At 40.9% G+C, this 576,716-nt stretch overlaps 3 protein-coding genes across 5 annotated transcripts; all 3 read right to left on the minus strand.

The window, feature by feature from the left end:
- Positions 1 to 33,459: 33,459 nt before the first annotated feature.
- Positions 33,460 to 48,279, minus strand: LOC103528944 (histamine N-methyltransferase). The gene is made up of 7 exons (XM_008494356.2): positions 48,207 to 48,279; positions 46,878 to 47,070; positions 45,332 to 45,384; positions 41,965 to 42,072; positions 38,440 to 38,570; positions 37,793 to 37,886; positions 33,460 to 34,696 (listed from the first exon to the last, which is right to left on the minus strand). The coding sequence occupies exons 2-7, from the start codon at positions 47,012 to 47,014 to the stop codon at positions 34,341 to 34,343; spliced, it is 879 nt and encodes a 292-aa protein (XP_008492578.2). The 5' UTR covers positions 47,015 to 47,070; positions 48,207 to 48,279; the 3' UTR covers positions 33,460 to 34,340.
- A 27,387-nt stretch (positions 48,280 to 75,666) lies between these two features.
- Positions 75,667 to 88,192, minus strand: LOC103528943 (carnosine N-methyltransferase 2). 3 transcript variants are annotated; one of them, XM_008494355.2, is made up of 8 exons: positions 88,062 to 88,192; positions 85,842 to 85,903; positions 84,425 to 84,563; positions 83,220 to 83,272; positions 78,762 to 78,869; positions 78,518 to 78,648; positions 77,878 to 77,971; positions 75,667 to 76,784 (listed from the first exon to the last, which is right to left on the minus strand). In XM_008494355.2, the coding sequence occupies exons 1-8, from the start codon at positions 88,085 to 88,087 to the stop codon at positions 76,429 to 76,431; spliced, it is 969 nt and encodes a 322-aa protein (XP_008492577.1). In that variant the 5' UTR covers positions 88,088 to 88,192; the 3' UTR covers positions 75,667 to 76,428. The 3 variants fall into 3 exon arrangements, with proteins under 3 accessions (XP_008492577.1, XP_030310166.1, XP_030310165.1); XM_030454306.1 differs by lacking the exon at positions 78,762 to 78,869; XM_030454305.1 differs by lacking the exon at positions 85,842 to 85,903 and having other exon boundaries at positions 88,062 to 88,191.
- Positions 88,193 to 109,135: 20,943 nt separating this feature from the next.
- On the minus strand, positions 109,136 to 380,718 carry THSD7B (thrombospondin type 1 domain containing 7B). Its single transcript, XM_030454359.1, has 28 exons — positions 380,580 to 380,718; positions 328,390 to 329,185; positions 319,020 to 319,271; positions 311,981 to 312,150; positions 300,513 to 300,668; positions 298,603 to 298,800; positions 268,540 to 268,731; positions 264,935 to 265,169; positions 262,347 to 262,462; positions 255,140 to 255,272; positions 254,090 to 254,193; positions 214,771 to 214,965; positions 210,327 to 210,593; positions 191,305 to 191,483; positions 153,704 to 153,709; positions 144,278 to 144,411; positions 143,380 to 143,533; positions 132,100 to 132,241; positions 130,612 to 130,727; positions 129,814 to 129,931; positions 123,410 to 123,555; positions 118,243 to 118,402; positions 117,740 to 117,913; positions 117,565 to 117,660; positions 116,442 to 116,524; positions 114,464 to 114,656; positions 110,953 to 111,040; positions 109,136 to 109,217 (listed from the first exon to the last, which is right to left on the minus strand). Exons 1-28 carry the CDS (start codon positions 380,716 to 380,718, stop codon positions 109,136 to 109,138), a joined length of 4,824 nt encoding a protein of 1,607 aa, XP_030310219.1.
- Between the last annotated feature and the right edge of the window lie 195,998 nt (positions 380,719 to 576,716).

Here is a 576,716-nt window from a genome sequence, read left to right on the forward strand (position 1 = left end):
TTTCTGTTCCTGCACAATATTCATGATAGCAATTTGATACCTTAGCAGTTTCAAGGTTATCAAGTGATTGAAAATCCTCCTGCTTACTTCAAGGTGTAACATATAAACTGTCCTGCCATCCATTCTACTAATATAATAGTTTTTCTTAATGCCTTTCATGAACTCCTGATTTAAAGTGTAAGCTGACTTCAGAAAGGGCTTATCAGCCTCAGACTTGGTCCATGCTTCTTGTCTCTTGAATTCAGTCCCCTGAGCTTCTGCTGCTGCTTGTAGCACTTCAGCAGGCAATATTTAACCTCTTTCAGAGATATTGAAACATCAGCTCCCAAACGAGGACATTAAACCTCAGTCATAATGAGAAACAAAGAAGTGAATCTTTATCTCAGGTGCTGAAGGGCTGGTGCTCCCCTGATGTGAATCTCATAAGTAAGAACTACAAATTGTAGATGATGGGGATCAACTTTATACCAAAGAGCAGCTACAGAGCCACTCGATACAGTAGACTTTGTTAATGATAAACAAATAAATGCCACTGAATGCTTAATGAGGACATTGAATTAAAACCCATCATTTCTCAACCTGTTTTGGAGGCTCCCAGCCACCCACTGAATTTTGGCTGTGGATGGAGTTTGGGTGGTTTCTGATTGGTGGATTGTGTTGCTTGATGGAGTTTACATGGTGGCATCTGTTTAAGTAACAGATGTCTGTGCCACTAAGGTGCTATGTTCTCAGGTTTTATATAGAGAGAAATTGCTTCTCAAAGAGTTTTTATTGTCTTTATGCAAATTAAAATACAAAATTCCTCTCCTTAAAGGATCTTCATTATAACAAGAACCTTAAATAATCATAAATACATACGCAGCCTCATAAAATCTTTTGCTCTTTGGATATCAAGGAAGTTCCTTCTGCGCTGCCAATTGTGCATGAAATTAGTTCTTATTTCAACTACCAGTATGAAGATACAAGCTTTTATTCAGTGAAACCCCACTGGATTTCTAAATAAATAGTGCAGAATAGTTGTTTGTGCCAAAGTATTTCAAGGAGGAAATTTTGCATTCTGTTTCTCATGCAGTGCTGAAGAGCAAGATAGAGCTCTGTGCTTATTCCCTAGAAGCCTGATGACAGAAATATATATGTTTTTTATCTTTCCTTTGCCAGTTTTCTTTAGTAGACAAATGCATGACATCTTCATGGATCTTTTTTTTTCTTTAAGATTATTTTTTTTTTAACCAGGGATTGAAATCTGTGAAGGAATCATATCCACAGATGCCAGCCTACTTTCTTTGGGCTGAGTCTTAGGGTACCCCGGTCCTTATGTTCCTGGTTCATCTTGCATCATAACTCTGTCTGGTATTACTTAGTGCCTTGCACAACACTAAATTCCCCATCTTTTTTGTTCATTTCCAGTAAGAAAGAGGGATGAAGGACCTTTATTTGTTTGCATTACCTATGGATGCATGGCACCTTTGGGCTGGATAAAAAGAGGAGCTGCTAAGCGAGGCCATGGCTTCAACCCAGTTTGCATGGGAGTAAAACCAGCCCCTGAAGCAGGTAAGACTGAACTATTACCAGGGTGTTTTGGTATTTTCTCCTACAGCCTGTGCAGTTCAGGACAACACCTCCTGAGCTGGACAAAGTGGTCCTTAATGAAGATGGAAAGATGAATGTGCTAGTACTAGACTAGAGCATCTACCAGCCACTTTCAGAGCCTTATCAAAAAAGTTGTCAGCACCAAAAAGCACCTGCCTGTCACCTTATCACCTTGGGCACAACAAATTGTCCCATGTGAACCTCTGAGATCAGCCTCAGCTGCTGATTCCAGGGGTGACTGGACTGTCCCCATCCTTCTCTGCCACCCATGCAACTGGGGTAAACTGGGCACAGGGCTGCTGCCCAGGGCAATGTGTATCTAAGCTCCTTCACGTGAGCTCAGCAGCCACCAAAGATCTGAGAAACTTGAGAGAAATGGCTAAATTCACACAGGGAGGGGAGCCTGGATCATGTCTGGTCTCATCATGTAGTTTGTGGCTGGTTTTGTCCTTTTAGAATATGATGTACTGGGGGAAAATAGATTTTAAAAGGAAGTGAAAGGAACAGAAATGTGATTCTTGATTTCTCCTGACCTATGGGATGTGATGCTCTTAGAGTCAGAAGCCAAGGTCTGCGCAGTGTTTTGATGGCTAAAACCTTTTTTTAGATGGATATTTCCAATATGACCTTTTCCTAACAATATTTTTTTGTGTGTGTATCTACCCAGCAGACAGAGTAAGGAACTGGTGGATGTGTGGTGTATTATTAACCTGGTGGCAACAACATTAATAACGTAGAAGGGTGCTTTATTCTACTGCTAGTGCTTGCATCTGTTTCAGAAACATTACCAAGATAATCACATTCTTCCTACATCTGCTTTGCTTTAGCTCACACAGATAATTCAAGGGTAATGCACCTTGTCTAAGCTAATTCTAAATACATGCCTCAAACACAACAAAAAGTGCTTGGTGGGTATTTTGACCTAATGCACTACATCAAAGCAACCAAGTAAGCTGTAAATGCTTTGAATAGAATTGGACAAAAATTGGCATTTGTCCAGCCATGTATCTGACTGGCAGTTGTTTCAGTTTTAAGCTTTTCCTGTATGTGAATAGATATCAAATTACAGTGCAGTCTCTGAGTTATTCAGGTGCTCAAGTGATGACTGTGCTAAGAGATAAAATATACAATGGACAGTGTGCTCTCAGGTCAAAGACAAGTCCTGGAATTGAGACCCGACCTTCTGAAATAACCTTTCAGTTATCAGGTTATCAAAATCGCTTATATGGGACAAGACTTTTAAGGTGATGGATGCAATGAGGAGGAGCTCAGAACCCTCTGAGCCCAACTCATGGATCCTGAGATGGACTCCTGAAAAATGAAATAATGCAGATGATGTTTGGAAATGAGGTTGAATGAAATGAAATGAAATTGATACACATATTAAATGGTGTACATAATAAAAAGATAAAATTTGGTGTTCTTTGAAAATCAGCAGAGGTTGCACCTCACCTTACAGCCTTGTTGAAGCTGTGAAGCACACTACACCTATCAAATATTCAAATATTGGTTTGTATGATTAAGAGGTATGAGTCCTGGCCCATTTATACCAGCAGCTTCTGTTAGGTACTGTGATCAAGGAATAATCTAAGATGTCAGAAGCTTGAAATGACTCCATTAGAGCCAGGAAAGAAGAGAATTTATGAAGGCATCGTTAACATTTCATTTTCAAACTTCATGCAGATTTCTTGGAGGAACATATGCTGAGAGTCCTCCATTAGCACTTGGAGCCAAGAGGAGACTTTCTCATCACTGGCTACTGCCTGTCATCTTCTAAAAAGCATGCCAGATGTTTTCAGATAGCTAATACTGCAGTGAGCATCATTCCATTCATAAGCTTGATTTCTGCTAATCATAACCCATTTTTACATGTTACTATTCCAAATGATCAGTATGATAAATCCAAGTAAATTCCTATACGTTCACCTCACAGACTTGATCAGTAAATCTGAACTTGTGTTTGACCAGTGTTACACTAAAGTGCCTTTCAACAAAAGAGAAAATAAAAATGGGGGTGTTTCAACCATCTCCTGAGGTTATGCAGAAAGCAGAGAAAACCCTGAATCCTTCCTAAAACAAAACCATCTTGTATAGCAGAGATCCCTTATCTTTCAGTGCTAAAATACAGAATTGGGCATTTGAAAGCAAAAGCAACAGAAAATGAGCAGAGGAAGCAAGTGAGTTTGTCTACAGTAGGAAAATTACTTAGTGCTATGTAAAGTGATCCATGAATTGTATTCTTATTGCACTAATCATTAATAGTCCTGGAACTGTAACACAAATATGACTTGAAGAGAGTCCTTGCTTTATGTTGGGGAACTGCATCTAAAGACAGGGTGCTCAGTCTCAAGCTTAAAAACTGCTTCAGGACTGAAAACACTTCCTGAATTTGACCTTTCATCTCACCACCATTGAACCACTTAGTTTTGGGGACTAATTTCTAATTTAGCCCAGTATAAGTGTGAGTTAATTTATGCCTATTTTATTTTTCTCTGCTCTCATTTGTTCATGTCACTACTATTTTGCTTCCTGCCTTTCTGTCTCTATTGTCTTTACTATTTTGCTATCTGTGTGTTGTTGAGCTCAAGATTTTATAGCATAATTACTGTAATCCTTCACAAAAAACCCAATAAGATCCCATCAGTACTTACTAATTTAAATTGAAGGCAGTATGTGATAGGAAAGCTTAAGAAAATTACTGGTACTTGGATATTGGCAAATATAATCTTGTCTGCAAGCTCTGGTGCTGCATTCCTCATGGCCAACAGGAACAAGGAGCAAATCAGGACAAAAGGCTAGAGCCTTCTGCAGCTTGTAGGAAAGAGATTTTATCGTGTCTTGTTGAAGCCTGCAAAGAAAACACTGCCCTGTCATTGCAAATAATAGGCAACAAATTGATACAGTCATTAGGGAGCTGAAAATGAGAGGTACAGGAAACAGCAATTAAGCAATTTCAAGCCTAAATCATAACAGCACAAGAGAAACTCCCCAGATGCCTTTGCAGCCTTTCAAATAATCACTAGAGAAGTTTCTCCAGAAAAAAAAAAGGAAAAAAAAAAAAGGAAGAAACAAGAAAGCAAAATCAATGTGTATGCTAAGGAAAACACAGAACCACAACATCAAATTAAGGGGAAAATCCCAATGGATAGAAGAGGAAAGGACATGTGAGGACTGCACATTCCTGTGGGACAGCTTTGCAGGAGGAGCTGTGCAGGAGCTGCATGGCCACCTGCCCCATCCACAAGTCCTGCTCCTACCCAGGAATCTTGTGCCCTCCTAGGGACTTCTTCATTTCTGCACAGAATTTCTGTTACTGTATCCATGAGATTCACCTTCAGTGGGTGATTTGGAGGAGTGGAGGGATCTCCTCCAGGAAGCTTCCCCAAGATCACTGTCTTCCTGGTCCCTGCAGCCTCTCCTCAAGTTTACACCCGGTGGGTCTGACCCCCTCATCTCAAAACACAGACCCCTTCATCTCAAAATCCCTCCAGAGCCAACCCAGCTCATCCAGGCATTCTGGCAGCCAAGGAGATGTCCTAGGCAGGAATTTAACAGCACTGCCACCCCTGGTCTGACTCTGCTTGTGATTTTATGTTTCAGTCATCAAAACCAATCCTCTTTCCTCTCCCAGACCTCCAATTGACTCAGATTTACTTTTCTAAGCAACCATGAAAGGGAAATGACTTGGTTTTCCCTGGTAAATTCTGCAGCATAGTTTAATATGGAAGCTCTGAATCTTTTTGCCTGATGATGAAATCTTAAACATGTTCCTAAACCAACTCCACGACTCTGCTAAGCAGGAGTCTGACTGGGGTTAGCAGTGGCAGATACCTCATAGTGTGATGTCCAGCATGGCCACAAAATGGAGTTTCTCTTTTGAACTGCAAAGTTAACTTTACATATTCTCAGAAAGCACCAAGTTTCGGGGAAAAGCTGGATGTGCAGATGTGCTAATGATGTGGGCAGTATGCATATAAAATGTCTTGCCAGAAATGTGTCTTTTCAGGCCCAGTAACCCACTGGTGCAGTGGAGGTCTTGAGCATCTGTTTATCTTTACCAGCATGAGCAGAAAGTAATGGAAATGATTAACAAAACCATAAGAGAACCAAGTAGGAGAAAGCTAACTGTGTGATCTCAGAATTTTAACTCCAGGTAGTGCAATCATCTGAATATCTATTTCTTCCCATTTGCATGACTAATTGACACCTCGTTAACTGCTCATTAGGGACACTGCAAAGCAGTGCAGAACAAAATGAACACTTTGCAGCAGAGAAGAGGGTCTCTAATTGTGAATTATACTGGAAAGAAAATCATGTTTTAAAAATACATTTAAGGAGTCAACCTGTGTTCCATGCAAGAGAAACTGGAGACTGAGAACTTTCTGAACTGGTGCTGGAGCCTGAGCTGTGCTGCTCTGCCTTCCATTAAATTCCAGCCCATGTATTGTGTCTGGCCACTGATCTGAATAGCAAGAAGCATTCATAAAAAAATATTCAAGCCTTCCTGATGTATTAGTCCACTGGAGTGGATTTCTTTGTTACTATATAGACATATCTGAAGGCTCAGGTTTGCATGTGAATAAGTTTTCAAATCCAGAAATATCCTGTTCTAGTGATGAAGGCTCTGCTACAGTTGTCTGTAGGTAGCTGTGCTGTGTAAAGAGCAGGAATATTTAATCTCTAAAGTACCAGCTTTCCCAGGCATTGTAGAAGGAGTAATGCTGAGGGCAGAAATCAGCAGTGCTCCAGCATCCAGGAATCCAGCTCTTAAACTCCTGAAAGGTCCCCAGGTCCCTTCTCTCTGTGCCTGCAGGCAAATGTCCCTTGCTTGGAGGGGACCACATGGATACCAGGGCAGTGACTGAACAAGTACCTTTGCTGGACCACGGTCACCACACAAGCCACCTCCTTGGTGGCTCTCAATGCTCTTGCACATCACAGCAGTGGGATTATAAGATTTTCCTCCCTGTTGCAGCCTGGAAATTCCACTGGGAATTCTGGGCTAAATGTAATTTTCTTTCCACGCACCAGAGGGTAATTTGACTTGTTTTCTTGACTCTTTGTTTTTGTCCTGCACCAGCAGAAAGGACAACAACTGATAAAGGGAGAAAGCAAGAGAGCTGCAGCAGTGATTTTCCATTTTATTTATGGTGATGCTGTGTGGCCAAACGTAAAACTGGATCTTGGTACTGTCAGTTCTGTTGGTTCTTGATCTCAGGCTGGCACTTCAAAGCTCCCACCTCCACCCCTTCTGGGATGCAGGGCCCAAGCAGAGGGATCAGGTGAAGGTTTGCATCCAGGGAACAGGACCACTACTCTCAAGAAAGTAAAGGTGAAAACAAACCAGTGAGCAATTTTATAGTTTGTTTTTCTTTGAGCAGACACCTCAGGCTAAATCTTGCTCTCCTGAAACTGAAGTCAAAGGGATGAGTCCTGTGAATGAGGAGAGAGAAAACTGCAAACTGGAGACACAAAAAAAATCCTCCCAAAGGCAAATATGAGAAATATAATTACAGCTGAAAACAGAAATATTTGGCTTCTGTTACAGCCTTTTCAGAGAGGACTCTATTTGCATGAGAGATGAGCAGTGAATCAGAGACTTTTTGATCCAAGAAAACCTTGCTGAAGGAGACAATGAACATTTCAAAATCAATGGCATGAACAACTAGGAAGGTATCAGTGTCAGTGACAGCCCACTTGAAAAAAGCAAACAAAACCTTGTTGTTTGCAACCCAATCAAGTACAGAATCAGTTATATCATTAGTGTTTCCTTTGAAAACAGCTCTTGCAGAAATGCATGTTTTAGTTACTGTGGGGCATGGCCATGCATCTTTTTTATTAGAAAAAAATAGATAAATGAAGAAGCAAGTAAGCAAATATTAAGTGAGAACAATTAAATGACAAAGAAAATAGAGAATGGTTGCAACTCCTTCTAAACTCAGGGGAGGTGTCGATAAACCACAGGGAGAAAGACCACATAAGTATCATTTCAAATAGAAACAACAGTATTTAATGGCATGGGTATGCCTTGGTCTTTAACAAAATAATAAAATTTCTTGCACATTGCTGGAGGAAGCAGCTGCAACACCCCTTTGCATCAGCCCTGCAGGTGTAATGCAAGTATTGCCACACTGGGCTAAACTTCTGATGTCCTCGAGGGACTGCACAGGGGAATGACTTTGATGGATCACAGTTGCACTTGAAGCTGAGCTAGGAAAGATTACTGTGTCTCAGGCAAAGAGGTTCCACTCACCTGCTTTTTTTTTTTTTTGTTCTGATGAGATAATTTTTCTAATTAACCTTGATAACATTTCCAGACACACATAAGATGGAAATACATTTTGAAATGGACATTTCAATTTACCCGTGTTTTCTAGGAGTGAATACAGAATTTTAACACCTTGGCTGCCATTTGGGAAGCTAAAGCTGAACCTTTTCAACAGAAACAGAAGTTGCTAAAAGAATCTTTGACAGAAATCCATGCTTCCATAGGCACCTATGGGATTTGTATATGCTAACTAGATAAGGAGAATAATATGAATGAAGAGCAACCTCAAAGTTTTATTCCTCTATTGATGCCTACCAAGGAGGTTGTCCATTCTGTCCTTTACAGGATCTGTAAAAATGTTTAAAAGGCAAAGCATGCCAGGCATAGCATCCTTTCAAAATGTTCCTGATTGGATCTTGGCCATTCACACCATCCCTCCTAAGAACACTGAATTCACATGGAAATCATCCTGGAAGCAAAATGAGCCATTTCCCCCTGCTCTCATCTGCTTTGTGCACTTTAAAATTACCTAAGTACCCTGTGCTGCTTCCAGAAATTTTTCAATGCTTACCTGAGCCCCTTTGCTCTAGCCTGGGTTTACACCAGCAGTGATTTTCTTCTGTGTGGAGCTGGAAAAGCTCTGCTTCCTAAAAGGAACTATGACACCTGTAAGAAGGGAAAATTAATTCCCTGTTTACCCTTTCACCACCTCCTTTGGACCTGCTGAGGGCGAGTTGAGGCAAGTGCTGCTCTGAAAGGCTTTCCCAAGGGGCTTGCTGGAGGCAGTGTTTTCCTATGATACCTGAAAGATGCTAAATCTTGCTCAGGGTGTAATATAAAAACTAATCTAACATATTTTCTAGACTCAAATGCAATAAATGTGAATTTACTGCTTACCATTGATCATGTTTCTGAGTTTCTCAATGCAATTGTTTAAAAGGAGCTGCAACATCAATTGCCAAGACTTCATGCAAGCAGAGGAACTGAGGGACAATAACACAGGGAACATCCTGCCTTTTCCACAGACACTGGGAGCTGAGATTTAAGAAGGTTTAGTAGGATATTTGGCACCAGCAAAATAGAGTTTAAGGGGTAGCCAATGTATATGAGGGTTTTAAGAAGGCAGCAATTTTAGATATAATAATTCTTTCCTATCTCTTCAGAGGTTATGCTGGTACTTCTTTACCAATCTGCCTTTCCCTTCCTCGGAGAGACCCTGTTCCAGTTTTTCCTGCATCTGGGTTTACTGGTTTGCTGCCAAATGGAGTGTCACCAGCATCCAGGAAACTGATTGTTTCTGTAACAGGAGGCATGAACATTGGGCCTAAAAAATTTGCAATATTTAAACAGAGAGGACATAAAATGAGATTTTGGGGTTAAAGATTTGGGTGATCACTTGTTTTTGAAGAAATAAAACCAGGAATGACATGAGAGTGTTCATCAAACGTCTCCTACATGTGCAGGGCGTGAAGAGTGCAGTTTTGGGGCATCATGTGAGACACATCTCTAACAGTAACTCAGATGTGAATCTGAGGTAAATGTGTGCTGCAAAAAGTGCTTGTGTCATTTCCAGGAGCTTCATAAAGATAGCATGAAGGACTTAGCTATGGGGATAGAAATAGTCTGGAAAACGCAGAAACCATAGTTAAAGAACTTAAAAAGAACATCTGAGAAGATGAACCTTTTGATAGGATTTAAACTGCCTATGGGATTCAAGAGCTTTAATCAACAAAAGCAGCTTATTCCATCACTGTCATGAGCAATAGCAGAAAAGGCATCATCAGTGAAGAACATTGTAGAAAACAATTTATTTGGTTTAATCAACTGTTTAGAGAAAACTGAGACTCCTCCCTTTGTCTGGTGACCATCTGGATGGATTTTTGCCTTGGAAATCCTGTCCTGAACTTGAAGCAAACAAACATTTGTTCACGTGGCAAGAAAGAAAAGATTGAAACTATGTGCCAGAACTGGAAAAGCTGCCCATGCATATCAATATATTTACCTAGAGCAAGAAAAACGTGCTCTTTGTTTCTGGGACATTATCTTTGTGACCCTTATGAAGGCCTCCTTGACCATAAAGTCAGGGAAAAAGAGATTTATTTATTCCCATATATGACATCTATTTCTACAATGTAAGCTTGCATTCAAGTTCTGTTCCCAGATTACTCTCACACCATGTTAGAGTCTCTGAGGGTTAATTTTTATGTTCCACAATGAGGTTTTAGTCCCCACAAAAGGAGTTTGGGGCAGGTAGTAATTCCCTGGGGGAGGAGGTGATGCCCTGGGCACCTGCAGCACAGCCCCAGAGCACAGTGTGGGATTTCTGTGGAGTTTTGCAGGACTGGTACCCAGTGAGGTGGTGGTGCCAGATGGTCTCCCCTCCACCAGAGCCAGACCCAGGCCTTTTTGGGCAGCTGGCTGTCATGCTGATGGACCCAAAATCATCAACTGTCACTGGGGCCCGTCCAAAACTATAAAGAGTTTTGTATATGGTAAAGCCCATAATGGGGAGGAATAATGCAAAGAGGCAGAAATGTTTATTTTCCTCTTCTTTTATGGTTAGCCATTATGGATTTGGGTGGTACTGTTTTGGCTGGACCCTGGGCAGCTCTGTGCTGCAATATATTCACTCAAACACTCATATAAATGAGCTGGCAGTTCAGGTGATGGTTGTTTCCCCTTTCAATCTATTTTAACATCCCTGTCTCTTTCTTCTAACTAAAATATCTGATACAAAAAAAAAACTTGTGACTGCTAACTATATACACATAAAAACCAGACAGCAACAAAGCTTTTATGCTCTTTACCATTGTTGGTTGTCAGTATTTACTACACTTCTGAACCTGCCTCACTGAATGCAGAAAGGCAGGAGGAATGCTGTATTTCATCTTACTTTTTTTCACAGCTTGGGTAAAGTGTAAGTAACATTTCCTATAAAGTCAGCTAATATGATCCTTCATCTCAGACATGTATAATTTACAAATGTAAAAGCAACAGGTCATTAGATTTATATCAATCCACATGTAACATGAAAAGTTCCAATATTTTGGAAGGAGCTGTCACACACTCCACAAAGGACACCAATAAATCATCCCTTGGCTCTTGCTCTTTCATGCACCATCATTGCTGTGGCAGAAAGACAAACATGTTTCCTAACATCAAGTAGTTCAAGGCTGCTGTGCTAGTGTACGTTTTGACACTGTGTAATGTGCATTTTTGCAGACACAAATACAGATATATCTAAAATATACAGCTGGAAGATTTTAAGTTCAAGATGAAACACCTAGTCCTTTTTTTTATTTTGAAATTGCCTTGAACTGGGAATTACTTTGCATTAAAATGAATGGCAAGCCCTAAAAGATATATGTTAAAATGCTTTCAATTTTAGTAAAATCTTTCAGAAATATTTAGAGCAAGTTGAGAGCACCTATGCAGGCAGATTATTACCTTCCCACCAGCACTGCAGAGTCTGAGAGCTGAATTATCAGGAAAGGTCTTTTGCTGGACTTCAGACAAATCACTCTGATGTGCCAAAATTGATTTGGCATGAAATCACCAATAAGCCCTCCAGAACACTAATAGCATTAAAGGCGGAGGCCAGGACTGTCAGACTTGCTTGGCTAAAGTGAGACTGATAAATTAGTGGTTAGGCAGCCCAAATTAAGTCTTCTGCTTCCAGATGTGCTGTGTGTCCATTTGTCCAGCTGAAGCTATTTCAGCAATTGACACAGCTGCATGGGGGCACTGGGAGTACTGGGGACAAGGGGAAGAGTTTTTTAATGGTTTTGCTTCTCAGTTCAAATCTGCATCCCCAAGCCTCAGACGCTGTAAGAAAGAACTCCAGGCAGTTGCTAAGCCTCTAGAGTTTTGTGCATTCCTATTTTTTAACAAATCCACAGATCTTGACTCTGAAACGCGAATCTTTCACCCATTGGACACACTGGGAGAGCCCAGCCCTCTGAGCAGAGGGCTGACAGATGAAAATCATCAACCTTTTCTCCCAGTTCTCCTTTCAACTCTCCTCTTGGCCTTGGGTGCAACTTCTCTCAGCCTCTGCTTTCTTGTCAGTGGGCATGATGTGCATTTTCCACACATGCTGTGAAGTTCTCTCACTATATTAATCTGCTTTCCCCGGAGCAAACATTTGCTGTAGAATATTTCCTATGAAAGTATAGAGCAATTTTCTTCCCCAAGCCAGTTGTATTTATGGAAATTAAGAGTATGAAACAGCATTTGGACCAGGTCTGTAGGCAATAAGATACATACGTGCTACCTCTGTAACATTTAGGGAGAGGAGCCTTGGGTGACATAAATCTGGTTCCTTTAACTTCAGTGAATTTGACAGAATGTCCTTTGGTGGAGCTATTGATTCAGTTCAGCTGAGGTCCAGGCCTCTGCCTCTTCAATAGCAACATTTCCTAAAATGAATGGGAAAAGCAGAGTACAGGAGCCAAGCAACAGCTCAAGGGAACTAAAACTGTCGTAGCTGATTAACAGAAATGAAAGCTGCTCAGAAACAAATCTGAGTATGAATTTGGAGCACAAGAATTAATTGAGAAGGGGATTCTCTTTGTACTCCTTTTAGTAGGTCAGACAGTTTATCCACTAAGATGCCTTTGAAGCTGCCAGCAAAAGAGGCATCGCTGGAAAGATGAAACAAGCCAGGGAGTGAAGTCATCTGTTTGTTCTAAACCCCACTATTCTGAGCAAATTAGTTGCATGGTGCATAACAGAAGCCTAAGCCAAAGATGCTCCATGAGCTTTTCCAAAGTAAGGGCTGTGGCAAGGGATGAGCTGGCAGTACCTTTGCAGCCATAGTGTAAGAACAGGGGTTTGCTGCTGAAATTTTGAGTTTCTGCTTCTTTCTGAGGTGAAAAAATGGTGATATTGTGGTGACTTGGTAGATGGCTGCTCATATTGCCATGGAGTCAGTGGGAGTTTTTACATTGATTCTGCAGGAATGTGGTTCACAAGGGGAAAAAAAAAAAGAAAAAAGCAGATACAGGCACATGATCAGTAGCATATAGGAACAAGACTGGGACCCATGGAGTGACAGACAACAGGAGTAAGGATTCTCACTAATAATATACAGAAAAGTATTTGAGAAAAAGAAAGGTGTAAATGGGTGTTAGGTTTTTTTCCAGCTCTTGGTTGTCTGAAGGTATTGTCTGTAGAAAAATTCACTTTTAAGAGCTGCCCCTGTTTTTAATGCAGAAAGACATTATGGGATGTTTGTTCCTAAAAGAGCAGGAATAAAAGATATTAAGATCTCACAGTCCTGCTCTTCCTCACCAGAGAGGAGCCATGGCAGATCATGCCATCCACTGCCTCCAACATCCAAACTTGTACCTAAGAAATCCATCACCTTTTGCTGAGGATCTGTTTATAAGAAACAGGAAAAGAGAATGCAGTCACAAAATAGGGCACATTTTAGAAAAGTAAATTGTAAAAACCATACTTGTTTGCCCATATTTTTCTACACCTATAGCTCCAAAACCAATAAATGGAGCTTTTTGTCCTGATGCTGTATTATGTTGTATTTATTGTTTTTTCCAGCCTAAAGTGCTTTGTGTGAGATTAAAAAGCTTCAAGTCTCAGGCCATCTGGCCAACCAAATGGATTTAGTGTACAGGATCACTGCCAGATGTATACCAGTTGTAAGTTTAATTTTTGAACATATAAAGTGCCTGGGGGCCTGTGTCTGTTATTCAGGGGAAATAGCATTCCAGTTTTCCAAAAGAATCCAGATACCCTTTGAATCTAGGTGTATGGCTTTTTTTTTTTGTCCTTCACATGGCTTAAAGATGTATTTTTTGTTTCTCATAAGGAAAAATGATGGCAAGAGAATTTTGCATATATCCTACATGTTCTGTATGTTTGATCACATCTGTCTGACCATATGGAACAGTGAGAAACACAGCAATAAGTTTTCTTAAGGACCTTCATTGCAATTGTTTAATTGAAAGATAAAATTTCACAGAGTACTTTGGCTTAATTTGCACTTATATTTATTTATTATCAACTTGGAACATAAGCATATTTTCAAGTATATAATAGTTTATAATGTCTTGAAAGTGGTATTTAATTGATTTGATTTCATTTAAATGAGCTAATGGAAGATGAGATATATTTTTAGCTTTACAGACTGTAAGAAGGATAAAGTGCATTAGTGCATGTAATTTTTTCTTTGCAAACGTTCTCTCATTAAAAGGTCTACAGCACATCTGATATAGGTATTGTGAAAATGAGGAAAGGTGTGAGCACAAACAGCCCTGGGCTTTGCAAAAAGGTCTAGAGGATTTTGTTCAAAACAGCCCAGCTGAAATCCAGGGTAGAGCAGGATTTGGGTGATGGGAAGCAGTGATTTGTGGGTCTGGCTCTCCTGCCATCCACATCAGTGTATTTCTTCCCAGCTGAAATACTCAGGTTGAATTACTTGCTCCTAAACAGACCTGAAGGTCCAATGAATCAGAGATAAATGTTTGGAAAGGAAAGACTTGGGTGGCAGGGCAGAGTTATTCTCCCCTGCCTGATGGAGCAGAAAGGGAGGAGCTGGAGAAAATCAGATATCCACAGCAGCCCAGGGCTTGGTGCCCCTGAGAGGTGGGAAAGGGAGCAAAGCCCAGCCTCCTGCACTCCCTGGGTTTGGCAGCTGCCATCAGAGTCAAACTAAAGTGTGAATAAAGAAAAAGAGGTTTAAATGTCTGGAAAAGGAGAGTGGTGGCAGCCTTGCTAGACATTGCCAAGAAGCAGAGCCTCTGATAGGAATTCCTTTGCAGTTCCTTTCCTAACACTAAAGCCAAATCTCAGTCTTCCAACAAAAAGCCTTCATTAGCCTTGAAATCAGTAGGCTTAATTGCATTTCTCCTAGAGATAGAGAAGTTTTGGTTAGCAGCTAAGATCTGTATGTTAGATGATTACTCAGGAAAAAAAGCTTCACGTGGTTTTGGGTGCACCTTTCAAGTGAAAAGCCATAAAAGAAAAGCTGACACTGTAATTTGTAGTTTATTTTATTCTTGCAAGTAGTTTTCCCTATGATATAAATCTTCTTCTTCTCCTGCAAACTCATCCATGGGGTGGGAATCAGGGAAACCAAATGAATAGTAGATTTCATAAAGCAATGAACAGCAAATTGAGCAAAAGGAGGATTCTGAAGACTAAATCTTTTGTTCAAAGAGTGATTAAAAAGCATTAAGTTGGATGAAGTAAATCTAGAGCTTAACTGCATGAACCTTCTGCCCTGTTTTTCTCCTACTTGGTTTTACTTGTATGAAGAAATTAAAGGAGTTGGCCCTCTCAAGGGCTGCTGAGAATGGGGCTCTCTTAAAATAATGGTTGAGCACCATAAATTGGACAGAAACTCTGTTTTTCCTGGACAGCTGTGTCCGAGAGCAGCAAGAATAAACTGAGTGCTCTTTTCCAGCACAGGACTGAAACAATTCACACCCAAAATGTTTGTGCTGTGGGGATTCCTCTAAGCAATGAAATTCTGGCATTTGTAGCCTCCTCTCCCCATGGCTTAAGTGAAAGCAGTTCCTCTGCCCCAGAGCAAATACAGCTGCAGTTCAGTGCTGCCAGAAGGAAGTGTCAGGGTAATTGCTATTTGCTTTGCATTCAGAATACATTTTTTTTTCTTGTGGTTTTTAGATTAAATCTGCACAAGATGAGGGCACCCAGCTCTCTCTGGGTATTGTTTGCCTTAAAGAAAACTGTGTGTTTAGGAGAGCAGGAAAGGGCAATAATATGGAGTGGGAGATATCAGAGGATGCTGTATTGTAGCCATCTGTATGTATCAAGTGAGACTAAAACCCAATGAATGGTCAGGTTTCTGCACTCTGCTTGTGCACAGCACTTGGAAATCTATGAGTTGTTTTTTTTTTCCATACTGTATTTATCCAGAAAGACCAAGGGTAGAGGACAGAGTGCAGCTGTAAATGTAAATGGAATTGGTACATTATTTTTTCTTACAGCTTTTCTACATTTACCAACTTAATTGCTTTCTTCTGTTTAGACTGTGATTTTAAGTTAATTGCTAGTTTGATTTTAAACTAATTGTTAATTTCAAAAGCCCCTCTTTCCAGCCATTTCCCATCATGGGCTCTTTGGTCTGGATGTTTTTGTGTCCTTCCAGTTTGACCTGATGCCATTTGCTTTATCTGAAATATTTTTGTTTCTGGTCTTTGCTGGCTTTATGAACATGATCCTTTCAATCTTTACTTCTGGAGAACACTGCCCTGGGACATCAGCTGTGCCCTGTAGCTCTGCCACGTGGAGTGACAGCACGGAGCAATGCAGAGCTCTCCCTGTGCCAACAGCATTAAACTGAGTTATACAGAGAAAAAAAAAAAAAAAAAAAAAAAAAAAAAATGCCTTTAAGCCTTTTGCTCTCCTTGGATCTTAATTTCCCCCTTGATTCACTCTTCACATTCTAATGAAGACCAGAAGGAGGAATTTTTGCCCTGCCCAAGGCACTTGAATTGAGCTGGAGGAAAGTTAGTTTCCTTCCAAAAGTTGTTTTTTATATTTCATCCACTATCTCATTCTGGGATTGGATGTATACAGGGCTTTTGGTTAAATGGAAGTTTTCTTCTCCTTCAGAGAGAGCTAATAAATAGCCTGGTGGCTTGGGTACCTGTTCAGGGCAGAAGACATTGAGTATCTTCTCAGTCTGGTGCTTACCAGGGAGTGAGATTCATTCCTGAACATTAAGGGGCCCAGGATTTTGATCTCCTCTCTTCTTTCCCTCTGACCTTTCTCACCTTGCCCCCTAAATCACTATTATTCACAAGGAAATTTGCTTAATCATCCATCTAACAAAAAAGCGCACATGGTTATAGCCAAGAAAGCTGAAAACTCAATCAGGACTTGAGTTGAAGGACTAGTTTTAGCTCCAAATATAGAGGATACTCATATTTATACTGGCATTTTTTCTCTTTCAAGTAGGTTGGATTGTCATAGAATCATAATATCCTCTCAGAATTGCTTTACCAAGGGGGGATGCTGTATAAATCATGAAAACAAGACATGGCAAATGTCAGGCTGGTCTCCTAGTCCAGCCATGAGCCAAGAGGAGATTGTTCCCTGCAGAATTTTCCCCAGTATTCTGCTGTAGCAAAGTACCAAAGAGATGCTTTATCTGCAAAACAGCTCCCTGCCTATTTATAGCCCTGCAGAACTCATCATCTTTACTTACAGAGAAATGACTTTACACCCCTGTTACAGAACAAGGTCCCTCTGTCCACAGTGTCCCAGCTGAGTTTGCCCACCTGAAGGTTCCCAAAGCCACAAGTGTGAAAGCTGAGAGGCATCTGCAGCCAGATAATTAAATCAGAAACATTTTTTATCCACCACAACCACATGTCCTGCCCTTCCATAACACATCAATAACCAGCCAGCAACCACCTGATTACTCCCCCATGGATAACAGGCAGCCCAGCAAAATGTTCCTGTCCATTTAAAGCTGGGAGGGAACAATTCATTACCAGATCCTCTCCCTCTTTGCCAGAAACTACCCAACAGTAAAATGGAAAGGAGAGATATAGCTTGTGGCATCTGTCAGTGCAAGTAGCCTTTGGTTCAACCTGGGGTGTTATAAATATTATATTAGGAGTATTAGCAGGAGCAGATTGGATTGCAATAGGTCCAGAATGAGAGAGCCTGAAGGCTGGCAATAAAGCTGGAAGAAATGAAATGGTTTGGCATAGGTATCTTCTGCTTTGCATCGTGCAAGGAGTGAAGAGCAAAGAGGGAAATCCTTCTGCCTTGATCCAGCCCATTTAGAACACCTATTTAGAAGAGCCATTTTTGCCTCCTTGGTGAAGACGGGCTTCACCTTCGTGGGCAAACACTATGATAGAAGATGCTGTCCTCACAAAGTCTATTTCATTACCCTCCTCACTGTTTTGTGCTTTTGTGGACACATTTCTCTATATTTAACCAGTTTTGCATCAGCAACACTTTGAGACAGAGCAGGGAGTGTGGGTTCAACTTGCACAGATTTCATGGGACAGCCCAGGCACATCAGTGGGGGACAGAGTCTGAAGACATTTCAGGGACTGGAAGATAAAAAACTAGTTACTAATTCCTCTTGGTTTCACACAATGAAAGCTCCTGAAACTGCCATTTAGATTTTACTCCCAGCTTTAGACACTAAAATTATTTTTTAAATCTTGTTCAAGTCTCTACATCTTTGTACCCCACTTGTATTGTGGAGTGAAGATTATTTCTCTAGCCTCAACTTCTGTGAGGAGCTCAGAAACTTCTGGCAGAGGTATATGAGTGTCTTAGATAAACAGGAAAATTTATTGGATACGTTGAAAATCTGACAACTTCAAGGGGGCAGAGAAAATCTGGAAAGTGTGAGATATATCTCTTATTCCTTCCTCTTACTGCAATTTTAGGTGTTACTTGTAAATAGAAGTTGTTGAGCAAAAAGTTTGATTTTTTAGAATTCACAACATTGTTTCCAAAAAAGAAAAAAAGCACCCAAAAATGAAACAGAAAACTAAAGACTCTCTAACATTTTTCCTTCAGCAACAAGAGAATAAAGTAGGGAAAAATCACTGAAGAGGTGGGAATTTCCCACACCACCCTCCTGGTGTGCACAGGGGATTAAGAAAAACAGATGCCAGAAATTGGTGTAGACTCTATTTCCCTAGAGACACAGAGATATTGAGGAAAACTATAATAATTCTATAATAAGTGATTAAGAAATTAGGATTATATTTCTTTTTTCCATTTTAAGAATGCAGCAGAGTGGAGAGGAACCACCTGAGAAAGCTGAGAGCAAGAGCAGTGAGGAGAAATCATTCCAGTCAATACTTGTGAAGCATGGGTTTGCATCATTTGCTCTTACAGCTTTTTTATGATAGCAGAAATGCTCATGGAGAAGAGAACAGCCTTGGTCACCTTGGGCAAAAGGCTGTTATATAAACAAGTAATAGTTAATTGCCCTCTGCTTGCTCTCTGGAAGGACTTTTCTCCCATTTCAAGTCAGAGGTAAGTCTTAACTCAAGAGCACTCAGCACAAAAAGATGCTTGAATTTTTGTTTTGTTTAAGGATGTGCCTTTTTGCACATCCTTTTTTAACCACTTTAAATAGTTGCTGTGAATGGCAAGTTGAGGAGCTGCATTATCATTAGCTTGCACCTGGGGGCAGGAAGAAAATACACTGGCTGACCTTAGGTGGATCAGAAACCCTGGCAAATGGCAGGGAAATATCCTCTGCTCTGCTCCTGATATCCCCACTTCTGGGATTGCATCTGCCTCATGAAACACACCAAGGTTCAGCTCTTCTTGCACGTCTGTAGCATCTTCAGGACAGGATGAGGCAGTTAGTGTGTTGGGGGGGGGTTACACCCTCTACACCCATCCAAGGGTTGGCAGTGATTTTCCAGCATCATCCCTGGTCCTCCTGGACTGTCACTTTGCTGCTTTGAAATGTCCACCTGCATCCCTCCTAATCATGGCCCATCTTGGTGCCAGGAAATGTGTCCTGCACATCTGTAAGAGCCTGGTGGTGCTCCCATCTTCCAGCTGAGATGAGTTTAAGGTGCCAGATGTTCCCTCCCTGCCTCTCACTCTACCCTGCTGAGCTGTCACCCACCAGGCAGGGCCAAAACCAGTCTGCCCAGCACTTGAGCACTGTCCTGCTTGGGAGATATCTAGTGCCAAACTAAGAGGTCTGTCTCTTGCTGCCCCTGTGCTACAGACAGCTGCTATTTGGGGCTATAGTTGTGTCCCCCATGCTGCATAAAATATGTACAGTCATTCCCTACTCTGACTTCTCTTTTCACACTAGACATTGCAATTTGTGCTTTGGCTCTCTTCCTAATTACTGTATTATTAGCTTTATTTTCATCTCCTCTCAGCTGTTTATTTTGCAGGGAGTTGTTTTGGCTGCTCTACATCTCAAAAATTGAGTAGCTGAACCAAGTCCACAAACACTAACAGAAAAATCACATGGAGCAGCCCTCATCAGACCAGCATCTTCTTCACCCTCATGTGTCCTGCTGCTCCCTGACCCTGCCAGCATCCCAACCAGTGTCCTGCTGCATTTCCAAACATCTCATGGCACAGCACGGAGCAGGGTGACCATATGGCCTGAGGCAGCTGGACTGTGTGAGCCTCCATTTGCAAACCCAAGCTTGTGATTCCTAAGACACAGAAGGTGTTTAATATGTCATGTGTCACTTCATGGGTTATTCCAGCCTTAATGACAAAGTCTGAAATGGTGCACAAAAAGATGTCCTCTTGAATGTGCTCCCTGTAGGAGCAGGAGGCTTTGTCCCTCAGTCAGAGTAGTTTTCCATTTGTATCCAGGACATCTGAGCAAAGAGCTGATACTCTTCACCACTTAAAGTGGTTGGTCCTACAGTTTGTCATCTCCCCCTTATCCCCTCAGCAGCCCATCAGTGCTCTAGTTTTTTTGGTACGGTTTTTTGGTAGTTACTGGAAATGGGACTCACAAAGGGGCTGGAGAGGTCTCCAGAGCCCTCCATGGGTTTCTGGAGGGGAAAGGAACCGTGTGACTTCAGCTTTCTCCTTGTCTCCTGACAGCTTCAGACCACAGGGGCTTCTCAGTTAGGTGTGACAGGGATGGAGTCATTCTGAAATCACTTCTCACAGACCTCCCTGGGTTTTTGGAGAGGCCTCATTTACATATTTGCATTCCCAAAATATGTCTCTGGAGATCCCTGGCTGTGATCAGCATCAGGTATGAGCCCTGCAGTCTGCAACAGCATTGGAGCTCTCTGCTTCCCCACTCCCCATCAACAGCTACAATGGGAATTTCCACCTGCAGTGTGCAGATTGGGGCCAGGCTGTTCATCTGGAGGGAATAAACTGAGAAACAAGGAAGGAGCCCTCACTTTCTGATTTCTCAGGAGCAAAGAATTCTCAAAGGTCCTATTTTCTTCTGGCTCAGTGGAAATCCTTGAGGGAATGAGGTGAGGAAGAATATTAGGAGGTTCATTAAGAGCAAACAAAGCAGAAGCCTAGAGAAAAGCAGAGAGGGGCTTGGACAGAAGCAGAAATGAGTGATCTCCATTCAGCTCTTCCCACTAAATAAAGCTAAAAGCTGAATAAATAAATAAAGCTGCCTCTCTCCCAGGATTTGGAAGAGGAGGTAGCACAGGTTACCAAGATGTCTTAGCTAGAAAAGAGTTTTTTAACAATTTTAACCCCCTTCCAGGCAAGCCATGGCTTTAGCAGGAACCTGGGATCTTTGGCAGTCCTTAGCCCACTCCCCAGCAGAAGCTGCAGAATCTGCAGAGAGTTTTTAATGTTTAATGACACAAAATCAATTGGAAGTGGATGCTGACTTCCACAATCAATTGTAGAAGCTCTCTCAGAGAACAGGAGAAAGTGGGAGAGTTTCCATTAGCCCTGGAAATCTCATCAACCATAGGAAAATGGTTACAAACAACCCTGCACTCCAATAAGTATATTAATAACCCTGTCCTCCCTCATTTCTCATGGCTCTGGAAGAGGATACCATTTTGTCACTGATATAAGGTCATGTCATGGTCTTTTTTCCATCCTTTCATTGCACAAACATCCATGTGGCTGTGGGCACCTTAACAGAATGAGCTGAACCACAGCTCAGAGTTGTTGTCCCTGGGCTGGGAATATCCAAGAGAAAGGAATTACAAAGGGGTAACAGAAAATGACCAAAATGGTAGGTAGGCTCCATGCAAAGGGGTTCCCTGGGGACACAGGGACATCCTCACCCTGAGGGTGCCACGTCCACCCCAGCACTCAGGAGCTGCTCAGTCTCGGGGAAAGTGCCTGCTGGTTTGGGCAGGCTCTGTGCCATTTGCCAAGCTTATTGCTGCATGGCATGAAACGTCCTTTTTCTGCCCTTGTTTTGCTCAGGCTGAGTGAATGCGATGCCTTCTGCTAGCTGGAATCTGAAAAACAACAAAGAGAAAAAAAAAAGTTAATTTTTTGCATCTTTTAAAAAAATCCCAGGACTAAGGAAAGTTAGGAACAGCCCTGACTGTAGCTCAGTACAAATCAAGAAGCCTTTTTCCAATGTTGCAGGTTCACTCCAGGAGTCCAGCTAAGTGAAGTTAAGGAAGGGTTTGTAATGCACAATTTAATCAGTGAATTTGTAGATCTCAAAAGGCAGGCTTAATTTAATATTGTTTCTAATGGCTATTGTCTTCATGCTTGCCTGTTTCCCCGGTGCTTTTCCCTTTTGTAATTACTTGAATGGGCACTTCCAGGTGCACTGCATATATTAGCAAGCACTTTCATTTTAGTAATGAGTGAGACAATTTCAGTGTTTATTTCTTCATTGCCCTAATACTTTATTAAAGGCCCTGATTCTTCTGAAAGAGAAAAAACATTTACCACTTGTTTCTGCCCTGTTTTCCATCTTATGCTGCCCTTGGAAATAGAAGAGTTACCTTCCTTACTGGCCAGGGTTAGACAACATATAAATTATCAGAGAAAAGTAACACTAAAAGGGGATGCTTTAGGGATGAGCAGTAAACACTTGTTGAACTTAAAGCTTTCCCCTTGGTTGTCAGGGCTTGGGCTTTTAAGCTCTGTTAGGGGGGTACCTGCAGCTCCCATTGCTACACCCCACTGCTATCCCTTAACATTTATGTGCATTTTCCCACTCTTTGCCCCACAGTTTGCAGCCTGGGGGCTCTTGGGGTGAGCCCAGCCCCCTCTGGAAGCTGATTAATGCTGTGCCGGGATTTCAGCCTCAGCAGACAACCTCCATCCTGGGGCTGAGCAGCATTTATTATACATGCACAACATCCCTTTGCCACATGCTAGTCTAATTTTCAGATTAGCTGTTTATTAGCATCATTACAAACATGGCTCTTCATCTTCTTATTAAGTGGTTCTGCAGCCACTGTGCTCCCACATGGAGCCTGTGAGGAAGCACTTGGCTCACTAAATTACCCTGCAAATGTCAAACTTGCTCTGTTATTAGCTGTGAGTCTTGCATCCTTTTTATTAGGATTTTGTGTCTGGAGGGTGCCCTGTGGTGTGTAGATTTTTAAAAATACAAACTGGTGTCATTTCACTGTTTAAGAGAACATTTAATTAAACTGGATTCATTGCTTGTATGGGGAAAGTTAAATGAAAACTAAATAGATGGCATATGACTACATGGTATTAAGAAGACCGACTGCTCCAGAGACCAAACTCTTTTAACACAACATTAAACTGAACTCATTTCATATGCACAGGTTAGCTCTGGCCTGTGAGGAGAACATATTTTGAGAAGATCAGCAGAGTGGTTATGGGCACTAAAGAGCTTTTAACAAAATGCATATTTCAGGGAAGAAATACTTCCTGAGCTAGACTTAAATATTCTAACGACAGAAATCAAAGCTTCTCACTGACTCTAGGTGACCTTTTAAGAATTAGCACTTTGAAGTAGCAAATATAAATTATAGGATTATCTTTGTTTATTGTTTCACTGGCTATAAAATAGCAAAGGGACACGATGCTACGAAAATAAAATTGGAAGTATTTTGTAGGCCTAAGTTGCATCATGACTTACAAATGGGTTTTAGGAAAGCAATGGGAATTGTAATTAAAAATTTTATTATGCATTTTCCTGTTTCCTACCCCATGGTTGGTACAGTCAGATTTTTTTTCAGAAGGGCACTCACCAAATTTCCTTTCCAGGCATCCTAAGCTGGTTTTTGAAAGTCCACCACACCTATGTCCTTCTCTAGCTCTGTCCCTAAAATTCTGTCTGTAAGCCTAAAGGCCTTCAGCAGTGATCTGGCAAAAGCTGCTCTTTTTTAAATGAATTGCAGCCACTTTATGGCTCCCAACTGCTCTGAGGTTAGGATTGCCTTTGGTGTTTTTGCTCATCTTTTGGAGCAGGGATAAGGGTCTGGGTGTGCTCCACTACATAGCACTGGCTGAGTGTCACAATCCCATTCCTGCTTCTCTCCTTTGTGCCCTCCTTGGCTGCTGATTTACTAGCACTAAAACCATGACAGTGACAAGCTCCAGCTCAAGCCCTGTTTAGAGCCTCACAAGGACACCAGATCTATTTTCTTTGCTTGTGAGCAAGCATGCATAGCAAGAGCTCCAGAGAGGCAGCTCTCAGCATGAGGTTCATGACTGAAAATCATTAGGCAATTGAGATCTTGTATCTGAAACTGGAATTACCTGCTTCTTCCATGAAAGTAAGTCACTTAGCATCAGGCTGCTTGGCATGTAGCTACTGGTGGCACCAGCCCTGTGTGTGTCCCTGGTACCTGTTCCCTCAGCACCACTGTGTTTGGCACAAATAATCCATGACAGCAGTGAGGACATGGCAGTGGAAGGATTTGGCTCCCCAAATCACAAGGAGAAGACAAAGATGTTTCTCCCATGTGGAGCAGATTGAGTCGGAGGTGAGGCTGCACCCTGAAGGCACCTCTGGCCTCTCTGAAAGGAAGAAGTGTTGGCTGACCCATTCTCCCTGGCTTCTCCAGTTCCCAGCAGAAGGTTTAGGACTCCCCAGGGCATGAAGGGGCCTAATGACCAGAAAATATACCTACTTCTTCTAAATGGTGGGGCTTAACTCCCAGTGCTCAGCATTTCCTGGGGTGGGTGCAGGCAGATGTACTTGCTGCCCTTGGCACAGCCCCAAGGCCCCTTGCTCCTGGGAAATACCCCCTGAGCCCTCAGACTCCTCCAGGGGCTTGGGATGCTGAGTGCTGCCATAATACACATCTCTGATTAATAAACAGAGTAAATCTCTCTTGTGTGTTAGGCCAGACGTGTCCCTCTACCTCTATCTAGGTCAATGAGAGCCTTGGGAGTGCAGAAGTGTTCTCTGCAAAAAATGCAAAAGATACTTTCCTATTTGAAGGTTCTTTTAATTGCTTTTCATAACATCTGAGAAGAAACTCTTCCCCAGGACTGCCTCTTCCCCTACTCAATGTCTCTTCTGGGAAGAGCCGGAGATCTCAGCCTCTGCCACACCACAGCTTTGCTTTTCTGAGGGTCCTTCTCTGGCTGATCTCTCTCTTGTCTTCTCAGCCTGTCTACTCTTCATCTTTCTTTTTTGATTGCAAAAGACACAGCCCACATCCATGCCTTGCTAACGTGAGCATGAGAAACTGAATGATAGCAAGCAAATGGAAACAACAAATCAGGCAGTCTTGGAGCAACTCTGCCTTCCCACTGGAACTGTGATTTATCCAGAGATCGAGCTTATAACCTCTGGGCTTTGAAACAGCCTCTTAAATGGACACCCTGTGTGGTTTTTGTTCCTTAACAGAGTCCACCCTTGGGGCACATTAGTGCAGCCCTGGCTTTGAGGAGAGCAGCAGCCAATGCAGTAATGTACAGGGAGGTAATTACCAAAGTTGGAAGGGCCGCTGTGGGCAGATGGGAGCCCAAAAGGCTGTGCTTGTTGGGAGGCAGACTTTTATATGTTTTGGCCTGTGAGTCCCAAGCAATGTGTGATGAATGACCTTCCACACCAATAAGCCAGTTAAACAGTAAACCATGGCATGTCTGTCTTTTTGCCTGGTTACAGGGCAGCTGTAACCTCTCTATAAATCTTCCCAGAATGAGGTTTCCCTGAGTAGCCTGGGTTAACCTTTCCTGCTGTGTGGGTTAGTTACCCATGGTTTAAATCAGCTGTTCAGACAGGTGTCCTGACATTCACATGCAAGGTAAGAAACCCCAGATTTCTCTGGCCAGGGCCTTTTGCCTTCCAGCAGAGCCCCATTTCTGCCCTAGAGCATGATCTGCCTTCAGGCACAGCCTCAAAGCCTCTGCCAGGACCAGACCAGGACCAGAACTACTGCAAATTTGTATTACAAAGACTTTGCCTTTGGCAGAGTACAAGGCTTCAATTGTTTTGGGGTTTTTAGTAGCATTTTTTTATCCTCCCATAGCATTACCTGCTGCCAGCCATGCAGCCTTATCCCAGCTCATAGGTATGTATTTATTTTCCAGCTTGCCTTCTGCCCTGACAGTACATCCATCCTTACCTGCAGTTCACTTGACTCATTTCAGGAAAGATCCCAATCCCAATAATAGCTTCTGATGGAAATATTCTGTGATTGCTGACTCTCAGGCTCTCTCAGGTTTTGTTTTCCAGAAAGCTGTCATTTCAGGCAGCCTTAGCATCCACCTCACGCCACAAAACCTGAGAGAACGTGCTTTATACACATGTACAGCAAGAAGCTTTTTTTCTTAGAATGTACTGAAAAGTATTACACTAATGCACCACTGCCTGTGTCTTCCCTAAATGAAATGCAGGATGTGAGGGTTCATGCTCCCATGGGCTGTGCAAGCACTGCTCTCCACAGCCTAATGATTGCCCTGGGCTTAGGTGTCAGTCATTATTAGGAAAGAAGAATGAAATTCAGGAAGAAGAGATTCAGTGTGTGAAATGGGTAACAACACCTCTGTGCCATGATGTCTTGTGTAGTATCTCCAGTTATGATTATTTCAGCTTGGATTGTAATAACCTCTACATGGCTGGACTACCATGATTGTTTATTTAGTGTCTTTCCAGCTGTGGTCACAGATGGGGAACTAGGGAAGAATATCCTATACCACTTATATATACACTATACCACTTATATATATGCATCCCTGATAGTTTTTCCTCAATATTTTTCCACTCATTTCAGCTCAGGGACTTCCTGCACTGGACTCTGGGTGTTGCTCTTCAAAATACTTCTCATCCACTATATTGCTATATTCTCCTGTAGCCATGTAAAGCTTTAGCATCTGTTCCTCTTTCAGGGGGGTTCCCAGAGGTCACCCAGCTGCCATGGGAAGAGCCACCTCCTTCTTCAGGGTTTAGAGATCTGAACAACAGCAGCCATGGGGGAGGCAATTGCTGCCAGCAAACTCATCTGCTATCACTGAGCCAAATTTAAATCAAATGCTTACAGTCCTCTGCCATAAATAACACTCTGTCCTTCACATAAAAAAAAATAATTTGTTATTTATGCAACAAATATACCTAAAAACCATGAGCCAAGATGAGGACTCAATTGTGCTAGGCACTATAAAAACAAGCAGCAATCCCCCCAAGAGCTTTTAAAGTAAGGAACTGGTTGTTTGGTTCTTCTAGGAAGACCACTCACTGTCTATCTGTAAAATATATTTCTATGCAGAGCAGGGAGAGTGGCTGGGCTTTCATTCCTTTCAGTTCTTGATAGCACACATAAAGTTCCAAACACAAGACCTAAGTGTGACTTTGCACCTCAGCACCCAGACACAATATGTGTGCAAATCCTGCCAGATACATCCATTGACTGCTAAGTAGAAAATTCTTCCTGAATCAGGAAAATGACAAGCTGGACATTGCTCCTCACTTAAAATATCAGCCCCACAGTGACTTACAGGCTGTGAGAGAGGAACAATCCCAAACCCTTACCATAAAAGCATATTTCTGCCCTCCTGCTGTTGCACTCTATTCACAGACATGCCCCAAACAATCATTTTTAGAGCAGTTTGACTCCTGAGCTTGCCTGGCTGTGCTCTGAAGCAGTTTGTTCTAAGCAAGTCATGTTCACTATCCTAATCTGACATGAAGCCTGATGGAAAAATCTGTGATCGATTAGAGCAGCGGGACAGAGAGATATGAGAGGAAAGCAATGCAAAAGAACAGATATCAATCACTGGTTTGCAACCAGCCTGAAATAGGGAGCTGGTGATATTACCAAGTCTGAAGGCAGTGTAGCACATCCTTTTGCTGTGTGTAGGTAAACACTGGGAGCTGCAGCTTGTTTGTCTTACAGACAGAGCACTTTGCTCAGGGAAGTGGGGTTTGAAGTATGGATTTTGTTGGAAGGGGACAAAATAAACTCTTGGTTTGTTACCTTGAAAACAGTGTAGCACGTAATAAGTATTTGCAGCAGTTTCACAGCTGCTTGTTGCTGTTATCTTTGAGCTTCCAAGTGGGTTTTGTATTTACGGGTTTTAAATGGTTGGAGATGAAAGATATGATGGAGCAAATTGGTGTTGGATATGAGACAGCAGAGATGAACAAGCAACTCTTTAATGTTGAGTTCGCTTTTTTCTCATTGAGGCACAAGATCATACTTCAAAGTAAATTAAAATTGTGAAGCTTAATTCTGACTGCAATGCAGGCAACAGAAATCTCCCTGTCAGCCTCAATAAAAGCAGGTGTAAGTTTTCAGTATTAGTCCAGTCCATCCCATTCACGTGTCTTTCTGTCTTTATCTAATCTAATACATGCTTGTGAGATAAATTACAGGAGCATATGATAAATTGCATTGCTATTCATTTTTGGCAAGATCACCTATACTCTGGCCACTAATTCATCTCCGCCAGGATCCACTGTAACATACCAGATCCTTGAAACAGCCTCTAAATAATGTCATTTAGTTTTCTTTAAGAAAACAAAGAAATTATATCTGCTGGCAAATATCCTGTTTACCCTCCACCAAAATAAATGATACCTCATTGCCACCTCTGCAAAATCACTGATATAAAAATATTGAAATGTATTTATAAGAGTCTCAAAAGTATTAGGTCCTTACATTCTATTTGAGTAGGGAACTATGACATGTTTTAGGTTTAGGGGTGTCAAAGTCATAAAGGGTGGTATTTAGGTTTATTAGTTATTTTTTTGTTCACTCTATTTTCTACTAGAGACTTGATAATCCAGGTTGCATACACAAAACTGAGTAAGAAATCTGCAATATGTTGTATGGGTTTTTCTGTTTGTTTTTTTTTTTAAATAAAAGCATCATCCTGAATCACATCAGTACCACTCTGGACCCACGTATTCATGCATCTCTTTTAGCTCCTGTTCCTATCCACCTGGGATTGGAAAGCCAAATAAGCCATGAAAGCAAAAAGGGAAGATCTCTTCATACACCTCCTGGATCCATCTCTGCCTTTCTTATGAGCTGTGCTGGTAACAAAGGTTGGCAATGAAGCAATGAGCAAGGATATTGGGAAGATTTGAAGGTGAGCTCTTGGGTAATATGACTTAATGAAGGGTGACTTGATGAGTTGTAGAAGAGCTCTCCATTGCCACTAGCATGAAGGAGCACAAGGACAGGAGGTAGGACTGGAGCATAAAACTGCTTCAAACCCAGTGCTGGCAGAGACCCCTGGATAAGCACTTGGGAGTGGGGTGGTGGTGGGCATCAGGCTTCATCCTGCTCTAGTCCCACCACCACACTGCTGATGAAGAGGGAAAGCAGTGAGATGAAGGCAATTTTGGCCCCAGGAGCTCAGTGCTAATCTGGGTGATTGCTTTCTGCTCCTTGGCATTGCCACTTCTATTGCTGAAGCCACCTCCACCTCCTCCTCCTGACATAAACTGCTGTGACATGGTTCTGTAAACTATCCAACAACTCCTGAATTTCACCCAGGAGCTCCTTGCACTCAGCAAGTGGAGTGGTTTTGCATATCCAGATTTTAAAGCAATCTGGGGCATTTTGAGATGGAAGATGAAACCCATGTGACAAGACAATTATTATGTTTACTGCTAAATCCATTTTGCACCCCATGAAAACATGAGCATTACTTCAAGACAAAGTGTTGCAGGAGGATGTGAAAACCTGGCCTTGCTGGGGAGAGGGGAAGTTTTCCCAGTGATTTCAGGGAGGTGAAGGCTTCACCCTACACTATTTAGGAGCAGCTGAGGCTCCTCATGATTACGTCCAGCTAATTGGATGCATTGCTATAGGCACTTGAAAAACATGATAGACAGATGCATTCAGCTGGAGAGTTATCCCCTGGTGTAGGGAGCTGAAGTCAATTACAGAGTTAAACTGTGAAAGATTTGACCTGATGTCATTTATGTCTTCAGTCGTAATTAACACTTAAAGTTCAACTCTGTGGCAATTTTCCTTTAATAACACTTAAATCCTACGTAGAGCTCAAAGAGTTGCATAGACATGATGAAGGATGACTTGAGCAGAATCCAGAATTTCAGTGTTAGTAATTAATCTTCAAAACACCTTGGCAAGGCAGAGGGGTGGCATCATTGCTCTTCAGTTTCTCCTTTGAAGGGAAAAGTGGTTTGCTCAATGCCTCCCCCAAGTCTGTGGCACCTGGAGATAAGGACTGAGGCTTTTTCAGCTGCTAAATCAGTGAACACTCCACTCAGCCTGAATCCCATCTTCTTGATATATTCTTAAATTTTACCACAGTCTTTAGAAAGATTAGGGACAAATTGCTTGCCAAATGGCCTGGCTTTTTCCAATTAGAAGCTATGCAAATGCAGAAGAAAAAAAATCTGACATCAACACAGCTTCTGCTTCTAGGATTTTCACGTAGGTGAAATATGAATCTTACTGGGGGAAGAAATGCTCTCTCGGACTGAGACCTTGTAAGCTGAGATCCAACACCCTGCAGGTTTTTATGGTCAAGCTATAACTGCCTGTAAAGCTGGGGTTTAAAATGGAAGTGCTGACAAAACTTTAAAAGTACAACGGTGGAAATGGCGCCACAATAATTTATAATCTACAGGCAGCTTTGGATTTATTATCACAATGACAAATGCACTGTCATTGTTAATAGGATATTTCCCAGCAAGGACTTCTTGTTATGCAAGCCAGGTTCACTGTGTCATGCAGCATGATAGCAATAAAGTCTACAAGAATTTGTAATGAACTTCAATTACTAATAGATTATGGTTAATGGGAAATATGTGCAGTAAAGATATGGGTTTTTATATGCACCTTCTGGTACTCTACAAGGCAATGATTTATGCTACAATTTATGTTAACATTCTCCAGTATGGAAAAAAAAAAAAAAAAGCCTAAATTGGTGAAACGCCACTCCATCCATAACAAATCTTTAAGATAATTTTGCACATCATGTAAATGAAGATGTAAAATTAGATATTAATCCGTTTCATTTTAGCATTTGTATTTTTATTAAAAATGAAGACTTTGCCCTGCTGTGTAAGGACATTAAAAAATCCTATCATGGGCTGCAAGCATGAATTACACCGATGTGGAAATGGCAACAGCAATGGAGCTGTAAGTGCATTTGTTCAATTTGCTGTTGTAATTAACAGAGCAGTAAGAATATTTTTCTACATGTGATTTAAAGTAACAGCCCTGGAGCTGCTCGGGCAGATGTGTTTGATGCAGAGGGGATATATATACAGACATGAAGACCAGGCTCCTTTGGAGGGAATCAGCCTTTTCCTCCCCTGCGTTTGCTCTCCCCCAGCCTTCCCATGTGGCATCACTCCAAAGCCATTCCTGATCCAAGGATATCAGGCTGTTCCCTCCCCTAAACAGCAATTCTCCCACTGGAATTTCCTTGGGAAACAATCAGCTGATGCAGCATCAGAGCCACAAGCTCACACTCACTTGTCAGGGGGACACAAGCCTGGTGTTCATCCGCTGTTTCAAAGCAGAGTTCCTCCTTCTCCACCCTCCTTCCCTACAGCTTTTTTTTTCTCCTGCACCTGTAATATAATCTATATAGTTCAGGTTTATATGCCAGCAAAATTAAAAGAAAAATGATGCCTCCCAGTTTAAAATAAAACAGTGCTCAGGTTGCCTTTACCCACAGTCAGGTCTCTGTAAAAGGTTTACACTTCATTGCTGAAACATATTTAGCCAGAAAGGGGCACCCATGCATGAAGAGCTTGCAGAATCATTTCTAGTATATTTTTGATCCAGGTAGAGTCCATTTTGCTTCAGTCAATCAGTCTTACATTAGTTTAAGACCACTGGTCTCAGAAAACCTTTGTATAAAGTCTATAAATTCCCTTTCTCAGGGGTGCAAGGGAGGAAGATCCATCCTGTTGGCCCACACATCCAACTGGGGCTTTACAAAGGGCAAAGCTGGTCTGGAGATGTGCTTCTGGATTAAATTCAGCTAGCTGAGGTAAGACAGACTTTCTGAGAAGAACTCATTAATTTGGTGTGGAAAACACAAAGGTGAGTTCAAAACTGCCATAGAAATCTGTGTTTGTGAACAGGCTGCCCTCCCCAAGCACACTCTGGAATAGCAGCATCTCACTGTACAATTAAGGGCATTTCTCTCATGCAAGTGTGGCTCTTCAGGCTATTAGGATGTTGTTTGACAGATTTATAAAAGCTCCTTTGATTTTTATGGTTAAATGAGCATAAAACTGCTTTCCCACACTCATCTCCTACTATATAATAGTCACAGTATTTCTTGGAAAATGCAGGTGTTACAAATTTAAAATTAAAAATAATTTATCCCTAAAGGAGGTTCTTCTGATTCAGTTTTCTCCCAACCCCAAGCAGCTGCATATAGAGAATGGAGTTGACTGTATTTTTTTCCAGGACTTTTAAAATTGAATTCTCCTCAGAAGGAAAAGCAACAGCAGATCACCCTGGCATGCCTGGTTTTAGATAAGGAATTTTCTTCTCCAGAATGGGGTGCAAGTACCTTTTCCCTTGATGAATCCAGCTTTTAAATAAGAGCTCATGCAGCTCCATGCACCCAGCAAGCACTCCCCAGCCTCTCCCTTTCTGGATCAAAGGAGAAGCAGCTCTCACCTGCATTCACAATGAGTCTCCTCCTGTGTGTGTGTGTGCTCACATCCCCCTCTCCTCTCTCCAGATCACCTCTGCTGATCCTTGTTGTTCCTGCTCTCCCACATTTTCAGAACAAACTTCCTCCCAAAATCTAAAAAGCTTTTTTCTGGTATTTTTTTTAACCTCTGCTAAACCCCCCAAAAACCAGGACATGCATGTGCATCTCCTTTCTGAGATTTCTTGTTGTGTTTGAGGGTTTTTGAGGGGTTTTTTTCCTTTCATTTTGGCATTGCTGTGGCTTTCAAAGATAAGTCACTCTGGACAGGGTTGATGTGGCAATATTCAGTGGTCACCTTCTTCACATGCACCATTTAGAAGGGGTCACTGACAGCATAAAAAAGGTGCAAGAATAATTGTAACTTTAATTTTTTTCCCATTAGAAATGCATACAGCAATTCTATGTTCTAATGAGAGATTTTCTTTCTTTCCTGCTTCAGGGTGTCACCTAACAACTTACTGATATACTGAGGGCTTCTGGTGTGGGAATCTCTATATAGCACTGACTAGAAGAGATAAAAGATTTTGTTCTCTTCAGCAGCTGAGAAATATCATGGGAACATTCTAAAATACACTGGGATTAATATTTGATCATTCAGAGAAGGGTGTGTTTCAAATAAATTACCCTAAAGTGAACATAAACAGCTATTAATGCCCAATGTGGTATCTTGTAAGTCACTTGAAACCATCAATAATCTGTATTGGATCACAAATGCATATGCAATAAAAAAACCCAACACAAAACATAATTTCTTGCAACCAAAGCATTACCTAAAGCAAACCATTTTGACACTGAATCAGACTATTGCCATGGCAGGAATCACACCTGTCTCACTGGATAAACTGAGGATTCAGACTGCTGAACTCATTCAGGTGACTTGATGGGATTCCATCATGCATTCTGCCTTGTAGACACTCCCTGAAACCAGAAAATCATTTAGCAAAAGAAATGCATTAACTACAAGAGTGGAGACAGCCCCCCCATGGAGGAGGACTGAGGAGGTGCAGCACCCTCTTGCTAAGCATCCTTACTGTGTATTGAATGGATCTACATGACATTACTCCATTGGAAGTGAAACAAAACCCACTGACATCTCTCAGTTTGGCATCAAACTTTATTCTTACATTTTTGTTGCTACATGCATGGCCCCTGCTGCCAGGCTAGTGAATGGCTGCAGCCAGAGGGTTTGTGTGGTTAAATAAAACCATCAAAAAACCATGTGGGACAACAGAAGTTGATTCCTAACACAGGCTTTGCAACAGGGCTCACTACTGAAATCCACTCCTCCAGGACAATTCCCACCACTGCTGCTCCTCAAACATCTTGGATCACTTCCCTCCTGCAGTGCCACCAAGGACTTGGTCCACAAGTGGCTTTGCAGATGCAATATCATAAAAAGAGGTGACAGTAAAGGAAAAGAGAAGCAGTGCCATTAAATGAAGGTGGCTGTGGAGGCAGGAGCAGGTAGCAACTTTACATGTGGAAGGTGGGAGGTACCTGGAGGAGAGGCAGAGGAACCCCATTGAGCAGCCACCAAATGGTCACTTGTTCTGAGCCTCCACTCTGGCCAGCTGCACTGAGAAGTTATCATTTGCTTATCTGGTCTGTAGAGAGTTTTTAAATGAAGAAGCTAAAACCATGTATAGTTGTTGGTTATTTCTTAGGAAATGGTCAGGTTTCTTCAGTGCCTGAGTGGGTGGTCTGAGCTACATCTGGTTATACAACATCCATACAACAACACACAATTAACTAACACAGTTAGTGAGTTACAGTCACAGTTAGTGCAGAATTAATTTGGTATTAAAGCTCACTTATAACAATGTATATTAATACTGAGTTCTTAGCAGGTTCCAAAAATTATCTATTATCTATCAATGCTGAGGGAAACTAAGCCATTTATAAAGTATGAAAAATATATTGTGGCTGTTAGCACTTTGTATCTAACTTTTTGCTTTGAATCAAGGAGCAAGAAGAGTTTAACTCATGGCTCAATGACTATTAAACTCAGGTTGTTATTAAAAAGCACCTTCCCATCCCTTTCTTCACTGCATTCAGGCTTTCTTAACTCTTCCATTACCTGATGCTTTAATTCAGGAGGAGCAGTTTTAGAAAACTCACAAGTTGCTGTCAGGAAATCCAGCAACAGCTCCCCATCCTTGCTCCCTTCAATAAAACAGCTGCTGATGTCTAGGTGGGATGTGAGCTCATGCAGCTGGTACTTCAGCCCAGCTGAATCCAGAATCCTTTTGATGTCAGCAGAGGAAATGTAAACACAGAGAGAATCCAAAGGGAAGGAAGACCTGTACTTCTTCCACAGTGTTTCCCAGCCACTGGTTCCTGAAAGATAAACCACCAGAAAAATGCTTACGAATAAGAAAAAACATTATTTGAATGACATTTTGATTATCTGGGATCATTTTAGCAGCTGTGTTGCAAGCAGGGTCTTTCCAGAGTTGGAACCTTGGGGCATGTCCCAGGGAGGTGGCTGCCTTCCTGCTTCTGTGCCTGAGGGAGCTGTAGAGGATGGAGACCTTGCCTACCCCAGAGCTCCAGCACCTCCCACTGAGTCTCCAGCTGAGTCCAGAGCAGCTCAGAGCACTCAATCTCCCTTCTTCCTCTGCATCCCTCTGCTTCATGCACATGGGATGGATCTCCCAGAGTCATCCTCCTGAATAGCACGAGCTATTCAGTGCCATCTTCTTGATTGAAACTATTCCCTAGATTCCAGCTGCTTGTGTGGAAGACCAAAACCTCTTCTATTCCTTCACCTGATTACCGTGTGGTTGACCTACATTAGCTTCATTGAAACGTGTATGACCATTACACTATCTCTTTTCTACATGAAATATCTGGGACACAAACCCCTGGTCACATTGTCCATGCAGCTAGATGTGTGGTGGAGGAAAAGGTGGGATGGACAGAGCTCAGGATGAAGCTGCACCATCCCCCAGCCCTTCAGCCTTTGACCCCATAACTCTCACATTGTTCACACAGGCAATGCCAGGGCTGCCCCTCACCCCAAGCAAACCTCCCCAGTGGTGCTAGAAAGACACTTGGGCTGTTCAGAGATGAAAGGTGAGGAACAGAAAGGCTCCTGTAGCATCACAATCACCTCCAGAACTACACCCATGCTGTGTGCACACCTCAAGGAATGTTTTACAAAGAAAACCATCTGGGTAAGCTGAAAACTCCCCAGAGATGTCATCACATTTTTTTTTCACTCACCCTGCATTTGTGATTCAGCATTTCTGCTATAAATCATTTAGAAAAGGATCACTCAGAATGACTGGACAGAATGAAAATAACTTGGAGCCTAATGAGAAGCCCTTGAGAGTTATGAGTATAAATCTCCCTAACTACGAAAAGCAGTTGCTCGGCGGTTTTGCAGATGCTTTATCTGCAAACAGTTATTTATAGTCAAGTAAACAGTTTGGTGTTTAGAAGAGGGGCTACAATATTTTCTTTCACCTGGTGGAAATTGAATGCTGAGCTTTAATTGCAGGAAATTTGCTGGTGTCAGTGTTGTGTGACTCAGGGCCATCTCGGAGCCCAGTAATTATACAGTCCCTGAACGCAGCATTATTATAACAGCTCTCAGTAGGCTCAGCATATGGCACTACTTTTGTTTTCAAGGCAATGTAAACAGATTTTGTAAATGTGTTCAAAATAACACCTCATAGCTCTTGCAGCTCACCTGCTCTCCAGGCAGGGATGGAGCAGGAGGGGTCACTGACCTTCACCCCCTGACCAAGCCCTGTCCTATCAGTCCTGTGCCCAGACTGATTTTTAATTAACACATCCTATTGTGTTTGTGTTGGAGATGGCATTGCCTTCATTTTTTTTAATGAACTTTGTTTTGCTTATCTTTTAGTACCTCTTTCTTGCTTCAGTGCCCATTTTCAAAGCACTTCTCTCTTCTCCTCTTTCCCCAGTGCTTGCCCCTTCCTTTCCACTCTGCTATTGTCAGCCCTCCCATTTTCTTGCTGGCCCCAGAAATTACTACTCTGTTCTTCTCCATCAGAAAACACAGAGTTGCCTGTTCCAGATTTGACTTTTCATGAATTCAGATTTTTAATCACATCAGTTTTGAATGGAAACAGGTTCCACTCCATATTCACATTTCAGGAATATCTAAAGGGACAGGTTAAGCAACTGGAAAAGAGTTTCAATTAACTCTCTGCAAGTGATCAGCAATAGTCTGATGTTCTAATCTATTCTCAGTCAGCCAAAGAACAAGAACAGCTAACCCAGATCATTTAAAATACAGATTTCTCATAGTGAACTGCTTGAAAACACTTTAAAGTAAAAACATTATGGAGAAAAATAGTTTGAATATATTCAGGTCAGAGAAGTGCCACTTCATTATGGGCACTTTCTGAACACAAAAAAGGAACTTCATCAAACACATTACAGTTGGACATTACAGTTAAATTCAGTCAAAAAATTAAGTTTAAAAACTCTGAGAAAATAACACTTAACATCCCTGACAGAGCTATCAGACTTGGCTGTTTACACAACTAAAATTTATATTGCTCGTGAAGCACATTAAAGGTTTGATAGGATCAAACCACACCCACCCATGCACCATCTCTATTGTAGTTTGCCCACAGTTTTAACAAGTCTTCATTTACTCTGCTCCCCCATTTTCCTGCTGCATTTCTTTGAGATCTGAAGCACCCTAAGGATGCTGTTTTCCACTCAAAATGATGATATTAAGGAAATGGAGAAGAAAAGGAACCCTATGTGCTCTAACACCTGCACAGCTGAGCCCCATCAGCCATTTGGTCCATGCCCTATGGATCTCCAGGAGCAGAATAATGCCCAGCCTGAAAAGCTTTACAGAAAATAGAAGAGGCTGTAGGGAGAGCCTCTCCCCAGCCATTTATTATGACTTGTTCAGAAGCAGGGCAAAGAAACTGGTGAAGGGTCTAGAGAACAAATCTTACAAGGAGAGGTTGAGGGGAGACCTTATTGTTCTCTTCCAGTACCTTAAAGGAGCTTGTAGCAAGGTGGGTGCTGCTCTCTTCTCCCAAGTAACAAGTGATAGGACAAGAGGAAATGGCCTCAAGTTGTTCTTGGAGAGGTTTAGGTTGGATATTAGGAGAAACTTCTTCACTGAAAGGACAGTCAGGCATTGTAACAGGCTGCCCAGGGAAGTGGTGGAATCCCCATTCATGGAGAGGGGATTTCAAAGCCCTGTGGATGTGGTGCTGAGGAACTGGGTTTAGTGGTGGCCTTCGCTGTGCTGAGTTAATGGTTGGAGTCAATCTCTCAAAGTTCTTTTCCAACCCAAATGATTCTTTGGTGCTCCAGTCAGTTCACCTTTACAGGTGTTAAAGGATGCTTTAATAGAACTGTGCACTGGTTTCTATGCTGAACTCACAGAAATCCCAAAGGTGCCCAGCTGAGCAGTGCTGGTGAAGCAGCTCTCACCTGATGAGTGGATAATGATGAGCTTGGCCTCTGCTTCCAGCAGGCTGTGGAAGTACCGGATGGTAGCCAGGACATCTTGCACATAATAGAGCATCTGGGAAGAGCAGAGATGCTTAGAGAGAGAACTGTGCAGTCCTGGTGAATGTTATAAGTGGTATCAGGAGGTGACAGAAGGCAAATGGGGACAATCTTGAGGGAAGGGCAGAGGGATGACAGGATGTGTTAGCACAGGGCAGGGGGTCCTGCTGCAAGCTGAGGGCTGTCACTGCCTTCCCTGCTCTCTGGCTCTGCCAGGACCAGGCTCATGGTCAACTTAAGATAAAGATTTTCCTTTCTTAGCTGTGAGGGTGGCTTGTAATGGTTTCAGTAAACTTGGCACTGCAAAGGCAATATTCCTGAGTGGACAAGGAGCCTTGAAAGCACTAATTAAAATGTAGTTTTAGTTGGCTGCAACCCACAGCCTGGTTAATAGGACTCCTGTGCTCAAACTTGCTTTGCTGCAACTCATCTTTCACTTTTGCAATTCACTTATGCTTAAGCTCTTTGAATTACAGGGAAATAAGCTCACCTTTCCTACACTTAGAGTGGATAATGAGGTCACATACTTCATGGATGCTTCTAACAGCCAAGCCTGACGAGACATCTACCTGGATCATGTGAATTAAGTCCCATTTTTTAGACTTCTTTTCTGCACTCATTCGACTTTCATATTGATAAGCTGTCTCCTCATGCCAAGTAAACTTTACATTCTCCAGGTTTGATGTCTCAGCCACACGCTCTGGAATATGGGAGAAGGCAGGAGAGAGTTATCTCAATTGCAAATATGGGACAGATTTCCATTCAGAGCTTTAATACATACAAAAGTCATGTTTAGGTAAAGGGGTTTGGTGTCAGTTTAACATAGCAGTAGAACATTTAAAAACCTCCCTGTGAGCCTGTATGTGAGAAAGGGGCTGTAAAGGTCTTTGTAAAATGAAGTCTTTGGTCTTGTGCTTTACTCTTTGCACCCTCATCTGGCCTCCTTCAGTTTTTACCTGATTAAAAAAAAAAAAAAAAAAAAAGAAAGGAACTCTTCCCTGTGACTGGCTCAACCTGCATTAAAAGGTGTTGGCTGGAACAAATAGTACTGAGGGCAGGAGCAGCACATCTGATGCTGAATGGAAGAGGAGCTGAGGAACCCTTTGCTTTGGTGCCCAGGTTGAGCAGAAGCTATAGCACAGAGTTTTCCAGATCTAACAAATAAATATAGGGGCTTGAGGATGAATCATGGGGACTGTGTTTTGGAGGGAAAGCACATTTAAAAGCTCCAGGAGAGCAGAGAAAGCAAAAGACTCAGTATGGGAATGTGTCAGAAGGGTGGTGGGAAAGCTCTACTCTGTGAACAAAGACTCATCTTTTGACATGTGGTTTCTGCTTTGTGCAAATACATAAGATTTTTCAAAATCCCACAGTTTTGGCCAAGTTAAAAAAAAAAGTACAGGATAATAATTTCTTAAAGCCAAAACACTGGTGTTTCCAGACCTCCATACCATGCACATCCAGCAACTGAGAAAAGCAGAAAGCCAGAGAAGTCGATTCAAGGATTCAAGGGCCCAGCTCATCACTGAATTTCTTTGCTTTTATGGGAGCAAAACTGAGGGATAATTTCATATATTAGGGGATGCTGGAATACTAATGCCCATCCACTGGCATATGGAGCTTGTCACACTGGTGCTTGGGATTGCCCCGGGACAGAGCTCTCCCTGCTGCCATTCCTGTGCTCCACTGGAGTTCACATAAATTTAAAACTTACACAGCCAAAGGCAGCCTGAGCCTTGGCTGCAGAACACATGTTCAAAGCAACAAGATTCACTCAGACCAGTGCTTTTACACCACTGATCACAACGTGTCATTTTGGGCTCTGCTGAGGACACATCCCTGTGGGATGGATGGGGAATGCCCCATCCATACTTATCTCCTCTCTTTATGGCTCTCTTTATGGAAAGGGGCCACCCCTTTCAGATGCTGCTGCTGGTACTTTGTTCACTTCCAGTTGTCAGCCCCAGAGCTTACAGTTCAGATTTAATTTGGTGGTTTAACCCCCAGCTTCACTCAGCAGTGATTGATGTCACCATCACAAGGAATATGGTGCAGTCTGGTTCAGTTCCATTGCTACGCAGTCAGCAAGGAGGCACTGGAAGAAAACTGAATTTCTTGCCAGGGTGGGCTTTCAAAGTCAACATTTCAGACAGGGCAAACACATTCTGATTATGGGAACTTTCTGCCCAAAGATTCATCTTCAACCAAAACATATCACCTTCATTGGTTTGAAATTTTTCCTTAATTTTCTCCTGGGTTCAACGCAGATTTCTCTTTGGGTCAGCAGCTGATCATGGGGTGCCACCAAGGTGAGGCTGAGCACAGCTGACCTGCACAGTGCAGGATATGGTTGTGCAGCTCAGTTTTGGGGGGACTGACACTCCAACCATGGTCACCAAGGGGCTTCACCTGGACATGGACCAGGAATCAAGGAAAGCCCCAGCCTGGCCATGAGGTTTGAGGAGAGGCTCCAGCATCCTACCCAGACTCAGAAAATCCTCAGCTTGTCATCACTGCTTGTCCCAGTATGGAGTTTCTCTTGTGACTGTGGCTTCTCCTTCCCAAGGAAAAAGTATCTGGTTAGGCAGAAAACATCACTACTGAATCCTCAGAGGTGCAGATCATGTTTCCAATTCTCCCTGGAAAAACTTAGGGCTCGGAAACCTAATTAATGATACCTACTGGGGAGATGATTAATTACCAAATAGAAAGTTTAAAGAAAGAAATTCAGATGAATATTTCATTTCTAGTTTAGCATAAAACTTAAAATAAGAACATCTTATACTTTCTTTAACTTTCTTCTCCAAAAAAACTCACTGAAGCAGAGGAGGATTGCCAGTTGGTGAGACCAATAGGAAGGTTCAGCACAAATCCAGACACACGTAGTCTGTGTTCCATGGCCCTGACAGGTCAGAAATGTTATGTGTAAATGCCCAAACTGTCTTATAATAGAGCAGATGCTCTGCTGCCCATCCTTCACCATCTGTAGCAATGTAAAAACTTCTGGGATTTTGTATGAGCCATTTTTTCAAGGATGAAGTTCATGAAATAGAGACATATTAAAAAAAGATGTTTCCTGGGAACCTTTGGTGCTTCCAGTGACTCCTGCAGGCAGAAAGGGCTCATTACCTCTATTTTATTTTTCCCCCTTTGACTTCCACAAGTTGCTTCCCACCAGGAAAGCATTTTTAAGGACTCTTAAGCAAGAGTAAGAGTTGGAAATTTACAGTGTGGTTTTACAGTCTGGTGTTTACTACAGTTTGGAGCATTTCCAGGAAAAGAGATCTGCTGACAAGGTTCATTCATTACTGCCACAACCATTCAGCACCACCACCATTCAGCAGCTGTTTTTTGGCAAGGTGTGCTCTGCCTGGGGCTGCTCACAGCCTGTAGGGTGTAGCTGGAGACACCTCCTTCCATAACCATAATTAAAGGCTGGGAGGTGCTAATCCAGTGATAAACCATGGATTAATATTTAATGTTTGCTCTGTAGGGAGATTTAACCAAAGTGTTCCTCCAGACATTCAATCCCCCTTGGAAAAGGCTTGGTTTCCTTTCAGGGATGTTGCTCAGACCTTTGGGCTGGTGGGAGGAATCAAGGTCAAAGCCATGGAGCACACAGCAAAAATCTTACCTGTTCTCCTTGCTTTCCTTTCCATGTTTTCTGATTCAAAGGATGGTGACTGATTTAGTGCAATACTGTGAGGTTTAGTTTACTAGGAAAGGATTTTTAAGTTATGTGAAAATTACCATGAGGTTAAAATTTTCCCTTCATTGCCAAGGAAGGATCCTGATTGAATGGAGGAAAACCTTCTGACGTGTGGGGCTTTGACTGTTCCCATAAAGTGACCAACCAGTTCCTACCTTGCTCAGCTTTTAAAGTCTACCAGGTCCAAGTGTTTGCCACACAGAGTTCTTGGCAGTGCAAGAGATTTTAATGGGACTGAACATTGCTGAAAAGCAATGATAGCAAAAAAGCAGAGAATTGTAACTTATTTTTAACTTTTAAGAGCCAATCCTGACAAGAAATCCTGTGAATGTGGGGTCTTTTTAATGCCTTTAACATAAATCTAATCTATTTAATGCACAAATACCTTTGTACTTGATGATTTGGCCAGCGTTTGGCTCTATCACATCATTGTTGATGGTGACTCCTGGGTGTATGGCTTGTACTTTGGAGAGGATCTGCAGGTCCATCTCACCTGGGGAAGCAGCAACATGAAATACAAAATGGAAGCAAAGCTCAGGCAAGTGTCATCTCCACCATCATCACATCCCCTCCTTTGAGACCTGACTCCTGCCATTCACCTACAGACCAGGTGTCAAACAGGTACTTTGCATTCTCAGCTGATTGCCACTGAGGGTTCAAGCTCTAGGATTTGAGGAAAAAAATGAAATGTCCATCACAACTATCTTCCTGCCTCCTCTCTGAGCACCATCAGCAAGTTGTGTGACCTCAGATTTTCTCACCACGGCCTCACCTCCCAGGAAATATCCTAAATGGCCCTGATGGCACCAGTTCTGATGGTCCCAAAACACCAGCAAACCAGGCAGAATTTCTTGGGAGTTGGTAAGAGTGTTTACCAGGTTCACTGGTCCCCAGGATATGTGTGTGAGGGAGAATATGTGTTTACACTGGAATCAGAAGCAACATTCATGTCTGTCTTCAGTGTCCTGTGACCTTTTCCATAAGGAAGATAACTATTGCCCATATGGTTTATGTTTATCTATCCCTGAATACAAAACCCCACAGAGCTGTCTGTGCTTCGTCTGGGAGGTCCAGTTCTCTCTGGATACTGTTCAGGCTGGCTGCAATTATTTTACCAACAGCAGTACCAATAGGACCAACATTTCATAATATAAAAAGAGCTGCCATGGCTCTTGACCATCTCTCCCCATCTGAAGTATAGGAAGCTCAGGGAAACCATACACAGGATTAAATTAAGAAAACAAAAGAATAAATTAAGGAAGGAAGTGTGAAGCAGAAGGTAACTGTGCTGAACAACATGGGGTCACATTAGTGACAGATATTGAGCTTTCTCTTGAAAAATGTACTCACACTTGTACACAACTCCACATAATAAAATACCCTGCAAATGAACAAAATTTTGCACCCAACAGAAGCTGATGTAGGGAACCCTGATGGCCACACAGGGACTGTGGAGGGAGTGCTCCCATTGTATGGCCTTGGCCTCTGCCCATCCTCAGGATTTTGAGTTCCCACCAGCAGTAGCTCCATGAGACAGAAAACTTGAGGTACAAAAGGAAAATATTGGGAACTAAATGGCCATAATGGGGATCCCAGAGGTCAACCTGGCATACATACCCCAGCCTAGGTCTCACCTGCTCACTAACACCCCAAGACTTTATCAGAAAAACTAAGGAAAAGTTTATTTTTTTTCATATTTCTGTGTCTTTCAAAAGTAACTAAACCCACCAGAATTTACATGGGAAGGGAGGGAAACTGAAATTCTGAAGGAGCAGAAATAGCTGCAGCTTTGCTATCCCTGCAAAGCCTGCGTTCTGCTGAAAACTCAGAGCAAAGCCAGTTGTCTGCAGGTAAAGCCTGGAAACACAGATTTTGTAATGAACTACCTCACTATTTTTCACTTTTTTTTTTTGTTGCTTTACCAACTTTCTGTACAAAGGATTAGCCCTTTGAAAAGGCTGTGTGGGTCCTGATAAAAAAACAACAACCAAAAACTGAATTTTGGTATTCCATTTGCAGATAGTTTAGTGTATATATATAAATCTATATATTCCTTCCCCTCTTTTGTGGTCAAACCACCCTTGTGTTGTTTTTAACCAAAGCCAGCCCACCCCTTTGATTCATAATTTAATCCACAGCCTTTATTGACTTCAGTGAGCTCTTTTATATGCAAACAAGCATCCTGAGGCATTCTGCAGTCAGATCCCTGGCAGCTTGCATTATCAACAACTTGGCAATTAGGCTATCCAAATTATTTAAACTCTCCAACACAATTACCTTTTAAAGGCTACCACTATGTTCACCATTAAGTTTCTAATTAAACATTTTACGTAAGGGGACAGTTTATAGCCCAGTTGCTATTTTATAACAGTGCTGATGACTTTGATGGCTTTTAAAGGTACAGAGAGCTCCGTGCTTGTGCTGGAGTGTGAACATAATCAGGCTGCAGGGGCTGGAGATGGGTGGGATGGGGTCTGATCCTGCATTAAATGGTCTCCTTGCCTCCTGAGGTGGGAAAGTGGAGAGGAAAAGCTTTCCTTCCCCTCTCCCTCCCTGCCAAGCACAGATGGGGCCAAGACAGCAGCTCCATCACTGCCCTGCTACATCAGGGGTAGGAGGAGGGATTTGAGGTTTTGCTGCCCTCCCCAAGGTGCCATGGTGAGAAGAAGCCAGGCAGGAGCAGAGTTTGGGTGGTATAGGGTTTTTTTACATCATAAAATGAGTTTTGCCTGCACATGATTGATTGAATGTCCATCAGGCTAAGCCAGAGTGTCCCTGGTTTATGAGTTAAGTAACTTACTCTGTGAAGTGTTGCTGTAAAAAACAGCATTTTTTTGGCAGAAGAATGCTCTCCTTTGCCTGGAGAGCAATGTTCCCACTGCCACACTGTCTGTCTTATAATTAATGCCTGCCATTTACATACAATTATTTTTACTTATTAGGAGAGATTGACAAAGTTGAGATTAGTCTTTGGAGATGGTATGACTAAAGCACTTAAACTAAATTAACTGTCCTTATAAAATTTAAGCCTGATGACTTAATGGGCAGAGCAGAATTAGAAAACATAGGCTTTAATTATGAGGGAACTTAAGCACAAATGTAATGAGAAGAAGCTGCTTGATGTTATTAGCATTGTTTTTCCACCCATTGAACTTCAGATAAGAGCCTTCTGATTTCTTCTGGATCTCTTAGGGAGCTTGTTTTAACTTATGTGTTATTTCTTCTGGAGCTTATGTTATTTTCTCTGCCTGGGGGGGCAGTAGCTCCAGGAGGAGCTCAGGCATTGACAGTGGTCAGCAAGGGCAAGCTGGAAAACCAGATCCCAGCCCAGGCTGTCATGGAGCAGGGCAGGAGGCAGCAATGATGGGAGTTACCACATCAGTAAATAGTTACAGGGGAGAGTAATTGCCATGCAAATAAAGCAATTTCATATTCTGAGGAATCTTAGACATTATGGCACTTTTCTTGCCTAGAAACACAACGGGGCAGTTCAAGTCTCTCTCTGTCCTCGAGGAGTGATGTTGCAGAAAGAGGTTTCTCATGGAGGACATAAGAGAATCAGGGTGTGGAGACACAAGCTGTTTGCAGACAATGTGGCCACACACCAGGTAACACCATCTGTCCCTGGAGCTGACTTTTTCAAGACAAGACTTATTTCCCACCCCGCTCCTTTCTGCATTTTGTAATCCTCTTTTCCTTGGAAAAAAAACAAAAAAGTGAAAACCACACCAATATTGAAGTTCATAACATACCTGCTCCACCACCAACACTTAGAATGTTGATTGTAGACTTTCCAGTTCCAATACTGAAAAACAGTATTTATATATTTTAGGAGAGCTGCCCAGGAGAGAGGATTATGTAGTGAAATGAGGCAACCAGGTGCCAATAATTGCCAGGGAGTGGCATGAGCTGTGTTAAACCCACCTGTGCCTGATTAAGGCAGGCCCTAACTGTGCATGAGCAGGATTAGGGGGCCAATAAAAGGTAAGGCTCAAACTCACAAGCTCAGCTCCCTTAATCAGGCACAGGTGGGCTTAACACAGCTCATGCCACTCCCTGGCAATTAGTGGCACCTAGTTGCCTCATTTCACTACAGGGTTATGTGCATTAAGTGAAGCAGTGGAGATCCCATGAAGACTAAAATCTGCAGGATGGAACCAGACACAACTTGTGCAGGTACAGGGATGACTGCAAATGGGGAAGAAGGGATCAGATTCAGAACCCTGCTTTTTGGAGATTACTGATTTCCAGTTATTTTGGCAATTTTAGAAGAATCCTGCATAGAGCAGGAGCAGGTACATGGCTTCCCCATGTCTGTGCTTCAAGGACCAGAGACCTCTCTGTGACTGGACCAGCAGCTTAAAGATTATTTGTAGAAGCTTTGCCTTTTACAAAATGGGGAGAAAGAGGGGAAAGTGTAACACATTTAAAATCCTTAAGCAAGACTTTAACAGAGCCCCTGGGACCAGAGATGGAGCTTCCCAGAACCAGGCTTTGACCCCTGATGCCCAAGCCAGCACACAAACCAAGGGGTCCTGCAAAAAACATGCACAGCAGGCAAAGAGGGAGCATTATTACATGCACTCAATATTAAATGAATATATTATTTTGAGAAAGATGTTTTCAATCAAAATTAATGTTAGGATATAAAATATGTTCTCACATTTCAGTGTTCATTCAGGGTAAGCTGCATTTCATACTCACAGAATGGTTTGGGTTGGAAGGGACCTTAAAGGTCATGAAGTTCCAATTTCCTTACTCAGGCAGGGACCCCTCCCACTAGACCAGGTTGCTCCAAGCCCCATCCATTCTGGCACTGGACACTTCTAGGAATGGGGCACCACAACTTTCCTGGGCAACCTGTGCCAGTGTCTCACCACCCTCAAAGGAAAGAATTTCTTCCCACTCTCTACCCTCATTTTGCCTTCTTACAGTTTGAAGCAATCAACACCCCTGTAAAAAGTCCCTCCTCAGCTTTCCTGCAGCATCCTCAGATACTGGAATGTTCTATAAAGTCTCCCCAGAGCCTTCTCTTCTCCAGGATGAGCAATTCCAGTTCTTTCAGCCTGTCTTCATATTTGCATGCAAGGAAACAGCCCAGCCTTGTCTCCTCCCTGCTAGGCAGGCTCCATCCTAAGGTGTGAGATGGAAACCTCCAGCCAAGCCCATGCAAAGCCCTCCTGCAGCCAGGGTGGCTTTATGGCAGGGAACAGCAATCTGTCCCTCCCTGAGCCTGTCACCCCTGCAGGACTGTGCCACCAGGCTGTCCCCAACCTGCTGGGGACATCTCCACCTTACCTTGCTATCACAGCTGGCAGCTGCCTCTCCACGAACTCCCACATGCACTGGTGCTCAGTGGAATTCTTCAGGAAAAGGTGGAAAGTTTGGAGGTATCTGGCAGGGTCAGTGACCAAGCTCCTCATGGACAGTGCCATGCTGGGTGTAGGAAGGGTGCAGGAGGGGACAAAATTACTCCTTGAAGCTTTTCTTCCTGGCAAAATAACAACAAACACCAAAGAGGTAAAACCAGCAGGCACCTGGAGATTGTTCCATGTCCTCAGTCCTGATACTTTATCTTTTAAAAGCATTATGCAATTTGGGGAGAGAAGCTGTAAATCAGGTTGAAGCAGCAAAGGGCAATATATCATCTCTAACCTGCACAGAGGAAGCACCAGCATTTTTTAGCTGTGCAGACACAGAGCTCTGTTAAAACCCAGTAAAAAGGGTCTTCAGACTGTACTTAAATAAAATAAAAACCCCACTATTTCTTGAAGGCACAGAGAGGCTCCAAAGGCTTGGTCTGGATTAGAAGCGCAACACCCATTTCTAGAGATGCTGGCAAAATATCTCTGCCTGTTTATTTGAGCTCTTGATGTTCTTAAAGGGAATGCTGATGGGGGGCTGAAAACAATAAAAACCTTACAAATGCACTCTTTATTTTTCTAGTTCCTCTGAAGGTAATGGTATGATTCCCATGGGCTAAGCAGTTAATCCAGGAAAGCCACAGGAGTCACTGGGATGGATGCTGTGCTAAACCCAGTTTACATGGAGTCAGGGAGGCAGAGCATGCTACAGGGACACGTTGGGCTGTGTCACACAAAGACATATCCATCCCTTCTTAAATTGTAATTTAAGCCCAGCTTAGGCTGTCTTAACTGGCAAGGAGAAAAAGGTCCTGTTCCTTCTTAAGGACCACACAGCAGCTCTTGCCCACAGAGGTTTAGGTCCTAGCCACCTTTTTATTATTTTTATTGCTCCTTTTGGACAGCAAAGCCCTCGTTGTTGTTGCTGAAGTGCAACAGCCAAGAGCCAAAGCCTCTCAGTGCTGAGGTCCCCCAGGTCCCAGCACAGCCAGGGGGGGCTCCCTGACCCTCACCCAGCCCCCCACACCACTTCTCTTCACTCACCAGCATCACCACACACCCTGGGCTTTTTTCCTGACTGCTTTTCTCATCCCTTTAAGTTGTAACTCTGCTGTGCTCCCCAGCTGCACAGTGAACACCAGGAGTCTTGTGCCCTCCTACTCCTGGGCAGTGAACTCTTGGTAACTTTTCTGACAAACTGCCACCAGTTTTCCCCCCACCCCATAGCTGTCTCACGGAGGTCACCTCTTCATCTCTTGCTTACCAGAATGTCACTCAAAACAGAGCCAGTCCTAAAGCCCCTCTATAGGAACAGCTCCTTCTCCCTTGAATGGCACTGCAGTTACACCACCAGCAGGAAGATGGGATAGGGAAAAACATCCCCACATTTCCTGGCCACTCCCTGATTCTATTTCTAGTGCTCCCTCCCTTCAAAGGGTGATTTCTAGGCACAGCTGCTGTGCTGAGCAGCTGCAGTTGCCTGGCCCTCTTCCTGCTCCCTTTTCAATGATAACATGAGAACTTTGCTCTCTTTTCTTGCTGCTCAGCCTCCAGCTTATGGCATATTTTGGTTTTGCACCCCATGAGCTGCATCCCTGCACATCACAAAGGTCCCCCCAGGTGGACACATGGCACAGGCTGGTGGTGCTGAGCAGCCTCCCCCAGCATCTGCTGCTGCTTTGGTGTCCTGAGGTCAATTAGCAATGCCTATTAATTGCTGTCCTCCAGACAGTCCCAAAGGCCAGCAGCAACCTCCAGAGCAGGACCCAAGGTGTGATTTTCCACACCACTGGCACTGCAGAGGCAGAAATCTCCTGTGCCACCCCCCACAAATTCTTGCACAGGAAAAAGCAGCAAAACCCAGTATGTTGAACAACAACAGTGATGAAAAGGGCCTGGAGACAAGTAGATGGGAGAGCTTTCAAAATCCTGCTGGGCCCCAGATGCCCACAAGAGCTGGTTTGGAGTGGCTTGGGAAGGCAGGGGCCCCCTGGGCACAGGGATTCCCCCTATCAGTGAGCCCAGTGGTGGCCAATGGCTTGGCCATTGGGAAGACAGTCCAAGAAATGGCAGCTGAAGTGACTGTATTGGTTACATATCCTTTGCCCAGATGGCCAGCACTCCAATCCCCAGAAAAATCTGATATTCACCTGGGGAAAACAGGTGTAAGTTTCAGCAGAGGAAGGTAAGGAAGCAAACCCTTGGTCGTGCATCTGGTGAGATTTTCTGCTAACTCACCCTGAAAATAAAGTGGTGTGTTCCTTGTTGAGCCATTTTTCTGTGTTGCCCAACTCCTTCCTTTTTACTTTAAGTGCATAAAGAGGCTTTGCCATTTCCCATTAACATATTTTGCTACCTTCAATCTTGAAAAAATATTGTGTAGCTAATAAGAGGAGCTTTAGATAATGGACCCATTTTCTGTGCCTTCCACTTCTTTCCCACATTTAATTTGTCCATGTCCCCCGTTCAGCTGTGTCTAATGAGCAGCTGAGATTCATTTTCATGTTAGGCCCAGTTCAAGGAATTTATCTCATTTATTTCATTATGCTTTTGGCTGTTTGAATTTGCCCCATTTATTTCACTGTGTGTTTTCCTGTTGGAGTTTCATCCAGTTAACCTTAAAAGCTAGTCAAGAGAAGGAAGGAAAGGAAACTTTTGGATAGTAATGTTCACTTGTGCACATTCCCTTCAGGGATAATCCAAATTTCTATGCAGCTCCCTAAAAAGATGGGGGAGGTTCAGCAATGTCCTCTGTGTTTCTGCTGCAGCTGCTGCTCCACCCCTGCTTTGCACCAGCACTTACAGAATTAAACCAGCTTTAAACTCACTGTAAAACACTTTAAACCTTCCCTGCAAAGCCAGAAAGCAACGTGAGCCTGTCCTCAGCTGCAAACTCTCTGTAGCTGGGACTCAGGGTTATTATCAGAGGATTAGTGCTTGTCTCTGCATGCCAGCAGAACAGGGAACCCTCCCTGAGGATCTGCCTGTCCCACTCCCAACACAGTCCTTATGTGCCACAGCCTGGTTTTCTCAGGGTTGGGGGATTCCACAGCCCTGGGGACACACTCAGGGTACATTGGGGACACACTCCTGGCCACCCACCATCCCCGAGGCTGCTGCTCTGCCACCCCTGGGGCTGTGATGTGGCAGCCTGGAGGGGGGTTTGCTGCCAGCATCACATCCTTGTGGGGTGCAGCTGAGGGGACAAGTTAAACCCTGCCTGTCACATCCTCTGGGTTGTCCCTGCCAACTGTCCCCCAAGACACACCTGGCACAGCCACTGACACACAGGGAGCAGGCAGGCACAGAGCTTTGGCAATGTGTTAATTAGAGGCTGGGTGAAAAACCAAGCCACGACACTGGCATAGAGGAAACGTGACTCTTGACAGGCTGGAAATAGTTGTCCCCAGTGTGTGACACAGGGAAATTTACAGTATCCTTTACAGTCTGCCTATGGATGCCTATGGTTATAGATCACTTGGCTTTTCAGTTCTTTTTCTTGCCAGCAGCTGAGATTTTGCTTATCCCTTGTTTTCCATCAGTTGCTTTTAAGCAATTTCCAAGTTGTGTGCACCCTCCACAGTCCTGTAAGGAGCAGTTTTATCCCAAGGAACCCAAGCACAGAAGAAAAGCACTGCCCCATGTCTGCTATCACACTGTGGTTTGGTGTTCAGAGCCTTAAAATATTTGCCCTGCATATGCCTCAAATTATTAACTGTTTTTTTCCTGTTTAGTACAAAATATATTTTTTTAATTAAATGAAGAAATTTTTCTTCTGGACTTAGATGAAGAAACAAACAGTTCATAGAGAAATGAATTGCTCTCTTTGCAAAACTCATATTAAATAATACCAGTAATATTAATAGTCATGCTATCAAAGACCCAGCTACAGGGGGAAAGCAGCAGTTTGACATTTAACTCAAAATTTACTGAAATGATGCTAAAATTGTTCTGCTAGAAGGACACCTGTGGGAAGGCAGCACCCACTGCATTTTTTTTTTCCCTCTCTCTGTCCACAGCACCATTGCCAAACCCCTGCCAGAGAAAGAGCTACAACACCAGGGAGCAAGCTGAGAGCTGCAAGGCCCTGGTGTTTTGGTACCTCCTGCTGTTCCCTGGGCAGAGAGGGACACCAAAGCCACACAGGCAGGAGGAGCAGCCCCAAAGCTGCTTTGCCATTTCAAACCAACAATCATCTTTATTTGCAAGAGGTATTTTAAGGCAAAGGAAACCCTGGGCACACAACCAGAAATGGAACCAGTTTCTCTGGGCTCATTCTGCAGGGTTGCAAAGCCCCATCCTGGCTCTGTCCCAGGGTAAGCACTGCTGTGCAAACACAGCTGAGCAGCATGGGCACTGCTCTTCCCTGGTTTTCTTTGAGGTCCTGGAAATGCAAATGAATTGGCATCACCAAAGCTATGCAAAAAGCTGATCAAAGGAAATGGAGCTCAGTGCTTTGTTTCTGTCCCATGCTTTCCTCCCTCTGCTATAAAAAACAAGTTTTCCAAGTGCCACTTGCCATGTAAGAGAAAAACTTGAGTTTAGGGAGCCAAAAATCAGCAATTATGTGTATCCAGTGCTTTTAAGTAGAAGATGCTGCTGCTGATTTCCTTATTTAATTTCCCCTGAAGATGCACTCAGTGAGCTCTAAGCAAAATCCCAGGCATTTCATCTGGATGTGTGCTCAGTGCTGCCCTGGCACACGGTGATCTGGGAAGAGGGATGCTGCACCACTACTTGGACCTTACTTGCATCACCCTCAGCACCTTCCCTGCTCTTCTCTGTCTCTGTGCTCTGCTGCAGCAGTGCCCAGGGTAGGGCTGTGCTGAGCCAGAGGCTACGAGCCAGCAGAGAAGGGCAGGAGCCAAGATGGGGACTGGCATCCCTCTGGAATATGAAATCCCACAGAGAAGCTGGTCCCACAAATCTCAGGCAGATCCATGGTTTGGTTTTGTTCATTAATGTGTTTTTATACTGTTTAGCATCAATAAGAAAGAAAAATTTCCTCCCTGTGCCATTATTCCATGCTCTATGGGCTATACAGAACCCTGTCCTAGCTGGCAGGAGGCTGAAGTGTTGAAAGGAGATGCCAGAGGCCTTGAGGACATCAATATTTGGGAAATAATATCTACTGTGAATTAAACATCTCTCTACCATGGCAGCACAGGGGGCAACTCACAGTTCTGCAGGTACTTGGCCAAGAGTGATGTTGTATAATATTAAAATACAAAGTTTTGAGTAAGAGGAATCCACCCAGAAACCTACCAAGGACCCAAGCAGTTGTCACTGTCCATTTTTAGGCAAGGTGTGAGCTGGAAACACTCAACATCTGCAGATAATTTCCTTCTCTGCAGTACATCTGCATGGTTTGGCTGAGAATTTGTACTCTGAGAAGAGAAGAAAAGACTTACATGTTACAATCTTGGTCCAAAGAAGTAATTATTTCTTCTCCCAGGGATGCTGCTATGAAGAAAGGTGCAGGGGAAGGTGCCTTCCTCCCAGTCCCAGGGTGGCCACCAGCCATGCAGGATTTCCCAGAGTTTGTGCTGATCCAAAACTCCATCAGCCTTCTTGGTCCCATGGCAGAAGCTGGAAGAGCAGCCCAAAAATATCTACTGAAGATTTAGAAGGGCTGTGCTGCTGGGTTAGCAGCCAAGCTGTGTGCAGGCAGAGCACTGGGTCTGGCTGCTGGCTGCATGCCTGAAGACAGCCATAAAGCTGTGCAAGGCTGATTTTGTCTTGGAAGAGCTGGAATTGCCAGGATAGTCAATCAGTCATGCAGCAGCAACCCTCACCTGGGTGAAGATCCATCCCTTTGGAGATGGGACTGAAGCCTGGAATCAAGGCAAAGCAGAGCTGAGCCCTGGGATGGCTTCACATGTCACATCCCCCTTACTTAATACAACCCAAGAGCCCAGAGTGTGTGGGTCAGATCTAGGAAACCGGATTTTCAAGAGGCAGCAGGAGTGGGAAAGGCTGAGGAGGAAAGACACAATCTCTGTCCTGTCACCAGACTTCAAGACATCAAATACCTGAGCCTAGAGATCCAGGGGTTTATTGGGCTTACCCCAGGATCTGATTTATTCCTGCTCAGCCAGCCTGATACACAGAATCCAGACGTTGTTTAATGCCTGCAGAATGACTCTGCTCTGTTCTAATAAAGCACAAATGATGTCAGCAGGAGCTGATAACCAGATCTCTGAGCCGGGGCAGTAAAATCTCATTTTTCAGGACAACCAAACTCTGGGTGCCAAAGAGCAGACAGGTTATTGCTCATCTTCCTCCAAGGTTGTTCTTATTAAAATGGAAATTTCCAAAGCTTTGCATGCATCCCCACGTGGCTATGGGTGCAGCCATCCTGCTAGGGGGAAGAGTGGCCAAGCTGCAGGGCCACAGCCACCTCCTTCCTCCTGCAGATCATCAGGGACAGAGCAGGATACCCCAGGAAACTGCAGCACATCTCTCTCTGCCCCAGATTAAGGGGTCCATGGTTTCACAGCCCTGCAGCCTCTTCACACCTTTTGGGGTGGGTTTAGGACATACAGCAGCCCTGGATGGGTGCAATGTTCTCACCCATGGCTTCACACCATGAATTTCTCATCCAGTTGGGGTGAGGATTTTCTCTCTCTTTCTCTTTCTTTCTCTTTTTCTTTCTCTTTTCTCTCAGACCCAGCATAAACATCATCACCTTAGAAGTGGATCATTCACCTTTTGGGCTGCTTCAGTGCTTCGTGCAAAAGGAGCTCAGCAGCCCAGCCCCTCTCTAGCACAGGCAGACTCAATCCACCACAACTGGTTCTTCTTTGCAGTTGGTTCCCACCCACAGGATAGGAAAGAATAGAATAAAATTAGAATAGAACAAAACAGAACAATTTCAATTGGAAGGGACCTACAATGACCATCTAACTTCTTGATGACTCCAGGGCTGACCATAACTTAAAGCATGTTATTGAGGACATTGTCCAAACGTCTCCTGAACACTGACAAAAAAAACCCAAAACAACCCAGAACAACCCCAACAAAAAAATAAAACAACCCAACCAACTAACCAAAAAAAAACCATCCCCAAATCTGCACTTTTCTGTATTTTCACCTTTTGGTGTTGCAACGCACTGGGTGACTGCAACAGGCCAAACATTAACTTGCCTACCAAGAACAATTTATTCAAAAACTTTCCCTCTTATCTTCCTAAGTGCATGTGAGGAACAGGTAAATTTTTACAAATGTGTGCCCTATTCAAAATAAATTTACTTTGCCCCCCAGATTTTGCCCCCCAAAAGTGAATTGAATCAAAGATTGTTTGTTAAATATCTCATTACTGAGCACTCCATAATTTTGTCTTGTAATTGGTGAATCAAATGAGTGCTTTATTCCCAGACTGAAAAAAAAAACCAAAACCAAAAGTAATTTTTAGAGTTCTCCATTTAGTAATTTGAAACTGAAATTCTTAATTAAAACAATCTGAGAAAGAAATACAAGTTCCATAAAATGTTAGTAAGGAATTTCATTACTGTGTCCAGGTTTGGAGGTGGCAAAGGACAGCACACATCTTCACCAACTCGTTCTCCTTACCAGAAAGAGCTGGTAGAAAGTGATGCTGCTAGAAATGACCCAGAATGTCCAGGTCTTGCCCTGCAAAGCCACGTGGCAGAAATGGACCAGACACAAGAGCTCCAGCTTCTGACTGCCCCTGAATAGTATGCAGCTCACTTTTTCCTCCTGACTTCAATCTCAGCCAAGAAATAAGTTTCTGTGCTGGAGAAGCGTGAAGGACTTGGCAAAGACCTGGCTTGGGTTATTGATGTCATGGGAAAGCAGGATCGTGCCAGGGAAGAGGAGCTGAGTTTTCTCCATTGCTTCTTTAGCAGCTGCTTTAGGTTTTCTACACCTTTTTAGCAAGCAGTAATCATTCATCACATTAAAAAGTATTTTTTAGGGCATTTTATTCATATGTAGGAATAATTATTTTCCCTTTTCAAGATGCAGTGGTATGAGGACAGAACTGACAGAAATACCCTACTACCTATAAATGAAAAATACCATCTTGGACACTGTTTTTTTGGGTTTGTTGTGGGTTTTTTTCAGAGACTTCACATGGGGCCACCCCTGGTATCTCCTGAACTTAGAGGAGCTTTGGACCCACTGACGATAAAGGCACAAAGGGATACAGAAATCATGCAGATCCTAATAACCATTTCCACTTGTAACAGAGTTACAGTGGTTTTTATTACAGAATCACAGAATCAGATGAGTTGGAAAGCACCTCTGAGATCAAGTCCAACCCTTGATCCACTGCCACAGTGGTTCCCAGCCCATGGCACTGAGTGCCACATTCAGTCTCTTCTTAAAAACCTCCAGGGATGGAGAATCCACCCCCTCGCTGGGCAGCCTATTCCAATGCCTGATCACCCTCTCTGTATAGATTTTTTTCCTAATATCCAACCTAAAATGCCACAACAAACATTGTGGCTCAGCAGATCCCTGTCCTTCCAGTACCTCTGCAATACCCACTTGCAATCAGCACCTTCTTAGCAATTTCCCCTTACTTCCTCCTCTTGCTGCTCCCTAATGAGCTCGTGGGGCCAAGAGGATCTGAATGAGCTGCATTTGAAAAGCAATCACCAAAAATGAGCAGGGCTTTCTCTGAGCCCATCTTTGGGAAGCCACCACCCCCACAGCACATGGCCCCATCACCTGCTGTCACTCGGGCTGGCAGCATTATTGTGACAACTGGATATTCCACTTGCAGCTCCGCAGTGCTGGTTCACATGCCTCCTAAATCTCCTTGCTTGAAGTGTAATATTTTCCTGCCATTCATCTCTCTCTTCCTGTGGGAACTTATGATAAGCTTTGGAAATGGCTTAGAGACACTCACTCCCCTCGGATGGCAGCAGCCGCGTGCGACTCTCGGAGGCAAAGTCTCTGCGGTAAGATGACAGCAAAGCCATGTATTAGGAACACTTCAGATGTCTGTAAGCCATCACTCATGCCCAAACTCAGAATTTAAATTACCCTGACATAGTGAAGAGTCTCCTTTTGACAAAATCTGGTTTATTGTCTTTCAGTCTATAGGATACTGGACGGGGTAGAAGCCAGCAGTACTGGCACAGGGGTGGCATTCCCACCTGGGTCTGCACAGCCCGGCACCCAGACACCACTTTGGACATTAATTTACCCTGGCAACCTATATATGCCAAACACATGTGGTTTTGAAGAGCTTTTGCACCCTGGGACAGTAAAGGATGTCTTGAACATCTTGAACTTTTCAACCCAAAAATCCCAGGCCCTCCATGACAGCCATGTGCCTTTTTTTTTTTTTTTTTTTTTTTTTTTCCCAGTCCTCAAATCTTTGTTCTTTCTGCCAACTTCCTGACAATGATCTGATGTTCTCACAGGTTACCAATGAAAATTAATATAATAACAGCCATCCAGCAAGCATCCAGATTGCCCGCATGGGAAGGGGGCTCAGTAACACTTTCTCAGGGAAACAGAATGGCCACAATCCTCTGGGCACAGACAAAAGGAGAAGCTCAGCCATGCTGCTGCTACTTCTCCCAAGCCTTACAAAAGGTCAAAGGTGGAGAAATAAGGGAAAAAAAAAAAAAGAAAAATCAAATACTCTGCTAGCTGACAACCTCTGCCTCTCCAGACCCCTATCTTCAGCACTCATACTCAGCAGAGTAAGTTTTGATGGCACTCATGACCACAAAACAAATTGCATCTAGTACCAAATAAACAGACTGCAGTTTTTGCAAAACTGAGATTAATAAAGGACTTTTTTTTTTCTAAGTGCCAGATGTTATGACCAACTACTGTCACCTGCAATTAGACCCTTTGACACTGCTACCCCAGGTTGAAAGCGAGATGGTCTGTGACTTGCCAGGGTCTCACATCTCCATGCTCTAGTTTGGCTTTGAGCACGGCCATGCTTTAATTCATACTACATACTGCAGATCAAACTAATGTATTAGAGTCAGATCTGCACATCACCTACTGCCAAAAGAGCTGCAAGTGGGGAATTTCACAGTATAATATCAGTACAGAACCACCTCTCCCTCACTAGCACTTGTTGGTGCTATGTACATGGATCATGCAAAAATCCTTGAAATAATACCATATCATTGCTCAGTGAAAATGTACAAGAGCTTTTCATGGATAGTGCCATCACTGTATTTTTTTAATTACAATTTAATTTGGAGACAATAGGAGCCTTGACTGGAAAGCTCCTCCCTGCAGAGTATGTTTGTGTTTGAGTAAGGGATGCTGAAAAGGCCATCTTAAAACTTTCCTAGAAGTAAAAGTACTGTAGATTCCCCCCCCTCTGTGAAAAGCCATTCCTAAATACATGGCGCCTTAAACTGAAGTCATATTTATTTGCACTGAAGCCAGATGAGGAATTTTGTCCTAAAATTAATTTTTTTCAAAGGTGCTGAGGCAGAAGGAGGCTGGAAGGGATGGCTGCAGGCAGCCTGGCTGGCAGCAGGGTGGACCTGCCCCAGTCACAGCCCAAGAAATTGCCATTCCCAGCACAGTGTCCTTGCCTTTTCACTCACCCTCCTTATCTATTACCATGCTTTCTGCTCTCCACTCCCTTTCTTCCCTGCAGGCCTACAACTGTTGATTGTAATAATGTTTTTTTTATACCATTTCTATCTCTCGCCTCAATCCAGCCGGTGCCATTGTAGGCACTTTCCATGTGTCACTGCTTCTTTCAAGCATCATATCCTCCTGCAAGATACAAACACATCCAACTGACTCTCTCCTTTGTGCAGGCTTTATGTTGCAAGTTATTTAAACTCCCAGCTATTTTCCTGATTAAATAAACCCAGGACCAGTTGCTCTAAAAGCATCAGGGTTTTATTAGAAAGCTACATTGCCATCTTGTTATTTTGATCCCTATTCACCTCTCACCTTCCTACAGACAAAAGCTTCTGGGTTTCTTTATATATACGTGTCTTCATGCTTTTATTGAGTGAGAATCCTCTCTGATATCTCTGCTCTGAGGTGAGACTGCTCTGTGGATCGTGTTCAGTGTTTTCCTCAGCTTTGATTTTGTCTCTACCCTGACAAACCCCTGGTGCTGTTAATGGCAACAAAAGAAAGTGAAGGACTTCAGGATTTGGTCCTGGTTTCCATGACATGAGTTCACCTCCTTCTCATGCTCTGGATGCTTGATTCTCAGTTGCAGCCACATCTTTTGGGTTAGAAAACACAACAATGGGTATGGAATGTGAAAATGCAAAACAAAATATTCATTACAGTGTAGCAGTTATGCCAAGGATAGGTAGTTTTAAAAAATACACTAGCTTGCCATAGCTAATGGATTTTTACTAACCACTCCATCCAGAGCCCAAAGGAAAGATTCCTGGGTTGTGGTTGCACCTTCTGCCTATGGGGCATTTCTTGAGTAGCACAGGGTTAAAGCTTCAGGTAGGAAAATGCAGAAGTGATCCAGCTTCCCAGAAGCAAACATTTGGACAGCCACAGGTGTATAAAAATGTAGGAACATGCAAAAATCATCAGATCAGGTGGGGATTATTTACTCATTTTCTACTCTATTAGCCTGCAAACAACACTCCAGGTTAGGACATCCTGTTCCAGCCACTCTCTGCCACATATGATGTCTCATCCAGACTAAAGCTGCATCAGAACCCAGTATGAACTCCACAAAGGACACTACTATTTTTGGGATGCCTACAAGTCCATCCTCCTCCCTCAATTCAAAAATGTAGCCACAGTGTGAAGTGTCATCCAGACTGATATCAAGCATACACAGAAATCCGGAAATCCACAAGCTTTTAGTTGAATTTTCTCCTCTCCATCCCACAGTGGAGGGAGGAGTGAGTGGATGCATGGTTCTAAGCCACATTTTGGGCTCCCAACGTGAGGCACCAATAAATCTTTCACAGCTTTAGCCAGAAACCAGGTAGCAGATGCTCTCTAATCCCCCCACAACCCTCCCAAGGGAAGATAAAAAGGGGAATAAAGGAGAAAGACTTCAAGGTCTGTGAGACCCTGAGACTGAGCCCCGGTTTGCATGGCCCAGGGGCTGCCCTGCAGGAGCTGCCACCAGTGGGGGTGGGCAGCAAAAGGGGGAAAATGAAGTAAAACTTGCATTTATCTCTCTTATGGAAAGAATCTGTAACAAAAGAGAAAATAAACTTGATGGGTTTGGTCACCCACAAGAGGAAAGCACCCATGCTGATGGAGGAGGCTGGATGCTACCAGAGCAAGTGAGACAGCCCAGCCATGCTTGTCCCTTTTCTCCCTGTTTGTGTGGCTGGATTAGAACAGAGGGATTTTGGGGGAAACGTGTAGCCACAGCCCACCCAGGGTTTGGGGGATGGGGAGAGTCCCAGACCAGAAGGCACCAAAGCCTTCAGGTGCAGGCTTGCTGCAACCCAAAGTACAACAGCCTCCCCCCGAGGTAAGTGACCTTAAGGCCAGCCAGAAAACAAGAATTTCATTCTGTGAAACGTTTGGGTTTGTTCCACAGGGACTTAATTGCCTTTTGTTTTGCTTTTGTGCAAAAATGAAAGCATTCAGCAGAAAGAAATGTGCTGCAGATAAGCCTATAAACCAGGGATTAAGACACTCACTGGGGAGACAAGAACCTTTACATGAAATTTTTGATTTATTCCAGGAATTGGGCTTCTGTTAATCACCTATTTTTTGGTTCATTGGCCTAGTTGTATTTTAGGATGAATGCACCATTTTGTCACATCAGAAATGGAACATTAATAGGAACGTAGTGTTAATGTGGAGGATGCTTGTACCTGCTGAAAGGAAATAAATGATGCCATAATTAAGGTTGAAAAATAATTCACTCAAAAACCCCTGGAACATTTACAGAATGCAGAGATGCAATGCAAATTTTCATGTTTGAAATATTCATAAATGATTTTGTGAGTCATTATGGTTACCCTGTAAACAATGTTTAGGTATCTCAGGCTCTCACCTCTCCTCCTAAGGACTGAGAAGTGTTATAACCTTCCATGTCACCCAAGGGGTCAGTGTGGGGGTGCTGGGCTGTCCCAATTTGGAGACAGAGGCAGGAACAGGACACAACTTTGCTGGTGCCAGGACCTCTGGGCTGACCTGGAGAAGATCCATGTTTCAAGAAAAAAAAGAAAAAAAAAAAGGGAACTCTGGCTGTACTGGGAAGATGAGGAGAGGGTCTGGTGTCATGGGTGTTTAATGCTGCACACTGTACCCAGCCTTCCCCTTACTTTCACACTGGGAATCATCACCCAGACATTTGCAGGATCCATCTTTGCTGCAGCCAAACTCTCCTCTGCATTAACCCCATCAGCACCATGAGACACTGACTCCTACAATGGGTTTTTCATTCCTCTTCCAGGCAGAAGATGGTTCTCCATCCTCATTCAGTGCTGGCAGGGGAACCCGAAGTGCTGCCAAGCTCACCAACATCCCTTGCTGTTATTTATTGCAATTTTCCTGAAGGATTTTCTTGCTCCAGAGCAAGGGAGGGGTATCTTAGAAATCCTTCAAAAAATAGGGCTCATCTCTGTTCCAGGCCCATGTAGCTGAGGTCAGTGCCACAAAGGGAAAGGGACCTCCTGCAGCAGGAGAGATGCAGCTGTGGTGCCCAAAGCCCATCCTGAGTTGCTGGGTGTCATAGGAATGTGATGATGCCATAAAAAAAACATGATAAAAATGTGCCTTTCTTTTGTCAGCTCTGTTTAAGCTGCACGTGCCAGGTTTACTGAGGGAAGAAACCTCTCAGATGTCCAGAAGTGAGTGTTTAATTTCCCCAAAGTGAATGCAGAGAGTGCCCTGAAACTTTTCAGCTTTCCTGATGAAGTAGGAGAAAGCATTACAGCACTTACAGCTATTGATTATTTAAACTAATGGACTGAGACTGATGGAATGTATTGCCACAGCCAGGGGATTCTCTGTTGTGTTTCTTTTATGAACCCAACAGCAAACATCTCTCAAACCACAGGGTGGAGAGGTGGGGGGACAAGACAGCACCCAGATCCAGGCTGCCCTCAGCACAGATGCAAGGAGTGGGTTCTTCACCTGATGTGGCTCCACAACCAAATGTTTTGAGACCAAAGCTGCTCTGTTAAACCTTGTCTCACTGCTATGCTTCTTTTTTGTGGTCTATTGCAGGTTTTTCATGGGACTATCTTGCCAAGTTGCATTCAAGAGCAAGAGATGGAACACTAAGAAAGCTCAGAAATGATGAGATGCAATGAATGAATACCTGAGAGGTGCTAAGAGTTTGTTCATCTCCCAGACTTCAGTGGTGAGCTTACTAGACATTTTGGGGCAATTTCATGTTGAACTTCAACTGGCCAGCCAGTGCTCAAGGTCAAGCTCACCGGGTTTACTACACCTAAATTTCCTTGTCTTTACCAGGATACACGAAATCTATCCCTCGAACTATTTATTTTTGTTAGGTAGTCAGCCCAAACTTTAACTCCTTTTGAAGCTCTTGGAGAGCAGTGGGAAAGTCAAGAAGCTGTTGAGTCCAGCCATTTCCCTCCATGTAAGCCAAAGGCTGAGCAACACCTCAGCCATCCATGCACTGCCCAGATGTTTGGAGCCATAAAAGCCACTTTGCTTTGCACAGGTGACAGCACGGTCCCCATGGGCCATTCAGGCATCAGGGAATGTGCTTCATCCCTGCTTCAAAAAGAGACCTGGAATGAACAATAGCCAACATGTCTGATGCAAAGTGCTCCTGCCTGGAACCTCTGGTGTTTATGACAAGATTAAAGTTTTGGCTGATGAAGGCACCAATGCTGAGGCAACCCATTTGTGCAGCTGCTGGCTTGGTGATGGTTATGTACTTGGAGTGATAAAACTTTAGCATGGTGCAGAACATATGGATTGAAAACTGCCTAGCTGAATCACTCAAAACATAGGTAAAAAGCAAGGACTTCAAGCTAAAGACTGCTTCTAATCATAAAGCTGAATTTCCTAGCTCATAAAAATTTATATAGGGACATAGGACAGCAATTAGATGGGCTGCCTGCTGGATGGGCTGCCTGATGTCAGGCTGATGGCTCTGAAAAAAAAAGTGTTATGAATTTGATAACACTTGTGTAGTGCTACCTTTATGAGGGAGAAATCTGCCATGGGCTGAAGCCACAGAGCAGTCAAAAGCAGGCAGGAGGAAAGGGATGGCTGGACAGCCTGGTGTTCATATACTGAGAGAGCCCACTGAGGAAAATAGATCAGAACTTTAGAAGACATCATTTCATCTGAGGAAAAAAAAGCTAAGGTCTAAATAAGCAGCTACAAAATGTGGTCTATACTGGTGTCTTCTCAGTCCTGGTCCCACGTTAAGTCAAAAGTACATTTATAAAGAACAAGCTGTTATTTAATGGGCTAACTAGACTGTCCAATAGATTCTTCACCAGTGCTGCAATTATTTATATGCAATGACAGTTGTGTCAGTCACATGCTTGTCATATCTCACAGCCATTTAGCAAGATGTAAATCAGTGAGATAAAACACAGCCCTGATACAAGGAGGATGGGGGGGAACAACTCCAGCATGGCCAAGACCTCCAGACTCCATCACCCCTCCCGTGCCTGGGGATGCCTGAGGTGCCAGGGGTACCAAGCAACTACAGATGGACTGAGGTGTCCCACAGGCTTCACAGCAGCACCCTGAGGACATCTCAGCATCCTGAGGACATCTCAGCCACCCCCAGGCACCTCGAACAAGTCCATGACATGGGCAAGACCACCTCGCAGCCTCCCTTCCTGAGGCACCCGGTGGCTCACAACCCCCCTCCAAGGAGCTGCTGTAGCTGAAAGACTCGACCCAGGTTTGCTGCCTCTCAGTAAAGAACCAGGACCGAGAAATCCCCTCTGTTTGCAGCTCTGAGCTGCTCTCTGCAGGTGTGAGCATCGGCAGGGCAATGCTGACCTCTGCTGCCTGAAAGCAAAACGGTGAAAAAACCCACGAAAAACGCGGATCTTCACCGGGGAGAAGCAGCAATATATTTCTTCATATAAAACATCGATTTAAGGAAGTTTGATGGGAACTGAGGCAGGTTTCAGGAGATTCGATAGCAAGGTGCTCTGGGTTATTTACTGCAGAGAGAAAAAGGTCAGATAAATGATCAGGGAGGTCTGACCATTGGGTCATGAGGTTCAGGGAGGATCCCCTTGCTTCCCGAACTCCTTCTAGGAGAAGAGTCTCAGTGTGGCTGGATCCAATCCTAGTCCTAGATTTTGTCAAGGGTTTATTTCTGAAGGATTATAAAAGTGCAATCAATCCTTTCTATCACTTAGCTAAGATTTCCCAAGTTTAGCATGTTATTAATCACCAAGAATCTCTTGTGGCAAGAAACCTCTCGAGCTAGAGAAGTAATCTTGAGGGAGATCCTGGTCTGCAGCCTGGGATTTAGGGGGTAAGATGACTTTTGTAGTCAGATTTGCAGGTGCCAATCTCCTCCACACATGGCCTGAGTTGGACATTGACCACTAGGTGAGCACTTTGCTCATCTTAGCCCTAGGTTGTTCTGTTATCCCTTCCCTAAATCTTTGAGCAGGATGCAGCAGCCACATCCATACACACCCAGTATAGATGACACGGGTGGATATTGCTTGAGCAGGGTTAGGGAAGATAAAGGTGATGTTGGGGGAGTTGATGCCATCACACAGCATCCCCTTGGCCAGGTGGCTTTGCCCAGGTGTCCTATGATTTCCAGGTCACCTCACTTGGGGTGAGCACAGGTTTGTAATTTCAGACCCCCAGGGCAGTTCTTTAAGAGATGCTCTAAAAAGCCAACAGGTTGACAAGTTGGGGCCAAACCCTTTCCCACTGGTGACACCAGGGGTTTGGCTGCCTCCCACCTGGCAGTAGGTGCTGCCAAGACCACCCCACCCAGCATGGGTCTTACAAGACCCCCAGCAAGTGGGTGTGCAGCCAGCTGTCAGCTTGGTGCCTCCACCAACCTCAGTGGTTTGCTGTGCTGGTTGGGGAGAAGCTGCCACATAGGCAAAGAGGCAGAAATCTGGATTTTCACATTTAGGAAAGATCAGCTTGTCAAGCATAAAAATAGAAGTGATTCCTCCTAAGTATGCTTGGGGTCCAGCTGAAAGGAGCACCAGACCTGGAGGGGTTTTTTGGGGGGTCTTTCTCAAGGCTCAATCACACTGCTTAAGAGTTCCTTTAAGGACCTTGTCAGAAAACAAAGTGAGTTGTGATAAAAATTCACTGACATCAACGACCCAGGGGACACCTTCAGGACAGGCCCTCACCTCAGTACACTGAGAGATAAAATATAATTTGGGACAAAGCAAGGAGGGAAACAAGGGACCACTCCAGTGCAGCATGAGATAGGTCAGGGGTGGCACAGCAATACCACCAGGTGAGGACTTTTTGCTAGAAAATGTCTTTGCATTCATACTCAGCATATATAAACTTGGCACTTACTACCAGCTGGTCTACAGGCAGTGCAGAAGTGGAGTGAGGCTCATGTCCTTCTTGAGCAGGCAGCATGGAGAGGGAAAGCTCATGTGGAGGTTTTATCCATCACTCCTTGTCTTCTGGTATCTGCACGAGGTGCTTTATTCCTGCTGCTGATCTGCAGGTGGGCAAAAAGAGACACAGAGGAGTCAAAAGACCAGCTCGTACAGAGAAGAGTCAGGGGCTCAGGAAATGGCTGTTGAACCCCTGAGCACACAGACAAACCCAGTACTGATCCCCCCCCAGGCAAAAGTTCTGGCCTAAGGATATGCCAGGTAACCCTCTGCCTCTTCTGGTCAGCAGGAGAATTATGTCTGGTTATGGTCCAGGTGGTCTGTCCTGGGATGTGTATTTCTTAGGCATTGTCAGAGAGTCACAGAGGGGGGGAATTTATCTTTAGTAATTAGTTTCTGTGCCTTGGAGCAGTGAAGCACAAATAAGCATTTAACATTGATCTATTGCAGCACTTCCCTGGGTAAATAGATGGCTCTGGTGCTGGCTGATGCTGATGCACCAGTGGCTTTTATGATCAGAGGAATCACTCAAGCATCAGCTGAGCCACCAGCCAAAAAGCATGGCTAAGCTTTTAAAACCAAGCTTGGGGAACATGACTTCTCTGACCTGCTCATGCTCTGGAACACAATGGCAGCATTTCCCCCCTCCCAAAAAGCTCCTGAAGGAGAGATTGCATCAAAGAGAAACTCAGAAGCTTGAAGACCAGGCAAGCAGAAATGTCTTTTGCTTTTTCAGAGCTCAGGATTGCTTAAGTTGAGGTTTTATAGCCACTGCACAACCTGCATGACCAGCTTAGAACCATAGCCCACCCTACTCAGCCTGTTAATAACTTTGAAATAATGTGATTTGGATTCAAGAATGTAACATCACAGGTCTAGGAGGACGGGTCTGTAATAAATCTGTCAAGTCAGAAATACTGCAATGGGACTGAAGCACAGGCTGCAGGAATCCAGAGCCCTGAACTCAGCTGAGGGGCTGGCTTGCTCAAAATGCCACTGCTCAAATCTTTCCTGCCTTTAAATAAGGCCCAGGCAAGATGGGGCATGGGGCATGACTGCTTTGGCCAGGGAGCCATCCAGAGACCACAAAGCAGATCAGGAAATCATAGAATCATAGAATCATAGAATTAGCCGGGTTGGAAGGGACCTCAGAGATCATCTAGTCCAACCCTTGACCCACCGGAGCAGTTGCTAGACCATGGCACTGAGTGCCACATCCAGTCTTTTTTTAAATGTCTCCAGGGACGGAGAATCTACCACCTCACTGGGCAGTCCATTCCAATGCCTGATCACCCTCTCCGTGAAGAAATTCTTTCTAATATCTAACCTAAACCTCCCCTGGCACAACTTAAGACTGTGTCCTCTTGTCTTGTTGAAGGTCGTCTGTGAAAATGGTTAAAAGGGAGATGCTAAACAGTGTTCTGTTTGTTGGACTAAATCAAATTTACTGTGGAATGTCTATGGACTAATCCCAGATAGAAATTTCAAGGAAAAATCTTAGCAAAAATGACAGAAACATGAAATATGTTGATGAGAAAAGGAGGCTGTCACCAGTACTTACAGGGATAGGGATGCTGTAAAAGAATCCAAAGTGATTTTGAAGATTTTGGTAAGAAAACTCACCAGCAATTCATTGCAGCATCAGGAATGGTCCCTCAGAGGAGCAACTGGTGAAATCCAAACTTGCCAATGGGGCCACCAGGGAAAGCAAGCTGTGGGTGTGCTGGTTTACCTCGAGCATCCAGGACAGAGGGAGAAGTACAATGACTGCCAAAAATGAGCAAAGAAAACTTACTTTCATTAGAAGGAAACTATTTGAAGACATCCATTGAAATGACTGGCTGTAATAGTTGCTAACCTACATGAAACAGAGACAGAAATAGTGATTTTAAAAAGCATTATTACACTCTGAGTAAGGTGGATGATAAAATACCAATTAATCTAGAAAGAAATTATAGACAATGAAACCTGTTAGAGGTAGTATAGTTTTTCACTTAATTAAGTGTGTTGTTGTTACTTGGTAGGGAAGCTTTATTCTGAGATACCTAATTATGTATTTGAAAAAGTTTTATGTTCATCTTTATAACTGTGAAATTAAAAACAGGCCATAAAGCCCCACTTTGATTGAGAGACTCTTTCAGAATCTGGAAAGACATATTAATTCAGTGCCAAACAACTGGATACACTGACCTGGATATTTTCTCTCTTCCACAACCATATTTTAAAAAGACCAATTTACAACCTGTTCCTTCTTACCACAGGAGCTGGAAAATATCAGCTACTTGCAGTGCTCAAAAAATTATCCCAGTTCTTCATCTGAGGTATGTGGCTGATTTTATCATGACCCCAAAAATGTGTAGCAGTCAGAAAGTAATTTATCTCCATTGCCCTCACTAAATATCTTTCTTTTTGCTGGTTAGATTGGAGATGGAGAAGGCTCATGGTTGCTATTCATGAGCACATTACTCATTCATTTTGTAGCAGTGGACAAGTTGTGGTGGCCAGTGTTTAAAATTTGGATATTTTAGTTTGTCAACTTCAATCCTTATTTGCAAATTTCCCTTTTCCAAGGCTATAAAACTATTCACCAACATCTTTGAAAACTGGGTCACTAGTACAAGTTCCTAAAGGAGAAGTCAGAACTAGGTACCTAATTTTGGGGGCCCTGATTTGGAGATGTTCTCACACTTTTGGCTTCCTAGCACCAGCTCCAATTGCAGTGCAACAAGAGCTGTAAAAACCTCAGTTTTATAAAGGAATCAACACATCATAAATATGATTTTAGAAAATCTTCTCATTAGTCCTTCTGACTTTTTTCCTCCTTGGGTTTTAGTCTGACACCTTCTGTGCCATTTGAACTTTCACATTTTTGGGGTTTTTTTTCCTGTCTCTAGCACTGTTTTTCTCGGGATCTCCAAAGCACAGGGAAAAGCAGTAGAAACCTGTTAGAGTTGGACTTGCAAGAAAGAGTCACAATTAGACAAAAGCAATTGAGGGTCTGATGAACAAAATCTGCTTCAATAAAAGACCCTGCTGAAGTGCAAAGTACCATCAGAACACAGCTTGGGTGGAAAAAAACTTCTCAGTCAAAATTTCTCAGAGCCAGAAAAGCATTTTCAGACTCCTATTACTGAAATAACCACCAACGTGCTCAGCAAGGTAGTTATCCACCTCAAAAATACAGGTTATCAAATAAAACTCTCTTTCCAAGTATTTCAAACATTGAATTTTTTCAGCTGCAGATTCAAAGGGAAGCGGATGCCTAGGAGCCTTATTATCATTTGAGGAGTTATTAAAGAATAGAAATCATCAAGAGAGAGCAGGATAGCAGATTGGGTTGAAAAATAAAAACCATTTTTTTCTTTTCCCCTGACAAGTCAAATATCAAAATAAATTCACTTCAGGCACATTCACATCAGTTTTCATCAGCTTTCTTGCAAGACTTTTATTGGCACAAATGATGGTAGGAAGCAAACTTCACGCTGAAATTTCTCTACCCATTTCCAAAGGGTAAGTTCATTAGGAAGGATTAATTGGGTGAAGGCATTATCTCCTCTGAAAGGTCTTTTTCATGTTAGTACTTAATGTTCACTCTATCCAAGCTAACTCCACTGTCATTCTGAGCAGGCAAAACACCACTCTCTTGTGTCAACTATTTTTATTTCCATTGTAATGACACAACCACCCATTCCACAGTGATCACAGGAAGATAAATACCACAGAAGAGGCCAGAAAACGAGGTACCAGAGGTTCAAAAGACACTTTATATCTGCTGCTGTGACCTGCTTTTGCTCAGTCAACTTATCTACCATCATCTTGACTCTGATGCAGGCTTCACCCTACATCTTCAGCCCACATCTCTGGCTTTTACTGCAGCCCTGAAGCAGCTGAGATCAAGTTCTGCCTCTAGCAAAGAGCTTGAGTCACTTTTTGGGGCTCTCTGCACATTCATCACTGAGAAACAGCTTGCAGAATGGATGCATGGAATCACATTTTTCTATAAGCATCTAAAAGCATTGCCTTCTGTTGGTGTCATCTAATGCCAACTGTACTTGAGAATGAGAAGATTTAGAGCATTTGCATATGTTGTTAAAAGAAAAACAAAAGAAAGCTCCCAACATTTTAGAAAAGGAAGGATTTAATGCCAGTGCTGTATTTCTGCTGGCTGAGCAACTGGTCCTATGAAAAGCAGAATTTGCTGAGGGTCAGGTCTGATCATTTTTTTTTTCCATGAATGACATTGCAAGATGCTTATTTTGCATTTTTCTAAACTTTTCAAGCTTAATGGTTCTGCTGTAACGTGGTGGCAGCATCAGCTAAGATTTTGTAGATATTGTAATTTCCTTCTCTCTCAGATAAGATTTAGCTGACATGCCAAGTATTTTAGGAAGAGAATATAGTAAAGAACTTAAAATCATCTATTGCTATTAAGCAGGCTGAATGTTAGACTTCTTTTAAGTGCATGATTATAACAAGAGAAACCTGCCAGCTTTAAAGTTTTCTTATTGTCTCTATTCTAAATCTTGGATTTCTGTGTTTAAGAACTTGACACAGATTCTCATTTCTCAAGCTGCAATTTTTCAAGCCCAGTTTCATCCTGACAGTAAATTTCTCTGGAGTGTATGAGAACAAAAGGCAAGGAGAGAATGTCTTTACACTTAATCTTTTACCAGAAAAAAAAACAACAAACAAACTATGCATAAATTCTTTCAGAGCTTTTAATCTAATGGAAAAACTCATAAGAAGCTACAGTTCTCACTGAGGGAAAGGGCTTATTCTTGCTCTGATGCTGAGTGATTGATTGGGATAGAGAGGCAATTGCAGGTAAAAGAAAAGCAAAATTTGTGGGTTTTTTTCATCCTTGTTGAGGAAGACCTTCAATAGGTGGCATCAGAAGGACACCAGGTGCTTGAAAGTCTACAAGAAGCCTCAGGACTGGCAAGTAGTTCTGCTGGCCTGGCTGGAGGGGAGGGATGATGGAGGAGCCCCTGGGAGAAGAGGTGGTGTTTGGATGAAGGGTGGGATATTGGAGGACAAGTTCCTTGCACAAAACCCCTGCTCCTGCAGGGATTGCTTTTATAGATCTTCTTCCATGCAATATTTCAATATTGTCTCTTTATCCACAGGTACATCTCAGCTAATGGCTGCATTTCCATCTTTACTGATGAAAGCAGAAAGGGCTGGCAGAGGCAGAGGAGCCAGAGGGTGACACTTGCACAGAGGCAGCAGATGAGTGCACATCCCAGGGGCTTTGGGGACACTGGAGCTCTGATGCCCAAGTCCTGGGATGCTGTTGAGGGCAAGTATTTCTGCAGGGGCTCTGAGGTGAATGGATGCAGAAAGCCTCCTTCTCTCAGGTACCCTGGCAGGATGCTTTTGGGAAGATTTTTGCTCTGCTGACTCATAGCCACAGATGAAAGGGGCTCAAATGAATATTGTGGGGAATGAGAAACAGTTCAGAAAGCAAGGAAATAGAAAAGCTTATGGAATAAAGCAGGAGCTCCCCTGCCTCTCAAAGGGGTTTGTCTCTACCTTTGGACCACAGCAGGGTCACCTGTGACCCAATGGGAGTGATGGGGACTTGCACAGGAGAGAGGTTTTTTTGCTGTGTCAGTACACCAAGGACATTTCAGCTGAAAAAAAAAAAGTCCATTCCTTTCCAAAATGTAAAAAAATGTGAGCAAGAGATAAACCTTCAGTCTACCCTGCATTCAAACCCAGTCCACACACATGCTGCAAGTGCTTGAAATGCAATTAATAATGCCAAACCCTTTTACACTTGTAGAGAAGTTATTTATTATTACTATTGTATTGGCATGACACTCACCACCTCAGCAATAAAGCCTCTGAATTGCAGTAATGGGTTCAGCCTCATGACCTGCCTGCAAGGAAAGGAGGATTTTAAAGATGGGAAACTGGAGCCCAGCTGGATGAAGGGATTATGGCCAGACTGGGGAAACCCAAGAGAGGTCCCACAGCAAATGCAGCTCTCCTAAGGACAGGGATAGCTGATAGTTACAGAAATGAACTTCCCTTTGCATGCTTGGAGTTAAATGTTCCTCTGCTGAACATCCAAGTGAGGAGTTTTTAACAGCAGGTACAATTTCTAGCCTGATTTTGGAAGCAGTAGATGAAAGACCATTTTGCAGCTGAGGTGTGTGTTGATGTTAACAGCAGATGGAGGACTGCAGTGGCACAAAAAAAGCCACAAGCAGCCCAGACAAACCTGGTGTATGGGCTTTTGAAGGAGGCAAGGCTCACCCAGCAAAGTTTCACCAGAAAGCAGCACCCTGCACAGCCCTGGTGCCTTCAGAGCAGCTTCAATCTGATCCCCAAACTGCAATACCTGCTGGAAAGCAGCCACTGATAGCCCATGGACATCCCACTGGTTCTGCTCTGCCAACTGGTAGCTGTCAGCTGGAAACACTCTCAGTGTTGCTGCAATGAGCTCATATGGTTCTCCCCGGGGGACAGAAATGTGTGATAGAAAATAAATTCCCTCCATCTCTCCCCCTTGAAGCACCAGGGATGCAACATCCCCTGGGTGACTGCCAGTGCCTGCCTCTTGTCCCCAGACCATCAGCACTAGGGCTGGGAAGGGTTGTTTCACCTCCTTCCACTTTCTCACCCTGCTCTTACCATCCATGAGACCCAGGAACTGATGACTTTATGGTGAAGTAGGTGCCATCCAGCCCATGGAAATCCTGAAATGAAGAGCAGAGCAGAGCTGTCATGTTTGCAGGGGCCAGATGGTCCTTGAGTTAGAGGGATTAAAAAAAAAACAAAAAACAGGAGAGTTTTTTTTTTCACCAAGATAATAACTGACTGGAGCAGGGCATTTGAAGTGGGTTTATTTGTTTCCCATCTTTGCAAAACACCTGGAAATAAATGAGGCAAATTAATAAGGAAAGGCAAGGAGAAGCTTTGATTACTGGATGCAGCCTTTGGTGCAGGAGGTCCCTGCCCATCAGGTTGCCAAAAGGAAGGAAAGCACAGGGGAAGCAAAAGAAAAATGTCATAGAAGACAGACTGTTTTCTCTATTCCCCACTTCTTTCCTTCCCTTCCTAGCCGGGACATCATTCTGGTCAAGAAAAAGTTTTTGACTGAACCTGAGTGAAGTTCTGTATATTCTTATATTTTTCAGGGACAGTTGTTATGCACGAATGGACAAGACTACAGTACCAATATAAATCCTAATCATGTTCAAAAGCAATTTGTAGCAGAGTGATGGAATCAGAAGATTTATTTAAGTTCCCTCCAGAACCAGAATGAATTTGGGGACCACACCTGCTGGGGGTGCTGCTCCTCTACATGTAGAGGGACATGAACTGTAGCTCACCCATACAGAAAAGAAAGCAAGACATTTATTTTTCCATTTATACCTTTACCTGGCTTTCTACAAGCTGTTTTATTAATTAAACTGTCATTAGTTTAACTTTTCAAAAGCATAAGAAATATTAATAAACATAAAGCAGTGGCTTAGGAATAATTTACACAAAGCCTAGTGAAGGTCTGCTCAGGCAGTGCTTGTTGTTCTAAAGCATTTTTCAGTCAGGTGAGATGCTCCCAGTAAAACACCCAGATGAGCACAGGTCATTTGTTTCTTGTCACCTTAAGCTCTGAAGCAAAAAAATCTGCATTAACATTTGGCAGGAACTGAGAGTCACCACTGAGGTTGGCCACGACCCTGAGTCCCCTGAGCACATGAGGAAATTTTTCCTTGATTTTTCTACCTTGAGAAGGGAGCTGGGAGGTGAGACCTTGGAGGCAAGAGAAAAGAATTAAATAAGATCAGGAAGGATGTCTAGGCTGAAAGGCATAATTTTTGTTATTTTTATTTTTAAGCATGTATACAAACAAGTCCTGGCAGAGGAATAAGTTTGGATAAATAATTTTTAGGCTGCAGGTTATTCACAGTTGAGTTGTTTGATTCTCTGGTGTTAGTTACTTCTGATTTGAAGATTTCTTTGCATCCCAGAGTGGATAACCAATATGTGAAACTGAAGAATAACCTGTAGTTGATTGTAAATAATGGAAAAGTTCTATAAGTGAAATGTTTAAAAATGCAGAATTTTTATCTGCATTTCCTCATCCCCTTTTCCCAAATAAAAAACGATCTGCACAAGCCAAAGTCAGCATTTATCTATATGAAAACATCTGCAAATCAAGATCTCTTGGACTGTTTGTTCAGCACTGAAAGCACATTATCCCTTCTTCCAGAAATAACAAAACATCCACACTCTGGATGACCATTTCAGTACTTTGTAAAGTTAAACCCCTCGGAGCCAGGAAAGCTTTGCAAAAGTGTTCATAAAAGTCAGGGGCTTGGTCTTGTCCAAGTGAAGTCAATGGCAAAGTGCCCATGGAGTTAAAACCTAAAGAAAACAGCTATTGGAGCAATAAACTGTAATCTTCCTTAATCCATAATATCAGCTGTGAGCAGATACACCCAGAGTGATTCATAGGATGCAAAAAAAAAAAAAAAAAAAAAAAAAAAAGTTATCAAAGCAATAGGGACCCAGAGACTGCTCTGAAAATTTCTTTATCATGTGTCTAAATTCACCACAGGTACCAGTGTTACAGTGTATGACAAAACATACATTTTCTTTGCATACCTGCTGGCAGCAGAGTACTGGGAAGTGAGGTGTGGAATTGAAGCTCCTCTTCTTCTCTTCCCTGTTCCTTCTCAGAGGTGAGGGGCAAAGCCCCACTGGATCCCAGCCATCTCACATCTTCTGCAAACCTTCTTCAGACCCAGGATCTTTCCAGCTGTGGCTCTCTTCAAATTTTGGAGGAATTTTAAAATCTTTTTACATTTGTAGCCAGAAATTAAAGGAGAACGAGGGATGAACAACATATTTTCTGCATTTTGTAGCAGCTGTATCTGCTTTAGCTAAACCAAGAGCTAATAAATACTGTGATGCAGAAGGGCTGGTCCACAACCTCCTATGGGTGTCCAGGCTGATCCCATGAACTTGTTTGAGTTAGAGGGATACATTCTCCGTTTATTTTACTTTCCTGTTTTAGGACTGATTGCAAGAAACATTTACACATATGAGAGCTCTTAGAGACAGGAAAGGACTTAATACCAGTAGTAGAAGGAGATTTCTCAGCCAACCTGGTCCATAAGATGTCTTTGGAGACCTAACCAGGATTTTTATCACCTAGCAAAGATAAAGTTTCTCTTGATTCTTTAATATTGGAGTTGAGTGGTTCCAAGGCATGATGGATTATTAATAATAATAATGATATTTTAGACTCAGAGTTATTCCTGTCCATCCCATCCTAAAGGCCTATATAAAGGTCATGTCCTCAGAAAACCCAAATTCTGTGCTAAGCAAGGACTCAGAAAATATTTCTAAGGAAGCAGAACTGAATGTGGCATGGTTTCAGGACACCTCGAGGTCTATATTCTGTGCATAAGCATGCCATGAATTTTCCTGGGATTTCCTGAGTACTGGGAACATCCCTGCTACATCTTGACCCTGCCTAGGGTATCCTCACCCAAGGGCTCTCCAAAACTAATACCCCAAATCTGAAGACTTCAGGGCAAAGCCTGGTGTCCCAAGGAATGCTGGTAATGAAGATGTTGTACAGCCTGTGGCCATTGGAGATCTCATCTTTTTTGGATTGGAGATCTCAGACCATTTATTTGACATCTTTATCTATGAAGATTGGTCAGGGCACCCAAAGACTTTCTGCAGCCCTGACACAAACCTCAGCAGATGTCTGTGGGCAAGTAATGAAAAAATAGAAATTTTTTCCAATTTTTTTTTCGATTTTTTTCAAAGTTCAACATCTCTGTTTTTACATTTTGCTCCTTGATTCAGGTTAGTTTTAATCTTTTCAATACACGTTCCAGTATTTTACTGAACCTGTCTTTTAATAGGATTATTCACAAAAAAATCTATTAGATTTTCCAGCTCCTATGCTACCTCTCTGGCCCTGGTAATGTTTATGGGTAGAGAAGCCTTCACATTCATGACAAAGGACATTCCCCAAGACAACACAAATTTTGTGCTGCCCTTCTTGGTGCCTGTGCTCTAAAATTGTGGCTTTTTTATAAGCCAGAGCCCAGCATCAAGGACATGACCCTGTGGCAGGAAAAAGACATGGTCCCAACAGCTGGAATTAGGATGGGATGACCCAGCAAAGAAAGCAGAGCTGATGCATCATTTTCCTGCCCAGCTGCTTGATTCTCCTTCTCCAGCTCAGCATCTCCAGAATTTTGGGAGTCACTGGGACTGTGCAGGATGCTGCAGCCCTCTCGTGGCAGCACAGCCCCATCCCTGCTCCTGCTAATGGGAAAGCAGAGCCCCAAACCCTGTGTGGGAGGAGAGGGTGGTTTAAAAAAAGCCCAAGAAATAGATATTAAATAACATATCCATCCAAGGAGAAATAGACACATCAATTGAACAGCCACTTAAGGGGTAGCATTTGTTCCAGGTGTACAGGCAGAGTCCTTGCTAAATGAGTTGCTTTTCAAGGATGAAAAGAAAAATTACAGGGAGAGCATTAAGCAGCTGTGTTTTTAATGGGGTGCCCTGTTTCATCTCCCGAGGCTGACACTAAATAGGCTGCTTTGAAGTGCTCCTTTCTATTGAGCATTTGCACATTGATTTACAATGGTGTGGGTAAATTTTGTGCTCCCAGGTTTTGCTGAGCAGCTCCTGACTGGAAACATTTCCACTTGCTCAGGAAACTCCAAAGGGGAGGGGGGGGGTGAAAACCCAAGTGCTGCCTGGGCAGAGGAACCTGGACTGCTCCAAATTTCTCTAAAGACTTATGAGCTTCTCTGGGGCTTAAAAAGTAAGTCTGGCCCTTGGGACATTTTGGTAGCCCCCTAAAAGCAGCACTGAATCCCACCACAGTCCCATGCAGGATCTCCCTTTCTAGCCAGCTGCCTTAGCAGCATCTCTGAACAACTCAGAACCCTCTGGAAATAGTTTTAACCTATGTTTTAACCTATGTTAACACCTTAACCATGTACAGAGTATTCCAGTAGCCCAGATGCTGTGCTGGGGTGATGCTGTGTTGAACCAGCCCAGCTGCCTCCCATGGTGGTGGCACAAGGACAAACTGCAGCTCCCTCCCAGCTCTGCCACAACCTCAGAATCATCTTTCTCACTTACAAGAAACTTTTAATCCCTCCATAAAACACTATTATGCATTTTTGGTGTTGTTTTAACTTGATAACCTCTTCACTCTTCATTTTCTGCTATCCCATACATACAGAACAAGATGGGGCTGCTTCAGTTTAAAATTGCTTTTATTTTAGATGGAGAAAAACAGTAGTAAGGAAGTAACAAAATTAATATCTGCCTGAAAAGAGCACAGGCCACCTATCATTCTGGGATCAAAAAAAATTCCCCAAACAAAAAGGCTGATAAAGTTTTAAGACATGCCTATATTGCAAGATGCTGAGAGGCCTGGGACAGTAAATACTTATGCTGATGAGGCCATGTGAAATAGGCTGGTGCAGAGCAGCTTACAGCTCAGGGCTGGGTGCAGGGAGGCAAGTTATTTGGGTGCAAAGCAGTGGGGACACCTCGCTGATGTTGTCCTGGTGCAGATGGAAGCTGTGGGTCCATGCAGAGGTAGCATGGGGGCTGCAGCCTCCTCCCTGGTCACCCTGACACATCCTTAGGTGTGTAACCTGCTGGCTGCATGGAAAAGTGGAAATCTCAGTGCAAAAGCATAGACATGATGCATACTGTTAAAAAGCCCACGTAGGCTTTTAGTGAGATGGAGCTCTTTACTTCCTGGAAAAATGTTCTCCTAGGGCTGGACTAGATAGCTAGGGTGAAATATTGGCCTTGTTGATCTCAGAGGGATAAAGAGCTCATCTCAGGAGTTACAGGTGGCTCTGCTGCCCCTTCCTGGGAAGGGGAGGCTGTAGCTGAGCCCCTCTTTCTTTCCTCCTTGCCTGCAAGTTGCCTTCTTCCTACATTTGGCCCTTCTGGGACTGTCTCACCTCCATACCCACCCTAACTTGTCTTCTGTGGTTGGTCCCAGTTCTAGGATTCGACCACAATCATACTCAAGTTGTTACTGAAGATGATCCTCCCATCCTTTTTGCTGCTGCACTCGGGCTGGCAGAGAGCCTCCTGCAGCCGCTGCCGCAGCCCCGGGGGAGCTGTGCCCAGGAAGTTTTTTGTCCCCGTCAGGAAATCCATCATGTGGCCTCCAACTGGGTCCCCCTCGATAAAGCACTCGGTGATATCCCAGCCTGATGGGAACTCATAAACATGGTACTCAACACCCAGTCTCTTCAAAACATCTGTGATGCTGTTGGAGGTGATGTAGTGGCCGCTGTCGGTGGGAGGCAAGCAGTGCCTGTACTTCTTCCATAAGCTGGCCCATCCACTGCTGTCTGCCAGAGCAGGAGGGAAGGTTAATTTGCAAAGCCAAGGCATTCAAACATCACCTAATGCAACTGTGAAATGACTCTGAAATGCTCCTTCATACTGGCCCAGACCTTGTCAGGAGCAGGAGAGGAGCTTTGTCTTTATTTGTGTTCACTTATAAATGCCCGTGCCTGGAGAAGGGGAAAAGTCTGACCTCCATCAGACCTCCTCCCAAAACTCTCCTGTTATGGGAACTTCTAGGAGATGGTCTCCAGCACTGGATTTGCCCAGACAGAGGAGAACACCCAGACTTTCCAACCTGCTGAGCCTGCACATACATCCTACCTATGAAATGTGCATCCTACCTTTGCTAAATCACCACGGATGTTTTCATACATCAGGTTAAACAGTTTTAAAAGTTTAAGTTGAGTTTTAAGAGCAAATCAAAGAATATACATCTGAAAAAGCCAGTCCCAGCTGGTGAGGAAAAAAGCCTACCAGCAATATGAGATGAGTTTTAATGACAAACATGGGGAAGTGTGCTGTGTCCACTGCTCCACGAGCTGGGGATTCATTCATGGCACTCTGGCAAAAAAAATACTGTTGTTTTTTTTTTTTAAATCAGTGCCATGACATTCCAAGGGCGTCTTTTTCCTGTTCTGCCATAAATCCCAGGGTTCTTGGGAGCCACATTGTCCTTCTGGGTTCTGGGCCACCACTGTGTAGAGGGAAGTGCCCCAAAGATTCAACTTTCCAGAGCTCAGGTTGTGTTTTCACTGTGCCACTATCACCATGAACCTTCATTTATGAATAGCCACATTTCTCCCTAGCCAGTAACTTGATGGCAGAAGCTCTCTTTGAGTCCCAATTCACCTATTTTATAAGCAGGGAAGCAAAGGCTGTGCCCAAGTGGTACCATCAGACACTGGGGACCAAGAGGCTAAGCCTCAGATTGCCTGCTCTCTATGACATGCAGCATTCCTTTTATTTAATTGCTTGAGAATAAACACTACTGAAACCCCAAGGCAAATACCCATACCTCCCAAATTCTCTTCAAAGCACCAGCAATGAAGAAAAAAAAAAAAAAAAAAAAAAAAAAAGAAGAAAGGTCCTTCTTACCTGATAAAATTATGATCAGGAGTTTACCATGATGGTCAAGACAGCTGTGGAAAAACTTGATAGTACTGAGAACATCCTCCACACGGTACAACATCTAGGAGCAACAGTTACACACAGCCATTAGTCCTCTTCCACAGTGCAGTAAAATCAAAGTAAAATGAAATAAGATAAAAATCACTAAATAAAACAAAAGTCACTAATACAAGACAAAAATAGATATTTTACAAAATAGAATTGGCGCATACAATGTCAGCATCAGGGACACAGCAGGATGTTTTCTGACCCAAAACCTGATGCAGGTGTTAATTCACTAAATTATCCCTTCAGTACCATCCAAACTACTCTAATAAGGCAAAAAATTAAAGGTTGTCTGCAGAAGCAAAGCATGATTGTTGGTCTCCATGTGACATGTGGTAGGTTGAGATTCATCCTGTTCTGGTACCCACCATACACAATTAAACCAGCACAAACTAGAGACCAAACCCAGGGTGTATAAGAAATGAGGTTTAGAGCTTCTGCAGAAGTTATTGCTCATGGGACACCTGTGCTCAGCTCTGGTCCTCAAAACTTTATGCACAGAGTGGAAACAAAGGGAATAGTTAAAGCCCAACACTCCTATATTGAAGAAATTCTCCACTACCTGGATCATATGGATGAAGTCAAATTTCTTGTCTGTGCCTTTCTCTTTCACCTGTTGTTCATACTCTGAGGAAGTGAGCTGGTGCCACACAAAAGAGACATTCTGCAGGTCTGAAGCTTGATTCACCAACTCTGTTTTAAAAAGTAGAAGGAAAAAAAAAAAAATAATTTCACAAGAGAGCAGAAAAACCTCATGGTTCCAATCACTGTTCCTCACTACCCCCAAGCAGCAGGTGTGGTCATACCTTTGTAAGCTGCCACGTGCTGTGGGTTGGGCTCTACAATTTCATTGTCAATAAGGACCCCTGGGTGTGCAGCCTGCAATATCCTGATCATTTTCAAGTCCTGCTCACCTAGTCAATAAAGAGAAAAGCATTACTTCAAAAAAGCACACATAAATGATGACAGGGTGTCACCTGCTGGTGTTTCTGCTGACAGAAGTGAAGCACTTTCCACCTTGAAGCTTGTTGGTGGCATCTGAGTTCGTGATAGCCTTACCATAATAACCTCCTGCTCAAAATATCTTCTAGTTACAGATAAGACTGAGAGCAAGGAAGACATAAGCAACAGCACAGGAACCTTCAGTATTCTGGGTCTTGAGACAAACAGGTCAAAATAGCCCAAGATCAATGTTTAAAAAAGCAGCCAGGAAGCATCAATTACCAACAAAACCACAAAGTTTTGACGATGCCAAGGAGTCATTGGGCACAGCTGTCCATGTCCAGCACAGCACAGGGTTTTCATGCCTTTGGCACTGCCCACAGTATCACACAGAATCACAGAATCATCCAGGTTGGAAAGCACCTCTGAGAGCATCAAGTCCAACCCTTGATCCACTCCCCCCATGGTTCCCAGCCCATGGCACCGAGTGCCACATTCAGTCTCTTCTTAAAAACCTCCAGGGATGGAGAATCCATCCCCTCCCTGAGCAGCCCATTCCAATGTCTGATCACCCTCTCTGGAAAGAATTTCTTCCTAATCTCCAACCTAAACCTCCCCTGGCAGAGCTTAAGCCCATGGCCTCTTGTCTGACAGAGAGCTGCCTGGGAACAGAGCCAGACCCCCCCCTGGCTCCAACCTCCTTTCAGGGAGTTGGAGAGAGTGATGAGGTCTCCCCTGAGCCTCCTCTTCTCCAGCCTCAACACCCCCAGCTCCCTCAGCCCTTCCTCACAGGACTTGTGCTGGATCCCTTCACAGCCTCCTTGCTCTTCTCTGGACCTGCTCCAGGACCTCAATCTTCTTCCTGAACTGAGGGGCCCAGAACTGGACACAGGACTCAAGCTGTGGCCTCCAGGGAGGTGATGGCTGCTCTGCCCTGGTGTGACACAACTCCAAGACCTGGGGAACTGCACGGCAAGAGGAAAGATCCATTAGCATGTAGTACCCTGGATCATCCCTCTGTGGGGACTGGCAACGTAGTCTCTGGACACTGATTCATTTGTTATCTTGGAGCTACAAACAGAGGCTCACATATTTGTGTGCAGGTGCCTTGTAAATTTAGCTATTGGTTCTCCTCTGTTGCCATCTAAACTCTGGAGGAGCAACTCTGTCCTTCTGTCCTAGGAAATTTCCAGCCTCTTCTGAGGTGATTCAGGTCATCTTATTCAGATTCAGGTGATCTTATCTCTCAGAAGAGCCAGAGTCCATCAGGTGTATGAAGTCCATCTGCTTCATCTGGGGCTATGGCATTTTGAGCAACACATTCTACTGGAAGGTGTCCCTGCTCATGCAGAGGGTTGGAATTAGGTGACCTTTAAGGTCCCTTCCAACCCAAACCATTTGGTGATTCCATGGCTCTGAAATGAACAGCAGAGGTGATCACCCAGAGTGAAGCTCTGCAAGAATCCTCTCTGTAGCTGATGGTGGGGCCTAAAAATATCAAATTGCAAATGTCAGACACAAAGGGCTTGATACAAGATACTGCATCTTCCCCAGCCTTTCAGCTGATGTTCCAGCTATGAGAAAATTGTTATCTTTGGCAGGTGTTGCAGTAAATAACAGAATTCAAGAATTCGAGTAAATAGTAGATTTCAAGGAGGGAAATAGCAGTCATGCCACATCACTACAGGGACACCCAAGGAAGGACAGGTCTTTTGAAATTGGAGAAAAATACCCAAGGCCCCTGAGGAATGGGGTGGTAGTGGTGCAGGGCTGGCCAAGAGCACAAGGGAAGACTCTGTGGCTGCGTTCACTGAAGGTGGCTGCATGGGCCAGTATTGGTGCCAGGAAGAAAAAACCCTGTAGCAAGCAGCTGAGTTATTTCAGACAGCTCTATATGCCAGTTAGTGGGGGGTGGTGGAGGAGGAACAGCAAGGAGAGGACATGGGCTTCCCACAGGCTCAGGGTAACTCCATGCCCTGGAGACATTGGTGTTGGCAAATGGATGTATCAGCTGCAAATGAGTACCTTGCAACCTGTTTGTTTGGTTTGGTTTTGTTGTTCATGGTTTTTTTGTTTGGTTGGTTGGTTTGGTTTATCGTTTTTTGGTTGGTTGGTTTGGTTTGGTTTGGTTTTAACTCCATGGGTGTATCGACATCAAATCTTAAAAAAGCACCTTAAAAGCTGTTTGTTTGGGGTTTTTTCTCACTCCATCTCTGTACAAGGCCCTAATCCAGTCTTTGCAAGAGGAGGTAATAACATCCTCAACTAGGCTGTTTTTTAAAAAAAAAAAAAACTGTGGTAAAATGCAATGCCTCAGAGCAGGAATTTCTCTGCTCCAGCTCTCCCTGCCAGCATCAACCTCTCAGCAGAGATCCCAGCCAGGTACTCCAGAAAAAGGACTGAAGCCCCACTGCAAACCCTGGCACTAACTGGGAGGTTACAGCTGAGAGAGTTAAACCAGCCACAGGAAAACATGGGCTGAACCAGAACTTATGATCTGGACCAGCCAGCAGCCTTTTAGGATGTGGAGTAGGTCACTACTCCCACTTAATATTTTTGTCAACCAAACTAAATCTGGGGGGGCTCTGTGAAATCTGATTCCAAGCCTGGAAAGGTCAGGGATCAAATATAACCTTTTGCTTGATGCCAGCCTGGCTCTCTCCCTGCCTGGCCACAGAAATTCTGTTCTTGCAGCCATGGGTAAGCTGGGGAGGGGGGGAGAGTCTGTGAGCAGCTACCCAGCAAACCCAGGAAATCTTAGGGGGTTTATTTTTTTTCCATTAAAACATTTCTGAAGAGAAAATAATGAGGACAAAGCAAAAAGTTCATTTTTCCCCTGTGTTCTCTTGGAGTCAGAATTTTTGGGTTCGTATTAATAAAAACAGAATGTAATTGAGAACTGAATTATTTCTTCCTCCTTGCTTTCTCATATGCTCCAGCATATTCCCAGTTGGGGAAAACAATTCAACCCTATTTTTCTCTTACTCAGGAAAACAAGCAAAAAGAAGTGAGAAAAATGCTTTCATTTTAAAAGAATTACCACTTAAAATTCAGCTGAAAATCCTTTTAAAGCAAAAGCAAACTCTGACAAATCAAACTGTGCCTTCTTTTCTCTACTTTTACTTTCTCCTAGTTTCCCTAGGTGCAAAGTTAGATGTTTTATCACCTTTTTATTTTTTCTATTTTTATTTTTTTAAACACAAATGCATTTAGAACAGCTTTAAAGCTATTTTTTTCCAGAAGAGGGGTTTCTCTCTGGAGGGAAACATAATTTGCAGTCAAATCCAACCTATCACTGGGTAGAAACAGAGTAGAAGCAAGCAAACATATCTTGAAAAAGTGATGCAACCCCATGCTAATGGTTGTGGCCAACTGGTTTTGCACCAACATCTTTGGCCTCTGGGATCCCTAAATGCAAAGCAAAAATAGAGATCCCTTCTCATGGGGTAGAGTGGGGTGAAATGAACCTCTCAGATGTGTCTCACTTCCTCTGATGAAGCCTGAAGATGCTCTGGTACGTAGCCTGGAGCAGGACTCCTTGTTTTGAGACATATTCAGTCATGTGAAAGTCATCATGAGGCAGAGACTGAGCAAAAATCATTGCACTCTCCCACTCCTTGGGTAGATTTGAGCAATGGCACTATAGAATCAGAGTTTTTTACTGTTGAAAAGCCTAAGAACATCAAGGTCAACCATTAATGCAGCACTGCCAAGTCCATGGCCCTCAGCACCATGTCTGCATCTTTTCACTCCCTCCTGATGCTGACTCCATCACTGACCTGGGCAGCCCATGCCCAGCCTGACAACCCTTTTGGTGAAGAAATTCCTCCTGATACCAGATCTAAACCTTCCCTGGCACAACTTGAGGCCATTTCCTTTTGTCCCATTGCTTGCTACCTAGGAGAAGAGACCAAACCAAACTGAACCTCACCACAGTTTCCTTTCAGACAGTTGTGAAGAGGGGTAAGGCCTCCCCTCAGCCTCCTTTTCTCCAGATTAAACAACCCCAATTCCCTCAGCCACTCCTCAGAAGACTTGTTCTCCAAACTCTTCACCAACTTCTTTACCCTGCTGGCCACACAATTGCTGATACAAGTCAAAGTAGTTTTGGCTTTCTTGGCCATCTGGGCACACTACTGGCTTACATTAACTCACAGTCAATCAACACCCCCTGGACTTTCTCTGCTGTGCATTTCAGAGGGAGATGGGGAAGTATTAATGCCTGAGGAGCTCTGATCATGTCTGAGGATTGCAGGATCACTTCCTCCTACCCAGAGGGACCTCCCGGCCCCCAGCACCAGCAGTGCTGCCAAGCTCCTTACCTGTGCCACTTCCAACTCCCAGAATATTTATTGTCTGTTTTCCATTGCCGAGACTGCAAAGATAAGTACAGGTTACTTGGGGAAACCCCAGGGAAAAGGGTTCCCTTCAGGGATAGCAGGGCTGAGCCTGGGTGGGATGGGCAAGGGGAGCTGGGCAAAAACCTCCACGCCCTAGGGAGACAAATTTGGAATTCAAATATTGGATGCAATTGCCCAGAAAAAATTAAAAAAAAAAATAAATCAGGCTATCCAAATGACTGGAAATCCTTTCTTTCTGATATTCCTCCTGGTTTTAAACTGGGAGGGATGGAGTTCCCCATCCACAGTCTCAGGAGCTACCACAGCAATGATTCAACAAGCTGGGAGAGAGTCAAGGAGCCCAAGCCCTGATGAGAGTCAGACCCACATTCAGCACCATAGAAACCACAGTGGTTTGCATCGTTTAAAATTCCCACAAGCAGATTTTTCATTTAAAATCTCCAGATACAAATTAATTTTTATTTATTATTTCTAATGCTTATTTTTATATATCTCTCTGGCCTGGAGTTGCCTGACTGATTTTTTTTCTTGATGGAGTTTTCAGAGCATTCAAAATTACCCAGACCTTAAAGTTCTTCCTTGTGGGTTGGATCTGGGCTGCTCTAAAACTTATCCACAGTCATCAAGGCTTAATATATTACATCAATACTTCACAAAACTGATTATCATTTGGTATTTAAGCAATGCAAATCGACTTAGGATAGAAGTAAGGAGGTCTTAGAGGATTGAGAAAAACAGGAATTAGTCACTAGAAGAGAATTAGAGAAGTGTTTCTGCTGGGACTCTTGTGGGATGAAGTCCCAAGAGCTGGGAGAGAGCACAAGAGAGAGCTTTCTTTTGAAAAAAAAAATAAAATCAAACAACAGCAAAAAATTTAATCCTTGGAAAATCAGCTAAGGAAAAGAGAGGGACACAAAAATGAGGTCTTGATTCTTTCCTTAAAATTAAGCTGAGAGGTAGCACAGAGTATTAATTGAAACAGCATGTACTCTGGAGTCATTAAACAGAATATCTTAAGGACTGCAAGTAAGGGACTTAAAATTGAGAGGCATTAAAAGTTCATTCAAGCCCCACAAAGTCCTTAAAGATGTTTTATGACCCTTCTAAACAGGTTGCCCTCCCAGAATAGCAGCTGGCTTTCTCACAGGGGTGGAAGCATTCCTCACCTAGCCATGATGCTGGGCATTTCTTCCTTGTTGAACTCATCCATGCACTGGTGCTCAGTTGAATGATCCAAAAATGACTTAAAGGCCTCTACATACTCCTCAGCTGTGAGGCTTCTCATGGCAGAGATCATGTATGGCTCTTGGGGAACAAATACAAATCATGTGTTAGTGGGTTCAAGGCAAATTAATGATCAAAACCCTTTCCTCATGGAAGAAACCCAACCCACCAGAACCTAGAGCCTGAGGAAGATGGTAGGAAGGACACAGATCCCAGGAGCCCATCCATCTCTTCACACTCAGGGTTTGGAAATTATTCTTAAATGCCCTTAGACATCAGAGTATCTGTGAAGTGCCTGACTATTCCAGGTCAGAGGAAAATGTCTCCAAAATGCTTTGCCAGATAGAAGGGACTCAGTTTGCAGAAAGGGAGGGAACCAGAGTGTTTTTCTGGAAGACCCAAGGCAAGAAAGTGAAGGGAATGGCACAGGAGGTCCCAGGGTAGTCAGTCACCCATGCTGGATGGGGGTTCTGAAATCACCAGTTTTTGTGCTGGCACACATGCTCTTAGGGGTGGCACAACACAGAAATTGTCACCTGCACCTGAAGCTTGGGATCCTGCTGGAGCAGGGAAGGGAGTTTCCAATTGGGAACTGCAGGCTCTGAACCAGCACCCAGGGCTGCTCCAGGGCTTCCAAGCTATTATTACAAAAACTCATTTTCCTGCTGTGTCATCTGAAAAACAGCACTCCTGAGCACAAGCTGCTTGGGTCTGAAGAGCAATGGTAAGACTAAGGTCTGAGGCTCATGAGAAGATGCTCAGGCAGAGGATTGCAGTAGGAAGGCAGTCCCAGTCGCAGCCTCAAAGTGTGACATCAGCATTGGAAAGGCAGAATTCAATAGAAAAAAAACCTAACAAAACCAGCTTTTCCTCCTAAAAGGAATAAGGATGAGAGACAGGGATCAGCAGAACATCTTCATCCTTATTTTTGCCTTTTGAGGAGCTGCTTATTTATCTGCCTTTACTGCAACTAAGAAAATTTTGTGTGTCTCATACCAGACTTTGCAGTCTTAAACTGGATGCCTGTGCTGTTTCCAAAACCACACATCACTGGCAGCTGTATTTCTGGTAGGTCTGTGTGGAAACCCTGTGTCCAGCCTTACTGGAGGTAAAGATTTCAACATCTATCCTCCATACTGAAATGCATAAACCAGAAATCACCTGAACTGCAGTCTCTTTAGCATCCTATTTCTTTTTTTTTTTTTTTTAATTAAAAAAAAAAACAACAAAAACCAACAAACACCCCAATGCATTCTCTAGCTCCAAAAGAATTAAAACATTTTTGTAATGGTAGCAACCTTAGTGGGCATTTTACTTTAACCTCCTTTTTTTTTTTTTTTTTTTTTCCCTCCCAAATACCTGAATTATCATGTGGAGCTGTCAGAATCTCTGCTTCAAAGTTCATGCTGGGGAACCTATTCCTGTAAGGCAAGTATTGCAACCCAGTTATTTGAAGAACCTCAACCCTTTTAAATCTGCCTTAAAAATGCAGAACAAAATGAAGATTATCCAGGACAAATTTGCACTGCCTGGTAAGCAATGTGTTTTTTTCTCTTTTAGTAGGATAAAAAAAGTCAGACTTTGTTGATTTGCTGATCACCCACCAGAATCAGCAATGGACTGGCCACCTGCACCAGTGCTTTTCTCAGATGTGTTGAGGAAGCTTTTCCTCCCTCTCTCTGGGGAACCATTAACCAGTCAATGCAGTGGAAGGCATCAGACAAACTAATACTGCACACTCTCTGAAACCTTCAATTATTAATGAAGTAGAAGAAATAGCAGTGAAAATAGGAAAAGGCTATAGTGAGCTACAGCATCTGTAGTTCTAAAAGATCTGCTTGGGCCAAAGTTTCTGGGACTTTTTTGCTTTCCTTTTTGGGACTCAAAGGGCAAAACTCAGAGAGGTCATTGGACCAGAGATGTTTTCATTTAGTCATAAGTTTTCATTTTCAGTTTTGTGAAGATTTCCAGCAATGAAGTTACACCTTCATTTTCCTTTGACAGCGTGCCTCATTTAGAAAATAGAGGTGCCAAAGGAAAGTGTGACATTAAACTGGAGAAAGGACCTCACTTCTGCAAAGAAAGTGTTGGGGTGAGGCTATCTACACAAGGGAATAGTTATCTTGTGGGCAACCACATTTCAGTATCACCCCACAGCAAGACTTAGGGGTGATGCCCCTGGACAACTGGCTCTGGACACGTTGCTTCTCCCAAAACATTGCCATTGGAAAATGTTTCATGATGATCAGTCTGCAATAGTAGTAAGTAACCCCCAAGTCCCTCCAGCCAGGGAAGAAAGTCCTGCCTGAGTCAGGAACAAGACAGCAGGTTGAAAACTAAAAAGGAAAATGTAGGAAGGATTCCACTTCTTGTAGGAAGGATTTGAGATGCAATATGTAATGACAGGGCTAGCAGGGAATGTGCAAATGGTGAAGAAGGCAAGAAAAGACTAAGGTGAACCAGAAGTCTCAGAGATGCTGAGGGGCTGCCAGAATTTTGCAAGACCACTGCCAAAGTCCCACACCTGGCTCCCATGAGCTACATCAGAGGTCTTGGTTCCATTCCCAGGGCCTCACCTCTCCCCACAAAACATCTCTCAGAAATTCAGCACACAAACATGAGCTCAGCCACCTCTGTAAGCTCCAGCTTGGCTGCAGGCCAGTCCCTCCACCTTCCACTCAACCCTCTGGCCTCATCCCTCTCTGCCTGTCAGAATAGGGCATGATTTTGTCCTCTCAGCTGGCTGAACCAAGCAGGATGGGTTTTAGGAGTAAATCTCCCAGTTAACTGCCAAGGGGTAGAGTGGCTTCCCCTATGTAGAGAGGAGCAATTCTTGGGGTCTGGGGACACAAATTTGATTTCTGGCCAGTCAAACATTTCCATCCATCCCAGGTGACCTGCATAGACTGCAGCACAAGTATGCATCAGGACAGATGATGCCAACATAACTCTTCCTCCCAGAATTTTCCCATTTATCCCCAGGCAGGATTTTAAGCTGCTGGGAAGATGAAACAGGCTCATTCATTGCTGGAAACTAGCAGGGTTTCTCTGAAACCTGGCTGAAAATTCCAGCCTGGATGTGAAAATGGGCTGCAATAACTTGGGATGATGCAGCCCCTCCCAAGACCTAACAGCAGAATCAGCACGGAGAGGGTTGCTGGGGCACAGATGGTCCCATTGGAGCTCACCCTTAGCAAGGTGACCTCTTCCCTTGCAGGACCTGGGGAGGTCACCTTGGAGACTGCAGGTACAGGGCACAGAGAGACTTCACAGTGTCACTTCATGTGACACAGCACCTTTAAGCTGAAAAAGTTTTAAAGTTGTTTCCAGGCACATAAATTGCAAGAACATCTCTGTAACTCACCATTTCATGACACCTAAACTTAGGCTGCTAAGGGGCTGAATATCTCCTCACCAAGATAAGGGTAAGGGGCTGGCTTAGCCCTCATCCCCCCCAGGACAGGGGCACATCTGCTGTCACTCCCATCTTAGACACATCCACCTGTGACACTGAGACACCAGGGGCTGGATCTACCACCCATCCAGAAACACCCTCAGTCCTTTCCAAGACCCACGTACCTCTTCAGCTCCGGGATGGTGTCCATGGTGGGGGCGGGTGCTGTGCTGGGACACAGTGGCTGGGCAGGAGCTTTGGGTAAGCCCTGTTCCTGGCTCCTATGGCAGCATTTCCACCTGCTTCCTGGCTCCAGGGTGACCTTGGCATGTGGCCGGGGCTGGGCTGGGGCTGTGGGGACAGACTGTGTCACTGGAGGGAGCAGGGGAAACCCGAGACCCACTGGCAAGGAGCGAGGGTGGTTGCAGGGCTGTCCTCAACCCATGGATGGAGCTGCCCTGGGTTCCAACATAATAAAAAAAAAAAAAAAAAAAGAAAAAGGAAAAAAAAAAGGACATATTGAGACGTCAAAATCTTTAAAAACTGAGTGGGAGTGGCAGACCCAGGAGCCATTTGCTTCTTTATTTCATTTTTTTCATGCTTGATGCCCAGGGCAGGAGGAAATGCTTTCTTGCATCCCTCTCATGCTGCCTGATGAATGGGCATGTTGGGGATGGGCTGAGAGATTCCTACTTTCTCCAGAAAGAAGGGGGGCTCAGTGGCTGCCCAGAGATCTGGGCAAATATTTTTAATTTCCCTGTCTGAGGGTTAAACAGTTTATAACAACAGAACCTGCCCATAGGCACTGCAGCCTGAAGGGGGTGGGAGGAGCAGCTCCAACTCTCCTTGCTGAACAGCAGGGATTAGAAACTGGGGAAGTGTTCTTGAGGGAGAGCTGGCTAAACTGGAGATGGCTGGAGGTCCTGAGGTTGGGTTGGTCACTATCACAAATTCAGAAAATCCTGGGTACTCCCTGTACCTTTGGCCTTTTCTCTTACCAAGAACTACAGCATCCCTGGGACTGATGATCCTTTTGACTAAATTCTGTAACACAAAGGTAAAAAAGAGAGGATGTAAAGGTTCTGGATGGCCACATGAGGTCTAGTGGTAAAGAGCACAGCATTAGAAACCTCCACACTCCCTTTCCCTGAAGGCAACAGGCAGAAGAGATTTAGGGGACAAAAAGTAAATCTCCTCCCTTGCTGAGATCCCTCCCCCAAAACACAGCCTACCCCACAGGGCTCACCAAGGCTACAGATCACATTCCCAGGTGGGAATAGAGGCTTCACCATCAAGTGAACTGTCTTGGTTTACACTAGATTTGTCTTCTAAATGGATTTAAATTATAGCCACCCCATAGCAGGTCTGCTGTGAATGGCCACATGGCTGCTTTTAAGCAAAAATATTCAAATATTCAAGTGCCATGGTCTAATAACCATGGAGGTAGTGGATCAAGGGTTGGACTTGATGATCTCAGAGGACCCTTCCAACCCAGCCGATTCTATGATTCTATGAAATCAAAGCTGAGAAAAGACCCAAACCTCTTTACTAACTCTAAAATACACATTTGGCCCTTGATTTTTACATTATCCATTTCTATCCCTGAATATTTCCAGCCCCCAGACACCCACCGTGGCACCAGCAGACAGCAGATTGTGTTCATCAGCCAAGCCCCCCATGCCTCCCAGCCACCTCCTCCTGGTCCCAGCTAAGCCCCCCAGCCCAGACACCTTTCCATCCACTCCCCCATGCCTCTGGCCAGGATCTGCATCCCACCAGGGGCTTCATACCTCCTCCTCGGAGCAACAGGAGCCGTGGAAAAGCCTCCAGCCACCAGGAGCTGCACAGCCCTTGGGCACCTCCCCATCCACCCACTGGGGACTCATAGCCCTCCCTGCTTCCCCCCATGTCCCCCCCCAGCTCCAGCAGCCCACGTAGGCACATGCCACAACTGAGCCAGCATTAGCCTACAACAACAGCCTTTGTCCCCTGGCACTGGGAACAAGAGCACATTGTGGGCAGCTGCCTGCCTGGGCAGGGGTGGGTGGCAGGGTGGCTTTGGAGGATGTCCCCTCCCCACGCCGCTGTTCCGGGCAAGCTCATGACTAAATCCTCTCTAAACTCTGTTTTCCCTGAAAAGCTGGGGGTTTGGGTGGATGAGGTGATGGCTAAAGGCAGAGCAGTGAGAGGAAAACAAAGCCACAGTGTCCTTGCCCCACGCGCTGTGGCTGCGGGGCTCAGTTTGGGGCTGATCCTACAGAATTGGGACTTTTTGTTTTCCCCAGGGCTGGAATTGCCCCCCTAGCACTGAGACCCCTCCACACCCCAGCCCCATCAGCCCATCACCACAAGCCTTGGACCTGCACCTCCAGGGAGGAAGGCCTGGGTATTCAGAAACCCAGCTTCAAACTTCCAGCACAAGGCAGTGATCAGCTCTTAGGGTGATGAACTTCAGGAAGACCCTCAGCATTTTCACAGGGTTCCTCATGGTGTTACTGGTTTATCTTTTGCAAACCTCCCAGCTTCACATACAACTACTGATGAACCCATGCAATGTTACTTTGATTTTTCTGGTGAGCAAAGCTCTTTCTTCTTCAGCAGTGTTGCTTTTTTTAGTTAGTTACTTTCCTTTTCCTAGACAAAACTATGATATAACTGGCACAAATATGTTACTCTGCATTAGGCAATTTCTACTAGACAGGAAGACCAGAAATTTTGTAGCTCCCATTTTGCTGATAATGAAAACCAAGATTTCTCATTCAAGAAAGGCATTTTGTTTTGCATTAATCCTATTAAATACCTAACAGCTCCTGGGTAGGAGCAGCTCTTAGAGTTTAAGCAACAGTATTTGTTTTTATATGTGTACACAGTTTTGTTTTTTTTTTCTGTAGGAAAAAGGAATATGACTTTTGATAAGTACTGGAGAAGATTGTAGAAGAAGACACATCCTTCCCTAGTGGAGTGCTGCTGCTGAGCCTGGGCTTCAATTCAACCTCCCCCAAAAATGAAGCATCTAGGTCTGGAAATCAATTATTTTTTTAACACAGACCTCCCTGTCTATTTGTTAAAACCTGGCTGCTGGTGCAGTCCTTCCAGACCTTTTCAAATTGTTTTACCAGAGGTCATGTCTCATGTAGTTGTAATTACAGAGCTAAGGCAAGGGCAGAGGGAGAGGCCAACGTGACCACCTTCAGAAAATGCTCTTGGATTCCAGGTGAAGACCAGATTTTGCTCTATGGGCCATAAAGTATTTATATATATATATATATATGAATCTTTCTGAGTGCAAAGGCAGACCCAGTAAAGTGAGTCTTTTATTCCTGAAGAGCTCAAGGCTGTGGAGATTGGTCCCTGAGAAGTTTTTGTGCTTCAAGAGGATGGACTAAGAAAGACAGAAATTTTTGTAAGGGAGAGGAGCTCAGAAGCTTTCCTTTATGTTAAGGTTTCCCAGCAGTGCTGGTGAGCTAAATTGCTGCTCCTGGGCTGCAGTGGGGCTCACTCACCAGCCTGGAACTGGGAGCAAGGAAGTCTGCAGGTGTAGGAGGTACAGGTTGGATTAATCAGAGCATATTGCAAAATGATGCAAACTGCTGGCAGACCCAGAAACCCGTGAGAAACCCCTAAGGACCATCAGAGAACAGGTAACAACAAAAGTAGTGTGAAATTATTAATGTTACCTATTGTATTCCAGTTGCACCTAAAAATAAAGGATCAGAATTGCAATTTTGTTTACTTACCTCCTCTCAAAGCAGGGCTGCACAGCACCTGTGACACCACCTCTGAAGGACAGAGGCCTGAACACTCAGAGCAGCCAAAGTACCCCAAGAGAAGCCACTCACCGGGTGAAAATCTGCTACAAACCTGGAATACTTCTTTTTATGCCATCAATGAAAACGAGGTGACCAGTCATCCATTTCTGGGGAGAGAGGGAGAAAGCAAACATTGAGAGAGCAGGTACAGGTCCCATGGGTGATGCTCACCTGCTACAGAAGTTTTGGCTGATCTGTGAAACCCTGTGGTTTGTTCTGCTCCTAAAAATAATTATCCTTAGATAATTGGACAATTCTTTACAAGTCGGGTTAGTGTTTCCTTCCCATTTGTGGTGAAGCTCTACCAGCTCCCAAAGCTTGGTATTTCTGCCAAGCAGCAGATATGCCCATAGGCCACCCACAGGTGGTACCCAGTCCCTTTGGAGCCCAGCAGCAGCTCTGGCCACCAAGTGAACAGGGGAAGAAAACCATTTTGAAAGCCTGAAAAACTTACTGAGGAACATTTGTAGCATTTTTGAATCTAAGAAATACGTAAAATGGAGAAGCTTTGACTCAACCCAACCCTTCTGATGCAACTTTAGCCACGTTGCTTGTCCATCATTTAGGCAGAGGAGAAAATGTTACCTGAACAGAAAGGACTTCAGACTTATTTTACAAAAAAGCCACTAGATGGGGATGCAAGGGCACTTTTCTGATTTTTGGCTTACTCTGGGTTCCTATTTAGTTACTTCCAAGCTGGCCCTTCCCGCTCATGTGTGATGCTGTTGTCTTTGCTTTTTCTTTTCAGGAGCTGACGGAGGTCATCTGGAAACTTGTCACTCACTGACTTTTCATCCTGTCCGAGCCAGGCAACATCCACGATGTGATTACTGCTTGCTGGATATCATTCTCTGCAGGAAATCTTTTCCTGGGGCAGGGTGAAGGACTTAGCTGTAGGTTTGTGGATTACTCTATTTTTCTAGAGGAAAAATACTTTAAAACAAACACAGTCAGGGGTGGAGGGAAAGGATACTCATCAAAATAGCAGTGTCTGAAAACGGCCATAGTTTGGAATAGCTACTGTGGAAAAAAGCCAGATTCTCCTCAGGCTCGATATTCAGATCTCTGGGCCATGTTTTTTAAATCCTCCTTTGAAATCCTCAATTCTCCTATGAAAAGGACAGATAAAATCAGATTGGTTTGGCAGAGATGCAGGCAGGATCAGCCCTGCTCTCCAGGGCAGAAAGACTCCACAGATGGAGACTGTGAGCACACATGGGATGGGGGAACCCATGTGATGCACAAGCAATGCTACAGGAGGTAAGGAGTGAGGAGAACTCAGCTATACAGTAATTTAAAGCCTCTGTAACCTTGGCTTTCTACAGTGAGCACCCCACTCTTACTATTTTATCTTATATTTCAAGATATTTGTTGTTAATCTTAATTCCCAGCTCCTGGAGTCAGATGAATGGGGAAAAAAAATTCTCCTGACACATTTTTAACAGTAAAATCCCAGTCCCTGAGGTATGGTGGGGTACCTGATATGCATTCCCAGGGTTCAATACACAGAAGATGCTTTGAAATAAGTCCCAGAACGGGTTTGTTTGAAAGCAATTCCATTAAAGTTTCCAGTGACTGGTGGGAAGGTGGGAGAGAGGGTCCTGGAGACTCTGAGAAAAAGAAGGCTGAATGCAAAATAATCTTACAGCATAATGATAGATTCAGAAAGCTGGGGGAACCATTCCAATATTTAAGTGATGAAATGTCTTTTCTACTAGATATGCATGGAGCTAATGCTATCAGTTCTGTGCAATCCTTGTTTTATGGATCAGAGGGCAGAGGTGGGGGGGGAGGGGGTTGGTTTTTTAAATTGCATCTCCACGGATCACTAAAAATTGATTGTTATGTTGCATTGAAACTAACCAGAAGTGTCACTGCTTTTGCTGGGTGAGGGGATGGAAGGGTTGCTGGGTCAGCAGTGGTGGCTGTTTCCCTGCTCTTTCCAGCTCTCAAACACTGGGCAGTCCCCTTGAGCCAATCCTTCAGGTGCCGCCCATGATGTTCCCTACAGCTCAAGCAGGTACTAAAGGCTCTGTCTATTTTTCCTCCCCCTCCCCACTGTTTAGTAGTCTCCTCATGGTGACAAGAAAACCTCTGTTTTCCAGGAAACCATTTGAGCTTTATGGATTAGCCATGGTAGGCACTTGCAGACCTCCATAAAGCACGCTGACACACTCTCCAGTGTATTACCAACTCAACTGAAAAATTGATCAAAACTGATGGAGTTACAGGGCCCCGAGTCCCTTTACAATCTGCTTTTGTGCTGCTTGGTTCTTACAGGGGCAGCAGAGCCAAATCCAGGGAAAACTCTTGCCTGGGAGATACACCTTCATCCTGCCCTTGGCTTTCATGAAATGTGGGTGTTGGTTTCCTGGGGTGCCATGCAGTGGAGGAGCTGCCTGTCTACTGCAAAATCTATCTTCTTCTCTCCCTCCCAACAGCCCTTGGTTTTGGTATCTGTCCCTCAGAGCAGAGTCCATGGTTTGCAAGGTATTGGTGCTTGATTTCATCCCAAGATCTCCTGGTCTTTGGGAAAGCAGCCTGGTACTAGGTGTGAAGTCTCTCCCTAAGCATCCCCTCATAACCCCCATCCTACAGAAACACCTCCTACGTCTGTTTATTTATTCACAGTTTGATTTTTTTCCTGGAACCCTTAGTGAAGACTGAATAGCAAAGGCAATACCTGATTCAAAAACTTTCCAAATGAGGGGTCAGGTAGGATGAAAAGGCTGTCAAGATGCCAAGGGATCACAAGTGGATCAAGGGGGAGATAAAGCTCTTGCTTCTGGTCCTAAACACAAAACCAGAGCCCAAATGCTCTTTGGAACATCTTAAGCTGTGCCCACTCTCAGCTGGGGCAGAAGTGCTGTGCTCACTGTCACATTAAGCTCAATAAAGCTGATGATAGGCACAGGAAGGGGAGGGCCATGATCTGATCCATGACCAGGGGGAGCAGCATTGCCATGGGAAGGCATCGCTCCTCCAGGTCTCCTTGTGCTGCCTTCCAACCATGCATCACCAACAGGAGAAGGACAACCAGGGGGATGCTCAGCTGGCCATCTCCTTGGAGTCATGATATAGCCTCCAACAATGGTATTTTAAAGATGGCTTTCAAATTTCTTCAAAATATTGTTAACATGCAGCCCTGCTAGACAGCAAACATAGGGTAATGACTTGTTTCAGCACAGGGAGCAAATAGCTAGTTAAAACTTTACGTGTGCCTGTGGATAGATATATGGGATAGTTAAGAGAAAATAGGATTATTTTACTGCAAATATCTAGCACAGGAAACATTCTATCACCTTGCAAAATGCTGGAAGTTTTCCAGTCTGTAAGCTGTGTGCCATTGTAACAGCAGTTTAGTTATTTTCCCTGAATTTTACCTGAATATACACAAAATAAAAGGATGTCCTGGGAGTTCTTTGCACTCCTGTCATTCCCTTCAGCTATGAATAATTTCTTCTGGGCTCCTTCCGCTGTCCCACATCCAGACTGGGTCCAACTGGGGTGGACAGCCTGTAATTCAACACAAGGTAAAGCCACCCCACAAGCCCCATGTCACCCCCCTGGGGTGACCCCGGCATAGAGGGCTGCAGGTTCAGCCCCAACATTTCCAGAGCAGACCCAGCTCTCTGCATGGGTAAAAATGTGCAGCATGAACTCTGGGCAATATTTAGGTACTTAAAATCTTTTCAGACAATGCTGCTATTTAAGTCATCATTACAGCAATTTTAATTATGGTTGTATGTAAGTTCTTCATGACCACTGAGGTGATAACATTTCCTGGTGGCCCCAGCTCTGTCCCTATGTCCATGCAACCACAAAACCTCATTTCCTTTTTCCCCCAGCCAGATTTTGGCTACTTACCCCAGAAAGGGTCTGGTGGCAGAGCTGGGAGGTGATCCATCACCCACCACTCCAACCAGGTAAGAGGAGTCAGGAATTGACCAGCACCAAAAATCTCACCAAACTCAATGGGTCAACACCAGAACTGCCTCAATGTCCCCAGTGAACAGAAGCAAATGAAGCAGCTCCTGTGTGGTTTGACCATTTTTCCTTGCCCCATGGCTCACACCATTGGGGTACAGCCCATGTCCACACTGCAGACCTCACATTTGCTGCTCCCATGCAGTAGCCACGTGCTTTAACATGCAAGTCCCTGATCACTTTGAGTCCTGTATTCCCTATGGACTGTATCCTAAATATAAAGAACACTGCATGGGCTGCTGAAGGTACCTCCTGCACTATGGTGCTCCTCAAAGAGCACTGGAGGGGAGCAGCTCAGCCACCTCTGGTGCCTTCCCAGCTGTCGGATTAACATGATTCCCAAGGTGTAGGCAGACCTAGCCCAGAGCCATGGGTTTCATCTTTTTTTATTTCCCCTCCTTAAATAATACATACATGAGTGAGCCCTCCTAGAGCAGTGAAGATGCTTTTAATCTCAATTACTACTATCAGCTACAGCAAGAAAATTAAAATTCAAGATTTGTTACTAACACTCTAATTATTCAGTGTTATCAAGTTGTCACCAGCCTTTTAATTATTTTTCAGTTTATACCTAATTTCCCACACTCTGATTGTTTTAGTGATGTTAAGGTAGATCTGCAACTGTAATAGAAAACGTCCAAGCCCTTTATGATGCTGGGGACTGGAAATGGCAATGTTAATAAAATTGCCTCATCTCCTGTGCCACTGGTCATCATTGATATAGTGCTCATCTGCAGTTGGCCTGCTATTTAATTATGCTCTTTGGGTACCAATAAAAACTTAATAATATATTCAAAATGAGTAAACAGGATATAACACTGTGATTCTGCAGGAGACCATAAAATCTCACTGCCAACACCTCTCAGGAGTGGACTTTGTATTTTGGACAAGGGGGTGACACTGGGAAGGGTATTTATGTATGGAGTACCTGCACCTCTGACATCCATAGAGTTCTGGAGAAGCAGCTGAGGTTTCACAGGTGATTAACACCAATTACACAGCCAGTTACTGATGTTTAGAGAAATCGTTGGCTTTTAACCCAGCAGGCAATTCTGACTCAGCAAAATGTCAAGTAAAGGAGGAAACCTTGAGGTTACGGTGAGGAAGCTGGTGCAGAAACTCTCACAAACCTCACTAGATCCAGCAAAAAGGCAATTTGCCAAGTTGCTTGCTAAATCCAGAGCAGGAAAAGGGTGGGATTATTATCCCTGCTGCCCATCCCCATCACTGGAGGAGCCCCTGAGGAGCTCTTCCCACTGCTGTGCACTCAGTAACCTGGCATCTCTGAGAGTGGGTATGAAAGAGCTATTACCATAGATTCATGGAATGGTTTGGGTTAGAAGGGACCTTAAAGATCTTCTCGTTCCAACCCCATTGCCTGGGCAGGGATATTTCTGCTTTACACTGTGTTGGAGCACCCTGAAGCTAAACCATAGGACAAAAAGCCTTGAACAGCTCAGCATCTGCTGGGGTTTCCCAGTCACCTCCATAATCTGCTCTTTCAAGTGCCTGGTAGGTGCCTGCTGGCTGGTGCTCAAACAGGCTGCTCAGCATGATTTTCTTTCTTGCTATCTAGTGACAATTCTTACCCAGAATTAATTAGCAGATGCATCAAAAAACCTTTCCAACCAGCACCCTCATTTCCAGCCTGCAGCACCTCTTGCAAACAAGTCTTGCACATTTGGGATTTAAATTCATGTTAAACTAGAGCTGATCTCTCAGCAATGGGGAAAAAAGGGTTGCTAACACGTTACCCAAGGTCCAGATTACTACAGATTTTACATCCCCCCTCTCTCTGCTACTGACTTAATTCCACACTCAGCTGAGAGGGCATTTGCATCCCTGACAGGACCCAGGCACTTGGATGATGTGCTTTACCACATTTCTGACAGCTTGACCCACAACCAGCTCCCCCCCCCACAAAAGATACCCAGATGTACATGATTAATGCCCGAGCCAGAACTAACTTCTCAGAAAATTGGACTTATTGCAGGACAAATTGAGTCTGTTATGGCAGACACCAGGATAATTGCTCAGGGGACCACAGGGCTTATCTAGCAGTTAATTCATTATTTGTACCTGGTCAGAGCCAGCATACAAACGGCAGGCAAGGCAGCAGCAAACAAGGTACAAACTCCAGCAGCTCAGGATCAATTTGTTCAGATAAAGGCTTATTGCCATCACTGCAAGGTTGCAAAACACCTCTACATGTCCTTAAGGGGTGGGACAGGAGGGCGATAAAAGGAGGGAGCTGCTTTACTATTGTCCTTTAGTTTGGTGATAAGATATATACAGGCTTGAATGCAATCAAAGGTGTATTATGGGCTTTTCCATGCCTTCACATGCACCCTGGATTTAGTCTAGAGGGGAAATGCATCTCAAGCTGAGAGGGCAGATCCCCACAGGATCTTGTAACAAACAGGAGTTTCCTTGAAACAAAAGGAGTTTGAAGGAAGTGTTGATGACCAATATCACCCAGAGTGATGGAGAAGCTGAGCTCTGCCCTCCTTCTAGTGACACTTTTCATACCCAGGGCTGATTCACTTCATGCTCCTTGGGGTTCCTCATTTGGTTGATTTCAATCCATCTCCTCAAGGGACTTGTTTCTGCCCAGGGTGGTCCCATGTCAGTTCCCTTCTCACCAACCCCATGCTGGCATCTGTGTGTGTAAGCACCACCCCTCCCAGTGCCAATGTCCCCTTTTACAGCCTGAGGCAAAGTCACCCATGGCCACAGGATGAGACTCATCATGGTGCCAGTGCTCAGCTTCTTTAAGGATCTCCAGAAGATCTGGGAAGCCAATTTTTTTTTTAAAGCCAAGCCCTTCAGGAGAGCATGCAAAACCTCAGAGCCAAGGCTCTGTGTGGAATCCTGCCTTGAGGCAGAGCAAAGAGGCTCCTGACTTCCCCATCCCCTGGAACAGACTTGCCAAACTGGAGCTGGAGCTGGGTTTCATTGAGTGTGGGTATTCCCTCCCTTTTTTTTTTTTTCTTTCAATGCTTACCAGAGTTCAGGGAATCAGAATGAATTTTCATTCACCTCACATTGGGTTTGTTGCAGTGCATTTTTTTAATTCACTCCTTTAGCTAACATCATATAGACCTCAACACTCACTGCAGCTCAATCTGATTTATTACTGCTTAATACTTTTATAGAGTTCAATTGTTCACTAACACAGAACAGTCCCTGCATTCCCATGATGTGCAGAACTGCCAGATGAGTGAGGTGGTGGACACTGAGGAGCACTGGAGCTGACCAAGATGATGTGCTCAGGGCAGTCACATTTCCTACTGTGGGAAGCTTCCCTACCTGACACCAGCATGGGACAGGTTTTTATTTCAATTGAGTGAATATAGCAGTTAAAAAAAAAAAATCACAGGGAGATTTATGCTCTTTGTTCTGTGCCATTACCCAGCCATTTTTTGCTAAAGCATGGAATGTTTAATCCAGTTGTCTCCCTTGTATTTATAGGTAGTGCAGATACAGTCATTTTTCTGTTCTCTAAAAATAAACACTTCCCACACGGAGAAGTGGTTATCACAATGTGAGCACATTTGACTCAGTAAGGGCACTCGGATTGCACTCTATTAGCACAGCCATTTTTCCATCAGTTCCCAAATGGAACAGAAGCCAAGGCAATATGGATGCACACAATACACTTGTCAGAGAAACACCTAGAGAAAAGAAAAATAAATCCAGTCTGCCCCACTCTACAAACTGCCCCATTGCCCTCATTACTGGCTGCAGCACAAAGGCCACCACGGACATCTGCTGCTCCCTTGAAATGGCACCACCAGCTTTAGCCATTTAATGACTCATACTGTCACTGCATCTGGCTCTGGGAAAAGTGTAACCCAGGGAAGGGAGAGCCATCTGAGAGAGTCAGCATGACAGGGAGGTGAGCAGCAAAATCTCTCCCTGAGCTAAAGGAGGGAGCAAGCAGCTGGAAGCTGAGTTGCGGTTCCCTTCTGATCCTGCAAACGCTTAAAAATATGCCTACAGTTACACCTGTAAAGTAGCCACACTGGAATTATTGACTGGAGGAAGTGTTGGAGTAAAAATGGAAAAAGAAAAAATTGCCAGTGAAGACCCATCCATGTGAGGACCTCTCCCTGAGGGCCCAGGGCCAGCCACAAAATGAGCAGCACTAAGAGGTGCCAATGACCATGCTGTGCTGGCAATTCTGCACCATAGTTATAGATGGGTGCCTTGTATCCAGCCCGTGCAGTGCTGCAGAGCCTCTAGGTGAATTTATTTTGCTTCATTTTATGTATCAGAGGCAAACCTCTTCTTTCAAACATTAAAAATGTCATATTGGAGAGGGAGGAAAAAAAATTGTTGTTGGGTGACCAGCACTCTGGGTGCTCAGCCCTTGTCCTGCTCACATGGGGAAGATGGGTGCTCTGGGGAGCTGCTCGAGTATCAAGGGTCTGATCCCTGGTGATACCAAACCATCAAGACTATCAGTTTCACTAAAAGCAACACACTATCCTTAAAATGAACCCAGTTTTCCACCACATACCTGCTGGACGAGTCCCCCCGGGCCAGCTCCGCTTTGTTCAGGTGGCAGCAGAGGAGCAGACACCAGCTCTGTATTTTTTGCAGCCAAGGTCTCCTTTCAGCTGGGAAGCAAATGAACTCCTTAGGCAAGGAGGACATCGTGTCTCTGCAGAAGAGATTTCTGGGCCCATTGATGGAAATTGGTCATTTGATGAAGTAATTCAGAAGCGAGGCCCCGCGCCCGCCGCTGCACTGAGCTGACATTTCAGCTCTCTCCCAGCCCTGCTGCAATAAATGGAGCTGTCAGGGCAGAGCACATCATTTCATTTTCATTCAAGCACCTATTCAATATTCATCACGTTGTAGGGGGACATTTTTATGTCGGGAAAAACACAAGTGCACTCCTGAAATGACTCAAGGGCAATAATGAATAAATTGTCTTTAAGCCTGTATAAGGGATGCTGAAGTCACAAACAAGGCATAAAATAATATGGAGCTGGAAAGTGCTTTTTCTTTATTAGGTTTATCAAAGTAAAACCAGGCTGGCAAGCTTGTTCTACCAAGAAAATGGATGTGGTAAAAAAAGGAAATGAAAATTCTGATCCATATTCATTGTTTATGTGTAAGCAAGGGAGAAAAAAAATCTCCACTTTAATTTTTTTTCTTTTTTTTTCTTTAGAAAGCTGACCTGAAGTTTTACCTCCCCCCCATCTCCCCCCAAAAAAGAAAAAGAAAAAAAAAAAAAAAAAAAAGAGAGAATCCAATCAGTGAAGCAAACCAAAATCAAAGATGAATAGAAACAACAAACAGCAGAAAAGGCCAGAAAACATGTCTAATATTAAACAAAATGCAAAGTGCAGAACATGTCTGACAGCCCCATGCAGTACATCCAGGCACTCATGGGTATCTTAACAGGGACATTTCTCCTCTGAAGCCTCAGCACTGGCCCTGCCAATGCCACTGCTGGCCCCAGCCCATGGCCAGCAGCCACCAGTCCCTGCAGAGCAATGGGGCTCATAGCCAAACACACCATGAGTTTGGCTTTTCTGTTTAAATCAGGTTTTAACACCATTCTGGCAGCAGTTTCCCAAAGCTGTACCCATGGCCCAGTTGTACACATGAATCAAAGCCTGATTATTGCCCAGGTTAAGCAGAGCCTCACGCCATGGGCAGCAGAGGTCTAAGGGAGAAGAGATCTGGTGGCTACCTGGGAGGGTTCTTAAAGCCTGCCTGTGCTCAGGTGTGTGTTTTCCCTTTCTACAGCCTTGAAAAATGAACACATTTTCCTCTCTAAGGCACCAAGAGGACAAATAAGTTTGAAGCAAACCTGGTATCCTGCAGCTGAGACCTGGGAGGGAGCTGGTCTTCCAGCCAGGACCACATCCCCCCTGCTCTGGGCTGCAACACTCCTCTTTTCAGTTCAAATTTCAGAGTATTTGTTGTTTGTTTTTTCCTCAACATCCACTTCCCAGGCTTGTGTGATTAGGTGAGACAGACAGCTCTCTGGTTTTGAGAGTTGTGACTTCCTGGCTGTCACACTGATGGACCTAAGATGATGAAGAGTAAAACCACTGGCATTATATGGGAAAAAAGCCCAACAAAAAACACCACCTCAAATTTTTCATTATTTGGGAGCCCCATGCCTCATGACTTGTGAGCAGGGCTGTAAATCCAGCCAGTCTTATGGCTTCTGTGAAAGGGAAATCATAACTGTGTGCAGTGGAGACTGCAGAGGGGATCCAGCAGACTCATCTCAACAGCTCCTCTTTTATAAACTGTCCTGCCAGTACATCAATAATACTGCTCAACTTCATAAAACTGAAGATTGAGGGGGTTTTGTTGGTTTAGGGATTTTTTTTTGGTCACAGCTGATTCATGTGGCATGTATAGGACTGAGAAAGGAACAGGAGTTTGATCCTTTCAGCCTTTCTTCAGCCTATTGAGTGGGATGAGCAGATTTGATTCCTTTCCCTCAAATCTGCCCTTATCTCCATGGGCTCACCAGCACTGATTTTTGTGGACAAAGCTTGGTGGGACGGGGAAATCATGGCAGCCCCTACTCCTCTAAAACCCACAGAATTACTGGAGAGCTGTTCATGTAAATATGCTCTCTTTCCACAGTGGTTTTAATGACAAATTGGGTGAAGTCTCACTTGGCATGAAGCAAATAAAACAGTAAATGTTTCCAGTTACCATTTTGCAGTAACTGTGAGATGCCACATCTGCATTACAGCTTCTCATCTCAGTTCAGCCTTTAACAGTCCCCATATTGCATCCAGTATATGACATGATCACTTTCTGCTAGTTCTGCTGGTTCTGCTGGTACATGATTACAGTAGTTTCTCTACTGGAGAAGCAGGAATCTTGTGATGGTTCCCAGCAATGAGAAACCTGCCCAGATGCCAGTGCTGCCACAACAGGGTGCAGGAGTTGGTTATGGGTTAGACCCCTGATAGCTTTGTATCTCTGGTGCTCCCAAGCCCCTTGTGCAGACACCATTCCAACAGAAACCAGCCAAGAGATATAAAACCCCATTTTCTCCACTCCAGGACAGTCAGATACTGGAAGATGAAGTGTTTTGCCTGGTTAAAAAAGTGGTGTGGTGCTCTTAGAGGGAACAACAGATTTCTCAGTTGCTCTGGCATGACCTGTTTCTGCTGTGACTTTTCCTGGCAGTCCCCCAGTGTTGTCTGTCACCAGGACAGACAGCTCAGACACACTGAGAATGTGTTTCTTACACCTCTCAAAAGAAACACTTCACTTGGAGCAGCCGAACCACAAGCAGTCACTGGTGCTGCAGTCAGGCCACAGTCTCCACAAGTTCTACAAGGGGTATGGTGGAAGGAAAAAACAACTGTGTCATAGAGAAATCTCTTCTCCTAAGTCCTGTTTTGGATCACTTACCCGAGGACAAGGCTTCCATCAGAGAAAAGACTTAAACCATCCACTACAAACAAGGAAAGCACTGCTGTCAACTTTCTGCATTTTTTTTTCTCAAAGAATGGATGACGATAGGGAAGATTTAAAGCTCTGTAGCATCCCATCATTGAAACAATCCTGGATTCCCATCCTCAGGTAGACCCCAACTATCCATCTGAATAAATTTGCATACACTTGGTTTATCCAACACACACAAGCCAAGACATTTAATTCAAAAAGCAGCAGAAGAGCAGCCCCAGATCACATTTCTCATGGTATGCTTGCATCCTTTTCTGGTCTAAGTTACCAATTGGTGGGATGTCCTTCTATACTTTCATCACAGATTTAAAGTGACCAGCAACCATAGAATTATTTTGTTTGCAGAAGACTTTTAAGCTCATTAAGTCCATCTGTTAACCCAGCACTGCCAAACCCACCACTGAACCATGTCCCTCAGCACCACATCTACACACCTTATAAACATCTCCAGGGATGGTGACCCCGCCATTGCTCTGGGCAGTCTCTTCCAACATAAAAGGCAGCATCAGACTGTGCAATTCAGTCACTTAATTTGCCATAAGAGGTGTGTCAAGATTGGTGAATTAATCTTTGCAAAGGGCATTGAAGGTGGAAAACTCTAGGGAAATACAGGTGATAATCTAAAATTATCTGATCATCTCAGAGCAAAGACAGTAGGCATCATTTACAGTCTTTGGATCAGAACCATTCCTCAGAAAAAAAGATTTTTCCTGATGCTGCAATAGTGTTGGAGGGATACTACTTGCTCATTCATTCCTTCTAACCCCAGTTTCAGAACACAGTGACCAAAAGCCAAGTTGCAACAGAGAGAGGAAACATCAAATTGTTCCTTGGCCTAATCCTGCTGCAGTACCAGAGTACCAATGGCAGCAGCCTGGAAACACCATTTCTGGGTTGCATACACTCAGACAGTTCTGCAGAAGAGCTACTCAAAGCCTGCTCACCTGGAGTAGGAGCCAGATTGAAAAAAAAAATAAATTAAAAATTACAAATGTCATCTTCCTCATCTACAAAATTAATGCTTGATGCTCCACTCCTTCCATGTAACCATTGAAAGATTCTTCACTGTTATTATGTCTGAAGAGTTTTTTTCCAAATGTGATATTGGCGTGAAACTACCACAATACTCCTAGCCTGCAGGTGAACTTTAATAAAGCAGAGGAGAAAATTAATGTTATTCCTTATCAGATGAAATTGAATCTGATTTTGCATTCCATCAAAACATCTCTTCACAGACAGGGTAAATCCCACAAATTGCTTTAACCCAGGAATCTGCCTAGAGTCCATTTCTCTCCACTGCTGTAACAAAGCATGTAATCAAACTAAATGAGCATAATTACCAATGAATGCAAATGGGGGGTTTTTGGATTCTTTTTCCCAGACATTTCATACGTGACCATTTTACCATGATTCTACACTGAAAAACAAGAGTAAACTGAGTTAGACTGGATGATAGAAGGACATAAATTAAAAATTCACACAGCAAACACCTCATAGCCATGATTCCCATCGTAACTGTTCATCCAAATCTATTCTTTTCTCCCCAGATGTTAATGTAACCCAATCACTAAGAATGGATAAACATTTCAAGGGACAGAGAGGTCAGGCAGATTCACAGCTAGGCAGATTCACAGCCAGGCAGATTCACTGCCAGGATCTCCTTCATTTCTCTCTACCAGGTAGGACCAAGAAATCACTGTGCATAATTCCACTTACTGAATGGTTCAGGTGGATTCCTCGTTGGTTTTTTTTTTGGTTTTTTTTTTTTTACATGTTTCTAACCTGAGTTATCCCAGGGGTCAGGCAGACATCTTCAGAGCAATCTCCCAGGCTGTACAGCTTAGAGGAATCACAGGAGATTCCCTTCATCTCCCAGGCCTGACAGGCCGAGAAGGCAGGGACCGTGCTAGGCATCCTGAGTGGGATGGAGTCACAGCACGACAGCTCCACGGGCACAGCCAGCAGCAGGAGTTGTGTCAGCAGTTTAAGTGACAGTAACAGAGTCACCTGTCAGGTCACAGTGCCAGGAACCAAGTAACAGATGCATCCTGATGGCACGGAAGGGGATGCACACAGATACATCTTCATAAAGATAACATAAATCAAGCTCCTGTCCAGGGCAGGCGTATGGCAAGCTGGAAGATGTGGAAGTTAATTCATTTAAATTACATTTTAAACCAGACAGACCCATAATCTGTCCTGAGGTATGTTAATACATCAGGTATCCTGATCCACCTTTCAGAATGAATTAGGTAATTTCTTTCCCCACATTAGTACATGCCAGATGAAAACAAGCCCCAAGATTATATTTAAACAGCATTTCTCCTTCCATTTGTAAATGTGAATTAAGTTACATATTTGAAGTCTTTCAAGAAGCCAGCTATGCCACGTTAGCAGCAAATGACCTGATCTCTAATGGTAACTTCACACTTAGCAGGAGTAATCCAAACTGGAAGTGCTCAACTGACTACTTTTTATTCCCCAAGATAATATTTTCTTCATTTCCTGGTACAACTGGCCGTGAATGATACAAGCCCAAGCTAATTTACAAGTCTTTAGCTATGTTGTCTTGTAAGAATTTTTACACTACTCTGCTTCCAGAGCAAGGAGCAATCTTCTTTCTCGAGTGACACTTCTGGTGTGGTTCCTGGAGGGAAGAGGAGTCCAGCTGGGACCCAGTCCTCCTAACATGAATGCTCCCCAAGACTTCAAGATACTACTGCAGGAAAAATGTCATTTGATGCTAAAAACCTCATAGAACAGCCCAGATGTTGGCAGTGTCTGGGTACAATGAGACACATGGACACGGTACCTGTCCACACAAATAACCACTCAACCATCATAACCAAAATTGCAGGTGTGCAGCACTTCATTACCTCTTGACACTTTGTTTTCTGTGGTGTCTTGCTTCAGTTGCTGCTGTTTTGGTTTACTGTTGCATGTTAGAGGGGCTGAAAGGAGTAGAGAAAATGCCACAGAAGACAGCTCTCAAAAAAAAATAGAAGTAGGAAACACCCAGCTGTGGCCACAGAAATCTAATGTTGGAAACAAGAGATGACAAGATGCACTCTTTCATCATCTGGTTATTAACCACCAACAGACAGAGGGACAGAGCATTTTGCAAACTCTTCACCCACAGATGCTTTCACTCACCATCTCATAGGTGTCTGACTGGGATGCCCCAGTATGGGAATTACCTTCCTGAATGGGACAAAGGTTCATCACCTGTCTTCAGCAGGGGCCAACCCCAGCTTCTTCAGCATGAAGGTTAGAAACTGCAAAGAGGCAAAATTGGGAGAATTCACCTTTCCATGTCATGGTTCACTTTGGACTCCAAAAGGCAGGAACCTGCTCCAGTGCTACCACGGGACGCTGGGGATCCCTCCCAGCAGAACGCCCAGGCTCTGACAAACAGCAGTAACACATCTGGTTCCTTTTGTTGCATTTTGTTGCATTATGCTGCATCTGCAGCCTCAGAGACATTACAAGGCCACCAGCTCCTCAGTCCAATCTTACAGCTTCATTCAATACCAAATTATCTAATACCCACAATTACACCGTGACATTTGAATCCCTGTGTGGTCCATATGAGGAGGGAGCCATATGAGGAGGGGGGACACGAGACTGATGTCCAAAGTTTTCCTTTCCACTTGATTGCATTTCATTTTACCAAGCCAAAGAGCTGCACCTATTCCCTGCAGGGCATTAGTGGGTGGTGTCACCTCTGCAGCAGATGTTGTCCCTTGGCCCCACACAGCCCACAGCTCCACAGGCAGCACCCAGCCCCAAAATCACCCACAGATGGTCCCTTTGGAGACCCTGAGGACATTTGGCCATGGAGTCAAATACATGGCTGTGGGGAGGCCACCAAACTGAAGCAAAACCTCAGATCCATCACATTGTGCTCTGCTGCACCTGAAGCTCCTCACTTCCCACCATCTCCTGCACTACATATCATGGTTTGGACTGGGAATTATCCCAGTGTTGAGGGCAATGAGCACATGTTGTAGTTTTTTGTGATTATTACACATTATGTGGCTTTATGAACAGCGTCTTTAACTGAGTTTATTCCTGCATTACTCAGAGAGTACCATTCTACTCACATTGTATCTCAGAGAAATAATAAATTAAGACCAGGCAGTATTCTTAATAGCACCAGTTCATTATTTCCCTTGTAACTCTAACCCTATACATGCTACTCAAAGGTCTGGTACAGGGCACTTTTCAAAAAGACTTAAGGCCCCCAGTGTTACTGTGGAGCACCAGATCCATTTTTTTATACCATGCTTATATCTCTAAGGTAGAAAGTAGGGCCAGCAGAACATCTTCAGGGACAGAAATAACTGAGACTATTCCACCATCCCCTTTTTGTTTTGTTTTTTAATGCAGGAAGAGGAACATGGATCCCTGACCTTGAGGACACAATTCCATCTTCATCTGATGCTGCCAGAGAAACCCTGGATGGGTGGGATCCTGACCTGGGGAAGGAAACCTATCTACAACTCCATCATTTTTTCAATGAAGCCATAATATTCAGATCACTTTACAAAGCTGTGAATAGCAAAACAGCAAGATGAGCATTGATTGACTTCTGCCCTGGTTCTACCCTTCTCATGGGATGAATTGCTCTGAAGTAACCATGGACTGAGAGGGGGCAGACAGGTGCTAGGCTGGTAAAAATTCTGTTTTTTTTCTTTTCTTCCTAATTATTGGAATAAGCAGCAGCACTGAGCTAAAATTAAGACCAAGCATTCTCCAAATCTGCATTTTTTCTCTCACTTTGTGCTTGTCTACAATACTTCTTCCACTAATCACTGCAGCACAAAATATGCCAGAATTGCTTGAAATCCGAGGCCAATCTCAGACACAGTAAAAAAACTAATAACAAATACTGTTTACAAACATTTAATTCAACATACCAGAGGCAATTATCTCGCTCTCTCTAGCATTTTATTTGCTTATAAATACAAGTCAATACCACAAGATGGCACTTTCCCACTTGCAACACACACTATTATAAACACTTACCCTCTTCAAACGTTCCCAGATGTTTACAACTGTAACATCTCAGTGGCTTCAGAACGTTTTAAAAAGCAAGACCTTCTACAAACTGCATTTGTGTTTGATGTATTATTAAATGAGGTCAGGTAATTAAATTCAAAATAAGAATTTATAAATATTTCAGATAAGAAAATTTAAATACAAAAGCAGAGTTTGTATTAATTAAACTGAATAACAATTTAAACTGGCCATAATGTATCTACATGGTTTAATTTAATTTAAAATACTTTTTTAAACAATCAAATCTTCCAGCCATTCATCAAAACACCTATCTACTCAACTGTTTTAAAAATATTATTGGTTAAGAAACCACCTATGCTTTTCATAACAATCCTTATTCTGTCCTGTAGGTGGAAATGAAGCAAAATCATATCCCAGACTAGAAAACAGGATAAGAAGGAAGAAGCTTTAGAAAGCCTGGTAACTTCAGACACTTCAACTCATTCTTCCTTGCTCTTCTCAAAATACATGATCTGGTTTTGAAGTCTTTGAACGAAATGTAAGCACTAGAAAACTCATTGTTGAAATATGTGAGGAATAAAGAACCCTGCACTAATATAGTGCATAATGATGCTGTGTCAAACTTGTCATTTACAGTAAATGTCACATTTTCCTCAGGATTGTCATGCCTTTTGTTGTTGTTGTTTTTGCTAATTCCTTTTGACGTCTGTAGATTCTCTCTCTTTTATTTTTTTTTTAAATTCCCATTGCTCAACAGGAAGAGGTGTATTTTCTGGTCTCCTCAGAAAAGTTTCACAAGATCCAAGTCTTTAATTCCATTTTCTTTTAATAAAGTGGTGGCAAATTTTTAAGCTCGCAATACTTCTGTTCTGCCCGGTATAATTACACATCAGGAGATTCCTCAAAAAACTGAGAAGTCGAAGAGTTCCAAAAAAGAAAGCAGTTAAGGCAGTTGATGTCTACATTTGGATTTCTTTTTTATGTTACATATCAATATCTCCATCATAGGCTAAGGTCAGAGGCTTCTGCTGTGGAGGTGTGCTTTGATGCTGCTTGGTTTTTTTGCTGCAAGAAAAAAGATTGCAGGGGGAAAAAATTATAAGTATACAGAGCTCAGAAACATCATCAAAACCCAAACTTCAAGAGAAAAATCAACTTTCCACATGGGCTATTTCACTTGATTCTGGAGCACAGTGACTACTCCCAGAATAAACCATCTGGCCCTGCTCTGGTGCTGCTCCCTGTGTGGTAGGGACATGGGGGCAGCCAACTCTGCTCTTCACCTAGAGAGGAAATAAAGTGTATTTGTCTCCCATGGCTTCCCACGGATGACAAAACAAGGAACACCTTGCAGAAAAATTGAAACATGAACCATCTCAGATGTGGGATGTTCTCATTTTTCACTTTGGCACAATATTGAAACAACAATAATTATTATTGAGAAATACACTTCCTCACCAGCCTTGGAGTGATGGAGAACTATGCAACTACTTCAAAAATCCTCTGTATGCTCCACTGTGGAGCCACAGAGAAATCTCAGCTACAACACTTGGAAAATAAGGAAGCTGCAACTCCTAGGCAGCATCCAAATGCTGCTGTTTTGATTGAAGAGAGGGACCAAGAGAAAGACTGAGAGAATAAAGTGATTTTGGTTGAACAGGCCAAGGTTGTGACTCTCTGGTTGCCTGCCCTCCTCTGACAGTGCTCGGGGAAACTGCACCATTCATGTTTGTAAATCCTCAGTCACCTCCCTGGTCCTCAGGGACAGCTGTGGGCAGTGCAGGACACAGGGACACTGCTCCCTTCCAGTCCTCAAGGACACATCAATGGCATCACTTTTCCAACCAGAGAACACAACAACCATCAACACAACCCCAGCCAGGGCTGCTCTGGAGGAGGGCAGACATCTCCCTGTCAGTGAAGCCCATCACCAGTGCCTTACTGGTGCAGACCAGGGCTTCAGTATACCTGGCACCCTATTGCTAACAGCTGCTGGTAACAGCAGCTTTAGGCACAGGGTCTCTTTCCACCTAATGTATTCACTGGAAAAACCTATTTAGGGATTTTCTGAGCTGGAACATACAGCCAGAAATCCACAATTAACACCAAGAGACCCCATCTCCTGTGAACTGTTATGCCATCCTTGAATCCATTTATCTTCCTGGCATGCAGAGTCCTCGGCAGCAGTAAGCTCAGAAGGTAATAATGCATTGTGTGAAAAAGAAAATCTTTTGTTTATTTTAAATGATCATTTCGTCAGATGCCTCCTACTTCTTATATTGTGGGAAATAAAAATTCCCTAGTGTCCTTTTCTACTCCATTCAGGATTTCATAGATCTCTATTGTATTCCCACGACAAACATAATTTTCCAACTGAATGCCTCTATTCTATTTAGTCCTTCCTTGAGCAGAAGCCAGCTCCTCCAGCCAGCCAGCCTCCTTGCCTTGTTTCAGGTTTCCTTTTTTTTTTTTTTTTTAAAAAAAAGAACACAATAAAAAGCCCTTTCTAATCCCAGCAGAGGTCTGAATAAATATAAGGGCCTATTGATAATAAAATAATTCTTTCCCTCCACGACCACCACACTTCTTCGTGATTACCCCAGGTAGCATTTACAATTTGGAGAGTTTAAAATGACTTCAAGGTAGAGGCCAAATGAAGGCAGTTAAGTAAGCCAAACTCCATCCTTCCCAAAAGCCTTGAAGATTAAATCTGTGCAACACAGCATTATGATATATGTTGCATTGTTTAAATAAAAGCAAACTACCTTCTATTCAAGGACAAAATACATGTTATACTCACCACATCAGGTAGGATGTAAAAATCAGGCAAACTATGATGAGGAACCCACCAGCTGATGCTCCATATACCCAAATCTTCAGTTTCCCATCTGTTGGAAGATGAGGAAAAAGGACAGAGGGAAAAAGAGAATAAAAATAAGAGGTTAAGAGGTTAAAAAAAAAAGAAAAGAAAACACACAGCAAAATCAGTAGCATCATTGATGGGAAACACAGCCAGGACCGGCAAGGAATCATCTATAAAATTCACTTTTTTTTTTTTTTTTTTTTTTTTTTTGGAAAAAAAAAAGGATTCCTATAAAAATCAATAATTTTAAAGATAAAATCTAGACTTTGGTAAGGAGTGTAGATTTTCCTCAATGAAAACTGAAAATGAACTCTTCATCTCCACTCAACCCCTCCCCTGGCTCAGTACCTGCAGCTCACCATGAGCAGCCTGGGCTCAGGGTGCAGCACAAGAAACACAATCTGGCCCCTGCTTGGCCCTGGAAAGGAGCAGGGGCAGGAGATGTTTGCAGTACAATTGCTCAGCAGCTCCTGTGGCTGCTCCATCAAAGGCTGCTCAATGTTGAGCTGACCCAGTTAGGAAAGTAGGTAACACCTGATATATTTAAAAGAGGGCTGAGAAGGGATGGGATTGTTCTCTGTAAATACTTGGGGGTCAGCTGGGGTAAACACCAGCAAGCACAAGTGAACAATCTACTTAGAGCACAAAAATGCTTGGGCAACAAATGGGAATAAATGAAGCTTAGAATAAAAACAAGAATATGCTTTATCCTAGTAAGAGGGATAAAGTTGGGCAAGAGCTTTCTGGTAGGGCCACAAGCAGGAGACAGAACAGGCTGTAGGACAAGGTGAGGCTCTTGATAGGGCTGCAGGAGTGGCAATGACAGCAGAACTCACCCTGTGCCCTCACAGGAACCCCTCCATGCACACATGTGCTTGAACATGCTGAACATTTCCTTCTGATAGACAGTCCTCAAACACCTTATTTAGCCAGGTCTTTAATTCCAAGCTTTGCATTAATAACAATAATATTTTTTAGAGATCATCATTTCTGCTTTTTTGCTCCATCCTGGCTGCACACCTTTCACAGTAGGGAGAAGTGAGGGTATTTTTCCAGGAGCTGATTCTCATCAGCAGAGCTGGTGATGGATACTGAGGCAGGAACACAAACTGCACCATGCCCAGGGACAGGGTTTGGCAGAGCCCATTTCAAACTCAGTCACACAAGTGGGGTGTTACTTCCCAGGACAATCACTGAGCCTGTTTTACATTTCATGTTTGAATGATGAATTTTTTCAAAGGGAAACATATGTATGGAATCACATTCTTTCTGTTTGTTTTTGCTGTTTTGTTTCTTTTCTTGCAGGCTTTGTGGAAAGGCTGAGTATCTCTCACAGATTTTTTTCCTTGAAACTCTCATGTTAGAAGAGCTCCATTTTTCAGGTCTGGGTTCTTGTTTGGGGTTTGTGAGGTTTTTTTGCTGAAGTCTGAGTATGAAATTTATTGGCCTCTCAGCTGGAGATGGGCGAGAAACATTTAGTAGTCCTGCAAAGGGACTGTCACAGTCACAAAAAGGAATGCCTGCTAGGAAGGCAGCTGTGCTCTCCATCCTCAACACAAAGGCAGCAGACCATGTCATCCAGCAGTTTACACAACACTATTTAAATTGCCTCTCCACTTGGAAAAAGTTTCTGTACCTGACCTCTGGCCCCCCAGAGTCTGGTAAAGAAAGGAAAAACACAGCCTGACTCAAAATCGGTTCTGTGCACTCCTGCAGAGCATTTAAAAAGAACAAAAACATCAGCCTCATTAAATCACAATAAAAGCTGTGTTCCAAACTGCAACCAGGAAGAGAAATCAGAAATTAACTGGAGAAAGGCACGTGTGCTTTTACTGAGAGATACAGGTTCTTACATGTACACAACTGTCAAGGAGTAGGGGACTGAAGGGTGATAAGTGCTGTCCAGAATTCACCAGAAGCCTGATATCAGGAGTGTAACTGGGAGGTAACAGTGGCTTCCTGGCTCAGCTAGCAGTAATTATTGCAAGCCCTCAGACTAGTAAGCCTGACAGCATGTTTAAGGGAAGTAATTACATATTTTGTCAAGAAATAAGACAAAAGGGAGTGATTTGAAGAGCAGCAGCCTTAAACTGTGGTCTGAAGGGCACGTACAGCCTGGAGAGCTATCTGCAGGATGCTGTGGGGTTGGTGATCAATTGGCACACATGGAACATGTTTACTCCTTTCCATGTATTGTTTCTGTAACATTTCTGCCCTAAAATGAAATAGCACCATGCTCCCTAGTCCCTGTTTCTGTCTCCCTGTCCCTGGGGGTGAACTGGCTCTCAGCTGCTGCCCCAGAAGCTTTGAACATTGACCTGGAGGGGACTGCAGCCCCCACCTACAACTCACTCCCTTTTTCCAACCTCACAAAAGTACCAGGTGAAGAGATGACACCTAACTAAAGCAGCCTACAGAGGGCTAGGGGTGCTGAAAAAAAGGCAATTAACCCCAAACCTGGGCCTCAGAGTGATGGTGAATGATGCAGGCTTCTGAATGTTGGGTTTGACTAACTTTAAAAGGCTTGGGACTGAGCTCTATTAGCTCAGAGACTGTCAATGCAAAGGTTAACTACTGTATGCAAATCAAATATGTAAATGTAACATTCAAAGTGGGATCACATATATCAGACAGAATTACAGCTCCCCGAATCCTGCCACAGAACCTTTTGTTGCCTGTTGTCTGAAGACTCAGGTTCATTACAAACTAATAATAATAATAATAGGAAACAAATGCAATGTCAAGTAACAGAAGGGGGAGAAGACCTGAAGTATTTTTGAAAACACAGAGAATCAATGTGTTTCAATAAACTCTGAGTTGCCTGACACCTCCCCCTCCCGCTTTAAAGTCCTATTTGCCTTTTAGAAGTTTATTTTGACCAAATTAATCTGGCAAAATAACAGTCAATGTGGTAATCATCTATTACAGCTACAGCACCAGTCCTGTGGATCAGTCTGGGCACACCCAGTGCCAACTGGGAAGCATTTTATGGTGTGGAAGTCAATTTTCTCTTTACCAGTTAAAACTCCAAGCTCTATCTACCCCACTTTTTTCATTTACTTTGGAAACATAACAAGAAACAACCAATGTGGTCTTTAATGAAATCTTAAGCACTTTCTACTCTGAATCTCCTGAAGTGCTGGTGATCAATATCTTTCTTGGTCCAAACATATTACTTCAAGAAACATAATCAGATAATAGTTCTAAGCATCCCCCTAAATCATATATGAGTATAATTTTGCAAATCTTTGCTATCTCTCAACATAAGAGATTCTGATTACTCCGTACAGACACAAAGGAATGAAAGATGGCGTGGTAGTCAGAAAGAGGGAGGCTGCTCTGCAGCTCCCAGACACTATCTCTGATGCTATGATCTACAAAGCTTGTATCTTTTTTCTACACAAAAATTGTAAAGACAATTTATTCCATTCATATTTAAGTTTTTCACCTGGATTAAAAGGTTGAATAGACCATCCTTTGAAAATGTCATGCATTTTTGAGTTGACAGGTTTATTTTTTCCAGCTATGGTCTTAACATCAGCTTTCTTATCTTCCAAACCTGGTACCTTCATGCAGTAATCCAGGAAACCATCTGAGCTCATTATTTCTGTATATCCTCGCTCACAACCGCAGACTCCTCTCTAGGTAAATAAAAGGGAATTCAGCATTAAAAAGCATTCAATTGCATCCCCTTTCAGAGCAGTGCAAGCTGCAGGCAAACTAAGAAGAAACTTGCAGGCACATCCCATACATGACACTTCACCACCAAACAAGCCAGCAACCAGTGCCTGCCAACCAATTCCAGTTCCAACAGCCAAAATATATTAAGGGAATTGGCTGAGAGTCATTAATTACAGAGAAATCCAACACAGCACATTTTCCTCCTAAAGGGCTTAATATCAGGCATCTGGGGCTTGATCCAAACCCCTCTTTTCAATAACAATTTTCCCACTGACTCTGCTGGGCATTAGAATAGATGGACAAGAAACAATCCCACTACAGACCCCAACCTTCCCCACCTATTTCCATTCCAGTGTTTCCCAAGGCTCTCTAAGATCAAGATTTCTCTCTTATGGACAAAGTTCCTTCAAGGTTTTTTCTTAGAAGTCTATGATTCACTTAATAGATACTCCATTTTCTTTCTTAAAGCTTTAAACAGATTTCTACTTTAAAACAGGTTTTTTTTTTCTTTACTAATGATAATTGCAATGCTTGTCTGAGGGTCTCTCCATTATAATCCAAACAGGCAATCAATTTACAGTCTCTGTGATAAGAATCAAACTCAGATGTCAGTTTTGGGGCCACAACATCCCCCACTTGTAGACAGACATGATTTTGAGCTTTTCTTGGACAAAAGGTGAAGTCTCAAGAGTTTTCATAGCTAACAAATTCATGCTTATCCATCAGTTTTATACATCTGTAGACTCTGAGCAGTCTCACAACCACCTTCACAGCCACAGTCAGTTGCCTGTGAGCTACTTTCCAGTGGTAACTCCTCAGCTGAAGCTGGGAGCTGTGGAGGCTATTTTCAAAATATAAATACCTAAACCCCCAGCTGCTCCTGGCTACTTTAAATGTTTTGGATTTTATACTCCATCACAGCACTGATGTGGATAAGACATTTTGGGAAGCTCTGGCTCTGGAGTTGGTTACTGCAGGAAGGGACATTCATAGAATCGTCAAGGTTGGAAAAGACCTCTAAGATCACTGAGTCCAACTGTGCACCCTACAACCCCTAATTTGCCATCTCTGGGCTTGTGTTTGTTCAGAGGCAAGCAAGTGGCAGTGACTCCACTATTCAGCAAGTGCTGCAGATGCTCAACATTTCAGCATAAAAGGTCCCTGCTTGAGAAGGCAGTGGGAGCCTTGAGAAGGCAGGCTCAAGAAGGGGATGGTGGGACCATGCTGCTACACCTTCCCTATGGAGGAGTAGGAGAGGACAACTCTTACCTCCTTTCCTACAGAACTGTTAAGCACTCCATTTTCTACAGGACAGTAGTAAAACTTTCAATGAAAATCAAGCCAAGAGCTTCCCAATCCCCTCCACAGAACAAAACCACGCTTGTAACACCACAGAAATACTCTATCCATGGAAGAGGCTGCCCAGAGAGGTTGTGGAGTCTCCTTTAGAGATTTTCAAGATCAATCTGGATGAGTTCCTGTGTGGCCTGCCCTAGATGATCCTGGTTTGGCAGGGTGGTTGGACTGGATGATCTCCAGAGCTCCCTTCCATTCTAGGATTCTACAATCACTGGTGCAGTTTTACAGTTTCCCTGCAGACTGAAATTCCCACAACTTCCTCGAGGTGGTACCATGGACACGCTGAACTATTTTTAGGTTCTTGGAATGCATTTAAGGTACAGAGGCTGAGTGGGTAGGTTTGGCAGTGTTAATGTCTCCAGTGGCACTCTGCAGTGAGAAGTTACCTGTGTGCAGAAGGAGAAGGGCTTCGTGCACGCCGGGCTGCAGCGCCGGATCTCCGTGGGTTTTGTCCCAAGGGAACACCCACCTGTGGAAAAAAAACACTGAGTGCTTCAAGGACACTGCCTGAAAAAAAGCTTTTGACCTGGATCACAGCAGTGCAAGAAGAGCTCGCTTGCTTATTTTATATAGTTAAATACTAGTCTACTGAGCACATTAACATAATATCTGCAGGCATTGCAGTAATTAATTTGCCTTAACAAGTCAGGGAATTATTATCATACCCATCTTGTTAATGGAGAACAGAGATATACAGATTTAAGCAATTTGCCACGGGCCACATAGGAAGTTGGGGACAGAATCAGGAATTAGATGCAGATCTTCTGTGTCCTCATTAATGTCTTATCTACATAAAAAGACATAATCCACAAAACGCCTTTGCCCATCCTCACTTGGGGAAGTCTGTGTTTCTATAGGAATAAAACATGTTAATGAGTTCTTAACTACTTGACAACCTTTGCACATAAAACTTTTATTATCTTAACCAGTCATTATAAATAGAACAAGGGAAGAACAACTGCATTTTGGTTTCTACTCTCTCCTCATCCACCCTGTGCACACTGAGAGATCTTGCAGATGTGCAAGCCCTGCTGCCTTTGCCAAGCTCTTGTGGAGATTCAAAGTGCTGACCACAAACTTTCCTTTTCATCCTGTACAGGCAGAATTTGGAGGTCACAGCAACAGCAGGAATCTCACAGTTTGAGCAGTTTGAGATTCCTGTGTGTTGAATACAAGAGGTACAGAAGGGTACAGAAGAGGTCTCTACCAGGCATGTGATGTTCTCTTCTGTTTTCCACAGCTACAGGAAGGTTGTGTAGAAGCCAGCCCAGGGAGCCCTTTCAGGGTACATCCACTCATTTCCTCCTGTGCCCAACTCAACAGCAAATCAACTTTTGGGTAACTCTCCCAAAAACTCTCAGGTAATACAAGTGCAGCGCTGACCTGACAGCAAGCCTGGTGACCTCCCATCTGTCCCACACAGAACTGAAATTCTGGAGGAGTGAGGAAGGACGTCCAACTTCCCTCTGAGCAACTGATAGAGAAGAAGCAAAATAGTTGTGGCCATACCTGTGACATTGATTCCATCGGAGCGCTGACACCACACCGTGCGTACATTGTCCCTCCAGAGGCTGCTTTTCCACACGTAGTCATAACACTTCCCTCCTAAAACCACCAAAACCAGTTAGGCTTCACTTTCCAACAAGACTAGAAGAAACTCTTCAACAGGAAGAAGCCACGCTACCTGAGCAAGGCCGTGTTTCCATCTCTTGTCCGGAGCAGCTCTCCTGGTTTTCAGGAGACTGAGGGAGAAAAGCCCTGGATCGGGACTGGCGCCCCATGGTCTCGAAGCTCCTGCCATTGATGCAGGTGAGCTCACAGGAACTCCAGTCTGACCACTCTGACAGGTGGCAGTCACCTGCACGTTGAAAGAATAAAACCTAGCTTTTCAAAAATGAAACAGCCTGAAAGGATAAGGACAAGCTAAGCACACAACAATTCCAAGAGTGAAATACCCCCGGTTTGCCAACCTGTGGTATGAAACAATCAGATTTTCTGCTTAATGGGAAATCTTATTTCTCAAAAACAAAGTAAGTCTTTTTCAGGTGATCTAGCAACAGCAGATTGAGCATTTACCTGACCTGCTGAAGGAAATAATTCTTAGTACAACAGGTGGGTAGCAATCAGAGCTATGGAAACATCTCCATCTCAGTGCAGAAGTGCACCCTGACTTTCCAAAGACTTTACCTGGGCAAGGCACAGAGCATGGTAACTGCAGCACACTCTCTTTTGATGGCAGCTCACCACAGAAAGCATTTTCTACTGCTTTGGCTGGAGCAGAAACAGATGCATCATGCACTACACACGTGAGGTTGCGGACCTGCAATCCATCTCCACACTGGCCACCCTGTGAAATGACAGAAGGGAAGAGAGACACACATTGCCGATGTGAGCAGATGACAGAAGAAACACAGTGAATTCCATCTAAAAAGACTTGAAAGATACAAAGGACTGCAATAATATCACCAGTTATGGGAAGAGAGATGGAGATCTCCTCTGTATACATCTCTACAGAAGCTCAGAGCCAGAAAAGTGTGTCATAACCAGAGCAGAAGAAGAAGTGGGTACCAGGAAAGATTAATATTGTCTTTGGGCTCAGGCTTTCATGCTTTTTACTACAGCTGGTGAATTTACCAATTCTCAGTTAGTACCCAGTTACACAAACACAAATACCTGGCTTCTCTAACAAGGCCAAGAGCAGAACCTGCCTAAAAGAAACAGACATTTCCCCTCTCCTCCTTTGACAACACAGCTTACCAGAAGCATTTGCATGGTTTCAACTCTGTGACAGCAAAACCCCTCCAGCACAGTTAATGAGACTGCCAGAGTTATTGTGAGCTGGGCTGTTTGTGTAGTTTCCAACTGGTGTCACACATTCTACTGAAATATCACCCAAAGTCAGGCACAGCCCCTTAGCACTGAGCCCCACCTGAACAAGTAATAAAAGGCTCCATTGGAGCCTGGCTTTGAAATACTTGGCAATACACCCAAACTCCATGCTGAAGAAGACTCCCTTTAGCAGAAAATTAATATTGTTTGGTGAAAGTCATGAGGAAGGCTTGAGGAGGTTGTTAGGACTGAAGCACTGAGACTACTTCTAAAGGCTGGAATTGGTTTGTTCTCATCTGAAACTAAAAAAAAAGCAAAAGCCCCAGAGCTGCAATGATGTTTGAGGTGCTCACCTTAAACCCATGTGATGCTTTATGAACGTGTGCCCGAAGCCTGGTGGAAATGGCACTTTACAAAACTCAATAAATAAAACTCAAGAAGAAGGATGCTTTTTCATGTAACCAAGGAGACTGCTCCTTTGGATGACTCGGCAGTGGATTCTTTTAAAATAATGGACTTTATCTGCAGAATAGACTGTCCCCCAACAGCTCTCCTTGCCTACACCCAGCAGCTTTTTCATTCTCTCCATCCCTTCTGACTCACAATGAGATGGAAACAAAAGCATAACTAGCTGAGTTTAGAGCAGTTGCTAATCAAAAGTACCCGAGAGAAATATTAGTGTAGATTTACTACATGCAGCCAGATTTCAAGTTTTTAGCACCGTGTTTTGCTTTAGTCAGTGTGCAACTCCCTGTTCTAAATTATTGTTTCACTGCTGAAACCTCTCCTGCACTCAGAGATTAATGGTGTGTGAATAACTCACAGGGCTGTCAGCTGGATTAGAGCTCTTGGAGGTGGCTGGTGGAAAGAGAAGACAAGGTGGAGAAAATTCCCAGGGGAAATGGGCACTAATCAAGCCGCTCAAAGTGGCTCAAGGAATGACTAAAGAGGACTGGAAAGGACAAAAAATAAGTTTTTAGTAAGATACTTATTCTCGTATAAACAACATGTGAGTATTTGTATGCGTATCAACAGAGAAATAGTTATGTGAATAAAGAGATATAAATCATAGGTGAAAACACCATTTTTTTGGTAGAGCAGTCTCCTCTATAGAAGTCCACATGCTTCAAAGAAACATTCTTCATTCTTCTACCCTGCAATACTGGAAATACATTCATATTTTCCAGTGTTTCAAACAAAAAACAAATAGAAATCGTGGACTCTCAAACAATTCCCAAGATGAACATTTGCTTTTTAACAGTGGATTCCATTTGCTTGCTTGTTTTTAAGACCAGCATTGTCTTTTCACAATCATACTATCAATCACAGGATGGTTTGGGTTGGAAGGCATCTTAAAGATCATCTAGTTCCAACCCCCCTGCCATGAGCAGGGACATCTTCCACTAGACCAATCAACTGAACACACTTAAAAGATAAAATGTCATCCTGTCATTTATAAAGGCAGATGGGTTTTGGTATATTTGGCAAGGTCATAAGCAATGCAGCAGCTCTGCATTAACATCTTCAAATTTATTCATGCCCCCAAAATTATACATTTGAAGATCTAATTAATAAGTGTGGAATGAGTGGAAGATTGCTGCAGTAGTGTCATACTAAAGATGCAGGGAATAGCTGCTAATCAGAGGAAAGCCACCAAGGAGATGATCATATATTCAAAACTCAGGGGATCAAATCTGTATTGTAAATGCTGACTCTCTGGGAGATGTGATCATCTGAGGTTTCCCTAGAACCAGCATTTGCCTCCTGAGTTCCTGGCAGGAAGCATGCAAGGATTTGACTCCCAGATGGGATTCCTACCACTGGGTTGCAAAACTTTCTCCTCTTATCCTATGGAGGATGCAAAACCCTGGATTCCCTAAACCCTGCCTGAAGGTACAGGCTTCACCATGAGCATCCACATGGAGCCTCCACTGCTTACCCCCCTCACCCCAAGTGATCACTGGCAAAATAAGGAGAATTTTTACCCCAGGACTGTGTAGTGACAGAAGGTATCTTTAGACCTGACCAATACATTAACAGCATCTGCAAAAACCTTCTCTGACGACACCTGCTGATATTCTCCACATGTAACACACTAATAAGACAAGAGATGAAAGTCCTACTGAGATGCTTTGCCCAGACATGCTTTTAAGAAAAGTTTTCCCTTTTCAACTTTTCCTGGGGTTCATGCACGTTCACAATTATTTTAAGTAAAGAGTTGCTTGGGCAACGCTTTTGCAGGTTGAGGAGCTTTTAATCAGAGAAAAGTTTCCTCTAAGGAGGAAGCATTGTATGATCACCTTTAAAGGAGTGTTTTAAAAACACAATAGAGAATTCTGAAGGGTTTGAGTCTTCTTATGAATGTTAGGCAGCTACTGCTTGATAATGTCCAACTACTTTACTTTCATTTACTTTCATTCCTTCAATGGAAAAATTATTAACAATGTCAGCCACTGCTAACTTTTTTTTTTCCTAATCAGAGTAAACCACTTCAAGAGCAGTAGGCAAATGATTAATGGAATGTAACCCTGTAAGATCAAGTGTATTGACCATTTCCCAAGTTCCACATCCCTCCAAAGGCAACAGAAATGCCCCATGCCCCCATGTGGAGGCTGGTTACACATATGATTACCTGGAGGCCAATGCACTGATTTCTGTGCTGTGAAAATCGGTAATACAGAACACTTAAGAGGGCTCTATTCCTAAGCAGGCAGACACCTCTAATCACTCACATAAAGTTAATTTAGCATAAAATAGTCCTTCTACAATTAAGAAATGCGGCCTCAGTTATCTCATAATGCAGGGAAAAAAAATTAGCCTTATAATTGTCCTGTTTATATTATTACAGGATGCATTTCCCTTATTTTACAAAGCATCCTTGAAAATGAGAAAGCTTCCTTTAGAAACTAAGTTTAAGCTTCTTTTCCAGTAAAGCACAGGAATAAATCACCCTGTATTTATGAACTACATTTAGTGCCTAAGCACCTCATTAAAGAGAAGTGAACACAAATAAAATGGCTCCTCTCCAAAACAAAGCAAAAGGTAGAGAAACGACATTACATTAAATTAAGGAGGGAGGGAGGCTCTATCTCACTAAAAGCACAGGATGATATGTGGGTTAGGGAAGGCTGTGATTACTTGCTCTGAGCTGAAGTTTAGCTGGGTTCTGGATGCACACACATTTAATCTGCATGATGTGTTATTTATCTGGAGTATGCCAGGGCATTAATTCAGCTTCCCTGCTAATTCTTTTATCAGCTCTGTTAGCTCCTACAGTTGAAAGTCTCTTCCCTAATGTTTAGCAGAATTTGCTTGTTAGCTGGACAAACTACCATCTGATGTTATTTTTTTTGTTATATGTATGTTATACATAAATAGAGTGCAGTACACTCAAAGACAATATTCACATCCCTAGTTACAGTGAGCTGTTTCTCATTAAATAAAATATAAACATATCTCTGTTTCTCCAGTCTTGGACTGCCCAAAGACTTTCAGTCTCCAGATTTAATTTGTGAAAACCTGAGGAAATTCTGGGTGTCTGTCTCTTCTACCACCTGCAGTAATCTCTGCGCAGTCATCTACACCACCCAGAAACCACGTCAGTATTCAAGGCATTGGCAGAGAGCAGAGTAGAAAACTCAAAGGATTGTGTCTGAATGTGGATTATTATTGTCTTCAGTCTCCTACATGGTATAAGGAGGAGAAGCAGCCATGGATTTGCAGAGGTCCTGTCCTCTGGGGCACTTTCCCACCATAGCCACGCTTCTCCCACCAGCACCTTGGCAAAGCCTGCTTGAAGCAGGGGTCTGAGAAACTTCAGATTCACCACTGCTTAAACTGGGTAACCATCTAATATGTTTTTGTATTGGAAATGTGACCTAACAGACAAAGAGAGAAGAAAAAGCACCAGGAGAGGGGGGAAGTCGATTGAAGTTGGATGCAAATCACTGGCATGGAGGAAAGGATGGCTCCAGAGCTGGCAATGCTGAGGTGCTGAGTGGAGGTACAGCATATCACAGCTGAATCCAGGCAGTTTTAGATCATTTTAAAAATAGCCAGGCTAAGGAGAGAGCAGAAACCAGCACTTCATTTAAGAACTCACACTATTGTGTGAGAGACCTTGCAGGGAAAGACCTGCTATATAGTACTTAAAAGAAAAAAAAATAGGAAGCAAAAGAGAAGAATCACCAGGCACTCTTGAAATCTTGAGCATCTATTTTCTTGTTATTTTGTGTAATTAAATTATAGGTCACTGTGACTATGCTCACTCAAGCACATTCACTCTGTAAATCTGCTGTAATACCTCTACAACCTGGTGGTTCTTGCCCCCACAGTGCTATAAATCACTGCTGATGGCTGGAAGAGGAGGCGTAGAGGTTTCACCACTCCCGAACTTTCCCCTGCTCTCCTACAGCTCCCACTGGCCACGGAGCCACCCTCGACCCCCAACCTCAATCAATCCTGCCATAAAAATGATGGTTCTGGCCGTGACCTCAGCTCGAGGAGGTGTGAAGAGGAGCCATACCTGGACTCTGCAGGGAGACCACGGCCCCAGCAGCCAGCTGTAGCAGGGCTTCACCGGGCAGCTGCGGTGCTGGGTGAGCTGCTGCGGGCAGGGTCTGCCCTCACCCACCGCCTGCAGGACCACCGAGCGGCCACGCACCATCTGGCCTAGGCGAGGGGAGGAGGCAGGACACGGGGGGGCATGGAGACAAGGAGAGAAAGGAAGGGAGAGAAGGGAGAAAAGAAAAGGCAGATTTGACAATTTGTCATTATTTCCAGTCCGTTTTCCGCTGCTAAAATCGGATAAAAAAGCAATTAATTGGGAAGGCTCTTTGGATAACGCAGATGCAATAGCTACGCCTAAGTGATGCAAGGGGTATTTTCAAGCAGTTTTTAAACAGAGCAGTCTGTGTTTTCCAAATATATTATCTGTTTATACAACACATTTAAATACTTGACTAAATCCTGATTATTAAAGACGACAAGAAAATAATTCCTATGGCAGTGCCATTCCTTACGTTACACACTCAGTATGTTTCCAGAGATTTTTAACAAGTGAAATTTTCTTTTTATGACCAATTATGTGCATCTAATTTGAAAACTGCAAACACTCTTGTGGTTATTACCATCCATAACCACTCCTGCCATTTCCACTAAAATCCTATTCATTATTGGTGAAACCTTCTTCAGGCACCGAATGGAAAAAGCAATTACAGTACTACTTTTGAAATAATAAAACTGAATATATTCATTTAAGTTACAGCAATTCCATTTCTATCTCCTTTGCTATCCATTTATGTCCAGGAATATTTTCACTCAAAATGTTCCAATTAGAGTCCTGGCTCCTTTTTAAAAAGAAAAGTGGGAGGAAAAAAGAAAAAAAGACCTTATGCTACGGGATGCAGGAGATCGTGCTGTGGGTTAAACTTCTGCCTCAGCTTTCAGGAGGCGTTAGAAAAATTGAAAGGTTTGGGTAATAAGGGCAGACATGGAGTGAGATGGATGCAAGCAGTAATTAGTAACACTGCAAAGGGAAGGGCCACACTTGGGGGGAGCTGACCCTGTGGATGGCACTGATTCAGCTGAAGTTGTGAGAAGAGGGGAGCCCAAGACACACAGACATACACATCCCCCTGGGAGGTGGGGAGGATGGGAGACCCATCCAGAGCCTTCTCCCAGCTCTTCAGGAACACCATTATTAATGAGTGGCACTGCCCCTGGGTTTGAGGGACATGGCTGATAACTGGCATCGTGGCTGCCTCTGCAGCTGGGCTCCCCAAAATGCTTCAGCAAATAAAAATTAAAAGCAGACACAACTGAAAAAGCTACTGAAGGATGCCTTAGTGAGCTCTCTTACCTTTACAATGCCATCCCCTTGCTCTGACCCATTGAATTCCATTTCTAAACCCATTTAAATCAATTTTAAGACTTCTTCCATTTCGAATTCTAATCCCTTGGACCTGGGGAGTTTATAACAGGAGTGATGATAAAAGCTCTTATCCACACGACAGTGCATTCAGCTGTCACGGAATCAGATACATTAGGAGATGGAAAAAAATCCTACTAGCTGAGAGGAAAGGTATGAAATTCCTGCAGTTCACAAGGATAAGAGCAAGGGAAGAGTAACCCCCCAGCCTGCTGCTGGCAAACCCCACATCATTCCCTCCTGCCCAAGAGCCCAAAATTAGCTGCATCTTCCTCTCCAGCAACAGACTGGAGATTTTGCTGGATTCCTCTCAGTTTGGAATGCTGAGGAGTAGAACATGATGGAAAAGGCTCTCTGGGGACTGGTGGGAAGCTGTGGGGTGCTGGGGATGCCCTGGGGCAGGCAGCCCCCCAGCCTACACCATCCCTCAGCACAGTTAAGGTTTAACCCCCTAAGGTGAAAAAAAGCAGTGTCATTGGGAGGGACCTAAAAGCCTGAAGCAATCATCAAGCTACTTTGATTAAAGAGATATTTCCTTTCAAACACTGGTTTTAACATCTTTCCAGCAAAATGTGAATGGGAGGGTCACTGAATAGAAAACACCACTTTCCCTTTCTGAGGAATTAACTGTTCTGTGTTTATTTACATTTTATTCTCCTACAGTTACTTATGCAAACTATTTGAACTCACTACACTCACAAAGGTCAGTCTGTGCTTGGCTCATTTAGTCTACTACTTTATTTTTATACTGTGAATATATTACTGAAGAAAGACATTTCATTTAAGTCTGTCTTTGCACAATCATTGCAATGAGTTTCTTGAAGCTCTGATTCTTTTTTCACTCCACAAACATCACCTACCTAGGGGCTCAGTTCCCACTCAGGTAGCAGAACAACTCCCCACTTTTACTTTTAGGTATCTAATCTTTTGCTACCTCTGGAGAATAGAATTTCACTGCAGCTGAAATTAATTTGCTTCCAATACAGAGTTAAAGAAATCCCAGTTATCTTTTCATTTCCCTGTTAATTTTTCTTTTAATTTCCCAATGAATTGCCACATCCCTGTAGACAAAAAGTTTGCTGAAAATTGAAAATAAGTATTTCCTCATCTCCTCAAGTCTGTTTTACTTCTGAAAGGGTAAAAAAGAGGATCTTAAGGTCACTTAAAATTCTGTTTTGCACCAGAGTCAAAAATTTCATCTCAGGAACATAGGATCCTATTTTCATCTTGGAAGAATAAGATGTATTACCCCCCAACATTTCTTGTCATTCCTTGTATTTTATCCCCACAAATTCATGCATTGTGGCTGAAACCAAGATGATTAAAATTCCTTCTAGAGTTCATCCCAGCCAAAATTACAGACACATTGTTATCTGATGAGCATGAGCAGAGCACAGAAAACACAACCAGAGAACTAGAGCAGGGATCCAGTCACAGCTCTTAGGGCAAGTCACAAGCAAAGGGGTGATAAATGGGGCTTTTCATCTCTCTCCCACTGCCAGTCCTCCAGCAGGCACTGGAGAACCCAGATCTCAGGTGATCCCTCTTCTAGCAACATCTGCCAGAGCTGTCACACTGGAGTTTGAACAGCAAGTGAGGAAAAATCATGAAAGTTTCTTCTTCTTTGTAAGGCAAACCCAAAGCTGTTTCCCCAGATTGGTGAAAAATGTAACCACCAAATTTTTTAGTTGCAGACATCCTTGTCCCCCTCATTTCCATCCCAGGGGTCAGCCTGCTGTCAGGGTGCACATCTCTGTAATCCACTATGGGCTCTTCTGGGCTCTGAGCAAGGCAGAGCAGGGTGTTCAGCCCTGGGTATCTTGGGTAAATCCCACAATTGATCCGCTGAAGTCAGCTTCATGAGTGGCAAAGCATGGGTTTGGGTAGGATTATACTGTTTAGCATTCTGTTCAGACAACTTGGGATAAATCATAGGGGATTGGAACACGTTTGTGTAGAAAAATTCAGCATCTTTGTGTATTCATTTGCCTTAACAAAGGAAATACCATTTGCTGCAGATTATCCTTTACCAAATAGCTCTCCAGGAACTTTGATTCAGGCCGTGGGAGTATCATCCATTAAGGCAGTACCATACATCTTTTCATAGCAGTACATCAACTTATACAAGGAACCCTAATATATAATCCAGTGTCAGCCAGCATCCTGCACAGTGTTGCCCAGAACTGCAGCTGCAAGAGGCAAGAATCAGTTACAAATCTCCGTAGGCTCAGCACAGGCAGGAAAGAGAGATCTCCTTTACTCATCATCATTTATAAAAATCAATATATTCGCCTGTGGCTGTTGTGTACCAGAACCATATTAGCTGTCAGTGCCCCATACAGAGCAGCACCACTTCTTGTTCAAATTCATTGTTCCATAAAATAAAACCTGAACAAGAGAAAGTTACCACCTGTTTAAATATATCATAGCAAACCAAGTTACTGGAAGAAATGGACAGAACAAAAATGTTAGCAACAATACTTAAGAAACACATGAAAGCATAAATCCATCAACACTAAATTTTGATCTGAATGGTACTTGAATTATGTTTCTCTTTGAAGCCATTTATGGTACTTCAGTAGGCTCTTCACAGGCTCTCTAAGAAAAGCCAGAAAAGCAGAATATTCCTGTAAGCAGAGCCAGGAACGGTGCATGCAACTTATTTGCTGTGAATTACTTCTGAAAAGTGCACATCCACTGCACTGCAGCTTCATCAAACAGTGGGAAATTACTTATTTGGCAAGGGAAGCTGAATCAGGGTTTACTACAGTTGATTCCCACAGCTTGTTCATTGTCATCCTTTGGTTTTCCCTAATCTGAGGCTTCCTCCTATTCTCACAAATGCCAATGAGAAATTAATGATGATTTTAAAGGCATTGCAGTCTATGAGCCTTCAGGTGGGGAACTCTCACTATATCCATCTGTGAAGTACCACCTGGAGATGAGTAAGTTATCATCACCTTTGATAATACCATAAAGTAACACTTATAACCAACTGGAACTCAGTGAAGAAGTTGAAATGATGGTGTTCCTGCTGTTGAAACTACACAGAGGTCACCACTTCATGCCTGGTGCTAAGGTACTTCCATCCTGGATGTTTGATCTCAGTGTAGCTCCTCACCTGATGGTTATGGCAGCAAAAGTGAGATCGGGACTGGGGCTGTGGTAAAATAAACCATGTGCTTGCAATGACTTGGCTGCAAAGCACTTTTGTCTTGTTGATGTTCCTGCTTTGGGATGAGATTCAGAAGGCTCTTTGGGTCCCTGGAAAGTCATATAAATGAGGGAGAGGGATGGAACAAAACTTGGCTTCCTTATGATGCACTTTTAAAGACAGCTTTCCTAGTTCCTTAGATGCCATAGGGTCACAAAACAGTGTCTCCGGCTTTTCAGTCACACATGTCTGTATCCTGAACTGTACAAGCCAGCTCTTTAGCCAGCAGTATGATGTAGTTATGATCTCTGAGGACCAGAAGATGACCCAGAGACTGAGCTGAGATTGGGTTTTCTGTGTGGTTCAAGAATCCTTAACAAGGTTTGGCATCTACAGGCAGGACACTCACTGGAAGGTTTGCTTTGACACAGATGTTTCCAGTTTTCCCCAGCAGAAGCCCAGCTCTGATTTAGGACATCAACTAACCATTTGCTCCTTAAATGCACTGGGAACCATCAGCTTTTTAACTAATCTTTAGGATTTGCATAAGTATTTCAGGATCAGAAGCAGACTACCAGATGTATCTGTACTCAAGTAACTACATCCCTGAGCAAGCTGTGCTATGGAAGAGCTCAGGACAAAACTCTTTCAGGGACTCACTATACTGGATGAACTGCTCCTTTCTCATGCTAAAAGCCATAAAGAAGTTAGAATCAGCTTTTGTGCTCATAGTGTTGTTTATTTTAGGAAGCTATTGAACATTCAAAAAATAATTTAAGTCAATTAAGCGAACATGACCATTAACACCCCAAAATTGATATTGAAGAAAAAAAAATTTGGAACTAATAGTATTCCTAGAGTGTTGTTGTTAAAAGACCAGCTATGAATTATTCATCTCTGTTAAGAAAGCACAACTTTACAAAAGGGCTAAAAGCTCAGCAAAGAAAGAGCACCACTAATCCAAATATTAAGCTTTTTCTGTAACATGCTTTGATCTCTGAAATCCATCTGAAGGAATCACTTTGGAAGTTAAGAGCTTTTTTCTTTTTGACCTTAAGTGAGTTTGATTCAAATATACATTATGGCCTCGAATCTTAAAGACCATTAGCTGTAATCTAATGCACACCAGAAGCCTGGAAAAAGAAATGTCACAAGCTTATTTTGAATAAAACCTTCATCACATTTCCTCATGTCAATACTCAAAGGGCTTTTACATTATATAAAGTTTAAAAAGGTCCTAATCCTTTCACTTTTTATATGCTGGTGGGCACTACTGCCTATCAAAAGCCTTGCTGAAGTTACTGGACTCATATAAGGAGTAAGGCACCTGTGGATGTAAGATGGAGCCTGAGACCTACTAAATGATGAAAAATAGTCTTAGTGTTTTTTCTTCAATGGGATTTAGTAATTATATTATTAAAAGTAAATTCACAAGAGGATTTATTTCATTATCTATCTACTTCTTAAGAATCCAGTAACTCTCCCCAGCTCCTTCGCTAGCTCTACATAATCTCTGTCTCAGGGGTGAATATTGTCTATGACTGAATTCAGAGAGTTTGAGTTAATTAATAAAATAACACTCCAGGCATCTGTCTGCTTGTTTCCTAAGCTGCATTTTTCTCTTTAGAGTACTTTGGAAATACCCTGCATATTTCACAAACCAACACCTCAGGACCTCGAGAGTGCCCAGATTCACCTGGGAAGGGTTTGGTACTGCTCAGGGCAATCCCTGGGGATGGGGCAGGGGTGGGAAGGTCCACATTCACCTGGGAAGGGTTTGATACTGCTAAGGGCAAGCTCTGGGGCTGGGGTAGGGGGCGGGAAGGGGGTAAAAGAGGGGACTCACCGCCAGTGCCACAGGTGTGGGAGCACTGGGACCAGGCTGACCACGCCGAGAGCCGGCAGTCAACCGTGCAGTCCACCACGCACCGACTGCTCGTCTGCACGGGCTTCTCCAGCTGGAGCTGTGGGATGAGAAGGAAACACAGGTCTCAGTCTCCCCCCTGTTCACCCACCACCTCCTAACTGGGCTAGGCACCAAGGCAGAAAAAACCCAAAATTGGCAGTGGCTCTGGTGGGACACCAGCATCACCACGTACAGGGGGTTGGCAAAGGTGGCAATTGGTGCGAGTGGTTTCAGGGTTGAAGGATCTCTCATTCAAGAGTCCAGCAGTGTTTGGGTCTTATTCTGAAAGGGCAACCCCAAACACTTATCGCTGGTTACCAGCTTGGCTGGAGCAACTGAGATGGCAGCCATGCCCCACACATACAACAGGTAGCTCACGGAACTTGTGGCTGCCCCATTTCTTGCAATGTTCAAGGCCAGTTGGATGGGGCTTGGAGCAACCTGGGCTAGTGGGAGGTGTCCCTGACCCCAGCAGTGGGGTAGGAACAGGATGGTCTTTTAGGTGCCTTCCAACCCAAACCATTCTGTGACTCTATGGTTGGAGTTGAGGTGTCATACCACCCACCAGCTCCCCCCGGGATGCTTTTGTGCATTGCCCAACTGCTGGACTCCCAGGACCAAACACAACTCTTCCACCACCTATGGAGAGTGCCTCGGTGTAGATCAGAATGCACCATCTTTCTGGAACCAAAATGAACCTCCAGGTGGTTTCCCTACCCCAGGCATTGCCCTCCTCACCCTCTGGCAGAGCTGAGTGCTGACGATGGCCCCATCACTGCGCTGACAGCTGAGGATCCGCCGCCGCTCCCCGTGCCCACAGGTGGCATTGGCACCCAGCTGGCACCCGCTCCATCCTGTAGACAAAAAGCACAGGATGCAGTGCTGCAGGTCTTGGCCACCTTCCCCTTTCCATGCCTTTTTACTCTACAAACAGCTTGCCTTCCTCACGTCAGGGCTTCCCAATCCCAAACAACCCACACCAAAAGAAAGTTGCTCTTCAAAACAAGCAACTCCCAGAAGAGGAAGCACTGTCTCTGCATTCAGGTATCCCCTCAATGAACTGGGTACATTCGAGTGCACAGAACACTGGTAGAGGCTGATAAAGTGTATCAGTTCAACCCAGCTGGCACATTGACAGGACTGCCTTGTCTGAAGTAAAATTTCACTTTGATAAAGGAGATGGGGAAGTTTCTGAAGGGTAGTATTTTCCTTCCACGTATTTCTTGTCACAGGGCAAAGCTTTCCATTATTTGAAACTACGTTCTAATACTCATGAAATAAAAACAGTATTTCTAGCAGAAGGAAATGTTTATCTTATTACTTGTCTGAAATTATGACGGTCAGAAAACAACTAAACTGAAATAAGCCTTAAAACATCATTTAAAACAACCCAAAAAGCATAACACGAACAACAAAAATTTTCATACATCACCAACAAATAGGGACCATATGGGGAGAAAACCTATTACTTTGTGTCTTCCACCTCTGATAAACATGAACACAAATGTTTTGCATTTCTGAAATATGATGATAAAAAAGGCATCCTCCTGCTGCCTGTGTTTCTAGTACTTTTATTTCAAACAGGCTGAGTTTAAATTCAGATATTTTCTCCTGCTTTGTTCTCCCTTCCTCCCAGCCTCCAGCCTCCTCTTAGATCTCTCTTCTCTCTTTCTTATTTATCTGAGCTGGTCAAAACAAAAGGAATTTTTTTTTGGTTTGTTTGTTTGGAATATATTTAATTGCTTCCAAGATCTAAATAATGCATTTTGCTCTGAATATCCTATGCTCCCCCATATAAGCCATATAGTCTTCAAATCAGACTTGTGTTGGTATTATTTGCTTCACCAGAATCACACAGATAATAATTTTTAACTGGAGTTTTGTAGTTAAATCTGTCTATAACCCACTGAGCAGACCCCATTTAACCTGTTTTATTTCCAGTGTATCTGCAATAACAACTGAAACACAAAAACTGTGCTTTTCGCTGCAAATCTGTAAAAATATAGACATGTGATTAACCTCAGTGAAATCAGGGATGGCTACTTGTAACTCCTTTAGTGCTAAGGCTTAAAACACCTCCACAAGCAAACATAACTAAAAACACAACTGGAGAAAGCCTTGAAGGGCACTGAACCTTTTATACATTGGAAAAGCAGAACGCCAATTTAACAACCATTTTAATTAGTACCAAACTCTGCTAAGAGTATATTGGAAAGTTCTACCTACCTGTTAGGCTGTACTGATACTGGAAGCAGTTCTGGTTAAGAATACATGGCTTCATTTGGGAATCTTCAGGGCAGGGCTTTGCATTGACAGAAGACCTCAGCACTTGTCGAGTTCGGGTTTGCATAACACTGGGGTCACACACCTACAAACCAAAGTGATGGACACTACAAGATAGAGTTCCACAGATACTGAAAAGCAGGCAGAGGAAAATAAACGTGGTTGCAAGGTAAGCATCCAATCTTACTAAAAGTCATCTCTTGCCCAAACTGATTTGGCTACTCTAGGCACTCCTCCACTATTTATTTCCACAAATTTATGTAAGGATCCTTGGAGACAATGGGATAAACATTGTGCCATTTTGCTGTGTTCTACCTCTTCCCAAGACTTCCAGTAAAATGCTTCCAGTACTAAATATTGGCACAGGATTTCTGGCACAATTAATGCATTTTTTAGTACTACCTGATGCTACAGCAAATCTTTCCTTTCTAGGAAGGACATATGTAATTGCATAGCAGTTAGGATGCTGACAAGAAGATGGATTGGCTTTTCAAAGTATGCAATAAAACACTGATGCCTGATGGCCTATAAACCAGGATTTCCTTGTTTATATTTGCACGTGAATGTAAACTAACTGTGCCTGATTTTCATTTGTGTTTGTACATGCCAGCCATGAAAATTGTTTCATTTTAGCAGCCCTCCATGCTCACTCTCTTAGCACTAGGGGAGAGGGCTGGTTTGCTTTCCATTTCAGCTGCAAGCATTGCAGTAGGGACTAAAAGGTTTCTGCATTCCCAGAAACATCCCTCTTACATAGACAGCATCAGCTCATCCCCACAAATCCCCTCCTGCAGCCTCCTGCTTACTCCTCCTCTTCAGGGAGCTCTTCTCGTTGGGTGTCACACAGAGGTGTCACCCCCTCCCCTCTGTCAAGCATTACCTAAGTTCTTGCCTTGGATTATTAATGGTTTTTTATTAATGCAGGGCTATAGCATAAGCACTGGCTGGGCCACGGGGAACGTGGTGATGCTGCTGGTGTCCCCAGCTGTCCCATCCATGTCATGTCAAGGGTTACTATGCCAAGGAAGGGGCCACAGCCCCCTAGATTAAAAGCTTGAGACACCAGTGAGGAAGAGCACTAAGGATTGCTGCTTTGTCTTGCTAAATAAAATGCCCAAAAAAGTCTAAATCAGCTTATTCTGAAGGTAGGGTGATTATGGGAATATGTAACAGCCATTTCAGCTGTAAGGCTGGGACAGAAAGTCACCCCTAGGGCAAGGGCTCTGACCTGCTGAAACTCAGCTGAGTTTTCCTGCAACCCAGTACAGTGGGTGAGTGGAAGTAGTCATGGCAAATCTAATGAAAATAAATCCTTATTAAAGGTATTCAGAGTTGTTTACTGAACAAGATGACCTATTTAATTCCTAACAGTCTCTCATTAGGCTCAAAGATTGCTCAGGAAGAGCAAAGAAAATCAAAAGAACAATGCACGTAGAAATACATTTACATAAATGCTTGGGAATTTAAAACATGATTTTCTATAGAATACTCTAATTACTAAAAATATCTAACAGTTTAAAAACCACAGGCTTATTATCATGCAACAAACTGCCTGCAAACACTGAACCTTGCATGGATGAAAGGTGGATAATTCCTCTATTGTGCATATTAAAGAGAAATGTAATGGCATTGCAGCATAAATCTAGATCTCAGACTGCTGTAAACTGGATTAATTGCACAGATAACTAACCAGAATAAATATTAGAATAAACAGGAAGAAAGTATAGTCCAGTCTTAAAATACATTGCCTGTTTTCCTTATTCTCACACTATATGAAAGAAATTCTATTATGTTCTTACTGCTGACACACACCTTGTCAAATCATATTAAATGGTAATTTATTTGACTATTCATGCTCATCAAAATATCCAATTGCCCCTAATTGTCTGAAAATTTAACTTGTGCTAAGTGTTTACCAATATTTTACTGCCTTTCCCACAACTAATCCAACTCTTCATCCTCAAAACTAACATTAACAACTTAAATGATTTGCCAGTGAAGCAAAACAAATAAAAAAACCTGAAGGCAGGTATCTCAGCAGCTACTCCTAATTAATGTTTCTCTGCATTATGGTACAAAAGGGAAAAGGAAAAAAAAAAATCAATGCTGTGAAAAGAACTAATCCTGTGCCATCTCAGAAATATCTGCTCTTCCTCACTTCAAAATAAGACCCTGCAGACAAAATATGTATCATTTGTAGATAAGTCATTTCTTTCAATAAAATAGTATTTCCCTCCCATGTAGCACCCCGATGTGCTGGATTAGAGGGTGTCCTGCAGCCCCCCACCTCCTGGCTAGCAGGACTCTTCTGCCTCTCAGATGTCCTCTTGGTGGGCAGGAGACCAACCAAAGAGCCCTGACCCAAATGGGTCAAAATCTCTCTTGTGTGTGCCAGGATCCAACCCAAACCCCAGTGTCCTGTGGCTCTGAGGCTGGTGTTCTGGATGAGCCACGTTGTGCAGAAGCTGGAGCTGAGGTGATAAGCACCCCACTTTTAGCAGCTTTGAATAATAAAGGATCTCTGTAGGGAAAGCATTCATTTAATCAAGCTGAGTACATGGGAAACATGCACAAATTCAAAGTCAGCAAACTGTAACTAATATCCTGTAATATTATTTGTTGAATTTCTCTTTACGTCAATTGAGAAGTCAATTTAGTTTTATAATTGATTTTCTGGCCTTACTCTTTCAAGTTAACTATGTACAAAATTGAGCCAAAAATGTACAAAATGTATATGGAACTGAACAAGCTGCAGGAGGGAATGACTTGCAAAGAAAAAGATGAAAGCTGGGATTTTCAAAGGAGCAAGACTGAGCTGAGTATCCAGCTGCCCCGGAATCTCAATGGACTTGGGTGAACAACTCCTGCAGGACCCCTCCAAAGTCTCAGGCTGGAAAAAGTAAATATTTATGATGTGGCAAAGGTTGAGGAATGGCCAGGCAAACAAAAAAGTCATTAGGGGATGTGAAGGGTGAAAAGTTGCAAGAAGAGGGGTTGTTTCCAGTGGGGAGCTGCTGAGGGTGTTAACAGGCATTAATAGAGAGAAGTGTGTAAGATGCATAGCAGGAGAAAAATGTCACCTTTGTCACCATTGCCACCACTGCCCAGGGTATGTATCTAGTCCTGAAATGGGTTCTTAAGAGATACTGAGAGAAAAATCAATCAACATCAATGGCAATTTACATTTTTAGGAGGTAGCACAGAAAAAGCAGTAATATAGAAAAGGCAGCAAAAGGAAGAAATATCACTTGAGTAATTCAATTAAGAAATTATGACAGAAATCATTAAGATTTGGGCAAGATTACAGAAGGGATTGATTCTAAATATTCTCATAAAGGATAAAAATTACTAAAGCAACCTGACTGTTCAAATATTCTTCCCCATGGAACACTGAAGGTGCCATTCAGATGGATGCATCAAGGCTGGATCTGCCCCACTCCATTAGGAATACAAGTTGCTTATCACAAACTTATATAAATCCAGATTTTGGGGGGTGGGGTACTAAATAAATAAACCCCCCTGTGATCCAGCAGTCCTTCACTGAGTATCTTCATTTACAACCTCTTCCTTCCCACTAAGTGGATGCTATAATTTCAAATACATTATTTTACTTCCTAATGTTTTATTAATAACTACTGCTTTCGCTGATCATAGATTAAGGGGTTTTTAATTATTTTTACATTAAGTCAGACATTACTTTCTCTAAGGTAATCACTACTGGCTTGTGCTCAGCATCAGCCAACACTTGTTCTACATTGGGAGCAGAGGGAAAGAGGAAATGGTGCAGCCAACAACACTGTTAAGAAAAAAGCTCTCCACATGCAGAGAACTTGCTGGTTGGCACTGTGGTCCAGATCAAGCAAGTCTTATGCAGAGTTTCCTCATCTAGACAAAAAGAAATGGGGGTGAATTTCAGCCTCTCACTTGGGTCTTGGCTCAAAGGACATTTCCAGCAAACTGCAATGAGAGCAAGTCTGGAGACTCAGCACCTCCACCTGACCTTTCCAGGAAACTAACTGGAGGGCTGGGGCTACCAGGAAGGAAAAGTAGTTCTTGCTGCAGCCTGGAGATCATCAGTTTAGTACCTGCTTAGCAAGTGAAAAACCTTTGTTCAATTTCTGGTTCTGCTCTGGACAACTGAAAGCCACATCTGACACCCCCCAGGCTAGAAACAGATTAAAGATTTAAGGATCAAGGCAAGATGATGAAAATGGGTGCCCACTGGCCAGAAATACAAGAGGAAACAAGTCCTAAGAAATGAAGGAAGCTTTGATGCACAGAGGTAGAGGCTCAGAGGCCTGGAGAACATTCTGTACCTTCAAGGTCAGGTACCAACAGAGGTTGGCAGTTAAGTTTTACAGACTATGTTATTTTCTGGATTTAGTCCAGATTCCTTCTTGATGATGGTAAGCAACAGGATTTGTAATTCAGTGTTTCTTTTGGTGTCAGTGACAGGAATGAAATTAATTTCTGGATGGAAATAATAACAGGGACCTAACCCAGGTCACCCATTAATAGCCTATAGCAATAGGATCTCATGCACCATAAGTTTCCTTACATGCACAACTACACTGACTCAGCCTCCTTTTTGTATTAAATCTCACCATTTCCATTATCCTTTTCTATGAAGTGTGAAAAAGTTGAGCTAGAGCCAGGGATCAATAGGCCAGGCTGTATAAACTGCTACAGAAACAAAACATTCTGAGGCAAGAAGAGGTACCTAAAATGATAAAGTAGGAATTAATAGGAGTTTTTCCCAAAGGACCACTTAGGAATTATCAAAACCATCATCTTGATTCTATGGAGGAATTCTTGGCACTATTATCTACTGCTTTTGTAAATATTTCTTTTTTTGCCAATCATGTTGTTCCATCATGATCACTTGTCACTATTTTAAGCTAAGATATAAAGTGAGGGCCACAAACGTACCCCAAAGGATGCACTCAGCCTTTGCTCCACACAACAACAGAACAAAGCACAGAAAGTTTGTTCTGGAAGAGAAGGGTATTAAATAAAAGAAAACTGCCAGGTTATGAATGTTAAGTTCCAGAGCAAGAGTTGTTAATATATCACACATTAATACAGACTCTTAGATCATCTATGAGATAGATTTTAAAAGCTGCCCATTGATCTAGGTTTTCATACACATCATAATTGCACAGCACAAAGGTTGTAACCTATTAGTGAGCCCTTTAAGTCCTTTCATTTATTAAACAGCTTGGCTAATGCAAAGTGCACTATAAATAGCTGGCCACATTATATTTAACTGGCTATTCATAAGGAAACATACAGCCTCAAACTCAGGTAAAGGCATTGGCAGCCCCAGGATTTGACTATTTTTAACAGCACAGTGAACCCTTACATTGTTCATGCTGATGTGGATGTTTTGTAACAATTTAACAAGCCATTTACAATAACAAGTGCAGTCTTTTGAAATGAAAATGCATTTGCATAAATTTTCTTTTGGAGATGCATCTAGGTTCTGACATCTTATCTGCCTCCTCATAGAACCGCTGTTTTTTAAAAGATGATTGTTAATAAAGATGAGTAAAAATAAAACACTGAATTAAAATAAAAAATAAAGCGGTTACCAACTTTCTGATAAAGCCATACAAAACAATCAAGTCCCAGCTATGCAGGATGAGCTGTGCACATTCTTTCAGAAACCAGCATAATTCTTGACCTAAATAAATTTTGTCTTCATCTAGAAACACAGCAGTGTGCAAGATGAATTATGTGTCCAGTTCTGGGCCCCTCAGTTCAGGAAGGATATCGAGGTCCTGGAGCAGGTCCAAAGGAGGGCAACTAAGCTGGTGAAGGGACTTAAGCACATATCCTATGAAGAGAGGCTGAGGGAGCTGGGGTTGTTGGGCTGTTCAGCCTGGAAAAGAGGAGGCTCAGAGGAGACCTCATCACTCTCTACAACTCCCTGAAAGGAGGATGTAGCCAGGTGGGGTTGGTCTCTTTTCCCAGGCAACTCTCAGCAAGACAAGAGGGCATGGTCTTAAGTTGTGCCAGGGGAGGTTTAGGTTGGAGATTAGAAATAATTTCTTTACTGAGAGGGTGATCAGACATTGGAATGGGCTGCCCAGGGAAGTAGTGGATTCTCCATCCCTGGAGATATTTAAAAAGAGACTGGATGTGGCACTCAGTGCCATGGGCTGGGAACTGCAGCGGTAGTGGATCAAGGGTTGGACTCGATGATCTCTGAGGTCCCTTCCAACCCAGCCAATTCTATGATTCTATGATTCAATCCAGCCTCCACACCATGGGTCTTCTCCCAAACCTACATATAAAGGGTACTGGTCAGGACTTTTTATAAGGGCATGTAGCAAGAGGAGGAATGAGAATGGCTTTGAACTAGAAAAGGGCAGATTTAGGTTAGACATTTTTAAGAAATTCTTCAGTGTGAGGGTGGTGAGACCCTGGCACAGGTTGCCCATGGAAGCTGTGGCTGCCCCATCCCTGGCAGTGCTCAAGTCCAGGTTGGATGGGGCTTGGAGCAACCTGGGCTGGTGGGAGGTGTCCCTGCCCATTGTAGGGGGTTGGAAATGGATGAGCTTTAAGGTCCCTTCCAACCCAAACCATTCTGTGATGAAGCCTCCATTGAGTCCCAACAAGTCCGCAATTTCTCTTTGAGTTGGCTCAGGAGGGAAAGCATTTCCAAACCTTAACAACTCTGAGCACATCTATGACCAAAGTCCCTGCAAAACCTGAGAGAGCTGCATTGCCTGGTGCCACTTTTAACAGGTGACTGCAATATTACACTCCCATTGCCCCACCCCAGATTCAAGAGAACAGTGACTCAGTTGTCACCAGCCCTGAGCTCTGAACATCCTTATTGATCCATGTGCAAAGTGCTTGCTGAAATGGAGGCAGCTGTTCTGTCTCACTAGACATGTAACCTCCTATAATTAACTAATTTCAGGCCTCTCAGATTTAGCTGAAAGAAATACCAGCAGCTGAGGCAAACAAGGAGGCCACTGGGATGGGCCATGGGGGGGCTGCCACAGCTATTCCAGCAGAGAGCCAACCAAATCCCAGGTAATTATTTCAGGGACTTGTAGCACAACTCACACATTAACTCTTTTTAAGAATGCTTTGATGGATTCAATTGAAGTCAATTAATTACATTTCCAAGTCAGATGGAGACAAAGTCAAGACACTGCAGGTAGTGCCTGTTCTTTCATCACTGAATATGTAACAGAGATGATAGGATTTCTGTTTCCAGGTTGTTTAGCTGGGTCTTTGAGCAATCAAGTGATGATGTCTGACTGAACACCCTATTGTAGCTGGAACCAATACGAAATCTCTGAAGCAAAATGCAAGTCAATCTAATTTGCTCATGATCTTTTTTTTTTTTTTTCCCCTAACTAGCAAGCTTCCAACTGTTATTTTAAATGGCTTTAAAGCCCTGATATTTATGTTATGTGGCTGTTACTTAGTGACAAAGAAGAAAACTTTATGAGCCAAAAAATAGTCTTCAATCAGAGAGAAAGCCAATTTGAATTTACTTCTCACAACAGAGAATGTGAGAATAATAGGGAAGCTTTAAATCAGTAATTATGAGTTTCTTGAATCCAGTAAAGAGATAAAACCTCAAAACATTACATTCAAGACAGCTGCATTTCTGGGTGAGGGCAAAGTACCATTAGAGACAATATCAAAGTTTAGCTTTGCATAGCTATGTTAAATAGCACTATAATCAAGATGCAAAAATTGCAACTTGGTTGGAAAATACACCTAAAAGAATTGTGATAGCATCTGGAATTAATAAAGACCACCCCAGAAATACTAATATTTAAAAGCAAAAGGGAAATAGAGGCAAAAAAAGGTAGAACAAACACAATGTTTAGCAGAAAGAAGTATTGAAGAAAATGCTTCCTATTGACAAAGCAGTTGCCACCTTTATGACTCATTGATTTCAACATGATTCAAGATAATTTACTACCCTGAAAGTGGAAAATTTCACCTGGGAAGTGTACCACTAAAAGATAAAACCAAGCAATACCCTAGAAAGTATCCAGAGTACAATGACATATTGACTAAAGGTAAACTGGATAATCTAAAACGCCTTTTTATATTCAGCTGATAAGAGTTAGTTATTCCACTATCAGGATAAATTTATTATCAGAACTATTAAATATGAGCAGAACACCACAACGTCTGGGAAAGTATTCTCACCTGCCCAAAATCTTCAGTAAATATCTCAAATCAAAGAGTTACTCAGGCAAAGATGAGGCTCAAAATTGTAGTTGCTCATTTCTCACAACCCAGAATTTGTCAAGTTTCATAAATCCTCGTTAACTCCAACAAGCCAAACATGACCAGACACAGCAGTATTTCCCAGAAAGATTTTTGGCAGCTGCCTCACAGGAGTGCCACAACTAACAGAATGCCAACTGTTTGGATATGAAAAGTAAATGTGCTTGAAAAAGAGCAGCCAGGGTGTCGAGTTTTGCTTTTTCATGTCAATGTGATGTGAGCCTTCAAATTCTTTTGATTACTTGGGCAAGAGAAAGGAGTTATACTTTGAAAATGGATTTTTGGTGAACATTCAAAAAGCATTTTATACATCCTCAGAAGACAGGTATTTACTTCCAGTTTGGCATGAATCAGAACCCATGCACTAAGTACACCAGCCAGCGAGCAAAATTTCCTCAATTTAATAGACAGTCCTAATGAGCAAGAGCTTCTATGCATGCAAACTCACTGACATGGTTTTTGGGCTCTGTGGGATGACACTTTAAGCAGGCTGGAGGCACAACAGGTCTGACCAAAAGCCTCACCAAGAGATTCAGCTGTAGCTGCAGACACCTGTGTTTGGGTGTCCAAATGTAGCACCCCCATGCAAGGTCCAGACCCAAGCTCTCATTTGCAATCACTGGAGCTACCTTACTGACCACATGTAGCTCTTCCCTTAAAGACAAAACAGGATCCTATGCAGGCTCTGGGGCCTTCATATCTCTTCATATCTTCACTCTCTACAAATCCCTGAAAGGAGGGTGTAGCCAAGTGGGAGTTGGTCTCTTTTCCCAGGCAACTCTCAGCAAGACAAGAGGGCACGGTCTCAAGTTCTGCCAGGGGAGGTTTAGGTTGGATACTAGAAATAATTTCTTTACCGAGAGGGTGATCAGGCATTGGAATGGGCTGCCCAGGGAAGTAGTGGATTCTCCATCCCTGGAGATATTTAAAAAGAGACTGGATGTGGCACTCAGTGCCATGGGCTGGGAACTGCAGCGGTAGTGGATCAAGGGTTGGACTCGATGATCTCTGAGGTCCCTTCCAACCCAGCCAAGTCTATGATTCTATGCTATCATCATTGACCATGTCCACCAGCTTGTGGCCATCCTCAGTGACCACCTTTCCCTGTGGTGACTCAGGAGATGAAAGGTTGCAACCATTACCCTGGCATTGCCAATGCCTCCCTCCTGCCCACTTCATTTCCTGCCCCATCCCACTGGTAGAAGATCCCACACATGTGAAGATCCCCTGCCATCATGGTACAACCCTTCTGAACCAATAGAACCCATCCGTGGATGTCCATCCAGTTGCTTTGGAGTTAGGTGTGTGCAGCCTGGGTGGGACAGTGTTGTGTGGTCCCCTCTCAAAAAGGAACACAAATAACCTGAGCAGATATAAAAGGCTGGAAACTTATCAAAGAAGGGATTTTATCTGTCCATAAAACTTTAGGCTGTTCATTGCAGCATATCTGGACAGAACTATTTCAACACATGCTCCATCTGCATGCTCCATCTCAGTTTCACAACAAAGCATTGCAGAACAGCTTGTGAAAACATATTGCTCAGTTAATTGCATTGGCATGCAGATGTCCTTACACTGATGAATTAACATCTCCCGTGGCAAAAGGATGTACAAGGAAATGTAGGGACTGTGGCACTTGGCCCTGGGGATGCCAGGAGCTATGCTGCCTGGTGGAGTGCAGCCCACGAGCTCTGGGCATCCTTTTCCCACTTCTGTGGGCTGTGGAAGCTTCACCATTGCCAAAAAGGACTCTTTAGGCAAAAACTCAGGATGCCTTAAGGATACCAGGGGACTTAAAGCTTCAGGCAGTCCCCTGGGACTGAGTAACTGCCACCAAGGCACCTGAAAAATACCCAATGGCCTTGAGAATCTCTGCATTAGCCTGCATGCTAAAATGAAGGAAACCTATCACTTAAAAACAAAGTCAATGGCAAAGAAACAGACTGATCACAGTGGGACTTTGAAAGGTATCTAAGCATCTGTATCAGTTGCAAAAGTGTTATACTTCATCAAAGCTATGCTGCTCAGGAGGAGGTGGATGCTGGAAATGAAATACAAGATTTTATTTGACATGTTCTTACTGAGTATATATTGATATGCTACACAAAATATTATGGAAGGAAATTACCTGTGTCAGCAGCAGTATTAGTACCTGTCCAATAAACACTCAGACTTTTGATAATGGTCCTGTTCACACAGGGGCAATGAATAAACGTTTGTCACTTAAAAACATCAAGTAACACTATTACAAAACCCCTGAGATTAAGCCTGGCACCTATTCCAACACTGATCAGAGAGAAAGAACAGGTTTGAAATTACATGCTTTGAGGCCAGACAGTTTTCACAAGACAGAATTTGCAGCTTTTTTCCATCTTGCACACTTAGGAAAACACGGAGTGCTTGGCAGTGTCTTGAATCCCTGCATAATTCACCAAGTTTTGAGCATTTTGTGACATGATAAATTGCTCAGGCACCTCACTGCCATGCCCTGCTGCTGCTGTTGCCTCAAATCTTCCCTCAAGGTTTTGAAGAGGAGGAGAGGCTGGACAGAAATTGAGTCTGTCAAAAAGGGAGAGGTGACATTCCTTCAGATAGGAGACCCGTCCAGAGGAGTGCCACCACCACAGTTTACCAGCAGGTTGTTATGACAGCCATGCATCACTCACAGAGCTCTCTTCTGCAAATATCTCCTAGACACAGACAGCCCTTACTGCTGCTGGAATAGCAGTAAAAACCCTACATGTTTTACTAACTACTTACTTACTTTACAAACTTTTTATAGCTCACTCATTGTAGGGATATAAATATCTCTATATTCAACCATACTGGTAGGATCCACTAAGCCTGATTTCCCCCAGAAATTAATGTATTTTGTTAGAAAATAACTATCTCATGAAATGACAGAAAAGACCAACGTGTAAGGAGCAATGTCAGAGAGACCCAAGCCAGAGAGCCCACCTGTGGACACTTGCTCCACTGTCCCCAGTCAGACATGGCACACTCACTGGGACAGTACAAGCTGCACTTCTGCATCACATCTGGGATTTCATCCTGATTGCACAGCGTGTTTGGCACCGTTTCCCCTCCGTGGTCCTCAGCACTGCTCACACACCTACACAGAAAACAGACATTTTCATGAGGGGCTCATCAGCATATGAGAGAAGTGATGGCTCTCACCAGCTCTGCTCACCCCCACCCAGGACACTATAGGTAACACAATAGTTACACACAGCACAGCTGCCCAAAATGTAGAATTAATCATGTTAATGCAAATCCAAACCAGCTACAGGCACCCTGTGCTTTTGTTACCCACTGATTTCAATAACCACTTTAAATAAACATTTCAAACTTCATACAGAGGGGTTTTATCTTTGATGGGCTGACAGATGAGTGAGCAGAAAATGACAACCAGCAAGAGCAAACCTTCCTGCTCCTGCTAGTAACAGCCTAATATTTGGAATTAACCCAGCATTTTCCCAAGCCTGGGGAATGAATACTCACTAATAATGAACACCACTGGGGTGCATGCAGTGCCTTCACCTGGGAAAAATGTTAGCAAACGAGATTATGGAGGCTTTGCCCCTCAGGGGGCTTTATGGATATATGGCATTTAAGTTGAAGAATTCTAATTTCAACACTATGTCTTCTTCCTGAAAGATGTCTGGGTGGCAACACGAGGCTGCAGCTCTGAGAGGATTTTCCCTGTAAACTGTTGCACAGAATTTATGCTGCTTTTCATCTGAAACACACTGGACTCAGCAACCTGCTCACCAGTCAGATGGTCAGAACTGCAGCTTTATGCAAGTGTGTATCAGCTCTTTTTCATCTGGAGTACCTGTGCTTTGTCTTCACTCACCTGACTTCCCTCGTTTGTATTCCTTCTCCACAGTGCAGGGAATTCTGCTCGCTGTTGATTTTGCACAGAGACCAGGGTTCTACTACCCAGGAATACTGATTGCACTCGGTGTAGCATGGGACTGCCTCGTACACCTGCCAGGAAAAAGAATCAAAACTGTTCATTTGAATGATCCAGGTTAGCATCTCTGCAGAAACACCTCAGCCAAACCCAGGAAAGGGCACACTGAAAAAATATCATAGATTATCCTATGCTCAGGGTGTGGTAATAGCTTTAAGTCATTATTGACTTCCCAAGGGATTTTTAGGTATAAACAGCACTATGCATGCAGCATCTTAGGGAACAGTATAAAAACCAGCTATTTCCTGAAGCCAGAAGAGGAACTCTATTATAATTTCATTTGCTCACACTGCTCTCACTATAATCTATCATGTGTCTTCCATCAGGATCATCCCTACAGCATCTTTTGTGTTTCAGAAGGTCCAGACTTACAATCAGCACTCATTTACCTTTGGTTCCAACACCCTTGTAAGCCACTTATCATAAAAGAATGACTTTTCATGCATCCTAAATTTTTTTTCATACACAAAAACTATAAATGCTCTTTTCTGTGCAAGTGACTTATCTCTACCACATCTCCTAATCAAACACTACCATGTATTCACCTGAACTACAGCATCTGTGTAGAGAGAAAAATACAGCCAAAAGCTCAATAAACATTTTTTAAAGGTGCTGGTTATTCAGGTTGTTAGAAGCAGCACACTGAGATATAATACTTTAGCATATTTTTAGGTTTAAACAAATGAACGCATCAGCAGTTCTATTACAGTAATGAATAAAAGTTATTTATTCTGAATCCTGGTTTTGGCAGAAGCTGGTTTGAAAACGCAGTGTTCCCTCTTGCTTTGTATGAAGAACAATGTGCTGCCCTGAAGAAATACAGCACACCTAAAATTTCTTCTTCCATGCAAGAAAATTTCCTTGGTTTTGCTGCTGTGGAACTCTTCAGTTCCCACTATCTGTAAATTAACAGCTTTCTCCAAAAGAAATCCCCCTACCCCTCCCCAAAATATTGTGGCCATAATATGCACAATCATAATCTGCTATTTTCAAATGAAACTATAAATTATTAAACCTTTGGCTAATTTTATTTCATTCAATATGCACATTTATAATCTGCTATTTTAAAATGAAAAAAAAATTAGCCATAGGTTTACAAATTTACAGTTTCATTTTAAAATGACTATGATTATGACTATGCACATTGGGGTCACAACAATAAAGAAAACTTATTTGCAGCATTTTGGGGGTGGGGGAATGAGATCAACATTCCAGTCTGAAAACAGAACTTGTGTCCCATCACAAAATTACTTTGGCATCAAATGAAAAAAAAAGATTCCTCAGGAACAGAAAATTTCAGAAATTAATTTTAACTGTGGGTTGGTTTGTAAATTGTAAAGAGGTTTAGCAGAGAAGAGAGAGTAAGACAAGCTGAAAAGTGCAAAATATGTGAAGGAGAATAGAAAAAGGAGAGGGAAGCAGAAGTCAGGACAGGCAGGGGCAAGCACAGCATGAAGTAATAAGAGCATCAGGTTCCAAGGGAATGGGAGGGAACACTGGGAGTAAAGGCAGTAGTACAATTAGTACTATTTTTCCTATATATTATTATTCACAAATCTTTTTTATGATCTGTGCCCAAATAACAGAAGACAATGTGCCAAATCTATTAGGACTACTATGGCAGGGATGGAATACACACAGAGATAACCTTTGGTACAACAATCTCCTTGAAGCAGGTAGTGGGGTGCCTCTGCAGGCTTTTTGGGCAGCAGAGGTGGCGTGTGACATCCCCAGCCTGCCCTGGATCTGCCAAAAGGGCTTTGAAAGGTCACAGCACACTGCACCCACCTCATGGCACCTTCCAGTACCTAAAGGTGTTAGAGGAAAACTGGGAAGAGACTTTTTACAAGGGCATGGAGTGATAGAGCAAGGGGCAATGGTTTCAAGCACAAACAGTAGAGATTTAGGTTAGACATTAGGGAGAAATCCTTTCTTGTGAGGGTGGTGAGAGACTGGAACAAGTTGCCCAGGGAAGCTGTAGATGTCCCATCCCTGGAGAGGTTTCAGCACCAGGTTGGATGGGGCTCAGAGCAACCTGACCTAATGGCAGGTGCCTCAGCCCATGCAGGGGGGTTGAAACTGGTTTATCTTTTAGGTGCCCAACAACCAAAACCATGCCATGATTTCATGATATGGGCTCATGACTTCTGCAGGCCAAGGCAGTGGTATTTGCCCTCCCTCTGGGATGATGCACAGGGAAATTCACACAGTACAAAGTGCACATGGAGGCTCAGTTTCCCAGACTGAGCAAGCAGCACCGGGAGTGCCATGCTCAGAAATGTTCTCTGGTGTACACAGAGCAAAGAGGGAAAAGCTTGTGGTCAGCATCAGTAAGTGGGGAGCCCACAAGCATGGGGGGGACACAGCAGCACACCCAGCCCTGCATGAAGCCACCATCCTGCCCCAGCAGGTCCCTGTCACCTGGAGCAAGATACCAACTCCTGCAGCTGTTTCCCTGCCACATGCTGGGGAGAATAACAAAGTCTCTTTAGGCACTGTGAAGTCTTCACGTTCCCCAAAGACAGCCAGGAGATGGATGTAGAGACAGAGAGTATTTATTAGTTTGCCTGCTTCACAGGGGGGAAGGAAAAGAAAAACCAAGCTCTGGCTGCGTTGTCTGACAAAAGGATTGCTGAAGGATTTGTTGAAGAGGGAATTGTGTGCTGGGGGTGTGATCAGAGTTTCCCTCATCACAGAGAGGAGGCAGAACTCAGAAAGAGCAAAGCACCAAACCTGGGCAGAATTGGAGTCCTGCAGGCAGGGAAACTGCAGCCTAGGGAAGAAGGTGTTTCTTTGGGTAGTGCTAAGGGAGGTAAAACTTTTTTTATTAATAACTTTCTTAAGCATCAAGTGAGTGCCTATTCCTGCTTCTTAGAATTATGAAGAGAAAGATGAGGTTGGGAGAGGTGAGGAGGTGAAGGCATGGGTGATGCCTGCACTTGCCCACAAGCACAGAGAGCCACAAATCCCTGCTGGCTGTAGGGTTTTAAGAAACTGTTTATTGCTCTAAAGGAGAGGATATCACTGTGAATCCCACAGGAGAGGATCTGAGCTCTGCAGGACTTTCAGGTCTCACCCCACCACTCACAGCAGCCGTGTTTGAGTCCTAACACCAAGAATCTACACATTTCGGTAGCCAAAACCTCCTGTGGGATTTACCTGCTGTGCCTTCTATGTAAGCAAGCCAGAAGGGTTTGGGTGTTGCAAGACGAACCTCTCTTAGGGCACGGTGCTCCAAGGTCCAACAGGTGTTCCCGCAGAAGTGCACAGATAGTGCTCTGACTCTTTTGCCCTCAGGACTGGTCAGCCTGGCTCGGTGCTACTGCTCCAGATTCAACCAACCTCTCTGCTGGCTTGCTCAGGAGTGAGCTGAGCCTGTGCTTCAAGCCTCACCTTTTATTGGCCCCCTAATCCTGCTCATGCGCAGTTGGGGCCCTGCCCTAATCAGACACAGGTGGGCTTAACACAAGCTCATGCCCACTACCTGGTAATTAGTGGCACCTGGTTGCCTCATTTCACTACATTTGAGGAGGGATGGGATGCTCTGTGACCTAAAACCTATCCGTCTGAGGAAACAACTGGGGACAAAATAGAGGTGCCATATGCACTGACACAAATACACATGATGTGAAGTGATATTTCAAATACCTTCTTTAAAGAGCAGGCAGGATCTCAATAATAAAGCCATTAATAGAGCAGCTGTATTCTGCTGTCTAAGCTGGTACAATTCCACATGAAAGCCATCAGCTCTCCTCCTCTGACAGACATCTCACCCTGCACCAGAGGAAGGAGGGCACGTGGCACCAACCACACCATCCCCCTGGCACCTCAACACCTTTCAAGACTTCCCAGTTTCTTCAGGATTCCCAGGTTACACTCACCACCAAAACCACAGAATAGAATTGTCACAAATAACCCATTTTCCTAAATTATTTGCTGACACCACTGCACATCCCCTCTGTGAGCAACCTCCCTGCCTTATGTCAGCATCAAGAGATGCCATCTCCAGTGGTACCTCTGAGACACCAGGAAGGTTTAAATAACCACCACATGTCATTGGAGGGACAGATTTCTTCAGAAAAAGCTACAACGTGCATTGGTAAACCCCATTTCACATATAAATGGGAGTCTCAAAGAGATGCAAGGTTTCCACAGGTAAGACTCTAGGAGTATGCATCTTGGAAGCTGTGAATATCATCTGTGACTCCATCTTTAGATTTAAAAACCATGGTGATGTGACATGTTTTTTTCTTCCACAGGATGATGTTTTCCTCCTATTTCTCTCTCTTGGCTTGCCATCATTTCTTTTCAATCCCTTCCAACTCCTCTGTTTTTGTATTAAAATAAAAAACAACAAACAAACAAAAAAACCTTAAAACCTTCCATTCCTATCTTTTGCTAACAGCTGTGGTACTTACAGAGGCCAAACAGAAGAAGATTTTGACTTTTCAAAGGATTTGGTTAAGCCTTGCTGTTTTTTGGGTTCCAGCAACCAGGGGAACCTGGGACCACATCTCACCTCCTGGCTCTGTGGGAACATCCTGTCCCAACCCTGAGGAGAGGCTGAGACAGGCTGGGGTGTCCTCACTCCTCACTCGACCCGGGGACCCAAAGTGCCTGAGCCTGGAGCTGGTTGGGAGGTGCTCCTGTGGATCCCTGGTTGCAGCACAGAGCGTGTCAAAGCTTAAACACAGTCTCAGTATCCTGGCCCATGTCATATTTGCCATCTGCTACCTCTGCAGCAAATACAGAATTCTTTTGTCCAGCTATACCACTTCTCTTCCCAAGAACAGACATCAGTTCCTTTGAAAATTATCTGCTCACCCTTCCCCAATATAGCAAACAAATATGACAGTGGATTTACAAAAAACTTCAAACTGAGGCACCCAATACAGTTATGGAGCTGTATTACTACAATCCATCTCCTGAAGGACAGAAATTAAATGAGGTCCTTGTGATGGGCACCCATGGTTCTGCACTGCTCATGGGAGGAGATAGACCCTGGAAGCTGCAGACCCTTGGTCTGTGTGGAGCTGCTGAGCTCAGCACCCAGGGACCCAGCCTGGCTCCATCCCTTAGCACCTTGCATTTAACCCCTTCAGGTTACAAACACAATGAAAATACTTTTAGCATTTTAGGAAACGAACTGCTTTCCTCAGTCTTCTGTCATATCCATACATGCTGAGTTTTGGGCTTGATCAACCAAAGTGTAAAATGATGCCTGACCAAACTCAATGGGAGTTTTGCTGCTGACATTCATAGCATCACTGTAGCACTCTTTGTATCCCAATTAATCTGGGATACAATAATATATGAATCCTAAAATCAAGTTGATGGGTACAGCTCTAAATAAATTAAAGGGAAGAAGGACAAATGCTACTTTTTAAGAGCCACACTGCTAGAGTTTTGCTTTAATAAAGTAAGCCAGCTCCCATTCACTCCACTGCAAACTCTGAGTCCTTGATAAAGTGTCTTGAAGGTGATAATTACTTCAACAAGATATACAAATGCTATTGTTTTTTTAAAAAGCTGACACTTGCATTTTGAGAACTATTTGCTCAAATGCTGTGAATCATTAAAAGAAATGCATACCTAGACTTCAGGCAGCTTTTCTGATGAGCACCTGAAGACTAAACTAGGATGGTGTTCAACACTCATGAAAATCAGAGTGACTTCGTATTTCACTGAACATCAAGAGTTATGGTCCCTCAAAGTACTGACTCTGGTTTTCCTTTAGTCAATATTTTAGCTTTTAAGACAGTAAATCTTGGTGTTCACCTCAACTAAAGTCAATTTCTGCTTATTATATTAGAACAACCAAACTGATCACTGTAGCAGTTGCCTGAGACCCTAAGGACAACCTCTGTGCTACTCATTTCTAATAAAAACAGGTTAAATTTTTTGCTAAAATAACTTCATTTCACTTTGCTGCCCTTATACTGAGGTTTCATTAGCCATAATGCATTGAAACAGCCAGAGGTAGTAAAACCCTACTTTTAAAGTAAGGAGATCACCACAAATAACACAAAAGCTAAGAAAGATCTCACACAGAAAAGAGCTGATTTGCTATGGTTTGCAGACACTTGCTGGTGAGGAAATTCAAGTGAAGGTATTTGCTCACTTTTAATACTTTTTGCATGCCCACTTTTACATTCACTGCATAACTAGGCTGGAAGAGGAGGCAGGAGGGGATGTCCCCATGCCATGGTGACCCTCTCCTCCTCTTAGAGCCGACAGCCACCATTTTGTGAAGTGAAGCACAGCCAGATCTTCACTTGCAACTTGACGCAAATGGATCCAGAGCATGGTGGGAAATACAACTCCAAAGATAACCATCCATTGCAACTACCTACAAATTCAACTTCTATGTTGACTCCAACTAAATCTCTTTTTCCTTTGTGAGGTGACCATGCATTAACAAAGTTTTTTAATCCTGTAATACTGCCTCCCATGTAAGCATTCCATTGAATCCAAAACAGACTATTTCTAATAATGAGTTTCTTTTATTTAAGTCTTTAAAACTCAATCAAAATGGTACATTGTTAATTTCCTTTCTGATTTGGCAGATCTAAGCCCACATTTAAAAGCTTTACTGAATTAACTATATCTGAAGGACGAGTACTTGCACATTAACAAACACTACATCACAGAAATCACCTCATTAAAATTTCAAAATTAAATAGTTCTTTTTAAAATCAAATTGATTTTATCTCATGCGAGTTTATGTATTGATCATAGTCACCAGAAATATGCTCAGTCACCAGAAATATGCTCACCACTCTCCAGTCCTAAAACTGATCGTACAATTAATTTTCAAGAAATCTGGATTTCATAGAGCAGCTCTTTCAGTGATGAAGACTTGTCTGTAGGTATTCTGGATGCTGCAAATAGCCACCTGTGAGAAAACAGTCTGCGGAGGCTTAAGGATTCCATGTGCACATCAATATGATTGTATGAAATCGTTTATTAACAATTTGCACTCACTTTATATAGAGAAGCCTTGTTTACACCATCTTATCATGCAGGTGGCTTTGTATTCCAATTACACATACCATTCTCACGGAAAGATTCTTCTCACATAATTATTTTCCTCTTCTGTTGCCAATTAAGTTATCTCTTTCCCATTAGCTCATTCTCAGAAAGCCTCTAACTAGGCCTCAATAACCATTAACCCAATGTGGCCTAAGATGAAGTAAGTCAGGATTGCTCACAACCTGTATATTTCTGAACTGTTTCCCCAACAGCCACCAAAATAAAAAAAAATACTGTTGAAGAACGACTGACAGCACAGAAGTTTGAATGAATTAGCATTCAGTAAGACTTCTGAAATTATTGGAATTCCTGAATTTTTTATGCCTTCAGCAGATAGCAGCACAAATATTCGTGAAGCAAATTCAGCACTTTTAGTTTTCGTTTACACCCAAATCAAAGAAGTTAGTGCTTTTTACCTCCTTTGTGGTTGGGGGAAAAAGAAAATCAATTAAAGCTTTGCTAAGGTTATGTAAAGCTTTCACTGGCATTAAATCAAGTTTCTAGAAAACTCTGAGCTGCCTAGAGTTTTGTAGCTGGCAAACGGATGTGATCAATTTTATTCTGAGTACAAAGCATGAATTGAGAGTTAGGGCAATAATTACTCCAACATAGACACAAAGACTTGGCAATTCCCAGTCTCTGCCCTGTGGGCACTATGGAAGCTCATACAGGAGCAGACCCTTCACCATTCTCTAAGGGACTAACCATGGTGACAGCCTTCAAAAACACTGCTAAGAAATGGCCTTCACTGAGTGGGAAGGCTAAAAGCAATTATCAATCCTCTGAAGTTTCCCCAGTTCTTGATTATCTATTTATAGCCTGAGCCTCAAAAGGGCTCAACTTTAATCCTAATTTACACATGAGAAAACTGAGGATGAAGAATTAAGTGATTTATTAGGGGCTGGTGAGGGAGCCCTTGGGGAGTAGGGGACTGAATCTGGAAATGCCCTATTTTTTGCACTAGCTGTATGACATCTCAGCTTAAAATCAGAAAAGTTCTAAGAGAGAGATTTCAGGATGAAAAGCCATCAAAAATGCAGCGCTGGAAAATTCTGGCAGTAAAAGGAGGAAAAAGAAAATGAAGACAAACTAGGAAAGGGACCAAGTGTTCTTGTTGTAAAGACATCTGGATGCCCCCCATTCCCTCACCATGGCCTTACAAGCTTTTACTGTGCCTCGCCTTTTGCTGGACTTGAAAAAATGCTCCAAGTAAGTTCCTTATTTTCTTCCAATAGATGATTAAATATTCAGAGACTGACACTGCTGTATTTCAAGTTCTTAAGTGCAAGAAATAGAAAATGCCCTGCTTAGAAAGTAAATTGAAGTGAGTTCTGCCCAACCCCAGTCCTCACAGCTCACACTTTCAGAACTAACAGATTGCCCAGCAAGGTTTATTAATTCATATTTACTACTGGTAAGTGGTTTCATTTTCTGTAAGATTGGTGCAGGCATTAAAACACCAAGCTGTAATACTGTAAAGCATGAGTGTCCCTTCCTTAAGGGCTTAAATGAAGTTGGCATTATTCAACATGAGAAAATAAGAGAGAACGTGTAGCTCCCAGCCCTGAACCTGTCTCCTCGGTTTAACTCAAGGTTTTACTGTCACTAGAGCCTCTGAGGAGCAGAACACAGCACAAGTATAACCTTGCAGGCATTGTGCAGATACTGGGTATTTATTTATACCAAGACAATTTAGTCTCAGTTATGCAAAAAAAAAAAAAAATAGAAAAAATAAATGGAGATGTTGAAGTGTGAAAGGGGGATTTGTGAATGCAACCACAAATGGCCAGTTCCTGGGGCTCTGCTTCTTACTTTACTTTTTAATTATGTTTCTTCACTATCAAGAAAATACTGAATCTATGTGGGATAGTAATAAATGCCAGTTTACTATGTTGTCAAAAATGGGGGCCTAAAGCAAGGCAGAAACTCATTAGTGAGAGTTTCAGTGCATTTTTTGCTGATTCCAGAAGCTGTAGGTGCTGTAGCTTCTGCTGTCTCCCTGTCACAGAGCTAGACAAGCATAGCAAATTTAAGTAGATATAAATAAATCAATGTCCCATGTTTTTGAAACAGCACATTTTGCTGCAGCTGAAGGATAGTTTCAGAGGTAACAAACGAATGTGGCACCTCTCTGGATGAATCTATTATGCAGTAATAATGTTGGATCCCATTCGAAAGAGAGGAAGGGGAAAAAAGCTGATTGATGAAGAACAACATTGAAGACCCTTTTTACTAAATGAGAACAATAAGATTAAGACAGATTGCAACACCAACCTGAGCCTTTGTAGATGTCCATGTTAGCAGGGCATGACAAGCAGAAAGGAAAGAAAATTATATATTCATTAGTTTAGCTGCTATAGGAAACTATTGTGAAAAAAAATTTAAAAAGCTGAAAATCTGCTCAGATAAAAATCACTACAACCTAAGGTTGCACTCAATTATTCGATTTCCCCATCTGTCAGAGAAAAAAAAATCTCTCAAACAGAAATGGGGCATTTATTTGTGAGTGAATAAAAAGCATGACTAAAGGAAGAGCTCATTCAACTCCACCCAGTAATCCTCTGGGTATCACCAGTGTGCCCCACAATCAAAACCTCAGTTTAATAAAAAAAAAAATGTTAAAAAAAATAAATCTATGAAGCTGAACTTGAATAATGGCAAGAAACCCCACAATTACAGTGTATCAGTTCCAACAGATATGGAAGGCTGTCAAATATTTCAGTCTTAATTAGGTGGCACTGTGTGCAATGCCTGCAGATGACAGGCAGGCAGCACAGAGCCAGCTGGCCTTCCCCAGGTAGGATCCCACCTCCATGAGCACCACCAGTAGCTCAAAGTAGATTTCATTTGAGCAAAAAATAATTAAATGATAAAAATTCCACAAGGTGGACACACAGTGCACGTCAGTGTGGAGGTGGCTGGCACTGATAAATCCAGGGGTTCACGTGAGCTGCACTAGTTAAGTCTATATGAAATAATATAGACTTATATGACAGCATGGACAAATAAATCTCAGCTTTTGCTAACAGAGTCTGGGCAGCCTGATGCTCCCACTCCTCTCATTGAAACACCAAACAAAGATGTGCCCCAGAAGCCACCCAGGCTTGGGGACACAGGGCTGTCACCACCTTGGCCCTCTGTCTGACCCATGCTCCCAGAACACAGCCTCCCAGCAGGTCCAACATCTTCCCTGACAGGGTATGACTGAGGGATTATTAGATCCAGAACCAAAGTGATCTGTCTCATGAAATGAAATAAATGCTGGTACTAAACACAAACAGTCCCACAGAAGCACTTTCTTTGTAAGCATCTGTACAATAGGCAATTTAGAGAAAAGACCATTAGAGCTCACTGCTAAGTTAAAAATGATGCCTCGGAGACAAAGTTTCAGCTCGAGTTTTTCTTTGAAGAGATTTTAAATCATTTCAAGGTCTAAAAACTTCAAATTGATATTCTATCAGTTTATTTTCACATCTTAAGCAAGAATGAATTAGCGTGGCAGGGCAGTCACACGTTTGTCCTTACAGACTATGATCTTGGGCTGACAATTTTCCACACGAGATTTAAAACCAGTTCGACGACAAGAACGATTTGATTGATAGCACTACAGACAAGAAATAGAAGAAATTGGGAAGTGTCAGGCAGTTGAAAGTTATGTTTCTCTGAAACACACTCCCAGGAGACTACACCCAAGGCAGGAAACAGAGAGACCTGCAAACTGCTCCTGGGGCTTCCCACAGACACAGCAAGGAGCAGGCTGGTATGTTCACCCAAAAGGAAGAATAGAAAGCTCATAAACTAATTTTTTAGTTAGGATGAGGCTGTCACTTTTCCCCCAGTCCCCTCAGCAGCAGCTCTGATTCCTTCTCATCAGCACCTGGATGCTCACAGGGAGAGCGGGACAGACGCTGATGGATGCGTGATAGATCCCGTGGCTTCGGAGTTCGGGAAGATCATCCACAGCCTGATTAGTAACTGAGGCTGGAAAATTTTCCTTAGAAGAGCAAGTTACTGCAGGAGCCAGGAGCCATGACAGCCTGTTGCATGGCATATTGATGGGAGCTGTCTGAGTGCCAAGACAGGCAGATGTTAGCACTGCGTTTAGAGGCGGCATTAACTGGAGCCACTCTCTCGGTATAATTACAGGTAAGGCAGAACCTCCTCGCAGTGCTGCTGAGATTCCAGCCTAGTGATGAGCCAGCTGAACTCACAGATTTGAAGGCAGCTACAATCACCCCACCACACTCTTAGAAATCCTGCAACTGCCACGATCTGACAGCTTCTGTTGATACTTCTTATGGGCGAATCCAGACGGAAAAGCTTTAGGCACAGCAGAGCCGAGGTTTCTTTCCCAAACGCACAGATTGGAGAAAAGGGATGTGCTGCAGAGAGAAACCAAGGCTCTACCTGTGACTGCTCCCCTGCAAGAATATCCATATTGAATCAACTAAAGGCTCCCTTGAGCCAAAAGCTAAATCCCACCCAAACTACTCCAAACATTGGAGTATCCTATTTCCTGAGCCAGGAGAAAAGAGGGATGTGCTTACAAGGAGCTGCCTTACTGCTGTCTCTGCAGCTCTGCTGCATTTCCATTCTTTTCTTTCAGAGCAGGGAATATATAAATTTTCAGATTGCTGCATTACTATCACTGGACAGTGTTTTGAGGTTAAATGTTTTACACAGACCTGTTTTTTACAGATTTTACACATGAAGCAGTGGAAAGTCTTCTGACTTTCCCTGTTCTGGGTCATGCTGCAGCAAGCAAGTATCATCTGAATATTTATAGGTACATCAGTAAAACCTGGAGGGGAAAAATAAAGTCTTGATCACAGTGAATTTTTGCTGCAGCACCTGTTTACTTAAAATGCACATCAATGGTGCTGGTTGATCAGAATCTATACAATACACAAACAGACATTTATGGGATAAATCTGATCAGGAATGACTGTGTAACTCTACTTAAACACACACCCATGTTTGCTTTATGCCTTGTTTTTAAGGATTTTATGAGTGTCCAGGCTATTGGAAGCCTAACAGAAAGGAGAATTCCTGGGGTTTTTTTTTAGGTACCAGTGGGAAACATACCCTGCAATGTCTAGGAAGGGTATGTCAGGGAAGAAGTGATTCAGCAGTTCTCACACCTCTGCCTTTCCCTGGAGCACCACCTTCATGCATCCATGATTCTGGAAATAATTAGGGCAAAAAAAGGCTGTTTCCCAAAACAGTGAGTAAAAGGAAAAAGGAGAAGTGCATATGGAGACTGTGCAAGAAAAGCTGTGCTTGGCAGTGTGTCCTACACACAAACCACTCCCCCTGAAACCTCTTGGAGAATTAAATAATGCAACAGAGCAAATAGCATGGGGTATAAATTAGAGGACACAGTAATTTATAGATCATAAAAATGGAGAGTATTCACTCAGACAGCCCATAGCAAATTAGAAAGAGGGGAAAATTAAAAGGCAGAGAGAGACAAGAAACCGGAGTTGATCTGGAAGGAACTGAAGAGTGAAAGAAATAAAAGGGAAATACCATTATCCATCACAGGAACCACATAGAGAAAGCCCAGCACTAAAAATAATCTATTTACTGTAGAGGAAGCGATAGGAAATGAAAGCTCTCTGAAGGGGTGAAGGGAAAGAAAGGTGAGACAAAATTGTTATGGTGGGCACTGACTCAGAAAGTTTGGCCAACAGGAAGGGCAGACTTGAAGAGGGACATGTAATGACTTCTGGGTCAATGGGGTTACTTAGGAATGATGGAGACAAGATTGCCCAGTAACCTTCAGAAGATGCAATGTGAGAGCTGGAGAAGGAAAGGCAGGGAGGGGTTGGCAGGGGGAGATCAGTGAACTGCATAGCAGCCAGATAAACTTTTATTCTTGGAAAATATTCTCCTACAGACATTAACTATAAGCAGCAAAAAATAACAAGGAGATGAATTGCAGGCAGCATGGGTTTGTCAAGAAGAAACTCTGTGAAATCATTCTGCTGTTCCTCAGTAACAGGATAACAGATGCTGTGGATAGGGATGAAATGGCAGGTATTACAGTGACTTTAGTAAGCCTTTTCCCCTGCCTCTCAGGCTGGGGAAATATGGTCTGGATGAATCTAATACTCAGTGAGTACATTGTTGGAACATCACACTCTGAATAGTTAATAGTGTAAAACAGGCAAGAAACCTCACACATAGCTCTGCAGAGCTTTATGTTCTGTATCCAGTCATATTCCTTGTTTTCATTAATTTGGAGCTGATGGAATGAAAATGATTCTTCCCAACTCTGCAGATGCTGCCAAGGTGAGAGGGAGTGTGAGCAATGAGAGGACAGGAACAGAATTCAAAACTGGCTTCATGAATTGGAGAAGTGAACTGAAAAACTAAGCTGAAAGAGCTGTACAGAACTACACTGATGAGACACTGACCACTCAACAGGGTGAACACAGGGTGGCAGACAACCAGCCCTGCATGGTACCACTGCCCTGGATCCAGAAATTACAGACAACCATAAAGAAAGTGTGGTTCAGTGATGTCCTAAAAAGAAAAGACAAATGTAGAGTCTGTAAAAGACTGACATAGCACTTCAGCTGGGACACGGATTCAGCATGGGAAATATGTCCAGATGTGTGGCCTCAACTTTATGAGAAATCTGAAGGACTGGAACCAGCTGAGAGCCACTGGATGACAATAAGACCAGAATCAAATTGCTGAGGTGAGTGGTGGCATTTGCACTGTTGTTCTACAGGTACACATTTCAAACACCACTACAATTAGTGACAATCTATATGATGGCAAATCTGTCAAGGAAGCATGGTATCATTGTCAGATAAAATAGCAATACTGACTCATAAAAAGAAATAAGTCTGCTATATCATACCAGATGCAGAGTAGCAAAAAGACACCTGAGAGAGCTTTAAAGAGATCCTCCAGTAGCAGGAAACCATCTATCTGCAACATCACAGAGCTCTGTGCTGGCTAATTCACTGCTGTCTTGAATAAATCACAGACTTCTAGACTGTATTTTGGAAACCAGGGACTCTCTTCTACCTCATACAGAAACAGGACAGTGGAATTACCATTATATTAAACATTAAATGCATTCTTATAACACTGCCTACAATCCTAGCTCCTCAGTTTGAAAGTAATATTGATAAGGACAGAGCAGTTAAAGGAAACCCAGAAATTAAAGGTCTGAAAAACTTATCTTACACTAACAGACTAAAGAAATCTACCTCTTCGGTTCATGTGAGAGAGGGGGGGAAAGGATTTGGCTGGTTTTGAGAATATACAGAAAGGATTTATCTTAGAAGAGCTATTTTTTTAAGATTTAACATTCCCAAGGCTGAGAGCTGCAGTTAGACAAATTCATACTCAAATTGTGAAAAAAGGTAACTTTTTTAACATGAAGGAAATTAATTGCTGGATCATCTTATCCAGGGTAAATCCTACTTTAGCTGAAGTATATGCCAAGGTGCAGTGCTGTTCTACAAACCTACCTCAACTCCACAGGCAGGGATGTGACCACAAAGTGAAGTAGTTTATAAGAGGTCAAAAGAGACCATCTGGCCTTAGGACCTCTGAACAAGGAACTCCACAGACTTCTAAATCACATATTAACCACTAAAAGAGCACCACATTTATTAACCCATGCTACAAACTTAAAATATAAATTATAGGTTAAAGTTGAAGGGATGCCTGTGTGGATTTACATCCATTTTGAGAGGCTGTCAAAAAAAAAAAAATAGTTCTACATGATAGGTCAGAAGTGCACTGAACTTCAGTCCACCTATGTATTGTCCCATAAATGTAGCTCCCACAAAGATGGCAATATTTTATTTAATGCATCAGCTCTAGCTACTGAATTGTAACCAAGAGAAGAGAGGGAATTGAACAGAGATAATACAATTTTTAGCTAGGTCATGGTGTTGCCAGTAGCATGGAGGTCAGAGGAGGAAAATGAAAAAAGCAATTATTTAAATGAAGCAAACACTCTCTTGGCTGCATCTGTTCATCAATAACTTCTGCCATTTCTCAGCTGTATGTCTGGTGTGTTTAAAGTAGATGGCATACTTGGAAATGCAGATTGTACTCTCCTGCCTCTAGACAGAGGCTTCCAGGTCTTTGCTTTGTTTCTCACTCCTGCAGGTTTTTATTGCTAACATCCCTTGCTTTGCAGTGCCTCCTGCAGGTATGCATGGACACCACTAAGAACTTGAGTTGTTTGAAAGGAAGGTGGAAAGAAAGAAAAACAGTGAGAACAACTGTAGCTGCACGGGAGCAAACAAGGACAAATATTCACTGTACAGAAATGCATTTCATTGAAATCAAGAAAAAAAGAAGAAATGTGGTAACAGGGAATACTGAAAGCGACAGGGAAAGGGGTGAAGGCAAAGGAAAATCCCAGAGGGATTTGCCCACTGTGTTTTACAAACACTTGCAAACTACAACATGAAGCCAAATAAGGCTGAGGCAGGATAGAGGCACCCAGAGAGGCATTGCCAAAGTTCTTTTGCACTAGAAAATACACAGAGCCCTGCTGGAGTTTACTACAGATGTTTCTTTGTAGCTGGGGGAGTCCTAGAAAAGCTTCTGATTGCTGAAGATGCATCGAGCAGATCAGAATCCCTGGAAAATAGGCAGTGTTCAGAAGGATGCTGCTTTACTAACTGGCAGTTCTATATTGACAACTCTCCTATGATCATTTTCAGCATATTTTACACAGTCACTTTTGGAAATCCTTGCTTTCAGGGAGCAATGCAGGCACTGGAGGCAATCTCCATCCTCTGGGTATCAAAGCCTCCCCCCCAGCACAGCCCCACACCAGCACACAGGGCCCAGGCACATCCATTCCTCCAGCTGCTTCTGGCCAGCTGAGCCAACAGACTGGATGCAAACAAATCCTCTTTGCCCGGGTATGTCAAATTGGGAAACAATCCACATTTCCTTGCCTTTTCATTTAGACTGATAAATAACTTCTGAGATGAACACCAGGCAGCAAGGAAAGTAATTGCTCGCTCAAAGTTGCATTTAAAAATACTTAAGCAGAGCATTAAATTCCCCTGAGTGTTTATCATAGAGACATCAGACAGTCTGCAAATAACATTTTTATTTGCCAAATGTTGACAGGGCTAGACTGTGAAGGACTGACATGCAACAAATTGTTTCAAATGGGTATAGAGAAGTCTACCCTGGGTATAAACCACTGAAAAATCCAGTACATTTGGTATAAATAACACTCGGGGTTGTTGGTTGGTTGGTTTTTTGTTGGTTTTTTTTTTTTCAGATGGTATAATGGAATAATCCAGCTGCCTTCTGTTAGCTTCTCTTACTATTATATCAAAAATTATCAGAGAGGAAAAGTGCCAAACAAAATCCTTCTTATGAACCATGGAAATGGAAAAAAAACCAAAAGAGTCAACTGAGTAGTGCTGGTATTTGTGCTTGTCTATATTAGATCTGGAAACATTTCTCTTAATAAAACCAAAAGATGCTACAAATTGGAGGAAAACATAAGCCTGATTTAACCTGTTTCCCTCATAAATTCTGTGCACAACACTTCTCAAGGACATTGCTTGACTTTCAGACTCTTCCAAATACTGGACACCAATGAAACCAACCCCACGTTTATCACTGTAGTGGTCATCAAAACTCAGGATATTCCAAATAAAGAACCCAAACCATGATATTTATGCTTCTCTGCTCCTGTATGTCTATCCCAGGTGTTGGATGGAGGGCTCTGGAGCAGGAGGAAAGTAAGTGGGCAGCACTGCCAGCCAGCCAGTCCCCCAGCAGCACCTCCAAATTGTTTCCTACACAAAAGGAAAGGAGATTTCTCTTCCTCACTCATTCGGAAAAAATGCAGTTGCACCTATACACTACAGAGCAAAACCAATGGAACTCAGGACAAAGTCTGCACACTGGGCAGGAGCTGCATGGTTTTACACAACATGCAGAACCCATCAGAGATGTCCCTGCAGATGGAACTTGAGATTTCCACTAAAAAGGGGGACATGTCTCCATCATGGAAAGCCATCAGAGCCATCTGGCACTGTCACTGCAGCCCCCCCCAGACCAGGTAAAAAAGCAGCATCTATTCCAAGCTGTTGGCAGGTACAAAGAACACGAGGACCTATGGTGTTCACATGGTCAACCTCAGAGAAAGGGGCCTCACTCAATTCTCTGACACCCCCTCTGGAAAAGACACTTCAACTCTTTCCAAAAATTCAGGGTTTTTTGCACCCCCAGCAACAAGACACATCACCAGTGGGGAGGACTGGAGCAGAGAAAATGCCAGTAACTGACACTATTTTACTGGCCATGCTTTTAAGACCCCCTGAGGATGAGAGTGGGTAAAATATCCCTTTCCTGGGGGAAGCATTATGGGAAGCTTAAAGAAAATGAGGTGAGGTGCTCTAGGAAGACCCCAGTGGTCTCCAGCACAGGTGTCTGGTGGCAGCTCTAAGGAACAGAGGACAAAGCAGGATCAATAAGATCAGCTCACCCTCACAGGGTGCAGCAATACACACAGTCAGACTTCTTTACAGTGTCCCTGCTTGTACCAACAGACATTTCAAACAATTCTAACAATGAGAATGCACATTTTAGCTGGGAATTAGCCCCTCAGACTGAATGTCCATACAAGTCTACCTTTCTTGGTTTTCCCAAAGCAAGGTGATACTAAGCATTCAACCTTTTCTGTGCCACGTTGTCCCTTTTGAATAGTTTTCTTTGTAAAATTCTTCTCAAGCCTGTTCTGGGTGCAGCTGGTTGACCAAACAAATTCACCCTGGGATAAATGTCCAGTTAGACTGTGCTCAGCACAGCTCAACAAATGAACACAGTATAACTTCACCCATGCAGCATGGCATGGCACCTCCCCACCACAGCCAAGAAACAGAGGACCTCACCAAGGTGACCCCATTCCACCTGTACAGATGACACCACACAGCACTGCAAACTTACAGAAACATTCAAGCATCTCTGCAGGAGGCCACACTGCCAAAATGCAATAGCATCCAGTGAGGTTGCATTCTCCATCAGGCTGGGGGGGGGGGGATGGAGAGGGGAGGGCTCACCTGACACAACTGAAATAAGGGGGCCATTCCCACAGACACTTTACAGCACTCACACAGTTGTTCTTCCTCTCCATAGCTCCACTCTATCAGCAGAATTACACGCAGCAGCAATCCACACCCAGACCTCTGGTAGCACCTAATGAACTCAAGAAACTCCTGAAGGAAGAATTAGTTTGCTCCTGTATCAGTAGCTCTTCCCATCTGAAAAGGGCATTGTTGTATAGGTCGATAAGCTAGGAAGATTTTTCCTTATATTCAGCCTGATTCCACTCTTTTAATTCCACCCCATTATCCCAGCTACACCCCAGGGCCCCATCCCATGTAACCGCCTTATTTCCTTGATATTTATGCCCTTTATGTGTTCAGGAGCTGTTATGAATCCCACCAGACAGCACTCGGCCCCAGATGCCTTTTCATGCCAGTCTTTGGCAGCTGGGTGATAGAGTTGATGTTAAATACAGCACAAATTCCCCTTCTGAAACAGCTCGGGCAGCACCAAGGGGCTGTATGGCTCCAGGCCCCACAAGCCCTTGGAGTCTTTAACATAAACACACTCAGGTTTATCCAGACTTTGATGGAAAAGGAGAACAGAACAGTCAAATACCACTTTGCTTGCTCTCCCCTGGCTGCTTGGCCCATTTCCCCTGCTCTTCCCATGCATTAAAGGGGAATGTCTATGTTTATTACACAACTCAGTGTTAGATCAGCACATTTAAGTTGTTTACACTCAACTCAGCTGCCTCAGCAAAGAACCACTGAGCTCACTCTGATGGGATTAAGTTCACTATTTTCTCCTAATTGGGCCAAACTGGTTCCTAGGATGCTCCGTGGTGCTTTTATCTGCATTCTCCCACAAACTGGAATTGTGTATCTCCATACTGCATACCTGTTCTTATTCATCTTGGAGATAAACCTAAGAAGATTACACTGGTTGGCTTCTCAGGTTCCTGCAGATTATCACCCACAAGGTACCTGCCCCCATGTACGTGTGCCTTATCTCCCTCCAACACTTCCCAGCTTTGAATGTTTCTGATTTTATGATAGTGCCTGAAAAGTAGCCAGGGTCTCCCTCTGTGGTTTGCTCCTTCTACAAACACACTCATTTTCTCATTCCTTCACTGCCTCCTTTGTCAATACACCATTTGGGACAATAACCTGAAAGCATTTATTGCTATCAGTGCCTGATATATATGTGCAGGTTTTCCAGAATCACCTGGTCTGTCAGCCACAGAGATTCATCACAGCATTGCGTGTCAGAAACCTGGAGGCAAGGAAATATCCAGTGTTTCCTGGAAGTTAGAAGAAATATGGTGACCAGCCTCTCCTGCCTGACCTAGCTCTCCTTAGGCTGCAGAACATTTCTCTCTAAAGATTATGATTCTTTAATATGCACATTAAGAACAACATGAGGCTAAAACACAAGTACTGCAGAAATTCAATCATCCTTTCAGACATTACCAAGCAGAGGGAACCAAAGTGTTCAATGGGATGCAGATACCTTTGTGCCCGAAATCCATGCCTGGGCTTCTAAAATCATAGAATCATTTTGGTTGGAAAAACCCTTTAACATGATCAAGTCCCACTGTTAACTCAGCACTTGCCAAGCCCACCACTAAACCATGTCCCTCAGCACCACATCTCCAGGGCTTTTCAATCCCTCCAGGCATGGTGACTCCACCTCTGCCCTGGGCAGCCTGTGCCAGTGCCTGACAACCCTTTCATCAAGGAAATTTTTCTTAAGACCTGATATAAACTCCTCATGGCACAACTTGAGGCCATTCCCACTTTTAAGTTGGGATAACAGAATGACAACCACCTGGCCAACACCTCCTTTCAGGCAGCTGTAGAGAATGAGAACATCCCTTAGCTTCCTTTTCTCCAGACTAAACAACCCCAGTTCCTTCAGCCACCTCTCCAGACCTGTGCTCCAGACCCTTTCCCAGCTTCCCTGCCCTTCTCTGGATACACTCCAGACATCCTCAGCCACATCAGGAGGGTCAGCTGGCTGATGGGGATTTTATTCATGTTAAATCTTTATTCAAACTGTACAGTTTCATCTAGGCAGGGCATGGAAGTTCCTGCAGGAGAAGTAGGACAATTACTTGGCCTTCAATTCAGAAATTGGCAATTTCTGAAAGTAGAGATGATAATGGGAGGCAGGGAAATTCTGGCTGCATCAGGACAACACAAGCTGCAGCTTGGCAAGCTCAGCCTGGGGGCAGGGGAGCCATCAGGTATTGATTCACATCCAAGCAAGGACTGCCCAAGTGGCAAGTTGAGCCCAGGATCCCTGGAGATCCCTGGGGACCAAGGGTCTTCCTGAATTATTTGTTGGGTTCAACAGGTGAACTTTGGTTTCACCTTATCTGATTTCACTCAATCACCTCCCATAACATTTAATTACTTTTTATTTATTTATTTTCTGCCCCTCTTTCCCAGTGAATTTTTCTTTCTTCTATTTTTGTTATTTTTTTTGTTCAGCCATGTGCAGATGGTTGTCTATTCTTAGGGGAAAATATCCCTGTCCATTTTCCCAACCATAATATCTCATAAATGCACAGCTTAGAATCATAAATACCAGAAATAAAAGAACACCAATATAACTTTCCAACTAGTTCAATACAGTATTAGTTTCAGGATAATAAAGTCTTATTTTTGAAGTTATTTATAGGGCTTTCATCAGGTTACTTGGGATGTTATTTCATTGTGTGTAGCTCTTTTTTCTTTAATACGCAGCTTGAATCATCTCCGAAATCAGAGCTGAAAAACCTCTTGGTTAATCTGATGTTTTAAGTGTCAGTACAATTTCCAGATAGTTCAAGAATTATAAAGGTTGAAAGGATCATTCCATCTCATACCTCAGTATTCATTAATAATTACTTTTAAAATACCTTTGAGGAAAAAAAAATAAATTGTAGCCTCAAGTTCCAACACGTGGAGCTTTGCATTTGAGTGGCTGTTCATGCTTACTTGAGCTCCTGAAAAAAAAGAGAGTGATCCCAAGGATGGCATGAGGGCTAAAAAGCCTTTTCATTTCAATTTTTACTGTGGGAAGAGGGAGTTCTGGAGGAGTCAGTAATTACTGACTTGCCTGAGACACCATTTGTTTTCTAACTCCTAACTTATCATCCTGAGTGGCTCTCTGTCTGTGCAGCCCTCCACGAGACACTGACCCTAAGCTCTGCTAATTGCTCAGGCACAAGAACTGCTGTCAAAAATGTACTCAGCAGGCATTTTCTTATGAAATCTATCAGAATGTCAGCCAGAAGTTTAGCCCTCAGAGATAAAAAAAAGAAAAAAAATTTTAAAAATGGGAATGGCATTTATGAGTTTGACAGGATTTTGTTGCAAAAGTTAAGGGGAGAGATGATGGGGTGGGAGAGACCCAGAAGAGGACAAGGGATTGCTGCAGATCCAGAACAATTATATTGGGGTCAGCCACAGGCAAGGCACCTGTCTGGGGTTTAGCATTGCACTGATGGAAGCCACTGATTTCCCAGCCATCCCCCTGACATATTTTAACACAAGAAAATGGTCAAACTGTATCTGGATGCCTCTACGAGGATTTTTTTTTTCCTTCAGACTTTCTCTGAAGAATGAATTCAGACATACTCAAACACTCATGACATTTGCAAAGTTTTGGAGGTTGCCAGTAACCAAGAGCTGTTTGGGTGTGCAGATTTTTCTGCCAACAACATAAGAAAATGCTCTTATTAAAGTTAAAACTTCTGACAAGAAAAGACAGCACTGCACTTGTTAAAAAAATTACATTATTAAATAGATCAAATAAACATTTTTAACCCACAAGCACAGTCAGATCTTTTAATCTAGTAATCCATACTTGAAGACACATCTTTCTGGAATTGCTCACATCGCTGCAAAAATAATAAACATACACATAAAAGGTCACGGACTAATGCAAGACATTGCATTACAGAGAGCAAGCCACCTCTGAAAGAGAAGGAGTGTGTAGTCAAAGTTCTTTCCAAAAGCACTTTAATGCTAACCTGCAATCTCATTTACCTAAAAATAATGAAAGAGGAAGGGAAAACCCACCCAAAATTATGATTAAAATGAAGAGAAAAGAACATTTACCAGATGTTCAGGCTCTCCACCTACGTTTATCCTCTTGATGTCTGACACTTCCTTTCGTTTAAAAGATGCATTAATAAGATCATGGATCATAATAATAAAACAGGTGGCATTAAACCCCATTAATTTAGGCATAAGTTAAGGCATGCTACAGGCATTCACCTCTTCCCATTAACAATGGAAGGATGGCAGCCTCCCAGTTTTACAGATTAATGAGAATATCTCCAGTGTTTTTGTTTTTCCAATTTCACTTTAACCCCCAATTTATGCTACCCTAGGAGCTAATCCATTCCCATTTCTTCTTCCCCAGAGCTCAGTGATCTAGTCCTACACTTTAGCTATTCCTACACTTTACTGCTGTCAAGGATGAGGTTACTTCTATTGACATTGGAAGACACACATAGAAAACCACATGGGAAAAAAAACAACTTCACTATCTCCCTTTTCTCCACCTCTTTCTTACTGGAGCAACACATCAGGGAAAGTCAGGAGCTGCTAAACAGCCTCACTGCAGCTAATTATAAATAATATTGCTGCCTGACCTTTCTGTCCTTTCCTTGGTGTCTTCCTATAGGAACTAACAGCCAGCCCTATACTAGCAGTAAATTATCTCCTTAGTTTTTGTTTAACTCCTGTTTAACTAGAGGTGAAAACCTTGGAATCATCCTGAAAAAGTGGGAAATGCCAAGGCAGGAATCTTATGAGGGTCGTCAATCCTCATCCTACACCATATTTAGCTTTATGGTAAATGAAGGCAAAAGGGGAGAAGGGAAGAGGGACTGATAGCTGAGGAAGAACCTATATATTGGAGGAAGGACCCCTATTATTTATGATACATCAACACATGGACAAGACCTGATAAACCACTGGTTAAAACAACACTGAAATAAAGAATTGTTAGCACTTGGGCAGAATTGGTAGGACAGCAAGATGACAACAGACTCTGCCCAGCAGGGCACAGGCAGAGGCAAGGAGGGAACAGATGGATGAGAATGTAATGAAAACCCAGGAGCTCACCAAACCCAGGAGTCTCGTGGTCAGAATAACATCAGCAGGGATATCATCTTAAAATGGTATTTGAGAGAAGGTGGGGTAATACTTTAATGTACTAATTGGGAAGTTTTGACCATGAATGTAAGCAGTGAGGGACATCACCCAAGGTGGCAGGGAAGAGGGGATCAAGCAGGCAGCTACCATGGAAGGGAGCACAACCATATGGAACATCCAGAACAGCAATGAGGGTTCATGCTGCTGGAAGGTAGAGGCAAGGACACGTTCATAGAATCATAGACTGGCTTGGGTTGGAAGGGACCTTAATCATCTAGTTTCAAGTCCCCTGCCATGGGCATAACACCTCCCACCAGCCCAGGTTGCTTCAAGCTCCATCCAACCTGGCCTGGAACACTGCTAGGGACAGAGCAGCCACAGCCAGTGTCTCACCACCCTCACAGTAAAGAATTTTCTCCTTATATCTAACCTAAATCTCCCCTCTTGCCTTATCACTCTATGCCTTTGTATAAAATCCCTCCCCAGCTTTCCTGTAGCCCCTTCAGACACTGGAAGGTGCTCTAGGCTCTCCTTGGAACCTTCTCTTGGAACCTTCTCAACCCAAACTCTCTCAGCTTGCCTTCAGAGGAGAGGGAGCACAGCCCTCTGCCCCCCCTCTGATGTTCGCTGGGCTGATGGAGCTGAGGAAAAGGCAGAGATTGTTGTGGGGAGAGCTGGAATTCTTCTGAGAGGCAATGGTGGATCCAAAATCCTCTCAGACAAATTGGTAAAGCCCCCGCAGGGTGTTCTGTGACTCCAGGCACAGAGATGCTTTCCTGTGCCTCCCAGCTGCTGGGAGGATTCTGCTTTTCAAGGGAAGGTTTGAGTTCACCCTCCTTTGACTCTTAACACAGTTGAGAAAACCACAACAGAATATTTTTTTCCCTGATATGGAGAGCAGAAAGCAACAGAATTAGAAGCTGGGCGAGATGAAAACTAACTACTGTGTGCAGGATACCACCTCGGGGGCAGAAGAGGGCAAATACATGCAAACATCTATTGCTTCTGCTAAAGTCAGTCAGATTTCCAGAACTGGAGCCTGCTCTCATTTTTACTGTTTTGTTTTTGGGTTGGTTTTTTGTTTTGTTTTGTTTGTTGTTGGTTTCGGTGTTTTGTTTGGTTTGGGGTTTTTCTGTTTGTTTGTTTGGGTTGGTTTTTTTTTGTAATTCTCTTATAAAATCAGTCCTGGCTCCAGGAGTGTGAGATACTGCAGAGTCAGATCTAAAACATGTTAATGCCATGAGAATAATGGTGACAAAACTTGGAGGTACTTCGTATGCTACGCAGGTACATTTGGATTCCAGGCTTCCTGAATCTGAACTTGTTTCCTGATTTTGATGCTTCTACTTGTGCTTTCTGGTTCATATCCCACTGTACTTTTTACTGCAGTTATTGCAGTAGCTCCTTTTAACAGTTTTTAGTCTTTCAGCTCTGATTTATTTATGAGCAACTTCCTTTTTAATTAAAGTTCTTAAAACTTGCTGCCAAGGACTTTGAAATTTGAGGATTTGATTTAAGCTACCAGAAAAAGGCATTTATGATCATGGTGAGATCCCAGTTCCTTCTTTTCAATACCAAAGCACAATTATATCTCTGTAATGGTTATGCTGAATATTAAAGGGAACAATTATTATGGGGCATTTGAATGACCCGAACATTAAAAAACCTGAAAGCATTAATCATAATTCCTTCACTGTATTAAAACATCACACGAGTAGAGCAGGAGCTGCTGCACTAAAGCAATAGTCATTAATCAGTATTTAAAATAAGACTGTTGCCAAATTATCTCTCAGGCTTAATTTCCTTGAACAGTATCATCCCACAGAGAGAAGTCGGGACACTAAGCTGACATATTACAGCTCTCCAAGAGATTACTGCACCACTGGCTATTGCTCACCTGCATTACTGGCCCCTGCAACACTGGGAGAGCCCCTCCTCCAGCTTATGGGGGTGAAAATGTCAAATTGAGTACCCATCTGTCTGCTAAACCAGCCAAAGGCTGCTCAGTAATGTAGGCAAAATGGAACGAGTCATTTTCTCCAAATTCTACAGGCTGCAAATTTGGATTCGGTGGCAGCAGCAGAGCTGGATCCAAGAGAGGACACAGAGGACTGACAGCAGCCAGGAAGAGTTTCAGGAGGCAAGGGTGGAAGGGGAATCACTGGGGTTTAGAGGCCACTGAATTTGGGCTCCATGAACCTCTGGCAGCCCGGGGAATGTCAATCCTGGCTCTTTGAGGAGCCTCTCCTGCCCAACCCTTATGGAACAGTCCCAGTTCCCACTTCCTTGGGCACAGGAATCCCCTCTGCAGAATGCTGGCAACAGAGCCCTCACCTATGTCTGCAGTTGGTCTGAGTTTTTGCTGCTCCCCATCCCAATCAACAGCCTGGCAAGAAAATACTTATGGAAAAAAAAAAAAATGGCCAGTAATCTAATCACTTAAGAAAAGCTTCACTGAGAGCATATGGCTGTGCCACAGCTCTGCAGCAGGCTGGGTCTCTGAAATCAGGAGTGAAGTGCCAGTAGCAAATGTTTTCCCACCTGTTGGTGATGCTGAACTTCTTTCCCGCTTCCTCCTTCTAGCTGGAAGTGTTCCCTGCAGAGGTACTTCCATCTGCAAAGGCAGAATCCATGCATCCCTGCCTGCCAGAGCACATTCCAGTATGGGAACACCAAGCAGACCCAAGCTGCCATCCAAAATTGCTGTCCCAGGCTGGCCAGACAGGCAAGAACATGTGTGCTACAAACCACCCAGACATCATGCTCCTGCCAAAGCACATCACTGGTGGGCTCTGTTTGTATGATGTTAAAAGCCTCAGATCCAAGCCAGGAACAAAAATAAGATGGTCTCTAATCTAGAGATGGCACATACTATTTCAAATATGTATTGTGCTGAGGAATAAACCATACAGAGAACAGGAGTTAGCTGTCTCTTTGCTATGTCTTTCATAAGTTTGCTCCCTCCACTTATCCTCCTTTTTATGGGGCACAGGAGAGCTATCCCTCAGCCTGCCTGCTTTTCCTTCTACCTTTCTTTTCCATGGCTAATTTTATCTCCCCCATGGCTTCAACTTCCATTTTCAACTAGCACTTACAATGTCATATCTCAAGTGTTCCCCTCCAGCCAACACATCATTTAAGCCCATCTCATTCTCACTGGGGCTGTCCCCATCTCACTCTCTCAATGACACCAGGGAGAGACACTCATGTCTGAACTTCTGTTATACCTTTCTTTATGCTGCCCCTCTGGAATGCTTAACTGGAATTAATATGAAATACTGATCTCCTTCCCAGTTTTCAGTACTTTCTCACAATCCACTCCTGCTCGAAGCCACACTGCTTCCTAAAACCAGCCAGACGTGACACCTAGGTTACATGGCTCTGAGTAACACTGGCTGTGTTTTATTGTACTTATTCTTTAAAAAAATAACACTGCAAAAATAGCCTCCCCATCCCATTATGTCCACTGTTAACCTACATGGCCAAACAATCTCAGCACAACCACGCTTTTTATTGCTCTTTGATCCTTTCCCATTCATTGGTGATTTTTTTTTTTTTACATTAGGTTCCATACTGATAGGCAACACTTTCAAAGTCTTCTGTGTATATACAGCAACTGCATCACTGAAGCATTACCATAAAACTGATAAGAGTGCTAAGAGCAAGCTGGTTCCCCTGCCTTAATCCATTTACCCTTTGTGCCTTCCAATAGTCAAAATAAAGGTATGTCCATGGGGCACAGCAAAGAAACAAATTTACATACTGCAATAGTTACAACTGCAATTGCTTAAGGATAATTTAGCCTATTATCCCCTTCTGTGGTATGTTGATGGGTTTGGGCTGATGGGTCTGGTAAAAGCTGATGCAAGGGAAAAAAAAAAAAAGTATTTTATGTGACAAACAGAACAATGCTGCACTAATTTAGAAGAGTCACAAAGAATAAAAAGAATTGCAAATTACAAAGAGAAAGAGAATGCAGTTGTTCAGGGGATTTGGATACTTGTGATATTTGCAGCAGCACCAAAACAATGATTTTTTTACATAAAGCTGTCTGCATGGTATAAACGACCACAGTTTCAGCCCAGGGCACCATGCAAATAATGAACCCAATCTGACAGTCATTACTTAGTCTTCACACTCATTAGTTTTTTTATCTAAATCAGTCTGATCTGATCGGATTTTTTTTCATCTGTTGATTAGATAAGGATCTGAATGCACCAGAATATCTCTAATACTCACATAAGCAGCATTACAACACACTGAGTCTCTACTGGAGAAAATACACATTTTCCTCTGAAACTGCCTTTTACCTGCTGCTTAAAGGAGAAATCAAAATGCCCTTAAGATGAGGAATAAAAGGCATCTAACTCCTTGGTAGCACACCTCTAGTTTAGAAAGCACCTTCCTAACTGTGGTCTCTCCTATTTCAAACTTCTCTTCCCTCCTGAAGCATTCCCTCCAGGAATGTCACTGCTACTTAGCAGCAAAGCTCTGGATGGCTAAAATTTAGTGTCCTTACTGAAAAGCCTCTTCCATACCAAATGCCTGGACTTCCTAAGAAGAAGCTGAGGTAGAAGCCAAGAGGTGAAACAAATATGCAGTCAGGACCATGGTGCAGTTGCAGAGAACTTGCCATTTAAATGTATCTGAGACAAGCAAGTAAAGACAGAAAAGAGACACTGCCACTGATGTTGTCCATTTGAACTACTTTGTGGCCACATATTTATTCCCAAGAGTCTGTCAAGCCTGACCTTTAAAGGATAAGCAGCCTGGGGGCTAAGTGGGAAAAAAATGACAGTGGTATTTTACAATAGGGAAAAAAAAATAAAGAAAAAAAAGGGGGTTTTCCTAGATTTGCACTATTTAGCAATGAAGACCTTTTTGAAAACTGTTCATGTGGGTCTTTGTATTAATCATCTTTGACCTCACAGCCAGCATCCCAAAGCTGAACGGATGCAGAGAACAAACAGGACAAGCCAATGGCTAAAAGCTCTTCTTAAACTTACCCAAGCTATCTGTTAGAAATCCATATTATTTTTATATTTGCTTGCTAGAAACTTTGCTCAGTAATAGCGTCCAGGCCATGAACTTGTAAAGTTTATTATTCCATAGTACCTCTAGGAAAGATTTTCTTATTTTCTCAATGATCTCCTGGCCAGCATCATGTACTCTTATTTATTTTTCATGTGAACAAATATTAATGGATTTTATGTAATTACAAGCTGAAAACACTACTCATCAAACAGAAATTGCCAACACCTCTGCATTTCCCATGATGATACTTGCAGCTGAATTCTTAAACTTATGTTTAATTTAAGGCTAAAGAGTAGCAAGGTTGAACATGGTGTATAAAGAACTGCAGGAAAAAACCTATGGCCAAAGGGTACAACCAACCAGCCAGAGGAGGCACCTTCAGCTTCTACAAACCTGCCCATTCAGTGAAACCAAACTGACCTGCTCTACTGATTTCTGCCCATTTCAACAGGATTTAAGTCATCTCAGTATCTTATATGTGGATTTTGTCCAAAATAAATAAGTACACACTGTACTTTTAACATAGCTATTTTTTTTTTTTTTTGGCTATTTTTTCTTTGTATATCCATGTACATCCTGATACCCACACACATCTTAAGTCAAAATTTGTATTAAAAGTTGTGTTACTGCAAAGTCTGAACTCTTCCAGCACATTACAAGTCATGCATCAGGAAGTAAACACAAAGATTTGCATTGCCTTCAGAACAGCAGCACAGTACAGCTCTGCAAGGCTTTAAGCAAGATAACACTTTGCTAGCTTAAGTTTCTTCTTACAGACATATAAATCAGAAAAGGGACTTATCTCAAGTCAGGAGATTCACCAGAGTGAGAGGCAAGCCAGATCCAGTGAATTAAATTATTGAGAAAGTTTATCATAACCAGAGTGAAATTATCTGGGAACCAGACAGTGACACTGTGATGGTTCCATTGCGTTGATGTTAGCATGAAACACACCACAGACCCCCAGAGTTGGATTTTAATATAAATGCAGTGTTATTTAACATGACTTCTCATTTGTTGGAGAACAATTGCTTCTAATAATAATATTACAACCAGATATTCCCCAAAGCAGTCACTGACAGGTTAATTCTGCCACTGAAACAAGGAGGTGACACCATCCCTGATTTCTTTTTGATACATAAAAAGGAATAAAAGAACCGGTTATAAAAATAAATGGGGAATATGTAATTAGATGCCAATTCCAGATTAAAGTATTCACCGACATTTGCAGAACCCTGAGAAAAGGCAGGCTGGCATTTTCAGTAACAGGGTTTGGCTTCCAAAGGGCAATGTTTGCACAGTGAGGGAACCAGCTGGTAAGTCACTAATCACAAGGTTGAAAGCTCTGCCTGGGGAAGGAGACCAGAGTTGTTCAAGTCAGAAAACCCAATGCTTCCAGGGATCCAAATCTCAAGAAGGAAAAAAAAAAAACCACCCAAAAAACTCAGAGGTTATGTGCCTGGTCATCACTTGTCAAGCAGATCAACAGGCACAACAAGGGAATAAAAGAGTTCAGATGGAGATGAAGAAAGCATCACTGAGAAGCCCAACCTTAGAGCTTGGGAAAGGCTGAGGAGGAGGCAATAAGTGGCAAGTCCCCAAGCCCAGCAAAAAGAGCTGTTTCAGAAGCTATTAAAACAAGCAGCAAAAGGTTCATTTGCTATATGAGGGGATAATCTGCCAAGAAAAGGAGCTACTACACTATGAGGCTGAATTACCAATTAAAGATGGTACCAAATTACATTAATACATGCTCCAATTGTCAGTGTGGTCACTGATGGTGATAAGCACATGGAAACTATCATGGTCAGGATAAACACCTATTTCCAAAAGTCCAAAATGAGGAACTAAGTAATTTCCACCCAGAACAGTGCAAGAACTGGCATAGGAAGTTTCACATGGGGTAGGAAGTTTAAATAAATTCAAGCAAGACAAGAATGGTACCGTACAATCAGAAATAATAAATGTCACATCTATATTTAAAGAGGGGGAAAAAAATTATCAGAGCAACTGAAAAAAAAGCCCTTTCTTCTAAGCTCAGCAGCAGCTGAGCAGGTTGAGAAAGTTTTTTAAGGAAAGAAAAATCAAAGCCCATGAAGCTAAGAGAATTTGGGGGAAAACACCACATGGGCTCAGCACAGGGAAGGCACAGAAATCTGACATCTTAGAAAAAGCAAACTTGCTTTCCAGACGAAGGAAATGAAATAAATCTCAGCTGTCTGATTTTGGGAAAGCTTTAACATCGTGTCACCTGAGAAGTTATTAGTTAAATTGAAGATGAGGGATTAACATAAAAGTTTTAAATTGGCCTGAAACTGCTAAAAGTAGGACAGTAATGGCAACATTAAATGGGGAATGTCAGGCTGGAGAGAAGCCATTAGCATCACTGCTGAAGGACTGGTCTTAGAGCCAGTCTTGGTTAATATTTCACCAATTATACTGGCACATGAATAGGTCCTGTTAAAAATTTTACTGAAGACAGAAGCTAAATGACATCTTTATGCTGACAGAGTTGGGATGGTGTGGAGCAGGAACCACATGGCACCTGGATCAGAGCCCCAGAGAGGTTGCAGCTCAGTAATGAAGAGTGTGGGTCAGGTAGATGGGAGATTAAAAAAAGAAATCAGCCTTGGGAAAGTACCGGAGGGGTAGAGGGGGGGAAATCACAGGATGAAACACTATGTAATTTGGCTGAGAAATAAACCAGAAGAAAATGCAATCCAGGAAGCTATTATGTTAGAATTTCCCTGCAAGACAGGATACAATTAGTGGTGTTTTACAAAGCCCCACTAAGACTGGTGCAGGGTGTACAAATCCAGACACTTAAGTTTCCCAAATTCAAGCTGAAACAAATGCAGAAGAGGAAATATCAGGGTGATTGTGAGAATGAAGCTCCCATCTTGCAAGGAGAGGCTAAAAGGGTTTGGTTTGTCTGGGAACTGAAAGCTGTGGGGTATGGCTCCCTTATCATTAAAAAGAGATGTTTTCTTCCTATGAAGTCTGCAGGGCAACAAAATACCAGAGAGCAAAGCTTTTAGTACTAATGGAAACCAGCAAAAATGAGACCAAAAATAATATCCATTCAGTCAGGCTGGGAATGACAAAGTTTTTCAACAGGAGAGGACAGGCCAGGATGTTCTCTGGAGTAATACAGAGTTTGATAATGTTTACAACTGGCCAATGCAGCTGATGAGCAATTTCTGGGGCTGCACCAGAGAAATGAGTTCAGTGAAAACACCACGAGCATCCCACATGTGAAACTGGAAACACTGGAGGTGATGTGATACCTGCTCCCCTTCCCATACCTCCTCCCCTCCCATAGGTCACTACCCATAAACTGTCTTGCAAACCTTAAATTAGCATTTAAACCCTAAAAGGATTGAGCCAAACAGACAATTATCTTGATGAAACCTTGAATTAAATGCAAATTAAATCCGAGACCACTGAAAGTTTGATCTTTCACTAGAAGTAGGGAATGAATTGTTTGTAATTAGTGGCTGTTAACTGGGTTTAGGTCATTCTGGGGTATCAAAGAAAAGATAAATTGACTTAAGCAATTACTAATGCAAAGCTATTAAGATAAACTCCTGGTTTTTACAGCTTGCTACAAAATGTAATTGAATAAACCAAACTAACAAACTTGTTCTCAGTACAAGCCTCTAGATTGAAACATTATTTTTTTTTCCCATCAGTGCTGAGAACTTCAGTTTAGGAACCAAGCCAGCCTGGCGTGGGAAGCACCACAAAAGTGCCCCATTGTGGCTTCCATCCAAACCATGAAGAGTTTTCATCTCTTGAATCTAATGGAAAGAAGAAAAAGCCTATTACTTAATGGAAGAATTTACTTCCTACCGTATTAGGAAGGACGGGTTACTTTTCACAATTTGTTTACCCTTGTACACATCAAATGTAATAATAAAAGCCAGCAACAGTTTCACACAGTAAAATTGAAAAGCTGATGTCCTCCCTAAGCAAAGTGTAACTGTAGACACACTGCAAGTTATGCAACACAATTAAAATGAAATAAAACCAAATGGGTTTTTTCCACAAAACTTCAGGGAGGGGCAGTACTACAAATGAAGCTACAATTTAAACTGATGAAACATAAAGCAGAGACCTCTGGCAATGGTTTTACTTTACTTTAAATAGAATTATGTTATCTCAGGTCATTCTGGCTTCACCTGGTTCTGGTGTAATTCATTCCTAGGATTCATTCCAATCCAGAAAGCATTTTACATTTGTGTGACTTTGAGATATCCTTCAAACTTTTGTATTTTTCCCTTTGTAACACACAAAACCTTTTTTAAGAAACAAATGTTCCCTATCCCACCATTTAGAAGATGCTCCAATAGTGTTGCAAATGCTATTGGACACATTTCAGGGAAGCATGTGGAGACTGATTGTTCCTTTCATTATTAACTCCATTGATAAACACAGATTTGAGCCAAAAAAATTATCTTTTCCATTTTTAGAGTCAAACTTCATCTGTTACCCATTCTGTCAATTAGATCACAATCCAGCAAAGATATGCAAACTTCTGGTATATGAAATGTCTGACTATTCTACAGGGAGGCCACTTTGTAGGGCTTTGCATACAACTTGGATCAAAGGTCTCACCTTCCCTGAATAGACAGAGAAAAAAGGAATATGTTGTGTAAATTAATACTATTTTCTAAAAAGCAGAGCCAATTCTGGGTCACTTAAAAGTTAATTGAAATTTGGCCTTATTTAATTAAATGACAAGAGTTAGGCCAGGGACTATAGGGATACCATTTGGTTAGAATAACACAGTAGTTAGGAAAAAAAAAAAAACCTAGCTGGAAGACAGGAGATAAAAGTGGTGTTTGCATCTGCTGTAACACAAGATGCCTCAGATTTATCAGCAGGCTCCAGAAGTGCAGAGCTGCCCTAAGCTCTTGGGGCAGCACAGGGCACCAGGAGTGCCTGGCCCCCCTGTCACCAAGTGCCCACCAAGCACAGACACAGGTCATTTATTCTGAATTACAGGGAGAAATTAGAAATGAGCCACTTAGAGCCTGGATCCTCACAGGAGCTTCTCACCATTAAGTTTGAAGTGCAGTCTGAGAGGGAGCTGCAAGGAGAATTCCTGACTGATGCTGCTGGACATGAAGGTGAAGTCACTCCCTGGGTCATCAGAAACTGAAAGAAGAGCATCTCACCCTTGGTTTAAACACAGATCCAAGACAAACCTCAACACCTGTCAGGCACTGATTGCTCTTTTGATTTGACTACAAAGGAATTTGCATCCCTGTGTGTGGAAGTCTGAAAGCAAAATCTGAAGAGATAACAAATTCTGTGATATTTGTATTGTATAATAACATCTGAGTCTGGTATCAGCAAAATAAATCATAGAATGGGGCATTTTTAAGGCCAGGCTGGAGGAAGCCTTGTGCAATCTGGTCTAGTGGGAGGTGTCCCTGCCCACACAGGGGGGTTGGATCTTGATGATCTTCAAGGTTCCTTCCAACCCAAAACATTCTGTGATTCTATGAAATCAGGTGTCTGGAACCAGCACTGCAAGGACTCTCATAGCCTCAGATGTGGTGGGACCTGTTAGAAAAGGTTATTACAGTTTTTCTTTAAAAACCCTACAGCATACAAAGTAAAGCAAATCTCCATAAAATGAACATTTCAGTCCCAGACAAGGAAACATTTTAGTGGTATCTGAAGGATTTAAGAAATAATCTGTGCTACCTTCCCTCACCAAGCCTCTGGGTACCGTGGGATGCTACATCACTGAGAGAGTGAAAGAAAGGAAATGAAGCTAAAAACATGTTTATTCTTCCTCTAGCTGGGATTAATTTCTGAGGTAAGCAAGCAGATATGACCCAACTACAACTTGTACCTAGAAGTTGCTGTGTGATTAGTACCTATGCTGAAAATGCTGGTGTTTGCATACAGCTCCTGAGAGGATATTTATTATGCAGAAATGGAGACAGGAGAACACTGATGAAAATCTGGGAGTCATTTATCAAACACTGACCTGAAATGAATATTAAGAAAAACCTCTTTTATATGCAAATGTTTAATCTGATCACATTTAATCATCACTTTTTTTTTTCCTCAGGACTGATGAATTGTGTACATACTGGGCACTGTAAGATACAATCTTCCCTATCTCATTCTCAAAAAAACAGTTGTTTTGTCAATGGCTGCTCTGGGAACACATAGAATAGAAAATTAATCTCTTCTTCTTCTCTTACTCACCTGTGAGACTATCCATAAAGCTATTTTGTCTGCCCACCTGCTGATCACTCGAGTAATATCTGCTTTACATGGACCCAGTGCTTCCATTCTCTCAACAAGACAAACTCAAAGTACAGTTGATTTCTCCAATGGATTTTCTAATTAATATCTATTGCTACAGTACTCACCAACGCTTGTGTTCCAACAAATATAAATCTGTTTATTTACTATCCAACTTTATAACCTGCTACTAGCTGGGGAAAAGCAACATGAAAGAAAACCATCACTGCCCATGACTTTAGAACATCCTGCAGCCCCTCTCTGACTGCCCAGAGGAGACAAATCCCCCATCCTCTAGCAGCATTAACAAGATCTGAGACTTATTAAAATTCAAAATGATTGCATTCTGTAAATCAGACTCTTAACAGCACTACAAGCTGAATCAAAAGAAGATTTAAAGGGCTGGTTTGTTATACTATAGTTTTATCAAAACATTAACAAAAATTAATACCCTTGGGCCTGACATAGGACACAGATTTACATCACAACTTGGATTTAAAATTTGGATTTAAAGCTAGGATTCAACTTCTCAAAGAGCACACCGACTAGAAGGTGGATAAAAATTTGGCATGCATGTTTTGATCCCTAGTTACAAAGGAGTAACTCCTCAATAACTGGATTAATAGCAGCAAAGATAGGACCACTTAGCTGTCAGAAGAACAATTTACAAATATATTTATATGTTCCAGATGGCCACTTGAGAGTACACTGAATTTAAATTAAAGCAACAGATTGGATTTCCTTGAAGCCATTTTGAAAATTGGAACACTTATAAAGGGCCATATGTTGGGTTTGGTGACCCCTAAGCATTCCACCAAACCCAAAATCAATGGAGATGCAGCAGGAAAGTGCAGTCACTGCAGCAGCATCACCTGAAAGCATGGACTGAGGAGCAGAGGTCTTCTTATAACCTGATGGCTCAGTGAAAAACCTGAACTCTCTTTTAAACAGAACACTGCATAACAGCAACAACAAATGCATATTCATTATTTTCACCAGTTAAATTCATATATAACAAGGCATTCTAAAACTGGCATACAACCGAGACTTCATTACTTTTCAAAGTCCTTACTATTTTTCAGTATTACCCGTTTTACTCAGATTCTTCAGAAAAAGAATCATAATATTTTTCAGCCTGTACTTAATTAGAAAGTCCATGAACCTGCTAAAGTCACACAAAAAAGGGAAAATATTTCTCATCTTAGTAAAATCATAATTCAAAATGAACTTGTAAGAGCATAAAGGACACCTAAATTTAATAAATATTGGACTAAATTTTGAATGTAGACTGGCCAGCAGAGCTGATATAGTATTTGGTTTAATTAATTGTCAAATTTCATACTAATTAATAATAATTTTCCAGTTCTCAGACTTCTGCAGAATAGCTGGGACAAAAGTCTTTCTGACCATCAGAAAGACATAGACAGTTTTTAAGTAATGTGGCATGGCACACTTAAATTGTATTACAGTATTACATTTTCACCAAGTAAAAAGGCATTTTATAACTTTTATTAATTTTTCTAAAACATTACTTTAAGTAAAGCAGTTTAAAAAAAATGAGTAACAGATTTTAGGCTCAGAAACAACTAAGACTGTTGAGTCACAGTAACTGAAGTTACTTACAAAGATATTTAGGAAATCCAAAACTTAAAATTAAGGTTAAGGGAGGCTGAGCAGTTTGCAGTGTTGACACCTTGCAGGGAGCAGAGGAAGAACCCCGGGGAATTCAAACACACAATTGAGAGCTGGGACTCATTCATCCCACCAAAAATTCCCAAGAAACATAAATGAAATCACAGCAAAGCTGAACAAACCAACAGAGGGCAGCTGACTCACAGGTATATGAAATTCTTATTCCTCCAGAAACTCATGGCAAAAACTCCTTGCCCTCAGTGTAATCCAAAGTGACAGCAAATGTTTGTACCTGCAGTCTGTAATGCCAGGATTGGACAAAGCTTTGCTAGGAGAAATAGCATATGGCTTCAGATAAAAGAGAGGATATTTAAGAAATGGAGATAAACCTTTCCAAGTTCAAACCAGATGAGTGCTCTGAAACACCAAAGTCAAAACTGCTCAGATAAAATTTTTCAAATTTTGCAGGAATTCTCAAGCTTGGCACCTTTGCTATCACTGCAGAACTTGAAGTTTGCATAGTACATTTATTCTTAAATAGTTACTTGTATGGAGAGGAATATGATTGTTATAATGAATGATGGTTATGACCTTAATTAAGGAAAAAAACACAACAGTAACCCACCAACTATAAAAAACCCAAACATTAAAACTGATTGTTCTAATGTTTTGACAACAGCATGTGGTTCAATATTAGAGCCAAATTAATTCTCCACTGAAACGTAAACAGCCACTTTAAGTCTGCTTTTTAAATTATTAAAGTGTAGCTAACATCTGTTTACTGGGAAACCACAAATGAGTCTCATCCCTTTTAAAATTAATCTGAAAGTCTAACAAACACAGAGACTATATTTGTCATCAAACTATAATCAATGTTGGGTAAACTTCATTAAGTTTATGTTTAATTATCTCTGGTTCTGTGTTTGGACCAAAGTTGATCTGAAACACCTGAGACATCACTGTGAGCCACATCTGTCCATGAATCTGAGGGCAAAAAAATGCACCCTTCATAAAAAGATGCAAGTTTCCCAGTTAAGTTGCAGTAAGGGAAACAGCTGACTCAAAAATAATATAAATTATAGACAGATTAAAAGCCCTCATAACTTTTAATTAAGCAATAAATCACAACAGACTACACAGGGCTGCTGATTTATGAACTCCTCAAGTGAGAAGCAGTAAATAAAATAAGGTGGGACAGAATATACATCTTATTGGAGAAGAGGAATCTATCCTTTGGCATTTCATTCATACATAAAAATCAGGTTTAGGGTTTTTTCCTGGTGGCTATACCCTGCAACACACTTATTTATAACACAAAGGCTCATCACAATCTATAGGTAATGAAGAAGGATTAGCTGAACTTCTGCAAATCCATATCTGCAAGTCTTTTCTTGGTGTCTCTGCTAAAGCAGGGACTTCAGGAGGCAGGGACAGCCTCAGACAGCTCTACAGTGGAGAATGGTTCAATTTCTCCTTTTGTTCCCCAAACCTGCACGTGACTACAATGAATTTCAGCTTTTGGAAAACAGCCCTTGCAGCCAACTGACCTCCTTGACATGGGGGATGCATTTGACAACTTCTCAGAAAGCTGTAATTGGGCCTCAGAATCCAAAAATCTCAAAGTAGTTCATATTCCAGCTAGCAATCTCATAATGCTGAGGATCCTGGTGCTGTCACCTAAACAAGATGCAAAATTCATGTATTCAACTCGTAGTTCAAAGGCAGACATTTAGCTGGTGGCAAATCCAGCACAATCCTTCCAGTCATGTGAGGAGAGATCAAGAGGAATGCAGAAGGTCATTTTCACTTTTATTCTGCTGTCTTGAAGGAGGAAACCAATTAAACAACCCAAAAAGAGAATAAAATCGATTCCTGAATCTATCAATCAGCTACAGAGCATAAAACAAAGCAAGCTGAACAAATGCTATGGGTATAATTTCTGGGAAATGGTCACAAGAAACATCTGCACCAGAAAAAAATATTAACACTTGTTAAGTATTAATCAATCATAACTGCTGCAGGAGGAACAACACAGCAATATTAAATACTTCCAAAAGGCAAGACCAGGCTTATTTTAAGGACCATAATGCAAGAGGTACCTTGATAGCTCTGACAGAGTATCTGACAGGGTAATTCTCATAGCATAGATCTTCATGTCCATCCTCCCTGCTGGAAAAGCAACTCCATTTCCAATTATTCTCTCTCATTCATAAAGGAATGTCAGAAAGTAGGAAATTTCTGCTCTGAATGCTCAGGATATGTTCACAGCATGCAGGCAAGCCAGAAAACCTTGAAGAAACTTCATTCCTCTAAGAATAAAGCCAACCACCTGAATGTGGTCAACTTTACTCTGAGGGCACAGAGAATGTACTAGATATGCACAAGTAAATTCAATCTTTCTAAAAGACACTATTTTCCACTGGAAAACAAAAATTAAAAGTGACCAAAATCCTAATAACCAAGCTGGTGCATACCTAGCAGAGTCAACACAGCAAACCTCAGTATAGATGAGACAGAAAGGCATTCAGTGGACCAAAGAGTGTATGAAATAGTCTTGCTGTGCAGAGGGAACTCACTTTACTGCAATTTTTCCAAATCAGAGCTGGGGGCAGATTGTCACAACATCCTTTCTTAATGCTGCTTCCTGGAATAACCTCACATTGCTTTCTGACAGCAGTAGGTGCTAAATTGGGCCAATACCAGCACCTAATTTACCAAGCAAATCCAACTCAACCCAGCCCAATCCACCCTTCCCACAGGCTGGATGCTCAGATCACACACACCAGCTCCCTAGATTGGACAGAGCTGGGCTGCCTTCTGCTGAATGTGCTCCTGTTGAACATCTTGCTGCTGTCTTGTTGGATTCACACTTCAGAAAGTTTTGAAATCAGGTGACATGTTCTACAGAACTACAAATTACTGTAATTAACTTCATTGCTTGACTTAGACTCTATTTCAAAAGAAATCTTCACATCTTCTATAATAGCAAACACTGTTTTGTAATCAAAACCATCATATTTTGGAAACTAATTTTGTACAGAAAAAAATTATAAAAGACAGTACAGAGAAGGAAAATGTGTCAAAACCTCCACTTAGCTTGCCAAGAGCAAAAGGGATGCTTCTGTGTAATTCACTGTTTCTGAAAACTGTCACATGCAATAAAATGCATGATGCCAAGTAGCAGTTTTTCACATCTTCTACCATATGAAAAGGTGAAGACATGCCAAATCTTCTTACTCTGAATACTATGGGGCTTGTTCCAATTAGAACAGAAGCTAGGTCCTAATTTTAACTGTTATGAAACATTTCCCCTTTCGACGCTCCTGAGAACAAATTGCACTGCGAAACTTTCCACAAAAGAAATAGAAAACTTTCTAAAAGGGAAGAAGGAGAGGAAAAAATACCCAAGATTAAATGTGCTGCCAAAGAATAACCAAGGCATCAATCCTCTGTGTTCTCCTGCTCCTAAGACAAAGACAAGCAAGAGTAAGTTCAGTCTCGGTGTTAGACGCTGTCACGCTGATTTATGACACCCAGCGTACGCTGGGCCTCCAACATGACACATTATCCACCAGAGATTCAGCACAAACCAAACTTCTTTCCTTACAAAACATTGCCCAAACCAATTTAACTTCAGCTTCTCAGGTGAAATGCTAATACTTTCTTCACTGGGCTACCCAGCTGTCTCCCATCTAACTCCCTCTCCTCTGCAGAGAAATAAACAGGACAAGGCGGTGTTGGTAGAACTCCTCTTGCCCTGTGTTTTGCTGTATTCTATCATATTAAACAACATTTTTTTTCAACAGCAAACATAGGAACTGTATTTGAATCAGAAATAATTATGGGTACGTTTTCAGTATCAGAGATGCAAACCTATCACTTTATTTTACAGCAAAACTCCTGCTTTGATACCTCTTTCGTGAAGAGCTTGATGGGGGCTGTAAAAGGCATAAAAACAGAGTTTAAACAGTTAGCACATGGCTGGTAATTTTTGTGAATCCAGAGTAATTCTGGGAAGGAGTCAGGCACTTCGAGTTATTTAATTTCACAAAGTGCAAATGGATTGTCACAATTGCAGAAAGCACCATTACACCACATAGTAGTATGTGATATTATTACAGAGATGTTAAAGGAGCTATAGAGAAAAAAAAAAAAAAAGTAAAGTAAAAAATACTTGTTTCTTTGTTTTGTAAGGAGCTTTTGTAGAGCTTTTAATGAGTAGCAATGGAGAAAATATATTTAAATGGCTCTTTATTCAACAGAGAACCTGCAGGAGAAATGAGAATGAAGTGTGGATGGCTACTGAAGCTGATGACAAGATTACTGTATGCTGGGAATTACATTACAGGCTACAGAGTTGTGATCCTGAAGGACAGCCTGGGGAACAGCTGTACTTTCCTTAGGAAGAGAAGCAGTTCCCACCCACATGGTGAACTCTCCAGACACTGACTTTGGAAAGATTTGGCTCACTACTTTTTCTCATTTAAAAAACTAAATTACTATTTGGTATCAGAAGTTTCAGTCAGAGCAAGAAAAGTGTAATAAAACCAGGAGGTTCTCAGTATTTTGTGACACTGAAAATTCTCCCAGATTAGTGTAGCAGGCAAAAAAAAAAAAACAACCAAACAAAAAAAAACAAACCAAAAAAAACACCTTGTCATTCTTGTGCTACTGTAAAAACTCACTAGAAGCTGATGGTCAAATGTGTTCCATGTGTTCAGCCTTTTAAGGCTGACTGGGAGGAAATCAGATCTTCTGTAGGCAAAACCAAGATTAAGGACAGGATTTTTTTTTCCAGAAGTTGCACAAAAAGCAAATGAGTATTGATAAATAGAAGCCAGAGGAAAAGGCAGGTCAGCCACGTCCTTGCATGCCACAGAAAGGGATTTTACACAGTTGGTGTGACTGATGCAGCAGCACTGGATCAGGAATAAATTCCTAGAAGCTGAAGAGCAAGAGATTTGATGAGTGCCTTGAAGAAGTTCAGTGACTTTTCTGACAATTAGAAATCTATATTATAAAAGATGTGATTTATGCAGGAGATTTGCTATTATCTATAATACTTTATAAACAATATTCTTGAAGACAAATTACTGCCCTGTACTCAGCGCTGGTGAGGCCACAGCTCGAGTCCTGTGTCCAGTTCTGGGCCCCTCAGTTCAGGAAGGATATCGAGGTCCTGGAGCAGGTCCAAAGGAGGGCAACCAGGCTGGTGAAGGGACTCCAGCACAGATCCTATGAGGAGAGGCTGAGGGAGCTGGGGGTGTTCAGCCTGGAGAAGAGGAGGCTCAGAGGAGACCTCATCACTCTCTACAACTCCCTGAAAGGAGGTTGGAGCCAGGGGGGGGTTGGTCCCTTTTCCCAGGCAACTCTCAGCAAGACAAGAGGGCAGGGTCTCAAGTTGTGCCAGGGGAAGTTTAGGTTGGATATTAGAAAGAATTTCTTTACGGAGAGGGCGATCAGACATTGGAATGGGCTGCCCAGGGAAGTAGTGGCTTCTCCATCCCTGGAGATATTTAAAAAGAGACTGGATGTGGCACTCAGTGCCATGGGCTGGGAACTGCAGCAGTAGTGGATCAAGGGTTGGACTTGATGATCTCTGAGGTCCCTTCCAACCCTGCCAGTTCTATGATTCTATGATACTGAGAGGTAAAGGCTGCATCCAGGGACTGGATGTGAGCTAATTTAGTGACAGCAATGAAAGACAGTTCTTAAAATGCTTCATATAAAGCACACACACATACTTATGTAAGCATGTTTAAAAATATATTTAGGCAAGGGAAAAGCAGTATAGCAAAACAAAGCATGAAAATAAGCTACAGTCAGACTCACTTTTATTAAGAGAATAAATATTTTAATAATTCACTGTCTGATAGGATACAGGGATAAATGAAAAAGGTTGCTAATACTATGTGTCAGCAAGTAAGGACAGAAATATAACTTGACGGAAGAAAAAGAGGTGAAATACAGTAGTAACATGTTGCTTGCTCAAAAACTTTATTGTATACAAAAATATTGCTCTGAGAGCAGTTACCTACCTAAGTAAAAATAGACTTTGTTTCATTACAGTGCTTTGTGACCAACCAGCCATGCCAAGGTCCTCAGAGTTCCTCTGACACAGCTTAACAGCATTTTTGCATCGTGGAAACTTATCCAAAAGGTCAAAAATTGCCTAATAACCAGGTACTGAATGTCAGCAAGGTCAACTCTTCACTGCATACTACTGCATTGATTTACTTTGGGGATTTTTTTTTTTTTTTTCAGAATGAAAGCCTGAAAATCCCTGGAAACATCTTAACAAAAGGCTTTTCCTGAAAAGACATTTCTTAACATTGCAGGTTAGGAAAGGGGAAAGATCACACAAACATTCTGCTCTACCTCTGCCCAAGTCTCCAAACCCATTCAATCTTCTGCATTCTAATGGTGAGTTTTCAAAGGCTACAATTTTGTAAGGTTTTCACTCTTGGAAAGAAATGACACTTTTTTTTTTGGCTGATTAAAAAAAAAAGTTTTCTCTGCTGTGTAAATAGAACTTGCAGTCATTTTTGATAAAAAGGTTGCCAGAATATTCTCATGTCTTCACACCTGCATCTGATAGGATCTGTAAGTACAGCACTGTCCTCCTCTTCCCTTTGCTTAAACTTCTGTGTACAATTTCAGAAAAAAATACTTACAGCTATAGTGTACAAGCTGTCTGTATTTCTCATGCTCTAGAACAAACACCAGAAAACCCCATTAAGAATAAAATAATAATTTTAAAGAAAGGAGTAAATTTAAATTTGAAATACATTGTATTTTTTCATGTTATGCCTGCCTTTAAAAATGCTCTCGATCCTTTAAAAATGTTTGCTTGAAAAGCAGGGAATAAACTACTTGCTACAGTATTTGTCCTTTAGCAGGACTGGGTAAGAGAGGGAGGAAGGAGAAGGAAGGAAAATCTTGACAAGAATATATATTAGACCGATCAATAAAAAGATAATCCTTGGAATTCACGAGTCATTAAAGTAAGATGCATTTTTGTGTAGTAATCCTAAAAACCTATAAAAGAACATTCAAGCAATAAACCCCCATAATTCATATTTAACCTTTCATCATGTAGAACTACATATTAAATAGCTTAGCTACAGCATGCTGTGTAAGCTCATTCAAATAAGAGGAGAACTAGAAAAATGTAAATGCTACACCTCTTTTAACACACATTGCACAGCCGAGAACATCTGCCAGCTGACCCCATAATCCAATTCCCTGTTCAGAAGCATTCCTACCCTTAGATAAGAGCAGCATGGTTTCTACAAGCAATGCCCCTTTCTTTCAAGAATTGGAGCAAAACGTAGTTAGCCAACTCATCAGCAATTATCAAGCATTTTGAGGTAAAAGACAAAATTCAACACATTATATGGATCTGCATTAAAACACTGTCAACTCTTCCCCCAAAGACTGTAACTCAGTTTATAGTTTCACAGGGCAACAGCACAGAGGAAGTTTAAGGCTGAAATGACTACATCAAAACTGAGTGATTATTTCAGACTCACCAAGTGCACACAGCCCAGGTCACTTCTATCAGAAAATAAAAAAACCTGGAATGGAGACCTGGAAGGGCTCAGCATAGTCCACTGACTATAGTAAGAACAAGAAATATATAAAATCTGAATTAATTCTCCTAACTCAATGTGATTACTTCTCACATCTACTGTAAAAGGAGTGGACTGCTTGAGAAGCAGTGTGGGCAAGGCAGGGAAAGCATCTGAAGGATGCTTCAAGATGCTTCAGAAGAGCCAAAAGCTCTGTGGAATTAAGAGCATAAACCCCAAGGAATATTCTGCAGTAATAGGCTGTGTCATTATCTCTGTATAAAATTAAACTTCTAAAAAGTTCTGTCCTCAATACACCAGCTTGCTGAACTACACTGATGGAACTGGTTCTAGGACAGCCTTTTATGAAAGAGTTTATGTGGCTCAAATAATTATTTATATTCATCAAATAAATTGTTCTGAGCACACAAATTGCTCCTCTCCCTAAAGCAGCAGCTTTGCTCAGGTATCTGTATGGGAACAGCCCTCTGCAAGGAATCATGAACTTATTTAGGTTGGAAAGGACCTTTTATGATCATCGAGTCCAACCATTACATGGTGGGAAATGGTAAGAGAGAATTCCTGGAACACTGCTTCTTGTAACACTTTCTGTAATTAAATTTATGTCAAATACCTGAAAGGCTCTGAAAAAAAGAGACTTAAGGGGATCTGTCAAGAAGCCTAGAAAACACCCTTCACAAGAAGAGGGTGAAAAGATTACATGGCTTAATGAGATAAAGACACAAATTGACTGAGGACCTTAATTATAAGACACTGGAAAACAGAGGGTTCTCCAAAGTAAATGATTAAGCAATAAGAGCCAAGCTCAGAAGCAATAATTTAAAACAAATAAATAAAAATACTGGAGGAAATAATAAGGGAAATTTACCAACACCTGGAGGAGTTTATTATTGGTTCTCAGTTATCTAATGTCTTAAACAACTGTATAAAACCCAATACACCAGAGCAGCCAGTGAAAGACAGAGCAAATCTCAGCACCAAGGTAATTTAGCTTTCTCACATCTGATATCAAGCAAAAGCAAGTATTTTACTGTAGACATTTAACACATATCATATAAAAATAATTAGGATATAACATACTTATATAGAAAGAATCTCTAGAGCTTTTTTAAACACCATCCAGACCAGGAAACAGAAGACAATCTGCCTTGTAGTGGATTAATGGCATGTGTCCAGCTCAGCTAAACAGCAGCACAATCATTAATTACCTTTACTTTATATGTAGGCAACTTGCATCTTCTGCAATGTACCCAGGGCCCATGGTGAGTCTAAATCTGAGCCAGGGTTCAGTGGGTGCAGAGCAAAACTCCTTCAAAACTACTCAAAGGACTAAAAAGCATCTGGGGAGGCCATGGATAGAATGATGCACACAATATGTGCATAAAAGTGCATATCTGAGGGTATATATACATACATATGTGTATGAACACACTTATTAGCACAACAATTTCTCCTTACTCTATATAGGATCTGATGCCACCCTGTAAATCTAAATTGGAAAAAGGTAACCCATTTGTGCTCTACAACAGCTCAAAATAGTTTCTCTTTATATCCTAAAACAAACAAACAAAACCCAAAAAACCCCAAACACAACTCAAAAAAAACAACCAATCAAAAAAACACCCTGAAAAACAAAGTGCCACAAACCTAAAGGAACAGACTTTAATGCAGTTCTAAGGTGTCACTATCAGAGCCTGCAACAGAAAGCCCTCTAATGAATTCAGTGGGGTTTATACTGAGTTGTGTGCTCTTGGTACAGAGGCAAAAAAAAAAGCTCCAACTACATTTATATTAATGCCAACTGTGGCACTTGGCAAGCACCGTGCACTGATAAACCATACAAAGACATAATTTCCAATTTTAAACAATCTCTTTCCTTTAATATCTTCTGAAAGGCTTTTGAAATTAACAAATCTAATGTGTGTGGGAATAGGCAACTCTTTATAGCAGTAAGTTTACTTTTAATGGAAGTAGTCTGCTGTGTCTATGGGTAACAAGCCCCAGTATCTTTTCATTACAAAGGAGCTTATTGTAACCACACGACTTACTGTGGGATTTCATTTTGCCTCTTTGGTGATCTGTCTGATCTATTAAGAAAAGCATTGAAGTATGGACAACATACAGTTTATTGCAGTTTTATATTTTCATAGTCCCTGCTGCTTCTGTTAGGCTACTGCCTACGAATTTCAAATAGTATTAAGGAAGAAGAAAAAAAAAGTTTCTCACAGGAAAAAATAAAACAAACTGCAAAGAAAATGAGGTGAGTTCAGACTGAGGTATTAGAAGTTGTGCTGCATCCTGGGACACGACTGCTGCAGCAAGTGTTGTACAGAAAAACACCTGGATCCACCAGCTCTGGCACCTACGAGCCACTACACAAATAAATCTTTGTATGAACACAATGAAAGTCCTTCTTCACATCCCACACAGCATAGTTTTTATACATATATATTCATAACTCATATATGAAGTCCCTTCAGAGTGACTGTTTCTGTCCTATTAATTAATTTTCATGGTTGAATATCCAATAAAGGACGATCAAAATTCAATAGTACTTCATCAGTGTTAATTATGCTGAGAATGAATCAGCAAATGTAGGAAATCCGTACCAGTTTTGCAGAAGCACATACAGCATTAAGTAGAATTTGGATAGATGCTGATCTTTTTTTTAAGAGTAGTAATTTAGAGATTATTCTCCTCTGATGGGATTCTTCAGTATTGAATATACAGAGATTAATGCTCAAGAGAACTAGTGTTGTGTTGAAGGAAAATGTTGCTAAAAATAGCAATATACATTTAACAAATGCTTCTGTAGCAACCATAGTCTCAGAGAATTAATTTTTTTTTAAATATCCCTGACAACTGAGCTCTCTAATGCCTAGACGCTGTCAGGTGGGATTATTCATCAAGACCTTCCCTTGCACTGGAAGATAAAACTTTCTTCAGACAAGAAGTACAGGGTTTCAGTCACATTCTGCTGTTAGATGAGCATCTCCCCCTCCGTCCTCAAGACGTTTGAGGATTGCCCACAAATTCTGACCCAAGGTGGAGTCCCAAAGGTAACTCCTGGCAGCACTTTTGATCACAATTAAAAATACAGCAAGCACAGAGAGCTTTCTGTTGGCTCTTTAGCACTTCTCACCTGATTCTTGAGATCCAGCTTGGGGCAGGGACGACCTCCATTGTAAGGTTTCTCCTTAAGCCACTTCGATCGGACTTTCACCCCTGGTCCACAGGAAGAGCTGCAGGGGGACCAACTGGACCAATCACTCAATTTGCAATCAAACGGGCAAGGGACCGTGCAAGATTCTTCAATGTAACCTAAACCAAAAATTTAAGACAAGTTTTAATCACCAGTGAACTCCCTGAATCACTGAACCCCCATCCTACAGTGCCTCGCTGGGATCTGTGTGATTAACACAAAAGGAAAAGTTCTTGAAGAGAAGGCATTTGGAAGGTTGGTTCCACCTTCCCAACGTGAGATTATGGTATTATTTGCAAAAAACAGCAGACATTGAAACTAATTTCTACTTGGTTTAGTTCAATGTTCATTAGGAAGGCAGTGATAAAACTAATGGCACTAAAAAATGTTTCTGCTGTGAACCTGGTAGTCACCAGCAGGTGGTGGTCATCTTCCCCATGAGATTGTGGTCATAATAAACTTAGAAGAACTAAAGGTACAGCCCAATTTTGTACTCCTGTAGTATTATGCCAGCCATCTCCAGAGCTGGCACTGGCAGGGAGTCAGAGAGTCACTTCCCAGGAGAGAGAACCAGAGGATAGGAAAGGCTTCAGAGGTGTGTTCCTGGTAGCTACCACAAGATGTATGGGGGAGCTGGACCACCGTGGGTTTGGTCTTGGGAGGAGAAGCAGATGAAACCTGCTTCCCACTTACTTCTGGGAGTTCTCTTCATACATCTTTCCTACTATTTTGCCTATTCTTGGTTTCATAAATGCTATTTTAAAACTTTGCTTTAACCTTCACCTGGCTTGACACAGAATTTCTCCCAAGACCATCACCTCTTAAAATCAGAATACCAGACATTTGCAGGACAGCACCTTGCTGAATTAAAATCCCACAGGGTTTTCTCAGGGAAAAATCAAAGTTCCTCCATACAGGCACAACCCCAAAAGCTGGTTTAGGAGCTGGCATATGGGAAGAAAGATTTTTGCAGAGCCCTTCACTGGCTATGGAGCTCCAGGTGTGCAGAAAGGCCATGGAAGATGGTCCAACCCTCAGAGTCTCCAGTCTCAGGCTGTCAGTGTGGAACAGCTTCTGCACCTTCCTGCTTACCATGCTGCATAAATTCTCCTCGACTTTTGCTGTCTGCTTGTCATGTCTGTAGGTACTATTTTAATTTAAACAAAAAAGAGATTTCATGATAGACCATGAAAGTCAGCAGCTGCAAAGATCAGCTGCTATTACAGGCAGCTTTGACCCTCTGACAGCTCTGGAAATGATGGCCATGGAAATAGCTGAATTTCATCCCTACCATCTTCCTGTTGTTTCTCATTTTTATGCCCTTTCTTTCTGTTTGGTTTTCATCAGACTAACACTCCCCCCCTATCCCTTACCTACAGAATACCAAAAGCTCTTCAATTACTCTCTTATGAAGGGTTTCTCCACTCCACAAAGGGACAGTCACTGCAGCAGGGAGAAAACAAACAAAGAAAAAAAACCCCAAAGAACAGAATTCAGAAAAAAACCCTGTAGCAGCTGCCCCCAAAACCCCTGCACAGCCCCAGGCAACCAGGAAACATCAAGGCTGAGGCATGGAGATTATTGTGTCCTGAAGCTGGAATTAAAGACCTCCCATGCCCAAACCTGCTGCTAAGTCCAAAGCAGGATTGCATTACATCCAGAGCACTGACCCACCCCACAATACATTGCCTCCTTCCTGGTCTTCATGCTGAAGAAAGGTTTCAGCCTTATTTAGGTATCACTGACTGGAAAAATCTCCTTCTTCTAGAGCACTGATGTAGTTTTTGTTAATGGTGCCTTAAAAAATGCTAGGAACAACAGGAGTTCCCTCCTTTGGTTCAATCATAGAATCTCTTAGCCACCAATCCCTTAGCCACCTATTGATATGACAGGTTTTCCTACTCCTCTCCTCATTCATCTCTGCTACTGCAGGAATTGAGGCAAACACCACCTGTGCTCCTGACCCATCAACTAAACGACCCAGTGCCTTGAAGTCCTTTTTAATTGTCTTAGTACTTCTTCCATTAATGTCATCACTGCCAGCCTGGACTACCAACACTGGATAATAATCAGAGGGCCCAATTAGCTGGGGGAGTCTCCTACTAATATCCCTCACCCAGGCCCCAGGAAGGCAGCAGACCTCCCTGCGGGATGGGTCCTCTTGACACATAGGGCCCTCAGTTCCCCTCAGAAGGGAGTCACCAACTACAACTACCTTTCTTTTCTTGTTTGTAGCTGTAGTTGTAACCTGCCTGGTAGACAGGGGGTGAACAGGAGACCTTCCAGATAGATCTTCCTCTTGTCTGTCCTCTGCCTGATTCTCTGAGTCCAGGGCCTCATCTCTGTTCTCTAAGGGCACCTGGGGAGATGGTGGGGGTTGGGAGGGGATTCTTTTGCCTCTCTGATGAGGGACCTGTTTCCATTCCCTCTCATCCACCTGGTTTGCTCCAACTGGCTGATGGCACAAGGACCAGGGCTTCACCGCCTCCTTCTGGACTTCTTTTGGGTTAGAAAGGGTGTGACTTCATCAGTCAATTTCCTTTTCACTGTCCCTAGTACTTGTTAGTCTCTCCTTGAGCTCTGCCACCAGGCACAGCAAGTCATTCACCTGCTCGCATCGCACACAGACCCCACTCACACCGTCCTCTGGTGCTAACACGAGGCCCAGACACTACACAGCCAGAGGCCTGAACAGATACGTCCCTCTTGCTGTCCCTCTTCAGGGCTTCCATCTGTGTGGACACACCCTGCGTCTTAACAGCACCAGGTTTAGCTTTTTTGGAGACCATTGCTCCTTCCAGAGAGCTGGGAGGTGGCTGTGCCCCTCCTGCTCACCCTGCCTGCGCAAACTGCCTCGATAACTGCTGTACACCCTGTTCCTGTTTGCCTGCTCCTGCTTGCCATGCTCTGGGTTGCTGGTGCCCCTCGTAGCCCTCACCTGAGGTGACCAGCACAAAGCAGGGCAGCTCTTTGCCGCCATTTCTATCCCTCTCTGCAGTGCTGGGTGCTGCCCCCTTATCAGCTGATTGGCCTCACCTGAGAGCACCAGCAGAAGCAATGATTCTCTATTTCTTCTCCTTCCTGTATGATGCTCCTGTTCCCACTTCATTTACAGGAGCCACCCTGGAGCCCGACAGCCACAATCATTTCCACAGTCACTCAGGCTGTAACTTCCTTAAGGCTGTAGCCCTGTGCCCACACAGTGCCCTCTGTTCTATTTTCCTACTTCTCTCCATGTATTGGGTCACCTTTTCATTTGCAGCTCCAGGGCCACAGGAATTGGGTATTTTCATTGTTTCTGACCCAACCCATTACAGTGGTATTTGCATGTTTGGATGTATTTCAACTTGGCATGTTTGGTATTTCTGTCTAGATGAGATCACACCCATGCACACGCATATACAAATATTTCCAATATAGACTCACTTTCCCCAAACAAGACTCACAAATATCCCACTACTATTCTACTCCACCTTTTTAAGTTGCCACTCAAAGCAATTCATAAATACATTATGATAACTAAAAGAAATTTTCTCCTGATAGATTTATGAGAAGCACTTCTGAGGCAGTTCTCCAAAGAGTTCTGTTCCACCACCATATGAAATATCATTTTTCCTAGGGCTGTGCAACAGCCTTGGTAATTAACTCTCAACAGAAACAAAGGAAGTGCTTTGTCTCAAAGTAGGATTAGACAGAGGGGTTATCAACATATCATTGAAGGTAAAGGGGGCTAAGACTTTTGGCAGTTTAAGATCTACCTCTCTTACAAAAAGAAATGCAAGACAAAAAAAATATAAATATATATATATATAATTAATACAAAAAGAAATACAAGGAAGAGGAAAGACAAAAGATAGAATAAACAAAACCAAAGAGAGCTGTATTCCATCCCCTGGAAGTTCTTTTGGGATCCCTCAGTGCTCAGAACCACAGAATTTCACTCAACAAAAATTTTCCTCTAAAAAATACTCATGAGATGTACTGTCTCTGCTCAAAGAATGCCTTTCTGGCTATCTTTTTATGAGGAACTAGTAAATAATGGTGCTCCCAGCTCATCCATTGCCTGTAGGAATGGGAGATGTCACAGTTTAGACCCAGCCAGGTCCACAGGGGATGGGCAGGGGGGCTCAGTGTCAGTTCCCCACACCATGTCTGCTGCTTTTCCTCCTCATGGAGAGGACTCCTCACAGCCTTCCCCTGCTCCAAGGCAGGGTCCCTCTGATGGGAGAGTCCTTCAGGAACCCCTGGAACATGAGGATGGGATGCCCTCAGGAACTGCTCCATCCCGGGCTGCCCACAGAGTCACTGAGGGAACAGTCACCTCCTCTGCCACGGGCTCCTCCAGGGCTGCAGAGCCACAGCTGCCCCTCTCTGTCACCCTGCACAGGCTGTTGCTTCACCTCTGCCCACCTGTGACACTTCAGGGGTGACAAATCCACATTTACCCCTCCATGGTCCTTCAGGGACTGCTCCACCGTGCTCCTCCATGGGCTGTGGGGCCACAGCTGCCATCCCACCACGGGGAAATCTCTGCTTGGGCACCATTCCCTCTCCTTCTTCATTGACTTTGGTGTTTTTTCTATGGCATTATTATCTCACCTTCTCCTCTCCTCTGCAAGTCTCTTTTTTCCTCTTTTTTTTTTTTTTCTTTTTTTCTTTTTTTCTTTTTTCAGATTTGTTTTCCCTTTCTTGAATATGTTCCCCACAGAGGTACATCCAGCTTTCCATTATCTGCCCAGCCTTGGGCAGAGGGGGGGCAGGGATTGGAACCAGGGTAGCTTCCAGCAGTTTCTCACAGGAGCCACCTCTGTGGCACCTCCAGCTTCCAAAACACCCCTGCACTAACCTGAGACAGGGATTTGTTTGCAGAAGCCAAGCCATGGTTTGCTACTGTCAGGGGGCTGAAAAGACTTCAGCTTGGATACCCACCATAATCCTAGTATTGGCATTCCTAGAAAACTGGTAGCATTGGCATAATAAATAAAGATAATAATAAACACATAATAAAAAACAAAACCAAAAGTACAAGGGAGATATGCTACTGAAGCAACTGATGAATAGAGAATTCTAAATTCAGGTTCCTATTCACACATCTGACCATAACAGAATGTGAATAAAAGCAACAGTATGAACACATTTCTGAGTTACTTTCACTCAGTGGGGAGGTTACCTCAAGGCTGACTTTACTCAGCAGGTCTTGTCAGTGTCACCCTGAAACATCTCACTTATCCTTCACATTCCCCATTTTTCTCTCCTCTGCAGAATCTCATACTAAAATTTGGTGAATTTCCAAGACTTTCTAAAGAAAAAGATGTCCTATTTTCTTCAGCCCTGCTCGACCCGCTGTCCAGGTTTTTGTAGTTCATGTGTTCTGTTCATATTGTTTCTTGTAGCTTCCTTTAGTCTCTTGGGATTTTATTCCTTAAGATGTCAATTATTAATAAAATAAAGCTTGGTTAATTAAGAAACAACAGATTAGAGCCTTTGTCCTACCTTAACCAGGAGCAGGCTCCTGAATAGCACATAGCCAGAGCTGCACACAGATGTTGCAGGAGTCAGTGACAGAAACACCAGTACATGGGATATTCCAGTAGACAATATGAAACATGCTACTGGGGATAGTTCAGAATTGGAAGGAAAAAATGAGCTGGGAGATGAAATAAGCCTTTTCTAAGCTTGAATGCTATTGTGTTACTACTGAGACACTGCCAACATAATGGGATGAACAAGTGCATTTACCTGGGCTGCACAGTTCATTTTACTATTATTTATTCATTAAGAATGATGTACTTGTTGCTCTACAAACCACAGATGAAGTCTCTTGCCTAACATGTCTATAATAAACAAAGCACCCACAGGTGACAGAGGATGTCCTGGGAAGGCTCCGACACATGATGCAGCAACCATTACTCATCTCATTTCTTCTCTGTAGACCGAGAGACAAAGCAATAGCAGGTTAGACAAATAAAGTGAGGATGATGGTCTGGTGGGTGTTGGAGGTTAAGGCTCAAATACACAGTGTGAAAACTGTTATTCTCTCACTTTTGCTGTGCAGCCCAAAAGAGCTGAGGCAACAGAGGCAGCTGGATGAGGGACTGGTGGGTGTCAGAAGTGGAGAAGCACGAAGAGGCTGTGGAGTGCACAGCAGCACCGAGGGGGAGTTTTGCAGCAGCACAATTTCTTTTCCACCTACACAAGATGCTGTTCATCTCACCCCGGGTCCAGCCAGCAAGGGGCTGCAGTGCCTTTCTGTGTCCTCTGCATTCCCAAATGGATCACGGTGGGAGAAGCAGGTGATTAGTAGGTTTACAAGCTATTGTAAGGCACTGGCATCCACCCGACTGCTGCACTTCCAAATGATAAATTTACTGCCTGTGTAAGGTCTGCACGCAGTGTTAAACAACAGTGCCAACAGGATTCCAAGAGGCTGACTTAAAAGTGATTTGAAAATAAACAACATTTCTCCAGCAGCTCTGGAAACAGATGCACTTCTAATTGACTTGGCTTTAAATTCTTCTGTACTCACTCAAACATATTTCATCATTTCAATTAACAAACTTCTAGTGGTTCTACCCTTGTTAGTAAACCTTGAGGTGCTTCATAAAACTCAAGGTCATTACTATGAGAGTGCATCACTGCCACTGGTAATAACCCCAGTAATTTCCCTTTGAGTCTATAGGATAAAAGAGATCACTCTTTAACAAACACAGCAGCAGCAGACTGGACAGTGACACAGAAGAAATGGTTCTAATTACACAGACAAAAGGTAGAGGGGGAAAAAACTGATTCATTTTGCAATTAATATTTCCATTCATTTGGCCACTGACCGTGAAATACATAAAATAACACCAGTAAATCCACGTGCCAGAAGCCTAATAGCTAAAGACTTCAGAAGGAAGACCTGGCAGACCATGGCACTCTGGGGGCCACATTCTGCCCCAATGAAGATTTGGGACCTCCTACAAAGCCAACCTCATGTTTAATTCAGGTTTCAACCCAGCACTGAGAAGGGACTGCAGGTATGAGAGTAGCTCCACCTGACCCCAGCCCCTAGATTGGGGTTTTCCTGGCATGTGGTGGAAAGGCAGCCACCAGCCATGGGCCACATGGCATAACCAAAGGCTCCAGGAGTGTGTGAGGTACAAGGGGAGCACCTTCCCCTAAGCAATCCAGGTCGAAGCATTTAAATCCTGCTTTAAGGGAGAACATTATTAACTGAAGGAAACCAGGCAGAATAAATCTGGCATTCTTAAAGTTGCTAACAACTTCTGTTGCATCTGAAAAGGATGTAATATTACCATGGAACAATGTTTCCTTTTTCTTTTTTTTTCTTTTCTTTGTCTTTAATATGCAAGGATTTTAGAGGTTTTTATGTCTTATTAGCTTGCTAGATGGGAAATTTAAAAGATAATCTAATGAGTACATTCAGTAAATGCACAGCCAGAAAAAGCCCAGCAAAAATAACATTCACATCAAATATTTTGCAAAGCTCAAATAATGGACCCCCTTGGCTAATTTATTCCCACTTGTTCTTCTCAACAGAGGCACATGCTCTTGCTATCTCATAGCAGACTGATTATAGATTCTAAATACACCAAAGAGGACTTGTAAAAAATGCTGGTAAGTTTAACTCAACATTATTGTTACTAAAATTCATCCAAAGGTTGAATCTATCCCTCAGTTTCACAGTCTCTCTAAATCCTGATGAGGCAGTCAGGTTGATGCTGACTTTGCATCCTGACTCCTACTGTCTTTTGATTTTGCATTGTAGTTTCCTTCCTTCAAGAACAGCAAGCACACACTTTGCACTACATACACACTGCAATAGTTGATATATTTAATATTTCAACTAAATAATGAAATTCAATTAATTAGCACACTCCTTGTAACAGACTACAGAACAAGCTGAGAACTCTTCTGGAGAAGAGAGACTCATCTGCTGCCTTCTGAGGGCAAATAAACAGTGCAAATAAATAGGACTTCACAGTGTCCATTCATCTTGAAGGGAACTGTCAATACAGGCAGAAACCCACTGCATGCATCTGTCCAGGCTCCAAAAGCAGTTGTGGAAATTATTTCCCCTCCTCCTGGGGCTACAGCCCTGCAGAAAAGGACTGGACCAGCTCTTGGGAGTCCTGAAGCCTTAAGAAAGTCCTTACTCAAACATAAAAAATAAATCACCCACTGGGATCAATAGCAGTTAGGGTAGTAGCTCAGCTGTGTTTTTCTATATGCTTTGCTCATCACCCTACTACTGAGAAAATCATCTGCTTTGTCCAAAAAAACCTAAGCAGTTTTTTCTTTATCTGTGTCCTCATCCTGTGTATATCAAGAAAAGAAACTCATGCCATTGTACTTCATTATGAATTGTTCAGCACAAATGTTCTTCAGGTTACTCAGTTAATAATAAAAGCAGCTTTTTAAAGCAGACCTGAGATTGTGTTTATTTCTTATTATTATTGTGAGTTATATAATATAATAAGGCTTTTTTTTTTTTTTTAAAGGCTGAACACACTTCCACAATACATCATGAAGACAAGATTAAATTGTCCACAGACTGTCAAATTCCTCTTTTTCTCCTGCAGCTGACTTCTCTCAGAGGCCCAATTGCACGGTAGCTCTGAAAATAGATGTACATTGCAGAGTGCTCTGAAGATCAATATAGGCTGGGGCAATTTGGACCAGGCAGGAAGCACCTTCCAGAGCCAAGGGTCCACCACTGAGAGAAAGCTGCCACCAAATGTCACCAAAAATACCCCTCTCCATCAGTAAATCATGTATGGCCTGAAGGTCAATGGTTTCAGGCTCTGCTGGAGCACACTAAGAAACTCAATTTCAGAGTTCCAGGCCCTCCACAGAGAGTATCTTTCTGCCAGCTTCTAAAGACACGAGGTTCAGCACCAGCAGCACAACATGCCACCTCCTTTCAGCTGCCAAGCTGCCACCCCAAGGCACAGACAAGCTTCATTTAGACAGCTTCCCTCGGACAACAACGTGACAGTATCCGTTTTACAGAACACTGATGCATTCCCTTGTAGCCTGATAATTAGGCAAGTACCGTGCATTATAACACTGCTCTTATTTCAGGCAAAATAAACCACGGGGTGGCTGCAGAAGAAGGGAACACAAAGCCAGTAGGTCCCTGTGCAATTAATATTAGCAAGAAGGCTTGTAACAACATGAAAAAAAAAAAAAAATTTTTTTTTTCCTTTTAATGTACATTTCTAGTACTTTAATTTACAAACTGGGGAGGTATTACCAAGTATGTCTCTGTTCAAGAAGAGGTCACACAAGCACTGGAGAGGCTGGGGAGAAGCTTCTGAGCCTGCAGTGACCTCCGTAGCCTCCCTCTCCGCTGTTCCCGCATCTGAGTCACACCCTGACCTCTCAGATCAATACATTGACATCAATACACTGCCTCAACACCTTCTCATCTCACTGACACTACATGAGAAACCTAACTACACACTTTAATTATACTGGCACTAACCATTACCAGCACTGGGAAGACCCATCAGCACTTTTCCCAAGGCCAGGTCACTGCCATGAGGTATAAAGAGTTTCATTCCTGCTATTAGAGGTCACCTTGCTGCAGAGACAGGGATAGAAAGGCACCTGACCTTCTTAAATAAAGCTCTACAGTAAAAAAAACATCTGATGGAAACAGGGTTTTAAGAAAGGGAATAGTCCTGTTTTTCCACAGGTTAGGCATGGGGAGAACAGCAAAACTCATTTAGATGATTGAAAACCTTGAGATGGAAATAAGACATTTTTGTGATGGTAGCAGGCCCCAGCACAGAGTACTGATGTACTGAATTCCTGATAGACTTTTGTTTCAATTTTGCAGCATGACTTTGAGCACTCTGGCTGTGTAGTTCAATCTCCTCTGCTGGAGGATTTCAATGAATTCAGACAGAAGAAGAAAGTGATGTAATCTTGTTAAATAATACAATTTTCTATGGTCACTCCTCCATGTCACCAAGTACAAATGAGATCCAAGATTTCACAGAAGGCTTCTCTGTCTGTTGTGAGGAATACTAGAAGTTTTGCAAAACAAGCTCTCAGTAATTTAATTTAAACCACCCACATCTGCAAACCTTGGAGGACAGAGAGATTTCAAAGTAAATCTCAGACTTAGGAATAGATTAAGACAGGATAAACTCCCTGTTACTCAGCAATACCATTATGATAATGCTTAGAGCAGACTGAGATGATGTTTCATTTTATTCACATTTCCTAATTCAGGTCCATTTCCACTAAAATACCTACTATGCTGCAACAGGGCTCCCCACCAGCAGTAAAGTTATGAACCCATGACTTTATAGAGAAAAATGATTTGTAACCTATAGATCTGCTTGAAATTCCTGCTCATCAGAGCTATATAAAAGACAATCAGGTTAAAAAACACTGCAAAATACTCATATAAGACACAAGAGGGATTCTGTGAATTACCACCAGTACATGGTGAAGAGCCTGGAGCACAGGACTTATGAGGAATGGCTGAGAAAACTGGGATGGTTTAGCCTGGAGCAAAGGAATCTGAGGGGACACCTTATCACTCTCTACAACTACCTGAAAGAATTTTGGAGAGGGTGGGTGTTGGCTTCTTCTCAAAATAACAAGTAGTAGAACAAGAGGAAATGTTCAGGGCAGGTTTCTATTGGGTATTAGGAAAAATTTCTTCACCAAAAAGGTTATCAGGCATTAGAACAGGGGACTCAAGGGGGGTGGTGGGGCCACAATTCTTGAAAAGTATTTAAAAGCTGCATAGATGTTGTGCTTAGGGAGAAGATTTAGTGGGGGGTTGGCAGTCCTGGTCAACAGTTGGACTTCATTATCTTCAAGGTCTTTTCCAACCAAAACCATTCTACTACTCTATGTCACTTCCCCATACAGCTACACAGATCACAAAGGGATCATGAAGTTCTCCATGAGCAGGGAAAGTCTACAGTGCAGAATTCAGCAAAAGACTTAGGCTAACAAGGTATAAAATATACAAATATAACCAATTAAATTGAATGACACGTAGGGAAAGAAACGTGTTAATTCTAGATTTATCATTCTATGGTAGCATTTTATTAGAGTCTTGCTTCCTAAAAAGTTGTATTTGAGACAAATACATTAACAGGGCTGAAGAGACAGGCCACATTTCAAAGAGATACCCTGGCCATATCCTGCTGCAGGAATCAAGGCAGTAGATCACCCAGTGCATTAACTTGCTATCAAAGCTGTCCTAAACCTCTGATAGACTATTTCTCCACCAAGTTACTATTTCTACACTAAAAACACTCCCAATTCCCATGGAAGAGCTTTAATCAGCCTGTCAAAAGCAGAAAAACTGACTGAGCCTAATAATAAAAACAAGAGGCACAGATGTGAGCAAGGGTGGGCAGGGGTGGTCTGGCAAGTGGAGGCTGACAGTGATCATCAGGCATAAGAAAGCCTCTTGGAGGTTTGTAAAAAAATCATTCCTTCACATAGTCTGGTACAGCCACCTCTTCAAAAGGGTTGTTTTATGGAATGAAGCAAAAAGCATTTAAAAAATTTGTCCAAAAAAGACATGCTATGAAGATTTATATTTAGAGCCAAGGAGTAACAACATCACTATGACTAAATGAAGCACAAAGACCAAATTCTCTAAATATTTCCTGCTATCTGTAAGAAGTTAAAGAACTAGAAGAATGTGCATTTCTATGTACTAATGCCTCAGGGCAAGTCTTACCTTGCTTTAAATAAGCTTCTTTGATAGCCAGTTTGACCCATTCAGAAATAACCTTTTTGATGGCTGTTTACTTTTGATTCTGTTGCCAGAAAAACATAAGAGAACAGCAATGTCTGAACAGTTGTCCTGTGATTCAGTTTTATTTGATAAATCTTTTAACATCCAGCAAGGAAAAACTGTAGCCAAATTGTCTTATAGTGAACAGATTTTGGAAAAAAAAAATGGAAAAGATAGGGAATAAATCAATGTTCTTTGAGCACTGTTATGAGAGCAATATGTAAAAATCCTGTAGCCAAACAAGAAATGGAGGGCAGGTCCTTTATGGTCTCTTTTTCTGCGCTTACAGCTCCCCTGGCAGGCACAGCTGTAATTAAGAGTGTCGCCACATACCCAAGGAGAGGTGTAGAAAATGTCAGAGAGAGGTCCAGAGGAGAACCCAGCCAGGATTTCGGGGCTAAATTTAGAAGCTATTTAAGCTTTGAGAGAGGTAGAAACCAGTCGAAGGTGACAGTGGCTTTGAAGAGTCCTGAAGCAGGGACATGAGGGGGAGACAGCCCCGTCTGCAGCTGGCAACACCTTTCAGCCCTCCCGTGATCCAAACTCAGCTGTAATTCCCATGCCAGGGGATGGGATGGGAAGACAGTAAGGTGACTTTTTAGCTGAAACTTTTTCCTCAAGCAGTCTTTGAAAACCTTTGTCCTGAAAGTAACACAGTCACTTTTCTATAATAAAAAGGCCACAGAAAGATCGACTGCAGAGCCACACAGGGGAAACCAGAGAGAACCAGGAGTATTGTAATATTTAATTAAACCCAAATGCCAGAAGAAGAGTAGGGCAGCCTGAACACACACTCTACATGGCATCAATAATTGATGGTGCCAAGACCACCTCCTGCTCCCTCACTTGGAGGGAGGAGGAGGCATCCCAAGGATGCAGCTAAGGAGAGGAGAGCTGAGGAAGGGTTGGTTGCCTGTTGGCCTTGTAAAAGAAGTGAGGCCCTAACAGGGATGAGACCTCATCCATAAGGTGCTCGTAGGATGCTGATTATGGAACTTAAGAAACTGCTTAAAACTAAAACTAGCCGGACTTTTGAATTAAAGGTTTGTGCTAAAAAAGAAAAAAAAAAATTTCAATATAAAATTTCATTTAGACTAAGAATGAAATTAAATGCTTAGGGGCATTTTCAAAAACAAGTTTGGCTCAGAGAAGTTTCTATTTCTGAAGATTTTAAAAACAAAACCAGGGATTTCTGCAAAATTTCATTGGAAATTATGGAAAAATGTGTGCCATGGTAATTGTCAGAACAGGTAACCTTTTGAAAATTAACAGGCATTTATTCAATGTAGCTTTTAGAACTTTTTTTTTTCCCAAAAAAATTGTTATCTGGTAGGAAAGGTAAGTTTGCTATCATTCCAAGATAGACTGGGCTAATGTTTCTTCAACATAAAGCTCTGCTTTCAGTTTTTGAGTTACACAAATACCATTTGCTAGAACAATTCTTAAAATCTGGTGATTAAAAGCTACCTGAAACTAGCTCATTTTCTCCTCAAACAACAGTGCAGGGATTTGCACACCAGAGGGTTTTAGAGCAGGCCCCTGTGTTGATCAGTCATGCAACGCCCATCAAACTGGTGGCCAGGATTTTCATGTAAGGGAGAGTAAACCCCAAAGGAACCCACCTGTTAGAAATAAATACAGCCCCACTCTGGCCTGACCTTTCAGCAAATCAAACTTCATGAGACTTGACACCACCTGGTTTTCAGCAGTAGGAGCTGAAATTCCTGATCCATGACCTTTGCATCCTGTCCTAAATCTCTCACCACTGGAGACATTGCTAGGCAGGACAGAAGCAGCACTGTCACTGCTAGTACATGCTGCCCTGATGTGCCTTGGAGCAGGGAACATCCCACCAGCCACCACAAAAAATGTGACTTTTTATGCCACCAGAATTTTTAACTCTTCCTGGTACATCTCTTCTCCATTGCCACCATTTGGGATTAAAGCTGATTTTTTTTTCAAGGATTGACCTTACCATCAGCCTTCCCAGTACCAATGTTAGGTTGTCCTGATGGGGCAGAACTGAGTGGTACCCACCCCTGCAGCAGCAGGTGCTGGGGAACCCTCTGAGCAACCCCAATCCTCTTTGATTTGTCCACCCACAAAAAACCACACACAAAAACCCCCCCTGCTTCGCTGAGAATAAGGTATGTGAGCATCCCTGCTGTGCCCTTCATAAATTTAGAGATAATTAAAGCTTTCTAAGGTGACTGTAGGTTGAAGTTAACTGCTTTTTGATTTAAAGCCAGGATCTATTTGTCTGTTGTGTTTTTCGTTGAGGTTCCTATTGTTGCAAGCAAAGCAGAATCTGAATAGTAAAAGCCCCTTTCATGAATTCCTACTTTCCATAAATTGCCCATTGGATCAAAAGCAGAACCTATGAGCAAGAGCACAGAAGTCTCCAGCCTTTGATTTGGAACAGATGAGGCACCCCATGTTCCTCTAAGATTAAAAAAAAAACCCTGTTGGCACAGCACACAAAAAGGAGAGGCAAAAGAACTACATGAAATACTGAAAAAAAAAGAAAAAAAAAAAAAAAAGAAGACAGAAGTTTAAAAATGGTACGAGGAACACAGATGACAAATTGGGAAGTAGATGAACCACAATTAAGAGGAGAATTTCATGTCCAAAGAGGACTGTCCAAACACCAGCCAGAGAACAGAGACCCTGTGGACTAAAAGGCAAGTCAGTTTTCTGATGGAAAGACAAATTAAGACAAATCATCATTACATTTCTGTAATACATTTAGAGACAGTCATCTCTGTCTGTAATTTCATATTTCCATTTGCAAACTAAAGGAAAGAAAAGAAGAGTGAATCAATTCCAGGAAAAAAGCATTAGCTCAATCTGGAAACCACAGGCTCCTCATTTCTTGAGATTAGTGAATGGGTGATCAAGAAAAACTATGAAACCACTAAAATCAAGCAGTAGACTTATCTCAAAAGCCAGTCTGGGGGAAAAAAAAAAAAAAAAAAAAAAAAAAGCTAGTGATTTTTCTGGACAAGAGAGAAAAGCTTTGCATAGAAAGGAATAAAATTCTTAAGCTAGTTCTAGCCAAGTATCACAAGCTAACTTAAGGTTAAATTGCAGTGAGGACAGGTAAATTAGTCAAAGCCACTAGAATTGACCCAAAATGTTCACAGAAGCTGTGCCCAGCTGTGCTGGGTCAGGACATGGGTGTCACGTCCTGATAGAAGAAACTGTAAGCACCAGGTAAACCAGCAGTGCATTTCCATTAAAGCACATCTGGAATGCTTTTGACTGCACTGCTTTTGGACTGGACTGCTTTTTGGATACTCTGTATGTGGTAACTACACCAATGAGGAGGAAATCCATCTCCTGTGGAGAAGGTATTCTTAAAGGGTTACTGCATTTGCAGCTCATTGACTTAGAAGAGTTGGAGTCTAGACTGCTAACACCGATGAACCAACTTTATTGGGTGGTTTTGTTTGTTTTTTATGCCCCCCCAGATGCAAATGCAGAATTTCTCACCAAACATAGTGTAGATCAGATCAGGACCCCAGAGCCCCTCTGAGCAGTGATTAACTCCTCTGTTAATCTCAAACTCACAGTACATCACCTGATAACTATGATGCACTCGTGTAATAAGTCCCACTGACACAGGGAACTAAACCCTACTGAAGTGGTGAGTTCAACAGCCAGGTTTCACTCAGCTGAAATTGTTCCAGTGAGCAGGCAAGAGCCCAGAGTTTGCTCTCTAGAAAAGGTACAAATTGACCTATTCTATTAAAACTGGCCTATTCTATTCCATCTTCATTGTCCTACACCTCGTATCCATGGCATTGTTAAATCTGGGACAAACTTAAACCTACTTCTAAGGCAAAGTTTGCATCCTTACATCTGTCTTTCTGCATTTTTAAAAAGTTCTTCAAAAGGACCCAGCAAAGAACTGAGGGCTGTGTCTTACAAGTGTTCACTTGTCTCCTGGCTCAAGGCAAAGGAGTGAAAAGCACTGTCCTGCAAAAGCAAAAGAGCAGGAAACAAAGGAAAGTCAGGAGACCTGAAAAATAACAGAGGAACACACTTATCCCCATGTCTCATAAAGCAAGAACAATGCCTTGATATCACAGTGATTGGCATTCAATATATAAGAAAAAGATTTAATTAGCCATAAATGTGGTCAGCCAGCAAATGTTAAAAGGTCACCTGATACTTACTGTGAACAAGACAAACTGAGCTGCTTAAAAAAACCCAAAACTGTCATGAATAATTTCTCAGGGCTTAGCAACTCGGCATGCCTCTGTAATTGGCTCTTCTCTATTACGGTTGAATAACACACTGCTAATTATTAATTGGATAATGATTTGTTTCTATCACTAATTCAATAATGTGTTCAAAAGTGCATTCTGAAAGCTCCCAGCTCTAGAGACCATAAATATTTGGCTTATCTTCACTTAGCTGCTGTAGCTGGAAGGCAGGTCTCAAGAGATGGAACTGGAGCACTCAAGCCACCAAAAGATCCACATCCTCTGGAGACTGAGGCAACGTTGCTTTCCCACTCAATTTCCAGGGAACAGAAGGTGTTCAGGACTGGGTAGCAATTAGGAGTTTAGACATCTTGGGTACTAAACACGAATCTGCCTGGAGAGTAATGGGGGAACTCTCACCATGAGGGGAACTCTAATGTGTCATCCAAAAGGTAGAAAGAACTCACCCCTCCTTTACATCCCACTTCCAAACTTAAAGGTATTCAGAGCAGACTGTAAATAAGAGTTTAGGAGAAAGGACACATGAAAGGGCTCTGCTGTACAGGACCCACCACCTCCCTGGTCTCTGACACAGGTCCTGGGCCAGGGCGATACTGCAAACATTTCTACTCTGATAAAAGTAAAGACAAGAAAGCCAATAATAATCCCCTTGAGCTACCACTCCTTACTGCCTCCCTGAGAGAAGCTGGACTATTAAAAATGCCACATAAATAACACTGATGGAAAGTAGGCTCAAGGTTATTCATAAACCCCCACCACCACCACCCTCATAGACAACCTCCTCTTTTTATTACTCATAAAAACCCTGAGTTTTTCAGAAGAGCAAGTCACGGCACAGGAAACCCCACCTTTCAAAAGCCAACAGCTCCCTTTTTGCTGAAGAAAAGGTAATGTTGTTAGGGAAAGGTATAGCATTCCTCCTTCATGGGCCACAGAGGCACAATCAATTGGCACAACAGCGTGTTGTCGAAACACAACCCATGGAAAGCTGTTTTATGAACCTGTGCAGCCAGCTGGAACAGCCATCAACAGCTGCGAGAGGAATTCACTCCAGGACTGAATCACTTCATTAGGATGGGTTTTTCTCCTTTTATTACATGCAGCTCAGGCTGCCGACCTTCATCCTGAAGACCCTCCACAGAGCAGCCCCACTTCTTCCTCTGCTCCCCCATATACTCAGGAACAGTCATCGTTCCTGCTGAATTACTTAATCTCCTCCTGACATATCACTTCTCCCCCTCCCATCACATAGCTCACCAGCACTTTTCCATCCTACTACATCACACAGTGTGGAGTACAAAGCTTTGTGACTCTAAGTCAGACAGCATCAGCAGTTTGGGAGAAGCAGAGGTGCAGAATTTACCCCTAGGACAGAGCTTCTGTCTGCAAACAGATTTATCATAATTAATTGCAACAAACCACATATCATGAAAACTGGGAGAAAATGGATGGAATGACATTTCCTGCTTGCTCTGCTTCCGATTCTGCCCTTTTTCTGTTTGATACAGGATACTTGATTACATGTGAATTATCAGTGGAGAGAATCACAGCCCAGAGCCCCAGCAAGCAGTGGCACAGGAATATTTGCTGTGCACCAATTTAAGCTGGAGCCTGGCACAGAACTGGACGAATGAGATCACTGACTGCTGAAGTCATGTGCCCTTGGCATGAGTGACAGCAGGTGACATCACAGGGGTTCTGTAATTAAACATGATTGTCTCAAGAAAATTCCTGATGCCTTTGCTGAAAACAATCACACATATACTTCTAAATTGAGTGGAAAGGAATAAAACCTAAAACAAGTAAAAGCTGAAGCAGGAAATAACTTCAAACAAAATTCTAATTGAAATACAGCTTCTCTGTAGTTTATACTAAACTATATGTTTTAAAATATATACCAAAAAAAAAATTGCCTCCGGCATTCTGACATCGGAGCCAACTTTATTTCTCTTCTACTCATTCCCAGTGCCAGCAGACCCTTTTACTGAGGAAAACTTTGGTATTAAGAGTAATAAGTAGATATCAGAAGGGTGTCCAACACTCCCAGCAACCTCATCAAAGCTGCTCCAGCAAGTGAGCAGGAACACCCCTACAGAGGACTACAAAACCATGAGCAGGCAACCATGCTGAGCTATTTACACATCTGTCCTGGTTTGGGCCAGGATAAGGGCAATTTTCTGATTTCTACTTTTGCTTTCAGCTAAGTCTCTTGTAAGTAGCTGCACTGCTGAAATTAACAGCAAGTTTCTCAGTCAGTGTCTGCTGCTGGGACTGATAACACTCAGTGTTTATAGTTACTGCTGGAGACTGGGATGCAGAGCCAAGGACACTGCTCAGCTCTGAGGAACATTTTGCCCTCCAGAAGGAGTAAAAAGGCTATACCTGAGGCCCTCCCTTGGGGAGGTACAGGACAAGATAGGTGGCCAAAATTGACCAGAGTATTCCATCCCATACATGTCATACTCAGTATAAATCTGAGGGATCACAAAGGGTCAAACCCCTTCCTGGTTCCCCCTCTTCACCTGTCACTGTTTGCTTTGGCATCCTGGGAGGATTCCATCCATTCCTCTGCCTGTGGTCCTGATCCCTGCCAGCCTGAATCTGTGTGTTCCTGCCTCCAGCTCCTCACTGCTGCTGACTCCAGGATTCCAGCCTGGACTTTCCCAAGGCTGCTCTGCAGCCTCGGTGGTGACGTGGGAGTTATTGGGGGAGTGAGGGGAGTAACGTGGTATCAATTTTCCTGTATAATTGTATACATTCAGTAATTTTTCCTATTTATCATTACTGTTCCATTAAAGCTGTGTAGTTCAGCTTCCAACCCCTGCGTCTTCCTTATTCTCTCTCCTTCCTTTATCAGGTAGGGGGATTAATAGAGAGCAGCTGTTACTCCGTTTCATTGCTGGGCCAGTGTTAAAGCATGACAAAATCTTGTGGGCCTTTTGGTACCTCCTTACCTGAAGTGCTACAGTGAGATGGTTCCACCAGTTTGCCCGTCTCGTCGTAACAGGCGACAGCGCGCAGACGCACACCCTGCCCGCACTCCTGGGCACCCGAGTGGGACTCTGGGGATCCCGGCCGTGTTTGGGAGGCACCTCCACCAACAACGCAGTCAGACCAGTTCCCATGGGGCTGGGAAGTGAACTCCTGGCAGGGACACGGCTCTGTTTCCACTTGAGGATAAACCTCAGCGTTCTGGCATTTGTCTCGCTTCCTGCTTCGCCCTGTTCCAAGCAGAGAAATCTGTTGGTTAGCTCGACGTCTGCTGCTCTTGATAACAACACGGGGTATTATTTACACTTGAATGAGTTTCAACGCACCAGAACTGAGACAATCTGAATGTTAATATCCAGGAATATTTCTGGAGCATCTATTAGCTGCTGCCAGTGCTCTGGAGTGCAAGGACAATGGGTTTCATTCCAGGGGCAACCAGAGAACTCGGAAATACTGTTTTGATGGGGAGGGCAAGGAGGAAAATCCAAAGTCTTATTCTAGTGTGCCCAGAAAATGCTTTGTAATTTTATATAATATTATTTTTCTCTAATTACCTGATGAAAATAAATTGATTGTTTTGTCTCTATTTGCTCCCAAACAGTGGTTGCCAGGACAACTTCCAGAGGACCATACATTGGCTACGACTTCTTTGAGGCTACTTTATAAATTAGTTCAAGATGCACTGGGCACACAAACCGTACTTTGAAGAAAACAGCAAAGATAATCCTCAGTAAATTATTAGGGCTGGAAAGCATTTCAATGGTTAGATTTGGTTTAATGTTTTCTTTTGCTCTATTCCTTCAACAGGCTTTAAAAGAAGGCACTTTCAGTAGCATCAGGAAGCAGCAGCATTCAAGTAAACCTCTGCATCCTTGCCCGGTTCCTGGAGGACTTGTAGGCATAAGAAGATGACCCGGAGGAGATAAAGGAGAGAATTCATGTTCCCTGCATCCCCAAAACTGCTCCAGGGAACACAGGTTTGTATACAACTTCTAAAGAAAAAAAATCAATGTTTTTCTTGGCATGGGTTAGCCTGCGTGACGCAGAGTAATCTTTTGGCTGGCTGAGCCCAGGAACATCTTTGCATTTGGCATCTGCACAGAAGGGGAGAATTCATCTTCACTAAGAAACCACATCCATATCCCACCCTCTAAAGGTTCCCTTGGGGATCTTGGACATGCTAAAAAGACTTCTGCAAAAAGTTTTTAAAGCTTTGATCCCAAAGGAAATGTTTTCTCTTTGGTATTGCACAAAAAAATGAGATACTAAAACAAAACAAACAAACAAAAAAACCCAATTCTATAATGTAACAACTCTCTTTATAGCCTGGAATCAAGAGTCATTTCACCACATGTCAGCAGGAGCAGAAGCTGGCTGTCACCCATACCTGCTTGCATACAAATATGTACCTCCAAAGAAAAGGACACCAAATGCAGACCCTTAATATCACTGTTCTTTAAGCCCCAGCTCTTTCAAAATTGTATTCATTGTATTGTTCCGGGGAATTCAAAGTCTGCTGGCACCAAGGGGTAATAAAAACACAGAAACCAAATAGCTCTGGCATCTTTATGGTTTTATATACATAAATATATATATAGAAATTTATGAGCAGATTCAGGTAAGGTATAAGAGGTACAGCCCCAACATAACTCAAGGAAAATCTTTTAAAAGGCTTTAAATAGATGAGGAGCTCTCTAGTGGCATTTCCAGCACTTTATGTGTGATGAGCTGACAGAAGCCACAAACTCAGTGTATACATAGAGCTGTCTACTCTGCATCCTGTAAGTAAAGATGGGAATTTGGGACCTGCCCTTGTTTTGCCATTAGTCCATGAAACCCACCAGACACAGGTAAGGATGCTAATAATCTCACACTTCCACAACACTTTTTTCCCAACCTGCCCTGCCATCTGTTTTGCAGGAAACTTCCATCTAACGAAGCTGCTGCCAAAGCCCTATTTTGAGGGCAAAAATGACATTCATCCCACACTCTTCACACAGAAGTAGTTTTCAAATTAGTGATGGTGATATTTTTATCATCTTTACAGATTGCTTAGAAATCACTATCAAAAATACCTCTGTAAAAACTTTCAAGGACATAAATCCTCAATTAAGTAGTTCTTTCTTTTTAAATTTAGATTTTGGAACACTAACAAATACTATATACATTCAATACTATCAGCTAGTATATGCTATACATTAAAATTACATAAAACATTAATAATATATCTTTCCACAAAAAGGAAAAGTCACTGTATCCAAAGTACAGTGAAATAAATGACTGCATTAATGAACTGAAGTCTCACCTAAAAACTGTGTTTTCATTATAATGACTTTGAATTTTGATATGTTCTGTAATAAGTCTTTTGCTTCTTAAGCAATGACTAATTTTACATGTAGAGTCTATGATTACTTACAAAGTGAAATGAATAATACTATTAAAAACTGAGTGGGAGGCAAGCAAATCTCAGCAAACAATTAGCAGATTCCTTCTAAATGACATTGTTAATGAGCTCTTATAATGAAGCCAAAGCATTCACTTGGGCACAGACACACACAGTGATGAACAAGGAGGTACAATTCATGCATGCTGACAGAAGGGAGAAATACAAATGGACAAAGGAGTCTCCACAGCATGAAGCCCTTCCCAAACAGCATTTTCTTTAAATCTTTGTAGGGAGTTCACGTGGATGAGATTTTTTTTTCAAGACTTTTGACCAGCTCTAATTCTCATGAAATTTTATTCAGGAAGGGCAGCACTAATCTCATCAACTTCTCCTTCTGAACATAGTCAAGCCCAGGCTTATTTCTGATTCTGTCCTCCCTCACTTCTTGCTGTGGGGTTGTGCTATCCCCAGCCCAGCACCACCTGGGACATCTACTTCATGTTCACCCCTTTCTTTTCAGGACATCTGTGATGGAAAGGGGCTGAGACCAAGAGTTCCTTCCCAGTGGGAGGAAGGGATCCCAGCAAAATGGTGTAAGAGAGTTTGGTGGTGTTGGGTCCCAAATGCAGGTCACAAATGTGAGGAGACAAGACATCAAAACCTGAACATCAGGTCCACTCAGTTGAATGGGCCTATGAGTAAAAAAGGGAAGAGGTGGGACCACTCTATTTAGTAACTCACATGGACTCTCATAAATAAAAATCAGATTTAAAACTACCTGGAAGGAAGTGTTCACTCAATTCTTCCATATTTTCTATAAGATTAGGCACCAATTATTCTGATAGAGATAGCAGATTTCTACTCCAACAAATATCCAGGCATTGATGTAGGGAATATTTTAAAACACTCTTCATCAGAAGCAAGGGAACACTGTATAATAATGATTGTCACATAAAAAAGAAGTATTCATCCTTTAATGAGCCATACTGACAAACAGCAGCTTGAAGTCATAATGAAGCCTTGTATACTGGAATTGTTAGCTGGTAAAAACTTGGATCATTCCAGCAGTAACAAATTGAATAACAAGACAGCCAAACAGCCAGGTGCAAGTGAGTAAAAAAGAAAGAAGCAGTGGTAGCCACCACACTTTGCTGCCATTCAGTCCCCAGGCATTACCACAGCAGATATTTTTATAGCAATATTAGCATTTTACTCCATAGTAGAAGTCTTTGAAGTTTCACCTCTATTAATGGAGCAAACTCAAGCCAGCTACACCACAGCTCTCAGAGCATGGAAATATGAAAAGATCTAAGTGTGTAGGATAACAATAACAGTAAATGTCTTGTAAACCTGTTGAAAACAGTATAATTCATTTTTATTTAATTTAGCTAGGCATGTAGGGGGAAGACAAGTCCTCACAAAACAAGCAGTTGCAAACTATTAATGTTATAGAGTTTTAAAGCTCTTCAGTTTGTTCAGCATTCAAATACCATAATAAACCACGACAGCACATTCGATAGGCTGCTCCATGAAATGGTTTGAACTAGAGTGTTTAATGAATATATATAAAAGATCAAACAGAACTGTTTTAATGATAGTTTTTTCTTTATTCATGGTGTTAATTTTCCCTGTTGAAACACTGAATACTGCTGAGCACAAAACTCCCAGTTTTAAACATCATCCAGATTTCAATGGTGTGAAAGAGAAAAATCAAACTGATTTTTATTCTTATATAGAGATTTGCTTCATGCTTCCCAGATTAATAGGTCAGATAAACTTGCACGAGGCAGTCACAGTTTTATTCAACTTGTGTCTAAAAATGTCTTTCCACCACTGAGTTTTGTTCTCATAGCAAAACGTGTGTGCATAAAGCAGACAATTATCAATATCAGACCAAAAATCAGTTACAGATGATCCCTGTTCTGTCTGGATTCTCCCCAAGCCCCAACGTGAGTCCACCAACAGTTGAGAGGCATAACTCACAAATCTCCCCATCAGATAAATATTATAAAAAATTATACCTGTGAGTGACCGTCTCCTGCTTCTAGTTGATCCACAACCAGATGAGCACGCTGTAAATTTAGACCAGGGGGTGAATGTGCAGTCATCTTTGCAGGGAATGAGACAGTCCTGTACAAGAGGTGGCATAGCTCCTGCCCACCGCACGCAGTCACCAACATCAGCGGAGTCGTTGTGCTCTGAGAGACACGTAACAGCTGAAAAGGAAAGGCACAGAAAGCTGGGTATTCTTATATATATATTGTGTTCTTCTCCACGCAGTCAGGACTCGTGTTCTGTGTGAGATTCACTCTCTTGGGTTAATAGGATGAAGCTGATTTATTCTTAGGTCATTATTCCCGCGGCACTCAAAGATGTACTGGGAGTTTCACAAAACCAGAAAGACATGTTCTTATTTGAGCAGAGAATTATCTAAATGATGTTATAAATTCAATATTCTCAAGGAGGCAGGCATTTTAAGGGTTGGAGTAACAGTTTAAGCAATGACACATTTGTCCTGGTTTGGACCAGGATAAAGGTGGTTTTCTGTTTCTGTACTTTTGCTTTTAGCTAAGTCTCTCTGAAATTAACAGCAAGTTTCTCAGACAGTGTGTGTGCTTCTAGGATTGATAACACTTGATGTTTATAGTTACTGCTAGAGACTGGTATGCAGGCCAAGGACACTGCTCAGCTCTGCATGAAAACATTTTACTGTCCAGGAGGACACAGAGGCCCCACCTGAGCCCTCCTTTAGGGAGGAACAGACAAGATAGATGCCAGAATTGACCAAACAGAGTATTCCATCCCATATACGTCACACTCAGTATAAACTTGAGGCATCACGAGGGCCGAGCCAGATCTTTTCCGGATCTTTTCCTGCTTCCCTTCCTTCACCCGGCATCCTGGAAGGATCCTGTCTGTTCATCTGCCTGTGGTCCTGATCCGTGCCAGCCCATATCTGTGTGTTCCTGCCTCCGGTTCCCGACTGCTGCCGACTCCAGGAGTCCAGCCTGGACTTTCCCAGGGCTGCCCTACAGCCTCGGTGGTGACGTGAGAGTTATTGGGGGAAAGGGGGAGGAATGTGGTTTCCATTTTCCTGTATATTTGTATATATTTAGTAATTTTTCCCTATTTACCATTACTGTTTCATTAAAGTTGTGTAGTTTAGTTTCCAACTCATAAGTCTCTCTCCCTTATTCTCTCTCCTTTCTTCATTGAGGGGAGAGAGAGATTAAAGAGAGCGTCTGTTATTCGGTTTAATTGCCGGGTCAGTGTTAAACCGTGACAGATTTATTGGCGCCCAACGTGGGGCCCGAGCTAATTGGCTCGAGTCCAGTTTAAATTTTGACTAAATTGCCTGAACAGTTTGAATTCCAACTCCAGTGAAAGAATGGCTTTCATGAGCTGGAATCAGACCTTGTTCTTTGGAAATTTCACAGGGTTGGAAATTAAACCAATCATGCCGTACCTTTGGAATTTAGGGAATGTGATGTGTATTTTTGCAGCTGGAATGAGTGCTAATATGTGGCTTTCCTATCGTAAGAGACGCTTAAGGACCATCGTTGCAATATGGTCCTCAATATTGATGTATATCATGGTGTATGGTGCAGTGATGTTTCATAGAAGGATTAAGAACTTTGTTCGTAATTATGTTTTCAGAGTTCTTTTGAGGAAACATACCACCCTTGGGCTGAGTTCAGTGGATTCTTGTCTAAATGGCATTATGATTGTTATAGGTTTGTGCCTCCTGATTTTTGGTGTTCAGGTGTTCATGTGCTACTATATATTGGTGAGGAATAAGACAACTACAACTAGGGGAACGAGCTTGCCTCGTAAAGAGAGCACCCCCACTCCTGCCTCTGCAGCCGCTTTTCGCCCCCCCTCACGCAAGGGCACAACTCAGATAAGGCCGGCCAGCATCGCCAGTGTTTCTGCTACAGCTCCAGTTGCTGTGTCTACTCCCACAGACACTGCTGCTGCTCAGAAAGCAAGCCCTGCTGCTGCTACTGCTGCAGATGCCTCAGCCTCTCCCCCTCAGCCCACACAGTTACTTGTTGACCCTGTAACTAGGAAAAAAGGAAAACAAGGGAAATCAGAAGCGAGCCTTAACCCTTCCAAGTCTGAACAAGATGACCAGGTGATAGAGGAAATAGAGGATACTGCCTCTCCTCGTAGAGCAGCTAGTGCAGAGTCAGATGAGGACTCAGACTCAGAATCTGCTCAGCCCTATTCCATGAGAGACTTGCGTACTCTGAGAAAAGACTACAGCCGTTTTACAGGTGAACCACTCCTCTCTTGGTTATTCCGATGCTGGAATGATGGGGCTGCTACCATAACATTAACTCAGAAGGAAGCCAGGCAGTTGGGCCCTGTAGCCAAAGATGCAGCTATTGATCGGGCATTTGGGGAAAAGGCTGGAACTACTAGCCTGTGGAAACGACTCTTGTCAGCTGTCAGGGAGAGATATCCCTATAAAGAGGCAATAGATTGCCCCAAGGTCAAAGCAGCCACACTTGGAAAAGCTATCAGGTATCTGGAAGAATTGGTTGTACGAGAAGTGATCTATAATGATGATGACATTGAAGACCCTTATCACGTACCATGTCCTAAACCTATGTTGCAAAGGTTTGTGCATGCTGCACCATCACCTTTTAACCATACTCTATCAGTACTGCTATGGGTTCCTGCAGAAGTGGATACAACTGTGGGTGATGTGATTAAAACTGCACGAGAGTGTGAAGAGGCTGTCACAGCCCCTCATCGGGCCTGGGTCTCAGCTATCAAGAGAGCATCTGAGAAACTGCATTCACCCCTTTTTCCTCAGACAGACGGAGGACGCCCCATTGCCACCATTAAGAGGAGACGCCCTCCTATGAGACAGAATCGAGGGAAACAGAATATCCCAAGAGGAATTCTATGGGCACTCCTGTGTGAGTGTGGAGAGGACATGACAAAGTGGGACAAGAAACCTACTGCTGACCTACAGGACCGAGTGATTAAGTTGATGAGTAAGCCGAAGGCAAAAGGAGGTCCTTCTAAAAAGATGGCTGCTCAAATCTCCAGTGTGGAGCTACCCAATCCAAATATGCTGGTGACTCAAGATCCCTGCACATCAGGTGTGAGTACTGGGGATGCAAGCTCCAGTAATGCACCTACTGCCAATGCTGTATGTGCTCAAGCTTAGAGGTGCCCTGCCTCTAGCCAGGTGGAGGAGAGGGACAACCGAATCTATTGGATTGTGTGGATTCGATGGCCTGGCACATTAGAGCCACAAAAGTATAAAGCCTTGGTGGACACTGGTGCACAGTGCACCCTAATGCCATCGAATCAGAAAGGCACAGACTCCGTCACTATTTCTGGAGTGACGGGAGGATCTAAAGAACTGACTATTGTGAAGGCTGATGTGAGCCTCACTGGAATAAAGTGGCATAAACACCCAATAGTGACTGGTCCAGATGCTCCGTGCATCCTTGGCATAGACTACCTCAAGGGAGGTGATTTTGAGGACCCGAAAGGGTACCGCTGGTCCTTTGGTACTGCAGCTATTAAGACTGAGAATGCAGAATGGCTGCATACTTTGTTTGGCCTTTCAGATAAATCCTTTGTAGTGGGATTGCTGAGGACTACAAACCAGCGTCTGCCAACTGCTACTTCAGTAGTGCATCGTAGACAATATCGTGTCAACAGAGATGCTGTGGTCCCCATTCACAAGCTGATCCGGCAATTAGAGAGCCAAGGAGTGATCAGCAAGACTCATTCACCCTTCAACAGTCCTGTATGGCCAGTGAAAAAGCCAAATGGAGAGTGGAGGCTGACAGTGGACTATCGTGCCCTGAATGAGGTTACACCACCACTAAGTGCTGCTGTGCCGGACATGCTAGAACTTCAGTATGAGCTGGAGTCAAAGGCAGCCAAGTGGTATGCTACCATTGACATTGCTAATGCATTTTTTGCTATTCCTATAGCACCAGAATGCAGAGCACAGTTTGCCTTCACCTGGAGAGGTGTCCAGTACACTTGGAATCGACTGCCCCAGGGGTGGAAACACAGTCCTACCATCTGCCATGGACTGATCCATGACACCTTGGAAAAGGGTGGAGCTCCAGAACATTTACAGTACATCGATGACATTATTGTGTGGGGTGACTCAGCAAAGGAAGTCTACGAGAAAGGTAAGAAGATAATTGAAATCCTCCTAGAGGCTGGTTTTGCTATTAAAAGGAGCAAGGTTAAGGGACCTGCACAAGAGATACAGTTTCTGGGAGTTAAGTGGCAAGATGGACGTCGCCACATCCCAATGGACGTGATTAACAAAATAACTGCTATGGCCCCACCAACTACCAAAAAGGAAACTCAGTCCTTCTTAGGAACTGTTGGTTTCTGGAGAATGCATATTCCTTTATATAATCAGATTGTGAAACCTCTCTATGAGGTTACTCGGAAGAAGAAAGACTTTAAATGGGGCTCAGAACAACAAGCTGCTTTTGAGAATATTAAACAGGAGATTGTACAGGCAATGGCCCTTGGACCAATTCGAACAGGGCCAGACATCAAAAATGTGCTTTACACCGGAGATGGAGGTGATGGTCCTTCATGGAGCCTCTGGCAGAAAGCTCCAGGAGAGACTCGAGGCCGACCTCTAGGATTTTGGGGTCGAAACTACAAAGGCTCCGAAGCCAACTACACAGCTGCTGAAAAAGAGATACTGGCCGCATACGAAGGAGTCAGAGCTGCTTCAGAAGTGATTGGTACTGAAGCACAGCTCCTCCTAGTGCCACGATTACCTGTACTGGGTTTTATGTACACAGGTAGAGAATCTTCCCATCATGCTACCGATGCTACCTGGAGTAAATGGATTGCTTTAATCTCACAGAGAGCTAGGATAGGAAGACTCAATCGTCCAGGAATTGTAGAAGCAATAACACATTGGCCAGAAGGCAAACACTTTGGAATGCCACCAGGAAAAGTGGTAAAACGGGCTGAAGAAGCCCCACCATACGACCAACTACCAGAGAGTGAGAAACAATATGCTCTTTTCACTGATGGATCCTGTCGTCTGGTAGGAGGCCATCGAAGGTGGAAAGCTGCTGTATGGAATCCTACACGACTAGTTGCAAAAACAGATGAAGGAGATGGTGAATCAAGTCAATTTGCAGAGGTAAAAGCTATCCAATTGGCTTTGGACATTGCTGAACAAGAAAAGTGGCCAAGACTTTATCTCTATACTGACTCATGGATGGTAGCAAATGCCTTATGGGGTTGGTTAAAGCAGTGGAAGCAAAACAACTGGCAACGTAGAGATAAACCTATCTGGGCTGCTGAACTCTGGAAAGACATTGCTGCTAGGTTAGAGAAACTTGATGTAAAAGTGCGTCACGTAGATGCCCATGTACCTTTGTATCGAGCTACTGAGGAACATCGAAACAACCAACGAGCAGATGAGGCTGCTCAAGTGTTCCAAATAGATCTGGACTGGGACCATAAAGGTGAACTGTTTTTGGCCAAATGGGCCCACAATGCTTCAGGTCATCAAGGCAGGGATGGAACATATCGATGGGCTCGTGACCGAGGGGTGGATTTATCTTTGGACTCTATTTCGCAGGTTATCCACGATTGTGACATATGTGCTGCAATTAAGCAAGCTAAAAGGTTGAAACCTCTATGGTATGAAGGGAGATGGTCAAAATATAGGTATGGGGAGGCCTGGCAAATCGACTACATCACACTGCCTCAAACTCGCCAGGGTAAGCGCTATGTGCTTACAATGGTGGAGGCAAGTACAGGATGGCTGGAAACATATCCTGTGCCTCATGCCACAGCCCGGAACACCATTCTGGGCCTAGAGAAACAAGTGTTGTGGAGACATGGTACACCAGAGAGAATTGAGTCAGATAATGGAACTCATTTCAAAAATAGTCTCATAAATAACTGGGCCAAAGAACATGGTATTGAGTGGATATACCATATCCCCTATCATGCACCAGCCTCAGGTAAAATTGAAAGGTATAATGGTCTGTTAAAAACTACCTTAAAAGCAATGGGTGGTGGAACTTTCAAAAACTGGGACAAGCACTTGGCAAAAGCCACCTGGTTAGTTAATACCAGGGGTTCCATCAATCGAGCTGGTCCTGCTCAGTCAGATCTTCTACACACAGTAGATGGGGACAAAGTGCCTGTGGTGCATGAAAAGAATCTGCTAGGGAAAACAGTTTGGATTTATCCTGCCTCGGGCAAAGGTAAACCCATTCGTGGGGTTGCTTTCGCTCAAGGGCCTGGACACACTTGGTGGGTGATGATGAAAGATGGAGAAGTACAATGTGTACCACAAGGGAATCTAACACTAGGTGAGAATTCCTAATTTCTGCTTGTCTAGTTTAATCAGTAATGCATAGACTCTTTGGGAGTCATGAACTTGTATCCCACCATAACTACTGTTATGTGAACTGTTGCATAAACTAACAGTATTCTATGAGTGTTTTTCAGGATGATTTTGTGGTGATGAAACCAGAACTAGGTTCATCGGCTGGCATCCAGTAACTTCCTTGAAATTATCATCTGCAACCTGCAACTTGTGGACCATGGACATGAACTGTGAAGACTGGTCCTTCTTTTGAGAATTTGCTACAATAGATGAACATTCTGCAATTGTAGACTGAATTACTTAGTGAATTTTAGCACAGAGATAATAATAATTTGTGTATAATATGTTTAAGGATAAGGGATAGTAATGATTGGAGCATGACGCAAATGGTATGGAATAAGGGGTGGAATGTCCTGGTTTGGACCAGGATAAAGGTGGTTTTCTGTTTCTGTACTTTTGCTTTTAGCTAAGTCTCTCTGAAATTAACAGCAAGTTTCTCAGACAGTGTGTGTGCTTCTAGGATTGATAACACTTGATGTTTATAGTTACTGCTAGAGACTGGTATGCAGGCCAAGGACACTGCTCAGCTCTGCATGAAAACATTTTACTGTCCAGGAGGACACAGAGGCCCCACCTGAGCCCTCCTTTAGGGAGGAACAGACAAGATAGATGCCAGAATTGACCAAACAGAGTATTCCATCCCATATACGTCACACTCAGTATAAACTTGAGGCATCACGAGGGCCGAGCCAGATCTTTTCCGGATCTTTTCCTGCTTCCCTTCCTTCACCCGGCATCCTGGAAGGATCCTGTCTGTTCATCTGCCTGTGGTCCTGATCCGTGCCAGCCCATATCTGTGTGTTCCTGCCTCCGGTTCCCGACTGCTGCCGACTCCAGGAGTCCAGCCTGGACTTTCCCAGGGCTGCCCTACAGCCTCGGTGGTGACGTGAGAGTTATTGGGGGAAAGGGGGGAGGAATGTGGTTTCCATTTTCCTGTATATTTGTATATATTTAGTAATTTTTCCCTATTTACCATTACTGTTTCATTAAAGTTGTGTAGTTTAGTTTCCAACTCATAAGTCTCTCTCCCTTATTCTCTCTCCTTTCTTCATTGAGGGGAGAGAGAGATTAAAGAGAGCGTCTGTTATTCGGTTTAATTGCCGGGTCAGTGTTAAACCGTGACACACATTGTATGACCAAACAAGAAAAGATGTAACACTGTGGCAACACCCCATAAAACTATTTGGTCAAGGCCAGGGTTCCAAAGCTGTGGTGTATACACTACCTATGGAACTGAAAGTGGAAAGAAAATAAAAAGGAAAAAAAAAAACACAAGAAAGCTTCCTTCTCTCAGACTATCTATTCCATACTCCATATGCAGGGAAGAACTGTCTTAGCAGCTTTCCCACACAGAGTGCTGAACATCTGCTCTGCCTGTGCAGCAGATGCTGCAGCTCAATGCTCCTTGCAGCAAGGTGCAAACACCAGGGCTGCCCCTTCCAAACAGAGTTCACTCAACACAGTGGTGCCCCTTGTGCTCTCCCACCATCTGAAGCTTTGCATAAATGGAGATATTTAGGAGAAAGGGCACAAGCCTTCAGCCTGAGGCTGTGACAGAAAGGGGTTGCAGCTACTGCAGCTTACCAGAAGCTCGCTTTTTATAGTGGTGATAACTTGCTGCAAGAGCACTACTGAATGGATCCATTAATAGAAAAAATAAAGTACAACCAAAAGAAAGAAGTGCTCTGTAGGTCACAGCCAAGGACAGTGTCACCCTGCTGAGGTCCATCCAGCATGAAGCCCCTTGGCAGGTGGGCAGAGCAGAGCCCCAGCACACACTGAGCTTCACCTTCACACACAGCACCGCCAAGGCTGCAGCTCCTGTTCACGTGTGACACATTTCACTGGGCTCCTGCCCAAAGCTCTACCAGGTCTCCAAGACTGGGCCATGACAAGAGGAAATGAAAGGCACCAGGCTGGGGTGGGGCTGAGGTCTCTGGATTTGGACATAGACACCTTTGGGGCCAGGCAAGAGTCAAAAAGGCTTTGCTGGAGGACTTAGATGCACTGATTTCCCTCCAGTTTTATTTTAGGCCACTACTCTTTTCCTTCAAACACTGTCTTTTTTTTTTTTTACTGTAATGATTAATTTTTAGGGTAGATAATGGCACTCCATAGCCATGACAGGGTTTGGTGATCAGGTAGTGAGGTGGATCAGGAACTGGTTGAAAGGAAGGAGTCAGAGAGTTGTAGTCAATGGGGCAGAATCTGGTTGGAGGTGTGTGACTAGTGGAGTCCCTCAGGGGTCGGTACTGGGACCAGTGTTGTTCAATATCTTCATCAACGACTTGGATGAGGGTATAGAGTGTACCCTCAGCAAGTTTGCTGATGACACTAAGCTGGGAGGAGTGGCTGACACACCGGAAGGCCGTGCGGCCATTCAGAGAGACTTAGACAGGCTAGAGAGTTGGGCAGAGAGAAACATGATGAAGTTCAACAAGGGGAAGTGTAGAGTTTTGCATTTGGGGAAGAACAACACGATGTCCCAGTATAGGTTGGGGGCTGACCTGCTGGAGAGCAGTGTAGGTGAAAGAGACCTGGGGGTCCTGGTGGACAAGAGGATGACCATGAGCCAGCAATGTGCCCTTGTGGCCAAGAAGGCCAATGGCATCCTGGGGTGCATTAGGAAGGGTGTGGTTAGTAGGTCAAGAGAGGTTCTCCTCCCCCTCTATTCTGCATTGGTGAGGCCACACCTGGAGTATTGTGTCCAGTTCTGGGCCCCTCAGTTCAAGAAGGACAGGGAAGTGCTTGAAAGAGTCCAGCGCAGAGCTACGAAGATGATTAAGGGAGTGGAACATCTCCCTTATGAGGAAAGGCTGAGGGAGCTGGGTCTCTTTAGTTTGGAGAAAAGGAGACTGAGGGGTGACCTCATCAATGTTTTCAAATATGTAAGGAGCGAGTGTCAGGGAGATGGAGTTAGGCTTTTCTCAGTGATTACCAGTGATAGGACAAGGGGTAATGGGTGTAAATTGGAGCATAGGAGGTTCAAGTTGAATATTCGAAAAAATTTTTTTACTGTAAGGGTGACAGAGCCCTGGAACAGGCTGCCCAGGGAGGTTGTGGAGTCTCCTTCACTGGAGACATTCAAAACCCGCTTGGACACGTTCCTGCGCGATGTACTCTAGGTGGCCCTGCTCTGGCAGGGGGGGTTGGACTAGATGATCTTTCGAGGTCCCTTCCAACCCCTAGGATTCTATGATTCTATGATTCTATGATTCTATGACAGAGAAAAATATTAATGTATAAGTCTGAGTCACAGGAAGCCTAGAATAAAACTTGCTAAAATTTCAGTGAATTAATAATAAGTAATTATAATCAATAAAAATAGCCTGCACAATGTGGAGTCTTTAATTTCATTAATAATAATTCTCACAAAATCTCCAAAATTATAGGGTATTTATATCCTACATTGTAGGTTGACCAAAGCAAAGTCAGGTCATGACTTGATTAAAGCCATAAAGTCAAGGACAGAATTAGGAATTGAATTTGGTCCTGAGAGTTTAGTCATGTTGGGCTCTCTGATTTCAGGCAAGTCCACACATTGTATCATAAAGCTACAGAAGACAACATTATTTAATCAAGACTTTATTAGATTTTATTACTGAACTTTCATAATCTGTGATATTATTTTATGGAGACTACTAAATATTTCAGGTTTTTGAGGCTGTTTTTTTCCTTGTTGCCAGTACTTAATGTAACTAGGAGTGCAGGATGAAAGAGGGGAAAATAACTCTGTTTTCTTTCAGTTAAAGGATTTACTGGGGTGGGACTTCACAATAAGTAAATTATGATTTTTGTTTTTTAACTACAGTAGTGTATGTGTGCAAGGGATGGGCTGGCAACCACCTGGAAAGAAAAAAAATTCTTATTAAAATGTAATCAGATTTCTAAGGGAAAAAAAAATATCAGTATTTTGAAGAGCGGGTAAAAGGCAAGCTATTGTTAAATGGCTCTTTAGACTCCAGTGACAGTAAATCAGCATATTAATAACTATCTCTAAGGTGCTGATCCTTGCCTTTTACTTTCAGTCCTTGTGACCCTTCTGATCTCTCACCTCTGGCAGGCAGAAACCCAGAGACATTCCCCTTCTCAATTACGGGAGTGCAAGGACAGAGGTCACCCCTCTGCAAGGGACAACGGGGTAATTGCCCTCTTCAGGAAGGTTAAACAAGTAATAGACTCTGGTGCCCAAGGTCTGTGTATCCTCATTGCCTTCAGCAAGGACATCAAAATTTGGCAACAGAAGCAAAATAAAGGCAAGAGTATCCAAACCATCTCCTCAGCATCGCTACAGCCGCTCAAGTCTGCAGGGAGGTGAAGAATATCCTGCACTGACACCCCCACAGAGCAGCATTTGCATTGGCATAATAAACCATCAAGTTCCAGTCTTTACTGCTAGCTGACAGAAGACCATCATTCATTCCTGACATTTATTAATGGCAACACCACTGATGGAACTTATAAATATCGATGTTAAACCAGACACTCCGTGCTCGAATGGGTTATTATCTAATGACCCAATTTTCTGCACAAATGTCCCTAATTTTAAGCATGCAAATAATTGACTGAGTTGGCTGAGCCTATTTAGATGCTAAAAGTGATGGATATATAAGCACATAAGAGATCAGGGCTAATATTGGAAAAGAAACGTAGAGCTTGAAAAAATTAGTGGCAATAGTAAGAACGGGTGGAGGAAAGTTAAATTAAAACAACAAATAATATAATGGATCATACATGTGTAAGCATGGAAACGGGGTGAAAAGAGGAAAATAAAATGGATAGTGTAGTTAAGAGACATAGGACCTCAAAGAGAAGGATCTCTTGCGAGGCAGTAAAGGACAGGCAGGTGGTTAAAAACACTTCAGAAATTTTAATAAGTGCAGATCTTGGTAACTCAATCTGGGCATTTCTGATCCAGCAATGAAGCCTCAGTGCCAGCCAGGGGAGAAGGCAGCAGCCAAAGAGCCTTAAAGTAGGTTGTCAAGAGCTGAGGATCCATCTGTTCAATCTAGATATAAGTGACAGGACAGGAGGCAATGGCCTCAAGTTGTGCCAGGGGAGGTTTAGATTGAATGTTAGGAAGAATTTCTTCAGTGAAAGGCTTATCAGGCATTGGAACAGGCTGCCCAGGGTAGTGGTTGAATCACCATCCCTAGAGGTATTTAAGGAGTCATACAGACATTAGAGATATGGCTTAGTTAAGGTCCTGTCAGTGTTTGGTTGACAACAGATGGACTCAGTGACCTTGAAGGTCTTTTCCAGCCCAGGTAATTCTGTGATTCTGCATACCCAAAACGCTTCTTTTGATGCCTAAAACACTACCTAAGGCACAAACATTCACCTCTCCTGGAGTTTTGCACTTAACAGTGCCAACAGTTTTATTGTTAAGCTGGTAGGCCCAGATAAGCAGCTCTTTGGTGACCCAACCAGCATCTGTGTCACTTTGCTGGGACATCCAACACTCCTTGGGTTTCACACACAAAATAAATGCCATCCATGAACCTCTGGTGCCTGTACACACTAAAACCCCACACCTCCTCAGGCTGGGATAAATCCATGTCATGCATTTCAGTCATATTAGGAGGGAATAATATGCACTGAGGAGTCTCCAGACATTTTCAATGATGATGCCAATGAATGACTTCTTAAGTTTGAAACAAGTTGTCTTCAAAAGCCTCAGCTTAATGGGCCTGATCTTTACAGAATGTCAGTCATAAGAAATGGCTGCTATATGCTTAAGATGAGCAGCATGAGTGACTAGAAATATTAAATAACAAAATAATTTTTAAAAAGCCCATTGAGGTATTTGAATGGATGGAGACCAGCTAGCCAGGAAGCAGCAGAGCTGATGGATCCACTCCAGGGGTTTGTTCAGGAACAAGCCACCTTATTTCTGCCCACTGCAAACTTATTTCCCAGTTAAGCTAGCTTTAACTTTTAAGAGAAAACTATTTTCAAACACAGCCAGTTCTGGAAAAAAAGAATGAAACGAATTTGTGTTTAGTGGACCTTCAGGAAAGTAAGCAAAATTGTTTATTCTCTGTGGCTTTAAACTACTGATTGGTTTGGCTCACTTATAGTTTATGTTACATAATAAAATATTTCCCTGTAATCCCTCAGTTCTGTCACAATGGTTTTAAATAAACTCATGCAACAAAGCCATTTTGCTATGTCAACATCTCTTCCTAAGTGGGATACCACTGGAGGGGAAATGCAGTCCATTTTCATCCCTATGCACTGAGAAAAAAAAAATAAATGAAAAAACCCCACAGAATAACAGTAAATCACTCCAAGTCATAATGTGTGATTTCTCCCATCTCTGTAGCATGTAAAATGCACCCAAACATATGAATAGAAACAGCTAATACCAGGACAGTGCCAGATAAAGGGTTTCAAATGATAATATTGATTCCCACAAATAGGGGGAATGCAGGATTTCCTTCTGAACTCCTCCTATTCCTTCTTATTACCACCAGTCAATGCCACCAAACTGGAATTAAACACTCAGGGCCAAGCTGGAGGCTGACAATTTAATTCTGTTGATATTAAGCAACAGTGGGCACACCAAAAATAAAAAAGTACTCCTCCTGTAACAATAAAACCAAGATCATTAAATAGAAATGTAACTAAGGTTTCAAATGCTAAAAGGGAATACTTTTTTTTTTTTTCTTTTTTTCCTCCAGGGAAGGGCTGGAACTGTGTAACAGCCATCCCTTAAAGTGCCAACAGAAGTTTGCAATTGGCACAAGCAATGAAAATAGCTGCAGATGCAACTGCTTTGCTTCAAGGCATAAGTCAAGTGTTAAATGTACAGCTTGAGGAAGAAATTTCCCTTTTTGCTGGTACAGGGACATGTCAGGATACTGAACAAGGACTGCTAACAGGTTATTCAGTACAACAGCCTCTGTCTTTTGGTTTTCTCTTTACACCCACAGGAGTGTGTTTGTCTGCCATCATCTTACCATATGGCAGGCAGAAGCATATGGAAGTTATATTCTTTAACTCCATTTATCTTACAATAAAATAAATAGCAGATGTTTCTTCTATAAACTTTTACATGGTGAGATCAAATGTTTGGATGCTGTCAAATTGCAGAGCCATTGGAAGGATCCTCAGGTGATGTTAAATCACCACCCAAGAATGTGAGCATCAAACTGGGGTAACTCAGCTGCTCCCAGTCAGCTCCTGCCTGACTTAGGAGCACTACAGATGGGCCTAACAAAAGGAGTGTCCTGAGAAAGAAATATTCCAGCCATAGCATTGTATTCAGTAAAGCAAGATAACAGAAATATAGTTCCTCTGAAGTAAAAAACCAATTACAGACAGCCTTGGTAATCATATTCATTTACCAAACTTATAATCAATTCTCCTTCAAAAATACATTTCAATAGCTTGCAAAGGGTGAAAAGCTGAAGAGTGAGAATATCATCTGCAGACCAGCAAAATTATATTGTACCATGGCACTTCAATTTGGGAAAGCTGAATTAGTGGTTTCAAAACTCTGGAATTAAATGTCATTAGAACATCTCAAAACAATGACTGATAATTCCAGGAAGGTACACTCAGGCCAAACACTAAAATGAAAGCTATGCAGCCATGTAAACCAAATGGCTGGACTTAATGCAGAAACAACAGGATAATCTATGAGGCTAGACAAGAGGTCTGATTCCCAAGAGGTGTATACAAAACGATGTAATAATCTTCTCTGGCTTCAGATCCTAAAAATGTGTGAAAAATCAAAGCTGGCATGTAAAGTCAAAGGAATTATTTTAATATAACTGCTTAGCTTCTTATTGCTCAGAAAAATTCTCATTTTGTATTGCATAATCATTCTCATTATGCCAATAAAACAAAATAACATATAATTTTTTACACACTCTGCTAATCATGAGTGAAAAAGGAGTTCAGGGATAATACATTAGAAAAAAAAGAACAAAATATCTTCAAGCATCCAGACTTGCTGACTATAAGTAGTCTCATAACTCACGATGACCTCATTTATTCTCTGTATTGATACTTACAAGTTTCTCCAAAATCCCATGTGGAATATTTATGTTATTCTTGGCATGTTAATGCAACCCCTAATTATAGGAGACCTGAAGCAGACCTACTAGAAGACATAATATATGGCTCAGCTGAGACTCAGGTTTAAGTCTAAGGTTCTGATTCTAGAAGGACATAAATACAACCTCATCACTGTGACAGCCCCCTTTGGATGCAGCAGCACTCCCTGCAATGAGTTTGTCCCAAGTCTAGACTTACAGAAGAAAATCAAAATTACCACTAAAAATAATCTGAGGAAACGAACAAACAATGCAAGGAAGGACATCACAGACACAAATCTAGTAAAATTACCAGGGAGAGCTGGAACAACTAGATATTCAGCAGGAAAACTGTCTCTGAGATCGGCATTTCCCTATCCTGTAATTATTAATGATATTGACAGCAGTGCTAAAGGGCTGACAAATGCCACCAAGCAAACAGAGCACTGAATAAACACCAACCCCAACCAACCTGCCTGATAAACAAGAGGAGCCTGAGATGAGGTTGGGAAGCAATAAGGGTGGTAAATATCAACTGAAAAGATAAAGGAAAGCAACTGGAATGATTTGCATGAAAGGGGTCAAGGAAGACTTGGGTAGCAAAGTTGGGTAGAGAGCATTAGCATAGGGAAGAGACAGTAATAGGGAGACATTTGGAATAGAAATAAATAGAAATAAAAGGGAATGGGAAATAAGCATGCTACTCTGTGAAGGTCCTTCTCAAGGTCCATGGTTTAGCTACTCTTTGGTTTGGTTTCTCTTTGCAGCCTTCCCACAATAAGACATATAGAGAGGGGGAAGGACAGGTTGATCCAGGCACAGAGGCTTCAGAGGGAGTCCCAGCTCCAGCTTGCAGGTGGGAAGCAACCTCCAGTGCAGCCACAGCTCTCCCCAACAGGCAGCCATCCCCCTGCCCATGTGTCTGACCCAACCACAGAGCTCCTGGTGGCTCCATGTCATTGGCAGACATCCCTGTGTCCATGTGTCTGACCCAACCACAGAGCTCCTGGTGGCTCCATGTCATTGGCAGACATCCCTGTGTCCATGTGTCTGACCCAACCACAGAGCTCCTGGTGGCTCCATGTCACTGGCACCCAACAGATGGACAGAGATACAGAGGTGTGTGCATGGCAGAGGGGCACATCCCTCCCACAAGGCTCACTCTTCATGGCTCTGAGCCTCTTGGCATACAGTGTAGAGAGAACAGGAGAACAAAGCAATCCCTCTGCAAGGGTTTACCTGTGTCCAGAGCAGCATATCCCAGTCAAATAAGAGCAGGCTGACCTATATCACTGAATGCCTTAAACTGGATTCACCTCTGTTCCATTTTAAAATAACTTCTCAGAGTACAATGTTTTACAGAGAACCATTTTGGTTGGGAAAGACCTTTAAGATCACCAAGTCCAACCATTAAGCTAGCACAGTGCCAAGACCACCACTAACCCATGTCCCTCTTTGATATTTGGGGATGAGGTTGTCAACGATATTGGTTGGGAATATATGGTTTCAACCACCCAAACAACTGAGCTCTACATGTCAAGTTTGCCAAGCTATGGGACTTGATGTTTTAATTCTTCATCTGTGAACCTAGGCTGCCCACTCTTTAAGGAGATGTAAGACAGAAATACATAGCTACAAAGCCCATTCCTCCTCCCAGCCACACTGAATGCAGAACACAGCATTGATACATTCATGTCTAGCACTATTTTCATTTTAATACAAGTGTTTTCTTTTTGTAAGTGGTTCACACTCTGCCTGGCTAGAAAGACAAAACAGTATGATTTTTTAATATTTCAATTTTAGTTTGGCCAGTGAATAACCATACTCTGAGTGTGTCTACTTCAAGCAATCAGTCTAAGGAATCTTTCACAATTGTCCCTTTTTTCCCCTAACTTTATTATAGGTTTGGAATTGCTTCTACTTTCATTTTACATTAAAAAGAAAATCAATGGAAGTGCATTAGATGATTAATGATAGAAATTATGCTTCTTCTCCTTTCAGGGAACATAACAAAATACAAAAATATGCTTCCTTCTTTTGCTCTTTCAGTGACCCTCAATTACTAAAATTACTCTAGTTCAATTTATTTGTAGCACCTATCATCAAGTTATATTTAAGATGAATTATTTATTGCACAACTCGAAAATAAAACTAAGGCATCCTGTTGCATATTCACACACCGAGACCACAGAAAATAAAGAGAATCAAACATGCCAGATAACACAAGAGAGAAAATGGGACACAACATTTACAGAATTTCTAGTAACTCAAATTAGAAAATCACTTAGGTGACTAAGAAAGCACAGACTTTCTTTTGAAAGTTCTGTTTTAGTTATATATTCACTGCCTGGTGTTTTTAATTATAATTGGATGAAATTATAATTCACAGCCTGTTATATTCCAGCTAGGTCTAGTCTTTGGTAGCACCCCTTGGTCATCTTTCACAAGAGCAGTAGAGTGCTCAGCACCACAGCCAACCTGAGGCAAACCCAACCTGAGGCAAGTCTCAGATGACAGCCCCTTAAAAATTGTCCAGTCAAATGTCCATAATAGTCTGAATTTCTTTTGGCATTGGGTTTGGTAAAAGAAAAAATCTATTTGTATCATCTTTCAGATAACTGGTGAGTAGGAAACATTGCATCATGATGTTTAGGAAAATACATTTGAAAATTCTTCCTCTGGAACACAGCAGTCTGACACTGCTCTCCATCTACTCCACATTGAAGCAGAGACACTAAATCCAGAAAACAGCACTAGTGACATATTTACAACTCCCCCAGCATTATATTTAAAGCATCAAGATCCAAGGTAACACCTAAAGATTTTAATCTACCCTTCCTCCTCTGCTCCCCACTCACCAGTTCTGGCTCTTCTGTTTGACATTCAAAATCCTTTACTGCTCTTGGCCAGTCAGGGACCAGCAATGAAGCCATTGTGGGCCTACGTGAGCCCATCAACAACTTTTCAACTCATCCTGATGCCTCCTCCTCTCACCTGTCCATTCTCCTTCTCCCCCAGTTAATTCTGTTGCTAATGCCAAACTCCCATCCTACTGGGGCATCCTCCAAGCCCCAGGGAAGGCACCACAAATCTACTTGTCCATGCATAGATCTCATTACAAAAGGGGTTATGTGCCATCCTGTTCTCCATTGGGGTGGATTCATCCCATCTTCTCCAAAATTCATGTTTGCTCACTGCCTGGTGGCACAGCTAAAATTTTTAAACAAGTTTATCTGAATTTATCCATTCAAGATACACAGATTCAGACTGGTGTGAAATAAGACCAGATTGTGGACTCCTCTATGCATTTGTATTTTTAATTAATCATGCTTTTCCAGAATTCAGATCACCATGGCATTTTACAGCATATAGACTTTTATCTTTACTGTTATCTTTACTGCAATTCAGAAAGAAGGAACATGGAAATTTGGAAACCCCTTCATCACTTTCTATATTCCACTCACAGAAAGTGCTGTTACATTTTTCTAAGTAGCAATGGACTTTGTAGATATGGTCTTGCATAAAACTTTCCACTTCAACTGTCTCTATTCTACAGAAGAGATAAGAACACTAAATGTTTTGAGGTCTGAAGTGTGGCTACTTATCTGCAGTCTAAAACTGATAAAACAACTAAATCTACTTTGACTGTAGTTAATAAAAATGCATACTCATATAATTCATTTTATCTAAATTAAGTATCTTCCAGCCATCACACAATCTCATCTATCTCAGGAGACAAAACAGAGATGCTGTACTTGCAAGTGAAGGGTCAGCACAGCCCAAGTACAGGAAAGATGCTTTTCTGAGATTAAAGTTAAAGGAGGAAGAAAGAGATGGTGAAAAAATTCCCACCTACAACCTTGAGAAATCCAATGTTTGGGGCCTTTCAGGAGATTTGCCCAGAAGGAAACTTGAGTACAAGATGTGAGTCCCAGTAAGAGCAAAGTCCCGCTAGGGTGTGTGGGAGTTCCACACATGTACACATAATGTACAAATTATACATCCAGAAAAGCTTTTTATACTTCTTCCTAGACATTCTTATGTATGGGGAGAAAGTGTTTTACAAAACCCTACCTCAGGGCATCCTTTCTTTAGCAGGAAAATAAAGAGGACGAACAAACCCAAAAATCCCAGCTTCCCCAGAAGGGCCCTGCAGTCCAGACCACATTGCTGAAGGATCTATTTTCTACATATTCTGTACAAATGACCCCAATTCCCCTAAGTAGAAGAATTGGTATTTCCCTGGGGTCATGTTAAATAGACTTTTTTGTGTGAGTGAAGGCACACCAATAGGTTTGCCTCTTAAGAATAATAAAAATAATTACACTTATCTTTCCTTATGTTTGTCATTCAGATCATTTTCATGGCTAGTACATTCCTTTTCACTCATCTTTTGAAGCTAACAGATCTGAAGGGCTATTTGCTTTCCCCTTCTATTCTCTTAAAATCAAGATAGAAGATCAGAGAACATGCAAAGGGAGATATCTTGCAGTACATTATTTTAATATTATTACCTTCTCTTCCTTTCCTAAGGGAAAAAAAAAAAAGTAGGGGTGGGGGGAACATTTCTTATTTAGCAGTTACTACTCTTAATTGAGTGAAGATTATAAGACAAACTGCATTCCTGCTTAAATAATGGGAAAACCCCAATATATTTCAACAGGAAAAGAAGAGATCCTATTGCAGTTTCTTTTCAATACCTATGAGTGAAGCTTTTGTTTGTAGGAATTTGTTTCTAAAGCAATGACACAACTCAAACACTGTAGGATTGCTCATGCATAACAGATAAAATGTTTGGAAACAAAAAGTTCTCTAATGTTATTTCTTTGCCACTGGTTCAGATCATATAATTTCTGGTTTGTTTAACAAAAAAACAAAAACAAAAAAAAACCCAAATGCAATATAAACAAATTAATGCAACTTGCATCAAAATATTGCTGGAAGATTATTAGCATTTTTAGCTATTTTTCATATGCTTCCTTCTAGCTAACCCTGGGGTAGAGCTGATTAGGATGCTATGTTACATTTTCCTATATTACATTCTTTCCAGTATAAACCAATTTAAGCTTGGCTATTGCAAAGCAACAGTTTGATTCTCATCTTATTCCCTCTCTTTTCACCTCTGAGGTTTTGTTCATCTTTGCTGGAGCTCAGAGCACTTTCTCCCACAAAACAGCTCTGTGCATGAACCTTTCTCAATGCAGAAGGTTCCTCTCAAATGTTATTACAAGATCAGACATCACACTGGAAGTGAGGAGCACTGAAAGCAGGGTAAGGTCATCTTTGGTAGTAAAATTTTACAGAAATGGTTTGCATTTAATTTTTCTTACATCTTAAAAAATATTCTTTACCAAAAAAAAAAAAAAAAAAATCCTTAGCATACCTCTCCATGCTTGTTTGAAAGTGGCTGAGCCACAACCAAGTATCTTCACCTTCCCCCTCTTGTAATCTCCTTGGTGCCCACCCACAGCATCAGTTCCTACACTCCTCTGCAGAAGCAAATCCCTGCCAGCCATGGAGGGCATCATGCAGCAGAACCTCCTGACTCAGACCTAAGGCTGCCAACACAAAAGCCCAGAGGAACATCTGACCCTTTATTTCCAGGAGAGGGAAGAAAGACAATGGAAATTATGTCCAGCATTCCCATTTCCCTTAAACCTAAGGAAGCGTAGCCAGAGGGACCTCCAAATTTTCCCAAAGTGCTTGAACTTTACAGTAAGTTATTTAGTGAATAAAAATTCAATGCAAAATCAACCCAATACTTTGAAAATCCATCAGGATTCACATCACATTGCTGTTTTGGAAGAGAAAAGTGATATCTGGAATATTAAGTGTGTATTTCAAAGAATCAATAAATATCAGCTTTTTAATTCATCAAAACCCAAAGAAAAGGGAATTTTCCATACAAATATGCTGTATTTGGGAAACCAACTCTTATTGTTGATATAATGAAAGTATAAAGCACACCACAAATTCATGTAATTTGTGTGTACGAGCAAATTTGACATTGCCTGCCCAGATAAACAGAGAACTGAGAGATTCTCTAAAATATTGCATTGGTATTTTGCCTTTTCTAGGTCACTCATTGTGTCAGACCTTTGTCTCAATTTCAATTTAAACCTTTGTCTTGTCCTGGTTGAAGACCCATGCTCCAGGGTTATATCTTATCAGTTAATTAACTTTCAGAATGGAAACACAGCAGAAATTACTGGAAACTTTTGCTCACATATATCAAAGCCAATGTCAACCAATGTGGTTCCTATGTACCTAATCCAGGAGCCTTATAGTGAAACCTCATCTTCCTTTATAGCCTGAGGCAAAAGTAGTTCTTGCACAGAAATTTGTGAAATGATGAGGTCCAGTAGAGCAATATAGTTGTTCAACAGCTTAAATGTTGGACTAGCTACTAAACATTATGCCATAAGGTTCTGGCATTACAGTATTAAACACCAAGATTTCATCTGCAGCTTTACCTTGCTCAGAACGATGCAAAAATTATTTCCCAAAAACCCTCTGTAATTTCCAATCTCTTTTTGTTGTTGTTCCCTCAAAAAAAAATCCTGAAGGTAACACTACCATTTAGTAGATCAAGGCAACACTAACAAGGAAGTATTGCAGGGAGGGTTGTAATACACCAAATCCACTGTTAAATTAATGAATAGTTTAGAATAACATATTAGAAGTGATGAAAACCATTGCTTCATGCAGGGTCTCTAAGGTCACTGCCAATGAGGAGTAAAGGAGAAGCCAAATAAGTTGGAACATTTCCATTGATACATAAGGAAGAGGGGGATCCTTGGAAGCAACTTTGATTTTTATTTTTCTGGTTGTTCACCCAACAGCCACAGATCTCATGGATGTATATTAAAAAAAAAAAAAAAATAAATCATGTAAGAGAGAATCCAGCAAGAGCCAGACTTTGCAAATAAATTTCACTGTGGTTCAAAAATGACAGCTGAAGACCCAGCAGTGCAAAGGATGAAACACAGTAGAAAAATAAAGAATTTGATGAGGATTTGGAGCCTGAGAGGATGCTGCAAGGGCTGGCAGAGCCTGGCAGCCCCTCACCCAGCCCCAGGCTCACCACCTCCCCCAGTGAGGATCAAGCCCTTGGGCTCCCAACTCCTATCTCAGAAAAATCATTTTATCTGGCACTGAAACAAGCCCAACCAAGAGGAAACTATGACCCCATCACCCAGGCTGTGTCCCAGGGGGTGGGCAGAGAAAAGCACAGGGAGAAATGGGAGAGAAGCTGGGAAAGCTGGGAGAGTTCAGCTCCTCTGAAAGGAATCACACTATAGGAACAGAGGTCAAGGATGAGTTTTATTTTGGGTTTTACCTCTGAAAAATAGGGCAGCAGTAGATCTTAGTAATAGGAGGAGAAAAATCTATACATAGCTGCAGCAGTCACCCCTGTGAAAAGGTTCAATAATATATAATGTGGCTATAGAAGAAACACCCCACAAAGGATTTTGGTTGCTGAATACACCAATCTTAACAAACAACACGTGAGCAGAAGTTTAAGCCATGTCAGGAATTAAGGCAGAAAACTTGGATCCTAAGCACAGTCCCAGCAGACAAAGCTGCAAGCACCTCACACTTTCCACTTTCCACAAAGGCATCCAGAGGTCCTTCTGGTGAGCCAGCAGCTGCTCACATCCCACCCACCCCAAGATCCATACACAGTGCCAAAGGACGTAAAGGAGAATGTAAATTTAAGAAAATTCCCCTGGAAGTGATGCTTGATGGGATTTTTTTTCTTTAGTATATAGCTTCTCCAGTGTAGGCTCTTCTTCAAACCATGGTTCAAACACCATGATAATCTTGCTACTCACTCTTTTTAACACCCACTAGGAAACTGGGCAGAATGTTTATCAGTCCCTAGGTATGAGATGCATGGGATTCTTAGGTTTTGGAGGGGTTTTGACAGGACTGAGGGTTGAAGTTGAATTGAGTCAATCAAGTGCATCACCACCCCCAAGTTATTCTCTGCACACTCTGCATATCACACAACTATTTATCAAAGTGTTAAAAACCAATACTCACTTTCAGAGGTTGATGTTCTATTAAAAAAAAAACAAAAACAAAAAACCAAAACCCATAAAAAACCCATACACAAGCACACACTAGAAATATCCTTAACCATCCATGCACAAATTTTCTCGAAACTAAATCTCCTCTAGGAGCAAATGGTCTGTGGTTCCCTTGGCAATGCAAAAGTACTAAGAAAACCTAAAGAACCTGCATTAGAAATAAACATCAGAATTTGGGATACAAACTTCAGGAAGCACTGAATCTGACTTCTCGAAGCAGGTCAGAAGTCACATAAAGATGTTTCTTCATAAGTATGAAAAAATTAACTATATTCTTCAACTGCAGAAAATCAAATCTTAAGCAGAAGCTGAAGTAACTGTCAAGAGTTTACAAAGGCTGTAACTTTTTGGAACACCTAACAAAAAAACCTAAAAACTCATTTATCCTAAAAATGTTATTGATATATTAGTAATACGACATAAAAGAACATCAAACGAAAATGAGTTCACAAATTGAAATGGATTTCTGGGAAATTTCTCTCATTACATTGTACATTTGGAATAGTTTGTAGAAACAAAAGCAAAGATGGTTTCCAGAATCCTTTAACTGAATTAAACCAAACAGCATCAGTTTCCCACATTGAGACAGTTCCTTTCTGACATTTGTTCTGCAAGAAAACTATAAATCTGGGGGGAAAAAAGGTGAGTTTCTCTCTAAAATACTCCCTTCTTCCCTAGCAGTATCCAAGGAATGGACCCCACAGAAAACACAAGGCATTTATGCTGTCTTTCCAAAAACTTGAAGACAATTTACTTGGTTATTTTATGTAGTCATCATACTTCTATCAAAATCCATACACAAAATCCATTCCTTGTAGCCTTATATACATATATACTTTATAATTTACTGCCTTCCTGCTGGGTTTTTTTTTTGAGTGCAGGGTTAAATCTATATGGTTTTATTATGAAACGTTGTCATGGAAGTTTCACTAAGGGCAGGTTTTAAAGTCAATAAAAATTCTCCTTTAGTTTCAATAAAATGCAAGAGAGCATACTGTAGATCTAGATTACTATCAGTGCTTTGATTTACTCACATTTTCAGGGTGAAGACAGGCAATTCCCATATATAACTTTATTCCAAAGCTGTGACCTTGACTTTCACCAAAAGGTCAATTGCAGGGATATTGTTTTTCAGGCAAGATGAAGGAAGAAAGGAGTCCTCACAGATAAGATAATGAACTGCCAAATGCAGCTTATGAATTACTCCTGTTTCAAACTGATGCTCTGATTTAGTATGTGTTGACAGTCAATTCAAAAATTATGACCGAGTTATTATGTAGCACAGTGGCTACTACAAAGCTTGAGTTATTTGTTTATCTCATAAAGCACGAGGTGTGTGAATCAAAGACATCCCCACAGTCTTCTCTGTAGGAATCAAAAAGTAATAGAACAATACTAAATTAAACACAGCAAAATTGGAACTTGCCAAAATGTGAAGAAAAAAAGTATTTTACACTACTATTACATGAAGATTTAAAAAAGAAAATTTTCCTCTAGCTGTTGAAAATAATAAAGAAATTCAGAAAATGGCTATTTTAACTATTAATCCACTGTCCAAAGTACTCATACAACTGTAAAAATACAGTGAAGCTTAAAAAAAAAACCAATCCCAAACCACAAGATTATCACCTGGGAGTGATGAGAATTGTGTACCCATATAAACTATACACACAGAAAATAATCTTTTTTTTTGTTTTCTCTACCCAATAAACACAGCAAGTTGCTTTCTAATAAAACCAGTAAGCACACAAAAACAAGCTGAGATTCATGATGCTTTGCAGAGATTGTTGTATTCTATGTTGTTCAATATAACAGAAGCCTATTTCACACTGCTATATAAAATTATTGTACAGAAAAGAAGAGTATGCTAGAGGTAGGGACACAGGTTATTTTTATGGTAAAAGACACAAGATTGACAGCCCTCTCCCAGAAAAAGAATGAGCTTACCTTGAGAAGAAGTGAGGAAATGTTTAACACTTTCACGTTTCAAGTACTTATTTGTCTTTCTGTCATAAATGTTTAAAATGAAATTTAATAAACTTTCCATGTCAGTTCCTGTGGTGCTCTTCAGTAACAACCCCAAACAAACACGTTACATGGGAACATGTTCCAAAATCATATTATGCTTTACCAACACAAAATCTCCACTTTAAAAAACCACTGTATAAACAACAAACAACAGTCATTTGTTTCCCATATCAAACTACTATTTTCAGAGACACAAGGAAATAAAGAAATGGGACCTGATAGTTCTCCTCCACAAAAGGCTGCCTGATGTACCTCATCCCAGCACTGCTGCAGGTGGTGCCCATTGGTGCATCTGAGCTACAGTCACTGCTCCAGCATCTTTACATCTGAGTTCTGTTAGGATGACTGAGGTTGATAAGAACAACCCTACATTTACTCAACAGTGCCTCAAAAATATGGTTGAAAATGTTCAGTCATCACATTAAAATATATATTTTTAGGGAAGTCCTGTTGTAGCCAATATTTAGAAGGTAAATTCTGGCAAAAAGTAACGTTCCAGCTCTTCTGGAAGGACACACAAATGATGGCAGCATGTTAAAATAAATTTAATAAACTAATAAATTACACATTTTTTCACTCTAAAGAATGTCTGAGCTACTGAATGCCCAGCTCATGATTTAAAGGGAAAGGAATATGAGTGCTGGTCTGGGAAAAATACCTCAAAGGAGGTGACTTCATGAGCAAGTAGGAGGACCCCATCCACACACACACTGCTCCAGCTGGTGCTGCAGGAATGCAAAAGGGCTCAGAAAGCACAGCCCATTCATGGACTGGTCTGATGGATCTGCTCTGTTGTGAGGGGAGGGACACAACTCTGCTCAGATAGACCATAAGTCATGAGGAGAACATCAGTGGGGAGGGCATGAAAAAGAATGACCATTAAATTACATGGGTAACACCAGCTGGGAGAGGCAGCTGGACTAATATGTTCATATAAATACATTTGCATTAAAGGTAAGTGAGGTGCTGTGGAAGGCTGGGCTGGTAGGGAAAAGATACTGAAGGAAGATGCAGCTCAGAAAAAAGTCAAAAACCAAAGTGAAAGCTCTCTGATTAAGGAATGGGCACAAAGATTGTTGGGTAAGACACTGTTCAAGAGGTCAGCTAAGGTCAGTCAAAAGCTATTCACTGCCCTTCAGCAATGAAAAAAAGGGGGAACTAGGTCAAAGTCCTGCAGGCTAACAGAAAAAATATGCAAAAATCAGAGTCACCCATGGACATTAAAGGTAACAAAAGATCCTTCTGCAAATGTGGTACAGACACTCCACTTTCCCACACCACCTCCCCCAAAACTGGCCCAAGTCTGCACCACCCTTCACCGAGTGGATCAGGGCAATCCCAGGGGTGTAACCATTGGCAGCTAAAAATCAGCAAGATCTCAGGCCTCTTGGTCCCCCTTTCAGGGGAAGAGCTGCCAAGGATAAGCCAGGTAGTTTGAAATTGCCTGTCCCATGAATCCTGGCTCTGGCTAACTTACAGCAACCAATCTTAATGTGTCAGAAATCAGCATCTTTGAGACCTCAGGGAGGAAGGGCAAACACTCTGCCTATTCTTATCACAGCTTTTTTTATTTATTTATTTTTATTTCAGATGGGAACTAATTTGCCCAGAAATATTTGGAACAAATAATTACCCAGTAGCTAACAACTACCAGAGATAACAAAATAAAAATAGAAAAAAGTTACATCCATCAACTTCTCTGTAACAAATTAATAGACTCGAAGAAAGAAAACAAAGACCACTAGATTCATTTTAGAATAGCTTGCTTCCTGGAGGAAAAAAAGCCCTGAAAATGCTCATCGCTGTGAATCCTAAATGAAATCCAAATTACTTTCTTAATAATGAAATTACATTGCATCAAAAAGCACATGCCTTTAGCAGTTTGATTTGTATGCAAGCACCCTAACCATGAATAACTGGGTAAGCAAAGATTGGACAAAGTTGCCATAAAAATACACAGTATTCTTAGCACTAAAGAAAAACTCTGACGCTGAATATAGCCGTTTGCTTTATGATTCTCTCTGGACCTGATTTACCACTGTTTTATTACTGAATTTTGTTATTGTATCTGAATACAATTTGTTTTTATGAGATCTTAAATATTACCTTTATAAACATTTCATGGAATGTTGACTCTCTATCTGCAAATTGCTTATTTGCTTATTGTTTCTGCTCATTGATACCATTGCAATAGCTTATTTTTGCATTAACTTCTTTTTTGAGGCTAGGTTATCTTCTGAGAAAATCCTGGGATGGAATTTTTAATAAGAAACTCTTAAGAAATAAACAAAAAAGAGATATAACTCTAACTGGTAAAGACATTTTCCCTTACAGTGTTCTGTTTGCAGTATAATTCAATCAGGGAGTTTATACCAGTCACCATGAGATTTCAAGAAAGTGCTTTGTTTATCATTTAATCAATATGATTTTAGCAACACAGAAAGATTTTTAAATAGTAGAATAAATTCCCTCCACACCTGCTGCAACCTTACCTGAATTTCAGGCTTTTTCTCAATAAATGCTTTCCAAACAGCATTTCTTTTGTCTCCACCATTTACACTGTGCAGATTCAATACCCATATAAAAAAACTGGCTGACCATATAAATGGTCATATAAATGGCTGACCTCCACCTATACAACACATATTAAGTTGTTTTTAATTAACAGAAGAAGATGACTCTGCTGGGAGAAAATACATCAGGATCATTTGGCTCACCTGTCAGGTTAGGGATGATTTCTGTATTCCTATTTCTACTGCAGACCTGAAAGCTTACATTCCACAAAGCACATACTCAAATTTTACTGAACTAAACCTCAAAAATTAAGCATACTTAACTTCCAGGAACCTATTAGGTGATTATTTCACTCACAGTAAATATTTAATACTTGCAAAACCACAGGATCAACTGCAAATTGCTGGTATGTTTTCATGATTATGAAGTTTGCTCCTTGGAAACACCAGTTCTCAGGGTCAAATGAAATGTCATAATCCTTCTGAACTTCTTTGACAATTCCTTTTAATATTTACATCTAGTTATAAAATTCATCTCACTCAGAAAGATAGGCACCTTTCACAGTCATCAGATAAGACAATTTAAGCAGACACATTTTGCTTTGTTTCTCATCAAAGCACTTAAAATTAGAAAGTTTCTGCTTTCATACCAGATTTACAGAGTATTTACATTTAAACAAGCTTAAAAAAGGCAAGACACATGATCTAAAAACAAAAAAAAACGATAAAAAGCAGCCATCTTCCTATAAAAGCTACAATTAATCATCATGATGAACAAATAAAAGCAATCCATCTCATCACACCATAGAGCTGGTGTAGCTTTTCCTTCCATACACCACAGAAGTTAATTATTATGAGCAGATGTGTTTAGATTACATGAAAATTTATACTCCATGAAACTAGGTATCACAGAGATCTATTTATTTGAAAGCTCAAATGTATTGCCTGTTTGTTTGGAGATTTGCTCTCATGCAACTTCACCAGCAACACAGCACATACAAAACCATCTTGCAGGACAAGATTTTCATGTTGTCCACTAACATCCTTTCAAAGTGGTACCAAAAAAGCTCCTGCTGGTCACAGCAACTTCTCACAAGCACAGAACATTTGGTTTGCAAAAAAACCTCCCTAGTATGCTCCAAATGATGTCTGCCATGACCACATCATGGGGTGTAAAATCATCAGAAGAGCTAAATCCCTCAAACACCCTTGAGACCTTGTGTCTACCTAGTTCTGGAGACCAATTTCTGCTTGATTTTCTCAAAAACACTTAAATACTTATTACTAAAAGGCCCTTAGCAAAGCATAATGAATAAAATAAGGAAGCTCCTAGGGCTCATGGGCAGCAAGGGCAGAGGCTGGGGAACTCAGAGCTGCCCTCTCATGTCTTACATCTCCTGAGGACATGCTCATCTACCTCACCTTGAATTAACCCATGACTTTCAAGAAGCCTATTGTATTTTAATTATTTTAATTATTTCCTATTGTATTTTAGTTCCCTCAAACCATGTACCTCTACCTCAGGAGTTTCCTTCACCGACACAAAGGCCACGACAAAACCAAAGATCTGGGAAGTTAATACCCAAAAGACAGAACAAAAGAGAGAACTCAAATTCCAAGCATCTTGGAGCACATATCAAAAAAAACCCCAAATATATGATTGCAGGACTGAAACTTCAGTGAACTGTCAAGAAGGAACAATAGTACTGATATTGGAATTGACCAGAAAAGAGGTAAAAAAGTCACATTTACTGCAAGGCTTCACATCAAAGACCCAAATTTGACATTACAAAATACCTTACTCCAGGAATACTCTGTCAAATATCAGAATATATTATTCCAAACTTCCCTTATTTGACAAAGCTAGCATCAGCAATCCTTTAATAAATGATGCACGTAGCAGGCAAAACCAGCGGCTGCCAGGAAAAAAATTGACTTTAGAAAAATCTTTGTTAGAAGGTGACAGTTTTTTCATTACTATCTATTGCCATCAAAGTATAGAGATGGCTTTTTCTTGTGTAGTAATTTTATTCCAGCGGAATTCCAATTTTTTGGATGAAGTTTCTCTTGATTTATTATAATATAAAAAAGATGGAATCTTCTCCTGACTCTTTTGAGAAGGTAAATCAGCAACAATACTGTTAACAAAGGTGGAGACGGAGTGTTTCCAACTGGGAAAATGCTCGGAGCTATTAGTGCTGCGACCTCCAGACCGGTTTAGAAAGCACTAAACACACTGCTCAGTATTTTTAATATTTTTGAGCATACTTAAGAAGGGTGGCAACAGAAAAGAAACAAATGTAATGTTGGCCATTTGACAGTTACCTGATGTGCTCTCACAAGTGCAAGCACTCCATAAGCATCCCCATCACTTCCAGTTACTCCACGGTCACTTTAGTGCACATGTTTGAAAGGAAGATGCTGAGAATTTTGAAAGATGGCCTGAGCCAGGTTACTCATTTATTTTGAAATTGACAACTCATGTCTAAAACCCCTATTGCAGACATAAAGCTTTTGGGAGAACATAAATATAAAAATTCATATTCAATGAACATGACATCAAGATTCTTTTTGCACCTTTGTGCCATGTCACATTTAATGAATCTTGTGCCTCAAGATTTAGAGTAAACCCCATTATGAGCTCTGCCATTTCGAAGACTGATGTTCACGTTGAGTATTAATGCTTAATTATTCAATGAGACCCAACTCAATAATTTCCAGTAAGAAATGCTTTCTAATTAATACCGAATAAGGGAAAATGCAAACCACAACTTTCACCAAGCTTCTCTGAAGGAAATTCCCCGGGCAGTCTAAACCTTGACTGTCTGACAATGAATAATTTCGGCTATAAATCAAATTCTGTATTCCTTTCAACAGCTCCCCTCTTCCTTTCACCAACAGTTGGTTCTGTTTGTCAGTTTGGAGGGGCTTTGGGGGGAGGGTGATGTCCAAATAACCAACGGGGTCTTTAATATTTAATTGATTTAGGCAGGATCAGCATTCCAGTCCAGAATCATCCCTTTCTTCAGCTAGGTAAAATAAATAGCCAACTAAGGTCCTTTGATTCTATCATAGTTTAACAATAAATGATCAGTCTTTATCTTTCCAGCTAATGACTCCAGAATATCTCAGAATTTTGTATTCTATTTGACTGAGACCATTACAGAGAAGGAAGAGGTTATTCTAGTAAAGCTTGGGAGAGTCATCTCTCCAGTGTTTTCCTGACAACTAAAAGTATAAAAGCTTTTTAATAAACTTGCTTATTTTGGTCATGCTTCAAGGTTTCCTGTTTCAAGTGTCTGTTTGAAGAAAAGTTCTCCTTAAGGACATTTTCCAGAGAACCTGGATCTTATCCTGCTCAGCTCAGATGAATGTTAACAATTTCCCTATGAACCACAGAAGCTTTGGTATGAATTATCTTTGGATTTGTAAACAGCACAACCATGACAAGGAGGAAATTAAAATTTTATAAAAGCAACAGTAGATCTAAATCAGTACTGAATGAGGCTGCCTGCAACACAGAGGGGTGAACAAGAGGGACATGAAAGTGTTATATGAAACAGCAAACAAAAAAGGAGACCAAACAGGGCTCAAATGACTCAAGAAGAAAGGATGGTTTGATTACATTGAAAATCATCAAGAAACTAAAATAGTTTACTCACTGAAGGGTTAGCCCATTGAACTGAGGTAGCCAGACACAGGCAGGGGCCAAGAGACTAGGAAGAACAGGAAAACCCTAGGTATTTTCATAGCTACTTACAGTGACAGTTACACAACATCATATAAAATATTAAAGCTCATAAAACCTCATGTTTCAGGTTCTAAGTTAACAAAACACAGTTTTAGGATGAAATGGCTTCTGTGTTTATATCAGGAGCACGAGGCTGCACGATCAGGCCTAATTCCAACACACCCATGACCACAGAAAGGATTTCTGTTGCAGTTTATAACATTATCTCCAGAAACCATGAAGCATGGCCACCCAGGGCTCAGAACATGAATTAATCAGATTTCTATGAAAAGTTGGAATCAGCTGCTCCTTATCTTACCAGGATTTGAAATCACTGGAAGTTAGGGATAAACACAAGCTGTAATTAGAAGGGCCAGTCTCCAGTTTGAGGAAGAGATTGCTCATTATGTCTCTCATTATATCTTGCATCCTCCTGAGTAAGTCTCAGCACAGTTTGGTTCTTCTTGGGCCTCTTTCATCTACTGTACTCTGTTTAATGACAATCCATCATTTCAAAAAGGACCCCAAAAATGACTTTCAGCAACGATAGCTGCTTAGATCATAGAAAATACACACTAGATGAAAGAAATCTTAGGAGGACCAAAGAGCTGAACTTAATCAGAAGGATGAAAGACAAAATGAAAATCTATCTACCCTTACATTTAAAAAGGAGTTTCCTTCAGATAAGATGATCTTGACTCTCTCTCTGTACCTGTTAAATATGGTGTGAGTACTGACAGATCATTGGGACTTTTATGATTGAGATGGTCTAGCAGTTCCTGTAAATTGTACACATTTGGATGGTGCTGCCTTTGACTTTGAGGTGATTGGGCCATTTCCTATTGATCTGAAACCTTCTTTCCCCCCCTTTTTCCCTCCTTCTGCCTAATCAAGGCAGAAATACATAGCCTGGAAAGCTTTGATGTTGCTTTGCTTTACTTCTCATTATTTTGATCTTTTAACAATCCCTCTATTGGTACATGCTTGTAGTATACATTTTCAGTTTTTATGCCTTCTGGCTTTAAAAGATTTTTCTACTTGAGCAAGACTTTTCTTTTCCCAGAAAACAAACACTGTGTGTGGTACTAAAACGCTGATATTGGTTTTGTTTATCAGATAGGCACAGCACATAGTTAAGCTAAAAAACCTGCTTATTTCCTTGTACAGAGAGGAATATGCTGCCCTGGTTTTGAAGGAAATCAAATATATGTAATTTATCTGATGCAGTCTTCATCATCTTTATTTTCCAGAGAGCGTAGAGATTACTGAGTTGCCTTTGGATAAAATGTTGTACTGCAGATTGCTGTCAGGACAAATTCTCTTAGAGTGTCCTCAATTTTTATGTTGCTGGCATAAGGCTGCAGTGACAGGAATGAGTTGGAGCCTTTCTTGCTATCAGTTAGCAGCTAAAAAGTAATGTCATGACAATTCTCCTACTGCCTAAGAAATACTCTTGCAGCAGCTACACCTGGGGTGAAAGTTGGGCCAGACCCAGACTGAAATATCATAGCACTGGTTTAAGAGCCTTGTGCTGCCTGCTGACATCTCCCATGAAAAAAGGAAGGTAGGACACCATCACTCTTATGTGAACAACTTGCCACTGGAAAATCAGTATCAATCTTTCTTTCCCTTGTCCCTATCAAGCCAAGGAAAGAAAAATTGCTCTACCAGAACACATTACCTGGGGATCAGTGGGATGTAATGCAACCTGAGGGCAAATTCCTACTCCCCCAAACTGGTACCCGGCTGCAGACTCCAGCCACACATGTATTTACATAGACAACTCTGCTATGCCATGAGGTCTTCAGAAATGAGCCAGGATGATTTCTATACAAGCAAATGATTTTATTTCTCATAAGCTGAATTGCAGGAATCCCAAAGGAAGGCACAAAATGCTCAGAGATTGATCCATCCCATCTCCCATAGCCTCGTCTGTCCCTTCCCCTCTCTCTCTCCTCCTGTTCCCAGTGAGTTCTGTTCTTCCAAACCTGAAGCAAATCTCACTGAAAATTTGTCTGGGAAAGGATATCTTCCTAAGTCCACTGGTGCAGGAAAGGCTAAGGATGCATACATGGCATCAGTACTGTATTTTTGTCTCTTCTCCCTATTTTTCCATTTGTGAAACACTCGCAGTTTGGCACAGAGCTAATCTGCCTTCAAATCCACAATTAAACCCAGGCTTTGGGAAATAGCTTACAGATCAAAGCCTATAGATAAACTGATAGAAATCAGATACAAACAATCCAGACTCATGTAATAAAACATACATACTGCACTGATAAATCTCTCCAACTCCTCTGGGCAGAAATACATAGCTCACCAGGAATGAAGGTAAGTTTTGTATTTAAAATCAAGGGTAAAGTTTCATTAAGTTCAGAAGATTTTTATTCATTCACTGATATTCACCAGAGTTTAAACACTTAAATATTTAATTTCTTTCTGTTAAGAATACTTGCGTATTTTGAAAAGAGGTTCCTGATCTATTCTGAATCTATTTGCAAACGAGGAACTGGAATTACTCAAGAGAAAGTTTTGATGTTTTTATTTGACCTATCATTATTTACACTGGCAGAAAGTGTTATGGAACAATAATAAAAGAAATGATTGCCTGTTAAAAATACTCTGTCTTAGGATCAGAAGAATAAATTTCAGGAACTTGGAGATCAGAAGCAAAATGTAAGAAATCTCTTATTTTATGACTGGCAATTTTTTACAAGAGCATAATGCAACTCATACAAAGTCCAAAACTTCTCATTCTAGACTCATCTCTACAACGCTGCTGCCCATCTTGCTGCAGAATGAGACTCTGCACAGTTTTTTTCATTAATGAAAATTTCCCATTTCTGATTTCAGACCATGTTCAAATTTACCCAACCTGTATATTTGTCTTGCCCTTCAAAGTACCCACAATTTGCAAATACCCAGATGTGTTTTATCTGTACTACTCTCTATTTCATTACATCCAATGTTAGGTAGAATCCTGAGGACAGGTGAGAGAGAGTACATGTGCCCCACAGGAAGCCACCTGAAATTACCTTCCTGCTTGACAGCAAACCACAGATACCACAACTTTGTGGTTTTTCAACAAGCTGCACAACCACCCCCCTCATCCTGTGCTTCTCTAGGTCATATTTTCTTATCACCCATTGGCAGGGATGTGGGACTGGACTCAATGTCTTCCTAATGTCAATATTATCTGTGCCACTCATTGCCTAAACTCCATCCCACTGCCTCATCAAAGGAAGAAATCAGTTTATCAAGAACAAATAATAGTAAATCAATTCTGCTTGGGTTGTTTCTTATCACCTTATTACTTTCCATGTGTAATAAGCTAAGAATTGCATTATCAGTGACAAGACAAGAAAATAACAATACAGATAATGTCCTTTATGAATTTGCAATATAATGTTGAACAGCCACATGGGTAAAGTGAAGCCCTGGCAGACGTGGCTGACAACAGACTGACTCTCAGCAACCTCATTCCCCATCCTAGAGAAACTTCATTTGACAAAATTTCCTTCCAAAGGTATCACAAACAAGACTCAGCATCTGTCCTTACCCTGAAAATTATTTTTCCTTCAAATATCTGCTACCAGTGATCTGCTTCCAGACAGTGATGCTGACTGGGACCACTCAGGTTCAGCTCACTGTGCTCCCATTTGTGTCCCTGCAACCATCCATTTTCCCAGACTAGCAACATCAGAAAAAAACCACTGACAAAACTAATAAAGCCCTCAATATCACTCAGAACAAGGCTCAGGGTGCCCTACCAGGCAAAGTTAATATTGGAGGGAGCTACTGATGAGCAGGTAAGCTGCTATCAGCTGGACAGATTTATACACAGGACTGCACAGCTAAGCCATGGACATAAAATATCACCAGCTGAAGCAGTCCATATCTTTGCCATGTATTCATTGTAAACTTTAGGCTGTCACATTGCCTCTAGCCTATAAACTAGAACAGGATTTTTCTTTGTACTTCCTGAAATTACTGGTTCTGTGCAAAAGAATTCTGCATTATAGGGAATGCATCTCTTAATTTAAAGCTCTTAATTCAGCTAATCAGCAGCTACATTGTTAAAAATACATTGTAGCTACCAACAAAATAGGGAATAAGGACTGCTGGGTGACTATCTTATGAGCAAAAAAAAAAAAAAATTATGCTGATGTTTTTTGATGGTCCATCTCATTATAGTTACCAATATATAATTGCAGCAGAAACAACAATAATGTATATTGCCATTACTGTGTTACAGATTGACAATACATGAGATACTCCAGCTAAAAGCTGCCTGTTTGAAGTGTTTTTGTAGAGTCACTGTTAACAGGCAATACCAAAATTCATTCTTTCATCTTACTTAGTATGCAACACATGTTAACAGTTGCTAATTATTATAATTATTACAAATTATATTTGTCATCACAGCTCTGTGTGTCTTTTATATAGGATTTTACTGGAACTATCACTGCATTTAGACACACTTAGATAGCAGATTGTTAAAATTTTTTATTCTCATAATGATGAGGTTTTGATCTGCATCTCAGTCTAATAAAACAGTCTTCTCTGCATTATCCCTACAGCTATCAGGAAGCTCCAGAGCAAGAGCCAAAAACCTGCAATGAAGGAGACAGGAATCTTAAATTGCTTGAGTCAGGTGCTGCCTGCATTCTACTTTTTCACTGTCAGTGCATGTATCCACTTTTCAACTGAAACAGATTATGTTTAACAGAAACCATCTTAGCAAAGTTCACGTGGTGTGAATTTACAACCCAGTCAGCAACACATCATACGTGGTCTGACAGTAGCAGCCACCAAAATGAAATATTCCACTGAGATGCTCAGTGAGCTTTTCCAACACAGATCCTCCCCACAACCTCAGGTGAGCCAAGGACTTCTCCAAAGCACAGTAGTTTCTCATTACTTCACCATTGGGTTTGTTGTTGTGTGCTGGTATATAAACCAATAAATTATTCTGTAAGAGTATTTGCTGCTCTGGGTCACAGCATTTCTATATTCTTGCCATGGGGAGCTACGGTTCTGAGCTGGGCTTACTGCCTCATTAATGGGGGAAGATACAGGAAAATCCCCCAAATTAATCACAGTTAAGCAGCAGAAGAAACAGTACACAACATATTCCATTGCTGCAGGTTCCTCTTGCTTTGGATCATAACCACTTTTTGCACAACCACATTGTCAGTGCATTTCCAGGACTAGTTTTTAAAGCAGAGTCTCATTACATCAGTCTGGTCTTTAATACGTGTCTATTTACTCTGTCAATGGCTTTTGAAGCAGCCTTCAAAGACACTTGCTTAAAATACACTAATTAAACCTCAACAGTCCCTTGTAATGAGCAATGCATTCTTTGCCCCAAAATGGAAATGTCTAAGGTGGCTGCTCAGGTCAGCATTGAAAGGAGAGGGCATTTCTGAAGGATCCTCCATCACATACATCCCAGAACAGTGAAGTCACTGAAGGGCATCTGAAGGAGCAGCAATTTTCTCACAGTCTTGACACCTTCTAGTAAATTAGTCACTTGTCGAGGGAAATGACAGCTATATAGCAACAGCAAAGCTTGTAAAGCTCTTCATTTACTGTTAGAAATGTTGTCTATAACACTGTCAAGCAGCAGTAACATCCCCATCCTGTTTTACTCAAGTGCCCTATCTCAGGGGCTTCTTGCAAATCATGCCTTAATGAAGTTTAAATAACAACTATATTTTTTAGTCCTAAATGCTACTTTTCTCTAACCTGCATGACTGTTTTCTGAATAAGTTAGTCCACTGAAACCGATATACAAAAAGAAAGGCTGCTCTAATTAGTGTAATATCACTCCAGAATAAAGCCATGAAAACTGCAGCTTCAGACAGCTGTCATCCCTTTTGCTATTTCTACTTATTATTCAAAGACAAATTCTCATATCTTCTTCATGTTACACCATAGGTTTATATGCAGTTCCAGTGAAAACACTCATGGAACAAGGTCTGTAAGTATCTATCTCAGAATCTAGCCTAGAGAAAGAACAGAGCTTGAAAGTAATTTCAGGCTTAATTTTCCCTCAGCACAGTCATTGTTCTAAATAGTTACACATAAAGATATGCTTGCTTTCTTGAGAAATAATTCATATGAATTCAATGTCCTTATATAATTAGCTAGATACAACAGTTGACTTGAAACATAAAACCTCTTATTTACATGACAGCCAGGATATGGACAGCAAAAGAAACATCTGAAAATGGGTGCTCAAAGGAACAGCAAGACTGATTATCTTCCATGGTAAGAGGGTAATTGATGTTACATGATAAAAAAGAAAGTGGGCAAATTCAGATAAATACTCTTTGGAGAATAAGCACTTACTGGCTAAAGATGCTGACACATTATGCAAGCCAGTTACTGTGTGGAGAGGTGATGATATCTCGAATGCAAACTCATTTGTAGGATGCCTGGATATTGCAGGAAAGTATTTATAATACCTGGTGTTCTTCCCTTGGTGGCACAGATTGCCCTGGAAAGACCCAGAGACTCACAGAATCACACAGTATAATTTATAACATAAGGGACCTCTGAATTTCCAACCCTTGCTCTAAGCAGGGCTGAACTCAGAAAAGGCTGCTGAAGACCTTCTCCAGTTGAGTTTCCAGTTTCTCCAAGGAATCTACAATCTCTGTGGGCAATCTGGGAATTTCTCTCCTTACAGCCCATGACTGCTATCAGCTGTTATCTCAGGACAGTGAGATAAGAGAACAATGTGGCTCCATCTTTCTGTGAACCCCACCCCAACCAGACACTTCTCCCCAGCCTCTCCTCACATGTTATTTCAAAACTAGCTCCAAATACCTGCTTCACAGTCAAAAATGAGGGTCAGAAGTTCTCCAGTGTCAGGTCTACAAGCTGAAGAAACCCTGCAAGGCAGGTAAGCAAATGCCACCCCTGATTAAATACCCACTCCCTGACAGCACAGTGACACTGCACCTCATCACACATCCTATCTGCTCTTGAAGAGCTCATGAAGCAAAGCAGCAAGGTGAGGAATTAACAAGTTTCCCTTCATAAATACTTCTATAGGTAAGATACAGAACTGCTGAAAACCCAGCAGCTTATTTTGCAGCAGCAATATGGTTTGAGTGAGCAGCTTTGTTTCAGCTGCCTCCTCCAAGGAGATCACTCCTATTGCTTGCAGGAAACATCTTGAAAATCTTCCTCCATGGCTCTCATCTGAGAATGAGATTTTCAGTTTCCTGAAACCCCACTCACCCTCAGTAACACAAAGCAGATTGGTCTTATCACAAGATGTAATTATATATATTTAAAAAAAAAAAATGGTTACAAAACCCACAGTTAATTACAGAAAGCAAACTTGGCACTGAAACAAATTTTGCTTAAATCCATGAATTTATGAAATTCCTTTTCCATGATTACCCCACACATGGTACATAGCCTGTGAAATTGTTGGAGGACTCTCCACAAAGAAAAAAAAAAAAAAAAAGAGTGATACTCTTCTATTATACTTCCAATTTCATCAGAGTTAGACTAATACAAAGTTCACACACCTACTGGAGCATCAAGATTACCTTCTCTTCATATGGAGATTGAGGAATACATTTTAGGACATCTCAATTTAAAGACCTGTCTTTGAAAACCTTGTGGAAAGGTTTTGTGGTCAAAATCCAGTTGGAGATATTTATTCCTTTGAACTTTAGTTTAAAACACATTTCTTCTTTCAGATACAGCCCACATACTGTCAGGGCTTTTCTTACTTTTCCTTTGTTTCCAGATTATACAAGAAATTAATTTCATCTTTAAAAAACAGTTTCTACCCTGGTGAAGTAGTAAATTATTATGTCAAGCTTCTTCAGTTACCATACTTGAGTAGCAACTCTTTTTCTCAATAAAAATAACCTTTTGTTAAAGGTTTCATTAGATTTCCCAGGAGTCTGACAACAGCCCAATCTCCAGCCATCTGCAGGAACCACCAGACTCTGATCACACACTCCTGAACAGAGAAATTCTTCTCCATGCTTTTGTTCAGACAGTGGGATCACTGCATTTTCCAAGTGATTAATCACACCAAGGTCAGAAGCCCAAAGCCTTTACCTACACTGACTGTGCTAACAGCCTAAATGAAAACCAGGCCTCATACAAATTATTAATAAAATTTAAAATCATGAGGAAATTATCCTTTCAGTTTTTAGCACCAAGAACGGGTTACTTCATAGAGGCCTAGAGAGTGATGGATCTTTCATAGCCCACAGGTTTCATCTTTAGGCAGAAAAGCAGGTTACTGGAAAGATACTTGAATACCAAGATTAAATATAAGTATACTCCAAGAATACTATCTGGCCACTGACTCTTTAACACCCAGCACAGCAGCAAAACTGTACAATGGGTCCACTTCCCAAGGCACTTTATTGGAAGTGCTTTGGTCACAGTTTCCAAAATAAAGAAAAAGAGTAGAGACAGACACAAATGTCACACTCCAACACCTTCAATATTTGGAGGCTGGAAAGAGCCAGCTTACCCCTTGCCTGCAGCCCATGTCCACAAGCCTCCCTCTGCCCTGGCCCAGGCTGCTTCACCACATCTGGAACCAGCACACACTGACCCCAGCGATGGGTCTTCCACCTAGGAGAGGAGACACAAGTTAAGTGGTCAAAACTGGAAAACAGTCAACACCTCTGGGCAAAACCAGTTATAAATTATGACATACTATAGAAACTTAAGGAAAAAGAGTCAAAAAGCTGTAATTACTCCTGAAATAAACATTATGAACTAGAACTCGGATGCAAGGTTCACCTCCTAGAAAGCCACATCATTCCTCCAACCATGTTTTCATTTCTCATTTTTGCAGGGTTCAAAGTCACATAAAATACACAGGAAACATCTTCAGTGGGCTTTGAAATCAGGTTCTCCTGTAATCTGTACAACTGATGTTAAACCCAACCTGCTTTCTGTGTTGGGATGTGCTTTGCCCAGCCCTGGGCTGCAGGGAGGCTGAGGCCATGTCCTACATGAGACCATGTGTGGGATGGAGATTTATATGCAAAGATAGAATGCTTTTCTATTTACTAATACTGCATGACAGATGGGCCACAGAATTTTCATGAAGAGTGGTGAGTAATTGCCCTATTGTGCTATTTGGCTAATCAGAATTTTTTAAAGTGTGTATTACTCACTGGAGTGAGAGCCTCAGGGGAAAATACAGAGTTTCTGCAATAAGGTCACAATTATGAGTAAAGCAGTTGAGTGCTTGTGGTCCCCAAATAGCTTACATGGATTTTTAGATACACTGAAGGGACAGTTCCCAGTAATAGCTTCCTTAAACACATTGAACTCTGAAGTCACCATTTCCAGAAGCTGTGTCTATTGGTGCTTCCTCTGATGATGCCTCATCTACTGAAAACTCCACCTTGAAATCCTCTTTTAGACATTTTGCAAAGTACATTGTTTATAACTTCATTTTTCCAGTTTTTATGGTTTCTGGTGAAAACTGTACAGGATAATTGCATAAGAGTCATTTCTAGAGAATTAGACATCCACAAGCAAGATATTCTAAGCTAAGACTTTTTACCTATAAACTGGACAGATGGGAATATCTTCACATTCTCTTTCCTCATACAAGGTGTCTGGACATGCCTGTCCCCCATTGGCAGCATCCTGAACAATAATCCTGTACCTGGACTGCTTAACTGCAGTGGCATTGCCTGTAAAAGAGAAAAAAAATTGCCTTCCAGACCCAGTTGGTACCCTAAGTCAGCAATCTAGCTGTCTTGGTTAAAAACATGCTTTACATTTTATTTATATTTTGAAATCCTGGACCTTCTGGCACTCCCCAAAGAAGGGAGGGAATGGTATGTTGGATCAAAAGTTACTTGCTTTAAATTCACCAGGAGTTCAGCAGAACAGCACACCTGGAAGGCTGATAAGTCAGTAGCCTGAGAGATATATCAAAAAATATTTATTTAACAGAACATCAAATCAGACAAGGAAATAAACATGAGCAAACACCTGGAGAGGAGAAAATAATAAAGAAAAAAACCAAAAACAACCTGTCACAATAGACTTTTTTTTTTTTTCTGAAAACACATTCTGGTGGGCTGAAGTTGCTGTCAGTTACCCATCCATATGGGTCTGGAAATCACAGATGATAACTTCCTGATAGGAAAATCACTGCAACCAACAGAGGATGCTCTGTACTTCACCTGAGCTGATGCAAAATGATCAATCCACCTGGCAATATAGTACAGAAAAACCAAACTCCAGAATACAGCAGGAAAGACAAAGGTTAGGATTTATATCCATACCTCCATAGCTAAAACAAAACTCAATCCTTGGCTAAGTGCTAAACCAGCTGTGTGTTGGTTTAACCACTGTGTGTGGCATTAGAGCTTCATCAGATACTGTATTCACACTTCAAAACCAGCTTGCTAGTGAAAAGGGATCTCAGCAGAACTCCAGAAAGGATTCCAGACCATGCAAACATCTTTTAACAGTGGATTTCATCAGATTTACCCAAAAGAGGACAGTGATGTGTAAACTAGCCTACTGATGAGGTTTTTTTTCCAGCACAAACTAAGGTCAAAGCTGCTGCAACAAGATCTCAGTGCATTAGAGCAGGAGCAAAACTTGGGAAAAGCCACAGCCTGAACACAAAGCACAGACCAAGTGAAAATAGTTGGTGCTAAAAATACCAAGATCTAAAAGCCTTCACACCAGCACGTGCTGTCACTGAGAGATCACCATAAAGGGGGTTTGGATCTGGCAGGATCCAGCTCATCCCAGCTGCTATCCTGGTGCAGGATCAGTGTCCCAGGGCCATCCCCCTCCTGCTTCTTCAGCCATCTGAAACAGCTCCAGAGCTTCCTAAAACCTTCTTTCTGATGCCTGATTGCCTCACAGAGAGCCTTTTCTTAATATCTAGCCCAAACCATTGGTCCTGCAAATGGGGCTAAACCTTTTTTATCTGTCATCTAGACATAAAAAATATTTTGCTCTCTTGCCTGTTGCATAGCCTTTATGATATCTTAAGAGCTTGCATCAAGTCTTCACCTCTCTAACCTAATCAAGCCCAATTCTTCATAGGTCCTATTTATTCATCTCTCATAAGTCACCTTCCTACAACATGGTCCCCATGATCCCATCTGCAGCCTCACCAGTGTAGAGTACAGTAACAGCTTTGCTGGTTTATATACACCATGCACATGTTTGACAAGCCCAATGTGAGTTTTAGGATTTCAAATTGCTGACTTTTATTCATTTTGCTGTCCATCACATCTCCAGAGGCACCTGAGATAGTAAACATATTTACTTCCCATCCCATCTTTGTGCAATCAATCTTTCCTTCCCTTTTTGAGAAATTAATCAATAATTTCAGTATCATTTAATAGATTCTTGCTGCTGTTTGCTCCCTCTTTCAGCTCTGCATCACCCACCAACATTATTAGTCGAGCATGCAAGCTGTTCAGAAAAATATCACACCAATTTTGGGCAAGAATAGTTTTCTGTAGCACTCTCCTTGGATCATGCTCCAGTTTGATCATGAACCATCTAGAAGCCAACTGATAGGAAGGAGCTTTGCAAAGAAGGATGCAGGAATCCTGACAGACAAGTTGACCATGAGCCCTTGCAGCAAAAAAAGGGTCAGAGCATCCTGGGCTGTACTAAGAAGAGCATCATCAGCTGGGCAGAGGAGGTGAGCCCTGGTGAGACAACTGGATGTCATGTGCACTTCTGGACAGGAGAAGGGCAGGGGTATCCTGCACTGAGTCCAGGGAATGGCCACAAAGACTATTTAGGGACTGGAGAACTCAGAAAACTGAGACTTTTCAGCCTGGAGAGAAGACCTGGGGGATGTTATCAGTGCATATCAATACCTGATGGCAGGCAGCAAAGGAGATGGAGCCAGACTTTCCTCACACTAACATCCACTGTGAGGTTTTTCAAGCAATTGAGCACCCATTAACAGTGATTTCATTCACGTCACTGTTTCTCAGCCTCCTGAGAAAAGTTTACTGTGTCAAAAATCTACCTCTTCCCCTAATTAGAGCAGCTACACTGTCAAAGGAGGAGATGAAATTCGCTGGGTACAATTTTTTTTCAATGAACCCAAATAAAGCCATTTTAACAGAATCAGATTCTTGAAATGTTTACATCTCAAGTAATAGCACATTATGTTTTTCAAAACAGCAGTTAGGATGAGTAATCTATAATTTCCTTGACTTTTTATTTTTTTTTTAATTTGGGGGCATGGGTGAGGGCAAGGGAGAGGGTCAGTTGATTGGTCAGTTCACTTTGTCTTCATATGACTTGGGTTTAGTTAGTTCCTTAGAGCTGGGCCATTTCTCACCCAGAAGACACAAACTAGATGCTCTGGCATTGCTTTATTTCTTCCTTCTCTATTCACACAGCCCTGCTGACATGGGAACATCTAATTTATTGGAATATTTATTCTTTAGCCCATTCCTCTCCTGGCTGCAGACAGGAAACAACAGCAACAATTGCACATTCTGCTTGTTGTGTTTCCCTTGTCTGTCAATAAATAATGAACAAATATTTCACTCAGCTTCCCCTTCTAATCCAGTTATGTAATTCTCATTATCTAATATCCTCCTGCAGCTTCATTAGCATTCTTGATTCCTATACTGGATTTTTTAATTCACTTCCAGTTACATGCTTGTTTCTAATGTCAGTGGAACAATTTGCCAATGAAAAAGGAAACAAGGTTCTGAATGACTCTGATGATGAGAAAAGCTAAACACAGGGTTACACCAGCTGTGTTTGATGTTTTCTTCACATAGTTTGAAGCATGAACATGGAAGTTCAAACAACATGCAAGTTGTATACAGAGCTACAGACACTTCCCCTGTGCTGCTGACTTTCTATCGTAACAGCATCAGGAGAGAAAGCAGAATCCAGTTGGTCTTCAGCCCTTCAGAAAATCTTGGTAGCTTCTGTGTCCTCTACACTCTCACCTGCATAAAGCATGTTCCCAGCAGATGTAGGTACCAGTTCTCTGAGTTTATTGAAGTCTGTCTTTTTTTTTTTTTTTAAATGCATTGCTGATATTCCCATCCTTGGCTTTTCCTAAGATTCGTGAACTCTATCACTTTGTGATGATTTTTCATTCAAATTATCTACCACCATTAGAATCTTAGACATTTCCTTCATATTAATCAGTACCAAATCTAAATGAGCTTCCCACAGTAATCTTCTCCACCTCAAGAAACTAAATTATCCTCAACATTTATTGCACATTACTCAAACCCCATTTTTTAAATTGAATTTCCTCACTGGCTTTTCTACAGCAATCCTCACAAATGTTAATGAACATAATTTTTATATCTGAGTTAAAATTGCTATAGCCTGATTTTCCAGAGTATTAGCATTACATAGGACTGTCCTCTTAAAGCCAAACTTCAGCTGATTTTAAGCATGCCTATGACTGCCTGCCCTCCTGTTTTGAAATCTCAAGAGAATCTTAACACTTATGTCCTTGACTTTTGAACTCAGATAACACTGTTTAAAAAGTTCAGAGGTGCCTTCCTCTGCTTCCATCTCACCTCCCTGTCCCACCAGCCTCCTCCTTACACACAAACCCATAGGACTCCTCCTATCAATTCTTCCCATTCCTCCCTTGCTGGTTCCTAAATATTTACCCCCCATGACATCCACAGTACCCTGTCCATGCTCAGAGAGGTGAAGAACCATGGTTAGATGATGGACCAAGCCCTTGCTTTCCACTCTCAAATTCTGTCTCTTGATAGAACAGCTGATCTAGATTTTATAGGACAGGATAGAATGGGATATTTCAGTTGGAAGGGACCTATAACCATCACCTAGTCCAACAGCTTGACCACCTCAAGGCTGACCAGAATTTAAAGCATTTTATCAAAGGCATTGTCCAAATGCCTCAAACTCCTACAGGTAACTTGCAGCTTCCTCCTCTTTGCTGCTGAGCAGATGGAAAAGCAGAGTCTGGTCAATACAAGACTGTGACCACACAAAAAGTGAGATTCTGCAGGATTTTAGCCACCAAAGCAAGAGCTGCCTTCAGCATTTTTGTTCAGACAAAAGCTTTTGAAGGCATAATAAGTCTTTAACTTTGACCAACTCGGGTTGGGTGTTTGTTTAGAGAATGGAAGAGTCAGATCCTTGACAGAAAGGAAAGGTCACTGGAGTTTCTTTTTGTGGAATGCCATGCATTTTATCCACTTTGACTCCATTTCATTTCAAGTCTGATTTAAGGCATGAGGAAACAAATCAGACAATTACTGCCTTACATTTCCTGTAAATTTGTTTAGAGAATTAAGCAACAGTGACATTTCTAACTTTGCCCCTGGACAGCCATCACCCAGAAGAGTAGAGGTCCTTATAGAAACCACTTATTTTCAGAAAGGAGATAAAAAAACATTATTTCTTGTCAGATTTGGTATTTTTACTCTCCTCATTTTTTAATCTGACAGACCAGAGAGCACATCACCTATAAAAACATCATGGTGGAAAGGACCTTCAAGATCACCAAGTCCAACCATCAGTCCTACACCACTTTAACCACTAAAGCATCTCCTGAAGCACCACATCTCCCTGTTTTTGGAATACCCCAGGGATGGCAACTCCACCACCTCCCTGGGCAACCTGTTCCAATGCTTCACCACTCTTTCAGTGAAGAATTTTTTTCCTAATGTCTAATCTGAGCCTCCCCTCATGCAACCTGAACCCTTTTACTCTTGACCCATGCTGAGAGCAGTCACCTCCCCAGGACACGAGGAAAGTTGGTGACAGAGGAAAACCCACATGCTGCTCATTTGAACCATTTCATGTTCCAGAACCTCTATTTTAGTTCTTTGATTCTTGTTCCAATTCATCCTAAAAGAGCCATTAAAACAGATGTATTATGAAGGAGACTGGTAGACAGTTGTCACCTTTAAGGATCTGAAATGGCAGAGAATCAATAACTTGCAACAACCTCCTTGTTCCTGCCTCACCAACAGGTGCTGGGATTCAATTGCACTTCATCTGTGAATTATGTTGTCTGTCCATCTGTTATTGCCCTAAGTTCATCGCTGTCTACACTTTGGAGATACGAGATAATCTTTTGCCAGAAGACAGCCTGTTGTCTGATGACATTTAAATGTAGGGAAAATGTCACCTTTTTATTGTTAGACAGTAAAGTTGGACGCAGTGTCTGAGATAAACTGCAAACAGCTTAACTGGTAAAGTTCTGTGTAAAGCTGATTTAGTGACTGCGTGTTTGTCTAAGCTCTGATCTTATGCTGGTACATATTTAATTTTAAATCTGCCAGGCAATACCTATTCCTGCTTGATCTGCTTACTAATTCACCATCTGTATATTGGTTTCATTAAATACAACTGATATATTAAAAAACAAAAAAACAAAACCAACCAAACCCCTAACATCTCACATATGTATAGTGGTTTTAAAATTTCATTATCATGCAGAGGTTTTAACTGTGCAATGCAAATTAAAAAAACCCAAAACCTTGCAATGCAACCATATCAACAACAGATTTAGCAATAAGCAAACTCCCTATCTAAGAAGTTTTAATTTAGAATTATATTAAAATGATAACGCTGCCGAGGAGGTTAAATAATTAATTTCTTCTCATTTTAATTGTAAACTATTATTTAATAAACAAAGTAATTTACCAGGTAATTTATTCTACTTCTTCATAGGCAGCTCATTCAAAGTCTAAAAATAAATGCTAATTAAAACAGGATTCACTGTTTTAGAAAGAAGCTCATTTTCCTGTAAAACCTAACAAGGACTCTGCTAGAGCATCCACTGAGAAACTTTGGAGGGCAAGGAAGCCACCAAGAATAATGAAAAATACTGATAACTGAAAAGTCTTTCATCTGAACAATTAGTGAAAGACACAAATTTATCACAAAAAACCAACATTACATGCCTATAAAGAAACTTTACTAAACACTTAGCATCCAAAAGATAACCTCCCAGATCAAAGAAATGCACAGTCCTTGAAAAGCCACCAAGCATGGGAGTTATTTGCACAAGCTTGTTCGTACACATAGGCAGGTTAAGAGGAGCAATTTGGTACATTGCAGCAATTCCAAGCATAGCCATACAATGCTGGGACAGTGGATTTCTGGCTTTGAAACCCAGAAGGAATTTATTGCAGGTAAAGAGTGCTTCTGTCTCCAAATCTGCTCACAAGGATCCCATCAGTGCCAACATCCAAAAGAGGGCAATTAGGCTGGTGAAGGGATCCAGCACAGATCCTGTGAGGAGAGGCTGTGGGAGCTGGGGGTGTTCAGCCTGGAGAAGAGGAGGCTCAGGGGAGACCTCATCACTCTCTACAACTCCCTGAAAGGAGGTTGGAGCCAGGGGGGGGTTGGGCTCTTTTCCCAGGCAACTCTCAGCAAGACAAGAGGGCAGGGTCTCAAGTTGTGCCAGAGGAGGTTTAGGTTGGATATTTGAAAGAATTTCTTTATGGAGAGGGTGATCAGACATTGGAATGGGCTGCCCAGGGAAGTAGTGGATTCTCTGTCCCTGGAGATATTTAAAAAGAGACTGGATGTGGCACTCAGTGCCATGGACTGGGAACTGCAGCAGCAGTGGATCAAGGGTTGGACTTGATGATCTCTGAGGTCCCTTCCAACCCAGCCAATTCTATGAGGTGCACTAAGTCGAAAACTCATTGCCTTAAAATTGTTTGACTGGTGTGAACTACAACTACCACACACATCTAGACCAATTCTTTAATATTTCCCCAAATTTTGACTTTTTCTTTAAGGCTTACCAGGCTGGCATGCTGTTGGGCAGCGAGTCCACTGACTGAAAGGTGTAACAATGCAGTCCTTCTTGCAGGGGAGCAGACACGGCCGCACAGCCTCAGGGCTGATGGACTCTGGACATCTATCAAGCCAAAAGCAAAGATAAAATGTAATAAAAAAATACAAACTGCAAGAAAATGTTTTACTCCAAAGACTCTCAACAGGCTGGGAGTGTAGTGCTGTACCAAAGATATCATTCCTGGTCACAGCAAGCCTCATTTTACTTCTCCTTTGAACTCATGTAACCCAATTTAGTACATTTCAAAAACTGAAAAAAAACAGCAATAAAAAAAAATAAATGTGGAGCTTGACTTGACAACTATAGGCTAAATGTAATGAAGCCTAAAATACCAAACTCACTGAAGCAAAATAGATACATTTATTACTGAAGAAAGCAAGTAGTTATGTTTATGAAGTCATTCTGGTTTAACACAACATGCAACAGACTTCAAACCACTTACAACTCTGTGTAAGGTCTGATGTGCAAGTTCTCCACCTTCAAACCCTACAAAGCACAGAGACAGCTTAAACTGATCTTTGACTGAGACCTCAATTGTTATTTTAAAAGTTGTATCACGTAGTATAGTAAGAAGAGCTCTGTTCTTTTTATTTTTTTCATGAGTTTAACTGCTAAATGAAAAATATGTCACGCATATTCTAATAAAAGTTTCAGACATGTTCAGCTAACATACAAAAACTTGACAGGTGGAATAGGGACAATTTTCTGGGATCAGGCAGATCTTGCATTTCAAGTGGGAGAACAGAAAGGGAATTACTCTTTTTAATTCTTATTAATTTCCAGAAGAAAGATCACTCAAAAATACTTAGTAATGCATGTAACCCAAAATGATCCCATGTGAAAGAAGATTATGCCACTAAACCCTCACAGAAAATAAAATAAATCTTTAAGTCATGATCCTGTTACTGAGATAGTAATAAGATGCTTAGAGGTATAATTTAAAAGAAAATAGATACAAAGAGACACGACTTCTCATTAGCCACGGCTGTCCTAGAGGGCAGATTCCTAACAGAAGACGCTGAAGTATTTTGCTAAAAAAATTTAGTTTTATTTGGCTTTCTGTGCCTTACACCTTTTTCAGATATCATTTCTTTTTTCTTCATGAAATCAGGAAAAATGCAGAATCCAAAAAAAAAAAAAAAAATAGACAGTATGCCAAGACACACTGGTTACTTATTTACATGGCTTATCCCATTTCTGAAGCCATGTTAACAGCAGACTTTCACCACAGAAGCACAAAAGCCAACGTTACTTTTGTTGAGGTTTCATCTCCTCAAACACAAAATACAGCATCCTCGGTGCTGGCGCTGAGAGGGGATGCCCTCTCCCAACAGGTCTGGACCCTCCTGAACACTAACAAGCTACAATTTCATTCCACAGAGTTGTTATTCCTTCACTAAGAACTGTTTTCTTAAACACCTGCAGAGGTCTAAAGTTTTTATTTGTAGGATTATCACCATAAGAGTAATATAAGCAAGGTCTCAGCAGGTCCTGCTGGTCCAGCAATCTCCATCACATGGGAAACACTGCAGCTCTGATGCTGCTACACCAAAGCCAAGGAAGTCCCATTCTGAAGTCCCCACAAACCCCACAGTTCGCTTTTGGCAGGGATTTTCCACCACTGAAACTGTTTTCCCTTCACGTACTTCATTTAAGTATTTACTTACTCCCTTCAGTTCCATTTCCCTTTACACATTCTCAGAAGAACCATTTTAGACATGATCTACCTCTACCAACAATATGTTTAATTAGGTAAAGTTACAGCATATCAATGGATTCTAGATATAAATGAATACTAGATTTCTTTCCTTTTATTTAAATAATCTCATTAACCTCCAGAATTTAAATTAACTTTACTGAAATCAGCACAGTCTACTTCTCCAAACAGGATTGTTTCGAGAGCTATAGTAAGAAATAAAACTTGGTTGCAAGTCTCTAGACTCATTAACAGTGCAAAAAATAATTAGAGATGTCTTGCTTTTTTTGGTACTGGGGAAAACATCTGGGCTTCTTATTTTCCTCCTATTTAGTAAAGCAAGGCAAAATTCAGAATATTTGTACAGCAGAATACATAATTTTCTCATGTTGGTATCGCACTACAGAGCTACATAAATCTACTACAACAATATATATCACACATATGGTTTTGCCCTACTGCAGTGTAAATATAACACAAACTCTATTCTTTCTATTTTATTAGAGCACTGTTAATAACAAACATTACACTCAGATGTACTTTATGTTTCCCTCACACCTGTCCTTCAGGAAAATATTTGCAGAAAACTGTAAATTAAAATAACAGAGGAGCTACTGCAAAAAATCTACAACACTAGAAGCATGCATTTTTTTCTTGGTATACACATAAAATTAAAAACAGACTAGCTATTTATTTTTATAACATATTAGTATCCCTTTCATGGAGTAGTAGCTGGAGAATTAGTCATGAAATCCAGTTATTTTCAAAGCTGCAGATCCCTCCTCTAGCTGAAAATGCTTTCATATGCAAATTATAATTAACAACCTTGTTTTAAATACCTTTTAGGTGTGACCTGGCCAGAACTGCTCTTCATGCAGAAGACTTTCCTTGTCTGTATGCCCACACCACAAGAGTTTTCTCTGCTCCAGTTCATGGTTGCATTGAGTGCAGTCACCAGCACATCTTCAGAGCAAGAGCTCCAGGGAGAAGTTTCCCAGAAGAAATGTACACATGGGTGATCATTACAGGCACGATGCTCCTGCAGGGCTCTGTCAGGAGGGCAGGCTTTTCCACCTGGAAAACATCAAAATAACATCATCACCTTTTATCTTACGGTGTGTGGCTAAAGGAAGATGTAGAAAAATAAATTGTTAGGTTTGCTTAATGTCTTTTTTTTTTTTTTTTCCCTGTTTGAAAATAAATAAATAAAGCTGTTGACCTTCATGGCTGCAATAACAACCTTCTAAAATATTGTTTCCCCATTAAACTATCCTTGCATAAAATTGCATTCCAACATACAATGGAAATAGAAATAGGCAAACTATCTTTCTGAGTTACCTTATTGATACTCCTACACACAGCCAAGCTAATTTCATTTAAATGCCAGTATCATTCAGAAAATAAGCAATTAGGTTTAAAGACAAATTAAGCATTATTTTTATGTCCCTTCTCCTTGCTAATTTTCCAAGGAGGAACATCTGTCCCAGATATCTGGACTCTGTTGACACCCTGCCTTATAGAGCTGAGCTGGATTGGTAGAGGAATGTATCAACTGATGCTCACCTCTGCAAATCAAGGGGGAAATTCTGCAAGATAAGTTTTGAGTATGAAGCCTTTGCTTTTTTGAAGCATCCTTTAAATCGGCATCCAAAGATTTTGCTAAGCTACAGCTCTTGGTCAACAACTTGTAGTAAATCCACAAATAACAGGGCTCTGAGCAGCCTCCCCAGAAGCTTTAACACTCGCACCAGCAGCCTGAATTTATCCCATGAAAGCAACAGATGTTTGTAGCTCAAAAGCTAAGGAGTAATGCAGTGAAATTGTAACAGTAAGCATTGCTGGATTAGAAAAGAAAGTAAAAATGATTAAAATCAAATCCATTCTCTTGCAGGAGGGAGAATCCGGCAGCTTGTGACATGGCTGAAGTGTTGGAGGTTTCAAAAGACCTGAAGTGGTGGGACCAGGCACCACAAGGTTCAGAGCACCTTTACACCTTACTAAAATGAAAAGGAGATGAAGGCATATTGCTCCTCAAAGGGATGTCCATCACCTTTCCAGGCACACATCTCAGAAAAGCAATGACCCCAAATGGCCACAGTGTAATAGAACTGAGAAAAGAAAGCGAGGGATGGAAATTTCTTAGCACAGATTTGGATAATCCTGTCACATTACTGTTGGTCTTTTCATGAAAATGGAGTGTTCCACACAGCATTCAGTCTCTCAAATGTTCAGCATGATGATGGAGTAGAAAGACCCCAGGTAACTTACTTTCCTGAAGATTTCAACTTGGCAGGTAAAATGCAGACCAGACATTGCTCTTGTGTGTTTGAGTACATGTTAAAAAAAATTACATAGCAAGAAAATGCCAAAATGCCTGGTCCATTAGGGAAAAAGAAAAAATCTAACTCAATTTTTGAGATTCCCAGGGAATAATTAAGGTATTTGTTGTTTTTTTGGTTTTGGTTTGGGTTTTTTTTTGTTGTTGTTGTTGTTGTTTTGGTTTTTTGTTTTTTTTTTTTTCAGGAATACCACAGTAAGGAAGCTCTCCTGAATAAGGGAGAGTATTAATGAGGTAGTTTTAATTTAATAACCTAAGAAACACCACATGGTCCCCCCAGCTTAGCAGTCTGTCCATAAATCTTAAAGCAGAAGATGCTGTTTATCAGAGGCACAACAACATGACCATGAGCTCCTGCAGTTCATTCACAACTACTGTACAAGGCAAGCAGGACAGCCCACCCACCACTGCCCAGCCATTCTAGTGGCTATTCACAGACTTTTTATGGACCTGTTTCTTGTCACTTCCTCTAATCCATTTTAAAACTTCTGAGACTGCTTTCCTCCACAATATCCTCTTGCACCAAGTTTCACAAGTTTGCTGTGTAAAGAAATAGCTGTTAAAACATCATTTCACCAACAGCCTCCTGGATGTCATGTTCTGGGATCAGGTGAACAGCTTAGAGAAAAGTCTGAACTGAGGTCAGCCTGTGGGATGGCACCCAGAAGAAAGCCACAGCTAATGTTTCCTCAGTTGAGAGAGGACATAGAGTAAGAAAGAGAGAGAGAAAGGAGGTAGCAATATTGCCTTGTTTTAATAAATCCACTTTCACTATCCACAAATTCAAAACAATCACTGCATGCAGGTGTGTGATCCTGCACAGCAAAGCATTACCCTCATTGCTAAAGATGTACAGAAAAAGTTGGGCTGTTTGGTTCTAACAATTATTCCTTCCTGAGAAACTTAAAGCATTCAGTTCAGAGCACACCATTTTTAATTTAGTGTGTTTTCAGGTTGAGATGACTGAGCTGAGGTATTCCTAGACACCGCTTCAACACTTTCAAAATTCCATGTTTATCTGTTATTTGCATTTTGCTACTTCCATGGAAAATACGAAGCCAACTGCATTTTTCATTTTAAGTCTTCTCTCTGGAGAAGACATTTTTAGTAGTAATTATCATTCAGTTGACACTTATCTAGCAGATCTCATCCTGAAGGGTCCTAATTTTCTTTGCAAGTGCTTAAAAGGATGTTTATGTGAACACAGACCATTTCCATGAGTAAGGGCTTGCAAGATCAGGTCCTTATGTTACCCCAGAAACAGTGGGTGGTTTTAATGATAATTTACAAAATAGCACTTAGCAGAGCTCGTCTTAACTAGATTTACATCTAAGTGTTCTGCTGCTGCATTAGCTGCACAGAGTGTTGACAATAGTAGATATTTTTGTTGTGTCAACAAAAATAGTCTGTAAGACCTGTTCACATTTTATGAATATTTTATGCCCTTGATGTGTTACGTTTCAAATCCTGTGTGATAAACCAATGTATTAATGAATTACCAGAACTGTAGTTAGAGGACTGCACTTCTAATATGAAATAGTTTGTGCAAACAATTGTGTCACTGATGATGATATATAAAAACCCAGATACATGATGTGCCCATGAAGATTCACTAATATGAGTTCATCAAGAGCTATTTACTTACTGCAACAGAAAAACAAGGTCAGTACATTTTATGTATTAATAAAATAATCCAGTTGTTTTCTATTTCCTTATTTTTCACAGCTCACTCCTCTTTTCTAGATGGGTACTAATGTGTTTCTAAATAAAGACACTCACATGACACGTTTGTGCCATGCAGTGATTTCATTAGTATAGGATGCAGCTCTCCTGAAGTAAATTCACACCCAGATTGACCCTCAATACAAAATAATTCATAGGCTGAAGTCAGTAATTTTGAACTCTGACAGAATTTCTCTGAGTGACACATACATTAACTCAAGCCCACAAAAACCTTTCAGTCCCTAGGCATGAAGTACAAATATTAAGTATCATTCCTCATCCCTACAATAATAATTAGCTCTGACCTTAATGGCTTGTCCAAGGAATACAAATCAACTTATTAAAAGAATTAACAGTGATTAATCCAAAATTTTTACTACTCACCCTCAGCTGGAAGGGCCAAGATGGACCTACTCCTGCTTTGACTGCCCTCAGCATTTCTACTGGAGCATGAGTGGGAACATGGGGACCATGGGGACCACTCACTGATGACACAGTCTGTTGCACAAGGGATTTCACAAGCCACAACTTCAGGTCGGGGCAGGTCTGAGCAGAGGTGATGTGGGACTTCTTCACCTGAAGCAAACAAAACAAGAGAGACATGGAAGAAAGCTCAGCACCATTCAACACCCATGGTCTGCACTGAACATACTATGTCAAACATCCACCTGCTCATGGAGAAATATACTACAAAAAGGCAGCTGGTCAGCTTTGGGCTTGAACACAGAGGACTGGAACAGCTAACTTAAGTATTTCTTCATAAAACAAAGAAAAAAAAAAAAGGAAAAAAGTTTCATGTTTTGTGTGTGACATCTTGGCTTCCATCCACTTTATAAAGCAGGTAGGCACAAGGATTGAGAGCCTTCAATCAATAGAATGCTGTAATTTCCATTATCAACAGAACTGATGATGATTGCCACACATTTTCCAGCAATCTCCACCTACAGAACCTATTTTCCACAAAACTACTTGTGCAGGTCCTCACAGAAGGCAGCTTTCTTTTGCCTGTTGACCAGAGAAGTGTCCAATAGATGTTTTGGTCCTCCTGCAAATTCATCAGAATGAATCACTAATATTTCTGAGTCTCCCTCTCTCTCCAAAACTACAAGATCCAAATCTATGGACCATCCAAGGGAGAAATACTTTCAGTTGGACATGAACTAAAAGACCTGGACCAAAGCATTCTTCCTGATGAAAAGCATCTTCCCAAAACTCCTTTCAGCAAGAAGAAAGGACACTGGGGCCTGCTGGAGAAAAAAATCTACCAACCAGAAAAACAGCTAGCAGAATGAGCAGCAAAACAAAGCATGTGAGGGATGTCATGTGGAGTCCAACACCTGGAATTATTGTTTTAAAAAAGCAAAATAAAATACAACTTTGATTTTAAAATAACAAGTGAAATTTCCAGTAATTTTAGTAATTACATAGGATTTATGAAGGCAAAATAATTAACTAAAAGTTATAAAATGTAACTCTTAGTACAAATTACACCTAACATCTTACAAATAGAATTTAAGTAATGAAGTAACTTGACTAACTTTGTTACACTGTTCTATTTTTCAGTGTTTCTGGACCCTTGTGAATTTTCAGCTACCTACCTGAAATTTCTGGAAGGTGAACTCTACCTATTTATAAACAACAAGCTCACACTGAATGTTCCCTCCTCTTCTGCCCTTATAATAGTTACAAAGCTCTCCTTTGAGGTTTCTTTAATTATGCACCTAGGAACAAACATAATGACTATCCAAGCTCAATTATCTGGAGGGGAAAAAAATATGATTAAAAATTATCATGGCAACCACTGGTTCTTTCACCTCACTCTACAGGAACAGGCTCTGTACAAGGTGGCCCAGGCTGCAATAATAACTGGGGGGAGAACTACAGCTTTTGCAAGGCAACACAGGTTTGAGTGAATAAATGAAAGAGGCTGAGAGTCACTGTCAATAGCACCATGGTACTATCTGCACTTGCATCCCTAAACAAAGACAGGCTCATCAGCCTTGAGGCAGAAATAAAGCTTTCATGCATATTATGAGAAGCTACAGAGGACCTAGCAGACAATCAGACTGCAAGATATGTTTAAAAATACTTAATTTTTATACTCTTTTTCTCTTGTGCTAGTCTAAGCTCATGGGGAAGGCTGCATAGGCCCAGCCTTTGCACTATTATTTAAACTTACCTTTGTGAGAAAAAGGAGACCACATCCTCACTCCATACACCCGCCATCCTTTGGTACTGTGTTGGGCACCCTGCACATCCAAGATGAATCCATCAGCCCTTTGATTAGCCCATTACCACTGCTGGTTTGGATGCTCTCATAAGGACAAGAATTATCTTTAGAGAACAACACAAAACCCCAGGTAAAGCTGTAAGCCTTGTAGCAGTTGTCTTCCTGAGCCATTTTTGTGGCACAGTCCCTGCTAACATTTTGACAGCCTGGCTGTAGAGCAGCAGACAAGAGGAGGGCATCCTGGGCAGGTGTGATTTTAGGAGCAAATGCTACAGAAGCATCAAGAGGTGATGGGTTTTGGTGGAGTAGAGTGAAACATCTGTCATGCTGTCCCACTGCTGACACTTATAGGTAAGGAGGGGAACACTCAGTGTCAATATTCTGAGGGAGAAGGGACAATGGCCATGAAAACACCCTCTCCTCTTCCCTCATCTCTTCTCTTCTCCTCTTCCCTCCTCTCCTCTCCTATCTCTCCATGCCAGGGGTTTTCTTCACTATACAGACCTTATGGAAAGGAAGCACCAAACTCTGCGTTCAGCCAAATTTTTCCACCAATCCAGATCATGCCAGTGATGTAAGCATTAGGGAAAGCCCCACCTGCTGAAAGCTGCAGGACCCCTTTCAGATATTTGACTTTATAAAACCCAAGGAACTCCAAAGAGATGATGGCTCAAAACACTTGGGTCTCCTTTGGGGTGGCTTCCTCCACCAAAGAGCCCAGGTGCCACAGATTTTTGAGTGCCCACACTGTGGAGACAGGAGGCAAAGGAGCAAAATGTGGTTTCCTTTTCATTTCTTTTCACCCTGACTTCACAGCAGGTGACAGCAACAGAAACTCTGCAAACAGAGGCTGCAATTCATGGTTCCTCAGCAAAGAAAGGAAGCTTTGAGTTCTGCTATAAAGAGTTTAGCACCCCGTGCATGAAGGTACAATTCAACACTCACTTGGATTTACTTTACAGCTCTATTGGTTGTGTTCAGGTTTAATTACTGGCCTGTAGTACTTAATGCAGAAGGGGAATGTTCAGCCACCTGGCAGAGAATTCTCAGAAAACTACTGTATGCTACAAAGGGAGGTAATAATCTTGCATTTTCTATGAAAAATATGACTACAGGATACATCTGAAGTGTGCTTCATGCATTGTCACAGATTTGTAGGGAATATTAAATTCTCCAGAGCTACCAAATTGTCCGACCAATACCTTGAAGGTGTAATGCTTATCTCAGATATTCTGAGCAATCTTTCTAGAGGAGGCTTTCTTCCATTCTAAATAAGACTAAGAGCTTTAAGCACCTAAATGATGTACTTGAATGCAATATGAATTTCTGTCCACTTATGCATTTAGATCTCAAGACAGCAGGCAAATGAAATAAGCCTTGGAAAGCCATGATGTGGGGGACCACACCAGGAAGGGTGCCAGTCTTGGAGAAAGCCACTTTTCCTTCCCGAAAATACAGGGAAAGAGACAACACTGACCATGACAACTACAACTTTGGTCACTGTTAGAATTTTTTTGGAGGAGAACCCATGACATTGCTCTGAAGTTCATCTGGTGATAAGCAGGAATTAAACTCAGATGGCAAACCAGGGACCTGGGTCCTCCTGGTCACATCACAGCCCAGAGCAACTCCTGCTTCATGGGAAACTGGTTCCTGCCTGGAACTTGATGTAATATTGGAATAACTGAGAACACTGTTCTTCAGTAAAGGCAAAAGGATAAAAGGTGTTTTCAAAGAAAGAAAGACAAAACAAGAAAGAAAATCCTAGGTTTTGTGGGGTCCACTAGTTAGCTTGGACAGGATCCAGCCCACCCAATCTGACTTCCCCCAGAGGTTACCAGCACTGTCTTGGTTGGCTCTCTTCAGATAAAATGGACTTGCTCATTTCATCTCTGTTCTTCCCCATGACACTTTCCAAGTGCCCAAAATTAGTCTCAAGCACTTTACTCTGAAGGGTATTTTTTTTTTTCTGCTGTAGCACTGCAAGTCCACAGCTGTTACTGAGATGCCACTGAACTGAAGAGTTGCATCCTAATTCTGAGGATACACGAGTGAGACCTAAGTGGGGCTCAGACTGAGATGAACCTTGGGAAGTGCCTTCTGTCCTTATGGTAACCACAGGCAACTAACACTAACACAATCTGATGGCTGCCTTTTAGCAGTCACCTGTAAGGCACAACACACCAGACCCAACCTCTGATCTACATCAGGTAAAAGAATTGAACTGGCATCTCCAGCATGCCAAAAGCCAGAGTTCTCTCTCACACACCCTTTATTTCTTGTTTTTTTGTTTTTAGCCCTACTGAATGCATGCTTTCCTTAAAAAAATATAAATTAAAAAAATTAAAAACATTTTAAAAGGTTTAATTAAGAAACATGTTACAGATACCTATTAAAAATGTTTTATTGGTAACATCCAGACCACCTCAAATGACTTTAACTCACTGACTCACACTTGAATATTAGAGTAATCAAAGGTAAATGCACAAGATATATTCAATAGATGATAATTTCAGTATAGGAAGATTGAATCCATTTTCATCCAAAGTCAGGGCATAATAACTGCAAAAGAGAAGACAAAAGCATGGCATTTTTTGAAAGATATTAGCTAATAAATACTGGTCCCTAATTTGAATTTCTTAACAAGGTAACAAAGAAACTACACAAAGAAATACAACTCTAAGTGGAATTTTTGATTCATCTTAAAAGCAAATTAAATTCTTTCCAACAGGGAAAACAAAACAAGGGATGAACCCTGCTTGAACTAAAGAGGTCGTTTTTTCCAACAACTTAATTTTCTTATTGTCTTGTCGATCTCAGAAAGAGAACCACTCCCATTGGCCTCAATAATGCTCTCCACAGCAAGGCACTGAATCCACAGAAACATTTCCTTCTGAATCAGTTCAATATTAAACTGCATCTGCCTGCTTTACATAATGCCTTGGAGCTCTGACACATCATTCTCATTCTTCCCAGTGACCTGTGCACTCATCCCCTACAACACAGTTTAATTATTCCTGCCAGAGGTGTTCCTCCTGGCTCCAGCAAAAGGGAATGTCTGCTGGACTGGATACAACTAAAGCAGAGAAAAAAAAATGACAAATCCCACCAGGCAGCAGGGATCAAAAGATCAACTCAATAACATAACAAGTATCTTCCTTTTGCCATTCACCACTGTACCGTGCTCATTTTTTAAAAAGAAAATTTGAGAAATTACCCTGAATAGTTCAGGTTTGCACAGGGGTGTGGAGCCCTGAGCAACCTCCCCAGTGGAAAAAGGCTCAAGAGGAAGGAATTGCATTTCTGGCTGTTCTGCATTGCTACCTACAAGTTCAGCAAATTTATTTTTTGCACAAATGACTGCTGCAAAAATGCTGCATATTTAATGACAATTACTGGTTTGACATCAATATTTCTCCTTGTAGCAATTCAAATTATTCAGGGGAAATAACGAAGCTGTCATCTAAAATACTATACGAATCGTAAAGTTTTATGTCCCACTTAAATCTCAGAGAAGAATGACAATAAACTTTGATTAAATACTTGCCTGTAACAGAATAAGATGTCAACAGACAGCAGTAAATTCAGAATTCCTATTGACTGGATGCCAGTTTGCTAAAGGCAACTCAACAGTGCTCAGACAAAGCTGTCTGCTGACTATGTCTTGGCCTAGGCACCTCACCAGATAACAGCAATTCTATATCTAAAATCAACAACAATCAAACTCCAGCAACAGGAGAAATTTCTTAGAACCATTTGGAAGGTGTTCATCTCATCACAGCACCAGGGACTCTTTTGTTTGGGCTTTTTTTTTTTTTTTCCATGTTGCACGACCAGCTTTAGAAATACCTCAAAATATCCAGGGCTTGCTGTGTGCAGTCACTACAGGGAGACCAATGTCACACTCCACTGAAGTCTCTGGCTCCTGGTTGACTTTTCTTAATGCCAGTCAACAGGTAAGAACATTGGAGAAGAGCAGTGTCAGTTTGTCAGGGAGAGCAGTGGCGTATGGAATAAATTTAATTGCAGCAGTCCATCACTATTATCAGAGCCCCATAGCAGAGAAGAGGAATGCAATAGCAATGAAGACAAATGGAGGTGAAGATCTATCATGAAAAAAGATGAAGCAGCAAAGAGCAAGCCATTTACAATGGAAAAGAGGAAATAAACACAAATTCAACCAGGATTGTTCTCAGGAAAAAAAAAATAAATGAGACAATCAATGAGGATTTGAGTTCAAAAGACTTAACTAGAATGCAGCTATGAAAAGCAATGCATTAGATTAAGTGGAAAAAAAAATTAACCACTTAATGCTCACTGAAGAAAAAGGGAATAACAACTCAGGAGAATAAAGAAGGAAAGTAAGATGAAGAAGTATGAGAGAGACAGAGGGAATGCAAACAAATGTGAAAAAGAAGCAGCATGCCTGGAAATAATTTACAAAATCACCATAAAATCAGAAAGCTTCCCCCAAACCCTGAATCCCTGGCTATAGTCCTATCCCTTACCTATGTCCAACCAACCATGACAGAGGTCATGAGAAAAAGATCATAGATTTGTTTGGGTTGGAAAATACCTTTCTGCTTAGCAAATCCAAGATGAATATGTAAAAAAATTGCTATTTGGTTTTCTTTTCTATATACCCTCTACTCCAATTTGAACTGTTTCACCCACAACTTTTTTCCATCTCAAGTTTATGCATATAAGAAAATTAATTTGTGACTCTAAGGAAGCTCCAAGAAGGTGAGAACAGGGGGAGACATCTTGGCAAACAGCTGCAGAGAACATCCCAGTATAGCTCTATGGAGAATTATACAGCAGCTACCAGTCTCAAGGTTAAAAAATAAATAAATAAAAATAGAGCTGCATGAAGTTACCTACATAACAGATTGGATCCAATGGATTTCCTATCCCACACAGAGAAACGAGTATTCATTTAAAAGAATTTACTACACATTCACCTGCTGGGCTTGGGCATAAAAGCAGAATTAATTCCACCTTGTGGCTGTTTGCACAACCCCTCCTGAATCAAGAGAAACTGCTCACGTGGCAGCTGAAAGTAAACAGGAGTTTGAAGTATTCCTGGAGAAAAGCACAGAAATTCAGGTGGCTGTTCCTAATAATTAACATAGCACAGCAATTTGAAAACACAAAGTATAAGAACTAAATATAATCCATGTTAGTGCTCTGGCCTTTTTTTTTTCTCTCTCTCTTTATTCTTTTTTTTTTCCCTTCCATTATCCCTCCTCCTTGTAAATGAGGGAATCTACACAGGTGGGTTGATCAAGACTGATTGCAATTAAGATTTATTGTTGAAATTGGTGCCGTAGTATAATTGAAACAGGTGTCCTATTTTCTTCTCTGTATTGCTTTGTTTCAAATGCTAATCAACACAAAATATTGTGGAAAACAATTACACAAATTATGTCAAACGTATTAAAATATTATGAAATATACAGATCTTTCCAAAATAGGAAGGGAAAAAAAATTAAGAGTCAACTTGTTTAAGAGTCAACTAGTATACAGTCCACTTCAACTTTGATATCTCTGCAGTGGGGCAGAAAAACTTTAGTGAATGTATTCAGGCTTTTTAATTTAGAAGAAGATAACATTCTATTCCCTCAGCATCACAGCCATGAATTTCTAAACATCTCATTTTTGCAGACTTAAAGCACCATCTTCACTCTCAAAACTCAAAAACAACTTATACAGGCCCTATAAGAAAGGGCAAACTACAGGAATGGTGGTGTCCCACAGTCAGTGATGCCAAAAGGAAAAGTCATGTGTGCCTGCATGGAAAGGTGTAATGTTTTTATACCTGCAATTGGATTATTATGATTTTTGTTCTGATTATGCTTCTCTTCAGAATGATTTACCTTGCTGGATTGCTCATAGCCATCAAAAGTCATCATAACATGACTGTTATCCAAGCAATATTCCCAAAATAAGATGGCAATTTGCCATATACTGGGAATAACAGACACCCAGCCCCCAAAATTGCCCCAAGTTTATATTAATAGAAGACACAAAAAAACTGTAAACAATAGTGCAGCAGATGAGGTTTATGGAAGCTGGCAAAAGTCTTGTTTTCAGATACAGTGAATGCTAATGATAATAAATAACTGCAAATACCATCTGGACCCTTTGAAAAACATCTTTCTGCAAGTCTGCAATTGCATCTCTACAAAAAGAGGATCAATGCAAAAGAAAATGAAAACAGTAAATTAAAATTAGATTTATTCCAGCTACTTAAAACCAAGTGCTCATTTAGAAGCAGCTAATACAAAGATGTGTTCTGGTTCAGATGCAGAGTCTGGCCTCATCCCATAAAACAACTCTGGGAGCTTCCACAGTCTATCAGGAAACACTCAGAATTTGCAGGACCAAACACTAACCTATCTTTATTTTTATTATTACTACTAACAGGAGTAGTTATTACTCTTTTCCAATTTTGTCTCTGATTGATCCACAAAACCCAGAACAGAGCAGTACTGTGGTGTCCTATACAATAGCTCTTAAAAGACTGCAATAAAGAAGAAAATCACCCAGTAACAGGGCTGATCATCAGTCAAGGGTCTAAGCAAATGACTGAAGTCTGCTCTAGACAAAACCAATTCAAAATGCAAACCCTGATCTTTGGTTATCCAGGAAAAAAAACCTCTTGGTGTACACAATAAATTTGCCAAGTATCATCTATGCATGTAAACTGCACAAGACATTTTCCTGATGGGTTAAGTTACTTCTGGCTAATATACCCTGACCTGTGCTTGAACCATTTTTTACATAATAAAGCTGTGAATTTTAGAAGTGTTTAATTTCCACTGTATTTTGCATACCTCATTTGGTACTTAAAGCAGGGATAAATCAATTGTAGGAAACACAGTATTAATAATCTCTTCGCTGTGCTTTCACTTTGCCCATGAGGTGGAACTTTAATTACATCATTAATAACGATGGCTGCATTTTCAGGCAGTAGTGCATCATTCCTCTAGTGCCCTTTAAAGTGCATTTGGTCTCTAAACTGCTCCACCCTCTGACTCTGGTTCACTGATTACACTGTAAGAGCCTCATCCTGCTTACAACTGTCACACCAGGACACAGCTCAGCTACATCAGCATCAACAGAAGAATTTAAAGGCAGGAATTGCCTATTATAAGCTAAAATGTGGAAGGTTTATTTAGAAAACTTTCCTGTTATTTTATGTCTCCAGAAATTTTACATAGAATTAAAGTTCACAGTTGTTGAGAGAGAGAGAGACTGTAATTTTTCTTAGGAAAAAAACCCAAACCCCATTGTTTCCAATGAAGGTTTCCAGGAGCAATCCTGAGGAAAACTCTCACCATAAGCAGCACAAGACTGGGTATTTGGATACTGAAATTTAAAAGTGATGAATAAAAGATCTGCCAATGCATCAGAAGAAAAAATGACGTGTCTTACTCCCCAGAAACCCTGAGATACAATTTTGCCTGAAGCTTGCTTTTGATGCTCCTGGTCCAGATCAGCCAGCATGCTCCACTTCCTTTTTTCTCAGCTGATGAAACTATTTCCCAGGAATATGTTCACTCTCTCTAGGGTTTGGATGGAGATGGATCCTGCTGCTTGTATGCACATACAGCAAGATGAAGCACCCAGCAGAATGCTGTTGCAGAGCAGAGCCCACCAGAACACAGATGCCACATCCTAAGGAGGTCTCTGCTGGGTGGGGGACACTGTCCCACCACCACCACATCCCTTCAGAGGCCAAGTGCCTGGATGGCTGGAGAGTTGGGCTGGTTCCAATGGAATGTGGTTAAACAAGGCCAAGTGCTGGGTCCTGCACTTTGGCCACTACAACCCCATGGGGAGCTCCAGGCTGGGGACAGAGTGGCTGAGAGCAGCCAGACAGAGAGGGACCTGGGAGTCTGGATGGACAGGAAGCTGAACATGAGCCAGCAGTGTGCCCAGGTGGCCAAGAAGGCCAATGGCATCCTGGGCTGGCTCAGGAACAGCGTGGCCAGCAGGTCCAGGGAAGGGATTCTGCCCCTGTACTCAGCGCTGGTTAGGCCACACCTCGAGTACTGTGTCCAGTTCTGGACCCCTCAGTTCAGGAAGGAGATTGAGGTGCTGGAGCAGGTCCAGAGCAGAGCAAGGAGGCTGTGAAGGGATCCAGCACAGATCCTGTGAGGAGAGGCTGAGGGAGCTGGGGGTGTTGAGGCTGGAGGAGGCTCAGGGGAGACCTCATCACTCTCTACAGCTCCCTGAAAGGAGGTTGGAGCCGGGGGGGGTTGGTCTCTTTTCCCAGGCAACTCTCAGCAAGACAAGAGGGCACGGTCTCAAGTTGTGCCAGGGGAGGTTTAGGTTGGATATTTGAAAGAATTTCTTTATGGAGAGGGTGATCAGGCATTGGAATGGGCTGCCCAGGGAAGTAGTGGATTCTCTGTCCCTGGAGATATTTAAAAAGAGACTGGATGTGGCACTCAGTGCCATGGACTGGGAACTACAGCGGTAGTAGATCAAGGGTTGGACTTGATGATCTCTGAGGTCCCTTCCAACCCAGCCAATCCTATGATTCTATGGGCTCAGCCACAGCAGCTGGGTTCAGGCTCTGGCACAACCATTGCCACAGAACAAGTCTCTGACACTCTTGCTTCAAAGCAAAATAAGGGACATGCACACCCACAGATGCCGATTTTTTTCCAGACAAAGTGGTGAAGCTAAAACCTGAAGACATGAATTTAAAAGACTTGTAAGAAAGGTTATTGCCTGTGCTCTGGTAATGTCCTCTGGGAACACCCTGGGCTCACAGAAAGACAGGAGAAGACAAAGTAAAGGGATGGTAAGTGGAGAAAACTCAAGTGAGGGAATTATCTTTGATGTCAAAATTTCACCAAGCTGGGGCTTTCTCAGGGATGCTCAAGGCAGGGCCAGGTGCTGAGCTGGCACTTCAGACAAATGTTCTTTGCTGAGCTCAGGCAGCCACGCCAGCAGCTGCCCTCCCACCTCACCTATTCCTTGTTTGCTCCAAAGTAGAAAAAAAGATGTATGAACCATAAAGAGCCAGGATACATAATACTAAACAGTCATTCCCTAACAGGTTTTCCAGCTCCTGTTGGAGAACTATTTTAATTTTGATGCTGGATTAAAGGCAAACACAGAATCAGTAAATTAAACCAAATGAGCATCCCCCACCCTCCATTTAAACACCCTGAAGTGTCAAGGCTGTCAGAAGGAATTTGGACTTACTTTTCAAATAAAAGAACTGAAACAGAAAAACTGGAGAATATCTGGATAAAATTTGTTTTTCTGCCTCTACATTTCTCTGTATGAAAAAAGCAATAACCTCTCCACAACTTAGGAACTATTTCTGTTCTGATTATTCAGCTATTAAAATGGGAAAGTGTCATTTTATGACAATTGCTTTCGGCAGGAGATATTTTACACTTATATTCTCAAGGAATATGCACATAAGGAAGAACAATATTAAAACCTTCAGCGTTAATCTGTATTTTCAAAGCTAAGCACATTTTGACAAACTTTCTAATAGACACAGTTCAAAATTCATAACATATATGAGCATGATTACATTACTCTAATTTATTTTTTCTCCTTTCATGCACAGCAATAAAATTTTACCTTTGAACTTATATTTATTACAACTTTTACTCTATGGAGGGCATGCAGGCACAGATATATAATAAAGTTCCACTAATTCCATCCATTATTGAATCCTAACACTGCAAATGGTATCTTACTGTCTTCATGCATACTTAAAATTTCAATTCAAAACTCATTTCATTAAAAGCGCTGCTTAAGCAACAGCATATGCTTTTTTTTTTAAAGTTCCTGGTTTAATGTTGCAAAATTATATTTTATACATATTCAGAAAAAAGTAGGCAGTGTTAGTATTCGTGTTTAGGAGTTGTAAGCAAAAGCTTGATAAACACTAAATATTTGAGTGCTCCATCCATCAGACTCCTGAGTACTCTAAGTCTGTAAAGAAGGAAAGTGCTGGAGAAGAACTTTTGCCTTCCCACAGGCTGATGTAAATTGGATCTAATCCCATTGGTAAAAATCCTATTGACTTTACCAATCTTGGAAGTTTGCAGCTAGGCAGGAACAGCTTTAAGCTAAATGAAGCACAAGCAGGTCAGAGCAGAGGGGGAATTTAGGCCATGAGGAGCATGGGTCATCACATGGCACTAATGATACCTGGTCAATTAAAACATGACAGCAAACAAGACAAATTTTGTGTGTCTCTAAAATTGGTTAATATACTGTTAAATGATAAGACAATCCAAGTCAGGAAGGGAGAAGCTGATGCAATCAAATACATGACCAAGGGCAAAAGTTGAGTTAAACTGCAAGTATAACATTGGCACAACCTCCTTGCTCTTCACAAAGGTCACTTCCTACATCAGCTCCAGCTTCATTGATCAGCAGCCCAGATAGCAGCTGCTCACATGTCCCTCAGAGTCGCTGGCAAAAAAACCAAAAAGAGACAAAAGGATGACTTTCCATATCCAATGTCCTCACCACATTTCTGGCAACTGTGCAGTCATGGATAAAGCACCAATAAGGAAAAAGGAACAGAACAGACTACTCTGCAAACACACCAGAAACAACTTTAGCAACTTTACATTTGGCACTGAATCATCAAAAATGATAGCTGCTGTTATTGCTGTAGTTATAGGGCTGGAACTCAGAAAAAATACCATTTTAGTTCCTGTAAAGATAGGCACATGATATTTGGTGGTTCCTAAATCCACAGGAGCAGATTTCCCACCATGGCCAGTATGCACAACACCAACAAGACCAAATACCTGAACATTTGATGACACTCTGCCAGAAACAGTCCAAACAGGGCTCCCAAGCCCACTACAGGGTCCATCACCCCCATCCTCGTGAAGGCAGACTATCCCAGCTTGACTTCTACAGGCTTCATTATGACACAAGGGAAGTCTGGAAAATTCAACAGCCAGGACTGCTGTCAGCCCCTGACTTGGGCTTCTCTAATCACAGATTTCTGAGATGCACCAGCAACATGACCCTTCTAAAGCATTACTCTGTTCCCATCACATCTGTGACCCTACAGGCTGAAGAAGTCTGAAACTTTGATATACAAACCCATGTCAAGTGAACTACAGTAAAAATCCTCTGCCTGCAAGTCAGCAGTGGTCAGATACATCCCTCCTGAGCCAGCTGCAAGAGAGGAACACAAGGGAATAACTACATTGAGGTAATTACACTTATTAAGCTTTTTGACCACAAAACACCAGACCAGGCTGGGGAAAGGTGTGAGGGCTGTTATTTTAACACCAGCACACAGATGTGATTAAGTTGCCACACTGGAGGACTTCCCAGAGTTAAGTAGGATTCAATGCATGATATCAAGCTCTCAGAGGCTGCGTTGATCAAATTTAGACTGCTGAGCTATTCTGTGCCACAGAAAGCCCAGAAATCACCAACCTCAGATTTGTGTGAGCTCCCAGCTACAAGCAGAAAGGGAAGGAGCAGCTTATCACAGCTGGTGATAACACAGGGTGTTGTCTTCCACACTGAAGTGATCTGAGATTTACTAGAACTTACTAGAATTTACTAGAACTCCTTCAGGAATCTGGCCTTGCCCACAGAGAGGAATACTCACTTGTTAAAAAGGAGAAAGGTTTCTTTGGAGCAGGTAAGCAGAGCTACCTGCTCTCCAGCAGTGGTTGAAATGTATTCCACTACAGATGGAAAACACTTTAAAGTCACCTCACTGGTAAGACAACCTCCCAACATACTGAAAATCAGCAGGAAGCATTGAATTAATACATATATGCTAAGATGCACTCCTACAACCATGAATGTTTCATCTATTTGTTCACTAACTGACTCTGTACCCCATGGCTGCTACGTGGTTCTGAAGCCTTGAGACAGGGGAAGAATGAGAGTGAAGTGGCTGCAAAGCAGGGAACCACAGAAAAACAGAGGGAAAAGCCTCTGGAGAGAGTCTGGAGCAGAAAACTATCGGCAAAAGAGGGAAGGAGATAATGTTAACATCTGGACTGGGATGGAGAAGAGGGAGAAGGTAGTTAATGTGAGCACTGGGGAGGGGTGTCTTTATATTCAGCAAACATGGGGCTACATTTCCATGATGTGTAGAATACTTGCTAGCAATATATGATGTTACCACTTCTGTGCTGTGGATACAAAGGGATGCAAACAAAATGAGTTTTCAGAGAGCATGTAACACCAGCTGACTGCACTGTGTAACTTATCACACACAGACTGACTGCTGGAAAAAAGAACCTTTACACACCTTTGGGGTCTTACCAGTGTATCCTAATGTTCTGGACCATGACAAATGATTGGATAACAACTCCTAGTCCCCTTGTCATCGTCCATCTTCTTAGGAGGCTTATTTCTTGAAATCCTGATGATGAACCTCTGTAGTCACTTATCTGAGCAGCAAAAATTTATGGCCTTTACTAGAAAATGAAATTCTCCTCCAGGAGGACTGCGGTGGACACAAAAGGGCAAATTGTCACCCTGGAGTAGGTGGATGTATTTTCTTTTTCTGTAGCAGGAGCGATATACATTTATCCCATGTCAGAATTTGGACAAAAGGGTATCTCCTGTAATAATAAGAATGGCTAATTTCCAATTAAATAAGCTTGCAGATTGCAGAGATGCCCTTATGAGAAAAAAAAAAAAGATGAGGCCCCATAACTAATCCTGCTTTCACTGCACATTTTTAACAGGGATGCCAAAGCAGAGTCTCCAAAATACTTACTAATTACATTGGACTGCCTCCAGCCACTGGCACTGGCAGGGAGCAGGCAAAGTTTGCAAGGAACCAACCCACCATGAGTTCCAAGATGATGTTATTGTGTTGAAAAAGCTTTGATGGAGCCAACAGACAGGAGAACTGAAGAGTGAAGTACTGTGGGGCTGATTGGGACAGAAAATACTACCATAGTCTGGGGACTTCCTGAGCAGCTATATAGAAATATTCTGGCACAGCTGGGAGCAGCCCCCAGCATGGCAAAATGCAAAAGTGCAGAGTAACATGGACTCCTGAGCATTCACATTGGACTTAAATACACACTGTTTCCAGCCGATACTGGAACTGCTTGTAGAGTAGAACTTGTAGTAGACACTGGAGTATAAAAAGAAGAAAAGCTGTAGGGCAGAACTCCATAAATTCAGCTGAAAGAATCCACATTTCACTTCATTTCTTGTGTGCTCAATGGCATGATTTGGCACCCTAAGAATGGCTATTCCTAACACAGGAGGATCCCAAGCTAAGAGCAAAGGGAGACTGAGGGATCCAAAAGTACACTGAAAAAAATGAAGTGTACTTTTGTCTGGTCAACTAGCTATGAGAACTTGCAAATCCATGCAAGTTGCAAGTGACTCTCAGAAAAAGCAGTACTAAAACAGCCTTTCCAGACTTTGTATCAAGCTGCACAGTTAGCCATTAATTAGCTTGGAGTTTAAAACCTCCATCCCAGCTCCACTGTAACAAGGGTTGAAAGAACTTGCAGGTGCCCAGAGTGCCACCATAAATATTGATCACAACGCTCATGTCGCTTCATTAGCCATGAAGTGAGCAATGGTCCTCCAGGGAGAGAAAGAGGCAGATCCAATTTTAATCAAATGGCCATACTAAAATGCAAACTTTGTGGAATATTACTTTAATTATTGCTCTTTACTCATGCCAATTACAGCTTATTAAAAAAAAAAAAAAAAAAAAAAAAAACCAACAACAAAAAAAGGGGGAAGAGAGAGAGATGTTTCTCGACAGAGAGCCAAAACCCTCAGCCCTATGTAATGATGTAATGATCACCAAGTGAACTCTGCAACCAGCAAAAGCAGTTTTCCAGCCCAGCACCTCACCCCAGGCTCGTTAGAACAACAGTTCATTAACAGCTCCCCCAGCTACTAGTGTTTCTGCTCCAAACTGCTCCCTGGCAATGAAGGGCCCAGACAGACATTAGCTTATTCAGACCGACCTACATATATAGTACATAAATCCTAAACCATTTAACCTTCAAAATATATCTCTGGGAAAACTGGCAGTGAATATCTGAAAAGGATTACAGGAAAAGTATTAGTTGTCAGTGAAAATGAAAATATGGATTTCAATTGAAACTCTATATAATAAGGGGGAGTTTTTCCCCCCAAATCCGTTCGTCTAGCAGTCATGCTGAACGGAGGGAAATTGTACAGCTAGCTCAGAGTACACAGGGAAAGCTGATGTACTTTTAAAGCTATATTTCTATCTACTTAAATGAAACATTTCACTTTTTTATTTTTCTGCTTTAATCAGGATATAACCTCATTAAATGGCAGTGTGCAAAAAGAACATACAAACTAGAAAGAAAATGTAAAAACTTTCTGAATAAATTAATGTTTATGGCTTTTAGACTTTGATATTCTGGTCTTTACTACTTAAATGCAGTTTAAATGTATTACTTGCCACGGCCTCTACATTAAACCCAGTAAGTCTGCAATTTGTGATAAAATTCCTTATCTCTTTCTTTCTGAACCTACCCAAAGATCCAAGGTTAATTTGCAGATAATATTACTTCATGAAATAATTATCTTAGTCTATAGTACTTAAAATAGCTAAATTCAAGAAAGATACTTTAAAAAATGAAGCTGTCACAGCTGCAGGATGGAGGCTGCTCTCCCCCAGGCATGAAGATCCACATAGTGCTGGGATCCTGGGTACTTCAAGCCTGGAGCAGTCAAGATGAGGATGCTCTGTGCCAATGCAGATGCCCAGGGAGCAGAAAGGAGGGAAGGGAACCCAGCCCCATGACCCTCCAAACCCCCAGATGAAACCAGCAAAGCAGCAAAGTCTTCCCCTTCACAACCCCAGCACTTGCTGAAAAATTACTTCTCTTGAGCCATTCTTTCTCATCCTGCTAATTTTTCCAAACATCCTCCTATTAGACTATACAAATATATTCATTTAGTAAACATCCCATTAACCAGGTCAGCATGCAGTATTCACAACTTATTACAGAGCAGGACCAAATCAGTCACAAAAGCAATTATGCAATTGCAGAGCAGACAACTCGCTTTAATCTTAATATGGGGCTGGGGATGTAGATGCCAATGTTCATTCACATGAATCATTCCTTTCCAAGGATTGTACACTATTTGTTTCACCCTCACTTACACAGCATTCTCATGTACTTTGATTTGTAATCTTCATGGACTGTCAGAAAATATGAGCTCGGTGCTTCACCCTTCACATGAGGGATTTTCTTATTGAATTTAGGGGTGTTTCTAAGCTTCTGTCACCCAGATGAAGAAGCTGGACTAGATATTCCAATTGAAGACCTAAATATGCAATTATCTCACACACACTCCAAAAGAAAAAGATCCAGACTATTTAAAAAATGTGACTGTAGGAAAGTAGGAGCTAAGAAGCTAAGATTATGGGATGCTATAGTTACAACAGGAAAAAGAATAAATGGCTTCTCAAATCGTGGCTTTATTTGAAGCCACTCATTTATTTAAGCATCTTGGAAAAACAGGTTGCCATATAATATTAGCAAGCACAAATATACTCTGTCGACCACTACAACAGACATCTTGAAGATGTAAGTAAATGATGTACTAGAAAACCTAGCCTAGTCTGAACTGATGCAGGCTCCTGTGATATAAATGAACAGTGGTAGTGGAATTCTTTTCCTGGGATTTAAATTGTATATTGTATTAAAAGTAAAGGCCTTAATATGCTTACTGATAGGCAAGAAACTGCTTTCTCTAGATCTATGCACACCCAGGGAGCACTCTGCTAAATTTACATTCTCAGACAGTTTCTAAGAAAGTTACCAAATCCATCACCTTTATTTGTAAACACAATGGGAAAGAACAAAACACCCTCTTGGCTCTGGTCTCCTTCCAAACAGCACTTAGCATACAACAAAACACTGCTGACTTTGTATTAAACTTGGGAAATCTGCTGAAACCATCAGGGAAAAGAAATTCTTGCTACGTTAAATTTAAGGGGAATTTTGTATCTGGTAACAAATTTGAACTTACAGGAGCATCTTGGTTTCTACTATGTACTGTGGGCAACCAGGACCCATTTTCTCACTGCTTCAAGCATGGATGGAGCCACTTCTACAGAACAGACCCACAGTCTGTCACTAAGTTCATGAGGATTTACCAGTCATATACACCATAAAAAAAACCTTAGTGTGTTGCAAAGCATTTGCTAGCAATTAATTAAAAAAAAAAAAAAAAATCCCCAATCAGGGGGACTTAGGTGCAGTGCCACAGGAGATGTGGAAAAGGAGCACAGGGGGACTTTCCACCACTGGAAAGTGACTTTGTCCCTCCAGCAAAGCTCCTTGGGTTCATCCAGTCCCAGTGAACTCCCTGCTTGCTTGCTAGAGGCAGATAAATATTCTCATTTCTTCCAGAAAAATCACTTGTCAAACTACAACCTGTCTGCCACTGGATGTAATGCCTGAATCCCCACAGACCCAAAAAGCCACAGGACCAAGGCAAAAACTAACTTTGTGTGATTGTTTTTCCATCTTCAGTGATATGAAAGGAAAAAGCAGTGTCTTCTGGTTGCAGGGATGTGTTGACTTATTCCTCTTGCTTTTCATTTTTTCTCTTTCTGGGCTTGGTAACCACTGGGTAAATGTGAAGGCTTCTTGGATGCAACACAAACAGGCTACAGATGACAAAAATAAAGAGCACAGCTTGCAGAATGACACTGAACAAATTCATGCTTACAGCACAATTCCCACATCTCCACAGATACTTTTAAATAATTTACCTGTTTTAAGAACCATGGCAAGGACAGTAAAATCATACAGCATGGGAAGACCAGGCTTCAGAATTGGAAAATGCAGCCCAAAAATACAGGATGCTCCAGTTTCTAATACACACATATACACATTCTCCTCAAAAGCTTTGCTCTGACATTTGCAAACTGCCTCAAGATAAGCACTAAACAGGTTGTCCATTTAAAAAGGAACTGTAAAATACCTTATCCTGTTACTTGTTTAACTCTTCTAAACAAAGGCAAGACCTGGTTTGAGACAATTACAGATGTGCTCCAGACAGACAAAGAAAAACACCAACCAGTGGAATTTGCAATTCTTCTCCATCTCCACAAAGAGCTCATCTTTCTCAGCTCACTAATTCACATTCACTCCAGTGCTTCAGGAAAGCTCCCTTTTATTAAATATGAGATTCAACTCACAGATAAACAAATGGGAAAATAATAGCTTGGCTTCGAAGTTGTGGGGGGAATGGGGAGTTTTCCTTTTTTTATGGCTGTTCTTAGCCTATTATTTCTTGCCACAGCTTCGGAGCTCAAGTCTGTCATCAAGGTCCTCCTGTTTCCATGCAAGCCAGGATTGAATCCTGTCCCAGAGAGCCCAGAACTCAGTGGGCAATGTGCCAGCAGGAGGATGTCACAGAGTGTTTAGGAGCCACATCCCGTGGTCATTTGCTTGCTATGCAATTTCCCTACCATTTCATCATATGTTCTTCTCTTTCCATTATGACCACCTAACAAATTACAAATTGCTGCTTAATGAAGAGCACTGGCATTAAACTACTTAATTAGAATTAAGAGGAAGATTTACTTTAAAAACCTGACAGACCAATATGCTCCAGAGCCAATCTCTGTAGTGCAGAATTGCCCAAAACGTCCATGTTCTGAATTCTTAATTAAAAATTTGCCAAAACTTCTTACTTTAAGGTTCCCACCTTCCCCTCCAGCATTTATTAACCTCAAAACAAGTGACTATAAAGTTGGTTCTAATCAGCTCTACTTCATAAACAGCTTGATATAAAGAAACTCAAAGAAAGTGCAACACTTATCTACAATTTCCACTCAACAGCTTTCAGAAGTCTTCTATGAAGGTGGCTCCCAGCCTGCCCAGCATGTAATGGAACTTCAGCTATAGAAGAAGCCTTCTGTAGGGCTACCCAGCAGGAAAGCTTTAAATTACACCCAAAAAACTTTTTTTTTTTTTTTCCCTAATCTAAAAGGGCTGTGGTCAGAGATTAATGGCAGAAGCTGTCCATTGAAGTTAGACTCAAGTTATTCCTTTATGTGAACCTCAGGAGAAACTTATTCCTGACCTCCAGGGCATGGCACTGATCCAGGCTCCTGTTCTATCTCCTTCACCTCCTCCGAGGAGCAGGGAACACATCAGAACTCACAGCTCCAGGATGCTCCCAGCTTTCCCTTCTGCCCTGACTCCCAACACCCAAACCCTCCTGCTGACTGAGATGGAGGGAAGCCCCCTGCCCCCTGCCCATCACTTGCTACCAGGTCTCAGTCTCCCCTCTGAAAAAAAATTAAATGCCTAGAATTGAAATGATACCTCATGCAGGACTTACTTGGATTCTCCTGAAACATTTTTTTATCATTATTCTTTATTTCAGGAGTTATATTCTTTGAGCTGGATCCCAGCCCACTAAACCTCACACACCTAATTTAATAAAATACAGCCAGTTGTTTCTTTACCCTAATGACCTTCTACTTAATTTAAAGCCTTTAAACAGTTTTGAGTATTTCTCTTGGCAAAAAGCCTTGGCTAATACAACTTTGGACAGAGAACTGGGGAATTTTCTGTCTATTAAGAATGTGGAAAATATCAAATGCATTAAAATTCTTTTTTCTTGTTTTGTCCTGGCACCCTAAGGAAATCAGGATATGTCATCATGCTGTTTATCTTTCTGCTGGGCACCAAAAAATTAGGAAACCATATATTAATGGAAATAAATTTTGACAAAGGGGTCAGTCCTTTAAAAGTAGCAGCTGAACAGTGGACAAAGCCACAAACTATTGCCACCCCTGGGGGAAAGTTATCCTTCTGCTGTGTCTGCTGGATGGAAAGGGACTGGTCAAACACCAGAGCCCAGAAAACACTACGAGTAAGTAGAAAATGAAATGTTCCCCATTCGCTCTTTTTTAAAGAAATAATGATTTTATTTTATTTTTTTTTTACTAAGAACAAGTATTTTGTGAACAATTCTGCAGACTGGCATCTGCTCCTTGAATATGGAAAGCTCAGAAGGGCTCCTTGAATGAAAGGCTCACACCTGCACAACTTGTGCTGGGCTTTCTTGTGATTTAGCTAAAGGATCCTTCAGCAAAGTTGTGCTAGTAGTGAAGTAGGGAGTGAGTAGGGAACTAAGTAAAGATTTCCCAGGCACCAAAAATGGTTTATAAATAGTTTTAAAGTATATATTTGCTCTAGCCTAATATACAAATATGGAACTTTCTATACAGTTTCTTTAGACCTCTTGCATACACACACACCATGCTCTTTAGGTAACCTTTACAGCAAACTGAGACGAACTCATGCCAGACTTATTGAATAACATTTAAAACATAAAGGGCAATACAGATCTTGTCATATTAAGTGATGTTTATATTTTTCTTAACGTTCTAACTCCCATTTCTGAAAGGGCTACCTTGAACCTTTGATCTAAATCTACAGGCGTTAATAGCTCAAGTTCATTAAAAAAAGAAAGAAGTCAGCACCTGCTGCTCCCCCTCTACTAATGCAAGTTGGAGCTGGATCTTTGAAAATCCATCTCCTCCTGTTGAAACAGCCATAGGGAAGAAACAGCCTTTGCCCTCATCATTTTAACACTGCTCTGAAGTCATGAAAAATATCTTTTTGGAGAGATTAAGTACCAGGAAAAGAGCAGTAGATACTGAAAAGAATGTTGGCTTTGCAAAGAAATTTATTTCAGGGCATCCAGCACCAACCATAGGCTCACATTCTGCTCAGCTGGCACAGAAAAAATATTTTTCCAGGTACCTGTTAATACCTTGTATTGACAAGCATAGGGAGGAGGAAAGCTGGCTATATCCCTGAACAACTCCACTGGTATCTCTGCCTGCCAAGCACATAGAGCCAACATCCCAGCACCAGATAGCAGTTCCAGCTGCCTTCTGGATGACTGACACCAACCACACCACCAGCATTTCAAAAAGCACAGCCACGGTTCAGCTGGAAATCACACAACGTATTTGCATCCAAAGATAAAGAAAATTAATCAAGTATGATGGAGTTTGTCCCTAGATTCAAACCCACAACCTTCCAGTATTGGATATTTCAGCCTGTATTTTAGCACGATATGCCTGGCTCTGAGCCACTGATCTTTACACAAATGTAGCAACCACAAATATCACTTACAGACTTCTGAATGTCTGTCTGCCTCAGATTTCAGGCCAGACAGTTGCTATAATCTTGAACGAAATAAAACTTTTAAAGTGACAAAGCAAAGAAAACTTTTACTTTTCAACAACTTACCCAAAAATTAACCTAAAGCCAATCTCCTGTTTCATCTGTAGACATCAAGTTGTGTAGAGGACACAAAGACAGCAAATTCACTCAATTTCATGGTCATGTCTGTCCTCAGATTGCCAGTGCACCAGTTCTAGAGGAGGTCACAATCTGTATTTTGTCTTTGTAAATGTTTCCAGTAGGAAACATCAAACATTTGGCCTGGTACCAGCTCCTGGCTTGATGAAGGTAACTTCATCAGCTCCACCTGGCTCCTACCAGACAGGCTGCTCAATAACCACATCAATCTTCATGATTACAAAGAAAAAAAGAATAGGTCTCAAATCTATTGAGCAAACCCCACACTGGATTCCTGAGATGCTCATAATATTCATCAGCCTTGCTACTGGGCTTGCAAGGTGCTCCTTCCACAGCTGCAAAATTAGAAGTATGGATCTCACCTAATTGCTAAAAGGCTCTGCATGCTGCCTTTCAGGATTTGTGTTTCTACCAGTCAGGAAAGCCTGGAATCAACAGCTCTCATGATGGGGTGTGGTGGGGTACACTCATGAACTAAGAGCAGGTATGAGCCCCACAGCAGTAATCAGACCTGCAGGCTTAGAAGAGCTCGTGCCAGAATGTGAAAATGTGTCAAGCACCAGGGTGATTTTACAGTTCCCTATAAAAAAATGCCAAATGTTACAGCTGTAAAGCTGTCTCACCTCCAGTTTATATGTACATCAATGGTCCATAATGTACATGTATTAATCACGTCCTTCTCAAGCCAAACCCCCATTGCAAGTTCTGTCTGGCAGATGCTGACAGCACACAAACTTACCAAAGCAAGTTTCTCTTTTTGAACCTCAATGATTTAAGAAGACAAGACAAAACAATTCCTAATACCTCGACTGAGCTATTTAACTTTTAGCTCAACATTTGTTCTCTTCCTGACTGTGTAGCTTCAGAATTACACTCTCCACCCACCCCTCTCACTAAGTCTCTGGACAGAGGCAGATCTGGGAGAAGGCATCATTGAAGAAAAATCAATTTTTGTTACTGCCTGTATTACGCTCAGGTGAAAGACAGATGCATTCCCATGTTAACTTGAAAACAGGTATTTTAATTTTACAAACAAAACTGCTTCTTTTAATTTCCGAAAATTTCCACTTCTAAATGAAAGAACAGTCACAATCCAAGCTTACACTTACAGGGGAAACAAAATCAAGATGTATTATTAGACATGGTGCTGTGTCACTGGACACAAGGCATCAATAGAGATTTAAGATCTTATTCTGATATGTCAGAAATAACTTGTTTAAAACTTACTGGACACAGGAAATCTTTTCTCTGAGAAACTAAACAGAATCTGCAAACTCATTTTGTATAATTAATCCGTTACAAGAAAAATTTAAAATGTCAAAACAAAACTTCTCAGAAATTTGCTAGCTTCATTCCCCCAGCCAGGAATAAAACCAGACATCATGTCTACTTGCAGCCCTTTCCTTCTGGAGGCTTCCAGCCCAGCTGCCTGGGATGCTCCAGCCTCCAGTGATGCTGTGGTCCAAGCAGAGCACACACTGCAAGCTGCCTCTGTGGACCACAGGGCAGGTTCTGATTGAACTGAAGTATGGACAAGTCCCTGAGCATGGAATTATTAATGTGCTGCCCTCAAAGTGTCTTCAGTTCTATAACTGCAAAGCTTCACTGTCAAGACCTGCCAGAACATAATATTGGTCTTAAAATAACACTGCTTTGATTACCTTACTTCCCTTTACTCTCTGCTTCAATCCCAACTGGATTTCAGTGTCTGCTCTGTCAATAGAGCTCTGTGAACAATGGATTTCTATTTGGGAAAGGAATCAAAAAGAAAAAAGGAAAAAAAAACACAAAACAAAACAAAAAAATACCCAACACAGAACTACTCAAAGGAAAAGGAAGAAAAAAACCTGCAATGCTGTTTTAAGTAGACTGAAGAGAGTGAGGGAAGTATTTAGGAAAAAAATAAATTCAAAATAAGGCAAAATGTTTGCTTCATCTAAAAGGAGTATTTTGCTTTTATATAAATAACCTCTTTTAAAAACATTTTGATTTTTTAAATTTTGTTTAAGACCTAGCCCAGTTCATCTATTAAAAAGGCAAACATTATCTAATCTAAAAAAAAAAATACTGAAAGAAAACATTCTGACTCTGAAATATTATTGTCCAGTTTTACAAATAAAGCTGTCGGATGGAAGAGAAATTTGGGAACAGGTTTATTTCAATCCTAACATGTACTTCTTCAGCTAACTTTTTTTCAGAAAACAAAAACCTCTTGTCTTCTTGGCAAGTGCCACCTTCTAGATACCAACTGCCTAGACCCAGAGAGACTGCACAGAAAACTACAACTCCTGTGCTGCCACATCCCTAAGCAGCAGTGCCAGGACAGCAGCAGGAGCAGTAGTACCAAGTTTTTCTGCTCTGCTCAGTGAGCCTGGGTTCAGGCCATGGGTGCTGATCCATGGCTTGGATAAACCCTTGGAGCTTGTAGCCAGCAGCTTATTCCATGGAGAATACTGAAGATCAACTTGTCACCATCACAGCTATGACAAGGGGATGGCAGCATGGTTTATTTCTAAATAAACAGATTATCCATAGCAGGGTGGTTTCCCCCATGCAGCCAGGACTCTCAGGACCCAGCAGATATCATCCATTTACCAAACACATCTGGGAAGGGTGCACAGAACCTGCTGAAGGAGGTGACACTGTGACAGGTCCCAGGAACAGTTATTGGGGTGATGCAGGAGAGGGGAGACAACAACATTCTTCTGGGCTCTGGGTTTGTCACCTCCATCTCCCTGTCACTGCATGAACTCCACACGAAGAAGGAACCTGGAGATTATTTGGCACTGTTAGAATTTTAACTCCCACAAAACAAAGAAACCCCGATACCCAAGCTGACAGTACAGAAAGGCAGCTTTTTGATCTATGATTATATTTGTTAACTAGGAGTAAAACACCCTGAATCCAGCAAAATCACACAACCTTTGAATTCAACCTTGTTGCTGATCTGATAACTTCTAATTAAAACAATGAAGCCTGTGGGTACTAATTATTTCATATTTTTTATTATGGAGACACTACTCTGCTCACCATCACACAGAAATTGTCTTTGTTACCAATATTTCTTCTGGTAGGAATCAGAACAAGTAAAAGCAAATTAATAAATTATGACATGGGAATTACAACTAAATGGATTGACAACTTGGGGGTATGATTCTGAATAATAACACTCTACAATCTATTCAAGAGCATTACTAACAGGTGAGATTTAGTTTACAGCATTGTCAGAAACATCTATAAAATGTTTGAGAAATTAATTGTTGCTTTTACGAGTCATACTTGTTATTTCATTACCTTACTGCTGTAGTTCCTTTTACATATGTTCTCAGGTTTACTCCTCTCTCTAATAACTGCCCTGTTCACAACTTACATGGCTGTAATAACCATTTCTAAAAACAGCAGTTTGGTTCAACATATGTCTTGTTTCAATCTATCTTTCTATTATAAATACAACCTAAATAGAGATGGAAAATAGCTATAAAGAGGGCTCCCCAAGCCCATCCAACAATATTCTTCTGTTGAAAACAGTTGCATTTCTTAGCATCTCAATCAAAAGACTGGAAAACTGCCTATAAAGGCACAAGTCCTCTTTGGGCTGAACTTTTCCCTGTTGACCCTCTGCCAAGTCCTGCTGTATCTGCAGGTTTCTCCACACAGCTCCAACATTCAATTCCCTTTGTCTCATCATACTCAAAGTGCCTGTACCTATCCCAGAGGTGTGAGAAGCAGAGCACACAAAAGATGATTTGGATCATCATCTTTGAAAAATGAAATGCATTATATTTTGTCTAATGTCAGAGCATTTAAAATCAGAAAGTTTTGACCACATTCATGGTTTTGTGTCAACTGAGCATCAATATTTAAGGAGAGCAAGTGAACTGGAAAGTTTTCATGGACTTATTTTCATCTGGTCAATGCACAGTAATATTTGTCAGTTCTAATCAAGACTGCCTAAATTCAAATGTCAAATACTTGCAACTATTTGATCAAGAAAACCTAACAAATAGGAGATTATTCAATTCCTTGTTGAACAAGCAAAATCAACAACTCTGAGAAAAATCACAAATAATTCTTGGGCTGTCTGTGAATATAAAAAAAGACTTTCAAACAAATTCTTTGATCTGAATTATAGATTAATGTAGTAAATTATGCAGTTACATAACCTTATCTTGAATATATTTTCCTGCACTCTTCGTTTGGCTTCACAGACTTCCCCAAAAGCATCTGTTGTCCTTCAGTAGCCAAAGAAAAAACACTTTGCTTAGAAATTTTGTTTAGAAGAACCAGACAGTATAGATCTTTTCCCATTCTGTGCATTACTTCATTGCATTTCTACATGTTTTTTAATTTCTTTTCATTTATTACAGTCCTGTTTTCTGATGCTATGAAAGAGGTGCACTGGAGGGATAGGGACCAGAGTTGCTCTCATGCCTCATATGGATGTTCAATAACTTATTAACAGAGATTATAGACACTGCTAGGTGGGAGCAGGCAGATATCTAAGAATGACAAAGTAATGAGATGATTACAGTCCTCCCATTCCTCCTCATCTGTGCAAACTGCTGCAAATCACAAATTACAGATTCCAGCTACTCCATGAAAAAATGCTGTGCCATACGAGCCCTACAGAGGCCCCTTCGTTATGGACCTCCTTCATTAACCTATTTAAGAAACAAAAAGACATTTCTGTACCTCTAGACGAAGTAGAAGAGTGCTAAATCACTGAAAGTCATAGAAGCTCTTACAAAGAGAACTTGTTTTGGCAGGGAAGTCTTCAGAGAAACCCAGCACACTGGAGTCAGACCTGTGTTTGACTCAGCCCTGAGCTGCTCCAGCTCCATCTCAGGCCAGCACCAGTTTGTTACCTGGGTCAGTACCACAAAACCTCCTCACCTGGCTTTTTAAAGCAGAAATAAATGACACTACTAAGAGGCTCCCAAGATGGGGTTTCAACTGGAGAAAGAAGTTCATTAGCCACTGCTCCAGGCTCCCCTCCCAGACAGGTTTCTCCCAATGTTTTCCCATAGCATGGGGTGGCATGAAGTGCAGGAGACTTTGCAGGGGAGAAAGACACAGAGAAGACCAGAAGTAGGATTTATTAGCCCCTTGTTAACTTCACTATCAAGACATAATAAAGACAAAAATGAAGCCCCAGGCTCCAAGTTGCTGGAGGGAAGTTTAGGCAGCAGCATCAGAGTCCTCTGCCATGGGAGAGAGGAGGGAGAAACATGGCCAGATGCTTCCCAGTGCAGGGAAGGTAATGAAAGGTCATTTTTGGTAAGGGAAAAACCAACCTCATCATGAAAAAGGCCTCAGGTCTCTGAGACATGGAGAGTAGTACATAACCACCCAGCATTACACCCCAGAGCTTGGGGTAGTGAGGGAAATGGGTTCAGCCATGCTGTGGATGGAAAGAGAGGAGAAAAGAGGCACCAGGCAAGGAGCAAGGTGCCAAGTTCTTCTGCAGTAGGGCTGACACAAAGGGAAGTGATGGATCAGCTGCTTCTAACTTCTAAAAAGAAGTGAGCTGACACAGCTGTGGAGAGGAGGAGAGCATGATGCCAAGAAGTCTGGCATTTATATGAAAATGAAGATATCTTGCAGGCAGGGATACACAGAAGACCCAAAGTACCCAAGTCAGCAGACTCCAAGCCCAAATGAACTGTGGCTACAATCACGATGCATTGGGTTTTGTCATTTACTGGGACCCAAAAAAGCCTTTTTTTTTTTTTCCTCTTGGCATTCAGTGGGAATACTGAGCAACAATGCCAGGCACGGATGGCAGAATGACTGGATAAATGACTGGATTTTAGGATACAGAGTTGAATTCTATAAAAAAGATACTTACATAAATGAAAATACCAGCACATAATGCAGCTACCCTAAATGCTTTCAGCAGGGTAGTTACTTGCACAGAATTTTGAACTTCTGCATAATGCTAAGCATTAGCATAGGCCTTATGCTGCTTTACCTGTAATTGATATGTCTCACATACGACTCCCTACTGGCTTTCCACTACCAACTAACCAGCTATTCCAGGTAAAAGACTTTATGCAACTCTGCTGCTTATTCCAGCTTTTATCCAAGAAAATAGACCACTTATTGCAATGGGAATCTAGTTAAGAGAACATTACAGAAAGAAAAGAGCTTATAAACACAGTAACTGGACTGATGGAAAAAACACAACAAATTCATTTCTTCTTTTTCCCAGCTTTTAATTTACAGAGTCCACCAGCCCTATCTTAATGGATCAAAAATTCAGAAAAGCTTAAAAATCTCATTAACCAGTGCTTCTAATCTGCCTACTGATCTGGATACTGCCTCATGAAACCTTCTCAGTTCAAACTAGTGATCCTATCTAGTGACAATCTTTGCCTAAGGCTGGCGGGGTGGGAAGAATGTCCTCACTTTTTTTTTCCTCTGCAACCAGAACATGCACAGAGTAATTGAAATGAAAAAAAGAGTCCTCTGAGCCTCCCAATAGTTTCTAGAACAATGGAGTGAAGAAGAGACACTTCAAAGGCAAGGCTCCTTAACTATCAGAGCCACGGAGCACAGTGTGATCAGAGATCAATGAGCATCTGCCATGTTATCTGCCTTCCTTCCAGGTGCCAAGTTGGTGCATAAAAATGGATGTTGGCACAACTTTAATGGTGTGAAGTACAGGGTGCTCCTGAGCAATACGGGTTTCCATCTGCACACATGGCTGCTGGACCAGACCTACAGCTATGATCAGAAATTCAAAGAGATAACGCAGACAAAATTCAGAGACAGCTCTTTGCTCTTCACTGTATTCTCATTTTATAACAGTTGAAGATTTTTCTTTTTTTTTTTTGTCCCATTTACACGAAATTACAAGAAAACCACACAGATTCTAAATGTATTTAAGGAGAATCCGTGCTCTTCAGCCATTTCATTCTGTCAGATTCTAACATCTTGTAAATGACACACTATTTTTAAGCACTAGTAAATTAACCCCTCTTGTTACCAGCTTGAAATTGTTTCCTGTGATGGGTTTCGGCATCATGCAAAAGAATTTTCCATTTCAGATATAATATCAGACTAAAGTTCCACAATTTTGCCACTTTTGAGATTATAGCAGTGTCTCACTGTGACCAAGGACTGTAAAATTGTGCTCCATGTAATTGAATCTAAAGATCTGACAACATTGACCTTATCAAGAAATGAAACTCTTGGCTGAGGTTCAAACCATGCACAAGAAATAAGCTCTTGCTGGTTGTTTGTAAAAGTCATATAAAAATGTACTGATTCATTATTAACAACTTGTAAACCAAACACACTGCAGGTCTCAAGCTGCTGCCAAGTAAAGCATTACTTAGTACCATCATTTCCTTTACATCTAATTCTTGTATGAATTTTGGCAGCACAACCAAGCATCCCCATGGTATGAGAGATATCATAATGAGATAAACAACCAGACCACATGCTAAAAACTGAGGAGAGAAGAAATCCTAGGGGCTGGATTTATTTTGTGAGTGCCCATAGTGCTGCTGGCCTCAGTGACAGCTCTGCTTTATACAAGACATGTAAAAAAAAAAAAGAAAATAAAAGAATCCCAGACCCCTGCTATCTCCCTTTTGCCATGATAAGGCCAGCAGTGACAACACAGGAACTGCAGTAGTGAGCCATGTCCCTGGGGATAAAACAGAATAGAAAGCTCCAGGCAAAATCTCAGGAAATACCAGCATTAGGTGCTCATGAGCATCACAGTCAACTCAAAAGTCTGAAAGTTTCATAAAAATTCAGTCAAGAGCTATTGTAAAGCATGGCAATTGCTCTGCAGCAGAATGTCATTTTGGAAGGGGGCATGGAAAATCATGGGGCTTTTAAGAGGATCCCGTTACCCACCTTTCTTGTTCTTGCATACAGCTTGCAGCATGCGGGTTCCAGGTCCACACTTCCCACGGTGAGTCACACACATTCCTTCTGAAACAATCCACTCAAAACACACTGGGTCTTCACAGGGAATGGATTCAGTTAAATGAGGACAATCTGTCAGGGTGCCCACTGGCTCCACAATCACTTGTCTGTGTCTCATTCTAAAACCTGAAAAATGGGAAACTGAATTATCTGGACAACAGTTAAAAAAAAAATATTCGTAGCAATAATCTGTTAGCAAGAGGATAATAGAGGGAATCTGGAGTTTGGGGGGTATAAAGACAAACAAATACCAACACTCACAAAATGAACTGACTGGCATGGCACTCAGCTGTAGGTGCCCACAGTCCAGGCATCCAAACTCTCATAGTTGGTAAAAAATTCCAACAACCAACATTTTCCACATTTCTTTTTCCCTCTCACCAGCATTAGACAGAAATACATATGTACAAATATAGGAATTTGCCTCTGATGCATATATTAATGTGATAACACCATTAAATTAGAGAAGCCATTAAGGAACTGAAGATATAAAAGACATCCCTATTCTGCCTGGGAACCCACTAATAAAAAGGCTTGTTTTGAGAAACAGCAGAGCAGTTTACTAAGAAATTAGTATTCTGCCTTATGAAGGTGTAAGGATTTCTGATACATAATGCATATCAGACCTCTTCAAAATGACATCCTATTAAACAGGAAGATTCAAATGTAAAGTGGAAGAAGAAGGTTACAGATATAATGAAAGAATTGATTACATAATCTGCCTCCTTCTGCACAAAACCAAAAGTCATGTTGCTATAAAAAATGCAGAACTAATATGCATGTATCTTTCAGCATGTTTTGTTATGGAAATGGCACAGAATTCTAAGAAAGGGAATAAAAAAAGTCCGTGGTGGTCTTTCCTACAACAGTCTCAGACAGGGAGCAAATATAGAGCATAAGTGGGGGTCACAGGGAAATGCCTTGGCCACAAAAGAGACAAGCAAAAATAAAATATATATTTGTATCATAGACCAAATTTCCAGCATTCTCAAACCAGCAAAGAGAAACTCAAAACAATTTAAAAATGTTTTTTTAAAAATTAAAAAAATGTACAAGTTTTGACATTTAACAATATTTAAGGAAAAAAAAATTGAAAAACTGTGATCAGCTCAAATCACTTCAGGAATTTGTGCTATTTTCCAAAAAATGTGGTTTCCAAACAATAATATTCATTCCCTGACATGAGCCCCATCAGTCATCCTTCCAGCTCAGAGCCTTAGGAACAGGTCTGAGATGAACCAAGTGCTGCAGCAACAAACATGCACCCCAGTAGATGAAGATCCAAGGGAGTTAAATGATATTGACATACTCTTCCTACCAGGAATTTGACCCCAAACCCAGAACAATGAGAACAATCTCCCAGGTCAGCCCAACTCCAGGGTGACAGGGCTGTGGGAGGCACCTTCCCACCTCCCCCCAGCACTGCCCTCAAATCCAAGGAGCAGGACTTCTGAGGGGGCTCAGAGAAGGAAAGCCTGGCACTATGGAGCCCAAGAAATCCTCCTACAAGTTCAGCAATCCTTTCCTACAAGTTCAGCAATCCTTTCCTACAAGTTCAGCACAGGATAAAAAGATCTCAGTCAGGCTGAAAAAATATTGTTTTTTTTTTTACTTCTGTCAAGAATACTGCAAAATGCTTTTAGAGGTCATATTCCACTCCTGTGGAGCTTCATCGTATTTTAGATTATTAAAAAACAAAAAAACAAAAAAACAAAAAACCCCAACATATTAAGCTCCCAATGAAGAATTTGACACCACTGCTTTTGCAGCCTTATCATAATATTCCACTACCCTCTTCAGGTCCCCCCCCAGAAGCAATCTATGAGAGCATCCATTACCTCTTCTGCTGTTGGGGTCCAGGCAGTTCTCGTGAAGGCAGGGACCCCAGGGTGACCAGGAGGACACCACACACTCAGAGGGGCACGGCAGGTTACAGAGCTGGGAGCTGGAGGGAGCAGGACCCAGGCATAGCTTCCCATCAACTGGTCTGGTAACTAAGAGGGGAAAAAAAAAAAAAATTTAATAGGAGGGTGAGGTCCAGAGTTTACTGCTGGAATTTGTTTTCCAGAAGGCACCAAAATCCAGTGCTGCTTTAGAGTCTTAGCTCCCAGAGCAAAAAGTTAAGCCTGTGTTAAGCAAGGCACTTAAAAGTTTTATCTAAAGCATCCCTATTCATCAGGCTGATTAAGATTATGCTTAATGGTATATGGGTACTTTAAAAAATTCAAGGCTGATTTTCTACAATGCTGGAGCAACAAATTGGAATCTCATCCCTTGCACTTATGGCCAAGGAGACCTCTTTACACTGTGCCAAAGAGAAAGACACCTAAAAAGGAAATCCAAAAAGCTTTTGCTGCAACAGAGGCAAGCAGCCAAAGCCTGAGCACGGGAGCATCTCCCTAAACCCATCCTCTTCAGGAGCACCACCGCCTCTAGATTACAGTCAGAAGGTCCAGACTTCTGAATTTTCTTCATCCACTTTCAATAAAAATTGAACAGAACTCTGTTTCTTTTACACAGACATCTGCAGAAAGCATCTCTCCTGCCTCTGGGCCAAGGCACCTCCATGGATCTCCCAACCTCTTCATCCAAGAGATGAGCTGACCCCAAACTCTGCCAGGTACCAGGCAAGTTGATACTGACAGGAAATTATTCCCTTTGTATTTTCATGTATTGTACAAGATTACTAGTTTCAATTAATTTTTCTTTCCCTTTTATTTGGGGCAAGGAGAAGAAGGAAAAGAGGGGACTCTTGAATCTATCTTCTGGGTCATTATATGATACTGCATTTTAATTATATTATAGGCTGAATTTGGCTGTCTCTTCAGATAAATCAATATCAAAGCAGTCTTTCAAAAGGCAAAGGCATGTTTGAGTTTACTCTGACATGGTATTACCAAGACTTCATTAATTTTTATAGCTACTGAATTTACTTTATCCTCGTTTTTATTTTTAATGTCTATTTTCCTTTGCTTCCATGCATGGAATTGACTTGAAAAGGATTATAAAAATATGCCCAGTGTATGAGTAATCTTTTCTTTTTTCTGAAGTTTTAACATTTTCTTTAAAATGAATCATTTGAAGAAAAAAAACTTTTTTTTTTTCAAATACAAGACTTCAGTGCTCAAAATCTAAAAAAAAATTTGATTTGCACTTCCCAGACCTGAGACTTCAGAGCAATACCAGTGCATATGTTATCAGCATAACAGGATTAAACAACAGATGTGATTTAATTCTAAGCTGAAAGATAATATATTACTGAAAAAGACCATTTTTTGAATGATTTCTGAAACACTGCAAGGCCTTTGACATGTTCATTTAGAGATTACAACACGATGGCACAAATCCAATTCACCTGAACACTAACATAAACAGACCTTTTCTAGAGACCTTGCAAGAGAAGTGACAGGCAGAATGAGATAAATATTAGAGTTTTAAGGATAAGGGTATTTATTTTACCACGAAGTCTCATGCATGGCTTAACCTGCCTTTCAGCATCAAGCTTTGCACAAGTGTATCATTTTTGAGAGCTCACTTGAAGAAATCAAAGAAAAATGAGTGCAAATGGTTAAATCCAGGAATAAAGCCCAGTCCCACTCTGCTCTAATTCAAGGCACTGTCATTACCAGTGGCTCTTTCCACCTCTGATGTTCAGGTTGTTTCTACATTGAAATTTAACTGTTTAAATGTGGAAGCCACCAGATAAAACAAGTTGGTTCTCCTGCCCTGAAAGTTCACCAGCTACAACCAGTGGTGCCAAGGGTACTTTGAACTGATTTTGGATAAAAGAAAAACAAGGGAAAATTGGTTACAAAACATTAAAGGGGCAGTTTTGTTGGTAGGCAGAGCCTGGCAGCCACGCCAGACTGATGGAAGAATTCTTTCTATTCTTGAGAAAATTCCTGCCTTCCTCTCCCTGCCCCTGCTCCTCTTCCTCCATTGGTGATGCCCTTTGGGAGCTCTCTTCTTCCCTTGAGAGCTCTCTTCTTCCCTTGAGAGCTCTCTTCTTCCTTTGGAGCTCTCTTCTTCCTTTGGAGCTCTCTTCTTCCTTTGGAGCTCTCTTCTTCCTTTGGGAGCTCTCTTCTTCCTTTGGGAGCTCTCTTCTTCCTTTGGGAGCTCTCTTCTTCCTTTGGGAGCTCTCTTCTCAGGACCAACATCCTACTTGTCACTGGAGTAAGACTGCTTGTTTAATCACTTCCTGGAGCAATTCTATATATTCTGTGAAATGTAGACCAGAAAATACACAGACTGTTCTAATCTAACATCCAGATATATTCTAAGTCTGTGCCAGCTTATACTCATTCTATACTGACTACAATCCTCCAGTGAAAGTCTTCAGGAATAAGTCAAGTATAAAAAGAAACAAGCTGCAATAATAAATGCATATACAATACCATCCTTTTCCAAAACCAGGAAGGTATAAAGAGCTACAATTTCCAGCACAAGAGCCAGAGTGACTGGACCAGAGAGGTCCTCTAAAAGTTTCATCCTTTTAGCCATTTGCTTAACAAGTTTGATTTCCATCAACTTTGTTTAAAAGCTTGAAGCTTCTGTTATTTTCTACTACTATTCTTTCATGATATTTTTTTTAATGAAACATAAGGTGGGATTTATTTTTAATCTTTTAAATGCCCAAATTGCCACACGCTGGAGCAACAGACAGTCTGGCTGGGGATGCCCCATTCAGGAAAAACCTCCTGGTATGCCTGTGATAAATGAACATGGCAGCTAGGACTGTGCTAAGTGACTCTGTGATGGAATTTAGATAACTATTTATCTTTTTTAAAAGGGAGGTTTGGTAATTATTTTCCTCAGAAAAATACTGGCCACTTTTTGAGAAGGAGGAAAAAGGCAGAAGCCAGGCAAGAGCTGGATGGGAGGTAGTATCTCTGACTCAAAAACTTATTTATTATGCTTGTTCATACCTTTTAAAATCCTGTACTCTCTCCAATCTATAGAACAAACTTGAAAAAGCAATCAAGCACTAATCTGACAGCCCCTGAAACATTGCACATTTCTATAGCTGTTATATTGAATCTCTCCTTTATAAATGCAGCTACAGCTGATCCCAGCACCAGTGTCTGCCTCAAGTTTGAATTTTACTCTTTGCTCTTATTTTCAGGTTATTGCTACCAGCAGGAGATAATAAATTGGGTTCTAAAGTATCTTGTTTCCCTATATATTTTTACTGTGGTAGTGATTTGGGGCAAGGGTGGAAGAGGAAATCAGCTCTGATATGATTACTTCCACAACATAATTTTAAGGCAATAAATAAATTAGCTGTGAGTCACACAGACTCACACTTGCAGGCATACATACCAACACTGTGTTAAAAAGCAGTGATGACCAGACAGAGGGAGAAATGTAAAGAACAGCATTTTGCTTGCAGTGATTCCTTTTAAAAATTAGGTTTTCAAATCATCAGGAGGTAAATAATACTTTTTTTTTTTTTTTTTCCCAGACCTTAGCTTCATTTCCCTTTTACAATGAACAAAAAAACACCTAAATGAGACATTTTTAAATATTTTTAACATAGCTGGAACACATGCAAAGAATATCAGGGCTGTTTCTTACTGGTCCAGCCATATTTTAGCTAATATTCCATTCTCAAGGCAATAAATCCAGATTTTTACTATGTATTTTGGCAAAACTAAGCCAAATCCGTGATTTCCAGGGTACCAGGAAAAGATGACATATATTTGTAAAAGTTCTGCTGCCTCTGCCAGGATTTATAAACCAAAGACACTTGGATCAATATGAAGGGAAATTACCCAAGAAAATCACAAAGGATTGAGTTGTGTTATAAAAACACCTACATGTGTAAAACATAATGGGAATTAACCTAGCACAACATTTGTAACTATTTGCTTCAACTTGGAAGACTTGTTTTATGGTAAAAACAAAAGATTAGACAAAGGAGAAGTGGAGAATGTAATTTAACTAACCTGGAAATGGCACCAACCCTAGTCCAGGGCATCTCTCCATTACAAAACCTAATGCACCCTGTGCCTGCTGGAAAAGGTGCCTTTATGCTTTTAAGAGGAATCAATTAGTTTTGAAGCCACAAGGCACAAAGTTGAAGTCCTCTTTTCAATTAAAATCTATTTAATAGACAAGAAACAAAGTATGAATAGAAGGCTAATCACAGCATGAAAGAGGGTTAATAGCAGATTGCCCAGAGCAACAGCAGTTTAATGTATTTCAGAACAATAAAGCTCCTTGCAATTTCCTTAAAGTGACACAGACTGTTAGGACTTCAAAGAACAGAAATTTCCCTGCATCCATATCCTCTGCTGTGCAATGGGATCCTGACCCCAGCTGGGATTTTGTGGTTTTACACTACAGAATTTGTAGAGGTTATCAAGAGTAATTGCAGATCAAGGTGGATTCTATGGTCCTTAAGGGTTTCCTCCAACCTGAGGTATTCTTTATATCTGTGATCTGGTAGAAGTTCAGAGTAAACATAGGTTTTCCACTGGCAAACAGCTGAGCATCAGAGGTGACATTGAGAACGTCCAGGAAAAACAGTGTAGGCAACAGGGATTCTGGGATGCCAAGGAATGTAACGATGAGAAGGAAAAAGAGGATGTTCCAGAATGTTGTCCAGAAAAGACCACGAGATGCTGGAAGTCAGGGAGAGAGACCACCAGAGAGGGTGAGAGGAGCCACAAGGAAAACAGGGAGAAAACACAGAAGTGGGGATACACTCCATGAAAACCCCACAAGGGTCTGAACTTTGCCCTTGCCCAAGCTGAGTGTTCATTCAACAAGAAGCAGCACCAGGGAGCAAGAAACTGTTCTGTGAGCATCACATCACTGCAGGAGCTCTGATACCAGGAGAAAGGCTCCACAGCAGATGTGTCCATGATACTGGGATGCTGTACAGGTGGCCAAAAGCTAAACTGGTGAGATTCTAAGCTACTGCACTCCTGGCATGGCCCTGAAGGCAGCTCCATGCAGAGCTGTCCTAATGTAACATTTATCTCCATCAGCCACCACTGGCTTCCTTATCCCTCCCCAGTGTCCCAGTTTGTGGTGTAGCCTTATCCACACAAATCCATTTCTTTTTTCATCTGGCTCAGGGTCATTGTTTGAACACAGTGCAGCTCCCCATCCCTGTAACAACAACAGGACAAAACAACTCAGAGAGAACCAACTATTTCAAATAAAATGAATCCATTTCCAGTGAAATGGAAAATAATGACAAAAATACAAGTGCAATTAAAATTTTATCTCTCAAAAGATAAAACCCTGAACTAAAACACAGAATCTCATGTGAGCTGACTGGGCAGCATATTATTTGCTGTATACCAGAACCAGCTGTATAAATAAAAGTAATTATAAGGAGATAAATATTTCATGGTCATATCAAATAGCTTGTTGACAAAAGAGAAGCATATACTTTATAAGGCACCTTTTAGGAAGGCATTTCTTTCACTGTCAAAGTCTTCATATACATTATCCTCTTCACTTTACTTTAATTAGTTTCTAGATATGAAAGAACTGAAAATATTACACCTCTAAAAGACATTAGGGAAAATGTTTTTCCCAAATGGATTCAAACTCATTTTTTTTAAATACACATTTAAACACTACTGTCAGACACGGCAAAAATCTGAATAAAATTATTTCCTTTCTTGCTTCTAAAGGGTTTCCCCTGAAGAAGCCAGCTGTTACATATTTATTTTTCCATTATGTGAGTTGTATCTCATAAATTTTGCTCAGCATTTGGTGAGCTTACAGATCAATAACTCGGCATCCCAGCAATATAAATCTGATGCAAGCTTGCCTGAATATATTTTACACTTCAGGGATGCATTTCTCATCTTTTCAAGCCAGTTTGGTCATCCCAATGATAAATAACTAGTTTGGGATGAGAGGGATTCCTAGGGGGCTTTGTCTGCACCTGAGAACGAGGTTTCTGTGAGTCAGGTCAGCTAAGCCAGAGGCTGAATGATCCTGTTGTACCAGGAACCAGTCACACAAAGATTTCTTCACACCACTGCTGACCACCAGCTCTCTCCTTCCTCCAGCCCTAAATCAAGTTTTCTCTTTGCTAATATATTCTAAGCTATTCCTTTTCAATTTCATGAACCAGACAAGGACAACAGGATTTAAACATCAAAGTCCCTAAATTCCAGCTTCTGTCAAGTAAATCAGTCTCTCATTCCTGCAGCTTCACCAGCATAGATAGAGGGGAAAAAAAAACCAACAACACCAAAAAAACCCAGTGTTCATTATTGCAGGGCTCCTACTCCATATAGGGTTCATATCCATCCCAACAGCACATATCCCATGCCAGCTCCTGTGGGTAGCTTATCCCCATCAACACAGTCTTTCCCCAGTAAATATGCAGGGTGATAACAGCTATAACAACCTGCACAACCAACTTACTCTCTTGGAAGAGTCAGACCTGGTGGCTCCCAGGACATCCAGAACCCAAGGGGATGATGGCACCTTCAAATAGGACTCTTTGATGGGGTTTTTCTCTTCCAATGAGCTACTTCCCTGGTTTATTGAGCAGATGCTGCATGTACCAGTTTGAAACATTAATCCCCCAGAAGACACGCAGGGGAAGATCATGATTCAGAGCAGAACAAAGAACTTGCAGGAGAAAAAAGTGTGGCACCCCCATTAGGAAACTGAGAATACAGAGCAGAGAAGGCAAAAACCACATTTTTTAGAGCTAAATAAGACAAAAAGGCAGAAAGAAAAGAATGAGAACAAATATAGAATAATACAAGATATGAATAAAAGGAGTCCTCAGATTTGTCTCTATGCAACTCCAAAAAGGCAGTAATTTCTGGAAAATCAAATACTGTGCCAAAACATCTACCACATGGGAATTAAGAACAGACTGGGAAGTTTACTCATCAGATAAGAAAGGATTAGGTGTCTCTGTCTATTAAAAGCAGTGTGGAAAACAGGAAAGGAAAAAGGCCATAAAATTATCATTTTGAGACACGTGTAAGCAGGGCTTAGATGGAAATGCAGGGGGACACTTTCACTTCCAGATCATTCTGGGATTCTGTCAGTATAATTGCTTGTAAGATAAAAAAATCCATAAGGGAATACACACAGGGATGGATCAGAAAGTAGCCCTTAGAAATTAAAAGGTACTTGAGTACATACTAAATTGAAAGCAGACTAAAAGATATAGGCTGGTGAACAACAGTGGAATAAGTCAAGAAATTATGTCTACCAAAGGGTGACTGTTGAAAATCTCTCAAAGGAAAGAGGAGTTTAAAAGCAATAAAGATTTCTATAAGAAATAGTTTTGCAAGGCAGCACTAAAAGGCATCTAAGAATAATGAAGGCACCTCATGTACCTGCTGCTGAAATTCAAAATCAAATAAAAATAAAAACATGGAGCCAAATATGATGGAGACACTCATTAAGCAAAAAAGCACTATACAAAACCTTCAAAACCTGCTACAGGTGTAAGAATTTAATGTGGATTTTCAGATGGAAAGTAACAAAGAATAAAAAAAAAATAGGAAGCTGCAATAATTTGCTGGTGAGATGGTAATAAAAGATACATTTTATTAGCCAATTTTACTATGCTGGGTAAACAATAATGATGATTCAATGAAGAACAGCATTTCACAAAGGCCTGTTCAGTCCTATAATTAAAACTTAAGCAGACAGGCTCCAAAAAAAAAAAAAAACATTATAAGAAAAATCTGAAAGTGAGAGGTAAATTAGATCTCATTCAAACGAGTAAAAAAGAAAAGATGTCAAGAGGAATAAAGCACAAATTTTACACAAGGATGACAGGGCAGACAGATTCCTAGTTAGTGAGCTACAGAAAATATGGAGAGAACAGCAATCCCAGCCCCTCAGGGCAGGGGTAAGTAGTTCTGTGAAGGGAGGAGATGCTTCTGAAGAACTTCATGAAGGATGCCACCCCCCAGACTACAGATGAAGAGTTACAATCTCTAGATAAATCCAAAAAGCAATATTTAATTAGAAAAGACAATGATGCTCCCTGGCCTTCAGGAGAGAAGTTAAAAAATTCATGAGGAAGAAGATTAAATGTAGGAACCACATATGTTTGTTAACTGAACATAAGCAGAGACACCATTCCCTGTTCTAAAAGGAACTGTAATTATCATCTTATTGGACTGACTTATTGTGACTGAGAGGACAGCTGTATTGCCAAAGAAAGGGAGAGATTTTATAAGCTGATCATTGCATGTTTTCATATTTTTACCAGATGTCTTTTTGTTGGTACACGGAGGACTGTGGGCTAATGATGTTCACTCAGAATAATTAAAATACATTGTGGGGAAAGCTTACTGGGGGAGAAGAAATTTCAGATTAGAATTTATAAAATAAACAGTCAAAAAAATCTTATCTCAAGCCAAAAAAGCCCACTTTTTTGGGTAAAAAATATATTTCCTGTGTTAGCACTGTCTGGTTTTGAAAATAAGTTGAGGATTTCTATTTCTGCTCTCACATTTAAAAGAGGTAGATAGAAGGGTAGCCACCACTTTATCTACAGTTTGTTCCAGACATGGGACATCCAGACAGGGATCAGGCAGTATCCAGAGCCAAATGAACAGGGCAGACTGGGGGTGTACCATGGGTTGTATATTCTATGCTACTTTTTGTGTAAAATTTGTCTCCTTCTTAAAAGCAACAGAATTTCAGACATGTAGATTTGCTGCTTCCATCTCTGCATATCAAAAGCAAAAATGATAAACTTGAAGTGTCAGGTTACCACCTCTCTGTGAGAATTAAGAATCATAAATTTAAATGTGTTAACATTCAATGAGATACTTGAAGAAAAAACAGAATTATCTGTTTAAAGCTAATGACATTAAAGTTCAGTCTAAATTAGGGAAAGCAACACAACTGAATAGAGATGTGGATTCCTTGGACAGAACAGCTCCACATTGGCTTACCCAGAAATACAGAAACCTGAATGACAGAGCAGTTCACACATCCAGCAAGTGTTCCCTGCAAGCTTTGTCAACATGCAAGAGCCTCAGAATGCAAGAATATTACAAAGAACTTCAAAGATGAGATGCCTCCAAATACTCTCTACCCATGTTAACAGTATAGAAATCCTCCTGAAGTTCTAAAAAAAAATAAATCTAACTTCACTTGGACCAAGGCAGGAATGTCTTAATTAGGTCACCTCTCGGGTAAGAAAGAAATGAAAGCATATCAATGCATTTCTGAAAGCAATACCTGAGTGAAAGTTTTCCATTTCCAGTAACCTCAAGATGGAATTTTACAAGAAAATAATGAAAGATTTCAGCAGACTTAACCTTCTGAATAACTGATATATAGGGATTCAGGAAAACAGAGGCTCCCCTTCTAAATAGACAGATTTTAATACAAAAATAAATAGATTGGAAGACTAAGCAAATGAAAAATGTGAAAGATATCCCTGGGGAATGAAAGGGCTTTGGGCAATACATATAAATACACCACAGATGGTCCCTGCCTCCAACAAGGACTCAACATATTTTATCCACGAATGCTGCTGGAGAGACCACAGGACAAAATCTTCTTTCACATATGTCATTGGGCCTAGGTCCAAATTCTCATTGCAAGTAACCAGAAGAATAACAAGTGTGATGGATGGTAATATCCTATTAGACTCGCTTGTTTGATTCCTGAATGATTCCTTTAAGGATATGCAAGAGGTGAAGAAAGAAAAATTACTGTACCTTTGGTGGTAGCAATTAGGCTCCATATTTGCTTATACAAAGAAGGATTAACTTCCTCATTGCTGGAAAAATGATACAATAAAAATACGAGATGCCCTAGTGATGAATAAAATTATTCTATGACTTGAGATCCCCAGAAGAGAGTACAGAAATGATGTCAATCCCTTATTTGTTCAAAGAACAAAAAATTATCAGCTAGTAAGTAAGACACACTGATTATTACTGGGTAGGGAGGGACAATAGGGAAGGCTTTCCTTTCTATTTCCATGAGACTACTTTGACAGTATAAGTGGTTCTCTCTTTCTAAGGACTGCTGCAAATCTACACTTCTGCCTGGGAATGCAGTAATAATTTGTACCTTGTACAACTGCTCTGCAGATGTGATTTTCCCAGTTGTCTATACAATTTTTAACTTTTGTTAAAGAAAGGTGACAACTGTAAAAGCAGTTGATAGGAGGAGCTTTCAATTTTTGAACTGAACTCAACTTTGAACAAGTGAAAAAATGCAGGTGATCACACACTGGATTTATAGCACCAATCCTGTTATGACTTGTGTTGGTGTAAGGGTCTCAGATACATCCCTCTCATTTTCTTGAGTAATTCACAATAATGAAAAAGAATGAAGATGTGAATGAAGCCAGTTGAAGGTTGCTGCTCACCCTACAGTGGCTGCATGGACCACAGGTGGTCTGAAGGCTCAAAACAGTCAAGAAAAGTAACAGACCTCTCATCAACAGCACTTTTCTTGCTTTGAAAGGCATGTGCAGCACATCCTTGTGCAGAACAACTGCAGGGGGTCTGTGCTGAGGGAGCAAAGTAGTGGCAGATGAGTGGGAGAAACTAATTCATGGACTGAGTGGAGATTAAAACAGGTTTGGTTTCCTATCACCTCAGTCTGTGTGGGATGCTAGGACACATTGGGTGTCCAGAAAGCATTTGCTTTTCCTTTGTAAGTAAATAAATCTAAGATAAGATATTGTGTTCTTATTATCTTACATCTCTGTTCAAAAATATATACAACATGGGCACCACACAGAGTAAATAAAACAGTCTAAGAGGAATTATTCATCATGCATCTGTATGTGCTCATTATTCTTCTTTTAGAAAAACAAGTCACTTCCAGAAGCCAAAAACCCTCTCACCTGCTCAGAAGATTCCTTTTGCTTTCCCCTTTGAATCACAAGAAAAATTGTGTATTAGTCTGGAGCAGAAGCTAAAGCCACATCTGGAATGGAGTGTGACATCTTTTTTTATACTCTAAACCAGGACTAAAACCACAGATAAATGGATTCAGCTATGAAAGGGCAGGGATACCTGGTATAGGAGAGGAAGAAAACTCAAATCCAAGCAAAATTTAGTTTCTTGACCCTTTGAAACTCCCCATACAAGTAGACCTACAGAAATCGCATGAATTGACCCAGGAGGAACGTGGCTCCTGGCAGCTCTTCAAGGATCCTGAGGACCCTCCAATGCTGAGTAACACATCCCCATGAAAGCACGAACATGATGAGGGCATTAGTTAGCCAAAGTCTTTTAATAACTGCATGTTATCTTTCTTTTTTCCCTTCCTCTTTTCTCTTGGATCTCCTGGAAGCACAGACTTCATGATGACCCTGTGCACGTACCTTCCTTCAGTCGGTTCATCCAAAGCTCCAGGGTGATCTGGGCACAGAAGACCTCCCGGGTTTGGATGCCACCTCCACAAAGTCCTATCTGCTTGTGGTGCTGAGGCTCCTGCTGGTCGAGGAGGAGGGACACTTGGCAAGCTTTCCATTCAGAAGTTCTCCAGGCAAACCTTTGGAAATAAAAGTTCTCAGGTAAAATAAAGTTTTTGCCCAAGACTACAGGTGAGGGATTGGTGCTTGTGTTAGATGGCAGCATAAAGTTGGTTTAATCTTTACAGCAGCACTTCCAAATGTTACAAAACATACCAAATGTTAAATTTACAAAGAGTAGGTATTTTCTATTTGCCTGGAGTGCTTGTCTAAAATTTTCCACGTAGCACTGATCTCCAAGGCCTTTTGAAACACTAAATCATCCTGACAAACCCTTTGAGCAGGGTGCAAAGACAGAACAAAGATTAAGAGGTTCGATTAAGTGCAAAAACTCATTTTCAAACATGTGGCTCAAACCACTAAACCACCTCTCTCTGGCAAGAGCTGAATCTTCACTCCAAAATGCACTTAATAGCTAAAACCCTGCATATGTCAACAGAGCTCCAAGTGCTGGGCAGCTTTCCTGCAGGTGACAGCTTTACAAGCACCTGGGGAACTACCAAACTCTTCAAAGGCTTGGCTATAGTAATTCAGTTCTTAATTCCTGAATCTTTCTAGATAAAAATATTTTAATTCTATATTCACTTCAGAACTCCAGAACAATAATGGCTTTCAGACAAGGATAACTTTCCTGGGCACAGGATGTGGATGCTGGACAATCATCACTGCCATGTACAAGCTTAAGTGCCAGGAAGAACTTGCTAAACCTGTAGGGGAAAAAGTATTGTATGTCAGCAGAAAGCAAAAATTATTTCCCCACCATGTCTGAAAATGCAGAGCAGATTTCTAATACAACAGTTTTCATAGGCATAATTCTTTTTGATTCATGCTTCACCATTTCAGTGCAGTAAATAAGATCCAGAAGTCTTTCTTCAGCTTCCTGAACACAAATCTGAGGCAATCTTGTTTTTATATCCAATCTGTTCACACTTCTGCTGCTTTATTCCTCTTCTCTAATTTTCATAGCTTACTTTTTTCCAATACAATCTTTGTTAGTTTTCTGTAATGTAAACTATATAGAATAATTTCCTTCTTTTTCCTCAAGACAAGTGCAATCTCCTCTTATGGAAGATCCATGGTTGTTAAAGCTACACATAAACTCAAGTCCAGTGGGGCACCTCTGCAGAAAGAGCTTTCCATATTATAATTCTGTGTATCATCCCCAGCCTGTAGCTGGTCCTGACTACAGCAATGGCAAGGACACATGCATCTCATAATTATATGAAAAATAAATATATTAGGTTGCCTTAGCAAACATCAATCTTCTCTTAATTTCTTATGTTGTAAATACAGGCATAAGAATGATTTCTAGCCACAAAGCACTTAGGATTTTTGCAAGATACTGATGGAAAATGGTTGTGAATACCACCAATTACTTCTAATTTACAGGTACTTCTCACATGAGCTGTCATGCTCTCTTAAATAATACACAACATCATGTGTGAATTTGGATGCACTCACAAGGTTTATTACAAACAGAGAAAACAATGAAGAACACAGTTGTCCCAAGACAAGCATAAAATACTTGAATTCCCACAACATAAAAAGCACAACCATGATTTTTTTTTCTTCTAATAGTTGCTTCTGAGAACTCCTAATCTCATCTCTTGGGCCAGCAGCACTAAATGCAGCCTCACTCTTCTAATAAAAGCAATGAAAAGTGCTCTTCCTCACACATCAGCTGATGAGGATTTCTCCTCCACATCACTTCATGGCACTGTCTCTGCAGCTCTACACTTCCAAAACTAGAAGCTTAAATATAGAACACACACACATCAGCCATGGAAAGAGCTGTTTCAGGGAAATAACTCTTAAAACAATAATTGACTAAAGAAAAACCCATTATCAGTATCTGGCTTAGATACTCAACTCTGAACTCTGGATCCTGAAGACTCATTTCCAGAGGGGTGAGCAGCTGCTTCTCCTATTCAGCATGAACTGTGGGAGTTAACACCTATGAAAATTAGGCCATCAGTGATTAAAATTATGCAAAATAACTAAATCTATGCTCAGAGATAATTAAACTATATCAGCCCCTGAATCTAGAAGAAAAAAAAGGAAAAAAAAATACTTAGATATTTTAACTGGGTACTGTGCACACCAAAGAGAAGTCTTTAATGAACACTACCACTGGCTCCAGCCAGTGAGCAGCTGAAAGCCTCAACCCCATCAGCCCATCTTGGTTTTTTCCCAGCAGGACATGACCTCAGCTGCCTGGAGTCTTCCAGTAGCAAATCCTAACCCATAACCAAGGGACTACTGACATACTGAGAGGGAAACCACCTCCAAGACCTTCCCAGATGGGTGCAGTAGCCTTGGACAGTATGGCACAGACTCTCTGCAGGGTTTTAAGCAGGGTGGCTGATAGCTGGTATCAGTTTGCCCACATATGAACCACACTAACCTGCACAATCCCTACCTAAATTTAATCAGAAACTTGTTAATAGCCATTAGTAAAGAACAGAGAGTACAGGCTGGCAAACACTTGAGGGGCTTCTGTAGCTTTGCCAACCCCAAGCCAGTACTTGCAAATCAGCATCAATATCCACAGTGGTTTTACCACACAACTGTAAATTTTCCAATTCATTGAAAATGTCCAAAGCCACCAATATCACTTGGACATCCTATTGTCAGAGCAGACCTTACCAGAGATGTAACCAGCATTAAGCTAATGGCACCACACCACCCAGCCACTTTGTTATCTGTCCCCACAGGGTGAAAAATGTGGTAACTCAGGAAGTGAAAGGGACATCATACATAGTATATATGCATCCATGTGTACTACAAAGTTACAGACCTCTTATTAAAGCTAAAAAAATCTCACCCTTTCCCTTTCTTTTTCAATAGGCTTGTTCCACTTTTTTCAGGTCACTGCATGAGGTACAGGAGGCTTAGCTACTTACAAGAATTGAAAGACCACACCAGCCTGTGCAAGATAATGTCCCAAATGGAGGGCCTTCCAAATCCACAGCCATATCAATCTGCTTAAGGAAATGGGCAAACAAAAACTTCCAGTTTAGAAACAATAAGGTGAGTGCTTGGAGTACCTAGGAGGGATCTTGGCTGGTAAAGCTGGACAGGTTTCCATCCACATCACAAGCAGAGCTCTGAAAGTCCCTGCTAAACAGAGTCAGCTGAGGAGGCAGAGGACCAGGTCCCACAGGGTTCTGTTCCTTCTGTTCTGTATCATCCTGCTCAGAGCCAGAGAACCCAAGCTTCACCATGGATGGTTCCTGATCCAATGAGAGACAACAAAGCTACCCAGTGGAACAGAGGTGCATCCCAGACAAGGGAAAGGCAAAGGGATGAAGATGCTGTTGCTACCACTTTCAAACCCTGAGTCCAGCAGCCAACCAGCACAGTTCACTGCTTGTTCTTCCAAGTCTCTCCTACTTCACACTAATGCCTTTTCTTTTACTGAGACACATAAGAGGCCTCATTTACAATGCCATACAATCACACCCGTATCCAGCAGCAACCTCAAGCCTTTTGAAAAAAAATCAGGTCTTAAAAACTTTCCCATTTTCCATTATTTAATTTTTGAAAAATTTCCAATTTCCAGCAAAGCAAAGAGGGTTTTTTTTTTCCTAAATCCCTGTCTTGTAACATAGCAACCACAACCAAAATGAAAGATTTAAAGACATAATCATAATTCTGGAAAATCTATCTATTCCCACTCAACATAAAAGCTACACATCCAGGATAAAAATGATATAATAGATTGTTTTAAAACTGATGACTTAGTGACAGCTATGCAACAAACAATTGCTCAATACCATTCCAGTTTATAGTAGCCTCTTAGTCTCCTTAGTCCATAGGAATTATGCTTTCAGTATTTACACAAGTTTTATACCTCTGTATACAGATTCCTTTAATTGAACTATTCCAAATTTATATCACAATAAAACAAAGTAGAATCACCTCCTACGTATTTAAGCTTTTAAAGCACTTCATCTAATCCCTTCAGAACAAATAGCCAAAAGTAAAGCACAAGGCTCTGGAGTCCTACATGCAGTTAACATGGTTTATTTTCTTGCATTTAAACTATTGATCAAAGAAGTTATTGTAAACTTCAGCCATGAAATTAAAAGACCTTCCCATTTAACAGAAAATTTACACAATTTGTTATGTGACCTTCAGCTCATAGAAGTAATAATTATCAGAGAAGTCTGAATTATTTCTCCCTCTGGATCCTTTTAGGAATCTGGAATATAACTTCACCCACCTCCTCCCACTGAGCACAGCTCTGCAGGTGCTGCCTCCCAAGCTGCTGCTTTTTTTCTTTTGTTGGATGTAGCCCACAATATGCACCTTCCCTAAGTCACAGGGTGCTCCCTGTCCCTGCATTAGAAAATAGCCTCTGGAGAATCCTCTTCTTTCTTGTGCTCAGAGATTCACTCTCCTTCTGGTCTATGTCCTCACCCTTTTTTTTTTTTTTCTTCGCTATGTCTAGATGTGCTTTGGAAAACCCTTGTCCAAAGCAGAAAGCTTCGAAAAAAAAAAAAAATCAACTGACGAGGAGCAAAGAGGAGATTACCAGGAACTGGGAAAGCAAATAGGATTCTCACCTTAAAAGATTTTAAGACTAATCTGATTAGGCAAACATAAGTCAGAAAGAAAGAAAGAACAGCTTGTTGTGATCTCTGGCAAATGAAGGAGAGACACTGTTATTGCTGGTACTGAATTTCCTTAAATTCATCACCTTCTTGTAAGGGAAAGAAAGAAGAGAACTGTTTGGTAAAAACCCCAGCAAAGCAACAGATGAGGTGGCACAGATTTAAGGGGGAAAAAAAAGATTTATCTTTCTAGGTACTGCAGTGCAAAAGAATATGCTCAAATAAGGAGAACAGGGGCCAAGACTCCTTGTATTATCCCCTAGAGATTAGCTCTACACCCTCCCTATGGTTGAAAACTACTGCTTTCCCATCTGAAGTACACCCATTTTCTTGGTCACCAGTTCCCAAATCATCAGCCTATAAACTGTAACATGGACCCATATCATCCCCTACCAGCTGCTGACATTTACACTCTCTGACTGCTCTTCATTAATACAAAATTCTGGCCCAAACAACCTTACATCCAGCAGATCCACAGCACACACTGTAAGACTGCAGCTTTTCACTCCTCCTCATTTCTGCAGTACTGAAGGGCCAAATCAGGGTTTAGTAACCAGGCACTACCCTAAAATTCTCCTCAATTCTGCATAGCCTGAGCAGGCCATAGCTTCCCCCTTGCTTTTTGAGATATTAAATCCTGAGAAATAACAATTAACAAAATACCAGAATTGTTGGAGGGTTTTTGCAATGTTTTTAATTAAGTGGCCCTATTAACCTGTAGTCTAACATTATTTTCCTGGGCTAGCTCCTCAGGCAGTTTTTCCTAGCTTACCAAGATACTCCGCCACAGATGTTGCCTGAAGATGTGCAGACATGGCAGGATTGGGAAGGCACAAGAGTTCATAAAAACTGGCTCATAAAAACTGGGGCACAGCAGCAATGTACTGAAAGAAAAAAGCTTTCCTTCTATATCAAGAATGGCACCTCAAGAAAATAATCAGCTTCTCACCTTTTGGGTTCTCCTGGCTCTAAAGCAGGCAAGCTACAATCGTTTGCACTTAGACTTTGTGCAATGTCAAAAAAGAGATGAACCAAAAAAAATGAGGGACAGACAGGGGTCTGTTCACTCCCTGATTAACTCCCAGCCAGTCCACCCCAATCAGGTGTCATCTGCACCCATGCTCCTATACAAAATCAGCAAGACAATGTGTTAATCTATTGTCTTTGGAATTGATGTGTGGTTGGGCAGGAGCAGAAATCACTCTGTAAGAGCCTTTTTGTAGAATGTAATCAAGCAACAGAATATTATTATTTTTTATGTACTTCCTCTCTTCCGCTAGCAGGGTGCATAAAAATGATCAGCATTTGATTTTGAATGAACTCAACAATGTAGAGACATTTTTATAGGTTATGCCTTCCTAAGAAATGTATCTTGCAAAGGCTTTGTCAAAGGTTTTGGCAGCACCTGGCAAAGTCCCAGCAACTCCTGACTTGAGCACTGAATATATCTCCTATTAAACACACTCATTCACAGACAGGGAGATTTGTCTGCATGCATATAAAATTTTATCAATCTGGAAGCATTTTACAGTCAATCTCAGAACATGTCAGATGAAAAATTAAGTAGTATTTTTTCTTTGCAAAGCAAACCAGCAATCCACCTGTGCCAGCCTGCCCAAGCATAATGCCATGGATTTGCAGTCCAGAAAAGTGAGATCCTCACAAAACAAAGATTGCCACAAACCAAACAAGCACTCAGGGACTGAAAAGTTTCCCAGTTCAAATACCCAGAGGGAAGCTGAGTCAAAGCCAAGCTATTGCCTCTGATCGGTTCCCATTTTCCTCGAGGAGGACTGGGATTTTTTTTATGGGGAGATGAAGGGGAATTGTTAAACCTTACATAAAAATTGCAATTTCAAAGCCAATAAATGCACGGCCATGGAGACCTGCCCAGTCTGTGTGCAGCTGAGAAGTCTCCAAGACAGCAATCTGTATGAAAGCTCCTTCAGAGAACAAGAGTATTTGCTCTCAGCTTATGAAATATGAACATATAAACTGCAGCAGGTATAATTTGGTTTTATTTCTCTATGTAAGTGTAATTATTGTCATGGTAATAACAATAATGGCAACAATTACAAGAATATTACTAGCAGTAAATAATAACATTAATCACAGTTAACACTGACCAAATCAATGATCTTTTAGAGACAGAGAAAGCACAAGACTCAGCCCTCTCCAGGCACAGACACCGAACAAGGAAGATTTGCTTTGCACCAAACTCATCAAACAGCAGCTTCTACTTCAGAAAACAGGGCTGACAGCACTCTCTATACCTGGGGCAAGGCTGCAGCAGCTCCTTCCCTCCCAGGCTGCAAGCTTCCCTCTCTTCCAGCTCCGGGCACTGCTTCCCAGCTCCCAGGGCCACGCTCCGTACACTGCGGTGCCGGCTCCGGAATCCCGGTGCGAGGTCTCCCCAGGCACAGGTCTGAGAGCAGGGGCTCCATGGGGACCACTCAGATGTTTCACAGTCTTTAGAGATGACACAGGACTTGAAGGTCAAAGGGACAGGATCTTGGATGCAGAGGCTGAGATAAAAACACAGTAAAACTGCTGAGGAGGTCTTGCTTAATTCATTCTTTATATATATATATATATATTATTAATGTTATTATTTGTTCCAAACCAAAGCCCCAAATATATCAGCCTAAGTCAGCATCTGGCCTCACAACAGAAGGCATCCATGGTCATTTGGGGTAAACCAGAAAACCTGCATCAACACCTATACAATGACAATGAGTGGTAATGCAGTGCAGATAACATGTATCCAGGGATTTCTGGGGGCAATCTTGCATGCTGAGGGGCTTGCCAATAATGTGCCTCATTCGTTTCAAGTTAAAACAGATGCAAAAGGCACTAGATCTTCAGCACAAGGGTGGTGAGACTCTGGAATAGATTGCCCAGAGAAGTTGTGGATTCCCCCTTCTCTGGAGATGTTCAAGGCCATGTTGGAGGAGGCTTTTGAGCACCTTTGCCTAGATAAGAGGCATCCCTGCCCATGGCAAGGAGGTTGGAGCAGATGATCTCAAAGGTCCCTTCCAACCCAAGCTATTCTGTGATATTGTGATTTCTTCCTGTGAAGTTAGAATTTCACAGAATGGAAAATAAAAGCCTAGCCTTGGAAAAAGGCTGACAGTGGTAACCATTCCAATCACTCCTCACACTGCTGAGTATCTATCCATCCAGGTGTCTGCATGTCCTGCTGAGCAACTCTGCTCCTTTACAAAATAATTAGAGACACACACTGATAGGAAACATGTTGGGTCTCTGAGACTGTCAGCAAGCAAAGGCTGTCAAACAAGGTCACAGGTTTCCAAATCTGACAAGCCACCTGAGACCCTGGAATGCTGCAACTGTGCCTGTATTTTGGGACTCAATTACTCCAGCTGACATCAGAGCATGATTCTCATTCCTTTTGTAACACATCCAACCACTGCACACACAACTGAATTTTAAGAGCTGACAGGTGTTGAGGAGTGGTATCAAGATACAAAGTCCCAGAATAAAATTTCCCAGAGTTCCAAAGTCACAATAGCTTTTCACAGTATAGAAAAGGATGGCAAGTGAAGCAAACTCTTTTGGGAAGATACAAACTTCTGGATGAAGGCCACATCCTTCCTTATTCCTCTGCTCCCATCTCAGCCAGCTGGTGACTCTCCTAACCAACACATCCTGGGATTCACCCCCCAGAGGTTCCATCTCATCCCTGCCACAAATTAAGAAAAAATCATCACTCACCTCCCAGAAAAGACCTTACATGTCTCTTAAAAACCTCAGATAGCCGAGGTAGCAGAAGAGGAAAGAATACACCAAAAGACAACTGAGATACATAGGAGCAGAGAAGTCGCTGACAAAGGATGGAATAGGGCCAAAAAAGATGAAACCCAGGAAAAAGTAGTCACCAAGAGAAAAGGGACCAAAAATTTCTATTTAATATTATGCTGATGATGCAAATTGATCACTGAAATTAGGACCATACATGAACTCAGCATGAACTCTCTCTAAGTCTATCTTCTCCAGCCTCCAGTTGCTGTGGTCAGGCTTTTGCCAACTCTAAGGAGCAAATCCATGTACATTTAAGAGGTGTGAAATCCAGAGCTGCTGCCAGGGAACCAGCCATTACCTCCTTTGGTATTACTTATAGCACAGTTTGACTAACTGTACTTTCTCTAAAGAAAATGGAAGCAATCATTGCAGCATTGCAGGGCAGCCTCACAAAGGGAGCGGAGAAGATAAAGAACATTCACTGCCTTCTACTCCAGCCTAGAAATTTGTCCAGTTTTCACAAAAGTCAACAGAATATTCCCACTGATACCAAATCAAGTTTGATTTGACCCTCAACTACCAGCAAAATACAGCATTTAGTGGCTGAAATTTGTACTTCAATCTAAAAAAGTATAGCAACTTCTTGTCACAGTTTCTTCACCCAGAATGAAACTCATTAATCTCACAGGTGCTGTGAGGATGATTGTGCTAAGGTTTATTTTAAAAACTTCATAAAGCAGAAATAACCTGTGACAAAGCCCCCTCACAATAAAATTGTTAGGAACATTAGATTAGGGGGAGTCACATGAATGGTAACTTTATTTCCCTTTTAATGCTTTTTCAACAGCCACATTACCAAGAATTCTCGATTTTGAGTAGATAAAATAGAAGCACATATAAATCACTACTCTAACCAACTGTACCAGAAAACTGTAGTTTATCTAAGAACACAGCATGGAGAATAACTAATCTCACATTTTAAAGTGATCAAAACCTTGCATTTAGATACAAGTATGAAAACCCAAATCCATTTTGGGGGTTGCACGACTGAAAGGGAGATTTAAGTCTGGCCTGATCTTTATTGAAATATCAAACAAAACGAAGCCTTTAAAAATCTGCTTTGGGGTCTACTTTAAAATTAGTGTGGCTAACCCCAGTTTTTAGTGAGACAAAGCCTACAATACCTCTCCTAATGGATTCAAACCTCTGCCGACACTCCTGCTGGAAAAGCCATTTCTGCCCAGCAATCATCCTTGCTATTTGCAAAAGCCTTTGAAGTATGCAAAGACTGAATAGCTGGGTTTTTTCCCCTGAAAATGCCTCCACTGCTCCTGCTACAAAAGGCTAAAGAGATAACTTCACTGACCTTAAGGTGAACAAGACCTGGAGCTGGCAATTTCCAGCCTTCTGCTCGAGATGTTTTTGAGGGAGAATTACATGCAACTGCCCAACAGAAAGCAGATCTAATTAACTTGTACCTACTCATTCAGAGCCTCCGAGTCAAATTAATTGTGACACCGAGCAATACAAAGACAAATGTAAAAACATGCTTTGCATGAAATTCAGACAGTCTTTCACATTGCAGGACAATCAAACACTGACAAAACCCAGATGTGCAAGACACTGACTGCAAACCAGACGTATTTGCACAGCTGTGGCTGCATCTGAGGCAGCAGGGAGAGGAAAGAGGTCTTGGAGACAGGAGATATTCTATAAGCCTTCTTTTTAGACTGACTTTCCATGTGTTAATGGATCAGATTAGATCTTCCTTTCTGGAGTCAATCAACTGTGATATAGTAGGCTTCTTATGTGACTGATGCTTTTTTCTATGTTCCAGACTTGGATTGAGACTGTAAAAAAATCAAAGAATTGTTTCACAACCTATGTTATACAGTCTGTGGTGTAAGATGGATCCATCAGGTAGCAGACAGCAGCAGCACAAAGCCTGACTCACTGGAGTGGCAAAGAGCCCTCTTATTCTCTTGTGTCATGAAGGGGAACAACCCACATTAATAAAAAACAAAGCTTAAACCAAAGGAAACCAACTCACCTGTTTTTACACACAGTCCCTCAGCTACAAGCAGAAGATGAAGAAGAGGAGGAGCATCATCCCTGCATCCCACTTCCAATGCCCAGCCCCACATCCCCAGGGCAACGTATCTGCAGAGCTGCTCCTCCACCAGCTCCAGCCACCCTCTGCCCCACAAGATACAGGAACTGTGCAGCTCTAAGGAGACCCACACAGCTTTCTGCTCTGGACAAAAAAGTAACCCACCAAAAATTAGTGAGTTTTCCAAGAGCTCAGTGCATCCCTGCTACATGCATTGCAGTATAATTCCACTGCAAGGAAAAGGGTGGCAATGTGGCTATCAGCAGGAAAAAGGAGTGAGGCCACCCAGGAGCAGTGCCTGGTTCGGTAGGGTTGGCTGCAGCATGGAAATGATCCCTGGATTCCTTTCCCAACAGCATCAATATATTTAAAATGCAAGGTGAATGCATTTCCTTGCATGAAAGAAGGAGATGGGTGGCTACTGTTGGACTCTTTATACCAAAATAATCTCCAAAATAATTCCTGGGTCATTAGGAGACTATCACTGTGTCCATGCTGCTGTGGTACCAGGAGGAGAGGGCATTGCTCCAGCAGTCAAGCAATCCCCTGGCAGCTCAGATCAGCTCCTGGGAAGTGCCTGGTTGGGAACAAATGCTCAAATCCATGCAGTACAACGCAAAAAAACCCTGAAGTGAGCTAAGCTACACTGCTAACAACACATTTTTATTTTTTCCCTTTATCTAGCATCAACTTCTATTCTTTAGTCAACAACCCAGAGGCTGTTGGAATAAACAGGACCTGCTCTTTGGCTGATAACAGACACGGTCTTGCCATTTTTCTAATAGCATCCAAAGACCTTTTTTTCCCCTTAGGAAACTGGCAATCAAATCTAGCATACAACTGACCAGAGGGAAAAGGAGATGGGAGTCCTATGATCAAGGCTTTGCTATCTAAGATGTTCAAGTTTTGTTGTCTCCAAAGCTTAATTCACTCTGTTTCAATTAAAATTAAGTGCTGGCTTCATTCCCATTGCCAGTGCAGACACTGGAATCTTAGGGTTACAGAAGTAGCTGGCCTTCAGCATAACTTGAAAACAGAGGTCAAAAACCCAATTATTACTGGGCAGTATTTCTAAAATGTGGCTTACTGAAATAAAAAAAAAAAAATAAAAAAGAAAAAAATGAAAAAAAGCAGGCACTATTTTTTAGTTTCACAAGGTTTTAATAAAACCAAAGAAAATGAGACAAAACTTTTCAAAAGGACACTAGAAATAAGATATCCTTCCTACCTAATAGCTCAGGGATTTGTTTTCAAGCCTGAGAACTGAGGCTTGATCCCTACACCTGCCAAGAGGAATGTGAGCATCTATCTCCTCTCCCAGATCAGTGTCATAGCCATTGAATACTATGTTACAACACAGCATTCCCACCTTCAGACTCTAAAATTTTGTATTCATGCAGAGAACAGAGGAATGTCAACACCAGAAACTGCAGATAATTTGTCCAAGAAATGTACAACAGCACAGTGGTTAAGCACAATCCACTAGGAAATGGATAATGGAAATTCAAATTAAAGAGGCAAACAAAAGAGCTGAATGCTGCTCTAGCTCAGACCTCATGGATGGGTTATCCCTTGACTGAGTGTGACCTGAGTTATCACTTACAAAGGCAAAGTACACAGAAATCCAAATCCAACTCTATTATATCGTTATCATCTTAAACATGGAATGAAGAATTTAAGAAATATGTACATAAAAAGACTCCTAAACCAAATAATAAAAAACCCCTAAAACTGTTTGCTCTGGACTTTAACTTCTCAGTATGCTTAGGGAAGACACAGATCAGGCTTGAAAGTCAAGTTAAATTTGTTTAGGATTTCCATGTCTACCTATGGGCACTCATTTCACTGAATTACTCATTACACTAAATTACAATTTTTCTAAATAACCAAAATAACTTTTTTGAGTGTTTAGAAAAAAAAATAATAAAATAATGCAAATGCCTTTGTCCCACTGTTCAGTAGCTTTATACAACTGTGACAAGGCAGAAAACCAGAAAGAACAGATGTTCTTGTGCATACATTCTGCACACCATTTCAGAGACATTTTTTGGTTTGTTTTGTCTTTTAATGCATGCAAAGGAAGTGCTTTATGTTTGCATGTGTTACTGGACTTGAGATTTAAAGAAAAACTAGAACATTTTTCTGAAATAGAATGAGACCTGAATTCCACCTGTAATAGAACAAAAAAAAAAAAAAATTCAAAATCCAAAATTATTTCTCAGCAGAAATGAACCTGTCTCAAGATCTACTCATGTTCTGCTACTCAACTGTCTTAATTTCCAGTGTTTTCCAAAAGGTTCATCTCTTCCTTTCCTCTTCCCCTCTTTCTTTCATCTTGACACATATAAAATCTTCAAACTGAAAAAAATTCATCAAAAACACTTCCCCAGCTCTACTTCCCTGATACAGCAGATATTTCCAATGCTTATGCTCCTCTCCAAGTAATTCCTGTTTACAGTTTTTACATTTAAAATTGCTAGGATTTTTTTCCTTGCACCTTCAAGGTCTGTACAGACACACACAGCTCCTCATTGGAACAATTCTTAATATGAAAAAAATTAAAAATTAATTACAATGCACAGGGATCTCCAGATCTTACCTAAGGAGAACCAAAGGATCCTTTTTGCAGTGTTCAACAGCATAACTTCTGCATCAGTGCAAAACTGAAAACAAATACCAGGCACATTTCCCTGTGCTGTGACCTATTTCACAGGAGAAAGAACGTCCCCTGCCATCCCCATCAATTGCGGACTTGTTATCAAGGAGGCCAAAAAGAATCTCCTGCCAGTAACCTGGCAGCTATAAGAAGTGGTTTAGTCTTTAGAAAACACCTACACCCCAGCCCACCAAAATCCAATTTTTGGCCAAAGATTGTCCTTTGATACCCAGAAGTGTACCCAGTACCCTCTCCCATGACTCCCAGCCCTGAGATCAGACCCCAGAGAGTTCAACAACTGATGCTAAGTTATGCATCTTTGCCATTGCATTATAAATGCCTACAATACCTATAAAAAGGGTTAGGGTTAGGTCACATACCACATTTGGGGGGTGTAGCTGGCTGCTCCCCTTATCTGCTGCTTTTTCTACAAGAATTGGGCAGTGGTGGGAGGGCAGGGGGTAGCAAAGCCCTGGCAGACCAGAGGCTCAGAGCCTGCTGCTAAAGCACTTCTTGGGATATTCCTCTCCCTCACTTCAGTCTTCTAGAAATTTAATTCATACCTCTCCTAGGTACTTACTCAATGCTCTCTGTCGAAATCAAAAACCTCAGCCAGAAAAAGGAGAAAGCATGAATTGGGCACTTCCTCCTAGTTTTACAGCAGAGGCTTGGCTGCCTGCCAACCCCTACTATGGGGTTATTCAAGTGGATTTACTCTTCTTTATCAGGAGGCAAAATATCATCCCTCCTGTAAAGCAACACCTGCAAGCTTGGGTCCATTCTTCAGAAGAACAGCAGTAAATTTGTCACACTACACAACAAGGAGGACATTTCCAGGGGATGCTGAAAGGGAAGTGTTGCAAGACGAACCTCTCTTAGGGCACGGCGCTCCAAGGTCCAAGAGGTGTTCCAGCAGAAGTGCACAAAAGGTGCCCTGAGTTGGTTGCCCTCAGGACTGGTTAGCCTGGCTCACTGCTACTGCTCCAGATTCAACCAATCTCTCTGCTGGCTTGCTCAGGAATGAGCTGAACTTGTGTCTCAGGCCTCACCTTTTATTGGCCCCCTAATCCTGTTCATGCGCAGTTGGGGCTCTGCCCTAATAAGGCACAGGTGGGCTTAACACAAGCTCATGCTCACTACCTGCTAATTAGTGGCACCTGGTTGCCTCATTTCACTACAGGGAAGCCTTGTCAGAGGTGTTAAATATCCATGATAGTCCAGCCTTGGCATTAAACATTGATTGGATTTAGGCTGAATTTTTAGATAGGGATCTTAGGTCCAAAAGGAGAAAGGAAAAGTGTGTGACTATCTGGACACTGTAACATGACATGACCATCTGTTCTCTACACAATCAATGGGCTTTCATCTGATATTTGGAGTAAGAGTAAGAGATGGGTCAGGCTCAAGCTTTCAGCAGTAAATCTGAGCCACAGCCTCGGCAGAAAAAGTCTGCCAGGAGGTGGTTAATGGAATTGTACACTCCCCAAAAGAGGGCTAGATCAGGAAAAAAAAAAAAAAAAAAAAAAAAAGAGCAAGGAAGAAGACTATGTAATCAGGGGTAGAATCACTACAACTAAAGCTCATGGGACCTTCTGAACTGTCATCCAGAAATTCAATGTATGACTCACACAGTAACACAAAAAAGAGAAAATATTTGTAGAAATAACGTCCTCTGTTCCTCACTCTTACAGTGAACACAGCACCAAGCATGTGAAGGCAGAGCATGTGAAATTTTAACAGAATTAGGTTCCCCTTCCCAGAGCCTTTGAATGAGATACAAAGAATGAGATACAAGAGGCAGAAGAGCAGCTAACAAGTGTTAGCAGACATAAACCTGCTGCTGGTCACACACTGGCATAAATTACAAGTGACTCCATTAAAGTCAAACAGCTATGTGAGCATAAAATCTGTATACTTAGAACCTGCATATATTTAGAAACAAGTAGTACAGTCAAGATGTTAGAAACTGCTAGAGCAGTTCACAAAACTTGACTTTTTTCCAGCCAATAAAAAAAAAATCTGTATTTCGCAACAGGTGTAATAGGGAGGCAAGAAAAAGGCTAGAACTTATATTTTCACCTCAGTTTGTGTGCAAAACCACTGAAGACACTGAAGGGGTAGAGAATTGGACATAAAACAGCCCCTTTATCTCTACCATTTGAGTAAGCTTCAGTGCCAGAAGCTATAGGTTACTTAAGAACAGCTTGATTTCTGCAAAACTTCAGAGCAGGCTTTTCCAAGAACTTTTAATACCTTGAAAAACAAAAACCAAGAAGTTGTCCAGAAAACTTAACTTTCTCAGAACTCAATCCATTTCTCCGTCCTAGCTCCTGGCACCTGCTCAAATTCCACCTGAGAGAGCTTAGATTGCTTAATGGAAGAAATTGAGATAATTCATCTTTCCATTATTTGCTGCAAATTACTGTAACCTTCATATTTGAATTACAGCAAAGGAAGTTACAGAGAGCAAAAGAAATTGTTAGATAAAACACACAAGGAAAGAAATCAACCACCACTACCCCAGGCAGATGTGCAAGGCCCCTCTCTTCTACCAGCACCCAAGAGCTACACCCAGACAAGAAGACTCCTGAACAAGCACGAGGACAATCACAATAAACACCTGCTAGGAAATCCGTGAGGCCAACTTTTCAGACTTATTATATTCAGTGTTGATTTGCAAGAATGAAGGAGTTTGAGCTGATGAACTTTCAGCCTCCTCTTCTGCCAAATATATGGAGTACACGACTGGGAACAAAACCTCCCTCCCTCTAAGCCAGGGCCCAGCAACAGCATAATGTGATATATAATTCCATTTCCCCAATGTTTCCCTCAAAACAACAACAACAAAAATTTAAAAAGAACAAGAAAACCCAGAAGAGAATTATTAAAAACATAAAATGAATTAAACAGCCACAAACAGTAGTGGAACGCAAAATATTCAGCATATGCTGGCCTTACAAGAAGGGGAATTAAATCAAAACGGAGGCTATAAAGAAAACACATAAAAATTTGCATTTTAAAACTGAATAAGGGGAGCGTTGATGCTGAGGCACTGCCAGGCAGAGCCATCAAACAAACCCTCTGGGGATGGAACCAAGAGATGAAGCTCCCTTACCTCAACGCCGCGTTTTTTCCATCGCTCCTTACACACCTGACCTGCCTGCTTTGGTACCCAATCTCCACCTCCCCAGGACGGTGCCGGGCTTCAGAGCTTTGAAATCCAAACGTGTTTCTCTCTCCAGAATCCGAACCCAAATCCCACATAGTCCTTCCCGACAGTTCCACCTCTCCAGGATGGGGAAGCTGGCATTGACCCCAGGGCCCTACACGGAGGCTGTAGGTGTGCTCCTCCTCTCCCAGAGGACAGGTGGGAGCACTGCAAGCCCTGGATTCAGTCAGGTTGGGGCAGGGGGCACCCCCATAGAGAGGGGGAGCGATGAGGGCCCGCGTCCTGTGCTGCCAGCTCTTGGCGCAGCCCGTGCCGCACTGGGACCAGCTGGAGAACTGGGAGACAACGCAGTCCCGTGGGCAGGGCACCAGGCAGGCTTGCTCGGTGGGAGGCTGTGGAGTGAAGTACTCGCAGATTTCGTGGGCCACGACGGTTCTGTTCCACTTCTGGAGGCAGCGGACCCCTCGGCGCTGCAGCCCGTGCTGGGCGGTAACGCAGCCCCCGGCTCCCGCCTCACCTCCAGCCGTGGGGACCAGCCCGCACTTCTCCCATCCCGAAACCTCCCACTCAAACAGCTCCAAGTGCCAGTCGCAGACTTTAAAGCACCTCCTCTGGCTCTCGGGTTTCTCCTTCTGCTCGCAGTTGGCGGGGTAGGTCGTCCAGCCCTCGGCGTGGGTGCACCAGACGGCCCGACTCCGAAGGCCCCCCGAGCCGCAGTCACCCACGCACCGGCCCCAGTGACCTGCAAAAGAAGGGGGTGTTGAGAAATAACCCTGCCACCCACCCACCCTGGCACCCAACAGCACCCCAGCAGTGCCCTGCTTGGTATTAAAACATAAATAACAACCAGCTGGTCCCTGAAATTGCTCAACAGCTTCCCAAAGAAGGAGACGGGATCCTACAGTGTTGATAGAGAAGCATAAAATTCCTATCTATTTTTCCATCTTCATTAACGACAGCAAGAAAAAAAAACAACATTAATTTTTATCTATTTATTTATATTTTTTATTACGCAGCGTCAAGCCCCTAGCTCTGGAGAATTAGCTTCTCTATTCATGAAGAACAAGACTACCAACAAAACTGTCATCAGCTGAATGAAATACCTGGTATTACCACTGCAATCTTAATGGGGCTGGTTGCTGTGTTTGGTTTTCTACAATAAATCCTCCTCTCAGCATATTCCCACCACAGGACCACTCAGAACTTGAGGTAAAAAAAAATTTTAAAAAAATGCCCCGTAACGTCTCGAAATAAAGTCGGGCCAGGCACACTTCTGTAGCAGTAAAATGCATCCCAAAGCCTGAGGAAATATGAATATTTAATTTCATTTGTACAAATGAATATAAAAATGATCATAAAGGAGCAATAATCTAATAGGAAAAGAAAGTCGTGTTAGATAAGAAAGACACAGTCTTAATAGAGCAATTAGTCAATGGAATAAACTGCACTGGGAAGCAGCTGAATCATCAACCATGGTGATAAAATGGTGAGGAGAAATGCTACGAAAATAACAATATTCTCTTAATAGGAGTTTGTGTCCTGGTTTGGTCCAGGATAAAGGTGATTTTCTGTCTTGTACTTTTGCTTTTAGCTAAGTCTCTTGAAAGTAGTTGCACTTGCTGAAATTAACAGCAAGTTTCTCAGACAGTGTGTGCTTCTAGGATTGATAACACTTGATGTTTATAGTTACTGCTAGAGACTGGTGTGCAGAGCCAAGGACACTGCTCAGCTCTGAGAAAAACATTTTACCATCCAGGAGAAGTAAAGAGGTCCCACCTGAGCCCTCCTCTGGGGAGGAACCGACAAGATAGATGCCAGAATTGACCAAACAGAGTATTCCATCCCATATACGTCACACTCAGTATAAATTTGAGGCATCACAAGGGCCGAGCCAGATCTTTTCCGGATTTCCAGATTTCCAGACTTCTGGATTTTCTGATTTCCCTGTTTCCCTTCCTTCACCCGGCATCCTGGAAGGATCCCGTCCGTTCGTCTGCCTGTGGTCCTGATCCGTGCCAGCCCATATCTGTGTGTTCCTGCCTCCGGTTCCTGACTGCTGCCGACTCCAGGAGTCCAACCTGGACTTTCCCAGGGCTGCCCTGCAGCCTCGGTGGTGACATGAGAGTTACTGGGGGAAAGGAGGGAGGAATGTGGTTTCCATTTTCCTGTATATTCGTATCTATTTAGTAATTTTTCCTATTTATCATTACTGTTTCATTAAAGTTGTGTAGTTTAGTTTCCAACCCATAAGTCTCTCTCCCTTATTCTCTCTCCTTTCTTTATCAAGGAGGATTGAGACATTAATAGAGAGCATCTGTTATTTGGTTTAATTGCTGGGCCAGTGTTAAACCGTGACAGTTTGGATACTGGAGTATCCTCTTAATATGAGTTTGAATCCCACTTGATACTGCAGGATAGGTCCCACTGGGTGCTGCTCCAAGAGCAGAGCCCCAGCACCTCACATGCACCCACTCCTCAGTAATTTCTCAGTCACTTCCAACTGCAGCACAAAGCACTCCAAGAGGTGGCAAAGCTCACCATTCAGGAAGAGAAATTTAATCAAAATTAAACCCCAGCAATGTCATCTTTACTTCTGGAGCACACGAACATATCTGTGTAATCCTCTGAATCTTATTTGAGGGTTTGCAAGTGAACTTAATCAGACAAGGCTAAATAGAAAGATTTTTCTGTGACAATATTATTCGACAAAAAATCCACCAAGCCGCAAAGATAATCTGAGGGCTATAAAGTACAAAATTGCTTGCAAAGTGAAGAGGAAAAGGAGAAAAAAAAAAGCACTCAGGTCAAATCTTAACATATAAAAGAGATTTTGATGATCGTGTCTCAAGAGGGTCTCGACTCATTTCTAAGTTTAAAAACTTTCCAGTGCCTCATAGCAGACATTTCACTCAATAAGAACATTACATGCATTAATTCTCCTCAGCAAGTGCCTTGCAACTACCCTATCTTTTGTATTTTTCCAAGGCAGAAAATGAACCTACAATAAATAGCTCAATTTATATTAGGAAATGTTGCTCCAGTCAATTTCTAAAATTGATTTCAAAACTAACAGAATCACTTACATGCTTATGCTACAGTAAAAAGCACACATATATTAAAAAAAACAACCCAAAACAGCCCATAATGTCTGTGATTATAATACCAGGTATTTCATTAAATTGATGGTGATTCTGTTGGTAATCCTGTTGTTCTTTCTTCATGAGTAGAGGAGTCATTCCTCCAGAGACAGGGGCTTGACATTGTGTAATAATTTATTTTTTAAAAAGTGAGCAAGCATTCCTGGTGTTTGGGGGGTTTTCTTGTCATTGTTATTTAAGGATGAAAAATAAAAAGGAATTTTATGTCACTATTTCACACCAAAAGATCTCAGTCCAAGATAAGGACTCAGCCATCACACAGAGCCTGAATGGGAAAAGGCAACATAGAACTGCACAGTGCTCTGCAAGTTGTACTACTGAATATTAAAAAAATAATAATAATAAAAAACAATTAAAAAATGAAAAAAAAAGAAGGATCTTTAAATACTCTGTTGAAGTTTAGTTACATGAAGAGGTCCATTGACAATTTACATGTTCATCCTTGATACTTCAGACATAGATTTAAAAGAATATTCTTACACAAATGCCAAAATGATTCAAAACCAGACATGAGATTATGTATCTACTCTCATCTTGCTACACCAAACCTCAAGTACTTGTGGCTTTTCATCAACAGAGGAAAGAAACTACCATAAAGACTGAGCATTGCAATGCAACTATATTATGAGCTGATTTCAGCATCTACTTCTATCAAGCAGTTCAGTAAAAGCACTTTAATAGTTTTTGAGAGATGGAAATTTCAGTATGGGGAAAGTTTGGGTTTCACTAGTTTGTTTTTAAAGCCAAAACTCAAGTGCAATAACGTTTCCCTTCAGCAGAGTGTGTAACAGTATTTCACTCATCAATGGGGACTTGAAACACATTCCACCACTTCAGGATTTACTACTGATTTCTTAGGATGGCAAATAACATTAAAAATAGCATTAACACCCCCATGTAGTAATACAAAGCAGTTGTAGCAGAGGAATGGCCAAATAACACCCACCAAACCTACCACTACTTCACAGATCTCATTTCATTAATACTTTTATAGATTTCTGGCTGCTGCTCATGAACTACTCAATATAATAGCTGCAGATTTACCAAATCTCTACATTAACAGGCTAAAGAGTCAAGCAGTGGAAGCCTTAGCAAGAAGTGGCCATTACTTAAAGTCAGATGTGAATTTAGCATGAAATATTACAAAAAACCCATGTAAGCAAGGACTCAAAAGTAATTAAACTACTGTTAGACACATCACAATTTGCAATTATTCTCAGGCAAACATGCTAAAAAAGTAGCCTGCTCTTGGCACACCAAAAAAACCCAGCATGAAAAATAGGGAAAAATTAGATGCAAATCCCATTACCACAAATTTTTTTCACTTCCTGATGATCTCATCTCTCCAGGATGCAGCAGTAAACCCATCCACAGTGTTTCACTGCTTAGTTAAATATCCTGTTCAGAAGCTTAAATGAGGAGAAGGATATGAATACTTCCTAGTGAATAGTCTGCTTTGTAATTAGAACTGAATTATTTTTAGGAGAGTCGTTAAATTCACACTTTCTTTGAAATAAATCTGCGTCAATTAAAAGAAACATCTCAGCATAATGTGGGTAATAATATTAACTGCAGTTTATTAAAAACACACTGGAATTTAGGCATCCAAAGCCAGAACTTCAGAAACATGCTTTACAGAAGACTAAACAAAAGGAAATACATTTCATGGTGATCTGTCTGTAGAAAGTATAAAAAGATGGAGATAAAAGAACAGATATAATCCACCTCCTAACCACTGTAACCTAATCAGATCCTGGCTGGATGTTTGATCTCATCACAGCAGGACACAGGTGGAAGAATGAGAGAGAGTGGGAATGTGTTGAAACAGAAAACCTCCCAGCTGGATATAAGGAAAAACCTTATCACTATGAGGTAACCCTCCAAACAGGCTGACCTGAGGGATGTTAGAAAATCATCCTGGGAGGTTTTTACAAAGCCCTGGGTTACCTCATGTGAATTCAATGCTGACTCTGCTCAGAGAGGGAGGTTCCACCAGGTGACCTCCCGTGGTCCTTTCCAATCTGGATGACTCTGTGAAGGAGCAGCTCACTGAAAGAAAGGCTTTCTCCTCTTGGACTTTCTATCAGGCCACTAAAACACTTCCACTAAAAAATACCACTGGGATCTGCAGAGTACTAAGGAACATGCAGTAGCACAAATAAATCCATTAGTCAACCAAACCAGAGAGAAATTGAATTAAATCACTATTTAAAAAAAAAAAAAAAAAAAAGTTAAGCAAAACTTGTTTGAGTTGTACAAAAATTGTAAGGGACATTGGGAAGTCTTGTTTATGGAAAACTGTAAACAAAGGTATCTTGCTATCTCTTACAAGACATCCATAACACTGCAGACAACAATGACTAGAAAGGCATTAATAAATTACGACTACCCAATAAAGAAAAACTACACATTGTTCTGTTTGCCATCTTTTCTCAGACAGAAAGAGCACCATACTGTCATCCCATACAGCCTCTCTAATTCTACTAATAACACCCAATGCCACTGCAAGTGTAGTTCATTTGATGCAGTGTGCACTGATTTGCTTTTCCTGCCTCTGAGACCTACATATGATTATGCAATAATTATGTCTGACAGGATACAGTGACATCTGCTCTTTGACACCCAGGTCACACAAGTATCAGGCAAGTGGGCTATTCAGACAATAATTACATATTATAGACAGAGTAAAACACCACTATACATCAAACCTTAAACAGGAATCCCAGTAAGAGCTGCTTAGTAAGTATGTTGTTGCTTAGTAAGGATTGCTACAATAATTATGTTCTGTTTAATGTGACATTTAGCTTAATTGCACCCATTTCACCATCTGAGAATTCATTCAACAATAAGCATCTCCCACAATTATTCTGTCCCTGTAGCTATGTACTAATTTGCCAACTTAGGGTAAAATCAGCAATCAGTTAAATAGAGTATTGTGTCAGTAATTTACTTCTAACAGGTAATAGATATTCTCCAAGTCACATCTGATAGATAAAACAGCCCAGGAACACTGATAAGATTAAGGGACAATCATTGCAATAGTCCTCTTGTTCTCTACACTTTTTTACTATGTCTATCAGTTTAAGTATTAAATTTAGGAGCAGCCATTTCTAAACATTAAGAACCTGTTTTTTAAAGATAATATACTAATTCTTAGACAAAGATCCCCAAACATCACAACAGAGATGCACAACTTCATCAATGCCTGGCTGAGGAATAGCTCCACCAGATGTGATTGTAACTCCAGAAGATGGCTGCAGTGTCCATTTAATTGAATATTTCTGCCCAAAATGATATATTTGGGACCAGCTCCCTGCAGAGTCCAGGAAATCAGATCTGGTATATTTAGGTATTTCATATTACAAAGCAATACAGGCATTGCTGCTGTAAGCAAACCTGCCTGCTCCCCTGCCTTCTGGAAGAGCCCTCCTGTGTGCCCACCCTGCATCCACTGCCACATCTCAGCCAAAATACAGCTTTTCTTCCTTGCTCATATTTAACTGTCTCAATTATTTTGCAATTTATTATTCACAGCAATCCAGTAAAACACTTTCTACTATATTTCAGATGAAAGATGCAAGAGAAAATAAAAGACTATTGTGCTATTTGTAATGTGTCACACAGGGCACATAAAATTCCTCTGATTCCTGGGATTAATTTTAAATACTTTCGGCGCTTTTTTAAACTTTCATGACCTACACCAATGAGTAATTCAGCAGCTTAGTTATTCATTTTATTTTAGATCTGAATAGAAGTGAAGTTTAGTGACTTATAGCCATACAGCACTGTGTTCCAATTTTACATTCCAGGTTTTTGCCTTATCACCCACATGTGGTAACACTCAAGGCACACTCCAGCAAGAAAGTCTTTCTGCAGCACAATGTAATGAACACTGCTGTTTATGAAAATTCAGTGATTTACTAACCCCTTGGCACTTGAAGGCAGGACTTCTTAATGCTAAGCACTAATGTAAACTGCATTAGCTGAACTACTCAGCCATGTGCCCACACACCACAGACAAACCAGGGAAAAATAGTCTTTTCTTTCAAATCTTAGCTAAAAAATTAAATACAATAAAATAAAAAAAACCCAACCCCCATTTTCCAAAACATTTCTGTAATACTCGTCTGACATGGGTTTGTGAGAACAGATTTCTTGTCTTGATAGAAACTAAAAATCAGAGACAAAGCCAAAATGTGTATAAATTTATGTATCCTATTAAAACAGAAAGTATAAATAGATGTTATCAGCACATTACAACTCTGAGAGGTACACTGCATGTGAGAATAAAAACATCTCTATCCTGGATTACAGATAGATATAATCAAACTTTGACCTTTTTAAAATTCTAAGCATCTATGAAAACCAATTCCTTTTAAAACATAATAGTCTTCATAAGGTGTCTGCAAATGTTACCTTAATAGAAACTGCAGCTGAAAAAAAGTTTCTTCAGTCACTCTATCTTGACTTTGGGGCTTATATTATATTTTACATAAAACCCCTAGAATAAAAAAAAATACTGGTTATTCAGCATCTTCTGCAACCCAAACCACCAGCTTTCCCGTGGGGAACCCAAGGGAATAAATACATGGGCTGCTGGACACCTAACTCAATGACACTTTCTACTGATCCCCAGCCTCCTCTTCAGATCTGGAATCTTTATATATTCTCTCAAGCCCATAGGAAAACTCAGATCCCTCTGAGCACAAGAAGCCAAGATCTACTCTAGTATTAGCAGGGAAGCAGAAGGGAGCTGATATCATTGTGAATTATTTCATGTTTGCCTGTAGGAACTGGGTGATTCAGAAGGCCCACACCAGTTTTATACAAATCCACACCAGCAAGTTTGGCACAAGACTTTTCCTCCTTTTCACTACACTGTTCTCCCCTTGCTTCCCCTCATCCAGGGAGCCTCTCCAAGCCCTTTCTCCAGTGGGCAGCTCCCAGGTTTTACCCCAGGTTCACCCTCCTGCTAATAGCCCAAAACTGGGTGGGATCCCTGCAAAGCAGATACCCCCTGCTCTGCTAGAGACCACTTCAGCCACATCTCCTTACCAAAGAACATCAAGATCAGTACTAATGGACACCTAGAAAGGAACCACACCAGGAAATCTGCTGACAAAGGTTGGCTGCTCTGGCAAAGACAAAAACATCACCATCCCATCTTCCAGACTGTGGCTTCTAGTTTTCTCTTTAACACAGTTTAAATTATTTTTGTTCATTGAAATAATAGCAGTGTTCCATTTTTCAAAACTTTAAACATTTAAACCTTTTTTTTCTTCATTAAAAAGAAAAATGTTCGAGAAGAAAAGCTGAGAAATAATAACCAAATCTGCACACCTGCAAAACCTTTCTGAAGCATCAGAATTTCCTTCACATGCACATAATCACAGAAACGTGTGCATCCCTCTCTAGACATCATTTTAAGGGAGAATTACATCTTTTTCTGCTCAACTTCATGCTATTCCCAACTTACATATTTTATAACCCACTACAGCACAGAAGCCAGCATTCTTTCTCAGACTACAGTAATCAGCACACCCTGGGAAGGGAATCACAATCCAGAACTGCACACAGAGGTGCTGCTGAGCCTGGCAGGGGAATGGCATTAGGTCTCCCTCAGCCTCCAGCAGATTGATGTCCACAAAGGTCCAGATGTATTCCTGGGGGGTGTAACTGGGGCTCCAAGGGGTCCTGGGGTGCTGGATGGACCACTGAAGAGCCCCAGCCAGGGCATCCCTTCTGCCTCTAAGTACTCCCCTTGCTCCAGAGCAGAACTAGGGCTGCCCAAAGTTCTTAGAACAGAAAAGCCAGGTGATAAAATACAGGTACCATGTACTTGTTTAAAAAATACCTTCTCAATCATATGGGCTAGACAGTTGTTATTCTTAATAAGCATTATAGGAGAGCTATAGAATGGGCAGGATTTCCCCTGGTGCCCAAATTGCTACTAATTAGTGTGTCTGCATAAAGGGAGAAAACCTGTAATAACTCCCTGGCAAGAGACAGCATAATTATTTCATGTGACAAGTACTATCTTTAAATATGGGCACAACCAATTTTATAAAAACTGGACACAGGCAATTGTAGAACTACAGAAACTGTTTTTACAGAGCATTTTCTTTTTATCCACAGTCCATAATTAGCCACTTATTACTATACTTACTCTAGATTCTTCCTAAATGATCCAAACTCTAGAGGAAAAGTTTTTGTGGATAAGCACAATTCTCTGCACTACTTGGAAAGAGCTGGGCAGGAATGAACAATCTGAGCAGCTATGCCAAAGTTGGAGAGTGATAAGTGTTCTCCAGCAGTAAATCAATCTGCTCATCTCATAGATGCTGTGAGCACAGGATGCTGACAAGGGGAATGGCTGAGAGGTGAGCAGCAGATAATCAATCCAAGAGGGCCAAGAGCTTAAGTTTCCAGACAGCATAAACCAGGATGAAGGGCTTTGAGATGCAAGAGTGACAGGCATACAGTAAATAAAAAAAAAAAAAAACAAAAACCCAACCAAAACAAAACAAACAAACCCACACACAAATAATAATGAAAAAAAACCCACTGCGAAAAAACTTAATAGCAAAAAAACCCCAACAAACCTACCAGCCCCCCATCCAATTAAATAACTTAAATTAAATAACTAAAATTCACAAAAATTCAACTGGGGGGGGTCAGAGGGGGAGGTGCAGGGGGAGGAGGAATTAATGTAAAAGGAAGGCAATGACAAAGACATTCTCTTTCAAATTGAAATGATCTCCCATTGCATCATAAATTCATCTTCTTGATTGCAAGGTCCAGAAGAACAGAATAGCTCAAATACTTGAGTTTGCACTTGCAGAGCATGATCACATTACCTCATTCAGACTTGCAGGTGTTCAGATTAGAAAAATCTTGGCAATCTTGTGACAAGAATTACAAGATGTAAGTAAGCACAGCATACCTAAATAGGTATGTGAAGAAAGAAAAATCTCCCTCCCATCTGGAGGCAGCTCTTACCAGGCATCCTTCCAAATGGCTACACAGGCAGGTGAGTGAGAACAAAATATTGCCAGAAGAAGAGCTGTGCATCAGGCCAGAATGAGATCCAGGGATCTTATGAAGAGGCTGTATTAACCTGTGATGCTTGTGAACTAGTTGTTTGTGGTTTTTTTAACTAGCCCAGTAGAAGTATTTAGGTGCTGGAGAGCAGGGCATGGCAACCAACTACACCCTACCCAGAGAAACAGCTCCTCTGTTGCAGAGCTTTGCTGCAAATCTCCCAAATCACAGCAACAAAACCTAGAACTGGGACAACAGAGCATCACAACATAAAGAGGAATTTTCTATTCATTTTAGGTTTTAATTTTGTTCTTTCTTTTTTCAGCTGAGTTTGATTACCAAGAGCAAAATCTAGTAACATTTTAAGGATAAACAAAGCAGAGAACACTCCAGTCTTGGCCATAAACCTCTCTCAGTCCATAAACAGGAGCCCAAACATTGCAAGTCCTGCAGCAGGCAAGGTGCTAATGCAGGGTGCCAGGGTAGTATGTCTGGGGGAACAGACAGCTGGTGGTTTGTTGGCTTGATTCTGTTTTCTTTTCTTTTCAACATCTGCACTGATGAAATAAAGAAAACTGAAAAGAAAATGTCAGTTCCAGTAATTTAAAGATGGAAGTGTTCAAGCATCAACCCAGACCCTAAAATTATGCAGAGGTCAGCCTTACAATGCTATTAGATCCTCACTACCTTTTTGGCAGACATGTAGCTCATGTTATTCTGAATTTATAGTGGTTGCATACTTCTGAATAGTTGTCAGCTATCACTGAAATCCTAACAGATGTGCACCTTTACAGACTTTTTCACAAGCCTCAGCACAAATGATAAAACCAAGTCCTCCAAATGCTTTAACATCTCAGAATAAATATCCTTAGGATGACTTTGCCAGCACAGCCCCATGTTTCTTTTACAGCTCTCTAAGAGATGTGGCAGGGTGCTGGGAGCATTCAGGGATTCTGCTGGGGCTGTTTGCTGAGCAGACATGAACAAATTTGAATTTTGAAATCTGGTCACTGTTGCCATAAAAGATACCAAGCTGTATTTTATATTTTTTTTTTTTAAGAATGGTAACATGGAAAAATATCAGTTACAGGTGTACATATGCTGTACACAGATTTTACATCCAGACTTAAGCATCTGTTTTTACAATGTTAGCACACACTATGCAACTGAAGATTTTGAGAAACATATTCTTATGCATAAGTAATCATCTAACAAGACCTCGAAAAATGTAGTCCTTAATAGACTTAATTAACAGGTTAATGATGTGCATAGCATGCATGCTCTAAAAAGCAAAGACTCTCACATTAGGCTTGTTTCTGTTTCACAGAAGCAGCTTTCTGTAGAATAACTGTGCTAATGTAATTACACATCTGGCACTTCTGCTGGTTATAACTGCAGAGATATTTATAAACAGCTACTAATTGATACCAGAGTACCTCGCTGCTCCAATGTTTTTACACTACAAATAAAGATATTTGCATGAAAATTCAAATTGAAAGAATTATGTTCTGTAGCTCTGAGTGGTTCTGGTGAATGTATAACGTGTTCATTTAGCCTGCAAAATAAATCTGACACTTACAGTATTGTCATGACCACCTGTGAAACCTCCATAAACCAAGCATGCCTCAAGCTCACCTTTATATAAAAGGGGTCAAGTACAAATTTTTAGACAGTTTTAAATTAAACATCAGCACCAGCAATCATCTCTGTTACAGTGTCACCAGCCCTGCTAAACTAATGTTTTAAAATATCATTTCATGGCAATGTTCATTCATCATCCTCACTGTAACCAGGAAATGATGGAAAACCAGGCCAGAATAATGGAAATCCCACATTATCTTGACCAGTATTGTCAAGAAAATGCAGTGGTTATTAATTTAAATATGCTTCAAAGAAGGACCACAGCTTCAAACACGATTCAAGAAGATAAAAAGCCATGCCAGCCTCAAGCTGCTTTCAGTTCAATTTAGGTCACATTTGGATTCATCATGATAACACCTGAAATCCCCCAACTTACAAAATATTGACAGAAGCTGCTGCTTCCCTAAGTGTTTCATCAAAGGAGCAGATGAGTCCCAAAGGGAAGGAGTTACTGAAAGGAGATGCTATCTAAGGAACCTTGCAACACCCAAGTGCTCAAGCTCAGGAGTGCCTGCATGGGAGAAAAAAGCCAAGCCAACCCTTTTTGCTTCATATTTCAAGGCACATCCCATTAAGGAAAATCATACATTATTTAATAAAAGGAAAAGCATATATGTGTGAATGTGCTCTACCTAGCTATCAAATATACATGCACAGGTATTGAGAGAGATGCTTGGAGATATTTACACACAAATTATCCCATTTCACTCCCATTTTGGAATCAATCCCTGTTTTTTTTCTCTTGGTCTGTACCTGGTGCACCAGAAGCATAGGTAAAATGTCATGAGTTCCATATCATGGGTTCTGAAGTACTGGAGCCAGCTCCTCATCCTTCTCCAAGGAGATACTCCCAGTGCTTTGCAGGTCATGGTGGAAGCTGTGGATACTTTTGCAGATGACTAATGACAGGTCATGGAATAAACATGGAAATTTCCTCACCTAATTACTCCAAACCCCCCAGAGAGTCAGCTGGACAGATAGAACAGAGAGTGAATTGGGGGGAACAAAACCACTCAGCTACTACTCCCAAACCACAGATCTCAAAGGGGTTTTAATTTTGTTTCTTTTATATGAGTAAGAGGTTTCCTTATGAACCAGCTCATTAGCATGTCCCAGCTGCTTCATTAACCAGCACATGGACATTCACTATCACCATAAGGAAACAAGGAAATGTTACAGAAAGAGCTTTCTTCAGAAATGGAGGGGGCTATCTGGCCCCTTCCAGAAGGAATTCCACCTCTCAGACTTCTCCCCAGACAGGTTTAAAGAATTCCCAAGCTCACAGCAAAGTTGGCACATCCATCCATGAACTGCAGTGCTAATAAATCTGTCTGCACCCTCAACAGATGGACAACACTCAGGTGCAGGTAAATCAGACTGGGAGTTCTGGAAATAAAAATGGTTCTCCCACTAAGGGTAATGAATAACTGCACCTAATTGAGTTTTAATTCCAGTGGGGATTCTTTAAGTCAGTCAAGTCACTTGGAAATATTCCTCTATTTGAAATGTCTATTCCTTTCTTATGATTCCCATAATAAACATTCAGAATATTCTGAAGTAAAGCAAATTTGATTTGAGATCCTTTTAACAGTAAGCCATATATTTTATATATACAAAGAGAAATGACTGGTTGAATGGCAAAAATCAATGATGGGAGCTAAGAAAATGGAATCCATATTAATTAAATGCTAAAAACATTTACAGTCTGTCCTATTTGAAATTCAGAAACTCAAGATATTTCTCATCTTTAAAAACTGACCCTAAGTGACTTGAGCTCTTTCTCAGATTTCAAGGAAAGATTTTTAGTTTACATCAAGTCTTGATACTACTGCAGATATATAAAGTGAGTTCTTCACTCACTTTATATAAACAGGATGCATGTATATGACTAATAATGTACACAAACTTCAGGTCTTTTTAAAATAAACAAAAAATTCAGATTTCTTTAAAGAACCTTCACTGCTCTCAGGATGTGCTTGTAAACCATTTACATTAAATTCTTTCCATGCTAAAACCAGTTGCAGCTTTACTCTCTTAAGAATAAGGGAGGGGAAAATATCTCCTGAACCTCAAAGCTCAGTCCCTAAGAAGGTAAAGTTGGCAGGTTTGTCATTCATTCTTCTGCTTGAAGGTCTCAAATGGCTCCATCAATTACATCAGTTGGGTTTATGGTCCCATCACTCTTCCCAAACCATTTCTGCACCATCTTTCATTCTCATAAACCAATAAAACAATCTTGACAGGCAAACTAAGCAACTAAATACTTTCCCACAATAATTTTTACACAGGCAAATACACAATATTCATGATTACTCAGCCAACATTTCTATTCATCTGAATTTGTCTGGTTACAATAGTTGCTGCCCAAACAATTTTCCACTGCTAATGACAGATGTGTGACCACATAACACATACACGTGACAACCTGATTTATTTCCACATGCAATCAGTTTCCACCAGACTAAGAAAGCAGAAGGTTCTCTCCCTGCATCCAGACAACCTTGCACCATACTCTGCAGAAAGTGAGAGACTGCACCAGTGTATGCACTCCTAAGCTAAGCTTCTCCATCAGCATGCTTTGGAGGACTTTTTTCTGGACCACATTTCCCTGTATCACATTTGTCCTTCAGGAAACCTTCCCACTGAATCCTACAGGATTGTCCTGCAGAACAAGCTAAAAGCCCATGGTCCAGAAATCAAGGAACAAACTTTCATGCACAACTTCTCCTTCTTACTTCCCTCAGGATCTCAATCTCTTCATCACTGGGGCCAAGGTTACTGATTGCCACATTCCTGATCTATTCCTATGTACCTGTAAATAGCCCAGCTCGTAGATCACCACCTTAGGTGGCCTGTCCAGGGACACTTTCCACTGGACCAGGTTGACCAAAGCCCCATCCAACCTGGCTGAAATGAAATTTGTAATGAAAATGAAATTTGTATTCCTCCTAGGAAAAGTCTCCAGGTCCTGACAACCCACCATCACCAGGATGAAACCACTAACCTTAGGACACAGAGCAGCAGGGTGAGAGTAATGCCAGGAAAGATGTAGAAGCTGGGAACTGTGTGTATAACAACGTTGACTGCCTTGCTTTTTTCCTGTTACAATTAGATCTTGGCTAATGATGATGAGGCTCTTAGGATTTCAGTTATACTAACAAGAATTCATTGGTTATTCTTAGATATCTAAGGTGTGCTTCCTCTTTGCCCAAGAGCAAGGAGATTAAAAATTACCTTAAGGCAGACACATTTTGACTTTCTTAGGAGATGGTCTCTCTCTTCTCAGTCCATATGGATCTGGGGATTTGCACTCCTGCAACTGCAACCCCAAGCCCTGTCACTACAGCAATTACAGAGGATGGAGAAGCCCATTCTCCCAAATCAGAGCAAGCAGAGCACTCTGCTAGAATGCTGGTAAATACACAAATGCCTGCTGTAATGCAAGATATCCAAATAGTCTCAGGAATAAATAAGTTTCAAATATTGGTGTAAGTAGAAATACAGATGTTTTGTATCAGTCCTCTCAGAAACTTTCTTTCCATTTATGAGATGCTGCAATGCCTTAAAAAACACAAGCTCACTGTGGCCCTCAAACTGCAGAGTTCAGAGGCTCAGGTACTGCAGCAGACCTCTTCAAATAATTAACAGATCTCTTCAAATAATTAATTTCATTTTACATGGAATATTTATAGGACACGATACTTAGGATAACAATTACCTTTTATTTTTTTTTAAATGCCAACTATTCAGACCATTTTACGAACTCTTCCTGAGATTAAGGCTGCAATAAAGCAGTTTCCTATGTGAATGAACCCCACCTATAACAAGTCTTTAGGGTTTTTAACATTCAAAATCTACAGGAAACCAAATTTTCCCCACTGAAACCTCAGCAAGGCTCAGAAATACCTTTGTATGGCCACCTGAAACTCCTAAACCAAGCGATTATAATAAAACTTCTTATACAAGCTACATTAAAATGTTAATTCAGCATCAAGTCCTCACAGAAATGGCACCAGCAGTATCAACAGCATATGTCATCTGACACACAAGCATTACAGCATCCAACATCTGGACTGATAGAACAAATCACTGGGTGTCAATCACACAAAGAAAAGAGAGGGGGGATTTACTGATCATGATGCACATCCTTTGCCCCAGGGAGGAAGAACAGCTGCTGGTATTTCCTGCAAAATCCTTCATATTTCCTCTCTTTAGGGAATTTAAGCTCCAGACAAATTAATTGGTTGGGCAGGCTGGAGAATCCATTGATTTCTTCTGGTATACTTTAAGTAGAGCTTTTTCTCCAGAGCTTGCCAGCTCAAGAAGAGAAAAAAAAAGAATCTACAAGAAGAGCAAATATCTTTCCCTACTTCATTCATGTTCTTGGGGGATCACGAGTGTCAGGACCTGCACTCACGTGACAGAAACACCTATGGCATCATCTTCCAAAGGAGAAGACAGAGGGCCAAATTCTGCTTCTCTCTTACACCAGCATCAATTCAAATTGAGCAGACTGAGTCCACATTCCTACTCTGTTCCTCATTTTTCTCTGCCCTGATGTTGGATGTCAAGCCAATTGTTAAGTTTCATTAATGAAGCTCACTTTGCCAAGAAACAATTTAAGCAATGTCTTTGAATTTCCAAATGGATATCAGACTGTTAAATAATTTCTTTTAAGATGTCACAGGAAAGAAGCCAGTATCGACTCAGACCCGCTTCCAACTGATGTCTAATCCATATTACAATAATAATGTAAATTATCACTAAAGAGTGGTTAGCAGTTGTGGTCAGATCACATGGCAGGCAGGCAAGCTCAACCAATAAGTAAATTGTAAGGGAGAATGGTAAATGTGCTGATTATGTAAATGTAACTGTTTGAAGTCAAAGATGTGGGCCTGTATTTCACTGATAAAATGCGTAAAATAGAAAGAGACACTGCGTAAGCAATTAAATTTAACTTTTTAATCAATAAAAAGGGAAACTGGGACCTAAATCCACTTTATAGGATTTAGCAATCAAAGTCTTCCTGCAACTCAAAGACAGCTGTGATCCCTCTTTAACTAGGGGGGAACTTACCATAAGACCAAAAAAAAAAAAAGTCACATTCTATCTTGATACAACACACAAGAGAATCATCTATCATTAGATCAAGATAATTTGGTGGTAGTGGTGCTCCTGATCTTTAGTTCTTATTGGTATTCTTTGTAAATAAAGATGTGCTTCCTACAGCTTTGATGGCAGCATCTCACAAGAGTGTGATGTATGGGTCCACCTGTCCTTGTTAGCACTTTGGATTTGCTTCTTGTAGGTCCAGTGTTTTTCCAAGCATTCCAGAAACAGGAAGCATACTGTGCCTTTAAGCTTGAAACTTCTTACAAAAATGTAAGGTCAGAAGAATTTGGGTTGGTTCCAAGATGTCCACAGCTACAAAGCATCAATTCTTCCACCTTATCTAGGACAAGGCAACCCACACTGTCAAACAGTGGGCGACCACTCAGCTGGAAAATCCTCTTGATCTCACTCCTGTCTGCCAAATAGACAGCCCACCTAATTTTTCTCTCCTCTCCTCTCCTCATAGATTTATTTCCCTGTGCTGCCATTCAAATATGGCACAATCTACCACCAGCCATCAACTCCTCCTCTTCAAAAAACTTCAAATTCAGCAATTTCAACAGACACTGATCATGCCAAACTTCTTCCACTGCCCCTACAGACAACTGCTGTGTGTATAGCTGTATATCTATATAAACACACAGTCAGAGGTATTTACAGATCCAAAAATTAGCTGAAAAGTAAAGTTCTTTTTTAAGGCAGCAGTGGTCAGGCTTCATTCTAAAAAGCACGAGGTGACTGCCAGCTGCAACGCCTTTGATAGTTCGCTAATTAATGATCAAGAATGAATTTGCTTCAGCATAATTTTATGCTTTTATATGGATATCTTATTTGATTATAATTATCACAGGCTGTAGAAGTTTATTAGAGCCAATCATTTCTTAATGGAATTAAAATCCCAAGGGAACCATGTGAAGTAATTTTTATTGGTGAAAACGATGAGAGCTTATAACCAGAAGGGAGCCTACCAGTCTACCATAATTATTCCAAAGTATAAACTTAAAACAAACTGCATGAATTTTTCAGCATTTTCATGAATACTCAAGTTAAAACAATCACAAGGTGTTAGAAGCAGCAGAATGAGATGATCTTCTGGCTCCTTCTAGCTCCTCTAGTATTCACCTACTTGGGGAGGAGATTATTGCAGCCTTCTCCTGGATGAAATCCCCCATTCTCAGAACAGTTCCCTGGGTTATTGCCTCTGCTTCCCAGCCCTGTTAACAAAACACCCCTCATTTTTTCTCTTTCACAACACTGTGCCAGTCCCTATTAAAATAACTCTAAAAACACCATTTCTTCACAACACTAACAATAATTTGGTCTTTCACTCAAAGGTACACCATTAAGATTGGAGGGTAAAAACAGTGAGAGTTTCCATGAACAGATTCTATATGGTGTACATCTTAGCCTGTTCTTTTACACATTTTTAGAACTCCTGCACCTTGGAGCTGGTGAAACAAATTATTCCCTTTCTCATGCTGTCATTCTTCCTTTATTGTCATCCTATACCAGTGTTCCTTTTCTTTTGCTGCTCAGTCAAGAGCCTTTCAGGTTTTAGTATGCTCTTTACCCCACGACCTGCTTAAGAAAAGTAATACATAGCATGCTGATGGGTGCCAGAATGTGATTTATTTCCCATTTCACAGTTTCCCCTGAGAACCCAAGTAATCACTGCAAGAACATCTCATCACTGCCACTGCTTTAGTCCCATTTGCTCCCCGTTAAGTGTCTTTTGATTTAACACCTTGCATTTAACCAAGATAATATTATAGTCTTCTTAAAAATGTTGAATTTTAAGAAATAAATCTTTAGCAAGACAATGTATGTTGGATGGCCATTTACACAGCTGTTTCCAAACAATACAAACAAAGTTCCACTCTTCCTTACAGCTCATCTATTTAAGCATTTTGTGGTTCCATGGACTAAGACCCAGCATTCGATAACACCTGGACAAAACCTGGAAGGAAACGAACTAAAAAAGAAAAAAACCTCTGGCTCTAAAGAAAGAAACTCACATTTCCTTAACACACACAGACCTCAGAAAATCGTTTTTATAGGAAGAAAAGGCAGATCAGCTGGCATTATCTGAAGTGAATAGCCTCTTTCTCCAGGCATCAAACCAAGCGTACAAAGCAGCGGGGGCTGGGAGCCAGGACACCTCCGCTGCTGTCAGCGGGAACCCAGCAGGAGAATGACCAGAGAGGCAGAGTGGGAAAAGATTGACTTCAATTTAAACTGCTTTCCTCTGATTGTTCTGATGACTTACAAAAGAGAAATATCAAAACAGTAAACCGTGACTGGCAGTGAACTATTTTCCTAATAACACTTAATGGCACAGAATATACACATTTCTTCTTTTGTCAATATTCCACTGCGATAGCTTTTCTCCCGAGGCTTAGAGAAATCCTTCCTCCTCTAATCCTGCTTTCTAGTGACAACTTAAGAACTGAAATGGCAATCATTCCCCCTTCCCAGTGCTAATTCACAAATTGCCACATTTCCCACCCCCCTCCCCAGTCACAATTCCATTCAGCAGCACTCGGTATTCTCCCAGAGCACGAACTGGCAGCGTTCAGCCCAGAGGCTTCTCACAGGATAACACAGATGGGTAGAGAAGAATGGGGAACCTCTTCTTTTAAAGTTATATGTTTGCTGATTTTTATTTCTCTTATTGGAAAAGAGCATTAGAGTCATCTTATATCAAAACCACTTAGTTCAAGGTAGCAATGTTTAACCTCTCCAGCCACACAGGACATCCAAGACTGGGCACCTTAGTTTGAAAGAATAGCAGAGTACTGTAGCTTGCCATACAGAATTGCTGGTAATTTCAAATATTTCTACTCATCTGAAACAAGCAAACAAACCAAAATCAAAACACCCAAAATTATATAGCAAAGACTTTTGCTAATAAATCAGCACTGCAATGGCAATTTATTTGTGACAGCCAGTAAGCCCAACAAGCCTATGCATTCATAACAGCATCTGGAATAACCACTCTTGTGTTTTTAATTACACCACTTGCCAATTATCAACTGCAACAAAATTCTCATGCTTCAGCACTAATAAATTTACAACATATATAACCCAAAAAGATGTAGGAACAGGATATATGCTCATTTCAGACTTCACGTATCAGGTAATTCCATATGGCAGAGATTTTAATGGTAGGGAATGTACATTCTTGCTTTCCCTTCCTATTTTTTTAATGACAGGTGCCAGTTCCAAAATAGAATACTATTTCATACCAAACTGGAATATTATATAGCCAAAGTCAATGTGTGTGAAAGTCACCAGAACACTTAAATACACGATTAAAAAAAAGAAAATTCTTTGCCAGCAGTGTGACTCGGTGCCAACTAAACAGTAACACCTCAGGCATTTTCCTTCTGGCTTGATACTCAATTCCACAAATGTTAAGTTCAAAGGAAAGAGTTTTTTCAAGCCCACATTTGGGTATATAACATGTTCCCTATGAAATGGAAATCACTTGATCGCCTTGTATTAGTGGATGGTGTAGAAACCAAAATGAACTTGTGTTTTCAAAAGAGAAAATACTACATTTAAATGTCCTACATAGATATTCAGGAATAGCATCCTACTCCTGCAATTTCACAGCATTTATTTTGCATATTTTGTGTGAACTGGCTTATGTGAAAGTGCAGATCCACACAGAGGAGGAATCCCATGTAACTAATTTTTATTAGCTTGGTGTCAGCACCTACAGCCAAATCTATAACAGATACTTCTAGTATTTCTTTAAGAGCAAAACACTGCTGCCAAAAGGAAGGTGTGAGTATTCACAGAGACTGACTGGCCATGAAGGGCCCTAAGGGGACAAGCCTCCTCCTCTTAATGAAGAGGAAGAGGATTCTCCAGCAACACCCTGGGAGCACCCAGATCATGCCCATACCCAGACCCTCTCCCTAGAAAAGCTGCTCCTTCTCTGGTCTGCCTGAACACCCCTGAATTTTCCAGCTGTTTCAGTAGGAATCTGTACCTTTAAGTCACACCTAATTTAGGAGAGAGTTAAAAAAAATATTTTCTACACATTAAGCATAGAAACCCTTACATGTAAGGATTAATTACCTGAAATGTTTTTAAGCCTCTCATGATCCCTGAGAAGCAAATGCCAAGATGGCCTATTGAGCCACAGAATGCTGAAAACTGAGAAGGTTCATGGGGATAGACAATGGTCTTAATTTAGTACAAAAAGGTAAATCAGGTTAAAGAGGAAAAGCAGGCACATGCCTTCCACTGTGAATGCTTTTCTCAGCAGAATCCTACCTATCAGAATATACCTCTGAATCTGGGTTTCACACATGATTTTCACCTCTGCAATATTTCCACCATCCATCCACACCAAATATTAAGCTCCTAATCAAATGGCACAGATTTCATCTGTAGTCGTGCCCTGGCAGTGCTATTCTCAGTCTCTCATTGCTCCTCAAAAAAAGTACACTAAAATTAAAGTGTTTCTAAATATTACCACCCCAACCTTGCAAGAAATACTCTGAAAAGAAAAATCTGTGTGCACCAGAATAGCAAAATCCTAAACTGATTGTTTTCTCCTTCATGTATATGATCTTTCAAGCCCCACATTCAGTGCTTCAACACCCTATAATGTGTTCACAAGGTGTACACACCAACCACCAACTCATTCCCTGCTCTTGGACATGATGTACCTTTCAGTGCAGGGTAGCAAACATCTCATTTTAACCAAAATCCCTGGGGAAAGGCTCCTGAGTGGCCATGGCCACACCTGACTGCTTGAAACTCAGATTTCCCTTCCTGCCTCAACAGCAACATCAGCCACCCACATCTCTCATTTTCACCGCCTGCCTTAGCTGGGAAAAAAACCTACAGATCATGCTTTCCAGAATAAATGTTTCCCCTTTCCAACACTGCATACTCTCTGTTTCCTCTAAGTGATCACTGGACACACAAGAACACTCTCAGGTTTCTCATTGCCTTTGGTTTAACCCAACATAAGCAAAGTTGCTCTCCCCTCCCACTCAGGTGAAGACCAGAGGTAAGGGGGGTTCACCGTTCCCTACCAAGGAAACAAATTCTTAAGGGGACAATATTTGTTCTTGGCTATGGGGGATGAAATATCTAAAAGTATAAACTCAGATTGAATCCACAACACACCCCCAACTTGGGAAAGAAATTCCTTGAAAATTTTTAGAGTGAATGAATGAATAGTTGTGTTCTTCAGCTAAATCTGTAGCCAGAATAAAACCAAAAGATCAGGAAATATTTAGTCACTTCTTAAACTTTTCTGAATGCCAGGAATTACCACCAAAGCCCCTTTTCAATAAAAATAAAATAAAATAAAATAAATAAATAAATAAAAACAAAAACAAACAAAACCCACCAAACCAAAACTAACACTGTGGAGCAGGAAATAGGAAATAACTCCATCTCCAAAAAGGGTTGAAAAGGGCTTTTTCTGTTCTTTTTCATTCAAATTCTCTTGTAATGACAGGTGTCATGAAAGTATAGAGGAACTTTGCTTTTTCTAATGGGTCCTCTCATCCTAGAAACAATTTTCAGAGTATAGAGAGTTTTCCCAGACAGCATTTTCATATATTATACTTTTATCATTTAAGAAGGTCTTGAATGTTGTGAGGATCATTCTTACAAAGAGTGTTAGGCGAAGCTTTTTATCTTGGGTGCTATTTACTGTCCTTTTACTGCTGTATCAATCCACTACATGATTTCCAATGTCAGGTGTAAAATAGCACATTGGTAGATAGGGTAAAACTGTAATCTACAGTGGGTAAAACTGTGACCTGTTTACATCTTTGGACTTGATGGTTTATCTTGCTGGTGAGGGATATTTTCTAAAGCTTTCATTAGTGTAGTGACTGGAAGACAAAATGAAAATTAATAAGAGATCACCTGGTGTGCATATGAATCCTTTAATATTTTGAAAACCAAACTACTACAGTGCAAAAAAGGTGGCCCATAAAAATGGCAGTAAAGATCTTCTACATAGTTTAACTGCAGATAAAGAGAAGAAAACTAGACCAGCATCATTTGGGAACTAAACAGAGCAGAACTCTGACAATGCTAACAAGAGGAAGCCAAAAAAATTTAAAAAAAAAGGACAGAAGGAGAGTAGCAGAGTAAGATTTCTTGTATGGTTTTAGTAAATTAGGTGACAGAACCTGGATTTTGAGTTAAAGACTTCAGATTTCAACTTCAACAAAGATAATTACAGCTTTTTCATGCTAATACCATGGTGCAATGTTGTTTCCCTGTCAGCAGTCAGGCACTTCTAGCATTGACTTTAAGCTGAAGCACAACCAATTTCTTTTATTAGACATGGTTGATTTCTTTCCCAAAACCATAATGTGCACAGTAAAAAATAACCAAATGCCATTTATTAACACACTCCAGGAAACATCACAGTGAAGAGGAAAGAAAAATAAAAAAACCTCAGGTACATTCACTTAACAAACTGCATTATGCAAAACACTGAATTTATAAATGTGCAAGGAAAGCAGCAGTTTGAAACAGATGGGTCGCTGCTTGCTACAGATGTAAATTAGTACAAATACTTTGCCACATCACACTTTGATCAAAACTTTGCATAAAATACAAATTAATTTCTCTTGCTATATTGCTTCATTAAAAAAAAAAAAAAAAACACAAACAAAAAACCAAACCAAACCAAAAAAACAACCAACTAACTTGTTTACATCTCTTTGGCAATATCAGAGAACTTCATTTCTCTTAAAAAAACGCCCTGCATATACTAAAAATACACTCTCCTGCTGAAAGCTTCCCTTTCCATGAAGGGAAGAACCTCCAGGATCTTCCATGCTCTGCCTGTCATGTCCAGATCTGTCAGATCCCACTTCTGCCATCACAGCTGTGTAAGAACAAGCCCTCCCATACAACAAGAATTTGAAGTACACCTTGAATCAGGTATTACTATAAATAATAATCATCTCCTGATGTTGCAGGACTGCTCTGGTCCTACCTTCTGGGGATGTCTGCACCATCATTCTCATGGATGGAACAAGGGCTTCACTGGGAGATAAGAGCATCTCCCAATGGGGGACTGGCCTTGGGACACCTACACTATGGAGCTGGATCTCCAAAAACTCTTTCCTTGATCTACAACTCTGAGTAAGGTGATTAGGAGCCCTGAAGTGTGCAAAGCCCAACTCTTCCTCACAGTGTAGAAAAACCCCTCTTTAGATTAATTTACAAGCTTTTTTTTAATACATATCATACCCTCATTTATATCATAGACTACATGATGCTTGGCTGCACCAAGCCTACCACTTTTATCAGTAAATTTAATGTATATATGTATATAAAAGTTTACTGTATATATATATATATATATAAACTGTACTTCACTGTAGAGATATTTTGTATTTGATTTTCTCTTTGACTAGAAAGAAAATTTCAGCTCAGGCTTCTGCTTTATAAATGCATTAACAAAGGGCAATAGCTTTGGAAGACCAAAAAACAGGAAAAGATGAGACTCAGAGGTGCCCAGTTCTTCGGCTCCTCCTAAAGGTAACTCATACTCTTCAGGCAGTGGTTGAAGAGACTGCTCATGCATCTCAGAATGAAAATAATAAAAATAATGAAAATATTAATAATTAATAATAATAATAATAATAATAATAATAATAATAATAAAACCCCTCAGAAAACCCTGCCTTTATTTCCAGGGTTTAAAGAGTAACAGAGACAGAAATGATTGCATGTGCTTTCATTACAAAATTCTTGGAGAAATACTCAGATATAGGTTATATCAAGAGAAACTGCACCTCACCCTACCACAGTAGCCATTTCCATCACTTTCTGGCACTAATGATAAACCAATTTTACAAGACCTTGTAACACAATATTTGCATTACCCCACCTCACTACTACAAAAAGCACTCATTTCTCTCCTGAAAGTCAAAAAGCCAAAGCCAAATTTTACTATCCATTAACTCCAAATGATTCTGCCAGCTGAAAGACCCTAGCATGAGTAGGTTCAGATTTACTGGGAAACTCAGAAGCATTAAAGATGTGGAAAAAAGTGAGCAATATTTCCACACGGGTATCACTAGGGAGGTATCAGTCAAGTTTCATGGACTGCTCTGAGGGCAGGCATGACAAAACTGTGAGTCCGTGGGATTTTATTGAGTTCCTCCAGGAGAACAGGCTTCTCTCCTCCAGTGTTTGAAAAGACAGGTTGGAGATGTACATCTCCACCCAACTCCCTTACCACAAGCCCCTGAGAACACAGAGCTGGCTTGGTATCAGAGGTGGGTAAATACACAGAGGTCTTCTCTCCCTCATTCTTCCCAGTTCAAAATCAAAAACCATCTCCCAGAGGCTGGGAATATCTCTAAGCTCCTAAAGGACACAACACTGCAGCATGGACAAGCTGACACCCTGGCACAGCCCCAGGCAAAGGGGTTGATGGGCTCCCAGACAAAGAAGAAAGGCCCACAATATCTATGAGAAAATTAATTTTTTGCTACCACATACGAACATATAACACTAACAGCAATAAATCAGTAATTTTCATTTAGCTTGCCAAACTCTAGCAACTTTCTCCCCCAAAAATTGTACTTCAAATCCATGTTGTCACAAAGGACAAGGGTACCATGATGCATCAGTGAACCTGCACTGGGATATGCAAACATGTTAGAGAGACTAAATTTGACATACTTTCCATAATACTTGTTTGAATTCCAGGGTAGCTGGGATTGCACGTGAGTTTTTAGTACATATTGTCAAACTTTTGGCTCAGGATAACATACAGCTGTGGCCTGGGTTAAAAATACTACATTCAGCATAGACTTCAGTTTTGAATGAGGAGGGGTTTGTGAAGTTTCCTCTTAGTGATTTGCAGTTCTTACATACCACATATAGGGATTTGTACTGCAGCTGCTGGAAAACTGCAAACATGGTTAATTGGAAGTTACAAACAGGAGTGACACGAGGCAGACTATGGTGGCATCTTCAGAACCATTTCACTTGCAGACAGGGCTATCAAGATCTGCTGGAGTGAAATGCTCATAGACCAGATTTTGCAGCCTGCCTTCTGCTCACGGAGCTGCATGAAACAACCAGTCAGCCTCTTTTAAAAATATATACTGTGAGACTGGGCTGTTACAAAACTAGCATTTTAATCAAATATTCCTAAAGTCGCTGCACCTTAAGCATAAATTCCACTTGTTTTATAACAGTAACACAAATATTCTGAAATATTTGTGAAACTGCTGAAACTGCTCAGCTTTCAGCTCCTAGGCAGTGAACCATTTTGGGTCACAAAAAGCATCCTTGCTAGTGAAGACTTCCCCAAGACAAAAGTTTTAGCACACACCAGGCATCTCACTCTGCCTTTAAATACAGAGCTGCAAACAGATTGCCATGGTTGACTTTACAAGATTGATTTCAGTAATAAAGAATGTAAATTTTTCCTCTTCATTTCTGCTGATGCAAATCCATTAGAAACCCTGATATGAGAAGGAAGCCCACTTCTTGTAGCAATTTATGTGTGACTGCTCAAAATTCGACACAGATAAACAAGTGTTATCTGGGTTTCATCTAATCTCAGCCAGACTTGCTCAAAGAACTGGCAAGACTTCAATTTGCATTGCTACTCCCAGTGTTTAAATCACAACAGATGATAGTCAGGAAAAGAGAAAGTTTCTATTGAATGCAGAATATATTAACTGTTCCAAGTGTACAACATGTATAGTTAACCAGCACACACATATGTGTTTTTTGCAATTTATGTCCTTCAAAAGGTAACTTTACATTTATGTGTGTGTTCTATGACATAAGGTACACAGAAAAGAGATTTTCTTTATTACAATAGTGCTACCCATCAGTCAAAATTTATTAACTAGTATTTCCTGACAATTCAGTCAGTCAGCTTCAATTATTTATTATTTAGCTTACAACAGATGTTTTTCACTTTTTTCTGACATTGTATTTTCCTGTCTTGTCAATAGGAAGACACCTTTGCTATTCAATTTACATAATGTGTAGGCTTCTCCTGAATCATCAGTATAAGATGAAAGAGTAGGGAAGTGACTTACATGAATATCAACCACTCCTGTTTTCACTTTAGGTGACATCCCTACAGAAGCCAAAGCAAGCCCAAAATGTTGAAAAATAACACCAGAAAGGACAGGGAAAGAAAGGCAAGAGGGCAAAGTGTGACAGGAGAAGCCCCTGTCAGTCAGCAAAACAGGGCAAGAGAACAATAATTAATAAAAGGAGGGATTTTCTTTGCAGCACACACAGGTGCACGCTCACTGGGACTGTACCCACCCAGAGGGTTTCCTACAGATAACTTAAATTGGACCACAGGGCACCTCTGCTGAGCAGAAAAGGATCAGGAATGATATCCCAGGTCTAAACAGCTGCACAGAACAGACAACTGTAACCACGGTGGCAAAAAAATAAAGCTGAATAGCTTTTTCCATTACTTCTCCAGAAGATATGCTGAACACCCTCATTCTTGCCCAAAATTTCTGTGGTAAGAAACATATATATAGGCACAGAAAAGGCAAGTTACATTTTTCTGGGAGGAAAAAAAATATTTTCTGCTTCTCCAGACTTATCAGAAAATCATTTCTCTAAGTAATGATAAAGCACAGTTATCCATGCTTAAGTATAAAACAATACCAAACACATCTTCACCTATGAGAGTGAGGTTCCACTTTTCTGCATGACTCATTCCTGCCAATGCCCAGAGAAAATCTTTATCATATTCTGTTTCTCATTTCATGAATTTTTACAGCTAATGTGTTTTCAGACAAGAATAATGTAGTGATTAGAATAGAGCTTGGTAAGAATATCTGACAATGTAATACCTATAGAATTTAATGAATTTCTCTCCTACTAGAAGAAAATTATTGATCAACAATTTTTTTTTCAAGCTTTAAATCAATTTTTACATCATTTAGCATAAAGTTTCTAGAATTAATTCACGAGAAGGTGCAGATAACAAGCTTTGAAGGTAACAAGATATTGATTTGTGCAACTTTCTATGCTAATTTTAGGATTTGATCACAGCTAATTTAATTTGACTCGTGGTTTTTTTTACCTTTTAGATACCTACAGAACAACCTGAAGATGAAGATTCCCTTTGACAATAACCTCAGCAGTCTTCATCAGAAAATAAAACTGAGAAAACTTGTGAAGTTTTGTACTCACTTGTGCACACACCCTGATGCATTTATACACACGTGGCCTCCTTCACTTCGGGTACAGCCTGTAAAAACTCAACACTGAAAGATGGAATTTTACTTTGGTCCTGTTCAACATTGTCTTGTGTTGTTTTTGTGGCCTAAGCATTCAGTGCCAAATTAATTTCCACATTTAAAGAGGCTGAGCTATGATTTTACACATTTGAGCTTTCACATGCCTTAGCACCCCAATTCCCGGGATTCCGCAGGATGGGATGAGACTCTGGGACAGGGATTTGTCAGAAGCACAATCCCTGGTCTAGGGTAATAAGAGTCTGGCAGCCAAATTAAATCAAATCTAAAAACCATCTGTTTTAGAAACTTAAATGATTAATTTTAGGAAGATGTTCTAAAACTGAGGTTATTTTTGGCATAGCATTTATTTATAAGACATATCACCAGCAATCCAGCATTTTTCATACCAGGTTTATAACTACATTTTCCAGTTATCCATCTGGGCCCTTTTCAATTCAGTGGTTTAATTAAAACTCAATGGTATTATCAATCTGTTGCATTTTTCATTTTGATGGTTATTACATTTACAGTACAGCAGGAGTACAAATTAAAGTAAGAAGATGAATCTCATCTAAAAATTTCATTTCTGTATCTTTAGTAACTTTCTTTGTCATAATATTTTCTAGCTCCTTCACGTTTATAAAACAGTTTTAATGATCTATTTTTATTATTACAATAAAGGAAAACAGAAAAAATAAAGACTATTTTTCAATAGCTTTACAGGGTATCTCATCATTTATTCCATCAGTCTGGTCAACAGATGGGCATTACACAGCAAGGCTGGGAAAAGGTCCATGATGGAGTTGATATTAGGAGTTTTCTTTTCACCTCTTCCTTTCCTGTAATTTGGCAATAAGTAGCTAAGTACATATCTAAGAGAGACAAGCAGAGAGAGAGATGTAGGAAAAATACCAGATTCCCCAAAGAGGAGAATGGTGAAATGAAAATAGAAATGTTGCCAGTTCCAAGTAATTTCAGTTCATAAGAAGAAAGGTATGGCTGTGCCTCCAAACTGCCTGCACAGGCCTGGAGGACTCTACCTTTAGGTTGCAGTATCCCAATAAGTCTTAAATTTCAGGTCTTCCTTTTTCATTTCAGTTTTTACACATGGAGATTATTTCAGATGGTTCAGGGGGATTTTAGTGGCACAAGAAAACCAGCACACACTCACGTGCACTTACAATTTGGAAGTTAATTCAAGGAAATTTTATATTTGCGGGGAGGAGGGGGAAATTTTTAAATTCCACAGCTCTCAGTAAACTTCCTAAAAAAGTAGAAACAACATCCACAGCTTCTCTTTTAACTCTCCTTGTGGCTACTACAGAAATAGAGACAGCTATAACTGACCTGGACAACAGAGATGTCCAGATATTCTGCCATCAAAGTCTTCAAGGCTTTGCATGGCTTACACCACCTCCAGAAATACAAAACCCATTTTAAAACCAGTGCTGTTTGTTTGTTTAGCAATTTCTTCTCTCTCCTTTTTATAGCAGCAAACTCCCTAAAGATTCTTACTATAATCAAGAGAAGAGACATCCCTGTAGATGTCATAAAATAAAGAGACACATCAAGAGACACATAAAGAGACCCTTAAGGAGTCCCTTTCCCACCTCCTTTCCCTGGGCCTTGGGCAGCATTCCCAACACACTCATTTCCCCAGGAAGAGGATTCCCCTTCTCATTCCCAGCCCCAAACCTTGCAGCACAGCTTCTACCACGCCAGAGCTGCCTGTCTGGCTCTGAAAACAGCAGAAAACTTGGAGCAACATCAGTAAAAAATTATTAAACCAAGTTTTAGAGATCATTTTGCTTCTTTTTTTAGCAACTCCAGCTAAATAAAAAAGGAGGTGCAGGGAAGGGAGGGAATGTCTCTGGTTCACACGTTCAGTGCCACTGAATGCTTCAGGTTTTCAAGAAACATTTCAAATACTCTCTATAGAAATAGCAAAACAAGGTTAACTCCAGCAGACATTAACAAAAGTACAGGAAACAAACCTAGCTATTTTGATTAAACAGTAAGCAGAATTGTTAGCAAACACTATTATTTTCTTTAAAACTCAGGGAAAAAGGGCATTGAATAGCAGTGGGCATAGCAGAGGTGAATGGATGTGAAATGCCAGCTCCCTATAGAAGGTTTGTTAAGGTTCAGTGTAGGAGAATTAAGTGTTACAGGTAAAGAGTGTTACAGGTAAAGTGTGTTACAGGCTTGGGCCATCCACAAGCAGGTACACACTCACCTACCTGTTCCTTTCCCTTGAATTCTTCCTTCATCTCTAGTTCTGAGGAAGCAAGGCTTGGGAAAAGCCAATTTTTTAACTAAGTTTAACTTCTGATTCCATGGTACAGGGGACAGCACACTCCCATTTGGGAGATCTCACATAGCCCTATTATTCATTTCATAAAAGGAAAGTAAAAGTAGGGAAAGTCCAGGGAACTACTGGTACCAAGAGTTATTAAGGCTTTCTTCTAAAAGGGGGAAGAAACTCAAAGGTGGGACAGGGGGAATAAAAAATGTATGCAATTTGAAAATCAGGAAGAGGAAAAGACTATTCACCATTCCTTATACCATTATCTGCTGATGGCAACCTTAAAACCTTACAAAAAGAGAAGGCATCATTCTGTTAGAAAGCAAGAACTGTAAGGAAATGGAATATAGCAAAGGAGACAGCAAAAACAAACACACTTTTAGAATACATCATCAGGCTTAAGAATCAAATTTTGGACCTTGTTGCTCTGGGATACTTGGATGCCAGATGCAGAAATTGTTTCAAAAAGTACTTTAAACAGATGCTTGGAGAAATGTCCATCAGGGGTCTTGAGGTTGTTTCCCTTAAGGTGCCGGCACCATCTCCAGCTCAGGGCTTCCTAAATCTTCCCACTATCAGAAGTGAGAGGGGGGATGCAAGAAAGTTTCTGTATTTGCTCTTTTCTTACCCAATTTCCCCAGATTGCCATCATGGTCAGAGCTGGGAACAAGGACAGACTCAGTGGGACTCTGGGGGTGCTCACTGCAGCTGCTCTCATGGTCTTATTTGAGGAAGGAGGAAATCAAGGTTTGCAAAAGGTCAGTAAGAAACATTAATTAATTCTCATACACATCATCTTTTGGCCTTATATCAAAGAAAACACTACTAAGAATCATTTATTAGCCTGGCATTTGGAAAACTGTTCATTAGAGGTTGGGTCTGAATTCCTGGTGCTCATCTTTTTTTTCTTTTTTTTTCCCAGACAAAGCCAATGGAAATTCCTGCTGCAACTCAAACGTTTGGTGGGAGCCAGTGTTTCCCCAAAAAGCAGTGGTTATGCAGCTTAGGAGAGGAAAAAATATGTCACTGCTTGGTCAAATGAGATTCCAGCTTAGGTGCTGATCTTGGAGACTGGAGAACAAAGAACAAGACTGTAGATCCTGGCAGGCATCAGGAAGAAAACCACCGTGGAGAGATTTAGTATGGAGGCATGGCTCACAGAACGTGGCCATGCGACAGATGAGCAGAGACTGGTAAGAACTCAGTATATCTAACAGAACCCAGTAATACCATGATCTTTGCAGACAAAGAGTCTGACTAAGCATCAATAAGAGTATAGTAGATCATAAGCATAGATGAGAGTTTAGCAGGTCATAAGCATAGATGAGAGTTTAGCAGGTCATAAGCATAGACAAGAATATAGCAAGGTAAAAGATAAGAGGATGTCCACCATTGTTTTCGAGATGAAGTAACAGCTAACCAATGATGAGCTCAGGCTCTGGAATATGCATCAGCTAATTATGGAGCATATAAAAGATCACGTCTGGAAAATAAAGTCAGAGACATATCCTCAAACACGTGTATGTGTCATTTGTCTCCCGCCGTCTTCGACAAACCACTAAGTTGAAAAAATAGTCCCCAGCATAACAAGCAGTGTCATCTATAATAGCTTTATGTCTAAGGCTTGATGTCAGGCTTTTCCTTTTACTGTCAGCAGAGGGTTCCTTTGCCTAAATAATTATAACAACTCTTTTTTTTTTTAAAAAAAAAAAAAAAAAAAAAAAAAACAAGTTTGGATAACACCCTTCTCAAAAAAACATGAAATACTAATTTTGCAGCTGATTGGTTTTGACACTCCTGGCTATCAAAACATTAAACCTTCTATGACAAGACTGTAGTTATCTGAGAGGAGCCTCCCAGGAGGAATTTTTCAGTTGACATTCCCAATAAAGATTTCAAAAGTACCTTGGCTGTATTTATCATCCCCATCACCCCCAGGCAACGCCAACGTGAGACACGTCTTACTCCACACACAAAAAATTGTCACTCACTTCAGCCAGCTCACCTACATTTTACTTTGGAAAAATGCTATAAAAACAAAATGCAAATTAATATTACAGATACATATAACCACTACCAGGTCTTATTGTGGGAGTACTAATTAGTTATCTTTCTGAACAAGATATATGGAGGCATGAAAAGGGCTTGGCACTCGACTTACATTAACTTTTCTTATGAGTCAGACACCCAATTATCCTTTGTGCTGTTGAAAAATCCATCCTCATCTCTGATTTTTATCTTTCCATAAGAGCTGACATCTAATAAAACATCATTAGGTATGCAGTCAAAACAACATAACACTTAAAAAAATTACTGGTAGTCATAGTTAATTATCTGTATAATATTTCTTTTAAAGCTCAGTAATTTGAGTCAATATTTCAGATATCTTTTCTGTATAAAACAGGTTTGAGTATTTACTAGGAGAGCATCAGCTACTGGTATTTACATCACAAAGAGTAAAAAGAAAACCACAACAAAATAGTAGAGCATACTTTACAAGTAGTTTTGACTTAATTGCAAATTTGTAATTAATAGGACTGAAATATCTACCAATTTAAAATTGTTCTTTAAAAGGGCAATATCAATAGTCTTGAAACAACCCAAATGAAATAGAACTTTTTTACAAGAAATGCAAATGATTGTCCCCAAAGCATTTAAAGCAAAAGGTAGAAAGAAACACAGACTTGTTTTTAAAAATGACAGAAAAAAGATTGTTAAAAATTAATTAGAAATCATACAGATTAGCTCTTAGAAGTTATCACAAAACGTAAAGAAAAATATTTGAAAGATGGTTAGCATGAATGCTAAGAATAATATGATGTTTGAAGAATACTGGGAGCTAAAGGAATCATGCCAACACCATGGTTAAATTCCACATGGGTCCTACTGAGGTCTTAGAAAACCTCATGCCATCCCTCTTGGGTGATGAGTGCTGCATCTCCTGGCTTGAACTGGAGGCTCCAATTTTCCCATTTTTCCCATGCTTTTGGAGGACACCCACACAGCAGGCACATGCACCTAAATAAAGGATTTCTCAAGTTTGCTGCCCACATTTCAGACCAAGCAGGCACACACCTTTCTTGCTGGGAAACCCCAGCCAGCCCAGCACCAACAGATTTGTCTTGAGATATTTTTCTCTGCCCTCATTTCAGATGTGGTCCACGTTACCTGCACAATGTGGCAGCACTGGCAAAATATTCTGAGCATTTTAAACCTGTGCTTCCCACCAGCAATGACTCTGAACACAGATGCATGCTGCAACTTAGCAGGGAGGATAAACAGAAAAAAAAATGGTAAATTTGCAACAGTTTCATAATCTGTGAAGGAAAGATCTGTTTCTGGAATATGGCTGAAATATAAACTGATATCCAGAATAACATTTTGGTTTGAAACTGAGATGTGGACTGACAGATTATATCAACAAATTCAAACAAAATACCAAAAATTTATCCATGTGATCCATCACTCTGAAATCACTGCAGACAAACTGCCTACTTACCTGGAGAAAAAAAACTATGGACATGACTTAAATATTTCTTCTTCATTAAAATGAAACTAGTATACCTTCTCTTCAGGCAAGGTGCAATAAAGCAAAAGCTGCAAGTGTTTTCTCATCTGTGCCTTTATCTCTTTAAATGGAAAAGCCACTTAGAACTAACAGAAATGGCTGCAGCTGCAAAGGGACTGGAGATAAGTGGGGAGATGTGCAGCCACAGCTGTATCATGCTGCTTGGTACATTAAGTTATGAGGAAGGGAGTCTGTTATCCTAAATTAAACCCATGGCTGGGATTTAAATACCATCTCCAGAAAAAGCAGTCCAAAGAACCACTCCTGGCTTTAGTTGATCAATAGCTCTCCCTGGTAGTGGGGTCCCCAAAACTGCCCAAAATGCTGCCTGCCCTAAAGTGGTCCCTGCTACAGAGGATGCCCATGAGCCAGCAGCCACACTGAACAGCACCAGGGGACTACTGAGACTTTTGAAACAAGAGAAGAAATCAGCTTGAAGAGTATAAAAAAAGCTTTTTTTTTTTTTTTTTTTCTTATAGCAAAGCAAAGAGAGCAGATCTCATCCCAGGGAGGCAGATGGGTACACACAGACACAGCAACCATATCTCCCATGGGAAGGGACCCTGTATAAATTGGATAAGGAGACAGACGTTTGGGGGAGGGAGAGAGTGCATTTTAAGGTGGGGGGATGATTATAAATTTTTCAAAATTAGTTATAGAAAGGTGTTTATAAATTTACCCTGAGCATATTGTAGCTCATCTGGTGCAATGCTGATATCAGTCTCAAACACACAGTTCACTGATTGCTGGTTAATTACGTCCCATTAATAAATCAATGAAGCGCTTTGATCCTGATTTGATTTATATTAGATTGTTTAAGCAGCTCCTCACTGCAGCAGGCAGGCATCCTAGCATTCCCTGCCTGTCTCTCTGAAAAACTAAGAAACTTAATATGGTCCACAAAATGTTACTCTCAAGCTTAGGAAAACTCTGTACAATGCACCAGCCTAACACTCTGCTGACTGCTCCCCATGAACAGCACTTGTTGTCAAAGCCAGGAATTGAGAGAAATGGGAAGAAGAGCAATCTAAGGGAAGTATTGGAAGAGGGACAACTATGTTCCTTTTTAGTGATGACCCTGAGCATGGCAAGGTGCTGACAAACATCCTCCCCACCCCATCACAGCACAGTACACAACCACTCATGTCACTGCTTTTCCTCTTTTCCCAACTGATGCAAAGTTCCACGGGAAGAGGGAATGATCCAGGCAAGAGCAAGAATAGAATCATAGAATTTCATAGGCTGGAAAAGAGCTTTAAGATCACAGAGTCCAACCTCGTCCTAACCCTATTACCCTATTTCTGATGACCCAGATTTTTTTGTCAAAATGGAACGGGGCTTAGGTTAGCAGTGGGTGAGAGTGAGAAAAGAGACCACAGCTCCTAGAAGCCCTCACTCTTTTTCCTGCTACCAAGAAACTAGGTCATTAAAATCAAGCAAGACCAGGATGGCCACCTGCCTGCACTAGTTAGCAGTACCCTTCAAACAAGGCACTGAAGCCATCTGGGAACAATCTCTTTCTGGGAAGAAGCTTCAGAGAGGAGTCTGTATGCTGGAGATGGTGGGGCCCAATCTGAACGGAGAGAAGTCAACTGGCAAGAGAGATTCCCTGAAGGTAAATGTATTTACTCACTTCATGGCCTTTCAGCCTGATGTTAAATTTATGAGCTTTTATGTTCTGTTGTATTTTAAGCGTTCAGCTCAGAAAACCACAGTTGTGGCACGGAATGAAAAAACCCCATAAAGTCAAAAAGCATAAAAAGAGATTTAACTGTCTCCTCTTAATTTCTTTCTTCTCTCTGGGATAAGTCTTTGATTCAGACTGAACAGCTCAGCTGCTCTTCAGGGCAAACAGGGGAAATACACACCTCTTAAAACTGCTGCAAGCTCCAGGTCTATCAGCACACCCAATGCAAAAGCATCCCAAGCCCAGGGCTCAGAGACAGGGATGGTGTTTACTCCCTGCCCACCCCATCAGGGACTCTGCAGGCAACAGAGAAATGGGATTTCTCCAGAGTCCCTGGGCTGCTGCCATCCATAAGTGCCCACATTGGTTCAGTAGGAAAATCCATCAGCTCTATCTGATCCATCCTTCTGAGCTGCAAAGTGCTGAGCACTGATACACCACAGTGTGGTGGTGGAAATTATTCCATTTTTTAACTATATCACACACAGAAAAAAAGCTTTTGATGAGGCCAGGCAGGTCTGCCAAACAAAATTTCTATCTAAAAATCTTCTCAAATTAAAAATAATTAAAAAAACCCCCCACACAACCTACTTTATTTAGCTTCAGTTGTTCCCTTTCTGTCCAGAAGCTGTGAGCTATAAATCTCTGCAGAACAGAGCCCATTAACACAATCTCTAACAACCTGATACAGTGGAGCCACCAGCCAGCTGTCACCACCACACCTATTCAGGCTTTATATATTGCTCTTGGAAAAAAAGGAGAAACACAGTACCTGGGTTTTGTTCTTGTATCAGAAGAATGCAAGGCTATAACATAATAATGTTTAGAAAAATTATACAAGAACTACACTGCAGATATTTAATCTATCATCCCACCTGGTTTCAAGGGAAATCAGTTAGCCTTAAGAAAAGACTCTGGGGTGGGTTACAATAAACTGAAAAGGAGAAAAGGAAGCTCTGAAAATTAAGCTTTAGAAGTTTATAAACTTCATCTACAAGACTCAACTTCATCCTTCCTTGTCCTCACACTTTTATCTTAAGCAGATGTGATATTTGGAGCAACTCCTTAAACCTACACCTGCAGCCATGCAGATTTTAAGCAAATGCATTTCTGCTTCACTTATGTATGCAGAATTTAGTATATAGAGAATGTATTTTACCTGAGTTTGAGGAGAAGCCAGAAAACAGTGTTCACATTTAATTTTAATGTCACAAAGCAATATTCTCTTTCAGAGCCCTTCCCCTTCAGAGTTTTTCAAAACCTCTTGCCTGTCAAGAGGAGTTGGCAGCATCAAAACTTGGAAAAAGTTTTAAGCTCCAAAATTCCATCCTTATTCTCTTTGTCACCTGCACATGGAATATAATTTAATTTGTTTCTCTTACACAGGGCATGTTTCTGCCTTCATTTCTGAACAGAACCACTGAAACACTGATTAGCCACAGGATTTTAAAAGAAAATATGAAGTAAACAGGACTGTGTATATACACCAGGTACTCATAAAACAGGATTTCTTTTTTTTTTCCCCTATTTAATTTTTTTGCTTTTTCCTATTGCACAAAAACCTCCCAGATGATGCAAGCTTTCTCTTGGTGCTGCATACAGTCCACTCCAGGTCTTGTTAGAGGATGCTAAAGTTGGTGCTGAAGGGGCACTTGGCAGCCCAGGCGGCCTGTGAATGATGCTGGACCCAGAGCACCCCAGGTGTGTGGTGCTAACACGGTGAGGTCTGTGCTGCTGTGAAGCAAATGGGAAGCAACAGTTTGGGGCAGATTTGAATGTTCCTGGTTCTTAAGATGTCATCCAGTAACACAGAGGCTGCTGTGAAATCTGCAGTCCTGGAGGTTGGCAGAACAGATGGAGCCTTAACCTTTAGTGGAGACTGGTTACACAGCTTCTGCATCTTAAATAATTTATATGCTCTGATCATACGGGAGCTTCAGCTGTGGAAACAGATGATGCTGAAACGAGATCTGATCCAATCTGTTCACTTGCCACTGTTCAAAAACTAAGAAAGGTGAGCAGGTCACCTGGCAGCCCATGGCCCTTAGAGGCCCTTTGGGACTTTCAGCCCCAAACACTTGTTTATCACCAGTTATTGCACTTGACACAACTCAGTGTAGGTTTGTGGTACACCACATTTGCTTCAGCTAATCAACTTCAAGGCAATTTTTCTCTAAAACCAGGCAAAAGATTCCCTTAAATTACAATTCAGGTGCTCTGCAGATGAGTAAGAAGTTAGGCAAGCACTGAATATGTTATCATACAAATGCCCAACTAACAAACAGCAGCTTACTCTTAAGGTAATATATTTACAAAGGGGTAACAGTGCTTCTGCAAGGGCAAGGTGGCAAAAAGGCCCCAAAGCAGGAAATTTGGGGCTGAAAGCAGCATTTGTGCTGTCTCTCAGGATGGGCAATGGCTCAGGGACACCATGAGCCCCAGTGCCAGAGCACAGGAACCACAAAAAGGCATATATCTGCATCAACACAGAGCTGCAGAGTGAAAAGGATTCAGATGCAGCAGGTGACTTAGGTCACCCTCAGAAATACAAATAATATCCCACTTTTATCATGCTTGTTTAGGCATGCTGGGGCAGTCTGAAAGCTCCCCCAAACCCACTTAGGAGATACTTATTAAAGTAAACCAGCCCTGATTTAGCTCACTCTAACATTCCAGGCTAAAAACTCCTCTATAAAAGCTGATTCCTGAACAGACCAAATATTGCTGCTCCGGGATGTCCAACGAAGAGCAGGGCAGATGGTCAGGGGTGGCAGCAGCTTTGCTCATCTGAATTTAATCCATCACCACAACTCAGTCAGAGCCCTCAGTCATGTGCCCTTCGCTTACTCACTCACCGGGTTCACACAAGGCATCCAAAAAAAGCCTCCTGAACAAGATGTACAGCTCATATTTACTGTTCAACCCTGCCAGCATCCCTGGTTGGTTTTTATTTTTTTAGGAAAAAAGAAAAGGTTGGAGAAATAATTCTGCTCTTGGCTGAGAGAATCTCTGCCAGGTTTTCCATCCTAAGTGCATTTTAATCCTGTCACTGCTAAAACTTTTCAAAAAAAACCCTGCATTTAATGAAAACAAAACAGATGCGTAACTGCCGAATGTCACCAAGACTGTTAACATGTGTCATCACTAAGTTTTAATAGCAAAACTGAAAAAAAGAATCATAAAATAAAAGTGAGAGCTATGACAGGGAAACAGGGTTGCCATAGAAGTCCAGTTTCCACAAGCAGAGTCTTCCCAGCAGAGGGGACCCAGAGTCCGTGCTGGCACCCACAGCCCCAAGGCTGCCCTCACCCCCTTTCCCCTCCCAACCCCACAGCATCCTCCTGTCCTCCCATCACTCATCCTCACCATGTCTGCTGCAGGGTGAGACACTTCTCATCTAGATAATTCAATAGAAAGCCTTTAAATATATATATATACATTATTTTTTTTAATATCATTTCCATCACACTGGCTACCTGAATCAAGCAGGGTCACCCAGCCTGACTCACTGAAAGTTTGGTTATGGGTGGTGGAAACCTCTACCCAAGGGAGGACACAGTTTTGCAAGTCCACACTCTCACCTCCTGCATCAACACCCCCACTGAAACAAGTTCTGAGTTATCAGCCAAGGAAGCTGCTCCAGAGGATAAGGGCACTGAGAGGAGGTGCTGCTCATACAAATGAAGAGGCAGAGGAGAAGAATTTGGGAAGACTGACTGAGGATGCAGTCAGAGAGATCATGGGCACCACATCCTTTCACCCAGCCACATTCGTGCTGCAAAATACCCACATCACCATTGTGATTCCTGTTTCAAAGAATAAAGCTGAATAAAATGATCAATGGTTTCTCCCTCTGCTTTCCATAGGAAAGCAAAGCAAAGAGCCTGTCTGAAGTTTCTTCCCTTCCTTAATGAAACTCTTATTGATTTTTCATCCTGGTGAATCATTGCCTTGGAGCACTTTCTTTTAGCCACAGGTTCCCACATTTAATTTCTATGTATGCTTAAGGGAAAGTTTATCAACAGAGTCTCCAGAGAGACTGTAAAAGGGTTGATGAGAAAGTTATGAAATTTTACATGTGGCATTTATCAAACTAGTTTAAAAAACAGTCAGGATAATTCATGGCATTAGCAATCACCAGTTTCTTGTACCACTCTATGCCACCTTCTTGCAGCTGCCAGTGCATAAAGACAACAGAAGTCAGGCTGAACAGATTTATGTTGATAAGCAGTAAAAATAAAAATTTTTAAAAATCACAACAGAAATTCATTCAGGCATATGGATCTTCCACACACTAATAGTTACCCAAAGATAAGCAGTGCAGAACATATGTGTGTGTCCATAGGATACCAGAACAGTTACTGGCATTAAAATGTTTCTTCAGACAAGAAGTCATGAAGAAACTGTCAGGATTTAAATAAATAAATAAAATCCATCAACAATACATGAACTGACAACTAACTTTATCAATACCATCTAAGGCATAAAAAGAAAGAAATCTCTGAAAATATATTATTAAGCTAATATTTCCCAGATGCTTCGGGTGCTGCATATATGGGGAAAAAAACAAACAAAAAACCTGAAATGTTATGGACCTTTTATCTCTCCTTCATGCCAAATTGGCTAAACAGTCAACAGAGGAGCAAATTTATGGGCTAGCAGGCATCATCCAGGATAGAGCAATTAAATTAATAATAAGCAAGGTTCATATCTAAGAAAAGGAGTATCCTTTGCTAAAAATTCAGTAAATTTGAATTGTGATTAATATTGTCTAGATGTCACTGTGACAGATAAAAAGGATTGGCTAGAACTGGTTCCAGAACAGATGAAAACAAGGATCTTTCACAAAGTATCTTTTCAGCCACAGGAAAAAAAGAAAAAAAAATAAAAATTAGAGGCTATAAAACTTACACTTCTAGAAAAAAACTGAATCAAGTCTGTGACTTTAGCAATCAACCTTCTGTCTACCAGTTGTCCTTGAGAGGTGAAGCAGTAGAGAATCTTAATGCAAATCTTCTTTTTCCCACTTTCTCACGTGCTTATCTTAAAGTAACCTAACCAGAAATACCTTGATGTTGATAATACAATTGCCCTTAACCATTTGCCAGATCAGCTGATGAAGGAATTAACCAGGGCTAACTACCTGGTACCAACCATTATCTGGCAGCAGTGATGGGTAGCAGAGCCCCCAGCATGCTGCCCACACACCTGTGAACTGAGCAGGGCAGAGAATCCACTGCAGGCCACAAGGATCTTCTTAGGCTGAAGATCAGCCTGTGAGAAGCTCAGACTGACAAAATAAGGTGTGCCAAAGGAAGGAACTGCACAGGAACAAGCCCTGGATGAAGCTGAATGAGCTTACTCACGTAGGATGCTTAGCCCAGCACAAAGAGAAGTTGCCACACCAGCACAAGCAGCAAAAAGGAGATTTTATGGACATAAGATTTTAAAATTCCTCTGTTGCTCGTGACAATTAGGTCTTCTACTCCAAAAACGTTTAAGAACTGTAAGAAGTTATATTGGGATGAGAAAAGGTTAGGGGAATTTTTAAACTCCCACAAAACAGCCAATAACAAAATACTGAGATGAGAAGGAAGAACATTTATAAAATCCTACATGAAGCAAACACGAAAAGGTTGCTCAGTTGCAAGATAACTGAGTAATATAACCTTTCAAAGTAGCAACAAAAAGCGATTAGAGCATCCCTTGGATTGAAAATGATTGATTATCACTGCTAATATTGGAAGTGAAGTTGACTGTAATGTTTTTTATGTAATTGCTTTATTGAATGCTGCATAGTTTTATTTGGTAATATATTCAGAACACTGTGAGTTTACCATTCCTTTAGTTCCTGACACACACAGACATATAGTTACAATATATTTATTCCAATTATTTTGTATTAAATGGCACATACTAAGGTTATCTCCTGACCTTTCAGTTAAGGTCTATGGGGAATCTTCTGCCTGCAGAACCATCTAGTAGATCTGAGTACCAGCAACTTTCCATCCTCAGCATCTGTTCGCTGGTTTATTCCATAAACTGTACCAAAATACCTTAAATGGGATTTGATGCCCTGTAGGCTATAATAATTAAATCATTTTGAGGACTCTGAAAGCTGGCTCATCTATTAAAAAAAAAAAAATCCATCTAGGACAAGGAGATCACACTGAAGAAATAAATAAGTAAAATTCAATTATGTTTTTAATATTGCAGTACATTAAAACTTTAAAATATCTATAGGCAAAGAAGGATTTTGTTTGGTTGTTGTTTACCTTTGGTTTTATTCAAAACAGCAGCCTTAAGTATTTAAATGTAGCTGCAGAGAATTCCATTTTCTCACCTGCTTTTCATTTTCCTTCATTTCTTATCCCCTGGTGTCACTCCCTACTTTTTTGGAGAGAGTCCTAGCAAAGTCAGTAGTCACTTAGCCATCAATAAATACCCACCATGAGAGTGACAATTTCGGGTTGCCTGAGCTCCCATTACTAAACCAAGCTACATGTTTGTAAGCTCATAACAAAAAGCCCTAAGTACTTTAGAGTGTTCCAAACACAAATATAATGTTACTTTTAAAGCAGTAAGTATGAAAAATATCAAAGGATATTTACACAAAGGTGTGTAATACCAAGCTTTATCATCTATTGCACACGTATATTGACTTAACTGAGACACGCTCACTTATCTACAAAGCAAAAATTGGGTTTTAAGTACTGCACTTTGCAGGACCCTTAGGGCACAATAACATGACTGTCATCACTTACTCTGCCTTCCCTGTCTCTCATTTGATCCTTCTCCAAGACTTCAAACCATTGCAGCCACGTTTTTATTTCTGCCAGTGCATCAGTGGCCTTGGTTGGATGGCAAACCAATTACACTCAGCATTTAAATGCAAGCAAAAAAATAATGCATAAACACAGAACAAAGGGACTGCCACTAAAGAGAGATACTGAGCACTCAGAGTGGCTGCACAACCTTTCATCTCAGTCCTACACATACAAGGATATACTCAGTTTTCTTTTTTTGTTGTTGGTTTTCTGCACACTTTTTCATGTTTGGAGCCAGTTCTGCAATTCACGTTTTCTCAGCGCTTTGCAGAGGAAGGCAGCAAATAGAGGATTGATATTTTCTGAAGAGAAAAGTGTGATCAATACCAGTTAAAGTTTGGATAAACCCTCATTATCAGATTTCTACAACTTCAAACAAGTACATGTCAGCTGCCTGTTAAGCACAGACACAACTTCAGGGGCTCAGTGCTGACAGGGAATAAAGCTGAACTGGGGAAAACACATCTGCAGAATCACAAATTGTCACATTAACAATGGCTTAAATCAGCAGACAGCTATACTTAGGTTATGAAATATTTAATGTCAGTTGAAAAATAGATGTACTGAATTAGTTTAGCTGAAAATATTGAAAGCCTATGTAAGTTACTTATTCTAGTCATACAGTGTACACATTTAACATCCAGAGCTGTGAGAAATTCAATGAAATTCATTTTTATTTCTGCTTGAATTCAGCATTACTTTATTAACACAAGCTCGAATATTAAGGGAATGACAATACAAAGTGTATGCAAGCATGGCTTTATGTGCACCACATTGAATAAAATCACTTCTGAAAAGTTCCTGATGTTGCATCATTACAGCCTCCTTTTAATCCTTGTCTGTAATAACTCCTAATTCCTTGCTGCATCCAGACAGCCACTCCCAAAACTATGCAAGCTCTTACACAGAATTTATTCAATGTACAGAAACAATTTTTCTATATCCAGTATCTCCACTGTGAAGATTTTCAAAACCTAGATGAAAAGTGCTTATTTTGCTTAAAAGCAACTGGGTGATATAAATCTAACTAACAGGTGAAAAGACCTTAAAGATGTCATAAGTACTGACTTTATTTTTGTCTTCAGCAGCTTCAAACTTGTAAAATTTATGGTTATAAATGTCTTGCATAGAGAAGTAAAACATGCCTCACACAGAGATGGATCTTTTTAAACTATTGAAATGTAAAGGTCTTTGGATCTCAGGGGTGATCGAATAAACCCCAGGGGATACAAACAGTGCAAAAGTTCAGATGGCAACAGAATGAACACCAGATCTCCCCTTGCCCTGTATTTAATGACATGGCTGGCACCACAAGCCCTGTTCCAGACTTTTGTTGACCTACTCAATAGCTTAAACAGTATAAAGTCCTGATAAGGACTTACTTAAGTACCTACCCTCCACATTTAAAATTTTAAGTATACTGCAAATGTAATACTTTAAATATTGGGATTTTTCATCAAGTTATAAGATGTGAAATACCCTTGCATATAAAGCTTAGGAACACTTTTAAAGTTGCTGTTTACTATGCCAGGGAATATAAATCCTTTCATTACCCCTCTGTTCTGTGTAGGGTACAAAAACGGCTCTGAACTTGTTCACAGTGACTTGGGCTGTGCTGGTGGTATCAGCCCTTTCTCCAAGTCTTTGAAAACTTGAAGACACTGCTTTATAAAGAGACACAAAAAGCTTTTAAAACCAGAACCTGTGGCATCTAGCAAGGGGAATGAAAAATACACATCACTGAGCAAGCAAAACCAAGCAGCAAAGATATATCTGCTTCAGAGAAATAATGTTGGTTTACTGGTACTTTCCCCAGGTTGTGCAAATGCTGGACGGCCGCGATGTGGGCTCGGTGTTTGAGGCTTTGGGCCGGCTCCTCTTTGAACATATGCCCTTTCAAGTGAAATTAATCACTCTCTTTATCACTCCTGCAGCATCTGGAGCCATAATCATTACCCAACTGCTGAGAAAGAAATGAAACCACGAATCGCACGGGGAGTAAGGCTTAAGCATTCAGAGCTGGGAAGTTTTTATTAAGTTCGCATTTGAAAAGTGATTTTTCATGGCTAGCCTTCCAGGACATGCCACACAAAAGCTGGAGATTCTTCAGCAACTGTCTACAACTCATCCCCAGCATATAGAACCAATATATTTAGAGCCTCTGTAATGAGTTTTTAACATGCTTTTCCAAATTTAGCTCCCTAATCCCAAATCGCTGCTACACGCGAGTAGCACACGGGGACACATTTTCCAATAATTTTTAAAAGGTCTCTAGAAGGAACTCCAGAAGTATGCACAGGGCTGGACACCAGTCAAAAGTAAGCACCAGATCCTGCCTCTGGATTCACACACCACACTCCTACTCTGCTCAGCAGGAATTCTCTGTGCAAACTGAAGTCCATATATTCAAACCTGCTAAACATAATGAAATGCCCATTTAATGTAGCAATTAGTTGAGGGTGATTAAAATAAACCATGAGGATTGCCAATAATCTGGATTACCAGGAAATACCTCTCACCCCTTCCAGCTTCTCTATTTCTTGTTCCTGTCTTTTGATTTGAATTTTTTTTTATTTTTTAAGAAAAAAGCATATCTAGGGTATCAGTGGGCAGACTATCCAAAACTCAAGTCCCTAGAGAAAGAGTCAGCTGTATTGTTTTCATACTGAAAGCAACAAATGCATTTTAAAGATTTATAATATAATTCTGTGTATTTTCACAAAAAATTCTGCTTTACACAAGAGCTGAATGAGGAAGTGATTATTCCTCTGTACTGAAATCATTCGATTAAAAAGTGAAGTGAAACTCTAATAACTAAAGCCATAATTTATTATTATTAAAAAAAAAAAAAAAAAAAAAAAAAAAAAAAAAAAAAGCCAAAACCTGTAGGGTTCTGAACAAGGGCAGCAGAATAATTAAACCCAGAACTCCACAGAAACAGCCTGAAAATGCGATCACCCATTCTTAATGCTCTGCCTATACATAACAACAGAAACCCTTCCAACAGCTGCATTCAATTAAAAAAATATTAACCCCAAGGAAAACATACAAAAACCTCTCCATCTGTTTTTCTTGCCACTCACTGTGCTTCTTTCATGAGTGAAATATGTACAACAATACAGTCCCACAAAGTTGAATGAAAAGTGCCACAATTCCAGTAATAAGCTATCTTTTCTTTTTTTTTTCCTAAATGAACAGTTTAAGAGAAACCACTTTTGCAGATTTTCCCCTGTGACCTGCAGCTCTGTTCCCATAGTAACTGTTGAGGAAAGAAAAGGATAAGACTCCTAACTTATACTTTTCCCAATACCAACAAAAACCAGGAAAAAAGCACCTTGTTCTCAAAAACTATTATTCTCAGGAAGGGAAGAAGGACATTAAAAGATTAGTGTGAATCCCCTGTGTAATCTAGTTTAAACCATCACCTAGTGAACATTTGATACCGCTTAGACCAAGATATTTGTTCAAGTGTGCAGCCTCTTCCAAAAAAGAACTATTGAAATAGTTTTGCAAGTCCAACAGTAACAAATTACCAGGCACGTGCTGGAGAAGCTCACAGCAGAACTCACAAGCAGAGCCCTCACTCTACAGCCATCCCATCTCCATGGAAGAACCAGAACCTGCCTGTTATCTCTGAGCAAATCAAGTGTTAAATTTCACATATTTTAAGTGTCATCTCAGTTGCCTTTTATTATTTGGCTGTAGTGTGTTCTTCTAGGAAGGAAAACCAAAGCCAGCGATTCTTTCTTTAAGCAGTGCCACCTAAAACCTCCCACTGGTGACACAAAAGTCTCTCCAGGAAAGCAGAGCTAATAAGAACATACCAGGTTTTACAGATATGGAAAAAGGGCATGAGGTTCAAGCATTTCTGCATCTCTCAGTATGCTTCCAAAACCTCCACAAATAATTCTGATGTCTCCAACACTGGATGACTCTCTGGGCCAACAGAGCCATATCCCACACTGAGATTTTTATTAGCCCTGTGGATGAACTAAAAATCCAGAAGTTACAGTGGACAGGACCCAGGTGGACAGGCAATAGGATGCTGGGCACACCTATCCAACACAGCAGCAGAGGTCCAGAATAGTTTGGTGTCCTTAATTCACCATTAAATTAATTTTTATAACTCTTTTGGTATTGTTCCTAAAGAATAGTCTGGCTCAACTACAGAAGTATGATGTGATCATCAATAAAATTAAAAGGGAAAGTTAAAATAAATAAGGGCTCATCATTCTAGAACAATGTTTCAGTCATCAAGTTGATGACAGCAATCTGAGCAGTCACAGAATGGAACTCAATAGAGGCTTTTTATTACTGCTGTTGATATGACAAGATTGGAATTTATAACTCAAGAGAGCCACTGCAGTCCTAAAATCTCAGTATAGTGAACAATCTTCAAATCATTAAAAATTTTATTAAATCAAGGCTGAATTTTCAGTGTAGAGTTTCAATATTTAAAATTCCATCCATCAAGATGGCCTAAGAACAACCTGCAATTAGAATATTTGCCTCAAAATAAGTTTAGAAGTGTCAGACAGTCCCAAGAAATATCCTAAAACTTCCAGATACCACACAGAGACGTTTGCACATCGTTCATGAATTGTCTTAGTGAATTTAAAAAATAAAAAAAAAAAAAAAAGAAAACTATTTAATGTGGAGTCAATTATCATTCTTTACCTTGTAGTCCTTTTTAAAAATACTACTTGTTGCACAGATAACTTTGAATGTTTTTACAGAAGGTTTGAGGTCTATTGTCCTTTGAAGATCTGGATTCCTTTAAACATTTGGTTTATGTAGGTAAAAGTTTGTCTTTAAGATGCAAGGTCAAAGGTATTTCCAAACCAGCACCAGGCCTTCCTGAAATTAAGATCTTGAGGCAGGGCATTTTATGGCAGTATTATCTGAGAACAAAAGACCTTTTTCACCTTAGCCCTAGTTGGGTCACCCACACTCTCAACAGTTCAAAAGTTCCTCCACATTAGAAATTGTTCTCTGAAAAGTTGATTCCATACCCTTTCCATTACAGATTGTTTCAGGGGAAAAAAAAAAAAAAAAAGAAAAAAAAAATTAATGATCAAAACCCATTTTCTAACCATAATTTAAGAAAGGCTTTCAAATCTGGGTAATAACTCTGAACTAAAGGGTTTTTGTGTTCACCCGGGGCAAGAAAACTTCTGGCTCACCCCACCCAGCTCCCAGAAGGCCACAAACAGCAGCAGATTAATGGTTCCTTCCTCAGGTAATATCTCTCTGCTGTGATCAGCTGTATTACAAGGCCATTTCCCAGCCTGATACCTCACTTTCAGTGCTCTTCCCTTCATAACAGGGACCATGCTCCTGCTGGGCTAAATCCCCAACCTGATTCTTTTTTTTTTTTTTTTTTGGAGAGAGTTACAGATGGAGAACTCACTGCGACATCACATCTGGGTTTCTAATAGTCTACTTCCTCCCTTCTGCAGCACACAGAAAATTACTTACATGCAAAATAGCTTCTTACCAAAATTAGAAAACTGTTTTCCTAAAAAAATCAGAATATTTTCACCCTAGAAAAATATGGGGGGGTTGGTTTGAATCATAGAATCATAGAATTGGCTGGGTTGGAAGGGACCTCAGTGATCATCAAGTCCAGCCCTTGGTCCACTACTGCTGCACTGGCAGCAGTATGGCCCATGGCACTGAGTGCCACATCCAGGCCCTTTTTAAATATCTCCAGACACGGAGAATCCACTACTTCCCTGGGCAGCCCATTCCAATGTCTGATCACCCTCTCCGTAAAGAAATTCTTTCTAATCCAACCTAAACCTCCCCTGGCACAACTTGAGACCCTGCCCTCTTGTCTTGCTGGTTTCTTTTTAAACATTTCCCTTACTTAAAAAAAGCCACATCACTGCTTCAGCTACAACAGACACCTTTCTGGGATATGTCTCTTGTCCCTTTTATTTCTGTTAGGAAATAGCACATGGGTGGTTCTTGAGGCTTATGGAGGTTTTATGGAGGAGCTGAAGACAGCAGTGATGGTGAGTCTGTAACGTACCTATGTAGCAACTGTGGGCATCCCTGGGAACAGGTCAATTTCCAGCAGTTTTAATCCTAATTATCAGCCCTTCTCCTGTAAAGCACCCAAAATATTTCCTTTATTGCACGTACTTTCAAATTAATTTAGACTTTAGAACTAAATTTTAGAGTTTCACCAAAAAAATAAATCAACTAGAATCATGTTGTGGATTCATGTGTATATATTCATATTCTACCTACAGTTCCAAAAGCTGGAATGGCCATCACTAAAACACAGGCATATTTGCATCAGAGAAAATCCAGACATTTTAAGACCATTTAGGAGTTGAGAAAAATCAACATGGTGAAATATGCAAATTGCTAATTGGTTATTGCATTAAACACTATTAATTTACAAGGATTTAGATCCAATTAAATTTTCTCAAGATTCTATCACTAGAACTGCTTTGTTAGTTAGCAAGTGTTAGAAAATTATTCCACTATTTGAGGCTGCTGAGTAATTTAATTGGTATAATTATTGCTTTCATGTTTAGGCTGGTGGTCACAAAATAAGTATGTGACAAGAACTGTCTTGAAACCAAAAGATCCAGTGTTCAGATATTTAGACATTAATGCATCACGTCTAGAAACCAAAAGGTAAAAATAAATGGCTTTCAGACAGAAATAAGAAAAATGCAAAGCCCTTCAATTAGCTGAGGGAAGAGTATGTACAACCTACCTCTCACTGCCAAGTTCTTAAATTTTAGAAATACAGAGCCTGGGGTTTATTTGTAAACACAATGATTTCAATACCACTGCTGTCACCTTTACCAGGACCATCAAGCCTGGTATGAAAATGTCTGAGTCTTCATTAGATACAGCCAAGGAGTCAGCTGAAAAAAGCCCACTTATAAACTTCAGTGCTGGTATGATGGTTTCCCCCTCTCCCATCCATATTAAGGATGCAACTCTGGATCTCTCCATGGACCAGGAAAATTTATTTCAGTACCTAAAAACACATTCAGAATGGATTTGCTTAGTTCTGACATTAAAAGCTATTTGATTTTGGGCTCGCTGTACTGTGATTTTATTTATTTTTTTTTTTAACTGAGCACAGAAATTCTCAAACTATGGGCTGATTTTTTTAATCACTATTATAACACAAGCCACAGATCTCATCAGGCCAAGATCTCCACGAGCTACACCTCAAAGCTATTCTATTATTAACATCATGCAGCAGCAGGTTACTCTAACCCCTCTTCCTCTCTGGATCCACCTGCTCCATTCAAGTTACCATCCCTCTCTTCCCAAAACATTTCCCTGTAAACTCTGAAAGCAAGACACACCTTTCTGGTTAACTGTACCTGAAAAACCATTTCAAGCACAATGCAAAAAAACTGATATAAATGCACACCTCATATGCCACCCCGATAGCAAACTGCTATTTACTGTTCATTTTAAGGTCACTGCAATTTTATTTTGATATCCGGGTTTCCACATGTGTCAAATTAAATCTGTAATATAAACAGAACTATCAAAAGAAAGCCATTAGCTTATTTTCTATGCCTTGACACTGCAAAAGACTTTCACTTCCTTTTTAACAAGATTTTTGCTCCAAAAAAATAACCATTCAACCTACTGAAACCTCAACTCATTTTGTTATTTCTTAGGACAAAAGCAAAAGACAAAGAATCAGGATTTAGAAATGCTGCTCCTTCACTACTATAGCAGAGAAAGACCTGCCTTGGCAAACAAGACTCTGTTTCTTAGCAAAACAACATATTTTCTGTGAACGTACTATTTGTTTCAACCTAGAACCTAGTATCTCAGGCTTAGACTTAACTTTTATCTGATTTTCAACACAATATTCCAATGAAAAAAAATGCAAATGTTGTTTGCAAATATAAAAATATTTAACTCTAGTGGGGGGAAAAAAAAAAGTTTGGGATTGTCAGAAATCCTGCTTGACAAACAGGTTCGTTCATGTGATACAAACTCCCAGGTTATTTTCACCCAGAAAACATTAACTCAAAATTATTTTCCTCCTTTAGTCACTACCTAAACTGAGAAAGTGGATGAAAATACCATTAGGATTTAAGGTTTTTAAAACAACTCTCAAGAGCTCAGATATTTCTAACTCACTCTGAGAGTCCCAAGAACTGACAATTTTCTGTTGCACGAGGAGCTCATCACAGGGCTTGGGAGCTCAGCAGCCCACATCCATGCAAGCCTGTGCTCCAACCTTTTTTGGTTCTAAATACATCTGTCTCAGATGCCTTTGAAGCATCGATAACTCTTTATTGTCAGCTGGAATCATCAAGTAAAATTAATTTTTTATGACTTCCAATGCACGTCCCTGAAGACCGACACTACAATACGCTTCAGATCTGAAGAGAAGACAGCACTGAAGGGTCTAATTTGTCTTAAGAAAACAACTCTACCTTTCAAAGCCTGTTCAAAAAAAATCACATAACTAACAGTGAAGTGGAAAAAGACAGTTTATGCTGTCGTTTATTCCTCTTCATTTTACATGCATGACATTGTGGAGAAAAAAAATAGGTCTTTAGAAATACAGCATCAGATTGTACTTAACCAACACATCCCCAGCCCAGTGGCCAGGATGAGAAGCTACCAGGACAGGAGCCCTTCCAGAATTATGGTTTCCATATTCAGCTAATTCAGTCTCTTACCTTCTGTAGAACCACAATTAAAAAAAAAAAACACAACCAAAACAGCAAAGAACCTTTCTGAAAAACAAGGGGAAATCATTTTTCATCAAGTTTAGTCACTCAGTTGCTCAGACACAAAAGGCCAAATCTCAAAGAGATCCTGGACATGAAACCCCTGGTTCAGTCATACAATTTTTTTCAGTAAGTACTTTCAGTATACATTTCCCAATTTTTCCAGTCTTTCCACTTCACTGAATATCCTTTGTTGTTGTGTTGTGCTATAAAATTAGCATCCAATGCATCACTCTTTATGTTATGCATTTGTATCACACCATTTCTTAGTTACCTTCCCCCTCTCACTGTTATAAATGTCTCTTCACAAATTTTTGAAATGTTGTGTGTGCCCAATCTTGAGCATTCAAGCAGTGCATGTGTCTGACTGATGGACAGAAATAATTCACTAAATGTACCAAAGAAATGTTAAGCATGAATAAGATCAGCCATGAGTATGGACTTCTGTCTCAGCTCATCCTGAAAGACACTGATGTGCCCTTTCCATTCAAACACAAAAAGAAAATTATTAAATGTTTCAAATGAAGCAACGTTAAGATGATGATAGCAGGATCCAACAGGAATTTTACTACTGGATAAAAGCATTCAGGAGTAAAGAATTACACTCCAGGGTCACTCTGGTACATAACTGCAACAGGCATGAAGATTAGTAATTTAAAATAGCAATTAAATCCCCCTATTTTTCAGTTATTAAAAAGAATTTGAAGACATTATTGGATTTTTTTAAGTTATTGTTGAGTTAAAACAGAATGAAGAAAAAGCAATCACTGCATCCTTCAAATGCAGGAATTATCTAGTAGATAAACCAACATATCTTTTTCCTACCTGTTTTCCAGATAAACTGATGACCTCTCCTGGCTTCCAGATCAGTCGTTTGTAACATTAAGAAAACAAACAAAAGGAAGGACTTCCCCAGGCTCTGCCATGCCCAGTGAGGAGAAACCCAGTTCTGTTGTAGAAGCATAATTCAGATAATTCAGTCTCTTGTCTTCTTTGGTCCTAGAATTAACCAATAAATCAATAAATCAATCAATAAAAGCTTTCTAAATGACTTAAAACACCAAAACAAGAGGCTCAGCCTAAGAGCAACCTGATGGCCATTGTACATTTCATAGTCCCTGTGTGCCAGACTGGTTGAGAAAAAGCCTGTTATGGAGATTTCACTTGAAGAGAAAGGGGAAAAAATGTGAGGGGAGAGAGAGAGAAAGGAGAAAGCCAGGTCCCAGAGGACCTGCAGGCCCATCCTGGAGAGGCAGGCATCTAAAAGCTTTTAGCAGGTTTTCGAAAAGAAATCTACCAGTGCAAATAAATGGTGAGCAATTCGATAATGGTCTGTGATGTGTGCAGCCTTTTCTCTATTTGTCTTCAGCATGAATATTATCATTTTCTAGGCAGACTGAGCAGAAGCTGAGAATGGATTCCAGGTGTAAAATTCAGCTCTGAATACAGAACTCAATGTCCTGAATTTAAGATCCCTGAAAACTGAAATACCAGACAAGGAAGGGTTTTACATCCATGCACAAAAGCAACAGGAGAAGCAGGGGCTGCTGCTTAACAGTGCATGAGGAACCAGCCTGAAAGGGAAAACTTACACATTACTCTGGCATTCCTCTGGAATCTGGAACCTGCATTTAAGTCCCTGATCTTTGAGCTCAGCCAGCAACCAGTTACTCTGGAGAGGTCTCTCTCCAACTAAAGCATTTTAATTAGGCTCTCCAACACTTCAGACAAATACCAGTCATGTTGTGATTGTGACAGGAAAGGATCCAGCCCTGTTGCTGGAGCAGTTTTACACCATACAGCTCATTAAAACCATCACTGTGTGGCACTGGAAGGCAGGAGGAATGTCTCTCTGGGTCTCCCATGAGAAGCAGGAGCCTGACTTCTAAATGCTCCCTGCAGTGAATGTTCACACTGTTTATATACAGTGGAAAAGCTCCAAAACAAGACATATTAAGAAAGTCATACAAGAAAATAACATTTTGGAACTTCTGATTCACCCCAATAACTCAAATCCCTGCCTCTCTCATCCCCAAGGTAGACCAACCTGCCACTTATCCAGGAAGATTTTACATTAATTTCAAGCTATTGTGGATTCATCCTCATTCAAGAGGAAACAGTTTTGAAGTCACAAAACCCATCCATGGTATGTGCCACACTGAACAAGAGTGGGTTTCTGATGTAAATTGGAATGTTAATTTTTTTTTTAATAACTGAAGTATTTATGGCATGTTGAAACTCTTGACGCTGTTGTACTTATTAGTGATTAATCCTACTTTTATAGGCAAAAACCATAACATCTATATTAGTTTAAGGAGAGTGATAACACCTGTCTTCAAGACTTATCCTCATTGGCATAATCTTGGTGATTTTCATTAAAATTATCAGTTATTAGAAGGTTAGACCAGAAAATTCCATTATATTCCTAACCTTATGAAAAGCAACATTGTCATAATACATAATACACAGCATCAGTCTTGATAAGAAACTGCAGATAAACCTGAAAATCACACATATTGAATATAGAGTAAAACTTGTAATTTCAAACTGTATTTAAATTACTTTGAAACACTTTCTATCATGATAAATTAATGCAATTATATATAATCAGATATCGATTAAGTATAGTGGAAGATAAAATGTTTTATCTGTTATCTGGTTTAATCCATTCTGGTGTTTCAGAGGAACAGGATTTCAGGTAAGACCTGAAAACCCAGCAAGCTGACCAGCAGAGTAATGCAGACAAGGGACCAGATTTATTGCTTTGCTGGTGTCTTCCAGGTTAATTTAATTCAGAATTCAGATTTCTTTCAGAATATAACTCCCAACACCTGGATAACGTAACACAGAACACAAGTGGCCTCACATGAAGCACAAGCTCAGAAATCTTGAGCATCCTTCAGAAATGGGACACACAGGCCCTCGTTCCTCACCAATATAAAAAAAGCACAGAAGGGAAGTTTTGGGGGGAAAAAATGGATCCCTGAGGTGTAATGCAATGAATTTTTGCCTGTCTAGGTGGCTGCTCACCTCACACAGAAGAGCTGAGGAGGAACAACTCGCTCAGTGTCTTCAGCATTGCAGTTACCATCTGTGACAGGCAGAAAACAGAGTCACCAACTTTCTGTCAAGGGAAAGAGGAGGAATTAGTGACATTGGCTTCAATACTGTTCACACCCAAAAATGCAAAACAAGCAAAGGAACTACTCAGATGCTCAGATAGAAATGTTGGAGAGAAGCCAGCATGTCCAGAGCTGCACAAACAATGCTCATCAGAATTGTGGGGCAGCTCTCCAGGTCCAGAAAGAATGCTGGAAAAACAACACATCTTAAACCCCTGATAACAGATGATAAAGATGCTGAGCTTGTTAATGAAGCACCAGTAGTGCTCATCAGCTCACCACACTGCCTTCATCTCAGCATTCAAAGGGTCAGTAAACAGCAATAAATCCCTGGGAGAAGCAGCCTCCTGCCCAAAACAAGAGGTTTCACATATGTTCATTCCTTGGGCAGGACTACAAAGATAACTGGCTGCTGCTCCCCATGGAGCAAGAACAGAGATTACATTAAGTCAGAAAAAATAGAAATAAATTAGATACCATGAGACTGATTCTAATCTCACCCACCCCAGCAGAGCTCAATGGAGTCCACTGATTTACACCACAGCAAAGCACAATAAAAATTTGTCTGTGTATCTGGGTTTGTACAACACCATTTGGAGCAGGGGCTGTTCTGTCCAGATACGATAAAAAATTATTGCACAGGCAACATATGCTATCTCCAGAAACATGAATAAATTACATTACGAAGGCCACCAACACATCAAATTTAGTTATAGTATATCTCAGCTCCCCAGTGTGTCAACATGGCTTGCTGTAAACTGGCAAATAGGGAGGAAAAACAGAGAAAAAAAAAATAAAGCTTCATTTTAAAAAAATTACTTTACCAAGACTAGCCATGGTTAAATTCATGGAATTGCTTAAATATGTTCAAGATGTGTGTTTTGCTCTGAAAAACATCTTCCTTTCACAAAACTGATTATATGGATCTGTTCAACAGCCTAATAGAGCCCTAGCCAATTAATATTCTGCACTAATAGATTCTCATGAAATTAAATAACGAGGTGTTGTTTTTGCATATTTGAAGGATTAGTCACAAGCATGCTTTTAATTTTGTTTGGTTTGCATGGAATCTTGCTCAGGAAAAAGAGGATATCATACATTATCTGTAATGGCTGGGAATACACAGCCAGCCTTGAAAAAGCCACATGAAAATTTTCTAATGATCATTACAATGCATTTACATTATCTAATCCACTGCTAATTATCTTAATGACAGGATTGAATAAAACTAATTTAAACAACAGACTTACTTTAGAAACCTGCACTTCTGCTGAAAACACAGTATTAGATACAGTATCCAAATGTTACAAATAAATAAATATGCTACAGCTGACAAATAAACATCTTATTTCAGAGTGTTCAAAACTTAATTTCATTTCCAATGTCAATTAAATATATCAGCTAAATCCTCATCTAATTGCTGCTTAGCCTAGGAAGATAAAAAAGTCTCCAGGAAGCTTTTCCCTTTCTCCAGCCACTGCTCAGCTATCCAGGAGCTACAGATGAGAATCAAATGTTTCCAGGTGACAGGCACCAGGTTACTCCAAGACACATCAGAGTCTCCAAAGCATCCAACACTGCAAGACAAAAGACTGATGGTCCAGTTTTGGCTCCCCACTCCATAAATATTGCACAGTAGAGAAGGGACCCCTTGGTCCTTCTGCAAGTTCCCATGGGATGAGAGGTTTCTTCAGTCATTCTGCATCATTTCTGTGGTTTAAGAGGGTTCAATCTAGCTCTGTTCCAACATGGAATTACACAGTATTTATTACTAAAGTTAGAAAAAGATCAACTTACACTGATCTAAACCTGAGACATAATTTCAGCCTTTCCACATATCAGTTCCCCCTGAGTTCACTGAGACTTGGGACTTTTTAATTTTTTTGGATGAGAAAGGAATGCTGACAAGAACACCTGGGAGCACCATCCACTTAAAATACGTGAGGCAATTAGAATAATCCCAAACACTTTCAATAGCAACAAAATAATGCGATTGCAGATCATATGCATGGCTATAAATTGTTTGGCAGGTGCCTAGCACAAAGATAAGCATTATTAACCAGGAATAAATTTTCTTAACACAAGCATAAGCAGTAATTATGCAATTATTTGCCAGCTACACACAGCACTAAGCCATTCATTGTGATATTCCAAGATAATCTGGATGTTCACAGTGTACTCTTTATCCTCAGAGATACCAGTATAATCTTCCCTGCCTGCTGCAAAAGCTGTTACCCAAAAAAAAAATAATTCTTATTCAGTCCCCAGCCAGCAGAATGCCTGGCTTGTAACAGCAAAGGCTGATCACCACAGACATGCAGTGCAGACCCTCCCTGGGGACATATTCCCAAAAAAATCATTAATGCTACTGCTACAGGTACTGAGTGTAACAAAATGGAAGTGTGTGCACAGTCACCTCCATCAAACTAGGAGCAGACACTCAGGTACAGGTGCAGATGTGCCCATGGCACGGGTGTCAGGTGTACTGCCCACCTTCTTATTTCATGAACACAGCTACACTAAATTGCTTTTACACCCATACGGAAAACAAACACTACATATCTTTCCACTGACATGTGTGGAGGAAGACAGCCTTTTGGGGACACCCTAAATTCATTCCAGTTCCAGCTGCAGAGATAGCCTGTGCAAAAAGTCACAGTCACACTCTGGTGCTGACACTCGATTCCACAAGCACCCCTCTTGCTTTCAGCAGAGTGACTTTGCATATAGGAGAAGAGTAGTTTGATTTCCTACACCTCTACTTTTTCATGTCCAAACATCAGCTAAGAATAATTACTCTTCTTCCAGAGGCATTTTAGAAAACCCAGAGTGTGAAAGAGCTACATTTATACCTCAGGTTGACAACTCATCAGGAACCAAAACATGAAGTTTCACGGTTCTTTGGTAATTTGTTACAGTAACTAAGGATAAATAACCCTGAAAGAAGATCTGGTCTTATCATATCTACATACAGGTAACTCTAAATGTCCATCTAAACCAGCCTGCTCTGGACTGGGAAAACCCAATGGTTTTCCAGAACCTCCAGAATGGCAAAGTTGAACATAAATTCACCTTGGCCCATTTTCATGTATAAATCTTAACAACCTTCCTCAATATACAGGTGCTGGAAAGCTTAGCTGGTAGTCACCATGTTCACCAGTTATATTTGAAAGTTCAGGCATTTTGGTGATCTCTATATTCAGTTTGTAAGAATCTGTTATTCAGTATTTTTTTTTTAGTATTTTTTGATTCTTTTCCCAAAGTAATGGAAGATCCTGGGCATTAAAAGCAGGAATACAAAAGAACTGTACTGCCTATGAGTTACTTCATACCTTACATTGATTTGTTTGGGGTGAAAACCACGAATCCTAAGTTTTCCCACTTTAGTTTTCGTACATCCCAAAAATGTAACAAAAGCAGTTTTGAATTTAGAAGTTTATAATTAAACTCAGCTAAGTGGATGATAATGAAAGATGTTCCAGCAAGGGAGCTCAAAGTGATACATTATGACTGCATTAAAGCAAACACCAGAGAATACAATTTCCATCAGTAAAAAAAGTATAATTAAAACACTGATAGAGCAGAACAGTTCTGTGAAACGATGATGCTGCTGCATCTCCTTCAATCTTAAGAGCTTCCAATGGACTCCATGGGAACACAGTTGCCTTTCAGGAATAAAAAGTCTGTATGACTTCAGAATTTTCCACAGACCCCAGTTCAGAAGATCAGCTAAGTGCAGCTGAAGCAAAACTTGCTTTGTTTGCACACTAACATGTGGAGCTCCAACCCTGCCAGGAGAGCAGGGAGATTTCAAAGTCGAGGATTCAGAAGTTACTGAAAGGCACCCTGCAGGTAAGGAATATCAGGACAATTTTATTTTTAAACCTCTACAGCCCCCGTGCCCCTCAAGCAGGGAGGAAGGACGTTCATGAACCAAAGAGTACTCCAACATTTCCAAAAATCCTTCAGTGCCTGACTCAGTATGCAAGTTCCCAAAGGTCACCCAAATCTTGGACTCCTCAATGGTATTTAACTGCCATGGACATTCTGGTGCTCTTGGTGTTATGCCTTAACACTCCAAATAGGCTCATTTACCTTCACAAATGTTCTTCAAGCTGCTATCATACTCCTCCCAGCAGGAACAAGCACAGAGCAATTAAGATCAAAATGCTGAAGACTATCAATAGGTTTCTCTTGTGAACTCAGGCATTGATTTTTTGGTGTTTTTTTTTTCTGAGCAGCGGAACACAGAAAGTGTCCAATAACTTTTAAGTAACCTTTTCACACTGCTTGTGCACTTTTCTAGGTTTATTCAAATACAAGGCAGGCTGCAGCAGCTCTAACCAAACATCTGCAATGTCCCAGACACTGCCTCTGACAGGAGGATGCCAAACGCCCAGGGTGCAGCATAAGAACAGAGTGTGTGTAAATAGTACTTTCACGCCCAGAACCTACATAAATTTGAGGTGTTTTTATGGGTTTTATGTGTATAACCTATACCTGGATGCTGTCTCATGGCAGGTTTTTAGGTCTGCACAGCAAAACACAACTCAGAACAAGCTCAGTGCTGCTTTCTCACTATAGCACATCCTTTCCGCAACAGCAAAACTTTATAGCTTTGAGGGGAATAAAGTTTCTTTTTGTTTATTTTTCAATGGTTAGAGAAAACTTTGAGTCCATTATCACTGTACTACTCGACTGTAGCTTTTATCATTGGCACTGGATGAACTAAAAGTCCTTTCAAGCTCAGCTATATCTAAGAATTGCCGTCACAGTTGCATAGATCTTGGATTACTGTTAAATTGCAATTAAGCAGACAAAGGGAAAGGGAGCTGGCACTGCTTCCCATGCCATTTCACTAAATGCTATTGCAAGTTGTTCAAAGAGGATTACTCTCACTTCACTGACAAAACACTGCACATAATGCACATTCAGCAGTTTAATACCATTTGAAACCCAGTATTTGAAATGATTTTCCTTCAAAAGGCAAACTTGGAAATCAGACTCAGGACAAGCTCCCCACTCTGCCAGCTTGACCATTCACAAGGAAGACAACAGAAAACCTCAAAGTCACCAATTACAAGGCAGCAAAGTTTCAAAAAAAAGCAAAAGTCACCTCCTAACCTCTGCTGCAGGAACAACAGCAGATTTTTCTAGCATTCCCATTAGAGTTCACAGAAATTAAATTGCTTTACTGCAGTGATTTTCTTCTGCATTCTGATACTACTTTATATTATTTGACACTAATACAGCATTGTGGGCTGTAGGTCAGTGGTGTTTTTCCTCCTCCCTGGAATGTGGCCACCACACAGTTTATCAATCTTAAACACAAGGTCAAAATAATACAATCAAGTACCACCAAGCATATGAGCTCAGCAAAGACTTAGGTTCTGCTTAGCAGGGGAAGGACCATCTGCTTCCTTGCCACAGGACTAGAGGAGCTGAAGCACATCTCCAATTGAAATTGATATATTCTACACATTGTATTCTATGGAAAAATCAGAGCAGCTATCTGCATGCACACACCCAAGCACCTGACCAAACAAATTAACTACAGAAAGACAGGAAAATGTTAGTTTTAACCCCTCATTTATTTCCAGAGACAACACACAAGGTTCAGTTTTGAGCCTCTAAATATTGGTGACTATGGCTAAAACCTCCCTGCTCTTGTACAAAGATGCTGAAGCCAATTTCAATACTTTCTGAATGCATAAAGTGCTCTTTCTGCTGTAACACTCTCATTAAGAATATTTTTTTCCACAATATTTGTACCTCTATTTGTATCTATTTGTTACTACTTTGTAATTTGTACTACCTGACCTTAATCTCTACCAGATAAGCCAATGTGAAGGGACACAGAGATGCACAAGATAAATTCCATCTCAAAAAACTCATTTCCAAAGTGCTGAAATAAACATTTACTCCAATGAATCCTCTGCCATCAGCTGTTTAATTCAGCCCACTAAAGTACAAACTGGTAGGAAAGGGGAGGATATGGAGCACAACACAATGCAAACACTAGACTGACCACAGCAAAAAAGGGGAAAGTTACAGAGGAGAACTCTTAATCAAACACTGACACTGTGTTTGTGTCAAACATCACCAGTGAAATCTTCTAATGAAGACTCCTACAGCCAGGACTTCATTATTCCTACAGCAAAAACAAAACTGTTCATGTCAGGTCCTGTGCAGTAATATATACTTCAAATAATGGTTGTTAGAGTTGCCAAAGTAAATTAGTCAAATGCATTTTGTGATGTCTCCCTATTGATTCATTCATTTGCCTTCCACCCATTTAGTAACAGATGTCCCAGCCATTGATGCCAATTGGCTCAGGCAGACATTGTAGTGAAAGGGTTAAGAAAAAATTATACTACTCAAAGAAAACAAATAAAAAACCAAAGGACACAGTGAAAGCTGCACACACATGATTATTTAAAAAAAAAAAAAAAGTGGCATTGAGATAAAGAACTTCTAAAAACTGCTTCTGAACACAGGCACAGCAACACAGGGACATAATACACAGCTTGTGCTGAAAAGCAGCATTAGTGTTTTAGCTGGAATTTATCTTCAGATGTACACAAGTCACCACTTACACCAAGCTTCTTCATGCTACTGTGTGAGGTCCTCAGGGAAAGACTTTCAGACCTCATTTCCCCCCTGCAGTGACCATAGCAAGGAAAAATGTTCCTCCCCAGAAGATGCTCACAGCAGCTGAGAGCTCACAGCATCAAATCTCATTGCTTCCCATGGAGTGGAAGACACACCAGGCAAACCCTCTGGCTCAGAACCTGTCACTGGGATGCGTGCCTGGAACTCAGGAATTCCCAGGAACTTTGCAAGAGTCACAGAACCAGGTGGAGGAAAATGGTTTTCACATCAAAAGCTATTAATAGCATCGTAGCATCTGCACATTTATTTGAAGGTGGACATGCTTTCACCCCAAGATTAACTATGCATGACAACAACAATAATACCAAGTTGCCACAAGGGCTGTTAGAAAGAATGATCCCATCCTTTAAAGCAGTTGGAGCATCGAATTGACTAAAGCTATATTTTAAAATTTGTTACTGTTACCTTCTTCATTCCCATCTCTTTTCCCCTGTAGCTGCTTATAGTCACTCGCTGTATTTTATCACACTGGAAAGCCTAATCTCTTTAGGGTGAGAAATATATTTGCCCTGAACATAATGTAATATAACTCACACAGGGGTCCCTGACACTATTGCAGTATTGATAGGAAAAAATAATCATAATGATATCAACTGATAAAAGCCTTCAGTACAACATTATTTAAGCAAGGTCAATTGCCCATGCAGGTTGTTCTTACCAGAGTTCATGTTACATCACTGGTCCCATCATCCTGACCTTCCCTGCTGTCATCCCCATTACAGTTCAATTAACAGAGGAGTCCTGCAGTGGCTTGATGAGCATCTGCTGCCTCTACCTGGCAGTAATTCAATAAGGATACACCATAGGAAGAGATAATGAGAAGTCAGCCCAGTTGTTCTGTCTCCCCTCCAGGAGAGCAGATGAGTTGGATTTATAGGAAAGAGCGTGACCTATGAAATTATCAGTTAATTTCATATTTCAGGGCTTCAGAGCTCTACTTGCAACTTGAAGTGTTCTCTGGTTTCTTTACTGCAGCCTACAAGGATCCAGAACCATTTTTCCTGGTGGGTCCCTGATTAACAACCTTCCCCCACACTGAAAGGATAAATCTTCCTGAAAGAAATTTCTCTTTGGCAGTTCTACCAAAGGAGTGGTTTCCACTCAGGCATTCAGCAGTGGTAGGTCTGAATTAAGAAATTAAGCACCTGAACATACAAAATGGGCCAAACTACTACTCAGACAGAATGAAATTCATACCCATGTCAAATCTGGATGAAACATTTCCACAAAACCAGAATCTCCTAGGTTTTCCTATGCTGCAGATAGCATCAGCCTGGCTTTTCTCTCCCTGGCCCACAGAACACTGTGAGCAAAATTATCAACACAAAGTGAAGTCATCACCTCCTCCTCCTCCTCACTGGTGCCCAAATTCCAGTTCTCCATTTTCTTCTACACCTTTCTTACACATAACCCCCTTAACTCCCACCTATCCCCTCTTACTACCACATTGCTTTAGAAACACCTCCTCCATCACTAACAAGCCAGAGCCACCTACAGTCCCTTCACCTCTGATGGTTGTCACAGTGACTACTTGAGGGATGTGGTTCTGATGTCTCCTGCAGAGCTCTCTGCTCTCTCACCCACTCCTGTGGATCAAACAGTGCTGAAAATGTTGAACTTCTCTGCCTCTACTCTTGAGATTTCCCATTTATTCCACTACTTCCCTCGTTTCTCCTTCTTTGAGTGCTAAAGCCAATTACATTTTTCTCTCTACACAGCTACCACTCATGCCCAAACTTTGACCTACTCCTTAATCACCCAGATTCCTTCAGCTCACTGCTGGCCCCAAATTTATTTTACCCACAGAGAGAGGCTTAGAGAGTGAGGACCTATTTGGCCTTGTGATCATGATGTCCTCAGCAGTTTTGCAGCCCTGTTTCAACAATCTTACTCACTGAAACAGGCATTTTCAACTGGTTTTCTATTTTATGTCTCCTCAACAACATTAGGGTGCAGGTTTACTGAAGACAAGAATGGCATAAGGGGAGGAAAAAAAGAAGGTAACTTTCCTCCCTGAGCTCTGCTTCTGTAATGTGGCCAGTGAAACACAGAACATTTACATGTCTGCACAGTTCCTTTTCTCCACACCCATGGCATGGTTCCTCAGAAGATCAGCTTCATTTGAGACACAAAATGTCTCCAGACACAGAAATGTCTTTCCCAGCACAATTATGCATTTTACTGAGGATTGCCTACCTGCTCTGACGTCCCTTTTCCATGCATATGGTCACCAGGATAATCCAGGTTGGCAGCTCCCTATCCCTAGAGGCCCCCTAAGTCCAACCTTCTGCTCAAAGTAGGATCAGACAGCAATGAAGTACACAAGATGTTCTGTATGGTCCTCAACTTTTTTTTTTTTTTTTTTTGCTTCTTCTTCCCACTAGAAGAAGTCATCAACAAGTTCACACCAACTGACATCAGCTCTCAAGCTGTGATTCCTCTCCTGCAAGTCTTACAACCAGGCAGCTTTCCCTCATTTCAATGCAATTTTCTCTCCTTTATTCAGCTCTCCCTTCTCTTCCAGCTCTTCAGTTTAATCATCTGCTGCACATCTACTCCATGCTTTTTCTCAGTCCTCAAACTCTTCTCATCCTCTACCTCTAATTCTTTCCCATACTACATCAGTTGATTTCACCCAAAAGAGAAGAGATACCATGTTATGAACCCTGCCAGCTTTCCTCAGCTGAATTGCTCAGCCTTTCCCACCCTACAATATTTTCTTCCTCCTCCTAACTAGCCCTCTGTTCACCTCCATTTCCTCTCTGATTCCCTGCGGTCATTTTCATGCCTCCCACATTTTCTCCTCTGTTGTCTTCAGCTTCTTCTTTTTTTCCCTAGAAATACTTACAGAGGAAAGGCTGCAGACATGCTACATTATATCCAAAATAGGGCACTACAACAATTTTAGAGTTGCAAACAATCAGCATTTAAGAAATGCTGGAATAAGATCACCTTGAAGGAATGTATTAAGAGCGTCAGGCTTCATGATTGCATCTATTTTTACCATATTACTAAAGTCTATATTAAAAAGTAATTTAAATCTATCTTAGACTTCTTTTGCTTTTATCTATTCATCACACTTGCTTTCAACCCTCTCATAAAGCCTTACTCATACTCCTCTCTGAAGCAAGAAGAAAGTTTCTGTAAGACTTTAAAACCACAATTATACAAAATGCTTTTTACTTCATTCTTAATGCTTGTGTTTCATTAAAAAATATTTAACTGCATCAGGTTGAATAACTTAAAATTTGGTAAACACATAATGGACTAATTTCTATTTGGTTAGAGGAAGAACAGAGTCTGTACACCAAAGGCTACCCAAATCAGTTCAGTGGCTCCTGTTGTTTTGAAGCTGCATCTCATTATTTACAGCAAAGTAAACCATACATATTTAGTCATCCTGGGCACATCTGTAAGCTGCAAGCAAGGAGTATAAAACACTGTCCCAGGGGAAGGACCAAGACCCACTCACAGGGTCTCAATAAGGGGCAAAGAGGAGTATTTAAAAAACCAGATGGTCAGTGAGGCTGCTCCAAGCCTCATTTTCACACTGGATTTGCATCCTGTGCACTGGAGTCTGAGGTGGTTAGAGTAAGCTAAAACATTTTTTTAGGAAGACATAAAAAACCCACATACTAGTCAAGACAAACTTGTCAGACTTCTGCAGGTTAAAAAATTTTAACATTATTTTTTTCCCAAAATTAGGTGAATTCATGAGTCGACTAATGCATAAACATTTGTAGAAGGATCCACATGGATGGATATTTACCAGACTTCAGCCTTCATTTTCCACGTGTTCCAGAATTCAATTAAAAATAGAGTCAACCTTCAGGAGAAATAGGTCCTGGCACAATGTCTGTTTGTGGATTTACACTTAGAGCTTACCAGCTTCTGCAGTGAAATGGCAGTACTTGAAACTAAATAAAATCCCTGCTGTTGATAGCTTCCCCAGTCTGAGACATTGTTACTTGCTGAAAGCATTTGGGACTACTGCTATAAACACTTTTAATATTAAAATCTGCATTTGTTCTCAGGCCTGTATTGCAGATTATTTGAATTACTTTACCCTCCTCTAGCATCTTCTTCCTTCAGAAAGATGGGAAACTGAACTGCACACAGGACTTGATAGCAGCAGTAATCAAATAGATATGATTACAAAGAAATCTAAGTAAATATATAAGTATATATATTTAAGTATATATAAGTAAATATAAATAGGAGGTAAATATATGGCAAGCTTTGGCTATTTCTTTAAAAACTGCTCTACCAGACAATATTTCGCAGAGGCAGCACAAGAGCTGGGTTGTAATTTTGCCTATTTTTTTTTCCCTTATGTGGTAAAACTAGTGGGAAATTGGGTTACTACTAGAGTTAGAGCTCCATTTACTATGTAATTTTTCTTCAGTACATGAACCTTTTTTTTAAAGGACTGCAATTGCTTTGAGTTATACAAAAAGATTGATCTGAAGAAAGTAGAAAATGTCTCCTGTCCTACTTCTGAGATTTTGTCGTGCCAGCAATTGTTTCTTAGGATGATTCCACCTCTATGTTAAAGGAAAAAAAAAACCAGATAATTGCTTGTCCTGTGGAAAGATTTCTTCCCCTGAGTTACAGGGAAATGTACATTTGTAAATATAAATCTGCTTAAAAACATGGGCTCTACTTTTCTGTTACTTTTCCTGCTAGGCAGAATTAGCAGCGATTTGGAGTCTGTCTTAATGAACGCCAAAAGCAACTTGGCATTCTCTTGTCAAGGACCTCTGGTAACTGCAGCTCAGCAAAATGAGACAATCTTCTTATCGTGTGTAAAAGCTCAATTAAATCATCATTTTAATATAATCCTATTTAGCAGCTCTCACGTTTTCTCTTCTGATGACAGTGTTGTTAATGTCTTAAAAAAACACAGAGGTAGAAGCGATGCTGATGTCTTTAAAAACACACAGAAGGGAAGGACAGGAAACAGGAAAATGCATATTCTGGTTCATTGAGCATCATTTGATGGGGGCAAAAATAAAAATAAATAAATAAATAATAAAAAGACCCCAAAACCCAGAAGCATGGAAACAGCTTACAGCAGACTATACAACCCAAACCATTTTTCCTTACCCCAGTGCATTCTGATAAACACTATATGAACTCTGACTTGAGAAAGACTGCTCTAACCAAAGGCTTTCAAACAATTTTCAAAAGTTTGCCTGCTTCCAACAGCAATTCTTAGTCAGGGGTAAAAGACCTTGCTGAAGAAATCAATTATTATTATTATGACAAACATTCAAAAAAACCACACAAGAGGGCTATAGGGGCAGCCCTCAGATGCATAGAGTTCTTTATACATGACTAATCTCCCCAAGTACTATGTAAATTGACTAAACTTAAAAGTTGCATTTAAAATTATCCTCAATATCCATCACAAAAGGAAGGCCCCTACCCAGTGATGGAACTACCCACTGATAAATTAGCAAGTGTAATAAGGGACTGTGAAAGCCAAGGGTGAATTGATTGTTGTTCCTAATTTTCTCTTTATTTTAATCCAAAACACTCTGAATTACAAGAAATAAAAGTACAGGCAAGAGGGTGAGCAAAAAAAGCTTGATTGACATGTAAAGTCTCTAAAAATAATGTTCCAGTGTATTTCCGTAGTATGAAAGGAGCAGTGAATATCATCCATACAAATCTATTCCTAGCAGAGGTTTTCAGCAACAGCCAAGGCTGGAGAATCAACTGTAAATTTGTGGTTTGGAATAATCAATAGCAAAAAGCAGGAGTCACACTTGACACAATATGCAGCAGTTAGCAGGGCAATCCAGGCAAGCCTCATCTCATACAAGATACACAGAGACATTAATATAAGCCATATGGCTTCCATCTGAAGGAATTTACTAGGGAAGAACTTTAAAAAATGCTTTTAGAATATCAATTTGTGTTAATAATGTTATTAGTGACACAAAACATTGCCAGGCTGGTGGAGGTCAAGATAATATAGGACTGACCTGGCTGGTCCTGATGCCTCACATGGATCACTGTGATGTACAAACACCAAAGTAGTATTGAAATATCAGTTCATAACCTACCTTCAGGTGAAAAAGCTGTCAGTACAACTGGAAAAAAAAAAAAAAGCAGGTTCATAACTTCTCTAGACCATACAGGAGAAGCTGGAGATTCCTTTTCCTTGGGAGAAGGTCATCCCACCAAAGCCATGAGGACTCTCCCAGCTCAGTTCTGTGCTGTCAGTGCTCACTGAAGTGGCTGCCACTTCCAGCACTTGATGGTCCCTGGATCCCATAGGAGTGACAGATGTCACATCTCCCAAGAGTGAAAAAGTGACAGCACATAGAGCATATCCCTAGAAGGGAGGAACTAATGGCCAGCTCAGAAGTGTTTTGCTTGCTAGCAAGATCAATATCTGGTGTATCAATTGGGAAAAAGCATTTAAACCATAAGGAAATGTTACACAGGAACTGACTGACCATCTTATACTAAGGAAAGAAACCAAAATAAAGAGCTTTTCTGCTTCTCTATTTCTGGGTTAGGCAAATTACTATTAGATATTTGGATGATGATCCAGAGAAATCATTGCATCTCTAACAAAACTTGTACAGGCATCAGAAGCAGGCTGAGTGAGAGTCTTATTCTGATGCCAGCTTGTCTGCCAGTTAATCAAAGCAGCCAGACAGCAACTTTTCTAAACAATTCTCCCTGAAACTATGGCTATGGGATCCAAATTACTGCACAGCCACAGAAAAGGTGAATAGGAGACGAAATTTGAGGAGGGACCCACCAGAAGAAGACAGAGTCAATTATCTAAATAAAGTGCCTATCCACTAAGCTCACCACAGAGAGTCTGTGTAATATGGAATCACATCCAATTAAGCACAGAACAGACCCTGGTTGAACAAGCAAGGGAAAAGAATAATTAGAAATTGCTTAAGTGGTACCTCAGGATATAGAGAAAAAAAAAAAAAAAAAAAAAGGAAAAAAAAAAAAAAAAAAAAAAAGAAAAAAAGAAAAGATAGGGGGAGAGGGAAAAAAAAGAAAAAAAGGAGAAAAAAAGGGGGGGGGGAAAAAAAAGATAAAAAAAAAGAAAATACTAAATACCTCAAGACCCCAAAACACAACATGGGCAGCAAAGCAAGCAATGGGAAATCTACTCTCTGTAAGAGCAAGGTGCATGACATGAGAAGAAACCCCACAGAACCTCTCAGGGGCACAAAGCCCAGATAAATAGCCCCATCCCCATCTCATCTCCAGGGAACCTGCTCACCATTTACTTGTTCTTAATTCTTTCTGCTTTTGTACATGCACTTTTCTAAGTGTAGCCACATCCAAGCCTACAACTTAACATCTCTTCAAACAAACCTCCCAGAAGCTACTTAATGTGTTTCCATTTCAATACACAAAAGTGTCTATGAATTAATTATTAAAAATTGTTTACAACTGTTTTATTAATTCCAGAACAAATTAACAGATATCTATTCCTGCAAACTTCTAAACTTTTATTTTCTTCATTAAAGACAGACACAATTTAAGCAAGTCACTATGCACACCCAGTCTAATTTCCTGCATTAAAAACTCCTGAAAACATCTAGGAATGATACATTCTGTAGCTAGGTTGTAACTTCTACTTAAGCAATGATACATACTTGGATTTGATCGGTTTGAAAGTGTCAAGTTCTGTATTTAAATAAGTTCCTCTTGTAAGTTCCTCTTGTTAAGCATCATTTAAAGCTATACATTGAAACTTAAAGTACTAAACAAAAAAGAAAATGCAAGCAGTTAATCTATCCCTCCTCTCCTTCCATTCATAGAATCATAGAATAGGCTGGGTTGGAAGGGACCTCAGAGATCATCGAGTCCAACCCTTGATCAACTACCGCCACAGTCACTAGACCATGGCACTGAGTGCCATATCGAGTCGCTTTTTAAATGTCTCCAGGGACGAAGAGTCCACCACCTCTCCAGGCAGCCCGTTCCAATGTCTGATCACCCTTTCCGTGAAAAAATTCTTTCTAATATCCAATCTGAACTTCCCCCGGCACAATTTAAGACCCTGCCCTCTTGTCTTGCTGAGAGTTGCCTGGGAAAAGAGCCCAACCCCCGCCTGGCTCCATCCTCCTTTCAGGGAGTTGTAGAGAGTGATGAGGTCTCCCCTGAGCCTCCTCCAGGCTGAACACCCCCAGCTCCCTCAGCCTCTCCTCATAGGGCCTGTGCTCGAGTCCCTTCACCAGCTTGGTTGCCCTCCTTTGGACCTGTTCGAGGACCTCAATATCCTTCTTGAACTGAGGGGCCCAGAACTGAACACAGTACTCAAGGTGTGGCCTTACCAGGGCTGAGTATAGGGGCAGAATCACCTCCTTGGACCTGCTGGTGACGCTGTTTCTGATACATGCCAGGATGCCATTGGCCTTCTTGGCCACCTGGGCACACTGCTGGCTCATGTTCAGTTCATGTTCATTCCAATGCAGCAGTACAAGTTTGACCACCAAAAAAAAAATCACTGTGAAAAAAAAATAAAATAAAAAAATCACTGTAGCCTTTTTAGCAATAATCTCAAATGTGAACAGTGATTTCAGGTGCCCCTCACAGGACACAGTAAATGGGCTGGGATTGCAGAAAGCAGGTGATGACGATCTCCAGCAGCAGCTGCTTCTACAGGCATCTCAGAGAAATGAAAAAGAAATGTATCCAAAATTATTCACATTATAGACACTACTGCAAGTTCTCTTCTGATTGCCTTAGGGAGGTTAAAACAGCAGCCTGTGAAAAATAAGCGTCCATCAGGCTCATTGTGCTTTCCAGACACACAAAAAAAAAAAAAATGTTACGCTTCTATATAATCCTGACATGTCAAGTGTTATTTGGGGAATTAAAAAGACATTGTAAGTATCTTAATAAAAGCTATTATGTATTGCTATAGGATATGAAAAATACTAAGATAGATTAAAAATGTTAAAATACCCAAGCTACAGAAGCCTAAGCTTCTGTAAAGTGACTTCTTTCTGAAAGGATCTAGTGGAAAAAAACTGTACTAGCAGAAAGGGGAGGTAGTGGTAACAGAGAGAAAACACACAAAAAATTTTGTCTAGATAAACCTGATGTATAAACTTCTTTATTAGTACACTATATATTAAATTTTCATGATTAAAATTTCATTTTCTTTGGAGAAAAAAAAAAAAGAACATCAGTATGAATTAACAGTTCTACCTAAATCTTTCTTTGAAAGACTACACAGAGCACTAGATAAACCCTGCATGAAAGGAAGTTACCCCATTTGATATGAAAGATTACAAGACTGGCCCTGATTCTGCTATCACTAAGCTCAAATAATATTTGTTAGCAACTTAATCTACTTCAAAAACGAACTCCCTGGTTAAAAAAAAAAATATTTTTGTTTTATTTCCAGAAGGAAAACTGCATTTCTGGATAAAGCCCAATAATATGTAATGTAGACAGATGAGCAGTCCTAGGCCTAAAATACACTCATTAGTGTACTTATTAAAAAACATGTTTATTAATAACATTGCACCTACCACAGCCTCTTAGAAATACCACAGTAAAGAAAACATTTATATCTTCAACCAAAGCCAAACGAAGGGGGGGGGAAAATCCAGCAGAAACCCCCTAAATCTATTACTGCAATTTTCTTCTGGTTGTGAAATAATTTAAGAATCTGAGGGAAACTTAAGGAGCAGATGCACACACACCAATGGAGACAATAAATTTGTGTTTATCATAAACCCACACGCAGTCACCTTGCAGGAGATGAACTGCAGCCCCTACCACCAAGGTGTCTTTGCACAGGTAACTCAACTCTGATTCACAGCAGATCCCCCTGCTCACACAGGAATCAAACATCATCTACAAGAAACAAAGGCAGCACATGAAGCATTTTGTCTTCTCACACACTGCCTTCTAACATCAAGGCACTCAGCTGCTTCACACAACTCCTCATCATTTCAGCATCTTCGAAAGGAGGGTGGCCCTTCATATGGCTTAAGTTGGGTTTTTTAGGTAAAACATGGGAGTATGAAAACTATCAACATGAAATCTCAACAGTAGCTTTCCATTCTCCTTGCTAAACAAGTTATGCTCTTGCTTTAAAAGCAATTAATTCAATTACATTTCTGACAGGGAAAAAAAATGCTTTTTTTTTTTGTTTGTTTCCTTTACTTAAGATGCCCCGGGGAGGCACCGAGCCTGGATTTGTATGAATGCTCCCTACAAGCCCACTCCTCCTCCCTTCAGTTTCCTACACACCCTCATCATCTCACCACCACCTCCAATCCCTTCCAATGGCTTCCAACCTCATTGCTCTTCCACAGCTCCTGCAGCACCTCCAGTTTCACCCGACCACCAGCCCAGCAAGAGGAGCATCTCCTGCAACTGGGACCACACCATCCCCATGGATCCTGGCAACAGGAGATGCTCAGCCACCTGCCCCCTCTAGGCAGCCACCAGCTCTCATTGGCCACAACAACCCCATGCAGCGCTACAGGCTGGGGACAGAGTGGCTGGAGAGCAGCTAGGCAGAAAGGGACCTGGGAGTCTGCATCGACAAGAAACTGAACATGAGCCAGCAGTGTGCCCAGGTGGCCAAGAAGGCCAATGGCATCCTGGCCTGTATCAAAAACAGCATCACCAGCAGGTCCAAGGAGGTGATTCTTCCCCTGTACTCAGCGCTGGTTAGGCCACACCTCGAGTGCTGTGTCCAGTTCTGGGCCCCTCAGTTTAAGAAGGATGTAGAGGTCCTGGAACAGGTCCAAAGGAGGGCAACCAGGCTGGTGAAGGGACTCGAGCACAGGCCCTATGAGGAGAGGCTGAGAGAGCTGGGGCTGTTCAGCCTGAAGAAGAGGAGGCTCAGGGGAGACCTCATTGCTGTCTACAACTCCCTGAAAGGAGGCTGTAGCGAGGTGGGAACTAGACTCTTTTCACAGACGACCTTCAACAAGACAAGAGGACACAGTCTTAAGTTGTGCCAGGGGAGGTTTAGGTTAGATATTAGAAAGAATTTCTTCACGGAGCGGGTGATCAGGCTATGGAATGGACTGCCCGGTGAGGTGGTAGATTCTCCGTCCCTGGAGACATTTAAAAAAAGACTGGATGTGGCACTCAGTGCCATGGTCTAGCAACTGCTCCGGTGGGTCAAGGGTTGGACTAGATGATCTCTGAGGTCCCTTCCAACCCAGCTAATTCTATGATTCTATGATTCTATGGAAATAAAATTGCCTTTGAGACACCCACACCTCTGAAACTTGGTTTAGACTGTGCAGCAGTTGGGATGGGGGCACTCAAGCCAGGCTAAGAATAAAGTTAGCAATACATCATACACAGGTTCATAATCTATTGTATAATTTGACAGCACACTATGTATTATTTTATAGGCCATTTATTGTCTGGTATTGGCATGGTACAAGGTCTCCAAGCAAAAATAAACATCCTTTCTGTAAGAGAAAAAACAAACAAAAAACCTCCATAAATATTCCTCTTGCAGTCCAACACTACTTTGTTTCTTTTCCTTTAGGACCAGATCTATACATCATGCTATTGTATCAGAATCTCCTTCATCTCAGACGAAGTTTTCTGCCTTTCATGGAGGCAAAATAAAATCTGCAAACATCCTCTTGAATTCATCCTAAGGGGCTCAGAGACCAAACAGAAAACTAAAAGCATCACAACACATTGCTTTAAACAGTACAACTGGGGAGGGGGAGAGTTGCCAGATTTTTTTTTTTTAACATAAAAACAGCCAGTGCCAAAGGGAAACACAGGGAATGCAATGGGAACTCCTGTGCACCAAGCCCCCCAGCAAGGACCAAGGCTTTGGTGCCCCATGGATGGGTTGAAGTTCCCTGAAATTCTTCATCTGCTGCTCCAGGTGAGGTCTCGCAGAGGAACCATCAAATAAACTGAGAGCTGCAGGGAGGCAGCAGCAAAACTCCCATCCTTAAGGGATGGCACAGTGAAGCTGCTCTGGAGACACCTCACAAACAGGACCACACCAGTCCTGCTGCTGATGGGGACCAGGAGCTCCATTTCTGCAAGACCCCCACAAATTCTCTTATCCCCAGGCCCACGTGTACGACCTGCCCTGCAGCAGCTCTCCTGGGTGGCTTTGCAAAATCTCTTTTCCTCTCTCTTCACAGCAGTTAAACAGCACAGAGAAAATTGAATCATAAGGGTAGACAAGTAATACATCACAGATTGTACTGCTAGGAAATCTTCCTGTCTTTTGAAAGAAACTCACTGCTGCAGCCTTAATTTGTGGGAATTGAAAGCCTCATAACAATTTATGTTGGATTAAGGTTCCTGCCCAGTTAAATGCCAGGGCTGACAGTCCTAGATGAGATCCCATCTTACGAACAATCTTCAGCCACATGCTTACAGGCAACATGCCAGAGCACACTGCACTATACCTGCCTTCCCTTGCTGCAGATGATCCTCCTCTGGATATGCAAAATCTCAGCTACATCAGCTGAGAATGGCACTAAACCTTCCAAGTGCCTCCAGCAGCTGATGGCCACCTCCACACCTCTAAAAGCCTATGAACACTCCAGTTTGGTCAATGGCATGCATAGAAAAAAGTAGGACCTCTTTCCATAGCTTGACATGGATGGCTAAGTTTTTGGGCATCTTCCCACCAGCCACCCCAACCAGCTGCTAGAAGGGCACTGGCACACATCATCCTTCAGTCTCACCCATCTCCCCAAGTTGGTAGAAACATTGTCCCAAGTTTTAAGAGCCCATAACCATGGTGTGAGATGCAATTCTCTGCAAGGAGATGGCCTCCCTGCTCCCCCAGCAATGAGACATCCCTTGTTGCAGGACCAGCCCAGCACCTCTCCATCTGTACCTTGGCCAGGGTAAGAGGTCTCAGGGTGATGCTCAGAAACCAGAAAAATGCCACAAAGGAAAAATATCAAAATGCACCTGAAATTTTAGTCTGTCTCAGCTACTGATTCCTTTCAGAGTGTCTCAGAGCTATAAGCTCTGAAGATGAACTTGGCAGTGCTGCTATGTAGCAAGATAAACCTCTCTTAGGGCACGGCGCTCCAAGGTCCAACAGGTGTTCCAGCTGAGGTACACGAAAAGTACCCTCAGTCTGTTGCCTCAGGACTGGTTAGCCTGGCTTGGTGCTACTGCTCTGGAAGCGACCAACCTCTCTACTGGTTTGCTCTGGAGTGAGCTGAGCTTGTAAATTTGAGCCTCACCTTTTACTGGACCCCTAATCCTGCTCATGTGCAGTGGGGGCCCACCCTAATCAGGCACAGGTGGGTTTAACACAAGCTCATGCCCACTACCTGCTAATTAGTGGCACCTGGTTGCCTCATTTCACTACACTGCTACCCCATGGTGTTCCCCTGGCAAACTGACCCCTTCCAAACCCCATCTTGCCACACATCATGTCTGAGCTGGAGACCAGGACCTTGCCTGAGGACAGAGCTGCTCAGAGCAGTTTTGTCTTTAATCTCTGCTGCCTCTCTCTTCCCAATGATTCTTCTTGCTCTTACCTGAGCCTGCTGCTGGGACACCTGCACCCATTAATAATTCATCCTCTTCCCACTTCTCAGAGCTGGATTACACAAATGCAAATGTAATACAAGGAACATCCTTCTCTCATATACTCTCACAAATGTGTCTCTCTCCTTTCCCTTACAGCCTTCTCAATTTCCCTTCTATTTTTAATTTGCATACTCCTTCCAGCCTCACTGGTTTTAGTCCATTTACCAGACTATAAAAGATTTATAAAATTTAACAGCAATCATGTGTCATCTTCAGCATACACACATTTTACTAGACTCATAGCACAATTTGTTTTAGCTGCTCAAAACCAGTGTTTGCTTTATAACAACACAGGTGATTCCCTTGCTATCACCATTTCTGGCAATTTATTTTCCATACTGAGAGAAAGGAACCACAGGACAGATCTGAAGCAAGATTTAGAAACTTTCAGTAATTATTCAGTGCTTCACATTCTTGCAGAATCTGATTTATTCTATGTTGAATCTCTGTGATACTTCTCATATGTGCTACCTGAGAAAGTCCTGATGAGCAGAGTGTCCTTAATCCGTCCTCAGGAGTCATCCCCTTGTCCTCCTTTCCATAACTACACAACACAAAACATCAGAATGGACATGGCCAACCTAGGAACCAAATTTGCCAATGAAAATCAGTTAAGTCTTTGAGGTGAACCAGGCTGCTCCAGGGATGGATGCAAGTCCACTCCAAATCTCAGCATCACTGAGAAACTAATTCATTTGTCTAGGTTGTGCTATATCATGCAGACGTAGCATCTTTCATTTCAAGTTATCAGAGTCATGGAGAGCTTATGAAACATCAAGAGCTGTCACCTGGGTTCTTGCAATCCACATGTCTTATCACCTATTACTCCACAGCACGGAGCAGCCACATCCTGTGACCTTCAGGTGACCTCTTTCTTGTGAGAGGCATATGGCATCATTTTCATAAAGTGGCAGCAACTTGTTGAACCCCAAATCATATTGCTTTCCTTGTTGCTTTTCCCTGTCTGTCTCGTTACACATCTGTCATCCCCAGTGACTCCAACACTGGTATCAGACAGCATTTTTCAGTCTCCAGTTTTCTCTTGAGCAAAACCCCAGCAGCTGACAACCCCTGCTACACCAGCATCTCTCTGCAATTTAACACTGCTAAACAGAATCCCATTCTGAAGCTTTCTCAGTGGCAGTTTAGTTATTTGACACCCTTTTCATCAGTTGATGGGATTAAAACACATGGCATGTCCAAACTTACAGCTCTCTGCAAAGTCCTTAAGCTCATCTCTAAAACTGCAGCTTACTTCTAGATGTTACTGTGTTGGAGACACAGCCTACAGATCAGATGCTTTTTGGGGTTTTTTTTCCAGACAATCCCCTGTTTAGCTGCAGTATAACTGAAGCTGTCTGAGGAAAATGTGTGGAGTAGTACAAAACAAGTACAAAGCTTTCCCAGCCTTTTCATGACTAGTTTGCTGAAGGGTACCAACATCACCAGTATCATTAACAGGGCTCTGGGCATTACCTGACCTGTATCTCTCACATCTGCCAAAGCACTGACAGCCCCTGAAGCATCAATGAGCATATGAGGCAGAATCAAATCTTTAAGCCTTTTCCTTTCACCATTCTGGGCCCTTTCATGACAATCCTGCCACGTACTATTAATATACTGAAAACAAGAACTTGGTGCCTCTATGCTCCCCTATTTTTGGCAGAGTTTCTTTCTGAACTATGGCTCTGCCAGTCACCATTCCTTTCCCTATCCTGGCTCATATATAGTCTCTCAAAACTTTCTGAGCTAAAACAAAACAAAAAGAGAGAACAAAGCCTACATTTAATAGAGACCCAGGCAGCAGCTGCTTGGACAGAGAGCTGGTCTCATGGACAGGAGCAGCTGGCACAGCAGAGCTGGGGAAGCACCTTTAGATGAGACTCAATCTGTAGCAATGAACTCATTTAGAGCTCTAGAAGAGCCTTTCCTTTTGCAGGAACACAGACAGTCTAAAATAGTGAATTAACAGTTCCCCAACCCCAGTGTGTTGCAGCATCCCTCAAGTGAACATGGGGATTGTGACCATCAGCAACATCCCCACATTCTCACTGCAGACACTCTCCTGCTTTATTTGGTAATTAAAGCAGCTCATGAAGAATTGAAGCCCCCCCTTTTTTTATGGGACAAACCCATCAATGCCACCTCAGAGTCACCAGGTTATCAACAATGTCCATGTTCTCTTAGATGCTACTGTGCAGTAGGGTCCAGCTGGAGCACCAGCTAACATGCAGCCTGAGGGAGTGACCACCAGTTTTTTTCAAGAGAACTCAGAGAATCACAAAATGGTTTGGGTTGGAAAGGACCTTAAAGATCATCAAGATCCAACCCTCCTGCATGGGCAGGGACACCTCCTGCCAGCCCAGGTTGCACAACAGCCCATGCAACCTGGCCTTGAACACCTCCATGGAGGGGGGGGCATCAACAACCACCCTAAGATAACCTATTCCAGTATCTTATTGGAATGACAAAGAATTTCTTCCTAATTCCCAACCTTAATCTACCCTCTCTCAGTTTAAAATCCTTACTCCTTGTCCTAGCACTACCTTCTCTGGTAAAAAGCCCCTCCCCAGCTTTTCTGCAGCCCCTGCATGGACTGGAAGGCTGCTGTAAGGTCTCTCCAGAGCCTTCTCTTCCCCAGGCTGAGCAGACCCAACTCTCTCAGTCTGTCTTCATAACAGAGGTGCTCCAGAGCCCTCTGATCATCTTTGTGGCCTTTCTCTGGACCCTCTCCAACAAGTCTCTCTCTTTCCTGTGCTGTGCTTTATTCCAGTCTCACCAGACAGACATAACTCACCACAGCTGGCCACCCTACACCACCTCACCTACACCCATCCCTCAGCCCAAGCACACACGGCACCTCCACTCCAGGATGGAGAAAGGCCAGCAGGAAAGCAATGTTTTTCTCCTCTCCCACTCAGCCCACAGCAAAAAACTCCCCCTTCAGCAAAAGTCACTTGTTGCCACACAGGACTGACAGCAGCAGCCAGACCCCAGGATGCTCAGGTGTGTGTTCCAGTGCACAGACACCACACAGATCCACCCATCTTCTGGCCATGAGCTCACATAAAAATTGATCAAGCAGAAGTGTAGATCTCTGTGTGCTGCCTGTAAAGATAAGCTGAAGGATTTTTAATGACCACTTGTTTAGCAATGGCTATTTAACAGTCACCTTTGGACTCCTATTTCCATCCATTATTTACCAGACCCTGAACTGTACTTGTCAATGGTTAAAAAAGGGGAACCACGTAATTTAGATTACATTACAGCACCATCACAGCAACAGTACAAAGTGGTGCTGTATGCTATGAAGATTTGGTAGAAGAAAACAAATTCAAGTTTAGAAACTATTTAGTAATAAGACAGCATTAAAATCTGACTCAAGGAGACTCAATAGAAAGTCACATCTTTCTATTTTTTGCCATCATTCAATGGCCCTCATTTACTATTCCTCAAAATCCCATTTATACAGGCTTAAATTCTGTAGCACAGCTTCTTTTTTCTGTCCTGGTATAGGTATTATGGATTAATTGTTATCACCTACTCTCTTTCTTCCTAGTTTTGGGGTTTTTTTTGTAAAAATATTAGCAAATTTTCTGGGAAAGGAAAAACTGTCAGAACTGGAGTTTAAAGCAACAAATTCCCACCTATTACAATTAAACTATGTTTGACCCTCCTGTGATGGGGTTGATGTGTTTAAGATTAATGAGTCAATCATTTCTTGACGAGGTACAAGGCACCCAGTTGTTTCACTCTTTCAGTCCTAACCACACCACGCTCCTCCTGCAGCATGTGAAACCCCCAAAATAATTGTGAGCAATCTTTCAGTCAGACACCACGACTATTAGGCTTATTCTAAAAAAAAAAAAAAACGAAAAATCACCGAGATGAAAAGGAAATGGGATAAGTGTGCAGCCAGAGCAATCCTCCAAAGCCATTGGCCTTAAAGCTTTTCACTTGACAAATTTAAGTTCCCACAAGACACTGTGCAATACAGCACAAGGAATTGCTCACTGTCCAGCTGACCTCCCACAGGGACCTGGGCTTCCATCTCCTAACACCAGCACATAAGAAGGGACTGACAGTCCTCAGACACCCTGCCAGGGAAGAAAAAACCTCCATGCATACTCACATTTTAACACAGTGAACTCTCCTGAGTTCTGCAGTCCTCTGTTTTGACAGACTTCACGCAGAGGCAATACAGGATTTCTCTAGTATTTAATACAGCCATCAGTATTTTAGAGCAGGTGCTGCCTGACAGAAGTGTTCGGTAAGAAACAAGGTGAGGCACTGGTGATGCTCTGCTCTGCCACCCCTGACAAGTGCCTAATGACAGGGGAACACAGCATGTGTGGTCTGCAACAGCTGCACTCAGCAGAAGGAGGGATGCCAAAGGAGTGAGGAAGCCCAGCTACAGGAATCAACTCCTTCCCTTTGAGTTTGGCCACATTTTAAAAAGAATTTCAAAGTGGATACAGAATCACAGAATTACCTTGGTCAGAAAAGATCATCGAGTCCAACCATTAACCTAACACTGACAAGACCTTAACTAAACCATATCCCTAAGTACTATGTCTAAAAGCCTCTTAAATACCTCCAGACAGTGCTGAGTTACTGAGTGATGAGTGTCTAGGAAACTTTATGTGAAAAATCCCAGTGTCCTGAGTTGCACCATCTAGTTACATCACATCTATGTGCTCCCTGAGAGTTAAAAGACAGAACATCTGGCCTAAAATGACATTTAAAAGAATGAGAGGATATGGAAGGACAAGTTTTTGATATCTCTACCTCCTAAAGACCCACAGTATAATCTCGCTTCTAGAGCTGGCCCAAATTCATATGGAAAAAAAAAAATCTTTTAAGTTCTCAATATATATAATCTTATATAAGCAGGTCTTTAAATCAGCAGCTTTTAAAATATGCAGTTGAATACACCAGAGGAAATCAGGAGACATTTTTAACAAAGTTCATTAAAAAACCTTTTAAATATGACCTACATTTGAACTTCCATATCTTATGTGGCAAGGATTTGCTTCAATTATTCCCTTAATCCAAATAAAGAAAATGAATAAGGCCTCCAAACCAGGTAATCAGAGAAAATGCCTTAAAACCAAATAGACCTGAGGTATTTAAACTTCAGGCTTTGGTCTGATTTGAGGAAGCCAGTTTGGGTATTATTTTCTATTTTAACTGAAAAGATGAAACTGAAAAGCAAGTCTTGCTCTAGCAGCTCTGGTCACCAGCCCAGGAGCTGGATGTCTCAGCTTCACCAGATCACCACCAGCCCAGGAACAGGACTCAGCAGAGGAGCAGAACCCTCCAGAGGAATGGGTCACTCCACCTCCCCAAGGCTGGAGCTGCTCAGCCCATGAATGATGCTGCACAGGTACCACGAGACTCAGAGCAGAGGCAAAGGAAGGTCCAGCACCAGCTGCTGCTCAGGGGCTCCTCCAGCACACTTTTATTTTTCCAACAAGAGAAAAGCAGAACAGAGAAAAGTTCCCTCCAAACCTCTGCCACACAGAAATGTAATAAAAATCATGACAGAGCTGCTCTGAGGGAAAAGAATTCAGACAAGCTACATGCTGCTCTGGACTCCTGGGCAGGAGAGGGAATGAAACTCAACTTCAGTGCACCAAACCACCCCTCACAACCCTGAAGAAGAGACCTGTTTTGGGGAGGATTCTCAGCAAATTTGCAATCAAAGCAAATGTCACCTGCCCCAACTACAGTAACTGCTGCATTCTGGAAAGATTTTGCTGCTGTCTTCAGCAACAGTAGGACCAATCCCATGGGATATTCAGTCCCGAGCATGTTGGCAACCACCAGGTAACATCCCCTAATAATAAGATGTCTTTCCCTTTCCAGAAAGTTCCTTTTAAGAGTTCACAACTTTTTCTTTTTACATCAGCAGTCTTCAAAAACACTTTGATTTTTTTAACGTTAAAAGCCAATCAGATAGATATTATGAAAAGAAACTATTTGGGTTTTAGTTATAATTAAATTTCCTTGATGGAATGAGATGGAGTTTTTAACGTGAATTTATCTCTCCTAGCACTGAATTCAGGATTCAGTCAAACAGAAAATAAAATGCAAGTTCCTTATTGCATCCATGGAGCCTTTAGTTAAAAGAAGCAACCTTAAATATTCAGCAGAACATAAAACCAGCCAAGCTAGACACACACACATCTTGCCAGTGCTTTAGCAAGTGGGAGCTTCCTTCCTTAAGCACAGTAATGACATACTTGCCAGGTCTGTGTGCCCACCACTAATGAGATGCTTCACCAAGGGTCCAGCCTGTGCCTGCAAACACCACAGCTGCCTGTGAACCCAGGCTGATGCAGATCCCATCACCCTACCCAGTGCTGCAAAAATATCTGGCAGGGAAAGGACAAGGAACTAAAAAACTTTCCACAACCACCTTCAGCTATCGACAACAAGATAAGAGACTGCATGTTGCAAATTTAATAACCCATTCTGCAAGGGAGATATTTAATCAGCCTGAAAGTGATTGCATTTTGGTGGGACTGCAGCTTGAGTGTGCACCTTTTGTCAACATTGAAAAACCTTCAGGAAAATTTCCTTCAGTCTTACCTTAGAGAAAGAAAAAAAGAAAAAAAAAAAAAAAAGAAAAAAAAAGGTGCATTTATCTGTGCTTTTGGATCAAAGGCAGAGGAGTCAGTCAAAGCAACCAGCAAAACAGAAAACCCAGCCAGTGAAGGCAGGAGGGCACAGGGGGCAGGAGCACAGCTCCAGGAGATGCTGTGTGATGCAGGCTCCTGGTCCTGGGCTGGAAGCAGTCACCCAGACAACAAGCAACAAATGCAATTAAATTTTCTACATCAATGAAAATTGAAGCATATTTGCATCCATTCATACTTGTTATCTGCAAAATCTACTGCTAACGTTTAACTTACTCCCAGTGTTTATGTCACTGCTTAATTAGGCCCCAAGGGTGACTTTTAATCTAATTTACACCAAATAAACCCTAAATCACCAGCACTAGCTCAGATTTACTCCAGTGTAAACAAGGTGAGAAGCTGCACAAATTGCCTCACACAAACTCATGTCTGTATTTTCCAAAATCTTCCAAAAATTCCTTTTTAAAAAAAATAAAAACCAAACTGAAATAGCTTTTTCTCCACAGCCTCTTGACTCCCTTTTGCAGTGCAGCCTCTGACCTGCTGCTTTAACCTAGAAAAACTGCAGGTTCAGGACATTGCTGCTCCACAATCACAGAATGACAGAAAAGGAGGTGAAAATCAACCCATGCTGAGGGCCAAACTGCTGCTGCCTGACTGCTCATGGTTTAAGATTGTCTGAGTTTAAAGTTTGTGCAGTTGTTTCCACGCCCAAACCAAGGATGTCACCAGGGCAGCAGCCAGGACACGGCCACCATCCCTGGGAAGGATTCATTCAAGAAATCCGTTCTTGCCTGATCTGAGCTCCATTTAGGAATGATTCCTCACTGCAAGAGAGATCAGAGCCCTGGTTTCTCTCTTATATGCATTTTGCTCAGGGCAGAGAAAAGCTGCCTCGGGGTCCCACCACCTCCCTTCATCCTTGATGCTCGTCCCCATCTTCCCGGGTCCAGCCCCCAGCAACGCTATTGCCAGGAAAGACAAGAGAAAATATTTGACAAGTTCTCTCCCTGCACCCAAGAGAAATGCATTATCTGCCCAATAAACCTGGTTATCTATTGAAGAGACAAGCTGGAATCCTGTGAGCCCCCTCCAAATCAGGTTGGTTACATCCCCACAATGATATTACACAACACTCCTCGATTTATCTTTTTATTCAAAAGCAACCTTTGCAGAAGGCAAATGAAAAGAAGAAATAGAAAGATTCCCTCACTGCTTCCAGCATTCTTCCACAAGAGGTAAACTTGTTCCAATAACACTGGAAAACAAATGAGATTATTTCAAGACTGCAGGCATAAATTATGAATATAAAACGATAGAGAAAATGTCATTTCACACTGCCCCTTCCCACACGTGGTCAAGGAAGCAAAATACGTGAGTACACAGAGATGAATGGGATAAAACCAAATATCATTTTAAGTCTTGCCCTCAGCCAGTAACACTTGGCTTCTATGTGTGTGTGTATATATATTTATTTTATTTTTATTATTATTATTATTTTTAAGACTGTGCCCAGCAAACTCCCTGCTTTCTGGCCACATTTCTTAGCACCAAGACAATTAAAATTAAAGCACTCGTTCACTTTATAACACTGTAGCCCTGAAGTTCCCCATTTTTCAAAAAAAGCTTGCTCTGTAAAGCCTGAAACACACAACCCTCCAAGGTTTGCTCCCACTATCATTTTTCAAAGCCTGCCTCTGGGTTTGTTTTGGGGGAGTTTATTCGTCTCTAATTCCTATGCTAAAGTGCCAAGAGGTACAATCAGAACAGGCACACACTGGTAGTATTGCAACTACTCTCCTGATTTCTTTGAAAAACAGCAGAAAGGCCAAAATGAGTAAAGAGTGTAGTTTTCCTCTTCATTAAACTTCTCCTCATCCATGCATAAACACCTAATTCCCCAACAAGAAATAAAGTCATGTGAGAAAGCAACCCAGATGGTATCTCACTTGCAATTTTATTTTTTTGTTATCAAACCAGCATTTTGCTCTGCAGCAGGTCAGCACCCAGCTTGGGAAGGGAGGTTATCCCCCTGCAAACCAGGGCTTCCAGCAGAAAAGTTGGCATGGTGGTGTTGCCAGTTGGACTTGATGCTCTGAGAGGTCTTTTACAACCTTAATGATGCTCAGATGACAGAATGTCAGATAACCTTCTCCTCCCAAGCAATTCAAATCATCACCTTTGCTCCCCACACACACCAGGAAAAAACACCAGGGCAAGGTATCAAGTAAAAGGAGCTTTCCCAGGACAAATGAACCCTTCTGTAGGGCAGCTTCTGAATACTGATCACCAGAAGAGGAGTTGGAGGAGGCATAAAAACCCTCCAGGGAATACCAGGACACACCACCCAGCCAGGGCACAGCAGGAGAAGTATTCAATTTTCCAGTTTTAAGGCATGAACCCTTCCTATGAGTCATCCCACTGCAAAAAAAAAAACACAGATGGAGATGGCTCCAAACTTAACAGAAATAATTTTATGAATGTTTTAAGCTGCAATTATTTCTTTTGAAAATGTATTTGCTTTCAAACTGGTGATTTTGCTGCCCACAGACCTGTAAAGTTTTACAGATGAAGAGCAAAATCATGTTATGTTCAAACCTGCTACTTCAGTTCTCACAACAATGGTAAGCAGAGCTAGGTATTTAAAGTGTATTCCCAGATTTAACAATGTATTCAGCAAGATATTACAATAGCCTCCCATTAGATCCAATTCACTGACCCTTTAATTCAAGGCTGGCTGCACAAGACAATAATGAACATGAGGCTATGGAAAACACAGCACACCAAGTGATGCCACACTGAAAAACACCTTGAATAAAAGTAGAGTTTTTTTCATTAACCTATTATTTCTTAAAATCCTTCTATCAGTTGCACTGACTGCACAATCACACAGCTTTTTTTTCCCCTATTTAAATATGAAAAATTCTGTGGAAAAGTTAAAGCATTATGTGTGGGTTGTGATTGTTTTGTGGTAATGTCAGCAACAATTGCCCTGCTAAGCATCTTCAGCTCAAGGAAACATTGACCCATTTGACTTGTACCATCTTGTTTGCAAAGCAACTAAAAACTAGCATAGAAACCACTCTACAAAAACATATTGTAAAAAACATTTGAGAATTTAGTCTTTTATGAGACAACTGGAGCTCAGTAATGTGTGGAATGGAAGCAACATTTCCCATGTTCATGGATCCCAGCCTTGTCACTACTGAGATAAAGGGATTCCTGTGATTAAGCTGAGCACCAGCCACCATTTAAGATAAACCAATAAAGACCAATTAAGGCCACAACATATGACACATGGTTTATATCCAACATTTCTTTGATGGCTGCACACAAACATACACGGCTAGTTCTGGCAATTAGCAGTTTTCATGCTTTGTTAAGATAACAAAAAAAAATCCAGAGAGAGAAAGGTAATTCATGGAGAAAGGTCCCACTGTGGCCATTCCAACCCAGATCATGCACAATGGCTCTCCTACAAAACCCATTGCTTCCCACTCAGGCAGGACTGAAGGGCAGGACATGCAGAAGAAAGGTCTGAGCAACCTGGTCTAGTGGAAAATACCTGGAACTGGGTATTTTTAAGGTCCCTTCCAATCCTAACCACTCCATACTTCTATGATCTCCTGCTTCCTTGTGCTGGAGATGTGGGAGAGAGCAAATCCCACTGCAGTGTGGGATCCAGGGACACTGTTTTAAGCAAAGTATCAGCCAGCACATTTCAAAATGAGGCTACAGAACTACCACCAGTTCCTGGTAACTACCTCAACTACCCAAGCTTAGCTCTTAGAGTTCATGGTACTACCCAATGTCTTGCTAAAATTGTACCTCTGCCTCTATGTTGCCTGTTTACCTAACACTAAACAGTCAGTGAAGGTTCCCTTCCCCAAGTTTTTGCTGTAGTAACCAAAAGTTAAAGGCAATGAAATTCCTTGCACTCAGATCTATATTTAAATCATGGGAGAGCAATTTCTCCTCTCTCTCAAGGATCAGTCATTAACCTCCTCCCCAACAGTTCAGCATTTGCTCAGCATGGCTACTATATAAGATGTTAACAGTCATGGTAGCTTTGCATGAAAGGTTAATCACTTTGATTCTTTTTTTTTTCAAAGGAGAGAGAAAAATCTACTGGGCTATTCCTTGCATCCCTTTAAAAGAGAGATTGCTGAGGAGAATCTTTGATTAATCACCTGGAAGAATGAAAAAGCAGGGAATTTTGCATTATTAATGAAAATCAAGGCAATTAGGTAAGCAATAGCTTCCTTTCATTGCATAATACAGTTAAAGTTGCTTATAAGGCTTCCTGGCAGACCACATTTCCAGCCAAATTAAAGCAGCTTTGCCAGTCAGGAATAATCTTGCCTTGTTCACATGGGAGCTGCTGGGTTCATCCATGACTGGCATTAAAACTGAACTGGATTATTTCATCCTGAAGCTTTTTTAATGTTCTGCCTGATTCTGAAGGTTATCTTTCCCATATATATTTTACATCAAAAATACTAAGAGATATTTTTGCAGCTTCATATTAAAAATATTCAGCTGAGTGACAGAATATTAATCCAAGTCCCAGATCTGAATGAAACCAAGAAGAGGTGATTTCAATGCAGGCATACCTCATCCTAAGTAAACCTCCACCTTCATCCTTACCAGCTATCTGGTGAACTACCAGAAATTCCACTGTGAACATGAAAAAAATATTGAATAACTTCACTCAAGCCCAGAATATTTCATTAAGCTGTCTCAGTTGCAAGAGTTTTCTGATTAAAAAAAATATATATATTTTGCATAAGGATGCTAGAAAAGGTTCTAGACATTCAAATGATGGAATCTGTCCCTATGGATGTACACATGCAATTCAAAAACCTGCAGAAAAGATACATGAACCATCTGTTGGATATTCAGGGGGAAAACTCTAACTCTGCAATACAAATTACCTTTACAAAACGACCTCTCAACACAGTATTACGAAAATAAATCTCAGTCTTGGATAACCTTTACCCCTTGGCAGACTTCAGAAGTTCCCTCTATGAAGACTGAGCTCAAGTTTTCATTCCATGTCATGACTGAAGCCTTTCCTTTTCTCCAGCCTGCACACACTTCACTGACTGCTCCTGGGTCTGCTCTATATGCCCCATCCAGGGTTGTTCATTGTATCTGCAGAAACTTGGATATTTTCAAAGAGATTTATAATGCACAAACTGATAATATGAAAGGAAAGGCAATATCTGAGAATGCACATTCAGGACATGAAATCCACTTGGTCTTTAAGAAACAGCATTGTATGGAGCTCTCATTGACACACTTCACTCAAAAATGACCAACAAATGGAATAATAAAACTCTTAAATGTCAGGCTGTGGTGCACTGACTGAATTTATAGTATGCCAGCACATTTTCCAAGGAAGTCAATTTTTAGTAAGCCTTGCTACTTTTTACACCAATTCACAACTTTTAAAAGTTACAGCTTTATGCCAACTTAATGAAATTAGAAGTTCTTCAGGCATTTCATTAATTCAATCACAAAACTTACTACAACAGTACTAAACAGTACTATTACAAAAGTACTAAACAACAGTTCCACTTAAAACAGGGGGGAAAAAAAAACTAACTAATGTGTTCAGGGAACATAGCAAAGGAAGAACTAACTGTATCACTCAGGTACTCAGCTCAGCCCCCCCCAGAAAGATGTGATAGAAATTTAATCTACAAGTCTACAAAAGATCTCTGCTCTGTATGTCTCCTCATACACCACCACTAACTTCAGATATCCAGTAACAAACCAAGTCCAGAGTTGTCAGGACCATAGTGTGGAACAGAAACACAGAAGAAGAGATCATGGGGCCAGACACCCAAATGATCCAACAACCTGTGCTGTGGAAGAACGCCAAAAATCTCAGCTTTCTTTCACCAGGCTGAAGGAGCTTAAAATTCATCCTTAAAATTCATAATCTGATGAACCCAAGCACAGGGGCACCAGCACAGGCTTTAATGCACTATTGGCAACAGAACAAAAGCCCATAAAAATCCATGGAATCAAGTTAGATACTACAGAGTACAACTCCATTGGATATAACACTAGAGACAGACTCCAGGTACATAATCCCTCAGACTAGATGCTGTTCCAGAACTCCCCTCATTTGTGGTTGAAATCATCTCTAAATTTTCAGGCTAAAATTATTTTGGACTAAATAATCAGTGTGTGCCCATGTCATCTGATATCAAATTCATCTTGAGGCCTAAGGCTGATCTTCCCTTCTCCTTATAATTTATTTTACACAGAAAAGAGAGGATAAGTGAATGGTGCAGTCACCTCTCAGTGATGACTGGAATAACACATTGCACACAGAGTTCCCAACACAGACTTTCCTCAAAGTGTCTTAGTAACGATTGCTGAGGTTCATAATTAAATTCTTGTCCCTATGTTATGGACTGGAGTCCATTACTGAGACACAGATTTAAGCAAATTATCCAATAAAACAACCCAATTCCCAGGATGTTGCACCACGAGATAATGCAACTCTGCCTCATACCACACACACATTTTTGCTTCTTCTGAGACCTTACAGACCCCAGATGACTTCACAGGGGACTCCAATATTTCCACATCTAAAGCTCTGCCTTCACATCCTTTGTGATTCAAATACCTATTTCTAAACTACAGATTTGTAGTGTTCAAAACAGACAAGTAGAAAATGCCAGATTTATGCTCTTTCCACACCAGCCATCCTGTGAACACAAGTGTGCATGTCACCTGCCACTTCCCTTCTGTCTTTACATTTTTCTCCTCAAAGTACAAGGACTGTTTTCCACATTGTAAAAGAGCAGCTTCACTTTTTCTTAGTAACCATCTGCTTCAGAGCAGTCTGTAAAATTACATCGTGCCCCTCATACACCACTGCACCTACACAAAGGAATCCCTAATCAAGTTCCACCCTCCTTCCAGATGCAGAAAATCAAAAGCAATGATCCAGAGCCCAAGACCTTAGATGAGAATTCTTCATTGCATCTGGACTCTCAAGAGCTATTCAACTAAAGTTTCAAGAGTCCCCCTCTACTGAATTTGCAATCAGCTGTAATAATCACGATGCATCACTGAACTTCATCACAGCCACTTTCTACCCATGTTCCTACTGTAATAAGAGATTAATTCCACCATATTGATGGGACTCTCCACCATACAAGGCTTTCACATTACAGATTGAAGTGAGTACCTGAGGAGTACCTGAACTTTCACTAGCTTCTGTAAAGTAAAACTCCAAGAAGTTTCTGGAGGCAACATTTTTTTAATTCTAAACCAATAATCCTACAGACTGGGGGAGAGAGGAGGGAGGCAGTAACATTATCTGTAGGGGAAAAAAAAAAAGTAATATTATCTAGTATTAATTGCAAATTTCTTTTTCCCACATGTATCTTAATAATTTATGTGTCTCTAAATGAAAAAAGAGGCTGCAGACTGCTTTGCAATTTTAGTAATTTCTGGATCCTTTAGTTTAAAGGCAAAAAACTCCCAAACCACTTGGTTTTTGCCATTCCCATTCCATTCAACACTCCCAGGTTTGGCAGTTTCCCCACCACAATGAGAGGCTGGTCTGCAACCAGAACATCCTAGGCACAACCTGAACTACCAATTAACTGCCAAGAATTTTGAAGATATCTCTTCAGCTCAAGGATCAATTATCTTCTCTGAATTCAACCTTCAGAACTCCAAAGAAGACATTAATTTTAACATGAAAGATACGTCAAATAACATTAGTGAATCCATCATCATCAGTGAGCAACGTATTCCTCTCATTCAATGTCAGGTTGTTTTGAGGTAAGGATCCCTGTTGGAGGTTATAGGGATGGAGCTGTGACAGAGTAATAAAAGATTTGATTAAGAATCACTTAAAGGTAGCTCTAGGTCCTAATGTGGCTGCTCTTCCTCAGCAGGAGCCCCTGGGGAGACAAAAGTGAGCCAGAAGAAACCACAGAAGTAGCAGGCTCTCCTTTAAAGCCCCAGGAGATGGATGTGCCCTGACATGAATCTTCTGCAAGTCTCCAGTGCAGTGGTCACCAAAGACACCATCACCTTAAGATACTGGGCCCCAGCTCAGTTATGCTCTTCTCAGTTACACTCTCTGTTGCCTTCTTGCTTTCTTTTTTTTTCTGACTGCTTCCTACACTCTTTCAAACAAGAATGGTCTTGAAGTAATTATCTGTAAAAACAAACAGCTTAAATCTGATCAAGCACTCTGGAGTAAACTCAGAGGCACCAACCTCATTGCCCTGGGAGGGCACAGGGTGATGGGACATGGGACAGGAGTCAGAGCTGTCAGTTCCTCTGACCTCTCCTACTGTTTCAGCAACAAAGTAGTGTTTGATTTGTTTATTTTCATGTTGTTTGGTTTTTTGGGTTGGGGTTTTTATGGCTGGCTGGGCTATTTGGTTTTCTTTACTTTTGTTTACAAGTATGAACTAGAAAACTTACTTATAATTGCAGCTTAATGGCTTTGAAAAGAATGAAGAAGTTACTGCCTTATAAGCCAGCATTTTGTTTATCCTGGTATTCGATTAACCTTTTCTTCCCTTTTTGCCTCTTAACATGCTGAAACTACAGAAAGAAAAACATTGACTTTAATAAGTGTTAACATTTACACAGGGATTTCTGGCTTCTGCCTATGACCATCTGCCTTACTGGATTTGCAGACCAATCTTCTACACTGCTGAGTAGCTCTCATTTTCTTCTATATAATCAAAGAACATTATTTGATCTCCAAAGTCCTATCATACAACCATTGCTTCATCTATTAAAGAAGACAAGGCCGAACAAATACTCCCAACACTTGGTGGAGAGGTTTCCAATAATCCTGAGCTCCCCAAGGAACTATTCTAGGCACAGCTCACTAATGCATTGAGTCTCCCACGCTGACAACTCTCTTCAGATGAGGCTCAAAGTTTCAATTTCAATGTCACGTGGATTTTTAAGTTCTGTTTACTACCTCAAAAGGGTCATCTAAAAGATTTAACAACTTGCTTCAAAACCAGGTTGTTTCCACTTGGTGTTAAGCAGACTAACATCTACACCTACAACATGATGTGTGATTCCTGTTGCCAAGTGCTCTTACGTGCAACTGCTTCTGCAGAGCTGAAACTTCATTCCTGTAAATACATCATACATTATTTAATAGTATATATTGATATCAAAGCACTATATATAGTATCCTTATAAATATATTATTAACTTGCTGCTTTACAAGTGCTGGCTTCAGTTTATTCTCATCTCTCCAGCACTGCAGTGGTCAAGCTCTGAGTTGTACCAAGAAGACAGCAGAAAGGAGAAGGGGGAGCAGAAACCTCACCAGGCACATGCTGGAGTCAACCACTCGACTCCTATGCAGATGTCAGCAAGTCTCTGTGGAAGAGTAAGAATTTACAAGATCAGGCCTTTTTTTTTTTTTTTTTTTTTTTTTTTGCATCCAGAACAATAGTAAAGCAGAATAAATGATGGCAAATTAAACTAAACACACTAACAATTTGTATCCATTAAGCAGAATATGTAAATTCAATCATATACAATGTTATCACAACTCATTTGTTTTTGCTTCTTTAAATATTCAGGTTTTAATGGAATAATTACTAAAAAATTTGGCATATATACAGGCATGTATTTAGAGAAGCTAAAGATGAATCAAAACAACCTTTTTAGACTAATCTTCAGCTTGCCATAGTTGTCACTTACATCCATCTGCAAGAGCTGAGGATGGATGTGCCACATCAGCTCCAAGAGCAAAGCTCCTTCAGGGAGCACGGGCTCAGCAAGTCAGTCACTTGTGACACCAGCAGCAAAGCCATCACAGAACACTTGCAATTACTTCTCAGCAAATACAGAATATTGAGACATAAAAGAGTTAGAGACACTCTGTTGAACACCACGCACTGAGGGCAGCCTCCCCTGCAGGATCCTGAGCTGCTTGCTACCCAGAGCATCCCTCGCTGCATTGGAATTGCTCCAAGTACATTCCACAGATCAGACAGAATATTTCTCTTTTTTTTTCCTTTTTCTTCTAATCAGAAAACCAAAAATATTTCCTTGTTGCTTTCTGTGAGAACAGAATTTCAGAGTCGTTCTGATAAGAAAAAAATAATGCAGCACACTGTCAGAAAATGCATCTCTTTGATATCCTTACTTGCCCACTCTATGATGCTGGGTGCATTTCTGAAGATGGAATTACTACTGGAAAAAAAAACCTTTCAAGACTAGTCAGATGAAACACCTTTATAATAGAGAAACATTTCCTTCATTTCCCTTATAGCAACAAAAATTCAGACCACCCTAACTGGGGCAATTTCAAATTAAGTGGGAGAATACCACAGCTGAAGACCCACAGACAGAAAGAGGAAGGGGAAAAAAAGAGGATAAAAGTCCACTTCTCCTTTCCTCTGATTTGATATCAGTCATGCTCCTAGTTTCACCTGCCTCTGGAAAACAGATCTGATTTGTTATTACTTACAAAGCACAGTTAATCTTGAAACAGTATAAAACTCTGAACTTTGTTGTATTTTTAAAAGGTGGATGTTTCTTAGGGGATTTTTCATCTCTTCACAAATAAGTTAAAAGCTTTGCACCTTCACTCTAAAAGAACCTTCTTCTTCACTGAGATCACTGAGAGGTTACATAAAATACACATAAGCTAACTCAGTAATCCACAGAGGCACCACTACACATGCATAGCTCTCCTCTTCCCAGGAATGATGTGAGAGAGCAACTCTTCTAGAGCACGAGGCACAGAAATCAAAGCTGCACATCAGAGGACTCTGTCACTCCCAGGTGCTTTTTAATACAATCGTACAGAGCTCAGTCCCATCATGATGCACTCATCCTTTGCTACTCAGCACTGCAGTGTTTCCAACCTGTGGGCTGTGGCACAGACAGGACATGGCCTGGGATGAAGGTATCTTTTGATACCTTCAAAAGAAAAATCAATATTCTATTAAACTTTTGAAGAGATCTTACAGGTCCATTTGGTCGTATTTTCAATTATCCTGCAGAGGTATCAGAGGCCTTTGCAAACAGACCACTTTTATTTTTTTTTAACCCTCCATTAGCACATTTACCTCCACCTGAGAGCCCCACCAGGGCACAGAGGTTTCCATCTCCAAGTACTTCCAGATACTTAGGGAAGATAAATAAGGCTGAGCACAGTGTTGGATACCAGGTCCTTAAAGAACTCAAAATACAAGAGAAAAAAAAAAAAAAGACAAAAGAGACAAACACTCAAGCTAACAAATATTCCTATATTGCAAATGTAGAACTATTTGCCCATGCCCACACTGCAAACCAGTCACACCAGCCTTGGCTCCAGAACTCACAAGCCCCTGTTTATCTTTGCTCAACTCTTTTCAACCACACTCAGTTCTCAATTAGAAAAGATTTCCTTCAAGTGCTGCAAAACTGAATCAATCCCTGATTGACCACTAAGAAGTTACTGATTTAAAGTGTGACCTGAAGTGACAGCCCTAGCTAGAGGAGAGGATCAGTAGATCAAAGATTAAGCTCTGTTTCAACAGAAACAACTGACCAGGTACTTTCCACCAATGAGCAGCTCTTTTAAAAGCTCAGTCTGTGATGGTGTGAATTACTCAAGAAAAGAAAAAAAAAATTCAAAATCTGGAATATCAAAATAATAATAATACTAAAAGTGGGAAGCAGGCTCTATTCAAGCTTTTTCATTTTTGCTTAAATTCTTCCAAGGCATATTGATTTTCAGACTTCAGATTGTTATGTTACTAGAGAACAGGAAGGTATCTGAAATAGTGCACTTTTAGACAGTGGGACATTTATTTAAAGGTAAATACAAGACCACTGGCTTTCTTATTTCTTTGAAAACCAGCAAGAAACCTCACACTGACTTTAGTGGGTTTCAACATTTTCCTATTTTTCTTTCCTCTTTTGCCTGCATTAATAAAAAGCTGGAATAAGGGGGAAAGGGTGCAGAGACAGAATTTAGGAGAGGAGCTATCAGCTCAGTGAAGGGCTTTCACTTCAGGTTGTATTTCACATGCATTTGTCTTACTGAACCCAAACCTTATAACCAGAATTTTTCATTAGAATAAAATTCAAGAAAATTCCACCTGGAGAAGTCACACTGATGGCAAAGCAAGCAAGCAATGAAAAGTATTCAGAATATAAAAGCCAGTAATGATTATTTTTCATTTCAGTAGGGTAAGCACACATCTTATAAACATTTACAAACCTGCTATCCAATGACTGGAGATTATTATTTAGTTTCTGCTTTCCCAGAATGTTTTAAAGTTTTTAAGAACATAAAGTTTCACTCATTGCTCTAAGTTATTACCTAGAAGGGAAAGTGAAGTCTGCTTTCTATAATTCCTTCTCTTGATCTCATAAACATGGCTTTACTACAAGAAATTTGACTTTAATTTTGCATTAGAAAATACCTTTCTCTATTTCTCTCTGTACAGAGGTATTTGTACAGTTTTATACATGGCCAAATCAAAAATAGTGCTGTCACAGCAAAAATAAAAAATTCATAATGAACTACAAAGACCCATTGTGGCACTCAGTGTTTAAACCCAGAAGGATTTTTTTCATTTATTAACACTCTGTCCTTGTTCAACAGCATACTAATGAAGTTAATCTGAAGGCTAAATTTCAATTATGAACCACAGAACCACATCTCTGCTCCCTGATTGCTCAGATTACCTGAATCAAGCCTCCTCCTACACAAAGTATGATGGCTGACTGTAGATAAAAGTCCCTGAAACATTACAAATATTCAGTCCAGCAGGTAGAATCTGACAAACACCTGTTTTCATATCCATTTGATAACTGTGTGGCAAAGTAATGATTTCTAATAACCTGACAGTCTGCTCGTTCACTTAAAATATGCTGCACAGGTCTGAACAATAAAAGGAGCAGCAAATGTTTCAACTGCTCAGGCTTGCAGCCAAGACAAAGTTTTCAGCCAGAGTGAAAAAAGTGTTTCCATTTGCTAGAATAATTTAGGAGAAAATGTTTTGCCCTGGAGTACCTACAATGCATTTGTTCTGGAACAAAACCTGAGGAAACCACCAAAGGAAAACCAAGATCAGCACCAGGCCATGCATCACTTGGCAATTAATATGCACGACTACAGCCTGAGATGTGGTGCTCCATGATGTGTCAAGGCAGCTCAAATAAGGACCTGAAGCCACAGAACCTGGGAGGAAAAAAAAAAAAAAAAAAAAAAGAAAAAAAAGAAAAAAACCACAACAAAATATGAGTAATAACACCGACCCGGGTCATTTGCTTCCAATTGCTTCTGCAAACAGAAGAGTGATGAAAGCTGAAAGCTCACATGAACAGCAAACCCCATCACTATCATGTTGGAAAGGCAGATCTGAAGGAAAGATGGCATCTGCTTTTGAACAGGAAAAAGAGAAGTTAAACAGCCTTTAAATTTTAGCTGAGCACAAGGCATGGAAGGGAAGCAGAACAAAAAAAGCCATGAGTTCCAAATGGTCATAAGTCTGGGCCAAAGAAATCAGAACCTTTCCAGTGATCTCTCCGAAATGTTTTCGCCACAGCACGTGGGATTTCCAGATAATGTAACAAGTCCAGAGTTAATTCCTCCATTTCTCATGGGGAAGGAAACCCATAAAGAGTAAATCCCCTGTTACCTGACCACCTCTAGGGGTAAAAACTTCAGAGGAGATTTTCTTCCAAACCTAAACCCCTGCTTTACACACACGGATCAGCTCTTGCTCAGCCTCTGAGAGAACTGAGTTCCCAGTCAAGACTTGGCTGCCATTTCACAGCACCCACACTCAGGTCATTCAATGACTTTTTCATTGAGTGGCAAGACTGGGCTTTTTGTCCTCTTTCAAGTTAGATGAAGTAAAGCACACACAACTCCACCTTCACAGCAGCCACTGCACAGCTGAAGGTTTTTACTGTTCTAAAAAGCCACTAATCCCTACAGTTCTTCAAGTCTCATTCTTCAGGATATTAACACAAATAGTGGAAGTTTTCTCCCTCCAGCCTCAGTCAACTGGTACCCCTCTTCACTCCATTTATCCTTCAAATAGATGTCATGCAGTGGGAAGTTATCAGTACCACGAAAATCCTCAGACATTAATTTTGATTTTTTTTTAATAAAGCCATGAAAATAAATCCTAATCATTAAGAAAAATCAGATTCTTTTCTAGATTGCCAAGATATTCATCATGCTATCTCACTTGACAATACTGACTACAAGAATTTGGCAGTTATATCCAAGTGCAAAATCCTCTGATTGCCAAACACCAAAACAAGCACTTCACTTTTGCATTTGCCTGGATGCTGTGCAACTTTCCCTCCATGCCTCAGCCCTGAGATAAGCTCCTTCTCAGCAACAGGCTCATATTCATCAGGCTGAGCAACAGGCACAAAGGTACCTGCTTAGCAGTACTCCTGGAGAAAGGGGGCAGATGCATTCATAGCTTTTTTTCCAAAATACATCTTAATTGAGTAGCAGCATTGCACCACAAATGAGCCAGAAAAAAGGGCCAACAATAACGACAGACCACTAGAAATAATCTGTTGTCTTCTGGGTAAGCTGTTCAATGCTAAAACTTATTATCTGTAAAAGCACCTTTTGAATCACTTTTGTTTTGCCCTGTGGAATACCTTAATGTTTCTACCTGTAATAAAATTTCTGGCTTGCAATTCTGCCCTCGTCTAGAAGACTGGGAGAGAAGAGAAAGGAAGAGAGAAATGAAAACAGGGAACCACAGAACTGCTGTTATTATTAAACCTTTAAGTTACCGAGTTAATTCCAGCTAAACACTTTTATCTGTTGCACTGCCTCTATGAAGTGGGTTTGGTTTTTATTCTTTTCCAGAAAGAAAATCTAATTGTCACACCCAAGTGTCAAACAACTTTTTGGTCGTCTATATCCCTACTTCTGCTACAAGTAATCTGTTAAGCAGCACATCCCCAGCTGGGGACTGTAATTAGGGTGCAAACTGCCATACAATCCCCTTGCCAGATTGATGAAGGAGACCTCTTACAAGGTGATCCAGAAGGCAGTGTTGAGACCATTAATCATTTGTCCTTCGAGGAGAATACAAAAAGCTCTGTCACCAAGAGCATTACACTGCAAAAGTATCTTGACAAAACTAACACCTGAAAAACTGAGGTTTTAATTATAAGGTCAGACATGAGTTACTGTATTATTTTTCAAAGTTTTAGGTAAGTTCACATTAAAAAAAAAAAGAGGTACTCAGATTTCAGACAGAATTTAACACCCATACTTTGCTACTCCTTTTAAAAACTTGATAACGATCAGCTCAGGTTTTTTGCTCTGGTAGCAGCATCCTCAGACAGTAAATGAATGTAACAGTAATCTGCAGAGCAAGCTTATTAAAAACACTGCCAGTATTTCAACCTGCAACTATTTATTTCTGGGGACTGCAATCCATGGAAAACACAAATATTTTCTCTAATGTGTAATTGTAGATTTTAATACCAAAATTCAGTCTACAGGAAGAACACCAAATCCTGAACACCTGCCCTAATGGGATCTACACTGCCCCTCCTGAGCACAGAAGCCTTGACTCTGCCAAATACCAGCTTAAATTTTTCATATATGCTTACTCTAATGGAATACCTCAAATACTAAAAGTTGAGCACAAGCTTCAGAGCTTCCCTTCTTCATTCTTAGCTGATTCAATAAGCAAGCCCACAGCATCCCTACAGAACTCAGGGAACTACAAACAGATAAACATAAAACACAAAAATCAAGATTATTTATGTAGCCTGAGGGTATATTGCTAGAGTTTCAAGTATTTTTCTTTGGAAGCAGGTTTTTAACCTCCTTTAGCATACAACCTCCTATTCTACTTATCACACATCATCCCAGATTATCAGCAGCAAATGTTCCTCAGCTGCACTGATCAGCTTCACATACGTTTCACCTGAGCCAGCCCAAGGAGGAAGGGGAGGAGATGAGCTCCCTCCCTTCCCTCTCCATAATAATCTGGAATTTAATCGAATTGCCTAAGAGACTTCTGCTGTTTCAAAAGCAAACAAAATCTATCCTATCTACCAGAGTAAGAGAAAATACATTTCCTTGTAGAATGGGCAATAGGGAGGAAACTTAATCCAAACACATCATTACATAGTCCAACAGGATTTGCTTACAGACTCTAAAAACTATCCCAGGGAAGGCAAGCTCCCAATAAATTAGCTTAAAAAGCAGTCAGCAGGCATGTACTTTTGGGGTTTTTTTAACTGTAAAAGCCAAATCTGAATCATTTTCCATATACCAACAGCAAGAATATCAAGAAAAAAAACAGTCACCTTTGTCTATCAAGTTAAACCAATTCAAATATTTTAAAACCCATTCTTGTTTGCAAATGATGATATTTTCCCCACAGCTCTCCTCATTTCCTAGAGACAAGAGGATTTTTTTTCTAATGGACACAGAAAGGGAGACAAAGAGTAAGGAAGCACCTGAGGAGCCAGGAGAACCCAACAGTTTTCAGCTTGGTGTGCCTTTACAGTGAGGATTCCTTTGCAAACATAACTGTAGAAACAACAAACCTTTTGTTTGTTTGATTCTGCAACACTGGGGAACTTCTGATTTCCAAACCCCTTCCTTGTGTGCATAAGCATGCAAGTAATCTTCTGGGTATATGAGTGAGGGAAGGAGAGCAGAAATAGCTCCATCATCATTACACAGAATCTTACTGGCAGTGATGGAAATCCAAGTTACTTTAAAATTATTGCCACAATGAAACACCACAATCCATTTCAATGCCAAGTTCTATCATATATCACTGATTCCCTCAATATTAACATTTTTCCAATATAGCCTGGGCTAATGATAAGAGCTCAGCAACACAGCAGGGACATGCATAGGGTAATTCACAACTTCTAAACCCACCATATCTTTCTAAGAGGAGTCAGTAAGATTAAAATATCACCTAAGAGAATACAGCATCATTTGCAAACACAAAGATGCAAACCTGAAGTGGACAAGGATGGAAAAATCAAGCTTGGCATCATTTACTGCAGGGCTGCAGTAACAAGTTAGCAGAGACTTAGCAAAATTCTTTAAAATTAGAAAAAAGATCTCTATGCTGGATGACCCAAGGCAATCCAGGGACACACTGCAACATCTAATCCTGCTGCCAATATTTCTTGGAGCTTGATCCTGCCCATCCATGGCAAGAGAACAGAAAGTATTAAACACAGCACAAGACTGAAGTAACCAAGTCCCTAGTAAATGGATCTTGTTTTGGAGTAACAAAGTGAAAGCCTGTCCCCTCTTCCCTCCTTTTTGAGTCTTGCTGTGTCATCACTTACTGGCATTAATGTTGCTCTGATCCTTAGGCAAACCCTTAAAGACTGATCCTTTATATCCTTTAAAGGGAGCAATTAATGCTGCTATTCAAAGTTTCTGACCTTTAGCTCTCATTCCCAATAGTGTTAGCCAGATTTTTTCTTTTCAACTTTAGCAGAAAATAGTAACTATTTGCACTTCCCTCAAGGCAGACCTGCATTAATCCTGGCCACAAACTGGGGACAGTTTTGTAGAAGTAATTCCAAAAGTTTTCCCCTCCAAATGTACTCCTCTGCAGAATCACATGCTTCCCAAATTCTAGCTGCCCTTCCAAATCACCTCAGATGTTCTGCCTTCCAGAGGTATTTGGCAAATCATTTTGAAAATGCTTTCACAGCTGCATAAAGTTTAGCATCCTTTACTGCCTTCCTCCTCATTACCCTCTGCAGGAGGATGCCTACTGCTATGATTACTTTCAGTGAAGTCTCACCATTATTTCCTTTATTCCTGTTAACACCACTCCCCTTCTCAGCCTTCCTGCTCCCATCTCCCTTTCTTCTCCACAAAATGATTTACTCAACTTCCCTGTGGTCTCTTTCAGGACTATTCTCTCTGGAGCATCCCAGAATCAAAATAATATACCTAGTGTTTGTAGTCTTCATCTAATTTTTATTTTAATACCACCAAATGCAGAGGCTGATCCATTAAAAACCAATAAAGGATGTGTTTTGCAGAACTGCCCCAGGAAGGTATCTTGCATTTTCTTTTCAAACTGTAATTAACTTACACAGTCTTTTACAAGGTGTCAGATACACACACAAATAAGCAAATTTATTTTTTATACCCTACCTATTTATTTATTTATACCCTACCCATCCTAATGCCTTCCTCTCTCTCAAAAAAAAAAAAAAAATAATAAAAAAAAAATCTGATCATTCAAGTTCACCAATATCTTTCAGCATTAAATCTTTCCTGATATGAACATTGTTACAGCTCACCTGGACGACTGACAAGTTAATATTTCTCTAGACCCAGAGAGAGGGTATTCCAAGTAGGCAAGGAAAATGTGACACCTATTTAAACAGCGAGTGAGCTGGGCTCAGCTAGTGCCTCACAAGGGATAAGGCAATCAACCTGACAGTAAATGTAATTAGTGTTATATTTCCTGCCAAAGTTAGACATGATCTAAGCAGATATATCAAATGAATTTGACATGATATATTACCACTGATGTAGCTAAATACATAAAATGAAAGAGGGAGGGCTTGGCTTTTGGGAGGGTGGAAGTAGATTGTGTTTTGTTTTTTAATTTTCAGGGGAAAAAAACCAAATTTTGACATGGCTCTATCATTTCTGTTTCCATCTTGTTTGTTTGTTTAAGTTTCTCCTTTCCAGCTCTTATTCCCATCATGGTCAGAATGACACAGAACATTCTCTTCTTGTTGCCACTCACTAAAATCAAACCTGCATCGTGTCCCCTTTTCACATCTTTTCTTTCCTCCTTGTCGTTCAGAGGCTTCAACCCATTTGCTTTCTGAACACACTCATGGTCCAAATCTCATGGAGAACAAATCCCATGAGTGGAAACACTCCTGGTGTTTCTTGACACCACTCACTTGCCTCTCCTCTTTCTCCTTTGCACTCACCAAAACTCCTTCCCTTTGGAGCCTGTCTGCTCCAAATTGCCACCATCTCCTGGTTGCCACTCACTCATCCCTTCTCCTATTATTTTAAACACATTCTACTGTTTTCCTTCCTATAAACCACACATTTATCTATCTCCCTGCTCCCTGACATCTTGTAAAGCTTCTCTATCTTTGTTCTTTCCTCACCAGGTTAGCTCCAGCCTGACGTGTTGTCCTGCTCCCTGTTTTTCTTGGCTACTTCAGCACACTGACAAAACAGTGCTCAGGCTCAATCCACATCTCTCTGTGTCTAACAAAACAGAACAAATTTTTAAAGTATCACAGTAACCTCTGGAAAGAAATCCTTCCCTATCAAACTCCAGCCCCAAGCTTCACAGATACATAAAAAATGAAGCAGGGCATCATCTAGAATGAAGTAGTATTAATAAAAGCCTCAGGGGAAAAAAATCCAAAACTTATTTGAGAGCTAGTCTAGCAAAAGTATGTTTCTAATTCCAAACTTAGACCTGATACTGGAAAAAGAGAGTGAATCATTCCCAGCTCAACACCAAAGCACAAATAGCAGGAAAGAAGGAATCCTCAGTGATCCCAGAAATGAGCAAGGATTTCTAGACAAACTGGGGAAGAGAAGGGATAGGAGGGCAAAAGAAAACAAAAACAAAAAAGAAAGAAAAAGCTGCACCATCCTTCCAGAAATAAAAAATATACCTTAAGTAGAACTGAATGACTGAACGTGAAAGCTTGCTTGCTTTTTTGGTTCTGCTGGAAAGCAGCATTAAAGCTTTCCTCAGAGGTAGCCGAGTTTCATCCTATAAAAATGACAGCTTTGTTTGGGGGGAAGTTAACCTTTTGCTTAATTCACTTCAATTTCCTATTTTGAATCCAAGTTTTACATCAAAAGCCTACCATGAAATCCTGCAACATTTAGACAAAATTTTACAAGTTCCCAAATCACTATAAGTCTAAAATGGTGACTTTTCACTGGCCCTATGCTCTCCAAGGACCAAGTTATGTCCTCCCCAAATGGAAGCTCTGAGCTGCTTTCCTTTTCCACAGCACCTGAACTTGCCACCAAAGTACTTGAAATAGAAAGCATCGGGGCCAAGTACAGGTATTGATGACCTTTTTGATTGAAAGTTTAAAAATTACTTTACCCCAAAAAATAAGTCTTCAACTGGACTTGTCTTGCTGTATTTCAGGAAACAGAGAGCATTTTGCTGTTCATCTCCTGACAAATTACTCTCCAGGAGAATACAAATCACCCATGCTGAGCTGAAAGGCTCTGGAAGAGAGCTCAGTTTCAACCCGCTAGAGACAAAAAGCCAGACACAAAACAGACTCCATCCCAGTGGAAAGCCTCCCTTGCTATAAACATGAGTTTTAATACCATTCATTATCAGCTGAATTGCACTCACCTTCATTGTGCTACATCTTCAGGGTGCTCTTCCCTCCGTTCCATTTTTTGCTGTGGGCATATTCTGTTTTATTAACAACTGTAATTTAATCAATACTTATTCCTACACAGAACAGGTTATCTTCCTGACTCTTTCAAAACATTATCACAAGACACATTGCAGATCAATTTTGAAACAGCAAAACAGGACAACACAAACAAACAAAAGAAGAAATCCTACTGCGTGCTTCTGGTGGGATGGTTTTGAAAAGAAAAAAAAAAGTTTGCCGTATGTGTCAAGCCTTCCACCACCTGAGTTTTCTTTCCTGAAGAAATACCACACACTAAAAAATTATTCTATATAATCTGTACAACATTGCTTGAGATAGCTGCAACCACAGAGCCCGCTGCCTTCTCCTTTACTAAAGCTGGATACCATGCTTACTACAGATGTCTGAAATTATTTATAGAATCTTAACTATTTGCAGCCTAAAGTTTCCTAAGTGTCTGCAAAGGCAAACACTAATGCCCAGGATTCATTACAGAACATTTTGCAGCAGCCTCAGCCCCACTGCTCTGCTCTCTACCATCTGCTAATAGCAGTTTTGCAGTGAAAACCCAGCAATTCAGTGAGAACAGGTGCCTAAGCAAGGACAAAAAATTCTGCCTGAAGACTGAATACCACTGTCTTGTCATACACACACAAATATATATATATATATATTTTTAATATAGTTATATACTTACACATCCTACAGTCTGTTACTGCAACTTACCTTTTCAACCATCTCCTGTTCAAGTCACAGCACAAACCCAGGCTGCTCTGCCCATGTGCTAAAACATCAATATGAATGACAAGCTATTGTGGGAGAAGGATCAGAAACAGCCACAGTTATGCCTAACAACTGAAGAGACTTTAATTTCATCCATACTCTGGAAGGCTACATCCATCTGAAGAAGCCAAGTGGCACACAGCATCTGTCTGTTCATTCTTGGCAACCTGAAGACAGACAAGAGTCCCACCTTGCTTTGAGAAAGGCTGAGACCAGAAGTTTGCTACATCAATTTAGGCTCTCACCAACATTCCAAAAACACCCACTGCTCACTACCCAAATATCCCTTTTCTGCAGAAATACTTATATGTTCTATTTCAACAACTGAGTCAGGAGGGTGACTATTTCTCCACTTTCTAATAGATTTAAGAAGTTTTAAGTGTTTGTTTCATTTATAAAAACTTTTTTATTCCCCCATTCACACAACCCCTGCAGGTCACATCACTTCAGCTGAAATCCTGTCCATGCTTTCCTGCACCTCACCTGGGTTTCCACATTCTGCCTTCCCAACAGGGAGCCTGGGAGCCACGGTGGACCTCAGCCAGCAGATTCCTGCACCTTATTCTATGTCCATTAGCAACTGCCCAGCACCTCCAGGGTGCCCAGGGACAGCACCCATCACACACACACCCCAGCCCCACAGAGCTCCAGTGTCCAGCCTGAGGCAAAGGGGACAGTGCCTGCGTACAGGCAGGATAAAATGAAGGCATCTCAGGCAGGTGAAATTCACTACATCATTAATACAGCTCTTTGCATTCTCAAGGATCCTTGAATCTCTCTTTCCTCAGTCCTTTCATATGCTTTCTCAAAATAGCTGCCTGCCATGCGAGTGGAAGTGGCAGAAAGAAAGAAAATGAAAAAAAAAAAAAAAAAAAGAAAAAAGAGAAAAAAGGAAAAAAAGAAAGAAAGAAGGAAAAAGGAAAAAAGGGAAAAAACCCAAACCAACCAAACAAACAAGAAAAAAAAACAACCCCCTTTTAAAGTAACCAGCTTATTTTCAGACACAAAATATGAGCATTAGCTAGATAAGACTCAACAGCAAAAAGAGAGAAAAGCAATCAAAAAGCTTTTTAAAAAAAAAATTCAGTGAGAATAAAAGCTTAACAAATAAAAAGCATAATATAAAGGAAGTGCAACTAAAAGCATTCCCAAGAAAAATTATACAGGACGTCCTTAATACTAGAGTGTTTAAACTAAATACAACAGAAGTACAAAGGAATGCCTAAAGATGACTCAATAAGGAGGTATTCAAAGCACAAATAATATTGCCAGCATGTTTATGGCAAGCTTGATAGTCCAAGGCACAGAATTTTTTAGTTCTTGCATTCAAAACAAGACTACAGACAACGAGCACTTGTGCTTAGACACAGAACTAAGGCAGAGAGCTTCATGAATGGCTCAGAGGCTGGACCTCTGGAGACTCTCAGAGTGAGCAGAGAAACCTGCCTTCCTTGTAGAGTTAATAACACACACAACTCTCTTACCCTCTGGCACAAAGCCCTGGGATTTTTATTTATTTATTTATTTTCCCCCCAAATAAACAGTATTTTGCCTGTGGTAATTTACCTGTTACCCTTCATGACTACCTTGGGAGCAGGTTTGGATGGGGTGGGATGCACAGCTCGTGGAAGGAGCACCCCAGGGTTCAGCATTCACCAGCACCATCCTGCCCTTACACCTCCATTGCACAGCACACCCTCCCATTTACTTTACTTTACATGGTCTTGGGGCTACTAAAAGAAAAGGCAGCTTTACCCATACCTAGAATGCTAGCTCGGGAATAAGATTTTCTCAAAGCTCAGGCAAAGAGCCAAAGAGTCGCATGAACAAAACCTCACAGCATGGGAGGACCCCAAACACACCAAACCAACACACTACAGCAGAGATTTTTCACCAGGAAGTCTGATTCCATTGTATGATGAAACTCAGCTATAATGAGGCAAGATAACCCATCTGTAGCTTATGAACTTCTCTGGTTTATAGGCAAACCACTCACCCCTTGGCAGTCCCAGCAGACTCCCATTCCTCAGCAGCACTGGTAACACAGCAGCCTGTCAGCTGAGGCTGGGACAAGACAAATTCTCATTTTTCTGTTGTGTTAATAAACAACACAGCAGCTACGTTTTGTGAAACCCAGGTTTTTGCCTCACCGTACCAAAACATAAGCCCCTGGGAAGTTTTTTACAATTGACAAGCTAGACATGTACTTTTCATATACACTTCCAGGCAGCCCAGCAGGACAGTTTCCCTCACCTGCAAAATGCCCAGAGAAGTTCCCAGACCCACACTTCATGTCAGGCAGCTCCAGCAGACAGGTTTCCACTTTCCCCCCCTCTGACACCATCGATAGCATCGAGCCCCAGCACAGCACGAACCATTAAAGCACAGCATATACTTCTAAGGGAGAACAGAGAACTCACCTCCCTGAACCAGAGCCCGGAGGCACTTCCATCACCTCTTAATCTGCAGCAGCATCCCTGGTGCTCACCTTTCACAATCCCTTTCGGTATATAGGTGCCAGCAGCAGCAGGGCAGTGAAGCAGAAGAGGCACGGGTATTTCTGTAGTCAGTGCAGCACTGTCATAACAGGGTGGATTTTTTTTTTTTTTTTAATTATTAATTTCTTATCCCGCTCTTTGCTTACAGCCTGCACAGCCAGATGAGCATAGTTGCCTTGGACACCTGGGTAGGACCATTCACATCACAGCACATCTTCCACCACGACGCCTCTACTGCCCACCCACCAACATCAAATGGGGAATCAAAAGCTTCCGAAGTGCAACCACCACCGGTTTTTTCCACTCCCCCAGCCCCCTCTCCCATCGCTACCTTTGTGCTGTTACTCAGCAGGGAGCTTGGCACAGGGTCCATGCAGCATCTGGCAAATCTCACCTGCTCCAGATCCAGCTTCTCACATCTCTCCTCTGCCCCCAAGCCCCTGGGACAGCTGCTGCTGAGCCCAAATACAAAAGGAGCAAGTGCCTAAAAGAGGCATCAGAGCTCTGCTCATCTGAGGGCAAGGCAGGAGAGACTGAAGAGCGCTTTGGGGAAGGAAGAAAACACAAGACTAAAGTGCAAGGAGACCTGTGGGAATCCCAACTTCTTGCTCACAAACCCCAGAACTTTTGTGCCATCAAAAGACAGACAAAAGCAGCAGCCCGAATGCCTCACACCAAAGAAACGTGTCAGCAAACACACGTCAGTGTGATCCTTATCAGGGAGGCTTTCTAGTGAAGACGTCCCTAGAAAGCAGCCACTACAAATACAGTTTTCCTGAATATCATTACTGATCCAGAAGTAATGAAACAGCAGATAATATGGCCCCAGGGTACAAATCAAGCACCTATCCTAATGCATACAGATGGAGCTCGGGTCTTCCATTACCAGAATGAAATGGGATCTCTAAAACACAGCTCATGGCAAAACAGGACAAGCTTACTAATGAGTGATGCTTATTTCTCATACTTCAGAAAATACTTCTAAATCCTGCAAGCTGAAAAAAACCCAGCCTGTTTTCATGCATAAAGATGTGTAGGCACAGCTTACCCTCACAGAACCAACATTTAAAAAGCAGAATGTACAACTCTTCAGTTCTTCTGCAAAATCAGCTCTTCCCTGATTTTGCAGAAAAGGATTTGCTGAGAACAAGGTCTAAATACTTTTTTGTAACAATCAACAATGAACTGATACAGTCCCATCATAGAAAGTAGCAAACCGTGACTTAAAGCAGGACCACGCTCCTCTTGTTGACGTTCACAGCAGCTAAAGCAGTAACTTCCACAGTGCTCCAAAACAGACTCAGCAAACGTGTCAGGTAGAGGGCAAGCACAGAATCTTTCCGCTTCCATCCCCAGGAAAATTCAGTACTTGGCACCAGGAGCATGACACGTTCTGCATTCTGAACTGGTCACATCCCCAGGAGCCAGCCAAGCCAAGGCTCAACACCACAAACACACCACACACCCTGACATGTCCACCTATCTTCTCTGAGAAGCATCCTGGTACCGAGGCACAGTACTTCAGTGCCATCTCTTTCATTTTTGCCAGGACATTCCTTACGCTCCACAAAAATCTTTTCAGAAACTAAAGAGTTCACCACTTTTTGTTGTTGTTGTTGTTGTTGTTTTTACCAGTTTCCTAAAGTTTGAAGATTTTGAACACCCACACAAAGCACAAGTAACAGCAGCTCTCTTGGGTCACCGTGTCCTCTCTCACTGCCAGTGACACACAGTTCTAACAGGTACATTATCCCACTCACCCGCACAGGCAACAAACACATCCCCTGCACGGCTTCTTTCAAAAAATCACACTCTCAGGAAATCGATTCTCTAAGCTGATTTTTCGTTTTCATTAGAGGAACTAAACAATGTATTTCAATTATACAAAAGAGCTGGAGGCAGCGGTCAGCACCAAGTACTTTTATGAGCCTCATCTATTCTTTTAAAAGCCTTCACCAGAAAGGCTCAGGAAGCACGGGAGTGGGAGGGAGGGAGGAGGAGGAGGGAAAGAACATGTCCACAGCTCGTCCTCATTCATATCTTCACGGGAATAAAGTCTAGAATATACATGGTTTAACCTTGAATGAATAACAGTATGCGAAATAAATAAAATTACAAGCACGACAACAATAAACGTTTAAAGTCACGAATGGTTATAAGGAAGAAGCGTATCACAGTACCTTGCTTAAAATCACCGACTGAAGAATCAATGGAAGGAAAAAATACAACTCAAACACATTTCAACGCTGCGACTGGGTGAAAAAGTACGATTTTTATAAGCCACCCGCATGACAAAAACCGCGAATCTCAGAGGAGCCCGCCCTGCCCGCAGAGCCGGGGCGACTTCTAAAAGCTCTCCAGCTGACAGGACTTCCCCGCACTTCCCTTCCCCAGCACAAGCCGGCGGCAGCCCCGCTGCGCGCTGCCCCGGCTGCCCAGCACCGCCTCAAACTTCACCTGGATCGCGCAGCCGACCGGCGCTCAGACACCGAACCCAGGGCAGCCGCCGCCGCGGAAAACCGGGTCTCCTCCGAGAGAGGAGCGGGACCGCAGCAGTGGACGGTGCCAGACGAGGAATTTCAGCCGGAGCCGTCCCAAAACCCGCAGCAGCAACTTGTCCCGTACTGCTCGCCGAGACCCGGCAGCTCCGTCCACCCTCTCACACGCCTCGGACCAACCCGCTCCCCTGGCTCCGGGGTGGCCGCACCTTCTCGCAGCCCGGGGGGCGCGACATGGAGCCCGGCGCGGTCGGCTGCGGCGGGAAGGTCTGCGGTGCCGGCGCCGCGGGCGAACCCGGGCGGGCGGCGGGGCGGCGCCGGGCGCTCCCGCGGGAGGGGCGCGCACTCACCCGCTCAGCCCCGCAGCGCGGAGGGGCGCGGCGGAGCGGCCGCGGGCGGAGCGAAGATGGAGGCTCAGCGGCGGCCGCCCGCCCATCCCGGCACGGCGGCGGGGCGAGGAACCAACGCCCTCTGCCGGGCAGCGGCGGTGGGGCCCGGGAGGTGGTGTCTGGGGATGGATCCCCCCAACAAGGGGTCCGGGCACGGTGTGAGGGGACGACCCGAGGGTCTGGGGACGGCATAAGGGGACGCCTCACCTCACCTCGCCTCGCTCGGGGGTTCGGGCACGATGTGAGGGGACGCCTCACCTCGCTCGAGGGTCTGTGGTGTGAGAGGACGACCCGGGGGTCCGGGCACGGTGTGAGGGAACACCTCACCTCACCTCGCCTCGCCTTTCTCGGGGGTCTGGACAAGGTGTGAGGGGACGCACCGGGGGTCCAGAGGCGGCATAAGGAAGGGGTGCCTCGCCTCGCCTCTGCCGGGGGTCCGGGCATGGTGTGAGGGGACGCCTCACCTCTCTCGAGAGTCTGGGCACGGTATGAGGGGACGCCTCGCCTAGCCTTGCTCGGGGGCCCGGGCACGGTGTGAGTGGACACCCCTGGGGTCCGGGGACGGCATAAGGGGACGCCTCGCTTCGCCTCACCTCGCCTCGCCTCGCCTCACTCGGGGGTCCGGGCACGGTGTGAGGGGACGCCTCGCCTCGCCTCGCCTCGCTCGAGGGTCCGGGCTTGGCGTGAGGGGATGCCCGCGTGCAGGTCTCGAGGCGGAGGTTGGGAGGTAGCCGTGTGGGCTGCCCTGGTCCCGCCGGTCTCGGCGGTGCTGATGCTCACAGCCCGGTGAGGTTCGGGCGGTCTGGTCCGACAGGCGTGTGCTACCACGATTCTCGCAGAGGCTTAAAACCCCTGCGGAAAGTTATTTCTTGGGGTTGTAAAATAAAGAGAGCGGGTTTTCTACGTCTTGTGAAACACACAGTAGGTCTACTAAGCGAGTCGATAATTTTTAATTTTAATTTGAGATTTAATTGTACAATTATCCCACACCAAATTCCCCGTTCTGCGGTTTTTTCACTGATCTAATCCTAATCGCCGGGCGGTGCTGAGGAAACAGCCATAACGACCCCAGATAATCACCAGCTACAAGCTTTGCTGGAGAAACATTAGCCCCGTTGACTTTCAAAGTCATCAAAGTCATCTTTTCAGGAATTTAATTAGTGCAAGAGATCACCAAACTGGCTGAAATCCTCGACTAAGGAGGGAATATTTATTGATTGCAGGAAGAGGAGGCAGGGTGGATACTGAATCCATCACTTTTTAAACACATGAAGTGAATTATCTCAATTTAGTTTATCTGTACTGCCTAAAAATTCAAGTAGGCATTTATTCAGCACAGCAAACATTATTTTATATACCCAGAGAGTAAGTTTAGGTTCAGGAAAAATTAATGCACATATCCAGCTTAGCAAGTACCAGGTGATTATACACACAATGAAATGACTATAATATTTACTCCAGCTTTTTGCATACTTTTTATTTCTGTGTTGTAAAGAGGGTTCATTCTCACACTATGTGGAGTGTGAAACTAATTATGACTACTGAGAGTGAGAAACAACTCCACTGACGTGAAGCTGGCATAAATGAATGACAATCAGGTCTTCCAGACTAATACATGACCTTTGTGCCAACACTGAACCCCAGGGATAACCTGTTCAGGTTCCAAAAATTAGCTCACCAAACATTTTCCATCCAACAAGAACAATGTATATAATGTTTTAATGCACATAGTTGTGTCGCTCATGTTCCCCTTATTATTTTTTCTTTACAGGAATATTAAACATCAGTGAATCCTAATGCAGGGACTGTTCACCTCACCAGAGCATCTGCAGACCCCAAATCCAACCAGAACCTCGGTGTGCTGGGTACCATGTAACAAACACATGTTCCTGCCTCAGAGAGCTTACATCTTACAAAGGCAAGAGACAGCAGGGTAGAAATGAAAGCAGAGCTGTCATGGTACTTATCATAAGACATGAAATCCAGATCAGAGGCTGTAACACAAGTTTCCAGGTTCATCCCTGCCCATTGTTCTCTTGAATTATTGGGCATCATCCTGGAAATTTACTGGGAAAGTCCACCAGAGATTGCATTCAAGCTGGTCAGGAATGTTCCAAACTAAGTTTTTTGAGGAAAGTTATATTAAACAAACCCTTCCTCAAAGATTATTTGTTTTGAAAAGGTTTTTTTCTTAGCTGTCTCCCAGGCCCTACCCCAAATGCCCGGCAGTGACTGCCTGGGGGCACCCACCCTGGCTGCACCAGCCCCAGCTGCCCTGCTCTGCTGCCCACTTCTTTCTTCCACTGACAAGTTTTAAAAGGTCTCATTTTTGTCTGATACAGAATGGGAAACACCTCTGAAAATGTCAGGAGTTTCTCATAAGCCACACCAGGTTTTATTCCTGGCTGGCCCTGTGTGGGCAGATACACTGTTCCTCTTCTTGCAGCTCCTGCATTTTGCTCTGCTGAGAATACCTGCATCTTGCACCCCACGGTTAAGCTGGAGCTGAAGCATCTGGGAAACTGTACTGCTGCCAACTTCAGCTTAATTGGTCAATGCAGAGTTTGCATTAATGCAGCTAATCTAGCATCTGGACTCCATCCCCCACTAGCCCTGGGAGTAGTAGCACTGATGAAAAGAAGAGGGCAAGGAAAGAGTCCTCACTGTCCTACATCCAGCTGAGTGCCTGCTCCCATCCCTGCACGTACTTTGCCTTCGATTCGCTTCCCTGAGATTTTAGTTTTTCTCAAAGACTTCACAGAGGATTATATATACCTAAAAGATGTGTAGGGAAGAAATACAGTGCAAACATGTAGGAAATACCTGGAATAAAGCTGGTTTTCTCAATTTGAGTAGAAAAGCTGAAGAGACCAAGAAGCATCAACAGGAAAATAAAAGCACAAATTTAGAGCATGAAGGAGCTTGGAACTCATAGTAACCTGTTAGGCTTTTTTTTCAGCCCACATCACTTGTTTCTTCTTCTTTCTGCTATTTGAGATCCTTTTGTTACATGGATGTCACCTGCTTTGTGGGGCTCAAAGAAAGAAAACGAGTACCCAAGCACTGTGAGAAGTGGAAGCATTACTCCAGTTCTTCCTCATGGATGAGTGGCTCAGCCTAAGAAGGGAATAACAAAACCAGTTGAATGACAGCTTGGATCAAATTCATAATGACCTGGTTTGTACAGGCCAGGTGTTATGTAGATTGCAGCTTGTTATTGTGCAAAATTTTGGCAAGCCTTGCGATGCAATAGCCAGTTCCAGCAGAGCTGGGCAGAAAGCCACAAACTACAGGCAGGTCTATCTGCAGCAAGATGGGCAAAGAAGCCACCATCTTTGGTCCTTGGTACCTTGGGGGACTTGAACCATCCTGTCTGCATGGCATCTGGAATAAAGCTTATCAAAGACCAGTGAATGGTTTAAAAAGATGGAATTCCAGGCTTAAAAATGAAGAGGAAAAAACACAAAAACACATCACCAGGTTCATTGTCTGTTTCTTAGGGAGCAAAAATTCAGAGGGAAACAGCATGAGTTAACAAGCTTGCACTACAGCATTAAGGGAAAGTGAGCAAACTGTTACAAAATGACCCTAACAATATATTCTGCATTATTAGGAATTCTTTCATAATACTGTATTAATTCTTATGTTATCTAAAAGTAGTAACTCGAGTGATGCAGATGAGGAGCTATCAAAATTAGGGCTCACCTGTGATTTGTTTTCTCACTTTTTACCACTTATGCACAGATTGTGATTTGTTACTTCAGCTAGTTGGGCTAAATTTTGTAATTTCTTTAGACAGCTGTTTTTTCAAAAGAGGCACACAGACACAGACACAAAAACCAAACCACATGAAAGAAAGTAACTCTGGCACAATTTTTGTCATAATAACTAGTGTTGAACTTTCAGGAAATCTGAATGCTTTTCACAACTACTCAGTGTTTATTCATGTGCCCTCAAGTTAATAAAAGGGACTGTACAAATCAGATCAAAGCCAGCTAGATGAATTGATCAGGTTTCTATTTTTTGTTATAATGGAGACTTTGTAAGCCTGGTGGTAGTGGTGTTTTTACTTGGTGCCACAAAAGGTAGTACAGGCCAGAAGAAGGAAAAAAAAAAAAAAAAAAAAAAAGAGGAAAAAAAGAAAAATCTGAACTATGCAATCTTTACCAGAATATTATAACTGCAAATAAACGTCAGCTTTTTCCATATAGATGAAGTATGGCATTTTTACTGTAGTAGTATCAGCTTTCATACTGAAGTCAAGGGCACCACAGAAAAGAAGCAGAAAGCCAAGCAGATAATGAATGCCTGCCACAATGGATTTGCACAGCTTTAGACAAGTGGTATGTACAGGACAGGCACCAAGTAGGTGTGGTTAGCTGGGCTTCAAGGCGAGCTACAAGGAGTTTCTTGAATTTCTTATTGTTCCAGAACTTACACTGAGGTTTAGAAGTTATTTTTAATAGTCTATTATAAGATGGGATCATGAGAACCTGAAAAAAGAAATTATCCTCTCATCCTTAGGGGCAGTGCCTCAGAAATCGATGCTAATGAACAGACTGCAGCATAAGGAAGCTCACATTTCCCCCTCTGCACCAATTTTGTGCATTCACAAGGGACACTGCAAGTGCCATCATGTGTAATTAGAAACAGGGAGGGGGGGGAAAGGATATTGTTCATTCACACTTCTCGTGGTGTCACTTCTTTGTGGCAGATTTAACAGAGATTAAATAGGCATTCAGTTTAATACTAGTCCTATTAAGGACCAAACATAATTTATTTTTAATTATGGAGTTATCAAGACACCAGCATAATTGACAGCAGTCCTGTTGTGAACATATCCTTAGATGATGATTTCTTTAGTAACAGAGAAATGCATACAGGCAAGATACTTATCTTTACTAATGTTCTTGTTAGAGTATACCTCAGTGAATAGTTACAGCCAGTCTTAATGTTGGGCCCAAACCCCCCACCCACTAATGAGTACAATGCTCCAAATCCCCATATGCATCCCTGCCCAATCCTGAAATAACTGCTGAGCCAGGATTTGGAATCAATCCTCCCTGCAGCACTGACTTTGCTGGACATGCACAAGTTGATCAGCACACCTGCCCCCCCTTCTCCCCAAGCCATCTGTCCCTTCCAGTTCTCCACCTGAGTTCTTTGTGTCCCAAAGATGATGGCAAGTGTTTCCTAAGGGACACACATCTCCTCTTTCCATGACTCTATTATACAACACAGTTCAAGGCACAGGTAGCAGGGGGGTTAAATTGCAAATCAGATGTAAATAACAGGGGAGAATTAAGCCCTCTCATCACCTAGTGGCTCCCCAGCCACCTTTCAGGGACGTGTTCTCTCATCCCTTCCATTCCCACTCCCCACTGTGTACCACACCACAGGGCATCACAGGTGTTGCATATGACACAGAAGTTTGGCTATAGAGCCATAAAAGAGCTTTTCTGATAAAAGGGACTGGAAGTGGAAATTTTTCTCCATGGCTGAATATTCTTGTCCAGCTTCTTCCTTTGCAGACACATCAGCAACCCAAGCACTCGAGGTGGGCTGAGGTCTGTCTGCTTTCTGTACCCAGCAAGCACCATGACAAACAGCAGCTGTGTGGCTGGAATTGTCCCTGAACATTTGACACAGTGAAAATCTTTCCAAGTGCAAGTTAACTTATACAAAAGGGAGGAAAAGTTTGAATGTTTATAGTATTCTCACTCTGGATGCAGTTGGGAAGAGCTGACTTGCATAGATCACTGGCTGCTATAAAATAATCATTTTACATTATCATTTAGACTTAAGAACCAATGTCCTACCTTACATCCACCAAAGAAAAGCATTAACTACTTGCATTCTACACCCTTTTGGGGAAAAAACCCTCTGTCAGCAGGTCTGCTCACACACCTGTATCAGCTCTAGTATGTGAAAATCAGAAAACACCACCTGTGACCAACTGTAGTAGAATGGGGTGGAGGGTTTTTGTCACCAACCCTGGAATCATTTGTCCTGTTCAAATTTCAATGTCATCTTGAGTGTTATTTTTGAGGATGCACTCTCAGACCTTTTGATGCCAGTGCTGGGTTGAAGAAGGAGGAATATTTAATCAGAAAACACATAAATTATCACACAGAACACAACTACCAGAACAGCCCAATTATCTTCTTGGCTAGAGTCCTGAAGTTTAAAAATGTGATGGCCTTTTTAATGTTCAAGGAAACATGATGCTTGAGTTTCTCTGTAAGAGACAACTCTTTACAAGTACCGTGGTGGTTAAAGAAAAGCATAACAGGGTGGAGGATGAAGCAATGCACCTGCCACCTATTCACCAGCTCTGGCAGGTTAAGAAGTCCACCTGCCATGAAAAAAGAAGAAAATCTTCAATGGAGGCACTTCACAAGCTATTAACCTTTCCTGATTGGAGTCTTGCTTTACAGAAAGAGCAGCAAGTATCTACTCAGAGAAGGGCTTCCCTGCAAATAGGCACAGGCAATAATTTAGCAGCTGGGGGACCTGTCATGTATTAAGGTTTTAGTGTCTTGAGACACTACTTATTTAGTAAAAAAGGTGATAATAAGAGATAAAGGAGGCTCATGCTAGCAGCTAACTCTTAGATTTGAAATCTATCAATGACTATGGAGAAGAAAATTGAAAGTCAAGATTTTCTTTTTTTATCATTTCGGTTTTGCTTCAGGGTTCTTATTTGCTCATTTTTAGTCCTTCCATTCCACTGCTTTAATTAAGTGTTGCATACAAGGTAAGGGATTTGCTCAACACAATCAATAATGGCATTCTGATGCTGATGTTAAATTGACTTGCTATTTTTAACACGCTGCTTACTTATTGCCTATCATCCTTAAGTCACACCCTGGGGCTCTGCAGATAAAACACCAGCACAGGAGATTCCCAAAAAGGGTTTTGTCTCCTGTAAGTTGAATCCTCTCTACAGAAATCTGGTTTGACCCAGGCACATTCATAATGAACGATGTCCACTTACCACTGTACTTTACTGGATTTGGCTGTCTTTGAAAATACCTTGCTCCAATTTGTTATTTAAATTAAATGTCACCATGAAATAGGAAAGTGAACAAGAAAAAGACAAGGAAAGAAAAAAAAATATTAATACTGCAGAGCACAATTAAGATGAAAGAATGAGTAGAAATTCAGTCAGTTTTTTCAGATTTTGATGATTTCTCTTGCACTAAAAAGCTCTTGGCAACCTTTTCCTAAAGAACCAAAGACAAGAGGGATGTTTAACCCAGAGAAGAGTCTTCTCTTCATACCAGGTCTCTCTCTCCTTCTCCTGGATCTCCCTATTTAGTGCCTAAACATCACTGCACTCTTCAGAATTTGTATGCACCTTGTGTACCTCTGCAAATTGTTTCAGAATGTCTAAGTCCTATCTGTCTGTACACACAAACACTCTGAATGCACTATACATAATTTTCCATCACCTTACCAAGTTTTTAATAACATTCTAAAATTGCACTTTTGTGCAACTTTAATATAAAATAACACATTCCTTTTCACTCTTTGCCATTAATAGTAAGGATTCAGTTTGAGCATCATTCACATCTGCCTAAGAGGGATTTTTGCAGAAAAGAGCTAAAGTTCAAGCACAGCCATGAAGCTGTGGGAACTATTTTCGTTACATCCTTTCTAAAGAAGACTGAAAGGTTTTAAAATCATCCTCTGCTCTTCTCTTCATCTGTATTTAAGGGTGACGGTGAATTTGCCTGACACTTCCAGCCACGCCAGGTGTTTCAGTTCATTTCTCCTGAAGCCTTGCTTGCTATGCAGATCATTTTCCCACCCAGGTTCTCCTGCCAGAGAAACATGTCACAGCTCATTCACTTGTATTTCCAGCCTCCTACCAACAGGTAGGAATTAGTCCAGTCTACCTGCTCATCTCCACCACATTTCTGCTGCTAAGGCTACAGCTCAGTGTCGTTTCACTAATCAGGTAACCTCTGAAGCAAATCATTGCCACATTCTCCCACTTTAATAATTCACAAAGCCATCCTGTGCAGCACACCCAGGAGCAGCAGCAGGGCAGGGAGAAATAGACCAGAACCTTTCTAAAGGCAACAACTGTGTGCTGTAGCATGCCTTAAGATTACTATCTGATTAAAGCAACAGTACTAACTTTGAAAATGCTTTCCTCCCTCTGAAATCCTCATCTACTTACTTCTTCCTCCAGTCTCCAGGCATTTACTTTCCACGCTGAATGCACATGAAAGAGGTTGAAACAGTTTGCTTGAATCATGCTCTTAGTAACTGCTAAGTTTCATAAATGAGTGACAGTTCTGTATTTATATTTTTTTATACAAAAAGATCTTTTTAAAGATACTTCATAGTCCTAGGACCCACATGCATATGCTGAAATAGCCTTTCTTTTGCTATAGCCTTGGTTTTTAGCATCATACCAGATGCATTTACTAAGCAAATGTGGGTTTTTCAGATGTCAAGAAACAATACAGCTATTTTAGGCAAGTCTCATCACTTCCTAAGGATATATCTAACTGCTAGTGGAGCTCTCTGAACTTTATATTAGTCTGCATTGAAGCACTGCAGGATTAGTTCTAATTAACTGTCATCATGTCATTTTTCTCCCAACCATTCAGATTTAAAAAAAAAAATAATAATAATCCACAAAAAAACCCTAGCAGCAACCATGATTAAAATGTCTTTGTTTTCGATCCCAAACTTCAATTTTAACTCACAGAGCTCTCAAGATCTTCTCCACACAGCCCTCAGCTTTCACATAGATAGTTGTGCCTTGTCTACCACATCTAAAAATAAGCGTTTTTAACAACATCTAAAGAGTTAGTTGTACAGAAGGTGAAAGAAGCTTAAGACCAATATTTAATATTAAATAAACACTTCCTTACCAAACCATTTATGCTCCCTGGTGCAAGAGTTTTGTGGATACCTGATTTATTCATTTATATTCCTTCAAGGAACCTGTCAGAGCCTGTAAGCACACATTTTAAAATAATTTAAAAGGACATGAATTTATCAGTGAGCCAATGCCAACTAATGGCAAGTCACTAGTTGAACCCGTGCCACCTGAAAATAACATTACAAATTTCTACAGCCCAGGCTTCTCCTAGTCTAGGATAGGTCTATAAACATCATTTTGACAGTGAACAGAACTTGTATCTCCCACCTCTGTGATAGGTGACAGCTTTCACCGAGCACATCAGCCACAATATGATAGTGTGCACAATGGGAAGCCCCTGGTGACAAGAGCTGATAGAGAGATACACTTAAACCAAGTGGCTGGGAGTGATCACTGACTGTGAATGCTAAGAGGCAAAAAGGTGTCACTTTTACACAGGTCATCCCAAAACCTTAACGTTTACAAATCTCATAAGTTTATTTTACTGGGAGGAGGGGAAAGTATAGCATTGCAAAAAATTAACACAAATTAAGTCATATTTTCCTTTTCAGTTGCTTAAAATATTGTAGGATAATCTACATTCAGTTGAAAATCATGCTCTAACATTCTTAATTCAATGATTCTGGGGAATGAGGTGAGGAATGGGCAAGTAGGAGGACAGGGCTCTCATCCTGTCCCTAATCAGTGTCTCCATTGCCACCAGCGAGCACAGAACTCCAGGCAGACCACTGGTCTGATCCATCCCTTAGGCTGTGTTGAGAACAATGGAATACAACCAGGTACTACCAGTAATGAAAAAGATTTATATTTCTTCTAAAGGTCTGAAATGATGGAGATTTTTCTTCTATTACTTATTTGGCCCACTCAACCAAAAAAAAGAAACCAGAAAAACAAAACCAAAAAAACACCACAAAAACCAAAGTCTTTTTTAATAAAGCCTGTGGTGTCCTCAGTCACCCATTGTCTTGAATCATGTCTAGATTCCCCACTGTAGGATGCCCCCATACCTCACATTAGCAGCTGTTGCTACTTTTTATAAAAATGCTGGACCACCTGAGAGAAAACAGCAAAAAACTCCCAATACACTGCTTTCAACTCTTAGCTGTAACTGGTAACTCAAATGCTGTTAAAGATGTAAGGATCTCACTAGCTTGTCTTGGAGGAACCTTCAACCAAAGTTAAGGTTTTATTTGGCAAAATGAGCAGCTAAGCTGTACATACACAAGCAATTTTTTTTATTTGTGACCCCCCAGATCAAATCATAGCTGTCTGCATTGGGCAAGACAGCTGGCAAGATTAACCAAAGCTACTGATACCAGTCTGCTTTACACAAGGTAAATAAATGCATTTAAATCTGTATGCACTACCAGGACCTGAAAAGGCACAGTCCATCTCTAATAGCACGTCCTGCAGTGGATCTGAACACGGAATTTTAAAGGAGGAATACCTAGTACCCAGCTTTAATGCTCAAACCAAAGCTGTAAAATGTTTCTTCAATCAATAAGGAGATTACAACAGGGCCAATATGAACAAGAACATTAAAATATGAACAAGAGAAACGTTACCATACTATTGATTCTCAATGGCAACAAATGAGGAATTTCACACCTCAAATAAAGTATTTGCTCACGAAAGTCACCAAAAGTAAACTGCCAGGGTAGATTGTTCCCAGCTGCTGTGGAGAAGTAATGGCTTTCTTTACCATGTCAGACATTTTCTGTAGGTGACTCTGTGATTCCCTTATACCTACACCTAACCGTCAGAAATCCCTCAGTACCCACTGGCAGATCAAAACTTTGTCTGTTTTGAGGCATTGATTTTGTTGGATGAAATGTTCCTTGATAACCACCTTTTCCCATCTATCACTTCAGGTTGCCACCAGCTACAAAAACCTGGTTCCAAACTTGTTTTTATACCTTCAAACACCCCCAATTGCCAGACAAGCTTTAGAGCAGCCTCCTCCATTCTGAGTTTCTTGTTGGTCATCTCTGAAATCCTGTAATCAGCTGGGGTCTGGTTTGTTTGGCCGTGACAAGGGAGTAAGACAACAATAGCAAATGAAAGGCTGTAATATTGCACTTTGAAACAGGTAAATCACAACAAGCCACCAACTTTCTTTCCCACTTTACATTTTTTCTGGATGTGCCACAAGAGTGACTGAAGAATTCAAAACTTTTTAATTTCCTTTTTAGTTTTGTATCCAGGGTTATGTGAGCCCAAACAAAAATAAAGCAGAGGAAATTCAGTGCTCCCCTAACTCCTAAAAAGAGCAGCTTGGCTTAAATGGATTGAAGTTTTAGAGAAAATCAGAGACTCATATGCAGATCTCCTTCCATCATTCTCAAGGGAAAGCATGATGAGGAGAAAGGGAATGGGAAGTAGAACACACAGCTATTCAGTTTAACTTAATCCCCAGATATCAGCAGAAAAAGAATGTTTTTCCTGGGTTGTTAAATCTTAATCTAAATTCATTTGTCTTCCTCTTAGCAGGCAGATCAAGTTCATATGATTGCCAGCAAGAGCCCATAATTTGGTTGATGTCTTCTCACCCACCTAGAAATATGAAAAGAATCTTTGTGTAGATTAAGTATTTGATTTCTCTCAGCAAAAGAAAATGGGGAAAAAAGACCCACATGTGTATATAAATGGCAAGCCTGCTGGGTTAAATCCTGAGGTAGTTGGAAGCCCAATGCCTTTACTGAGCAAAGCAGAAGAAAGGCAGTTTTTAAAGTTTCATTTGTGCTCACAGCCACAGTGGCAGTGAGAAGGCATTTTGACCCCCAGCACAGTAAATTATTTCCCAATCTGACAAGAACCAGAGAATATTTCACAGCCTGGGATCACTGGAGGACTGGCAGCAACAGCTCATGCACAGGCTGGGACCTCTGCATCCCCACTGACACACTCCCTGGGGATGTTAGTTTGGGGCAGGAATTGATCTCTAGACCCAAAAACAAAAATTTCAGTTCTATTCATAGTGAAAGCCAAATTCTTAACCAGAGATGTGACCAAACAGTGACCATTTGCTGGATTTGAATTCACCTATGAATCTGAATAGAAGGAGGATGGTTATTTAATGAAAAGTCTTTTTAAAAGCAAATCAAGAAAAGAAGGAAAAAAAATGAAGACTAATGAGACAACTTCAGAAGAACACTTTTTCTATAAATGATTTATTAGAAATGAAATAACCTGGAAACCAGGATTCACAGTCTCCCAACCAATCATCCATTTCATGTAAAGTTGCTGTCTTAACCTGCAAAAAGAAATCAAGTGTAAAAATGTAATGGAAGAAATGGCACCTTCCTCTTGGACCTTAAGGGAGTGTTTAGCTTTAAAAGTATAATCTAAAAATAAGCACTTCTGCTCCCTGTTCTCATTGTATACTCAGACTCATTCTTCTTCATTTAATAGGAAATAAATCTAATATCATTTGGCATTCAGTAAGTCTGTTAGACCATGGTAAGACACAGTTTTAACATCTGTAAAAAACACCTATTTGCAATAAAGAAGCAAAAGACATCTGCAATTAACTAACATGCACAATCCTTGTCTTCCTAGAACTACATTTATTTCTGGACTTGCCAGCATTGCGTGTGTCAAACAACCTCAATTTGAGGCAAAAGAGTTGTTAACATCCATCCATGAAATAACATATATCTAGAGGAACAAGAAATTTCAACTTCAACTCTAGCCAAAATAAGGTTAGGTAATTACCAGTTTAATTATAGCACATGTACAAACTTTGCACTGATGTGACCAATACTTTTGAAGTCTAATGTCTGCTCCTTGAGCAGTGGTTGCACAGGAGTTTTAGTTGCATTATACCTAGAAGGTAAAGAGTGTCCATACTCTTTAATATATCTTTTTTACATTATTCATTATCTTTTTTATCTATCTTTAATAAATGCCAGACATTTATTGGTGTGAACATCAATAATTCTATTAATTTTTCCTTGAGATGTATTCAACAGCATCTGAAGATTTCCCTGCAATAATAGCTGCTACAGGTTCAACACAGCTGTAATTCTCAGACACCTTCCTTCACTCTATGAAAATGTTTCAGTACACTCACATCCTCAGAGCTTAAGCTTTAAGAACCTTATTAGGTCCTCAAATGCTGAAGAAGCTTGCACAGAGCACTGGTTGAATTATATGCATATGAAAAATTAAATAATAGAGAAGATAAGCTATGAGAAATTTGTAGATTGAAAGAGAAAAAAAAACCCTCCAGTTTTTGACAGTGAAATTATTACTGTGCCAAAGGTAGTAGCTCAGACCTGAGCACTGATCCTCTGGGAGGTAACTCTCCTGTTGGCATTCACTTCATAAATAATCCTGCAGAACACCCAGGCACATCTTTTCCCATAGAAACAAAGATGATTCTCTGCATGAAGATTTGTCCAGGCAGCAAAGAAAGGAGAGAGGAAACCTCATGTACACCAAGGAGCTCCTCTGCTGCTCCTATATCAAAGTGCTCATTTGAAACATTCAGGGATGCAAACACAAGGTAGGGCTAAAAACACAGTGTACCTTGCTCCTTGGAAAACACCCCAAAACCACCTAAATCTGTATTAGGGTGCCTGCACTCTGTCCTCCAGGCAAAAGGAGGGGAAAAAAAAACACCTTGTGCTTTTCAGACGGTTCTAGGAGCATGGGTCATATGAAAGAGCCTGACTTCTCAGTGTTCTGACAGGGTGTAAATTCACCTGCCATCTTCCACAGGGGAAGAGAGAGGAGGAGATAATGCCACAGCAGGACATTTTTGGAAAACAGTTTCTTTTTTCTCCTCTGCATGTCATGGCTGCACAGATTCTTCTTCTGCAAAGCGTTAGCTCACGAAGACTGGCAAGTTGGCAAAAAAAAAAAAAAAAAAAAAAAAAGAATTACAAAGAATTACACCTCCTATGACTGTGGTGATCAATAGGAGCTAGTAATTAATAAAGATCACACTTAGTAAAAAAGTTAAGTGGAATTAGAAAAGCTATTGTGGCCCAAAAACTCCCAAATCAGTGTGTTACATTTCAGACAGTACCATGGCAGCCCACAAATCCAGTGAAGGCCACAGAGACTGGAACTCCCTCTGACTTAATTGCAGGTTGGGACAATGACAAAAACTCTATATCCCAACAAAATAAAGGCAGGATTGGCCAGAAATGCACTTTTGCAGCTGGAAGCTTGTCTTATGCTCGTATCAAGGAGAAAACATTAGAAATAGTGATAATTTATCTCTATTCCTGTTTTCCTAGAGAGAGTTTTCACTTCAGCACTTTACTTGCATGTAAAGTCATGTTGGGGCTGACAACATTTTTTCTCTGAAGTATTTCTCTTGTAAAGTGAGCTTTACAACTGAGTTCAGGTATTAAATATTTGTCTACAGGAGAGGAAGGCTTTCCACCACAGTAAACCCACTTTACAGTATCATCTTCATCCAATAAAGCCATTTTAGACAAATCAGTATTTGATGTTCTGGCAGCAAACTGATTTTGGTATCATACCTACAAATAAACCAAAAGAAAATTTTGCATAGGATTAAATGACATCGAAAATGCCTGCACCTGCCTGAAAGATTGAGTTTAAATACTGTTTCAAGTAGAAACAAATTGGTTAAGTGCTCCAGCCAGATGAATTACAGTATGCCCACAACTCCCACTAAATCTATTTTATCCAAAGAGCTGCTATAACTGATCACATCAAGTTGTTTCCCAACACTGATCACTCCTCCTCACTGCAGCCTAAAGACAAATCTTGGACCAATAAATTCCTCCTCAGTACTTGCCTTCAAGTAGCTCTCCTACTGCAGAACTGACGGCGTGTTATCTTTAACCAAATTAAAAGGATAATTTAGGAGATGATTTTGTTTTCACCAAGAATACTAAAAGCATTCCTGGACCCAGGGTGGGTTTTGTCATCAAACCTTTAGCCACCTGCCAGAGCAGCCAGCAGCTGGTGGCCATCCCTGTGGCTTGGGCAGGCACTGAGGAGCTGCCCAGGAGCAAGGGCTTCACCCCAGTGAGTGCCCCAGCCACCCTCAGCTCACTGCAGCCAGGAAAGGGAATGCAGGAATCCCTTGAAGTCACAACATTTAGATTGCAAAGCAGAATTACTTATTATACCTTCCAGCTAATTTAAGGAAAGAGTGACTACGACAGGATGAAAACAAGAGCTTGTGGTCATTGCCCAGCTTCTGCTGCTATGCTGGAGGATGGGCAGCATCCAGAGCATCCCCAGGTGCAGTTAATGATACTGCACTTTATTCCTTCAAGGGTATAAAAGGTATAAGGGTATATAAGGAAGGTACTTCATACCCTTCAAGGGTATGAAATCATAGGGGGGTTGCCCACTGATTGCAGCAGGAAACCTTCCAGCTGCAAGGGAGGAGGATCATTAATACTTGCAGTGCACATTCACAAAGGAAGACAATTAACCTTGCCCACGCAGCCTTACCTTTGACATACCCTGAACTTGAAACAGCTCATTTGTTATTCATTTAAGTGTTCTTTCATCACAATTTTCTAGCCCAGAATTTTATAATTATTTCCAATTACTGTCTATAATAAATGCAACTTTCTGCACTTCTGTTATATTTTACCACTCAACTTGAAAACAAACATCTTAGTTTAAAACACGCTCTGCCAAATGTATGACACAGCTACTCCAAGACAGATGTCAAAGAAAAATCAAGCATAAATATTTACCTCATTAGTAACAATAAAAAGATTGTAGTTGGGTAGGCACAATAAAAATTATCTTGAATCCTGTCAACATCCATCTGCTTCAAAAGAACTCAGTCTTCCAAACACTTTAGAGCTACATACAAAAATATATGCAGCTGAACTTAGCACAGAATAACTCCCCTTTTCTGCATAACACTGCAATAGCTTTTTCAGAATTCGTAGCAATCAGTGAAAGGCATTTAAGAAACACCACTTGCCCAAAGTATCTTCATTTGCTATTGGACAGTCAAAAATGTTATGTCTGCAGCAGGCCTGTTTACCCAGGCTGTGCTGTGTGTTATAATTATGATCATCAGCCCAAAGGACTGCTAAATTAGCAGAGCCAATAAAATCGATAAGATCAGGGGTACAAAGAGACTCAGGAAGGAAAAGATCTGCAAAGAAAACTATTTAGTATGACACAGCCACCCTCTGCTTCTGGACTCTGTCGACTCAGCAGCTGTAGTGGACGTTGTTGATTGAGTGTCTGGTGTACACCTTCAACATAAAGCAATTTACAGTATTAAATGGAAAAGCTCTTGTCCTAGAACAAGTCCCAGCAAACCTTGTAAGTTTTTAAGTGTTCCCCACTCACTTTTTTACAGCTCTGAATATCCAAGGAACACATAAAGGAGCTGACAGAGGGCAGAAGTTGCATCGTTTGTATCGTAGAAGTAGTAGAAGAGCAGAAAAGCATCCCAAGCCATAACACTTAAATGTGGTAACTAAAACTAGGCAGCTGAAGTCCATGACTTCAGCCAGCTCTACATCCTAAAACCTTTATAGATACTACATATTGCTCTTAGGGAATGTGCTTTAAAACTTTTCTTTGAGATCAAAACAAAACCAACAAACAAAACCAAGCCAAAACCTCCAACCTATAACTAGGATTAGACTGAAAATTCCTTGCTCAAGAGAGAGGAAGAGAACAACTGGTTTGCTTTTAATTTCTGTAGTGCTGCTGAGCTTCCCCTAAAAGCCACCCTCAAACATTAGAAAGGGTAGAATGTTTCCAAGAAAAGGGCATCGGGGTTTCCCACCTGAATATCCACTCATTAACTCTGATTTCCAACTCTTCAGGAAGTAAAAGCCCAAGCTGTACTTAGAGACTTTTCTCCTAAAGGTCGACAAAAATTTTGTTCCAGCAAAACAGTGCAAAACCCCCATATCAGTCTCCAATTTTCTCACCTGTAGATGACAGACAGAAAGGTTCGGGGTTCTCACAGCACAGCCACAGGTCAATATTAAAACTACCAAAATTACAGTACAGGGTGGAAGCATCATGTTTATTCACTCAGTAGAAACCAGTGGCTCACATGAACCTACCAGTTCATGGCTTGTGATGGTGTCAACACTGGTGTCATCATGCTATTTTGTTTTTTAATCTCAACTTGCTACAAAACCACTACCTAAATACTGCATCCAAGAAAAATGGCTCAGTAGAGCAGAGACTGACACCAGCCTGAAGCATTTTAGTTTTTTAATTTATCCTTATTTAAATTGATTGTATTTTCACATCTTCTGGGAAATCATGCACAATTAACTGCAGTGACTGAAATCAGCATTTAGAGAATTATGTCAATTAAAAATACTCATAAAAGTATGCTAAAATTATAAGCAATCATTCTGGTACCATTTCAGCTCCCATCAGAAAGTGGCAGAAGGCTGGCATATAAATAATGCTGACCTTCAGTTGTGACTTGGTTTATCTGGATTAGCATTGTTATTTGCTAGAACCTTAAAAAAACAAAGAGCTAATCAATACAAGGTCAAAACTAAAGTGTCACAGATGGCTCTGTCCATGCCAAAAAGGTGACATCTGTCACCAACAGTTCCTGCAGGAGCTGGCACGATGCTCAACTGCTAAAACTGAGGGCACTTCTGTGGGCAGCTTCTGCAAGCAACACCCATAAGTCATTTCTTGGGCATATTTCATGCCCAGTAGTGGGGTACATTAACTGGCAGGTGAGATTGATCAACAGAACAAAAAATTCAGGTACATTTTCAGGGGGGGAAATTCAGCAGAGCAAGGAACAGAGGGTCTATTACTGGAGACTTTTCTGAAGGAGTTTAATCCTTTCATACTCTGTGTTCTTTTACTCCAGCAGCTCATCCCCTCTCCAGACACCATAACTGAAGTCAGAGACAGTCAGGAGAAGCACAAGGTCCCAGTCTCTTGCAGATTTGGGTTAAGAGTGAACAGGCTGAAGTCAGGTTACCCCACACCCCCAGTTTATAGCTCTGGGCACCAGAAGTGGCCACAACCTGCAAAGCTCAGTTTGGGAAAGTAAAAACCTTTTCAACACAATTTCCAGCAGGCTGTGGACACAGATGATCTTATGTACAACCTTGAAGCATGGCCCAAAGAAAGCTTTCACTACAACAGCATTCAGACTTGAAATTCAAACTCACCCTGGGATGCTCTCAAGAGGACATCGAAGAGATTTGGAAACAATTGTGTTTTATATTACAAATACTGCTACACCACAGCTGTTTATTGCAGAAGGTAAAGATTGAGGATGATGAACTTGGCTGCCTTGGGGAAGGTCAGCCTCAGGCTTAGTTCTTTGAATTCTACACAATGGGTTTTAGGTCAAAAAAAAATCTGGCACTGTTTAAGGAAGAAAGGAAGCTGGACTGCTAGCCTACGTTGTGTTCCATCTCCTCACTCTGGGTATTCAGTAGGTAGTGGAAGCTTTAATTATCTCCTTTGCACATTATATTTATTTGGAGATAAGTTTCTATGGGTTTCTGCTCCCAGAAAATGTTTCATCAAGCCTTTGGTTTTCATTTTTGTCATGGGGCAGGTAGAGAAGAATATGCTAATCAGAGAGCCTAGAACTACAGCTCCTATAATTGGCAGCTCAGTATTCTCTCACAGCCTTAATTTATGCATACTATTAAAAGGTTAAAGTTGGTCACAGGTCTCCTGTGACTGTCATCTGTGAAATAATGCTGTTGGAAATGCAGTTTTGGTTCTACCTCATTCCCGCCTGCAAATAAAAGCCCACGTATTCCGCACATCTTCCCCCTGAACATTGACACCTCCAGTGACATAAAATCCAGCAAGCGATGTGACAGCTGCCAAGGTCAATAAGAGTTACACTGAACTGCTGAGTAAGTGCTGGTCACACAAATCAAAGCTGTATAAGGGCAGCTTAACATACACAAATCCTCAACTTAGCCAAAGTACTTTTTGGACTGCGACACTTTTTTTGGTATCGTTTTCTCCTCTGTGAAATGTTATATAATGAAATGGGATGAAGTCAAAGGTAATTTGTGAAATTGTGTCCTTTGTGTCAAATTCCCAACAGCCGAGAGTGTTAAAAAACACATTTGGCATTTTTGAGAAACCTAACAAAGGCAATTGTAAGAGGGCAGTAATGTGAATAAGAAAGTAAAAAATAACAGATCGGGAAATTTTAAAGACACATTGGGCAATGTTTTCTAATCACAACTTAGATTCAGCTGTGTAGATGGATTCCTAAATAAGGGAGTGTGTGCTGGACATTTTCAGGGGTACTTTAACCCTGTTGCCTTTGCTATACTTATCAAAAGCTTTCAGTATTCATCCACAGCTGCACATTAACTTTTCATTATCAAAACACTAGAATTTCCCAAGATGTTACCAATTGATTGGTTGGGATAATAAGGTATTTCTGGCAGACCCAAGGGTTAGATTGGATTTTATATTAGAGCTCTCCATTCAAAGTCATAGACATAGAAACTGCTCTATTAGATCAGCAAAACTTGTATTTTTGTTGTGCAGCTCTGAAGTGCAGAGATTTAGCACAACTGCATAGGAAAAAAATCATTCTGAACTTTGTGCCTCAAGTAAGGCCTTGTCTGCCAAACATGTCTGTTAGCAAGTATTTACAGCTGAACTGAAAAGGCCTGGAAATAGAGATTGTTAATAGAAGCACTGCTGCAACTCTAACTGGATTACTGCAACCAGTAACACTCCAGTAATTACAGGGAAGTGTTCAAAGGGGAATGAGGACAGAAGGCTCTCCATCACCCATCAGGCACTTGCTTACTCCTGGATTTTTCTCTGAGAAGGAGAGCTACTCAGAAAAAGGGCTTCTGTCTTCCTTTATTCTATTTTAAGGTTGCTAATTGATCCTCTGAGAGAAGGTTTAGTCCTTTCACTGCAGTCTCTTCATTAACAGTGAGCATGTGGGAGAGGTTGGAGGTGTGTGGGTGTGGGAGCCATGCAGCCTTTCATGCTGGTCTTCTCCACCATGATTCACAAGGTGGGGAAGTTGAGAATTTTCCTCACACAGCAAGAAACAGAGCCCCAGTCCCTGCCAATAGCATGGGGGTTGTCACTGCAGCACACAGCTTGGTTTGTTTTGCCCAAAAGGAGCCCAGCTGACCTAAATTTTCCAGGTGTGGTTATGCTAGCAGGTCAAGGAATAAGGGGATAAAGAGACAAGGAGAGCAGATTGTGTTGGAATACTCATTATCTTGACTGACACATTCATCCATGTCACAGAAACACAGCTAGTGGTTGCTCTGCTTGGCAGTTGGACATTTTGTTTCAGATTAGCAAAATATCAGGAGAAGCATCCCTTGTGAGATATTACCTTGGCACAAGCATAAAAATAACTTTGCAGCCACTAACTTCCATTTCTAATACAGAAAAGTAGAAGCACAAGAAGTGAGCAGGCTGATGCAGTCATGCCAGGCACATCCCTGCAGAGGAGACAGACAGCCTGCTCTGATCTGACTAATAGGTTAATTTTATTGAAGCACTACCAGACTAAGGAATAGTTTCATCAAGTGTTTGACCCTTTAAAAAGCAAGGCAGTTTGCCAGGCAAAATGGCCAAGGTTAAAAAAGAAGTGTTGCAGTTTACTTGCTCCCTGAGCAAAGCACAGTTTAATTTAGGTACAAGGCACTAGCTAGGAAACATTTCCATTCTTCATGCTCAAGGATGCTGTAGTTACACCTGCAAATACTGCTATCTTGTGAAAGGGAAAGAAGCACTTTTCCCCTTTCATCCATGGCTCTTTTTTACTCACCTGTTCTTTCTGCTGCCAGCCATGCCCAGGTGCTTTCAGGTATATGCAGAGCCCTTCTGGCCAAGAGTCTGTTCTGACAGAAACCCAGGAAAAGATTTCTGCTCCATTTTCATTTGAAGTCAAAGCTTTAGCCTGAGCTGAGTAAGGCCCTCGGTTTTTAAGCATGCAATCACTGTTTGGGTAAGAATTTCGTGTAGGATTTTCAGTCATGGGTTATTACCATATCTGAGAGCCTTTTTGTGACTCAGTGTACAGAACATTAGTGGCAGGAAGAAGACTGAATACAACACACTCTCACTGGAGCCCTAGGACATTGCCCTCATATTTAACAGGGAAAAAAGCTGCTTTCAAGTAATTATCTCTGATATCCAAAGATGCCTCTAAAGTCTTCTCAAGAGCTTTTAGGTTTATTTTGATCATTTGCACATGTTTGAGAAATACTCCACCAAGTTCTCGGTACAAGGACTACTCAAAATTAGGAACAATTCTCCAGCCACTAGAAATTCTGTTAATTTTCTTTTTTTTTTTTTAATTTAAGCTAAAACACACCCAAAAAGAACCTGGTTTTGCACTACTTATATGTAAATCTCTGACAAAACCAACCATTATATTATTTTCTTCACCTAGAATACATCCAGTTTTCATTCAATGTAAGGCCAGTTTTCTGATGGAGTCTTTATCAAATCTATGAAGCAGACAAATTTTAGAGGTGGGAGTGAAATATTAAGGTGTTCAGATTTTTTGCCATTCTCTTCAAATATCATATGCAGTCCAACACCAACATAAGACTCATGCACAAGTACAAGGAATGTTGGTCCCAGAAACAAATTGGAAAGACTGCTAAGACTACAGTGTATGAACAAGTACAGAAGTTTTGAATTTATTCAAACCTACAGAGCCTCAGTGGTTAATAGAATAACTGCAGAGAGCTGGATTGTACTGAATATTCTTCTTTCACTTTAAAATGCAGAAAGGGCTTTGTTTCCTTCTGTCTCCAGCCATTCTGGAGGTATTCATGCAATTCCCATAGAAAACTACTAATATTAATATGATGGCCAGGGAAGAGGAGCCAGCACTAGAACTAGAAGTGGCATTAACTCTTCATCTGTCAATAACCAAATGGCTACAAGCCAAAATCTTTCTCAACCCTAACTCACTGTGTCACCGGTCAGAAGTAGCTCCAAACGAGCACAGATGTCCAATAACTCCACCTTTCTCAATCAATAACTGGTCACTGGACAAATTCTGATCATATACACATCAGTTTAGAGATGCTGCAGCCACACTGGGACAGAGAATCCCATCTCCAGGATGGAGTGGAGACAGTTCAGCAGAGCCCCTCCACTCAGTGCCTGCCCATCCCTTTTTCTCACAAGGGCTCAAGTGATCAATTGTTGCAGACTTAACCCTCTGCAATTATATTAACAACTCCCTCAACAAAAGCGAGTGCTGTTTGGCAGGATCAAGTGCCCTGCATTTCTAGATGTGCTACAAGTATTTCAGCATCAAAAGGAAGATGAGTTATTGAATCACAGCTCTCAAATTCGTTACCAGAAGATTCATTCAGTCCAGAGCAGGACTCACTGGTCAAAAAGGCTCTTGCAGACCTGGGCTGGTGTAATTGCACTGAAAACAGTAGAATTATACAATTCATAGGAATAAAGAAATTACCATATTAATTTTTTTCTAGACACCCCCCAATGACAGCCATCTGGTTTTATTTTCCTTTCATGGTCTTTGGCACGGCTTTGTTTGAAAAGAGATTTCATCCCTGGATTTCCTCCTTCAGACAAATCTGAGCAGCAGAGGCAGCTTAATGCAGAACAAAATTTAAGCAGCATCTTCTAGACACAGAGCAGTAACCACATGTCTTTGGACTGGACCTTTTTAAACGTTCTCTCTGATTCTTTGCAATCATTTTGTTTTGTTAACAAAAGTTCAGTGATTTGCCTAGCATAGAGCCAGAAGAGCTTATTCTGGACCCATGCAGTTCTCTGGGATTTTGTTGATAAACGACCTTGCAGACAGAGTACACACACTTGCACTTCCAGCATGAGCCAGACAAGAGTTATTGGCCAGGGGGCTGGGGGCTGCCTGAGGCTATATAAGCATTTGTGTTTTTACCTTTTGGCTGGTATATTCAGACACACATAATAAAATAGAGCTTTTATTTTAAAAATCAATAAAATGACTGATCTTAAGTCAGAAAACTGTTTTGTTTTACTTTTACTGTCATTGGGTTTTTATTGCATCTCACATTTTGTTTTTCCTCCTCTTTTTCCTGCCGTAGAACCAATCTCAACTGATTTGAGATTCAGCTTTCTAGAGCACCTTATTTTTCTTTGGTAGCTCCTCCTCTCCTGTTGGTGTTGCTGTTTGTGCCACTGCCTCAGCCAGGTTTTCCTACCCCTTCTCCATCAGCTGTTAAAGCCAACTCTAACACACAGGTAATGCTACCCTGAACAATGATGCCATTTAGAGACACATCACTATTTTTTCTTTCAATCTGAGCTTTGTATGCCAATAAAATAGGAAATCAAAGGAGGCAATGAAAGTCAAGTTACACCGTTAATTCATGTGCTAATAATCATTAATACCAGGCCTGTTCATAGCAAAATTAATCTATGATGATCTCATTCTTCTTTCCTACTCTTAACTGTTCATTCCCATTTCTATCTCAATCTGCCACCTCCCAGTGATGCCTCTCCCCTGTCATGCCACAGTACAGACCAGTAAAATTATTCAGGCTAGAACCTACATCACCCTGATCATTTTCTTGTTCTAATTTATGTTGCTGCCTCAAACAATTTCACAAAACACAACAGCAGAGGTGGGAACTCACCAGGAGACAGGAGGGGAGGCACTTGGGTCCTTCTGAAGCTGATGTTCAGATCTAGTGTGAGTAACTCTTCCCATTCACCTGACTTCTTTCACTGAAGCTCATCAGTAAAGCATTCTGAACAGCTCAACAGGAAAGGCAGCTTTCTTGATGTTCCTCCCAAATATTACTTCATATATGACCTTGTGGCTGCCAAGAAGAAAGAAAAGAAAAAAAAAAAATCAATCCTGGCCTCTTCCCTATCTCACAAAAAAGGTGAATCTGACTATTTGTTACACTTCTGTGTTGTTAATACCAATAAATGTTAAAGATACAAAGATCAGTTCCTGTCTAAATCTTGGTTCAAGGATGATAGGTGAGCATCTGGAAAATGTCTCTTCATGTCTTTTTCTCCTAATGTAAAACTCTTACTAGAAAAATGATAAGGATAAATGGCACCTACCCAGCTGATTCCATTATAGAAGCTGGTTTGTCTGCAACAGATGATTCACTATTTAGAGTGTCTGTAGTGCATGCCTCACAGGATACTCTCACAGTCAATCTCAAAGATGTGTTATCTAGGCAGGGTAATGTACTCATCTTCTCTGAAAGGAAGAAACTTCTGCAGACAAAGAAAACATCATGGGGGATAATATCTTCTGCTACATCTACAGCCATGCAAAACCTACATGGAGCTCGAGAACAACTAAACAGGAGCACCAGTGGAAAGCCAGGACAAGCCTCCTGACTTTGGGGAACACTGAGATCCCCCAGGGTATAAGAGAAAGCAACTAGCAAAACTCTAATTTCATTCTAAAAACATGTAGACACTCCCAGATGGAGCCAAAAAACCCAACAAACCCAACCCCAACTCCTCCCTGCACAAAGTGCTTCAGCTGAACATCCATCCATCTCTGACATACAGCAAATAACAAGGTGAGAAAATACAACTCCTGGTTCATGACAGGGACTCATACCAGAGACACCTCCAGGCTCTTGTGCTCAAGCAACCTTCAAGCTCCCTGTCTGAGAGAAAGCTGTACAAATCTCCACACAGCCTGAAAAAATATGCATTTTTAAGACCATAGTAAGCCCAGAGGACATTCCCACAGTGATCTTATGCCCAGCAATATCAAGAATTAGGTGGTGGAATTGTAGCTCAGGTGAGCCTACAGCATTGCAAGGGAAGCTGCAGAAATGTGTGGTGTTACCCATAGCCTGAGTATGCAGCAGCTGGAAGGCTGCTACAGAACCATTTTCACTGATACATGGGTGTACAACCAGTATTTCAGATGCCCAACACAAAATTGCCCTTTCCACAGTGAAGTCCCAGGATGAATGTTTCCTCTTCCCTGTTTCAAAGAAAAATACAGTGTTAATATTGCAAACATTCACTCTCAAAAAAGTCTCTGGTTCCTACAATAAGTGGTTAGCTTTTTTTTTTTCCCCCTAAATGTTGTTATTGTACCACATAAACTGTAATAATGGAAACAATGAATTTTTTTTGAAGCAGATTAGATAATAAAAAAATAAAGCTTTCCATTCTGAAATAATGTCACGATAGGAGCTTTCAACAGCAAAGCATTTGTCCATAAAATACACAGAACTGCCACAGAACACTACAGACCTTTTATTTTTCTTGTTTAACATTTCCAAGTCACTTTCATCAACCACTACAAATACAGGTTACAAAGCTTTGCTTTCTCTTTTCTTCTTTTTTGGTTGGGTTGTTGTTTTTTTTCTGGAAAACCTTCACACAGTGGTGAACCTCTTCAAAATACTGAGATAAACCATCATAAAGAAACATCTAAATTACCTTCGTGGCCTCATTTTCCAGAAAATACAAAAGCATTTTAAAAATGTATTATTCAGAATGTGTCAGATCAGGAGTAAACCCATTTTGTGTTTAATACATTGTATGAATGATACACTGAGAAGCTACATAACTGATGTCTGCTGGTTAAATGCATTTTTTTTTCCTAACAGCACAGCTACAGAAACTTCAAGAAAAAGTAGGAACTGAAATCCACATTACAGGTGAGAAAAAAGGTGAGTTCGATTGGCACAGCACCTGCAAATCCTGAAAACACAGGTTTTAGCAGTTATTATCAGAGGGCACTCAGATTTCCCCAGGGGACACTGACATTTTTTCCAGCAATAAGTGCAAAATCTTCTCCTGTTGGTTTTTACTGATACCTTGGTTCTCAGACAACCTCAGTTAATAGATCTGGTGGTCTCATACGTGTTCTCCTCACATCCTGGGTTCACTCTCACAGATCTCTGCAATAAGCTATTTTCTGGGAGTGATTCACTGCAAATACAACTTCTCACATCATTTCCTCCCTACTCCCTCCTCAAGGTAAAGAGGGGTCTTGACAATATTTTTCACTTCAGTTCCTTTCAAATAATATTAGAGCTACAAGGATGGGGATGGTTATGCATATGAAAGCTAATGTAATGGGCTAACACCTGACTGAGCTGGAGGTCAGGCAGTAACAGATACTGGGACTTTGCTGTCAGTCAGTCAGTGGTTCATTAAACCCTCCTGTCCTACCAAGGGTTCCCAAGTAGCTACTTTCCTCTGACTCCAGACATTTGGGCAATTCACTTTATATTTTTTTTTTAATCTTACTATGACATCTGCCTTCAAGTCCATAAAATATGCCAGCAAACTTTTATCTAAAAGCAGAGCAGAAGACTTTGTATTTTCTTCTCATTCCAGCTGAAGGCAGGGATTTGATTTTTCACTCTTTAGTGATAACTTCTTATGTCTGCTTTCTCCCAGAGCATCAGTACCAGCCTGCTTCTACTGAAGTGCCACTTAAGGAGTGGGCATTAGCTTATTCCTAACCAAACCAAAAGCATCTCACCAAAAGTGGGACATTTAGATTTGGTAAAAAATCAAATATTCAAGAAAGAAGTGAAAAAAGCAGGCACTGAAGTGAGCAAACAGCCACAGGGAATAAATAAGGATATTGTGGCAATCAGAACACCCCATATCTCCCAGTGTTGCCTCAAAAGTGCCAGTGGTCAAGGGACAGAGATGAGTGTCAGGGTAGGAAACCCTCCTCCCTTCAGTCCCTCCCCAGCAGCTGCTTCTCACAGGAGGGACAGGCATGGTGGGAACCCTGTCTCCATCCTCAGATACTCTTCTGCCAAAATACCACCCTGGGGAGTCATTTCAGAAAGGGGAGGATTTTTCAAACTCAAGAATGGGAGCAGGGAAGGTAAATTTTGAAAAGGATGTGAGAATAGGGTGTAGGTCCTCAAGCTGCAGGGAGGAGTGAAGGACAAATTATGTGACTCGAATGCAGAGATGGGAATAGAGGGAGAGGGGGGAATAACATTTGAGTGTGGGGAAATGGTGAATTGGTGGAGGAGTAGGAAAGCAGCAAGGGGAAGAAGAGGGATTCTGGTTTAACTCATCCCTGGCTGGAAGCTTTCTTCCTGGGAGTGTGCATGGAGAGCTGTGCTGGCTCAGGTCAAGCTACACAGAAGTGGCTGCAGCTGTAGCTGTGACCCTTGAGTTTTGGCTCCTGCTATATGTGAAGGTCTGGCCCTAGCACCCAGGTACCCATCAGCATGATGGGGATGCCAGCAGCAGTGGTGGCAGCAGTGGCAGGGAGGACACAGGATCCATCAGTCCCATTCTAAGGACAGAGCCTGGGTGGGCCACCTCTCTCCTCCCTCTCCACACTGCCCACGGTACCAGAGAGATGGACTCAGCCTGAGCCAGTCAAACCACTGACATTTTCATCAGAATTCAGCAAAGGATCCAAACACAGAGTGGTGCCTGGAATAGAAATGATCTTTTTGTCCTGCCCCTCTCAAGGCAATACTCCAAAGATTTTTTACCTAAGCCCAGTTGCTCTGAGTTTTATGACATTTACATCTTTCATAGCTTCCCCTATGGACAACCTTTCTCTATGTTGTGGACTATATTTTGTTCAATGACACATGAAAAGGAGGATCAGCACCATTCACTGCACCAATTAGTCAGGCTTTTCATTGGTATCAGCAATAGAAAAATTTGGCTATCATCTTCCTAGTCCACAAGGTAATAAAATGTGAAACTGAACAAAGCAGATGTATCAGCCATCAATCATTAATTGTGATGGTTTTTTACTGATTAAAATGTTTTAATATTAAATACCCTCACAATTCAGAACAGGAGTTTTATAACTGGCAATGAACCCTCAAGTGAATTTTATAGATCAGTTAATGTCTAGATGAGTTAAGGGTGAAAGGTAAACTTGACATTAAACACCCAGTTAAGAGTGCCTGAGGATTCATCGTTGCCACTAAAGGGACACTGAAGTGAAACTGCACTACTTTTTCTCCTTTAGAACCTTCATAAGAACATTTGCCAGTTTTGGAGTCAGAGAAAACAGTGCAAATTTTACACACCTAGCACTCAGACCATTAAAAGAGGTTAAAGAGAGAAAAGAGAAAGATTTAGCTCCATACTTGATCTGATTTACAATTTTACACCTTGTTGACCCTGTTCCATACCACCTCCCTGTACAAGACTTGGATTTGTTGCATCCTTGATAAAAACACCTATTAAAAGTAAAATTATTTTCACCTTTCAGCAGAATGTTTCAGTTTTCCAAAATGCACAAATGACATTTTGGCTTTAGCTCCTTGGCACCATCCCTTAACCTTAAAGGAAAATGCCAAGCAAGGGAAACTACACAAGTCTTCATGAACCTTACCTCATATGAAGCAAATTCCCTCAACCTCTGTGCACATCAGGAGCTCACAGGAGCCACTCAAACACCTTTTTGCTTTCAGTTCCAGAGGAAAGTCACCCACAGAATTATTTCCCAGATTATTGCAATAATGATTGGCAACACACCCAAGTCACAGGCCAGGCTGTCCTTCAGATCAGAACTGACATTTCAGGGGGTTTCATATTCCTTCCAGACACTGAGACTTCAGATCTTGCTTTTTCAAGTCTGTCCACCTAACTTCCACTGTTAGAATCCTTCTCCTCAGTGTTGCCTTCATAGCAGCAGTGTCACAGTGGAAAAGCTGGTCCAGGAGTCAAGAGTTAGTAAGTCAGTCCTACCAATGCAACAAAAAATCATTTGGTAATAAAAGATGAGTGACACAATCAATATTGTCATAGACTGGGGATAAATTCTGAGGCAAGAAAAAAAAGAGATGTTAACTGAAAGGAGCAGCAATTTCTAGATTAATAGAAAGTACAGAATACACTTAAATGCCTCATGAAGACTGAAGAACCTCAATGTCAGAGCATTAAGAGGGAAAAAACATACTTGCCTATGAAATAAAGGACATGTAACAGCTATGAGGTTACAAACATTATAAGTCATTTTATGTATCAGGATGCAAGCCACACCTGCCCAGTGCATATTTAATCATACCTTAGACCTAACAAGATTGTGGTCATATAAATAAGATATTAAGTATGGCACTAATAGCAGAAATTAATTAAAATATGGCATTAATAAAATGAAAAATAATGTCATTATAATATAGAGCAACATCAATATCTGATTCAAAATTATATGAGAGATGATCTATGGACTACAGGTACAACCTGAACTTCATATTGAGTAACTTATAAACGTATATGTTCATGGACATTTTAATAAGGCAATTACAGCACAATAGGAGGATTTGGGGAACAGAAAGGTGCTGGTCAGTTTATCAAACCTAAACTATGCTATATTGCTCCATTTCACTAACTCATTTATAGGTTGTTAGTTAAGGGAACATCCAATACACTAATATGCTCAGTTGCCATTGAGCTCTGTGCTGATGGCCCTCCTTTTCCCCTCTTAAAAGAACATCTTCTTATTTGGCTCAGTGATGGATCAACTGAGAAAAAAATGGAATTGATTTTAGAGGAAGAAGCACTGCGTAGTTCTGGGATAAATATCAAGTCCAGACAAATGGGAATTTCATTTCCTTTGCTCTTCTGGACTGATCATTTCTCTACTCATCAATCATTCCTAAGTTGTGAAGAGAAGCTAGAGGTTTTGGGGTGTTTGACTTGAGATAGTGATGCCACTGTTTTCAATAACCACAAGTTCAGCTCTCCTGTGGCACAGGGAGGAAGATCTGGGCACAGAAGGAAGTGCTGGATACTCAGAAATTCAGTTGCTCCTTTCTAAAATGGAACAAGGGACCACTCTCTGGTTTTAAACAAGCAGCCAGCTAAGATGCTTATCAATAACCACAGATCAGCTCTCCTGGTGGTGCCATCACTCCATCCTTCTGCCTCCCACTACATGTAAGGGAAACATTTGTCCTTAGGCAAGTGACATGTGCCTGGTCCTACCCAGGATTCTGGATGCTCCTCACCAAACCACACCTGTAGGTCCTTCATCCTCCGCATCCTTAGGATCAGAGCAACCCCATCCCCTCCTATTCTCCAGCCTAAAATTGCCCTTTTATAAAGATTTCATAGTAATTTTCTTCCCCCCTCTAAGCAACATCACTTCATCATTCCTCCCAGAGAACTTTCCTTCCCCTTTTGGAGGCTGAAGCTCCTTCAGAAGAGGTTTCTCTAATTAGCCACTTTCAGAAGGTATGAGATATCCTTAACAAACCTCCCCACACCACCTCCACCAGGCTGTTTACAGCCTCCTCCTGAGCCCTTCCAGACAACAGCCACCACCTGAAGGAATCAAACCCATAGTTCTCCTTGGTTAGCTCTGTTCTTTGCTGCTAGGCTGCCTTCACCAAAGGCAGCAAAGCTGTTTTCAGGTATTTTCCTGCTGCATTGGTAGTTAACAGTCTGTGCAGCAATCCCTGTTCTGCTGACCAACATAAACCATCATTTATGTGGCAGTTTCAGAACCCTCTGGAAGAAGTGAAACCACCACGCTTGACCTTTCCATATGGACATCAGTAGCAGCATGGCCATGCTGAGCTGCCTGTTTTCTTATCTGCATAATAAACCTCAACCCAGCTGTAACTTTGTGTCCAAAATCCTCCCTTCTGCAGCATTTTCTTTATCCCTTAGTGAAAGCCAGAACACAGCATGCAATGGTAATCTTTACTTAGTTACATGAAGTTATGGCAAAATTAAGGATGCCTATTACAAGAAAAAAAAAAACAAACCAAAACTTTGAGAATTAGAAATAATACAGTCAATTATTGTTCCCTTAATTTATAGTGAGAGGCTTCATGACTTCTAAGACCTGGCAGCTTTTCAAAGCAGACCTGTGAGCCTTGATATGCAAACAGCTCCTGATCTGAGGCTTTTTGCCAAAAGGCAAACTCAAAAGAGCAATAAATGGAATAAATCTAGGCTGTCTTTGGATGTCATGAATGATACCACTTGCAAAGGCAGGCAAGTCAAGCATCAATAAACCAGTAAAGCAATAAACACTGAAATCTCTCTGCTGTATTCATTATATATTCACAGCTCTTTCTAAACTTAGATAAGAACCAATAATAATCCATTCGATACCCTGAATCTGACGCCTGGCAAGAAAAAAAAGGAAAAAGAAAGAAACATACAAGCAGATTTGTTTCTGTTCTTGTTGTATAAACTTTTCCCTCCGATATGATTTGAAAATCAAATAACTGCTGTTTTTTATTTCTTTTTGAAGAGTTTGAATTTTTCTTACACGATATGGCTCCCAGTTTCAAATCTTATCTTTATCTCTTCATCCCAGAGGTGTGCTTAGAGAGCCTCACTCCACAAAGAAAAACACTATCAAAACAACCACAGAAACACCCAGTTAGCACTGGTAATATATTAGCTAAGAATCCAATTGTGAACCCAAATGGAAATGCTCTATGGAAATATATAAAAAAAACAGGTTTCTGGTATATGTGCACTACAGCCCAATGTGTGACAGCAGCCAGAGCAAGAGCACTTCTCAAGAGAGTGAATCTGCAGCAGCACCTTGCAGAGACAAGGAGAACCACCCAGGCAGCTCACAGCATGCCTGAGTTACTACATGAAACACAAAACCTTGGATCAGACATGTCAAGCCAAGTTAGTCATACAGTCTGTCACATAAAATAAGTCTTCAATGTGTGTGATTATGTCTGTCCCTAATAACTGGATTAGAGACTTCTGTACTGCCCCAGAAGCAAGAGATTCTGGGTCCACTTCCCATCACAGTACCTGGCACACCCCGTTTAAAACTCCAGATATTCTCAGGAGCCTCTGAAACTCTGAAAAGTTTTTGCTGGGCTAATTTAACACTTGAAGCCCTGGGAAACTCCAGACACTGTGCAAGGTACAGGAGCAATGATGGAAGGGAAGACCAGGACCAGTCTTACCTTGGCAGATGAGAGGAAGACCCCAGATTCAGGCTGGCTAATTGTAGGCTTGTGGGGACCTGGCACAGTGTTCCTGAGAGCAGCAGTAACACTTTGAAGAGGAGGAATATGGTATCTGGCACCATCAGGATTGGCAGTGCCAGGTTTGCTGTATGAGCAGCACACTGCAACACAAACCTTGTTGTCAATGAAGGAGCAAACAGGTTTGGATTTTCTGGTTTTGTGGTGTGTTTTTTTTTAATTACTACCCAAGTTCAGTTTGAGCACATGCATATATAGACATCCATTGATATCCGAGATTGAAATCTTTATCCAAGCTGTTTTCACTATTGTTAAATATTTCATACCCAGAGCATGATCAAAAAGCTTGATTTTCTTTACTATTTAAGCACCAAAAGGAATGCCCAGCTTAAGCACCAAGTACATCATTAAACTTGTTTTAAAAACACAGACATGAGAATGTACACTGAGATTTTTCATTTTCCCTTACACAACACCCAATGAAATCTTAAGCCCTGCAACAAAAAATTGCTGGTTTTCCTTCCACCACAGCAACCCCACAAATCACCCTTTAATTCTAGCAAAAGAGACAAGATCAGCTCTGAACTGAAGTCTCCCAACAGTATTTCATCTAATAATGGCTATCAAAAAACTGATGCATTTCAGCTCTGGAAAAACATCACTTGAGGTATGGAAACTCTTGCCAAGAAATATATTTTTGTTTCCTTTTAGCAGCAGTTTCAGATGGATTGATCAGCTATACTCTAAAAAAAAAAAATTCACCTTACTGGCTCTAATGACTTTTTGGATAAGTTTTCAGAACTTTATCCTGTTCTCAGCCACAGCTCTTCTGCTCAGACACTGCCGTGGTGCATGGGAGATGCCCATAGCAGTTAGCAGAATATTTCATTTGAGTTACTGACTGAATTGCACTTTATATGCCTGAGCATCACTTTGCAATGCATGTTCTGTCATTTTGGTTTACTCAGAATATTACTTTTCATTTCTACACCGGTGTCTCCCTGAGCCATACAAGTGACAGAAGTTACCACACTTTACATCTTGCCTCTGCTTTGATTCCAAGGATGTTATAACCCACTTGAAAGCTCTGCTGGCTACTGTCAGTGGCAGATGTGCCACGGGTGACTCTGTGCCAGACAAAGCTGCCCGTTTGAACCTGGTGCTCTGCTCTCACTTCTGAATTCTCTGTCTTGGAAAGTGCAGACAAACTGACTGCTGCATAAACTTCTATATTTAAACCTGACAGCTGCATTATTTTTTTCTTTTAACAACATAATTCATATGAACAATGTTAATGTTAATACAATATACTTTAAAATCCCAGCAAAATCTAACGTTTTAAATGGTATTTGACACAGCATTTAATGTCCAGAGATTTCCATTTGTTAGACCCAAACCATTTGTACACTTCAGGTCATTCCAATCCATTTCCTAAGAGCTCCACTTCTGTTTGGTGAAACTGTGTAAAATATATGTATGCATAGACTGTATATTTAGAATGGAGCTTTATGTGGCACAACCATGCAAAAAAAAAAATAATTCTCTAGGCATAATATCATGCTTGAAGAATCGAGTTCAACATTACCAACAGCTTCTAGATTTATTCTGCAGTTTCATGTTTTAAATTCTAATTCAGAAAACATGGAGAAAGATTCAATTTTCTTTCCTGGTATAGTCATATTGATATGAAAGCTTTCCTTCTGCATTGTGATAACTATTAAGAGCCTACAAATTGTACTGCAGAGTTACAACACCACAGACTATTTGAGAAACCCTCCAGGTTCAAGGTGAGAAGTGAAAGTTATTTTTCAGTACAAGTTCTCCTGAAAGCACACAGAGGAGAGGGAAAAAAATATTAATCTAGTAGCTCCAGCAATGATTCAATCTGTAGCAGCTGGCAATCTGAATTCAATATGAAGCACCTATACAACAAGGCTACTCTGTTCCCACCCACTGCCCAAAAATGCCTAAACACAATTATGTGACAAATCAGAGGATGCCAGAATGACAATCAATAGGAAGGCTTAGAAGTTTCCTTTAAAAAAAAAATAAATTAAAGCCTTCCCTCAATCTCAGTGTATTTTGGAGAATACAAAAACAACTGCTCATGCAATAAGGAAAACCAGATAGACAAGTGTCTTAAGGTAAGACTGTTCATTTCATGCTTTATTAGCACAATCCTATTATATATTTTCCCCTTCATTTTAATTAACAGTACTGCAATATAGTGGAGCCATCCTGAAGGTCTCATAATTAAAAGCTGTAGTTTATATGATAAACTCTATTTTTAGAGGTGTACAATTTTAGCCAGGGAATAAAAGAAACCAAAAAAAAAAACCAAAAAACAAAAAACCACAAACCAAACAAAGAGACTGAAAACTGTCAGGTTTATCTTGAAAACAAACAGAAAAGAGACCAAGGTCTACAATTTGAAGACAATCTCTGGCAGTGTGGAGTTATAGGTCATTAACAGGTCACTTATCTGAGGTGTTTACTCCCTCCCACACTGAACTGCAGTACTCCAGTCCTTAGCATGCTGGGTTTTTTTCTCCCCACCCTTTTTTGATGTTGAAGACAAGATTATTATTCCACTGCTCCTTGGTACCATTTAAGAAGTCCATAACATCACCTGGTCACTGCAGCAACCTGCCTCAGAGCTCTGTCTATTTTAAAACACTGTGATTTCCATCCAAACTCTTTGAGAACTATGAGAAATCAAAATAAGAAACATTTATTTAATAGCAAACACCTTATTTCTCATCATATTACTCAAAAAAAAATATATACATATAGTTATTTCCAAAAAGATATGAGCCTCATACAGAGACTTTCTCTGAATGAAAATAAGTGGATGCATCTAAAGGGTGGACGTTAATGCTCAGCAAAGCATAACTTATTTTGCATGAACCTGATATTTACTTTTTATGAAGTCTACATCAGGCTAAGAGAGGCAGTTAGCATGGATTGGATGGAGAAATGATCACAGTGTTGCCTCAGGAAAGCATGGCAAGATTTTGAATTGGATACAAGGAGTTTATCAGATGAGCAGATCCTGCTTTCTGCCTCATCACAAGCTGGTAGAGAGATGAATTTTCATTTTCTGCAGTGCATAATGGAGAACAACATTAAATATATCTTTCTCACTTCTCCAGGGGTATGTTTCATAAAGGTAAAGAGAAGCCAGGACTCCCCAGACAGCAGGGGAGAGGTGAGATGCTATCTCTAGCCCATAATCTGTCACGCTGATTTCAGAGCCATAAAGATGGGAAGAGAGATCTAAAGGAGCTTGTTTCATTTTCCAAAACAACTAATGGACAAGATGATGTTAACAGCTTTCTAAAACTTTTAACCTTCACTTATCAAAGTAGTATGGATTTTTTTTGTCTTTGACTTCAATAACAGAGGATCATGTCTTATGTGATATTTTGGCACTGTAACTCTGGTGGGAGAGACACAAAAGGAGAAGCAGTTTACCCTCCCTTTGCCACTAATTTCACACTTCTAAACACTTTTTGCTTCTTCCAACTCTAACATTCTCCTTATATGCATATATCCTCACACTTGTACTAAGCACTGATCTTAAAGTTTAACTTTAGGTTAAGAGGTTGACTTTTTATGATATGAGGTACAGGTACCATACCAAAACTGTCAACCCCCTAACATTGTTATTGTCATCATAGGACAATTTACTGGAGAAAATAATCCTGAGAAATTTACAAAACCAGTAACATATGCAACTGATGTGGTCATCAGTCCAAGAATCACTTCACCCAGCTGTATGTGCTCACCAATTGGTGTTCTTGCACAATGTATAAGACTTGAGAGCTGACAAGTAAAGGTAAAGCTGTGCCTGAACTGGTGGAATCACCTATAAAATTTAACTGGTTTCTTTTAGAGTGAGCTAAGGACACTGAGCAAGGCAGGTAGTCTGCAAGTAATAAACCAGGAACAGGGAGAAGGAGAGTGACACAGTGAGACTACAGAAAAGTTGCAGTGCTGAAGCAGGTCCATCACACATCACATTCATCACACACAACCCATTTGCCATTTACAGGAGTTTGATATCTCACCATCAACAAAGCAGTGGAATTACAAGCTTATTATGCACAGTCAGGCTTGGATTACAGCACATATTAGGACAAAATACCAGGTTTTTTAATACTTGTTTTAATGTTTTTCTTGTTTAATTTTCAAATACCTACTACTACCAGAGCACAAATCCTCTTATCAGCTTTTTAGGGTATTACCTCAAGGTCATCTTCAACAGTATGTGCCATTATGTTACCAGTTTTGAGAAAAGTGTCTTTAGAGGGTTTTATATATTTACCAGTTTCACGTTTGGATTTTAAATCTGTCCAGTTACTTGATTTTGATGCAAAATGGGGGAAAAGACACGAATTAATTTCAGCAGAGATGAAAATGACTCACCCAGCTCTCTATTCAGAGAAGCACTGTAATCTGTTGTGGTGGTATTGGCAGCAGGACAAGACACATTACACTTGCAATGCATCAGAGGAAGGAAAGGAAGTAGGTTTGTCCATGAGGGATAGCAAAGCCAAGTTAAGTTGTCAGACTACTTCTCCATCCCACAAAAGGCTGAGGATGACAGCATTATTTTTCTTTATTATTGGGTCTGCACTCCGTGGTGCCTGGTCCTGTACAAGAGAGGGAGGACAAAGAAAGCAAGCAGTAAAAATGAAAATGAGAGCAGTTTCAGCAGACCCAACCCAGAGTGTTTTGAAATAGAGAGTTAATGCTTCAGAAGCTGAGCATCTTCAGTGGTGGCTTCAGACTGGAATGCTCTGTTGCCTCCTAATCAATATTCAGCAAACAAGAGGGGGCCTTCCTCTCTCAGGAGCTAATGAGTGGTTAATGACCCCAGGCTGGTGTATAACAGATTGTTAATACTGCTACAAGAAAAGCCCCAGTGAGAACAGGAGGGCAAAAGAGTCATTTGATTTAAACTGGTCACAAGCTGCACTTCTCTCACAAAAAGTTATGGTAGTTGTTTGTTATGCAGCTCAGTCTTCTGTAAGCAGAACAAAAATTAAAGGATTATGATACTTTTAATATTACATTTATGAAGATGATTACCCAGCTGCTGTTTAATTTCCATCTGTGTTCTGCTGCATTTATACCATTAGTGCCACACTGTGGTTAGCAGACAGGCTCATATTTTGGAGAAAAAAGTACAGCTGACAATTGCCATTTAACTTAGTGGAGGAGCAATAAATGGGCTTTTTTATGAACTGTTACCTATAAGTCATAATGACTGCTTGCTTTTAGCTGGCTTTTCAAAAGCAAGCAAGAAGCAGAGAAACTCATGCAAAAGCCCAGTAGTTGTTTGCTACACTGAAAGAAGGGGCCTCCATGGTAAATTTGCAAAACTTCAGCTTAGGTAGACTAAAAGAAGTCTTTCCCAGAAGGCAATAGGCAGTATTTTTTTTATACTAGGAAGATATTGAAATATATCTAATACCCATTTGCTTCCAGAAGGGAAAGGGGGAAGCTGGGAGGGAAAAAGGGGAAAAAGGGGAAAAAGGGGAAAAAGGAGAAAAAGGAGAAAAAGGAGAAAAAGGAGAAAAAGGGGAAGAGGGGAAGAGGGGAAGAGGGGAAGAGGGGAAGAGGGGAAGAGGGGAAGAGGGGAAGAGGGGAAGAGGGGAAGAGGGGAAGAGGGGAGGAGGGGGAAAGGGGAGAAGGGAAGAAAGGGAGAAGGGGAGAAGGAAGGGAAGGGAACCATCCACTTATTTATATAAAATTCTACATATGCTACCTTCTCCCAATTATACACTACAACTTTCCACACAGCAAATTAAATTGTGTTTTACACTCAATCATGAAACAGGGTTTGTAGGGCAGTCTCAATGTGTTTTAGGAAGGATGAGGAACTTTGAGGCCATCTTGAACAACTCTCTAGCATCTCAGGTCCTGAGCAGGGCAGCAATTCACTGCTAGGAAGGTTCTAGACCTGCCTCCAGATGCCCTCCAATTTCCTCAATGAAAAGCAAAATGGGCTCCACAACTTGATGACTACAGCTTGCAAAGGAGAAGCAGGGGGGTCCTCCCTTTTCTCTTGAGTGTCCTGTTGTCAGGGTTTAACTGAGAAGGGAGGGATTAAGTGCCCGAAGCTGTCTGAAGGTCTGTAACCTGTGGAGCTCACAGGATGGGTACTTGCATCTCCTGGAGCCCAGGGGAGGTCCCCTTGGCCCTTTCCCCATCAGAGTAGCACAGCACCCATGCTTGCACCTCATCTTTCCAGCTCTCAGACCTATTCTGACAGTTCTCTCTATTTCTTTAGGCCAACACACTTAAAGTTTTATACCCCTTATGATCCTGGATATTGATTTAGAAAGTCTACAGCTGATCTAGGTAGCTTTGACCCAGGCAGGAGATATTTCCCTATTGAGGCACTTTTTTACCATTGCCTCACTCCCTGGGAAAAATCTCTCTGTAGCTGCCTTTGATTTCTCTGTTTCTGCTGCAGGGCAGTGTGAAACAGGCAACCCCAAAGCAGAAAACATTTTTGGGTTGATTTTTTTTTTTTTTTCTTCCTTTTAATGCTACATGTTATTACCTGGGTTTGATAACAGGCTAGTGAAACTCCACCAAAGCCAGTAACAGAGCATTTCTTGAAGAAAAGCATAAATCAGCACCTCTGCTCTTACTCTTTTCCTTCACAAATAAGTGCACCAGGCTGAGTTTTCTAGAATGAGCCTCAGCTTTTTTTCAAACTGTCACTTAATCTCTACCTCTTCAACCTGAAAACAAGCACCTCCACATATGACACCTTTGATTATGAATTTTCCTCTTCATAGGTGGTTCTTCACACTTAGAAGAGCTATAAGTGGTAAGGAGAAAAAAGGTGCACAAGCCTTATTTTCTAAAAAACAGAGGACACTTGAGGGGGTTTTTTTGGTGGGTTTTTTTTTCTTTTTTTCTGTATTTTATTTCTTGATCTCTGATTCTTTAGTTTTCTCTTGCTGCTTTTACTGGGCATTTGCTTTCAGAAATGCTGAACATTCACATTTTCTATTGATTACATTAGTTTGGGGTGGCACCTTAGGTATGAAAATCAGCCCTACTACCTGCATACATCAGTTCTAAAAATACATTGTTCCAAACATAGGTTTTGTGCTGTCTCAGGCAACTGTCCATAAATCTCTTAAGGCACTAAAACTCAAGGACCCGAGTTCATCAAGAAACAGTTATGTTTATCCATACATCAAAACAGCTTTACAGACGGGGAAAATATGCAATTATTTATACATCTAATAGAAACCAGCTTTCTGCCCCAATTCCTTGTGGTAAATTCATCACAGTAAATTCAGAGTATCTGTAATGTTTTAAAATACTTGGGCAAAGTGTGTGTGGTGAGACACCATTATTAAGAACAGGATTGCTGGCTTGCTCTCATTCCCTTTGGATGTTCTGGAACCCTGCTTTATAAAAAAATTAGAGCAATATAGATTTAAGATTATTTATTTACTGTACCATTGGTGAAAAAGTTACAAAATCATACAACTGAGAGAAGACAGAACCACAGGGAATACCAGGCACCTAACTTGTACTTTTGCCTTTCAAAGTCCCCTCTTCAGTTAATTAAAGGCTGTATTACCCTGAACTGAAAATCAACTATTCTCAGGGGTTTCAAATGCACAGTACCTTCTTCCTTCCTGAGAAATAGAATTTTTCCTGATATAATTTCCTTCTTCTCAAAGACAGAGAAAAAATGTAGGAGGAAATCTATATGAGAATTAATAACTTAGCCACTTTTTGGGAATACTATTTAAGTGGCAGGGCTTAACACAAAGACAAATCAACAGAAGAATGACATTATTTGTTCAGTGTATCTCTTTTAGAGCGATAAAACAATCCAAAGCCCAGGCCACTAAAATGCTGAGGAAAGAAGGGAGGAAGAAACCTGGGGAAGAAGGAGCACAGTAAAATAAAATATTCTGAATACTTACACATTACATAGTTCAGACAAAGTGGCCACAAAATAGGAAAACTAGAGCTGGGCAAACCAATGACTGCTACTCATCAACCATGCCTCAACCACATCAGTTATTCAATCAGAATCCTTCCTTCGTCTTCCTCAATAAAAACAATTAAAAAATACTCTGTGCAATTAAGCCTCAATCTGTATACCCGAGAAAGACAGGAATCAGATAAATTCATTTTAAGGAGGAGATTGGTCTACTAATTTTCCTCATAGGTTGTAATTTTCCAGCTCTCTACAGTGTCCTACTGTGGGATTCTCTGTCACAGTTATTTCAGAAGCACTCCCATGGAAATAGTGGCAGTAATGGCTGGGTTCAGGGACCTCTTCTGCCAAATGACACCAAAAAGCATCATACTGACAGCCCTGGAGGTCATCATCTAAATGGGAGGAAGAACTGGGAGTCATTGCTATCATATATAAAAGGAAATATTGTTCTTCAATATATATATACTTTTTTTTTCATATATTTTTATTGTTCCTATTAGCATGATGCATAAAAGCCCTTGTCCTAGGAGGTAATTACATTCTGCTAAACACTTTACAAACCAAAAAATGGCTCAAAATCAAAGAGGACCTAACATGAAGGAAGACAGAAAGGGAACACAAGAAGACAGGTTCCATTATCAGTGTCATGGTCTCCACACACAAGCAGCCTCCAGTGTTTGTTACCTACCCAGCATGAATTCTGAGGAGCCACGTGAGGGCCAGCAACAAAGACATTTCCAAGAGATGTCTTCAGACAATGAAGGCAGCTTGAGGGCATAGATGATGCTTGTAAATGCTACAGAGCCAGCCTGGTGCCATGGGATGATCTGTCACTTCTCAGCAAGGGATGATCCATTGGGAGAAGCTGCAACCAAGGCGATGGGGAAAAAAGTTGGCATTTGGCATGACTACAGTTGTCAAGGTCAGAGAAAAGGATGCTGTGGTAAGCAAGGAACAAGTAATTAAATTCTAGACAAGATTATTAAGGACTTTTTGTTAGGTTCCTGCTCAAAGACAGCTCTTGATGTCAGGGGTGTGTCTGTGTCCCACAGTCACTAGTGACAATGCCCTTTCTTTCTCCATCCAGCCCTCCCATTTTCCTCTCTTGTGCCAGCTCTTCCCCTTTTTGTCCTCTTTTCTTTTGTTCTCAATTAAACCCAGGCTAAAAACAACAGATGAAGCAGCTTCTGTCATAACTGACACCACACAGTAAGCATCATATTAGCTAATGCATTAAATAGACACCAAAAACCAGGGAAAAGGGATAAATTATACCCTTGTGTGTTTGTTCAGCTGCTATGCCCTGTCAGATGCACGTTGTGGTGGCTGTTTGTTAAACCTTCCCTGCAAAGAGCAATACTCTGAAACCCCTGGTGATGACAGTGCCAAGACAAACATTTCCCCACCCCATGCAGACCCTTCAAAGGATCTGTAACCTCTACCTTCTTTTCTGATTTTAACCTCTACCCTTTTCTGGTTTTTGTATTTCAGGAGGAAATGCACTTGGTGTATTGATCTGGAGCAGGAACAAAATGGAGATGGAGCCATATGCCGGGTTCTGGGAAATTCAGAAATGCATAAAGAAATCAGGCAAGTTCTATCCCAAAGCTGTAGGAAAAGGAAAGTGATACTTTAGTTTTAGCTATCATTAACAGAAGAAGCATCTTTTAACAGCTTTTTCTATCCTAAGGACTGATTTCAAAAACAATACAGGCTTTGAACATTAAGATCAAGCCCTGCTGCAGTTTCATTTTCTGACTGATGGATGCATTCATGGCAAGTAGTCTTGTTCACACATCACAAATTACAAGTGCCACCTCACACTTTTACCCTAAATCATCTGCAAAACATTCTAGCTGCTCATCTATAAAATCCTAAAGAGATACTGTGCTCGACTTTCCCATTTGTACCAGTTCTGGTCTTGAGTTCTGACAAGTCCATGAAGACAGATATAGAAGAAGGTGGCAAAAAATGGAGGAAAAAGAGGAAAAAATTAAGGCAGTGAATTTTCAGAAGTGTAGAGTCAACCAGAGTCATGCAAGCCTGGAGTCACATAGGCAAGAATTAATTTCCAAATGGATATTGGCTGTACTGCTTAACTCATGGAATTTATTCTTTTTGATGGATCTAGCTGCCAAGCACACTTATTCAAGGCAACTTGCCAGGATACACAAAATCTAGAGATTATACTAAGTACTAAGCTCATAAGCATTATACAGCACTCTTTACAATAGTACTTGGAGATTCAAATTTCTCACAAATCACTTGCACAAGACAACCTGGACTGGGGGATTCTCACACCAGAAGCATTGCAAATATGAATCCAGAAACTCATCTAATCTTGCTTTTGATCCCAAGATAGCAGGAATTTCCTGGGGTATAAAACATCTGAAAACATTTGGCCTAAGCTATTGGATGAAGGCACAAATAATGGGACTCCAGGGAATGAATGATAAGCAGTGACCCTGCCTTCTGAGAGCTCCTGGTTTTGTAATGTTGTTCCTCCCTTTTTAAAGGTAAACAGCACAGCCTCTATAAATCAACACTTCTACACTTCAAAGCCACTGGGATATCCCTGTCAAGGTATCACTCAAGTCAGAAATCAGCTTTAACATCCTCTCCAGTCAGTAAATATTCCCCTTTAGCAGTCAGAGAGCAATGAAGTGTTGATAGGTCTGGTCAATTATTATTTTCCCAATAAAATAATAACTCCATGAGCTCCCTTACTTGTCTTTCTGAAGCTAATATAGAGTCATGCTTCAAACCATGACCCTCAAATGCTATAAATTTCAAGGACCTGCACCAGAATGTTCACTGACTTCAGAGTTATACTTAAAACTATAAAGCTTCAAAGGAGACAGAACAAACATTAGTTTAAGTGTCCAAAAGAACATCTGCATCTGTACCAGCCACATGTGGAGGCAAACAGCTTGAGCTGCTCTCTCCAGCTGGGCTAAGTGACCTTAGCTTAAATCTTCCTGAACTGCAACTAATGACCCAGAACATCCATTTCAACAATTAAAGCAAATAAACAAACACCCTGCAGTCTTCTGATGGCATCTGAATCTTCTTGTTCTCTGTGCCTGGTATCTTTAGAGATCATCCTGATACCAGTCATGAAAAACAGTTGCCAGGATCTGTGAGAGCTCTTGAAATACCAAGCTATGGGCCAGAGTTTGCCAGAGGGCCACCAGAGCTCCTGAATAAGGGTGATAGATGGTAAGGAGGTCACCAGTGCACAAACTGGAAAGTTGTGCACATAAAACCAGCCCAGTCAAACTGGTTGGGTTTGGCTGATGGATGAAGAAAATGCAGCACATTTCCGAAGATGTAAGCCTGTCAAGTGTGGAAGAAAATAGATAACAAACAGATGCTCTCCCTCTGACAACACAGATGAGGATGCTCGAAATTCACCCAAACTGCTGGTGAGAATGAGGCAGGGTAATTATCTACTGCTCCAGACCAGTCCTATCTAGGAGAAACTGAGGCCCATTCCTCCTGGTATGCAGCTTCACAACCATGAAGGGCAGCTTCTTATAGGCAGGGTTAGAGGAGGAGAAGATGGTCAGTGTCAGGTTTTGCCCTGCTTGGGTGCTACTCCAAGGAGCAGAAGGGATGGTGCCTGGTGCAGCACAAACAGGACTACAGCTCCCAGATGTGGCCATGCTGTATCCCTGCTCCTAAAACTGGGTCACTGTCCCAAGAATATTCAGAGCCAGAGAGGGGATCTGCACAGTAGGTAAGTAAAGGGAGTAAAGCAGGGGGGCTGGTCCCTGTTTCTTGCATCCACTTTGCCTTTTTCAGTAGAGAATAATTGGATAAAGTGCATAAACAACACCATGGGTCACTCCATGCCTGCACAGAACAGCAAGGACATGACTTTGTCCCTCTCCTCACCATTTGTTCCATCAATTCAAATTGTCTATAACAGCTTTATGTTCAGTTTGAACATCTTTTTAGTGAAGCTTGATTTCTCCTAGGTTCCTACAAAAACTGTATTTGGTTATGATGGAAATACTATAATCAAATTTAACAATGAGTAAGCTGTGTGGAAATGGCCTAGTTCATGTAAACACACATAGTCATTTTGCCAGAATGTGAAACATTGGCCTCTGGTTCTGTAGCTGCAAGTAATGATGGCATAATAGTACAAGGAAATTATAACACAGCTTGTTTGAAGCTGGCTTCTCTTCTGAAAAAAACATTCTTTAAAGCCATTAGAAGTGATCTCTGTTACATTTCAGCTGCAATTACATTTCAACAACTTCTTGATTAAACACACCTAGAGAATGCAAAGATATTCCCCTTCCCAACCAAGTCTTACTCTTGTGAAGTCAGACCAGAAAAAAAAGCCTGCTTGGGCTGATTCCCACTCCCCCTCCTAAGCTTTTCTTTTCTGTGGTAGCTATGTATTTTGTCCCCAAATCTCTGCTTTCATTTCTAAAGAAGTTTCTAGCCCCTTTGATCACAAAGAAAACCTTTGAAATGTGAAATGAGTTTCAACCAACACAGCAATGTGTGCTCAAGTCTTTAGACACCTGTAATAACAGTAGTTGGATGTGTGAACTGTCCTGCTCACATCAGCAGAGTGCACGTTCTAAAGCCAAGTTAAATAGAGGACACAGGATCCAGCGATTAGATCATTATTTTGGCATATGTGATCTTCAGGTTTAGTTTTCTGCTGATCCACAGAGTTATGGGAATTTGGACAAGTCATTTGGCAGAAGGTTTAAGCCATGCCTGCTTCCCACCAGGGCCCCGGAGTCTGCCTCGTGCCAGGCTGGCAGAGCTCTGCCTCCTGCTCCCCCTCATGCCCCTTGTCACCTACACTTATCTCTTCACAGCATTTGGCCCCCAGACTGGAAATCAGTTAAAAATATTTGCAAATTACCAGATTGCACTCTTTGAACAGACCAGGGTCTCAGAGTTCATTAACTCCACGAGTTATGAGAGGATGCAACACTGCGTTTATAATTAAAATATACAACAAATTAACAGCACAGCACACAGAGCTGAGCAGTGAAAGGAAAAGGAACTCAACCTGGAACCACAGGCCTGTGACTTGGCCTGTCACAGACTTCCTGCATGACCTCTTAGAAGAGGAATTTAATAAGTTTAAATGTTTCTTTTTCTGATAAAACGTCAAGTTAATGGTATAACTACTGCCAAAGATTAATGAGGAAAGGTCTGGCTCCCCTAGAAAACACAGTGAGATGATAGGGAGGAGAAGGTATCTGTACATATAATTAATATAATAGTATGGATTGTTTCCCAATTAGGTGTGGGTCTATTTGGATCATAGAATCAGAGAAAGTTAGGGGTTGGAAGGGACCTTGAAAGATCATAGAGTTCAACCCCCCCTCCCAAAGCAGGGTCACTTGCTTTGGATCAGGATCAGCAACCCTACAGAAACAAGCACGGAAGAACTCAGTGTTTTCTCTCAGCCCTGTGGTGACAGGTTCACAATACCGGTGACAATTTGCCAGGTGACTCACTGAAATAGCTCTGCTGCAATTTATAATTTTTATTGCATCAAAACTTTTGCCATAATGATGTCCAGCAAATGCATAACTTTCTGAATGCAGACCATTCTGTTGGCTTCAAGAGGCCTGTGAGGAGGAGAGGAACATACATGTAGTTATGTTGTTGAGAAGTTTGGCCCTACACCATATTATTCTGGCCAGCCTAGAGTCATATCTATCTATATGGAGCATCCATAATTTAAAACTCTATGAAATCCTACCACTAAAACCATTGCAGGGATCAAATCTGGAACAAAATAAAGATTGTATACAAGAATGAAATCTTCCCTCCCATTCCTCAGACCACTGATGCAAGCAGGAAGGAAATTTTTCCCTTTGAGACAGCCTTTCATAGAAAGTGGGGCCATCCTATTTCCTGCCAAGCTTCAGGTAGCTTACAAGGATAAGGTCATATCTTTTAAGATGTACCATTAGCTTCCTTACTGCTGGAGAAAATTAAAAAGGAAAATTGCCTGTCACACCCAGAGAGCTAAGCTGATGATGAAGGCTGAAGTCTGCTCAGATTTTCATTCCTGGTCTCAGGCTCTAAGGTTACCTTATTTATTTATTTTCATGCACTTTGAGTGCTGTTTGAAATACAAAACCGACCGAGTATTTGTTTTTTTGCAAAGATGATAAATTGGGCTAGGTTTTCAATGTGCTGCATATACACAACCCCAACTTCTAGGTGATCTGAAAGGGTCTCAGGTAATTTTATCTTTTTGATGGCATGTAATCTTCAGTGCTAGAATGAGACACATTTTGTCTCTGTTTTCCCCTCAGCATCTAAGTTGTGGCTGGGCTGATGATGCCAGGATTGATGTGCCTAGAAAGAGATACTTGCTATTTTTTTATTGCTTATATGTTATCTTTTAGTTTTACTATTATTTTTCCTGCACACTGTTAGGAGAGGAGAAGACTCTGCATCTCTTTCCAAGTGCCAGATTACTCATCCAAGCAATGACCTTACTTTACTTCTGGGAGCCTAAAGATGTGTTTGTTAAAATAGGCAATTGGACACATTGAGATAGCCTGCTGGGCATGGTAACTTTGTCCATGTGAAAAATGCTACAGAAGCTGATGCATTATGAAGCACCCTTGTGCTTGGGTATCTGATGGCTGATTCTTTCAGCATAGCTTCTGTTTTACTGATATGTCTCAGGGAAATTTTTAAGCCTTCAAGATATAAAGAGAAAGGACATGTTAAAGTAACCATAAAGTCTGTTTCAAACTAACAGAAGCAAACAGGCTTGTTCACTTGTAACATCTATTTGTCCCTGGGTACAACAGACCTTGAGGGTTATTTCTGATCAAGAGATGCATCAGCTGTGGTATGTTAATAATAAGGATGATGGTAAATAATAATGAAGATAAGAAGGAGAAGAAAAATAAGTTGCAGCATGCTCAAATTATCATCTGGCCTAATTTTTTGAGTCTTGTAAGACCACTAAGTCCACAGAGAGATGTTCTGCCTGCCAGATGAGGCCAGCTTACTTGGTATCACAGCCCATGCAGCACTGAGTCCAGATCCACTCTGGAAACCAGGCAGAAATGCTGAAGCCCCAGCCTTGAGGACATGGAGTTATCTGAGGAGGTAGCCAAACACTGCTGGGTCCTGAATGACAATGACATGACTTGAATTCTCCTGGGGAAAAAAAAAAAACCAAACAATTTTGGCAAGTCACCTTCACAATTTTGAAGTCAAGAAAAGATCTGCAAGTGGTTTTATTACACTGGTTATTGCTCTTGGGAAATTTCAACAGGTTTTGGAACAGATGAGCCATACTCAGATGATCACATCACATATGTTTGAAAGCAAACATCCTATTCCTCCCTGCCCCCCTCTTAATTTATAACCTCGATATCTGAGGGCCAGCGTACGAGCAGAATATCTTCTTTCTTCAACAGATCACATAAAGCCCTTTAACTGCAATAGAATTTTCTCTCTAGTTGCTAGAAACTGGTTGATTTTTTCATCCCTATCTATGGGTAGGAAGCACATCCATCACATCACAACATGCAGTGGCAATGTCCTACCTAATGCCTGAGGAGGCAAAAAGTTTATTGAATCATGTGGTCCAAATTGGCACACGCAGTACAAAACAATTGCTTAGAGAAAAAAGAGACTTTTCTTGACCTTAGACAGACAGCTCTTATTGCTGCCTTCCCCTACAGCACTTCCTTTGAGCACTCTGGACTCACTCAGCACTCCCCTTCCATCAGCTTTGCAATCCATCTTCAAGATCCTGAGGCTCCACACAAGAGAACACCCAGCAGCTGAGGACACTGCCCCCCAAACCCTTCTGGTCTTCAGCATTACAGAAAGGAGCTGCATTCCCAAACCTGGCCTGTCCACCAGCTTTTAAGAGAGTATTTCAGCTGCTGTCTTAGTAAAAGTGATTGAGAATCTCAAGAGATCTCAGCAAGGACAGAAAAACCACGGAGCACATTTCCCTGTAAACTCTCATTGCCTTCCACACACCAAGGGTCTCAGTGGCCAAATCATCTTCCAGGGAAGGACACAGGGCAATAAACCCCATCCTGTGTCCAGTCTGTCATGTACACAGACACTCTGCAAGGCTTTAACAAAGTGACAGCTTGATGCAAAACCACAGGCTCCAAAAAAAAAGAAAAATAGAAATCCAGGTTTATGCAGCAAGCCATGCACTAGAATCCAAGAGGATTCAGGAAGCAAATGCCAATCAGATTTACATTTTTCAGGTCATTTCCTCTCCCCCTTCTACCATTCAATGCACTTCTTATTTTTTCAAAAACAAAGAAGACATTATCAGCAAAAAAAATGTATTTCTCTTTAGATCATCATAGAACATACACAGTGTTTAATTTACAGACTAAACCAATCAACACTATGGAAATAGTATTTATCAACAAATTCAGGTTTTATTCATAAATGCAGAACAGTGCTATGCATAAAACATTATGTGAAACATGGCTTTATATATTTCTCCCAGGCAAACCTAGATTTTGATTTATGTCCATTTCACTAAAATTTTATTGCTTCTCGTCAGATAGGACAGATTCCTTTTTGTATCTTAGATGGTAAATATAGTTAATGTGCTGAGGCTGCAATGGATCAGCAGTGAAGCTGTTTAATAGTGACATAAATTATTTCAGTGACTTTTCCTGCAAGTGAGAGATGACTGCATGTGCTATAAACTAATACCAAAGGAATGATGCTCTTTCATGCTAGCAAAGTGCCTGAGCTATATTGTTTTTGTATCCTGTTGGGGATGCTACAAATGCAGCATGTATTACAACTACATGCACTTAGGCCATTTTTCTTTCCTCTTTTATAATGCTCTCCTGCACTGAAAATTGAGCTTCAGTGTCTGAATGAAGGCAAAGCCAATTACTTTCTTTGAAACCTCTCTTTAAAGTTTGCAAATCTCAACAGATTTTTTTTAAAAACCTTTCCATTACCTTAAAAATATATTTTAAAATAATTATGCATGTCAAAAGGGAGAAGTGCAAGGCATGAATGAAGCTGGATGGATGGCTGGGGAGAGCCACACACACTTGCCTGCATGCCCTTGCCCACACCAGAGGCTGCTCAGCAATGCTCCATCTCCATTAGCCCCCCCCTGTCTCCAGAGAGCATGTTATAGCTTCCTGAGCATTTTGTTCAACTTTCAGTTCAAGTGCACTTCTACCAGGAAACTAGTTCCTATTTGTCCTCAAATTGGTCACTTTTAAAAGGCCTTTCATGTGCATTGTTGTCCCTCAATAGAAATCACAAGAATACAGGGGAGCAGAGCAGACAATTATTACAGTGCCACAAAAAAAGTGCCACCAGACAGTTAACTGATGCAGAAGTTCAACCTCTGAGTAGTTTTCACCTATTCAGTACAGCCACACTGTCAGTTCACTTTTGTCCTTGACCCCACAGGAATTCATTCGCTTTCTTCTTTTGTAGCTGTCCTCAATAAAGTTAATTGCAGTCCCCCTCTCTCCATCCCTCCCACCAAGGCAAATCTGGCAGTCTCTTTGCTGTTTGGTGTTATCCCTCCCCTAGCACGAGGGATGTCACACAGGACATTGGGACCTGACTTCCCACTTTTTTTCTCCTCCTCATGCATTCCTTCCAGCTGTGTTTCTCCCTCCTCTCCAACTCTGCATGAACTTAAACTGGACTCCTTCTTTACCCTGTCCTCTATCCACTTCTCTGCAGACCAATTCCAACCTCTTTTCCTTTGCAACTCTATGGTCTACTCCTATTTCCTTGGTTTCTTTCTCCATCACCAACCTTTTCACCCAGCACCATCAATCTCTGCCCCATAGAGCCGATGAAGAAGCTCCACACTTTTTCCCTACCCTGTATGCAAAAATTGCCCCACAGACACTTCTCTCCTCACATTTTCTCTTATATTTCCTGTTAAAATCATTCATTCTCTTCCTTTTATCCAGAATTCCAACCTGTGGCACTGTGTGCCTCTCCCTCCTTACCCACCAGTGCCATGTCCCAGTGCCACCCACCCTGTCAGCAAAAGGTCCATCACTCTCCCACCCCCCAGTACTACACAGCATCTGTGCAGAAAATTCTTCCCTTCCCAGGACTTCATTCTATTTTCATCATCCCAGCCAACAATGCAAGAAATATTTCTGGTTTGCATTTAAAATTTAGGCAAGTGCTGCATCTTGCCATTGATTCTTCCTGAAATTATGTGGGGTTTTTGTTTTTTTTTTTGAGGGCAGAAGGGGACTAGAGGAGTCCCTCATGGCTAACTTTGCATTTCATATAAAGCTAATAAAAGCACCATTGTAAAAGCTATTTTCCCATTTTCCAGTTATAGAACATACTGTGCTGGCAATATTATGATTGAAGTATATTCGTAAGGAACCCACATTACATAAAATTTAAATATAGTGACAAATATATGACACTTTGGAGTATTTCTCCACAAGTTTTCCCAGAAAAGTCTTCACTTATGTCTTAGAGACTAAATTGACTCTCTCAGGAGGTGATTCTGCTAAGTTATCAGTCTTTTCTGTAGTGGTTAAAGACAACCTTGGTGCATAGCACAGAGCACTTAATCTAAGATATCTCCATCACTTTCAACACCATTTTACTTAAATCTATGATGAAAACTCAAGTTATCTGCATAGAAACCCCCATGGTGTTCTCAGGGCAGCCCTCTGGATTGTAACTGAAGCAAGAACATCTCTTCACTGAATTTTCAATATACACCACATGAGAAAGTTCATGTTTTACCTGTAGTTCTGAGGGAGCTGACACACTGATTTCACTTACAATGAGTTTTAGGGTTTCCAGTGTCTTCAAAGCAAAAGACATTCTTCACCACATGCTCAGAGTCCTCCCTAGATCTCAAACCAAGGCCTGGGGCAAACATTTCTTTCCAAAACTAAAACCAGCTGCTGTCTTTCTTGTCCTGCTGCCCCACTACCCAATGATCTCAGTCCTCCAGGAACCCAGAAAACACAACGAGTCACAGAAGTGCACTCACTGCCAAGATTATTGCTCTGATTTCCTTTTCAGCCACTGAGATTTCCCTGGAAATCAGTGGAATTGCATCTGACTGAAATTCCTACAGCTGAGGATGCAATTGCATTTGCAGGAAGAGAAGATTCAGTTCAGGTGGCTGATGAGAGGGGGTGCAGAGCTGGCTGCCCCCAGGCTGGAACAACAACTCCAAAAAGTTTCCTTCCCTTCACCTTCTCCTCCCTATGAAATTTTTCTGCTATTTCTTCCCATGTAAAAGCAACATCAATGTGGGAGAGACAGCTGGAAACCTCACTGTAAATGCTAACATTATTTAATATTTTTCTGATGTTTATTTCACCTGGAGTGGTCAGGGAATGCACAGTGATTTGCAGTGACTTATTACTTCTATTATTAGGCATGGTAACTGCACAGAATAGACTGACATATTTTATAATCCACAGAAAATTACAATAAACATCTCTGTGATGCCAGGCTGGCTTTCACCTTATTAGAACAGCCTTTTCTATCCTGGAAGCTGTTCCTCAGCTGTATGTGTAAGAGCAGGGCTGGATGGCCAGGAGAATTAGGTCATTTGTCCATGATTCTGGGCTGGTATCACACTAGCCCACAACATCTGGTAAAAGCAGAGTTAATTCAGGTGTTCCATCTGCATTTTCTGATAATTAAAACTAAAGCTGGGAAAAAAATACCAAGGAATTTCTATGTAATGAAGTTTGGTCCTAAAGATCCCAGTTCATGTAAGGGAGGATAAAGCTGACAGCCTAAATTACTGAGAAAATCCAAATAATTTCTAAGTCTAGACACACAAAAATATTGGTTTTCAACTCTTTCCCCCTGTTATTATTTATTCTCTTTTCACTTGAGGACTCATTCAGAGAATCAACATTTTTAAACACATGAGAAGGGCAAGAACCAATGTATGGGATTTTTTTCAGGTATAGACAAGTTGTATGTACGGGTAAAACTGAGAGATCAGCCAGTCAGAGGTCTGTGCTTCACCTTGTCTCTCATTTTCCCCTGTGATTTTTTTTCTTTTTGATTATCAAGAAAATCAATAAGGTTATGTCCAGTGATGTCTGGACTTGTCTATCAACTCTGTATGCATGAAAAGTGATCGATTTCAAAGATACTACAGAAAAAATAGACTGCCATAATTTTTACAAGCCAGGCTCCATGTTTGAACTTAACTGAGGTAATCAGCCTGTATTAAAAGCCTTACTGACTCTTTCATACTTTAAAATGAGTACACCCCATTTCAGCAATCCCATGTGTTTACCCCTAGAGTAGGACACAGTTATTTCCCACTTTTTCAACTCCCAGTTATTTTATCAGTTGTGAAACAGCCATTTGACTACATCAGCTGCTAAAGCTGAAAGTTAAAGGAAAAAATATCTTCTCTGGACTGCTGTCAACAGCTCCAGTTCCCTATAGTTAACTGATGGCTTCCAACTGCTCAGAGACCTGGCTCTCTTTAAGAGTTCATTTACATAGTATTTTATTTATTAATTTTATTCAGCATCTATGTGTCTTTCATGTACCATAGTTGAGATCTCTACTGAATGAATTAGTTCTGCACTGAGAGTGCTACAGAAGGAGCTCATTCATCTCTCTTCTTTCCTGTGCATCCTCCTGTAGCCCTTCCTGACCCTTGCTTCATCATAACCATAAGATGCTAGGCTGCAAATGCTGAAATCCAATTCTATTTCAGGTGTGCAGTTTTTCTTATGCCAAGTAAGCCCCACTGCTGAGGTGGTGAAGAAGCATCCTGAACATGCACTGCATGTCTGACACTGCAACAGCAGCCCTGCCACAGCTCAGGGCCACATCCACTCATTTTACTGCATGTCCAAGAGTTTGTGCTTCCACTTGCCTCAAGAAGCACCTGGGAGAGGGAGTGTTCTATATCCTGGGTCTCTATAATGTAATGTGAACATATATTATGCAGGATGCCTCTCTCTCTGCATGGGCTTACTCAGTTTCTGACTTTTGGGTTGAATTTCTGACTGAGTTCCACTTTTAGTTAGTGCTTCATTGCTCCCTCCAGTCCCCTGTGGTCTTGGAAGGAAAGTAACAAAACAGTCTGGGTTTTTGGTTATTATATTTTCAGTCAAATAGTTTTCCTTTTTGTTCATATTTGCATCATACCTTCAAGGAACACACTTCACCTACATCCAGCTCAGAGTAGTCTTACATTTTTATTGTATTACCCATCCATTGAAAAACCATCTGCCCCAGTACCAGTTCATAAGCAAATCTCTAAGTTGTGTGTGTTCAGTTTCAAGTGGCATCACTCCTTTTTTTGGTTTTTAATGCAACTTTTTTCCTAGTGATTTCTGTACGTCTAAACTTGAATATGCATTTTCATATTCCTTTAAAAAATCCAGATCAGACACATACTGGAAACAGGGGTCTCATTCTTTTCTGCATTGCAGTCCTGTCAGTCATTCATACCTGCACAAAATAAGTGCAGCATAAACGAAGTGCCACGTCTGATTTCACATCAGCTGTGCAATGCATAAATAAGGTGCCAAGTAGGGAATGACTGACCACAGAAACTTTATAGCAAGTTGCTGGGTAGGTACAGAGGTATGGAAATTCTGGGTGCAAATAACTTCATGTAAATAGGTGATATAGAAGTACAAGGCTGTATTTCCTACAGGTATACAATATTTCTAGTGTACATGTCACGGTTTCCTGAATAAATTATATCTCTGAACATATGAAATTGATGGCTTTTGCACCATCTGTGCCTAGAAGATGTATAGGATAGCAGAATGTACAAAGTTGGATATAAAAAATAAGAGTATTGAAAAAAGAAACCATCTCCTAAAATCCAATCCAAGCTGATTTCTAGCAGAAACAGTAAAGAAATATCTACGCACGTTTATTCCTGATTTGTTTTTTTTTTTTACTGAAGAGATTGACTGTGTTAACTTTAAGTTCACACCTAGGCATATGTTAAAACAATCTCTGCACCAGAGTTGACAGTAGCCCTCTCTAGTTTTGTCTATATCTGCGCTCCATCTACTCACATCTACTCACAGGAAATATTTTCTTGTGTTGTTGTTATTTTATTTTCATATACTTACAAGAATTCTCTCTGAGCACTACTATTAAATATGAGAGATGGTCATGTGGGCTTTTCCAGTTCCTCAACTAACCTGGATTCCTTGGCTGAAAGGCCCTTCCTTGCAGAAGTCTGTGCCACCTACTGAATTGCTAGAAAATTTTTAATACAAACTGGTGGGTTAAGATGAAATGAAGATATGAAAAAATGTCAAAGAGTTTAGGTTTCCCTTCCTAGCACTGAACAGCTTGGTCAGCCTCCTACCAGACCAAATATGATGAGAACTGCTCAGAGCCATCCCACTGGAATGGCTCCAGATGGAGATCCATCTTCCTGGAAACACCTCTGCTTTAAGAACCTCTGCCTCTTCCTCTTTTCATGATATTTCAATGAGTATTTAACTATAGCTGGGGATGACTGCTGAGGGTCACAAAATGCCACTGAAAGGACTTTAGAGAGAAGCAGGTCCTCAGCTGCTGAGTCCATGTCAGGATTGTAATGTGTCTCCGGCTAACTGGAGGGGCATCAGTGGTATTTAGCATCCTCTGTACCAGTAACAGAAATAAGAGCTCAAGTTGTAGCCAGAAATCTCACTTTTTCACACAAGAAAGAGACATAGAAAGTAACAGGGCACAGAAACAAAGCACAGACAGAAACTTTGGTATTAAAAGGTCCATAAAGCTTTCCTGAGTGTAACTTTCATTAGCATATGAGTGCTCAACAAGTTAACAAAGATCAGAGAAATATAATGGCAGGTGAGTAGGAATCTTGCTGGCTCCAGAAGGGAAACCATGAGTGAGCACTTGCCTGTCTTAGGTAACCAATTCACTACATATGCAGAGATTATAGTTCAAAATATTACTTTTTTTTCATTAAGAACCATTATAGGGTCCACTAAAGAAACATATTTTGTTTTATTTACCTGTCTTATGTATTTTATCTGAAATTAGCAATCCTACCTAGCCTTATATCTTAATTAAGTTTACTGAGCAAAGGCATAAATAAGAAGTTTTAATCCATCATCTCTCTGACATGCAAGCTAAATTCCCTTTTAATCTCTGCTTTCCCTACATATGGATTCATCATGCCAGTCTATAAGAGCCCAATGGACAAATTCTCCTGACTGGCAATCTATCTTTTTCTACTCTTCTTGCTTGAGTACCAGGTTTAATATGTCATGCAAACACCTTTCACTCTTCCAGTGAGTTAACTACCTGACAAACAGTCTGCACAGCAGAGGTACTCTCTGATGAGGTACACGGGCTACCATGATACAGAAAAAGCAGGTTAAACACCCAGTTGAAAGAACTGAAAAGCAGAAGTAAAAGGAGGGAGGGGGGTCTTTTCAGAGAGGACTGAATAAAGGCTTTTCCCTGAACCTTGTTGAACTCCTAGTTCAACTGTAGGCTCTGTTTTATACCCACATTTCCTCTCAGTTCCTCAACTATATGAAATGGAAAATAATTTCTTACTTTGTGTGATGTACTGTGACCACAACAGGGAATCATACACAAGAACTGCAAGCACACACTGTAAACAGGGAGGGCTAAAATAGGTTCAGAGCCTTTCAGCACTGTGATTTTTTTATCTCCCATCCTTCCACTCCCCCTTGTTCCCCCACAAAGTCTGTAGAATGAAAACATCATTAAATGAACATCCCAGTTTCACATCAGAACTAAAGGAAAGGAAGAGCACTCACCAAATAAGACCAACAAATAACTACTTAGGACAGTCAAGTTCAAGAGCAAACCAAGGAAATACATCATGCTTAATACCAACACCACTTCATTTTCTGTCTTCACCCCCACCCCAAATCTGCTTTTCATCAGAATCACAGAATTGAATTAGAGACTTCTAACAGCTGGAAAAGACCTTGAATATCACCAAGTCCAAGATCAAATGCAAAATCAGATGCTTTAGCTGTTCAACACTCACTGATCAGCAGGTGTCTCATTTGCTTTTCACAAAGCTGTCAGATCCCTGGCATCACACCAAGGCTGATGCTCAGGACTCACAAGGGTGGAGACCACTGATGATACCTGACACAACACAGGTAAAAAAAGACCACTAAGCCAGGATAATAACATCAGGAAGAGCAACTGGGAAGAAAGAAGGCCAGAGACTGTACAGTTTCTTCATTCTGGTAAAACTAAAAATTGGAAACTGACAACCACTCCAAATGTCCAAGGTTCTGACTGCAGACACTTCCTCCCCAGCTCTACAAAATAGTGCTGACATGTGAAAAGGACCTAAAAGCAAGCCCTGTTTCACTCCCAAGAAGAACACTGAGTGTACATTCAAGGATATTTGTATTTCTTCTATGTATATCAGATTTTTTCCTCTCCCTCATTCTTAAAAGATTATTAAATTGGGTCTGAATCATTTACAATCAAATTTAGAATCCCCCAAATAATTCAGCAAAAGAAATCCTTTTCAATAGCTACATGCATTTGCCCAGGTAAAAAACTCCCTATAATTTCTGAAGTAAACCTAAAAGGATGTGACTGTACTTTCAATTATCCACCATCGTAGCATTTCATTAATAGATTGGAAAAAACACCAAAGATTAAAGTATGAATTCAAATTTATGTCAGCTCATTGAAGACAGAGAACAGATTTGAATGGATTTCCATGTTTCTTCTTCACTGGGAAGAGTAATTTAAGTTATGTGCATAATACCACTGTCATTTCAATATTTTAAAATTGTCCTCCAACAGTTCAGTATTTTTGTTTGATTTCTGTAATAAGACCAAATTCAATATTATGGTATAATTTTCTTTCTTTCATTTTTAACTCATGTTTTGCTGCTCAAGGTCCCAGACAAACAAAAAGTCTGAAAATAGGAAGCAAGAAATACATCTGGCACAATGTCTTCATCTGTGCAACCACCTGAAAACTGTCAGGACAGAATTGGTATTTTGAAAATGATTAAAATCTCCCTGGAATCAGTCTGAGCCTGGAAGCTCAGACTCAGAAGGATTCTCCTAGTGCACAGAGGTGCTGGACACTGCTCTGCTGCTGTACCTATGATCACAAGAAATACTCCCATTTTGTAAAGGGCTTGGGTAATGTTCTTCATTCCTGTATCTCCATTTTATTTTATTTTATTTTTTTGTAAAGGGTGGGTGATGATTCTTACTCAACTCACTAAAACATTTTGAGATCAATAGATGAAAAGGTTGATACATGCATTTAGAAATATTACTGAGTGCTCTGCAGCAGATAGCAGTGTGCCTGAATGCATGCCAAATGCCCCATTTCTTATTCTACAATTTCGAATGAGCCAGAGAATGCTGCAGGATCATGATTAAACTTTCAAATGTCACATCTACTAAACAGCAATATCAGTCAGTCATTGAGACAGTGTTAAATGAAGTTAGCTTGCACCAGTGAATGAGTTATACAACTCCTTTCCCATAATTTGTTTCAATAGGATGCATACACCTCATAGCTACAGTCAATCACAGTGTTCCTCATTGGAGGACCATGAAAAATAAACAGTGTTTACTCAGCTCCACTTCAGGGAAAAAATTACATTTATTTTAAAAACTGAACAGCACAAGGTATTATCTCTATACACATCAGCTCCTTGGGATTTCAGGCCTATAAAAATCAATAACAATGATGCCAGACTGAGTCTTGACCTATTTGCACCACAGGAACTGTCTCCTACAACCTCTATACAAGGTCAGAAAATGATGAGCTGCTGATTATGAGAGAAAAACAAGTGATGCAAGACTATTTTCTTATATCCTAACTTTCTTGTGGTTTTTTTTTTAATATATACTTTGTTATAAATCTGTTTCTCTAAGTAAATGCCTTCCTTATTATACAGTATTTGTATTCAGATTTGGACAGACAAAGCAACAAAATATAGTTCATAAAATCCTATCTGCAGTATCACAGCATTTGTAAATACCAAAAATCAATCAAAAGAGTAGTCAACTGCCTTGATGTGCTCAGTCACAGATCAGAGCTTTTGTCTGATCTGTGGAAACAACCACAAAATTCTGTCTTGGAGCAAGGAAAAAAGATGTTTAAGATGCCTTTATCTATGCCACAGTAAACACTCACTTCCACGGCAGAGATGGGTGTGTTGCTACAATTATGCTCACTGACAGTCATCAGTATTTGAAGAAAAATAATAAGAATTCAGATTTAAATCACCCTAAATGGATTCAGCTGTACTGTAAGCCAGCTCTGCCTCTCAGCCACCATTGCTCATGTTTAAGCAGAGCTGGCCAGCTCCAAGGCTTTTACCAGCAGAGCTTGTCTGTGCTCACACAGTTACACCTTACAGATTGCTCACTTTTTTGCCTTGCCAATGACAAATGAAGGAACATCCCACAGATGAATCAAATCCAACCAAGGCTGGTTCTTCTTGTGGAAAGGCTGTACTCTAAATTGCTGCCAACACTTCAAAGAAATGAAATTCCTGTTCAAATGGTAAAAAATAGAGGTACCTTGATGCTTTAAGCAACTTTTCTGAAGACTTAAATGTTGAATCAGAAAGCTATAAGATGTGCCAGAAAAGTTCTAATCAGTTGAAACAGTACATGTCCCTTTCTGAACAACCATCGAGGTGCAAAAATAAAATGTGTTACTTTTGTCTGAAAGCACAACAAATTGTTTTCTTTAAGTTCCTTAGATGGCAATAACAAACTTCCATTGGATTCTTCTGAGTTCTTTCATGGGTAAAGTCCATGAGCCAGTACATTCAGAACTACTTCACAGCAGAACAGGAACAGGGGTCTCTCCTGGTGTAGCCCTGAAGTCAAATTCAGACTTTGATTTGGGGCAGGTGCATTTACATGTCAGGCACAATTTCTACTTCTACACAGAAGATTAGCAGCAAGGAAAACCTCGGAAGTTCAGACATAAAAACCTGCCCAGCCTTGAGATGTAAAGGTCACTCAAACTCTCCTGGACTGCAAAGCTTTAATCTGAAGATGGGGAGGGCCACAAATGGCAGATAGGACCAAAACCTGCTCCCAGCACTGTAAGGTTTCCATTTCAGTGTAAAAGGAGAATTTGGAGCAGTGACCTTCAGCTTTCCTCTCCAGCCACACAGCACCTCCTGATGTGCAGGTGCCCCTGTGGAGCACCAGGAGCCCTGCAGGGACTCCCTGCACTCCTGATCTTTAAATGTGCTTTTCTAAGAAGGACACTAAGATCTAGGATGTTTCTGATTAAAATGCCTTCAAACTGCTGTTGGCTTTGTCTCTCCTGGTATTTTTAAAGCATAGCACGAAGGGTTGAAAAGCCCAGACCTAACTAATAATTGGAGCTGTGTGACTAAATTTCTGTGCTTGTTCCGAAGCAGCAATTTCTGTCTGACTGACAAGGTCCTTCTCTCCCTGAGCAGCAGGGTCACAGAAGCCATCAGTCAATTACCCTTTCCCAGTCCAATGACTGCCTTTTCACCTCTCTGACTGAAAGGACTTAACAGTGTTATTCACACTTCCAGGAGTGTAAAGCTCTTCATGATCTTTATGGATAAGAGATATTCTTCAGATAAAAGCCAGAATCCTCCTGATGTACTGCTTTCTTTTTTAGCACACTTGCACTGCTCTAGCATAGCACAGGTGGAGTTACAAAGTCACCAGTTGTCCATTTATTCTTATTTCTTTCTCAGCCTTTTTTATTTACCTCTTCTGCAGAGGCCTCATAGACTTGAATAATGGAGAGAAGGAAAGAAAGACTCAGCAGTATATGCATGCCTGGCTCCATTCTCTTTATTGGAATTACACCAGGGATGAAGTTGGGCATAAACTCTTTTCATTAGTTCTACAGTAAGTGGAGATGCTAAGCAACACTGTTCCAAAGATATTCCATTTACAAGCCACAGCTCATCACAGTAGCACTGTACATAGTTATGTTACATCTATAAAGAGTGGAACTAGAAATAAAATAGTTAGATGCATGAAGCCAGAGCCCATAACCAAAGGGAGAGAGTGGTAAGAGCTGAATTACGAGCCAAAGGTACTGAATTATAGTTTTTATTCTGATACTGTGCACTTCACTAAGTTTTTCAAAGTTGTATCTTCAAAGCTATATCACCAGGGAAGCTAATAAAACCCTCACTCCCAGTCAGGCTTCCTGAACAGCAGAAGAAAGTAGATAATTAATTATAGAATGAATACAGTAGAACAGAGTTTTCTATTTAGCTGTTACTATAACATATCCCTGGCAGATCCAAATTGCTGACAGAAGCTTGACAGTTCTCCTAAGTGTTATGAGAGGAAAATGCCCATTACTTGTTCATTTGAAAAGGTAACACTTGCTTTGCATAATCACCTTCCTCATTGCTCTGGCATCCCTGCTATGAGAGGTATCCAATATTTTTAACTGCTCTGTACATATGTTTGCAATGATGTGGAATGACTCTCTCATTTACATAGAGGTCAAAAGCAGAGGTGTGCACAGTGCTGCAGATACAGAGCTGCCTGGGCTCTGTGTTTCTATTTTCCTTGAAAGGCAAGACAGAAGCAATGTTGAGCACTTAATTGACCTGTGTGGAAACACCAGTTTCTTTAGCAATAATACCCTAAGTTTAATCACAGTTGCAAGTCTGCTGGGTCAGTAGAGCTAACCCAACATTGTATTTGACTCTGTTCACAGAGTAACTGGAGTAACCAGTTGACATCCCAGTTTGACAAAAGAGTTAGTGAGTTCAAACTTCAATTCAGATTGTCTGCAAGAGGGCTAGGATATAAAATAGCCAGTCAGGAAAGAGGTAATATCCAGAAGTGTAAAGGAAACAGAGGGAACACTTATATGCACTCATTAACACATCATCTGGCCAAATTTTGTGGTGAAGCTGAATGATTTTTTATCAATCAACTTGACCTGTGGGGGGTTTAGAGATTTATATGAATGAAGTCCATGAAAAGAGACCAGCAAATTCCTTCTAAAATTTAAGATAAGGGAGCTCTCTCAGATTCTGTTCCCCAAATAAATGAAGATAGCATATTCCACATGAGGTCTGACCATAGAGCAGATAGAGAGCTAAAGATTTAGGCTTTCCTGAAGGATTAAAAAGAGACAGAAAAATACTCTTAGCCATAGCTTGCTATTGTGAAGAGGTTGAGAACTGAACTACAACCAATTCACACACTGAAGCCAGCAGATGCTGTAGAGTGAGCAGAGTGTAATTCACACTGGAGAATTTTATCACCTTTGAGGCTACCCTGAAAGCAAACAAGTGTGCTGCTTGGCTGTCAGGAGCTGCAAAGATAAGGGCCTTGCCACTTCATGAGCACAGAGGCTCTTGCTCAGGAAGGCAGTAACCACAGACTGCCTATATTTTCTCCTCTGAAAGCTACAAACATTCACTGTGGAGATTCACTGTTCTTAACCATGTTTCATGGACCCCATTTTCAAAGCTTTTATTTTTTACAGGTCATCATAATCCAACTCCTTCTCTCCATAAAGGAATGTGTGTGTATGAAGATGCCACCAGGTCTTGGGTCAGTCCTCAGTTGTGCTAGACACTGCCACCAGCGTGTCACAATGCACCTAGAAACAGAACACAAAGGCAAAGATATGGGAAGGACTAAAACAGATTTGTTTAGTGGTAGGTGTACAAAGTGAAAAGGTCTCTGGCACTGACCCAGAAAAAGTGCTTGTGTCCAGAGAACTCTGGTTGGAGACCAGAGCTGTCAGTGTCCAGAGGTAATGTAAATTCAGGATGTGGAAGAGCCATGTAGCACGTGGCCAGACTAATTAATCCCTTATTGGTCACACTAGTATTAAACACATTGCATTTCCATCCTTTACTGTCATTTTTGTCCCCAGCATCACCACAAGAGCAGACTCAAAGAAGATGGAGAGCCCTTGCTCCAGCTAAGGAGATAGCATGTCATTAATTAAAGTCGTAAGACATTTTCTATTTCCTGTCCAGTGTTAGTCAACCTATAGATAGTCACATCAATGAGATCTGACTTCCTCCACATCAGTAAGAAGCTCGTGCTTAGGCAGGAGAAGTAGATTAGCAGAGAACTTTGCTACTCCTCCTATGGCAAGCCTTGAGAGTTTATGCACATAGCAGGTGACCTATTCCTCCTCATCACAGGCATGCAAATGCCAGACATCAAAGAACACTTCTAACTGAATTCTCAGAATAATTAATTTTCACCTGAAAGTGTTTTAACCTTTTAATCCATCTAAGCTAATAGATAGTAATGGCCTTCATTATTGCAACACCAGAACAGCTCCCCATCTTTTAACATCTGAAAGCCTGGCACCACTTCCTGGGAGGCAAGGAAATGCTAACCAGAGGTGAAGAGCCAGACAAATGCCAACTAAATAAACTTTTCAATTCCATGTATGAAACTGTGCCTGACAAAGCTATCATTTCTGGCGGACACCTCTTTCTCTGGAGAATGGTTTTATGTGTCTGAGGTTTAAGGTCCCAGCACTCACACTTGTTGTGCCAGGATGTATGTGTGTGTGTGTGTGTGTGTCCCCTCCCATCATGTGTGTAGAGGAAGCCTTTCTCTGTGTGTTTCCCCCCCTCCCATCACATGTGTAGAGGAAGCCTTTCTCTCAGCTCTGCAGGCAGCATTACAGCTTCATTCTGCTCAGCCAAGGCACCCATTTATTCACTGCACAGGGAGTCAGATGTGCTATTCCTTCTCAAAACAGACACTTTATTGAACAGAAATAAATTTTGGAAGGCTAAAACTGCCATTTCCCAGAAAACATTGCTTATCTTTTTACCATCTGTGCAGGAAAGATGCTCACTCTGGCTTCAGGGAGCAGAGAAAAGCCAGAAAGGTCCATTAACCTCTCAGAGACATCTCCCACTTCAAACAGAGCCAAGTGTCAATAGCAGTCTGGTATCACCCTCACAGCTCAAAATGGGCTTGAACCACAACACCAGAGACAAAAAAACCCCTAAATTCTCTTTGGCCTGGTGAGTCAGTGCCTGGAACCCGAGTTTTCAAGCCTGATAGTTGATATAATGAAGCAAACCTGTGTCTCCAACCTGAATCTCCTGAGAGCCAGAGTCCCAAACTCCCTGCTGAGCTGGGCAGCTCAGGTAAGTTGTGGATGTCACAGGCAGACATCAGTCCCCTTTGCCAGGAAGAGGCAAAACAAGATTCCATAGCACAAGGCAGCACTCAGCAGTAATTTATTCTCTACATCTTTAGCTTTCAAGAGCAGAAAAATTCACCAGAGTAATTCAAAATTAGAAATTGTAAAGGGTCAAATGAAAAAAGCCCACCCAGTATCACCCTTCCAATTTCTTTAGTGAATCACGAGGCACAAGGGGATTTCTGTTGTCTTCCCAGTCTGACAGCAGAGATTGGATTTATGCAAATTATAAGGTTAAAATAATTAGAGATAGGTCAAAGGTATAAATCAAACAACCAAAGCTGACATGTCTAAAATTCTGCATGCTAAACAATCAAGGTGTTTAAAGTCAAAACATTTACTGGTGCATATACAGTAAAAGTTAAGGAAGGATTTACTAAACTACCTGGTTGTTAAAATCATTTTTTTGTCTGTGTACTTTACAAGTCACACAGAAGAAAATAAAATCCAACTCTCATCTGTATTTCTGCAGTACAATTAACATCTATGGAGTTGCAGGTGAAAACTTTGGTCCCCTTCCCCACTTTTAATTTAAAGACAGCACATAGAAATTTGGGGGCAAGAAAATGCTGCAAGAGTAAAGTTGAAAAACAAATCCTCAAGAAATATATGTAGTATATGTAATCCATTTACACATAGGCTGTGTTGCTTGCATACTGTAGTGGCTGAAATGCAATGTTTGCAGCCTGCAACACATGAAATAACAGTAGGAGTCAAATTCTGCTCTTTCACACTAGTGCATGGCTACAGAGACTGCCAAAAAACACTCAAGAAATGGATTACATCACAACCATACTCCAGGAATGTAGCCCCAAGGAGGTGGAAAGAGCACGGAAAACAGTGTTTTAGCAGATGAATAAAAAGCTACAACCCTATTTAAAAAAAAAAAAAATTACAAGTGGTTGCTTTCTGTTTTCTGGAAGAAGAAAGAAGAAGGCAAAAAAACCCACCCCACATTTTGTCTTAAAAACTCAAAGACTTTTATCCAATGTGCCTTTTCATCAGTTTCCCACCCAGGAGCACTTCAGAGTGGCTGGATCAGTCCTGCCTCAAACCAGGGATTTCAACACAAATGAAGAACATCCTAACAGCAGTTTATAGGGAAAGTAAAGCACAGAACAGCAAACACACAAATGCCAGGAAACTTCACAGCACCAGATGGAATTTTTCAGGTTTGGATTAAGATGTTCAACGAAAGAAAAACCTGCTTTGCAGGTAACTGTAGTGAAAAAGCATTTGCTGTAGAGTAAACTCAGTGATGATTTGCTTGCTTCTGGGCCCCTTTTTTTTTTTCATCACTGTTTGATCAATGTCCTGTGAATAGATAGAGACAGAGAGAACGTAGGAAGGGACACACATTTCAACCCTGCATTTGTGTTAACTGAAATTATATGGTCAATATAAACTGATCAATATGAAATAATTAATGTCCCTCTTAGTATATGAATAGAGATTCATACAACATCAGATAGTACCTGGCAGAAAAGAGATCCCTGCGTGTTTCATGGTGAAATAAATTATTCACTTTACCTGCATATTGACTTTTGCTGGCTGGCAGAAATAAGTGAATAGACAAATGCATCTTTTAGTCATCTGAAGTTTTTGTCCCTGCACTTACAGGGTAGAGAGGGGAGGGAAAATGTTTTACTAAGTTCAGTTTAAGACCTTTTTTTTTTTGCCCATATTATGCTTGAAATATCAGTGCCTGATAATGGCCTGTCGTGCATCTTTCAAAACACTGAAAGAAGTGGCACACACGAGGTTTGTCCTCTTCCTTTTCACACTATGGCAGAAAACTTTTACTCACACCTGATCCTTTTTGGTTTTCCTGTTCCTTCCATTTCTCATTTTTTCTGGTTCATCTCTCTTCTCTCTCCTTAAAAAGCCATTTATTTGACTCCATAGTTTTCATGAACTAAAATTTTCCCTGTTTCAAAGCCCCTTAAAAATAACACATTACATGGATTTCCTACTCCTTATATTAAATGATTAAAGGCACTTTCTGTCTTATGGTTTCAGTGACCTCCAGTTTCCACTCTCAAATGACTTTCCCTATAACTCAAGTCCATTTAACAGAATATGAACATACAGAAATGTGAGGAAATTACAGAAGGATTCTTGCAAATACTCCACATCAGTGAGGGAGTGTTCAGACTGGAGAAATGTGAAGGTGACCTGTGTTTATTACAAATATCCTTTTCTTTCATTTCCCTGACACTGTAAGAATTTGTCTAGAATGGAGCTGTGCAAATGGTTCACAATGAATTATTTACTTGATTACTGTAACCTCTTTTTGGTTTAATTATCTGTGAACAATTTGCAATTTTCTCATTAATTATTTCCAATAATTCAACAGTAAAGTTCCATTTAAGAGAAAATAACTCAAAAATACACAAATCAGCTCAGTTCAGAGATCCTTAATTTATATTTACTATTAAAATTAAGTGTTTAATTTTGATACATAAAATTCATCCAATTAAATGTAATTATATCTTATAAAAATTTCAGACATAATTGATCAGGTGGAAGCACGTGTTCAGATGAACTATTTTCCCTTTTTCTAGCTAAAGGAAGGCAGTTGAGAAAAAATATCATATAAACTACTTCAGGGATGCCATTCTTAAAATATTATAGGTACTTTATTTACTACAGGAACATCCTTAGCAGCACTGTAATAAAAGTTCTGCCTGTGTTTCTATCCTCTATCCTAACTTCAAAAATTTTATGTATAGCACACATAAAAATGCGTTATGGTTAAAAATTTAGCTTGGAAATGCTACAGAAGAGGGAAAAATTGCTTTAAAGTATTTTTTATTTGTTATTTAGGTACTAAAAGACAGTTATTCAGAAAATATTTACAGATGTTTAGAGGCAGTTTGCACCTCCCTCCTGGAGACAGAGGCCAGGTTTGTTTTCTTGGTTCCTTCAAACAGTCTCTCATTGGTGTCTAAAGCCAAAGCTTTTAAACATCTGACTCAAACGGCATGAGTCACAGTACTCCAACATGTTTGTTGGTTTTTTGGTTTTTTAAGGGAAAAAAAATATATAGTTGAGTCCTTGAAGATTTTCAAAACTTGACAGGGCAAAATCCTGACCTATTAGGGTTTTTTTCCTTTTTTTTTTTCCTTTTTCTTTTTAATGGAAGTACCCAATATCTCTTTAATGAGAGAACTTAGCTGCCTTTTTTCTTCTGCAGAAGTGCAATTTTGCTGGCAAGATTTCCAGTGCTCCTATAAATAAACTCATAAGAAAGGCTTGGTTGGTTGTAAGAGTTTTTAAGCTTCAATAGACTGTAGACTACCAGTTTACACAAGAACTAAAAGCTGTGAGTAGCTGGATTGAAAGAATTAATAACTGTTATTTCCTGAATGGAGGCATTTGATTTAGAATGTTTGTAAAACACTTTCCTTTTCTGAGGCATCTAAGTTCCAAGATTCTAAGAGCTTTTTCTGACATTTATTTTTCTTTTCTAATATTTCTGAAAGAAAGGTGAGAAGTGAGGTTAAGAGAGACTCAAAATACACCAGTGAGAGGCTTCGTGGCATTTCCAATCTCCCATTCTTCTGCTCTAGCCACTAGAATTATTCCCACACTCAGGTTCACCACCTGCACTGGCATGATAAACCTTTGGAGCTATTGCAGTCCATCAGGTTAATGACCTGCATTTTAGACAGTCCTCTTAACTAAGTCCCCAACACTATCAAGGAGCACTTAGTTTACAGATGCAAAAATTCAGGCAGCTTTATAAGCTCCCTGAATGTGTATTTACAAGATAAATGGCAATAGGCTCATCACACACCCATCCTGTGCACAGAGCAAGCAGCAGCAGAGCAGCCATTCCCCAGGCTCAGTGCAGCTCCCTCATCTTCAGCAGTACCAGATGCAGAGTTTTGCCATGAAGTCATCCTTGCTGCTAGGTCTAGGCCAATAAACCAGATCACTCTTAATGTTTCCCTCCTTTAGCAATTCATTTGAGCCAAAGCTGTTTCCCTGGCACTTTAGATAAGGTCAGTCTTAAGGTCACTCTATGCTATCACTGGTTGCCCACAGCTCTGTTGGGGAACTCTCAAGGTGTGGATAAAACCCAAGCAAACGAGGTGATAGCTAAGGTGAAATGGCAGTGGAGGAATTGCCACAGTGTCATTGTGCCAAAAGGCAGTTCTGCTGTAAAGGAGTTATGCTTTGCTTGATTGTTTATTTAATCTCTTGGCAGTTTCCCTGTGGGAAGTGAGTTGGGTCCCTCAACAGCACAGGATGCTCACAGCTGCTGGTAAAGGCCAGACCCTTTGCCAAAGCCATTTCCCAAGAAGTTTCATGATCCTGTAGAAGTCTTCTGGGAAGAATGAATCAAGACTAAAGCCAATATATAATGTGTGAGAGCATGTTTTCATTTTGGTTTCAATAAAGTTTTTAATTGGAAGAGCTGCTAGAACAGACTAGAGACTGCAAGTGTTTTCATGCCATATGGCAATTCATTGTAGAACACTGAAACCAATTTGGAATTACCAGCTTACAGATTTTCAGCTCAAACTTTTCCATTTTCTTCCTTCCTTGACTTATTATTGTATTTACCCTCCTAATGGCCTCAACTGTTTCACATACTGAAAATCTTGGATATCTGAGTTCCATTTGCAGCTCTGTCTTGTACATAGGACCACTTTTTTAACCACTCATTAATTCTTTCTTATGTAGTTGAAAGCTACATCAACATTGTCCACTCTGATACCAACTTAGAGCTCTCTGGGGTACTCAAAGCAAAATACTCTGGGAAGCAGCACTGTGTCTTGTAGAAACTCTAGATCCAAGACACAGTCCTGTCATGCTGACACTGATGTCAGCACCAGCACTAATTTATTCATGGTCCACATAAGTCTCTCCACACACCAAGACATGCCCATGAAGTTTCTTAGGTTTAAAATGGTACTAGAGGGCAAAAATAGTATTTTTTTCATCTGCAGAAATTATCATTGAAGCAGAATGCACATATTGCACCTGAAATCCTCACCCCAAAGACTAAGGCTTAATGTGTTTTCTGGAATATCAGCTTCCTTCTCCTGCCTTCTCAGGTCAAAAATGGCAAGTATGCAAATAAAACCAAACGTAACGATTCTCCCCTTGACATTAGGTAGCAAATGAGTGACTAAGGAGTCACAACAGACTTAAAAGCAGAAAGAAATTATGAAACCACACAGAAGGGTTCTGCTTTCTTTCCAGCACGGTGCCCAATTAAATAAAAGCTGCTCTACACACCAGCTTACAATTCCATTTGACTGGATACACCCAACCTAATGATTCAAAGACTAATTAGAACATTTACTTTATGACCCATTTGCTGCAGTAACAACGAAACATTATCCAGATACTGTTCCTCCTGCAGAGGCCAGAAAGGATATAATGTTGACAGAATTTTAAGCTAAACGCAAAATGAAACTTCCATTAAACCTTCGCACATGCAATCAGCTTGCTCTCAGTCCTGTGGAGGCTTAGTACTCAAGCCCTGATCCAGCAAAATACTCAGCACATTCTAAAGACTAAATGTGAGAGGTGTCAGCAGTTGCAGCTTTTACAGTGCTCACATTTTTAAAGTTAAGCACTTATTTAAATTATTTCAGAAAGGAACATTGTATCGCTGTCTGTGACTCAGGCGGTTTGAATGGTATCCATTAGCATGTGTATTCAGAGAAGAAATGAAAAAGAAGTTAATTGTATTGCAATTTATGTTCTTTCTTTCCTGTTGCTTTGTTGACACAATTCTTTAACATTTCTAATTACCTGGAGAATCCTGTCAGTTCTTGTCACAGCTAAATTTTGTAAATGCTACAGTTATGCAGAGACACTCTAAAATTCAGAAGATGCTGGAAAACGTCCATTTTAATCGTGCTTTTTAAAGACAGAGAGATAATCAGCTTTAGTAGTCCTTTCTTTTTTACTACTGTATCCCTAAAAGATTTACTGTGCTAGAGGAAAGGTCTGGCACTCAACAACAGATCCTGCTTCTGCATCTGCCATTCCCTAATGACTGCTTTGGTTTATTTTTAGATGGGGTACACTCATTAAACTCCCCAGATCTTCACTTCTATTCCTCTGCATTGCCATTGAGGAAGAGGCACACAGTACTGGCTGGGTTTTTTTCCGCATTTGGTAGCCAAGTGGCCCCACTGACACTTGTGTGGGCACAGTTTTAGAGGTACCATGGAAAGGGAATGAGAAGTTGAAGGGCAGAAGACACACCGTGTTCTTAAATCAGAGCTGCAGCTACAGAAGACAGTAAATGAAATCTTATTGCTAACCTTTAGAAAATAGGCAGACTGCAAACAAGAATAATTTTTACGAGCCAGACCCTGCTGGGTTTACTCATGTTGGAAGCCCTTCTGCCATTAAATGTAACTGTATGTGTGAATTAAGAAAGCAGCATTTGGATTTTTATTTATGTAGTCTCCTGTGCAATAACCTTGAATGGAAATGCATTTGTTTCTTTCTAATGCATGCCAAGTTTTACCCTTACAGGAGTGGCACTGCTTTCACACTGCTTTTCTGCAAATTAAATATACTGTCTTCCATAAATACACTACCTTTCATTTCAGCTCTTCATTACTACATCTTCAGATTTTTTAATCTACAATGCAAATAGGCAGTTCAAACAGAGTGGTCATTACACATTATGTTTCTGCATCTTCCTGAGCTTAATTTAAAACATATACAATGCTTCCTCGTGAATACATTGGTTTTCGATGTTCTAAATAAATTTTTAGTGTAGGTACTTGTTCCAACTCCATTATTTTCCCTTTCACCCTAAATAAAGTTTTCCTAGATCACTGTCACTACTGCAGAGAAATACATTCTCTATTTTGTCTTGAAAGAATTGTGAAAAAGGAAAATGTTGATGGCACAAGAAGCAATTTGAATCCCATGATAGAAAACATAGGCTTAGCAGACAATGCACAGTAGTAAATAATGGTATAGGAACAGTTGTCTTCTTTTTTTTCTTTTAAATAGAAGAGAAATGCAAGGTGCACATTTTTAAACAAATAAATGTTTCCTTTTGCCCTTTTTTTAGTTGTCAAATAAAGGTGGTAGCAGGCAAGATAATAGATTGGAAAAAATACATACCTTGTCTATCATTCAGGAGCTACAGAATTGGTTTTGTTTTTTAATAATGTGTATTGGTTCCACTTTTGTATAGCCCACATATAAAGGACAGACAGCAGATAGAGGTCAGGCACTATTACAACAAGTCATTTTCCTCAAGGTGTTTTGGTACCCTTTGCTGTTATTTTCATTGTCATTATCCAGTGTGCAGAACAGCAAAGGCAGCTGTATATCTTACTACTGTGAATGTGTTGGGCTGTTTGTTTTAGGCTTTGTTACAAGTAAATCAGATTTAGTAGGAGTGATTCACCAAGTACATATTCTTCCTTAAGTGTAATAGCACTATACAAGACTGTGGAGTTTCAGGAATGACAAAGCATACATTAAGTGTTATCCAAAAGGATAGTTCGTGTCCTGCGTGACTGCTGGAGCTTATTACATTGCTCTTGATGTAACAGGATGAATTTAAAACTTTTTGAAGTGCTGCTTTGTGACTGGCAAACTACTTCTGACACGAAGCTGAAAGTTGCTGCTATTTAATGGCTCTTTGGTGACCTTTCAGAAGAGAAAGGATGGCCTTGATCCAAGTTATAGCACACTGACATCCATATCACTACCAAAAGCAGCTTCTGCTCTGGAGGGAAATGAGTTCAATCATTCTTGTGGGCAGGAATTTCCCAATCAGAGCCATCTTACAGATTTGCTAATCACAGCTCAGCTCTATTTTCTCATTCCTTTTCTTGCTATTACAACTCAGAATGTAAGCTCCACGGCTAATGATGTTTAGATGCACAGATGATGATGATGATGCACAGATCACTGGGCAATATTATTTTCCTCATCTAAGTTCTTATGCAAATGATTGTAGAGAAAAATCAGCTATTATTGCTTATGAGTATTATTGCCAGCAAAGTATAACAGAAAGTGAGCACAAACAAATAAATGGACTCATCTAAAACAGATTCACAATTTGGCTTAAATTGTAAAAGGGTCTGCAGTGCTGAAACAACTTCATTAAGAGTTGATTTTTAAGTCACACAATTTCTATGCTGCAGACAGGCCAGTAAAATGTCAATGGAGAGGAATATTAAAAGAAGTTGACACTTGTGTTACAGACAGTAGCTATTCTCTTTGGCTGTCAATGACTGCCATATGGGAAGTTATCTTCGTGGGCCAGAATGCAGCCACTGAACCTTTACCCAAGTAACCCACAGACGAGAAAGAATTCCCCTCTCGACACCAGATAATCTATTAACTGAAATTATTTGGGGCTGTAAGAATATTTTCCATTTCTTTTGAATTCCTGTGTGAGGAACAAATTCCCAGCCATGTTCCCAGCCTTAGCTGGCATGCTCTGTGCTATTCAGCTGTTGCCTTCTCCAAGTGGGGGGCTACATTTTCACAGTACAATAGGTTGGGACTGTAAAGCAGCTTCTGTATAATAGCTGCTATTATTCTTATTAATATTTTTAATGCACAGTTAACTGTGGAACTCTGGAATATGCTGACAGCTCAGGTCTACTCACCACTGTTGCAACAAAATATTCATGAGTATACACACCGGCTCTTTTGTTTCTAGTTATCAGCAACTATTTGCCACATCAGAAAGAGAAAAATAAAAGGGGGTGTGAGACAAACAAAAAACAAATCACCAATGGAAGTCAGCTCTTTTGCAGCTGAGTTTCTTTCTTTGAGCAGGAAGAGAAAGGAATGTGTAGGAGTGACACAACAGGAGAAGAGCTCCTACTGTCTGGGTTTTAATGGAGTCAGAACCCAGTGTATATAGACCGGAAAATATGCAAAGGCACAGAACACAGTAAAAGCTGAACAGACTGCTGAAGTATCCCTGGCTAGCAGTGACCATTAGGTCATCTTATTAAAGATGAAAAATGGCTTGGCTCTGAAATACACACCGGTTGCCTCCTATTTAATATCTTGGTGAGGTTGCAGGAACACAAGAGCAAAATACAAAAGCCAAGGGACAACTATAAATACACAAGGAAACAGCAACATGAAAATACTTGTGAAGTACATTAGTAATAGGTAGAAAGAGTTAGTCCAGGGAACAAATCAAGTAAAGGAAGTGTTTTGTGCTGGTTTGGTTCAAATTTAGATCCATTAGTGACTTACCTGTGACACCAGAGTTGCAGGCAAGTGTCTGACAAATGAAAAAGGCAAGTAGTGCCAGTCTCTGAAGGGCAGCATGAGGAAAAACCAAGCTGAAGTTGGACTGATTCCTCCATAATCATGAAAACAATTGGAAACAATAAGCACCCATAAAACAGGAGGCTTCCTAACAGCCTGATCTCTTTCTGGGACAGATTAATAGGTTTCTGAGCTCAGGAGTGGTTTTATATTAACCTCAGGAAATATTTTTACACGATCTTTTCTGATATAGTAAAAAATTAGCTAAGGATGTACAATCAGGATGAAGTTATCAAACAGCTACTAGAAGTTTTCCACAGATGAGTTGGTTTACTGCCAAAAGAAAATGACACAATGAGTAAAGCTCCTGTAAGAGCCTAAAGCTGAGCTCAGTGCTAGTCAGCATTTTTATGAATGACTTGAAATGACAGACTAAAACACAGTAATAAAATTTGCAGATAATATCAAGCTAGAAGGACTGCATGAGGACTGTGGAGAACAGCAATAAAAATCTAAACAAAATAAGGTACAATGCAGTGAAGACAAGGGCAATATACTGTAGTATTGTAGTAATGTAGTAATGATGCTGTAATTATCAGCTATACAAATACGACGTGGGGACACCTAATTATAGAACAATTAATTAGGAAAGAGATGTGAAGGCTGAAGACAGGCCAGTATTTTTTCTAATAAAATTGCCCTCCTACTAGGATGGGCAGTTAGGATGTCACAGACTGGACATAGGAAGTAGCTCTTTGCACTGAGTCTGAAGCACTACCCCAACCATCCAGAAAGATACCAGTTATCTGGGCAGCTGAGAGCAGCAAGAATGATCAAAAGTTCAGAAAAATACATCCTGTGAGGGAAGGTTGAGTGAACTGGGTTTAAGGTAGCTAAGATTTAAGGAGATATAACAAGTCTTCAAATAACAGAGAAGTCCTGCAAGAAGTTAATCTTACTGTCTACTCTGACACTAAATTGCAGCTACCAGTATTTAAGGACAAATTAGACAAACATTAGTCAGAAGAACTTGGCATAATTAAGCCCATCTTGAGTGTGCTGAGTGATCTCTGAGTGACTTCCAATCCTATCTGCTTGCAGGTCCCTGTCTTCTCAATGTTATTTTTAAAACCTCCATTAAAGACATGTTTGTTCTGCCTGTGAAAAACTAAGAAAAAGAGATTATAATCAGTTGCAAACAAAGATCATTATTATTATTTATCATTACATTTGTATTAAAGAGCTTTTTTAGTGCTATTATAAGTAAACTCCAGAAAACCAAGTTACCCCTTAATTACCCAAAATGAGAAGTCATTTTTTAGGCTACACAACAGACCCCAAAAGGGAAATAAATGCAATTACTGTAGTGGTGCAACTGAAGTAATGATAAGTCTGAGCTAACGACTGGCATACTCTAGATATTCTGATCATTTTATTATCCTCTATATGCCAATTTATAAGTCTACACAAAACATCAAAGGTACTTTATAGAGGGAACTTAGACCAGGGCTTGTCCAGATAAAGTATTAACAAAACAGATGGCACTGATAATGGAGTTAGATAATGAGTGCTTTGCACAATGAAAGGTAATTAACCCATTGAAATGTTCATGACAAGATCCATGCCACAACATGCAGGGACCTGAAGCTGGAAAAGTAAAAACAAGCAGTAGTTTGGATTCTTTGGATGTAGGACACTAGAACCTGGTCAGTATCATCTGCTGTTTGGTCATCTGCACTAAGAGAAAGACACCCAGGACACTCACAGGGAACAACTGGACAAGGTGCAATTTTAAGTCTGGTCCTAAAAAACAGGATCAGAAACTGATCTGGAATGTCCATCAGTGGCTTCTGGGTGACCAGCTGCACCTTGGGGTACCAAGAGCCCTGGAAAACCCAGAGTGGCCACACACAAGTAACAGCAGCAGCTGCTGAGAAGCAGCCAAGTCTGAAAATCTGATTTAGGAATCTTTCTCTTACCAATGTTAAAACATTCAGTTAGTTCAGCAGAGTGTTCAGTTTGCTTTAGTCATTATTTTGATTCTGCTGCCTTTTGACTGCACTTAGGTAAAGTCAACCTAAGCAGCCCTTTCCCTTCATTTTATGGCAGATTAAATGGAAAGACTCACCCATATTAATTTCCCCATACAACTGTCTTAAATATCCTTATGTTTACTTCTCCAGGAACTATTTTTATATTTCTTCATCACTTTAGTTGCTCTCTTTAGGAAATTTTATATTATTTCATATGTCTTTTGAGCTGGATGACAGACTGAAAAATTCAATACAGGCAAAGGTGTACTCTAAATTCCTGTAATGATACTCGTTTTGTCTTAATACAACCTAACATCTCAATTTCTTTCTAGACTGCACTGAACTGCAGTGCTGTTCCCTGCAATGACCAAGTATTTTTCTGGGAGTTGTTACAGCTAATTTAGAACCTATCAGGTAGTATGATTAGTTCCAATTGTCCCTTCAGAATCAGTTACCATCAGCTGTCTACCCTGAGGCTCACCTGTCATTTACTGCTGAATGCTCGATCACCATTTGATCCCTCTGCATTCTCCATCTCCTCATAGCTAACAAACCCCATGTAATTTCACCTTGCCAACAAAAATAAAAATAAAAAATACTCTTTAGTCCCTTTCCAGATCATTTTCACAAGTTCCAGTATGGGTCTAAGTCCTAACTCAACTTTATTCTCAAGTCCTTTTTTCTCCCCTTCTTAGAGCTCTCTAATCCACAAGAGAACTTTTTTCTTATGCTGAGATCATTTTTTAGGGTGGTTTTATCCACATAAACTGTATTTACTATTGCAGTTACCAGATTTCCTCTCCAAGTAATGAAAGAATTCTAATCGGCTGCAAAGATGATGTTTTCCTTACCAGGAACCATTTTGATTCATTCCTTGATAACAGTTTTATCAAAATGTTTCATAAACCTCCATACCAGCATGATCTGTACATTTCTTGAAGGTTCTAGTCACAAGGCTGAAATTCACTCATTCAAACCATTTCTACTCCCCACATCTCCCTCTCTTCCCTTTATCTATTTGTTTATCTTTATGTTTGCCTTTCACTTAGGCTTTCCACTATTTGAGGATGGCTTTTACTCTTTTTTTTTATATTTGGACAGTGTGTAGCACAGTAGGACTGGAGCCTACACATACAAGAAGTACTTTAAAAAGACAATAGTGACTTACTGCATGGAAAATGTTTCAAATAAAGCGATTTACTGCTTATCAAGTGCAAACAGACATTTGTATCCCTCCTGTTCAGCAACTTTGCTGCTCAGCCCCGCTACTAATAAAAATAATTCTTTTATTTCCCAGTGTTTTTCTAACATCAACACCGCACTGATCCAAAAGAATGTTTTCCTTAGATTGACTCTACTGGATATACAAGAAATTAATCTGGAGACTTCTGCCTATGCAGTTACCATCCTTAGACTTAAGATGGTATCAGTTCAGACTGTTTTTTTCTTATCACCACTCTGAATTTTTCTCCTTTTCTTCAGTAACTCAGTATAAAAAGTTAGAAAATTCCTGCCTCTTGGTACATGCCTCTCTACTGCTGATTAATTCAACTGTTTGTATGCAGAGGTAAACGGTGCTTTAAACACTTTTACCAAATCAAGTGCTATTTGTGCACATTAGCAAAGAGCCTCAACTGACCAGTTATTGACACAAAACACCCACAGGAGCTGCACCTGGCCACGAAGTTACCTCAGACTACTCTGCTGCATCTGAAGAACGAGGACAATTAGTTCACAGAATTACTATTTAGTGGTAACCAACCAACTGTGGTAGATTATTACAATTCCCCATGTGACTAGGTTGCAGCAATAAAAGAGTAAAGAAGAATGCAACAGGGCAGATGCCCAGAGCACACATGGAAGATGTCAGGGAAATGAATCACTACTGAGGATTCAATTCCCACAGCTTGATTTGTGCAAGGCAGGAGGATGAAGTCAATGACCAGCAAATGAAGAGGGTCATCTCATGGGAGGAGATGATGGAGGTCAGCTGGCTGACTGAGGAGAGATTCCAGGAGAGTTTCCAAATAAGCTTTATCTTCCTCAGGTTCAGGGGATGGTATGACTAAAGGAAAAGCCTGAATGTCCTCACTTACTGTAAAGATGTTTTCATTTAAGTGAATACTAAGCTTTGAAGACACTGTGCAGGTTTTGTTCTCAGAGAAAGTAGAACTGCATGGTTCTGAGATTATGAAACCTGTAGATCTCTTCCTCAAGGGAAATGGTGGATAGGGGCTGCCTCAAGAATGGTAATTATACACAGGATTCAATGACCTGGCACCTATCAGAAGCAGCATAGTCATTTTTCCAGTACTTCCCTTGTCATCTATGCAGATCTGAGCCCTCTTACCAAATCATATTTGTCCATCTGGCAACTTCAAGAGCACTTGAGCAGAAGGCAGCCTAAACATCATCTCTGCCCTAGCAAGAAGTCTCAGCTCACCCTTGTGAGATCCATGGAGATCAGACTTAGAAAGGGCTGAACACTGTGCATACCAAGCTAGCAGCTGTCCAAGCTTTCCTCTTCCTAAACACCCTCTGGATTAATTAGGAACGTCCAGAAATATTCTTATCTCTGTATAAAGGCTACACTGGAAATAGGAGCAGCAAATAGGAGTCGTAGAGCTTGAATAGTTTAAAATTCTTTGCTTCCTAGCACAGAGGTAGCTTTGGATGCTATTCTGTAGTGCCAAGAACAAACCATCCCCAATCAGTGCAGGCAGTGAGCTTGTGGGGGACTGCAGTGCATTTGACTGTTATGATGTCAGGAGCAGCCAAGGAACTCTGCTCAGTAGTGGCAGCTACAAAATCTATTGTTCACTTTACAGACTGGATCAGTGCCAAGATGAATCACTCTGATTTTCATCTCTCAGTGTCTGCAGATATTTTAAGTTCTATACATCAAGCTGTTGGGCAAGAAAGAAAGAAACAACAACAAAAAAAAATCACTGAAGAAAAAAATAGAGTAGAGTCTAATGAAATGAAACCCTCTCAGGACAATCAGAGGTTCCAGTAAGTTCAACATTTGGTGTCATCCTAAACACTAGATCACTCTTATCAACAGGGTTCTTGCACTGCATGTGGAAAAGTGAGTTCAAATATTGGAATAGGTTGGGATCCTAGGTGATCAGTTCAACAAAAGATCCCTAAAAGGTGTGAACATAATGGTTTCTCGTGAGAATGTCAGTATTAAATTAAGAAAATTAACCCAAAGAAGCAAAAACACGAAGATAAAAATATACCATATTTACATCAATGAACATATGACTGATTGACAGATTGTTTATGATTAAACCTTAAAAACTAGAATCTGGTTCTGGAAATTACCTTGAGAGATGGTCTAGCCACACCTTTTCCTACATAATACCAATGTGCAACACCCAGCATGAACAGGTTCAGAAAAACTTAGTCATTGTTTATGTAAACACAGGTTTGCACACAAATGTTTCATATAGTTTTCAGAATATCTTTTACTTCAATATCTGACGAAACATCAGAATATTCTTCTACTGGAAAACTGGCAATAATAGCTTAACAAGGTAAATATTTGTGAAGTCTTCACTAAGTCACACTTGTAACTCATAATTCATTTAAAACCAAAAAGCTCCCTCCGATAATTTCACCACAATCTACATTTCAAAAGAAAGATAAATGTATGCCAGCACTGTTCTTACTTGTATTGTTTGTTTCACAAAAGGGTAAACTAAAAGAGATCTGGAAATACTGATGAGATGCCAGAATCAAAACTGATGTGGCATTTTCTTTCTAAACCTGTTTTCAGAAATGGCAGCTTTGAACTTCACCTTCTGGGGGAAATTGCTCATGCTTATTCTCAACATAGAGATAAATGATTCTTGAGGGAAAATTTCAAGAAAAGCCATGACCATACGTTTTAGTTAGCAAGTGTAGAAAGTGTATGTGCTCCTATGTATTCATCAGAGCAGTGATTTAAGTTCCTGCATGAGCCCTCTCTCAGCTATACTTACACCCAAGACAGAAAGGGAGCCACAAATGTAGTTTACAATCCCCTCCTCAAGACACCATGCTACATTTTCAAGCCAATGATATAACCTTGAAATTATGTACACATTGTGTATTATCAATGAATTTGAGCTAAAGCTTAGGCTGAAGTCTGCACTTGATGCACAGACTGTCTCAGCTGGACAGAGGAACATCAGACAGGATCTTATTTTAAAGCTCTGAGAGATCCATAGCTCACCTTATTCTTACTGCTTACTGATTTAAATAGCAACAGTATTCACCTTTTATGCAGAGCTTTCACCAGTAGATTTCAAAACATTTTACAAATCAAATCAATGTCATCACCATCTTACAGTGGTGAAACTTGGAGGTAAAGCAATCTGTCAAGTGACAGTATAATGTGGATACACTGGAAAGAGAAAAAGTGCACAAAGTCTGGCACACTGTGAAGGGAAAGACAGAACAGGACAAATATAGCTTATGGAAAAGAGGTGCTAAAGGAACACAGATCCTGAAAGAGCAAAGGAGAGTGAAAAATGTAGAGAGAAGGATCATACATGAGTACAAGCTTATCAGGGAGATCAGGTGCAACACAGTAGATCAGAATAAATGCAGAAGGAACGTTTAGAGACAATGCAAAGGGATGGCAAGAGGGGTGTGAGAAAAAAATAATGTGAAAAGAAGCTCTCTGGTATGGACCATAAAGGGTCCTGAACAGCCTGAAAAGAAGAGCAGTCCAGATAAAACCAATGACACATGTTGGCAAAAGAGGGTTGTGCTTGGGTGGTTTGTGACCTGTATGACTCAAGGTTATGGGGTTTATTTATACTTCAAGCTAACACTGATGCTGCAATCCACACTGAGGCTTTGCTAAGTGTGAAACAAAGGAGTCGATTTGCTTTTCATGTTCCTCTTCTGCTCTACTTAGATTTTTCTGCAGGGCGGTTTTCTTTCTTGTGCTGGTTTTGTCTCTCTCCCCTCACACTTTTTCCCTTATGCTGCTCTTCAGTATCAAGTTCAATGTTCCTTCTCAGGTTTTGTGAGCATCCCTCCCTCCCTGGATAGTACAAGGTTTGTTCATTTAAATTGATTTAAGCTTTAGCTTTGCCGTAACAGATTTTTCTTCTCTTCTGCAGCCCTGTGACCAATGCTTCTGCCCTTTACCTCAATCAACATGATAATGGCATTTGTGCTGCTTTGCACAAACCATCTCGCCTTTATGTCAGAATATTTTGTGGAGAAAAACAGAGCAGCAGAGAATTCATCCATTTTAGATGCAAAAATATCAGGAAATTTTCTTACTCTATCACTGAACATGCCTGTGCATTTCATAAACCAATCTATATCAGTGTGGAAATGAAAACAGGATGAGAGTAATACCCTTGCACAGATGCAGTTTTATTCATATTTAGGCTTCTCTTCACTGCTGGAAAGTAATATATAGGTGTAAGAACCTGTAACTGCAATTGTGGTGGTGGCTCACAGTGATTTACCTGTATAAACTTGCATGACTGTTCATATGTGGTACACACCTTTAATCAGTATAAAAACAAACTCATTTTAGACCTTTATACCACGTAGAAACACAAGTCTAGAACTTTGTGATTCAGAATTATCAAAACCCTGTCCCTCTTGCTTGAAACTACAAACTTTTGCTTTATCATAGCCACCTATAGAGGATATAAAATCTGAATTTCACCATTTTGTCCTTTTCTTTCTTGTCCTTGTGCAGATAACCAACATTTTGTTTATTGATGGTGCTAAGCATAGTTAATGCACTTAGCACATTTAATGTGTTGACTTGTATGAGGGCTCTGCTGACTGCCAAGTCTGGGTGTCTCAGTGTGTGACCCAGTGCCTCTTCCTACATGTTAGAGTTTTAAGGTGCTTTTAAAAACAGCTTTTCTAAGTCACAAATCTCAGGGGTTTCTTCCATCCACCCTCCAGGAATCAGAAGCCAAAACTAGTAGGACACTTTCTTTTCAGACCATTCAATATTTCTGATCTATTCAATTTTTAGAAGTTCAGCTTGAATGGAATTTAGGAATGCAATTATAAAAGTTAAATAACATGAGTATGTGTAAAACATAACATGTCCTTGAGAACCTGCTGCTTCTTCTGGTGTTTGTCAAGCCTTGTTGTAATGTTTCTAATCAGTACCTCATGGGACCTCCTCATTTTCTCTCACACTGTCTTCCACTTGGCACTTCATTAGGCCAATTCATCTCATGATTTCCTTTCTGTTGTCATGGATCGTGTATTCTAATGACCATACATATACCCTACATTTTTAGCTTTGTTGTGGTCTCAAATTAATTAAAGCTATTTTAAATGGATACTGATGGCCCTCTGTAATGCGATTTTTAAAACAGCCTCTCTTCATCTAAAAAAAATAAATAAAATTAAAATCTTCACTGCCTTCTACAACAGTCTCATGGTTTAAAAGTCACTTTTTCAAGGATGCCCATCAACAGACATAGGGAAAGGTAAGAAACACACTGATACTGCAACACTTTTGCACATAGTTCCTAGAACAAGTGCTTGAAGAAGCCTGGCTCCCCAACAAGATCCTACCCCAAAGGGCTGCTTTGGTTTTGGAAGCTTCATGACTTAAAAAAACCAAACAAGCAGAGTTCTGTTCCTAGCTGCATGGTAGAGTTCTTAGAATCATAGAATCATAGAATTGCTGGGTTGGAAGGGACCTCAGAGATCATCAAGTCCAACTCTCGAACCACCATTGCAGTTGCTAGACCATGGCACTGAGTGCCACATCCAGTCTCTTTTTAAATATCTCCAGGGATGGAGAATCCACTACTTCCCTGGGCAGCCCATTCCAATGCCTGATCACTCTCTCTGTAAAGAAATTCTTTCTAATATCCAACCTAAACCTCCCCTGGCACAACTTAAGACCGTGTCCTCTTGTCTTGCTGAGAGTTGCCTGGGAAAAGAGACCAACCCCCCCCTGGCTCCAACCTCCTTTCAGGGAGTTGTAGAGAGTGATGAGGTCTCCTCTGAGCCTCCTCTTCTCCAGGCTGAACACCCCCAGCTCCCTCAGCCTCTCCTCATAGGGTCTGTGCTGGAGTCCCTTCACCAGCCTGGTTGCCTCCTTTGGACCTGCTCCAGGACCTCGATATCCTTCCTAAACTGAGGGGCCCAGAACTGGACACAGGACTTGAGGTATATTCTTGCATGACTTGGGACAATCTACATGCAACAGTCAATCAACCAAATATTCACTTTAATTTTTATATGTAAGTTGAAAGATGCTGTATCTGTTTTTCACATTACTGATGACCTGGCCTTCCTGCTAAGCTCCCATAAGAGCTCCAGGCTTGGTACAGTGCATCTCAGGTTGGCTGTTTCACTGGGGAAGCTGCTAAAAATTGTTCTGTGTCACCTTTTACATCACCTTCCTTACATCTCTCTCCAAGCAGCAAGCTTAGGGATCAGTATTTAATGTTGATAAAGCACAAGGATCTTTGGATGGAGCTTTCTCTATAAAGGGAAAATATTACTCCAGCCCTGGGAAAACTATTCCTTCTACAGTATGATAAAAGATAAACTAATAAATCACAGAGGAAAAAAAAGAAAGAAAAGCCACAATGCAACAACATCATTCAGGAGCCAATTGCAGATAAAGCCCAGGACAGTTTCACTTAGACACCCTCTGCATCTCCTGGGACTGCTTCACATTACTGCAGGCATTCTGAGGACTCATCTCTTAAGTAAAGCCATTACCTTCTTTACCTCAGAGAATCTATATCCAGAAGTACACATTTTAACAAGAGTAAATAATCTTTTCTCACACAGTTTGTGCTATCAAGCTGTTTTGTGGATGAGAAAACAAACAGTGATCCTTGTAAAACATGAAAGTAAAGTAGAAAACCAAATCAGAGGAAGTACATGCTCAAATATGTATTATTTTTTAATTATAACAAAATCTTTTTTTTTTAACTGTAAAAATTGTCCATTGTAGATTTTTTTTTTCCTCCTCAAAAGTCCTTGGACTCCTCTCACATGAAACACTTTGGATGAAATAAAAAGATTACACTTAAACAAATGTTTTCACAATACTCGGATCTTCTGAGCTCCCCAGGTATAAAAAGAAATTAGACCAAATACAGCACAACGTGTACTCAAATAATTCAATCAATTCTTTGACTTATATTATGAGAAAATACAATACTTCTGGCAAGCACACGTGACAAAATCAAGGTCCCTTTTTAAATTTATATGCAGAAAAGAAAATCAAGGTATTGCCAAATGTGTCACTTGCAATTTCTTATATCAAGTCCTCAGGAAGAGGCATCCAAACAATATATGCCTACAGGTAATGAGCAGGAACAAATAAAACAACTTCTAAAATACTGCTTTGCCTTTACAGCTCTTTGTGTCTTCCCTTTTCACCAGCACCACACATTTCTGACATGCACACAAATAACCATTAAAGTTTAATAAATGGTGCAGTGTGCACAGCTTTCTTTTGTGCATTTTTCACTACCAAGTGAAGAACAGAAATTAGGCTTTACTTATATAATGGTTTAATTTAAGAGCAAGCTATGGAGGATTGCCAGCTACATCTGCTCATTAACAGGCTGGAATACTCTGTTGGCTATCATTTGCTTTTCTTTCAAGAAATCCCAGGAGGTAATTCTTAGTGTGTTTGTTTTCTACTTCATTTCTGTGTCTCTCTCCAATATAAAATCATCGTGCAATACACATGGATGTTTGCCATATATTACCAGTATTTCCAGACCTTGTTTTCCAACTTCCTGAAGCAATGAGTGGATCTCAAAATAATGCACACAAGAACATATTTCTTTAGTTGTACTGTTCTAAAAAATAGGAAAAGTCTGGATTTAGAGGAACTTCTCAATTAGAGCTGTGATGACCAAGAAAATACCTTTTTTTTTTTAATACTGAAAACAATATTTTTAATCAAAAAGCTTATATGCAGGTCTAAAAATTAATCTGCACAGAGGACTTAGAGTAAGGGTGTCTCACTGACTCTGCAGTGCATGAGAAAGCACAAGGAGAATGATCTACATTGTAATTCTGAGCAAACCCAAGATATGCAAAATTACTCCATTTATTCAATCAGCTCAACTGATACTCCTGAAACAACCACATTCTAAAATAACTGACATTTTTGAAAGGATTTTTTTTCAGTTACCCTCTATCTTTAGGTTCCCTCTTTAGACATTATGACCCCATACTTATGGTCAATTAATAACACATAAAACATTTTAAGAGAAACATAAAAGATATTTAGAATTATACTTCTAATTTAGGAAATCAAAGATACAGACTGAAGGCACAAAACCACTGAAAAATTACTCTCCTATATATAAAGTACAGAAAACCAAAAGGGAGACATTTAGTCAGCTGTGGTATTAGTACTTACCTCTAAGCATAAAAGAACTCAGGTTTCTCAGTTAAAATTCTGAATTTTTTTTTTTCAGGTTTTTTAATACTTTGCAATAGATTTAAATCCATTAAAGGAAGATTTCACTTCAGATCCACAGCACTATGTTGAAGCCACCCAGGGATATTTGAAAACTTAAGTCTGTAGAATTTTCAAAACTGATTTATTTAATGGCATTTTAGAAACTACACACCAACTGTTTGGAATTACCTGTCTACATCTCTGTCACATCAAACTGCTCTTTCTTCCTGGATCAAGATTTTGTGGCTTTAAATGGGAATCACTGGGTGATTTCTGTCATTCATATTTTTAATCCTGGGCTGTTATTCACGTTCAAGATAATGAATAAATTATGGGTATTTTTCCTATTTTTGTCAACTTAGCTTTACTTAAACTTTACTACAGTTGGTCTTTGGCTGTTCTTTCAGTTCCACTGAGCAGAAAAGGGATGCATGAGTTGGATGCATTTAAAGGTTTTCCTGAACTTCAACTTAGCAATATGTCTATGACTCTTTCTAAGCAAGTAAGTGGTTTATGCCAACACTTGCACTACATCCCAGGAAAAGCAGAGGCTGCTTGATTTCTTTGCTCATCCCAGTTCAAGCCTATTTTATGGCTACAAAGGAAATATTCAGGTCCAAAGGATCAGAGCAGCACTAAGAAGCCAGAATCCCACAAGTGCCAACTATATGGCACATCTTCACATTTTTTTATTCTTGCAACTGGAAATTCTCTTGCCTGAGGACATTCACCAGCTACTCCCCTGAGGAGACCAGGAAGGAACATACTTCATAATGGTCTATTATAAGGTAATTTCTTGGGAAGCTAACAGGCAATAGGAAAAAAAAATATTTTACCTGTTCTTGGCACTGAAAATAATCTAAACTATTGAGAATTTTTTAAATATCGTGCAAAATGTATGAGGTGTTATAATCTAAATGGCTACTAAGAAATTATACAGGTATCTAGGAAACTCTTGAGATCACCACAAAAGTTAAGGGGTTTCACATCCAAAATGATTTCTAGGTTGGATCCCAAATAGGAAAAGATATTTTCTGGTATAGGTGTCCTACCACCAGACCCCTAAGCCTCCAAAAATTTAAAACATTTAGCACCAAAATCCTGTGAAAACACCACATTAAAATTACACTTCATTCATGTTAAGCCGTAGTCTTTATGTTCATCCTCAAATCTTACCACTCTGCTCCTAACCCTAATCTGGGTCTAATTTCTCACAAAAGATATTAATGGATAGGCTGCTCTAACCCTGTTGAATATCATATCAAATACTTTACAGGATTATTTTAGTCTTCCAATTACAGAAACCAGGAAAGCATGTACATTTGATAGCTTCATTTAAAGCTGTAACCTCTACAAAGTGTTATTCAACACAGCAAAGACCAGACAAAACACACCTGAAGGATATCACGAAGCATTTTCCAAGAAGCTCATACTGTGCCTTCCTGAAGTGTAACAAAACCAACTTCCCTTTGCTATTTTCACTAAACTTGTCACATGATTCTTTTTCTTCTAAAGCAATTCACAGATTCATGAGCTGATCAGCTGCTGTTTTCATGAAGCACAGAAGGATTTTCCTCCTCCCTCCATCCTGTGCTAAAACACAAGCTGCAGGAGGAGCACCTGTGTCATCTCTTACCCATCCCAGCATCCTCCAGACCAGATGAATCCTGCAGCCCCCAGGTGTTGGTGGCATTGCTGACAAGCTTGGGTGTGGGAGAATGGTATTCAGAAACCAAGCTTTTTTTCCTCCAAAATCTAAATAAGTGTTCTGCTCTCTACAAGGTAGCAATTTTTTCTTAGAACAGGTTTTTGCTCTTCTGAAAGGATTTTATTTATACTCCTCTGCTTATTTAGAGAAATTCTCTCTCAGATGTATAAATTATAGTCACACAGACATAGCATAACAGTTCAGAGGCAAAAGAGTGCCTAATATTAGTGTTTTTAAAGGCTTTCATGGGGTTTTTTGCCTTGGCATTTCCATGTAACCTGGGGTTAATACATCTGGCATTACACCCAACAGGGTAATGCAAAACACGAGGCAGTAGCTGATTTTCCTTTTACCCTTTTCCTTTCAGCTTTAGCACTACACCCAATTTTATACCACAGGCTTTGAGTGGCAGCATTCATCTCCTCACCTGCACACACCAGGGTCGTTCACAGAGGTGAACTTCTTACTGCAGACAGCACAACAGAGCTCTGCCCACAGTTCCCTGTTACTTTGAGCAAAATTGTAGGATTAAAGTTTTGTGTTGTCCCTGAGCTGAGGTCCTTGAGCAGCTCAGTGTTAGCTCATGCTGTCTGTTCCAATGCCACCACATGGGCTGAGGGCAGTTTTGCCTGCAAAACTATGGGGACATTTAAAGGTTTGGATAGAGTATTTTATCCTCATCCCTGGAATTTTTTAAGGCCAGGCTGGACAGGGCTCTGAGCAACCTTATCTAGTGGCAGATGTCTCTGCCCTTGGCAGGAGGGTTGGAATTAGGTGATCTTAAAGGTCCCTTCCAACCCTTAAAATTTTATAATCTTATTATTTTCATGGAAGCATTTTTCACTGAGCCTTTTGCCTCTGGGGTGGATGGGGATTGGTCTCTCTTCTAAAGAAAGAAAGGGGGAAAAAAAAAAAAAAAAAAAAGGAGTTGCAGCAACCTATTTTTCCAGTCTGAAAGACCCTACCTCGGTCAACCCAGAAAGCCAGGATCCTCTAACCCCACAAACGAGGATAAATCTTGTGACCAGCATCACCTTGTTGCACTCTCCTTTCGGTTTGTCCCTTCCTCAGTCTCACCACATCCCGATGCACACCCAACAACTTCTGCCCGCGTACCGTCCCAGCCTGGAGACTCGGGGCTGAGGCAGGCCGGGGAGACGTAACTAACTACAGCAATTCCTTCAAAACACGGGTAGGGAGCTCACACCTTTCCCTCCGTGCCTCAGAACCAAACCCCGAGAAGCAACGCGCAGCCCCTCCGGGCCCGCAGCCGGGGCGCGGGTTTGCCCCCTGGCGGCAGCGGATGCAGCCCGCCCGCTCCGCTCCCTTACGCTCCGATCCTCCACCGGCCGGAGCCTTTCGCAGCCTCGCTTCTTTCCCTTCCTCCCCCTGCCAAAACCCCCCTTGCAACTGCCTGAGATGCGGCTGCAGCCACCCGTGAGGAGAGGCAGGTATGGGAAGAAGCTAAGGGAAGCGCTGGTGATGCCGCAGCCGCCTGTCAGAGCTCGCAGTCTTTGCCACGCCTCCTGCTCTAGAGAGGGGGGAACCAGAGAAAGGAGAATAAATTCTTTGTCATCTCTGGGAATCGGTTCCCGTCCGTTTTGAAATAACAACCTACTCCTCTAAGCAGGGATGTCCCTGCCGTCAGCGTTGCCCCTTGTGGGAATGGCATTTCCAGCCGTGTCCTGCACTGTGACCTGGCAGGGGACATTGCCCAGGCTGATCCCTCAGCATTAGGAAGGGAGTAATTACTGCATTTGGCTTCTACACATTATGAAAAGATTTCTTCTATTAATTACTACACCAAGATAGAATAGAAAATGCTTCATGTTTTTTTCCAGAGGAGATGGTTGCTGTCAGCCATGTGTCAGCTGCAGCTCTTGGTGTTCAGAATCGAAGTGCTGCTACCAGAAATCACTGGAGTGGTCTCACCTGGTTCCAAAAGCCCCTCAAGACCTGTCAGTAATTTGTTACTGTGTATTCAATATGCAAAACCAGGTGAAGTGCACACCTGGAGGGTGGCAGAGCCAGTGGGATGGAGCAGCTTTGTCCCTCTCCGTGCTTAAACCTGCTCAGCTGTCAGGAAAGGGAGTGGGGTTACCTAGAACTGAGGGTCAAATCCCTCATAGCAATGCTCTGGATTTCTGGACGAGATGGTGCCTGTGTGTGCACAAAGAGGGGTGATGGAGAAGCAGTGCAGTCACAGCTCTGGCTGCTGCCTGTACCCTGGCTGACAGTACAGATGTAGCCAAAGCCAGCAGTGAAACTCAGCAGTCTGTGAAGAGGCATGAGGCCAACATATCTTGCTTTTTCTGTTTGGTAAAGCTCTTTTTTTCCTTCATACTGAGAATCCTAGGCTTGTTCTCCAACACAATTACGTGGCAGAGCATCTTTAAGAGAGGGGGTGGCTAGAGAAGCACCGAAGTGTTACCTGATTATCTTGCAAACTCTGCCAAAGGCTGGTGTGTTGCAGGAGGTGAGCTAATGCCACGTGTACTCTATGGATCTCAGTGCAGAGATGTTTCATAAGAATGCATCTTAGGTTGTTTCAATTCCTATGACCTCAAAACATCATGGATAGTTTCACCTTGCCTGTCTCACAGTGCATTTTGGTACAGAAAACAATTCAATGCCTTGCCAGGTTTTCCTAAGGTCAGCATGAAAAAGGCAAAGTGCACTTGCTACCCAGAGTGAGAAGGATCATCCAGTTTCCAAAGGAAAACAATGGTGTGAGGAAGCACTTTATTCAATTATACTGTCTGTGTGAAGTGGGAGAGAAAATGGGCCCTGCTCTGGTTAAAAAGCATCTCACAAAAATGATGTGAAGAATATAGCTATCACATTGAGGAAAGTCATATGCAGGTGATTTGTAAGCAGAACCACAAACCTGGACACAAATGTTAAAAGCACCACCATAAGCAGCTACCACAAAGAGTTTGACACAAATACTCAGCTGTTTAACTGATAACTAAGCTGGTTTAGATTATTAGATCAGATTTAACTTAACCGGGAATCTGGTTAGGGGTTTAAAAATGGAAGATTAAAACCTTCTTGTGTTGGAGATTTCTTTTTTAATAAAGATCTTGTAGAGGAATGGTAAATAAGGTTTAGACTTGTTAGAAGATTAAGTGTTCTGCTCTGCTCCTAAGCTAATACTTGAGGCAATTAATAGTTCTCAACTGTCTGAACAGTAGGGATATGCATGAATTTTCCTAATTCCACCAGCTAAAAGAGATCTGACTGACTTTTGCCTTACACTGTCACACAAAACCAGCTTGCAGTGAGATAAATCAGCAGCAGTATGAGATTACCTATCAGTGATCCATTAGATGAGTAATACATCATAATATATTACAGCAGATAAAACGTGTAAAACAAAAAATCTTTTAAAAAGTCATAGACAGAATGAGTTCTGTTTCATTTTTTCTTACTTTAACTTGCCCTCTTATTTAATTTTCCAGTTAAAATGCATGAAGTTTATGAAGAATTAAGTTTATAAAGAATACAGAAGCTACAACCCAACTGATTTACTCCACATCTGCAATGTATTTCTTCTCAGAAACATGAGGCTTATTGTGTATGCTGCATATGGTGTGACGTGGAGAGAGACATTTCCATTCTGGGATCACAGGCATGAGCTGATCTCAGGATTCTGAGAGCATTTTTCCTCATTTATCCTCTCCCTAAACCAAGACTGCAATTCCATGTTTTCCTGCATCAAATCCTTGTGTCAGCCTCTATTCCAACATCCTGTACAAGGAGTAGAACTCGAGCAGTATTTCCATGTGATCAGCTTGGACAGACACTGTCATACATTTGGACCAAGATGGAAGTTACAGACTGACATCATGGCAAGCTGTCAGCAGCTGGATGATTGTGTAGTACTGGTTTTGGAAGTCACCTTTAACAGAGCCCAATGTGAAGTTGGTGTTCCCAGTGTGTGACACTGATCTACTTAATGGACCAGCAATGGGTCACACAGCAGAGCAGAACATAGCTTAGGAGGTTCTGGATCACTTGGTGGTAACAGACATTTTGTTTCCCAAATAGTGAACCATAAAGCAACAAAAAAATACAGAAAGTGATCATCACAAAGTGTCCTGACTAGGCTTGCCATCTACTTGAGTCCAGTGTTATTAATAACTTTATCAATAGGCAGAATATCTATTCTATGTAAGGTTCCTACACAAAAATCTTCGTGTAGTAATTATTGTCTAAAACCCCTGTGCACCTCTAGAAAGGTGAGTTCAGCTGATAGCTTTGCAGCCTGAACTGAAATCCTTAAGTTCTACCACATCTCCCTGATTTTAAAGACTCATAAGCAACAAACTACCTGCTCCCAAATTAATGGTTTTTCTTGATAAACATTTCATCTTTTTCATTTTCACCTTAAGTCATGATTTAACTTCCTGATAACTTGCAATGTCCAATGAATACCATTCATGTCTGCAAATACTTGAATTCCTCCTGACTGATTGCTGTTCACTTTTCACTTGAAAGATCTCCTTGTCATTCTGCTCAAAGTGACCTACAAAAGGGGAATTATTTGGTTAAGTTATGCTTAAATGTATAACACTTATGATTGCTTGATAACTCAGTTCTGCAAGCTCTTTGTATGGGCATGCAAAGCATTTTTTCATTGCCCTTCAAAACCCTTCTGCCTTCAGGAGCACAGATTTACTTGGTGGATTGCTCACAAGTAAAGAAAAAAGTAGGATACCTGCAAAGTATAAGCAGATTTTCTTCTCAATAATGTGTTCATGAATAACTCTTCATTTGTAGCTTTACAGTTGTGCCCCATATTATCTGGAGATTCTGATTAAATTCTCATTATTTTTGTCATTATAGAAAAGGAGCTTTAACATTTCAAGTGGGTGTTAATTTGCATTAGGATTTGTGTACTCATTCTGCCTGAATTATTATTTCATGCACAAAGAGCTGTAAGAGCTTTTTTTAAAAGTAGGGTGTTGCAGACCTCAGTGTAGAACTTCCTGGAGTCTATTTTGTTCTCCTCATCATGCAAGTTGCACAAGAAAAAATATCATGCAGTATCATGTCAAGGCTTCTCAGTTCATCAAAAGATCATTCTACAAATCCAGTCAGCCTGTTTAAATAGCTCGTCAGCTTTAAGACTAAATCTAAACATATTCTACCACATTTTCTCCTGAGAAAATTCTGTTCTATGCCTTGAAATAACTTTTGCTATGAAAGACATCTTCACAGGACTAGAAGCAAAAAAAACATGTATGTATTTAAATTTTTAGGATTTTTTTTTTAATTATGTTACTGAAGAACTCTATAGACACTGTCTTTTATTCTTTACCTCAGGCTTATTATTTTCTTCTGTCTTGTGCAAAGTCTACTTATATTTCATGGAAAATTAGAAAGATAACTTCAGTATTTGGTTCCTGATTACTAAAATTGGTTTTCTGTAACCTTTGTTGAAAAGGGTGGAGCATAGCAGCCTTCCCTTCCACATGCCTACCAACAATGCTGTCATCTCATGTTTGTTGTGGCCCACAACCAAAAAATCAAGATGACAGATGTGAAATAATATGAAAACTTTACTCACCTATTAACCATTTAAACAGTTAAACCTACCAACCATTTAAACAGTTTCACTTCCCATTTCAGGATACAATTGTAATTGGAAACACTTTTTCCTCCTTAATTTCCTGGTGACTTTTAAGAACAAACTTGGAAAGAACAGTGATTAAAAAAATAGAGCTGTATGGTAAAAACTGCATTGTAAAATAGTGATTTCTCATTTACTTCCTGAATCTGGAAATGCTGCACACATATGGCAGAAATATAACTGTCTCTACAGTACTTAAATTTCATGCTAGACTTTCTTTCTCTAGAACAGCTTGATAAGGTGATTTATTGGGCCATAAAATACTTAGAACTTCAACACAACAATCCCTCTGCAATACAAAAATAAGGAAAAAAAAGGTGTAGGGATTACAATATCCATGCCATAATAATCTTACTACTATTAGTCGTATTCTTTACACGTTTTCTTAAAACTGACCCTGCCTTAAAACACACACTTCTTCCCTTTTATTAAATATGCTAGAAAAAAAAAAAAAAAAAAAAAAAAAAAAGCTGTGTATGAACTTTTCAAATCAATATTAACCTTTTTTTCTTAAGCTATGAAAAATGTAATCTATTTCTGTCTGGGAATTATTACCAGGCAAGCTGATGTTCTGCTGGATGCTGTTAAACTTTTCAGTGCAGTAAATATCGTTGGTGTAATTTCACTGACAGATGGATCAGAATAATACAGATAGATCATAGACAATTGTGTGAAATACATTTGTGTATGAACTACAAGGAGGAACTGGAAATAAAACAAAAGCTTGTAAAACTTGAAGCTAGTAAGAAAGAGGTGACTGAAAACATACCAGTTTTATAGCAGAAAAAGGATTGTATGCAAGGTCAAATGTATAGAAGAAAAATTGTCATTGCTTATTTGAATAAAAGATAAATATTGATAAGATTTTTAAGGCAATAAAATAATTTCTAAAAATATGTGATTATCTATTAAATACACACCTGAGAATCAGAATAATAAGGTGGCCAAGAGAGGGTCTAGTATGCAAACTGGAACAAACAAAGAATTACAAGCAGCCACCTTGCAGTGCAATCGATCAAAGACAGTTGCACTTAAAGTTCTGTGTGGGAATGTGTACTGACAGGGTTCTTTACTAGCACAGATACAAAAAAATGAAACAGCTATTTCCCAATAAACCACAGTCTTTGCAGCTCATGACCGCCTTCTCAAAGGTGATTTGGCTCATACATTCTCTCCTTGTAACCCTCCAAAACTTCAGGTCTTAGAACAGGAAGGATGTCCTTAGTCACCAACTACTCTGAACATGCTGGTTGTTGCTATCATATCTGAGAAGTTCTTTTTGTCCTCCTAATAGCAACTAACTACTCAAGTCTAGTGTTCTCTAAACGCCTGTGAGTAGCAAAGATGATTCAAGACCAGCAAAAAGAAGAATCAGAAGCTAAGCAGTTTATTTTTTGAGAAGTGAAAACAAGAATTGTTTATTACAACCTCTGGTTGATTCAGTCAACATATTTTTGATGTCGTGCATTTTCCAGACTGCATAATGTGTCCCAGTGTGGCTCAAGGAAGCACAGGAGCTAACCTCATAGGGAGGTGGAGAGTATGAGAAGAAATAACCACAAGCTACAAATGCATTAATTGCAGTTGAGACAGTAGAGTAGACATGAAAACTACAGCTTACTTGGCAGGGTGAAACTGGATAAAACCAATTCTCTGAGATATAATGTAGCCAGCATTGCAAGCAGTTGCATTGTTATCCTGCAGGCACTAAAAGAGATCCATCAAAACTGATATAAAACACATGAACCTCAGTGGGTACTTGTCAGGGTTTAACGCTGGCCCAGCAATTAAACCAAATGACAGATGCTCTTTATTAATGCCCCTCCCTGATAAAGAAAGGAGAGAGAATAAGAGAGAGAGACTGATGAGTTGGAAACTAAACTACACAGCTTTAATGGAACAGTAATGATAAAAAGGAAAAATTACTAAATATATACAAATATACAGGAAAATTGATACCATTTCCCCCCCCCCAATAACTCTCACGTCACCACTGAGGCTGCAGGGCAGCCCTGGAAAAGTCCAGGCTGGAATCCTGGAGTCAGAAGCAGTCAGGAGCTGGAGGCAGGAACACACAGATTCAGGCTGGCACGGATCAGGACCACAGGCAGAGGAATGGATGGAATCCTCCCAGGATGCCAAAGCAAACAGGGACAGGCAAAGAAAGGGAAGCAGGAAGGAAGGAAGGGGTTTGAGATCCCTCAAATTTATACTGAGTATGACGTGTATGGGATGGAATACTCTGTTTGGGTAATTTTGGTCATTTATCTTGTCTATTCCTCCCAAAGGGAGGATTTCAGGTGTGACCTCTTTACTCCTTCTCTTCCAGAGGGCAAAACGTTCCTCAGAACTGAGCAGTGGCCTTGGTTCTGCACACCAGACTCCAGCTGTAACTATAAACATTGAGTGTTTTCAGTCCCAGAAGCAGACACTGACTGAGAAACTTGCTGAGAAAATTACCTTTATCCTGTCCCAAACCAGGACAGTACTAAATAAAGCCATGAAACAAAATATTGCTGCCTGATTTCCACCAACTTTTCTAGTTCAGCCACACCAACCTATCTGATATCCCACTTTATCTATCATTACTTGCAGAGGCAACCTCATTTCTGTTCTTGTGTTGTATCTGGCATCTCAAAACACTGACATAATGCAGACATAGCTGTCCTACCTCCAAAATGCTTTTCTTACATAAAGAGTCCTCCAAAAGAAACGTCCAAGATTCTGATAGAAGAGAGGCACTGTCCAGAGCTGCCAGCAACACAGGAGGAGAGTCTCATTTTAGAAAGAAACCTGGAATGTGGGAGTTCCAATATTAAATAGCAGTTTCAGGCTGGCTGGCATGGCAAGGGATGGAGACAGCACCTTGGTTTTCTAACACAGTTTGAAATGTGCTATCCATACTGTCTCAAAAGACAGAAGACCAAAAATGAAGAAATGATATCCTGACCTTTCTAAGAACAAGTACGAATTTGGAAGCCCCTTCCATCCCTTTGCACTCTTTAAACTGCTGCACTATTGCTGAAGTGCATGGGAAGGGAAAAGGACTTTCATTGTAGACCTACACCACCTCTCACATACAGATTACAGCTGTTAAAATCAGACCATTTTTCCAAGCTCTACAGAATTTGTTCTTCAACAGTAGTTTCAAAACCTCTTAGTAATTTTTAATTGTAAGTGCCATGAAAATGTTTCATTTCCTCCTCCTTAATATTTTATCCTTACCCACACAAAAACTGGAAGAGTTTGGCAGCCTTTCTTTCTTACCCACTTGACAAGGAATTTGGTAAGGATGATGTTACCAGAAACTGAATCAACAATTAGTGAGACTATTTATCTCTTGCTTCTACTGAAAGAGTAACAGGGCAGACTTGAGCATACTGAAAGAGCAGTAGAGTATGCAAATTGCCAGGGTGTTTTGTAGACTGCAGCAGCTTTTGAGACAGAGCACAAAGATTTTTAAAAATCTCATTTGTTTCATCTCCCGAGATTGCTGTCACCTTCTATAAACATCTGAGTATAGAAAGATGAACTAGGAAAAGTCAACTAAAGCTTAATTAAGAAGGTATTTTTCTTTCTTTCTTCTCTAGCCCATGTATGTATCTCATCCCTAGGATACCACAGACATGCCATTTCCTTACTCTGCTCATTACAGACACCATATTCCCTGTATGGTGTGTGAGAGCTATAGTCTTTTTAAATGTAATATTTTAAAATCAGAATGACAATCATGCTTGTAGCCTAGAAGTATCAGGTATTCATGTGAACCAAGCCTATTTGCACATAGCCACTTCAATCAAATTGATATTTTACACCTTTTCAAAACTAGAACCGTTCCAAAAGAGAGAAACACTGAAAGCCTTGGGTATGACACCAAAAGAGTTGTAGCAGGTAGACAAGAGAGGAACATTTTTTAGTCTGCCACTGAAAGCTTGTGGAATCCTGAAAGACCTGAGATACACTTGTTGTATCTGAACTACAGCTGAAACAGTGGAGTGATGAGCAGGCAGACATTAGACTACCAAACAGAGTATCTATAAATTATCAAAGGATTAATAAAAGCTGCCCCACACATCTATGGCATGATATGAGGATGTACAGACCAGGAAATACCTTAGTATTAAAAAGTACCTACCACAAACTGAATAAATAGTGCTACCTATGAGTGAAATTTTCTGCATATTTATGCATAAATAAGCAATTTAAAGTTGCATTATAGAAGATAATAACCAGGAGGGGAATTCATAATACAGTATATAAGGGCCTGGCATATAAAGAGGATGCATAATTATCCACCTTTGGATTAGGGTGCTAAAGCAGTGTCTATCACTTAATCAGCATATGGTATTATGTTTATCTATCACACTGTTCTCACAAAGAAACGTGCATGACAGATGTGCTATGGAGAAGAGTGTTGTAGTTTTATAGGGCTGAGTCAGATTTAGTGTAGGCAATAGGTTCCAGTAGGTGAGCAGCTGCATGTTGAAACACATGAGTGGGTTGAGACTTGAGTATGGAGGCCCAGCAGCTCCACAGGGACAAATGTGCCTGAGATTCTGATTGAATTCCTGTTATTTTCAGCATTACAGCAAAGGTGCTTTGGCATTTCAAGTGGGTGTTAAGTTGCTTTCACCTTCTGGTCAGTCACTGCCCCAGCCCTGTGGCCTCTGGTAGCTCTCAAGGTGCCTCCTACCATCACCTGCCTCTACTTTTCTATGTTGTGTTTCATTATAGGGTCATAAATAATTCACTTCATGCTGAGGACTATTTGTCATTAGTAGCTATTAGATACAGAAATACATATAAAAATAAGCATTAGCACAGCCTGACAGCTCCAAGATGTGTCCTTAGCTTAGCACAAAGCCCATGTCCTGCTACATGCAATAGCAGCACCCAATTTATGGGGCTCCAGGGCTACCTGCTCAGAGTCTCTCCTCTACTGCCAGCTACAGACCAGGAGTCCCCATGCTCAGATCTCTGCACAGCATTTTAATGCTTTTGCCACTTCTAAACTATTTTCTCAACAGCAGCCAACCTCTCTGTCTTTAATACGAAGGACAAACTCAATGCCTCTCAAATATCACTAATAACCTTGCTGGAAACATTAAACAGAAATTTACAGTCTGTAAATATGTTGAATATTAGAGCTGACTATCAGCCTTTGAATAACAGAATAATGCTATTCAGGGAGGGAATTTCCATCTCAGAAAAGTGTCCACTATCTTGCAACATATAATTTGCATAGCCAAGAGATGGCAGCACTCCATCAACCATTTGCCTGAAGCATTTATTTAAAAATGATTATGCATCTGTAAGCAAGATAGTGTATGAGCAGTGCTGCAAGACTAAAACCAATGGAATAACAATGGAGTCAGATGAGTGAATATTATTCTATTGCTTTACTAAGGTCTGTAAAGAGTAAGTTTATCCACCAGTAACTTGAATTATTTTTTATCCATCTTGTGTTTAGAATAGGCCATAACAAGTATTTTTTTAAACTTGGTTGTCTCAATGATGCATCTTCAAAGCATGTATTATAAGATAGTAAAATGACCTGATTCCCCTTGCACCAAAATTAAGAAAATTAAGAAGCATATATATATATATGTATATATATATATAAAACATACACTTCCCTTTAAAATACTCTCTCTGCCTCTTTACAATGGCTGGAAAAGTTCCTGACAATATTCTTAAGGATCAAGGCACCTGTAGAAGTCTAGTGATGGGGTTTACATTTATATATTGAAATATATATCTATATATATATACACAATTGTATCCTACAGATAGGTGCATATATATATATATATATACACACACAATTGTCTCCTACAGACAGGTGCTAACAGAAATTGGAGGAGTCAGCAGTTCCCAAGGGCCTTCAGTTCCCCACATCATCAGGATCCCATGTATACCAGAGGTTAGCTGGCAATGATAATTAACCTCTTCTACCATAATCAGTCCAATTTACTTTTAGATTCTATGAACAAAAGGTGGATTTCTGCAATGGTCTTCAAAGAGTGCTGCATGGGAAATGAGTAGTACAGTTCTAGGGACACTGTGAGGTGATCAGGAAACTGGGGAAGAGGCAGATGACAATGAACTGAAAAATGGAATTGTTGAACTGAGCTGTTGCTGTCAGATGAGTTTTGAGAGCATTATTAATTAATTAATTTAATGAGGAGATTCACAACTGCGTAAAGCCAGCATTGGTGTCTAACTCTGTTCCTTACTGCTAGAACCCATTTTTCTATGAAGGCCAGGTTCAAACAACTTTGATTATGCTTCAGTAAAATATGTCAAAAGTTGCATAATATCACTAACAATCTTACTAATGTATCTCCATCTCTACTGAAAATGACCACAACTATTGCATTCATTCCTGATATTTCTAATTATATGAAAAATTGTCTTTTTCAGAGGACCAGCTGGTGGATTCAATTTTGTTTAACAGCTTAAGAAATGCTATGCAGCAGGAGTATCACTCAAAAAAACAACTCATTATTTCTTTACAAGACTTGAAGTGTAGGCACTGACTAGAAACTGGAATAATAAGTCTGTTTTTACTCTGTCTTTTGTTCTGACATAATGTGTACATCTTAAATTACAGCAATCAGACTACATGAGACTTCAGCTGTCATGAGAACAAGCCTCTAACTGATCATCTCTTTTGGGGTTTTTTTTTTCATTAAAACATAAGGCTGAAACATCAGCTTTCTTCTCTTTCTCACACAAATTAATCAACTTACTGCCTATAATGAGCTCCAGTGTCAGCAGGAGGATATCCATAGCATTGTACATAGCAGATGCATCAAAACAGTCCAAGGAACTGAACAAGTTCTCTAAAATACAGATTGGAATCTAAGATTTTCTGACTATTTCTATTTATGTGCCTGGAGTCCCCATTCAATATTCGTTCAATACATCTTCTGAGGGTGACAAATGAAATATCAAGAATATTTACTGCAAAGAATTTATAATAGCATGTTACCTGAATTATGATTAACTCAACAGAAGTCCTACTTTATACAACTATGCTTTGAAAGACCAGACAAAATTAAATACCATCCCTGGAAGTAAAAATAATTTTTTTGTTCTCTCTGAGGTGATCAATTCTTCCAGAGTTCTTCTTCCCAAAGCAGGACACACACACACTGTGATGTGGTTGTATCAGAATCAATAATCTATTTATAGATAAAGAACAATTTTTTTACTTAGCAGTTAGAAGATTTCTACTGCTTTCAGTTATATTTAGTATTGCTTTTAAGTTTGTTGTGTTTTTTTCTCCAGAAAGAAAACTTTAGATAACGACTTCGAAGCTAATTCCCCTATCAAGCTGAATGTACAAAAGATAACTAAAGTTCAAGAGTTGTTAAGTTCTGACTTAATGAAAATATAAAAACGTGCTCCATCAAAATTTAACACAACCCTTTAAGAAATAAATTGATGTCACCTTGTAAGTTGCATTCTTAAATTGTATTCAAGAGAGCAAAATCTCTCAATTAAAAAATACTTCAGGGCAAAGGGCAGCACCACAGCAAAGTTTGGATACAAAATTTCAAGCACTGGGAGTTTAGATTTAAATTTTGGGTTGAACCCTCCCATGTGCTTGTGTGAATGGATAAGAAAGATGGGGTTTTTTTCTGTAGAATCACACCTTTCGTGATTCTTAACTGGTTTAAGGCAAACAGTTTGCTGAAAGAGCTTTAAGTATAAATTCCAGATTTTGAACTCGCTGACGAAAAAGGAAAAGTACAGAATATATCTAGAGCAAAGCTGAATGATATCTTTAGTCACTGCTAGCCAATAAATAGCATCATGTTGGAACTTTAAGGTACATTGCTTTTGGTGACAGAACTCAGCTGCGGTAGCCGCCCCATATTATAACTATGAAGGAAATTCAGGCTCGCTTAAATCATACTTATTAAATATCTCGGGAAAAAAAATTGCTTTCACCCTGTTTTTATAATAACAAAAGCTATGCGGTTATGCCATGGGAGAAGCCATAGTCCATTCAGTGCCTAAACGAAGGCCGATTAAAAGGTGACTGACTAATCCAATCCTGACAAGTGCCTCTGATCACCTGCAAAGCGATTTCTCATTTCCGTGAAGATAACCACGTTTAGAGTTAAACGTCTCAGCATTAACACCTAGCTCTCAGCTCCTGTGGCCTACTTGGAAGACAAGCGACTAGGAATTAAAATTTGCACTACTATCTACAATTCAAATGCCGCCCTTATCAATCGGTAGTGAAATGCTTATCTCAGCTTCCAAAGGCAAGAGCTGCCCGCTGGCAAACACCTCCTCAAGGCAACTCCTATCACTGAAAAGTGCAATTTATTAAAGAGGTAGACACTTTTTCTTTTTCTTTTTTTCAGGTGAAACGCACCAGTTTCAGTCACTCCAGATAGGAAACTGCTGCCACAAGCCACTCGCGGTGCATCCTTGCACTTGTCTGCTGCCTGCACCCCAGCGAAAGCTTCTGTGGAAGGGAAGGGAGCACCCTTCTATATCCCTAGATATATTCTGATGGATCTCTGGGAACAGCCTCATACCTCAGTGACTGTCAGTCCTGCTACACAACCATCTCCCGGCTAACAAAGCACACACCGAGTCCTACAGCTCCCTTTCTGCATGATTTAACATTTCACAGATAAACTCAACAGCCCACTCTACCCTGAGTAATGACTCAGATCTTCCTAAATACTTGGTTTGTTTACAGCAACCTCGCTTGGTACAGCAGGGGAAGGAGGTGCCTGTGTTTCCTTTTTTATGTTGTGTTTTTGGTTTGTTTTTTTGTAAGAAAACACAACCGACAAAACTGTCAACTCTTTTTATTGTTTTCAACTTATATAAACAGAATTAAACTGCAGGGAGTCTATCAGTAAAGGCCTACACAACAAAACCACTCACAATCTTCAAGACAGGTTTTAATCTCTCAGAAAAAAAATCAATTTTATTTAGAATAAACTAGTAGAGAATGGAGATTACTCCAGGGAATTAGTCTTTAAAGTATGATTGAGAAATATGGATTTTCTTCTCAACAGGAGTATGATGTTGCACTGCATATAAAATGTGCCATAACAATTGCACAAAGACTTCTTTTAAAATGCCAGGCTTATTAACCCTATAGCTTTCTAGAAATAAGTACTTCTGAGAGAAACGAGAAAAAGCATAATTAGAGAGACAAATACCTGGAAGAAAAAGCTTAGAGCCTTGAATAAGTTCCACTGCACTAATGAACCACTCCAACAAATCCCAGGAGGTCAAAATATATTATGTGTGTCGACTCCAGCCCAGAAGAACTAACCTTGTGCCCTTGTTTTCCATATCTATGGCATCTCCAAACTGTCACAAAGAGGTGGCCACAGAGGGTGAAGTTATATTAATACAAGTTAAATGACCACCTGGAATACAGCTGCCAAGACCCTCACTCACAGATGGTGACACTTTGTCTTGGAGGCTGGACTTTTTTCAAGCAACCCATAGAATGTAAATTCTGCTTTTGCCTTTACCTGGGCTGCAGCTGCATCTGACTTCTCAGCTGCAGCAGGGAGAATGAAGTTGCTCTTATCGAACACAGAATTCAATGCATTTTCACTCTGTCTGCACTGCTGGGTTTTTAACATTTATAGCTTGGAGAAATCAGAATGGCTTCAAGTCCTGACACTCTACATTTACTTGTTAACAGGGTCAGATTTCCACTTTTTACCTCTGGTTTATATTTCTGTTAGCCAGATAACTGAGACCTGAACTCTGAGCCTATTATTCCCACTGTGAAAATTTAAAGAACCTTTTCATTCACTGGGAAACAAACAGCATGAAGGCTACGGCTGCCTGCAAACCCACTTCTCAGCTCTTTACACTCTTTAACTGTCTGAGCTCCGAGATCTTCATCAAGAAACAGTTTTGACCTTCTTCTAACACTTAATCAGGAAAAATTATAATTTTGCATTTTGCAGAAACTATAGAGCTACCAATGCAGTGAGAACTTACAGTAATGTTTGGTTGTAAGGAGTGTTCAGGGGCCATTGGAGTTTGCTTGCACTTTCAAAAGACACTTCGCTTGTTTTTTTTTTTAAGATGCAATCAAAAAAACCCAAGCTTGAGTATTTCATGACTCTCAGAAATTGCTTTTAGCAGTCACTTCAGGCAGAAGATGCTGTATCTGAGGGGGGCGAAAAGTTCAGATCCAGAGCTGAGCTGCGTTTTGTCACTTTCTTGTCTTTATTAAATTCAGATACATCCATGAATATGTAACAGTTTAAATTTTGTTGTTACTGCACATTCTTCCTGCCTATAAACTGTGGCATTCTGCCTTTGTTTATATTTTAATTTGATTTTGCTCCAAAGAAGGCATTTCCTATTTTTTGCAGAGAATTTTGGTTTTCTAATGGAACAAACCCATCCTCTATCAATAGAATAAAATCAAGCTGATACAGATGTGGCTTACATGGTTTGAAACCCAGCTCACACAGGTGTCACAAATTTGCATCTGAGCATTTGATCTGCTGCAGCTATCACTTGGGGAGAAGAGAGGGGGGGGGTCTTGAGTGGTTTGCATCAAAAGACACAGCAAGAGGGTGCTTGTGGGATGCAGACATACAGCCTTGGGTAGCAGGTGACACTTCTTCCATACACCCACACTTCTGAATGAGGTTGGTAGCTATACAACAGCTCTGCTCCTAACCACACACCGGGGTCTCAGCTTACATTGTCACCAAAGTGTTTGACACCCTGGCTGCCTTCCGTCCTCCTCCTTCATCCCAACTCCCCATTCTTTGGTGTAGGAAATAACAAGCCAGACAGGCAATGTCTCTTTTCCTTGTTGGTAAACATTCTGTGGGCACATCTGCTGTGTGGATGATAAGGCAGAGGCCTGCTCTCAAATGGGAAAAACAGAATGTCAGTTTACATAATGACCAGAAAACAAGAAAAAGAACCTACCCACTTGAGCAGTGAGCCTGTTTCTATCTTGCTTCATTGTCTCAACAGGATTCTTATTGTGTTTATATTTAGAGACATGGGAAACTGTGCTAGCCATGCTACCCATTGTTACTTAACCTCAAACAACCTATATAGTATGCTGTCCATTAAGGAACCTGGATATAGACTCTAATCAAGGTGGCTAAACAAGATATAGGAAAATCAAGCTCAGTGCTTCCTCCTTGTTTGGGAAAAAACAAACAGGAAGGCTCCCTCTCAGCCTCACCTCAGCAGAAAAGAGTGGGGGGTTATTTTTCCAGGCTCACAGAATATTTTAGTTTTCCTTTGTGCACCTGTTTCATCTTTTCCATCATTTACACTGCTAATGAAGGTGTGGAAATATCTCAGCAACTTATTTCCCAGCTAGAAGTTTTTTTCCTGTTCTTTATTTTTTAGGGACAGTGTTTAGTGGAAAACTGCATTTTAAAACTACAACAGAAAACTGACACATCTGAGATAACACCAGCTCTGAGTGGGTGATTCTCAGCTAATTGCTTTTGGTAAGTTGGTGTGTTGTGCTTGGGTAGCTCTGCTTGAATGCTGTAACACCAACAAAATAGTATCAAATAACTTGAGTCCATGTATTTGATATTAAAATTAATATAATGTTCCATATTAAAACAGCCTTCATTTTTAGGGGTCCATGATTCCCAGTCACAAACATCAGCACTGCAGAGGACTAATGGTCAGGGTAGAACTCTGAATGCAAAATCATTCTACATGGAGAAAATATTTACAACAATTCGTGGTTAAAAACATGATACATTTGTTTAAACAGCACATTTCAGTCTTACTTTGTCTTCAGGAGCCACAATATATTGGCCTTTCAAATCAGCCAAGGATGACAAACTTTTAAAGCTTTAAATTGAAAAATGTATATAGATGGCTTTTTTCTTATTCCTATGGTGTTCCATCTTGTTACACATAACCATATAATTCAAGATTCCTCAATAATTATTGGGGTTTCCTATAGAAAAGTTCAAACTTTGGACATTTATTATAATATAAATTAATAACAATCCCTGATATACAACAGACAGAGAGGCTGCCAGCAGAAAGGAGGACAATTCTTTTTCTTTTCATTATTTGGCTCTGATATATGTAAGGCTGTGCAGATGGCCTATTGGGTATGCCATAGGCTATGAGATCCCCACACCAGGAAAGTATCTCTTTTAATAGAGAAGAGATTGAATGCAAGGTTGTGCAGTTGCTATCCTTAGCAAACATATTTCCCTGGTGAGCATGCTTCTTGCTATCTTGTCTTGTCACCCAGTCATCAAACCACATGAGATTGATGTAAAGATAGAGCAAGTGAAAAGGCTGTAGTTTCATCTTACCTCTCCTTTCATTTTCCAGTACCTCTGGAATCCTCCTGTGCAAAGATTAACGGGAAAGCAGGAGGCATGCAAGAGGCAGGAAAGTCTCCAGGAGGAGCTCAGGGAAAAAGTGATCAGACATTCCTCCTTTCTACTCCACAATCAAGGGGAGAACCCTTTCCTGTTCTAGTTTCCTTTCTCTGCTGCTCATGTTTCATATGCATACCACAGCCAGTAAGTCCTGGATTCAGTGCAGGAGATGAAAACAAACTGATGTCTGGGAGAAGACCAAAGGCTGGCTTCATCAGGAATGGCTGTTGTAGGAATTCAGTCAAATTTTAAAAGCAGACTTACACTAGGGTTTCATTATTTTAATTACGTTTTCTCCCCCATCCCTAGAGTCTCCCTTTCTTTCAGGTGGTGGCACTGCTGCATCATTTGTGCATTTGGTAGAGATTCCTTTGCCAGATTTCAGAGTGTATCTTAACAAATAATTAGAGCAGTTTTCACTAGTTCAGTGCTGTCAGCTCTCCAGCCCCTGCATGATCTAAATGGCTCTCAGGGGATGTTACATTATGGTTGGTTTGTTATTGTTTGTTCCAGGCCAGTGCCACTAGACAAAAGCATTATAAAACTGGTGACTGGTATTAATCACAATTTCTTAGGTGTCTGTGTCTTCAGTGTCCCTATTCTCACTTTCTCATTTTTCTGCTTAGCTCTCATTTTGTTCTGATAGAACAATAAGGATGTGAGGTCAGAGTACTTCAACATATAAAAGCCCAACAATAGACCAAAACATTTGTAACATTGAATTAAAAAAAAAAAAAAGTCTGAGATAAAAACAAGCATTACATCTCAGTGACTACATCTCTTTGTTAGGAACGACTGGATTAATATCTGAGAGCTTCCTTGCAAACAGCCAAATTCCCACCAGCTTTGAGTATTCCAAGCCCCTAAATTCAACTGAATCTTAACTACTTACCCATTGTGTGTCTCCAAATCTATCCTGAATTCAGCATACAATGTAGAATGTCCCCTGCTGTGTATCCCCAAAACAAGCCCCTTTGAAAACAGTGTTTATTCCAATTCACTTAATCCTTAGCACTTCAAAATTCTACTGGTTTTGAAAAACACTGAGATGCACCCCTGTCCCTGTATTCAGTCACATACAGGGGGGAAAAGCAGCAGAGTAAATATAAATAATTTATTCAGTTTCTGACCTTATTGATTCCAGGTCCAGCAGGCTTTTAAATCTGTTAATTGAGGCAATAATAAGTAATAATATGTAATAATAACTTTAGCCTGTCTCCCTCCTGGGTCTTTTCAGTACTAACGAAGTGGCTACTCAGTATTACAACAAAGCAGTACTCCAACTGAAAATCCAACAACACAACAGAGGAACATCTCTAAACATGAAAATGAAAGAAGAAACAATCCCTCTCCCTTTCATGGGAGGGTTAAAGGCAACTGGACAGTTGCTAAATATGTTTTACAAAGAGGACAATGAGCCTGGACAACTACTGACTGGTCTAGCAACAATAACAATAAGTCTGCATTTCCATAGTGCTTTAGATCTTCGAAGTGCTGTGTAAACATTAATTAATGTAATCAGAAAACCAAGTGTTACCAGAGTAATATCAAGTGTGTAGTCACAAGAGAACAGGTTATTAACTAAAGGAAGAAATTTATTTGAAAATCTCTTATCATAAATTATACCGATCTTTTTTTCCTCCTTTTTTAAGTTATTCCCTCTGCTTGGATTAATTTGCTCATGAAATCTGGAAATTTAGTAAATGCAAACTTAACAAGAGGCTGATAGAAATGTTAGCAGTAATTGATGCTTTAAGGGGGATGAAATCTGGAGAAGTACCCAATCAGAATAGATTCACAATAGCCTCTCTTGAAGCAGTAGGGTAAAGGCTCACTATATGAGGCTCATTTCTGAAGAGTTTAGTAAATTGTGTCCCATGAATATTCTCTGCTTCCTAAACTAAGAGGAACAAAAGATCTATCAAATCAACATAACACTTCTCTGATTAATTCCACACATTTTATTATTACCTACCTCTTTTTAATGGACATTTTTAAATTATGGTATTTTCAACTGAATTGTTGCACTGAATATTTTTTCTATTTATAAGTAATTTGCATCATGTCACATCAGGACAAAAGTATTACAGAAGCTGAGGAAGTTTCTTTTTTATTTTTTTCCCTACTTGGATATGACAAGTTTCTGTTCCCATTCTTGATTTGTCTGTTCCTTTAAACAAGGCCTGACCTGATCTCTGAATCAGGTAAATCCTATTATTCCATCTCAGTCATGAATACAAAGGAAACATTCCATAATCTGCCCACAAGAATCAAATCCAGGGCTGTTTCTTAATGGAATATGCACAGAATGATAACACATATATAATGTGTTATCAGAAGGCAAAAATATCTCCACCTGTGAATGCTGCTTGGTGTAAACTCTCTGATTATCACTGCAGTTTGAAAGTCTTTTTTTTTGTTTTGTTTTGTTTTGTTTGTTTGTTTGTCTGTTTTGAGAAATAAAGTTGGAAAACCATCAGTGAATCTCAGCTTACTACAACTGACTAAAACCTTCCTGTCTGCAAAGTCCCTGTCATATATTTAAAGTCAGCTTTCAAGTTCCTTTCCCTCTCTGTTAATAGCATGAAGTTCTGGCTGCTGCACTCACCCTACCCATCCTGGCTTTAGCTCTTGTACAAGCCAATAAGTAAAAACCATTGTAGTACTGTCTGGCTTGTAAAGGAGAACAATAAGTTGAGTCTGAGCCTGACAGCCAGCAGTCCATGGTGATTACCAGAAAAGAGACTGCATTTTTTACTCTTTTTTTTTTTTTGTTATTATTATTAAGGTCAGTGTCATCCATCAAGATGCAGAGTTATTTCTGACAGAGTTTCAAAGGTCAATTGGTCATGTGCAACGACAAAAGAGATTCATGGAATAATGTACCAAAAAAAAAAACCAACTGGGGAATGTGCCTTTTCACTTTCTATTGTTATGCCCCTTCTCATATTTCAGTGCCAGAAATCGACAAAGAGAGACATTTGAAAATACTAGTTAAGTAAACAAGAAGAAACCACAAGTGTCTCACTGATGTGTAGTCTGAAAACCGTGGAAATTCTCCCTCTAAGCTACCCTTCCCTTTATTCCAAACATCCAGTTTTTAGCCAGGAGGAGTATTTCATTGTCCCCCCCTGCTACAAAGTGTCAGGCTGCTTAAACAGGCTCCTGGTCCTACTCCAGTGAGTTTCATAGCAAAACTCTTGGGTATAACCTCCCATGCTACAATTCATTTAGCTGGCACACTACCATCTTTGTCCTTCCTTCTAGGAGGCTGCAGAGGGATATTTTCCAGAGCTTTAACTCCAGGGAAACCTTGGGCAAAGTCCACAGCAGTTTCATCACCATACCTTCCACATTTCCACAGTAAGAACTGCTGAAATTGGTAATAAATGGGTGAAGAGTGAATCCAACAACCAGCAGGACACTGAATGAAAAATTCCACTTTTACCCTCTACTGTGCAGTGGCTGCACAAATACAAAGCTGCAATACCTTCTGCCACTCTCATCCATCTCTCCTTGATAGCAGAGCTGGAAGATCAATGTTTCCCATGTACTAGGGCCAGGCAGAGAAGAATTCTCTACCAGACTTTTGAAGCCCAAACAAGAGGCCCCCCAACTCCTGTTCTCCACTCCATTGTGACAAGGAAACTCTCTGGCTATAACTTTCTCCCTGAATAACCTCAGAAACAAGGACTCCTTCTCCTAATGAGTTACAAAGCAGAATTATCTGGGAATATAAACAGCATAATGCAGAGCTACATTTCTCTTCTGAACTAATCTATCTATACCATACCAGCTTGTCAGCACACAGGGCCATGCACCATATCTGATAAATGAAATAGTAGCATTAACTTTCTGAATTTATAGACAGAATTAAGCACATAGCCAGGCTGGATGATCAATGCATTACCCACCTGTGGTGTGGATCAGTACCTTCAGAATCTCCTGTGAAGTTTAGCTCATTTTATTTGATAACAGCTTCTTTGCAGGCCGTGGATATGAGTTGAGTGCTCCTGGAACTCATTGTCACTATTGATCACTTAATTGGAGCATAGTACCCTGGAGTGGCATGGGAATTATATTATAAACCTAGAAAACACTTGCCTTTGTTTCATTTAATTTCACAGCTTTACAAAATTTGTCCCATAGCAGTTCATAATTTAGGTGTAAATGGGTCCCATTGTTGTCCAGAAAGAATGTGAGTGCCAACAAAATGTTGAGTATAAAAAACTGCAGTGAATTTCTTTTCACTTCTGATGTTTGTGACACAAAAACCAGACAGCATATGGTGAAGGATGCAGTGTACAAGTTTGGAGTACAACAACCAAGAAAATTTGTGCTGAGAGATTTACTTGGAAGTAGATCTAGGAGACACAAGACAGCTGTAATCTCCTCAGTCGTGCTAAAGCTCTTCAGTCTGAGTCACACCAGTCTTTACCCCTCCCTGATTTACTAAACAAATGTAAATACAAAATTGATCTTTTTAATTATTCTGTTAGACACACTCAGCCTAGCAGGAACCAGACATACATGCATTAGGTCTGTTGTTAACAGCCTGTTTAGCCTCACTTTAGAGTCAAGACAGATTAAGAGATGTATATCGACTAAACTGCTTTCAAAAGTAAAAACATCCATTATTTAATTGTAGAATCAAAGCAATCATTACAGAAATTAGATTCTGAAAAGCTGGATACATTTGTGTCTTATCTCTGTCAAAAGCTCACTCCATTACCCATTAGGATGGGCAGGGCTTACTTTTTCAAACATTCCACATATCAGCCTGTCTCCCCCACCAAAACACCCATCTCTCTTTTGAGAAAGAATCCCATTTAAACACCCAAAGTCACAAGGGGGTTATTCTTCTGCATTCTCAGGGTTTGCTCTCCCTAGATAAAACAGTGCTGTAAACTCAGCAGGATATTAAGACAAAGTTCTCAAAACCAATGGCTGAACTATTGTCCCTTGATAGCTCTCAAGTGTGGGCTCAAGATAAGACACTTCTCTGCAATAATTTCTTTTTTCCTGAATCTCATCCTCCTACTGCCTTTTAGACAAACACACCGGGTTAATGCATCCAGTACCTCAGCACAATATTCAAAAATTACTACAGAGCAGCTGCAAATTCTGTAATGTATTTTCAGACCTTTGGTAATGACTGGGTATCAGAGATGGATACAAAATTTTAAAACACTATTGTGAGCTTTTCAGTTATTTTCTCAAGTCCTCTGTTAGCTTGTGATTCTGTGGGAAATATTTAAAATACTAGTTTAAAGGATTACTTAGTTTTGCCTCTGCAAAGATAATCTGTGCTACTAAGAGATGTTGAGAAACGCAGGTGCACAATATCTGTTGAACTCTGTATTTTTCTGGTAGACAAAGCTCTTCAGGAACCAAGGACTATCTTTTCTAAAATGCCAGGAATTTGCAGGCACTGATAGCTCTTAATGGCCCTGACCCACTACACCCAGGACCCATTCCCCTGCCTCTAAGCCCAAGGGCTTCCATTTAAGCCCAGTGCTTGCCTCCAGCCTTGCCTCCTGGCTGCACCTTGGACCCACAGAGTAAGCAGCTTGTTGGCTGCCTGCATGTTTCAGATATATGTTATAATGTCCTGTCTTTGGCCTCATCTCATCACTGGACTTGGGACCCATGTCTCTAGTCCTGGCCCTATCTTCTTTCATTCCTGAGGGAGCTCCCTGGATGGCCCCTGGTTTATCAGTTGCCTTGTCTGGAGCTGTTGATGGGCCCTGTTACCAGCTCCTGGTTCTGACACCAGGGCCAGACCCTGTAGGATTGTGTCCAGATCAGTGAGGGCACTGCCACCCAAGGCCCTGGTCACCTTCTCTTAGGTGTTATCATTTATTAGAAGAGTTATTACTTATGAACTAATATATTGTTGACACAAAAACACTGGTTAGATATTTTTGTTGAGAAAAAATAGCAAATGGTCTCCACCCATCAGTGTAAATCTAAACTCCACTCGTGCCTGTGGTCTAAATCTGGCACCTAAACGTGCAGCTCCAATGGGAAGAGACTCTTCCCATAAAAGCCACATCCTGCCCCATTACACACTGCTGTAAAGTTAGTCACCCCACTGATTTTAATGGTTTTATTTTTCATTACATGACCACCTGAGAGCAAAAATTCGCTCCTATATGACCTCAGTGTGTCACCCTGTATTGACAGAGCTACACTGACTGTTTGCCAGACATTAAATTGATTTTTAACATTGTTTTAAAAGCCTGTAAGGTTGTGTATAATTTCATAAGTTGTCTGTTAAACTGAATTGCTGACTCTAAGCTACTAAAATCATTCAATTCTGATCTATTGATCATACAAAAAATGCAGGCTAAAAATGTGTGCAACACTTGCTATAAATTTCTATATACCAGACACAAAATGGATTGCTGGTCAAGGTTATGAAAGCAAAATGAACATACTTGTTTCAGTCTAAAGATCTCTCTTACTGATAACTTTATCCTCACAAGCAAAAGACAATTTTGTATCCCAGAAACACAGTAGTATTTTATTTTATTTTATTAGAAAGCACTTCAAAATGTATTTGTGTATGTTATCCCTTGTACATCTGAATGCTGAATTATGATAAATTATGTCACGCTGATAAAGTATTTTCTTTGCAAGTTACAGCATAGCTTTTACAGACTGATTCCAATTTAAGGAAGAAAACCCCACCTATTTCAATTTACAAGAAAAAATAGATATATTCTGAAAGATAATTAGATAATCTCTATCGTATTTTGCTGTCATTTTGTTAATGACATGTGGTAAAGATGACCATACATTCACATTCATAAATACTATAATTTTAAAATGGTTGCCATTGTATTGTGAACCACAGACCACAAATAGTATTAGAGCATTCCAGACAAGTACAAAATTCACTGAAATGACAGAAAAGATTGGCAGAATAAACACTTCCAGCCTTTCCAGACTCTCTTGCTAAGTTTGTTTAAATAAGAGACAAAAAGGAGACATTAAAAACAAATGGAGAAGTCAGAGGCCTGGCAGAACCCCTTTAACTGGACATTCCCTCTGCTTCCTCAGTGTCCATCCAAATTTGCCTAAGCATTAGTACTAGCCTCTTGTTTGGTTGATCTTTTGGACAAGAGGGTCTCAGTTTACCATCCCTTATCAGCAACAGGGCCAGGAATCCTCAGCCTGTTTGTTTCAAGTCTATTCTCTCACATGGCTACCCAAGAGCAATTGCCACTGGCAGTGCTAGACAAAATAACACATTATTACTTGCATTTCTAAGCTCAGTGTTTCCACCTCTCTTGAATCTTCCTTAGAGTTCCCTCTGAAAAAAATTGATTTCTTGGCTCTAAATTTTAGGTGGTGATCAATGAAGGCTCAGTCCCATGGCTACTCTTGGTGTTCAGCTTTGCTCTTTCATTTGCTGTGGTTCCTAACCTAACCCTTCCTTGTGTTTCCTATCTCTGAGTTCCCCTTTGCTCAATAACTTCCTAATAAATCTCAGTAGATGGCTTGTGCCCCCCACCTAGCAATCCATAAAGAGTATGACCTCTGTACTTATCCTAATTAAGGAATATTTCTGACATCCTCTCTTCCTGCTTGGATATAAACATTCCCCTGTAACTACTTCAATTTAGGAAACGTTCTCATCTTTTGCCCATGGTTTGGATTGCTGCAGGCAGCTGTTATCAGGGGGAGAGGGATCACTGCTCTGCTTTCTGCTATTGCTGAGTCCAGAAAGCCCAACACTGAGTCCAGTACCAACCTGGTGCCAGCCCTAAGCTGGCAGTCCCAGCCCAAAACTGCAGCAGGCAGTGGGCAGGCAGCATTTCCTCATTGTGCAAGATGTGGCAGAGTCTAGAGAATGGTCAGATAAACATCAGATCCAAAACAGCCAGAACAGGGATGTCTGGATAGACAGAAAGAGCTCTCTAGGTTTCCACTGATTTACTTTTCCCTTGTTGATTATATCCTCTACCTTCCCTCACTTTCCAGATTTTTTTTCTTGTCCTCAAACTGTTCCTTCAACTTGTATAACACCTGCCTTGTGTGAAGGCAACTAACTTACCTACTTACTTGTATGGTCCTTAGAGTGTTTGAATTATGGTTGAGAGCAGATTATCATAAGAAAAGGCATGAAAAGAATATAAAATGTTTAAAGTATTACTCCAACAGATAGAATGAAATGTTATCATCCTATGTGTTTTACTCCTGAAGAAGACCAGAGCTTGAACAATGTGAATAAGTGCAGATCCAGTTTGCAATTACAAGAAAAGCTGTTGATAACACTCCAGAACTGTCATTTTTATTACCCAGCTCCCCCTCCCATAACACTACCTCATTTGTAGCCATGGTAAGATGCCAAATTGCTTTATTTCCAAAGCGTATGACTACATTTTTAAAAAGCCTTTGTGTGCAGTATATTGCATGGTGCTTAGTCTCATTAGTATTGCCTCAGCATGCATGGATTCATGACCAGCATCCCTATTTCATATCGAGGCATCCTTTAAAGAAATTGAATGTTAGAGGGTCCATACATCAATGTTATGGTGCTGTATTTTTCATGAAATCTGTAAATAAGGTCAACAGGATAGGGGTATTCCAGATGACAGAATCCCTAATGGTTTTTGAGGAGCAGCCTGTTTCTCTCTAAAAAGTCAATTTGCTTTTGACCCCTGCCTATTAGAAAGTGTACTTTGTATAGCAGAGGCAAAGCCCAATTCCTGCAGTTTTCATGCCTTCGGGTAAATATTTTTAGGATGATGTATGCAGGACCAGCTGCCCATAGCTAAGGAAGGAAGGTAATGAGGACTCTGGATCATTGTAAGTGGCATTGTTTGACTCTGGATGTTAGAGTTTCAAACATGATGAATTCGTAAGATAGGATAGCAAGAGAGAATAAACAGCAGCATTGGCCTTGTGAAAGCTGTGATTTAGAGAGCCAAGAATGTCATTTCTGTTGCTACACATGAAAATTTAAATAGCTTAAGCTTCTTTCAGGACTTTGGACCCAATCCTGATTCCCTGGGAATCACTGACTTCAGTGAATGGAAGGTCAGACTCTATTTCACAATAGAAGGATTTAATTTCTCCTCACTGCCCCTGCCAGCAGCTAAGCAGAGCCCATTCCAGAGAAAGAGACTGAGCTCAGGTCAAAGGTACCAATGGGATCCAGGTCAGTTGGGCAGCTGAGGAGGAAATGATGGGGTGAATCTAGTTCCTTGAGAACAGCTGTCTGCACAGAAAGCACAACTCTAATGAGAGGCAAAAAAGGAGAAAAACAAAAACTAACTGGAAAAGAATACAGAGGTGTGAATAGGGAAGCTGATACATAGGGAATCAGATGAGGCAGGCAAAATCAGAGCATAAAACACAATATAATTATAGTTTATGATGTAGTGGGGTTCTTGTTCATCTCTTAAGTCCAACATCCAGCAGCAAGCAGAGCAGCTCTTCAGGCCTTTATGTTTTATCTAGGCCACAGAAAACAAGAAGAGGAAAATTAAATTAACATGAACAAAGTGAACAGAATTAAAGTGATTAGAAAAGGAGAAAATAAATTAGGTGAGATTTTTTTCATAACAAGAAGGATATAGTTCCATAGTCCATCTCACACCTGCTTTCTGTACTGTTTTTGTAAAGTTCCCTCCCATCTGTCACTGATGGACTCACATCCTGTAACAGTCCCTAAAGCACAAGGCATTGGAACAAGAGGCTAACAAAAAATGGGTTAGTATTAATAACAAGAAAGGTTTGTGTTTCTCTTAATGAATTCTTGCTGTACTGTCCAGTTGTTCCACAGAAACTTGAGAAGTGGTTTAATTCAAGAGACAAATGACCTGCCAGTGGACAAGGAATTTTTAAATTATCTTAATCTACTTTTATTTACAGTTCTTTTTGGTAATTCTCAGTTCCTCTTCCACCTTAAAACTGAATTCAAGTCTTGTCTCTCTCTTTCAAGATTTTATCTCATGGCTCAGACTCTGTCTGTGAGCCCATCCAAAACTGTTTATGTTCCTTTTGTTCTGAGGTACAGCCACATGTTCCAGGGACCATTCAGGTGAAGAACCCACCTGCTGGGTCCTGGAGCCAGTGTGACTAGCATTTCCTTTTAACACCAAAGAAGCCACATAATCACTTTGTCACTTTCATGGCATCTATTTTACTGCAAATGGACTTTCCCTTTTAGAGAACCCCCCTAATTCCTTAATTGCTGTCTACCAAAGACCACTTGTTTTGCAGTACTGATTAGCTTTGGAGTTTGTATAACCCTTTGACAGAGGAAGATTTTTATATGAAATAGACTGTTTTACAAGTTAAATCTCTCCCCTGTATCTCTGGCAGCAATATCTCTACCTGTTGGTGCAGCCAGTTGTTACCACTAACACCAGCAAATGAGTATGGGAGCCTAAGCTAAGTCGTAGGTACACTGTAGAGGAGAAAGGCACAGAGAGAATTGCTGACCTACAGAGAAACTATTAGTGGAATTAGCAGAAGTTAGACATGTTAAATCCCTCTGCTTTCAATGGATTTCAGGATTCCCACTGTGACTTGACTGTTCACACTTCCCTTGTTCCTAAGCATCATGTAAGTGTATCAGGCTTTCATACACACCTACAATACACTAATTAAGTCTTGTAATCTTAGCCAGTCTGCTAAGCAGTTTTATAAAAGAGGCAACTTTAAGCAGGACCTGAAGATATCATCCCAATTCCATTCTTGTAAGATTATTGCTGCTGGTACACCAAAATTAAGTAATTGTCCTACACAACCTTTTCCTATCTTATCTTTCCACTATGTGGGGTATGGCGTAGCTTCATATCGAAGAAAGCCAAAAAAGTGCTTTTTCCATGACTGAGGCTTGAACCCACACCCCTGGACACTTTCTGCACTGTCATGGAGAATCTAATCCACCACATTGTAGTATAAGCTTACCAGAGGAACATAGAAATTTGTCTTTTTTAGGGTGCTGCTTTATGGACAGCCAAACAACTGCCAGGGTATTATCAGTCCTTCCAGCCTGCATCATCTTCTGGGAGAGGTTAAGCATAGAGACAACAATAAAGAACAGTCTGTAATTTGTTCATGCTTTTATGTATTCATAAGTGTCAATAGAAAAGGGATGCTGGCAAATCCAAGTTTACTCTGGGCAGAGTTTGCTGAAATTAATATTCACATGGAGTACAGGAATTATCATGGACCCATAGAATCATTTTTGTTGGAAAAGACCTTTAAGATCTTCAAGTCCAACCATAAATCTAGCACTCCAAATTCACCACTGAACCATGTCCCTAAGCACCACATCTACACTTCTTTTAACTCCTTTAAGGGATGGTAACTCCAGCACTTCCCAGGGCAGCCTGTGCCAGTGCCTGCCCACCTTTTCATTGAAGACATTTTTCCCAATATCTAATATAAACCTCCCCTCTCACACCTTGAGGCCTTTTCCTCTTGCCCTATAACCAGATACCTGGCAGAAGAGATGGTCCCCACTTCACTCCAACTTTCTTTCAGGTAGTTGTAGAGAGCAATAAGGTTTCAACCTCTTTTTCTCCACACTAAACAACCACAGTTCCCTCAGCTGTTCCTGGTAAGATTTGTGCTTCAGACCCTTCACCAACCTCTTTGCCTTTTGGATATGCTCCAGCACCTCAGTGTCCTTGTAGTGAGGGGCCCAAAACTGAACAGAGGTTTCAATATGCAGCCTCACCAGGGCCAAGTACAAGGGGACAAATGAAGCAGCATCTTCAAAAGTTATGGTGCTGAAAGGAGATAAGAACCCCAAATTCTACTAACAGCTCCTCTGCCATGTTTTGGATAATATTCTAAAATAAAAATAAAATTACCTCCTCAAGCTTCAGTGTGTATTTAACAACCCTTCAGCACCTTCTGAAGTTCTTGGGCATCTGTAGTTAAGGAATACTAAACACTTCTACTATAAGTTGATTGGAATAAACATGTCTTGGTGTCAAACTCCCAAGCTTCATGCTAAACAAAGCTTTGGATAAAAAAAACTATTATACCTTTATTAAAGCTAAATTCTTTCAAAAAGCTTAATGTCTGATTGATATGACTGGGCATTCAGCATTTTATCTGTAGCCCAGTAAAATACAAAAAGTCTTTAGTTTGTGTGTCCTTTTTATGTTCTAACAAAAAATATTTAAATGTCTTGCTCATTGGGTAGTTCAGTCTTTGTTGGCATTCAGCATCAGATTTCCTAATGTATCTCTTGGAGCCCTTCCAAAGAAGAAATGAGAGGGAGAGAAAGAGAAAGAGAGTGAAGAGAGGAGAGAGAGAGAGAAGAAAGAGAGAAAGAAATTTTGATTTATGTTTTTTTTTTAATCCCTTTAAAATAACAGACAATGAACCACAGGGTTTCAGTGGTAAATGCAGAAACATTACAAGCAGTTCCAATGGCTGCAGATTCTTCCTGTCTGTCATGGACTGCAACCGAGCACTATAACACAAAAGTGATATTAGTTTCAAACTAAAAATAAATCGCCAAGCCAAGCCTGTATCTCTAATCCTACCTAAAGTGCCATGCAAGTGACCTTCCCAGGGCCAGGACAAATTATATTCTATGGGGAATTAATAAATTCATTCTCCATGCTAGCTCATTTCTGTTCTATTTGTGGGGAAAAATATCTCTCTCAAATACCTCATACTGAACCCACCACATTGATGTTTCAGACTTTGGCAATGTTAAGCTTCTCTCCACCACAGTCTAGCCAGACTACTTCCATATTTAACACCTCTGAACCTGTCTACTAAGAGTTTATAAGGGCTAAGACAGGAGGAGCTAATGGCTGTCCTTGAAGCATTCACATAATAGAGAGAACATTAATGGAATCTCACTCCAGTTGTGGATAACCAAGAGGGAAATCTCCTTTCACAGGTAAAGGACTAAATGCAAAGACAGCTTGTGCATCCTTTTAGCATCCTCTTCCAAGGTCTAAGCAGGTGCACTTACAGGAATAGTAAAATTTGTTGAATATTGTAACATGAGCATCAAAGCTGCTTTTCTTTTCCACACAATTGATTCAGGCCAAGCTAGATTAATTTTTGAAGTTAGATTCATCCTGCTATAATCTCTGTGTCAAGTGACATCAATTATGTTTAATCTTCATTCATAAATTAAAATGGTCTGACGGGTTCATATTTTACTTGTTTGAAAAAAGACAGCACTACACAAACCTTGCAACTGGAACCTATTGGTAGAAGAAAACAACAACTTCCTTCTTATTTTAAGAAAATCTCATCAATGGTCCAGAGAAGGGAAGTGAAAAAATGTTCTGCACAGTGGGCTATTACATGAAAACAAAGCATTTATGATGTATTGCCTTGCTTTAAGACACGATTTTTAGAGTGGGAAACCACTAAAGTTTCTCACAGATTAAAAATTAAAATCACAGACACTCAGAAGAGCTGAAAAAAAGGAGGCTTATGGTACCTATTGAGCCTGGAAACAGAAGTGCCCAAAAGTACAGGCCCTTTAAAAAAATCCTTTATGTGACAAGGTCCAAGGACAAACAAGATGTTTGTGTTTGAATCTGGGAAAGAACTGGGGCTTTCCAGATCCACATCTTAAATAAATTATTTGCCTTTGTTTGTTTCTTCTGAAAATGCTAATTTGCACATACACATTACAAGTGTGCACCTATGTCCATGTGTGTTTGTGGGAGCAAATTTAGAGATTGCTTTCCCAAAGCCAGCTCATTAATCCAAACTTACAAGAAAGTTTCCACACAAAAGATATCTTTCTGAATATAAAGAATCACAATTTCTAATCAGTTTCATTGATGTTCAATGTTGCTGGTTACCATAGTAACCACCACACACAATAAATGGTGTTTTGTTTAATCAGTCATGAGAAAGAAGTCTGGGCATGATGAATCAGACTGAATCAGAAACAGTTTCCTTTGCTACCCTCATCAAAATTACTTCAGTGTAACTATAGGACAAATCAAATCAGCAAGACAGGATCAGGGCATGAAATTCAGATCTTGATTCTGTTTTCAAACACTCCCCTCAGAAGCTCAGATGAAAAGTTTTACTTCTTTTTCAAAGACAGGAGTTTAAGTAGGATAGAATCGAGTTCAAGTTTCAGATTTTATCTTGCCTGTACTGGAGGTGGTTTGCATCAGGTTGAAGCCTACCAGAGACAATAGTTGTTTGGGAGCAAAAAACTCAAAAGCATTTCAGGCTACATACTAGCTTGAAAAAAAAAAAACCACATGAAAAAATAACTCTTTAACCCTAAATAGGGAAAATATCCCAGACTTAATAACAATGCAGATAAAAATTCCTTACTCCCAGTTAATGCTTTAAAGGCATTGATTGCTGGAGTCTGCATTGCACCAGTGGGAAAGAAATATAATTAATATATAATTATACATTTTAAAAGACAACAATAACATTCATATAAACTAAAGGGCATTGAGGAAGAGCTTTTTTCTGACATATCTGTTCTTAGAAAATAAGTATGAAAGTGACATTCACGTGGTCCTAAGCCAACTGTAAGCTGTTACCTTTGATGTATAAAGATCAAAAAACATTTTTTCAGGTAATAAGATCTTTCTCAGATGGATTTCAGTAATATGAACATGTTTTCCATTGCATGGTAATAAAACAATGCAGTAAAGTTACAACTGGGACTAAGTCAGCTACTTCTTAGTGGAAGGTCTAACAAGTTTACAGGTGGTGTTTAGAGGTTTTCATGTAACAGTCAGACATAGTGAAAAATCCTAAAAGTGAGGTGAGAAGTAAGACTGTAAATAGTTTTGTGGCTATGTTGACATCATAGCAAGCTTGATCAAGTGGCCTGTGATGTAAACAGAACTGTAACCATTTTTCCAGAATATCAGTTTTCAAAGAGCTTTCGGAATGCAGCTGGAGAAGGAATATCATGAACAGATTTTCTTTTCCTCTCTTTTAGTTCCTGCTCAGGCTCTACCATGTACTTTATTCCCTTCTCTTTTTAATGGTACCATGTCTTTCTCTGCTCTTCCCTCCTGATGGCACCAAAAACCCAGTGTGAAGGATACCACAGCCATTGCATTCATCAAACTTTTACAAGTAATTAAATCTTTTTAAAACTTCTATTTTTTTTTTTAAATTGGGTATTTGATGGTAGGATTTCCAGGTACTGTTAATTTCAACATATTACAGAATATTTTATTGCAAACATTTTACAGGTAGGTGAGATAAAAACAGAGGCTCGGTGTGAGCTAGTGGCAGAAGTAGGAAAAGACCCTGAGATTCTGACAGTGAGAACAGCTTCTCCCCTTTGTGTAGGTTCTTCCACAGTGGTTTATGAACTTCTAGGGCTCTTCAGTACAAGGCATGGGAAGTGGAAGGCAGTGCTATCAAATGCTGTGCCAAAGAAAAGGACCAAGGAGAAATATAAAAGCAGATAAAATGGTTGTGACTATCAAAATCATGTTCCTTGTGAATGAAACCTTAATAATCACAGAACATCAAACTGCTTTATTTTAGCAGTTGTTTCCAGTGAGAGGCTGTGTACTTTGAAAGACTGCTCAGCCAGGAAAAATGCTGAACATTTACTGTTTTCTGCCTTTTGTTTAAATGCTGCTATGGCTCCCATTGGTACCAATAGTGTAAGTACAGGGAAACACCTGTATGTTTATTCATTTCATTTCATCTGTCCCATTCAGTTACAGAACCAAATTTCCACTGCAGTCTTTGCTTTTTACCTAGTTTTCCATCTGAGCTGGCAGAAGACCAAGGAGGTCAAATGATTTGCTCAGGGTCACATAATGAGTCAGAATCTTGAGCCCAGATTAAATGCAGAATACTCCCTGGCTCCAGCACACGGGACTTGTCTAGTCAGTAAACCACACAAGTTCCAGCTGTTTTCCCTCCTCACATGAACTGAATATGAGGAAGATCGTAGAAAATCTGTCTTAAGTAGAAATTCAGCCAGCACCAGGCTTCCTGCAAAGTGCTGGACTTAAAGTGGGGTTAAATCAATATCCAGAACCGACTGCTACCTAATACTGGTTGTTTTTTTTAATTTCTCATCCTTTTCAAATCTCTGTCTCTTTTCTTTCTTGTGGCTACCCAAGAAATAAGGAAAGGGGTTTTTTTTTGTAAATCTTTGTTATCACATGTAATCTTTGAAGACAGAAACAAAACCTAAAGAACATTTCCCACAGCTGCTGGAGTTCATGCTTTTATTCACTCAGTACGTGGAGGAGCTGCATCATTATTAGCTAAAATCACACCACAGGAGAAGCTTAATCTACCTGAATTACAAGCAAGACTCAGTGTTTCAAATAATCACCACAGCTACAAATGAAACTTCACAGCAGAGCTGGAGAGCTCATTCAAGTTACTGAGGATACCTGGAGGAAAAATTAAGAGGATATATAATTTCTACTGTAGTAAGGTGGGAGCATTAGGAAATTACTGATGCAGCTTGAAGGTCCCAATTTCTTGAACATCTTGGCTGAGTTAATAAATTTGAGATTTAATTAGGTAAGGACTGAAATTAACTTGCATGGGAGACCACGATAATTCCAAAATAAAAGGAAGATGGGGAATCTAATGCTACCTTACTATCAGTGCAAGTTCTGCAGCAGTCTAGAGAACTAAGGTATACTTTATGTAATTAATCAGTTCTACCATGTTCATTTAAATTAAATGCTATTCCTAGCACAAATGCTGCTGAATACTACTGGAGAGAAATATATATCTTAAAACAGACTAAAAGAGGGACTCCTAATTAGTTCATCAGGGGTGTCAGCCTAGGTCAGCATTTAACTTCTAGATGGGTCCCACCTCTATTGTTATTTGATGTCTTACACAGCAGCAACAGTGTCAGGTGATCACGGAGAGGTTACAGACTCTCCCATTTGAGAACAAGTTCTGCTATGGGATACATCAGTTACATGGATCCCATAACACAATGTAAGGCACACCAAGTCCAGATGTTTTGGCCAACCTACCTCTTAGCACCTTGACTCTGTCAGGTTCTCATCTTTGATCCTGACAAACATTTAGTAAACTCTCCTTAAAAAGCTGTCCACTGGCAAAGACCTAGAAACAACTTCCGTACCTGCCTATGAGCTGGACTGTAGTCAGCCTGGAATCTTATCAGTCCTGTCATCACCCATCATGTTCCCAATACTAACAAAACCCTCAGAGAAGATGCACTTTCCTTTTGAGGAGGTACCTTGCATCCAAATTGTAAGTGTGGCTGTCTGCATGGCTCTTGGTGTGCAACTTAACCCTGGTTTCCACCAGTTGTGAAACTGTGAAACAGGAGTGCAGAGACTCTAGACTGCACCACTCAAGTGGGAAAACTCATAGCTAAAAAGAACACCTTAATTGCACTAAATATAAATGCACCTTGTATGACCTTCCTCTAGGATCAGACCCAAGGGGCTGAGTTTTTCACCTACTAACTAGGTTATAACAAAGCAGTACACTGAGTATGAAGGTGCTGACACTGGGGAAATGCTAACAATTCAAAAGAAAGCAGCACACATTCCCTGAAACACTGTCATGGGTGTATAAAACATCCTACCCTGACATCCAAGAATATAGTTCAAGAACATTTATTTTAATCACATGGTTTTCCCCAGTTTGTGAGCAAGATGTATCAATTATTTTATACACTGCTAGGGTAAAGACTGTGATTCTGTGGTTCTAGAAACCTCAGAACCTGATCATAATGAGGACACTTATTCAGCTGTACTGGCTGTCTTCTCCATGATTATGTTGCTCATCTGGCTTTATTTTCTCCAAAACATAGGAAGGTCACTGTGCATACCTTTGCGTTCCTGCTTTTAGATTTGTGTGTACAGATCTATGTATACATTTGCAAGTTAAAAGCTTGACAGATTAATTCACTCTGCACACACTTTCTCCCAGAGAGAGAAAATACGACTTGCACAGCAGCCACAACACACTTGGCTTCATGCATGGTGGGAAGGGCCTCCAGGGATGGGTGTAACACCTGGGGCTCTAAAACAAACCACCCCTTCCACTCCTGCAGAATGAGAATATCATAAACCTGCCACCAATAAACTCTCTTTTAAAAGTTACCAAGATAAAGTACTTCAAATTTCTTATAAGTTCACAAAACCAAAATGAACTCATAGGAAAACTGTAGGAATGTAGAAGTTACAAGTATAAAAATATAAATCAGATTTGAGGCACAGACTGGCCCACTCAAAGATGCAAAAAGTTCCCAATCATTTAAAATTAATATGAAGTAAACGAAAAAGTTAATCTGCTGGTTGCCCTCACTGTCTTCTGTAATAATTTCCATTAATACTACTCACACTCTCTGTCCAATATTTGCTTTGAAAATCTGAATTTGGCTGAGCTGAAACTCATGTCATATTATTATCTACCAGTTAAATTATTTTTTAAAAAGCATGAGAGACAAGAGCACTGATTAGGCAACGGGTATCTCAGATATGAAGAAGGTATACACTATTTTGGTCAACAAAGGGTTGGCCTGTTTTCCAAACACAGACAGCCCTTTAGCTGTGATCAGAAACCCCAAACAGACAGAAATTTCAGTGGAAATTATTTGTAGTACATTGCTGTAGCTTAAACGTAAATTCAAGGCACTTAAGGACCATTTTATCTTGTTAGAGCTCTGCAAAGATTCCTTAATTGCAAATAAAATCAGCACCTAAATGCTCCAAGTGCTTTTTCTTCTTAAATTAGTAATCATCTCTTTAAGGGAGCTAATTAATCAAACAACACGAAACAGATGAATACATACTTCTTTTGCTGCAGGATAAACACTCTTCAGATTTAATAAAAGTTATTCCAAATTCATGCTGAAACAGAAGAGGAAGAGCAAGCCAGTTTTCATTGCTCTCCATCTGCTCCAGTGTCACTGACTCTCAGGATTTTTTTGCACCTACCAACATACCACTTCATTTTTTCCTTCAAGCCTCAGCTGATGTAATTCTTGTGCAGCATGTGACCTTTCTGGAGGAAAATCTGGGTGTATCCTGAAGATGCAAAACAAGAAGTCAAATAACAAGAACTTCATAAGTATGGTAGCTTCAGATTCTCATGATTTGAGCAAATCTCATGATGTTTTGAAGGCTGACTGAAGGCAGGGGAGGAGAAGCTTACAGTTGTGGGTGGCAGTGTTGCTGTTATTTTGATATAATAGCATCAGGAAGCCATTCTGTAGAAATCTAGTACTCGCAGCCAACAGAGAGGCAAAGTGCCTTCCCAGACCCCCTGGAATACACGAAGTGAACAAATCTCCCTGTGCAGACCCTTTCTCTCATCTGACCTGGCACTTCCACACTTGCAGAAATGGATCTGGGGGGCTCCCACTGACCCATCAGAGTCATCTTTGCAGAAACTAACAGGTTTCTTTTTTAGAGTCAGGAAATGGCATTTCCTATTTCCTAATAAAACAGCTCTCGGAAGCCCTAGATTCCAGGATAGTGTGGACAGAGGGATGTCCCTCCACTCTCCCTTCCTCTTCCAGAGGGGATAATAGACATACACAGCTGGACATCCTCACTTGCAGGTACCAAGTATGCAATTTAACCCAAGTCATCACTATTTCATTCAAGATTTTACACAGAGAATACTCTTTGCCTTACAATGACATTTTGATCATTAATGACTTTCTGTAACAGACTTCACCAAATTCAATAGGAGTTTTGTCTGAAAGAAGATTTCAGTCGCCCTCTAAGAGAAATAATGTATTTTTAAGTGGCTGAGTTGCACATCAAGAAACAAGAATTGTAAATAAGGAAGTACTTTGACCAGTGCAGACGATTGATACAGCACCTGACAGCTTTCATTACGTAAATCTAATTTATTTCAGCAAACAAGTGACTGGAATCATGCATCATTTCTGAACGAGCTGACCCTCAGGTTTACATGGTTGGCTGATATGGGTTTGAAAACAGGAAGCTCCAGCTGTAACATGAGTGACCCAGACAGCAGAAAGCTAGACACCAAACTAAATTGGAAGGCAGGAAGTCAAAGTTCATGCTTATACCACAAACAATACAAAAATAATAAAGTTCCTCTGAGATACATTTGGCAAAGCCAAATGTCATTGTGAAGCATAAAATATAAAAGAAGTGATAAGATAAATGTTTATAAAAAAAGAGAGCAAAGAATTGTTGAAGAATTACCCAGTGTTCCAAAGAGCTAATCCATCTGCATACATTTTCATAAACACTATATGTACACTATAAACTGAACACCAGCTCTGAACAGGATGCTTAACTCCCCAAGGTTCTGTTAACTAGGCCATTCTAAAGCTCTGGGTTTTGATTATCCTTATTCTTTGGTTTCCTAAACCTTGATTTTAGTTCCTTTTCAGATCCCAGGATACTGCTGAAGTCCCCTGCTCCACTAGACAGTTTTTTCTGGTCCTCTGACCTCTCTAGTAAATACCTTCTAATTCTCTTAGGACCTGCTTCTTGGCACTTCTGATCTCTGGAGTCTTCCACAGGCTCACAGAAAGCCTTTACAGGCTCATCTAGAAACATAGCACATCCTGTTTGCATCAGAACTGCCCAACAATTTCCCCAGCAACTATGCTTGCTCTATTGCTCTTACCTTCTGGGGACCCCATTTTCACACAGATTACAGAGAAAACCACATTTACCTGCAGCAGAGGGAAGTTTTCATGTTAGGGACAGAATAAGCCAGTACAGAAGAATGTCTGACACCTAACATGGGTGCCAGCTCTGCAAGGCAGGAATAAAGCAGCTGAAGCAAATGGGGTGCTGAGAGACAGATCTGAGCAGCTGCTGCTCATGGCATGCAGAGCCATGATCTAGATCTATAAAAGCAGGAGCTTGATTCTGCCCCTGAGTTACAGCAGTTAGACTCAAATTTTCCCAGCTCCACTCTGCAGGAAATAAAGGAAGGTTTTAATATAATTTCATGTATGTTTGATTATTTCCTAGACTCCTGACAAGGTAATCTGTCTAATCACCAGCTGCATTTTGACTCCTCTGCATCCTGGCTTTCTGTACCCAGCTTCCATTTGCTATCATCTGTCCCATAGCCTTGTGCTCAAGAACCTGAAAATTAATTTCTGCCTCTCTCTCCAAAAAGAACTACTGTTCCCATTATACACAGGGAAAAAAAGAGTTAATATTGAGTTAATATCCTATATAAAGCACTTTTCCTCTGCAGAACCAAGGTACTGTAGTCCAGGAGACTTCTGTAGACCCAGAAAGTGACATTTGCATTTTCAAACATCCGCAATAGATCACAGCTGACCTAATACTTTATTTTACCACAAAAACAACGTGGGTATTTTCCACAAATCTTGCTCAGAGTACTTTTTTCTCTGAAGTTCCTTTTTAACTTGTTTGCCTTTTTGCTTTCCAACTTCTCCTGTTCGTTCCCTTGCCTTCTTTATTGCAATGAATCACAACAAATACTATAACCTGGCAAAAGACTGGCAATCTTTCTGGAATTCTGTGCACTAATGACCTCCTGAATCCTGGGGGCTTCAGCACCTACATACACAGTGTCTCTTGTTGAATTAATTTCTATTTAACCCTGTGGATATATTCTTTTAAATTGCAATGTAAGAAAACTTAAACAGGAAAGACTAAAATAAAAAACAAGAATTTTAAGAGTTTCCTTTTTATTTAATACCTCTTTTCATTTTAGTTTTGGCAATTTCTGTATATATATATATATATATATACATATATACATATAAATGGTTTTAACTTTTGAAACCCCAGAAAAGTACTGTCAATGCATCTGACAGCTGCACTACTGCAAACCACACGAATCCAGAAGCTTCCCAAAAGCTTTCTTCCTGCTAAAAGTTACTGAATTACAGAGCTGATCATCACATGCCACCATCATTATGAACAATTTTATTCACAGCAGATGTCAAAGCACTTTAAGGAAATGTTAAACCTACAGTAACAATGTGTGAAGTTCCCTCTGTCACCAGTATTTTGTAAATGCAAAATTAAGAGGACCACAGGATAGGATTTGCAGTTTGAAGATAATCCGGTGTTTTGTGTTCTGAAAATCTGTATACTAATCTGAAAATGATGGACCTATTCTTCAAAGGCAATTTTACTGCCAGTATTTACTATTTTTTTTGCTAGGACAACTACAAAACCACGTTGTTCTGTTATGCAATACCATGGTGGAGAAACACAAGGCAGAGATGAGCCAGTTTAAAACATGAGATGAATTTGTACCTGGATGTGTAGCAAAAACACAGAGATGCAAATCTAAAAACCAAACACAGTATCCTTAAATGGAATATTCAAAGACTAGCAATCATTTCAGAGCTCCAAGTACTCAGGCTGAGCTTAAAATGTCAAACAAATTAAAGATCCAGAGACAGAATTTTGTTCTCCCAGACTAGAACTACATCATTTCACAGTATTAAGGCAAATGAATATGCTGGAAAATACATCCCTAGAGTTTTAAATGCAACTTAGTTTATCCTAATTAAATGACAGCTTCGTATTCTTCAATAAACATAATAGTAGAGTTTCTATGGTTTCTGAAAAGCTTTTATGATATATTTACAGTGCTTTAAACCTTCCTTCTATGCAATTCCATGTAGGGTAAAAAAGTTTACAATCTTGAGAGGAAAGCTGAAAAGAACTGTCAAAAAGGATAAATGGATTTAATGACATGTTTATTTTTACTTTGCTTGGTGTTTTTACATTTTGCAACCTAAATTGTGACATGGTTCAATTTGTTTCCTCACTCAAGTAATTTAAGTTGCAATACTGTTTCCTGAATTTGCAATTTCAATTTGCTCATTCTCCTCCTCAGACTTATCTTTCCTTTTCATAAAGAAGCTTTACAGACTCACTCAAATACACCTTATCCATGCCCCAGATTACATGAGTGAGAATTAATACAGAGTGTTCTGCATCTTACCTAGTTTGGCATAAAGACTTTAGAAGAGTTTAGGTAGGGAAAATAATTTTTATCTTCTATTTTTAATTGTGATGAGAGGTTACTATACATCAGTTCAGGGAAAAAAAATTCTAATTCCATTCAAGTACTTTCAGAGTTTTCTAGTAATGATTTGGTAATTCTAGAGATCTCTAGGCACCGATTGCATAGGACAGGTACTTCACAGGTGAATGCTGTATCAGCATCACACTGCAAAGTGTTTTCGTTCAGTATTGATAGGTCCACAGAGATAGGTATTACAGATCTATTTGTTATTAATTTTCTCTAAGAGGTTTGCAGACATTGCATGGAGTACTCTGTATGAATATAAATGTTTTATTTCTTCTCACACACCAGCAGCACGGCTTAGATGTAATTCAGCATTAATGTGTAGTTAAGGGCAGGCTTTTGCACATATGGACTAAGATGTCAAATACAGATTATTATGTCAGAGAGTATGATTTGTTACCTGTCCTCAAGCATGCTCACACAATATGGTTTATTATTCCCCCATGTATTTGCACATGTATTTACATTTACTCATTTGAGACCATTGGTGGCTGTCAACTTTTGGGACATTTCAAAAAAGCAATTAATATTATTTTGCTATCTCTAACACACAAACTATCAAAACAGATCCCATCTTAACAGCAAGTCCAGTGTGTGCAGCAGACAACTCTTTCAGGTAATTCTCAGTTACCTCTCACTGTAGGCCTTGGGTCACTCAGTGGCAAGAAAAATTCCCCTGCACCCAGTCTTCCCATCTCAACACCCGTACCCTGGTGTCTGGAAACTCCTGTAAGAAAGCTCTTGCCTCAGTTGTCTTGTAGTTGCCCCTCTGTACTGTGTCAGTTCCCATGGAGGGCAGTGCTGGCAGGAAGACAGCCCCATCTGAGAGTCCTGAGGACAATCAGATGGTTTTTTGCACAAGCCAGCATGATTTGAATCCAGCATCTTCAGACTATAAAAACGTGGTTCTCCATCACTTGACCAAATGGAGCAATTCAGCAACCAGCAGATGTGCAAACAAGCTCTTAGTGTATTTTCCTGACATGTTCCCCATTCTCTCAAAATGCTGCTCTCCATGAACCAGGATCACAGCAGCTCTGCTACATGTGGCTCGAAGAATAGTCTCAGGGAAAATGTATAACTTACATAGTAGGAAAAAGTTATTTGCAAGAGAGTAGCTATAGGATTGCCAGCACAAAATAATCTTCCATGCACTGAACAACAGTTCAAGTTTTAGGCGTGCATCTCTGTAAATCAGGATGAAAGTAAAGTCTGATGGCATTTTTAATGAGTTGAGCAGCTTTTTTCTTACATTTTCTCTTGCAGAAAATGAACAACTAGCCAAGCTCATATAAGCTCTGCTGAATTTTTTTGAAGTTTTTAACCTCAAACATTCTTCCTTATTTTATTTCTCTCTGTATCCTTCCCCATAATGAAATTGTGTAAACATTCAAAAACGAGTCTCTGTTAACCACAGAAAACAGCACAGGTTTTACTTTTGCTGTTGCATCTGAAATGGAATGGGCTGCTCCTGGGCATGGGTACAGCAGGAAGGACACCTCACACCTGGCTTCAAATCCTGGCCAAGACCACTCAGAAAACAGAATGAGCAGGAATGTGAAGTACTAAGTATTTACAGCAATGCTTAGACAACAGCAGCAGTGTTTTGTTCTGCTCTGATTTGAAAATTAACTGATTTCTGAAGGCAGAGTTTGGAGCTGCTTTTATCAAGGTCAGGGAGAAGGGGTTTTATAAGTCTTTAAATCAGAGGAGCTGAGCACCCCAGGCACAGAGGACAAGATCAGTTGTGTCCAACAACTCTTCTTCACATGTGCTGCATCCATCAAAGGAAGAGGAAGCCCAACCTGCCAAGCAAATGTTTTATATTGAGCTGGAGGGTTCCAAATGTCTCACAACAGTGTCAGATAAACAAAAGGAGACACGAGAAGGTGAGAGGGAAGCTCTCACTCAAGTGTTGCTTCTTTTTCAAAGATGAGTGATAGACAAAGAACCTTCCCCCATTTAACAACAAAAAGAAATCTCAAGACTGCTCAAGACAGACATCCATGTGAAATATCAACCTTGTGCAGAATCTTTTCTAAGATAAAGTATATTTTGAGTGTAAAGAGAAAACCAATCTAAATAGCATAAATCATACTTCCAATAGTAACTTTTAATAAGAAAATCAATAACACAAGGAGGAACATTTTGATAACTTCATTAAATATTAAACCTTATTGACAACACAAATTGCCCACTTAATTTATTTTCTGCTAGAAATAGTTGTATCAGATAGTTATTGATCAGCCAATGGTAATTTTGGGCAAATTTAATAAATGTAATAAATACATATTTATTTTCATGCAAAATTATATTCCTAGAAGAAGTGTGAGATGGCAGAGTTAGAAAACAAGAACAACTGGAAGAATATATATTTTTTTTCTGTGATTTTTATTGATTTATGATGCAATTGAACAGCTGACACTGCTGCCTGCTTCCCAACAACCATAACTCCTTAAAAGCACCAGCCAGGGCCTGTCTCACCAACTCCATGAGGGTGTGGAGCAGGCTGGGGGACATCCAGGAGAACCAGACAAGTGTGTGGTGGAATAAGGACCAAGGTCAGGCTGGCACTTCCACCCTGGATGGACCTGGCTCTGTGGTGCCCATGGTGAGGCTAGAGACAGACACAGCATCACCAGTGTGAGGACTGATGGCCCTGGGGAGATGAAATGGGGTTCTGTACCATGGATGGATGGCAGAAGTGCCATGGGGGATGGTAAGGGCCATTAAGGGCTATTAGAGTCCCCTGTGCCCCCAAGGCCTACCTACTGAAATAAAAATTACAGTAATGTTCATCTCCAATAACAAATTTCTATGGCAAAGATGAGTTAGCAGAGGACAGACATAGCTATTATGAGAAGATCCATTTTGATAGACCTACAGAACTTTCACATTGTGAAAGTTGCAACACACTTTTCCATGTTTGGGTTTTTTTTTTGTTTGTTTCTTTAAGTGAATGGAATAAGGGAGAATTCAGCCTGGGCAGATCCCACAGCCCCATCAGAACCTGGGCAAAATGGGAAGCCTGGAGAGGCCAAACTGAAAGGAATTCAAAAGCTGGTTTATTTGTCACTGAACAAATTAAATACTTCCTTTGATGGGTATAACAATTTTCCTAATTTACAAACTATTCCTGGCACTTCCCTACTAGTTTAAGTCTATTCCAATCAAGTTACTGTAAATTTAAAACCACATAAGACAGAAATCAGACATTAACACAAATGTTCCTGCTCTGGAGATCAGCAAATTTCCCCTTCTACTAAAAGTGAGATTTCACAGTCAATTTAAGCTGATCTAAGACTGCACTGCTCCTGAACAGGGCAATCCAACTTCCTTTTATCTCCAGCTGCGTGTTCCCACCACTTCCCTTGTGTGGGCTCTAGAGATCATACAGCCCAAGGATAAACAAGATCAGCTCACTGATCCTACTGAAAATGAACACTGAAAATACTTAGTTTTCAGCCAGTTTCTAAAGAGCTGAAAACACCCTTTCTGGGACAATGTACAGTTAACACTTGCATCATTTTTTTGTGTGTGAAACGGCAGCATTAGACAGAAAAGCAATGGAAAATAATCCAGTTTTTAATAACTGAGTAAGAAGGGGGATAGTAAAAAAACCTGGAAGTTATTTACAGGTAATTACAGTATTTTTAAATTAACAACTTTTATTCCAGTTTAGAAAAAACCCTATTCTATATAGACGTGCAAGAAGTGGATCTTCTTAAAGTTAAAATGAAGCAAATTACAGCTAAAGACTAATTTTAAGAAATGTATTTCAAATTGCAAATATTTGGCACACATGAGAAACATAAACCAAGGAAATAAAACATCATTAAAATGTTGTTGGGCTATTTAAAATTTTTATGCATATTTAACCTGGTATTGGACTTTTTAATTTGTAATTTTTTAATCAGGGGTGGGTTTTTTTCTAACCCTACTTGTAAAACAATGAGGATGATTCTTCTGTCCTTCCAGTCTTTGGTGTTTGTTAGATTTTATCTATGTGGCATTGTGATAATAACCATACTGTTCCTTTTTGATGTTTATTTCTTGCTGCTTCTGGTTTTATCTACAATCTAATGTTTTGTAACAAGAGAAAGTGCATCTTTTATGGCAGCTAAAGATACAGAAATAGAATAATGTAAAAAAAAATTCTACTAATTAACCTTTACCATTATCAAGAGGTTTAATGTTTGTATTAGAGAACAGACAGTAATATGGATAATTACTATACTAAATAAAGATATATTAATAATTAATAGCAAAATACTTGGCTGAGTTCAGAACTTAAAAAAAATCAACTCAGAGGCATAGTGACTGGTTTTGGCCCTGTCTTGATGCTTGCATTTTAGAAACACACATTTTAAAATCTAAATATAGTGCTTGTAAGGACAGTCACCCCTCTGATGAGGTGTCTATGCAGGTAGAATCTCCAAAAAAGAGTTATTAATATAGTCCAAGTCTACACATGCAGTCAACAGTGAATTAAGGGCATCTATGAAGTCTGCTAAAATGAGATTTTTATTGCAGTTGCAATTTTAATGAAGGAGGCATTTAAATTAAGGCAAGTTATTGTCTTTCTTATAGGACTTGAGAAAAACAATCAAACAGTAACATTTGGTGATACAGACCTAAGCTTGATTTGAACTGGAGACATAAAAGTCTTAGACAATCTGTCTCTTGACTGATCTCTCTGACTCCTCAATGTATTATTTTTTTGTGTTGTCATTTTTAACTGGATTATCAACAACTGTTCGTTTGTGTAGCTTCACCTCTGTGCACTGATTAATACTTTCCATACATTAGCACCCACTTGCACATTAGAAAAATGACCCAGTATGTATAGATTATAGAATCTACATATGCACACAGCAGAGTGGTTCACTGTCAATAGCAGTTGTATGCCTAAACACCACTCCCCACACTCCCAAATCAACAGCTTGGGAAAAAATATTATTTTCTAAAGAATGGGCAACAGTCATCTTTACACAAGCAGGTTAAATTATTAAAAATGGGATGAGTCTTCTTTTAGTTTGACTATGGCCAGAGTAGGGTTCTTGGAAATTATTCAGTGACTCAGTAAACTTACTAAATGTGACAAGATGCTAAAGCACTAGTGGTTTCTATTCTGACCTTTTCTACTCTTTATCTTTTTGTCTGTTTTTTTAATCATGCAACCACTTAGGGAAGGAAATATTGCCTTCTTTTATGTTGGGAAATTGCCCAGAACATTGCAGACACTACCCAAACAAAGAGAAACTATAATAATAACAAAAATAGGAGGAGGAGGTTTAATTGACCCCATACCACAGTCCCCTAAAGACTCCTATTAAACTCAATGGAATTGTAACATGGCTTATTGCTTAGATAAAATCGTCCATAGTTAATTGCACTAATATAATTAATGCTATCTAAAAGAAAAACAGATGCATTGCTATGCAAGCAAGAAATAACCAAACTTATTTTTGGTGTGTCCTATATGATATGTGATGTAGCCTCTTACAAGTATATAAACACATACCTTTTGTGTTTTCCTGCGGTGGAGTTTCCTCTCAGTTCTGCTCCTGACTTCATAATTTTCAACACAACACTGTTAGATGAATCTCTTTGCCTCTATCTGATAATCTGGAAGACAAATGCAATGGTTTTCTTCTAAAGGCATTTGGATGTACACAAATAAAATGCTACATAAGAGGTCAATACCATTAGCACACTTCTCTCCTCTGAATAAGGTTTCAAAAACTTTTCCCTTTGATCTTTCTGGCTGCAACATGCCCTCTGCCAGTCCTCAGCAACACATTTTAAGTATGATAAAAAGGTCAATGTGGTGAAATAAACTCTGCAAATAATTCATTTTCTCTAGATTTAATTATGATAAATCTTCTCTCTGTGATAACATTTTTTAACCTTTATAATTTTACAGAGTGTTTGTACCAGATTCTGTTAGTCCCTCATATTTCATGTACGTAGTTCCATTTATCTCCCATCTATGAAATACAGCAGGAGCATGACACTTCATATTTTAGAAACTTGCAGTATTATTCAAGGAACACTGCCTTCCTCTGTCATTAATACCAACATTATGATTCAGACCCATGACTTCCAAGACATTCTCTTAGGTTAATTTATTGCAATAACCAACCAATTTCTTTGCTTACCTCTAGAATTTTATATAATTGTGTTAATATTTGAAAAACACAACATCAAGACTTCTTTGATTATCCTTAAAATTCTGTTAATACTTCTGCTGGTTTATGTATGTGATTTTTGCCATTAGCTTTTAAAATGTCAGCTTTGTGACTGCTGGTGGGACACTGTAGTGAAATAAGGCAACCAGGTGCCCCTAATTGCCAGGGAGTGGGCATGAGCTTGTGTTAAGCCCACCTGTGCCCAATTAGGGTGGGCCCCCACTGCACATGAGCAGGACCAGGGGGCCAATAAAAGGCAAGACCTAAGATGTCAGCGTGAGGCTTGAGTGGTGCAGCTGGCTAAGCATGTAACAACACACCCTGAGCAATGCTGAGGGTCGCAGGTTTGAGACTCCTCAAAGCCTCACCCTGACAGCGATGAGCACTAGTGGAGCAATAAAGGTAGTGCAGTGCTAAAAGCAGCACTTAAAGCCAAGCATGCCAAATCGTGAGTTCCAGTGTGAGCTGAGCCTGTGTCTGAGGTCTTACCTTTTATTGGCCCCCTGGTCCTGCTCATGCGCAGTGGAAGCCCGCCCTAATTAGGCACAGGTGGACTTAACACAAGCTCATGCCCACTACCTGGCAATTAGAGGCACCTGGTTGCCTTGTTTCACTACAGGGCACCCCACTGAGATTTGTTTAATTCCTGTTGATCCTTATGGGTATTTTGTATAGAAACTAGTAAATCAATCTTTTTATAGTTGTTAGAATCTCTAGTCCTTACTTAAGAGGGATTTTGCTGTGTGTTACATAGAAAATGTATCTTATTAAAGACCATAGTCTCTACAGAAAAAAAGAAATATAAATATACATATAAAGAGAGAATATGTGTTAAATAAGTAAATGCTATTGAAACACTCATAAATTAGCAAATAGTCGCAATGGTCTCTCAGGCCAAGGCTGTATTTGCAGCTCTGTTAGTGGTCTGTGGTCTGTCTCACCTCCTGCTAACCACAGAACCTTTCTTGGCTGAAAATTGTCTCCCTGCTACAGGATTTAACCATGTTGTTGGTTTAGGCCCTGTGAAAAAAAAAAAGGTTTTACTCCACATGACTCTTTCCCCCCTGACTCAGTTTTCAGTTTCATTTCTGACTCTGGACAGTACTGATAACCAAATTTAAGAATTGACATAAACTGTTCATTTGTTATATTTGATAGCTTTCTCACTGAAAGCTGCTAAAATTTTAAGCATGTCTCTGATAATATAACTCTCATATTAACAATTCTAAATGCCCACATGCAGAAAATTTGAGAACAAGTTTCTCACATCGGATCAAAACCACTGAAAACTTCTCCACTTCAGTGGGTGCTGGTTCAGACCAGCTTGGTGCATGGATTTAAGTTTTTAAAGTATAATTTTTTGTAATAAATTGTGACCTTCTGTGACAATCAGGACTAGTAGAATTGATTCTGAAGCCCCTAATTGAGAAAATATATTTGAATCCAAAATTATTCAGTTTGTGTTGAGCATGTTCAGTAGCAATTTTGCCTTGGTAAAGCTATCAAAAGTGTCTTAAAAAGTGTATTTTAAAAATGGAAGAAATCAGTGAAGTTTTATTCCCCAAAAGACTCTTTTAATAGAAGGTTTGACTAAGTGAAAGCTATCTAATGACTGCAAAATGAATCTTTCAAGAAAATACTGAATCCATAGTGAAATAGCCCAGCAAGATCCTGAGAAATTTAACCTGTGGATAGTTCAAAGGCCTATGGATAGATCAAGATTTCTCAGTCACTCTGAGAACAAAAGAAAACTACTACTGAAGAAGACTTTCAAAAGGCACTTGGACCTCTCCTCTGCCATTAAACTAGAAGATTATTGTTTTCTTTGACAAACATTCCAAAACAAGTGTTTTACCTATGACTTCTAAGACAAGTGAGAATAATAATGGGTTTGGTGTACAGTGAAAGGGCCATTTTGTCACCAGGGAATCTGTTTTCTTGGTAGCCTATTTGTCTGGATGCATTAGCAACAATCCTAGTTGCTCTTTGGGAAATGTTCTGGGGAAATGCCCTGGCAAAGAGACTGCAGGAGTAGTTTAGAAATTAAATTTTCAAACTTAGATCAAGAGCTGGAAACACATTCCCAAACTACATTGTTTTCTAGCACTGTGAAACTCACATTAAAGGATACTTATAAGCACAAAACAATGCAAATAGCAATATTGCACTTCTTTTAACACAAATCTATACCATAGACACAGGTATCAAAGCACATTCACCCCCCAAAAAAACCAGCTGCAGTTCCTGGGACTTCAATCCCCCAGGCACAGGCCTTTGAGGACAGTTAATGCATAGAAGACTGTATCTCTTTGCATTGCTTTAATGTTTAAGGCTGTGGCAGGAAACCATACCAAATATATTTCCATCAAAAACATGTTAAAAATAATTCTAAGTTTGTAAATCCAAGCACTCAAAATTACAAAATGCCAGAAAATTTAAGAGATGTAGAAAATAAAGATTGCTCATCACACTGAATGTGTTTCTGATTCTAATTTCCATCCATTCCACTCCACCCCTACCCATGAAAAAAAAAATCTAAGATTTAGGGGAACATCTATAACCTTAAGGTCATTATACAGAAATACCATTATGTGGAACCTTGTACAAATCTTGTCAGCAGTACTTCTGCTGTACTCTGTAGCTGGCATTTCAGCTTGTCCCTTCTGCAATTAATAGTCACAGTAATAAGATTTTGAAGTTTAGATCTCTTTAAAAGAGAAAAGCTGCTTTTTCATCCCTTTCTCAAAGCATACAATATGATTGGCAAAGTATCAGGAATAATAAGACAACTGGTTGACGTAAACCCCAGGAGGAACAGAGCAGCTTTTGTTTGGAACTCTCATCAAAATCTTGGAAATCTTGCAATAGGAAATGTTGCTGGAAAGTGGGTTCTTATTCAGAGTTCTTACATGTTAGGCCTGCAATATCTGAAACCTTTTACCCGCTTCAGTAATTGTTGTACACTGTCCCATTTGAAATATAGTTGACTCTCCAGAATTTTTCCTGATACAAAAAATATATGTTGTGTTCTTTATTAATGAATCATTATTGATGTTGTCCCACTGGAGCTATTCTGATTATTCTGATTGTTAAAGCAATGGTTGCTATAAAGCATGCAATAAATGATGCAATCATGAGTGCTATAGCTCATTGAACAAATACCTTAAAAAAAAAAAGGTAGCTTAAAGCACCATACTCATGAAAAACCATGCTTTTCAGACAATATGTTAAATGTAATGTTAAATTAAGTTTCCTGTAGGTTAAAAAGGAAGGTTGTAAAGTCATCTTTACTAATTTGAAATCAGGAGGCTCATGTGAGATTGTATATACTGCTGACAACCACACTGAGGGAACTCTAACCAAAGTACCAATCCTTTCAGGCTGCAAGAAAAGTTAATGAAAGCAGTGGTTATCATTCTATCTACCTTTGCATAATCATCACTGGAATTCTGCAGGAACCCAAGCAAATGGATCAGATAAACCATTCCCCTCTCCTGTGGTAAAAGTAAAGAAGTTGGTAGAGCTCAAATATCTGCTATGACCATGGAGACATGTAATGTGGTTCAAAGCATTCCTAGGTCAGTGTGGCAGGAAGGCATTATACACTGAGAAGACTGAGCTGGACGTGTTCCCATGAGGAAGCAGAATGGTTTTTACCAAATGCCTCTTATGCCTTTGAAAAACAGAGAAAAAAGCAGCTTTTTGGAAAGAGAAAATGTTACTTTAACAAAGATTTCTCTGACAGAGACTGGGTTGTATGAAATCTGATTCTACATTGGATCAAAGAAAAAAAATAATATGAGTTATACCAAGAAATACTCAGTTCAAAGAATAAGTCCTGATCAGTTCTCATATAAAGTCAAAACCAAACACAGAAAATGCTTGAGGTAAGAAGCAGAAAAGGTACCAAGTAGTGTGCATCAGGTTTGGGATCTCCTGATGTCACCAGCTGCCTGTTGATTACATCAATAAGCACTCACCAGGAACCACAGAAAGCAGGGGGACACCTGTGGCAGGTGGATGGCATTTTCTCCACTCCTGTGACACCAGGCTAAGGCTTTATTTTTAAAGATGAGCAGGGCCCATGAATCTCCAGTGGTTAGGGGAAGAAAGCAGAACCTGCTCAGTGCAGCTTTCTCTCCTACTCAAATCTCTGCTCTCAAGAACACAATGGGCCTCCATTTAGCAAGGCACTAGATTAAAGTTATGCTAAAGATCAGAATGTTTGTAAGGTTATAAAATCCACTGTATTATCCATGGTCTTGTAAGATGTTGCTCTTTTTTTTTCCATTTTAACTCTGCTCTCTCATTTCCAATTTGAATTACAATATCTTGATATAGAACTGTAAGATATGAGCCATTCCTCCTGACTCTTCATTTGCTGCATTCAAGTTGCAGTGTTCATAAAATAACCACTGGTCACATGTGGTGTGAGCTTTCAGATAAAGTCACTCTCCACTACAGAAGAAGCTTATGGAAGTCATAGTCCATCATTTGCTTACAGATCTCTGGGAGATGCAAACATCACAAATGAAAGACAACTTAAGTGGATTCCAGTTCTGTATAAAAATCCATTTTATAAATAGATGTGTTTTCTAATTACTGGATTCTTAGAAAACAATTTGGCATAACACGTTGTTTCTTCTGCTTTCAGAATGAGAGATTGGAGAGGATTTTTTAGGATAGAGGACTGAGGGGGAGAAACAAGGGGAGAAACAGGGGGTTTTATTGTGGAGCTGTAGTGCTGAGCAGTCCGTGGTAGATAGATCCTGCTTTGCAGAGAAATACTGCCAACTATAGCAAGAGAAAAAGGAAAATTACTGAAAAACTCAATTTCACTTCTTTGTTTTTATCCTATTTGCCCATACTTGTACCTGCAACCCTGATCCACTGATTTCAGCTTTCTAGTTATTTCAGAAGTTCTAAGGTGATGCCAATTGGTATAGCCAAGAGCTTTCAGTTAAAAACAGAGAGAGGAACATTGTATAAATAAAAGTCAGTTAAACAGTTCCCCAAATTAACCGGTGCTGTGTAGCCCAAGGCTATAAAGAATCTTGACTGGGCCAGCAAACTTTCAAGCCTGCATCCTCTCTATCTTCCTGCCCTAGGGAGCCTTTGTGTAAGGCTCATTGTTACACAAAGCAGCTACTTCAGCAAAGGGATCACTTCAGGAATTTAAGCCTTATTTGAGGGGATTATCAGAAGTCATTGTTTTGATGTTTATTCATTTTCAGAATAAAAAGAGGTGTTCATTACACTATATTCTGAATTCGTTGCTATTCATGCCAAGGTAATTTACCATAAACTGTAAAATGGAGATTTACAGAGTATGGTAACAAATGCACTGAAAGTTTCCCAAGGTCATGGTTAAACATAGTATTTTCTGCATTTAATACTCATTAAGCATTCTAAATATCACCATAAACAGCTAAAGATGTGATTCATATTTGATGCTCGCTATTTATTTAAAGTATTTTTTTATCCTGTACTTAACTGATCACAATGTACCAGAAAGAGTCAGTTTTCAGGTCAGTGAATTAGAAGTCAAGATTTCTGATGTCAAGATTTTCTGATTGTTCACTATTTCTGGGAAATGAGTGTTAAAGTTATGCATAGGAATTACCCTGGATGACTGACACACCTTTCTAACTTTCTGTGTTGACTTTTATCAGTTGAAAATCCTCACTCTGCAAAGCCCTGCTCTGTTTATTGGTCCTCATTATTTTTTAATTCATTTGTATTTTTGAGGGAAAATCTCCAGCTGATAGGTAACTCACGTTGCAGACAGCTGTAGATGGGCACTATTAGTACTGAAAGGACTCAGTTTGGATGTATACTGTAAAAAGTTATTCCCCTCTAGTTTCTTAACTTACTCCAGGAAAACATTCCTTCTAACTCCATAAAAAAGACATTTCTGTTTGAATTTCAGAGATTCTATACTAAAATCAAGATACACACCTAACAAAAGGTGTAGTATATGCTATGTATGAATTAATGGCTGGTAAAACCTTTTATATCTTGATCAGTAAAAGCATTGTTTTCCACTAATTCATTAGAACTTTACTATAGAAATCTGTAGACTAATGGTCTGAAAAGTCCAGTTTTCTGTGCCTACATGTGTAATCAATGTTCAGAAGTGATTTCATTACAGCTTCAAACCACCACCATGGGAAGAGCACCATTATCTGCATGTTGAGTCCTCTTCATCAAGGGCATTCAGTTAGGCTAAATTATTTGTTCTCCATGTCCAAAACTCTCCTTTCGAGTCTTAAATGAGGAACCATTTCATGCTGTGTGATCTCAGCTTCCCTTGATGACAGCTCTATCCTACTGGAACTATGAAACTGTCAACATCATGAGCAAAATTTAGGTGTGCAGAAGACAGAAATGGCTCAGCAACTATCCCACAGACTCTTTCAATAGAGGTCAACAACCTCAGGGTTTATGGGGAAAACTGCATAACTCAATACTCCCATCAAACAGCCCAAAATAATGTGGTTAACAGTTTCTTGCTTGGCCGGAAGTAAAAGAAAAATATTTTGTATACATTACAGTTTCAGAAAATGAGTAGATAGTACTGTAAGGAACTTGGAATAAGACAACAGATCAGTTTGATTCAGTAGAGGTGAAAGGTGTGTCTGGTCAGCCTTTAGCAAATATGCCTTAAAGTAAATGTGAGGTAATATAAGGTAACTTTGCATCTATGACAGAAGACCAAGCAGCCCACACTGGTAGTTTCTCCTCCATACCTTGGCATAGCATTGTCACAGTCAATTGAACCTAATTTGAGGTCACCTTTATCAACAGCTCAAAAACAAAGCTGTTTTTAAAGAAAAACAAGCACACAGACAACAAATAAACAAAAAAACCCAACAACGACAAGAATTAAAAAACAGCCAAACAAAAAAACCCAACAAGTTAACTATAGAAACATTAACTTATCATGCATTTTTCATAACCAGACACATATGATATGAGATCATCTAACATTCAAGGTTTTCTTGGACTCAGGTACACATGCTGTTAGCTTATTTTTAACCAACATTAAGCTGATTCAGTGGTGGTTAATGGCTTGCCTGGAGTCATCAGAGCATGAAAGGTGGAGCCATTAATAAAACCCTGGAGTCTCAACTGACAAGTTCTATGTATCAAGGATTGGAGTGTGGTTCCTCTGTAGGTGAATTAAGATGTTGTGGTTTATGTCAACAGAAATATGGGATTTTCCACACTGCATTAGACCCTAGTGCATATTACTCAGTGTCCTTCATTTGACAGTGTCCAGCAGTTAATGAAAAGCAACTTCCCCTGACTCACCCAGTTGAAAGATGTTTTGCTTTTCCCCTCCTGCCAGCCATTATATTTTCCACGGTTGCCTAAAAATGTGTTTTCACATTACTGGTAAGAAGATCTAATGGCTTGTCCCACTAATGTCAGCCTTGATCCTAGCAGAATAACACCACGGCTTCCCTCATATGGGATCCAGTTCCACAATGAACCAATTTAGGGAGTGAAAACAGCAGAAAATCTACCCTACCAGACATAAAATGGAAATAGTCACCTATCCCTTCTCTATCTGGAACTTCGCTTGTTGTGGAAGCAGGTTGTAAGAACTCTGGCTGTATACAACATTCATATAATCATCTTGTTCCTTCTGAAATCCCTTTACATTTTTAGCTTCAGTGATCTAAAAGCAGCAGACCTGGGCAGTGACCTCCCTCTGGTACTGCTACTCAGGCACAGCAGCTGTGTGGCTTCCTCACCCAAAGGAGCAATAGGTCACCACTATTTTAAGTTAATTGACTATTCCCTTATTTTAGTCTTGTAAAACTGGAAGACAATAAGCTCCTCCTCTGTTTTCTCTGGGCCATTAATTATTTTATCATTTAGCCCTCACGTTAC

The sequence above is a fragment of the Calypte anna genome, chromosome 7 (genome assembly GCF_003957555.1).
Source record: "Calypte anna isolate BGI_N300 chromosome 7, bCalAnn1_v1.p, whole genome shotgun sequence".
Classification (NCBI taxonomy): domain Eukaryota; kingdom Metazoa; phylum Chordata; class Aves; order Apodiformes; family Trochilidae; genus Calypte; species Calypte anna.

Coding starts and splice junctions, on each gene's coding strand:
- LOC103528943 (XM_008494355.2), bottom strand. CDS start 88,087: ATGGACACCATCCCGGAGCTGAAGAG. Junction 83,273..84,424: donor ATGCCCAGCATCATGGCTAG/GTGAGGAATGCT, acceptor TTATCTTTGCAG/TCTCGGCAATGGAAAACAGA. Junction 77,972..78,517: donor ACTTCATCCATATGATCCAG/GTAGTGGAGAAT, acceptor TGTTGCTCCTAG/ATGTTGTACCGTGTGGAGGA.
- LOC103528944 (XM_008494356.2), bottom strand. CDS start 47,014: ATGGCACTGTCCATGAGGAGCTTGGTCACTGACCCTGCCAGATACCTC. Junction 45,385..46,877: donor CTGCCAGCTGTGATAGCAAG/GTAAGGTGGAGA, acceptor ACTGTTTTTCAG/TATTGGAACTGGAAAGTCTA. Junction 37,887..38,439: donor ACTTAATTCACATGATCCAG/GTAGATGTCTCG, acceptor TGCTCTTCCCAG/ATGCTCTATTATGTGCAAGA.
- THSD7B (XM_030454359.1), bottom strand. CDS start 380,718: ATGCTTCTACAACAGAACTGGGTTTCTCCTCACTGGGCATGGCAGAGC. Junction 130,728..132,099: donor GTATCAGTACAGCCTAACAG/GTAGGTAGAACT, acceptor TTTTGTCTACAG/GATGGAGCGGGTGCCAGCTG. Junction 123,556..129,813: donor CCACACCTGTGGCACTGGCG/GTGAGTCCCCTC, acceptor CCCCTCGCCTAG/GCCAGATGGTGCGTGGCCGC.